The sequence below is a fragment of the Homo sapiens genome, chromosome 21 (genome assembly GCF_000001405.40).
Source record: "Homo sapiens chromosome 21, GRCh38.p14 Primary Assembly".
Taxonomy (NCBI): Eukaryota; Metazoa; Chordata; class Mammalia; order Primates; family Hominidae; genus Homo; species Homo sapiens.
The window spans coordinates 44,277,026-44,753,460 of NC_000021.9; the positions used below are offsets into that span (position 1 = coordinate 44,277,026).

The window sequence follows — 476,435 nt, forward strand, 5'->3', positions numbered from 1 at the left end:
CATAGACCAATGGAACAAAGCAGAGAACCCAGAAATAGATCCATACGAATATGCCCAACTGCTTTTTAATTAATTAATTTGTATTATAAATTCACATAACATGAAAGTTACCATTTTAACCATTTGAAAGTTGAAAATTCTGTGGCAATTAGTACATCATGATATTGTACAACAGTCATCACTGTCTTAGTTCCAGAACTTTTTCATCCACTCTTAGGTGGAAACCCCATACTCATTAAACAGTCACTCCTAATTTCCCCTTCTCTCCAGCCCCTGGAAACCACCAATCTGTTTTCTGTCCCTACAGATCTGCCTATTCTGTGTATGTCATATAAATGAAATCATACAATGTGTGGCTCTTTCATGTCTGGCTTACTTAGCATAGCATTTTTTTTTTTTTTTTTTTTGAGACGGAGTCTTGCTCCGTCACCCAGGCTGGAGTGCAGTGGCGCGATCTCGCTCATTGCAAGCTCTGCCTCCCGGGTTCATGCCATTCTCCTGCCTCAGCCTCCCGAGTAGCTGGGACTACAGGTGCCCACTACCTCGCCTGCCTAATTTTTGTATTTTTAGTTGAGACGGGGTTTCACTGTGTTAGCCGGGATGGTCTCGATCTCCTGACCTCGTGATCCACCCGCCTCGGCCTCCCAAAGTGCTGGGATTACAGGCATGAGCCACCGCGCCCGGACAGCACAGCATTTTTGAGGTTCATCCACATTGCAGCAGGCATCAGTACTTTATTCCTATTTACAGCTGAATGATATTCCATCATATGGCTATACCACATTCTATGTATCCATTCTTCTGTTGATGGACTTTTGGGTTGTTTCTACCCTTTGGCTGTTGTAAATGGTGCTGCTATGAACATTGGTGTACAAGCTTTGGCTTGAATACCTGCTTTCATTTCTTTTTGGTGTATCCCCAGAAGTGAAATTGCTAGATCATATAGTAATTCTATATTTAATTTTTTGAGGGACTGCCAAACTGTTTTCTACAGTGGCTGTACCACTTTCTGTTTCCATCAGCAACTTGTGGGGATTCCAATTTTTCTTTTCTTTTCTTTTCTTTCTTTTTTTTAAGATGGAGTCTCGCTCTGTTGCCCAGGCTGGAGTGCAGTGGCGCGATCTTGGCTCACTGCAAGCTCCGCCTCCCGGGTTCACGCCATTCTCCTGCCTCAGCCTCCCGAGTAGCTGGGACTACAGGCACCTGCCACGACGCCCAGCTAATTTTTTGTATTTTTAGTAGAGACAGGGTTTCACCGTGTTAGGATGGTCTAGATCTCCTGACCTTGTGATCTGCCCGCCTCGGCCTCCCAAAGTGCCGGGATTACAAGCCTGAGCAACCGCGCCCGGCCGGGGATTCCAATTTTTCTACATTCTCACCAACACGTGTTATTTTCTGTTCTTTGATAATAGCCATCCTAGCTGGGGTAAAGTGGTATCTCATTTGATTTTAATTGGCATTTCCCTAACGATTGATGATGTTGAACGTCTTTTCATGTGCTTGTTGGCCATTTGCCTATCTTCTTTGGAGAAATGTCTATTTTAGTCCTTTGCCCAGTTTTTAATTGGATTGTCTAAGAGTTCTCCATATGTTCTGGATATTAGACCGTTATCAGATATGTGATTTTTCAAATGTTCACTGGGGGGATTTTTCTCTCTCCTGACAGTGTCCTTTACTGTATAAACATTATTTTATTTTATTTATTTTATTTTATTTTATATTTTATTTTATTTTATTTTATTTTATTTTATTCTGAGATGGAGTTTCACTCTTGTTTCCCAGGCTGGAGTGCAACAGCGAGATGTTGGCTCACTGTAACCTCTGCCTCCCGGGTTCAAGCGATTCTCCTGCCTCAGCCTCCCGAGTAGCTGCGATTACAGGTGTCTACCACCACGTCCGGCTGATTTCTTGTATTTTTCGTAGAGACAGGGTTTCATCATGTTGGCCAGGCTGGTCTCCAACTCCTGACCTCAGGTGATCCACCTGCCTTGGCCTCCCAAAGTGCCGGGATTACAAGTATGAGCCACTGTGCCTGGCCTATAGAAACATTTTAATTTTGATGAAGTCCGGTTTATTTATCTGATGTTTTTGCCATTATATCTAAGAAAATACTAACAAATCCATGTCATGAAGATTTCTCTCAATGTGTTCTTCTAAGAGTTCTGTAGGTTTTGCTTTTCTATGTAGGTCTTGGATCCATTTGATTTACTGCCCAACTAATTTTTGACAAAGATATAAAATAAATTTAATGGAAGAAAGACAACCTTTCAACAAATTGGACACCCATGGAGTAGGGGCAAAGAGCCTCCGCCTAGGTCTCACATCTTCTGTAAATATTAACTTGGAAGGGATCACAAAGATTTAAATGTAAACGTAAAATTATAAAACATTCAGAAAAAAACGTAGGAGAAAATCTTCAGGATCTAGGGCTGGGCAAAGAATTCTTAGACTTGACTCCAAAAGCACAAGAATAGAAATGTAAAAGGAAAAATTGATAAATTGGACTTCTTCCAAATTGAAGGCCGGCCTTGTAACTGAAGCATATGGTCCTGCTACACCCAACACTGGGCTGGTGGGTTAACTGGATGGAAAAATATGTTTATCCAAGTATGGCCTGAGGTCTCCAAGGGCCATTCTGTGCCCTGCTGCAGTCAGCACCTGCTGTCATCCCCTCCTCCTAATTTTAGGCTTCCTGCTATTTGCAGTCCCTGGAGGATGGGCTGTTGACTCTGGGATCAAAACAGAAAAGCAGGTGAGCCCCATGGCGGGCTGTGCAGCTCCGGATGGGTGTCCTGCCCAACGCCAGAGCACTGCATTCTCCAGGGCATTTGACTTAGTGTCCCGGTGAGTTCATGGCCTGCTGCTGACCGCGCACCGACCCCCAAAGTCACTCTTTGCACCTGTAGGAGCTTTGGTCCGTTCAGCATGACCAGACTGGAGAGGGAGGAGACAGGCAGGGTGGGCAGAGAAACCGGAGTGACTCAGTGACTCAGAAAGTGGGACGCTCAGCGTGAGAGGTGTATCAGTCTGTGCTGCTGTAATAAAATCCTTAGAGTGGGCAATTACAAACAATAGAAATTGGCTGGGCACGGTGGCTCACGCCTGTAATCCCAACACCCTGGGAGGCCGAAGGGGCAGATCACAAGAGAGGCTGAGGCAGGAGAATCACTTGAACCTGGGATGCGGAGGTTGTAGTGAGCCGAGATTGTGCCACTGCACTCCAGCCTGGGTGACAGAGCGAGACACTGTCTCAAAAGAAAAAAAAAAATAGAAATTTGTCACTTACAGTTCTGGAAGCTGGGAAGTTCAAGATCAAGGCGCCACATCTGGTGAGGGCCTGTTGCCTGTTTCCTGGTTCCTAGATGGCACCTTCTACATGTCCTCACATGGAGGAATGGACACAGGGGCTGCCTCAGGCCCCCCTCCTTTTTTTTGAGACAGAGTCTTTCTCTATCGCCCCAGCTGGAGTACAGTGGCGTGATCTCGGCTCACTGCAACCTCCACCTCCCGGGTCAAGTGATTCTCCTGCCTCAGCCTCCCGAGTAGCTGGGATTACAGGTGCGCACCACTCCTGGCTAATTTTTGTATTTTTACTAAAGATGGGGTTTCTCCATGTTGGCCAGGCTGGTCTTGAACTCCTGACCTCAGGTGATCTGCCCACCTTGGCCTCCCAAAGTGCTGGGCTTACAGGTGTGAGCCACTGTGCCCAGCCATTAGGCCCCTTTTATACAGTCAGTAATCCGTTCCTGAGGGCAGAGTCCTTTCGACCTAATGACCTCCCAAAGGTCCCACCACCTACTACTATCACCTTGGGAGTGAAGCTATAACATAAGAATGCTGGGGGGAGAACAACATTCAGCTAATAGCTGGTGGGCTGCGGAGGGGGCAGAGGGCAGAGCTCTGTTCTCCCAGGGCTTGTCCACCGAGAGGGCCCCAGCCCACCAGCTGGGCCTTTTGGTAAGATCGCAAGGCAGATGGTCAATTCTGCAAAAAAGAAGCCTGGGTGCGTGGCTCACGCCTGTAATCCCAGCACTTTGGGAGGCCGAGGCGGGCGGATCATGAGGTCAGGAGATCGAGACCATCCTGGCTAACACAGTGAAACCCTGTCTCTACTAAAATACAAAGAAATTAGCCTGCTGTGGTAGCGGGCGCCTGTAGTCCCAGCTACTCGGGAGGCTGAGGCAGGAGAATGGCGTGAACCCGGGAGGCGGAGCTTGCAGTGAGCCGAGATCGCGCCACTGCACTTCAGCCTGGGCGACAGAGCGAGACTCTGTCTCAAAAAAAAGAAGAAAAAAATCTGGCACCACTTCCCCTAGTTCACTGAGAAAAGTGACGCCGTCTGGACACATACCCACAGTGGGACGCAGTGGAGAGGCCAGACCAGGGAAACTGAGGCCCAACCAGTGGGGCAGGTTTGAGGCAAGAGTAGTAGGAGGGGAGGGGGCAGGGGGTCCCCCCTCCAATGCCCTTGGCTGAGCACGGGTTCTTCTGAGCTCACCGGTGCTCGGAGCTGCCTCCCTGACTTGGACAACCATGTGGAATGGCCATCCCGCCCTCAACAAGTAGAGGCAACTTCCTCTCTACAGTGAGGAAATTGAGGCCCAGTGAGGAAGCCTGTGGCCAGGAGGGTGCTAGGGGTCCTCACAAAGTGTCCTGAGGGGACCCACCCCTCCCTTGATGCCAGACCACCTGGCCAGGCTGCAGGAGCAGGGCCCAGGGCCTCCAGGAGCCAAGGCCTGGCCAGGGCTCCATGTTCCCCGAGGCCTTTCTGACTCAGGCTCCTGGCCTCTGGGAGCCTGGCCCTTCCAGGGAGCCACAGGGGATGGAACCTCCATCTGGAGCAGGGGAGAAGGCATGGAGTCCAGGCTTGTTTGAGGGGCCAAGGCTGAGCCCCCTCCAGCCCCTTCCCTGCTCTGCCATTAGGACCTGGCTCCTCCCAACTTCTATACACATCACATGGGCCGCGTCCCCCCACTTTGCAGGCTGAGAACATCTGACGTGACCTGGGCACCTGAGGGGCACCCGGCACAGCAGGAGCATGGACCTGGAGAACCTCTGTTCTTCCGTGCATCAAGGTCCGAGTCGTGGTTCTGCCCCTTAGCAGCTGCGTGACTCTGGCCAAGCTCCTCCCGGCAACAGGCCTCAGTTTCCATATCTGTGGATGGCACTAATCACGATGATGACCTGAGGAGACCGTTCTGCTGATGGAGTGAGCAGAATCACAAAGCTCTCAGGGCCTAGCCCGGGGCATGGCAGGTCCGCAGGCGTCCAAGGGCACAGCACAGATGTGGGAGAAAGGGCTGCGGGGCCCTCCCGCTCCAGCCGAGGACACGGGGCTCAGGGATGGAGCCCAATACTGTCCCAGAGCTCTGCTGCCCAGGTGCCTCTTGGGGAAACTGAGGCTCAGTCCCACAAAGGCATCAGTCCCACTGAAGACAGGGCCGAGTCCCCAGCCCCTCACCCCCCTCCAGGGGTCTGTGCCACCTCCAGGGAGCCGTGGCGGCTCCATGTCACCTGCGGGCAAGGGGCTGGTGTGGAAAGCCCCACGGCATGGTGGAAAGTCCGAAATTCTACAGGGGCCTCTTTGTTAAACCTCCATGCAAGAGGCTGGGTGACGCCTGCCCACAGGGGTCAGGCCCCAGCCCAATGACACAGGTGACCCGCAAAGACTGCAGGTCTTTTTTAAAAAGTGAAGTGCAGACTTGGATCTCGCTTTGCAGTTTTTAATTCCCCTTTAACCATCTCTGGGCTAAGGCATCCATTGACTCACTTAACCATCTGGGGAGGGAAAAGCCACCGGGTTGCAGGGGGTGACTTTGGGGCAGGATGGCCTCTGAAGGGGTGGGTTGCCCCTCCACACCTGTGGGTGTTTCTCGTTAGGTAGAACGAGAGACTTGGAAAAGAGACACAGACAAAGTATAGAGAAAGAAATTGGGGGACCAGGGGACCGGCGCTCAGCATACGGAGGACCCCCGCTGGCCTCTGAGTTCCCTTAGTATTTATTGATCATTTTTGGGTGTTTCTCGGAGAGGGGGATGTGGCAGGATCATAGGATAATAGTGGAGAGAAGGTCAGCAGGTAAGCACGTGAACAAAGGTCTCTGCATCATAAACAAGGTAAAGAATTAAGTGCTGTGCTTTAGATATGTATACACATAAACATCTCAATGCCTTAAGGAGCAGTATTGCTGCCTGCTTGTCCCACCTCCAGCCCTAAGGCAGTTTCCCCCTATCTCAGTAGATGGAATATACAATCGGGTTTTATACCGAGACATTCCATTGCCCAGGGACGGGCAGGAGACAGATGCCTTCCTCTTGTCTCAACTGCAACGAGGCGTTCCTTCCACTTTTACTAATCCTCCTCAGCACAGACCCTTTACGGTGTCGGGCTGGGGGACGGTCAGGTCTTTCCCTTCCCAGGAGGCCATATCTCAGGCTATCACATGGGGAGAAACCTTGGACAATACCTGGCTTTCCTAGGCAGGGGTCCCTGCGGCCTTCCGCAGTGTTTTGTGTCCCTGGGTACTTAAGATTAGGGAGTGGTGATGACTCTTAACGAGCATGCTGCCTTCAAGCATTTGTTTAATAAAGCACACCCTGCACAGCCCTTAATCCATTTAACCCTGAGTTGACACAGCACATGTCTCAGGGAGCACAGGGTTGGGGGTAGGGTTACAGATTAAAATGGAGTCTCTTATGTCTACTTTCTATGCAGACACATTAACAATCTGATCTCTCTTTCTTTTCCCCACAGCCTCAAAGGAGAGGAAAGCCAAGTTGCTGGGAGCAACGGTTACTGGTCATCCCAAAGCTGTGTGCGCTGGTTCCCTGGCACCCCAGGGGCTTTTATGCATGAACTGTGCAGCCAGTGGGCCCAAGGGTTGCCATTGAACTTGATGTTAGTGAGCTCTCCCTTCGTGAGACCCCTGCCCATGGATGAGCAAGGAGAATGGGGGTGTTTCAGGAGCAGACAGGGATCCTGTGCAAAGCTGGGCTTCTGTGCAACTTTCGCTTGCAGTTATTTAAATATTTTTGCTGTAAATACAGAACTGCAGGGGAGAGGGCAGGAAACCCAGCGAGCAGCAGCCCGGCCTGGCTGGGGACAGGATGTGTCTGTTGGAGCGGGGACCGGCAAGGCAGGCATGCAGGCAGGGGGCTTCCCTCTCGGGGTCTTCGGAAGGCGCAGTGCAGGGAGTGAGAGACGCCCAGGCCTGGGCAGCGAGAGGGCCCTGCTCCCCGCTCAAGGCTCCCAGGACATTCCACACAGGAGCCAGCCTGTTCCAACCCTGCACTGCCTGATACTCCACAGCCACCACTGAGATGGACCCCCTCCCCCTCAGCTCCCCATGACGTCCCCAGCACCTGACCCCAGGCTGACCACCTCGGCCACCACCTCTGGCCCCACCTTCCTCCCCAGGTTTGTTCCCAAACACCCCTAGAGTCTTTTCCGGAGCAATCTCAGACGTGCAGAACGCTCAGGGGGACCCTGGGCCTGAAGGCGGTAGGAGAAACCGAGACCGACCCCTGGTCTAGAGGAGAGGTGTCTGCCGCTCTCCATCCTGGACTCTGGCTGCCCAAAAGCAAACGGCACGCCTGCCCACGTGGGAATCTTGGTGGCGTCTCTCACTGCATCAGTTAGCCCCCAGCCCAGTGCTGCCTGGATTCAGGCTTCCTGGTACCTTCGTCCACCCTTCAGCCCTAATCCATGCTGGCCAGGTCATCTCGTTCTCTGGCTCAGTGGGAACACTCGTGCCCAGAGACCTCTCGTGGTTCTCTGCAGCCTGCACACAGGGCCTGCTTCCCTGGCTTGACCGCACAGACAAGGGGACTGTTACCAAGGCCTCCCACTGAGGCCACCCCCCCTCCAGGCCATGCCTGCGGGGCCACCACAGCCTCAGCATCATTGCAGGCCCCAGGCCTCTGCACCTGGTCTTGTTTTACTGGGGGCACTGTCCCCACTCACGTCCACCTGGGACCCTCGGCTCCTGTCCACTGCAGCTCCCCTCCCGGACACCTTCCCAGATGCCCCCGGAAGCTCCTGTCCAGGCCACAGCATCCCTCAGCCTCTGTCACTGGTCCTAGGAAGACCCTTTGGGAGCTCTCACTCAGGGCCACACTCAGGACCCCCGTTGTGGGGCTGGCCGCCTTCCTTCTAAAGCACCTGGAGGAAGGAAGGAGGGGGTCAATGCGAGCCTCAATCCCCAGGCGAGTGTGCCCCTTTTAAAGATGAGGGAACCGAGGCTCAGAGAAGGAAAGGACTTGCCTGGCGTCACACAGCTAGCCTAAGATGGTGAGGTCAGGAGCTCCCTGGCAACACCCAGGCTGCCGTACCGTCTCCTGCATCAGACTGAGCCTCCATCGGGCTCCTCCCACAGCCCCAGGCGGGCCCCTGAGTAGGGGCTCTCAGCTTGTGTGGAGGTCCCCCAGGAACACCACCCCGATCCAGCCTCCATGGAGGCTCTTGCCGGCCACTGGGAGGGGCCGGTGCACCCTGGGCAGCCCCTGCCAGGGCCCTGAGACCCGAGCCTCCCCGCCGAGGGCACCTGTCTCGGCTTTGCCCCATTCGAGCAGGGCCCTCGCCGAGGCAGGACAGGGCCACATTCGGAAGTGAGAGTTCTCTGAGTCCCGCACAGAGCGAGTCTCTGTCCCCAGCCCCCAAGGCAGCTGCCCTGGTGGGTGAGTCAGGCCAGGCCCGGAGACTTCCCGAGAGCGAGGGAGGGACAGCAGCGCCTCCATCACAGGGAAGTGTCCCTGCGGGAGGCCCTGGCCCTGATTGGGCGCCGGGGCGGAGCGGCCTTTGCTCTTTGCGTGGTCGCGGGGGTATAACAGCGGCGCGCGTGGCTCGCAGACCGGGGAGACGGGCGGGCGCACAGCCGGCGCGGAGGCCCCACAGCCCCGCCGGGACCCGAGGCCAAGCGAGGGGCTGCCAGTGTCCCGGGACCCACCGCGTCCGCCCCAGCCCCGGGTCCCCGCGCCCACCCCATGGCGACGGACGCGGCGCTACGCCGGCTTCTGAGGCTGCACCGCACGGAGATCGCGGTGGCCGTGGACAGCGCCTTCCCACTGCTGCACGCGCTGGCTGACCACGACGTGGTCCCCGAGGACAAGTTTCAGGTGGGCTCCCCGCCCGCCCCCCGCTGCCCCCAGGCCCTGTGAGCCAGGGATAGTCCCCGGGGAAGTTCCAGGAGGACCCCGCCCCTCCAGATCCCCAAGCCCCTCCAGCCTTCCCCAACTCCCTCCCCACAAGGAGCCAGGGGCGTCCCTGATGACAAGTTAGAAGTTGGTCCCCTTCCCCCAGCCGTCCCCACACCTCACCCCCAAGCCAAGGGAATGGCCTCCAGGTTCCCCCAGCCCCACCCTCAACACCCCTACACCACCACCTGACTCCACCACAAGCCGAGGAGATGGGCGTGGAGCTGTCCAGGTCGCCAGCGCCTCTGCCTGGGAGCTCCACCCTCTAGTCATGATGGAGATGGGCAGGCCGCAGGGTGTGGGGGACCATGGCAGGGACCCTCATGCCACCCCACTGCAGGAGACGCTTCATCTGAAGGAAAAGGAGGGCTGCCCCCAGGCCTTCCACGCCCTCCTGTCCTGGCTGCTGACCCAGGACTCCACAGCCATCCTGGACTTCTGGAGGGTGCTGTTCAAGGACTACAACCTGGAGCGCTATGGCCGGCTGCAGCCCATCCTGGACAGCTTCCCCAAAGGTGGGTCCTGGTGGACTCAGCCATGCTGGGGGCCTGGGGCAGCTGCTGTCACCTGCTCAGCCCAGCTGGACTGGAACCGGAGTGGTGTTTGAGGAGCCCGTGGGTGATGTTCCAGGACCGTCTTGGATCCTAAGAGGCAAAGGGGCCAGGCCTCACCTGTCTGGCCAAGGTGTCCAGTTCTGGGGCCCACCCTACCCCTGGAGAAAACCCTGAGGTTGGGACCCTGCTCCTGCCCCTGAGCTGCAGATGTGGACCTCAGCCAGCCCCGGAAGGGGAGGAAGCCCCCGGCCGTCCCCAAGGCTTTGGTACCGCCACCCAGACTCCCCACCAAGAGGAAGGCCTCAGAAGAGGCTCGAGCTGCCGCGCCAGCAGCCCTGACTCCAAGGGGCACCGCCAGCCCAGGTACCCTCCCTGCAGGGGAAGCCAGCCAGGGTCTCCAGTCTTCCCGGGCTTCCCCGGGAGCCCACGCCCCCTCCCCACCCGGGCTCCCACCCACTGGGTGTGGGGCCAGCCTGCCTGGGGCTGTGGGGGTCTCCTCTGGGTACTAGACCCACACACTGGACCAGCCTCTCAGCTCCCTCCTGCCTGAAGGCTGAGCTCCCCGGAGCTGGTGAAGTAGGCGGGCGGGTCTCATTTCCCTTTTACTGATGAGAAACCAGAGCCCGGCAAAGGGACTACCCAGCACTGGACCGCCCCCTCCACGCCCTCCCACCGCGGGCCCCTGCCCACCGGCACTCACCCCCACTGAGAGGGGAGGCCAGGCTGCCCCCAGCTCCCCCATTCAGGCTCTCAACTGAAGGCCAAGCCCCCCAAGAAGCCGGAGAGCAGCGCAGAGCAGCAGCGCCTTCCACTCGGGAACGGTGAGCGGGGCCCAGTGGGAGCGCCTCCCTTCTCCCTGGCCAGGGGCAAGGGGTCAGGGGTCAGAGCAGGGCCTGCCCTCTGAGACCCTGTCCTAGGGGCTGGGGACGTGCTGGCCTGGTGTGTCATTCCAAGGGCCTAAGCTGCACCACCAGACCCAGGAAGGGGACACCTTGGGTCTAAGCATGATCTTGCCAGTCGCCCCTGCCCCCACTGCACCCTGGTTCTGGGACCCCCTTCTCAGGCACCTTCTCTGCCCGTCCACTCCCTATCCTTCAGGACCAGCCTAGACATAGCTTCCTCCAGAAAATCATCCCTGGCCCCCAGCTGCATGCAGGCTGAACCCTTCCTGTCCCCTTCTCCTTCCTTCCCAGGGCACTGGACTCCAGAGACCCCCTATCTCCCTGAGGGCAGAGCCTAGGAACTCTGTGTCCCTCCCGGCACAATACAGGGCCCATGTCATGGGGGGGTGGGTCTGGTCATTGGTCATGCCTTCCTATCCATTGTGCCAGCTCTGCTGACACTGCCACCCCCCAGCACACGCACACTTGGGTGCACACACGAACACACACATTCTCATGTCTCTGCACTTACCTGTGGGCTGTCTGCACATGGCAGGGCTGGGTCCCCTCCTTGGCCTGCCCTGGCTGGAAGGAAAGGGCTCTGCAGCCCAGTGCTGCCTGCTTCTGGCATAGAGTATGTGCTTGGGAACAGTCTTCCCCACGGGTGACCCCAATGGGTGTTCCCTTTCCCAGGGATTCAGACCATGTCAGCTTCAGTCCAGAGAGCTGTGGCCATGTCCTCCGGGGACGTCCCGGGAGCCCGAGGGGCCGTGGAGGGGATCCTCATCCAGCAGGTGTTTGAGTCAGGTAGACGCTGTGGCGGGGAGATGGGGCTGATGGGGAGACCCAGGCTCCAAGATGGAAGGAGGACCACGCCCCTTTGCATCCTGGTGGTCCCACAGCAGACCGGACTGTTGCTCAGGTAGCCAGAGTTTCTGCCTGTGGTTCTGCTGACTTTGGAGGAGGAGGGTGAGCACTGAAGTCTCCCTGTCGGGGGACCTTCTGCAAGGCCAGCGGTCCAGGCCCACATCCCCACCCGGGATGTACAGCACTCCCCAGTCACCTCCATCCATGTGCATGGGCCCTCCTGGGCCATGGGGTTGCATCCTTAGAAAGTTCTGCCTGTGCTGCTGAGACCCTCCAGGGTATCGGCATTCTTCAACCAGGACAGCCTGTAGCATAGCGTCCTTGCCCCCCATACCCTGGCCAGCCTGCAGCATCCTCGCCCGCCATTCCCTGGCCAGCCGCTGACCCCATGCAATCACCAGTGCCATCTGACCAGGGCACAGCAGGGCCGCTGGTGGCAGACCCACCGTGCCATCGGGGCATTCCATCTCAAGTCCCTGACACGGTGTCTCCTCGGTGCTGGACATGGGCTGGGAACACCAAGCACAGCCAGGGCCCTGGTCTTGCACCTCTGGATGGTCCCAAGGCCCACTGTGTTACTTCCTAAGGCTGTTGGTTAAATTGGCACAAACTGGGAGGCTTGAAATGACAGAAATGCCAACATCGAGGTGTCTCGGGGCCACACTCCCTCTGGAGGCTCCAGGGAAGAATCCTTCCTTGTGTCTCCCAGCTGCTGGTCATTATGGGGGTACCCCTGTGCTCCTTGTTCCTGGGCTCAGGACCCACCGCTCCAGCCTCTGCTTCTGTGGTCTCACAGCTGTCTCCCACGTGTCCTCTTTATAAGGACACCAGTCATTGAACTTATGGTCCAGTGTGACCTCATCTTAACTAATCACATCTACAAAGACCCTGATTTCAAGTAAGGTCACACTCTGAGGTTCTGGGTGGACGTGAACTTCGGGGGACGCTGTTGAACACCCTGGTGTAGATCCAGGACAATCCCCGGGCCCCAGACTCGACTGGGGTGGGGGCGGGCTGGAGGAATGCAGGCTGTGGGAACTCCACCTGTCTCTGCTAGACCCCACCCTGGGGCCTACACGACTGCCAAGGCAGGTCCTGCTGGGCGGGTGAGCCAGGACCAGCCGGCATCTCCTCCCAGGCGGCTCCAAGAAGTGCATCCAGGTTGGCGGGGAGTTCTACACTCCCAGCAAGTTCGAAGACTCCGGCAGTGGGAAGAACAAGGCCCGCAGCAGCAGTGGCCCGAAGCCTCTGGTTCGAGCCAAGGGAGCCCAGGGCGCTGCCCCCGTAAGCACCTGACCTTCCCTGGGGAGCCTGGCTCTTGATGCCCCCCGCCCCAGGAACAGCGTTGCCTCTGGGGGAGTGGCTCTGCTGGGGGCTGGGGGCTGCTGCCGAGAGACGCCTGGTGCCACAGCCATGTGCACCCTCGCTGCTGAGGCTGCCCCCATTGCTGACGCCCCTCTTCCTTGCAGGGTGGAGGTGAGGCTAGGCTGGGCCAGCAGGGCAGCGTTCCCGCCCCTCTGGCCCTCCCCAGTGACCCCCAGCTCCACCAGGTAATGCCCTAGACCACAGGAGAGGCCCCTGTCTGCCCTTGCTCCCCTCGGGTGGGTCCTGCTGCCTCTGCCTTTACCTGGGCACTCAGGGATGAGCACCGGGGCCTGAGCCCCTACCCACAGGGTACAGCTCTTTTTCTTTAATAGACAGTATTTTTTTCCTGATAATACGCAATGGTAATAGTTTAAATGAGTCAGAGAAAGTGAGGTCTTCTCAGGCTCTTAAGAGCATGGCGTTTGGTCCAGGCTGTACCCGCTGCTCTCAGCTGGGCCCGTGGGTGGGCCGGGCGCCCCTGCTATAGCCAGGAGGTCAAGGATCCACTGGGAATGCCATGCTCATCTTTCGTCCCCAGCATGGTTTCTTAATGGGGTAGAAGCAGTGTGGGGGGTGCCTGCCGTGGTGGGTTACAGATCTTGACCACTTGGCACCAGGGGCTCTGTGGGGCCCTGGCACTTAGCAGTGACAGGAGCCAGTCCTGCCCTGCAGGAGCACCCGGGCTGGTGGGCGTCTGGGGGATTGTTAGAATGAGTGAGGTCATTGCCGTGCAGGACCAGCCTAGCCTGGCTGTCTGGGGGGATTCTGGAGGAAGTGGTACCTGGGAGACCCCTGAAGGCACAGCAGGCACCATCCAGGCAGGGCACAAGGACGGTGGGGGCTGCAGGTGGAGGATTCAGCAGGCGCTGAGGTCGGGAGAGACCTCCCTGGGCCTGGCCCCACTGCCCTGTGAGGAAGGGTTCATGTGGTTGGTGTACAGTTCCGGGGCCCCTGGAACGCAGCAGCCTGCAAGAAACCGGGTTTTCTTCCCAATAGGGATGGCCCCGGGGGGTGTCTGTTGGAGACCAGATGGATGGGGAACAGGTGGTCAGGGCAGAATTTCAGGCCCTGGCAGCATGGGAGCAGGGCAGAGACTGGGGAGTTCAGGTACCCAGAGATGCTGCTGGGGGAGCTGTTTTGGGAAGGAGGTGGCTCTCAGGAGGGTGCTGCACCCCAGCCCAGTCTGCATGGGCGTCTCTTGCCTGTGCCAGAAGAATGAGGACGAGTGTGCCGTGTGTCGGGACGGCGGGGAGCTCATCTGCTGTGACGGCTGCCCTCGGGCCTTCCACCTGGCCTGCCTGTCCCCTCCGCTCCGGGAGATCCCCAGGTGAGCCTGCACCTCTGCCAGCGCAACCAGGCCACCCCGGTTCACGGCCGCCTCCACCCACTGACCCTGAAGGGAAGCCACCCCAAGCCTCTCCCATCCAAGATGGAAAGGGGTTCTGAGTCAGGTCACTGGGCCGTGGGGCCGGGGCCTGGGGTTTTCCCACCCTGCCACCTGCCTCCCGGTCTGGCCACACCTGCTGCCCAGCCTGGACAGCTGGGCCCCTGAGGGCAGCAAAGCAGAACAGAGGCCCAGGGCGAAGATGCCACCCTGTCCAAGCTCATCCCAGGCTGCAGCCCACGCCCCCATGGGTAGCCGGCCCCCACCCCCAAGCCCCACCCCAGAGTCCCACTCCAGACAGGGCTGGGGAGCACAGAGGCCACAGAGCTGTGCCCCCCAGGGCAGGTGGGAGTTTGTCCACCAATGCACAGGACGCCGGGCTTAGTGGGGGCGGGAGGCCTCCTCTGCGTTCACATCCCGGTGCTCCTTCCCCACGGCCCACCGAGCCCTGCCCCCATTCCAACCCCACAGGACGTGGCAGTCTGTGGGAGGAAGAGCTCTGGGTGCAGTGGGGACCCACGTTCAGGCGAGGCTCTGCCCCAGCCCCTGAGTGGCCGTCATCAGGCCCCCTCTCAGCCTTGTGCCTCATCACTAGAATAAGGGGCACAGTGGGGGTCATTGCTCGGCTCCTGAAGCCGTTCCTCCTTGCCGTCTCTTTCTGCCCTTGATCACCTCCCCATTCTGCTGGGTGCCATTCCCCTTAACAGGTGGGTCAGTTTAGGGAGGCCCCCGGCAGGGCCCAGCCCTGAGAGGCAGGCAAAGCCACCAGGGCTCGCAGGTGTTGGGGATTCCTGGGGTTCATCAGAGAGCACGCCAAGGGGACCCTGATCACGCTGGCCAGGGCCACCCCACGAAGGGTAAATGTCCCCCTGCTGGGCTCTCCCTTCCTGTGTCTCTGCCCATCTCTCTGCTGTGCCTCGGTTCCCCCTCTGTGAAAAGACATGGTCGGAGCCCTGGAGCTCCACCCGTGGGTTTGGGGATCTGTCACCCGCTGTCTTGTTCTGCATGTCTCTGACTGGTGGACACACGAGCAGTGGGACCTGGAGGTGCTCCAGCTGCCTGCAGGCAACAGTCCAGGAGGTGCAGCCCCGGGCAGAGGAGCCCCGGCCCCAGGAGCCACCCGTGGAGACCCCGGTATGGCCACGCCCCCTCCTAGCCGGGCCACCCCTCCTGTCCACATGGCCACGCCCCCTCCTAGGCTGGGCCACCCCCTCCTGTCCGTCTGTCCCCTGGAGTCCTGTGGGACAGGACTGCCCCAGCCATAGCACTATGTCCCCCATGCCCAAGCCCGGTCCTTGTGGTCTCCTGCAGTGGAGTCCCCATCATGGTTCCTGTGGGCCTAAACCCAGCTCTCCTGGCTGCGGGTCCACCCCGGGGGGCACTATGAGCATTGATAACGGCCCCGGAAGATGTGTTCCTTGTTCTGCTGCTGTGAGGGTAGTAGGTCTACTGTGCACAGACCCAGTGTTCCCTCTGACAGCCCTGAGGGCCAGGGGGCCCCCCGTGTGTAGACGGGGGAGGAGGGAGGACCACAGAGCCAGGAAGTGCCACAGCCTTTCCCACTCAGTGTGGACGCCTTCCACCATGCCAGCCCTCCGCCCCCACCATGCCAGGCCTCTGCCCCCACCCTGCTGCCCTGGGTTTCAGGGTCCCAGCAGTCACTGACTCCTGGGTGGTGCCGGGCAGGCGCCCGCTGCCCCTCTGATGCTGACCCTTGGGTTCCAGCTCCCCCCGGGGCTTAGGTCGGCGGGAGAGGAGGTAAGAGGTCCACCTGGGGAACCCCTAGCCGGCATGGACACGACTCTTGTCTACAAGCACCTGCCGGCTCCGCCTTCTGCAGCCCCGCTGCCAGGGCTGGACTCCTCGGCCCTGCACCCCCTACTGTGTGTGGGTCCTGAGGGTCAGCAGGTGAGCGGGGAGTGGGGGTCAGGGTGGGCTCTTCAAGGAGCCCAGGACCTACGGGGCGGATGAATTCACCTGAAACAGGAGGAGAGGGAGGCCAGGCGAGAAAGGCTCCGGGAGGCACAGGGCCTGGGGCTGTGGGGGGAGCGTGGGGGGCTGCGGGGGGAAGGGGACGCTCCTAGACCTCCACTCCAGCTCCTGGCCCTGGGCATTACTGCTCCCCCCACAAGGCAGGACAATGAAGGGGGGGATGTCCCAGCACACGTGGGAGCCCTCCCCTCCCTGCCTCAATTCCCTTCCCTGCACCCCTGTGGGCACCGCCTTTCAGGAGACTCCCGCACTCAGCCCCAAAGGAGGCCAGGCCCGCCAAGCAGGAGAGAGGTGCGGGCGCCAGGCTTGCAGGCAGCAGCCTGAGGGTGCTTGGGTCGCCCCTGCCTCCTGGGGATGGGACTGGTCCCGCTGTCCTGCAGCCTGCGTGGCACCGTGAGGCTCCTCACTTGCGCCTAGACCCGCCGTCCAGCCCTGGGTGGTCCCAGGGGAGAGCGCACAGGGCTCGGGTTCGGGTTCAGCTACATTTCCCCCGGCCCCCCGCGTCACCCCGCGCTGTTGCCTCCCACAGAACCTGGCTCCTGGTGCGCGTTGCGGGGTGTGCGGAGATGGTACGGACGTGCTGCGGTGTACTCACTGCGCCGCTGCCTTCCACTGGCGCTGCCACTTCCCAGCCGGCACCTCCCGGCCCGGGTGAGTGAGCGTGGTCGGCGGGGAGGCCTGAACCCACACCCACACCCTACACCCCACCCCACACTCCCCACCCACATCATACAGCCCACAACCACACCCCACCCACACCCCACACTCCCACCCACACCTTGCACCCCACCCCACACCCATGCCCTGCACCCACACCCTACACTCCACAGCCACACTCCACCACACCCCCACCCACACCCTACTCCCCACCTCATACCCTGCACCTCACCACACTCCACAGCCACACCCCACCCCACACCCCACACTCCCACCCACACCCTACACCCACCCCACACCCTACACCCAACCCAAACCCACCCAAACCCACCACTCCCACTCTCCACCCACACCCACACCCCTTCCTCACACCCCACACCCCCATCCCCCACTCACCACCCACGCCCACACCCCACACCCCATACCCCGGAGGTGGCACTCCTGCTCCCCCCCAGGGCTGGCAGCCCCTCATCCTCTGCTGCAGGACGGGCCTGCGCTGCAGATCCTGCTCAGGAGACGTGACCCCAGCCCCTGTGGAGGGGGTGCTGGCCCCCAGCCCCGCCCGCCTGGCCCCTGGGCCTGCCAAGGTCAGTGCCGCAGGGGCCCTCCATGCATGCCGGTGCTGGGGGTGGGGAACCCCTTGGGTTGGTGTTGGGGGAGCACATCTCAGGGCAGACCCTGGGTGCCAGCTTCGAGGGCTTGCACCAGACGCACTGACCATGTGCTCATTATCTGTAGAAAATATTTCCCCTTTAAACCAATTCTTTTTGGCAACTTAAATATAGTTAAAAAGGAAGCTCCCCCCGAGGGTTGGTGGCTGACGTCACGGTTGGCTGTGTGGCCGCCTCACAGCATGAGCCTGAGAGTCCTGCCAGGGCTCCCTGGTGGGGTGAAGGGAGAGCGGGAGCGCCCGGCCTGCAGGAGCAAACCCCCACCCTGTCTGACCCCTCCAGGTTGTCTCACCCCCAGCCCTCCCTGGGGCCAGGATCCACCCCACTGTGTGGCCAGAGCCCTCTCAGAGAGGCAAAGTGACCCCGGGTCCAGCCAGTAGCTCTTCCTGTCCTCCTGCTCCGGGGTCAGAGAGGACCTGGGTGGCGCGGAGACCCCTGACTGCTGGGGCGGCTGGGCTTGCCCTGGAGCTGGGTGTGGGGGAGGCCCGAGTCGCTGCTGCAGGAGCCTCCGGGGGGGTGGCCTCTTGCCCTGACCGTCCCCAGCAGAGGCCTCCTGAGCACATCCTGGCCACCGAGGAGCCTTTAGGGATCCTGGGGTGATGACACGTCCCACCTGCTCCACTGGCCCATGCTCTTTCCCAGCTGTGCCTCCGCCCCGTATACACCGTGTGGGTGACAGGCCACCCCGGCGTGGTACTCCCCAGGAGGGTGACAGCCTACCCCAGCGTGGTACTCCCCGGGCAGGTGACAGGCTTCCCCGGCATGCAGGCTCTGGCCTGGCATGGCACAAGCCTCAGACCCAGCCCTGCCCTTGGGGCTTTTGTGGAACAGTGGCGTGGCCCACAGCTGTCACTGTCCCCTTCCTTCTAGAAGCCTCCCTCCTCACACCACCCATCTGGAGTCAGGAGCCCAGCCGGGCATATACGCAGATGCCCCTCCCTAACCCCAGGCAGCTTTCCTGCAACTGCTCCCGCAGCGGGTACCTCGTCATTAACCTCCTGGGTTCTGTCTCTGAACAGCAGAGACCTCTTTCTTGTCATCGTGATGTGAAATGTAACGCCATGTCAGAGGAAAAGTTCTGGCTGGCCTTGGCCTCCCCCCTCAGCCTGCCCCCTTCCTCCAGGGTGGTTGGACGTGGCCCCAGACCCCATCCTGAGCAGCTCTCCCACCCCCTGGGAGCATCCTTAGGACCGGGGAGCATCCAGGGGCTTTCCCCTCCAGACCGGGCAGCCCCTCCCTCAGCCATGCAGGGCTGCCGGGCCTCGCAGCGCCAGTGTTCACCCGAGTGGAGGAGCTGGGATGTGGCTGTTTGGGGCCACAAATGGGGAATTCCACAGGGTTCAATGTAATATGGTCTCCTCTCTGCTGGGGGTGCCTGCCTGGGGACCTTCTCCCACTCTGGTCGCTCACCTATAGTGTGGGCTGGCCCTGGTGGTGCTTGTCGGGGGCGGGGGTGGCATGGACCAGGCACTTTCCTCTCTGGGCCTCAGACTTCCCCTCTCAGAGTGGGACTCCTTGCTGGTTCCCTGAGCTCCCTCGTTTTCCCCAGGAGGCCACACAGTGTGGAGGCTGTCTGGGGGCCGTGGGCAGCTGGCCGTGGGCAGGACCCTGGGGAGGCAGCCCCAGCCCCATCATGCCCACGCAGCCCTGTGCCCCCACCCCCAGTGGAGCTGGGTGTAAGAATTCCCATCTCAGTGTGGGGGAAACACCCCCGCGGCCCCTAGGCCCTGCGGCCTCTGTACCCCCACCAGGGCTGTGGGAGTTGGGCTGACCTCTTCTCTTTACTGGGTTCCAGGATGACACTGCCAGTCACGAGCCCGCTCTGCACAGGGATGACCTGGAGTCCCTTCTGAGCGAGGTAACGCCTCCCCTGGCCTCCTGGTGCTCCTCCACTCCCCCTCCCCTGCCTCAGCCGGCACCCAGGCTCCCCACTCTGGGGGAGGACTGCCGGCCCCCACTGCTCTTGAGCCGTGGAAACTCAGGCTGTCCCTGCTCCACCCACCAGGAGCCCCAGTGCTGCTGAGCACCTGGCACCCCCCACAGGAGCCCCCCTAGCCCCCTTGCAGGAGCCCCCCCCGGCCCCTCCCCCTGCGGGAGCCCAGTGCTGCTGAGCGCCCCCAGCCCCTCCCCAACAAGAGCCCCCACACGGCCCCTCCCCTGAGGGCCTGCACCCTGGCAGGCAGAGGCTCGAGCACCAGGCTCAAGATCCACTTTCCCAGGGAGGGTGGGGCGTGGGAGTGGGGGGGGGGTCCCAGACCCCGTCCCTCTAAGATTTGCTTGCCCCTCCCAACTCAGGCCTCTCTACGCTAAGATGGGCAGGTAGAATCTGTGGGGAAAATGTGACTTTTAAGGGCTCTGTCTGTTTTTGCCAAGAGGATAAGCTCCTTCAGCCTCCACGGGTTCTCCTCAGTGTCTGATGTGGCACCCGGGGGTCCCAGCTGACCATGGGGCAGGGGTTCTGCCCTGTGCAGTGGCCGTGCCCCACACACCCTGACCGTGCAGGTGTCTGCAGAGCCCCAGGGCCTGAGAGTGGGCCAGGGGGCCCAGCGCTGGGTAATGGAGCTGCCCCTCTGGATGGGGTCCCCGGGTATAGCTGGAGAAATGAGCGACGGGCTCACAGCCTCTCCCGGGTGGCGGTCTTATTCTGCTGGCATCGTGGGGCCCGTGGCCCCATCCTGTGGGAGCATCAGGCTCCTGAGCAGAATAAGTAGCTGGCCCCGACCCCCCCACCCTGAAGGAGCCACCCGAGGAGGCAGAACTGCCATGAACTGCCATGGGGATGTGCCCTGGGCTTATAGGATGTGGTGAAGTACACAGGACAGGGTCCTCGGTCTGGCCTGTGCCATGGGGACCTTGGGCCTCAGTTTCCCCACCTTTGATGGAATACGGTGAAGTGCACAGGACAGGGTCCTCCCCAGACTGGCCTGTGCCATGGGGCCTCGGGCCTCAGTTTCCCCACCTTTGACTTAGAGGGAAGGTTGGATGGTGACTTCTTGTAACGATGGCCATGATTCTGTGGCTGCGGCGGGGGCGCACCTGGAGGTTCTCACCGTCACTCTGTCCCGCAGCACACCTTCGATGGCATCCTGCAGTGGGCCATCCAGAGCATGGCCCGTCCGGCGGCCCCCTTCCCCTCCTGACCCCAGATGGCCGGGACATGCAGCTCTGATGAGAGAGTGCTGAGAAGGACACCTCCTTCCTCAGTCCTGGAAGCCGGCCGGCTGGGATCAAGAAGGGGACAGCGCCACCTCTTGTCAGTGCTCGGCTGTAAACAGCTCTGTGTTTCTGGGGACACCAGCCATCATGTGCCTGGAAATTAAACCCTGCCCCACTTCTCTACTCTGGAAGTCCCCGGGAGCCTCTCCTTGCCTGGTGACCTACTAAAAATATAAAAATTAGCTGGGTGTGGTGGTGGGTGCCTGTAATCCCAGCTACATGGGAGCCTGAGGCATGAGAATCACTTGAACTCGGGAGGTGGAGGTTGCAGTGAGCTGAGATTGCGCCACTGCACTCCAGTCTGGTCGGCAAGAGTGAGACTCCGTCTCAAAAACAAAACAAAACAAAAAAACCACATAACATAAATTTATCATCTCGACCACTTTTCAGTTCAGTGGCATTCACATCTCATGTAACCATTGCCACCACCATCTGCAGAGCTGTTCCAGCTTCCTGAATGGAAACTCTGGCCCCATGAAACACTCACTCCCCATTCCCCTCCCAACCCCTGGCACCCTCCACTCTACTTTCTGTCTCTATGACTTCTCCAGGGACCTCATGGAAGTGGAATCACACAGTATCTGTCCTTTTGTGTCTGTCTTATTTTACTCAGCATGGTGGCCCCAAGGTTCATCCATGTTGTAGCATGTGCCGAAATCTGCTTCCTTTTTTAAGGCTGAGTAATATTCCAGCACATGGATGGACTGCATTGTGTTCATCTATGCTTTCCTCAGCAGACACCTGGGTGCTTCCACCTTTTGGCTGTTGTGAGTAATGCTGCTATGAATATGTGTGTGCAAATATCTGTGTGAGTCTTTGAGTAAAATCGCTGGATCACATGGTAATTATATTTTTAATTTTTTGAAGAACTGCCATCCTGTTTTCCACAGCAGCTACACCATTTCACATCCCCACCAACACTGCATGAGGGTTCCAGCCTCCCCATATCCTTGAAACAATTACTATTTTCTGCATTTTTCTTTCTTTTCTTTTCTTCTTTTTTTGAGACGGAGTTTCGCTCTTGCTGCCCAGGCTGCAGTGCAATGGCGCAGTCTCCACTCACTGCAACCTCTGCCTCCTGGCTTCAAGTGATTCTCCTGCCTCAGCCTCCTGCATAGCTGGGATTACAGGCGCACACCACCATGCCCGGCTAATTTTTGTATTTTTAGTAGAGACGGGGTTTCACCATGTTGGCTGGGCTGGTCTCGAACTCCTGACCTCAGACCTCAGGTGATCCACCCCCCCCCCCCCCCCCCACCCCACGGGCCTCCCAAAGTTCTGGGATTATGGGCGTGAGCCACTGCGCCCAGCCTGTGTTTTTCTTTTATAGTAGCCATCCTAATGGGTATGAGGTGGTACCTCATTGTGGCTAAACCATGTACGTTTAAGAATTTACACACACACACACACACACACACACACACACGTGATGAAGCTGTAAGAAAAGGGAGAGAATAATGACCCAAAATGTCAGCACAAGGATGCCTCAGGGGTAGACACAGGTGTCTTCTTAGCGCCTTTTAGCCCACGCATATGTGCTTGCGCAGTCTCTCGGTGTGTTTTCTAACATTTCACAATTAAATAAGGAGTAGTTGATATTCACAGCCACCATTTCCACCGTATATGTAGAGAAAAATGCTCAAATCCTAGCGATCAGCCCGCTGAGCTTTCACAAACCGAACACACCGTGCGGTCACGAGGCGGCTCTCCCGAACACCGGCTCTGCACCCCCAGGGCCCGGGGAACCAAGACTTCCCCAAGGGCCCAGCAAAAGTGAGGGAGGAGGGGAGGAAAGGAGGGAGAGGGAGGGAGGAGTGCTGGCTGCTTTCCGCCAGCGCCTCGTTTGGGTTTCGCTCTGCTGAGGCCTGAAGGCGCCCTGAGGGCCCCTGGGGGGCAGGGAGGGGCGGTGGCTGCGGCCGACAGCAAGGAACCTCCGGAGAAGCGAAGCCGGGCCAGACGTGCCACCGGGGCCTCGGCGCTGGCGAAGGGGCGCGTGCGGCCGCACTGGGGCCAGCCCCGCCCTGGTCCCCGGCCACATCCTCGAGACCACCGGGGTGGAGGGGGGGGTCTCACTGCTCAGGGCCCGCGTGACATTGCACAGGTTTAGAAACGCACAGCGGGAAGGTGGCCCCGGCGGGCCGAGGGCGCAGGATCCCTGCTCCGTCCAGGGTCCGTCCTGCGAGGAGGCGCCGGGGGCGGGCCCGGGGCGGGGCGGGCGGAAGGCGCGCGCGGGGCGGGGCGGGGACGGCGACGCGGCGCAGGCGGCGGGAGTGCGAGCTGGGCCCGTGTTTCGGCCGCCGCCATGGCCGCGGTGGACCTGGAGAAGCTGCGGGCGTCGGGCGCGGGCAAGGCCATCGGCGTCCTGACCAGCGGCGGCGACGCGCAAGGTGGGCGGGGGTCCCGGCCGCGTCGCGGCGCAGGGGGTGGAGGGCGCCTCCGCCCTGGCCTCTCCGGAGCGCCCGCCGAGCCCCGGGACCCGGGTCTCGGGCCGGCCCGGCCTCCCGCCCCGGCCTCCCGCCCCGGCCTCCTGCCCCGGGTCTGTCCCCCGCTCTTCCCCGGCGCGGTCTCCGGCCTACGTGCGGCCGGCCACGTTCTCGGCCTCCGCCTGGGTCTTGGCGCCGCCCGCGCCCTGCCCCGGGGGTGTGTCCGACTCTGGGCCGCGGGGCAGGACCTCCCGAGGAGTCCCCGAGGCCACGCGAGCGGAGGGCGCCGGTCCCGCCACCCCCAGAGCCTGGCCCTTCCTGGTTCTGAAGCGACCCGGGGACCCGGTGCCTCCCGAGGGCCGGCGCCAGGCTGCGGGCTTCCGGGACCTCCTCCCGGCTGGGCGGGGGCGGACTCACTCCCGGACCGCGCCTCCTCCTCGGGGCCCTCGCGGCCGCCTTCCTTGTGGGTCTAGCTGGGGAAGAGGGCGGTGGGGAGATGGGCTGCCCGGGGCATTGAGCAAAGCCCAGTTGTCACCCTTTTCGCAGGGGTACTGGGGAGGCCTCAGGTGGTGGGGACTGGGACTTGGCAGAGCTGGGTGGGGGTCCGGCCTGAGGGCGTGGTGTCCTCGCACGCTCCCTCCCGGAGGCCTGGTCCTGCCCACTGCCGGCCTCCAGTGTCTCTGGCCTGACATGTCCAGTGTGGCACCTGTGGCACAGGACGCCACCTACCCTACCCCTCAGGAGGAGAGAGGAGAGGATTTAGGAGACCAGAAGTGAGGTGCTGGGTTGGGAAGGGGCCCAGCCAGCACCCCAAGGCTGTGCAGCGGGGTCTGGTCTGTCTTTTAGAGTTCAGAAAATGGTTGAGAAAATGCGGACACACACCCCCACCCAGCTTCAGGCACCTGACCCTCCTTTTCCCTATCTGGAAGCCAGGAAGAGGCGAGAAGGAAGCCGGCCTTGAGTGGGACCAAGCCAGGGAGGCAGGAGTGGCTCGTGGGTGTCACTGTCTGAACCCCGGCCTGCAGAGGGGGCTCCTTCAGACCTGGCTGAGCCAGGCCTGTGGTGGCTGCCCACCCGCCCTTTTCACAGCTGTGGCAAGAGCGGGAGCTGCTGCTTGTTGCCGGCTACTGGCAGTGTCCTGGAGCCAGTGTGGCTCCACAAGTCCTGTCCTGTGTGGCTCTGGGTCACGCCTTTCCTGTGGGCCAGGGGTCCGTGTTGTCGAGAGGGGAGGGCGTTGTTCAAGGATGTCTTTTTGCACAATAACCTGTGCAAAGGTAGCTAGAAGACTTGAAGCAGGCCGGGTGCGGTGGCTCACACCTGTAATTCCAGCACTTTGGGTGGCCTGGTGGGTTGTGGGCCCAGGTGGGAGAGGAGGCCCGTGGCCTTGGAGGGTGAACTCGGGAAGCTCCATCCCATGAGATTAGACAAGAAAGGCCCCGAGTCTGGAGGGCAGACAGGTTGCTGTGGGGCCAGCCCGCCTGCCCACCAGGGAGGCGCTTTCTTGGTGAGGCTGGTGAAGCCCCAAAGCCCACCTGTGGTTCCCTGAAACACAGAGGGTCCCCAACCAGCTTCCTTGTTTGCAAAGTGGGAGCATCAGCAGTGGAGGGTTGGGAAAGTTGAGAGCCTGGGGTGGCACGTGCCCCCCCCACCCCCTGCCACCCCATGCACAGACTAAACAGAGAAGGGGGGCTCGCTGGAGGTTGCTGAAGGGCCAGCCTGGCAGGTGGTTCTTGGGCCAGCGGGGAGGGGCACCCAGGGTGACAGGCGGTTCTGGATGCTGGTGGAGGATCTGGAGATGGGATGCCCCTCCTGGCCCTGTGGACAGGCCGGCTGGGTGGGCCTCCCATCTCTGTCTGAGCTGGGGGTTCCAACTGCTCAGCCTGGCCCCAGTGCCTGATATGGAGTGGGCAGCGCTTCCTGGCTGCAGCTGGGAGGGTGCCCACAGTGCACCTGCTGGCCGATCATGGCATCCCAGTTGGGCCTGTGCCTTCCTCTGCAAATGTCCTCCCTTCCCAAGCCCCGTGCAGCTGCAGCGTCTCTGTATGTGAGCTCCCATGCGTGGACAGGGAACAGGTGGTTTTCTGCAAGGGAGGAGGACTCCACACACTTCCCCAGTTCAGGGCTGGGGCTGATTCATGGAGGATGATCTGGGGCGAGTAGGATGGGAGGAACTGACATTCTGGGCAGAACCAGAGTCCTGTTTCATGAGTTCGGAAAAGCAGTCTGCAGGGCTCTCCCAGGCCACCACTGCTGCTGCCGTGTGGCTCCCCATGGTGGGTGCTCTGTTTTCCTTCTCGGGGCCCCACTGCCTTCCTAGAAAGGCTGACCCTGGCCGAGGGGAAGCCTGTGGCATAGTGTGCCCTTCTCTTTGCCCTCTATGTCAGCCGGGCAGCAGGAGAGTGGGGACTGGGAGGCACTTTCTGCCCCAATGCTGAAGTCTGCGTTTGTTGGATGTATGGAACAGCCAGCCTCACCATCCTGCCAGTGTTGCCCAGTCCTGGGACTTCTCGGGCCTTGATTTCCCCTTCTGTGAAAGGGGGTTGGGGACAAGACAGGCCACCTTGCAAGTTCCTTCCAGCCAGCCCACAAGTCCTGTCCTGTGTGGCTCTGGGTCACGCCTTTCCTGTTGGCCAGGGGTTGGTGCTGTTGAGCAGGGGAGGGCGTTGTTCAAGGATATCTATTTGCACAATAACCTGTGCAAAGGTAGCTAGAAGACTTGAAACAGGCCGGGCGCGGTGGCTCACGCCTGTAATTCCAGCACTTTGGGAGGCTGAGGCTGGTGGATCACCTGAGGTTAGGAGTTCAAGACCATCCTGGCTAACATGGTGAAACCTCGTCTCTACTAAAAATACAAAAAATTAGCTGGGCATGGTGGTGCGCATCTGTAATCCCAGCTACTCAGGAGGCTGAGGCAGGAGAATCGCTTGAACCAGGAGGTGCAGGTTGCAGTGAGCCGAGATCGAGCCACGGCACTCTAGCCTGGGCGACAGAGCGAGACTCTGTTGCAAAAAACAAACAAGAAAAAACCCCAAAAATCAGCCAGGCGTGGTGGTACATGCCTGTAGTCCCAGCTACTCGGGAGGCAGAGGCAGGAGAATCGCTTGAACCGGGGAGGCAGAGGTTGCAGTGAGCCAAGATCCCGCCACTGCACTCCAGCCTGGGTGACAGAACGAGACTCTGTCTCAAAAAAAAAAAACAGACTTGACCAAAAAAAAAAAAAAAAAAAAAATGGCCCGGCCTGCCTATGCCTACCTTCATCTCGCCCTGGCCTGGGCACTTTTAATTCTCTGGGCCCTTTGTCTAGTGCCCCCTCCCTGCCCCTGCAGGACACCGTGCCCTGCCTTTCCCTGGCTGGTGTGTTTGGACGTTGGTTTCCTGTTATCGCAGGTGAGGACTTAGCTTCCTGGCCCGCCACGCCTCCCTGACATGGCCTCCTGTTTGGAGCCTTCAGGCTCATGCTTACATCCTTAGCTGATCATTAAACTTTGTGACCATTTCATGCTCACTGCTTTCTTGCCTGGGAGCTAATGGTGAGGAAAGGTCACTGGGAACCAGCGCACCAACCTCAGACATTGATTTTGTTCCAGCCTTTTTTCCTGGGCAGGGGTGGCTATCACCTGCTGGTAGGCAGCGGCAGGCCCACTGTCCTGCCTGCCCTCTGACTGCGGTGTCGGCGACTGCTGCCCGAGGTTTATTTTGAGAAAGAAAAGCCGATTAAAGGGCCATTAAAAAGGTCTTTTGAAGATTACAGCTTCCAATGAGGTTAACAGAGAAAATTTCCTCCTTCAGGCCGCAGCCAGTCCCGTTCTAAAATCCAGAACGTGTCCCTTTCCAGTCCCGTTCTAAAATCCAGTCCCAACAACAAAGTGGCCATGTGACATGGCCACTTTGTTCTCCTCCCAAGGGCTCAGCACAAAGCTGGGTTTTGGCAGCTTCATTGTCTCCGGGCGTCAAAGCAGGTTTTATTTTGCAGAGCACCCTGAAGACATTTGGAAGTGAGGGGTACCCTTGCTGACCCCTGATCCTGGGGCCCCTTTGCCGTTCCCAGGTCCCCTGACAAGCCCACCAGGCCCCCTGCTGAGATGGCTGTGACCCTGGGCTGACCCGCCCAGTGGCACATTGACTCCGCCTGGAGCTGGGGAGACCAGAGAGGCCCTGTGGTTGGACGGTGGCCTGGGTGCGCTGCTCCTGCCCTCTCCTTGCCCTGCCTCAGCTGCTGCCTGCCAGAGGTGGGCTTGGACCTGTGGTGGGACCAGGTCTGCAGGGAGGGCGAGGGAGGGACGGAGGCTTAGCTTCGGCCAGCTGTGGCTGAGTGGATCTCCCTCACTGCCCCCAACTCCAGTGAGGGTGGGGGACAGGGCGCTGCACTCACAGCACCACCTTGGACGCCCAGCCTCAGGCAGCAGGACTTGGCTCTGCTGACTGTTTTTGGTTGTCGGGTGCTTGGGGTGGCTCAGCTGTCTGGGGGGGGCTCGGCTGTCTGTCTCGGGGGGCTTGGCTGTCTGCGGGGGGCTCGGCTGTCTGGGGGGCTCGGCTGTCTTTCTGGGGGAGCTTGTCTGTCTGTCTGGGGGGCTTGGCTTTCTGGGTGTGTGTGGGATGCTTGCTGGGTTCCCGCCCCAGTTTCAGCTGTAGCAGCCGTGCTCCCATCTATGTGGGGATGTGAGGGAGGCACTGTTCCTTTAGAGACGGCGTTGCTTGCTCAAGTGGAGAAGCTGCCAGTGTGGGCAGCTCCAGCTCCCTGCACGCTCTGTGCTCTGCCCATTCTAACGTCTGTGCCCCTTCTTCTGGATGGCTGCCGGGCTTGGCTCTGGCCCCCCTGTTGGATCCCCTGGCTGCTGGGTGGGGAGAGGGCCACCTACTGAACCTGAGGGTGGGTCTGGGTGAGTCCTGGCTCTGCTGCCACCTGCTGGGCTCTGGAAGGTCCCTCACCCTCCCTCTGGGATCTCATTGGATTCCTGTAGTGTGGGGATGGTGGCAGATACTCTGGCTGCTACGTGAGAACAGTGTGCCGATCCCTGGGGTTTCTCAAGGCGTGGCACCTCACCTCACACCTGCTCCCTGCTGCTGAGCCCCACGCCAAGCTGGAGAGCGGATGAGAAGCATGTGTAACCAGGGTAGAGGTCGAGAGTCCTCTCGTGGGGGTCTCCATGTTCAAGGGAGCTGCCGAGGCTTGAGCAGGAGCCCCCAGCAGGTCAGCACCTCCAGCCTCTGCAAGTACAGGGGGGTGGGAGGGCAGGGGCTTTTGAGGGGCACGAGGCTTGGGGACAGAGGACCCGCATGGCTTAGGGATGGATGGCATGGTATGGGTGCTGGGAGGGAGGCAGGAAGAGCAGGGCTGGTCCCAGGGGCAAGCACAAACTCAGGCCTGTTACACGGCCCCAGACCTCACTCAGAAGGGGACCCTGGCCGCTGGCGTGGGTTTCCTCCTCTCTGAAGATTAGGTGGTCTTGGCTGCCCCTTTTGTATGAAGTCATGGATATCTTTTGAGATGGGGGCTCTCGGGAAGAAGGTGTGGGGTACATTAGCACCAGCGTTTCCTGAGTGCCGCCTCCCCCGTTAATGTCCCTCTCCAGGAAACTGGCTTTGCCAAGGCCCCCGCTGGGACAGACTGTTTCTTTCACTGCAGTCCTGGGAGCCGAGGGCAAGGGGACAGGAAAGAGGAAGTGACCTCAGAGCCTGGTGGCACCAGCATCATGTCCAGGCTGGGGGGTGAGGGTCCCTGAGGCCCTGGGGCAGGGCAGTGCTGTTCCCTGGGTGGCTGAGGCCGGAGGGGCTCTGTTCTCAGTCCCCCATCTCATTGCGGAGGAAGGAGCCCAAGCCCCTTCCAGCAGGTGCTTTCCTCAGTGCCCAGAGGTGCTCCCCGGCTTCTCCATCCCCACGCCGCAGCCTGAATGTCTGGGGTGGGGCCGGTGTGGGAGGTGCCGGCCTCTTTTCCACCTGCCCCACTTTTTATCCTGCTCTGTGGTCAAGGCCTGGCCCCGTGGCCTGTGAGTGTGGGGGCTCCGTGGCAGAGGTTGGGGCGGCGGGGTGTGGAGTTCGGGACACCCACACATGCCTGATTGCCATGCTCTGCATGGGATGTTCCCAGTTTATCTCTGGGCACCATACTCCAGGTGCTCGGAAGCTGAAGCCTAGAGCCTGCTGGGTTCACCCGAGCCTCCACCCGGGGGCCCAGGGCTGGTCCTCAAGTTTCCTGGCCTGGTGCCTCCTGAGATGGGGAGGGTGACCAGGCCTTCCCTACCCCCTGCCCTCTGAGATGGGGAGGGCGTCCGGGCCTTCCCTGACCCTTGCCCTCTTGAGATGAGGAGGGTGACCAGGGCCTTCCCCCACCACCCGCCCTCTGAGATGGACAGGGTGTCCAGGCCTCCCCTACCCCCTGTCCTCTGAGATGGGGAGGGTGTCCAGGGCCTTGCTTCTCAGCGTGGGACTGACAGGTTTGCCCTGACCTCCACAGGCATGAACGCTGCTGTCCGGGCTGTGACGCGCATGGGCATTTATGTGGGTGCCAAAGTCTTCCTCATCTACGAGGTAAGGCCAAGGTGGGCTGTGTGTGTGCAGGGAGTGGGGACCTCCTGAGGCGCATGCCGAGGTGTGTTCTGTGTGGGTCACACTGGGAGACGGGGTGGTCCTGGCCTGGAGGAGCTGATGGGTATGTGGTCTTGGGGAGTGTGAGGGGGAGCTTGGGGCCAGGCCAAAGGCATCTGCAGAAAGAAGACCTACTGCCTTGGGACTCAGCCCGGCTGGAGGCTCAGAGGCTGCAGAGCACGGGCCTGGGGGCAGGGAAGGAGCTGGGTGGACAAGGAGTCGAGGCCCTGCCTACAGTGATCGCTGACGGGCCAGGCCCCACCCACCACACCCCTGCCTGGTGTCCCCCAGCCTGGCCCTTGTCCCGCCCCGAGGCCTCTGTGAGTGGGGGCCAGGGACCTCACCGCCTCTGCCCTTGTCCTCCCCAGCCTCCTGCCTCACCACCCAGACCCGGGGGGCAGCCGCTGGCAGCAGCTCTGCTGTGTCTATGTTCATTGTGTCCCCGCAGGAGCAGCGGATGCCCTACTGCCTCAGCCCCAGTCCCCGTGGGAGATTTGGGGCTCGCCCTCCGTCCTGGGTATTTACACACCCACACTTGCGCTCACACATGTGCACACACAGGCGCATTCACACACTTGGGCCACACCACGCACTCACAGGCTGCATTCTTGCCTTGTCAGGTGGTTTTCCACATTCCACAAGACAAGGTCTTTTGTTATTTTGTTGCCACTTTTTATGTAATATGTAGCTGTTTATATAAAATGTAGCAACCCCAGCTCTGCAGCCCCAGGCACTCAGCCCCACCCCCCTCACTGCTCACTGCTCGCTGCTGACCACTCACCGCCCTGGGTCTCAGTTCCCCCATCTTGGCCCCAGGGAACAGCAGCCTGTCCAGCCCTCCCTCTGCAGGACTGTGTGAATGAATGAGTGAGTGGGCAGTCTGTGCTGGCCCGTCCTCTCCCTGTGGCCAGGCTGGGGCCCTGCCAGTATTGGATTAGGAAGCAGGTCTCAGAGCCCTGGGGAGCTGGGTGTGGGGGCCTCTCTAGGCAGGCTGGGCTGTGTCCGTACAAACCCCTCCTGCCACCTGCTCGACCTTCAGTTTCTTCTTCTAAGTGGCAAAGGGGAGAAATTAGGGTTTTCCGGAACCCCCACACATTTGTGGTTGGGAAAGACTCCTGTGGCAAAAGACAGAAAACAGGTTCATCGGTGCAGGGCGTGTCCTGGAAAAGGGGAGAAGAGGCACTTTGCCGTGCCTAGAGTCCTGGCTTCTGCAGAGCCCAGCAGAGACCAGTGCACATGGAGAAGCCGAGGGGTACAGGGACGCAGCGTGAGGCCCTCGGAGGTGGGGGAATGCAGGAGGGTGAGTTTATGGGAAAAAGAATGAAGTGGGTGGGCGCGGGTCCTGGGGCTGTCTCTGGGTCCTGAGGGCTGTGAGGGGCATTTACATCCTGTCCAGGCGGTAACAGGAGGAGCCTTAGTCTTGGGATGCTGTGTGCTGCTTTCCTCTCAAAGGGAGGCAAGGCTGAGAGCTTCCCTGAATCTGCTGCCTAGTGGGCTTTAGCTCAGAAACATCCACATCTAAGAGGCAGATTTTGAGATGAGACATTCTGATATAGCGGCCCAGGGAAGACTTCCCCTCCGTCCCATGAAGGTTCTTGGAAGAATCCACTTGCGAAAAGCGGATTAATAGGGCAGAGGTGCTGGCATTCATTGTGAATAGGCATGGAGAGGTAGGGCGAAGATGCTGACCTGCCCTCCTCCCAGGGAAAGGGGCATGGGCAGCCTGGATGATTCTAGGGGGGTAGGAATTTTTTTTTTTTTTTTTTTTGAGACAGAGTCTCATTCTGTTGCCCAGGCTGGAGCGCAGTGGCACAATCTTGGCTCGCTGCAACCTCTGCCTCCCAGGTTCAAGCAATTTTCCTGCCTCAGCCTCCTGAGTAGCTGGGATTACAGGCACCCACCACCACGCCCAGCTGTTTTTTGTATTTTTAGTAGAGACGGGGTTTCACCATGTTGGCCAGCCTGGTCTCGAACTCCTGGCCTCTGGTGATCCACCCGCCTCTGCTTCCCAAAGTGCTGGGATTACAGGCGCGAGCCACTGTGCACGGCCATGAATGGTTTTTAGGGGATTCAATGGGCTTGGACAGCATCTGTTAGCCCTGGTGACCACCTGCCCAAGTGTGTTGGCAGACACAGGTCTTTCTTCCTACGATGACCTCAGTGCATGGAAACTCAGGGAGGGGACTGGCCGTCACTGTTCCTTTCTCCAGCAGCTATGGGCTTTAGGCAGATTCGGGGGCTTCAGGGAGCAGCTGCATCCTGAGCTTGGAGGAGGCAGAGGGTCGAGAGGCAGAAGGGGGAGGTCAGGGAGACCTGCGGCTGCGTCAGTTCACATCAGACTGCATTTTGGGTTTCTGAGCCCCCAGCGCTGGCTTCCTTCAGCAGGGAGACCGATCCCTTCTCCTTGGGGCTATTGTTAGGGCAGAAAGGGAGGGTGGCCTTGGAGGTGAAAACCCTTCTCAGTTCTGACACAAAGGAGGGCTCAGAACAGGCTACTCTTATCCCCCCAGGCAGAGCCCACAGCATAGCAGGGAGGGCCCTGAGCCTGGGTCCAGGCCTGCAGGGGTGAGAGGAGGGGGCGGGGCTAGAGGGGAAGGAGGGGAAGGTGAGCTGGGCCTAGGAGGACAGAGACGGAAACAGAGTGGGTAGAGGGGGGCAAACAGCTTCTAGAAGATTCCAAGGGTAGGAGGAGGTTGTGTCTGTGAGACTGATTCCAGCAGAACTGAGCCACTGGCCTTGTGGGGTCTCTGGGGACTGCTGGGCTGGCCATACCTGCCTGCCCCTCCGCCCAGTGGGGCAGGGGCCTGGCTGGCGCCTGGGCTCTGTATTGGATCCTGAGTTTTGCAGACAGACCTGTGTTTGGTGGCCTCCTGCTCAGGTGGGGCTGTGGGTTTGGGATCATTTTCCTGTTTTCCTTGTTCCTAGCTCAGGGCTGGTACAACCAGAGGGGGCCAGGCTGGCCTGGCCTGAGCCGGAGGAAGTAGCTCTGTGGTCCCTCAGATCAGCCCCTGAGATGGGGCAGGGGCACCTGTCCCCCAGCCCAGCTGGTGGGGAAGGGAGGCTGTCAGGCTAGAAGCCCGCCATGGCCAGAGTGGGGATGTTCATGCGCCCCGCAGCGCGCACTATCCCTTGACCCCCTGCCTGCTTGAGGCACTTGCCCTCCTGGCCCCCAGGGCCCTGACACCTGGTTGGGGAGAAGGCGGAGGGAGGAGCAGAAGCCCACAGCTGAGCTGGCATCCGCCCTGGCCGAGGAATGGCTGCTCCACTGCCTCACCTCACGGCCTGGAGAAGGCTGCTGATGCCATGGAGGGACCGGGGCTGCACGGAGGAGGCCGCCCTTCTCCTCTCCACACCCTTAGTGAAATGCAGTCATGAGTGTCCCTCCCCTCAAACAACAAGAAAGGGCTGGCCGTGCAGTAGGAAACGGGCACGTGGCACGGAGGCTGTGCAGGTGCCATCTGGGAAATCCCAGGTAGAACCGCATGAGAGGCAGATCCACGGTACTGGATGGAAGGCCCAGTGTGGCCGGCGTGGCGGGACGCGGAGCCTGGAGCCCCTGCCTGGGGTGTTGCCGGCCCTACGAGCGATGGCCACTCGGGTCCCCTGGACCCAGGAGCTCCCTCGGGTGGGGGCCCGCCTGTAGGGAGGTGTGTGTGTTCTCAGCTTCCCGCTCTGGCGGGCAGATGGTAGCCTGGGCTGTTCACACGGCCGCCACACAGCAAGAGCACGCGCCGCACACCCCGCCGGCCGCATGCCTGGGAGGACTCCAGTGGGGACAGAAGGAGCCACGCACAGCAGCCTCTGTGGTGTCATTTCTAGGATGTTCAGAACAGGCAGACCTAGGATGCACCCTCAGGAGCTGGATGGCGGGCTCCGCTGGGGCCTTCGGGACGCTGAACTTGCCTGTGTGGATCTGGGTGGGGTGAGGGAGCTCAGACAGGCCCCTGCACCAAAGCACTTGCCACAGGAGTCACGCCCCGGGACACACGGACTCACCAGCTGTGCAGAGGGTGTCTGGAGCCCCCTAGGGGGCACCCGGACCCTGTTACCCAGGCCCTGGGATGATGGTGGGGCCTCACAGTCAGCACCCTGGTCCTGCTTTCTGCTGGTGGGGTGAAAATCCTGCTCCCAGACCACTTGCTGCCGGCCGCCATGGGGTCCCCTATCTCATGCCTGCCCCACTCTTGATTTCAGGGCTATGAGGGCCTCGTGGAGGGAGGTGAGAACATCAAGCAGGCCAACTGGCTGAGCGTCTCCAACATCATCCAGCTGGTGAGGCCTGGGAACGCGGATGCATGTTGCACTTGGACTCGCAGACAGACACACAGAGACAGACCTGCACACACAGACACACACACAGAGACAGACACGTGCACAAACACACACATGCAGACACACAGACATGCACACAGACGCACACACACACAGATGTGCACACACACAGATGCGTGCACACACAGACCCGTGCACGGACACACAGGCGCGCACAGACACAGACACGTGCACAGACACACACAGACATGCACACATACAGACACACAGACGTGCACACAGACACACAGACGCGCACACAGACACACACAGATGCACACAGACATGGAGACAGATACACATGGATAGACACATGCAGACACATAAATACACAGATACACACGTAGACACACAGATGCGCACACAGGTACACAGATACAGAAACATACAGACATATGTACTCAGAGTCACACACACACGTGCCCCATCGCACAGGGACTCAGGTTCAGGCCGACCCTGTCATCTGCTGCCATGGAATTGTTGGGTCGCAGGGTCATGGGGTTGCCAGGGGCCAGGAGGACCTGGAGACGTGGCCGTGCTGGGTCCTGGGGGAGCCCTGGCTGAGGCTGGCTATGAGGGGCCACGTGAGCGCACCTGGAGCTGCTGAGGCTTGAGCCCTGGAGGCCCTGGCCGGTTCCCTGAGTTGGTACAGGGCCTGTGTGTGCACGTGTGCACGCACATGTGTGTGGCAACCTATGCGTGTGTGTACTGTGCTTTCCAGTCTCCAAAGCCTTCCACTCTATTACCTTGGGGCTTCCCAAGCCCAGGACCGGACGGACATCATCCTCCTCTTTGTCTCTCCAAGGAGAGAGGCCCAGGGAGGTAGGGCCACCTCAGGTTTCCAGAGACCCCGGGGCTTCTGCCTCTCACTCTGCAGGGTCTGCCAGCCCCTTGCTGCCCAGTCCTGGGGTCCCTCTGGTGATCCCCAGGGGCTGTCTGCCGCCTGCCATCTCTCCTGAAGTTTCTGGTCTCCTCTGTGCAGGGCGGCACTATCATTGGCAGCGCTCGCTGCAAGGCCTTTACCACCAGGGAGGGGCGCCGGGCAGCGGCCTACAACCTGGTCCAGCACGGCATCACCAACCTGTGCGTCATCGGCGGGGATGGCAGCCTCACAGGTGCCAACATCTTCCGCAGCGAGTGGGGCAGCCTGCTGGAGGAGCTGGTGGCGGAAGGTGGGTCTGTGCCCGGCGCACTGTAGGCCCTGGGGTTTTGTTTTGCCGCTGCTGCCAGGCGTGGGAATGGGCAGGACAGAGGGACGAGGGATCCCTGGGTGCCCCGAGGCAGAGGAGGGGCTGTCTGGCCGTTGGCCGGGGAGGAGTAGTGTCTGCCAGCACGAGCTCAGATGTCTCCCAGAGATGGAGGTCAGTGCTCAAGCCTGAGGGAGGGCACCCAGGCAGTGCATGGGGCTGGTGGAGGCCGGTGTTGCTCACCCTACGCTGCGTAGACAAGTCTTCTCTGTGATTGATCCGAGTGAGATTCTGGACATGCATGGTCACAGTCTGCAGAAATAGAGTTGAAGTTGGGGTGACATAAGACACAGAGTCCCGAGATTGCTGCTTGGAAAGTGGCCTCTCGGAGCCATGTCTGTTCCATGTCCCTCATGTGGGGGACCCTGATGTGAGGCCTTGGCCGCTCTGCAAGGCACCCCAGAGGTCCCCCGTCTGCACTTGGCCCCAGCGGATCCAGCCATGCTGCCACAGGGTTCCAGGCAGGAGGAGGCTGAGCCTGGAACTCCGGGGCCCCTGCCGGGCTGCACGCCTGGGATGCGGGGGAAGGGGTGGCAGGAGAGGGGTCTCTGGCCCTGTGGTGGGGCCAGTGGAGCCTCAGCCAGGTCCTCCTGCTGCTCCTGGCCCAGGTAAGATCTCAGAGACTACAGCCCGGACCTACTCGCACCTGAACATCGCGGGCCTAGTGGGCTCCATCGATAACGACTTCTGCGGCACCGACATGACCATCGGCACGGACTCGGCCCTCCACCGCATCATGGAGGTCATCGATGCCATCACCACCACTGCCCAGAGGTGAGTGAGGCTGGCGCCGGCGGCCAGCCCAGGGCCCCTCCTCCCCGCACGGTGGTGAGGTGGTCTCAGGGTGACGGCCATCTGCAAGGGCAGTGGACTCTGGTAGCCCCAGCATCCAGGCCAGCCGCCCTCAGCCCCCAGCTGGGGGAACGCACAGCGGGCTCCACTCCCACTCTGCCAGGCCGCGGGGGGCCTTTGTGCAGCCCCTTCTGAGGGGCAGCTGCTTGCCCTGGGGTGTGACGCCCCCAAAGGAAGTCCTGGGCTGGCCAGGCCTGGGCTTGGCAAATGACCCTCAGCCTGGGAGGAGATCAGTCGAAACCAGCCCAAAGGCTGGAAGGATCCCAAGGTATCTTTTAGCTCAGAGCCTGGGCATGAGAAGGGGCTGTCCCCTGCCTGCCTCTCCATCCACTGGGTCCCTTGAGCACCCCGCAGGGAATCGGGCTGGCAGGGCCGTGTGGCTGGCACTGATGCATCCTCCTGTTCCATCTCCACAGCCACCAGAGGACCTTCGTGCTGGAAGTGATGGGCCGGCACTGCGGGTGAGGAGGGGCTTCCTGGCCCGCTGGGTGGCCCGGGTGCTGCTGGGGACCGCAGTGACAGGTGTGGCATATTTATTCTAGGGCTCAGTTAATGCCATGGGTGTGAGAGAGCCGGGTGGGGGCCGGGAGAGACAGAGAAGCTGTGGCCCAGAGTCGGACCTCTGGGTACAGGGAAGCTCCCCTCAACGGCTGGGTGGGGGTCCTGAGCAGGCAGGCGCTCGCTCCTCCAGGTACCTGGCGCTGGTATCTGCACTGGCCTCAGGGGCCGACTGGCTGTTCATCCCCGAGGCTCCACCCGAGGACGGCTGGGAGAACTTCATGTGTGAGAGGCTGGGTGAGGTGGGTGCCGTCCAGCCTGCTGGGGGCCGCAGGTGTCCTGGTGCACTGGGTAGCGCCCCTGGGGTTTTGGGACCAGCCTTGACCAACTCATCTATCACTCATGGGTTCATCAGCAGCTGCAGGTGCCCCTTGGGGGCGGGACACGCAAGGAGTGGGGGGCTACGGGGCTGACCTCAGTGAGGCACCTGTGGTCCTGCCCCCAGTGGGCAGGAGGCGGAGAGGGTCACTCAGGCTGCCGCCGCCCCAGGCTCAGCCCCGTGGTCAGTGTGGGGAGCTTGGTGAGGCTGCTTACTGGGGTGGGACTGCTGAGCCTGGGGCGGTGGGAGGTGGTTGGTTGTGAGGGAGTGGCCCCAGCAAGGTCCAGACGGCAGGGCTGTGGGGGTGGCGAGGCCAGGAGCTGGGCCAGTGGGGAGCAGGGCCTTCCCCTGAGGGCGGTCGGGGCCCGGGGGTGGGTTCTAGGCTGGAAAGATGTGTCGGAACGTGGCTGTAGCCACAGGGTGGACAGGAGGTCCCGGAAGCAGGAGAGGGTGGGGAGGCTGCTGGGAGGCCGAGACCGCCTCTGGGAGGGATGGGGGGGTGCCTGGTGGGGAGGGGTGTGTCTGGAGTGGGGGTGCCTGGAATGCCGCCCTCTGGTTCCCTTGGGGTGGAGTTGGGGGCTCTGGCCTAGAACAGGCTGACACTGCCCTGTGGACCCTGAGACCCCTCAACTGGGACAGGTCGGCCCCTTGGTGGGGTGGGGCTCAATGGTGGACCAGAGGCACGGGCCATTCAGGCTGTCCTTCGCCCACACCCGACCATGCAGGGCAAGGCCAGGGGCCCCCGTGGCTCTAGCTCTGTCCTCTGTGCGCTGAGGCTGAGGCAGGACCACTGGAACCAGCCCTGGGGGCAGAGGGTGGGTTTGGGACTGACACGGTATCCCTGTCCCCGTGTGAAGGTGGCAGCGTCACTCCCATCTGTGTGGACACTGGTTCCACCTCCGCGTGGCTGTACAGTGCTGCCGAGGGCAGTGGGAGAGGCCGTGGGTAATGACCTGGCTTCTAGAACCTTCCCCAGTGGAGCCTAGGGGCCGGGCGGAGATGGAGCCCAACAGGCGAGGCTGGCCCAAGGTGCGGGTCCTATGAGGGGCTTGCTCTCCTAGGGCAGGGACTTCCCGGGGGTTCCGGCTCCAGTGGTGACCTTGGCCTTAGCTTATGTCTGTGACTCACATTGGGCCCTCCTGGAAGTGGCCTGGATGCAAGGTCGGCCCACCTGGTTCCTTCCTGCTCTGTGTGAGCAGCTCAGGCCCTCACTGAGAGTCTGTTTCCCCCTGTAACATGCGGGTTCCCGCCTTGCCCACCACCCAGGGTGCACTGGGGCAGGGAGGGTGGCACAGCTCTCCTGCTGGACCTGCAGCCCATCTTCCGGGTGTCTGACCTCACCTGCACTGGCGCCACCTCCTCCAGGTAGCCCTCCACTCCCACCACACCCGGGCCCTGTCTGAGCTGCTCCAACCCTGTCCCTGTAGGAGGCATTGTGGCCCGTGGTGGGCAAACATGGGGCTTGTGGCTCAGAGCGAGTCCCACAAATGTTGGCTGGGTCATTGAAGTGGACGGCCGAAAAGCTCTTTCAGTTCCCAGAGAGCTGGGCCGCGGCTGGTGTGTGGTGCTGAGGCAGCAGCCTGAGGCTGGCAGAGGGGATGGTGTGTCCTATGTGCACCAGTGTGGACCCACAGTGGCTTCAGGGTGCAGGGTGTCCGGGGAGCCCTGGCTGGTGCCAGCGATGCGGGGCCCCTGGTTATAAGGATGAGCAGATGGAAGCTCACAGGGGCCCCAGGTACCTGGCCCAGGCTAGCCCGGGCAGGCCCCTCTGCCCTGTGCCCCGTGGAGCTGCAGCCCTGTGCGTCTTCCCGCCTGGAAGGCTTCACCAGACACAAGGGCCCAGCCCCAGCTGTGTGTGTGCTGGGCCCAGCCCCGAGGGCCCCCTTCCTCCCCTGCTGCCCTTCCCAGGCTTTCGGGCAGAGCCCTCTTGTTCACCGCCTCCAGGAGGGCGGGGCGTCCTAGTGGGCCCAGCCTCATCTCTGCCCTCGCGCTCCAGGCCTGCTTTCCTCCTGCTGGGTGGGGATTGTGCCCTGGCCCATGTGGGTTGGGAATGGTGGCCCCAGGGAGGGCTCCTGGCACCCGGGGGCTGTGTCCGGGGCAGGTTTCCCTGCCTGGCAGCTGAGCCCTGTCGTGTCTTTGACCCAGACTCGGAGCCGTGGGTCCCGACTGAACATCATCATCATCGCTGAGGGTGCCATTGACCGCAACGGGAAGCCCATCTCGTCCAGCTACGTGAAGGACGTGCGTGTGGGCCTGGGGGTGGCCACTGGGCACCTGCTCCTCTAGGCCGTGTGGGCTGGGGCTCAGGGCTGGTCCTTCCCACTGTCCTGCAGCTGGTGGTTCAGAGGCTGGGCTTCGACACCCGTGTAACTGTGCTGGGCCACGTGCAGCGGGGAGGGACGCCCTCTGCCTTCGACCGGATCCTGGTAAGTGGCCATCACCCTGCCCTGCGTACGTGCGTGGGTAAGCGTGGTGTGTGGGTGTGGGTGTGGGCAGTGTGCACGCGAGCATGGCACGTGCACTGTGTCCATGTGGCTGTGGGTGAGTGTCCGTGTCTGTGTGTGGGGGTGTATGTGTGGGGGACGCGTGGTCCTTGTGGGTGTGTCTGTGTGTGTCTGGTCCGTGTGGGTGTGTGTGGCAGTGTGTGTGGGTGTGTGTCAGTGTGGGTGTGTGTGGGTGTTCCCTCAAGCTGTTGCTCCTCCTGGGGGAGACTGAGGCCTGGCTTCTCCGTTCCCCTGCAGGTATAGGGAACTCAGACCTGGGGACCATGGGAGGCCCCCCACCAGCCTGTGCCTCCTGGCTGTTCTGACCCCCACCCTCTGCCAGCCCAACGTGGCAGCAGTCAGGGCCAGGGGCAGGCCCTGGGAGAGGGGCTGGGTGGGCAGAGGGTGGTGCCCATGGCGCCTGTGGCGTCACAGTCTGGGAGGCTGGTGCTGGGAGGGAGCATTCGGGGTCTGGCCTGGCCTCGCCGTCCTTGGTCCTGATCACCGCTGGGTCTCACTTTGTCCTCTGCAAAATGGGAATGAAGTTGGAGCCAAATGGAGTGGGTCTGGGGCCAGGAAGGCACCATGGTAGGCAAAATGCCTGTGTATGAGGGTGGTCACCCTCTCAGGCAGGGCCAGAGACTGTCAGACAGGTGGGACTTGTGCTGAGGGAGACCAGGTGACTGCGCCCAGCCCTGTGACTGCACCTGGCCCTGTGACTCGTGTGCTGAGCCGAGCATTCCCAGGGAACCCACACAGCTGGACGAGGGCCACTCTATAGAGGGGAGGCTTCCTCAGAGAGGGGCCCCGCCGACCTAGCCAGGCAGCTGCTGTCCCCTCTGTGAGGCCTCAGGCTCACTCTGAAGAGCCTCTTGAGGGGCCGGGGACATCAGGGCAAGCCAGCCGCTGCTGAGCCTGGGGTGATGGAAATGCCGCTGCTGTGACCGGGCCAGCCATGCACTCCCAGCCTGCAGGCTGCTGGGTTTTCCAGCCAGTGTCTTGGATGCCTGATGCCGGGTGTGAAACAAAGGACAGTTGATCGCCCCTAGCCGCGGCTGTCACCCAGAGCGTCAGCATTCTTGTGCTCCCTGAGCCCGTATTCCCACTGGGTGCTGCGAAGGGGCCAGGGGACCCTAGCACGTGCAGTGGTAACCTGCACTTTTCCAAGGAGCCTCATCCTGCATGGGGGGTGTCTCCGAGGCTGCTCCCTAAACAGCGTCCTGGAGAGACTGCCCAGAATAAGGTGCCGCCTGTGCCTCACTTGCAAGATGAAAAAACCTGTGTGGAACACGGAGGGCTGTCTGTGGCCCCGGGGGTCCAGCTGCTGGGCTTCTACAGGGCTGGCCACTGGTGGTCATGGGACGGCCACGGCAACCGCAGGCCTGGCTTTCTTGTCCACTGTGGCCGGTTCCCGGGGTGGGGCTGGGGCCTGCCTTTGCAGTGTGTCCCTGGGGGGCAGCTCCTGGATGTGTCCTCTGCCCAGCCCTTTGGCCGGTGCGGACACACACCAGGGAAGTCACGACATGAGGGCCTCCACGGGAGGATCCATCGCAGCGGATGGGGCCCTGGGGACCTGGCTCCCGCCCTTGCCTTGCGCGCCTAGCGATGGCAGCGAGCGACGGTGGGTGGGTCGCATTGCATGGCACCCTGCAGCCAGCAGTGCAGGCTGGGCCTTCCAGCAGGGCAGCGAGGACTCTGTGAAATGGTGTCTGGTGTGCCGTCGTGAATGCTGGTCAGACACGTTTCCATCTCTGATGCCACCTGTTCTGGAAGCTTCCGTCAGCGTGGGGGGCTCTGGAAGCTGGGGTTTGCACATCTACAGAGGATGGGCATGTGGCTTGGGGTAGAGGGACCAAGTGGGTGTGCCAGCCTGAACCCTTCCCCACAGAGCAGCAAGATGGGCATGGAGGCGGTGATGGCGCTGCTGGAAGCCACGCCTGACACGCCGGCCTGCGTGGTCACCCTCTCGGGGAACCAGTCAGTGCGGCTGCCCCTCATGGAGTGCGTGCAGATGGTAAGCCCTGGGCCCCCCCCATCAGAACCGCCTGGCCCCTCTCCCCAGTCCCCACTCACAGGCCCCACTGCTCTCTGGGGGCCCCAGCACTGTGAGCACCGGAGGGCAGGGCCTCGTGGCTGGCCCAGGGCATCCCAGGTCTCCAGGGAGGGGAGGGATGTGAGCACATCCCTGGGTGGGACGTGGGACCTGGGACGTTCCCCAGGAGGTGTGTCGGAGCTGCAGGGAGCCTGGTGAGCATGGGAAGTCACAGGGGTCCACGGCCACTGAGCTTCTGTAGGCAGTGGTGGGAGTTGGGGTTACGATGGGACGGAGGAGGAGGGGCCAGTGATCAGAGCAGAGCCCTGGGAGGAGCTCAGGCAGGTGATGGGGAACACTGGGGTGGCTGGAGCAGGGACCCCAGGAGAGGAGGTACGGGGAAGGCAGAGGCGAGGGGGCCGGGTGTGGGGGCTGGTCCAGCCCTGGCTCGGTGGGTTTGGAGGCCTGCAACTGGGGCAGAGTGCCCTGCCTGGAGCTGGAGCTGCTGAGAGGTGAGGAGGGCAGCTGGGGGCAGGGTAGGGCCTCCTGGTCTCAGCCAGCCCCAGAAGAGCTGGCCTTGGTGGTGACCGCTGTTCCTAGGGAGAGGCTGCCAGGCCTGGGCCAGGGTCAGGAGATGCCGGCCAGATCTGCCCTCGTCAGGCCCACCAGACAGGGCAGTAGCCATGGGTGTGCGGGCCAGGCTCTCCATAGTCTGTGTTCTGTTTCTCTTCCTTAAGACCAAGGAAGTGCAGAAAGCCATGGATGACAAGAGGTTTGACGAGGCCACCCAGCTCCGTGGTGGGTAAGCCCCCTCAGCAGACCCCTGCACTCTTACATGGCTGGGTCCCGGTGCCAGGCAGCATGTGCTGCAGTGGCGCTATGCACGCCTGGCCTGGGTCATCCTTCTAGGCACCGCGTCTGAAGATCGAGGGAGGAAGGGGCCTGCGGGTGGTACAGGAGGCGGGCTGGGAGGTGTGGTACCACAGGAGACCCTGGGCGGTGGCACGGGCAGGGCCCAGTGCACAGGGATCTGGGCATGGCGAGGGGATGAGAAGCTGTGGATACAAGCCCAGGACATGGGGTGGCCCCGCGGGGGCTGGGAAGGCTGGCAGATGTTGGGTGTGGGTACCACCCCCCTGCAGGCGTCCTGGCGGCCGGGTCAGGCTGGATTGGACGTCTGGGTTCCCATGCGTGCCTCCACCCGCTACCAAGGTGGCCAACCCTCCCTTGAGCTGGATGCCGGCCACGTGCTTTGCTGCACGGGCTGGCGTGGCCTCGTGTTGTGTTGGGGGTCTCGCACCTTCTGTGGAAGGTGCCCTGCCTGGCATGCGCGGTGTCTGCTGCCTCATGGCTGAGCTTCCATCGGGCCGTGTGCCTGTGACCAGCCTCCTGGGCTCTGTCACGGCTGCGCTGTGGCTGTACGCCGTGGCGCTGCAGGGCTGTGCATGGTGTGACCCGAATCCCTTCCAGGAGCTTCGAGAACAACTGGAACATTTACAAGCTCCTCGCCCACCAGAAGCCCCCCAAGGAGAAGGTGAGGCAGGGAGCGGCGCCCACAGAGGGAGGAACGGGCTCAGTTATTCTGCAGCCTCTTCACGCTGGCCCCGTGGCTGGGCCTGCCTGCCCCCACCTTCCCTCCTGCTGGGGTCCGAGCTGTGAGCTGGGAGGGTGGGCCTGACCTCTGCCTGGGCTCAGGCACCACTGTGGCTGGCAGGTCCCGGGTGCTGGGACCCTGGCTGCAGGGCTGGCTGTTGCTTCTCAGTGGTGGATGGAAATGAAGTCAGGCCACAGGCTTAACTCAGGAGAGGAGAAGCCATTGTGTAGAAAATGTCCCCCGGGGCCAGGCTCACACCTGTAATCCCAGCACTTTGGAAGGCTGAGGTGGCCAGTTCACCTGAGGTCAGGAGTTCGAGACCAGCCTGGCCAACATGGTGAAACTCCGTCTCTACTAAAAATACAAAAATTAGCTGGGCGTGGTGGTGGCACATGCCTGTAATCACAGCTACTCAGGAGGCTGAGGCAGGAGAATAGCTTGAACTTGGGAGGTGGAGGGTGCAGTGAGCCGAGATCGTGCCATTGCACTCCAGCCCGGGCGGCAAGAGTGAAACTCTGAAAATAAAATGTTCCCAAACAGCTGAAAACCTCAGGAAATGGGATCTCTCCAAAATAAGGATGAAATGGCTTGTTTCTAAAGTCCTGGGGGACGAGGGTCCTGTAGAGAGAGTCACGGCCAGTGAGGTCCTGGCTCCCAAGCCCCTTGAGCCACAGCCGGAGCTGCAGGCCGGGGCAGACAGCGTGGCCCAGCCTGAGTCTGGTCCTCCCTTCCATGGACATCTTTGGGTGTCCCTGCTGCTCCAGCCTCCTGCTTATCCCCAGAGCTAGTCAGCGGGCTCTACCCTCCGTGGTGGGGCAACCTGGTCTCCACGAACCCAGAACCTGGCAGGGGCGTGACTGGCTTTGTGGGCAGCAGGGCTGGCTCGTACCAGGACCCAGTGGGGCCATGTGGCTATGGAGCCCTTGGGTGTGGCTGCTGCCAAGTGGGATGTGCTGCACGTGACAGGTGCACGCCAGGTTCAGAGCCTCAGCACGGTGGGTGGAGGGGAGGTGGTGGCGGCCGTCACTGGATTCACATGGATGTGGTGGGGTTTTGGGTCCATCAGGTTAAATTAACTGTAGTCCTGATGGGACTGTCTCCATGTCTTTTCCCTTCCCTTAACGTGGCTACTAGAAAACAGGATAGCCAGGGCCCCTTCCTTACTCGTGGCTGTGCACCCCCCACCCTCCCGCCCGCTGCCAGCCCCTTGTGTGGGCACTGACCTGTGTTCCCGCCCGCAAGCCTGGCTTCACAACAGTGCTCGCCCCTTCTGCCTCCTCTGTTGCCTGCGTGCCAGGGGGCCAGGCTTGCACCGTGTCTCTTTTGGTCTTCACCAGAATCTTCTGGAATTAGAACAGATACCGTATTCCCAGGGCAGTTGGGCGGTGTGCTGGGCAGCGTCCAGGCTGCTGGCAGGGCCTGGCCCCTTTTTCCAGAACCTGCCGGCCTGCTGACCTCCTGTGCAGGTTGGGGGTCCCCTCCCCGGCTGTGCCTCACGCTCATCTCCCCTTCTCTCTGAAGTCTAACTTCTCCCTGGCCATCCTGAATGTGGGGGCCCCGGCGGCTGGCATGAATGCGGCCGTGCGCTCGGCGGTGCGGACCGGCATCTCCCATGGACACACAGTATACGTGGTGCACGATGGCTTCGAAGGCCTAGCCAAGGGTCAGGTGGGTCCGGCCGGGGCAAACAAGTGAGGACTTGGGCCTTCTGTGTGCACACTTGGGGCATTTCCTGTGGAAGGCCGGCTGCTGGAGGTGGAGGCTGAGACCTGGGTCCGCGTGTCGGTGCCCACCCGGGCCTGGGTACTCAGCTCTGCCTGCAGCGTGATGCCCAACACTGGCTGGCCCCCGGGCACAGGCCCACCCCTGGGGGGAATTGGCCAGAGGCTCAGGCTGGCCCCTGAAGCTGCATCTCCTCCTGGCAGGTGCAAGAAGTAGGCTGGCACGACGTGGCCGGCTGGTTGGGGCGTGGTGGCTCCATGCTGGGGACCAAGAGGTGAGCTGCCTGCTGCGGGTACCTGGGGGCAGGAGGGCCAGGGCGCAGTATCCAGGCCCTGCAGGTGGGGGCGGCAAGGGGAACCCAGCCCGGGGCCCTGGGCTCGGCCCCTCTTCCTGCTGGTGGTCTGCCCAGAGCAGGCTTCACGCCTCCTGCCTGGGGCTTCCTGGCCTGAGCTCCGCTGTGTAGGGCAGGCTGCTCTGGCGGCCCCATGCCCATGGTGGGCTCTCCGTGGCAAGGAAGCTGGCGAGCGTCTGTCCCTGCCTGGCCAGGCCAGGCAGCCTGCACTGTCAGCACTCTGGCTGAGGCTATGGGCCTGTCTGATGGCTTTTGTCCCAGGGCCTGAGACCCTTCTGTGGGCATGGGGTGGGCACAGTCCCCCTGTGTGACTACAGGGGAAGTTGCTGAGTCCTGAGCCACTGAGTGGCTGCAAGGGCCAGAGGAAGCATCCGCTCCTGCCGCTGAGTGTTGGGCGAGAAAGCCTCGGGCAGGAAGGGGTTCCCACGGGGAGCCCAGCGGGGTGGGGGGTTCACTCGGTTGCCTGGCCGGTGCCTGGTGATGCTGAGTGGTGCCCAGGCGGCTCACGCTGGGCCTGTGTGTCCCTCTCCGTGTGGAGCCACAGCGCCACATCCCGGGCATTGCAGCGACTGCTGACTGGCTCGGGGAACGGCCAAGGCAATGCCTTTCTGTGATCAGATGCAATCTGGACACGCGTCCCCGGGTGCTGCGTGTTCATGCGGATGTGTCTTTGACTGCAGGACCCTGCCCAAGGGCCAGCTGGAGTCCATTGTGGAGAACATCCGCATCTATGGTATTCACGCCCTGCTGGTGGTCGGTGGGTTTGAGGTGAGAGCTGCCCACGGACGAAAAAGCCCCAGGGCACAGGAGACCCAAGGTGTCCTCCCGCCGAGGGGGCCCATCCTGAAAACCCGTGTGCTGGCTGGGCCGATGCAGGGGCCGAGAGGGTCGGGGTTTTAAGTGCTGTGTGTGGGCTCGGGAGGGCACCCGTGTGCCAGCTGGGCTGATGCAGGGGCCGAGAGGGTTGGGGTTTTAAGTGCTGTGTGTGGGCTCGGGAGGGTTCTTTACTTTCTCCGGAAAGCTTCACAAGGTTCCGATTAACCCCAGTGCTGGGGAGGGGCAGGGGAGGAAGGGGACTCGGAAGCTGGAGGACGAGAAAGAAGGGAGGCGGAGGAGGCAGAGGTGTAGGTGCTGGACGGCATCGCTGAACGTGGTGTCCTGGCACTGGGCAAGCTGTCACTAAATAATGAATAAATGACAGCCCTTCCCCCTTGCCCTCCATGGAGTGGATCTGGGGTCAGAGTGGGTTGGAGGAGACTCCTGACCCTCCTTAGAGTCCAGTTTCCCTGGTAGGCATCCTGAGATGACACCAGGCTGACTGCCTGGCCCAGCCCCAGGGGATTGAGCAGGTGGGTCCTGGCGTCCAGCACGGGGCACATGACAGGTCAGCAGGGAGCAGGGCTGGGCGGCCGCCGGCAGAGCCTGTCCCCGGCCCACCCTGGCCTCGGTGCTGCCCTTGACCTGCCCCGTCCCTACTGCTGCAGGCCTATGAAGGGGTGCTGCAGCTGGTGGAGGCTCGCGGGCGCTACGAGGAGCTCTGCATCGTCATGTGTGTCATCCCAGCCACCATCAGCAACAACGTCCCTGGCACCGACTTCAGCCTGGGCTCCGACACTGCTGTAAATGCCGCCATGGAGGTACGGGGCTCCTGGACACCGGCCTGCCATGCCCAGGCCCTTGTGGGGTGGGGCTGAGCCTACGGAGGCTGCTGGAGGGGATAGTGTGTGGTGAGCACCTGGGAGGGCTGCCAGGGTTGGGGTTTGTGGGGCACAGGCCCGGGTGAAGGGGCTCAGCTCCCTGCCATAGCCACTTCCAGGTCCAGGGGGGCCCTGCGTTGTTCCTCGCTACTGTGATGAGCTCAGATGGGGAGACTGAGGCGGGAATGTCCCTGCGCCCCAGTGCTGGGTAGTCTAAGAGCAGCGCCTGGCCTCTGTCCAAGGGTGCCAGGGACACCCCTGCCCACTCACAGCCAGTGTGTGTGCAGGCTGCTGTCCACTGTGCCCTGGGGGGTGGGGTCGCCTGGTTGAGAACCCCTGGTCCTGTGGGGCCCAGGTGGGAGGTGGGCCCAAGCCTGGTGCTGCTGGCTGTCTGGGTGCGTCAGCCCCAGGCTGGCTTTGGAGACACAGGGCTCCCTGCAGGGTAGCCATGCCGACGGCCTACAGGGAAGGGTGGGCACGTGGAGGACCCCCGACCCCCCCTTGTCCCCCAGAGCTGTGACCGCATCAAACAGTCTGCCTCGGGGACCAAGCGCCGTGTGTTCATCGTGGAGACCATGGGGGGTTACTGTGGCTACCTGGCCACCGTGACTGGCATTGCTGTGGGGGCCGACGCCGCCTACGTCTTCGAGGACCCTTTCAACATCCACGACTTAAAGGTGAGCCCAGCCCAGCCCCTGCTGCGGCAGACCTGCCGGCATGCCAGCCTGGGCCCCAGACACTCAGGCCGGCCAGCGCAGGGCAGGGCCCGGGCAGGTGGGACGCGTAGCCCAGTGCTCCTGCTGGCCCCGGATCGCCGGTCAGCCTGGAATTCCCTCCCCACAGTCCTCCGGCTCATCCGTGTCCGCCCCTCCCGCAGGTCAACGTGGAGCACATGACGGAGAAGATGAAGACAGACATTCAGAGGGGCCTGGTGCTGCGGTGAGGCTGCCGTGGGTCCCTGGCCACAGCTGCGCGTCCAACTCTCGGGGCTGGGGTGGGGCTGCTGAGGAGCGGCTGGGCAGGAGAAGGCAGGAGGGGTCCTTGGAGAGGGTGGGCCAGGGCGGCTTTCCTGGGAGCTGCCACTCCCTCTCCCAGGCCTGGCCCAGCGGGGACTCAGGATCGGGGGGAGACCTGAACTCGTTCCCGCCGACTCAGGCCCTGCTGCCCCTCTCAGGAACGAGAAGTGCCATGACTACTACACCACGGAGTTCCTGTACAACCTGTACTCATCAGAGGGCAAGGGCGTCTTCGACTGCAGGACCAATGTCCTGGGCCACCTGCAGCAGGTGTGGGGCAGGGGTGAGGCTCTGAGAGGCCTGCCCCTCTTTCCTGCCACCATCTGTCCCCGGCCCCAGGGGTCCCAGCCCTCACGGGCACCCACGGGCACTCCCGGCAGGCCCTCGGGCACGTGTGCCCTTCCCCAGTGAGGGGACCGAGGCCTGTATCTAGGTGAGGTCTCATTTCAAGAAGGGGTGGGGCTGGGGCTGGAGCCGGGGCCCGAGCCAGGGCATTCACATGCTGAGCCGAGCTCCCCACCCCTGCCAGGCCTCCCGCGGCCACTTCCGCCGAACCCCTCACCTAGATCCCCGCATGCTCCCTGCCTTATGGTGGCCCTGCAGGAAGCCCGCGTCCTGGGGTTTTCTGAGCCAGGGAGGGGAGTCAGGGTGGCTGGGCATGGGGCCCGAGGTGATGGGGCCCGAGGTGGGGCCGCTGGCTGCCGATGCAGGGCCCAGGAGTCACTTGACTTGGCCAGGGGCAGCCGACTGCCGGCCTCGGGAGGCAGCTTCTGGCCTGGACTTGGAGCTGGAGAGAGCAGGCAGGGTCCTCGATCGGGAACAGACGGGAACGGTGCACGGGTTGGAAGGAATGGGTGTTCACAAGCTGCCTGGGAGGCTCCCCGTGGGGATCCTGTCTGCACTGGCGTTGGCCTTGGCCCAGGCAGCCCAGGGGAGTCCAGGGAACCGGGCCTCACCTGTTTCCAGGGTGGCGCTCCAACCCCCTTTGACCGGAACTATGGGACCAAGCTGGGGGTGAAGGCCATGCTGTGGTTGTCGGAGAAGCTGCGCGAGGTTTACCGCAAGGGTAGGTGGTGGGTGCGACCCGAGGCCTCACTTTGCCCTCCCCTGGCTCCCTGGGGCAGGGCCTCACCATGGAGGGCTGCCACGTGCCTCTGTTTGCAGGACGGGTGTTCGCCAATGCCCCAGACTCGGCCTGCGTGATCGGCCTGAAGAAGAAGGCGGTGGCCTTCAGCCCCGTCACTGAGCTCAAGAAAGACACTGATTTCGAGTGAGTTCCACCAAAGCCTCGTGGAGGCGGGTGGGGCTGAGGGGTGGCCCAGACCTTCCCTGAGGCAGGTGTGCCAGGCCCAGCCCCACTGGCACCCTGACCCCGCAAGGCCTCCTGGGCCCCCATGCCCAGGTCCCCGCCAGGCCGTGGAGAGCAGGGACCATGCCCAAGTCTTCTGAGCACAACACTGGGCAATCCTTTCGGGTGGGCATGGGGGCACAGCGGGTAGCCAGGAGTGGGCACGCTTGAGGGCGGCTGAGGCTGACTCTGTGCTGTGCCTCCGAGGGATGGGGACCCCAGACCTGTCCCAGCTCCACGGATACCGAGATGTTCAGACAGAGGGGCATGCACAGGCTGCAGGGTCGGGGGGGGTGGGGGGGCTGGGGACGTGGCTGAAGAGCTGCCCTGACCCCTGACTCCCCATCATCCTCCCATCCCCGTCCTGCACAGGCACCGCATGCCACGGGAGCAGTGGTGGCTGAGCCTGCGGCTCATGCTGAAGATGCTGGCACAATACCGCATCAGTATGGCCGCCTACGTGTCAGGGGAGCTGGAGCACGTGACCCGCCGCACCCTGAGCATGGACAAGGGCTTCTGAGGCCAGCCATGCCCACGCCCCTCCCCAGCCCCCACCCATGCCAGCGCAGCGCCAGGGCTCAGATGGGGCCTGGGCTGTTGTGTCTGGAGCCTGCAGGCAGGTGGGGGCTGCGTCCCTGCTCAGCCCATCCCCTGCCTCTATCCCTGGCCACCTGCCAGGCCTCCCTCGGGCTGGTGTCTTGAGACCAGCCTGCCAGGCCCTCCAGCAGGAGGACAGAGTGCCCTGGGGCATCCACCTTCCTGCCCAGGGGACGTGGCGCTGTCGGTGTTTGGAGGCTGCTGCCCCCTGGCTTTGGCGCCCCATGGGCCCTCAGCGTCTCCCCATGCTGGGCTCACTACATGGGCCAGCCCTTGCTCTACCTGGCCGGTAGGCTGCTGGCGCCTAGGTTGTGTTGAGAGGGGGATGCCCCTGGCCCTGCCTCACTGTGACCTGCTCCTGCCCACGTGCAGCACCTGTCACCTTTTCTAGAAATAAAATCACCCTGACTGTGGGGTGCATCGGTCTCCGGAGAGCACAGCCTGCAGAACTCCTCAGAGAGAGGGGGGAGCAGCACCGAGCGGCCAGCCCAGTGGGCAGCAGCCCCAGGGGTGGAGGGCCCTCTGGCCAGTGCCTGGGCCAGGTCAAAGGGACATGTGCCCTGAGAGGCCACAGGTGCTCTCCAGGACTCCCTGGGGGCCACCAGGGTGACCTGAGCCCCTCCTGGTCCTCCCCTGGGGGCAGAAGGGTACAGCCTCACTCCTCTGTCTCCCCAACCTCAGCCTGAGTGGGGGTCTCCAACCTGCAGGCTGGTGGCTGGCTTGAGCCAGTATCCAGGAGACATTGATGGTGGACACGCAAGAGGGGAAAAGAAGGCAGCGCAGAGCTGCGCCCACCAGGGGCTAGGGCTGAGTCCTGCAGGCGGCTACGGGGTGGTGGACGCCCTGCTTGCAGGATGCCTGTTAACCTCAGCGTCGAAGCCTGCGCTCTGCATCATGAACGTGGGAGGTGCTTGCCCAAGAGGGCTGCTTCCTGCCCGCAGTGCCACCCTGGGGATGTGGTTTTGGGACACAGGAGGTGTCTCAAGGGAGACCCTGGCTTGGAGGGGCCTAAGGGCCACTTTGAGGGCCCCTGGGCAGTCTCCTGGTTGAGCTCAGGCCAGTGGGGTGGCCTAGGGACCTGGTGAAGGGGCTGGGGACCCTCTTGCCCTCGGGCACCTTGATATTCCCAAGAGCCCCTCACTGTGTTGGCCCTAGTGCCGGAGGCCTCCAGATTGCTTAACTCGAGCTGGGGTGGAGGGGCCCACACCTAGTGGCCTTCTAGTTCATTCTGAGCTGGGCCATCCTGGGGCCAGGCCCAGGAGTGGACAGTTGTCCAAGGACAGTGCTCCGGGGTCTGCAGCTCTGTCTCAAAGGAAGAGAGAAACAGGTTCATAGGCCCAGGGAACCACACAGGCATGCTCTGGGGGCCTCCGTTGTGTCACACCGTCTGGGATCAGGACTCAGTTCTGAGTAGACCCCCTCGGCCTGCCCTGCCTGATGAGGTGTTAGAACCTGTTCAGCTGCCACTCAGCTGCTGCACCCAGGTGGTCGCCTGTGGCTGATGCCCGGGACAGTGGCTGCCTCCCTCCTGGGCGACGTGGTGTGGCGAGCGCCTGCGTCAGGCCCACTTCTGGCTGCGTGGAGTTGGCGTTTCTGGCATTTCGGGCAGAGTGACGCGACCTCCTGGGCCCTTGGTCCTCTCCTGTGAACTGGGTGAATGGGACAGAGTGTGATGCCAGTGCTGCTCGGCTTGAGAACCCATTTTTGGGGTGACTTGGGGAGGAGTGGAGTGGGACTGTGGGGTGCCCCGGGCTGGACGTGCTTCTGGCTGTCCTCCATGGCTGGGTGCATTGGGTGAGGAGGTGCCGGGAGGGGAACAGGCAGGAGGCGGCAATGGTGGGGACGGGGTAGGGGGAACCGTGGGGCTGAAGGCAGGCAGCTGCCCCCACAGGTCCCACCCAAGGTGTGCATGATGTGGGGCAGGAGGGCGCTGGTGTAAGCCCCGCATGTCCACGGCAGCCCATGTCGGGGGAAGTGGAAGGGACTCAATTTAAAACGACCTCAACCATTCCAACAAAGCGCTTTACTGAGGGCACCCACTCCACAGTCCCAAGGAGGCAGACACAGGCCTGAACTGTCCACCCTCTATGTCCCGAGTGGTGACTCCACTCCCCACTGCTCAGAGATCACACCCCTTCTGGAGAGCTTGCATCCCTTCTGGAGAGCTTGCACGGATGAGTGACTGTCTTCACCCTGGGCTTCCCCAAGTCCGGCGACAGTGGCTGCCCCAGTGCTGCAGCTGGCTCTGGTGACGGTGGCACGGCATGGCCCCGAGCTTGGGAGAACAGCGGCCTGCACACACGGTCACGCATCACCGCTCGGCGGAGGATGGGAATATCTCATGGAGATCTGGATCTCAACCCCACATGGGACAAGGGCCCAGGGACCTGGCTTTCCTACACACCAGCTGGAAGGCTGACTCCCCATCTCACGTGAATGCTTCCTTGGTTTTGGGGGGCACTAGGAAGGTCCCCAGGGCCACGGGTCACTGCCCAGATTGTGGCATCCTCATAAGACTTGCGACTCTTCCCAGAGGAAAGAAAACCCCTCTCAGATGCTCCAAGGACTCCCCTAGTCTAGCTGCTTCCTGTGCCAGGCCCGGACCCCAGGGCGAACAGGCCTGTTCATCCACAACCTCACAGCTGAGGGCCCTCCTGCAGTTCTTCACAGGAGAGAGAAAGGAAGGCGCACCTGCCCAGCCCGGCCAAGAAAACAAAACTCTCTCCCATGGGTGCGGGAGGCTGCTGCCTGCCTGCTGAGCAGCTCAGGGCAGATGTCGCTATGGGTGCCAGCATTCTCGAAGTCTCCCTTGCCCAACAGAAATCTATCCAAGGACCAAGGGCTGGAATCGGCAAAGCCATCCGTGAAGACCTCCTCATTCTGTGGAGAAACGGCCCTTGCTTTCAGGAAGACTGTCACAACCATGCCTTGGGAAACGTCACCTCCAGATCAACCTTGGGAAAATCTTTTATTAGGGAGGACAGCCTGCAAAATCCTCCCTTTAAGAGCCCAGGCCAGCCTAGAACCTCCAGACCACAGAAGGGGAGTCCTGGGGACAGGACTGGTGTAGACAGGCATCTCCACCGCCCCGGTTAGCCAGTACCTAACACCCACTCCTGCCCTCGGCCGATGTGGCAAACCGGGGAGGCTTTTGTGTGGGGCCGGGGCTGCGGCCATGGCAGCCACCCTCCAGCTCCCGGGGGCTGGGGAAGACGCTGGGGTCCCCGTGGAGGCTGGAGCGGCGTTCAGGTCCTGCGGTCACTCGGCGTGCTCCTGCACCTCTTCCCCACGCAGGGCCTGCAGCCGGCTGCCCACAGTCTGCTGCACGGCCTCCAGCCCCTCTGCATCCAGCTCCCGCAGCAGCAGCAGGATGGCAGTCAGGACGTTCTGAGGGCAGAGGGGTGCGGACTAAGCCCACCCGGCACGGCGAGGCTGCTTCCCTCCACAAGGGCTGGGGCCTGGCCAGCGGTGCCCCACCACGGAGCGACTGGTCCCGGGGGTGTGGGCCGTCCAAGTGACTGACCGGCACACTCGGAGAATCTGAGCAGAGGAGCCCCGCCTGTGGACGCGTGTGTGGCACCTCTTCCACGTGACTCCTGTTGCCCTCAGCCCAGCAGGGCCCGGGCCCACATTCCACAGACCAGGACAGCAGGAGAGGCTGAGGGGCCAGGACGGCTCCGTGCGGGGCACGTGTTACACGTGTGTGCGCATTCACAGACCCGCACACGCAGCTCCCCCTGGGGCACAGCTCTTCAAGGCCCTGTGAGGCTCCATGCTCCCTCCCCACGGGGCCCTGTGAGGCTCCATGCTCCCTCCCCACGGTTTCTGTGCAGTGGGTGCAGTGGGCAGAGGCAGCCGCGGCCCCTAGCGGCCCGCCACTCACCCTGCCCCTGTGGCTGCTCGAGGCATCCCTGGCTGAGAGGGAAGGAAACTGGCCCCGGGAAGGCGGCTTCAGGCCACGTTCATCCTGGGCGCCGCTGCTGAGAGGGAGACAAAGGCGTGTGAGGGTCAGGGGGCTCGTGGCACCGGGGGGGCCTCTGCAAACCCTGTCTGCGGGTCGCATCCAAGCAAAGGAGGGGCTCATACAAATCCCACCTGGCACACGGGGGCAAGAGAAGGGAGGCAACTCCTGGGAGGTCAGGGGCTACAGATGGCAGCTCCTGGAGAGCCCGGCACTTACTTCACCTGTGGGGCGCCCTCCCGGCACCCTGGGGCTCCCCAGCTGTAACACCTTCCACCCAGGGCTTCAGGGGCAGGGTGGGGGGCACCCGAACACACAAATGCCGGGGGAGAGCTCCTGACCATGGGGTCAGGCCCTGTGCCGGATGGCAGATGCCTAACAGAGATCACATCCCGATGCCCCCACCACAGGCACCAGCAGCGGGTGTGATCTGCCAAGCAGGAGAGAAGTGCCCAGCTTCTGTCAAATGCGTTCGTGACCCGCTGCCAACTGCCCTGGGAGGCGCCGGCGTCTCACTGCAGAGTCAGCCCTGTGGCCCCTCCACGGCCCCCAGGCCCAAGGCCATACGGGCACTGATGGCCGTGCCCACAAACCATTCCAGTCACTGTGGCCCTAGGCCACCCCCCCCACCAGGGGCTCCCTGCACCTCACGAGCTCTGGTGCTGTGAGCCTTCTCTGTGCCAGGGCACGGGGCCTGGCTCACCCCCTCTCCTGCTCCCTGGCACATCCGCTGTTGGGCAAAACATGGACCTGCCACTGAAATCACTACCTGGGCACTGAGTCACTCCCAGAGAATATGGATGAGAACAGACACTCCCCCCGGATAATCCCTGTCCCTCACTTCCCAGAGACGCAGCTCACGGGAAGCCCCATTCACTCCCCGTGGGAGGACCCTGGGGGACAGGGATGGGCTGCGGAGTCCCCGCTGCCCTCCAGCCTCACGTTGCCTCCTCCTCGCTGTCCAGCGGGTCCCGGCCAGTCTCAGCAGCGGAGCTGAGGGAGCTCAGTGTGCAGCATAGCTTGGGGCCGCCGTGGCCTGTGCCCTCTCTCTCTGGGGCCGCAGTGATCTCCTCTCCCTCACTCAGTGCACGGGACAGCTCCTCCTCCGTCACAGCTTTGGGATGAAAGACAGAAGACAGCATGAGTGGCCTCACCCACGTGCAGGCCACATGCACTGCAGCTCCCGTCCTCACTGTGGCTTCAGGCACAGTCTGCTTGTGAAATGCATGCACGTGTATCCACCTCCAGGGACAACTCCCAGAGTAGCAGCCGGTTCCTCACTGTCCCATCCCCAGCCTGGCACAGGCTGACACACAACAGATGGTGGAGGGCTGCTCAGGAATCTCAACACCAGCCTTGGCCAGAAGCAAATACTCCTCAAAACCTCAACTAAGACACAATAGAAAAAGGAACAGACCATATTGAATTTATTCCATTTCTCTCATATATCAATTTCCCTGAAGTTTATATTATTAATATCAATAAAATTGTCTGGGAGAAAATAGTGGTGTCTGTATACCTGACAAGGATGAGACACTAGTGTGCTGAGAATGCCAAGGATGAACAAACAGCATGAAACCACAGCCTGGAAAACTGTGTCGGTGCTGGCGCTGGCTAGAGGAGGCACGAGTGCCTCCAATAGGTGGAGCGCAGCAGCAGGCACTGCGGTGCTGGGACGGCCCCTCCCCACGGCAGGGGCGCGATGGCACCGCCACCCTAGGTTCACAGTGGCCCGTGGAGCCTGCCCAGTCCCTGTGGACCAGTGCGATGCTGCTTGCCAGATACTGACGCCCCCGCTCGCCATGGCGCATGGCGATGGTCAGAGCAGGGCTGCTACTCACAGAAGCAAAAGAAGGAACCCTTTTGCTTTGCTACCAGGTCCTGCGGTCGTTGGGGGATACCCAAACTGTCAGTCCCAGGAGGGACCCTACGCTGCGCTGCTGCATTCGGGTGGCGGGATCAAGAGGAGACACAGAAGCCAGGGGAACAGCCTCTGGAGGAGACTTCACAGGACACATCTATGTCCCGCCAGACCAGGTATTTGCAGAAAAGGAGAAGAGAAAAGAGGGCTGGGGACATCCCCTTCCAGGGATTGTTTTGGGAGGGCCGGTGACTCCGCTGCGGCCACCTACCCTGGTTGTCCAGCTTCTGTAGGCGCGGCAGGGTGCGCAGCACGGTCATGCGGTAGCGGTGGGGGCTGGTGCCGCAGCACGGGTTCTCGGCCAGCCACAGCACCCGCAGACGCGGCAGCCCCTTCAGGTAGAAGAGCTCAGCCAGGCTGGGGATGCGGTTCCTCCGCAGGTACAGCTCACTCAGGCGCTGGCACCGGCTCACAGGCTCCAGGGTGGAGATGCTGTTGACACTGCACGGAGACCAGCACAGTCAGCGAGGGACGTGGCCAGGGCCCCCAGGGCCACCTCTCAATCCCCACCCCCAGTAAAAGGCACTCATGGGACCTGTGTCCCTGCCCTCTCCTGAGAAGCCTAAATCGGATGTCACAAGTCACGTGCAGCAGGACCTGGGCCGAGGAGAGAGCTGTAGGAAGGCCAGGCCCTGAACTCAAAGGCGGACTGGGGTGGACCCCACCAGCAACAGCCCCTTGGCCCGACGCTCCACATCAGCTCCTCAGGGCGCTAGAGTGCGGGAGGTGGGGGATGTGGCCCTCCTTCACAGGTGAGGAAAATTAAGGCCTCTCAGGGGACATATCATGTTGCCCCAAAGCAGGGAGCGGCCAGAAAAACTCATGGCAAAAACTAGGAGCCAGCTCCACGTGACATGGGAGTGAGCACGGACCTTCCAAACCCCCACTTGAGGGCGGCAACACTGGGGATGGGCCTCATTTCCATTCTACAGAACGTGGACGCGTCAGAGAAGAGAAACAGCAGGCCTGGAGCGGGGACCTGCAGGCTTTACCCTGCAGCGTGGGGTCCGTCCCCTCCACAAGCGAACACGCGGAGCCGCTCCCGCAGGCCCTCAAAGGCGCGGAGCCAGGGCCCCCTGCCTGGAGGGCTGCACTCGCGTCCGGCAGGCGCCTCAGAAGGGCGGTCACCAGGCCCCCATGGGCAGCCTGCCGTCCTGAGCCCCCCTCCCCATGCCATCCCTTCACTCGGGGTTTCCCAGGTCTCATGCAGCTCCTAGCTATGAGGCCGCCCCATTTTACCAAGAGCAAAACTCCGGCTGTGGGACTCTTTCCAGGATGGGGTCTGCCTCAGGCACAGGCAGCAGCGTGATGTACCGACCGCGTCCGCGGCCTCGAGGCTTCCTGCTCCGCTCCAGTGCAGTCAGGCGTGCAGGCACCACGCACCTGAGCTCGGTCAACACCCCTGGGGTCCTGTCCCTCCCGAGATGTGACAGAAATGGCCCCACACACGAGCGGCCTGATGCTCGGAGGCCCTGTGGCCCCTGGGTGACTCAGTGAGCGGCAGGGATAGGGCTGGATCCACAGCCCCGCCCCAAGCTTCCTGCCACCGTGGGAACCACAAGCTCCACGTTTCCCTGTCAGGTAAGCCTTTCGGAGGCAGGCCTGAAATCCCAGCCTCACTGTGTCGCCTGACTAGTGAAACGAGCCCCGCGGCAGGCACGCGCACCCCCCCTCAACCTCTGGGCGGGCACGCGCACCCCCCCCCCCCCCCCGCTCAACCTCTGGGCGGGCACGCGCACCCCTGCTCAACCTCTGGACTCGGGCTCCATCTCCTCCTCATCTCCCTGTGGGGTGGGCACTTGTAATACCTCCATGTTACAGAAAGGAAACTGAGGCACAGAGAGGGCCATGCCTCGCCCAAGGTTAGCCAGCCAATAGATGGGAGGGCTGAGATTTGACCCATGAGCATGCCTCCAAGCCCATTTCATTCATTCAGCAAGGCTCGGGCAGGACAGGCTGGTGCCCGCGCTGGGGATGCCTGAACACCAGATGGACTGGCCTCAGCCCATGGCGGGCAGCAGGCTGGGCACGGGCATCAACATGGCAATGCCAACCTCAGAGGGCATTACGGAGGATGGGCAGGGGCTGGCCTACCCCGTGGCTGCCTGTGAGATCAAGAAGGTAGGTCACAGTCAGGGACCAGGGGCCTGCAATACCCACTCTCAGAGGGCAAGCCCTAGAGACTTCTGAGCTGCCAGAGGGGTGGGCCTTCCCCACAGGGTTTAAACCCTTGTGAGCTTTTAAATGCGGAAACCCACAGAAGGCGCCCATCCAGCGTCTGGTGGGCAGTGGTGAGCCATGAGCGTCTGCTCCCTCCGTGGGTCCCACAGTAGGCAGGAGGGAATTCAGGGATAAAGGGAGCTCTTCTCTTCCCCAGAGCCCCCAAATACACCCCAACTGCCTGAAAGTCCAGTAACATTTGTTCATTCAAGCTTCCCTTAGTCTGCTGGGAGGGCAGTGACCCCAGAAGACGGGCACAGGTCATGGGGTGCAGAGAAACTGGTAGGCAGTGGTGGCACTGGGGGGCAGAAGAGGCCAGGACTCTGGGGGTCCCAGGGCAGATGTGGCCACCGTGGGGGCGGCCAGGGCGGGCCACCGTGAATCCTTAGGAGGGCTCCACCACCGACTGGCCCAGTGAACACAGCAATGGCTTATCGGAGCACACAGGCCAAGGGTGGGCAGGCGTACAGCAGGGCAGGCAGGGGACAGGAGCCATCAGGAGGCCCAGGTGAGGCTCTGAGGAAGGAGGGCTGAACATGGGGGCCACAGGGTAGGCCCAGCTCTCGCTGTCCCGGCCCCTCCCCTTCTGGAAGCCGCCCTCAGTCTGTGTTGGAGGTTTCCAGGTTATGTCACAGTGCTGGGTCCCACTGGAGGGACGTGAGGCTCTGCCCCGGCTTCCAGGCCCCAGGCTGAGCATGACAGCAGGAGCGAGGTACCTGAGCGTGATCACCTCCAGGCTGGGCATCTCCTGGCAAATGGAGATCTAGGAGGAAAAGAACATGACTAGCAAGCATGGCACAGCAGGGCATCGCGGCCGCACTGCCATCAGCCACAGAGAACTGTCGAAGCCACGGCCAACCCACTTCCGGGGCCTGAGGGGCACGGCCTTACTCAGCCAGTGTGCCCAGGGTGAATGCCCAGGGCCTGAGGGGAGCGGCCCTGCTCAGCCAGTGTGCCCAGGGTGAATGCCCAGGGCCTGAGGGGAGCGGCCCTGCTCAGCCAGTGTGCCCAGGGTGAATGCCCAGGGCCTGAGGGGAGCGGCCCTGCTCAGCCAGTGTGCCCAGGGTGAATGCCCAGGGCCTGAGGGGAGCGGCCCTGCTCAGCCAGTGTGCCCAGGATGAATGCCCACGAGTATGCCAGGTTCTCCTCTGACACCACCTTGCAGCCCAGACGCCCCGCAGACTGAAGGAGAAATGTGAGGCTCCTCCTTGCACGCACTCTGTCTTTATTAAATTTTACGACAGCATCGTTGCTGTCAGATGCTGCCAGCAGTGGAGACAGAGCATTCATTACTTTAGATGCCCTCAAAGGACATCAGGTAAGGGGACCCCAATGTCCCCTACGCAGGGATAGAAAGCAAGGAAAGGATGGAAATCCCTTCTTGATAACAGGTCTAGGCCAAAAGGAAGACAGGCTTGAGACTGGATCTCAGATCACATTGGTACTGTCAATTCAGGGGTGAGGTGCCCGGGGTGGTCCACAAAGCCTCACAACCTGCAAAGCTCCCACATATGTGAGAGCCCACCATACGCCAGGCATGGCACCAGCAGCTCACAGCCTGGTCAGATGCGTCCCATGTATAAGTGACTCGTGTCTATGGACATGGTACGTTTGTATATTCACTGCTAAACATGCAGTATTTCAGTTACAGCACAAAACAGATTACACCCAGATGCCACGTATCCAGGCTTTTTTTTGTCTTTAAGAAAAGGTACAGTTCAAATTAAAAAAACAAAGGAAAATAAAGAGATAAATAATTGCGCTGGACATGGTGGCTCATACCTGTAATTCCAATACTTTGCGAGGCTGAGGCAGGTGGATCACCTGAACTCAGGGGGTTTGAGACCAGCCTGGCCGACACAGTGAAACTCCATCTCTACTAAAAAGTACAAAAATTAGCCAGGCATGGTGGTGGGTGCCTGTAGTCCCAGCTACTCAAAGGCTGAGGCAGGAAAATTGCTTGAACCCGGGAGGCAGAGGTTGCAGTGAGCCAAGATCGTGCCACTGTACTCCAGCCTGGGCAACAGAGAGAGACTCCGTGTAAAAAAAAAAAAAAAAGAAAGAAACAATTGGTATGCGATCCCTGTGTAAGTTGGGGACATTTTGGACTGAGAAAGACAATGAGGGAGAGAAGAAAAAAATCTTTCACAGACGCACACACTCAAGTTCTCCCAGCAGGGCTTATTCTCTGCCTGCCTTTGGGGCAGCGGCAAGGGGGTACAAGGCTAGATGTGACCAAGAAGAGGGGGTGTAGACCTTCAACTTCCCCGTAACAAAGTAAAACAAGCCCTCCTGGGATTCCTTTCCAGGTGAGAGCAAGTTCCAAACTATTGCTCCCCTCCTCTGCGACCAAGTGACAAAGGGTGTTTCATTTATAGGGATGTTGACGGGAACTGCAAAATAAGCCTGGCACTAGAGAATTGTTTTTCCATTAGTGGTTCTGCAGAATGAAAACCGCTAAGTGAACAAAGTACCAAGTGTGGGACTGAATTGATAGGTGCAGTTTTGTCAACTTAAAAATTCTCTTGGGAAAGAAGCTACAACATTTGGGTTGAGGCTATTTGGAGATGATCAGTGCAATACTTACATCTGTGAGGCAATACTTACATCTGTGAGGCGGCTGCCCCTGGGGAGAGAAAAGATACATACTTTAATTTTGTTAAAGTTGAATAAAAAACACTGAAGACAAAAATTCCAAAAATCACCGATGACTCCCTACAAACCTTAAGATTCTAGGATTTTAATGGCATGGCAAAAAAGGAAGGTTGCCCAGATAACTGGCAAAGGTGTAAACAATTGTTTTAGCTGATTTTCAACTAAACTGTATGTTTGACGTTGGGGTGGTACTTTTTAGATAAGGAGCAGCAGGGTTGCTCCATTTGTAAGACACAAAAAGATGAACTCTTCCTCATGGTCCCTGAGTAGCAGAAGGTTCATTTCTCTCACTGACAGACATAAACAAGGGCGTCTTTATAAGAGGTCAAGTTCAAAGGGTGAACAGGCAACTTATGAAGCAAACTTTAAAAGCCTGAAACAGGGTTGTTGTTTCTCCCAGCTTAGTGGGAGTACTGACCACCCCATGCAAAACAAAGAAATGCATTATTGAAAGCAAATGACACGGGAATTGTAGCCAAAACACCAGATATGCCAGGGCAGAGAGAAAAGCTTTTTAATTAACAGGGAAGAGCTCACTCTGGGCAGTCTGCGGACACCCCTGGGAGGAAGCGTCTGCTCTCGCTGACCCCCACACCCGCCTGCACGGTGAGGCCAGTTGACACGGCGCGGTCACTCTGCTGAGTCCCCAGGGAACCCTGGAGATCTTGCAGGCCTCAACTCCAGGCTCCCTCTTCTGGAAGCTCCTGGTCTTCCTTGGCTCAGTGAGACTCAGCATTACCTGCCTTTCAGCCTGCCTGGGTCCCACCGCACCCACGTCCCTTCCTGTCACCTGCTAGGAGTACCCTGGGAACGGCCGCCCCCAGTACTGATTACCAACGTGTTTCCTGACTCAGTCCTGGAAAGCTCAGTTCTCTCTCCTATTCGACTTGGTCCCAGTGACTGCTGGCAACCCCAGACAACAGACCCAGCCCACAGGGCACCCGGGGCAAAGGCGGGCCGGGAAATGGGGGGGGGCCCAGGCGACCCCGACCCCCGGCCTCCTCCCCTCCCTCACCCGCGGCTCCTTCGCCGCCCTCGCCCCTGCCCCTCCCCCCTTCCACTCCGCCCCCGCCCCGCCCCGCCCCGGCTCCTCCCTCCGGCTCCGCCCTCGTCCCGCCCCGGCTCCTCCCTCCGGCTCCGCCCTCGTCCCGCCCCGGCTCCTCCCTCCGGCTCCGCCCTCGTCCCGCCCCGGCTCCTCCCTCCGGCTCCGCCCTCTCCCCGCCCCGGCTCCGCCCTCTCCCCGCCCCGGCTCCGCCCTCTCCCCGCCCCGGCTCCTCCCTCCGGCTCCGCCCTCGTCCCGCCCCGGCTCCTCCCTCCGGCTCCGCCCTCTCCCCGCCCCGGCTCCTCCCTCCGGCTCCGCCCTCGCCCCGCCCCGGCTCCTCCCCCCACCCCGGGGCGGCCGCGGCCAGGCCCCGCCTCACCAGCAGTTGAGCTTGCGCACGCTGTGCAGCTCCGAGGCCTTGGCCCGGGTCAGAACCATCTTCCGCGTCAGCTTCATGGCGGCCGCCCAGGCCCGACCGGCGGGCGCCCCCGGCCTCCTGATCCCGGGCGGGTGACGACTGCGCGGCGCGTGTCTCCAGGGGCGGGGCCCGCGTCGTCAGGGGCGGATCCTGAGCCGATTGGCGGCTCGGTGAGGAGAGCGGGGCGACGCGAGCCCGCTGGGGCCGCTTGGGCGCCGCTGACACGTTGGCTCTGCTCCTGCTCATGCGCGGCCTGGGGCGCCCTTCTCTGACGCGATTCTAACGCGACCCCGGAAGCGCGCAGCGAGCAGAGGGTGGGTGCAGGTGGCGGTCCCCGAGTCGGCCCAGTGAGGGCTGAACTGCTGCTCCCAGGAACCGAGCGGGGTGGGCTCGGTCCGACGCGCATCATGGCCGAGTGCCTAGGCCTGACTCTGAGCGCAGGCCTAGCGTGGATGGCATGGGCGCTACACAGCTCCAAGTTACGCGATTCAAACTCTTGGAATAAACCCAGGGCAGCCCTGGGGCTGTGTTGATTCCTTGTCTCCCTCCCTCCCAGCATTTACAGAAAAGACGCATTTATAGGAAAGACGCACGGGCAGGTCCAGCAGAGCCCTTACAAGCATTTCAACCTTTTAGAAATCAGATAAGACCCTCTAAACATCGTTACATGGGCCACAGTTACATTAAGACAGGCGTTCTGACGTTCTGAAACCGCCTTTGCAAAAAATTGTATCGGTGAGAGAAGGTTGGCCTTGAAGGAGATCTGGCCAACCCCCATCTTGCCTTTGGCCTTAAAACTGCCCTTAATTATTCCTGGATAAGCAAAGGTAACTTTGGGAGACATTTATAGTTTAAGTGATAGCAGCCCTTCCTCAAAACTAAACAGCCTTTGTAAAGCTAATGAGACCACTGAAACCGCCTTTGCAAAAATCATAACTGAAGAAATTATGACAGGGGAAGATCTCCTCACCCACCCCATCTTCCTGCTATCCTCTAAGCTGCTTTTGTTCATTCCTGGGTGTAGACCAGACTAGCCTTGGGAAGGAATTTAGTTTATAGATTAAACTGAAACAAAATTGATAATAGCCCTTTCCCAAAAAAACCCTTCTTGCCTGGGGACCAGTCTGCCTTTGTAGGACTAACAAATTAAGCTACGAGATTAAAAATTACAGTTTAGGGGCCATGCAACCTCTGGCGGCAAGAGTCTGAACCTCCCCAAATTGCTTCTGGGAATAACATCACTGTTGCAAAACTTAAGGTCAGTGCTTGAAATATTTTGTAGACCCTGCATTCAGATGCAGCAGATGACACCACCCAAACGGATAATCTGGCTCAACCATGTGTGTGATCCCACCCAGGGACAGAAGTCAGCCAGAACTCATTTTGACCCCCTATGATTTAATCTTCGACCTGACCAATCAGCACTCACCACTTTCTGAGCCCATACCCGCCAAATTATCCTTAAAAACACGGATCCCCGAATGCTTGGGGAGACTGATTTGAGTGATAATAAAACTCTGCTCTCCTGCACAGCCAGCTCTGTGTGTATTACTCTTTCTCCATTGCAATTCCGTTGCCTTGATAAATCGGTTCTGTCTAGGCAGTGGGCAAGGCGAACCCATTGGGCGGTTACACTACCAGCCTAGAAGGATAGAGGAGCATGAATTCCACTAAGATGCAGATGTAAACATTCGTCAGCCATTATTCTGGAGGTCACAAGATAAGCTACTTCCCCAATTACTCCTGCAGGTAACATCACTATTGTACCTTTGCAGGTTTCTTGCATGTCTCACACGGATGGATCCAGCTAAATGTCTTGCCAACAGCTCCTGTGGCCCCACCCAGAAGCCATGCAGCACAAAAGGACCAAAAGGACAGCTAGATTTCATCTCGCACCTAACCAATCAGCACTCCCCATGCCCTAGCCCCCTGTTCACCAAACTACCTTTGAACAACCCCTAACCCATGAGCCTTCAATTGTAACCGAGCAGCTTAGCAGCTGTGAATCCAAAATATCTGAGACAGGACTCAATCTGTTTAGAAAGTTTATTTTGTCAAGGTTAAGGACAAGCCCATGACACAGCCTCAGGAGGTCCTGATGACATGTGCCCTGGGTGGCTGGGGCACAGCTTGCTTTCATACATTTTTAGGGAGACATGAGACATCAATCAATATGTGTAAGATGGAAAAAGAAGAAAAAATATATGTATAAGATGTACATTAAGCCGGGCGCGGTGGCTCACGCCTATAATCCCAGTACTTTGGGAGGCTGAGGCAGGTGGATGGCCTGAGGTCAGGAGTTCGAGACCAGCCTGGCCAACATAGTGAAACCCTGTCTCTACTAAAAATACAAAAAATTAGCTGGGCGCGGTGGTGGGTTTCACTCGTGTCCATGTGAAGAGACCACCAAACAGGCTTTGTGTGAGCAATCAAGCTGTTTATTTCACCTGGGTGCAGGTGGGCTGAGTCTGAAAAGAGAGTCAGTGAAGGGAGATAAGGGTGGGGCCGTTTTATAGGATTTGGGTAGATAAAGGAAAATTATAGTCAAAGGGGGGTTGTTCTCTGGCGGGCAGAGTGGGAGTCACAAGGTGCTCAGTAGGGGAGCTTTTGAGCCAGGATGAGCCAGGAGAAGGAATTTCACAAGACAATGTTATCAGTTAAGGCAGGAACAGGCCATTTTCACTTCTTTTATGGTGGAATGTCATCAGTTAAGGCGAGAACCAGCCATCTGGATGTGTACGTGCAGGTCACAGGGGACATGGTGGCTTAGCTTGGGCTCAGAGGCCTGACAGTGGGCGCCTGTAATCCCAACTACTTTGGAGGCTGAGGCAGGAGAATCGCTTGAACCCGGGAGGCAGAGGTTGCAGTGAGCCGAGACTGTGCCATTGCACTCCAGTCTGCGCAACAAGAGCGAGACTCCGTCTTAAAAAAAAAAAAAAGATGTACATTAGTTCAGTCTGGAAAGGCAGGACACCTTGAAGGCCGGGTGGGGTTGTGGGGGTGGAGGGAGGCTTCCAGCTTCCAGGTCATCGGTGGATAAGAGACAAAAGATTGCATTCTTTTGAGTCCTTTCACTGAATACACAATTTGGTCTAGCTTAGTAAATCTGCATTTTTACATAAACAATAAGGCAGAGAAAGCAAACAGATAGGCATGTGTCTCCGGTGAGCAGGGGGATGACCTCCTGTCCCACACCTGTGAAGATCAGCTATCAGTTTACATTCCAGGGTGAAATTCAACAGAACTGTTTGAGGGTAAAGATCTTGAGGCCCACAAGGAATTTCCTTGTGGGCAAATTGTGAGGGAGCTTCATAGCTTTTTATCTTTGTAGCGATCTTATTTAGGAATAAAATTGGAGGCAGGTTTGCCTGATGCATTTTCCAGCTGACTTTTCCCTTGACTTAGTGATTTTAAGGTCTTGAGCTTTATATTCCTTTCACACAGCTAAGCCTCAAACCATGTTTTAAAACTTTTTCCCCTTTCCCCTTTCCTCCTCCTCCACCCTAGTCTGAAGATGTAACTGAGACAAGCTGCTTGTGTTACCTTCCATCTTGAAATACAGCCTGGGAATGTGAACCTCCACTCCGTTCCCATCCTGTGCTCTCAGGCCTTATGCACATTTAGTTTACCTGGATGCCTGTTAAGCACACACCATGCTCACTTATCTGGTCATCTCTTTGCTTGGAAGCTTCAGGGGTCAGCTCCTGAAAGGGACCGGACACCTCATTCTGTCTCCAACAAGATTACTTCAAGGCCAGAACTCACTCTCGGCCTTGAAGTAATTGAGGACTAAACTCTGATTTTTCTTTTTTTATCTTGCCCAAATTCCTAAAGGGCATGGACAGTCATGCCCTACAAACCATAAATTCTCATCAGATGGGTTTTATTTAACCTTCTATATCGTGGTGTTGACAAAAAGAGTCAAACTCTGTAAAATATTTTAAGAGATTTATTCTGAGCCAGATATGAATGACCATGGCCCGTGACGCAGCCCTCAGGAAATCCTGAGAACATGTGTCCAAGGTGGTCGGGGCACAGCTTGGTTTTTTACTTTTTAGGAAGGCATGAGACAGCAATCTAATACATTTAAGAAATACGTTGGTTTGATTCAGAAAGGCGGGACAACTCAAAGTGGGGGCTTCCAGGCTATCGGTGAATTTAAACATTTTCTGGTTGACGGTTGAGTTTGTCTAAAGACCTGGGATCCATAGAAAGGAAATGCTCAGGTTCAGATAAAAGACTGTGGAGACCGCTGGGCACGGGGGCTCACGCCTGTAATCCCAGCACTTTGGGAGGCCGAGGCGGGCGGATCGCGAGGTCAGGAGATCGAGACCATCCTGGCTAACACGGTGAAACCCTGTCTCTACTAAAAATACAAAAAACAAACAAAAAAATTAGCTGGGCATGGGGGCGGGCGCCTGTAGTCCTAGCTACTCGGGAGGCTGAGGCAGGAGAATGGTGTGAGCCCGGGAGGCGGAGCTTGCAGTGAGCCGAGATTGCGCCACTGCACAGAAAAAAAGAAAAAAAAAGACTGTGGGGACCAAGGTTCTTTTGAAGTCTTTAATGGCTGCCCTTAGAGACAATCGATGACGAATGTTTCCTATTCACACCTTTAAAAGGTGCTAGACTCTCAGTTAATCTCGTCAGGATTGGGAGGGCCTGGAAGAAAAAGATCAAGCTATGTGAATAGAGATTCCTTCCAGATGCACATTTTCTCCCACAAAGGACGGCTTTGCAGGAGCGTCTCAAAATATGGCAGGAAACATGTTTCGGGGTAAAATATTTTGATTTTATTCCTTGTCATGTTATGCCAGAGTCAGATTGGAAAGTAAGTTATGACATATAGGGTTAAATAAAACCCGTCTGATGAGAATTTATGGTTTGTAGGGCATGACTCTCCATATCCCTTAGATAGGAATATAGGCAAGAAAAAAAATCAGAGCTGGCCAGGCGTGGTGACTCACACCTGTAATCCCAGCACTTTGGGAGGCCAAGACGGGCAGATCACGAGGTCAGGAGATTGAGACCATCCTGGCTAACATGGTGAAACCCCGTCTCTACTAAAAATACAAAAAATTACCTGGGCGTGGTGGTGGGCACCTGTAGTCCCAGCTACTTGGGAGGCTGAGGCAGGAGAATGGCGTGAACCTGGAGGGCGGAGCTTGGCAGTGAGCCGAGATCGCGCCACTGCACTCCAGCCTGGGCCACAGAGCGAGAATCCACCTCAAAAAAAAAAAAAAAAAAAATCAGAGCTTAGTCCTCAGGTTGGTGTAAGATGTGGGATGACAGAAAAGTCTCAGAGCAGTGCCTTCTGAGCTCTTCTACACCAAGCAGGCAGAATGTTCACTGCTAATGAGTCTGGAGCTGGTCCCCAGCAGTGGTAGGAAGCTTCCAACAGGCTCAGGCTGTGGGTGCTTGCAGGGGCACAGTGTGACGGCCACGGGCCTCAGAGCTCTGGTGGGCTCACGAAGGCTCCACTGGACCTACGTCACAGCCTTGGCCCCCTGCCCAGCCCTGGGCCTCCCTTCTTACAGGGGGTGAGTTAGGCACGCTGCTCCCCAGTAAATCTCAGGGGGCTACACACAGAGCCTGCTTCCCAGAGACACGCAGAGTGGGGGACACAGGAGCTTCCTGTCGAGTCTTTGAAGCAAGGCCACCACCGCCATCACCAGGCACACAGGGCCGACACCCGCTTTGTGGTTTCAGCCAGTGGGTCGGGGTTTCTGGCTTGCAGCTAGGGATACTGCTGAGGACAAGGTACCATGGATCAACCGCTGCTCCCTCCTGCCCTGACAGCTGGGAGCTCTGCAGGGCTCAGCAGGGCAGGCTCACCCCCAACTCATGCAAACGCTATCCTGATGACACCTGCTGCTGAGTCCCATGCGCCCCAGGCCCCGTCCTTGTCTCTTCTTTCCTCCACCACCTTCGCCCCATAGGTGACACCCCCAGTCCAGACCCCCTCCAGGCCGATACCCTAGTCACCTGCATTGCATAACAAATCACCCCCAGACTTAGCAGCTCACAATAGACATCGCTGTCTCCCGGTTTCTGAGGCTCAGGCATCTGGAGCAGCTGAGCTGCATGGCTGGGCTCAGCCTCCTGGGAGGGAAAGGGGGGCCGTCTCTGAGGACCTGGCTGAGGTCTCCTAGCTGCCCCACAAGCTGTCGGTGGGAGGCTTCGCTCCCTGCAACATGGCCTCTCACAACATGGCCTCCCAAGGAGTGAGGGATGAGGGGGGCAGGGAGAGGGGGAGAGGAGGAGAGGGAGACAAATGGAGAGTCAGCAAACATGTTCCGGAGCTGAAGTTTTCATGATCTCGGAGTGACCACCTCTCCCCTGCCCATGTTGCTGGCCTCGCCACCCACCTGGTACGACTCAGGGGCAGAACCTGGTCCACCCTGGAGGCTCTGGGCTCCACACCACATCCCTGAGGCAAACTTTGGAACTCCTCGGGTGGCAGGTGCAGCACACCCCTCCCAGATGCCCTTGGGAACTCGAATCTTCTCCCTTGGTCTCAGGAGCCAGTGCGGTGGGTAGCCTGCCTGACCCCCTGCTGACCGAGGACCTCCCCACCGGCTGGTGCTGCAGATGGTTCAGATTCCTGTGGCAGGTCAGAGCCAGGCCTGGGAGAAGGGACAGGCAGCACGTGTTGATTTACATTTTTTCAGTGTCCTGAGAGGTCTTCAGGCCTCGTGGTCATTTCCAGCTCCGTTCTCGTAATTGCCATTCTGGGAGCCATTGGCGCAAGGGCACCTGGCACAGAGAGTTTACAGTGGCCACGCTGGCTGCAGTCTTTACCCTGGCGTGGCATCCATCGCTGTCCTTTCACATTTTAAGAACAGTTCTGCTGTATATTTCCAGAATGCAGATGACTCTGTGGACTCCAGAGATGAAAAGAAACATGTCTGTTCCCTCAGCCTGAAGCCCTGCTCTAGACCAGGTGTCGGCAAACTGCAGCCCACTGGCTAGATTGGGCCCGCCATCTGTTTGCAAATAAAGGTTTTTCTTTCTTTCTTTCTTTCTTTTTGAGATGGAGTCTCACTCTGTCACCCAGGCTGGAGTGCAAGGGCCTGATCTTGGGTCACTGCAACCTCCCCATCCTGGGTTTAAGTGATTCTCCTGCCTCAGGCTCCTGAGTAGGTGGGACTATAGGTGTCAGGCCTCTGAGCCCAAGCTAAACCATCATATCCCCTGTGACCTGCACGTATACATCCAGATGGTCGGAAGTAACTGAAGAATCACAAAAGAAGTGAAAATGGCCTTAACTGATGACATTACCTTGATTCCTGCCTTAACTGATGACATTACCTTGTGAAATTCCTTCTCCTGGCTCAGAAGCTCCCCCACTGAGCATCTTGTGACCCCCACCCCTGCCCGCAAGAGAACAACCCCCTTTGACTGTAATTTTCCACAACCTACCCAAATCCTATAAAACAGCCCCACCCCTATCTCCCTTTGCTGACTCTCTTTTCGGACTCAGCCCACCTGCACCCAGGTGAAATAAACAGCCCTGTTGCTCACTCAAAGCCTGTTTGATGGTCTCTTCACACGGACACACGTGACAATAGGCATGCACCACCATGTTCGGCTAATTTTTTGTATTTTATTAGAGACAGGGTTTCACCATTTTGGCCAGGCTGATTTCAAACTCCTGGCCTCAACTAATCTGCCCGCCTCAGCCTCCCAAAGTGCTGGGATTACAGACGTGAGCCACCGTGCCCAGTCCGCAAAGTTTAATTAATATTAGTGCCCAGCTATACTGTATTTGTTCATTCTTGCATTGCTATTAAAAAACCCCTCAGATTGGGTAATTTATAAGGAAAGAGGCCTAACTGGCTTACGGTCCTGCAGGCTGTACAGGAGGCATGGTGGCTTCTGCTTCTGGGGAGGCTTCAGAAGCTTCCGATCATGATAGAAGGCAAAGCGGGCAGGTGTCTCACATGGCAGGAGTAAGAGAGAGAGACAGGGGCAGGTGCCACACACTTAAACGACCAGATCTTGCAAGAACTTACTCACTATTACGGGAACAGCACCAAGAGGATGGTGTTCAATCATTCATGAGAAATGCCTCCTTGATCCAATAACCTTCCACACTGTGGATTACAATTTTTTTGAGACAGAGTCTCGCTCTGTTGCCCAGGCTGGAGTTCAGTGGCACGATCTCGGTTCACAGCAACCTCTGTCTCCTGGGTTCAAGTGATTCTCCTACCTCAGCCTCCGAGTAGCTGGGATTACAGGCGCACACCACCACGCCTGGCTAATTTTTGTATTTTTAGTAGAGATGGGGTTTCACCATTGGACAAGGCTGGTCTTGAACTCCTGACCTCAAGTGATCTGCCTGCCTCGGCCTCCCAAAGTGCTGGGATTACAGGTGTGAGCCACTGTGCCTGGCCTGGGGATTACAATTTGACATGACATTTGGGTGGGGCACAGAGCCAATCCACGTAACATACTGATTCATTTATGTAGTTGATCCTCGAACCACTCAAGAGTTGGGGGCTTCAACACCCCTTAAAGTTGAAAATCTGTGCATAACTTTTGACTCCTCCAAAACTTAACTATGAGTAGCTCACTATTGACCAGAAGGAAGGCTTACTGATAGCATCAACACATATTTTGTATGTTGTATTATAAACTGTATTCCTACAATAAAGGGAACTAGAGAGAAGAAAATGTTATTAAGAAAATCATAACGAAGATAAAATATATTTACATTAAGTAGAAGCAGGTCATCATAAAGGCCTTGCCGTCTTCCTGTGAGTAGGAGAAGGGGGAGGAGGAGGGGGTGGTCTAGCATCTCAGGGGTGGCAGAGGCGGAAGAAAATCTGCATAGAAGTGGATCCCCGCAGCTGAAACCCGTGTCGTTCAGGGTCAGCCGAATGGCCCACGGCTGCCTTCCCACTGCAAGGGCAGAGGCGAGGAGCTGGGACAGAGACCACGTGGCCGGCAAAGCCTGCCACAGCGACCATGCGGCCCTGTGCAGAGAGTTTGCTGCTCCTGCTCTAGCTGGGACCTCCCTCCTTCCTGGAGTGTCCTCTGAGGAGCCCGCCGCCTGTCACCTGCTCCCGCGCCTCACTCAGGACCAGAGTGTGCCAGTGCCTGCGGCCCTGTCACTGCCTTTTTCTCCAGTTGTGGTTTCCTCCTGCTGCCAGAGCAGGGCCCTTTTTACCTGGGCCTCGTGCCCACACCGTGAGAAACACTTTGTGCCAAGTGCTTTCTCCTCTGAACTCGAGAGGACTCTCCATGGAGATTGGTACCTGCCAATCGGGTTTTATGGTCGCGTGTCCTCTCTTTTATGGGAAGAATATCGTGTAATTGCTACTGCAGCAGCGTCCGGGCAGACAGACGTGCAGTGTGCGGTTCTTCTCTAGAAAGGCAGGAGCCGCTCCCAGGGCGATGTGGGCCCGGCTGTTTCATCAGAGATGGTCAGCTTGGTACCTACTTCACCTTAAATGATGTTCCCACAGAGGCCCCGGGATACTTGGAAACAAGCGCCCAGCCCCTCTCGCAGATGGCTCTGCAGTTACGACTGTCTTATAAAATATTAACTGCCTTGCGGTATGTTTTTAGTTAACGAGATGGCTCTCTAGCCAGAAAGCACCCAGGGCAGGGGCACTGGATGGGGCTCTGCTGACATGGAGCGGGTGAAAGGGAGGGCGTCTTCACCTCCTTTGTCTGTTAAGGGGGCTCTAAGACACCTCTCTGGGGGTGTTGCTGATTGTGATAGGACCCAACTCCTGCAGTGGGTGCTCGTCGAGCACATCTAGTTGCAGGGTGGACCGGGCGAGGACTGTACCGTCCAGCAGGGCGCAGCTGCGGGTGTGTGGGGACACTGTGTCTAGTTGCAGGGTGGACCGGGCGGAGGACTGTACCGTCCAGCAGGGCGCGGCTGCGGGTGTGTGGGGACACCGTGCTGGCCACTCTGGAGGGCAGCTTCCGGCCATGCTTGTGCAGAGCACAGTGTCCTGAAGAGGTGACAGTGTCCTGAGTGCTGTCCTACACCAGGGGCTATGACCGCCTTCCCACCACTTTGCAGGCACCAGGATGGTGGGTTAGTGAGATGGTGGACATCCTTGGGCGCGCCAGCACCGCTGGCTGGCTCATCTGCGGAGGGCCTTCCAGAGGCGTGTGCTCTGGGCAGTAGTCTGGGCAGCAGGCCTGCACACCCAGGGAGGAAATGAGGGTGGCGGGTCAGGCAGTAGTCTGGGGGCACCCTCCCTCCTCCCAGATCAGAGGCCACAGGACCTCTTCACTTCCCTGGACATGGAGGCCAGCAGGGCCCAGGAATGGCAGCCGGGTATCGCCCGCTGGTGGCAAGGAAGGGGCGGACAGTGTGGCTTTGTGGGGTGAAAGGGCGTCTGGGTCACTTGGGAAAGGCACATTCGCCTTCTCAGGCATCAGAGGGCAGTCCCCGTCCCTCCCCAAGCCAGAGAGTGGGCAGCACACAGGGTGGAGTTAGACATCCATGGGGCCCCGTGGCCAGCACCTGCCGCGATGGGGACTGCTGGGCTTGATCTTTCTGGCTGTTCCTGTCCCCTCCACTGTGACACATCCAGGGAGCAGGCCCTGAGCCTGCCCCAGCCTTGGGGTCCTGCCTCTCTCACTGGGAATGGTCCCTGGCTTGGGGCCACATCTGGGGTGCTGGGGGAGGGGGCTGCAGAGGTCTTCGAGAAGGGGGTCCTGGGTCTCGTTGTGGGGGGGGTCTCACTCAGGCCCAGGTCCCCCTGCGACTCCTGCCCTGCCTTTCCCGCTCCCGTTGGCCATTCAGGGCTTAAAGATAATCGCGGCACTCGCCGGTTTAAAAGGAGACACGTGCCCCCAACCCTCCGAAGGCACACATCCGCGCGAGGGTCCGGTTCCAGGTCTCTGGGGGAGGGCGGGCTCGCAGGCGGGGTGTCTGGGCCCAGCCTTCCCTGGCGTGTCCTTGGCTCTAGCTGCGGGCGCGGGACGCGGCGCGGGAGACGCTCTCCGGGCTGAGTGACGCAGAGCGCTGCGGGCGGCTCCACTGCACCGGGCACGCGGCGCACGCTCGGGCGAGATGTGGATGGCCCCGCGGGGCCAGGGCGGCGGTGCTGCGCGGGGACGCGGGTGACGCCGGGGCGCGGGCGGCTCCGAGCAGGTAGGTGCCCGCCGGGGCCGGGGCGAGGGCGCGAGCCCGGGTGCGGGGACTGAGGCGGCCGTCCCGGGAGCTTGTGAAGGTTGAGGCGGGGTGCAAGGGCGCGGATCGGGGTGCCGAGTGCGTGCAGGGGTGCGGGGTGCGGGGACCGAGGCGGCCGGCCCCGGTGCTGCTGCAGGGCGCGGCGGAATGCAGGGGCGCGGTGGGGTGCAGGGGCGCAGGCGGGGTTCGGGGCGCTGGTGCAGGGCGCGGTGGGGTGCAAGGGCGCAGGCGGGGTTCGGGGCGCTGGTGCAGGGCACGGCGGGGTGCAGGGGCGCGGGTGGGGCTCGAGGCGCTGGTGCAGGGCGCGGTGGGGTGCAGGGGCGCGAAGGGGCTCCGGGCACTGGTGCAGGGTGCGGTGGGGTGCAGGGGCGGGCGGGGTTCGGGGCGCTGGTGCAGGGGCACCGGTGGGGTTCGGGGCGCGGACTGGAGCACCCAGTGTGCGCAGAGGCGCGGGGCGCTGACTGGGAGCCGGGTGCGGTCTGTCTGCGGGACGCCTTGCCGCTGGAGCGACCCTGTCCGGCTGGCGCGAGGGGACCCGGGGATGAGGGACTCAGCCGTCCTCGTGCCCCTGCCCGTCCGCCGGGACAGCAGGCCCCGCTTCTGGGGCGCTTACTTCCTCCGTCCCCGCACCCGCCTCTGCCTGCCCAGTCTCCGAAGCGCTGGCTTTCACGCGGGGATTTCAGAAGATGCCCGAGCAACCTCCAGAGAGGGCAGGGAGGCCACACGGTGTACCGAGGGAGTGCAGGGCGCGCCTGTCCCAGTCCTGCTGGTGCCAGAGGCCCGCCCTGCCCAGACAGAACCTTCCATTTCCCCGGGGAATCTGCTGGGCTGGGCTGGGCTGGCTGGGGGCGGGTGGGCACACCAGGATCCTCTCGAGTCGCCTGGTCCTGGGCTCGCGTGCCAACGAGTCTTCTTGAATTCGGCCTAGGTGATGGTGGTAGTGGTCTTCCCGCTGCCACCCCTGCCATGCGGGACCCCCGGGGCTGAGGGAGGGGCTGCTCAGTGGCTAACCCTGAAGGGTAGGGAATGCTGCCCCAACCCACACTCCCTGGGGCTCCACTGCCCCCTTTCTCCGGGAATAGCTCTGTGCAGGGCTTGGGTTTGGAAATCCACCCACATGGGGCCTTGCCTTGCTCAGGCCTGCTTCATGCATCTGTCTTCTGGAAGCTCATTTCCTGAGTGCTCTCAACACTCACACCTGTGCCAGTTGCTTGTGGAGAATTTTAGCTGTGAACCAGGGTGGCCCAAGCTGTTCTCAGGTGACTTGTGAGAAAGGGATTGAGCCTGTAATTTTGGGTAGAAGAACCCCAGAAAGGGCTGGATGGGCCCTTGGAAGGTCGTTGCCAGGCCTGGGTTTTCAGGGTTCTGCACCCCTGGGCTGAGGCTGAGGCACCCGTCCTGTTGGGCACTGGGTCGAGCCATTGGCCCCCCCACAGCGGGCATCAGATGCTCACAGGGGCTCCTGGCTGCCTCCTGCAAAGTCGGGTGGTGCTGGAGCAGGTCTGACCTGCTTCCCAGGGCCTGCTTGCCTCTGGGATTAGAGGAACCTGCACAAGACCCCAGGGGCTGTGCTGAGGTGGACAGCTGCCTGAAAGATGAGCGTGTGAACAGAACATGCTGGTCTTAAGGCAGAGAGTCCCACACCGTGGACCCTCCCGTCTGATGCTGGGGTCTTCGTTTCCAGCGTGGAGCCATCCTCATCCCGTGCAGGGTGGACCGCCTGCCTGGGGAGCCACCTGCAGTCTGGGTCCCCTTGCGGTGCCACTGCGATCTCTCTAGAGCCTCCTCTTCCTCCTGCCACTGGGGACATCTCTGCCCCTCTGCTTCCCTCGGAAGCTGGTTGTGAAGCCGGGCCAGTGGCTGCGGGGACAGCTCATGGCCCTGGAAAGACCCCACTGGCATGCGGCACAACATCTGCTCTGAGAACTGCAGGAAAAGGCCGGGCAGGGCACCCCTGCCATCCTGCCAGTGAAGTTTACGGGTCTCGGAATGAGTGTGGCCAAGGGGCAAAGGGGAGGAGGGAGAGGGGGAGGTGGGGTTGCCTGAGAGTGCCCGCCCCAGGACAGCAGCCCGTAGCTCAGCCCCAAGAGCCCGGCACCGAGCTTCGAGCTGCGTGGCCCCGAAGAGGGGCTCAGTCACCTAATGTGATGAGGGGACGGCAGAGCAAAGGCTTGTCTGACAGTGACCGTCGTGTGTAGTGGAGAGGACGTGGCCAGAGATCTGGTTTCAGGGCAGGGATGAGGGGGGATTCCAGTCAGATCTTTTGCATCCCAGCAACCCTCCCCTTGACACCTTTGGGGCAGTGGCAGGGGATGACCATGGATGACCTCATGAGAACACTGTGGGTGTCAGGGACTCAGGGAGGCCCCGCAGGGCTTGAACATGCTTATGTTTCTCATTTGTAAAGGGAGGGCAGTCATCCGGTGGCTTCTTGTGGCCTCGGTGATGAAGGCCACATCAGAGCCAGGGGGAAAGGATATGAGAGAAAAAGATTCATTTGAATTATTGTCTTTTTCCTGGAGTGGAGAGATGTGGTACTCCCCAAAACTTCCTTTCTAGGCTGGGCACAGTGGCTCACGCCTGTAAAACCAGCACTTTGGGAAGCGGAGGCTGGTGGATCGCCTGAGGTCAGGAGTTTGAGACCAACCTGACCAACATGGTGAAACCCTGTTGCTACTACATACAAAAAAAATTAGCAGGGTGTGGTGATTGGCGCCCATAATCCCAGCTACTGGGGAGGCTAAGGCAGGAGAATCACTTGAACCAGGGAGACCGAGGTTGCAGTGAGCCGAGACTGCGTCACTGAACTCCAGCCTGAGCGACAAAGTGGGACTCCGTCTCAAAAAACAAGAAGAAAAAGAAACTTCCTTTGTGGACAGTGAGGGCTATTTAAAAAAATTTTGGAATATGAAAGTAGTCACTGGTGTCTGGAAGCAGGAGCTGTGCAGAATTGTACAGTTGCGAAACCATGTCGCTGGCAGCTGGTGCTGGCGGTGGAGACTTCCCTGTGCGGTGCTCAGTGCAGCTGCACCCGTGGGGGAGGGAGCTCTTTCTCTGGCCCTGCAGTCACCTGAGGTTGTTACCATTATGAACGGCCGCTGGGACCCCCGCATGTGCATGTACTCCCCCAGAGTGTCCGGGGGCCCCAGCCAAGGGACACAGCTCAGGCAGCTGGGAACATGTGCAGGCTGATGAAGAGAACCGGATGAGGGCTTCACATGAGGAAGCATGTGGCCAGGTCCTCTCAGAACATCAGCCTCATCTTCCTGTCTCTGATCTATTTCAGCAACCACCCCATGTGTCTCTAGAACCCCAGTGTAGCGAGCTGGAGAGAGGACTGTCCTGAGGGCAGCAGGCCTGGTTGCAGCTGGCGTGGGGGTCTCAGAATGGAGCCCTCAGCCCTGAGGAAAGCTGGCTCGGAGCAGGAGGAGGGCTTTGAGGGGCTGCCCAGAAGGGTCACTGACCTGGGGATGGTCTCCAATCTCCGGCGCAGCAACAGCAGCCTCTTCAAGAGCTGGAGGCTACAGTGCCCCTTCGGCAACAATGACAAGGTAGGCTTTCTGCTGGTCAGCCTGCAGTTGGCACGTGGCCACGGAGGTCACCGTTGGGCAGGTCATAGCTTGAGGCTGTGACGACGGGGGTGGGAAAGGGTCTGCTGACCTTGGGGGCTCCTGCCCAACCATACCTTTGGGAGAACAGAACTGGGGAGGGTGATGCGTGTCTCGTCTTCTGTGGGTTGCATGACCATTTCCCATGGTTGGTCTGATTGGGAAATCACCGGGTTAACTCAAAAATGTTGCGCTAGAGTCCTGGAAATCTGTTACCCGTGCTTACCTTGTTGCATAATGATTTCACATCCTTTATCCGATTGGGAGGGCCTGGGCCTGGGCTAGCTTTCCCCAAAGCCCTGGATACAAAGACACAAGTATGTTGAAAGCACATGGCATCTTGCAGTCCCCTTGCCAGGCAGGCAGGAGGGTGGCTGCCCTTTTTCCGATGGTGCAAGATCCAGGTCCCCAGATCCCCAGCCTCCACGTTTTCCACCACACCATGTTGTTCCCAAGGAAGGTGGTGGTGCTGTAGAAACTGTAAAGTGCGCGCACATTCAAAATGGTCCCAAGAGGAAATGATTTCTTAGATTCATTCCTCCCTCCTGAATCCCCACCGGAGAGTCTTGGCAAGGTGCTTCTAATCTTTGGCTCAGGGTCGCGCAGGCTTCCTTCCTTCAAGCAAATAGTGTGAAAGCTCCTCAAGGAGCTCAGATGTGTCTCCAGGGGGCTGGGTGTGCTCTTTCGAATGTTGGAAGATCTCAGTGTGCTGTCTTTACCTTCAGCAAGAAAGCCTCAGTTCGTGGATTCCTGAAAACATCAAGAAGAAAGAATGCGTGTATTTTGTGGAAAGTTCCAAACTGTCTGATGCTGGGTAAGTGACGTGATTTGTGTGTAAGACCTCTGACTTCTTCCTTCCGATCCCACATGGAGTAGCTGATCAGGCCAAGACCCCTCAGGGCCTCAGTGAAGGGTCACTGGAGATACCTCTGTCTCCATACGAGGCTTAGAGTCCACAGAGCATTTCCACCTAACCCTTGCAAGCCTCCTGTCGGGGACAGTTGACCCTCATCCTGCCTCGCAGGTGCAGGGACCAAAGTGCAGAGTTTAGGTGACTTGTTCAGGGTCATAAGGGCACTGTCGCGCGGCGAGGCCCAGTGGTGTGAACACAGATGCATCCTCTAATCCTCTCATTTCCACACCTGCCCCCACCCCAAGAGAGAGAGTCCCAGGGTCCAGGAACTGGAAGGGCCTTAGGGAGAGTCCATGGCCAGAAGACTGCCCCCCTGCACAGCTTGCCAAAGCCAGAGGCCCGACTTGCCCCCAGGCCCCACAGAGCCCCCTTTGCCCCTCCTCCCCACAGAGCCCACGACTCAGGTGTGGCCAAGACCCCCGCCCAGGCAACATGGCCACTGTCTCTGAGTGGCTGGATATGGCCCTCCGGAGCCGATGGTGCTCCCCGCAGTTGGCGCCCCTTTAGGCACGGACAGAGTGTTGATTCATGTTTGTGTGCCCTCCCCGAGCAACACCCATTTCATGCTCTTCCACAAATGGGCCACACGCTTCCTCCTTTTACTCCATTGCCTGGTGAGCTCCTACTTATCCCTCAAGGCCTATTGCAGATGCTGCCTCTGCCGTGCAGCCTTCCGTGACTATACAACCTCTACCAGGAAGTGAGCTTCCCTCCTACCGCACCGTGTGTTTCTCTTTGATCCCAGCTGTCGTGCTGTAACTGTGTGGCTTTGTGTTCATCTTTCTTGCTAGCTGCTGAGCTTCTGGGGGGCTGGGACGAAAGCAGAGTGTTGTGTTAATTCCCAGAGAGTGGCCTTCAGCTCATATTTACTGAATATGGGGAGGGAGAAGCATCCTGTGCTTGGGAAATAGAAGAAGACTGTGTTGCCCCAGGGTACCTCTAGTGTACTCGGTACATCATCAGAGTTTCACGGTCACCAATACAACAGCTGTCCCTCCGCATCCCTGGGGAATTGTTCCCGGACACCCACGGACACCAAAATCCCATATCTCGTATCAGTCCCAAAATCTCATATCAAGTCACTGATATGAGATGGTGTGGTATTTGCATATAAACTATGTACATCCTTCAGCATACTTTAAATCATCTCTAGATTACTTATAATACCTGATACAATGTAGATGTTATAAAAATAGTTATACTGCATTTAAAAAATTTGTATTTTTGGGCCGGGCGCGGTGGCTCACGCCTGTAATCCCAGCACTTTGGGAGGCCGAGGCAGGTGATCCACCCGCCTCGGCCTCCCAAAGTGCTGGGATTACAGGCGTGAGCCACTGCATCTGGCTATGTTATTTTTAATTGTTTTTTTTTTCCTGAATATTTTTAGTCTGCGTTTGGCTGAATCTGCAGATGCAAAACTCGCGGCCATGGAGGGCTGGATGTAGAGACAGTGATGAAGAGCCCCATGTGGAAGGAGCGGGGTCTGTAGAGCAGTGGTACTCCAGCCTCGGAGCTCACCCTTGTTACTGGAAAGGGGTCCCGATCCAGACCCCAAGGGCGGGTTCTTGGATCTCACACGAGAAAGTATTTGGAGCGAGTCCACAGAGTAAAGTGAAAGCAAGTTATTAACAATGTAAAGGAATAAAAGAATGGCTTCTCCATAGGCAGAGCAGCCCTGAGGGCTGCTGCTTGGCTATTTTTTTTTTTTTTTTTTGAGACGGGGTCTCGCTCTGTCGCCCAGGCTGGAGTGCAATGGCATGATCTTGGCTCGCTGCAACCTTCGTCTCCCAGGTTCATGCGATTCACCATGTTGGCCAGGCTGGTCTGGAACTCCTGACCTCAGGTGATCCACCAGCCTTGGCCTCCCAAAGTGCTGGGATTTCAGGCATAAGCCACCGTGCTTGGCTGGTTGGCTATTTTTATGGTAGTTTTGGATCATGTGCTTAACAAGGGTGGATTATTCATGAGTTTTATGGGAAAGGAGCGGGGATTTCCCAGAACTGATTTCCTCTTTCTTTCAGACCATACAGGGTATTTCTGATGTTGCCATGGCATCTGCCAACTGTCATGGTGCTGGTGGGAGTGTCTCTTACATGTTAATATGTTATAATTAGCGTGTAATGGGCAGCGAGGATAACCAGAGCCCACTTTCGTCGCCATCTTGGTTTTGGTGGGTTTTACCCAGTGTCTTGCACCCTGTTTTATCAGCAGGGTCTTTGTGACCTGTGTCTTCTGCTGACCTCTTGTCTCATCCTGTGACTTAGAATGCCTTAACCGTCTGGGAAGGCAGCCCAGCAGGTTTCAGCCTCATTTCACCCAGCGCCTATTCAAGATGGGACTCACTCTGGTTTGAACGCCGCTGACACCCTGACCTGCTGTGTCCTGAGAAGCCTAGGTGAGGCCCCGTGGGTCTGGGGCCTCTGCCAGTCGGCTCTGCGTGCTTCTCACATGGAAGTGGAAACCCTTGGGGCAGCAGGGCCCAGAGAGGAAGGGGTGCTGACCTGGATCAGATGTAAGCAGGACAGACTTGCTTCTGGAGGTCCCCAAAGCCATCCCCCATGCTCAGGGGTTTGCTAGGACTCACAGCTGTGCACACAGCTAAGGTTTATCATGGTGAAGGCCTACGTGATGGGCTTGGCAAGGGAGAAAGACACAGGCCGAGTCTGGAGAATCTGAGGGCAGGCTGCTGCGGCTCTCCTGTGCAGGCGCCATGCATGCTCCTTCCTCTAGCCGAGAAGCACGTGGCCACCTGCAAAGCCCATTCGAGGCTCAGAGCCCAGGGCGTGCATCCTGCGCTGGCCACGTGGGCCCCTCTGCATGGCAACCACCCAAATCCCAGACTCCCAGCAGGAAAGCAGCTGTTCAGCACAAACCCATTGCAGGAACAGTCCAGGCCCGGCAAAGCACTCCTAGCAGTCAGGGGACGGAGAGACGCTCCAAAAGCCCCGTTCCCAGACACCACCTTGAAAGCAGGCCCCTCTGAGAAGGCAACCTGAGATCTGCTGCACCGAGTCTGTCCCGCACAGAAGCCGCTCTCATCTCACCAACCACGGTGGTCACTGCAGCAGGATGGGAAGAGGGACCAGGTGTGTTCCTGGCTGTTCCTTCCTGAGGAGTGGATGGAATGTCCCTCCTTCTTGTGGAAAGACCAGGGCGGAACGAGTGGTGAGCATCGTCTGCCACAAACACAGCTTTTCAAGCAGATTTATTTATACCACTTACATGTTTCCATTAAGCATGGTAGGGTCTTCCTACCCCACTCGTCCAGACCTGGAGCCCCTCGACACCCGCCCGGGTAATCCCACTGCTTAGCCCCACGTCCTGGTAACCCTCCTCAGCTCTGCACAGACTCGTCTCATTTCCGTGTCTGCTGTGGCCACCCTGGTCCAGACCTTTGTGCTCACATTTTGCCACCATGGATCTCATGACCTTGGGCAGATGACTTCTCTTCCCTGGGCCACCAATCCTCATCTGTGAGCGCAGAGACTGGAGGGGATGCCTCAGAATTCACGCGCACATGCGGTGGGGGTGGGGAGGCAGGGAGCCCCCCTTGGGTGGCAGGAAGGAGCCCAGGTTGGAGAGAATACACCTCCAAGAGCTCTCATTTCCCGTGGGGTGCCGGGGGTGGTGTCCCGTTTACGCCTATCTGGGCCGAGTTCCGAGCGAGCTCTCCGGCGATGTAATTTCTGGATCAGTGTCCGCAATGCAGTTTCCAGCATCACATCAGGCTTGCAAACGCCATGCAGGTTCAAGTTCCAATCTCATCAGAGGTGATCGTTCAAGGACAAGAGGGACAGGAGGTAGCTTGTGATAGGCTGTTAGGAACATACAAGGACATTTGGGGCAGCATTGGAGCAAGACGGGAGAGCTCAGGTCCTTGTCTAGGGAACTCCTTTCCCCACCTCCGACCCAGGTCTCTCATCCATAAACAGTGGAGGTCACATTGTGTCCGGAGTTGGTTCCTTCCCGGGGGTCTTGGTCTCGCTGACTTCAAGAGTGAAGCCGGGGACCTTCGCGGTGAGTGTCACAGCTCTTGAAGATGGCAGGGACCCAAAGAGTGAGCAGCAGCAAGATATATTGTGAAGAGCGAAAGAACAAAGACTCCTCAGCGTGAAAGGGGACCCGAGCAGTTTGCCGCTGCTGGCTGGAGGGGTGGCCAGCTTTTATTCCCTTATTTGTCCCCGCCCGTGTCCTGCTGATTGGTCCATTTTACAGAGCGCTGATTGGTCCATTTTACAGAGCACTGCTTGGTCCATTTTACAGTGTGCTGATTGGTCCATTTTACAGAGCACTGCTTGGTCCATTTTACAGTGTGCTGATTGGTCCATTTTACAGAGCATGGCTTGGTCCATTTTACAGTGTGCGGATTGGTCCATTTTACAGAGCACCAATTGGTCCATTTTATGGTGTGCTGATTGGCGCATTTTACAATCCTCTTGTAAGACAGAAAAGTTCTCCAAGTCCGCACCCAACCCAGAAGTCTAGCTGGCTTCACCTCTCAACATCAGGTGCTCGCAAGATCCCTGCAAGTCTGAAGTGCCTTGAGCGTGACCTTAGGGGTTTGTACGGATTTGGATTTGTAGGGTGCACATCCGGGAGGAATTATTTTTTCCATTTTAATGATTGAGAAACTGAGTGTAGAAACATCCGAGATCACACAGTCAATACGTGGCGGGGAAACCTGTTTCCTTTCTCACTGCTCAGTGGTCTTTCCCCTGTGCCATCTGGTTCAGGTTTCATCTGGTTTTAGAGTTTTTTTGTTTGTTTTTTTTTAATTCCCTTATTTGTCCCCGCCCATGTCCTGCTGATTGGTCCATTTTACAGAGCGCTGATTGGTCCATTTTACAGAGCACTGATTGGTCCATTTTTTTCCTGTCTCATCTGTGTATATATATACACATATATATGTATATATATATATATTTTTTTTGAGACGGAGTCTTGCTCTGTCACCCAGGCTGGAGTGCAATGGCCTGATCTTGGCTCACTGCAACCTCCACCTCCCGGGCTCAAGCGATTCTCCTGCCTCAGCCTCCTGAGTAGCGGGGACTACAGCTGTGCACCATCACACCTGGCTAATTTTTGTATTTTTAGTAGAGACAGGGTTTCACCATATTAGCCAGGCTGGTCTCGAACTCTTGATGTTGTGACCCGCCCACCTCAGCCTCCCAAAGTGCTGGGATTACAGGCATGAGGCACCATGCCCAGCCTCATCTGAACTTTTCTAGGTTATTTGTTACCAGCAAAAAATTGGAATCTAAAAATATGGTGGATTTCCAATTAAACAAGTTACAAAGAACACATAAATTTATCTCTTCTTGCCCTGAAACACCAATGAATTGCAGTAAAGCAAAAAAAGACTTCAACCCACAAAGAAAAAAGAGGGAAGTTAGCAGTTGAAGAAAGAGATTGCCGCATTCTTGCCAGAGGAAGGGGAGGAGGCAGAGTAGCAGGTCCTGAAGGCTGGCGACTCGGGCAGCTCCTGCCGTCCCCAGGCGAGGGGAGGAGGTGGGAGACCTTGGGCGAGGTGCTAGCCCCATGTCGTCTGCTTGGAGCCTCCATTTGTGTGTGCTTTTAACTTTTTATTTTGAAATAATTACAGATGTACAGAAGTTCCAAAGATACTGCAGAAGGGCCCCACGGTTCCCCCTGTGGCTACATTCTGCATAACTGTAGTACAGTACCCAAGCCAGGAATTAAAGCTGGTAGAATGCATGTGTTTAGTTTTATGTCTTTTTTTTTTTTTTTTGAGATGGAGTTTTGCTCTGCTGCCCAGGCTGGAGTGCAGTGGCACCACACCAGCTCACTGCAATCTCCGCCTCCTGGGTTCAAGCAATTCTCCTGCCTCAGCCTCCTGAGTAGCTGGGACTACAGGTGAGCACTACCACGCCCAGCTAATGTTTATATTTTTAGTAGAGATGGGGTTTCACCATGTTGGTCAGGCTGGTCTCGGACTCGGGACCTCAACTGATCTGCCTGCCTCGGCCTCCCAAAGTGCTGGGATTACAGGTGTGAGCCACCGCTCTTGGCCTTATGTCATTTTTCACATGTGTATTTGTGTAACTACCACCGTGGTCAAGATACAGCACTGTCCATCTCCACCGAGCTCTTCCTGTACTTCCTCCGTATGGTCAGCTCACCTTCTCCCCCATCATCCCTGATCCCTGCAACCACCAGTCTTTCTTCATGCCTATCATTGTGTCATTTCAAGGATGTTACGTCAATGGAATCATACGCTACATGACCCGTGTCTTTTTCCCTCAGCACAGCGCACTTGATATCCATCCAAGTTGCTGCTTGTGTCAATATTATTATTATTATTATTTTTGATATGGAGTCTCATTCTCTGGAGTGCAATGGCACGATCTCAGCTTACTGCAACCTCCGCCTCCCGGCAACTGGGAGTAGCTGGGACTACAGGCATGCGCCACCACGCCTGGCTAATTTTTGTATTTTCAGTAGAGACAGGGCTTCACCATGTTGTCCAGGATGGCTTTGAACTCCTGACCTCAAATGATCCACTCGCCTTGGCCTCCCACAGTGCTGGGATTACAGGTGTGAGCTACCACACTCGGCGTTGTGTCAACATTATTTAACTGCTGAATATTCCTTTCCCTTTCGCCTTGCCTGTGTCATTACACTTCAAGTGAGATTTTGGTAGACGTCAAATAATTGGGTCCTATTTTTTTAAATACATTCTGTCAATCTGTTTTTTAATTGTCATATTTAGAAAATTTATATTTAGTGTAATTATTGGTATGTTAGGGCTTATGTCTGCCATTTTATTTTTTGTTTTCTGTTTGTTCTGTGTTTTTTTTTTGCCTTCTTGTGGGTTACTTGAACATTTTTTAGAATTCTATTTTGATTATTCATACTATTTTTGTTTTTTGGAGACAGAGTCTCACTCTGTTGCCCAGGCTGGAGTACAGTGGCACGATCTCGGCTCATTACACCCTCCACCTCGCTGGGCTCAGGTGATCCTCCCACCTCAGTCTCCTGAATAGCTGGGACTACAGACATGCACCACCATGCCCGGTTAATTTTTGTATTTTTGGTAGAGACAAGGTTTGGCCATGTTGGCCAGGCTGGTCTCAAGCTCCTGAGCTCAAGCAATCTGCCCACCTTGGCCTCCCAAAGTGTTCGGATTACAGGCGTGAGCCACTGCTTACACCATACTATTTTTGAGTGTATCTTCTTGTATCACTTTTTCTTAAAGGGGTTGCTCTAGATAGTATATTATATAATACAGCTTATCACAATCTGCTGATGTTGACATTTTACCAGTTTGAGTGAAATATAGAAACATTATCTCCTTTTACATCTCTGTCCCCTTCTTAATCTATAATATAATTGCTTGAAATATTTCTTCTACATATATTGAAATGAGGGCCGGGCATGGTGGCTTAAGCCTGTAATCCCAGCACTTTGGGAAGCTGAGGTGGGCGGATCACGAGGTCAGGAGATGGAGACCATCCTGGCTAACACGGTGAAACCCCGTCTCTACTAAAAATACAAAAAAAAAAAAAAAAAGCCAGATGTGGTGATGGCCGCCTGTGGTCGCAGCTACTTGGGAGGTTGAGGTGGGAGAGTGGCGTGAACCTGGGAGGCGGAGCTTGCAGTGAGCAAAGATCGGCGCCACTGCACTCTAGCCTGGGTGACAGAGCGAGATTCCATTTCAAGAAAAAAAAAAAAGAAAGAAAGAAAACCATGTCAGATAGTGTTATAATTTTTGCTTCAGCCATCAAACATCAGTTATGAAATTCAAGGGGTTACTCTTTTTGTTATTCTTTCTTCCTTTCAGATATTTCAAAATTCCTTTTCTTGTTTCCTTTCTGTTTAGAGAATGTCCTTTAGCCATTCTTTTAGGGTGTGTCTGCTCGTGACAAATTCCCTAGCCTTCCTTCAATTAAGAAGGTCCAAACTTCCTGTCTTTTCTGAGGTGTTTTTTTTGTTTTTTTTGAGGAGTCTCCCACTGTCTCCCAGGCTGGAGTGCAGTGGCACCATCTGGGCTCACTGCAACTTCCATCTCCTGGGTTCAAGCGAGTCTCCTGCCTCAGCGTCCCGAGTGGCTGGGGTTACAGGCTGCTGCCACCATGCCCAGCTGATTTTTTAGATTTTAGTAGAGACAGGGTTTCACCATGTTGGCCATGTTGGTCTCGAACTCCTGACCTTGTGATCCACCTGCCTCAGCTTCCCAAAGGGCTGGGATTATAGGCGTGAGCCACTGCGCCTCGCCGCTTTTAAAAGTTTTTATTTGTTTTTAGTTTTTGGAAGTTTAACTGTTGTGTGTCTTGGCATGTATCTCTTTGGATTTATCCTGTCTGGTGTTCACTCAGATTGTAGCGTGTGTAGGTTTATGTCTTTTTTGTCAAATATGGGAAATTTTGGCCATGACTTCTTTACATACATTTTCAGGATCACTGTCTTTTTCTTTTCCTTCTGGAACTCTGAGCATGAATGTATGATCTTTTGTTATAGTGCTGCAGGTCCCAGAGGTTTTGTTTACTTGTGTATTTTTTCTTTGTTGTTGTTTGTTTGTTTTCTCTCTGTTGTTCTTATTGGGCAATTTCTACTGTTATATCTTCCTGCTCCTGGGTTCTTTCCTCTGTCTCCTCCATCCTGCTGTTAGGTCCATCCTTTGAGTTTTTTATTTCAGTTACTGCATTTTTCAGCTCTAAAGTTTGCATTTGGTATATCTTCTCTTTTTTTACTGGAAATTTATATTTTTTCATTTGTTTTGAGCATGTTCATGATTGCTTGTTGAAGCATTTCTAATGTGGCTGCTTTAAAATCATTTTCAGATAATTCTAACATCTGTGTCATCTTGGCGTTGGTGGCTGTTAGCTGTCTTTTTTCATCCTGGTTGAGATTTTCCTGTCTCTTGTTAAAACTAGTGATGTTTGATTGAAACCTTGATAGTTTAGATTTTATGTTAAGAGACTCAAGATCTTGAGTTTTAGCTGGTCCTCTTGACATGTCTATGGTGAAGGAAGGAGGTCCCCCCATCACTGCCCCACAAAGGGTGAAGTCTAAGCCCCCCTGTAGCCTCCACTGATCCACTGACACTTCCTGGGGAGGCTTCTTGTTACTGCTGAGGGTGAGAAGAGCTCCAGCCCACCATTAGGCCTTTGCTGCCTCCCCCATGGCTGGAAGGGCAGGTGCTTTGTTTTTGCTGGGTGGGGGAAGGTTGCGGCTTTCCACTGGGCCTCCTCTGATGCCTTCACAGGGAGCAGGAAGGGCACCACACTCCCTGGGTGACTGGTGCTGTGTCTTTGCAGGAAGGTGGTGTGTCAGTGTGGCTACACGCATGAGCAGCACTTGGAGGAGGCTACCAAGCCCCACACCTTCCAGGGCACACAGTGGGACCCAAAGAAACATGTCCAGGAGATGCCAACCGATGCCTTTGGCGACATCGTCTTCACGGGCCTGAGCCAGAAGGTGAAAAAGGTTGGTTTCCATCACTCTCGCTCTGAACTGTAGGTGGAGCTGCATGGCCCCACAGTGACACGCGGTGGTCGGCATTTCCTGGGGCAAGAGCAGGAGGCTGGCAAAGCTCCAGGGTGCATAGAGCCCACTGCACAGCAAGGGAAGCGGCGGGGAGGGGCTCTGCAAGGCAAGCAAGACATGCACCCCACTCTCAGAGTGCTTGGCCATCTGCAAAGCAGGGTGGGGCACAGTGAGCTTTCTAGGAAGGTGCAAGCTGGGAGTGGTGAGTGAATTCTGGCTGGGTGTCCTTGGGCGGCATTTGTCAGGGCCTGGGAGGGAGTAGGGAGGAAGGAGAGGGATGCAGGACACAGATGCGCTCAGGGTGTGCTGGGAGAATGGTAGGAAGGGTGTGGGGAGGGAGGGAAAAGCTGGGGGAAGGGGCCCAGGATAGCAGGGAGGCCCATGTGGCAAGTCTGGAAGCAAACGCGAGAGTCCTTGCGAGGAGTCTGGGCCAGGCATGGCGGGATCCAGGCTGAGCCTGGCCTGCAGGAGAGCGCTGTGAGGGTGCAGACTGCTGGAGGGAGGCCCAGGTGCAGGGTTAGGTTCTCTCGTGCACAACCTCACTGAGGTCCCTGGACCAGCCATCTCTGACCAATTCTCAGGCCCCATCCCAGGCCTGTGGAGTCAGAGGCTCAGCCCCTTGCATGTTGACCAGCCTTCTGGAGGGTTCTGAGACTCGCGTGTTGACCAGCCTTTTGGAGGGTTCTGAGACTCGCGTGTTGACCAGCCTTCTGGAGGGTTCTGAGACTCGCGTGTTGACCAGCCTTCTGGAGGGTTCTGAGACTTGTGTGTTGACCAGCCTTCTGGAGGTTCTGAGACTTGCGTGTTGACCAGCCTTCTGGAGGGTTCTGAGACTTGCATGTTGACCAGCCTTCTGGAGGGTTCTGAGACTTGAGTGTTGACCAGCCTTCTGGAGGGTTCTGAGACAGTGATTGGGTGCCACTGTCCTGGAGGTGGGGAGGGTGGCACTGATCTCTGTGCTGGCGTCTGGAGCCCTGAACTTGGTACCTGTCGAGTGTGACCTGTCCACTCAATGCATGGTGTTGCCATGAGGTGGCCAAAGAGGTTGAGTGGGGCAGGTCCCGGAGACGGGGTCATGTGGCCCCAGGCTTCCTGGCTGGCACAGCCCCTGAGCCACCCTGTGTCACCATGACACGTGGGTGTTCTCCAGGCCCCTGGACCCCTCTGTCGCTGTGGTCACGGGGACAGTCCTGTTGTTGGGTTTCAGATGAGGGATTGAGGTATGGGGAGGCCCTACCTACCCTTTGTCTGATGCCACCGTGGCCGTGGCAGTGGTGGGTTTGAATCCAGCTGTGTCTGAGCCTGGGGTCTGGCTGCATCCCTCCCCCAACCCCCCGGCTTCTCCCAGCCCCCTCCCTGCAGCTGCCGACAGGGGCCGGTGGTGTGAGGGAGAAATGCCTGTGGCCTGACAGTGAGGGACGCCAGGGACACAGACCCTGTACTGCAGCAGGTCTGCCTCGAAGCCCGGGAGCGTCCACCATGCAGGCCACAGCCCTGCTCCTCCCAGGGAGACCAGCACCTCCAGATGCCTGGTGGACCCGGTGGGACCCACGTTCTGATGGTGACAGGCACTGTGCTTGTGGGTTAACTGGACCTTCTTTAGTGACAATGCCACCACATGGTTGTTTTGAGGGCACCTAATGGCATTTCTGGATTTCACCCATCACCTTTGTGTCTCTGCTAGGCCAATCCCGGCGGAGATTGCAGACCCCGCTGGGTCTCTTCAGACACAGCCCGCCTAGCGGAACAGGGAAAGTCCGCTGTGTACTTGGGAGGGTCTCCTGGAGGACGGGGGGCCAGAGTGACGACAGAACCTGGGAGAGCCGTGTTCAGACGGGAGGCAGAGGAAGCTGGGCCCACTGAGTCCCCAGGACGGGCCAGGGCACAGGGGCCACAGAGCAGAGGGGATAGGGCAGAGGGGACAGGAGAGGGGACAGGAGAGGGGACAGGAGAGGGGACAGGAGAGGGGACAGGAGAGGGGGCAGTGCTGGGTGCACAAGGACAGAAGGGCAGAGACCCCGGTGCAGGAGCTGATTAGACCCGGGGGAGGCAGGGCCCAGGCGCTACGGCGGGAATTGGAGTCTGTGCTGGCGCATGTTTGGGAGGCGCTCCCAAAATCGAGAGGAAGAGGAAAAAGTGGGTGCCGTGGGGGCACGAGGGCTGGGGGAGGTTTGCTGAGGGCGATCCTGGTCCCCAAAGGATGGCCTGATGCTCCTGGCTTGGGCCTCTCTGCCTCCCTCTTCTCTCGTGATCTGTGCCCTGCCCACATGGGGACCCCTTTTCTGGGTCTGAGCCGGAAAGGTGTGCGGTGTCTGCCGCCCGCTGGGGCCTCTCTGCATGGCCTGTGTGGGTCGGTGCTGTCCCTGACCACTGACACACAGGTTCCCTCCGCCGTTTTCCCTTTCCCGCAGTACGTCCGAGTCTCCCAGGACACGCCCTCCAGCGTGATCTACCACCTCATGACCCAGCACTGGGGGCTGGACGTCCCCAATCTCTTGATCTCGGTGACCGGGGGGGCCAAGAACTTCAACATGAAGCCGCGGCTGAAGAGCATTTTCCGCAGAGGCCTGGTCAAGGTGGCTCAGACCACAGGTAACTCGGAGGCTGGAGGGACACGAGGCCCCGGCGGGTGGGGTGGGCTGTGGAGGCAGTGCTGGGGCAATCAGGGCCATCAGGACCCAAAAAGTCCCTGGGAGCCGCCGAGGCTGTGCCCCAGCCTGAGTCGGACCCATGCACCTCTCACCTGGGCACAGCTGCTCCCTGACGCCCGATGCTCCCACTGGCTTGCCTGTGGGCTGGAGATGGCTCAGTGCATGGCCCTGCTGGTGCCCAGGGCCAAGCAGAGATGAGAACCTTGGTGGCCTGGGAACCTTGGTGGCCTGAGAACCTTGGTGGCCTGGGAACCTCGGTGGCCTGAGAACCTTGGTGGCCTGGGAATCTTGGTGGCCTGAGAACCTCGGTGGCCTGGGTGCACGGCTGGGGCCAGCACTGCAGGCCATTTGTAGGGGGTCAGCGAGAGTTCCCAGTCATCAAGCTTTCCATTATCGTGTTTTTCCATCAAAATCAGGGAAGGAGCATTATTATTTCCATCTCTTCACTTAAGGCAACTGCCTGGTTGGAGTCAAATCACCTCCCAAGGTTGCACCACTGGTGAGAGCCAGGCAGGGACCCAGTCCTGGTGGATGGTGTGAGATCCCAGGTGCCGTGACCTGGTGCCCCGCCCCACCCTAATTCCATGGGGAGGGGGCCCCAAGTCCTCAAGGCTCCCTGGGCCTCCCTGGAGGGGACTGTGGATGAATAGTGAGGCCCTGAGGTGACTACTTGGCAATGTTGCGTCCGGATGGGCCTAGAGTCACCCTGCTCTTCCTGGGGTCTGGGGTCTGGTCTTTGCCTCGCAGTGGAGTCGTAACTGAGCCTGACTTGGCCTGCATGGCTCACAGAGTCCTCAGTTTCATTGTCTGCCTGGTGAGCGTGAGGCACGGCTGCATCTTTTGACCTGTGAGTCCCACAGCCCTGCTTGTAAAATGACCAGACCTTTTCTCAGCCTGGTCACATGGGACTGGGTTTAACGCAGGTCACCATCCCACAGGCTCTTTCTGAAGCTTTGCTGCCTCAAATAATGCCATGGATTTGTTCAGGTCTCACCTGCTCCAGGTCTTGATGTTGCATTTTTTTAGCTTTCAATATCCGTGTCCTTGTTGTCCGCTTCCTGGCCCAAAGCCAGTACCACCTTTTCAATTGTTATCTTTCTATCTATCTATCTCCATCCTTCCATCCATCCATCTATTTATTTTTGAGACAGGGTCTCAGTCTGTTCCCCAGGCTGGAGTGCAGTAGCACGATCTCAGCTCATTGCAGCCTCGACCTCTTGGGCTCAGGTGATACTCCTGCCTCCGCCTCCTGAGTTGCTGGGACTAGAGGCGTATGCCACCATGCCAGGCTAATTTTTGTAGAGACAAGGTCTATGTTGTCCAGGCTGGTCTTGAACTCCTGGGCTCAAGTAATCTTCCTGCCTTGGCCTCCCAAAGTGCTGGGATAACAGGCGTGAGCCACCATGCCTGGCTGATTGGCTGTTTTTTTTATTTTTTTGTTTTTTTTTTGGAGTTGGAGTCTTGCTCTGTCACCCAGGCTGGAGTGCAGTGGTGGTGGCGCTATCTCAGCTCACTGCAACCTCTGCCTCCTGAGTTCAAGCAATTCTCCTGCCTCAGCCTCCTGAGTAGCTGGGACTGCAGGCGTGTGCTACCATGCCTGGCTAATTTTTGTATTTTTAGTAGAGACGGGGTTTCACCATGTTGGCCAGGCTGGTCTCGAACTCCTGACCTCAGGTGATCTGCCCGCCTCGGCCTCCCAAAGTGCTGGGATTACAGGCGTGAGCCACCGTGCCCGGCCGGAGGTGTGTTTCTTACAGGGGTGGCTGCAAACCACCAGCAGCAGATGGCAGGTGGGAGGTGAGGGGCATCCTTCCTAGGGACCAGGCTGAGTGTTGGGAGCGAGGAAGCACTCTGCCGCACCTGGGTCCTGAAAGCTGGGAGGAAGAGGGAAAGCAAAATACAAGAATGCAGAGAGGTGCTGAGAACCGCGATCCTGAGACTGGGGCCTGAGGAGGCGGCAGGGACCGGGAGAGGGGCGGGGCCTGCTCCTGTTCCCACCCCACCTGAGCGCGTGGGAACCTCGGTTCCTTACACCTGATGCTGGTTTGAAAGCCCCTGAGTGAGGAGCTCTGCGTTGTTGGGGGCGGGGCATCGCTGAGCCTAGAAGGGCTCAGGCGTCAGGCTCCTGGGTGTCAGGTGCCCCTCAGTGCTGTGGGGCCTGCCCACCCGTGCTCCTTCCCCAGGGGCCTGGATCATCACAGGGGGGTCCCACACCGGCGTCATGAAGCAGGTAGGCGAGGCGGTGCGGGACTTCAGCCTGAGCAGCAGCTACAAGGAAGGCGAGCTCATCACCATCGGAGTCGCCACCTGGGGCACTGTCCACCGCCGCGAGGGCCTGATCCATCCCACGGTGAGTGCGGCCCCCTAGGGAGGGGAGCCTAAGACCAGGGGTGTGGGTGAGGTCTGACTGGGCGCTGTGGGGAGCAGGTGGAGTGTACGGGGGCCGGGGTGTGGGTGACGTCTGACCGGGCGCTGTGGGGAGCAGGCGGAGTGTGCGGGGGCCGGGGTGTGGGTGACGTCTGACCGGGTGCTGCGGGGAGCAGGTGGAGTGTGCGGGGGCCGGGGTGTGGGTGAGTTCTGACCGGGTGCTGCGGGGAGCAGGTGGAGTGTGCGGGGGAGGCGGGGTGTGGGTGACGTCTGACCGGGTGCTGCGGGGAGCAGGTGGAGTGTGCGGGGGAGGCGGGGTGTGGGTGACGTCTGACCGGGTGCTGCGGCGAGCAGGTGGAGTGTGCGGGGGCCGGGGTGTGGGTGAGTTCTGACCGGGTGCTGCGGGGAGCAGGTGGAGTGTGCGGGGGAGGCGGGGTGTGGGTGACGTCTGACCGGGTGCTGCGGGGAGCAGGTGGAGTGTGCGGGGGAGGCGGGGTGTGGGTGACGTCTGACCGGGTGCTGCGGGGAGCAGGTGGAGTGTGCGGGGGCCGGGGTGTGGGTGAGTTCTGACCGGGTGCTGCGGGGAGCAGGTGGAGTGTGCGGGGGAGGCGGGGTGTGGGTGACGTCTGACCGGGTGCTGTGAGGAGCAGGTGGAGTGTGCGGGGGAGGCGGGCACACTCAGGAGATTGGGTGCAACTCCCGGCCCACCCCTGACCCAGGTGACCCCGGACAAACGGCTAACTTGGCTGGACTCTGGTATCTCCCTCAAGGTTGTAAGAGGGGTCCACGTGACAGTCACTCGCTGCGAGGGTTCCGCTAACAGAGCAGAGGGAGGGGGCGTGGCCAGCAGGCAGCTGGGTGGGGCTGAGCCAGGGCGATCCGACCCCGAACCGGAGCTTTTAGCACTTTGAGTCCCTGTACTCAGAGGTCTCCTGCAGCCGGGAATCCCACTGTGCTGTGGTCCCTGGCAGCCAGCACCCACCCCCAGCTTCTCCGTCAAGGTTGAGGACGGAGCACTCCTGCCTCTGATTAACTGGACGCAGGAGAAGCAGTTGCTTTAATCCGGAGCCTTGAGTTGGGACAGATAATGAGTCATTCAACCAGATTTTCCAAGGACACACTAACTTTGGTATGATGCGTGTGTGCCCCTGAATCCACGTGGTCAGGAAAGCCCAGGGAACACTGGCCTGTGACTCACTGAGCAGGTTCCCTTGTTACCCCGAGGGGTGATTTACTCCTCTGACAGTGACACGGACACTGTGCGTCCATTCCCCGGGCGGGCAGAGGACACTCCCAGATGCCCACGAGGGGCCCAGCAAGCACTGGCCAGCCCCAGCCCGGCCTTCGCCTTCCTTTGCGTCAGAATCATGAATGTGTCCGGCGGGGTCGGACTGGACCAGCTGTTGGGCTTTGTTTGCTCTTTTTACGAATTGAAAAACTGAAGCCAGGAGCGGCTGGGTGACGTCCCAGGTCACTCCTTACTTTCCTCCCCACGCTGAGTTCAGACGACTTCCCGTGACACCACTGTTGGTGGCGGAATGGGACTGTGGCTGCTTCCGCTCAGCCACGCTCCCTCTCTGTGGACGGCGGAGGGTGTGTGTCCCAGCCCGGCTGCCGCCCTCCCTTAGGTCTGTCTCCCGGGGCTGCTGTAACCCAGGCTCACAAACCTGGTGGCTTAAAGCAGCAGAAACTTAGTCTATCAGATCTGGAATCCGCGTCGATTGGCCATCATCCAGCCATCGGTGTTGGCGGGGCCACCTCCCTCTAGGGCCTAGGGGAAGAGCATTCCTTGCTGCCTCCAGCGTCTGGGTGCTGATGGCATTCCCTGGCCAGTGGCCACCTCCCTCCAGTCGCTGCCTCCGTGTCCCATGGCCGCCTCCCTCCAGTCTCTGCCTCCGTGTCCCGTGGCCGCCTCCCTCCAGTGTCTGCCTCCGTGTCCCGTGGCCGCCTCCCTCCAGTGTCTGCCTCCGTGTCCCGTGGCCGCCTCCCTCCAGTCTCTGCCTCCGTGTCCCGTGGCCGCCTCCCTCCAGTCTCTGCCTCCGTGTCCCGTGGCCGCCTCCCTCCAGTCTCTGCCTCCGTGTCCCGTGGCCGCCTCCCTCCAGTCTCTGCCTCCGTGTCCCGTGGCCGCCTCCCTCCAGTCTCTGCCTCCGTGTCCCGTGGCCGCCTCCCTCCAGTCTCTGCCTCCGTGTCCCGTGGCCTTCTCTGTGTGCCTGTGTCAAATCTCCCCCAAGAGTTCCGTAAGAACACTCGTGATGGCGTGTAGGTCCCACTAGGGTCATCTAGGGTGATGCCTTCATATCCAGATCTTTAACTGACATCTGCAAAGATGCTTTTCCAAACAAGGAAATGAGGAGCAGCACTTACCGGGTCCATGAGCAGGCCTTGATGTCTTTGGGTGGCCATGATTCAGCCAACTGCGGTCCTCCCTCTGACCTCAAAGATTTCTGTCCACTCCACAGGCAAAATATGTTCACACCATTGCCAGATCTTGGCTGGGTGTGGGGGCTCACACCTGTCATCCCAGCACATTGGGAGGCTGAGATGGGCGGATCACTTGAGGACAAAAGTTCAAGACCAGCTTGGCCAATATGGTGGAAACCCTGTCTTTACTAAAAATACAAAAATTAACTGGGCATAGTGGCAGGCGCCTGTAATCCCAGCTGAGGCAGAAGAATTGCTTGAACCCAGGAGCTGGAGGTTGCAGGGAACCAAGATCATGCCACTGCACTCCAGCCTGGGTGACAGAGCAAGACTCTGTCTAAACTAAACCAAACCAAACCAAACAAAATGATCCCCTCCAACTACAAACCTGTTACAGCAGAAACTCCAAGATCAAAATCTCATGTAAATATCATAAGCTTGGCCGAGTGCGGTGGCTCACACCTGTCATCCCAACACTTTGGGAGGCCAAGGCAGGCATATCACCTGAGGTCAGGAGCTTGAGACCAGCCTGGTCAACATGGAGAAACCCCGTCTCTACAAAAAATTAGCCGGGCATGGTGGTAGGCGACTGTAATCCCAGCTACTGGGAGGCCAAGGCAGGAGAATCGCTTGAACCTGGGAGGCGGAGGTTGCAGCGAGCCAAGGTTGTGCCACTGCACTCCAGCCCAGGTGACAGAGCGAGACACCGTCTCAAGCAAAACAAAACAAACAAACAAAAATATCATCAGCTCAAAAGTCCCAAATGTCATCATTTAAGTCAGGGACGCTGAAGACTCTGGGTCTGATCCATTCTGGGGCAGAATTTCTCTTCATATGTGCACCTGTGAGACCAGAAAACAAGTCACCTATCTCCAAAATACAAGGGAAGAGCAGGTGTAGCATCACAGCTGCAGACACTCTCATTCCCAATGGGGGAACACGGGAGGAACGAAGGCATCACCAGCCCCAGGCAATTCCAAAACCCGGCAGGCAGAATGCACTAGGTGATAAGACCGGGGAGACCCCTCTGTGGCTTGGGCACCCCCTACCCTGCTCTGTGTCCACGGCCCTGCCTTCAGGACGATCCTTTTCCCTGAAGGTTATAGCTTTTAGTCTGCTTGAAGATTTTAAGGAGTCTGACGACCTTTCATTTTATCCCGTCTCTGTCCCTTTCAGTCCAAATTTGCAGTGTTGTTGTTGATATAACATTTGTGAAAACCTTGCAGTCCTCCTTTGAATGCCATAGGAATTTCTGCCAGTAGACAAAAAGGGCTCTGCAGACCTTTCCTGTGATGCTGTCTCCACTCCTGGCTTCTGAGATGGTTGAGTGAATTGCAGTCTCCTTGCCTGGTCTCTTCATCACTAGCAGGAGGTTGTTTAGACACACCCTTGGCCCTCTCTCTTTTTTCTTTTTGTTTTTTTTTTGAGACAGTCTCACTCTGTTGCCCAGGCTGGAGTGCAGTGGTGCGATCTCAGCTCACTGCAACCTCCGCCTCCTGGGTTCAAGTGATTCTCCTGCCTCAGCCTCCTGAGTAGCTAGGTCTACAGGCACCCACCACCATGCCCAGCTAATTTTTGTATTTTTAGTAGAGACAGGGTTTCTCCATGTTGGCCAGGCTGGTCTCGAACTCCTGACCTCAAGTGATCCGCCCGCCTCGGCCCCCCAAAGTGCTGGGATTACAGGTGTGAGCCACTGCGCTTGGCCGTTGGCCTTCTCTTTAGAGTCTGCTTTTCGAACAGTGAATCTCTTTTCATTTTCTGCATTATATGCGACCTGCATTATATGCGACCTGCATTATATGCGACCTGCATTATATGCGACCTGCATTATATGCGACCTGCATTATATGCGACCCGGATAGGCTGAGAATTTCCCACATCATCAAGTCCTGGTTCCATTTTGTCTGTCAGTTTTTCCCTCAATTTCTCTCTTTCCTTTTGCATTTTGTGAGAAGCAGCAAGAAAAAAAAGCCAGGCCACAACTTGAACACTTTGCTTGGAGATCTCTGCGGCTAAATCTTCAAGTTCATCATTTACAGTTCTGCTCTCCACAAAACTGCACAGCACAATTCAGCCAGGCTTTCTGTCACTCTGCAGCAAAGTTGGCCTTCCCTCCAGTCTCCAGTACCACATTTCCCACTTCCTTCTGAGCCCTCACCAGAAGAAGCAACTGTGATGTTCATTTTTCTGCTAAAATTCTGTTCATGCCAGTATATGTATTCTCTCTCTCTCTCTTTTTTTTTTTTTGAGATGGAGCCTTGCTCTTTTGCCCAGGCTGGAGTGCAGTGGTGCGATCTTGGCTCACTGCAACCTCCACCTTCCGGGTTCAAGCAAATCTCCCACCTTAGCCTCCCGAGTAGCTGGGATTACAGGCATGTGCCACCATACCCAGCTAATTTTTGTATTTTTAGTACAGACGGGGTTTCACCATGTTGGCCAGGCTGGTCTCGAACTCCTGACCTCAACTGATCTGCCCACCTTGGCCTCCCAAAGTGCTGGGATTCCAGGCGTGAGCCACCGTGCCTGGCCCGTATATATATTTTCTAAGGCAGCGGTCCCCAGCCTTTTTGGCACCAGGAACTGGTTTCGTGGAAGAGAGTTTTTCCACAGATGGGGGCGGGGTGGTAAGCGGTTGGTTTGGGGATGATTCAAGCACGTTACGTTTATTGTGCACTTTATTTCTATTATTACATTGTAATATATAATGCAGTAATCATACAGCTCACCATAATGTAGGATCAGTGGGAGCCCTGAGCTTGTTTTCCTGCAGCTAGACGGTCCCATCATCTGGGGGTGATGGGGGACAGTGACAGATCATTAGGCATTAGATTTTCGTAAGGGGAGTACAACCTAGGTCCCTCGCATGCACAGTTCACAGTAAGGTTAGTATTCCCATGAGAATCTAATGCCGCGGATCTGACAGGAGGTGGAGCTCGGACAGTCACACACACGATGGGGAGCGGCTGTAAATAGGGATGAAGCTTCGCTCGTTCACCCACCACCCACCTCCTGCTGTGAGCAGCCCAGATCCTCACAGGCCACAGACCATTACCAGTCCATGGCCCAGGGGGTGGGGGACCCCTGCTCTAGGGCAACAAAGCCCTCTCTGCCCTGCTCCTCACTTCCTTCTGAGCCCTTACTGCGAGTTGTTTTTTTTCTGAGACAGGGTCTCACTGTTGCCCAGGCTGGAGTATGTTGGTGCGATCCTCAGCCTTGACCTCCCGGGCTCAAGTGATCTTCCCATCTCAGCCTCCCAAGTAGCTGGGACTACAGGTGTGCACCACCATGCCCGGCTAATTTTTTCATTTTTGTAGACATGAGATCCGCTATGTCGTCCAGGCTGGTCTCGAACTCCAGGGCTCAGGTGATCCTCCCGCCTTGGCCTCCCAAAGTGCTGGGATTCCAGGCGTGAGCCACCGCGCCCGTCTCCGCAAGGCCTTTAATACCACATTCCCACCAACATTCTCTTCAAGGACGTTGAGACGTTTTCCATTCATGGTGCTTCTAAATCCTCCCGTCGTCTCCCCATTGCCGGTTTCAATGCCACTTCCACATTTTTAGGTGTTTGTTGCAGCAGCAGCCCACTTCCTCACCCCAGACCTGTATCCGTTTCCTGTGGCTGCCGTAACAAATGGCCTCAAGCCTGAAACAGCAGCATTGTGGTCTCTCACGTGTCTGGAGGACAGAACTCTGAAGTCAGGGTCACACGTCTGTTTCCCCGCCTCCTCCACTCCTGGGGGGTCCGGCTTTCTCCACTTGTGGCTATGTCACTTGCCCCTGCCTCTGTGGTCCCTCGGCCTCCTCTCCTGTGTGTGTCCCCCACCACCTCTCTCCTGTAAGGACACCTGTGATGGTATTTTGGGCCCACTCGGATCATCCAAGTTAATCTCATGTTTCGATCACATGTGCAAAGTCGCTTTCTCCAATAAGGCCACGTCCACAGATTCCAGGGACTGGGACCTGGTCTCTGTGAGGGCCGGTGTTCAGCCTGCTCGCGTTAGAGAGGCAGAGCTTTCCAGAAGCAGTGTCTGACGCTTCCTGGCCATCCCAGGGCAGCTTCCCCGCCGAGTACATACTGGATGAGGATGGCCAAGGGAACCTGACCTGCCTAGACAGCAACCACTCTCACTTCATCCTCGTGGACGACGGGACCCACGGCCAGTACGGGGTGGAGATTCCTCTGAGGACCAGGCTGGAGAAGTTCATATCGGAGCAGACCAAGGAAAGAGGAGGTAGGGGAGCTTGCTTTCGAGGGTGATTGGGCAGAGAGCACAGTGGGCTGGTCAGAGTGTCAGGTACAGCTGGTCACGACCAGGACGTTCAACAGGCCTGGCGTTTGGCAGAGAGTGCAGTGGGCTGGTCAGAGTGTCAGGTACAGCTGGTCACAGGTCATTCGTGGCACTCGGCAGAGAGCGCGGTGAGCTGGTCAGACTGTCAGGTACAGCTGGTCACAACCAGGATGTTCATGGTACTCGGAACGTCCTCAGAACACACCTGGGTTTCTTTCCCGTGTCTCTTTATACTTTGTTCCAGGAGGGTCATCTTCTCTTGCCCATTTTAGCCAGTGGGAGGGCGGTCTGGGGGGCTGGCAGCTCACCTGTGTGCTCGCAGGTAATGGGCCAACCTACATTTTTTTTGGGACAGGGTCTGGAGCGCAGTGGTGTGATCTCAGCTCACTGTAGCCTCGAACTTCTGGGCTCAAGGGATCCTCCCATCACCCTCCCAAAGTGCTGGGATTACAAGCTTGAACCACTGTGCCTGGCCCTACAATTATTTTAAACCTTGATCATGGTCTGCTCTCAGGTTCAGAAATCAGAATGTACGATAGTCAAAACTTAGGATTTGATACCTTTTTCCTCATAGGTGGGATGGGATGGGTTTGAGGACGTCGGGAGGTCAAGTGCGGGGTTTTGCATATCACTTGAGGAGGGTTCAAAGAGGAGATGGTGAACGGGAGGTGTCTGACCTGTGGCTGGGTGGGCTGGGGTCCCTTGCAGGGTTCCTTGTGCATCGAACTCCCCTGGAGGGTTCCTCACCAGCTTGTGGGCCCCAGCCCCAGGGTCCAACTCAGCAGCTCCAGGTGGGCTGAGAACTTGCATTAGGAGCACGTTCCCTGGTGAGGGCGATGCTGCAGTTCAGGGACCAGGGACCACACTTTGAGAACCCTGCTTGACTAGTAGGAGCACGTTCCCTGGTGAGGACGATGCTGCAGTTCAGGGACCAGGGACCACACTTTGAGAACCTGCTTGACTAGTAGGAGCACGTTCCCTGGTGAGGGCGATGCTGCAGTTCAGGGACCACACTTTGAGAACCTGCTTGACTAGGACATCTGGGGTGGGATGTGTGGGTGAGTGTGTGAAGACGATGGGCCCATGGGGGGCTCACAGACAGAGTTTGCTGCCTGGGGAAAGGGGTTGCCAAGTCCTTCTCAGGCTCCACTGCTGTTGGGCTGGATGAAGTTCAGGGTGGGGCTGGGCGGATGGACACAGGATGGACGTGCCGCATGCTGCTCGCATCCACGCGTGGCAGGTTGTGCCACCTGCTTGGGGCCTCAGCTCTGATTGTCCATAGCCCCTCTCCCTCCCTCCCAAGAAAGCAGGCAGGGGTGGATGGGAAGCAAGCGAGCGGGGAAGTGTGGGTGGCGGGGGGCTCTTGAGTCTGCTCATTGATGTGGAACAGGCAGGTCCCCTGGGAATGTGGAGCTTTGACTTTAAACGGCGACTCAGCACTGGCAAGAGGCCTCCCAGCAGGTGCTTCAGTGTGTGGTTAGGCTGGAGCCAGCAGGGGGCAGGGGAGAGTGCCCTCAGTGCAGGGTCTTGCCCCCCACCTCTGTCCCCTCACTCGGCTCCATGCTTTGTTCAGGTGTGGCCCTCACTCGGCTCCGTGCTTTGTTTAGGTGTGGCCCTCACTCGGCTGTGTGCTTTTTCTAGGTGTGGCCATCAAGATCCCCATCGTGTGCGTGGTGCTGGAGGGCGGCCCGGGCACGTTGCACGTGAGTATGGCCAGGTGGGAGGGGGCATGTGTGGGCCCGTCCTGCTGCAGGCAGATGACTGTCCAAAAGTGCTTGTCTCAGAACTCAAGACTGTTGGCAAGAGGGCGATGAGCTTTCCCACCAGAAGAAGAGAAAGAGCATCTACGCTGTGTCGGGGCTGCTTCTGGGTGGGTGGAGGACGGGTCGGAGGAAGGTGCCTGGAGGAGGAGGCTGGGCTTGGCTATGACTGGGCCATTGACCGGCGTGGAAGGAAAGGGTGGGGCCCCAGGGCCTGGAGTGAGTGGGGCGCCTCTGCTCCCAGGACCTGCTGGGGAGGCTGGGGGGTTTCTACAACTCTGCCCCCAAGATTCCTCCAGGAAGCATTTTTCAAAGTACAGGGCTGTGGCCCCCATCCCAGATCCGTGGTGCCAGCAGCTGTGTGACTGCAGATTTGGCAGGCAGCTTGAATGCGCTGCTCTGCCGGCCTTCCTTCCCGACCCTAACCCTAACTGCTTTGTGGCGTGCAGGGTGCGAGGTGACCTCACCTGCTGTAGGAATGTACGAGGACATATAGCCTGAGGATCTGGAGCAAGAGTATGGGCTTTTGTGAAGGATGGGATCACAGGCAATGTCCCGTTTATGTTTCATGATTGCAGGAGGTCAAAACAGAGCCTTGGGGGCTTGAGGCTGGATGGGAATCCATAGAGCACTGGGTCCTCACTCCCTATGCGTGCCGAGTACCCTTCACGGCTCTTCTGCTGGGGCGGCTGCACCCGCCTCCTTACCCCAGGCCGATGCTCATGCACACGGCAGAGTCCTTCCTGCCAGACAGCTTTGTGTCCAGTCCCTTCCCGAAGTCCAGCACACCCTGGAGCCCAGGTGCCCTCCTCATGGCTCTGCTCTTACTGTGGGCTTTTATGAGGTCGGTAACTCCAGGTCCATGCAGCGTCCCCTTTGCTGCGAGGCCCTCACGTCTGCAGGTCCATGGGCAAAAATGCTGGGAGTCTTTGATTCTGCTGGAGCTGAGGCCTGAGAGGTGCCAGGTGTGCAGCCCCCAGTGTGTTGGGGCAGCTCCCTCTTCCCCCAGAGCAGGGGACGCCACGAAACTAATAAGTGCTTTCAGTGGATCTCGGAGTAGTGTTAGCCAGCTCTGCCCTTAGCTGGCCTTGGAGAATTCTCCATTTCAGAAAGCATCGGAGCGGTGAGGACCCAGTCCCGGGCTCACACCCCCACCTGCCTTGCAGACCATCGACAACGCCACCACCAACGGCACCCCCTGTGTGGTTGTGGAGGGCTCGGGCCGCGTGGCCGACGTCATTGCCCAGGTGGCCAACCTGCCTGTCTCGGACATCACTATCTCCCTGATCCAGCAGAAACTGAGCGTGTTCTTCCAGGAGATGTTTGAGACCTTCACGGAAAGCAGGATTGTCGAGTGGACCAAAAAGGTGAGGCTGACGGGCACGACGGTCACCAGCATGTGGCTGCTTTGCAGAGACACTGTCAGCCTGGTGGGCAGGACCAGGACTCATGGACCGATGCGGAGAACCCACTGGGTCTGAGTGGGTGCCAGAGCGATTTGCAGAGGGCAGGGCCCAGGTGGTAAACCTCCTGGCTGGGTTCCGGAGGTCAGATCCCAAGACAGCATGTGAAAGGAGGGTGTGAACCTCACCCGCAGCACACCAGGGCGGGCTGGGAACGCTGCGGGGCTCAGTGGTGCTGTGAAAAGGGTCTGCTGGATTGGAGGGGTGGGAGGCAGGCGCTGGGGAGGCCTCAGCCGAGTCGGGCAGCAGGGCAGCTGCTGAGCAATGGCTGTGGGTCGCAGGGTCCAGTCCAGATTGTAGCCTCATAGGTGAGTTAATGGAGGCATGTAGAGTGGCCTCAGGAGGGGCCATTGCCCCAGTCCAGGGGTAGATTTTGGGTGGCCCCTGCCATGACCCCAGCCTCCAGAGGGGGTCCGTTGTGAAGGGCCGTGGTTGGCCAGCCCTGGCCACCCCACCAAGCCCTTGACCAGGGGGGTGGGCTCCAGTGGAGAGCCTCTCCCCTCCCTGTGCCTGCTGCTTCCAGGGTGACCTGACTCAATTCCTGGCAGGATTCTTTGCAGGGGCTGGCACTGGGGCCTTTTCATCCTCAGTTTCCCAGCAAGCCAGGGCCGGCAGAGCCCTCTGTCTGTGTCTTTCCTGCAGACCCGGGACATCTCCAGGTTCTGAGTGGCTGACATGCGCTTTCCACTGTGTTGAATTTGGGTTCTGTGGGCAGTGGTGACCCCCAGCTGCAGGCCGCAGGGACACACCTATTTGGCCAGATTGGGCCTGTGGAGAGTGGATTAAAAATGAGCACCCTCAGGAACCACGGGTGTCGGAAGGGCTGGGTGGAGGTCTTGGCCCCGTTGGCCGATTCAGAAGCAGAGTTTCTCTGACTGGTGATTTGTGGGTGGCACAGTGACCTTGTTTCCTTCTGTGCTTTGCGATGGTCTCAGAGTGACCTCGTTCTGCACAGATGTCTTCTGAGAGCGTTTTTGTCCGGCAGGAGAATAACATGATGTAGCTGCAAGCGTCAGATCAGTTTGTGAAAACATCGTGGTCCGGCTGTGAGCGGCCGCTCAGCTCCCCATGTCAGGGCGGCTTTCCTTCCTTCCCGGTGCCATTGGGACTTGTCGGGCGGGCCCTGGAGCCCTCTCTCTGCTGGTTGATAAATTATTCAGGCAATTCTCAGAACTGAGTTTAATCTGCTGTTGTTGAAAGGTGCCTATTTTTAATGCACTCTCCATAGCCAAGCCAAGGCCCTGAAAGTGGTGCTTTCACACACAGCCGTCAGGCCTCAGCAGGGGCTCGGCATTCGCTGATGCTCCTGCTCAGTGGGGAGGGGCCCAGCCATGCAGCCAGGGTCAGTGCGCTCCTTTAACACGCCTTCTCAGAGTGTCCGTCTACACTGTGGAGGAGTTGCAGAGCTACCCTCGGGTGCTGCTGCTGGTGGGCGGCCCCGTCAGAGGGGCCCGGGGACCTCCCTGCAGGGGCTCACAGCTGTGGCCAGGAAGAAGTTGCCCACCCTCGCTCAGCCTTGCCTTTCTCATCTGTTAAGTAGGGGTACTGAGTGCTCGACTCAGACGAGGAAACGAGGCCCTGGCGTCCATATGGGCTCAGACGCTGGGAGCTGCTTCACCCTATGAGGACAGGGCGGGCTGAAGTCCAGGAGACTTTTATGGGCTCAGACGCTGGGAGCTGCTTTACGGTATGAGGATGGGGGTGCTGAAAGCCAGGAGACCTTTGGCTGCTGGATGAGGGTGGAGTTCGCCAGGGAGCTCAGGATGTGTTTTGGAGTTGTCATGAAAGCTGGACCCCGAGGGATGGGGCACCGTTGGGGTCTTAGGCATGGAGGTGGAGTGTGAGGAGCCCTCCAGGTGAGGGCAGAGTCTATGTGGAGGCAATGGGGCCAGGCTGCGGACGAGGAGAGAAGCAGGGGAGGCCAGGTGTGGCTGGCCTGGGGAGCCAGAGGGAGAAGGCTGAGGCTTACTTTGGGAGCAGTGGGAGCCATGGGAAGATGCGTTTGTGGAGTTGCTCGCCCTGGACACAGGGGGAAGGTGCTTCAAGGAGGAGTAACTGTAGTAGACATACCTGCTAGGGATGCCATGATGGATGGATGGATGGATGGATGGTGGGTGGGTGGTAGATAGATGGATGGATGATGGGTGGGTGTGTGGATGGCTGGATGGAAAGATGGATGGATGAATAGATGGATGGATGGATGGTGGGTGGGTGGGTGGGCCATGTGGATGGATGGATGGATGGAGGGATAGGTGGGTAGCTAGATGATAGGTAGATTAGATGGATGGATGGATGGATAGATAGATAGACAGACAGGTGATAAAATGGATGGACTGGGCACTGTGGCTCACAATTGTAATCCCAGCACTTTGGGAGGTTGATGCGGGTGGATCACTTGAGGTCAGGAGTTTGAGACCAGCCTGGCCAACATGGTGAAACCACATCTGTACTAAAAATACAAACATTATCCAGGCATGGTGGTGGGTGCCTGTAATCCCAGCTACTTGGGAGGCTGAGGCAGGAGAATTGCTTGAAGCCAGGAGGTGGAGGTTGCAGTGACCCAAGATCGTGCCACTGCACTCCAGCCTGGGTGGCAGAGCAAAAAGTCTGTCTCAAAAAAAAAAAAAAAAGATGAATGAATTGATATGATAGATAGATGGATAGATAGATAGATAGATAGATAGATAGATAGATAGATAGATGGATGATAGATAGATAGTGGGTGGGAGGTAGATAGAAAGATAAGTGGATGGATGAATGGTTGGTAGGTGGGTGTGTGTATGGATGGATGGAAAGATGGATGGATGGATGGATAGCTAGACAATAGATAGATACATGTGGATGGATAGATGGATACATGGATAGATGGATAGGTAGATAGATAGATACATACATATATACATAGATGAAACACACACATGGATGGATAGATAGATTTATAGATGGATAGATTATGTAGATAGATGGATAGATGCATAGATGGATAGATAGATCAGATTATGTAGATAGATAGATGGATAGATGCATAGATGGATAGATAGATAGACTGATCGATCGACAGACAGACAGATAAATAAGTAGACAGATAGATAGGCAGGTAGGCAGGTGGTGAGGAGTGGCCTGGGCTTAGCAGGAGGGCTAGGAGGAGCAGCCTCGCATGAAGCTGCACTATCGTCAGGGTGAAGATCCGTTGCCCTTGGATTGTGTTTTCCACCCAACAGACTCTCACGAACATGATGTATTTGGTCCCCATGGATCTTCATCTGCACCATCTAGGGCAAGAGGAGATGTGGTGGTGTCCTGGCCACAAGCGCAGGCAGGACCCAAGGCTCTGGCTGTGTCCGGGGCCTCAATTCTATGTGTCCTGGAGGAGGCAGGGGTTCAGGAGTCACTGTGTGTCTCACTTAGAAAATGCTTGTTGCAGATCCAAGATATCGTCCGGAGGCGGCAGCTGCTGACTGTCTTCCGGGAAGGCAAGGATGGTCAGCAGGACGTGGATGTGGCCATCTTGCAGGCCTTGCTGAAAGGTGAGGGTCAGGGAACATGGGGGCAATGGGGTGGAGGCCAGAACGTGAGCTCTGAGGACGCCAAGTTCTAGTCTTGAAGTGCCATGATTCTGGGAACCAGAATATTCCTCCTTGGTCAGAAACCCTGGCCAGAGGGCAGCTGGCGACGTGCAGGTGGGCGCCTGCCTGTCACCTGATGTTAGAGGTATGAGCTCCTTTATTTGTAACTGGAATCCGAGTGCAGCCTGTGTCATTTTTACCTTTGTAGTGGTCATAATTTCTCATAAAACTTCAGGGTGGAAAGAAAGAGTGCAGAAGTTGCCTCTCTCAACTTCCTGCTTGCTGGCTGCTTTAGCTCCTCTACCTCTGATGCAGGAAAGAGTGTAGAGGTAGAGCAGGGCCTCAGGAATGGTGTGATGGACTTGAGCTGTAGTGGCTCTCTGTGTAACTTCTGTTGCTTAGCCTGGCCCATTCTCCAGGCCACAAACATCACTGTCCTCTTCTCATGCCACAGGAGAGAAGGCTTATGCCTCTTTGTCTTACCCAGCTGGCACCTGACACTGGGAAGCCTTGGTCTTATATGTGCTCCTCCCGCCCGATGCTGGGCTTCTCACCCTCCAGGGTCGGAGGCCCCAGGCTGATTCTGAAGGGCTCAGCAGAGTGGGCCCAGGCTGGGATCAGCAGGGAACTTTTGTGATAAAGGCCAGACTTTCATCTTGTTTCTGTGTTGATTTGAGACTCCCCTTATCAAGGACTTGATGTTGTGCATAAAACCTCACACAAACAGCGAGATGATAGACTACATATTAGACCACAAATTAAGCCTTAATTTATCTCTCAATAGATTTAAGATAGATATTATACAAATTATCTTCTCTGACAACAAGATGAAGTTAGGAATTAATAATGGATGTAAAAGTGGAAAATTCACAAAGTTGTGGAAACTAAACGACACTACCTTACACAGCCAATGGATGAAAGAAGAAATCAAAAAGGAAATCAAGAAACCAATGAAAACAAAAGCACAATATATCAAAGCTTATGGGACATAGCAAAAACAATGCTAATGGAGAAGTTTATAGCTATAAATGCTTACATTAAAAAATAAGATCTTAAACCAACAACCTAACTTTACAACTTAAGTAATTAGAAAAATAAGAACAAATGAAATCCAAAAGTAGCAGAATGAAGGAAATAGTACAGATTAGAGCAGAGATCAATGACATAAAGAATAGAAAATTGCAGAGAAAATCAATAAAGTGAAAAATTGGTTATTTGAAAAGATCAACAAAATTGACACACATTTAGCTAACTGGACTAAGAAAAAAGAAAGAAGATTCATATTACTAAAATTAGAAATGAAAGTAGGGACATTACTCCTGACTCTACAGAAGTAAAAGGATTCTGTGAATAATTGTATGCCAACATGTTGGATAACCTAGATGTGTTAGTCTGTTTTATGTGACTAAAACAGAATACCACAGACTAAGTACTTTATAAACTACCTAGTACTTTATAAATCAATCACTGACCATCCTTGCCTTCCCAGAGGATGGTCAGCATCTGGCAAAATTGAGGGGCCAGCATCTGGCAAGGGCCTGCCTCATGTCATTCCAGAATGGCAGCACATACATGCCCTTCCACTGGAAGGCAGAAGGGTAAGGGAGCACACAGATGCATGAAAGAGAGTAAGAAAGCAAGAGGGAGCTAAACTTGCTTTTTATAACAAGCCCACTCTTGAAATAACTAACCCACTCCCAAAATAAGACATTAATCCATTCATGAAGGCTTTGCCCTGTAATGGATCACCTCTATTAGGCCCCACCTCCCAACATTATTATACTGGGGATTACATTTACAACACATGAACTTTGGGGAAAACATTCAAGCCATAGCACTAGATGAAATGAACACATTTCTAGAAGCACAAAACCTACCAAGACTAAATCATAAAAAAATCAAAACTCTGAATAGACCTATAAGTAGTAAGGAGACTGAATCAGTAATAAAAAATCTCCCCATAAAAGTTTTAGGGCTGATAGCTTCACTGGTGAATTCTACCAAATGTTTAAAGAACTAACACCAATCCTTCTCAAACTTTCCCCAACAATTCAAGAAGGAAGGCTTCCTAATTCATTCTGTGAGGCCAGCATTATTCTGATACCAAAGACAGACACTACAAGAAAAGAAAACTACAGACCAATATCCATTATGAACATTGATACGAAATTCTTCAACAAAATATTAGCATACAAAATTCAGTAGCATTAACAGGATTATACACTATGACTACATGAGATTTATTCCTGGAATGCAAGGATGGTTCAACATATGAAAATTAATCAATACACCACATTAACAGAATGATGGGGAAAAAACATGATTATCTCAACTGATACATTTGACAAAATTTGACACCCTTTCATGGTAAAAACATTCAACAAATTAGGAATAAAAGGAAACTACCTTGATGTAATAAAAGCCATATATGAAAAACTCCCAGCGAATATCATGTTCAATGGTGAAAGACTGGGACATAGCAAAAACAGTGCTAATGGAGAAATTTATAGCTATACATGCTTACATTAAAAAATAAGATCTTAAACCAACAACCTAACTTTACAGCTTAAGTAATTAGAAAAATAAGAACAAATGAAATCTTTTCCTCCAAGATAGAAATAAGGGAAGGATGCATACTTTCACCACTTCCATTCAACATTGCGTTGGAAGTTCAAGCCAGAGCAATTAGACAAGAAAAAGAAATAAAACTTATAAATTGGGAAGGAAGAAGTAGAATTATTTGTTCACAGATGATATGATTTTCGTATTTGTCCATTTTCACACTGCTATAAAGAAATGCCCAAGACTGGGTAATTTATAAAGGAAAGAGGTTAAATTGACTCACAGTTCAGCATGCCTTGGAAGGCCTCAGGAAACTTACAATCATGGTGGAAGATGAAGGGGAAGAAAGGCACTGTCTTCACAAGGTGACAGGAAGAAGAGGTGCCAAATGAAGAAGGAAGAGCCCCTTCTAAAACCATCAGATCTCATGAGAACTTACTACCATGAGAACAGCATAGGGGAAACTGTCCCCACAATCCAACTACCTCCACCTGGTCTCTCCCTTGACACATGGGGATCATAGGGATTATAATTCAAGATGAGATTTGGGTGGGGACACAAAGCCTAACCATATCAATTTTCTATGCAGAAAACTAAAGATTCTACAACATACCCCTGAACTAAGAAATGAATTCAGCAAAGTAGCAGGACACAAAATCAATACACAAAAATCTGCCACATTTGCCAGGTGTGATGGCTCATGCCTGTAATCTCAGCACTTTGGGAGGCGGAGGTGGGCGGATCACGAGGTCAGGAGATTGAGACCATCCTGGCTAACATGGTGAAACCCCGTCTCTACTAAAAATACAAAAAATTAGCTGGGCGTGGTGGCGAGCACCTGTAGGGCATGGTGGCGAGCGCCTGTAGTCCCAGCTACTTGGGAGGCTGAGGCAGGAGAATGGTGTGAACCCAGGAGGCAGAGCTTGCAGTGAGCTGAGATCATGCCACTGCACTCCAGCCTGGGTGACAGCAAGACTCCGTTCCCCCACCACCAAAAAAAAATCTGCTGCATTTCTATACACTAAAAATGAATAATCAGAAAAGGAAATTGTGAAAACAATTCTATTTACAGTAGCATCAAAAAGAAAAAAAATACTGAGGAATTAATTAAACCAAGGGGGTGAAAGACTTGTACAATGAAAACTGTAAAACATTGCTGAAAGAAATGAAAGAAGACATAAATAAATGGAAAGACATCCCATGTTCATGAATTGGAAGCCTTAATATTGTTAAGATGTCAGTACTACTCAAAGCAATCTACAGATCCAATGCAATTCCTATCAAAACCCCAGTGATTTTTTTTTTTTTGCAGAAATAGAAAAGCCCATCCTAAAATTCATGTGGAGTCTAAAGGGATCCCAAACAGCCAAAATAATTTTGAAAGGGAAGAACAAAGCTGGAAGACTCACACTTTCTGATTTCTAAACTCACTACAAAGCTATAGTAATCAAAACAGTGTGGTAATGGTGTAAAGAAAGACATAGAGGGCTGGGTGTGGTGGCTCATGCCTGTAATCCCAGCACTTTGGGAGGCCAAAGTGGGCTGATTGCTTGAGCTCAGGGGTTTGAGACCAGCCCAAGCAACATGGTGAAACCTTGTCTCTATAAAAAATATAAAAGCTGGGCAAGGTGGTTCATGCTTGTAGTCCCAGCTGTGTGGGAGGTTGAGGGGAGAGGATCACTTGAGCCCAGAAGGTTGGGGCTGCAGTGAGCTGTGATTGCACCACTGCACTCCAGCCTGGGCAACAGAGCAAGACCCTGTCTCAAAAAAATCCCAAAAAGATATGGAGACCAATGGAATAGAATAGTGAGCCCAAAAATAAACCCTCGCATATATGGTCAAATGATATTTGACAGGAATGCAAAAATCATTCAGTGAGGAGAGGGACAGTCTTTTCAACAAATGATGCTGGATAAACTGGATATCCACATGCCAAAGAATCAAGTTAGACCCTTACCTAACACCATATACAAAAACTAACTCAAAGTAGATCAAGGACTTCTGAATATAAGACCTAAACTCTTAGAAGAAAGCACAGGGCAAAAACTTCATGACAAAGGATTTGGCAGTGGTTTCTTGGCCATGACACCTAAGGCACAGGAAACAAAAGAAAAAATAGATAAATTGGACTTTATGAAAATTAAATAATTTTGTGCATCAAAAGATATTATCAACAGAGTAAAAAGGCAACCCATGGAATGGGAGAAAATATTTGCAAATCATACATATGGTAAGGGATTGGTATCCAGAATATATAGAGAACTCCTATAACTCAACAATAAAAAAAAAACACAATTCAAAAATGGGCAAAGGACTTAAATAGACATTTCTTTAAAGAAGTCGTACAAATGGCCAATAAGCACGTGAAAAGATGCTCAGCATCACTAATCATTAGAGAAATGCAGATCAAAACTAAGAGATATCATTTCAAACACATTAGGATAGCTACTATAGAAAAGAACAGAAAATCACAAATGTTGGCCAGTGTGTGGAGAAACTGGAGCCCTTGTGCACTGTTGGTGGATATGTAACATGGTGCAGCTGCCGTGGAAAACAGGATGACAGTTCCTTAAATATTTAAAAATACAATTCCTATATGATCCAGCTATTCCACTCCTCAGATACATATGCCACTCCCCACCCCCAAATTTAAAGCAGGGTCTGGAAGAGATATGTGTATACTCATGTTCATAGCTGCATTATCCACAATAGCTAAAAAGTGGAAGCAGCCCAAGTGTCCATTGACAGAAGAATAGATAAGCAAAATGTGGTCTATACCTACAATGGAATATTACTGAGCTTTAAAAAGGAAGGAAATTCTGACACATGCTGCAACATGGTTGAACCCTTAAGACATTATGTTAAGTGAAATAAGCCAGTCACAAAAGGACAAATACTATATGATTCCAGTTACAAGAGGTCCCTGGAGTAGTCAAATTCATGGAGACAGAAAGTAGAATGGTGGGTGCCAGGATCTGGGGGAGAGGTGAATGAGGAGTTAATGTTTAATGGGGATAGAGTTTTAGTTTCCAAGATAAAAAGATATATGGAGAAGGACAGTGATGATGGCTGCACAACATTATGAATATACTTAAGACCAGTGAACTGTACGCTTAAAAATATTTGGCTGGGTGAGCTGGCTCATGCCTATAATCGCAGCACTTTGGGAGGCTGAGGTGGGAGGATCACTTGAGCCCAGCCTAGGCAACATGGAGAACCCTGTCACTACAAAAAAAAAAAAAAAAAAAAACTAGTCAGGCATGGTAGCACACACCTGTACTCTTAGTTACTCAAGAGGCTGAGGTGGGAGGATTGCTTGAGCCCAGGACGTTGAGGCTGCAATAAGCCTTATGATTATAAATATGATCACAGCACTGTGCTCCAGCCTGGGTGACAGAGGAAGACCCTGTCTCAAAAACAAAAACAAAAACAACCCAAAAAGTTAAGATGGTAAATTTTATGCTACACGTATTTTACCACAGTTTAAAAACATAATGAATTTTAAAATATCAACTTTATGAAGGTTCAGCTTAGAGACAATAAGCTCCCTCAATTCTAAATGTACTGTATAACAAGCACAGACACCGTGACCCACCACAGTCTCCATACAGGACATCTCCCCTATCCTGAATATTCCCTCATGGCCCTTTGTAGTTAAGCCTCCCTCCAGACTGGCTCTGGAAATCATCTGTCTGCTTTCTGTCACTCTAGATTAGTTTTGCCCATTTTAGAACTTCACGTGAATGAAATCATACATGATGCATTCTTTCATGTCTTGTTTCTTTTGCTCAGTGCATTGTTTTTGAGATTCATCCATGTTGTTGCATGTGTCAGAACTTTGTTCTTTTTTGTCTGTGAAGGAGTGTCCTGTTGTGTGAATACACCACAGGTTGTTTTTCCATTCATCTGTTGGGGTGCATTTAGGTTGTTTCCAGTTTGGGGCTATTATGAATAAAGCTGCTATTTGTCTTCATTTCTCCTGGGTCAATATCTAGGAGTGGAATTACTGGCCTTTATGGTAAGTGTATGTTTTACTTTGTAAAAAACTGACAAACTTTTCTGAAAATATTGCATTCTTTTTCCTGTGTGCTGGCAGTGGATGAGCGTTACCCTACATCCTTGTCCACACTTGGTGTTGTCAGTCTTTTAAACTGTAGCCATCCTAGTGGATGTGAAGTGACATCTCATTGTGGTTTGAATTTACATTTTCCTGAGGACTACTGATGTGGAGCATCATTTTAAGGACTTTTTGGCCATTTGCCTGTCTTCCTTCTGAAATGTCTTTCAGATCTCTTGTCCATTTTTATTTGATTGTTTGTCTTCCAGTTTTCGATTTGTAAGAGTTATTTATATATTCGGATACAAATCGTTCGTCAGATATTATTTTCTCATGGTGTGTAGTTTCCTTTCATATTTTCTTCAAGATGTCTTTGAAGAGCAGGAGGCTTAAAATTTTTTTTTTTTTTTTTGAGATGGAGTCTCGCTCTGTTGCCCAGGCTGGAGTGCAGTGGCGCGATCTCGGATCATTGCAAGTTCCGCCTCCTGGGTTCACACCATTCTCCAGCTTCAGCCTCCCAAGTAGCTGGGACTACAGGTGTCCACCACCACGCCTGGCTAATTTTTTGTATTTTTAGTAAAGACAGGGTTTCGCCGTGTTAGCCAGGATGGTCTCGATCTCCTGACCTCATGATCCACCCGCCTTGGCCTCCCAAAATGCGGGATTACAGGTGTGAGCCACCTCGCCCAGCCAATTTAATCAATTTTTCTTTATGGTTCATGTTCTTTGTGTCATAGCTAAGAGATCTCTGCCCATCCCAAGGTTGCAGATATTTTCTTCTGTTTTCTGACGGCAGTTTTGTAGACATAGCCTTTATGTTTGGGCCTAAGAACCGCTCCATGTTGATTCTTGTGTATGGTGTGAGGTAAGGGTCAAAGTTCTTTTTTCTTTTTCCCCAAATAACAACCCATGTTTTAAAAAGTTAAACCAGAAAGGGAACACAGAAACTACTTGAGCAAAATAACTTGTCCTGAGAACCAGTGAGGTGGTTGTTACTGTTGAACATTTACAGGCAGTTGAGGCAGGAAAGGAAATGTGATGGCTTCTGAGTCCTGAGTTTTGGATGTTAGTGTAAGATGCCTGCCCTCCAGAGACCTATGTCTTCTTAAAACAGTGAGGCCCTTTTCTTGCTTACTGCCCACCTGTCGCTTAGGGGCCAGGGCATGGCCAGGAGGAGGGCAGGGGAAACAGGAGTGAGTGGACGTGATGACCAAAGCCCCAAGATTCACTGATTCTGACTCCGAAATGGAACATGCTTTTGCAAGGCTGTGTGTATGGGAGGAGGTCACTGGGTGCTGCGCCTGTCACTTTGAATTGTTGAGAGGCAAGGGCTCATGACACATCCCTGACTCTGACATCATTTCCCTGGAGGGAAATGGCTTTGAGCTCCAGATCGAGGCCCAATATGCACCTGTTCATCTGCAGCCTCACGGAGCCAAGACCACTTTGGCCACGAGAACTGGGACCACCAGCTGAAACTGGCAGTGGCATGGAATCGCGTGGACATTGCCCGCAGTGAGATCTTCATGGATGAGTGGCAGTGGAAGGTAAGTCTTCCAGAGCACCCCGTGGAGGGGCCTACTGGGCCCACATGCATTGCACCACTGAAGCAAGGGCAGGCAAAGTTCGCATTGTCTGGATCCCAGCCCTTCCCTTGAGGGTGGGTGACCTGGGCAGCTTTCATCCTCCCCAGGTTGGGGACAACAGCAGCCCCCATCTCCAGGGTCTTTGAGATCAGGATGACATGGGGTGATGACCAAATGCAACCGTCACTGCACAATGCTTGCTCTCAGCCTTCAGATCTGCACCCCACGATGACAGCTGCACTCATCTCCAACAAGCCTGAGTTTGTGAAGCTCTTCCTGGAGAACGGGGTGCAGCTGAAGGAGTTTGTCACCTGGGACACCTTGCTCTACCTGTACGAGAACCTGGACCCCTCCTGCCTGTTCCACAGCAAGCTGCAGAAGGTGCTGGTGGAGGATCCCGAGCGCCCGGCTTGCGCGCCCGCGGCGCCCCGCCTGCAGATGCACCACGTGGCCCAGGTGCTGCGGGAGCTGCTGGGGGACTTCACGCAGCCGCTTTATCCCCGGCCCCGGCACAACGACCGGCTGCGGCTCCTGCTGCCCGTTCCCCACGTCAAGCTCAACGTGCGTGCTGGTAACGGGGCCCATCCTGGACTCGTCTTCGCGGGCTACTGCTATGTTCTTAGAGCTCTCTGTTTTTAAAATTAGCTTTTATTTTTATTAGAAAAGACACATGCTCTATCTTAGGCTGCTTGGGCTGCTGTAACAAAATTCCACAGATGGGGCAGAAACTACCAGTTTATTTTCTCGAAGTTCTGGAAGCCCGAAGTCCCAGATTAAGGCACCAGCAGGGCTGGCTTCTGGCCAGGGCCTCTTCTTGCTTGCACGTGGCTGCCCTCTTGCTGTGTCTTCACGTGACAGAGAGAGAAGTCTCTGGTGCCACTTCCTCTTCTTTTTCTTTTATTTATTTTTTATTTTTTTGAGACAGGGTCTCACTCTGTCGTCCAGGCTGGAGTGCAGTGGCGTGATCTTAGCTCACTGCAGCCTCAACCTCCCAGGCTCAAGCAATCCTCCCACCTCAGCCTCCCAAGTAGCTGGGACTACAGGTATGCGCCACCACACCTGGCTAATTTTTTATTTTTTTGTAGAGATGGTTTTGCTATTTTGGACAGGTTGGTCTCAACCTCCTGGCCTCAAGTGATCCGCTCTCCTCACCCTCCAAAAGGCTGGAATTTACACCCTCCAGCCACCGTGCCTTGTCTATTTTTATGTTTGAGACAGGGTCTGGCTCTGTGACCCAGGCTGGAGTGCAGTGGTGCAATCATGGCTCACCGTACCTTCCACCTCCCAGGCTCAAGCAATCCTCCTGCCTCCGTCTCTTGAGTAGCTGGGACTATAGGCATGTGCCACCACACCCAGCTTTTTTTTTTTTTTTATAATATTTTGTTGAGATGGGGTCTCATTATATGGCCCAGGCTGGTCTCAAACTCCGGGGCTCAAGTGATCCTCCTGTCTTGGCCTCCCAAATTGCTGGCATTGCAAGTGTGAGCCTCCGCACCTGGCCTCACCCCTCTTTTTATAAAGAGAACACACCTATCCACTTAGGAACCCACAATGTGGCCTCGTTTAACCTTAATTACCTTCTTAAAGGCCCTATCTCCAAATGCTATAGTCACACTGGGGGTTAGGGCTTCAACATATGAATTTTAGGGGGGACAGAGTTGCGTCCATAACATACCCTTTCTAAAAGTTCCAAACAGTACAAAAGGTTCTGCAGGGAGCGTGATCCCCCTGCCCTGAGCCCCACTGCTGCCCACTGTGTATGCTGGTTTTTTCCGACAGTCAGGTCAGTAACATTCCACCGTATTTTTGTGAGATGCCCAGGGTGCACTGCAGCTGTGGGAGAGTGGATGCTGTAGTCTGCACCCTGTGATTCAATGGGAGCCCTGCTCTAGTCTCACCTTTATTTAATGGTGAGACTGCCCCAGTCTCCAACCTTATTCAAGGGAACCCTGCTCTAATCTCCACCCTTATCCAATGGGAACCCTGCTCTAATCTCCACCCTTATTCAATAGGAACCCTGCCCTAGTCTCCACCCTGATTCAGTGGGAACCCTGCCGTAATCTCCACCCTGATTCAATGAGAATCCTGCCCTAGTCTGTTTACCCTTTTTCAGTGGGAACCTTGCAGTGACTCAATGTCAGGAATGATGCTGGATTTTGTATTTGTATTTCCTCTTGGGAGTATTTATCTCTGATTCATTAAGGTTTTACAAAGCAAAGCATCGATGCCTTTGAGAAGATTGAGCTCCTTTTCTTCTTTGACCTATGAATTTGGTGAATTATTTTAATAGATTTTCTGATAGTGAAACATGTTTTTATCCCTGTTTTGAATTTCAGCTTGGCCTCAGTGCAAGTTTAATATACTGGATTCTCTTGGCAACATTTTCAGGATGTTTGCATCAGAATGCTTAAGGCTTTGATTGCAGTTTTATTTGGGGGGCTATATTTGTCAGGCTCTGATATCAATTTTATGTTAGTTTTGTAAAAACCATTTGGGAAGCTTTCTTTCCTTCTCCGCTCCAGGACAGTTTATGTAGCTGGAGTTAACTACTTCTTATAAGCTTGGTCGACTCCCCTGTGAGTCCATCTGGACCCAGTGCCTTTTTTTTTTAATTGGTAATAGTTCTAGTAACTTTCTCAGTTTCTTTTCTGATTATTTTTCTGTTTAGGTTCTCTATCTCTTCTAAGATCACATTTTTTTTTTTTTCCTGCTAGAAAATTGTCTGTTTCCTCCAGGTTTTCCAATCGATCCATTGTTCCAGGTGAGCTCTGTCTGACTCTTGAGAAAGACATGGGTATGACTTGGTTTCTTTGTTTTTTGTTTTTGAGACAAAGTTTTGCTCTTGTTGCCCAGGCTGGAGTGCAATGGTATAATCTCTGCTTACTGCAACCTCTGCCTCCTGGGTTCAATTGAGTCTCTTGCCTAAGCCTCCCAAGTAGCTGGGATTACAGGCGCCCACCACCATGCCCAGCTAATTTTTTGTATTAGTAGAGATGGAGTTTCACCATGTTGGCCAGGCTGATCTGGATCTCCTGACCTTAGGATCCACCCATCTTGGCCTCCCAAAGTGCTGGGATTACAGGCGTGAGCCACCGTGCCAGGCCGGGTATGGCTTGGTTTTATACATTCACGATCTGCACTTCTTAAGTCCAGTGCGTTTATTTAAGACGCTCAGTTGGAATATGCTTAGGAAGGTCCAAAGCAGAATCTCAAGCTTATCTGTACCTGTGGTTTAGGAAGAAAAACACATTTCTTTTTTTTTTTTTTTTTTTTGAGATGGAGTCTTGCTCTGCTGCCCAGGCTGGAGTGTAGTGGCGCAATCTTGGCTCACTGCAACCTCCACCTCCTGGGTTCAGGCCATTGTCTTGCCTCAGCCTTCCGAGTAGCTGGGACTACAGGTGTCCGCCACCACGCCTGGCTAATTTTTTGTATTTTTAGTAGAGATGGGGTTTCACTGCGTTAGCCAGGATGGTCTCGATCTCCTGACCTCGTGATACTCCCGCCTTGGCCTCCCAAATTGCTGGGATTACAGGCGTGAGCCACCGTGCCAGGCCGGGTATGGCTTGGTTTTATACATTCACAATCTGCGCTTCTTAAGTCCAGTGCGTTTATTTAAGACACTCAGTTGGAATATGCTTAGGAAGGTCCAAAGCAGAAGCTCAGGCTTATCTGTACCTGTGGTTTAGGAAGAAAAACACATTTCTTTATAATGAAAAACCTTCAGGAAATTTCTAGGATCACTTGAGGTGTGTTTTGTACAGTATGTGATGTGGGAGATGGTTTTTTTTCTACTTCTGGGGAGCGTTTCCCAGCTACCTGAGTACGTGTTTCCTGGTCCGGGGAAAAGCCTAGCCATGCAGGGAGGTGGGTCTGGGCAAGGTGCCCTGTGCTTGCTCGTGAGTGAGCCATATTGCCCACCTGACAGATCTTTCCTAGTGGCCTCTCTGCCAGAGACACTGCAGGAGAGTCCCTCAGGGAGAAGACAGTCACTGACCTATTAACATACTCCACTGTGCTAGAATTTTGCTTCGTTGAAAGCAGCTTTGATGCCATCAGATAAGACTGGGGAACTTGAAGTGCCTGGCATGAAACAAGAGTCTACACATGTTGGTAAAGGAGTTAGACGGGCGTTTCACTTTCTAGATGTCTCCAGAACAGTGTTTTAAAAAACTTCAGTGTGCATAAGAATGATCTAGGGTGTTGCTGAAAATGCAGGTTGTAGTTCTCCAGGGACAGTGAGATCCTGAGAAGGTCGGGGCTGGGGTCAGGGCCTGCACCTCTGACAGGCTCCGCCAGTGACTCTGAGCCAGGCGGCCCGGCTGGGGCTCTGACAGTTCACTGCTCACCAGGTGCAGGGAGTGAGCCTCCGGTCCCTCTACAAGCGTTCCTCAGGCCATGTGACCTTCACCATGGACCCCATCCGTGACCTTCTCATTTGGGCCATTGTCCAGAACCGTCGGGAGCTGGCAGGAATCATCTGGGCTCAGGTAATAAGACTGGCTTCTCAGTCTCAGCAGACACAGCTATAGGCCAGCGGCCAGCTGGGGAGTGTGGCTGGAGAGAGTGGCTGGAGAGCCTGAGGCCAAGTGCACGTGGAGGCTGTGGAGGGGTGTGGAGGGGTGTGGAGGGCTGTGGAGGATGTGGAGGGGTGTGGAGGGCTGTGGAGGGATGTGGAGGCTGTGGAGGGGTGTGGAGGGGTGTGGAGGGCTGTGGAGGATGTGGAGGGGTGTGGAGGGCTGTGGAGGGATGTGGAGGCTGTGGAGGGGTGTGGAGGGGTGTGGAGGGCTGTGGAGGATGTGGAGGGGTGTGGAGGGCTGTGGAGGGGTGTGGAGACTGTGGAGGGGTGTGGAGGCTGTGGAGGGGTGTGGAAGCTGTGGAGGGGTGTGGAGGGGTGTGGAGGGCTGTGGAGGATGTGGAGGGGTGTGGAGGGCTGTGGAGGGATGTGGAGGCTCTGGAGGGGTGTGGAGGGCTGTGGAGGCTGTGGAGGGGTGTGGAGGGCTGTGGAGGGATGTGGAGGCTGTGGAGGGGTGTGGAGGGCTGTGGAGGGGTGTGGAGACTGTGGAGGGGTGTGGAGGCTGTGGAGGGGTGTGGAGGCTGTGGAGGGGTGTGGAGGCTGTGGAGGGGTGTGGAGGCTGTGGAGGGGTGTGGAGGCTGTGGAGGGGTGTGGAGGGGTGTGGAGGGCTGTGGAGGGGTGTGGAGGGGTGTGGAGGGCTGTGGAGGGATGTGGAGGGCTGTGGAGGCTGTGGAGGGGTGTGGAGGATGTGGAGGGGTGTGGAGGGCTGTGGAGGGATGTGGAGGGGTGTGGAGGGGTGTGGAGGGGTGTGGAGGGCTGTGGAGGGATGTGGAGGCTTGTGGAGGGCTGTGGAGGGATGTGGAGGCTGTGGAGGGGTGTGGAGGGGTGTGGAGGGGTGTGGAGGCTGTGGAGGGATGTGGAGACTGTGGAAGGGTGTGGAGGCTGTGGAGGGGTGTGGAGGCTGTGGAGGGGTGTGGAGGCTGTGAAGGGGTGTGGAGGCTGTGGAGGGGTGTAGAGGGGTGTAGAGGGTTGTGGAGGCTGTGGAGGGGTGTGGAGGGCTGTGGAGGGGTGTGGAGGGGTGTGGAGGCTGTGGAGGGGTGTGGAGGGTTGTGGAGGGGTGTGGAGGGGTGTGGAGGCTGTGGAGGGGTGTGGAGGGATGTGGAGGGATGTGGAGGGGTGTGGAGGGGTGTGGAGGGGTGTGGAGGCTGTGGAGGGGTGTGGAGGGATGTGGAGGGGTGTGGAGGGGTGTGGAGGCTGTGGAGGGGTGTGGAGGGATGTGGAGGGGTGTGGAGGGCTGTGGAGGGGTGTGGAGGGCTGTGGAGGGGTGTGGAGGGGTGTGGAGGGGTGTGGGGGGTTGTGGAGGGCTGTGGAGGCTGTGGAGGGTTGTGGGCGTCTCCAACACTGGGAAGGACTTGGGGCACCTGGAGTTGGAGAACAAAGAACTTAGCTCTAGGCAGGAAAGGAATTTTTTTTTTTTTTGAGACGGAGTCTTGCTCTGTTGCCCAGGCTGGAGTGCAGTGGCACAATCTCGGCTCACTGCAACCTCTGCCTACCGTGTTCAAGCGATTCTCCTGCCTCAGCCTCCTGAGTAACTAGAACAACAGGCATGTGCCACCACGCCTGGCTAATTTTTTATAATTTAGTAGAGATGGGGTTTCACCATATTGGCCAGGCTGGTCTCGAACTCCTGACCTCATGATCCGCCTGCCTCGGCCTTCCAAAGTGCTGGGATTACAGGCGTAAGCCACTGCATCCGGCCCAGGAAAGGAATTTTTAAATTAAAAGTTCTGCTAAAAAAAACTGGTTCTGTGGTTATGTCCAGGGCCGAGTCTCACTGGGCACGCACAGGCCGGGTGGTGCCGCCCTCTGCAGCTCACACGGGTTCCGATGGGGGCTGGTGCATGTGCTGGGCCCGTGCTGTCCGTCAGGCTTTGCAGGGCAAGCAGACCCCTCCCACAGGCCACGCAGGAGCCTGGGCCATCATCAGAGGTTGTGTATTGACTGGGGTGGGGCTTAAGTTGTCTGTATAGATGTGGTCACACACAGTGATTGCCCAGTGGCCCGCACTGTCCCCGGGCCTCGTTTTCATCACCTGGGGCAGTGTGTTGGGTTCCTCAGGCTGGGTTGAGCCTGGCTCTTTAGTCTCACGGTGGCTCCTCTGGTCCCCAGAGCCAGGACTGCATCGCAGCGGCCTTGGCCTGCAGCAAGATCCTGAAGGAACTGTCCAAGGAGGAGGAGGACACGGACAGCTCGGAGGAGATGCTGGCGCTGGCGGAGGAGTATGAGCACAGAGCCATCGGTGAGCTCTGCCGGGCACGGGCTGCAGGCCATGGCTCAGCCGTGCATGCCCTCACCTGGAGTTCCCATCCCTGGGTCTCAGCCCCATGTGCCCTCACCCTGGGGTCCTCGTCCCTGGGCCTCAGCCCTGCACGCTTACCCTGGGGTCCTCATCCCGGAGTCTCGGCCCTGTAACCACCCAGTGGGTTCGTCTTGCCTGCTGCTCAGATAGAGCCCATTTGTTAAGACAGCGAGATTGCAATAGAGAAAGAGTTTAATTCACACAGAGCCGGCTGAATGGGAAGCTGGAGTTTCATCACCCAAATCAGTCTCCCTGAAAATTTGGAGACTGTTTTTTTTTTTTGAGATGGAGTGTCGCTCTGTTGCCCAGGCTGGAGTGCAATGGCACAATCTCGGCTCACTACACCCTCTGCCCTCTGGATTCAAGCGATTCTCCTGTCTCAGCCTCCCGAGTAGCTGGGATTACAGCTGCCTGCCACCACAACTGGCTAATTTTTGTATTTTTAATAGAGATGGGGTTTCATCATATTGGTCAGGCTGGTCTCAAACTCCTAACCTCAGATGATCCGCCCACCTCGGCCTCCCAAAGTGCTGGGATTACAGGCGTGAACCACCACGCCTGGTGAGACTGGGGTTTTTTAAGGATAATTTGGTGGGTAGGGGGCCAGGCAGCGGGGAGTACTGATTGGTTGGGCCAGAGATGAAATCACAGCGGGTCAAAGTGGGTTCTTCTCACTGTCTACTATTCATGATCACAGGGGTCGAAGTGGGTTCTTCTCGCTGTCTGCTGTTTCTGCGTGTGGTCACAGAACTGGTTGCACCAGATCTCCAGTCGGGGTGGCGTCAGTGAAGCATCAGAATGCAGGCTTTCAAAATATCCTGGGTTTTCCAATAGTGATGATATTCCTAGGAAGAGTTGGGGAGGTTTGGAATCTTGTGGCCTCTGGCTGCGTGACTCCTAAACCATAATTTCTAATTTGTGGCTACTTTGTTAGTCTTACAAACGCAGACTGCTCCCAGGCAAGAAGGGGGTTCGTTTCGGGAAAGGGCCGCTATCATCTCTGTTTGGAAGTTAAACTATAAACGAAGTTCCTCTCAAAGTTAGTGTGGCCTATGCCCAGGAATGGACAAGGGCAGCTTGGAGGTTAGAGGCAAGATGGAGTCCATTAGGTCAGTTCTCGGTCCCTGTCTGAGTTTTCTCCCTGTTGTCATTTTTGTAGAGGCAGTTCCAGCCCTACGTGCCCTCTCCCTGGGGTCCTCGTCCCTGGGCCTGGGTGTTTTGAGACACCAGCCCCACATTTGCCCTGTGCCCTTCCCTGTGTCCTGGTGGTGCTGTCCCGAGTGGTTGCCCTCTGACCCGTCCCCAGGGCTCAGTGATTGTGACCTGCTGCTCTGACGGGGCTCTCATATCTCCGCCCAGGGGTCTTCACCGAGTGCTACCGGAAGGACGAAGAGAGAGCCCAGAAACTGCTCACCCGCGTGTCCGAGGCCTGGGGGAAGACCACCTGCCTGCAGCTCGCCCTGGAGGCCAAGGACATGAAGTTTGTGTCTCACGGGGGCATCCAGGTGACCTCCCAAGAGCCCCTTCCAGAAACAGACGCCTGTGGTGCCTGCAGGGCGGACACAGCCTCCTGTTCGTGCAGTTGGCACGCACACTCACACAGGCTTCAGGGCCCTCAGCAGCTCGGGGACAGCGCCTGACCCCTCGGCCACCTGCTCCAGGCTCTGGCCTCCCATTTTGCAGATGGGGGGAAGCTAACATGAAGCAAAAGCAGGAGCTGGTGGCCATGGAGATCGCAATTCACCTCCCCATGGATGTTCCTACCTGGGAGCGGCAGGCAGAAGCCCAGGTGGCTCTGGGAACGGCGTCTGCCCTCTCTCCCTGGAGGGATAAGCGGGACACGGCGTGTCCTCCCTGGAGCAGCAGGGGCTCCCAGGCATGGCTGCCCTCAGCATCGCCCTGGAACCCCCGGCAGGGCCTGGCTCCCAGCGAGTGCCCCTTGCACGCTGGGCTTCCTTGGAGCGCCGAGCTATTGCCAAGTCCATGAGCTCCCGTCATGTCCTGGGCTGTGCCAGGCCTAGGGAGGCCTGGGGAAGGGTCCTGTCCCCCACTGCAGAGCTCAGAGGGGCCAGTGCTCTACAGCCTGCAACTGCGGGGCCTTCGAAGCCAGCAGAGATGGGGTCCCATAGCTTGAGGTCAGGTGAAAGGCGGGATTGGACACCCAAAGCCCCAGGGCAAGCTCTGTGTCTTCACCACTTTCTGCTGTGAGACTGCAGGCTAGCTCTGTCCACTAGGCACCCCGAGTCCTCAGCAGACAGCTGACGGGCACCATCTGGGGCACAGGGCTGGGCACTGCCATCCTGAGACTGCCCCCATCCGCAGGCCTTCCTGACCAAGGTGTGGTGGGGCCAGCTCTCCGTGGACAATGGGCTGTGGCGTGTGACCCTGTGCATGCTGGCCTTCCCGCTGCTCCTCACCGGCCTCATCTCCTTCAGGTGCTGCAGGGCTGCGGGGCTGCGGGACTGTGGGGCTGCGGGGCTGCGGGAGAGGCTCCTGGGGGCTCAGGATCTTCCCTAGATCCCCTCGCTGGGAGCAAGTCATGTGTCCTCAGAATTGTCCCTGGATCCTGGGGCTGTAGAGATGGGGGTGGGAAGCAGAGCAGGGCCCCACGTGCTGGAAGCACCTGCCTTGCCCCAGCCCCAGCACTGATCTCATGATGCTGATGAGCCCGTCCCTCAGCCACATCAGCCTGGGGTTGGGGAGGCCAGGAAAGATGGTCTCCTGCTCCTGCCGGCACTGTAGACCTGAGCCAGTCTGCGGCGTGGGCAGTTAGTGCAGGTCTGGGATGCGAGCAGCGAGCTGCGGCTGAGTGCCTCCCTGTCCTCGCAGCCGCAGAGCCTGTATTGATGGAATCGCTTTCCCTTATGAAGGAGGAGGACACGGCTGGCCATGGTTGAAGACCTGGCCTGGCCTGGTGTCCCCACCTGCACCTCCTCAGAGGCTTGCTGGGGCGTTGTGGGATCTGCTGTGTTTTACTGAGGGCTGGATGGAGGCTCAGGGTCTCCTGGGAGTCAGGGCAGATTCAAGACCCCAGCGAGGTGGCTGAGCCCCTTCTGCAACCCGCAGTCCACACTGCCTGCCTCCTTCCCTTTCTCCTCACGGCCAGGATGGGTACTTGAGTGTTCAGGAATCCTGGTGGGAAACTGAGGCAGGGAGGAGCGGCTCAGGTGTCCTAAAGCAGTGCTGGCTTCTCTCCTGCTCTCCCGAGGATGGCAGAGCCGTGTCACTGATGGCCGCCTCTGCTCCCGTTCCAGCGGCCCGGGGATAGGGACCTGGGATCAGGGCACACCACAGGGGGAGTGTGGTCAGCCCCACCCCCATTGAGGACGGCAAGGAAAGCCTGTCCCCATTTACAGGAGGGTGACTAAGGCCTGAGCGTCCACTGAGCACTGGGAGCTCTGAAGCTGGGGCCCACCCAAGGCTGGGCTTGGGGCAGGCTGGGCCTCCCTGTTTGCAGCCATTAAGGTCATGGCCATGGGCAGGGCGTCAGCGGGCATCCCTGTGTCCTCACTTTGCTGGGCTGTGGGGTCCAGCCCCACCCCGGTGGCTGTGTGTGAGGCTCCCAGGCTGTGCTGTGCCGGCTCCGCCTGTAGCTGCCGTTATGGCCCCGGATCCCTGAGTGCTTTTGCCTCTAAAAGCACATCTCTCTGAGGGGCACGGGGGATCACGGGGTGGCCAAAGCCTGTGGAGGTCAGGACCCTGGCCCTGGTGGTCACTGTCTCCTCTCTGCTGTGACGGCCGCAGGGAGAAGAGGCTGCAGGATGTGGGCACCCCCGCGGCCCGCGCCCGTGCCTTCTTCACCGCACCCGTGGTGGTCTTCCACCTGAACATCCTCTCCTACTTCGCCTTCCTCTGCCTGTTCGCCTACGTGCTCATGGTGGACTTCCAGCCTGTGCCCTCCTGGTGCGAGTGTGCCATCTACCTCTGGCTCTTCTCCTTGGTGTGCGAGGAGATGCGGCAGGTACAGCCCCACCCGCTTTTCCACGCCCCAGCCCGGGGCCACCCACTTGGCTGCATTCTCATAGGGGACCCATGGCTTAGAGCCCACCCCATCTAGCCTGCCCAGCTCCCTGCAAGCTGAGCAGAGCCGGTGTTTCCTCCCCAAAATGGGTGGCTGGGGCGCTGCCCTCCAAGCCCCTCCCTCCTCATGCCCCCTGCGCCTGCTTCCCTGCTTTCCCTCGGCCCAGGCATCCTTCCCTCCTGGAGACCGGCTGATCAGCTCAAGGTGGATGCCCTGACCTTGTGGACTATGAGTATGTCCCTTCCCCCAGGAAGAGCAGTGCAAGGTGTGGGGTCCCTAAGACCCCTCTCACGTTCAATAACGAGCCAGAAGGACCCACAGACGCTGGGGAGTGGCAATGCTCACTTATGGTTTATTAAGCAACAGTCTACAGACTAAACCAGCCAGGGGGAGGGACGCAGCTGCATCCAGGACAGCTCTGAGCCCAGGGCATCCGGCCAGTCCCTCCCTGTGGAGGTGTGGGTGGCACTCCATCCTCCCGGTGATGATGTGTGGCCTCATGCATGGAGGCACGTCCCCAGAGAGGCTCGCGGGCCTTGGTGTCTACTGGAGGTCAGTCACAGAGGCGAGGCTGACACCACATGGTTGACCTCAGTCTCCAGCCCTCCAAAGGTCAAACTGAAAACTGCCCGGGGCCCCACCCCAAATCACACTGTGGGACCACCTGGCATGGCCCAGGCCCCAGGAACAAAGACACCCTCATCAGGCGGACATTCCAAGGGCTCAGAGGCTATCTCCCTGGAGCTGGGCGAGGCCAAGCTGCCCCCCAGGTGGGGCGAATCCCTTACTGTGTGGGGTCTCCACTGTGCCCCCACGGTGCCTGCACCTGCTGGCAGCCGGTGAATGGGAACTAGGTCCTTGGAACCCTCAGGGCAGTGGTGAGGGGGTGGGGTCAGCCCACGGGGCAGTGGTCCTGGCTTAGACTTACCTCTGCTCTCTAACCTTGGTGGACCACCAGGCCCCCAGTTACCCCAGTTAGAAAGCAGTGTGCACTGTGTAAATACCACTGCCTACTGGGGCCCTGGGGGAGGCACCGGCGTCCCCAGGAAGGAAGATCAGGTCCAGGACTTGGCGGGGCCTGGGAGCTGTGCTGTGGCCCTGGCTCTGCTGGGCTCTCCTTGGCTCTCCTCTTGCCACAGGGCTTCTGCCACCAGACCCTCTCTACAAGGGGCCAGAGGCCTCCATGCACCCCCAGCCCCAGCCCCATGGGCAGCAGCCTGAGAGCAGAGGGGGCACTTCCTTCTCCCTGCATCTGTCTGTGATCCAGGGAGGGCCCTGGTTGGTCCTGCTGGTCACCTGCCCCACCTGTCCAGCTGCTGGGTCCTGGGGCCTGGGGCTAGGGAGGGTGTGGGGACTCCTGCCAAGTAGGCCAAATGGGGGCTCCCACAGCCCCTGCCAGGTCCTGCACTCTTGGCCTGCTAAAGAAACAGTGTGGCCCCTGACAGAACAAAGATCCTTGTGGGAAGGCAGCTGGCGCCTGACATTGAGGGCGCTGCTCCAACACACACACACATGCACACACATGCATACACATACAGGTACATGCACACACATGTACACATGCACACAAATGCACACACACATAGGCACACACACATACATACATGCATATGTACACACATACATGCACACACATGCACACAGTACACACATAGGCACACACATTCATGCATATGTATACACACATGCACACATGCACACACATGCATACACACATGCATACACATACATGCACACATATACACATGCATACACACATATGCATGGACACACATACATGCATATAGAGATGCACACACATGCATACACATATACATGCATGCACACATACAAATATACACAGATAAACACATGTATACACATGCACACACATGCATACACACATTACACGTGTGCATACACACAAATATACACATACATACACATGCACATACATATACAGCACACACATGCATACACACATACACATGTACACAATATACACATACACATATGCACACATACATACACACATGCACATACACATGCATACACACATACACATACACACATGCACATACACAAATATACACATCACCCAAGCACATATACACATATACATACATATGCACATGAACAAACATGTACACACATACACACACATATATACATATGCACACATGAATGAACATACACATATGAACACACACATACAGACACATACACATATATACACATGCACACACAAAAACATGCAAATACACATATACACAGAGACACACAGATACACATACACATGCACACACACAAACATGCATACATACACAATACATGCAAATGTATGTGCATACACATATACATGCACACATACATGCACATACACATATACACACATGCATACACATACAAATACATGCAGACACATACAGAATGCACACATACATACACACACATATGTGCACACATACATATTCACACGTATACACACATACATGCAGAATATATGTACATACACATATATGCACACACAGGTGCTGAGTGAGCAGGGGGCCGAGGTAGCTGCTGCCAGCGCTATTCTGCATTGTTCCTCCACGTCCTGTTCCCATCTCCCTCACTGACCCAGCTCTCTTCAGATCAGAACCAATGTTCGGATTTGCTGACCGTGATGATAGTGATGATAGTGATAGTGATGATAGTGACAGTGATGATAGTGACGGTGATAGTGATGATAGTGACAGTGACTGTGATTGTGATGATGATAGTGGATAGTGATATGACAGCGATGGTGACAGCAAGGATAGTGATGATAGTGACAGTGATAGTGATGATAGTGACAGTGACTGTGATGATAGTGGATAGTGATATGACAGTGATGGTGACAGCAAGGGTAGTGATGATAGTGACAGTGATAGTGATGATAGTGACAGTGACTGTGATGATAGTGGATAGTGATATGACAGTGATGGTGACAGCAAGGATAGTGATGATAGTGACAGTGATAGTGATGATAGTGACAGTGACTGTGATGATAGTGGATAGTGATATGACAGTGATGGTGACAGCAAGGGTAGTGATGATAGTGACAGTGATAGTGATGATAGTGACAGTGACTGTGATGATGATAGTGGATAGTGATGTGACAGTGACAGTGAGGATAGTAAGAGTGACAACCTGTCTGCCTTCCTACCGCCCCTCTTCCCAGTAGCTCTTCTATGACCCTGACGAGTGCGGGCTGATGAAGAAGGCAGCCTTGTACTTCAGTGACTTCTGGAATAAGCTGGACGTCGGCGCAATCTTGCTCTTCGTGGCAGGGCTGACCTGCAGGTGAGTGGCCTCACCCCGATGGCGGGCCCGTCTGAGGCAGCCAGCCCTGCAGGGGATGAGCACAGGCCGGGCCCAGAACCAGCCACACCGGGTGAGGCTCAGCTCGTCTGTGAACCCTGGATTGTCATCTGTCCAATGGGTGTCCAGGCAACAGCGCCCCACCTACCCTTGGGATTGTTGAGGGAGCACAGAAGGGGCATGAGAGCTCCTGGCAGAGCTGAGATTGTCCATGTGCAAGGGGCCATAGATGGCAACCTCTGGAATTGTCCCAGCTCCACGGACACGCGGCTGCCGCTTTCTCCCTCTGCCTCCCTACTGTGGGCTCACTGCACTGCCTGTGATGCTCTCGTGTCTCTGCGAGGCCGCGGCCCCCTTTCTCGGAGGCAATAGGGCCCTGGCTAACTGCTGGCTCTCCAGGTGCCCCCATGCCAGGCTGCCCTGTGGGGCTGGGCGTCTGAAGAAAAGTGGGAGGCTCTATTCCTCAATCTCATGCCAGCTTTGAACACCTGGGATGCAGGGCCCACCAGAGCCCTTTGCCTCCAGGGCCCACCTGGGCTAGGACAGGTGGAGGGGCGACGGGGGACAGCTCTGGGGGCTGCTGTGAGCAGGTGGCTGAGATGTGTGTGCTTCTGCCCGGCGGCCAGGCTCATCCCGGCGACGCTGTACCCCGGGCGCGTCATCCTCTCTCTGGACTTCATCCTGTTCTGCCTCCGGCTCATGCACATTTTTACCATCAGTAAGACGCTGGGGCCCAAGATCATCATTGTGAAGCGGATGGTAAGGGGGCGGGGGCACCGGCTCCATCGCGGCCTGCAGCCCAGGGTGGGCCTCGGGGAGGGCAGGCCCCTTGCCAGTGGCTCGGACTGGGGCTTAAACACACCTGTAGGTTCCCCGTCCCTGCTTTGCCCCTTGGGCTCCCAAGAATGCCCTTCTCGTATCTTTGCCTGTACGTCACCTCTTCCAGGAAGCCTTCCCTCATTCTCCCCTCTGATCCCCACTCATTCCTGGCCTCTGATTCAGCTCTAGGAGCTTTCCTCCTTGGTCACGGTTATGTCTGACCGCACTCATTCCTGGCCTCTGATTCAGCTCTAGGAGCTTTCCTCCTTGGGTCACGGTTATGTCTGACCCCTCTTGCACTTTGTGGTGCTAGCACAAAGATGTCGGCAGTCCACGAGGGTGTGGGGGCAGCCCCAGGACTGCTCCTGGGAGCCTCCTGCATGCCGTGTCTGTGCTGTGAGTGGCAGTGCTGTCTCCACCGCTGCTGGGCCTGCCTCTGGGCCCAGTGAGCATCGGGGGCCAGGAGAGTGTAGCCCACACACTCTCTGTCCTGCAGATGAAGGACGTCTTCTTCTTCCTCTTCCTGCTGGCTGTGTGGGTGGTGTCCTTCGGGGTGGCCAAGCAGGCCATCCTCATCCACAACGAGCGCCGGGTGGACTGGCTGTTCCGAGGGGCCGTCTACCACTCCTACCTCACCATCTTCGGGCAGATCCCGGGCTACATCGACGGTAGGAGCCGGGCGCCATGGGAGCTCGGGTGGTGCTGCCGGGAAGCAGGAGAGAGGCTGGAAAGGGGCCGCATGAGTGGGAGTGAGGCCGGCTCCATCAGGGGGTCCTGCGGTTCCCACCTGGCCGGTGTCCTCCCTGGGGGCATTCATTCCCCAGCTCCTGTGGCAGGAAGTAGAAGGGGCCCCACCAGGGGAGGGAGGAGGGGGGCCTGGTGGGGGTGAGTGGTGCCACGCAGAGGTCAGAGTGGGCCGAGGGCACCTGGGGCATCAGCTGACAGCCCCCTGAAATGGAATGTCACCCTGTATCCCCTTTCCCTCTCACCTCAATCAGAAATAACTTCCTTCTTCTCTTGATGGAAATAATTCATTCCTCCCTTCCTCCCTTCCTTCCTTCCATTTTTTGACAGGGTTTTGCTCTGTCACCCAGGCTGGAGTGCAGTGGCACGTCCACCTCCTGCGCTCAAGTCCTCCTCCCACCCGTCTGCTGAGTAGCTGGGACTGCATGTGCACGCCAACACACCCGGCTAATTTTTGTATTTTTTGTAGAGATGGGGGTTTCAGCATGTGGCCCAGGCTAGTATCGAACTCTTGAGCTCAAGTGATCCACCCCCTTGGCCTCCCAAAGTGCTGAGATTACAGGCGTGAGCCACCATGCCTGCCAGAGAGAACACTTTTCATATAGAAGGTTTTTTTTTTTTTTTTTTTTTTTTTTAACAGCTTCATTGAGAGAAATTTCACCTGGATAAAGTGCACCTGTCAGTGGTTTTCAGTATCTTTACAGAATCTAACTTTATAACATCTGCATCACCCTGAAAAGACCCTGCATACTCACAGTCACTCCCGTTCCCCTCCCCTCAGCCACAGCCACCCACGAAGCTACTTGTGAGCTGCCTTTTCTGGGCGTTTCATAGAAACTGGATGATGTAATAGGCAGTCTTTGGTGTCTGACTTCTTTCACTTGATGTCCCGTTTTCAAGGTTTGTCACCGTGTATCAGTATTTACTTCCCGTTTATGGCTGAAGAGGACCCCGCTGTGTGGACACACCACATTTTGTTCATCCATTCATCAGTTGGTGGACATATGGGTTGTTTCCACTTTTCCTTTTTTTTAAAAAAAATTAATATTTAATTTTTTAATTAAAAAATTTTAAATTAATTAATATTTAATTTTTTTTTTCCCCTAGAGGGAGTCTCGCTCTGTTTTCTTTTTCCCGAGAGGGAGTCAGGCCAAAGTGCAGTGGCACAATCTTGGCTCACTGCGACCTCCACCTCCTGGGTTCAAGCAATTCTCCTGCCTCAGCCTCCCGAGTAGCTGGGATTACAGGCACCTGCTACCACGCTTGGCTAATTTTTGTATTTTTTTGTAGAGATGGGGTTTCACCATGTTGGACAGGCTGGTCTTGAACTCCTGACCTCAGGTGATCCACCCGCCTCGGCCTCCCAAAGTGCTGGGATGACAGGTGTGAGCTACCGCGCAGGGCCGTTTCCACTTTTCACATGCTGTGAATAACGTAGCATGAACAGTTATTTACAGGGTTTTGTGTGGGTATGTTTTTATTTCTCTTAGACACCTAGGAATGCACGGCTGGCTCATATGGGAACTCCATGTTTAAGTTTTTGTGGACGTGCTGGGCTGTTTTCCAAAGAACCGGCCGCATTCCACATTCCTGCCTGCCCAGTCCCAGGATTCCAATTTCTCTACCTTCTTGTCAACATTTGTTATTGTCCATTAAAAAAACAAAGCTCGCATCCCGGTGGGTGAGAAGTGGCTCTCCTTGTCGCTTTGACGGGCATTTCTCTAAGGACCCGCCATGCTGAGCATCTCCTCCTCTGCTAACCTCGTCGTCTGTAAGTCTTCTTTCAAGAAATGTCTCTCCCTCTCCTTTGCCCTTTTTTTTTTTTTTTTTTTTTCCGACAGGGTCTCGCTCTGTCACCCAGGCTGGAATGCAGTGGTGCGATCTCAGCTCACTGCAACCTCTGCCTCCCGGGCTCAAGTGATTCTCCTGCCTCAGCCTCCCGAGTAGCTGGGACTACAGGCGCACGCCACCACGCCTGGCTAATTTTTGTATTTTTAGTAGATACAGAGTTTCACCATGTTGGCCAGGCTGGTCTCGATCTCCTGACCTCGTGATCCACCCGCCTTGGCCTCCCAAAGTGCTGGCATTACAGGCATAAGCCACTGCCCCCAGCCATCTTTGCCCATTTTTCAATTGAGTTGTCTTTTATATTATTGAGTTGTCTTTTATATTATTGAGTCGTAAGAGTTCTTTACGTAAGGATGCCAGTCTCTTACCAAAGGTATGATTTGAATTTTTTTTGTCAATCTGTGCACTGACTTGTTATTTTCTTTATGGTGTCATTTGATGCACGAGCTTTTGAAATTTTGATGATGTTCAACTTATCAATCTCTTTGATCATTGTGCTTTTGGTGTCCTAGCGAAAACCATTGCCGTGATTTATGCCTGTGTTCTACTAAGTGTTTTATAGCTTTCGCTTTTTGTTTGCCCTGGTGTGCGGTAAGGGTCAGTCTTCGTTGTGGCTCTCCTGTTGTCCCAGCACTATTTGTTGACAAGACTGTTGTTTCCCCAGTGAAGCATCTTGGCATCCTTGTTGAAAATCAGTGGACCATTAACATAAGGGCTTATTTCTAGAGTCTCAGTTTGACTCCACTGATGTCTGTCCTTGTGCCAGAACCACACTGTCTTGGTGAGCATAGCCTTGTAGTAAGTTTTGACCGCACTGTCTTGGTTGGCGTAGCCTTGTAGTAAGTTTTGATCGTGCTGTCTTGGTTGGCATAGCCTTGTAGTAAGTTTTGACCGCACTGTCTTGGTTGGCGTAGCCTTGTAGTGAGTTTTGACTGCACTGTCTTGGCGTAGCCTTGTAGTAAGTTTTGACTGCACTGTCTTGGTGTAGCCTTGTAGTGAGTTTTGACCACACTGTCTTGGTTGGCGTAGACTTGTAGTAAGTTTTGACCACACTGTCTTGGTGTAGCCTTGTAGTAAGTTTTGACTGCACTCTCTTGGTTGGCATAGCCTTGTAGTAAGTTTTGACCGCACTGTCTTGGTGAGCGTAGCCTTGTAGTAAGTTTTGACCACACTGTCTTGGCGTAGACTTGTAGTAAGTTTTGACCGCACTGTCTTGGCGTAGCCTTGTAGTAAGTTTTGATCGTGCTGTCTTGGTTGGCGTAGCCTTGTAGTAAGTTTTGACCTCACTCTCTTGGTTGGCGTAGCCTTGTAGTAAGTTTTGACCTCACTGTCTTGGTTGGCGTAGCCTTGTAGTAAGTTTTGATCGCGCTGTCTTGGTGAGCGTAGCCTTGTAGTAAGTTTTGACCACACTGTCTTGGTGAGCGTAGCCTTGTAGTAAGTTTTGACCGCACTGTCTTGGTGAGCGTAGCCTTGTAGTAAGTTTTGATCGCGCTGTCTTGGTTGGCATAGCCTTGTAGTAAGTTTTGACCGCACTGTCTTGGTTGGCGTAGCCTTGTAGTGAGTTTTGACTGCACTGTCTTGGCGTAGCCTTGTAGTAAGTTTTGACTGCACTGTCTTGGCGTAGCCTTGTAGTAAGTTTTGACCACACTGTCTTGGTTGGTGTAGCCTTGTAGTAAGTTTTGACCACACTGTCTTGGTGTAGCCTTGTAGTAAGTTTTGACTGCACTCTCTTGGTTGGCATAGCCTTGTAGTAAGTTTTGACCGCACTGTCTTGGTGAGCGTAGCCTTGTAGTAAGTTTTGACCGCACTGTCTTGGCGTAGACTTGTAGTAAGTTTTGACCGCACTGTCTTGGCGTAGCCTTGTAGTAAGTTTTGATTGTGCTGTCTTGGTTGGCGTAGCCTTGTAGTAAGTTTTGACCGCACTGTCTTGGTTGGCGTAGCCTTGTAGTAAGTTTTGACCTCACTGTCTTGGTGAGCGTAGCCTTATAGTAAGTTTTGACCACACTGTCTTGGTGAGCGTAGCCTTGTAGTAAGTTTTGACCACACTGTCTTGTTGAGCGTAGCCTTGTAGTAAGTTTTGACCACACTGTCTTGGTGAGCGTAGCCTTGTAGTAAGTTTTGACCGCACTGTCTTGGTGAGCGTAGCCTTGTAGTAAGTTTTGACCGCACTGTCTTGGTGAGCGTAGTCTTGTAGTAAGTTTTGACTGCACTGTCTTGGTTGGCGTAGCCTTGTAGTAAGTTTTGACCTCACTGTCTTGGTGAGCGTAGCCTTATAGTAAGTTTTGACCACACTGTCTTGGTGAGCGTAGCCTTGTAGTAAGTTTTGACCGCACTGTCTTGGTTGGCGTAGCCTTGTAGTAAGTTTTGACCGTGCTGTCTTGGTGAGCGTAGCCTTGTAGTAAGTTTTGAAATTCGGAAGTGTGAGTCCTAATTTGTTCTTTTCCAGGATTGCTTTGGCCTCTGGGTCCCTTGGCTTCACAAGAATTTTTGGATCAGCTCATCAATTTCTCCAAAAAGGGCATCTGTGATTTTGATTGTGAACATGGGATGTCTTTTTGCTTATTTAATTCTTTAATTTCTCTCAATAATGTTTTATAGTTTCCAGTAATAAGTCTTAATGCTTCTTCTGTTAAATTTATTCCTAAATATTTTATTATTGTCCAAGCTATTATAAATAGAATTGTCCTATTGATTTCATTTCAAATTGTTAATGACTGGTATGTAGACATACATTGTCTTTTGTAGATTGATCTTGAACTCTGAAACCTTGCTAAACTTCTTTATTACTTTTAATAGTTTTTTAGTGGATTTGTCATATACGAGACCATGTCATCTGCAAAAAGAGAGTTTTACTTGTTCCTTTCCAAACTGGTTGCCTTTTATTTCTTCTTCTTGCCTAAGTGCCCTGGCTAGAACCTCCAGTACAATGTTGAACAGAAGGGACAATGGGGGACATCCTTGCTTTGCTCCTGATCTTAAGACGAGTCCACTGATCTTAGGGAACAAGCCTTTCACCATTAAGTGTGATGTTAGCTGTGGGGCTTTTATAAATGTCCTTTATCAGGTTGAAGAAGTTCCCTTCTATTCCTAGTTTCTTGAGTGTTTTTATTGTGAAGGAGTGGTAGACTTTGTCAGCTGCTTCTCCTGCACTTATTCAAATGTTCAGATGGTCTTTGATCCTTTTACTATTAATATGGTGCATTCCATCAATTGACCTTCGAATGTTAAACCAACTTTATGTTCCTGGGACACGTCCCACTTGGTCTTGGTGAATAATCTCTTTTACATGGTGCTGGATTCACTTTGCTAGCTGTTTTTTGATGATTTTTGCACCTATATTCATGAAGGTTATTGGTCTGTGGTTTTCTTTTCTTGTAATATGTTTGCCTAGTTTTGGCACCAGGATAATACTGGCCTCATAAAATGGCTTAGGAAGTAGTTCCTCCTCTTATATTTTGGAAGAGTTTGTAAAAGAGTGGTTTTAATTCTTCCGTGAACATTTGGTAGAATTCACCAGTGAACTCCTCTGAGTGTGGACTTTTCTTTGTGTGATGTTTTTAACTTACTAATTCAATCTCTTTATGTGTTATAGGTCTATTTATATTTTCTATTTCTTCTCCAGTCACCTTTGGTAGTTTGTGTCTTTCTAGGAATTTGTCCATTCATCTAGATCATCTAATTTTTTTAGCATACAATTTTCTCTAGGATTTCCTTTGAGTTCTTTTTCTTTTTGTAAGATTAGTAGTAATATCCTCTCTTTCATTTCTGATTTTAGCAATTTGAGCCTTCTCTCTTTTTTTCCTTGATCAGTCTTAGCTACAAGGTGGTAATTATTTTTGTTGCTCTTTTTCAAGAACTGAGTTTGGTTTGTTGACATTCATTGTTTTTGATTTCTCGATCTCATTTATATTCTAATCTTCATTCTTTCCTTCCTTCTGCTTGCTTTTGGCTTGTCTCAGGGAAAGCATCCAGTCTTTCCCACTGGGTATGATGTTAGCTGCAGGGTTTTTGTAAATGTCCTTTCAATCAAAGAGGTTCTCTTTGATTCCTAACTTCTTGAGTGTTTTTATTGTGAAAGGGTGGTTTGCTCTTCTTTTTCTAGTTTACTACAGTGGGAAGTTACGTTAATAATTTCAGCTCTTCTTTATTAATATAGGAATTTATAGCCATCAGAGTGCGTTTCTATCTTAGAAAATTAGTAACACATTCAAAATAGGTTTGATTACCCAATAATGCATTGCTCATTGTTGAACAATTTTAAAATTCAAGATAAGTATAAGGAAAGAATGTTATTCATAATTTCACCTCCCGGAGTTAACTACTGTTAACAACTTACTATGTTTCCTTAGAGATTTGTTTAAGGTAGAAGCTGTTTCCATATTCAATAGCCCTTACTTTCTATGCACGCAGGACGCTATTTTTCTTCACAATCACCCGTTTCACTTGTCGATACATTGCCTCTGCAACATCTTCCCTTTTCCACATCTCCACGTCTCCCTTCTCTTTGGGATAGTTGTTATTTTTTTCCTTTTCAATTCTTTTTTTTTTTTTTTTTTTTTAATTTTTGAGACAGACATTTGCTCTTGTTGCCCAGGCTGGAGTGCAATGAGGCAACCTCGGCTCACTGCAACCTCCACCTCCCTCCCGGATTCAAGTGATTTTCCTGCCTCAGCCTCCCGAGTAGCTGGGATTATAGGCGCCCGCCACCATGCCTGGCTAATTTTTGTATTTTTAGTAGAGACAAGGTTTCACCATGTTGACCAGGCTGGTCTCAAACTCCTGACCTCAGGTGATCCGCCCGCCTTGGCCTCCCAAAGTGCTGGGATTACAGGCATGAGCCACTGCTCCTGGCCTTTCCTTTTAAATTATTTCCACCAAATTGAACTCCCCAGGCTTGGGACCTGGTGCTGGCCCTGGCTGGGACCCTGGCAGTGCCCTGGTGGGTGGCACACCCTGGGCGGAGGCACGGGCCAGCCTGGGTGCAGCTCTGCCCCCGGGGCCTCCTACCTGCATCTGGCTGGAGACAGATGCCTCTTTCTGGACTTCTGGCCCAGAGGTGACAGCTGAGGTCACCCAAATGAGCAGCATCAGGCCTGCGGGGGACCTGGCAGTGACTGGAGGCCTCGAGGGCCCCCTCCTGCCAAGCTCCTCTTGACTCTGTGTTGTTTTCTTGGCTCACCCACCCCCATTCCCAACGCCAGGTGTGAACTTCAACCCGGAGCACTGCAGCCCCAATGGCACCGACCCCTACAAGCCTAAGTGCCCCGAGAGCGACGCGACGCAGCAGAGGCCGGCCTTCCCTGAGTGGCTGACGGTCCTCCTACTCTGCCTCTACCTGCTCTTCACCAACATCCTGCTGCTCAACCTCCTCATCGCCATGTTCAAGTGAGCGCCTGGGTGGGGCTGGCGTGCAGGTGGGTGGGTGGGCGGCGTTCCTGGGCCGCAGTGGCCATGCTGTCTCCAGGGTCTCGTGGACAGTGTGGATGATGGGCTGGTGCACAGAGGCGCGTCACTCATATCCTGGTGGAGTGTGCACAGCCACTCTCTGTGGTCACTGCTGCGTCTCTTGAGCTGGCGTGAGTCTGTCTCTTGAGCTGGCGTGGGTCTGTCCTTGTGGCTGCTGGGGACCCGCGGTGCTGTGGATCCACAAGGGCCCTGCTCACGGTGCTGCTGCGGAGGCAGCCTCCTCCCGCAGGGCAGGGATGTTGGTGTCAGCCTCGTTCCTTCTGCGCAGGCGCAGCATTATTCATGGGCTCACTGCTCTACCCGGGGAGCGTGCTGGGGCCGCTGCTGCTCAGGGCTGTCCCCTTGTCACCCCAAGGGCTCTGCCTGTGTCTCCCTGTTACTGAGCAAAAGGGCTCGCTGCCCGATGTGCAGGAGGCCAATACTATGACACCAGGTTTTTGAGAAAAGAAAAGCTTTTATTCTAGGCCAACCCACAAGGAGACAGGGGCGCAGTTCACGTCTGTCTCCCCGCGCTGGCTTTAATGCAGTGTTTCTATTAGGGAAGGTTCGGGGGTGGGTTCTTGGATGAGTAAGTGGCTGGTGGAAGAAAAGGGGGTTCTGGAAAGTTATGTCTCCTCATAGGTCTCGTGTGCACATTTGGGCGGAGTTACTGGGACCCTGGGGTGGAAACTCGGGCTGTGCAGACTCCAGCTGGCCACAGTGGTTCCAGCTGTGACCTCAGCCAGTTCCAAAAGCTCCTGCAAGCGAGTCTCAGCATCCCAGCAGGTGGCTTCTTTTCCCGTCTGCCATCTGTAAGTGTGAGCATTTCGGTTAGTTGCTGGGTTCTTTAGCTCTTTGGGGCCGGTTCCCCAGCCCTAGACGTGTTCCTGCTGCCCCCACCGTGTGCCTCAGACGGCGCTGGCTCTGCGGTGCCTTCCCCAGAGCTCCGATCCATCTGTGGACGGCTCTGTGTCTGCCCTCCCGTGCCATTGGGGTCTTCCTCATCTGCACGTCTTCACGTGCTTTGCTGGTTTTGTGGATTTGCACACACGTGTCCACCTCCTCTGGGCCTGGTGTTTGTGGCATCTGTGGCAGTTTGAATAACAGCCCCAGGGAGGTCCACACTCGAACCCTGTGGCTATGGGGCCCTATGTGGCAAAAGGGACTGGGAGGGTGGGGTTAAGTGGAGGATCCTGAGGTGGGAAATTATCTGGGGTTATCTGCATGGGCCCGACATCATCATGAGGGGCCGTGGAAGAGGGAGGCGGAGAAGGAATGTGACGGTGGCAGTGAGCGTCGGCGGGAGGGGAGAGCCTCAGCCCAGGAATGCAGGCAGCCTCTGGAAGGCAGGAAAGGCAAGGCATGGAGGCTCCCGACCTACGGGAGGAGCACAGCCCTGCCGAACCTTGGTTTTAGCCCAGTGAGACTCCTGACCTCCAGGACTGAGAGAAGAGTCTGATTGCTTTAAGCTGCCAAGGCCGTGGCGGTTCACTACAGCAGCATCAGGAGACCCATGCAGTAGCTGTTTCTTCTCTTTGAAAATGTCTAGGATTTTCTTTAAATCCTAGTGTCTTGAAGTCTTATCATAGAACTTTTGGAATGTTATTTGCTATTGTTGCTTTTGAAACAAGGAGTACAAAATAGGTGGCTGTCCATCCGGCCCCTGGTGGACGTGGTCCTCTGGGGTCGTATCTCTGATCAGCCGCAGCAGCTGTGGGCCCCAGGCTTTGGGGGTTCTGTTTTGCTCTTGCAGCTTTTAAACTTAGAACAAATTAAATGCTGAGGACCTCACACCAGAGGCAGCATAAAAAAGAACTCCAGGGAACCAGGAGGCCACGCAGAATGAAAACACAGGTGTTTGGGGTCCTAGTGGGCCCCAGGGTTGGCTCTGGGGGTTCTGTGGCCAATTCCTAGCCCTGACAGTGGAGCTGAGGAGCCCAGCACGGCTGCGGAGCTGTCATGGTCCACAGAAAGCCCAGTCTCCCCACGTTGCCCCCATAATTCAGAAAGCCTCCCAGGCCCTCAGAGCCCTTCCCAGCATCTGCAGACAGACCCTGTGCTACCCAGGACTCTGAAAATCCTTGTGTTCCTGGTTTTGTTAGGAACCAACCGTTTCTCTTCTTGTTTCATTGGCTAAGTTGCTGAGGTTGCCACCTTTCAGAACGTGGGTTCTGAACATTGAGAGAACCCGAGCATGGGCCAGGACTGTCATCTCGAGGCCAAGGGGCTGGTGGCAGGACACTGTCCCTGCAGCAAGTATGGCACCCACACTTCCGGCTCCCACTGCGGAGGGCTCTGTGCCTGTCACCCTGAGACACACCAAGGAGGCCCCTGCAGCCCTGCCCCTTCCACATGCACCCCTGGAGGGTCTGGCTCTTGTGCTCGTCAGAATCCACAGATCAGGTCCTAGAGTTCAGTGCCAGACAGTGTCTGTCTCCTGATAAACACCCACTTCGTGTTATTAGCCAGTGAGGCTTATAATATCGAAAGTCTGTGTGCTTCTCCTTTTTTCTTGCTTTGGTTCCCAGGAAGCCTGGAATTGTGAGGTCTGTGGGCTGAGTTCTGTGCCTGGAGCTGGCCTCCCGTGTGGCGTGGCTCTGCTCTCTGTGGCATCACAGTGGGCACGTGGGCATGGCTCTGCTCTCTGTGGCATCACAGTGGGCACGTGGGCATGGCTCTGCTCTCTGGCATCACAGTGGGCACGTGGGCATGGCTCTGCTCTCTGTGGCATCACAGTGGGCACGTGGGTGTGGCTCTGCTCTCTGTGGCATCACAGTGTGCACGTGGGCGTGGCTCTGCTCTCTGGCATCACAGTGGGCACGTGGGCGTGGCTCTGCTCTCTGTGGCATCACAGTGTGCACGTGGGCATGGCTCTGCTCTCTGGCATCACAGTGGGCACGTGGGCATGGCTCTGCTCTCTGTGGCATCACAGTGGGCACGTGGGCATGGCTCTGCTCTCTGTGGCATCACAGTGGGCATGTGGGCATGGCTCTGCTCTCTGGCATCACAGTGGGCACGTGGGCGTGGCTCTGCTATCTGTGGCATCACAGTGGGCACGTGGGCGTGGCTCTGCTCTCTGGCATCACAGTGGGCACAAGGGCGTGGCTCTGCTCTCTGTGGCATCACAGTGTGCATGTGGGCGTGGCTCTGCTCTCTGGCATCACAGTGGGCACAAGGGCGTGGCTCTGCTCTCTGGCATCACAGTGGGCACGTGGGCGTGGCTCTGCTCTCTGGCATCACAGTGGGCACGTGGGCGTGGCTCTGCTCTCTGTGGCATCACAGTGGGCACGTGGGCGTGGCTCTGCTCTCTGGCATCACAGTGTGCACGTGGGCGTGGCTCTGCTCTCTGGCATCACAGTGGGCACGTGGGCGTGGCTCTGCTCTCTGTGGCATCATAGTGGGCACGTGGGCATGGCTCTGCTCTCTGGCATCACAGTGGGCACGTGGGCGTGGCTCTGCTCTCTGTGGCATCACAGTGGGCACGTGGGCGTGGCTCTGCTCTCTGGCATCACAGTGGGCACGTGGGCGTGGCTCTGCTCTCTGTGGCATCACAGTGGGCACGTGGGCGTGGCTCTGCTCTCTGTGGCATCACAGTGGGCACGTGGGCGTGGCTCTGCTCTCTGTGACATCACAGTGGGCATGTGGGTGTGGCTCTGCTCTCTGTGGCATCACAGTGGGCATGTGGGCGTGGCTCTGCTCTCTGTGGCATCACAGTGGGCACGCAGGCGGTGAGAGGGGTCTGTTCTGGGTAAACACCCTGACCTCGAGGTGTTGCTTTCTCCTCCCTGACAGCTACACCTTCCAGCAGGTGCAGGAGCACACGGACCAGATTTGGAAGTTCCAGCGCCATGACCTGATCGAGGAGTACCACGGCCGCCCCGCCGCGCCGCCCCCCTTCATCCTCCTCAGCCACCTGCAGCTCTTCATCAAGAGGGTGGTCCTGAAGACTCCGGCCAAGAGGCACAAGCAGCTCAGTATGCCAGCCCCAGTGCCTCTCCTGAATGTCCTGGCCACCCGGGTGCAGAGGGGGTGGAGATGGCATGGCAGCTCTGCCCAGAACCCTGGACGCTCAGCAGGCGTGCAGGTCACTCAGGCTGCTGGCCTTCTGCTGGCCTTGAGCAAGTGGTGGGGGCTGAGCCCAGAGGCCCCCTTGGGGGCAGGTGTGCGATGGGCTCTTCCTGCCACTCAGGACTGGCCCCCTCCCACGGGGCCCCCCCGGTGGGTCAGGGCTTCAGGGCCCACCTCCTGAGGATTCCAGGTCCCCTGGTCTGTCCGCCCACCCTGACAGAGAACAAGCTGGAGAAGAACGAGGAGGCGGCCCTGCTATCCTGGGAGATCTACCTGAAGGAGAACTACCTCCAGAACCGACAGTTCCAGCAAAAGCAGCGGCCCGAGCAGAAGATCGAGGACATCAGCAATAAGTATGGGGGCTCCGGTGGGCCTGGGGGCGGGAAGCCTCTGGGGGACCTCCTGCAGGTCCACAGGCACCATGAGTACATGTCCCACCTGGGGAGGCCCAGCAATGCCTCACCGGTGAGGGAGCGCTGTATCCCGTGGCCCCTGCAATGCTGCAGGCATCCGGGCCTGTGCCCACAGCTGACCCAGGACCCTCTGCGGTCCTTAGGAAGGCTGGGCCCCACAGGGCGCAGGGTCAGAGGCTGGGAGGGAAGCCTTGGCGGCTGGGGGAGGGGCAGGTTGGCCCGCAGGATCCGGCTTGGAGGCCTGGGGGCATGTGCACACGGGGTCCAGGCTGGTTTGGGGGTGGTTTGCTCTGTGAGCTTGTTGGTGCACAGCCTTATTATAGCTTCTGCAGGACCTCGGCAGCCCAGCCCTCGGGGTCAGCCATGCTCAGCACCGTCCTCCCTCTCAGCTCCTCCCATCTTGCTTCTTTCCAAGGTGCGAGGTCAGTGTTGGGGGAACATCTGCTCCCTTCTCTCCACTGCCAGGCCTTCCGCCCTGCTAGGTGTCAGCAGGGCCTAATGGCCCAGCAGCGGGCAGCAGGAAGGGCTGCCCCCAGTGTCCTGCTCTCAGTGTGCGTCTCACCATGGCATGAGAGGAGGAGGGGGAAATGGACACGGTGCCACCTAGTTATGGCCGTGTGGAGGCTCCTGCAGCCACAAACAGGAGCATCCTGGAGCTGGCAAGGGATGGCCAAGACCAGGCCAAGTGCCCTCCCCCTTAGAGACATGTATGTACTCCTGCCTTTCCATACCTCCCTCACCTTGTCTGTAAGATGGAGACACGATAGTCCCTGTCTCTTGGAGTTGTTTCCAGAATACAGTGGGGTCCTGACTGTAAAGAATTGAGCACATATGCTGGAACTATAACCAGGGATCTGCTAACGTGGCTGGTGCTTTTATCATCACCCTTACTTATGAGTAGTGGGGGCGGTGGTGGTGATGGTGATGATGGTGGCTGCGATGGTGATGGTGGTGGTGGTGATGGTAGTGGTGGTAGTGGTGATGTTGGTGATGATGGTGATGTGGTGGTGATTGTGATGGTGGTGGTGTTGGTGATGGTGGTAGTGATGGTGATGATGATGGTGATTCTGATGGCTGTAATGGAAGTGGTGGTGATGGTGGTGGTGATGGTAGTGGTGGTGATGTTGATGGTGATGATGGCAGTGGTGGTGGTGGTGGTGGTGATGGTAGTGGTGGTGATGTTGATGGTGATGTTGGCAGTGGTGGTGGTGGTGATGGTGGTGATGGTGCTTCTGATGGTGGTAATGGTGGTAGCGGTGATGGTGGTGGTGGTGGATGGTAATGGTGATGGTGACAGTGGTGGTAGTGATGGTAGTGGTGGTGCTGGTGCTGGTGGTGGTGACGATGGTGGATGTGGTGGTGGTGATGATAGTGATGATGGTGATTATGATGGCAATAGTAATGACGATGGTGACAATGTGAGGACCTTAATGAACTAGCTGATGTCAAAGCCCCTTCTAGCTCCCATTCTGAGTGAACTAGATACACGTGTCCTGTTTGCTTGAGTCTGGGCATGATGACTTCCAGTTGAGCCCTTGGCATGCTCTTTGCCTAGAACAGTCTTCTCCCAGAGAGAGTCAGGACTTGCTGTCTCTCTCTATTCAAGCCTCACTTCATTGGAGGGCCTTTCCTGCCCTCCACCCACCCTGTCCCCATCCCCTGTCGTTCTGGAATCTGGATGTTGGTTGGTTGGCTGGTGGGTTTGTGGGTTGTGTCATGTCTAACTGCCAGGCTCCATGTGAGAGTAGGGACAGAGTCCCACATGTTCCCCATAGTATCCTGGGATGTAGAGCAGGCCCAGTGCCTAGAAGGCACTGAGGAAATCCTATGCAATTCTGGAACTGCTGTTAGTTCCTGGCCTGGCAGGGTTGCAGGAGGCTGGGGTCGCTGGTCTCCAGGCCTGCTCAGCCCTGACGTTTGGCTCTGATGGTCCACTTACAGAGGAGGGGGGCCTGGGGCCATGCAGTGCCCTGACAACCTTCTCTTACTTGCTGTTGCCAAGTACAGCTTTGATGGATGGCCTCGTCTGGGACTTTGAGCAGTGGCCATGCCCAGGGCCCAGATGCTGGGGGAAGGTGCTTGGGAGAGTTTCTGAAAGGCGGCCTCCGCATGTCAGGATGAAGCTGGAAGGCCACAGCTCTGCTGATGACCAACATAGTCAGGGCTGGAATATGATGGCTGGCATGTGTTAAGGGCTCATTGAGGACCACACCCTTCACCTGCATCATCTCGCTCAACCCTTTTGCAGAGGGAGGTATTTTTCCTTCCACTTTTACCCATGAGGAAGTGGAGGCCCAGGAAAGTGAGAGAGGTGGCTCAGCTTCCACCACTGGCCAGCGGTGTGGCCTGGAATGCAGGCCCCAGCAACTTTGCAGCCTCCTGCCTTAAGGGAGTGGGCTGGACCCCAAATGAATCAGTCCCAGGCCGGGCGCGGTGGCTCACGCCTGTAATCTCAGCACTTTGGGAGGCCAAGGTGGGTGGATCACAAGGTTAGGAGATCAAGACTATCCTGGCTAACATGGTGAAACCTCATCTCTACTAAAAATACAAAAATTAGCCGGGTGTGGTGGCGTGCGCTTGTAATCCCAGCTACTTGGGAGGCTGAGGCAGGAGAATCGCTTGAACCCAGGAGGCGGAGGTTGCAGTGAGCTGAGATCGCGCTGCTGCACTCCAGCCTGGGCGACAGAGCAAGACTCCACCTAAAAAAAAAAAAAATTTAGTCCCAAATGCCTCTCAGCTCCTGCCCTATCCCAGACATCTTAAAGCTCAGAGCTGGTCTGCTGCCTATTTCCCAGCCTAGGTGCTCAGTGGAAGTTGGGCGCCTCCAGTTATTTTCTGAGGTTGAAAAAGCTTAACTAAAATATAACTTTGCAGGCCAGGCACAGTGGCTCATGCTTGTAATCCCAACATTTTGGGAGGCTGAGGTGGGAGGATTGCTCGAGCCCAGGAGTTCAAGACCAACCTAGGCAACATAGTGAGACCCCCATCTCTACAAAAAATAAAAATAACAATTAGCCAGGCACGGTGGCTCATGCCTGTGATCCCAGCTACTAAGGAGGCCACAGCAGGAGGATTTCTTGAGGCCAAAAGTTTGAGACCAGCCTGGGTAACATAGTGAGACCCCATCTCTACAAAAAATAAAAAAACAACAACAAAAAAGGAAAGAGTAGCCAGGTGTGGTGGTGCACATGGGGTCAGAGTCCCAGCTGCTCAGGAGGCTGAGGCCAGGGGTTCGAGGCTGCAGTGCGCCATGATGGTGCCACTGCACTGCAGCCTGGGTGACAGGGTGAGACCCTGACTCTAATGCATATTTGTATGTGAGTAGAAGTTTTCCCAAGATGAGCCTGCAGAACGTGTTTCCGCTGGGCCGCTGGCTGGTGTGCTGAGCTGTCACTCCCATTGGTCAGCAGCTCTTGCTCATCCGCAGAGGGGCCTGGGACAGAAGCTGATGTGCTTCAGTCGACCTGATCTTGCAGAACACGGGCTCCAGGGAAAGTGAGGAAAGAGCTCCTCAGCCCGTACCAAGGGCCCTAGCCTGGTCACCGTCCCCTCCTCCAGTGAAGAAGCTGGGCACCTGGGAGGCGCATGAGTGTGGGGTGCCATAACCTTGCAGCACTGAGGTGAGCTGAGTTCACCAAAGCTCCTCGCCCACAGGGCAGGGCTGGAGCTTTGGGGGTCAAGGACAAGCTCTGTCTGCAAATCTAGACAGTTCCTGCATCTCACGGTGGTGGAATCACGCGGGTCCGAGAAGGCTCCAGTAACCACCCTCGCATGTTTGCAAGGCTGTCTGGGAAAACATGGCAGGTGCGGTTAAGCGGCTTTTGTGGGATTAAGCAAAATGAAATGTGGGTGAAAGGAGATGCCCAGGCCTGGAGCGAAATCACTTTCTTCCCTCTCCCTAGATAACTGTTTAAAGTGGGTCATATCCCCAGAAAGTTTCTGTGTTACTAAAATAGTTGCTCAGTGTATTATAAGAATATCACTTGCAGTGGGCGCTGTGGATGAAAGGAAGTGAGGGAGCCCAGGGGACAGCGGATGAGAGCTGGAGACTCGGGTTTGCCCACAGAGTTATTTTAACCATAAACACAGCAGGCCGAGGCTGGGCGAAGCAAAATAAGACAGAAACCAAACATTTCCAGAATAATAGCGCCGCTCTACAACCCCACAAAATAAGACAGAAGCCAAATACTCCCAGAAAAACAGCGCTGCTCCACAACCCCCACAAAATACGACAGACACCAAACATCCTTAGAACAGCAGCACTGCTCCACGACCCCCACAAAATAAGACAGAAACCAAACATTTCCAGAATAATAGCGCCGCTCTACAACCCCACAAAATAAGACAGAAGCCAAATACTCCCAGAAAAACAGCGCTGCTCCACAACCCCCACAAAATACGACAGACACCAAACATCCTTAGAACAGCAGCACTGCTCCACGACCCCCACAAAATAAGACAGAAACCAAACATTTCCAGAATAATAGCGCCGCTCTACAACCCCACAAAATAAGACAGAAGCCAAATAACTCCCAGAAAAACAGCACTGCTCCACAACCCCCACAAAATACGACAGACACCAAACATCCTTAGAACAGCAGCACTGCTCCACGACCCCCACAAAATAAGACAAAAACCAAATATTCCCCAAGCAACAGTGCCGCGCCACATCACCCCCAAAACAAAACCAACCTCTGCTGTGCCCAGAGGAAGTTTCATTGTTTGTGACCTGTCACCTGGCCCTCCCTCAGTTCACTCACCTCCCCCTCTCTCCTGGGACCGACAGGCTGCCAGAGCTTGCCATGTGAGCCTCGGCTGTCCGTCTGCTGAGACATCTTCCCCTCTGGGGCCCTGGGCAGTTTGGTTCTATGGGAGAAATGCATGTTAGAAATAGTTTCATATTAAGAGGAAGCAAAGGCTGACACAGGGCCTTGGTGGCTGCATCTGGCAGGGCTGTCTGCAGAGCGGTGTGGCGTTCCCAGGGCCCCAAGGTGTGGTGTGCGTCCAGCTCAGCTGCTTCCTCTTTCAGGGTTGACGCCATGGTGGACCTGCTGGACCTGGACCCACTGAAGAGGTCGGGCTCCATGGAGCAGAGGTTGGCCTCCCTGGAGGAGCAGGTGGGTCCGAGGTCGGGGCCTCCGTCAGGAGGTGCCACTGCTGGGCCTGGTGGGCGGCTCTGCCATGTGGTGGCACCAAGAAGGAGGGCTCTGAGGAGTGATGGTGAGGAGGAGGCCGGAACGTTGGGGCAGCCATTCCCAGCTGGAAGAGGCACCCTGTGTGTCCTCCAGAAAACCCCGCCCAAGGGTTTCTGTGACTGAGTTCCTTCTGTGTGCACTGAGGCCTCCACGGCCGGGCTGTGCTCCTCGCTGCTCCCAGGAAACAGAGTGCTTCTCCCCTCCCGGCCTCCAGGGAGGCTGTGGGACTCTGTGCCTGAGCCCTGGAGAGGCCGCAAGACCGAGGTGGGGAGGACTTAGAGACGGCCTCTCAGGGTCTGCTCCCACCACCCCATCAACGTCCACCAGCTGGGCCGGGCTGTGCTGTCCAACAACAGCACCTGCGGCCACGGCAGCCCCTGCGGGCAGTGCTGAGCCCTGTGGATGGCTCAGCCACCCTGTGCTGCTGCTCCCAGCCTTGCTCTGTGGGGCAGGGCTGGGACCTGTGCTGCTGGGGCATCCACCATCCACCAGTCCTGCCCGTTGCACCCAGGGGTCTGCCCAGGCCGCCCTCTACCCCTGTCTTGGCCATGCTGGGACCCCTGACAGGGTGCCCAGCACTGAGCCACACGAGTGAGACATGTCCCACTGTCCCCTGTGGGAGGCGCATCAGCCTCTGGGGAGGCTCCTCCTGGGAGGTGCAGGAACCCTGGAAGCCTCTGGCTTTGGCGGCCTGTGACCTCTCCCTGTGGTGCAGAATTGCCTGACTGTGCCTTCATGCTGGCTCCATCCTCTGGCTTGTCCAGTGCAGTGACAGTCCCACTGTTGTGTCTCTTGGGGAGGCTGCACCATCAGATGTGTGACTTGGCAGCCCCCGGGGGGAGCCGGGTGGGCCTGGGGCAGCGTTCTGGCTGGCTTGGTGGCTGCCTGGGGAGGACGTGGTGTCTCACTTTCAAAGGGCGCAGGGGCTGAGTGACAGGGGTGGGGCTCCTGGCTGGGGGAGTGAAGTCTCGGTGGGCAGTGGGGTGTGTACCATGCGTGTGGGTGGCAGGTGCTCACTGTGTCTCGGGCCATGCCTTCCAGGTGGCCCAGACAGCCCAAGCCCTGCACTGGATCGTGAGGACGCTGCGGGCCAGCGGCTTCAGCTCGGAGGCGGACGTCCCCACTCTGGGTGAGTGGGTGGCCAGGCCAGCAGCTGGTCTCCAGCCGCCTGTTTCTTTTGGGTCTGGGGTCAGTTGGGAGGAGAGGCAGCTGGGGGTGGGGGGCTCTGTCCAGGAGGAAGGCACTGGCTGCAGCCTGTTCCAGGCAGGGCCAGCGCCCTCAGGAACTCAGCCCACCCACCGACGCTGGCGCCGAGGCCCCGCCCAATCCCTGACCTGACCTGGTTCCTGGACGTCCACGGGGAGGCCTGGCCTGCTGTGCCCTGAGCTCCCCACATACCGCACTGCAGAGTGGGGGTGCGAGGCGGGCGGCTGCAGACTGTGTCTGAACCTGGTCACGTAGGCTGAGTGACGAGAAGCAAAGTCTGTTTTCCTAAATTCGCAGCCGGCTATGAAATGCACATCAGTAGCCTTCCTCGGGCTGCTGAGTTTCGCCGGCCCTCAAGGAGCATATTTGCCCTCGTAACCGCACTGCGAGTTCAGCTCATTGCCGAGGGCCCTGACTGCCGCTGCACAAAGAGGCAGGTGCCGGCGGGGACGCTGCCTGAGCTCCCGTGGCTGTCCTCCCTGGGGGCCCTGCCCACTTCAGAGCTGGTGTTCGACCTGCATGGCCATTTGGGCTCGGGGAGGTGGAGGAGCCCAGATGTTTTGGCGGAAGGACCACAGAGGAAGTCCTTGTCCTGCGGGCGGGCACCTGAGCCCGGGCTCCGCCTTGCGTCACGTCTTCCTGACTGTCCCCAGCCTCCCAGAAGGCCGCGGAGGAGCCGGATGCTGAGCCGGGAGGCAGGAAGAAGACGGAGGAGCCGGGCGACAGCTACCACGTGAATGCCCGGCACCTCCTCTACCCCAACTGCCCTGTCACGCGCTTCCCCGTGCCCAACGAGAAGGTGCCCTGGGAGGTGAGCGCCTGCCCAAGCCCAACCAGGCGGAGTGGCCGGGCCCCTGGGGAGGGGAGGGCGGCCCTGTCCCCATCCATCTGGTATTAATCCTGGCTCCCAGCCACTGCAGCCACAGGGGGATCTGTGCGTCTGGCAGCCCCTGTTTGACATTTGAGGAAACCGAGGCACAGAGAAGTCAAGTCACAGGGGCCTCACAGCTGGAGGTGGTGGAGGGGCCTGAGGGGGGCACACTGATCCCCACAGAGCTCGAGGCTTAGGCTCCTCCCATGACCATCCCAGGGCCCAGCCCCCCGGCCCCATTCCCCCAGGTCATGCCCTGGTCCTAGACCCCACCCACCCCGGTGAATGGCTCTGGCCCCTTTCCAGGTGCCAGGCATGGAAGAGAGACAGAGACACAGAGACAGAGAGATGGCTAATGGCCCCTGGGAGACCCCCGCCCTCCTGGTGCAGGGCTTCTCTCTGGCCTATCCAGAACATTCCAGGCTGCTGCTTCCGCTGCCTCCCCTTGGTCTCTACCACATAGAATCCTCCTTGCCTCTAGGGTCCAGCTTAGCCCCCTGCCCCACTCTGGGAAGACCCCCAAGGCCCCCAAGTCACGGCCACCTGCCCTTCAGCTGGCCCCAGGGTGGGGGTCCCTGATCCCAGCCCCCGGCCCTGCCCAGCCCCCAGCTCTGCCTGGCACCCGGATCTGCCCAGCTTGGAGCTTCTGCCCTGCATGTTGGGATGTTGGGGTCGGGTTCAGACCCAGCTGAGCAGCCCTTTCACCCTGGTGCCTGGCCCAGCTTTGCAGTGGGGGTAAAAATCTGAGGGAAAACTCCCTGTTTTGCGACAGACGGAGTTCCTGATCTATGACCCACCCTTTTACACGGCAGAGAGGAAGGACGCGGCCGCCATGGACCCCATGGGAGAGTGAGTATGAGCCGCTGTCCGTGCTCCCAGCTGGCCCCAAACCCAGGGCCTCCTAGGGGCTCCCTTGAGAATCCCAGTCAGAGCCCAGCCCGGGGAGGTCCAGGTGAGCAGGAGGGGCCCGTGGGGGCCTGAAGGGGCCCAGCTCCTACTGTTGTGTACACCCAGCCTGCAGCTACTCGGCTGGGCCCTTGGTGGGGGGGTGATCCCTCTGCCTGTCTGCTCTGTCCCACCTGCAACACGGGCACACAGACACGCCTTCTCCTCTGCTCCCAGCACCCTGGAGCCACTGTCCACGATCCAGTACAACGTGGTGGATGGCCTGAGGGACCGCCGGAGCTTCCACGGGCCGTACACAGTGCAGGCCGGGTTGCCCCTGTGAGTGTGCCCCCTGCGGGCCCCGCCCCGTCAGCCTTTGGGGTTTGCCTGGGGGGCAGGTTTCCTCTCTGGGCAAAGGAAGCATTTTTCTCATAAAACAAAATCAAAAAAAGCACGTGAGCCACCGAAAGGAAGAAAACATCAACTCACTGCATCTCCGTAGCCCCCAGGACTGGGCTTGGGGGCGTGGGACTTGCCCCCTGGCCTCGGGCAGGCCCTGCCCCATGGTCCCTGCCGTAATCTGGGGACGTGGATTTGTCTGTGTACGTGGGGATGGCTGTGCTGGGAGAGGACGATGCCTCAGAGGATGGGCAGGGGCTGTGCGGCAGGGAGGGGACACGGAGATGGGCACTGGCAGGCTTACCTGGCCGGGAAGGTGGCCTCGCCTGGCATCCTGTTCCCCACAGGATCGGCGCTGCACCCATCACACAGGTGAGGAAACCCAAAATAAAGGTGTCAAGTGTCCTGTGAGCACCTACAAGTGCCCTGGAAGGAAGGAGCCTGGGAGTCTTGGACCCTGCCATGAGGAGGAGGTGGAGGAGGGGCCACCAGAACCTGGGACTGGGGGGTTGCCGGGATGTGGGGCATGAACCATGGAGCAGAGGAACCAAAGGGTCTGAAGGACGGGGGGACTGCGTGGCAGGCCTTTGCAGAATGCTCTGGAACAGGGTGTGGGCTCCTCTGCCTGGAGCCGGAGGTTGAGTAAGGAGGTGGTAGGAGGCGATGGGGCCTGAGAGCAGAGGTCCTGGCCAGGTGGCTGCAGCTGCAGGCGGCCCGCTCTGGTGTTGGGGGTATGTGGGACGGGCAAGGGCGGGTGTTTAGGGAGGTGCATCCGGTGGCTATGGGAAGCTGACGAGGAGAGCAGCAGGTGCCTGGCATGGGCAACAAGGCGTGAGCACCTGCTCTCACGGGTGGCTGCCACACAGGCAGGTGTGTCAGGACTTGGCAGGACGTGGTGTCCATGCGGGCTTTAGTAGTGCAGAAGAGCACTTTCTGTATGCACCATGCTTCTGTTGTGGACTTGCGAATCATATTTTCATTATATTTCCTTAGGTGTGTTCTCTTTCTATGAAATTATAAAGACACACCTTCCTATATTCATTTGATACATTTTAAAATTAGTTTTTTTCACTGAGACTTTAATACAGCTGAAGGCTGATTGTATAAGGTGTGAGGAGGGGCCTGATTTATTTTGTGAATTCACAGAGAAAGTGAGCTGCCTGACTTCATTTCCTGCTAAGATCTGGCCCCTCCCCTGAGGTGTGGCTCCTCCCTGAGGTGTGGCTCCTCCCCTTAGGTGTGGCTCCTCCCCTTAGGTGTGGCTCCTCCCCTTAGGTCTGGCCCCTCCCCTGACGTGTGGCTCCTCCCTGAGGTGTGGCTCCTCCCCTGAGGTGTGGCTCCTCCCTGAGGTGTGGCTCCTCCCTGAGGTGTGACTCCTCCCCTTAGGTGTGGCTCCTCCCTGAGGTGTGACTCCTCCCCTTAGGTGTGGCTCCTCCCCTTAGGTCTGGCCCCTCCCCTGAGGTGTGGCTCCTCCCTGAGGTGTGGCTCCTCCCCTTAGGTCTGGCTCCTCCCTGAGGTGTGGCTCCTCCCCTGAGATGTGGCTCCTCCCTGAGGTGTGGCTCCTCCCCTTAGGTGTGGCTCTTCCCTGAGGTGTGGCTCCTCCCTGAGGTGTGGCTCCTTCCCTGAGGTCTGGCTCCTCCCTGAGGTGTGGCTCCTCCCCTTACGTCTGGCTCCTCCCCTGAGGTGTGGCTCCTCTTTCAAAGCTCTGTATGCCTCTGTCCCAGTCATCTCATAGCAGATCATGCCACTATTTGCCACAGCGTTGCAGTAATCCTGACTCTGGGATAGCATGTCTTTAAACCTGCCTTTTCTAGTCTTGAGCCTTTAGCTTTTTTGTGAGTTTAAAAGCCAGTTTTTCTAGCTCCATGACAAATCCATTGATAAGAATTGTATTAAATTTATAGAAAAATTTGAGACAATGGACACTTTTATGATAATGAGTCTTCTATGACTGTATTTGTCAACATTTATTTATGTCTTCTCTTTGTCCTTCCCTAAAGTTTTATAATTTTGTTCATAAAGATCTTACATTTTTAAATAATATTTATTCCTCAGGTATTTGATAACTTTTGTTATTTGGGGTAATTATAACATTTTTTTCTTTTTCTTTTTTTTTTTTTTTTTTTTTTTTTTGAGATGGAATTTCACTTTTGTTGCCCAGGCTGGAGTGCAATGGGGTGATCTTGGCTCACTACAACCTCTGCCTCCTGGGTTCAAGCAATTCTCCTGCCTCAGCCTCCTGAGTAGTTGGAATTACAGGCATCCACCACCATGCCCAGCTAATTTTGTATTTTTAGTAGAGATGGGGTTTCACCATGTTGGCCAGGCTGGTCTTGAATTCCTGACCTCAGGTGATCCACTCGCCTCAGCCTCCCAGAGTGCTGGGATTACAGACATGAGCCACCATGCCTGGTGTATAACATTTTTTTATATTTTCAATTTTTAAAAATATATATAGGGGCATTATTAATTTTGTTTGCTGACTTTGTATCTAACAACTTTATTAAACCTTCTCGTTAATTATATAAATGTGTTTGTAGATTTTCTATGTAAATAATATATATTCTGCAAATAACAATATTGTCTTTCTCCTTACAATAATCATGCCTCATTCCTTTTTCTTGCCTTATTGTGCTGGGTAAATTCTTCAGTGTAATTTAGAATATTGGTAATATTAACAGGCTTCCTTGTTTCTGACTTAATGGAAATGCTATCAACATTTCACCATTAAGTATGGTATTTACTGAAGAAATTTATAAATACCTTTTATTGGATTAGGAATGTTTCTATCTAGTCCCAATTTGTCAGGGGCTGAATGCTACTAAATGGTTTTTCTGCCATTGATTGAGATAGTTATAAGATGTTTCCCCTTTAGCCAATTAGTGTGTGAATTATTTTTATAGCTCCTTTAGTGTTGAGCCATCCTTGCATTCCTGGAATAAACTCTTCTGTTATATTTAACGTACTGCTGGAGTTAATTTACTAACATTTTACTTAAGATTTTAAAAAATCTGTGTTCAAAAGTGGAATTTGCCTATAATTTATATTTCTTGTACTGTCTTACTTTGGTTTTGGTATGAGGTTATACCAGTCTCAATGAATGAGCTGGTCAGCTTTCCTTCTTTTCTCTTCTTTACAAAGAAGAGAATGTTTGTATGAGGTGGAGATAATTATTTGTTTCTTAAAGTCTGATAATACTTAGCTATATAACTGTTAGCTCTAACATATTTTGAGCAAGTGGATTTCTTTTTTTTTTTTTTTTTTTTTTTGAGACGGAGTCTCGCTCTGTCGCCCAGGCCAGACTGCGGACTGCAGTGGCGCAATCTCGGCTCACTGCAAGCTCCGCTTCCCGGGTTCACGCCATTCTCCTGCCTCAGCCTCCCGAGTAGCTGGGACTACAGGCGCCCGCCACCGCGCCCGGCTAATTTTTTGTATTTTTAGTAGAGACGGGGTTTCACCTTGTTAGCCAGGATGGTCTCGATCTTCTGACCTCATGATCCACCCGCCTCGGCCTCCCAAAGTGCTGGGATTACAGGCGTGAGCCACCGCGCCCGGCCGAGCAAGTGGATTTCTAACTACTTTATCTTCCATAATGATTTTTCGAATCTTATTTCCTGTTTCTTCTTGGGTCCTTTTTAGTAATTGTAAATTTTCTGGAAAATTATAATTTCATCTAACTTTTGAAATGTATTGTGTCACAGATGTCCATAATATTCTTTTATGATTTAAAAAATAATATAAATATATAGTAATTTCTCTTTTGAGCATTGATATTTATTATGTATTTCTCTTCTTTTTTTTTTTGATTATTCTTGCCAGTGGCTTAATTTTATAATCTTTTCAAAAAACTAACTTTTGGATTTGTTGATTATCTTAATTTTTCGATCTCATCCATTTTTGCTTTTATTGTTATCTTTCCTTCCTTTCTACTTCTTATGGATTTGCTCTTGATTTGTGTGTTAGAGCTCATTTTTATTCAACTTTCCTGGTTTTCTAATAAGGGTACCTAAGACTGTAAATTCTCTCTAAGACCTGGTAGGCTGTAACCCTTAAATTTTGATGTGTAGGGATTTTATTTTTTACTTTATGAATTTCATTATAATCTTCATTTTACACTTTTGTTTTGCTCTTTTTTTTTTTTCTTTTTGTGGAGAATGAGGTCTTGCTCTATTGCCCAGGCAGATCTTAAGCTCCTGGGCTCAAGCTATCCTCCTGCCTCTGCCTCCTCAAGTGCTGGGATTACAGATGTGAGCCACCACGCCCAGCATAGTCTTCATTTGATTGTTTAGTGATGTACTTTTAGCTTTTTTTATCTTGAGATGGAGTCTTGCTCTGTACCCCAGGATGGAGTGCAGTGGTGCGATCTTGGCTCACTGCAACCTCCGCCTACTGGGTCCCAGTTCAAGCAATTCTCCTACCTCAGCCTCCCAAGTCACTGGAATTACAGGCACGCACCACCATGCCAGCTAATTCCTTTTGTATTTTTAGTAGAGATGGGGTTTCACCATGATGGTCAGCCTGGTCTTGAACTCCTGACCTCGTGATCCGCCCGCCTTGGCCTCCCAATGTGCTAGGATTACGGGCGTGAGCCACTATGCCTGGTCATGTGCTTATAGTTTTTAAGCCATTCTTTGTTATCACCTTCTAGTTTTATTGCATTTTTGTTGGAGCGGGATTGGCAACACGCTGATTCTTGAAATTGAAATGTCCTCCGTGGCCCGTCTCTACCCTGGGTTGTTGCAGCTGTTTGGCTGTAACCCTAAACTAACACCTAACCCCTAACCTTAACCCTAACCCTAATCCTAACCCCTAACCTTAACCCTAACCCTCTTGGCCCATTCACAACAGCAGCCTGTGTGAGCTTGTCTGACTCAAGTCATTCACACACTCAGATGCCCTTTCTGGTATAGGAGTGACTGTCCCCACGTCTGTCTGGGGCCAGCCCCCTCACTGTATTAGTTTTCTATGGCTGTTGTAACTAAGTACCACAAACTGGGGGGCTTAACAGAAATGGATTATCTCACAGTTCTGAGGGCCAGGAGTCTGAAATCAAGGACCACACTCCCTCTGAGGGCTTGAGGGGAGACCTCTTCCTGCCTCTCCAGCTCCTGGTGTTCCTGGCAGCCCTTCGTGTTCCTTGGCTTGTGATCTCTGCCTCCCTAGCCACATGGCCTCTCCCTGCACGTGTCTGTGTCTCTTCTGTTCTTAGGATTATAAATCGTACTGGGTTTAGGGCCAACCCTATTCCAGTGTAGCTTCATCTTAACTAATTACACCTGCAGACACTATTTCTGAACAAGGCCAGATTCTGAGGTTCTGGGAAGGACATACATTTGTGGGCATTGTTCACCCCAGTGCATCTTTGTGCTAGACCCATCTCCCATTGCCTTTCAAGGACCTCATCCCGGGAATGTCCTGCTCCTCCTGCACCCGGGTCCTCCTGCCCTCTTGCATTGCTCCTGCCAACATAAACTAAACAAGCCCCTGCCCGCAAGTCCCTTCCTCTTTCGAATCCACTCCACTTGGGCTTTGCTTGCCCCCTCTTTCTGAGATGGATTGAGGTCAGGTCAGCAAAGATTCTGCCTTGTTCAACCCATAGGCCAGCTCTCCACCCCTCAACCCACCTGCATTTCTGGAGCTGAGTGGATGAGTGAATGAACGTGTGATTGCTGTAGCCAGACTGTCGCTGTTTTTGCGCTTTGGGGTTGTGTGCGTAGGTTTATGGACGGGCCTATGCCTTGATGTCGTGATGGAACTACCGGGCACGTGGCAGGGAGATGAGGGGTTGAGAACCATATGGACGAGATCATGACCGGGGGATCAGAGATCAGGGCACAGTGAGAGCAGCTGAAGACTCAGGTGTGGGGTGGGGGCTGCGGTGGGAGGAGGGCAGCATGGTGGTCCGAAGCCCCTGCTGCCCGGCCCGCTCAGGCTGACTGAGAAGCAAGGGTGCAGAGTGTTTGTTTCCCTCCTGGCAGAAGCGAGCGTGCATGTGGTAGGAGCTGGCAGGCCCCTAACCTCCCTCCTGGCTCTGCCACTGGCCGACTAGGGATGGGGACAGTGAGATGACAGCAGGGCCCTGGGGCCCAGAGCTTCCTGTGGGGGTGGACTCATGCCAGGCAGAGCGTGTGGCCTCCTCTGTGAGCTTCTTGACCAATGCACTGCACTCAGCACGAACAGCAGTTACAGGGAGACGAGGCAGCCTTGCTCCCAGCAGCACGACCTCTGCCTTCCTCTCCTTCTGGAGCTCAGTGCAGCTCTGCCCAGTGCCGAATTTGTCCGTGGCCTTGGTTCTGGGTTCTGCCCGCTCAGTGGCGTGAGTGCAGGAAGGAGAATGGTGGCTGGCAAGGGCGGGGTGGACGGGAGTGAGAGACGGGCTTGGGGTTGAGGGGAGGCAGCAGTGACCCTCGCAGGAACCCTGACTGAGCCCCGGCCTTCGAGCTGAGGTCCCCAAGCCTTGCTGCATGTGTTGCCAGCTCTGTAGCTGGGTGGGGCCGGGGCTCTGGTTTCTGAGCAGCTTCTGGGGAGGCTGCCTGGGCCCCACCGTGCAAGGCCCCCCGGCCACAGAGGAGACCGCAGAGTGAGCTGGGAGGGCTGTCTGAGAGGCCTGGCCAGGTGGGCCCTACACACTGGGCATGTTCTGGTGCGGACTCTGATCGCTGTGGGCTCGGGCAGGTCTGCGCAGAGGTGTGACGAGAGCTGGGACCCCTGACAGCTGGGCGGGAACAGGGTGGCTGCTGAGGGGTAACAGAGAGGAGGGGCTGGGTGGAGGCAGGGAGGCCAGCTGGAGGCTGCCCCGCCAGGCAGGGTCAGGGACGGTAGCGCAGGCCTGGCTGGTGGCCGCCGGTGCTAGAGGTGGTCAGCTGTCCTGGGGCAGCCACGGTCAGCTGTCCTGGAGCAGCCACGCACTGCCGCGCAGACTCAGGAGGATGGAGTCTAGGCTGTGGGGAGAGGAGGCCATGAGGGGTGGGTCAGAGGCTGCAGCTCTGATGGGGTCTGGAGGTCAGAGTGGAATGGTGGAGGAACGATACCACTGTCCCCACTGTGGCATGGATGGTGGTGGGGACTGTGGTGGGGACGGTGGCGGGGACGCTGGCGGGGACTGTGGCAGAGACGCTGGCAGGGATGGTGACGGAGACTGTGGCGAGGACTGTGGCAGGGACGCTGGCAGGGATGGTGACGGGGACTGTGGCGGGGACACTGGTGTTGGGAACGCTGGTGGCGGGGATGGTGGCGGGGACGGTGGCAGGGATGCTGTCGGGGACTATGGCGGGGATGCTGCTGGGGACCTTCTGTAGACGTGGATGCCGCCCCCACCGCACGATAGCGGCAGTGCATTTCTTCCTTCTGTTTTAGTGGTACATTCACAGGAAATCGCCCGTTTCTAGAACTTGCTGTTTCATATAGGACCTGGTGGTGTCAGGGAGACCAGCCTGGCCCCATGGGAAGCGTCTGTGGCTCCTGCTGCCCGTGGTTAGCACACTCTGCTGGGGGTCTGTGTGGCCTATCATCTGTGGCCACACGGACGCAGGGCCTCTGGGTGTCTGGCCTGGTTCCCACACTGCCCCTCGGAAGGCTGCCAGGATGGAGGCCATGCTCTCGCGTGCTGGGGCCTTTGGATGCAAAGTGCTGGCCCGAGCAGTCGGCCAGTTCCATGCTCCGTGGGGAGAAGGTGGCCACTTTAGCCCCTCGCTGGCCTGCAGTGGCCGGACTTCTGCTCCCAGGGAGACCCTTCCCCCACCAGGTGACCCCGAGTTAACCCAGAGCCTTGGTCTCACTCCTTGGGGGTCCCAAAGGGATCCTACTCCCTAGGCCAGAGCAGGTCTCTAAAGAAGCCTGCATGCTGTCCCGCTGTGCGCCGGCTCCTGACGCCCGCTGTCCCCTCTCAGTCCCCCTCCCTGCCCTGTCCTGCTCCCCCATTGGTGGACGGTGGACTGACTCAACCCCTCTGCATCCCAGGAACCCCATGGGCCGCACAGGACTGCGTGGGCGCGGGAGCCTCAGCTGCTTCGGACCCAACCACACGCTGTACCCCATGGTCACGCGGTGAGTTCATGTGTGCCGGGCACCAGCACCTCAGCAAGGCGGTCACCCCACCTTCACAAGGGGCGGCTGCCATTGCCCAGTGCTCAGGGGCCGGGAGGGCGGCTTTGATGCTTGGCACTTGGTGCCTACTGGGGGGATGCGGGAGGCGTCTGTGGATAAACGTGAATATGCCCGAAATGGGGCAGGAATGTCCATGCTGCCCATCCTGGAGGAAGATCCCAGGACCCATCCCCTCTCCCGGGGCTGCCTTCACTTTCCTGCCGGTCCCTGCCCATTAGAGGGCACCCTCCACGGGGACACAGCCCCACACTCACCCCTAAGTCTCACTCCTCCATTCCCATCCACGGGGACACAGCCCCACACTGACCCCTCAGACTCACTCTCCACACCCATCCACGGGGACACAGTCCCACACTCACCCCTCAGACCCACTCTCCACACCCATCCACGGGGACAGAGCCCCACACTCACCCCTCAGACTCACTTTCCACACCCATCCACGGGGACACAGCCCCACACTCACCCCTCAGACTCACTCTCCACACCCATCCATGGGGACACAGCCCCACACTCACCCCTCAGACTCACTCTCCACACCCATCCACGGGGACACAGCCCCACACTCACCCCTCAGACTCACTCTCCACTCCTATCCACGGGGACACAGCCCCACACTCTCTCCTCAGACTCACTCCTCCCCACCCATCCACAGGGACACAGCCCCACACTCACCCCTCAGACTCACTCTCTACTCCCATCCACAGGGACACAGCCCCACACTCACCCCCTCAGACCCTCTCCATACTCATCCAGAGGGACACAGCCCCACACTCAACCCCCACCACAGGCTCATTCCTCCACACCCATTCACACACAGGGACACAGCTCCACACTCACCCCCTCAGGCTCACTCCTCTGCACTCCAGCAGCTGGCCCACTGCTCTCACCCAAGGCACGGGCCGCCTTCTGTGCAGGTGCAGACGCCTGCGTCCCTGAGGAAGCTGCCGGGGGCTCTTGCTGCCCCCATTGGGCAGGAATGGGATTCTGGGGCCCAGGCCCAGCTGCTGTGCCCTGTGCTCTCTGGGGCCTCTGCCTCCACAGCTGGGACCTCCCCCCAGCGGAGGGGCCTTTGGCCTCAGGGTCCTCTTGCTGCCCAGCCACTCTCACCCAGTGGCTTCTCTGGCCGTGCAGACATGGCCCTGGGGTGCGAGTCACTCTCTGCTCCCCAGTCCTTTGGCCTCTCCTTGGCCTGCCCAGGTGGCACTCGGCACCCCACGTCACCCCCACGTCACCCCCGGGCTGCACTCTGCACCCCATGTGACCCCCAGGTGGCACTTGGCACCCCACGTCACCCCCATGTCACCCCCATGTCAACCCTGGGCTGCACTCAGCACCCCATGTCACCCCCACATCACCCCCAGGTGGCCCTCGGCACCCCACATCACCCCCAGGCTGCACTCAGCATCCCACGTCACCCCCGGGAGGCACTCAGCACCCCACATCACCTCACTGGATTCCCACTGGCATTTTCTAAGAGTGGTCAAACTGCAAAGCTGGGTCAAAGGGCAGGTACCTCTCTAAGGATTTTAATGTTTAAAAAATTCTCCATGAAGGCTGGGTCTCTTTCTAGTTCTACCAGCTATGATGGAAGTGAAGAAGGACGTCCCCTAAGTGGTTACTATCTCAGTCTTTTCCCTGGGGATGAAGAACTTGAAAAAGAACACGGTTTGAGCCTGCAGTGGGCCTGACACTGCCCCGCCCCAGGCAGGGCCAGCCCCGCCGCGGCGCAGGGGAGGGTGGAGGCCGCAGCGGGTCCTGGGCAGCCATGGCCGCTCTCTCCGCAGGTGGAGGCGGAACGAGGATGGAGCCATCTGCAGGAAGAGCATAAAGAAGATGCTGGAAGTGCTGGTGGTGAAGCTCCCTCTCTCCGAGCACTGGGCCCTGCCTGGGGTAAGGCTGCCGCGTGTGGGACCTCTGTCCACTGGGCTGTCTGTGGGTCACTCGTCCATTCATCCATTCTGCCCACGGACTGGACACCAGCCCCCTGCAGCCCCCTGCAGCCCCTGGGCAGGGAGGGTTCGAGACCCCGCCTGTTTTGTCTGTAGAAGACACTCCTCCTCCCTTTTCCTCATGTTGCAGTTAGGAAAACCCAGGATCAGAGGATCTTTTGGTGCATAAACACTAACGGGGCACCTACTGTGTCCCAGGCATGGGCTGGGCTGCGGCTGGAGGCCACCTGGGCTCCCCTTGTGGAGTTCAGGGTGTTGGGGGCAGAGGTAGCTCTTCTCCCGTGTCTCAGACACCAACCAGCTCCTGACCTTCAGGGCCAGGTGCTGAGCCATAAATATAGGACGGTGTCATCCAGGGGTAGGGGCAGGTACAGGAGTAGGGGCAGGGGCAGCGACAGGGGTAGGTAGGGCCCAGGGTTGTGCACAGGCCCCTCAGCTCAGGGGCTGGTTGTGGGGCTGAGGCTGGAGCGCACCCCAGCATCTTGTGGGGAGGGGTGCACACAATCAGGACAGATGGCCTGGGCCTTTCCTGTTCAAGTGCCTCCAACAGCTCCTGTTTCCTCCCAGGCCAGCCTGGCCTCCGCAGCCCTCCAGCCCGCTCACTGCAGGGGATGGAAGAGGCTGGTCCTGCCAGGAGGTCTGAGTCCTGCCAGGCCTGGCCGTGGCGCATGGCCTCTGGGGTACAGCCTGCCCCGCAGGGCCTCTCCTCTGCACCTGATCCGGGGAGTCTGTGACTTACAACAACTCAGCAAGAAGCTGTTGCATTTCTCTGACCCCGAGCTCACGGCCTGGTGGCTGCCTCTGCTGCTGTGGGAGTGTGTGTGCCACCACGGTGTGCAGGGCAGCAGTGCCACAAGGGCCTCTGGGCAGGAACGGGGACTCCGGAGCCCAGGCCCAGCTGCTGGGTCCCAGTGCTTTGGGGGCCTGTCTCCACAGCTGGAACCACCCCCGCAGCAGAGGGGGCCTTTGGCCTTGGGGTCCCCTTGCTGCCCTGCTGCGCTCACCCAGTAGCTTCTCTGCCTGTGCACACCTGGCCCTGGAACACGAGTCACCCTCCGCTCTCTGGCACTTTGGCCTCTCCATGCGGGGTGCGTGGAGTTGGGTTTGGGGGTCCCACTCACTGGCATCCCTGTCAGCTCAGGCTGGTCACTGAGAGGGGCACTCTGAGGGGCCTCCTGGGTTCCTGGCTCTGTAGGGCACGCACGCTTGAGGGTGGGAGTGTCATGGGGCTGAGGTGGGACCGTCTTGACGTGGCCTGCAAAGTCTTCATGAGAAACCCACGGGTGTTTCAGTGGGACTTTGAATGACAAATAGGGTGGGAAAGATGGGTGTGGGGAGGAGGAGGTGCAGGCCGGAGCTGGGTCCCTGAGTCAGGTGGCGCTCGGGAGCGTCTGGGAGCCCAGCCAGCCGCAGCACAGGCCGGGGTGGGACTGGGAGAGACGGGAATGCAAACAGGGAACCCGCCGTGGCAGCCTGCTGCACTGGGCGGGAGCTGGGAGGGGCGACGCGGGGGCAGGCGCCAGGGGAGCGGGAAGGGGGTGCCCTGTCACCCTTGGGGAGTCTGAGCTCAGGGTGGGTACCCTGGGGGCTGTCCCTGCTCCTCAGAGGTTGTGTCTGCAGCCCAGTGCCCCCTGCTCGGGCCACGGCAGGCCTCACAGATGCTGACGTGGACGGCGGGTTCTGGGCAATGTCACTGCAGCCTGAGATGCCGCCTGCCTGTGGCTCCCAGGGCTGGGCCGCTGCCCACGCCGGGCAGGAGGCCAGTGGAGACGGGTGCCAGGGCAGCCTGAGGTCCCGCTTCGGTGCCCTGTTGACCTGCCTCCGTCCTCTGTCTGTCCAGGGCTCCCGGGAGCCAGGGGAGATGCTACCTCGGAAGCTGAAGCGGATCCTCCGGCAGGAGCACTGGCCGTCTTTTGAAAACTTGCTGAAGTGCGGCATGGAGGTATTCCTGGCCTGTTTGCTCTGTTCCACCTGTGTGTCCCCAGGGCTGCAGGACAAACACAGTGTGATACTGGGGACCTGCCCCAGCACCACTGGGTGGCAGCGGTCCCACCCAGCTTCACCAGGTGACGGTGGTCCCAGCCCCTGCCCCCACGTTGCACAGCTCCCAGAGGACCCGGAAGCATAGCTGTGTGCAGGGCCCCTCAGACATCTCGCCCTCCCTCTCTGTTCCATTTTCTCCTCTCTAAATCAAGGGGGATGGGCTGAGGACCCTTGCTGCCTTCGAGTGTGACAGCTGCTTGGAGGCCTGGTGCCGCCCTCCTCCCCACATCCACCCTTGCCTCGAGCACAGCTGCGCCCAAGGGTGCTGGGAAGCCAGCCCCTCCCTCAGACCTCGCCCCGACTCCCAAGCTCTGGAGGGGCCCTTCCCACATGCATGCCCAGCCTGGGGACCGACTGTACCAGGACTTTTTATTTACTTCTTTAGAAACCTCGATCTTTCCTTAGAAAGCCTCCATCTCCAGCTCTCTCACACAAATGCATGCACACTTTTTTTTTAATTTTTATTTTTGGAAACAAGGTCTTATTCTGTCACCCAGGCTAGAGTGCAGTGGTGCGATCTTGGCTTGCTGCAGCCTCCACCTCCCGGGCTCAAGCAATGCTCTTGCCTTGGCCTCCCAGGCAGCAGGGGCTGCAGCGGTGAGACACCACACCCGTCTAATATTTTGTATTTTTAGTAGAGACAGGGTTTGGCCATGTTGCCCAGGCTGGTCATGAACTGGGCTCAAGCGATCTGCCCACCTCAGCCTCCCAAAGTGCTGGGATTACAGGTGTGAGCCACTGCGCCCAGCCCTTTATGGACGCTCTTTATAAAAGCAGGCTACACGGGCCGGGTGCGCTGGCTCACACCTGTAATCCCAACACTTTGGGAGGCTGAGGTGGGTAGATCACTTGAGGTCAGGAGTTCGAGACCAGCCTGGCCAACATGGTGAAACCCCGTCTCTACTAAAAATACAAAAATTAGCCAGGCCTGATGGCGCACACCTGTAATCTCAGCTACTTGGGAGGCTGAAGCAGAAGAATTGCTTGAACCAGGCGGCGGAGGTTGCAGTGAGCCGAGGTTGCACCACTGCGCTCAAAAAAAAAAAAAAAAAAAAAAAAAGTGATCAATGCCATGGTGTGGAGCACTTCACAACATTGTGCAGCCACCACCTCTATCCGGTTCCAGAACGTTCCATCACCCCAGTCACCCCCAGCTCCTCCCCAGCACTCCCGCATCTGCTTCCCATCTCCTTGGATTTGCCGGTTCTGGGTGTCTGTTATGAGTGGACTCCTACAACAGGTGGCCTTTGAAACTGTCTTCCTTCACTGAGCAGACGTTTCCAAGGCGTTTCCAAGATCTCTGCAGGGCAAGGACGTGTCTGTCCAGGATGAAGCCCGCATTGGGCTGCTCCGCCTTGCAGGCCCAGGCAGGCTGGCGGGGGCTGGGGAGAGCTGGGCCGGGGTCCTGTGTGTGCTGGAAGCTGTGCTCAGAGCTGGGTCAGGGTGGAGGGCACGAGGTGGGCCGGGGCACCGCTCAGGTGTCCCTCGCTGTCGGGCTTACCCTGCCCTGCCCATCCAGGTGTACAAAGGCTACATGGATGACCCGAGGAACACGGACAATGCCTGGATCGAGACGGTGGCCGTCAGCGTCCACTTCCAGGACCAGAATGACGTGGAGCTGAACAGGCTGAACTCTGTATGTGCCTGGCCTCCCTGGAGGCGGGAGTGGGGAGGCAGGGACGGGTATGGGCGTGGCCTCCGGGGAGGGGGTTGGCAGGGATGGGGGTCTGGATTCTGGCAGGCTGAACTCTGTATGGGCGTGGCCTCCGGGGAGAGGGAAGGCGGGGACCGGGGTCTGGATTCTGGACGTGCCTCGAGGGCTTCCAAGGGAGGGACCTGGCCGTGCTCCTGGGGCCCAGGGCCAGAAACTGGAGGCTACAGGGTCAGAGTCTTGCCCAGAAAGTGACAAAGGGGGCACCAGGGAGAGGCCGGGGAGCCACCTCAGGTGGCCAGAGCTCACAGGGCTGGCCAGGCGACCATAGGGCCCTGTGTAGTTCTGGGACCTGGGTCCTCCAGGGAGGCCTCGAAGATGGCATCCAGGGGTGAGGCTGGCAAGGCCCCCTCAGCCCCCGGCTGCCGGCTTTTAGCTCTTTATGGGGATGTGGATTCCCAGTACTTGGATTAATCCTGCATGCTCCTAATTCAGAACTGGGATGGGAAATTCCATAAATAACCCCGGGCTTTAAATGCGGGCTAAATAGCTCCCGGCAAAGCTGCACCTGCATCTTCTTCCCCTGAAGGATCCTCAGGGCCTTGTGGGTGCATCTCTGGTGCACCTGACGCAGGGGTCCTGCCTCCCATTTCACAGAGGAGTAAAGGGAGGGTGTGCAGGCCCCAAGCCCTCGAAGGCTGCAGTCCGTAGGGCTCAGCTGGGCAGAGGCAGGGCTGGCGGGGAGGGTCAGCTGTGCCCTTGTTCTTCCAGAACCTGCACGCCTGCGACTCGGGGGCCTCCATCCGATGGCAGGTGGTGGACAGGCGCATCCCACTCTATGCGAACCACAAGACCCTCCTCCAGAAGGCAGCCGCTGAGTTCGGGGCTCACTACTGACTGTGCCCTCAGGCTGGGCGGCTCCAGTCCATAGACGTTCCCCCCAGAAACCAGGGCTTCTCTCTCCTGAGCCTGGCCAGGACTCAGGCTGTTCCTGGGCCCTGCACATGATGGGGTTTGGTGGACCCAGTGCCCCTCACGGCTGCCGCAAGTCTGCTGCAGATGACCTCATGAACTGGAAGGGGTCAAGGTGACCCGGGAGGAGAGCTCAAGACAGGGCACAGGCTACTCAGAGCTGAGGGGCCCCTGGGACCCTTGGCCATCAGGCGAGGGGCTGGGCCTGTGCAGCTGGGCCCTTGGCCAGAGTCCACTCCCTTCCTGGCTGTGTCACCCCGAGCAGCTCATCCACCATGGAGGTCATTGGCCTGAGGCAAGTTCCCCGGAGAGTCGGGGTCCCCTGTGGCCCCCTCAGGCCTATGTCTGTGAGGAAGGGGCCCTGCCACTCTCCCCAAGAGGGCCTCCATGTTTCGAGGTGCCTCAACATGGAGCCTTGCCTGGCCTGGGCTAGGGGCACTGTCTGAACTCCTGACTGTCAGGATAAACTCCGTGGGGGTACAGGAGCCCAGACAAAGCCCAGGCCTGTCAAGAGACGCAGAGGGCCCCTGCCAGGGTTGGCCCCAGGGACCCTGGGACGAGGCTGCAGAAGCTCTCCCTCCCTACTCCCTGGGAGCCACGTGCTGGCCATGTGGCCAGGGACGGCATGAGCAGGAGGCGGGGACGTGGGGGCCTTCTGGTTTGGTGTCAACAGCTCACAGGAGCGTGAACCATGAGGGCCCTCAGGAGGGGAACGTGGTAAAACCCAAGACATTAAATCTGCCATCTCAGGCCTGGCTGGCTCTTCTGTGCTTTCCACAAATAAAGTTCCTGACACGTCCAGGGCCAGGGGCTGTGTGACGGCTGCCTGAAGTTCTCCTCGATCCCCCGGTGAGCTTCCTGCAGCCTGTGGATGTCCTGCAGCCCCTCAGCCCTACCCCCAAGTTTCTCCTCTGACCCATCAGCTCCCTGTCTTCATTTTCCTAAACCTGGGCTCCAGCATCGTCCCCAAGCCCACCAGGCCAGGATGCAGGCATCCACATGCCCTCCTCCTTGGCTTCCCCTGCGTGGTGGTGCCAATGTGCCCTGGCACCCCTGCAGAGGCTCCGGATGGAGCCTGGGGCTGCCTGGCCACTGAGCACTGGCCGAGGTGATGCCCACCCTTCCCTGGACAGGCCTCTGTCTTCCACCTGACCCAAAGCTCTCTAGCCACCCCCTTGTCCCCAGGTATCCCCCTCACCCCATCAGCGTCACCAAGGACACAACTGACCCCTTATGCCCTGCTTAGAATCAGTCCCGTCACCAACTTTTGTGACGGAGTCACCTTGGGGTTTGATAAAAATGTAGATCTTCAGGCCCCTCTTGAAGCTCAGAGGCAGCAGGGCTGGGAGGTCCTGGAAGCTGCATCTGTGGTCAGCATCCGCCACTCCCAAGGGGCTCGCAGGTGGCGGGTTTGAACCACAAAGCAGCCTGGATGTGGCCCACCCCACCCCTCTCCAGCTCCCTCTCCTGCTGCAATGCAGCCTCCACGTGCAATGCAGCCTCCACGTGCAATGCAGCCTCCACGTGCAATGCAGCCTCCACGTGCAATGCAGCCTCCATGTGCAATCCAGCCTCCAGGTGCAATGCAGCCTCCACGTGCAATCCAGCCTCCAGGTGCAATGCAGCCTCCACGTGCAATGCAGCCTCCACGTGCAATCCAGCCTCCATGTGCAATGCAGCCTCCACGTGCAATCCAGCCTCCAGGTGCCACAGGGAAGGCCTGTGACTCCTCGGTTACTGGCCGTGGGTCCAGACCTCTGCCAGGGACCATGTTGTGCTCAGTGCTCCTGTTTCTAGCTGCACCATCGGGCTGAGCTCCCACTGTCTGGGGCTGGTCTCGGCTCTGTGTCTGCAGGATCTAGAAACACCCATGCTGAAGGTGGCACCCAGGGAAGGGGTGGGGGCTGTGCCTGGGGGTCAGACCAGAGAGGGACGCCACCAAGGGGATGGGCGTCTGCTCTGCTCACTTGAAACACCCATGACACGAACTTCGCCATTGGAACCATTTCAGCTGCACAGTGCAGTGGCCGTAGACACTCACACGGCTGTCCCCCATCACCACCGTGCCCCCTGCTCTGCCCACTCCTAGAAGCGCTGCTCCTCCAACCCGGGGCTGCTGCCTACTCCAGCAGTGCCCCCAGGGGGCCCCGTGGCTGAGCTGTCTGTGGGTGCCTGCTTGGGCCCAGCCACACACCAACAGCGGCTCTGTGGGAGGAAGTTTTGCCTCCTTTTGTAGAGGGACCTGGGGTGCGGAGAGGGCAGAGGGCTTGCTCAGTCCTCTCAGCAGCTGCTGGCAAAGCCAGGCCTGGACCCAGCTCTCCTCGGCTGTGCCGTGCAGCAGCCACAGAGGTCAGCGGCTCTTCGAACCAAATGGGAAACCAGGACATGCCTGGTGGACCACGGACTTTTTGCGAGTCAGGCATGAGGCCTTCTGATCATTCACTCATCCCTTCCTACCTGGTTGCTGAGCCTGTCTGTGCCCTGGGGATGGGGATTTGAGGGGTGCAGTGATGAATAAAACCCATCCCTGCCCGAGGGCCTCACAATCCTGGATGAAGTCCACTCAGGACCGCAGGAGCCGGACCGGGTCGGAGGCCGGGGAAGAGCAGGCATTCCAGCGGAGGAGTCAGCTGGCTTCTCCAGTGAGGCGGCTGAGAGTGAAGACTCCAAGGGCAGAACAAACAGCAAATGGGAGACAGGCAGGGGCACGTTCCACAGCACAGACGTGGGCCAGCCCGCTGGGGGCAGTGTGGAGCAGGCAGTGCCCTCATCCAGGACCTCAGCATTGAAGGAAGCGAGGGTTCTGTGAACCGTGGTCTCTTAGAGGTCACTGCCCTCTGAGGGAAGAGCTCACAGTGAGCAAGATCTGGGTGGGGGCTGGCGGGAGGGTGAGCGGAAGCTGGCTGAATGCAGACACGATGGCCAGAGCTCCAGCAGCCTTCTGGGGCCATGAGGATGAGGCACCCGCCGGGTGTGGTGGAGTGGGAGGTGACAGGCTCTTTAGGGCCCCGCCCTCCAGAGTCCTTTCTTATGTGAGAAGGGAATACTGTGTGTTAAAGCCACTGTTATTTTGGGTGCCAACCAATTTTAACCTAAAATTGGTTAAATATGCAGCCAACCAATTTTCATGGAATCACTAGACAACCCAGAACCATCAAATGTTTGAGGAAAACCAATCACTACCAAAAAGGGGCCCCCAAAGTCAGCAGGTATCAAGGAAGCAGAGCAAACAACACCCTCGAGAAAAGGGCAGTACGTCTTCACAGGTTTATTTATCCATAGAGAAGATACAGCCTTAAAAACGGAACTGAAAATATAAATATGAAAAATGTGACATCCAAAAAAAATTAAAAAGTGATGGGGTGAATAACAGGAAGAAAAGGCTGAAGAACGAACTTGTGCCTGGAACACACAGTCAAGGAATTCTCCACTTTGTGATGTCAGCTTTCCTCAAATATCTGGGGATGCTTTATTGCTTCCTTTGCTTTGTACTTGAAAATGCCCAAGTTTTTTTGTACACAGCAGAGCGAGATAGAGGGAAAGTATGAAAAAAAAAAAAAAGGAAATGGAGGACGAAGCCAGACATTCCAACATCTGCACACTGAGAGTTTCAGAAGAAGAACAGGATTGATGGGAGGGAAATAATGCACACCTGGGCCCTGTGGGCCCCGCGACGGAAGCTCTGCCTGCTCCTCACGGTTTCTCCCGGCGCCCAGAGCAGCGGCTGTTACAGAATCGGCTCTCCGTGAATGAGACACGAGATATGTCTTCATCTTCATAAAATTTTAGAACAATGAGGGCAAAAGGAAAGATTTAAAAACCACTATGGGCTGGGTGCGATGGCTCATGCTTGTAATCTCAGCACTTTGGGAGGCCGAGGTGCGTGGATCACCTGAAGTCAGGAGTTCGGGACCAGCCTGACCAACATGGTGAAACCCCGTCTCTACTAAAAATACAAAAATTAGCCAGGCGTGGTGGTGCATGCCTGTAATCCCAGCTACTCAGGAGGCTGAGGCAGGAGAATCGCTTGAACCCAGGAGGCGGAGGTTGCAGTGAGCCGAGATCACGCCATTGCACTCTAGCCTGGGAGACAAGAGGGAAACTCCATCTCAAAAAAAAAACAAAACAAAACACCAACATGATAAAAAACCAAAACAAGAAAACCCATCCCCAGGCTTCCCCACAGCAATGGGTGAGAGAAGAGGGTGTCCCAGAGTTCCCAGGTGACTGGCTTTTTGTCTAGAGTCACAGACCCGGCCACGCAGGCCTTCAGGTGGCAGCGTCCCCAGGTGACTGGCTTTGTGTCTACAGTCACAGACCCGGCCACGCAGGCCTTCAGGTGGCAGCGTCCCCAGGTGACTGGCTTTGTGTCTAGACTCACAGACCCGGCCACACCCAGTGACAAAATGTGAGGATGCAGAAAATGTCACCCATGCATCCTTCCTGAACGAGTTTCTCAAAGGTGAATTACAGAAAACAAAACAAAATGAAAGAGAACAAAGCACAGAGCACTGCAGGCTGCCCAGGCTGTTGTAGCAAAATGCCACAGGCCGGCTGGTCAAAACCTAGAAGCGATTCTTCTCGCTGTTCTGGAGGCTGGAAGTCCACGATCAAGGTGCTGGCAAATTCAGTTTCTGGGGAGCGCTGTCCTAGGTGGCCATGGTTAACAATGCTGTACTGGATGCTGGACATGGGCTGAGAGGATAGATCTTAAGTGTTCTCAACACACACAAAGAAAATAAAAGAAGCTGGTGCGGTGGCTCATGCCTGTAATCCCAGCACTTTGGGAGGCCGACGGTGGGTGGATCACTTGAGGCCAGGAGTTCAAGACCAGTCTGGGCAACATGGCGAAACCCCATCTCTACTAAAAATACAAAAAAAAAAAAAAACAAAAAAAACTAGCTGGACATGGTGGCACGTGCCCATAGTCCCAGCTACTGGGGAGGCTGAGGTGGCAAGATTGATTGAACCTGGGAAGCAGAGGCTGCAGTGAGCCAAGATTTCACCACGGCAGTCCAGGCTGGGCGACAAAAAAAAAAAAAAAAAGAAAATATTTTAGGTTGGTGCAAAAATAATTGCTTCTAATTGCAAACACCGCAGTTACTCTTTTCACCAACTTGGTAGTCACTGTGAGGTGTGAGCATGTGAAATAGCTTGACTGCAGTGATCATTCACAGCGTGTATCAGAACATCAAGTCATACACCTTAACTATACACAATTCCTATTTGTGAATTATATCTCAGTAAAGTTGAAACAATTTTATAGAAATTTAATAATAGCCTAGAATTAAACTTCCAGACGGCCTCAGCGGGGGTGGCAGAGGAGACTTGTGAAGGCAGCTGAAGTGCAGTGGCTTCCCTGTCTTGCTCTGGAGGAAGAATCAGACGCTGGCCACACATGAGTGCTGGGGAAACGTGGGCTTAAAAATGCAGGAAGTAAACCTCAGGGCATCACTAGAAGGATAGAAATAGAGGAATGACTTTAAACCACTGGAGGAATAAAATGAAACAACAAAATCAAGGAAAGAAAAAATATCACTAAAGAATGGTTAATATGAACCAAAATGGCAGGAAACAGTCAAACCGTAACAGTAATAACCACGCATGTAAGTGGCGAGTCTCATATTGGGATAAAGACATAACACAACTAGTTCCTGCTATTTTCCATCCACAAAAGACTCACCCGAAACTAGAGGGACGCATAACCGCTGAAAACGGGGACGTCTACACCAGGCAAATGCTCTCAGAAAGCAGGACGTGGAAACGGTCATCACAGACCAACAGAACGGAAGGCTAAGTTTGTCCTTTTAAGGAACAAAGAGGAAAGTGTAATTGGATAAAAGTACAAATGCATTAGGAAGATACTATGATCATGGTCTATTATGTAACATGGATATTATAATATTATAATATATAAGGCAAAAACTATATATAAATATATAAGGCAAAATTCTTAAATTTATAAGGCAAAATGGAAATTCAAGAAGAAACTGGCAAAGTCACAGCCATTGCTGAAGTCTTTGCAGATTTCTCTCAGAAATTAAAGCAATCAAGAAGCACAAGGAAGCCAGGCGTCATGGCTCACACCTACAATCCCAGCACTTCGGGAGGCTGAGGCCGGTGGCTCACTTGGGGTCAGGAGTTTAAGACCAGCCTGGCCAACATGGCAAAAGCCCATCTCTACTAAGAACACAAAAATTACCCCTGCATGGTAGTGCGTGTCTGTAATCCCAGCTACTCAGGAGGCTGAGGCAGGAGAATCACTTGAACCTGGGAGGCGGAGGTTGCAGTGAGCTGAGCTCATGCCACTGCACACTCCAGCCTGGGAAACAGAACGTGACTCTGTCTCAAAAAAAAAAAAAAAAAAAAAAGCACAAGGAGAAGAGGGCAGAACTGGAATGTAGGCAGTGGAGATTGCGGTTGCCCTGTGGGCATGTGTACATGCGTGTGTATACCTACAGATATGGATGTCTGTGTGCCTGTCTGCATTTATATGTACACGTATCTTGATGGATTATGGATTATTACATATTGTGCATATAACTCGTGTAATATGCATGAACACACATGAACGATACGTGAGCAAACACTATGGATCCATATAGTGTGTGATTCTGCACCTGCTCTGCTGCAAACAGGTCCTGAGGAGACACTTCATCTTCAGACACATCTGCATGTGCAGACGGAACATGAACAGTCTCGTAGAGAGGGGGCCCCAGCAAGTTTCCAAAGCACCCCCACCCTGCTGGAAACACTCTCCAGCCACAACCTCAGGAGAGTCATGCTAGGACGCGGGGGGCGTGCCGTGAGAGGACAGCAGGCGTGAGTGGATCTCCAGGCACCCTCGGACCCTAAGCGCCCAGCCCTGGCCAGCTCAGCAATGGCACTGTCGGCCGGCCAGCGGGCCCCACTGGGAATGCAGCCCTCCTTGCCCTTTGCCCTCTGTGAGGGGCTTCTGTCCTCACCATCAGATTGTGACAGGAGGCCTCACCTCCTTCTGTTTCCCAGGCTGGGTGATCATGGGGAGGGCAGGGCCACTGGGAGAGTGGAGGCTGTCCTGCGACTCAGCCACAGGGATTTGGGGGAAGGAAGTGAGGACTTTGAGCTGGGCATGCTGTCCTCCCTAACAAAGCAGGGATTCTCTCCGGAGAGCCAGAGGGGCTAAAGCAGCTTCCCCCAGAACCCCCCTCACATTGCCTCCAGCTGGGACGCCCTGCAGGTCCAGTGGGGGAGAAATGAGACATGAGAGAGAACGAGAGGGTGTGTGCCACCCAGCAGGCGCGTCTCTCTGAGAGAATGAGAGGGTGCAGGCCACCCAGTGGGTGCCTCTCTCTGGCGTGGCTGGAGGGCTTTCAAAGGAACATTCATAACCTTAAATGCACTTGTTTGGAAATAAAAAGACTGAAATAGATGGTCTAAGTTTCTGACTCAAGAGGCTAAAAAAATAGCTACAAAATAAATCCAGAGGTGAAGATGAAGACAATGTCGGATTTTAATGAAATAGGAAAAAATAAAGAACTGGTGTGATAAATATATTCAAAAACCAGTTCTTGGAAGATATCAACAAAAACGACAAAGCTTAGACGACTCAGAGCAAGGGAAAGCCAGAGATCGGGGTGGGTGTGGCGTGCAGGAGAGCCCACAACAAGGGGGGGTTCCAGAATCCAAGGGAGGACCCCGGGAAATGGGACAGGCTGGGAGCCAGGGGCGAGGAGGTGGCTCAGGTGGCTAGGGGGCCTTTGGGGAAGGATGGCCTGGCTGCACAGACCGTGCTCGCTGGCCCAGGAGGGAACATAACCGGTCCAGATTTTCAAGATTGACAGAGAAATCCAGGAATTCAGGGAGCTTAGGGGAAGGCTCGGTCTGGCCAAAGCCACTGAGGACCAATTGGCTGAAAGGCAATTCATGAGGGCGGACGCCCTGGAGAGTGTGGCTGCTCCAGCCCAGCCCTCGTGGACTCCTCTTGGCAGCCCTGGCCCTCACCACGGTGCTGCCCCTGCCCTGCCTGTGAGATGGCCGGGGGCTCTGTCTGAGGGTCCCCACGCTGAGTGAGGGGCAGGGGCTGGGTCAGGAGGGACGAGTGTGGAGGCAGGGCAGCAGAGGGCCCCGGAGGGCAGCAGGGTGGTCAGCCTGCACCCAGCGGCTGGCCGTGGCAGTGGGGCAGGGCTCATCCGAGGCCGCTCTGTCTCTCTGAGTGTGGGGTGGGCAACCCCGGCTCCTTCACCCAAGATGTTTTATTCATTTGCCTGATGGCATCCCAGCCCCGTGGAGGCTGCAAGTGCAGCTCCTCCACGCCAGTCCCCAGCGAGACGCACTCAGACCTCTCCTGGCCAGATGCCCTCGCGGCTGGGAGAGTGATTAACCAGCTGGAGCAGCTGCATTTTACCCCCAGACCACAAGGCTGGATCCTGGGCAGATAAGGGAGTGAGATGCTCAGCCCTCAACTCAATCACAGCCATGAGGGAGGCCACAGCGCTCAGACCAGGGAGGCAGGAGGAGGCTTCTGGTGTTTTTGAGAGCACAGGCTGTGTGCAGGGCCCTTGGAGACGGCTGACGTCTTCACCAAATGGGGCAGGCCACACACGCAGAACCCAGGCGACCCAAAGAAGGCACTCACCACGTGGCTTCAGGCAAGTGCCCCTGACTCAACAATCGGTCAATCAGTGCATACACTGTGAACACCGGGAAGAGTCTGTGACCGGCGAGCACGCCGCACATCTGCCTTGTCTTGACGGTGGCATCACCCACACTTAGTCATGCACACACCTCTTAGGCGTGAGCAGCTGATGGGTTACTGATGTCAGCAACCAGCACCCAGTCATCTCCAGCCCCCAGAGCCCTGGAGCCCCTGCATTGTTGTCCCCATGCTTCTGACCTCCTCACCCCCCACGAGTCTCCTCTGCTCTTGAACCTCCCCAGTCGGAACCTGGCCAGGTGTCCTTTGCATGCCTGGCCTCCTTCACTCTTGGTAACGTCTGCGGATTCATTCCTGTCTACGCTGCAGTGTTCAGTGGCAACTGCATGAATTCACTGAAAATATACTGTAACGTTTGGGTTTGGCTGTGGCATCTCTTCCACTTTTAACATACCAACTTCACAGCTCACATTATTTTAATCCCTTTAAAAGATAATTGATTTAAAGCAAAAATCATAACAATGTGTTGTGGGGTTTATGACACACGAGAAGGTGTGATGGTGATGGTGTAGGGTCCAGGTGAGGGTGGGGGCACCCCGCTGTGGGGATCTTACAGTGTGCCTGACCGGCTGGCACAGGAGAAGCCGGGACAGGAGAAGCCGGAGGTAGGTCACTCTCCACCCTGGGGCAGCCACTGACAGCAGAGTCGCTGCGGAGGGGCCAGGCGGGGAACACACACGGAATCCTAAGGAAAACCTGAGGCTGGAAGAGAGGACAGAGGAACAGGGCTGTGTGGAGCGGCCAGGGAAGAATCAGCACACACCGGGCCCGGCCAGAGCGCTCGTCACCTCAAAACAAGGTCATCAAAGCCAGAATCACCCCAGCAAAACAGCGCAAGCTGGACCGCTGCCCTCACTCAGCTTCTACAGTTTCTCTGCTCGTGTTCTTTGTCCCTTCCAGGATTCCACGCTGCTTTTAGCTGTCACTTCTCCTGTCTTCTGTTGCCTTCCATGAGCTTTTTGCCTTTGAGTGCACTGACCAGTCACTTTGTATGGTGTCTCTCAGTTTGGGTGTGCCCAGGATGTTCTCACGATCGGAATGCGGAGATGCATTTTTGGCAGGAATATCGCAGAAGTGACGTCCTTCTCAGGTTGTTGTATCAAAGGTACGTGATGCCAATCTACCTTGCCACTGATGGCCCGAGCTTTGTCACATAGATAAGGTGGTTTCTGCACTGAAAAGCTGTTATTACTTTTTTAGGTTAATAAATATGTCAAAGCAGATACTTTGATCCTATGGAAATCTCCAATGAAGCTAATTTAAGTATAAGACACACTAGGTAAAAAGTAACAAGGTAAAAGAAGATATCCCATGCTAAACTAATCAAAGGAAAGCAGGAGTCAATTTCAAGTCAGAGTCTAGGGATAAAGAGGGTCATTTCATGATGACACAGGGGTCAACCAGTCAGGAGCATGCACGATGTGAGCACAGAGTCTCAAAACACATGAAGCAAAAGCTGATAGAGCTGCAAGGAAAAATTACAGACAAATCTGCAATTACAGTCAGAGGTTTCAACACCGCTATCAAGAATTTGTTTGTTTGAGACAGGGTCTTGCTCTGCCACCCAGGCTCAAATGCAATGGCACAATCACGGCTCACTGCAGCCTTGACTTCCTGGGCTCAAGAAATCCTCCTGCCTCAGCCTCCCAAGTAGCTAGGATTGCAGGCATGCGCTGCCATGGATGGGTGAGTTTTTGATTTTTTGTAGAGATGGTGTCTCACTTTGTTGCCCAGGCTGGTCTCTCAATAATTAGCAGAGCAAGTAGACAGAAAGTGGATGATAATATGGGCTACTCAAATAACACAGTCATTGCCGTTTATAGGACACCTCGTGGAGCAACAGTACACAAATTCAAGTGCGCATGCAACAACCGCCAACCATAATCGGGGCCATGAAAGAGTCTCAATAAATTTAAAAGGATCCGAAACATAGAATATGTCCTCTGACAACAATGGCTTTAAAGTAATGATCAACAGCAGAAAGAGCTCTGGAAAATGCACAGATATGTGGAAGTGAAATAGCATAGCTCTAAACTCATGGGTCAAAAAGGAAATCAAAGGGAAAATTATAAATTATTTTCAACTTAATGAAAACAAAAATACAACATATCAAAATTTCTGGGATGCAGTTAAAGGTGGACTTAGAGGGAAATTTATAGTACTGAATGCTTGTACAGATCAGTGACCCCAGCTTCCACCTTAAGAGACCTAAAAAAGAAGAGAAAGTCAAACCCAATGTAAGCAAAAGAGGCTGGGTGCAGTGGTTCATGCCTGTAATCCCAGCACTTTGGGAGGCCGAGGTGGGTGGATAACCTGAGGTCAGGAGTTCGAGACAAGCCTGGTCAACATGGTGAAACCCCATCTCTACTAAAAATATACAAAAATTAGCTGGGCATGGTGGCACATGCCTGTAATCCCAGCTACTCAGGAGGCTGAGGCAGGAGAATCACTTGAACCCGGAAGATGGAGTTTGCAGTGAGCCGAGATTGCCCCCACTGAACTCCAGCTTGGGCAACAAGGCAAGACTCTGTCTCAAAAACAAAAACAAAAACAAAAACAAACAAACAAAAAAACAAGCAAAAGAAAGAATAAAGAGTGGAAGTCAATGAAAAAAAAGTGCATCAACGAAACCAAAAAGCTATTTCTTTGAGAAGATCAATACAATTGATAAACTGCTATCTGATTGTTCAGTTAAAAAAAAAGCCACAATTGCCAGTATCAGAAATGAGAAAGATGACATCACCTCATACTTCACAGATGTTGAAAGGATAAAGGAATATTATGAACAACTTTATGCTAATAAATTCAACAACTTATATGCGATGGGCAATTTCTTGAGCGATACAAACTACATACATTCAGTCAAGAATAAAATAAACTCAGCAGTTGTATATCCATTAAATAATTCAACCACATATAAAAATGATAATACATCATGACCACGTGGGCTTTATCCCAAGAACACAAGATTGATTTAACACTTTAAAATCAATCATTATACTCTATCATATTAATAGATCATCACGCAAAAAGATTCTCAATAGATGCAGAAAAAACAAAATCCAACTTTCATTCCTGATTAAAAAGACTCTCAGCAAACAAGAGAAAGGATAGTCTTTTCAACAGTCTGGAAAAAACTGATTATCCACATACACAAAAAATAAACATTGAATCATATCTCATACTATAAACCCAAATAAACTTAAAATAGGTAATAGACCCAAATGCAAACCTTTAAAACTCTAAAACCCTTGTGACTTTGGGTGAGGCAAAGATTTCTTATATATGACACCAAAAGCAGGATCCATAAAAGAAAAACATAAATTGGATTTCCTCAAAATTAAAAAATTCTGCTCTTTGAAAAACTGTTAAGAGAATGAACACACAATCCAAAGGCTTGGAGAAAGCATTTACAGATCACATATCTGATAAAGGACTTGTATCCAGAATATGCAACAAACTCCCAAACTCAATAATAAGAAAATAAACAACCCAATTAAAAGTGAGTAAAAGATTTGAACTCAACGCTTACTACAGGAGATGGAGAATAAACAGATGAAATGATGCTCAACATCATTGGCCAACAGGGAAACGCAAATTAAAACCACAGTTCCATCTATCACCACACACCTATTAGAGTATTTGAAATTAAAAAGACAAACCATACCAAGTGCTGGGGAGGATGTGGAATGTAAAACCATACAATCGCTTTGGCAGTTTCTTAAAAAGTTTCACATATGGCTACCGTGGCATCCAGCCACTCCACTCCTAGACATCTATTCAAGAGAAAGAAAAGCATTCATCCAAAGACTTGTGCACAATGTTCGGATCAGCTTTATCTGTAAGAGCCAACACCAGAAACAACCCAAATGCCCACCAGCAGGTGAATGGACACAAACTGTGGTACATTCATACACTGGAGTACCATGCAGCTGTAAAAGAAATACGCATTGACAAACCAAATGACGCAGGCAAATCTCAAAAATAATTGTGCTGAGTGAAAGAAGCTACACAAAAAGTACATATTATATGATTCCATTTGTGCAAATCATAGGAAATGCAAAGTAATCAGTAGTGACAGAATGCAGATCAGTGCTTGCCTGGGGATGAGGGAGGGCAGGGAGAGATGACCAAGAGGGAACCCGGGGTGTTCACTATGCTGATTGTGGTGATGGTTTCACAGGAGTATCCGAGTGTTAAAACGTACCAAATTGAAATATGTGGCTTACCGTCTGTCAATTACACCACAATAAGGCTACTTTTTGAAAACCATGAGGATGGCTCAGGTCCGGCTCAAATGCCCCCACCCTGCGTTCCTTCCTTGGGATGTCAGACGCTGGAGCTGGAGCAGAAGGGGACCTAGATGGGCGGAGATCTAGCCCTACTCACCCACTGGCCACGGGGTAGGCGAGGGACGCTCAGCAGGGGCTTCCCGCAGACCCAGGGTCTTCAAGCCCCAGAAGTCCTGATGCCAGAGGGAAGAGGGGATTTGCCCAGAGTGAGGGGCAGGGGCTGGACCCACAGCCCCTCCCGGCGCGCAGACCCCGCCCCCACCCATAACCACGCCCTCAGCCCCCACCACCTCGTCCTCAGCCCCACAACCACGCCCCCAGCATGCCACAATTACTCCCACAACCCGCCCACAGCCCCTGCGACCTGGGTCTTAGTACCAGCTCCATCTAAAGCCGCACCACCGGCCCCTCCCATGCCCCTCCCATGCCCCTCCCCCATCTCTTCCAGGCCCCGCCCTGCCGCAGAACCCGCCCTCAAGCCCCGCCCCCGCCTAACCACAAATCCCGTTCCGGTCTCCTTACATGCCCCGCCCCTTCCCCGCCCCCGCGGGGAATCGACACAGCCTGTCTCCGCCTTTCGCCCCGCCCCCTCCAGGCCCCGCCCCACCCCGCCCCTCGCCCGCGCAGGCCGGAGTCGCGGCCTCCCCAGCTAGTGGTCGCGGGCGCGGTCGCAGGGGCAGCGGGGTGGCCGCCGCGCCAGGCGTGGAGCTGGGTCTGGCGGGCTCCGAGAGGCCCGGGAGCGGCGCGCAGAGCAGCCTCCGGCCGCCGCCGCGCAGGTAAAGCCCCCGCCCAGCCCTGGGAGCGTGGATTCCCACCCACCCCATGACCATCCCCCCGCCGCGAGTGCTGGGGTCTCGGGGGTCCCAGGTTCCGGGGGTCCTAGGGCCGGAGGGTCTAAAGGCTGGAGGTCCTGGGGGTCCGAGCCTCTCCCGGCCGGCTCCGCGCGCGGCCCCGCCGTCCACGCCCAGCGCGGGCCGCGCGCACAGGGCTTGGCTTCTCTGTTTTCTCGGTTTCCTTCTTCAGGCAGTTGAAAGAAAAGGCGCGGTTCTGTGCCCGGTGCGAGCCGCGGCTCCTTTAGGGCTGGCAGGGAAGGGCTTGCTGGGTTATGACAGTTTTTAGGGGTTGTCGGAGTCAGCCAGGCGTTGGCTGCTGGAGTAGCCCCTGGCGCGCGAGCGCCCGCTGGTGCCCGGCCACGTGCCCAGCTTGACCCGCGCTCCAGGTTCGGGAGAAGCTGCAGCCGTCACCGTCCTCCTGGCGTCCACCCTGAGGAGGGAGGGGCTGGGTGGTCCAAGCCGCCGCCACTCCGCCGCCCGGCCTTTGGTCCCCAGCGGTGCTGTAGGTGGCCAGGGGTGGCCGCAGTGACCACCCACTGGGCCATGCGGAGCCCCCTGGCAGTGCCAGCTCCCTGCACTTGTGGGACGCTCCTCCCGGGCGCATTGGGAGTCTCCAGAAGTAAGTTACAGGCAGAGCTGTTTAAGGAGGCGTGCTCCCCACCCCAGACCCTTCAGTGGGCCCTCAACACCCTCCCCACCAGTGGACGCGTTTCCCAGGTGACCGCAGCCGGCAGTGCTGACCACCCTCCCTCCCTCTCCGCTCCCTCCTGCGTCTTCCCTTTCAGAGCTGCCAGAGTGGACTGCACTGCTTCTCCCAGCGGGGCAGGATGGCGGTTTCATGTCTGGTTGGATAAGGCCTTGCCTGCGGAAACCAGCTCCATCCCCAGGCCCTAGCAGAGGCTCGCGTGTCCCCGTCCCCAGGTCAGGTCAGGATGGGCACCGTGCGCCCACCTCGCCCCTCGCTCCTGCTGGTCTCCACCCGGGAGTCTTGTCTCTTCCTCCTCTTCTGCCTGCACCTGGGCGCCGCCTGCCCACAGCCCTGCCGGTGCCCTGACCACGCAGGGGCTGTGGCTGTCTTCTGCAGCTTGCGGGGCCTTCAGGAGGTCCCCGAGGACATCCCGGCCAACACCGTGCTCCTGAAGCTCGATGCCAACAAGATCTCCCACCTCCCGGACGGGGCCTTCCAGCACCTGCACCGGCTCAGGGAGCTGGATCTGTCTCACAACGCCATCGAGGCCATCGGCTCCGCCACCTTCGCGGGCCTGGCCGGGGGCCTGCGGCTGCTGGACCTGTCTTACAACCGCATCCAGAGGATCCCCAAGGACGCCCTGGGCAAACTCAGCGCCAAGATACGCCTGTCCCACAACCCCCTGCACTGCGAGTGCGCCCTGCAGGAGGCCCTGTGGGAGCTGAAGCTGGACCCCGACTCTGTGGACGAGATCGCCTGCCACACCTCAGTGCAGGAGGAGTTTGTGGGGAAGCCTCTGGTTCAGGCTCTGGATGCGGGTGCCAGCCTCTGCAGCGTCCCCCACAGGACCACAGACGTGGCCATGCTGGTCACCATGTTCGGCTGGTTCGCCATGGTGATCGCCTACGTCGTGTACTATGTGCGCCACAACCAGGAGGATGCCCGGAGGCACCTGGAGTACCTGAAGTCTCTGCCCAGCGCCCCCGCCTCCAAGGACCCCATCGGCCCGGGGCCCTAGCGCCTGTTCCGGCAGACCCCCGCCGGTGGCTGCTGTCACTTTTGTAGTAGGTGGTGACTGATGCTGCTTTTGCTCTTCCCTGAGGCAGGTGTCACAGCCATGTGTGCTCCCCACTGTTGCACTCAGGCACAGCAGCACCTCCAGGCTGGGTGGTTTTGCCACACATCCGTGTGACGGATGAGGAACCTGAAGCTTAGAGGAACGGAATGACTGCCCGTGACGATACCATCAGGAAATTATCCCAGTGGAACTTCAACCCGGGCTGTCCATCGTGACATTCCGCCTCCTTCCACCATGCCAGCCTCTCCCACACGGGGCCCTGCAGGCTGTGGATATGCACTCAGAGGACTAAGGGGGTGCTCTGCAAGCGAGAGGGTTCACCAGAGGGAGCTTGGGTGCAGGTTCACCCGCTGAAGGCGCTGATAAGTCCTGTGCTGAGGAGCTGACTTGCCCTTGTTTACTTACAAAGTGCATTGTAGGTAAACATGAGCCTTGTTCCAGTGTTCGAAGTACATTGGAACGTAAGCCCTGTTTCCAGAGCAAAGTAACAGAGACCAGGTTTTTCTAGAGAGCTAAGTGGGATGTGTAGCTCAAACAAACTGTCCTACCCTTTTTTATTCTCAAATGTTTGTTTTGAGTAACCGTAGTGCCAAAATTTCAGTTCAGTAATGGGGTGAACAATATGGAGAGAGACCTGGGAAAAGTCCAGGGTAGCTTGCCCAGGGGAAGACAGCAGCCACATACCTGGGGGCCCGCCTGCTTCCTGCCCCTCTGGGTGTGCCTGATGCGGGAGGCCCTGCCCCAGGGCGATCTCAGCTCACTGCAACCTTTGCCTCCCAGGCTCAATCACTTCTGCTGCCTCAGCCTCCCTAGTAGCTGGAATTACAGGCATGAGCCACCACGCCTGGCTAATTTTTGTATTTTTAGTAGAGACCGGGTTTCACCATGTTGGCCAGGCTGGTCTCGAACTGTTGGCCTCAAGTGATCCGCCCGCCTCAGCCTCCCAAAGTGCTGGGATTACAGGCGTCAGCCACCGCGCCCGGCCCTGTGCCTTGCTTTTTCTACTCACTAAGATATAAAACAGCTCTTTTTCCAAGGCCCGGAGTACTGGGGATTGATGTTTCAAGGCCAATCAATGGGATGCTTCGTTTTCTCCAGCAACAGGAACTCTCTCTTTTCACCTTTGCTGCCAGGAATCTCAGAGATAATTTAGTGCTCAATTTACTAACCTTACTTCACATTCAGGTTAGATGTTACCTCCACCTATATGATAGTAATTCCTAATTTTATTTTTTATTGTCCTTTTTATGAGTGTTTATATTTTAAAGTACTTTGAGTATTTTTGGGGGGGGTGTAAATGAGTGATCAGTGTACATTGTGTGTGGACTGAAGTGTAGGTATGTAGAGATGCTTCGCCAAACAGATGCTTAAAAATGAATGGAAGTTGAGGGTGGTTTCTCTTTGGAAAGTATCAGGTGACTTGGAAGGTGAGAGCCTGTCCAGGGTGTGTGCACTGGTTCTGAGGTACCCCGTGTGTGCAGTGTGAGTCACGGGGGTGTCTGTGTTGTGAGGTGCTTGGTAGGCTTTGCTCTGCCCACAGTGCAGACGCGGGGTGGGTGAGGGGCCAGGCCCAGTGTATGAGTGGAGGCAGCCCCAGGCTCCGCCTGCTTCCCTCACGCCACGCTGCCTGAGTGTCGCCATGCTCGGAGGACAGAGACCTCCACGGAAACTGGCAGCGCCACTCACCCTTCCAGTGAGAGCTAGAACCAAGTGCCAGCCCCCGGGGGTGCACCCGTGCTGGTGTGGGGCCACGTGGTCCTTGTGGTCCAGGCAGGGCCAGCATGTGGCGGGGTGTCCAGCTCCACTGTTTGGAGGAAGTGGGCGCTGACACAGCAGAGTGCCCTGGGCCCGTGGGGATTTCCTTCCAGAGGACACGTGGCTGAAAGCATAGGATAAGGATGTATAGGTGAATGACTGGTGCCATCCCTGGCTGTCTGATAGATGCAGGTAGGGCAGGTGAACTGTTGCTGGCCTGGCCAGCAGGCCTAGGGTCACATGGTGATTGGCGTCCTCCTGCCACCCCTTCTCCATGCCAGGGTGCCTGTGGTGGGTTTGCCCAGCACGCATGACCCCAGGTCCCAAGGAGAGTGTGAACTGAGGCCTGGGTGGTGAAGGCAGGGCCTCTCCTCAGCCCTGTGTCCTGTGGGTGCCAGCCAGTCCCATCTCGCATTTTGGGGTGCCCTTTCCCTGCTGCCAGGGGACTCTTCATTTGTCCTTACCCTAGAATCAGCCCAGACACTGGACATCACCCAGACGTGGCCCTTCAGGAGGTGCACAGGGCAGGGGCAGGCCCGTCCCTCCCTGCCCCAATTTGCTGGGCTGCCTCAGCCCAGGGTCTGGCCTTCTCCTTGGTGAAGGTCTGCTGGGCCCCTGTCCACCTCCTGCTGGGAGGAGGAGATGGGGAGAGGACCAGGAGGACACCGGAGGCCCTGTCCCCTGCACTGTGAGCTCAGTCAGGTCCATGAGCTGCCCACCGTCCTGGCCTTACTGTGCCCCCTGCCCCACCAACATAGGTGAAAGCACCTCCCCTCTAAGGAAGACCATAGAGACCCCAACACTGTGGGACCCCAAAGCTCCTTCATGCTCACTGGAGCTCCCACCGTGGGTGCTTGCAAGTCCTCAGCGCTCCCGGGGTACAGCCCTCCCCTTCCTGCCCTCTAATGTCCTCCCCTCCCTTGCCCTTCCCTCCACTTCCTTTCTCTGCCGTCCCCTCCTCTCCCATCTTGTGACCTCTTTACTGGCGGGGCCTGGAGCCCATGATGGACACTTGCGGAAGGAGGGGTGGCGGAGCACCCCTGAGATGACATCGCTGCCTGCCCCAGAGCACCCCGCCTCTCCCTGTGACTCAGTTCTTTGCAGCCCAGATGTGAGCATGTGCACCCTGGGACCTGCTGCCCGTTGGGATGCCCAGGCCAAATCAGCCCCTCTGCCTCCATGCTGCACTGATTGCAAGAGTTTCCCACATCTGCAGAGGCCGTGGGCTCAGCCCCACACCAGCCAGGCCACCAGTGTTGATAGCGGTGAGGCGGGGACAAAGGGAATGTCTCAGTTCACAGTGTGGACATGGTGGAGGTCTCGGCCTTGCGAGACAAGGCAGGGGGAGGGGATAGGAAATTGGGGGTATTCTGTGACTCCTGGGCCACCGGGGAGCCAGAATCTTCCAGCCAGACTGGATGGGCAGGGCTTAGCTTCCTGATGCCGCCCATTCACCACTTTCACCCCGGGAACCTACCTGGGCATCATGGGAGGCAGAGCCTGAACCCCAACCCAACCCTAACTCTAATGCTAACCCCTAAACCATCCCCCACCCTAACCCAATCCTCGCCCTAACCCTAATGCTAACCCCTGACCCGACCCAATCCTAACCCTGATGCTAACCCCTGACTCAACTCTCACCCTAACCCTGATGCTAACCCCTGACCCAATCCTCACCCTAACCCTGATACTAACCCTTAACCTAACCCAACCCAGCCCTAACTCCAACTCTAAAGCTAACTCCTAACCCTAGGAGAGGAGCCCAGGCCGGGCCCTCTCCCTGCTGGTTTCCTGTTGGGCTTTGGAGCCCCAGATGCCTGCCCAGAGGCTTCCTTGTGCGGGGTGGGGTCCAGCAGTGGGGGATGGGCCCAGAGCTGGTATAGCCACCAGCAGAGCCATCCTGATCCACAGGACCATCCCTGGTGGGGTGGGGCCCCCTGGGGCAGGAAGGCCACTGAGGCCAGGGAGACTCCCAGGCCCACTCACGGCGCAGGCCCCACAGGAGCTGGCTGGAGGCTATGGGTGCGGGGCGTGGGCCTGCCGGGGGTTGCGTGACAGGCAGTGGGGAGTGGGTTGTGCTGGCAGCTGTGGGTGAGTGAGGAGGCTCCTCTCATGAAGGGCCCTGGGGAAGTGGAATCTGGCCCTGAGAGACCCCCGGCCTCCTCTGCAGGGGCTGCTGGCAGGAGGGGAACCGGGGACCACCTCCCGCCACAGAGCCTGGGGCCCCCAGCCTTGCCTACAGGGAGGGTAGATGAGAGTGTAAACTGCATATGAGGTTGGGCTAAACCTGGACATGTGTTTCATAACCAAAGCAGCCAGGAATCTCCGGCTCTGCCCAGTGATCATCTGGGCAGGACATGGGGACGAGTGTCCAGGCTGAAGTCAGGGCCCGGCCAGCAGAGGGCCATTTTGTATTGAGCTCCACAGCTGGTCACATTCTGTGGAATGTGCAGACGTGCACGGCCCATCAGACAGGGTCTGGAGTGGGGCTGCCGTCTTGGGCAGCTCCTCCCGGGTGTCTGCAAAATGCAGAGGTCACCAGAGCCAAGGCAGCAAGGCAAGGAGCCCGGCTTCTAAGGAACTCTGAGCAGGTGTGGTCCATGGCTGGGAGGCAGCTGGCCCCACAGCACATAGCACGGAGGGCGGCGCGGAGTCCTGGACGCTCTTGGCAGGTCCCCTCATGGAGGATGTGGGGGATTGGCTTAGGCCTGGTCTGGCTGGCCTTCCTGGACCGCAGTGGCCAGGAGCTGAAAACCGTGACCCCAGTCTCCCTGCAGCTGTTCTTGATGGGATTTCTGTTCGCCAGTCAGATGCATTTGCACAGGACTTGGATCCTGAACTGTGTAACCTGGAGAGGCAGGTGTGAGCGGGCCATGCTGCTGGCCCAGCCTGTGCCGGTGTCTGTTTCTGTTGTCTCTCGGCCCTTCTGTGAGCCCTCAGTAAAGCTCTTCGTGCTTCAGTCAGCAAGTGTGGATTCTGTCGTCGGCAACTCTGCGGCCCAAACCCCGAGCCTCCCCCTCCCCCAGACCTTGCAGTGCCATGGAGCTGAGGGACCTGTGGATCCACAGCTGTGGCCCCGGAAGGGCTGCAGGAGCTGAACCTGCGTGAGCCCCGCAGAGGGTGCAGAGCCGGCTTGTGCAGGCTCCCAGCAGGCTCATGACAGCGCGGATGGTTAAATGTAGCTCCTGACAGCCAACTGTTAAGGTTTCAGGCATTTTTGCACCAGGTGACATGATGGTAGCCTGAACGTGACCTTGGCAGCAGTCTCTACATCAAGGAAACTGGCAAATGTCAACATGCTGGGTACCCTCGCTCCTGCCGCCGCAGGCTGTCAGTGTCTTCCAGCCCACACTGCGGGGGGCCTTGTTGTGTGGCTGCCTCCCAGGCTGGGGCGAGGGTCTCCAGAGACCACCATCGTGCAGGCTCTTGGTCAATAGCAGGGTGTGGTGCTCCTGCCAGGGGACGCATTCTCCGTGTGACCTCTACACCCCAGGTCAGGTCAGGATGTGATTTGCTTCTCCAGGGCCGTGACTCACTAGATCCACCTCCCACTGGTGCCTGGTGGCCCCCGACAGCCCTGGCCCTGTCCAGGCCCTGGCCTGTCCTACAGTCACAGGTGCTGGCCTGTCCCTGCTGTCCTCCTGACCACCTGGTGCTCCCGGCCACCCTGCCCGCCCCCCTGTCTCCTCGGGACAGCCTGGCTGCCTCCACTTGCTGGCCCCTGCCGGCCCACCCTCTTTCCAAGCCTGCCCTGCCCCTCAGCTCCTGGGGTGGGGAGGGGAGACCTCGCCTTCTGCCTGCAGCGACTCCCACCTGTCACGGAGCCCCCCTGCAGCACCACCAGGCCCTGCCCTTTCCCAAGCAGAGGGATGGGACAGCCGTGCAGATCTCAGGTCCCGCCCCTAGGGAAGGGCCTCGCTGCAGAAGCCAGGCTGCTCACCTTGGAGTGTGGGGAACCAGCGCCCCTTTCAGCACCCGGTGGTGTCTCTCTGTGGGAAGGGAGCGGTTTTATCCAAGCAGGACACTGTTTTCTGTAGTTTTACCTTCTTTCAAGAAATGTCGTATATGAGACCTCCGTTGAGTGTGGCAGCTGTTCATTGATATTCCATTGGATGCACTAGTGTGTCCTAGTCCCCACGATCAATGTGTAAATCGTAACATCCAATCATAGCGAGTTTCACACACACAGGAATAAATAAATGGAGAGTGCTGTACCGGGCTCCATTCGCCTCCTCCTGCCGTGATGCAAGCCTGCTCTACCTGGCTTCCCATCCTCACACCCGCCTACGTTCTCCCTCCAAATGAGTAAAAGCAAATCCCAGACCTCAAAAACAAAAACAAAACAAAACAAAACCTATCTGTAAATATCAGCAGGAGCTGTTCACACATAGGGCCTCTTTTTTGTCTTAAATATATAACCGCAAAACCACCATCCACCTGAAAATGACATTCCAGCAGTTCCTGAGTCTTCCTCGCTCGGTGCTCACATCTCCCTGACGGTCTCATCGTATTTTCCGGGCTTGCTGGAATCAGAGTCTCCCCAGCGCTCCGCCGAGGCCGCTGGCCAAGGCCTCTTAGGTCTATTAGCTTATGGGCCCCGTTTGTCTGCTGTCGGCTCCCCTCGCGGTGGTTCTGCTGAAGCAGCCTGGCTGCCGGCCCGGGGACACCCTGCCTGGATTCCGCGGCGCCCCCACGCGCCTCTGTGAATGCGTGGGCTCGCTGGATTTCCCGCAGGGCTTGCTGGCCACGCTCTCCCGTCAGCTGTGTGTCTTCCGTTGCCTCCCGGGGACGTTTGTAGCTGCTGTTCATTCGCAGGGTGATTGAGCAGGATCCGCTGGGCCATGAGCCCTCTTCACTTGTTAGCTAGAATCTTCCAGGAAGCGCATCGGTGCCTCCTTCCCTGTGCCTGGTTCCTGCGGGACGGCGGGAGGGTCACTGGCCACGCTCCTTGATTCACCGAGTGCAGGGTGAAGAGCTGCCTCCTCTAACAGTGACAGTCATGTTGTAAGCATCATTTTGCGTGGCTCTAAACACATTTGGTGGCCTTACTTTCCCTAATGCAGCCACAGCATCCTGTCTGTGACCAGAGGCACCTCCGCATCTGCTCTGTCTTTATGACCAGCCCTCGTTGTCCTTGCAGCTTCGTGGCTCTTGGGTGGGACAAGGGGTCCTTGTCTTGTCCCCTCCTGCCCTGGCCCTGGGGAGCCCTGATTTCTTTGGGGAGGAGAGGCATCCACAGCCTGGACTTGACAGGTGCTCGCCGTGAGCCAGCCCTGCCTCTCAGGCCTGCCTGGTCTGTCTCCTCGAAAGGTCAAACAGCCCGTGGGCTCCCATGGATGCTTCCTGTGGCCCAGGGCTAAGGTGCCATCCTCCCACCCTCGCCTGGCCCTCGGTGGCATCTCCACCTCACCTCGGCTCCAAGCACCCCAGAGGCAGAGGGTTCCGCCTTCATTTCACCTCCCTCTTCAAGGCCATCCCCGTGGTGGGCAGAATCGCAGCCCCCAGAGATGTCCCTATCCTCATCCTGGCAGCCTGTGAAGATGTTACTTTATGTGGCAGAAGGGACTTTGCAGGTGGGATTAAATCCAGGACCCAGAGATGGGCGATGTCCTCACAGGGTCCTAGTAAGTGGGGGGCGGGAGCTGTGAGCACAGGGGGTCGGGGTGCTGTGCGGCTGCCTTGGAGGTGGAGGGGGGCACCCTGAGCCACGCATGGGAAAGGCAGGAAACAGGTTCTCTCCTGGAGCCTCCAGAGGGAACCAGCCCTGGCAGTACCTTGATTGTAGCCCCGTGAGACCCGTGTCCAACCTCTGACCTCCAGAATTCTAAAATAGATGGCGTCGGTCAAACCCCAAGTTTTTGGCAATTTGTTTCAGCAGCCACAGGACACCAGCCACCTCCCCACAGTGAGAGCTGCCCACGTGGGCAGAGCCGATGGCCCTCGTGCTCTGGGCACCCTGGGCACCGTCCCCAGGGCTCAGTTCTGGGGGTGAGTGTGTCTTTAATGCCATGGCCTAGTGACCACAGGGAGCTCACATTGCCTCTGTCAGCCTCTCCTGCTTCCCTGCAGGACAGGAGTGTCCCTCCCAGATGGGACAGGGGCTGTGGTGTGGGGTGGCTCAATGCTGCTGGCCACCTGGATCCTCACACACACTCGGGCGCACACACAGGCACACACACACACTCTCACTCTCCCTGTACACACACACACACATGCTTACTCTCCCTGTACACACACACACACACGCTCACTCTCCCTGTACACACACATTCTCCCTGTACACACACACTCTCCCTGTACACACACACACATGCTCACTCTCCCTGTACACACACACTCTCCCTGTACACACACACACATGCTCACTCTCCCTGTACACACACATTCTCCCTGTACACACACACTCTCCCTGTACACACACACACATGCTCACTCTCTCTGTACACACACGCGCATGCTCACTCTCCTTGTACACACACTCCCTGTACACACACTCCCTGTACACACACACACGCTCACTCTCCCTGTACACACACATTCTCCCTGTACACACACACTCTCCCTGTACACACACACACATGCTCACTCTCCCTGTACACACACACACTCTCCCTGTACACACACACACATGCTCACTCTCCCTGTACACACACATTCTCCCTGTACACACACACTCTCCCTGTACACACACACACATGCTCACTCTCCCTGTACACACACGTGCATGCTCACTCTCCTTGTGCACACACTCCCTGTACACACACACACACGCTCACTCTCCCTGTACACACACATTCTCCCTGTACACACACACTCTCCCTGTACACACACACACATGCTCACTCTCCCTGTAACACACACACACTCTCCCTGTACACACACACACGCTCACTCTCCCTGTACACACACACGCTCACTCTTCCTGTACACACACACACACGCTCACTCTCCCTGTACACACACACACTTGATCTCACTGCACACACACACCAGCACACACGCTCACACACATTGTCTTACACACCTGAGCTGGGGACCGATGAGACTGACCGATGAGAGTTCAGTGACAGCAAAATCCTGCAGCCTCGTGACAGGGCTCAGGGAGGGCTGCCTGCCTGGGAGGGGACAGCAGCCATGGCCTCACGTGGCCAAGGTTGCTAGAGAGGGGGCCTCAGGTCATCCTCACATGGGCCTGGTTTGCTGGTCGTATTTCTATTTTCAGATGAGAAACTTGAGACTGAGGTCCAGAGGGGAGAAAGGACGCACTCAGGACAGGGCTTGTTTGGGGCACAGCTGGGCTGGAGTCGGGGTCTCTGACACCCAGCCCTGGAGACCCTCTCTCGGCAACCTGGGCCATGGCAGTTGTCAAAACAAATCGGCAAGTCCTTGATGGAGCCCCAGAAGGGAGAGTGGCCAGTGCCACGGTGAGCAGTGCCCAGGGCCACGCTGGCTAGGAGCGGGGCTGCCTATGCTGGGAGCCCTGTGCACTGGGCTCTGCACCCGTAGCCATGGCAACGATGCTGGCTGGAGATGGAGTGGACGCTCAGGTGCCGCTGGATGATGCCGGCCACCTGCAGTTTTGGGGCCCAGCTGGAGGTCAGCAGGGTGGACTCACAACCCCCTGAGTTCAGGTACAGGGAGCTGTGGAGACAGGCCCACCCAGGCTGACCTTCCCCAGAGCCTTGCTGTCACGGAGAGGAGGGGGCGTTGGAGGAAGGGCCACAAATGCAGGAGAGGGGGCAATGGCCTGGGACAAGATGGAGAACAGCCACCCGTTCCCCAGTACAGCCAGGTCAGGACACGGATCCCAGCAAGCCCTTTGGATGGGGAGACTGAGGTACAGCTGATGACTCACCCTAGGTGATACCAGCTGTGAGAGCCGGAGTGGGGATGCAGACAGGGAGGGTGGCCAGTGGCCACCTGCGAGGACTCAGCAGCCAGGGCGATGACGCCAGAGAGTCAAGGCGTGAGAACCCCCGAGAAGAAGAGTGAGTGTCATTCACCTAACGACGCGGTGACTGCACATTTGCCCAAGTTGTAACTGTGGCAGGTGCAGCGCGCAGACCAGGCAGGAGATGGAGAGACGTCCAGGGGGAGGTCTCGCTGTGTCAAGGTGCTCAGCTCCAGGTGCCAGCCGGCCCGAGACAAAAGTGGACCAGCCTTGACGCCCTGGTCTGCCGCCTCCCTCCATTGCCTGCCTCCCCGGCTGCATACACGTTCAGATTTTAGGCGATCAGTGGTGGACCCTACAGGCCTCTGTGGGCAGTGGTCACCTCGCTCTGCGCTTACCCCAGGGGCTCGCGGCTTCAAAGGGTCTGGGTGCCAGGTGGGCCCCAGAACAGCTCCCGATGTGACCCCTACCCAGGCTGCACCAGGGAGCCCCCTCCGTGCACACAGGTGCGCTGGAGGTAGCCTCCTGGGATGGGCCAGGTGAGCTGGAGGTAGCCTCCTGGGACCGGCCAGGTGACCTGGAGGTAGCCTCCTGGGATGGGCGCCCTGTCTCCTGTCCTCACACTCAGCTTGGCAGCATGCTGGGGAAGCTGCCCTCTCGACCCTCCTGGGCACAGCTTGCACTTCTGAGCCCCAGCCAAGGCGAGTAGGCGGGCGCAGGTGACGGGCTCAGGGTGCTGCCCGAGAGCAGCTCTGCTCCCGGTCAGCGGGACCCAGGTCTCCGCAGGCTCCGGGTGCCTCTGATGTCCCTGTAGCCACTGGCAGGGGTGACGAGATCCAAGGCTCCGGGTGGAAACGCCAACCTCCGATCCTTGCCCTGGGCCTCAGCCGAGAAGTCACGTGGACCCAGAGCCTGTGGAAATCACGATGATTGGGCCGTGAAGACAGAGGGTTCCTGAGCAAGTCATTCGAATCAGCATCACCAGAAAGCGGATGCCTCATCAGTCTTCAGGTGTTTAGCAGCCCAGGGACAAGGACTGGGAAGGGACACTTCTGTCCAGAGTCTAGCCCCGGACTCAGGGCTCGGCTGCTGCTGTTGCATTCCCTTGGTACCTCGTGGGTATCACTTAGGATTTAAGCCTGTTTTTCACCAGTTGGGTCTCTTTCATGCCTGGGTGTAGCCACTGGAGTGAACCCAGCCCTTGGTGTGCCGTAGCTTCAGCATTTGTGCTGGTATTTCAGATTTATTTATTTATTTATTTATTTATTTATTTATTTATTTATTTTTGAGATGGTGTCTCACTCTGTTGCCCAGGCTGGATTGCAATGGTCAGCTCACTGCAACCTCTGCCTCCTGAGTTCAAGTGATTCTCCTGCCTCGGCCTCCCAAAGTGCTGGGATTACAGGCGTGAGCCACCACGCGCTGCCAATGCAGCCCTTTTTAATAAATGACATGAGTCACAAGAGAATCTCCAAGAATTACTAGGTAAAACTACTTAGGAAGGAATACTTGGCTTCCAGGTATTAAATTACACGAAAATGCTCAGTAAACAAATCAACCTACAATTGGCATAACTTTTGGAAAGGTTAAAGTTACAAATGTTGGAAATAAAAAGATTCTAGAATAGAACTGGCTTTTTTTTTTTTTTTTCATTTTAGGGAAAAACATTCTTAAGGTAAAACAATGGAAGTAAGTGAAAATGGAAGATGCCTGTCCAGTGTGACATGTTTGTGAAATATATAGTTTTATATATTTTAAAATATAAGTAACTAGATCTGGGCTGGGCACAGTGGCTCACGCCTATAATCCCAGCACTTTAGGAGGCTGAGGCGGGTGGATCACCTAAGGTCAGGAGTCACTTGAACCTGGGAGGCGGAGGTTGCAGCGAGCCAAGATCATTGCACTCCGGCCTGGGCGGCAGAGCGAAACTCCATCTCAAAAGAAAAGAAGAGAAGAGAAGGGAAGGGGAGGGGAGGGGAGGGGAGGGGTTGCATTGGGATTTTGATTGGAATTGCATAGAAACTCCATATTAACGTGGGACATTTTACAATGCTAGGACATCAGTTTGAAGGTTTGTCTAAGTCTTTGTGTCCTGCAGTCTGATTTTGTTTATTTCTAGGGCATGTGGACAGTTTTAACCAGGTCCTCTTCCCGTATGATGCGGGGAAGGGGACAGTGCGGTGAACTTTGCAGATGGCGAAAAGACCCAAGTTTTATGCGCCTAGACTAAGGAGGAGGATACTTCCCAAATGGTAGCTAATTTCTAGACGCTTGGTAGTTAAGTTTATTTGGAGGTGATAAGCATGTTGTTGGGAAATGATCTGGCTTACATGTGCTATGTGTGATCTATAATTACATGTCCTATGTAATGTTAAGGATTATCTGTACTGGGTGATACTCACATACTTGAGAACTGGGTTTGTGGATTTTGGCCTGGTTGACGTATGACAGGTTGTCACAACAGTTCATCTTCTTGCTTAATATTCATGCGGGGCACAACTTAATGTACAATAATACACAAACGTACAATGTGTGATGAAACACATAGCACATCATTAAAAGTGGCAAGCACAATGTTCATGGTTATCGTAATAATTTATAGGAGTTTTTCCAATACTGACATGGCAGTTAATATTAATTAATTGCACCTCAAGTATGAATGTCAGGGGGTAAAGTAGAATCACGCTTTGGGTACCAGTGGTGGAGCAGATAGCTTCTTCCTCGAATTGGCCTAGGGAGGAGTGCTCTCCATTTTTGGTTTACAAGACCAGAGTCACATAAATATACCACAAGGACTTCTTCCTTTCAGTAGCTTGTCTTCGATTCAGCTAGTGAGTGGTATTAAAAGGAGAATGAGAGGGAAATACATAGTGGATGCTTCTTGACCAACCATAATGAAAGGCTGTTCAATGGGCTGACCCCCGAGCCACGTATGTGTGAGAAGCTCTGCTCCTAGAATTCAAATGGACATTAGCTGAATGGTGGGATATTATGGATGCTCCATTGTTTAGACAGGTGAAGTATTGGGACAATGGCCAGGATGAGAACAGAGAAGACAGGGGCCAGAATTCCTCCTGAGGTATTGGGAATGGAGCATAGGGTTGATGTGTCATTCTGGTTTGATGTGAGGTGGTGCGTTAGGGGATTTGCTGGGCTATAATTATCTAGGTCTCCTAGTAGGTCAGGTTAAAACAAGACTGCAACAGGTAATCATCATGGGAGGAGAACCAAGCCTAAAATGTTTTTGTATTTTTTTTTTCTGAGACGGAGTCTCGCTCTGTCGCCCAGGCTGGAGTGCAGTGGCGCGATCTTGGCTCACTGCAAGCTCCGCCTCCCGGGTTCACGCCATTCTCCTGCCTCAGCCTCCCGAGTAGCTGGGACTACAGGCACCCGCCACCACGCCCGGCTAATTTTTTGTATTTATAGTAGAGATGGAGTTTCACCGTGTTAGCCAGGATGGTCTCGATCTCCTGACCTTGTGATCCGCCTGCCTCGGCCTCCCAAAGTGCTGGGGATTACAGGCATGAGCCACCTCGCCCAGCCCTAAAATGTTTTTAATTGTGTAGTATGGGTGAAATGGGATTGTGCCACATCTGATGAAATTCCTGATGGGTTGTTGGATCCCGTTACCTGAAGGGAGAGAAGGTGGACAGCTACCAAGGCAGCGACGTGAAGGGTAAAGTGAAGTGAAAAGTGAAGAATCGTGTCAGGGTGGCTTTGTCAACTGAAGATCTGTCTCCACCTGACTCCACTAGATAGGTGCCAGTGCATGGAATAGCTGATCACAGGGTTGTGATCACTGTGTGTGAGCGCTCCTTGTATGAGTCTGTTCTCACACTGCTGTAAGGAACTACCTGAGACTGGGTAATGGACGAAGAAAAGAGGTTTCATTGACTCACAGTTCTGTAGGCTGTATAGGAAGCATGGCTGTGAGGCCTCAGGAAACTTACAACCATGGAGGAAGGCTAAGGGGATTCAGGCACCTTATTCACGTGACGGAGCAGGAGAAAGAGAGACAAGGGAAGAAGCGCCACACGCTTTTAAACCATCAAATCTCATGGGAACTTGCTCACTACTGAGGACTAAGCTCTCATTTTTTTTTTTTTTTTTTTTTTATCTTGCCCAAATTCCTATCTAGATGATCCTAAATCCTATCTGGATGGTCATGTCCTACAAACCATAAATTCTCATGAGATGGTTTTATTTAACCCTACATGTTGTGACTTACTTTCCAGTCTGACTCTGGCATGACATTATGTGACAAAGAAGAAAGTCAAAATAATTTACCCCAAAACATGTTTCTTTGACATATCTTTGCTCTGCAAAGCTGTCCTTTGTGGGGGAAAATTTGCATCTCTAAAGAATCTGTATTAACATAGCTAGATCTTTTTCTTCCAAGTCCTCCCAATCCTGAAGAGATTAAAAGTCTAGCACCTTTTAAAGATTTAAATAGGAAACATTGTCATCTATTGTCTCTAAGGGCAGCCACTATGAGACTTCCAAAGAAACTTGGTCTCCACAATCTTTTATCTTAACTAACATTTCCTTTCTATGATCCCAGGTCTTTAGACAAACTCAACCAATTGTTAACCAGAAAATGTTTAGATTCACCAAAAGCCTGGAAGTCCCCACTTTGAGTTGTCCCACCTTTCTGGACCAAACCAGTATATTTCTTAAATGTATTTGGCTGATGTCTCATGCCTCCCTAAAATCTACAAATCCAAGCTGTACCCCGACCACCTTGGGTACATGTTCTCAGGACCTCCTGAAGGCTGTGTCACAGGCCATGGTCACTCATATTTGGCTCAGAACAAATCTCTTCAAATATTTTACAGAGTCTGACTCTTTTTGTCGACACTATCATGAGAACAGCAAGGAGGAAATTCGCCCCTATGATTCAGTCGCCTCTCACCAGGCCCCTCCTCCAATTCGACATGAGATTTGGGTGGGGACACAAATCCAAAACATGTCACTCCTCAAAAAGACATTTGTCTTCATGGTAGGGCGTAGCCTATACATGCTGTTGCTATCACTGCCAATAGCAGAAATGATGTCAATGTTTCCGGTTTCCAGAAAAGTGTAGGACCCCTGGGATAAGCCTCTTCCTACATATATAAATAGGCAGATGAGAATATTGATGTCAATGTCAGATAACTCAGCCATAATTTACATCTCAGCAGATATGTGCAACAGAGGAAAATGCAGTTACTGTATCTGGTGTATAATGTATAGCTAGAAAAAGTCCTGTAATGATTTCTAGGGCTCGGCAGACCCCTAAAAGTGAGCCGAAATTCCATCATGCAGAGATAGTTGATGGCACTGGGAAGTCAGTGAAGAAGTGGTTGATAATTTTTATTAGGTGGTGGGTTTTTCAAATGTCGACCACTAGATTTCTTGTTTTTTGTTTTTTGCTTTTGGAGATGGAGTGTATATCTGTTGCTGGAGTGTAATGACACGATGACAGTTCATTGCAGCCTCGACTTTCCAGGCTCAAGTGATCCTCCCACCTCAGCCTCCCGAGTAGCTGGGACCACAGGCATGCACCACCATGCCCAGCTAATCAAAAAAAAATTTTGTAGTGATGGGGTCTCACTGTGTTTCCCAGGCTGGTCGTCAACTCCTGGGCTCAAATGATCTACCCGCCTTGGCCTCCCAAAGTGTTGGGATTATTGTCATGAGCCACTGTGCCTGGCCCAGCCATAGACTTCTTACAGTTGAAATACAATGATGATTTTTTGCATCATTAGTCATGGTTAAATGCCATGTGAGAATTATGACATACAACATATTTTTATTAAGTACAATGTTTGTTGTAGGTTTTGTGGGTTTCTCTTCAAAACCTTTGCCAGTTTTGGGGGGTTTGGGTTAATTATTAGTGGAAGGGTGGGTTGTGGTATTGTATTAAAGGTCAGTGGTGCATTTATAGGATTAGGAGTATTTTTAATTTATTTGGGGGAATGATAGTGATGTTTGGATGTACCGCGGCAACAGCTACTGAGGGTTATCCTGAGGCTTGGGGTCTAATGTTGTTATTTGAGGGCTTTAATTGATGGGGCTGTTGCTAGAGTTAGTTATAATTGCATGAACAGCAGGGCATGATAAGGTAGAGATTGATTTTAAAAACTAGGAGAACAGGCCAAATGCGGTGGCTCATGCCTGTAATCCCAGCACTTTGGGAGGCTGAGGCGGGTGGATCACCTGAGCTTGGGAGTTCAAGAGCAGCCTGACCAACATGGAGAAACCCTGTCTCTACTAAAAATACAAAATTAGCCGGGCGTAGTGGCTCATGCCTGTAATCCCAGCTACTCAGGAGGCTGAGGCAGGAGAATCGCTTGAACCCGGGAGGTGGAGGTTATGGTGAGCCGAGATCACGCCATTGCACTCCAGCCTGGGCAATAAGAGCGAAACTCTGTCTCAAAAAACAAACAAACAAAAAAAATCAAAAACAAAAAACTAGGAAACTGATTTTTGAGGATGAAGAAGTAGGACTTCTTGGTGAAGACTGTAGGTATAGCTATACAGGTATACAGTTATGGTAGTTGGTTGATGGTGGTGGCTGGTTGATCTTTATTTGTTAGGATTTTTATTGTAACTGAAGTTACTCAAGGGTATTGATTAGGAGTGTGGCTAGGAAAGTGGGGTGAGGAAAGAGAGAAAGTAAAGTTTGATTAGGCCTTTTTGGTTGGATACAGTTGTTGAGGTTAGTGTTTGGAGCTGCGTTGCATTTGTTGGTATTGTTGTTCTATTCAGATCAGGTCTAGCTGGAGGGATGCTGTGTTTAGACCGGCAGTTAGATTCAAGTGTGGTGTCGGGCCAGGTGAATTGGAATTGGGAAATATTCTAATAGGTTGGAAATTTATGTGGGTGTAAGCGGGGTTCAAATCTGAGATGACGTATGATGAAGTTGCATTCTATTGCCACCGTAAATGCTGAGAAGCCACAGCAAGAGCTGTGAATTGTGGGTCTGAGGGTGTGGTTATGTGGGGCAGAGAGATGGGAGTCATGATGGTGGAGGTGAAGAATCCGGCAGAGGCACCACCAACTGAGTTGATTAGAAGGGGTCACTTTCCTTGATGACACAACCAGGTTGTGAAGCCAGGTTGCTCTAAGAGCGGGAAGACAGCATTCGAGTGTGAAGGCAGCTGTGAGGGAGGAGGCGAGGGGCAGAATCAGGAGGGCGCAGGTGTGGGTATATGTGTGTTTGTGGTTTTGACGATCAGGTCTTTGGAGCAGGTGCCCCCGAGGAAAGGTGCACACATGCGCGCAAGGCTGCCGGTGACGTGTGAGGACGAGGTCAAGGGTAAGGCTTTCAATAGGCCCTCATTTTTTTGAATGTCTTCCATGGCTGATGGTGGTCATGGGCCCAATTCGTGGGAGAATATCAGCGTTAGGGTTGAGAATGAATATGTGTTGAAATTCTCCCGTGTTGGAGCACAGTGGAAATCATGCTGCAATGAAACCGATTCTCCCATGAGGTCGTAGAAGCTGCTTGCAGGGCTGCTGCGTTAGCCTCTGCTCCATCAGCCAGGTGGTGGAAATGATATAATACCTACTCCTCCCCATCTGATACAAGTTGAACTGGATGGTTGGTGGTGACTAGGATTAGCAGCATGGTGAGAAATATGGGTAGATATTTAAAGAATTGATTGGTATTAGGATCTGAGTGCATATGTTACATTGAGAACTCTGTAAATCACCATGTGACAAAAAGTGCTATTGGTAATAATCGCGTTTAAAACTAAGTGAGAGCTTTCGGGTTTGGATAGTTATTCAGGGTCAGTGTGAGATAATAGTTGCTTGGCCCGAGTGAATAAACATGAGAGCTGGGGTAATTCTGGTAATGAAGTTTGCACACTGTGGACGTCTTTACTGAATTGGGTAGGCGTTATCTCGACAGGTGCTGGTTGAGTAATAACAGTTGGTGAAGTCAATAAGATTCATGAAGTTAGAATGAAAGAGGAGAATACATTTATTACTTTTATTTGGAGTTGCACCAATTTTTTGATTCCTAAGACCGATGGATTACTTCTATCCTTTAAAAGTTGAGAGAGAAAAAACAAAAAACAAACAAAAAAAACTAGTTAAGAGTTGGTCACAGCCGACACCAGGAAAAGGCAGTCTTCCAATAGACAGAAAGCACCGCACCTGAAGCTGGTGATCTGCAGCTTCCCAGTAAGACCTCAGGAGTTGGGCGAGTGGGTTCAAGCACATTAAGAAGCAAAGTGGTGAAGTTTAACTGGTATGTGACCTTCCGCTGGAATGCTCAGCTGGCAAGGGAAGAGCACCTCAAGTGAGCATGTGTACAATTTCAGGGCACACATTGTGCACGCAGCCCCTCCCACATGCTGGCAGGCCACGGCGCGCGTGACAGCCCACCCCAAGGGAAGAATCACAGGAGAAGAGACGCAGACCCCGGAACCATGCCAATGTATAAAAACCCAAGTCAAAAGTCAAACTGTGCACTTGAATCTTCCAAGTCGCCCACTTGACCCTCTTCCAAGTGTACTTTACTTCCTTTTGTTCCTACTCTAAAACTGTTTAATCAACTTTCACTTGTGCTCTAAAACTTGCCTCAGCCCCTCACTCTGCCTTATGCCCCTCAGACGAGTTATTTCCTTTGAGGAGGGAGGAATTGAGTTACTTCAGGCCCGGATGGATCCACCGCTGCTGACGTACTTTGGTGCTGACGTACTTTGGTGCCGTGACTCGGATACATTCCCTAGAGGTAAGAGATCTCTACGCTTTGCCTTCATGAATATTCCTCTTGCTTCCTCCCACTTCCTCCCATAGCCAAGGGATTGTCCCATCTGCTTAAGCATTTGTTCTTCATGTTACCCCGGGAGGACGAGGAACCCCAAATACAAATCTTCCTCCATTTCTCTAATCACTTCCATGCTCTTCTCAATATGCACCAAGACCTTCAAGGTCATATCTGAAGGGAGGGGAGTCCGACCCCCTGTGGCAATTAGCCAAAAAAAAAAAAAAAGGCTTCTGATATGGTTTAATCTCATCTTAAATTGTAATGCCCACATGTTAAGAACGAGACCTGGTGGGAGGTGATTGGATTGTGAAGCAGTCTCCCCAGGCTGTTCTTGTGATGGTGAGTGAGTTCTCATGAGATCTGATGGTTTAAAAGTGATTGGCAGTTCCTCCCTTGCTCTCTCTCTCCTGCCACCCTGCAAGCTGTGCCTTGCTTCCCCTTCACGTTCTGCCATGATTGTAAGTTTCCTGAGGCCTCCCCAGTCATGAAGAACTGTGAGTCAATTAAACCTCCTTTTTAAATAAATGACCCAGTCTCAGGCATTCTTTATAGCAGTGTGAAAATAGACTAATACAGCTCCTCATCTCCTTCAAGAACATGGGAACTGGGAATCCGAGAAGAGATACCACCTTGTTGCTAGCATGCTCCAAGTGAGAGTCACTATCAGGTCATGGAGATGAGGATATAGGATGGCCCAAGGCCGCAGGTGCAAGAGACCCATAGGACAGAGATGAAGGTTTTTCCCAGGCTATCAGATTACCATTAGAACAGAGATGAAGGCAAGGTGAGGGGTACACAGACCAGTTCATTCCACAACCCCAAGGATGAACACGGGGCCCCCTGTTCATTCTGGCATCTTCCTTGTTCTCATGCGGGTAATTGTGACAAAATGGGACCAAGGTTAAGGGTACGTCGTAAAATGGGTTCATTCTGGAACCCTAAGGATGAATGGGGGTGCCCTGTTCAGGAAAGGATAATAAGGAAATAACAGGGGACTCCTTCTTTTTCCTTTTTTTTCCTCCTCTGTTCTCTCTGGATAATCACATCTCTATACCACAGGACACACCCCTTAAATGCATCCCCAAGAACTGGGAAAAATTTGATCCTCCAAAGCTTAAAACAAAAAACTCACTTTCCTTTGTAATAAAAAGGAACTGGGAGAAAATTACAAGAGTCAACCTTAGAACCCAGTGTCCCTATGCAGAAAAATCCTCAAATTAGCCTCCTCAGTTGTTTATAACTGAGAGCAGAATAAGGAGGACAGGGCTAAGGAGAAGGAGAAACGCAGGGACAAGAGGCAGGCTCAACTATTGGCTGTTTTACAAGCCCTCCCGCCCCTCCAGGTTGCCCTCAGAACACCCTCCCAGGTAACTGCCATCGCTGCGGGAAGCCAGGCCACTGGAAGGCAGACTGCATCAGTCGGACAAATGGGAGGAAGCTCCACACAGCTGGCCCCCTCCGCCACACTCAGCCAGTGGAACAGGACTGCCCTGAGGGCTGAAGGGCCCTGGGACAGATTCTCAACCCCTGATGACTTTCAGCTGAAGGAACTGTCTGCACAGCTGGCCTCCAAGTCAGACATCGTATAAATTAACAAATTTCCTTGTCAATTGTGTCTAACTGCGGCTGCCCCAAGACTTATCATACACAGACAATTGTTGCTTCATTTTAATCCCCTTTAAAAGATGGTTTTATAATCAATATAGGACTCTAATAACAGGTGCTCTTAAGTCACCTGCCCCAGAGGGGAGGCTTGAGTGACACCTGGAGCTCCTGCACCATGGGGGAGACATGAGTGACACCTGAGCACCTGTATCTTGTAGGAGGTCTGGGTGTGACGTGAGCCCCTGCAGCAGAGGGGAGGCTTCAGGAACACCTGGAGCACCGGCATCTCACAGGAAGGAGGCTTGGGTGTGACCTGAGCACCTGCACCACGGGAGAGGCTTGGGTAGTGTGTGGACACCTAGACCACAGGGAGGCCTGGGAACTGCCTGAGCACCTGCACCACGGGAGAGGCTTGGGTGACACTTGGGCACCTGCACCCAACACAGGTAGCAGTGATCACAGTGAAAACATTTTGTTAGCAGTCGTCTGCTTCCTGTCCTGGCATGAGCAGCAACGGGTAAAGGGCACTCTTGTCAGCTGAGGGGATGAGTGGGGCTCTGCCCAGCTGGTTGGAGACTCCAGCAGGTTTGCAGGAGGAGACGGAAGAGCAAGGAGTGGAGGCAAAAACTGCTGCCAAGATCCTGTGGGAAAACAGGAACCCAAAGAAGGAACTCCAATGGGAAACTAATTTAGACAACAATGATCTTAAAGTTTTTGCTCCTTCGAGACTGTTGAAAAGAACTCCCACGAGTGAACAAAAGACGCCTGGCCGAGGACACTCCAGAGTGCTGTCACGAGGGTTCCCTGCAGTTTTCAGAAACTTGGAGCATGTGGCCACAGCGGCTTGCACGTGATTCATACGGCACATCTTGTCACCATGTAAATGTTTATCAGCAGAGACAAAGACCAGAAGAGCAACCTTGGAAAGAGCTAAATATTCCGATGTTCCAGCATTTTCCCCTCTGGTTTGTATTGTGAATTTTTAAAATCTCGATTGACAAGTTCTGGTGTTTTTAGTTTTGTTTCCACCCAGCAGTGCTGGTGCCCTTTGATTGTAAACAGAGCAGAGTGCACCGGGTGGGAGTGCATGTGGCTCCCTGCGTGTGCCTGGGTGCTGGCAGCACCTTGTCTGCCTCCTTCCTCCCTGGCGCCAGCTCCTGACGCAATCAGAGGCCCAGTGACACCCACAGCACAGGGAGGAAGTGCGTGGATGTCCAGGTCCCTCCACGGAGCACAGCTGTGTAGCTTCAGGTGCTCAGGGAGGATGCCCCATTCACTCCTCCCTCATGGGTAAACTGAGGCACAGGGATGGGGAACTGGCCAGTGGGACTAAACACAAGATGTCCTGACTCCTGTGTGGGACTGTTGCCTCTTTGGGCCTTGCATTCATCAGGGCTCAGCAAGGAAACAGAGCCACTAGGATGTGTGGAGAGGAGCAGAGACTTTGCACGAGGCATTGGCTCCTGTGCGGTGTGGGCGGGCAGGCTCAGGACCCAGAAGAGCCCATGGTGCAGGCCAAGCCCAAAGGCAGGCTGCAGGAGAAGGCCTTCTGGCCCAGGGGGGCCAGCCTTCTTACTCTATTTTGGCCTTCAACTGATTGGAGGAGTGTAGGGACCAGCCCCACAGGGTTGGTGGGTCTCTCCCTGTGTGCAGCGACGAGAGAGTGTAGAAATAAAGACACAAGACAAAGAGATAAGAGAAAAGGCAGCTGGGCCCGGGGGACCACTACCACCAATGCACAGAGACCAGTAGTGGCCCCGAATGCCAGGCTGCGCTGTTATTTATTGGATACAAGGCAGAAGGGGCAGGGTAAAGAATGTGAGTCACCTCCAATGATAGGTAAGGTCATGTGGGTCACGTGTCCACTGGATGGGGGGCCCTTCCCTGCCTGGCAGCCGAGGCAGAGAAGGAGAGGAGACAGAGAGAAAGACAGCTTACGCCATTATTTCTGCATATCAGGGACTATTAGTACTTTCACTAATTGACTACTGCTATCTAGAAGGCAGAGCCAGGTGTACAGGATGGAACATGAAGGCAGACTAGGAGCATGACCACTGAAGCACAGCATCACAGGGAGACGGTTAGGCCTCCGGATAACTGTGGGCGAGTCTGACTCATGTCAGGCCCTCCACAAGAGGTGGAGGAGCAGAGTCTTCTCTAAACTCCCCCGGGGAAAGGGAGACCACCCCGCCCCCCTGCCGCTTTCCCGGTCTGCTAAGTAGCGGGTGTTGTTCCTTGACACCTTTTGCTACCGCTGGACCACGGTCCACCTGGTAACAGGCATCTTCCCAGACGCTGGCGTCACCGCTAGACCAAGGAGCCCTCTGGTGGCCCTGTCCGGGCATAACAGAAGGCTCACACTCCTGTCTTCCGGTCACACTTCACTGTGTCCCCTCAGCTCCTATCTCTGTATGGCCTGGTTTTTCCTAGGCTATGATTATAGAGCGAGGATTATTATAATATTGGAATAAAAAGTAATTGCTACAAACTAATGATTAATGATATTCATGTATAATCATATCTAAGATCTATATCTGGTACAACTATTCTTGTTTTATATTTTATTATACTGGAACAGCTCGTGTCCTCTGTCTCTTGCCTTGGCGCCTGGGTGGCTTGCCGCCCACAGATGAGGCCCACCCACCTGCTTTACCCGAAGTTCACAGATTTAAAAATTAATCTCATCCAAAAACACACGCCAAATTGACCCATGAAGTTAACCATCACAGCTATCAGGTGGGGCTCTCAGAGGTCCCCACAGCGCGCCTGACCTGGGTGGTTTCTCCCCTTCTCCCCGTCTGGCCACCTTGCCTCTGAGGGTACTTCCGGGGGCTCTGCCAGCAGGTGTACCCCAGGATGACCAGCCTGCCCTGCCTGAAGCTGCCTCCCCACAGGCCCGGCCAGGTCCCTGATGGTCTCTGCACTTCCTCCAGTCACCCCTATCCTTCCTGGCCCCGCAGGCCCCACCTGCAACCCCAGTGAAATCTGAGCACCCCAGCCCTGAGAGGTGTGGCTGCTCCTCCATGGGTGGGGTTGGCAGATGGAGCTGATAAAAATGCAGGCTGGCCAGTTACATCTGGATTTCAGATCGATAGCTGTCTTTCAGTGTAAGTACGTCCCGTGTAACATTTGGGATATACTTACACTAAAAAATGTATTCATTGTTTATCTGAAATTCAGATTTCACCAGGCACCCTGCATGTTTATGTGGCATCCTCGGCCCCACCTCTCCTGAGGCCAGCAACTCCAGGCCAGACACACTGGAGCCCCTGGCTGCCCAGGGCCGGCCAAGGAGAGGCAAGGGCAGGGCCAGGCCTCAGGGATGGCGACAGCAGGGATGTGTGGGGGTGGGGGTCTCTGCTGCAGGCTGGGCTGGGCTTGGCACATCCCCATGCTCCACGCGCATGCAGGGGCGATGGGGGCGGCCTCTGAGGTCATGGAATTCCCTGGGCTCTCCTGGCCTCTGGGGCTCCTCATGCTCACAGGTTCTCTGGCCTGGCCCCTTGGCCCTGCTTTTCTGGCTCCCTGAGGAGGCTGTGACAGGTCAGCACCCACCAGCCCTCTCAGGGCTCCTGGTTACCTACTGGCCTGAAGGAGGCTCTGGAAAAATCAAAGCTTTTAGAAACTAGGAGGGTCTGGTTAGTCTTAAAATCCCAGATGTGGACCTGCACCGAGAAGGAACAGGCTGGGAGTGGTCACTGCATTAGTCCATTTTCACACTGCTGTGAAGAACTGCTTGAGACTGGGTAATTTAGAAAGGAAAGAGCTTTAATTGACTCACAGCTCAGCATGGTTGGAAAGGCCCCAGGGACACTCACAATCCCGGTGGAAGGGGAAGCAAGGCACCTTCTTCAGAAGGCGGCAGGAAAGAGAAGCAACGCAGGAGGAGCTACTGAGCATGTATGAAACCACCAGGTCTCCTGAGAGCTCACTGTCACAAGAACAGCATGGGGGGACCACCCCATCATCCAGTCACCTCCACCTGGTCTCTCCCGTGCATGGGAACAGCATGGGGGGACCACCCCATCATCCAGTCACCTCCACCTGGTCTCTCCCGTGCATGGGAACAGCATGGGGGGACCACCCCATCATCCAGTCTCCTCCACCTGGTCTCTCCCGTGCATGGGAACAGCATGGGGGGACCACCCCATCATCCAGTCACCTCCACCTGGTCTCTCCCGTGCATGGGAACAGCATGGGGGGACCACCCCATCATCCAGTCACCTCCACCTGGTCACTCTCGTGCATGAGAACAGCATGGGGGGACCACCCCATCATCCAGTCACCTCCACCTGGTCTCTCCCGTGCATGAGAACAGCATGGGGGGACCACCCCATCATCCAGTCACCTCCACCTGGTCTCTCCCGTGCATGAGAACAGCATGGGGGGACCACCCCATCATCCAGTCACCTCCACCTGGTCTCTCCCGTGCATGGGAACAGCATGGGGGGACCACCCCATCATCCAGTCACCTCCACCTGGTCTCTCCCGTGCATGGGAACAGCATGGGGGGACCACCCCACCATCCAGTCACCTCCACCTGGTCTCTCCCGTGCATGAAAACAGCATGGGGGGACCACCCCATCATCCATTCACCTCCACCTGGTCTCTCCTGTGACACATGAGGATTATGGGGATTATGGGGCTTACAATTCAAGATGAGACACAGCTGCTTCTTCCTTTGTTCTTCCTTTCCACACTTCTGGGGTTAATAAGCGCTGTGCTTTGTTATATAGCTGATAAAACAGTCAAAGGCCTAAGCTATTGTCAAAAACAGTATAATGCCACTAGCTTTTGAGTGTGTATGTCAAAATCTGTTTTTCTGTATCTAACTTTTCTTACTTCCTTTTGCAAAGGGAACCTGCTTAGCCTGATAGTGATAGTGATAGTGTCATACTTACGGGAAGCCAGCTCCCTCGACTTTTTCGTTTTTATCCCTCTATTTTTCTCGGGCTGGAGGGCATTGACACATTCATTTATTTATTTCTCAGAAAAGGCAACAGAGGTTCAGGGAGGCTAATGACTTGCCCAAGTTCACATTGCTAACCTACAACAGGGCTGAAGGGGATCATGTCTACGGTGGTCCATTTCCAAGACAAAGTGCCTTGAATCGGCTTAGGTCTGCAAAATACAGAAGAAACAGGATATCCCAGGCCCCTGCTCAGACAGCCGATGCCTGCTTATCGGGATCCCCCTTAGTTGCCCTCACCTGAACCAAAGAAGTTTAGTCTAAGATAAAAGTTTACCAGTCTGCAAAATAGCTGGCTTTGTCTGTTCTTATCAGCCTGCCAGCTACGTAGGTCATAAGTCAAATATTTAAAGAGCCCCAGGGCTAACTAGGATTGCAATGCACTGTGGGCTGCAACAAAATGCAGCAAGACAACCCTAAAAAGACACCTACAGCCCCTGCCCAACAACCAATAGGTGACATCTGGGAAGACTGTGACCCCATAGTGCTCAGCCTATGAGGAACTGGGGGAGGGACCTGCACACTAAGGGATAAAGTGCTTGTTAAAACCATGCTGGAGGCTGGTGCAGTGGCTCACGCCTGTAATCCCAGCACTTTAGGAGGCCGACGTGAGGCAGGCGGATCACTTGGGGTCAGGAGTTTGACACCAGCCTGGCCAACCTGGTAAAACCCCATCTCTATTGAAAACACGAAAATTAGCCAGGCGTGGTGGTGAGTGCCTGTGATCCCAGCTACTCAGGAGGCTGAGGCAGGAGGATCACTTGGACTCGGGAGGCAGAGTTACAGTGAGCCGAGATCCTGCCACCGCACTCCAGCCTGGGCGACAGAGAAAGACCCCATCTCAAAACAACAGCAACAACAACAAAACCGGGCTGGGCGTGCCTTCCCATCGGACACCCGACCTCGCAAGACTGTCATTAAAAGTCTCACTCTCGCTGTTCTCTGGGTTGTGAGTCCATTCTCTGGGTGTGGACAGGTGAGTTTGTTTCTCACAAGGTCCAGGACTTGAACTCAGGCCATGAGACCGGGCCAGGGTTGTGAGCAAAAGTGCAGCTCGTTGCGGTGCCTCCCTCGGCACCAGTGGGAGGGGAGAGGACCCTGGGGCTCGTCAGCCTGGACACGCCAGCGCTCTCAGCCGTCTCACTCAGTCCCACGAGCCCACACAGTGGCTGCCCTCAAAGGGACTTTGGAGACCACCCAGTCTTTCTTCCCAGTTTACAGACCCAGAGACTCGGGCCCAGAGAAGACAAGTGACTTTGAACAAAGCAAATTAGTGGCAATGCCCAGACTTGAACCGAGATTGGCAGAGCTTGGTGGTCTGCCACAAACCACCCTCCCCCACAGCAGGTGCGGGTGGGGGGCTCCGTTCTTCCGGTCACCACAGCATGTTACAGGTTTCTGCATCAGTGCGCCTCCTCTTAGGAAGAAACATCTCTGGGCTGGGATGGCTAGCTCCCCGCTTTCAGCCATGTAGAATTTCTCTTGGCATTTTAGTTAGAAGTGTTGTCTAGATTTCTTAAGTGTCTGAGGCTGCCCTGGCCACAGGGATGAGTTAGGGAAAATTACCGTTTCCCATGTGCGTGTGTGAAGCTCTCCATGCTCACTGAAGTCAGAGTGAGAAGCAGCAAACACGTCATCGGGAGGGTGGCCAGCAAGGCTGTGTCCTTTCACACGTCCTCAGATCATCCTTGAATCCACCCACATTCCAAATTCATTCTCAAAAATGAGATTCCAAATTTCAGGATCTATTTACAGCCAGACGATTTTGGTGCCCCCTGCTCAAAAGCTTTGATTACTCCTGTGCTTAATTAAGTCACAAATCCCTGGCCCATCATCCAAGACCACTTGTGATGTGGTTAAACCTACCTCTGTGAGTGCTAGTAAATCTACCTCTACTAGTACTAGTAAATCTACCTCTGCTAGCGCTAGTAAATTTACCTCTACCAGTACTGCCCCCCACTGTTTCCTTTTCAGGCATTCAGCTCAGTCTACGGCCCGCAGACAGATTTCCTAGAAATAACTGCTCCTACTTCTCAACTCTTAACAAAAAGGTCTCTGAAAAGGAATTTGGAGGAAACAGACTATTCCAGTGAATAGTGTACAAGCCTGGGAGATGCGGACTTTGGTGTAAAATGAAGGTGTGTTCAAAGAGCAAAGAAGGAGTTCGGGTTTTAGAGCAAAAAGCTCCTGCCCTGGGGTCCCCATTAGGTCCATGTAGGCAAATGAAGGATTGAAACGTGCTTAGTTCTGATTGGTTGGTACAGCTGGGCCCTGATGGGTTGGTTTCCAAGCCGCGAACCGGAAGTCTTTGTTAGCTGTTTCTTTCAAACAGTGGTGGGGGGCGTGAGGGGCGTGCGGGGCGTCGGGGGCGTGAGGGGCGTGCGGGGCGTGAGGGGCGTGAGGGGCGTGCGGGCGTGAGGGGCGTGAGGGGCGTGAGGGGCGTGAGGGGCGTGCGGGGCGTGAGGGGCGTGCGGGCGTGAGGGGCGTGCGGGGCGTGCGGGGCGTGCGGGGCGTGGGGGGCGTGCGGGCGGGGAGGAGGGTGGGGGCCGCTCTGGCTACAGTTTATCTTGGCACTAACAACGGGGACTGATTGGGCTTCGTTGTGAAAAGGGGGGCCCTGTGGTGCGTTTACAGAGTCTGAGAACACAGAGTTCGTGGCCACTCCCTCACCCAGCCCTGGGCACCAGGTTATGTTTTAAATTTGAGCACCTCAGCCATGGGGAACCCCTTTTGTTTGTCAGCCAGGGCATAGTTTACCAATCCCAAATCTGTAATCTCTCTCTTAACAAATCACTTTCTACCCAAATACAGATCCTTAAGGGCAGGGCCTCTGGTTCATTTTTGTCATCTCCACCTAGCGGAGAGCGCGGCACACGGCAATGATACGGGAGTGCGGGGGAAGGGAAGAGTGTGGTCCCTTTAAATGATACAGAAGGGAGGTGCTGGGTAGAGGGGGGCGTGGTCCCCGGCTAGGGCTCCACCCCCCCGGACCTGGGTGAGGACAGGCACTTCTGCCTTCTTGCCCCAATGTTGCATTTTCCAAGACCACCCTGGCCCGCCATGCCCCCATTCTGAGCCTATAAAAACCCGAGACCCTAGCAGGGCAGAGGCAGAAACTGCTGGATGCTGAGAGGAACGCATCAGTGGAAGAAAACAAGCGGCTGGACGTGGAGAGGACGTCAAGGGAGCATGCCGGCGGAAGAGCACACCACAGACGCCGGCAGGCCACCGAGCGGCAGGACCAGGCGGAGTTTGGCCGGGGCAGTCGGAGGAGAGCTAGGCCACTAAGCAGCTCAACTCCAGGAGATAAACCATCTCCCTTGTGGCTCCTCCGTCGGCTGAGAGCTGCTTCCACTCAATAACACTTTGCACTCGTTCTCCAAGCCCCCGTGTGATCCGATTCTTCTGGTACACCCAGGCAAGAACCCAGGATACAGAAAGGCCTCGGTCCTTTCCACAAGTACCTCTACTTGAGGTACTCATTGACCTGGTTAACACAAGCTGCCTACAGACGCCAAAACTAAGGGCACCCTGGAACACAGGCTTCAGCTGTAAACATTCACCCCTGGGCACTGCCGTGGGGTGGGAGCCTGCCTGAGTGTATGCTCCCCTAGAGGTTTGAGCTGCGGGGCACTGAAGAAGTGAGCCACACTCCCATCGCACACTGCGAGGGGGACAAAGGAACTTTTCCTCTTTTAACTGGGGCCTCATCTGGAATCTCGGAAGGTGAATGTCTGCCTTCGAAAACCCTACCACCTGTCTTTCTTGTGGGTAAGAGGCTGTTTTCCTTTCATCTCTTTTTTCTCTCTCACACGGTTTAAAAATGGCTCTTATCTCCTTTATAATGTTAAGAGTTTTGCTACAGGCTGCGGCAATGTTACTAAGTAGAATGAGTATTTGGCTCAGCCGCCAAAGGTGCAAATCAGACCAATTTTTCCTAGAGGTGCCATGTATGCCTCTACCTCGAGAGCCGCAGGCACACACGGCTCTGGGCACCTCTCCTTATTCTTCCCCTTCCCAGCTCGGGCACCTGGGCGTGCCCACGGCAGGCAAAGGCCAAGCCCAACAGCCACGAACCGGGCGGGAGGAAGCCGAGGGGGTAGCCGGGACCCTACAGGGAGCGCGTTGGTCAAGTGTGCCAAGGGAACCTTTCCTCCCCTGGCCAAGGAATTCAACCTGGTCTGAACTGGGGAAAGGATGGGAAAGTTATAAGAATTAGAGGGACGCAGTTGCACTAAGCAAGGGGTTCTTCCCCCAGAATCTCCCCCCTTTTTGCCCCTTAAACTGTTTTTCTCCTTTTTCCTTTTTTTTATTATTATTATACTTTAAGTTTTAGGGTACATGTGCACAATGTGCAGGTTAGTTACATATGTATACATGTGCCATGCTGGTGCACTGCACCCACTAACTCATCATCTAGCATTAGGTATATCTCCCAATGCTATCCCCCCCTCCCCCCACCCCACAACAGTCCCCAGAGTGTGATGTTCCCCTTCCTGTGTCCATGTGTTCTCATTGTTCAGTTCCCACCTGAGTGAGAATATGTGGTGTTTGGTTTTTTGTTCTTGCGATAGTTTACTGAGAATGATGATTTCCAATTTCATCCATGTCCCTACAAAGGACATGAACTCATCATTTTTTATGGCTGCATAGTATTCCATGGTGTATATGTGCCACATTTTCTTAATCCAGTCTATCATTGTTGGACATTTGGGTTGGTTCCAAGTCTTTGCTATTGTGAATAGTGCCACAATAAACATACGTGTGCATGTGTCTTTATAGCAGCATGATTTATAGTCCTTTGGGTATATACCCAGTAATGGGATGGCTGGGTCAAATGGTATTTCCAGTTCTAGATCCCTGAGGAATCGCCACACTGACTTCCACAATGGTTGAACTAGTTTACAGTCCCACCAACAGTGTAAAAGTGTTCCTATTTCTCCACATCCTCTCCAGCACCTGTTGTTTCCTGACTTTTTAATGATTGCCATTCTAACTGGTGTGAGATGGTATCTCATTGCGGTTTTGATTTGCATTTCTCTGATGGTCGGTGATGGTGAGCATTTTTTCATGTGTTTTTTTGGCTGCATAAATATCTTCTTTTGAGAAGTGTCTGTTCATGTCCTTTGCCCACTCTTTGATGGGGTTGTTTTTTTCTTGTACATTTGTTTGAGTTCATTGTAGATTCTGGATATTAGCTCTTTGTCAGATGAGTAGGTTGTGAAAATTTTCTCCCATTTTGTAGGTTGCCTGTTCCCTCTGATGGTAGTTTCTTTTGCTGTGCAGAAGCTCTTTAGCTTAATTAGATCCCATTTGTCAATTTTGGCTTTTGTTGCCATTGCTTTTGGTGTTTTAGACATGAAGTCCTTGCCCATGCCTATGTCCTGAATGGTAGGGCCTAGGTTTTCTTCTAGGGTTTTTATGGTTTTAGGTCTAACGTTTAAGTCTTTAATCCATCTTGAATTGATTTTTGTATCTTTTTTCCTTTTCTAAGTGAGAGGGCTCCCCTCCCAACTCTGTTTCTGATGGGGAAGTTAGCAGAGGACCAGCGACCCCTGCTGGCGGAGAGCTGCAAATTTGGCAGGGCACATTTGAGACACTCTCAACAGATAGAACCAGCCTCTAAAATATCTTTTCAGTCCCAAACTCGATTCCAAGCTTCAGGCTGAGGTCTTAGAAAGAAAAAACAGGTCTGAGGGATCCAAAGCCAGGGAACAGGCACAATGTAAATGGGTAGCACCAATTCCTGCTGACTAAACCCCCCACCCTATGGAAGGAGGCCATGCTTCATGGCATAAACAGGCCCAGGGAACTGAAGGTTTGCCGACAGCAGGGAGAAAGGGAGGCATAGGCAAGGGCGGTTCGTTCCTAGTCTCCAGGTTTTCCCTGCTTCATGGGTACATACCACATTAGTACCCATGGCTGGCACCTGCCAAGGTCGCCAGGGCTCAGGGATAAGGAGTGGAGACTGAAAGGATCATGCTCGCTTTCTCTCTCCATCACACCCTGAGTTTTCGCTGAAAGAAGGAAGAGAATGAGGGGCTTCTCTATTCACTGTCTCCAGTTCTCTTCAACACCCCCAGTTTATACTCCTCTGTAGTGTACCCTGAACCATCGGGACTGCTTTGACCCTCAGAATCTGCAGGAGAAACACCTCAGAGCCCTCTGCACAAAGGTTTGGCCAAATTATGAAGGACTGGGTTGGCCCTAGGAAGGAATCATTCATTTCCATACCATTCGGCTGTTGAGACTTTTCTGTAGATGTGAGGACAGATGGCCTGAGGCCCCGTATGTGCAGGGCCTTTCTATACCTTGCAAGGAAATCCAGACCTTGCCGACAGTGTAGGATTCATCCAGCCCTCCTGTTTGCCATCTCAGAGAAGGCTGCAAGGGGTAAGCCCAGGGAATTAAAGATACGAGTCCTAGAGGCACCCCGGAAAGAGAGGCCAGCTCCCTCAAGCCCTGCTCCTCTGGGTCCACCCCGACCTCCCTATCCAGCTTCAGCCTCTCACTTGGCCCCTCCTACAAATTCTCACTCTAAACAAGCCCCAGTCTCACTCTTGCTCCTCCAACAGATGCCTGGTGAATTTGGGCCAGCAAGGTCCAGGTCCCCTTCTCCTTACAGGACTTAAAGTAAATTAAGGGGGGATCTGGGCAAGTTTTCAGATGATCCTCATAGGTATATAGAGGCTTTCTAGAATTTCAACCAAATAGTTGAACTCTCCTGGAGAGAGACGTTATGTTACTTTTGAATCAGACTGTGATAGACACTGAGAAACAGGCCACTCTACAAGCTGCAGAGAGATTTGGGGATGAGCTTTGCATCACATGTAGCATCAGGAAAGGGGGTGAATATTATCCAACCGGAAGAGAAGCAGTACCAGTGAATGACCGTAAATGGGACCCCAATCATGAGATGGAAGCCGGGCGGAGGAGACACTTTCAGGTGTGCGTAATAGAAGGCTTACGTAAGACTAAGAACAAGTTGTCCATGATCAACCAGGAATTTGATGAAAATCCAATCGCCTTCTAGGAAAGGCTAAGAGAGGCCTTGGTAAAGCTCACCTCTCTCTCTCCTGGTTCAGTTGAGGGACAGTGAATCCCAAAGCATAACTTTATTACTCAGGCGGCTCCTGACATCAGGAGGAAGTTGCAAAAACTGGGCCATTGGACCAGATAGTACATTAGAGGACCTCCTAAAAGTGGCCACCTCAGTCTTTTATAATAGAGACGGAGGCCCAGGACAGTGAGAGGAGACACAGGAAAGAGACAAAAGCTTCAGTGGCCACCGTGTACGTCCACAAACCCCAGAATTCCCAGGGTGCACCTGTTAACTGCTAAAGATATGGCAAGAATAGTTACTTCATTCTAAAGTTTATTTGCTCTTGTACAAGGTTTAATTTCTTGCACCAGGGGTGAAACAGCTCAGGGTGCAACTTTGCTGTTAGTATATTTCACTTCTTATCTTTGTGATCTTTGGGAGTACATTCTTTCTTTTTATAACACACATGTTTAACCCATGCATACTTAACCTTATAAAACCTGGGTTTTTTTTTTTCTCTCATGCCTAGAACCATCAAACTCCAAGTGGACAGGCAACTGGAGCCTCAGATAATGACTCCCCTTTGCTAGGAACCCTTAGACAGACCTCTGGGAGGAATTTGACTGCCGTTTTCTCAAAAACAACGCCCCCTGTCAGCGGGAAGCAGCTAAGACAGGTCATCGTCCATATTCTAATAGCAGTTAGATGTACGTTTTCAGAGAGGGGAAATGATACAGGAGTGCGGGGAAGGGAAGAGTGTCATCTCTTTAAATGATACAGAAGGGAGGTGCTGGGTAGAAGAGGGTGTGGTCCCTGGCTAGGGCTCCACCCCCACGGACCTAGGTGAGGGCAGGCACTTTCTCCTTCTCACCCAAATGTTGCATTTTCCAAGATCACCCTGGCCTGCCATGCCCCCATCCTGGGCCTATAAAAACCCTGAGACCCTAGCAAGGCAGAGATAGAAGCTGCCGGATGCTGAGAGAAACACATCAGTGGAAGGGAAGAAGAAAAGCGGCTGGACATGGAGAGGACGTCAGTGGAGCATGCCGGCGGAAGAGCACACCCACAGACCCTGGCACGCCGGCAGGCCACGTAGCGGCAGGCCACGTAGCGGCAGGCCACGTAGCGGCAGGCCACGTAGCGGCAGGCCAAGGCGGAGTTTGGCCGGGGCAGTCGGAGGAGAGCTAGGCCACTAAGCAGCTCAACTCCAGGAGAAAACCATCTCCCTTCTGGCTCCTCCATCAGCTGAGAGCTGCTTCCACTCAATAACACTTCGCACTGATTCTCCAAGCCCAGGTGTGATCCGATTCTTCTGGTACACCCAGGCAAGAACCCAGGATACAGACAGCCCTCTGTCCTTTTGATAACTAGAGGGTCTCATTGACCTGGTTAACACAAGCTGCCTACAGACGGCAAAACTAAAAGAGCACCCTGGAACACACGCCCACTGGGGCTTCAGCTGTAAACATTCACCCCTAGACACGGCTATGGGGTTGGAGCCTGCCTGTCTGTATGCTCCCCTAGAGGTTTGGGCAGCAGGGCACTGAAGAATCAAGCCACACCCCCATCGCACACCCTGCGAGGGGGACAAGGGAACCTTTCTCTTTTCAGTTGGTCTTAATAAACACTGAGTAAATGAATGATTACGCACTCAGAAAAATCAGTTATCCTCTCCCACTCCGTGCCTGGGAAGTACCAACGGGTACTGAAACGTAATGAGTAATGTCTAGAGATTTTCTCCACAGGATAGAAACAAAGCTCAAAGAGGCAGCAAGTTGAAGAAAGTGTGACACTGTTTTATTTTTAGGATTTTTTCCTCTTTTTTAAAATAAATATACGTGTAGAGAGACAGGGTCTCCCTTTGTTGCCCAGGCTGATCTCGAACTCCTGAGCTCAAGCTGTCCTCCCACCTCAGCCTCCCAAGGGCTGGGATCACTGGCATGAGCCTCTGCACCCAGCCCTTAGGATTTTTTTTTCTTTTTTAAAATTTTAATTATTTTATATATATTTTTAAGTTCCAGGGTACATGTGCAGGATGTGCAGGTTTGTTACATAGGTAAACGTGTGCCATGGTGGTTTGCTGCACCTGTCACCCTGTCACTAGGCATGAGGACCAGCATGCATTAGCTCTTTTCCCTAATGTTCTCCATGCCCCCTGGCCCAGCCCTCTCCCAACAGGCCCCAGTGAGTGTTGTTCCCCTCCCGGGATTTTTTTTCTTAAGGAAACACACCACATCAGGCGTTGAAGTGAGTGTATTGACTGTCTGAGGTTTGTGTGCACTTTTTAACCAGAAGTCATGGCTGGGGACACAAAAGCACCTCCTTGCCTATGTAGTTTTGTTCCTTTACTGCTTTAAACAAGCAAGATGTGGTTTGCATTCCTTTCGCTGCTGGTGTTGTTGGCTTTGTGTTTCTCAACAGAAATAACTTGCCTTGCCTTTGCTCTCAAGGTTGTGAAAGCCCCCCACCCCCATATGTTCCTTCCACTCATTTGTCACCGAGACCCTCAGTGTTGCTATCTGTGCATAATGTGTGTGGGTCGGGTTGTGTCAAGCATCAGACGACGTCGGTACCTCTCCTCACTGTGAAGGATGACCCTGTACACACCACTGCTCTAGGCAAGGATGCGACCCACCGTCCCGGGGTTAACCACATCAGTGTCACCATCACAAGGGGGTGACAGCCCTTTACAGATTACATCTCCTTTTCCTGGTGATTCTCCCTCTTAATCCCTAAATGAGTCCTGCAAGATGGGTGTTGATTCTTCCTATAGCACAGCTGAAAGAGTTGAATGGCTCGTCCTAGAGCACACAGTTTGGCAGGGCTGAGTAAAATGAAACCCAGTGCTTGTCCCTCCAGGCTGCGGCGAACCTGCACTAGAGTTTTATGAAAGTCCAACTTCCTGGCGATAGGCAGAAAAAGCAACGATCACCTTCCCTGATATTTTCACCTAGCAGACAGTCTTCAGCCCAGAGAACATCTTCCCAAAGTCCAAGACAGAAGGTACATGTAGAAATGAAATAGAGGTTCCTCTTCAAAGGGACTTTCCTCCCAGTCTAATTCAGAATAGATAGTAACCTCTTCTAGAAGCAAAGTTTACTCAAAGACCTGTGTTAATATTCTTAAATTCTGCTAGCTGTAATAAAGAAATCAATATACTCTGTTCTTAGCTCCCACATTTTAGTCTAGGTATTTGCCCTGGCATGCCTGAACCAGTCCAAGCAAGAATTAGGTCATAGCCTCTTCCTCTTCCTTATTTGGAAGTGTTTTTGCCTCTCTCAGCATTCCACAAGTTACTTCCTCTCTTCCTTTGTTCTCCTCTGCCTTTGCCTCTTTTGGGAAGTTCTAAGTTGCTAGCCAATCGAGACAAACAGAATGTAAGGTCCCATTCCAGCCGATAGAAACTGGGCACAGCAGTAGGGTAGCTGCGTCAGGTTATAAATGACCCTGTCTTTTTTTGTGTGTGCTCTTGTGGCAAGACTGCTAGCGAGCGGCACCCTTTCTGCAGAAAGTAAACTAGCCTTGCTGAGAGATCCTTTGTCTCAGTGTTGATTTCTGCAACACCGAGCACCCGTTCCCAACAGTAAATGTGTCTGCCTGTGTGTGTACACATCCACCCATCAGCCACAACCCTATGCCTGAAGCCAGGCACTAGAATGAAATTCTCAGGGTCATGTCATGTTTCAGATTTCAAGTCTCACTTCCCGCACCTGTTACCATTTGGGTCTATGTCTCCCTCCCAGATCATCCTCTGATTCTACCAGAGCCAAACCCGGAACCCTCTGCTCATTTCACCCTTTCAACACACATTTTCCAGGCACTTCTGCTGCTCAGCATCTCCCAAGGGTGAGCCCTGAGCTCTTGCAGGGATGAATGCTTTCCATGGCTTTTCTGTCTGCCTGCAGTTACAACCCCTGATCTCTGGGGACAGGACCTGCCAGGTCTGTCTGGAGAATACCCATGTGAGACTGAAACTGGCTTCTCCCACTCTCAGCCCCAGTGACCTGCTCTGTAAGGCTGGTTATAGGTGTGGCTGCTGCCCCTGCCCAAATGCTTTAGGTTTCCCTCCTGGGATTCTCCTGCCCCTCTAAGCAGCTCTCCAGGGGACCCCATCCTGACAAAGAAAGCAGAAAATGGAGTTCCTGATGAGAAAAGAACTGTTCTGTGAGGAACACAAGTCCTTTTACATGATCGGGCACAGAGAGATGTGGAGAGGGGACAGGAGTCCTGTCCTTCTCCCTCTGAGCTGTGTGTTCATCTTCAGGAGCTGCGTGCGATGACCATGAGGAGCCACTAACTAACAAATCATGCCCACCGGATGCTGCAACCTGCACCACGTAGCTTAGCAGTGTTATTTCTGTGAGCCAGCGAGACTCCCGACAAGCAGCTTTGTGTCGGCCTGCTCCATGTCACCCTCTTTTGCCTTAAAAACCTGCCTATAATGAAGGCCAAAGAAAGCAAGCTCATGGCCGGGAAGCTCACAGCCAGGCGTACGTGGGTGTGAGTCTTCTGGGCTGCTGTCCTCACCCTGGCTCAAGTCAACTCTTTAAGTTAGACTTCATGCCTCAGCCTCTTCCTTTTAGGTGAACACTGATGGGAATACAGGAAGGGCCCCCATCCTTCCCTGTCTGAAGCTCAGACTCCGCATGAGAGGACTTCCCACTCCATCTCAGGATGGAGACAGCCTGCTGAGGATGCAGCTTTGTCCAATGAGGTCAGGAGGGCTGGTGGCAGCGTCTGTTAATTCCGTTGGGGCAGCCAGTGGCAACTGGCAGTTATTCCAGCTGAGGATGCTGGGATGGATTTTTTTTTTTTTTTTTTTTTTTTGAGACAGGGTCTTCCTCCGTCATCCAGGCTGGAGTGCAATGGCATGATCTCGACTCACTGCAGCCTCAACCTCCTGGGTTCAAGCAACTCTTCTGCCTCAGCCTCCCAAGAAGCTGGGATTACAGACGTGCACCACCAAGCCTGGCTAATTTTTGTATTAATAGAGGGTTTCACCGTGTTGGCCAGGCTGGTCTCGAACTCCTGACCTCGTGATCCTCTGCTTCGGCCTCCCAAATTGTGGGGATTACAGGCGTGAGCCACCGCACCTGGCCTGGGACGGAATTTTAAGTGAACTGCGGCCCTTAGCTCATGAGCCCAGCTTCGGTGTCTGATGAAACGACACCGCAGGGATGGGGGAGAGGGGAAGATTCGCAGGTCACGCCGAAACCTCTGGTTAGCCCCGGCTTCCACATCCTTCCCAAAATCTTTAGCCCAAGTGCCGCACAGCCCCTTTTGCATGTCTTCCCCACTCCTTGGTGGCAGAGGCCCCTGTTGGTAAAGCAACAATAGAGAAGTGGAGAAGATAAAGAGCTGTGAAAACTGCCCCAGAGAAGCTGCAAGAAGCTTTGCTGGAATCAGGTTTTGCATCTCCGAATCGGAGCTCCATTTGTTGGGTCGGGGACCATGCTTAGTGGTTCAAGAACTGACAGAAGAGGTGTTTGCAAAATGCTTGTTGGGAGGATAAACAGCTAAAGGAAATTTTATCTGAGCCTGAGAACCGCCTGCACCAGCACAAAAGTAAAGCCCCAGCGCCCTCGGGCCAGGCCTGCTGGAAAAATTCCCATGTGTCAGCCCCAGGAAGACGTGGGCAAGATGAGGCGTATCCTGACCAACGCAGGAAATGGCCCTGCTCTTCTGCTGGCCCCTCTTCCACCATCGAGGCCGCTCATCCAAGCGGCGGGAAGTAAGAGGGTCAACTTTTGCACGGCCATTGAGAGGTTTCCTGGAAACCTGGCTCTCTCCCCACCGTTGCCCCATGAGCATGGTGGTGACGAGCTTGGGCTCTGAGATCAGAAAGTCTCAAGTGTGAAACCTCAGTCTTCTTCCTTATTAGCTGTGAGACTTTGGGCAAATTACTTAACCTCTCTGAACCTTAGTTTCCTCAAACTGTAAAATGGGGCAAATGTTGGGTGACACTCAGCATAACGTCAGAAATAGTGCCCAATAAATGTTGATCTCATCGGCCCCACAGCCCATTCCGCCACTCTCTTCTTTCTCTTCCTCCCCACAACCCAATTTCATCATTGCCTACAAACAGCCACAGGATAGAACTCGGGACAGTTCGGGACAGCTCTGGACAGCCCAGAGGTTATTTACAAGTCTAAGAGCAATCAGTGTGTCCTGCCCAACTGCCCAGCTGTTTGAAAAGCACAGTAAGAAGCTGGTGCTGTCCATAAGCCACATAGCTTTCTAGGAATGACAGGGGTGTGGATTTACAAAGTCACTCTTGACCCTTTAAAATAACACAACTATTTTCTGCTCCCACCATATCTCAAGTGGCACCCAGATTGTGAGGCCTTCCATCCAGTGAGTAGTGTCAGCTGGAGAGGTGGTGACTGATTTAGGGCTCCGGTTTAGGGCTGAACCAGGGTCAGCTGCTTCTTTGTGTGTTGGTCCCCTTCTGCGGAAAGCAAAGGGATTGGACCAGATGATCGTGAAAGAACCTTCCGATGTTAAGATGTAGAGTTTCGATGGTTCCATGATAGAGAGGGATCACAGAAAAGCTCCACAAAGCTTAACCTCCCAGGGGGACAATTACAATAATGTGAAGTTAATGCTAACACAGGATAGTTTGATGTGGGTGTGACGGCATAGGGAGGTCGGGGGCCTGGAGGCTTCTCAGACTCATTCTCAGCACCAGATGTGGCATCAGGAACAGCCTGAAGGGAGGCTAAGGGATCCCGCCCTCTCCCCAGCTCTGAAGATGCCTCCACAGTGAAGAAGAGACAGGGAGCCCCCAACTCTGCACTTTCACTGGCTACTCCCACACTGCGGGGCAGGGGAGGAGGAAGACCCCAACACCTCCCACCACCGCTACAGACCCCGACCAAACGTCAGTTCTCACCTGCGCCACCGCCCCAACCACCCCTGAGAGCCATTAGGTGACAGTTGTGCTTCACCCGCAAAAGGTCTTCCTTTGCCAATTTTTGTCACAAGTTTTTGCATATTGTTTGCATAAATTTGCAGGTAGGATTCAAAAGGTCCTGATTCCAATTACACAAGAGAAAACACACTGACTGCAAGTGCAGTTGAAGAAGGTTCTCAGAAGGGCACGCTGGAACCGCTCCCCGGTGCCAGGAGAGGTGTTTGAACTACGTGCTGCTGGGGCGCCCAGACGGGCTTCCCCACGATCCAGGAAATCAGAGCTTTTGCAACGTTGGCTTGAAATCGTGGCTAACAAGACAGAAAAGTGCTCTTCTCAACCCCAGGGGAAGACTGGGGAGGTGGGCGGGGCCCCAGGGCCCACTGATTCCATCCAAGAGGGGGCATGGAAGGACAGCGGCGAGCCCACGTCTGGAGCTTCTCCCTCCTGTGAAAGGCAAACAGAATCCTGAGATGCCAAACTCACTGTTCCAAAGGGAAAGGGAAAGCTTGGAAATGGCGTCACGCAAAACCTGCCTCTCAGGAGAACCAGTCTGTTTCTGAACAGAGAGCTTGCAAGACGGCCGGCCATGTATCTCCCCGGGAGGCCTCCCACACTCTGACAGTGTCGATGAGCAGCTGATCCTCGCGAGTGTGGGACAAAAGACTAGGGCTTGCTTTTATTTTTGTTCAGGGACACAGAGCCAACACCACCAGCTACTAAAGGAATAAAACCACATCTTGCTTGTTTAAAGCAGTAAAGGAACAAAATTGCATAGGCCAGGAGGTGCTTTTGTGTCTCCAGCCGTGACTTCTGGTTAAACACTCGAGAAAAACACAGGCTTGGCTTTTTCTTCTTTTCTGTGTCTACTCTATCTGACGTCAGATGCAGGTTTGCTGAGTGCCAGGTGAGTGCCTAAAGGGCTGTTCCCCCACCTCCCCCTTTCACTTGCAACGTGCACTCAGTGCGTGCTAATTAAAGCCTCCCAGGAGCCTGACCACTGGCCTCATTGCCCACCCACCGTCTTCTCTCTCCCCCTTCCCCCTGCCCTCTCCTCTCCTCCTCTTTTAAATACTCAGCACCTCAAAATGCTCTCTGGAAAAGGCCTGGCCACAGGTCCTGCTGTGACTGGTGCCACTTTTTCCTGGGCAGATTCTCAACCTTGGCATCATAACCCTCTAAGCTGACTGAGACCTGGCTCAGACACTTTCAGTTTTGTGCTCCAAACACTGAGTGGTAACTTTACCCAGAAGTTCTTAGATTTTCAGCCACTCAAGCCAGGCTCTGATTTCCAAAATAAGTCCAGATCTAGAACAGTTTGGGGAATGAAGGGATCTGGCTGAGAGATGGGAGTTGGAACAGTTGCGACACCGTCAGCCTCACATGAACAGAAACAAATTACTCAAACAAGAGAAGAGCAAGGCCCAACTGGAAAAGCATGTGGGTGAGTCTGCAAACCAAAAAAGTACCCGACCCAGGCCTCGATCAATGGAGAAGTTTATTTTGCCAAGGCTAAGGATGCACCCAGGAGACAGGTCTGTGCCTCTCTCCCAAGATGATGTTGAAGGCTTCAGTCAAGGGGAAAAGCCGGCTGGAGGGGGCAGAGGGAGGAGGGTGTGGTCACATGACTGATTGCTCCATGCTGCAGGAGAAAAGGAGCAGGTGGGAACAGTCAGTTACCTGTTTATCTCGTGCTCAGTAAATTGGCACTTTCCATGAGATAAGGGGCACACAGAGCAGCCACTAGTGGAGATGCTGACCCTCTCATCTGCAGCTGTCTGCTTAGGGCAAAGGGAAAGGCAGCTTCCTGCAGGACTCAGCTTTCAGCTTTTTTCTTCTTGGTTGAGTGAATTGGGGTGTCGAGTTTTTAATCTTCCTTTCACAGGTGCTGACCCAATGAGGCCAATCATGTGTGATTGGGACCTTCTGAGTGACTTGGTGGAAAGCAGGGCCCAACCCTCCTGCCCAGGACGCTTGGGAAAGCCTTGCTGGCTGGACGGAGGGGAAGGAGGCTCTCGGCGACTGCCCCCAGAGGGGAGTGGCTCTCCACTGGCCACAGCGATGGCTGGAGTGAGACCTGAGCCCCGGAAAAACACGAAGGTCCCAAAGCCGGCAAAAGTAGACACTGAGTTTATTATTTGCCAGACAAGGGGAGGCTTCCATTTCATTACGAAAGGTCAGGAGTGCTCTCTGAGCTGAAGGTGAACAGACAGCTGCGGTGTAGGAAATAGGAAGTTTTGTCCACAGTTCTGATTGGCGGAAAAAGCACATTGTAAACTCTCTGAGGATCGCTCCTGTTCCGATTTGTGTTGCAGAAGCAGGAGCACCGTTCCTGGAAGACCGTGGCAGGTGTGGTCTGGGCTGCGTGGCCCCGGAGCCTGCTGTCTGAGCCTCTTCTCATGGAGTGGGGGTGGTTTCTCTGGCACCTACATGGGTTAAGAGGGAGGACCCCTGGGGCCTTGCGCCCATCACCCCCTCTCATCCTCACTGCCTGTGACGGACAGACAAGCAGCTCTCCCAGCTGCAGAGACAAGATGACCACAGGAGAGCCAGCAGAGGATGCTGTTACCAGGGAGCTAGGACAGCCAGCACACAGGCAGACGGAGGCACGCAGCCTGAGTCCCAGTCAGCTGGAGGACATGTGATTAAAATGCTGCTGAATAGGGAAAAAATCCCGGGCCCAGAAGTTGAGGTCCCTGTGGGTGGGGCCGTGGGGAGGGGGTGCGACCCAGGCCATGCCCAGGCTTGTGATTTCTGACCTCGCGCTAGTGCATTTACGGGTAAACTGAGGCTGGGAGGGAAGCCTCTCTCTGTATGGGGAGGTGGTCCTCTGTCCGTGTCCGTGGTGAGGGGCTGTGCCCACCCGCTGCCTAGAGAGGAGCACCGGTGCTTTTGTAAAGAGCAGTATAAATACACTTCCGTTCAGATAAAACACAATAAATAGGTGGCGGCAATGGCGGGACGGCACCACACCTGCTCAGGCGGCCGGACGCACACTGCAGGAGTGGCTGGCGAGAGGCCAGCCGCAGGGACATGAACCGAGGTCCTGTTGTTTGAGGTAAAAATGTATAGAAACGGTTCCTTGACAGCGAAATCCCCGCTTGACACTCAGATGGGCGAGCACTGGCAGGGGCTCTGGGCCTCTGCCTGCAAGACCAGACCGTCACTGGGGCTGTGGCTCAGAAGGACTCAGAGGTGGATGGATGTCCCTGCCCGAACCAGGGCCGCAGATGGCCCCACCTGCACCCTGCCTGATGCCCAGGCCCGGGATGCCCTAGGCTGGGCCCACCTGGACGTCCAGGGTCAGTTGGGGGAGGTGCTGGGGTCCCGCCCCACCTGGCCACCCCAGTTGCTGCCGGGCAGCCGCGGCCTCAGCGTGTCCTCAGCCGCAGGACCCTGGAGAGGGGCTCCTTGGCGCTGGAGTAGATGAGGTAGGCACCAGCCGTGGTGCTGAAGGCCTCCCAGTCCCTGCAGCCGACGGTGGGGAGGCTGTGCACCGCCACGAAGCCCTCGTAGCCCTGCCACCTGCGGAACAGACAGCGGCAGCCGGGTCAGCCTGGGCTCTGCGGGGCAGCTCCTCTCCCCCGGCTCCCACCCGCGCTGTCAGGGACCCAGCAGCTCTGGGTCACATCTGAGCCTCTTCCATCCCCCCGACTGGCACAGCGTGGGGAGATCGATTCTGGGCCATGAGGGCCTTCTCATCTTGCAAAGCAGGAGGCTGAGGCCCAGAAGAGGAAAGATTCCAGATCTCACCAAGATCCCAGCGCTACCTCCTATCCACCCAAGATCCTAACCCCGGGGACCCCCAAACGTGCAGTTCCGAGGGTCGGCCTCAATCGTGAGGTGCGTGACTTTCCCCAGGGCCCCCCTCAAACACACGCAGGCCACCACGCAGGCTGGAACCCCTCCGTCCTCAGATACAGGAGCCCAGCTCTCTGCCCGCTGCTCTGCGGCCCCACGTCAGGGGCTGCCCCAGGCCCTCATTCTTGCTCTGGGCGGCTGCTGGCCGCCAGGGTTTGCCTTCAAAAGGACTCATTTATCCCAGGAGCTTCCATTTCCGAGGCGTGGAGTCCCCAAGGCAGGGCGCCGACATCAAAGGGCACGAGTTGTTTACATTTAATATTAAATAATAAAGTATGAAAATAAATTCTTCCAGACTGCTTTCTGGAAAAACCGTGGTGGCTTCTGCTCTCACGGGAAAGGGCAGGGTGGGGTCCCCCTGGGATCCCCCAACCCACTCCACTGCCCATCTTTAACACACTTCCAAACAAATGGGGGAGAACCTGGCAGGGTTTTGCTTTGAGGACAAATCCCTTATAATGTTTATTCACACTGTTCATCTTTTCTTCTAAAAATTCATATTTATATCTTTTGTCCATTTTTCCAAATTTAAAGACACATTTTTTATTAGTTTGTAAGGGTTGGTTTTCTGTCGTGTGTGTGGTAAAGAGTTTGTCTTTTGCTTTTGAATAGGATGTCTGTTTCCATAGAAAGCTTTTAACACAGGTGGTCGACCCAGTGCCTTTCCTTCTGGGCTTGTCTTCTTCATAGAACCCTGAGGTTATACAACTGCCTTCAGCTTTTCTTCTTTTTCACATTTGGACTTTTAATCCATATAACATTTATTTTTGTGTACAATGTGAAGTGGGGGTAAGCTTTGTTTTCTTCCAGATTACATGAAGCTAATCTCCCGAATCATATGGAGTTATCAAGTAAAACCCATCCTTTTCTCATTGCCTTCAAATATAGCATTTATGGCCGGGCGGGGTGGCTTACGCCTATAATCTCAGCACTTTGGGAGGCTGAGGCGGGCAGATCACTTGAGGTCAGGAGTTCGAGAACAGCCTGGCCAACATAGTGAAACCCCATCTCTATTAAAAATACAAAAATTAGCCAGGCATGGGCTAGGCGCAGTGGCTCATGCCTGTAATCCCAGCACTTTGGGAGGCCGAGGCGGGCAGATCACAAGGTCAGGAGATCGAGACCATCCTGGCTAACACAGTGAAACCCCATCTCTACTAAAAAATACAAAACAATTAGCCAGGTGTGGTGGCAGGTGCCTGTAGTCCCAGCTACTCAGGAGGCTGAAGCAAGAGAATGGCGTGAACCCAGGAGGCGGAGCTTGCAGTGTGCCGAGACTGGGCCACTGCACTCCAGCTTGGGCGACAAAGCGAGACTCCATCTCCAAAAAGAAAAAATAAAATTAGCCAGGCATGGTTGGCCCATGCCTGTGGTCCCAGCGACTAGGGAGGCTGAGGTGGGAGGATTGCTTGAGCCTGGGAATTTCAGCCTGCAATGAGCTGAGGTTATGCCACTGCACTTCAGCCTGGGCTACAGAGTGAGACCCTGTCCCCCCCAAAAAATAAATAAGAAGGAGATATTATTAAAAAGGTACCCAGGCCCAGATGGCTTTATAACTGAATTTAACCCAGCTGTCAGAAATGAGAGAAAAAATCCTATTCTTCAGACTATCCCAGTCCACAGGTGCAGTTAGAAAGCCCTGCAGTGTGTATTTACTGTTAGGCTTCATTTTAAACTGGATAAAGTTAAGTCCCCAAAAGAAAACCACCGAGCAATCTAATTTCCTATTATAGATGCTAAAAGCTTAAAGACAGGCAATTGGAAGCCAGTGGCTTATTCAATAATTCTGCATCATCACCAAGTGGCATCGGGTCTAATAACGCGAGGAGATGTCTCACTATAAATCATGACATCAACAGTAAACATAGTGGACCGCACCACGCACTCACAGATGCCAAAGGAGACCTCAGCCCTGGCCCGGATGGCCCACAGCCCATCAAACGGCCATGCTCAGATGTGCTCGTTAAATTAGAGCAAGGTGGGACAGCTGCCACTTCTGCCGCCATCCAAGATTGTTCTGGAATCTTTAGCTAGGGAAGCAAGCTACATAATCAATTAGAACACTAGAAATCAAGGGGAAATGTTCTTTATTCTCAGAGGTAATTACATTCCTAAGTCCCCTGAGAATCTTTTTAAGAAAAGCTATTAGAACTGATTGGTTAGGGGGCGAGAAAATGATTGTCATGATGAGCAGCTGCAAATGAAAGTTAAAAAGCCAACCCCATTCGTTAAACGTACGATACTTGGAAAACTCCTGGAAATAAATGAGAACACCACAGTGTCTATGAGAGAAAAATTAAATATCAACAACTCCCATGTTAGGATGTCCACACGCCGCATCCCTGACAGAATCCAAAGGCAGAAGCACCAGCACTCGTGGGTTGTGGCTACACCCGGGGCAGGGCCCCAGCTCAGATCCCACACGGGTGCAGCCAGCGCCGGGCCATCCACTGGGCCCAGCCAATCTCGGAAATGACACCTGACTTGGGACTCGCTGTGAGCCGGTGGCACCTGCGAGAGAAGGTGAGCCCCCGGGGGGAAGCAAGGCTCTGGGAGGAGGCCGGCCTCGGTGAGCCCTTGGGGGGAAGCAAGGCTCTGGGAGGAGGCCGGCCTCGGTGAGCCCTCGGGGAAGTAAGGCGCTGGGAGGAAGCTGGCCTCAGTGAGCCCTCGGGGAAGCAAGGCTCTGGGAGGAAGCTGGCCTCGGTGAGCCCACAGTGGGGAAGCAAGGTGCTGGGAGGAAGCCGGCCTCGGTGAGCCCTCGGGGGGAAGCAAGGCTCTGGGAGGAAGCTGGCCTCGGTGAGCCCTCAGGGGGAAGCAAGACTCTGGGAGGAGGCCGGCCTCGGTGAGTCCTCGGGGGGAAGCAAGGCTCTGGGAGGAGGCCGGCCTCGGTGAGCCCTTGGGTGGAAGCCGGCCTTGGTGAGCCCACAGGGGGGAAGCAAGGCGCTGGGAGGAGGCCGGCCTTGGTGAGCCCACGGGGGGAAGCAGTGTGCTGGGAGGAAGCTGGCCTCGGTGAGCCCTCGGGGGGAAGCAAGGCTCTGGGAGGAGGCCGGCCTTGGTGAGCCCTCGGGGGGAAGCAAGGCTCTGGGAGGAAGCCGGCCTCGGTGAGCCCTCGGCGGGAAGCAAGGCTCTGGGAGGAGGCCGGAGTTGGTGAGCCCTCGGGGGGAAGCAAGGCTCTGGGAGGAAGCCGGCCTCGGTGAGCCCTCGGGGGGAAGAAAGGCTCTGGGAGGAGGCCGGCCTTGGTGAGCCCTTGGGGGGAAGCCGGCCTTGGTGAGCCCACAGTGGGGAAGCAATGTGCTGGGAGGAAGCTGGCCTCGGTGAGCCCTCAGGGGGAAGCAAGGCGCTGGGAGGAGGCCGGCCTTGGTGAGCCCTTGGGGGGAAGCCGGCCTTGGTGAGCCCACAGCGGGGAAGCAAGGCTCTGGGAGGAAGCCGGCCTCGGTGAGCCCTCGGCGGGAAGCAAGGCTCTGGGAGGAGGCCGGAGTTGGTGAGCCCTCGGGGGGAAGCAAGGCTCTGGGAGGAAGCTGGCCTCGGTGAGCCCTCGGGGGGAAGCAAGGCGCTGGGAGGAGGCCGGCCTTGGTGAGCCCTTGGGGGGAAGCCGGCCTTGGTGAGCCCACAGGGGGGAAGCAATGTGCTGGGAGGAAGCTGGCCTCGGTGAGCCCTCGGCGGGAAGCAAGGCTCTGGGAGGAGGCCGGAGTTGGTGAGCCCTCGGCGGGGAAGCAAGGCTCTGGGAGGAAGCCGGCCTCGGTGAGCCCTCAGCAGGAAGCAAGGCTCTGGGAGGAAGTTGGCCTCGGTGAGCCCTTGGGGGGAAGCTGGCCTTGGTGAGCCCACAGTGGGGAAGCAAGGCTCTGGGAGGAAGCCGGCCTCAGTGAGCCCACAGTGGGGAAGCAAGTCTCTTGGAGGAGGCCGGCCTTGGTGAGCCCACAGTGGGGAAGCAAGACTCTGGGAGGAAGCCGGCCTCGGTGAGCCCTCGGGGGGTAGCTGGCCTCGGTGAGCCCTCAGGGGGAAGCAGGGCTCTGGGAGGAAGCCGGCCTCGGTGAGCCCTTAGGGGGAAGCAAGGCACTGGGAGGAAGCTGGCCTCGGTGAGCCCTCGGGGGAAGCAAGTCTCTTGGAGGAAGCTGGCCTCGGTGAGCCCTCGGGGGAAGCAAGGCTCTGGGAGGAAGCTGGCCTCAGTGAGCCCACAGTGGGGAAGCAAGGCTCTTGGAGGAGGCCGGCCTCGGTGAGCCCACAGTGGGGAAGCAAGGCTCTGGGAGGAGGCCGGCCTCGGTGAGCCCACAGTGGGGAAGCAAGTCTCTTGGAGGAGGCCGGCCTCGGTGAGCCCACAGTGGGGAAGCAAGTCTCTTGGAGGAGGCCGGCCTCGGTGAGCCCACAGTGGGGAAGCAAGTCTCTTGGAGGAGGCCGGCCTCGGTGAGCCCACAGTGGGGAAGCAAGTCTCTTGGAGGAGGCCGGCCTCGGTGAGCCCACAGTGGGGAAGCAAGGCTCTGGGAGGAGGCCGGCCTCGGCAGCTCATTACCTGTAAATAATACTGTTCACCGAGAAGGTACGCCCATCGAAGGAGTTGGCCACCACCAGGAAATAATCTTCTCCCACCGAGAAAAACTCCCAGTCCAGAGCACTGCAGGAACAAGTGGGTGGATATTAGGACACAACAGACATCGCCAGGGAACTGGGGGATTGGCCAGAAGCTACCTCCAAAATTTATAGAGGAGGAGCCGGGGCCAAAGTGGGGAGTGATTTTCTCACAGTCACATATGTGTTGGTCTATTCCAGGAAAATGTAAATTAGTTGTTTGCTTAAAAAAAATTTCAAATTTTATTTTATTTTATTTTTGAGATGGAGTCTCATTCTGTCACCCAGGCTGGAGTGCAGTGGCGAGATCTCGGCTCACGGCAACCTCTGCCTCTCGGATTCAAGCGATTCTCCTGCCTCAGCCTCCCGAGTAGCTGGGATTACAAGTGTGCGGCACCACGCCCGGCTAATTTTTGTATTTGTAGTACAGACAGGGTTTCACCATGTTGTCCAGGCTGGTCTTGAACTCCTGACCTCAAGTGATCTGCCCACCTCAGCCTCCCAAAGTGCTGGGATTACAGGCATGAGCCACCATGCCTGGCCTCAAATTTTAAATTATGGTAAAATACATATAACATAACATTTCCCACCTCAACCATCTTTAGGTGCACAGATCAGGGGCATTAAGCACATTCATACTGCTGTGTGGCCGCCCCCACCATCCACCTCCAGAACGCCTTCATCCTGCAAAACCGAAGCTCTGCACCCAGTAAACATCACCCCCTCCCCCCTCCCCCCCCCCCCCCCCCCAGCCCCGGCACCCACCACGCCACTTTCTGTCTCTATGAATTTGACCACTCTAGGGACCTCATATGAATGGAATCGCACGGTATTTGTCCTTTGTGTCTGCCTTAGCTGAGACTCCAGTGACTCAAGGTTCATCCGTGTCGCACTGTGTGTCAGAATCGCCTTCCTTTCTAAGGCCGAGTAACGCTCCGCTGTGTGAATGGACACGTTGTGTTTGTCCATCCGCTGACAGACACTTGGGGAATTTCCTCCATGTGGCTACTGTGAATGCTGCTGCTATGAACACCGGGGTACAAAAGTCCACTTTTAAGAGGTTGAAACAATCAGAGAAAAAGTCTCAGGCTGCTGGTGCCTGCTGGAGGCAGGAGCTTGGTTTCCCGCTCTGGACACTGTGCAGAAATGGCGTCACAGTGCTGTGGCCTCTGTGCCTGGTTTCTTCTCTCAGCATTGTGTCTTCAGCTGTGAGGTCAGCGGCCGTGAGGTCACTCCAGGAGGTGCCTACAGGACCTGCAGGACCTGCTCGTTCACAGATGTTCTCCTAGAAGCAGAAGCTGTTTCTTGTTGCAAACAAATTTGCTGTGTCCTGTCTTAGGAGTCTCACCTGAATTTACCAAGGATGCATCTGTGCTTGGGGATGGCTCGGTTTGAGGGGTCTGAGGAGCGGCTCCCCTGGATCCTTTCCTCCCCAGGAGCCCACCTGCCGAGCTGTCAGCGTCAGCCCCACATCTCAAGATGAGGAAATGGAGGTCGAAGCCATGCACACGCAGGCGTCCTGCTGACATGCAGGCCAGGCGGGTGCCTCTGTATTCAGCAGCCTCAGGGCTGTGGCCAGTTCAGGCAGCAGAGGGGCCTCATCCCGGTGCTTCCCTGCAGGCAGTTGTGGGGCCGGCCTGCAGCAGGGGCTCAGACAGGGCCTTGGGAGAGGGAGGGATCACAGAGGTGTCCAGTGACAGGCAGGGCGGGCAGAGCCCATGGGGCCTTGGGCTCCTCACTCCTTCGGTCAGTCAGGGTGACATCTGGAGCCACCTCCATTAATGGTGGGTTATGATTTGGTTCCCATGCAGCCCGTGCCAGCTCGCTGGGAGGAGGACGAGGACGCCTGTGATCACATGCTCTGGTCTGGAGGCACGGCCGCGGGCCCCGGGTCAGTGTGAATCCGCGGGGTTACTCCTCAGTCGGATCTGAGCTCTGAAACCCAGACCCGAGGAAGACAAGCGGCCACGTCGGATGTACCAGTGGTGGAAGATCCTGTCCGGCTGCACCGAGGCTCACATCAGAAGCCGGCTTCGGTTTCACCACAAAATAAGGCATCTAGTGCCCGATTCTGCCTCCAAAGCAGCCCTGGGTCACACTCGCTGTAGGACAGATGTTATTCTTCAGAATCACGCCCTCTGGCAAATGCCCATCATCGGACAAATGGACGGATGAAGTGTGACTCAGCCATGAGAAGGGGGATGCTCTGAGCCGCGCGGCCACACCACCAACCCGGAGGACACGGTGCTGCGAGAAAAAGCCAGGTACAGAGGCCACGGCTCTACGAGTCCATTTCTGTGCAGTGTCCAGAACGGGAAATCACAGAGACAGGAAGTGGGCCCGGGGGTGCCCAGTTGGGAGGGAGGGGCTGGAAAAGGGTGTGGGGGGCTCCTTGTGAGGGGATGAGAATGTTCCAGAGTTGTCTGCAGCCATGGCTGCACATATCTGTGGATTTAATAGAACTACTGAATCTAAAAAGCAAACACAAGCGACCATTTGAAGGCAGTCAGAGCCAAGGTTACACACAGAAGCCACAAAACCCCTCAGCGCCCTTGAATAGGGTTTTGGACTTGGTGAGGCCACATCACGTCTCCGGGAAGTGTAGGGAATTCCCCATGCTGGGTAGAAGGGCTAGGAGTTTGACTTGTGTGTGCTGTTTTGATGGTAATTATTAAACATTACCTTAATTAATTGGTAAGTACTTTCTGTGTTTCATAATTTAGTTCATAAACTGTCCATACCACTGTCCAGTGGTGACAGGGCCATAAGTCGCGAGTGTGTAGCTGTGTTCTGTCAGTTCCCGCAGCTTTCAAATCCCGAGGCGTCTGCCTCATCTGTTTCTAGACTGGGCATCATGTCCATGACTAATTTTTAATCACAATTCATTCTCCAACTTGTCTTATTCTAAATGTTGTTCTAAAAAGCCTAATGTTTGTTTTGTTCTCGGCGTTGACATTGGATGGCGTGGATTCGTGCTGGGGACACACAACTGCCACCGCCGCCCCGTGCCTGTTTCTCCTGCCATGGCTGCCAGGCCACGCAGGGGCCACGGAGCCCACAGGCAGGTCACCCCGGAATCCCCAGTGCCCCCAGCAGACACCGCCGCTGGCTCTTTTTCTTTATTATGAGTGTTCTTTTTTTAATTTTTAAAAATCATATAAGTAAGATATTAGTAAGTTAACATTGTCATCCTTTGTAAAGCCAGGAGTTCAGAAGTAACAGGGCAAATAGGGAAAGTCCTTCCTGGCCTGTCTACATACCCCTGCAGCCCTCCCGGTCCTAGGGTGACTGCTGACGGAGAGGGCACTCCCTTCCCGAGTCTTCTCTGCACGTCCGTGGGCACGCACAGCTGAGCGGCACACAGCAGCCCGGCTCGCTCCTCCGCACTGGGGACACAAGATTTCACTGCACCTCACCCAGCCCTTTCCACAGAGCAGTTCATCTTGGAGACTCTTCCCCTCGAAGGGTCTAAAGGTATGTGTTGTTGTGTGTCTCAAGCTGAGATTAGAGCCCAGTGCCCAGGAGGGGCAGGTGAATTGTTACCGAATGAAATAGGAGTGCATGAAACCCGAGGAAACCTGGGAAAGCCGCCTGCTCCATCCCAGGATGGGAATGGGCCAGATTCCAGCTCCAAGCTTGACCCATGGCCCCTGGCTCTGGGATCTGGGTAATACGGATTCGATTGCAGGTTTATTCACAGACCGGAATTCCACCCCAGAGGACGCCCCACACTGGTCAGGATGGTTGTGGATTCTCAGTGCCCACTGTCCAAAATGTGGTGCCCACGCAACCTCCTGTGGCTCCACGGAGCGTGTCGGTCTGGAACCATCACTTTCTCGTACATACAGACCCACCCTCCATGTTCCCTGGATCTCACATCTGTCTCAACAGGCCAGTCTCCGTGTCCTGGTGTTTGTTGTCGGGGAGGATGCAACATCGGGGGAAGGAAGTAATCATGTCTGGTGGCAGCTGGCACTGGCAGGCAGCGGGCACTCGAAGCCTGCACCTCGCACCTGTCCCTCTGGGGCCTCGGCTATCCCTCCGCACGACGGGCATGAAGCCCCCTCCTGCCTCCACTGCTCGGATGAAAGGAGGTAATGGGTGTGAAGGGGCAGAACTCCGCACACAGCACCCGGCTCTGGGAACCAAACCTGTGTCTCAGGGCGGCACTGACTTCCCCAGGCCAGGAAAGTCCCCAGGCCATTCTTTCCACAGGAAGGTCCCCAGGCCATTCTTTCCACAGGAAGGTCCCCAGGCCAGTCTTTCCACGGGAAGGGTGGTGAGGATGAGCCTAACGGGGATTCCGACATGGTGGGCCTCCCAGAGATCAGCCCACCTCCCACTGGCCTGTGGAGGCGCATACCTGCAGGTGAGAATGTCCTGGAACTTGACAAAGGCCTGCGCGGTCACGTTCAGCTCGTAGATGACGGAGTTGATGACATAGGAATCATTCTGGACTTGCATCTCCACATCGTAGCTGTGACTGTTTGCCACAGCGAGGAAGATCCTCTCCCCGATCTGGAAGACCTCCCAGTCTGCAGCACCGAACGTCTAGGACCAAAGGAGAGCAGGTGCAGAGGTGTGGGGGAGCGGGCGCAGAGGTGTGGGGGAGCGGGCGCAGAGGTGTGGGGGAGCGGGCGCAGAGGTGTGGGGGAGGGGGCGCAGAGGTGTGGGGGAGGGGGCGCAGAGGTGTGGGTGAGCGGGCGCAGAGGTGTGGGTGAGCGGGCGCAGAGGTGTGGGAGAGCGGGCGCAGAGGTGTGAGTGAGCAGCACTCTCCCTGGCTGTCCCCAGGGCTGCCACTTGGCAGGACGTGGGATCTTGGCACAGCCCAGTGCCCGCTGTGCTCCAGGTGCCAGACGTGGCACTCCTGCTGGCAGCCTCCTTGGCCACTTCTCCCTGAATGTTAGTGCCAGCTGTGCCCAGCCCTGCCCCTAGCGACCATCTGTGTGACTTGCTTCTCAGCAATCCATGCCTTCTCCTACTCCAGGCCCCAGTGCTGTGCGTCCTACGAGCACCACCTGCTGTCTCACCTCTTCCAGGAAGCCCACCCTGATCCCTCTAGTCCCAGCCTCAGACACTGAAGCAACATCAGGTACCTCTCGAGTTTTCTCTTACACGCTTTCCCTGGCCTTGCAGTTTGGCTGAGTCTTTCCTCTGGCTCTGTAGACAGAAGCCATCTCTGGGTTCCTGTGCTTGCCATTCCTCCATAAATCACTTACCACCGTCAAGAGGCAACAGGTCTGGGGCTGCACACGGAGGCCCAACTGCGGCACCTCTGCCACCAACCTTGAGCTGCAGGACTGTCTGCATGTGGGGTCCACAAGGCGGAAGCTTCTGCCAGCACCTTGGGGATAAGGGTGGTGGGGCTGCACGGGGAAGGGGAAGGCTGCTTCCCTGGGGACAGTGTCCCCACAGGCCGGGGATCCCTGCGCACGGTCCCAGGCTGTCCTAGCTGAGGACGGAGCCGGTCATGCTGCGGGGCTGTGTCTCTTCCTGACTCACCCCCGTCCGGAGGGCCTTCTGCCTGAGGGACATTGCACCACCGGGCCAGGTAAGAAGCAGCTCTGAGAGCCTCCCGTGACAGCAACCACTGGGACGTTTTCTATTTGCCCAAATCGACCAGCAAGGGCCCGGCTCAGACGCCCCTGGGTCTGATGCGACCTGCCCTCCGCAGCAGGTCAGGCACCCTCCCTTGCTTGTATGCTCAGGACGGGGCTGCCCAGGCATCTTCTGGTCCCCCTGACTGTCCGGCGCCTGCCCGGCCGGCTCAGGTGCTGCAGGAAAGAGAAAACTCTGGGCCCAACGTCAACGTGCGTTCTCCACGCCCAGCAGGGGGCGCCGTTGCCCGCCCGAGCCCGGAGAGCCTGGGCTGCAGGGGAGGGCGCCACAGGTGAGGACACAGCTCCGTGGGCACCAGGCAAGGTCCCAAAGCAGATCCGCAGCCGGTCAGAGGAGCGCACATGGGTGAGCTTAAGCTAAGAAAGCAAGACTCACTAGGCAAGGACAGGGGCCCAGGACACCTGGCGGCGCCGAACCCTCGGCGGGGGCGGGGCCGGGGGCTGGCTGAGGCTTTCCCGGGTCAGCGCGCCCTCCCCTCCTGCAGCTCCACGAGATGTGACTATTCCTATCTGCTGGAGAACAGCCGTCCAGGGCCACCCCACGTCCTTCAAGGGGACTCTGAGACACTCTGGGCCGGTGGGACCTTCAGCAGCATCTGGACTTTGGCTGCCTCACAGGTGGGCGGGGGGGAGTGTTACACACAGGCCAGTTCACTGACTCAGCAGAAGAGAAACAGGAATCATCAGACTGTTCAACCCTGGGCTCCTCCCACGCCTGTGCTGAGGAAACCAACTGAGTGGGCAACCCTCACGTGTGTACACATGCCTGCACACACCTGCACACACAGGCCCATACCTGCACACCTGCATGTATGCATACATACACAAACATGGATGTGCACTGTGCGCACACACACATGCACGCCTGCATGCATGCATACACACACAAACATGCATATGCACTGTGTACACACACACATATATGCTTACATTTTTACATGCACAGATGCACATGCATGCCTGTACACATGTGGATACACATGCAGATACACAGGCCTGCTCATGTATACATACACATGTATACCTACACACACGTATGTATGCATGCAACCATGCATCTGTGTCCATGTGCATATGTGTATACTTGCACACATGCCTGTACACAGGCAGATCCCTGCAGGCACACCCATGCATCCGCCTGCATGACATCTACACACACACATGCACCCACACAGCACAGCTCTCCCCACATTGCTGGAAAAGACTGAGGACACACGCCTCCAGCCCTGGGCGTCCTTCCAGTGGAGCCCCTGCTTCTTAGCTACTTGCTGATGCTCACCTGTGTTGAGGCAGATCCTGATGGACTGCCGGGGCCAGAACAGCCTGAAACTCCCTCTCAGGGAAAGGCCCGGAGTGCCCGCCCTGTAGCAGCCCAGGGTGATGGGGGACCCCGAGCTGGCACTCAGCACTGTGTAGAGAGAGCTTTACTGCAAGTTGGGGCTGAGCCGGGCATCACATCTCAGTGATGAGTGAGGTGCCCTCCCTGCCCAAAGGAGCCCTGGAACGGGCTGCTGCAGATGGGGGACCATGGAGGGGCTGCCCGGGGCCTTGGGGGCACAGAGGAAGAGGGCCCAAAGGCATGGAGGACGGACAGGGGAGTTGGCAGCAGGAAGCAGGGAAGGGTATCCAGGCAGAAGGAACTGCAGGACAGACACACAGGACTGAGGGAGCCAGGAGGGCTGGGCGCACACAGAGTGCGGAGCAGGGGCTGGGGCGGGCCTACAGGGCCTGGGTGCTGTGGAAAGCAGCTGGGCCTCCAGGCAAAGGTCACTGGGGAGCCGGAGGAGGCTTTTGAGCAGAACGAGGAGGTCAGATGTATGTGGACGGCTCTGAGACCCACAGGAGCTAGGAAGGTGTCAGGAGAGAGGTGAGCCAAGTGCTGTGGGGGTGGGGTGGGGTGGGTGCCACTCCTAAGATGGGAAAGAAGGGTGGTGGTCTTGGAGACAGGCTTCTGGAGACCCCTCAGAGAACTCGGTACATCCCTAGGGATGGAGACAGGGGCTTTGGGAGACCACTCAGAGAACCTGGTATTTCCCTAGGCATGGGTGGCACACGGGCTGCTGTGTGAGCCCTGGGGAGGGGCAGGTGGCAGGAGCGTAGGGTGGAGGTGGCGGTGCTCTGGCCACAGCCCTGAGGCTGGTGGAGACCCTGGGTTGGGAATGCGCGAGACGGGCAGTCTGGTCTGGTGGGACCTGTAGCACTGCAGCCTGCCTCCAGGGCAGGGATTGTGCCCACGTTTCATGGGGTGGCAGGGAGCAAACTTTGAGTTGCATCTTGGTTGGAGCCCAAGGTGGGGCGTGTATTTGTTCCAGGAAGAGCACGTGTCAGCTGTGGGGGTGGGCATGGAGGTCTGTCCAGGGCATGGCAGTGGCCGGAGTGAATGCTGTGTGGTCACCTGCCTGGGTGCTGCTACGAAGCAGAGCTCTTGCTGGAGTGCAGGGCCAGACAGGCCTGGGGGGCCGGGGGCGGCTCAGAGGCTGCTCAAGTCACCCTTCTGTTCCCTGTACCCAGCGAGGGTCTGTGCACCAGATTTAGCAAATCCAGGGTCCCTGTTCAATCTAAATTTCAGACAACGAATGATTCTTTAGTCTGTGTGTATCCCATGTAATACTTGAAACATACTTTGGCAAAAAGAAAAATTAGTTTATCTGCAACTGGCTGGAGGCTGGCAGAACCCCCACGGGGTGTCACCGGCTCCTGGTCCCAGCATTTAGCTGGCCGAGTCCACGGTAGGGCGGTCATTGTCATTGGCTATTGACAGCCCCTCCTCCCTATGCCAGGCTGTCAGAAGCCCCTTGCAGGTTGGAGTGAACCTGTCCCTCTGCTGAAGCCGGGGCCTTCTCACATTCAGAAGTGAGGAGGTGCCCCCCAGGGGCTGTGCCAACCCAGGCAGAGGGTGTGCAGTGTGGGACCCCCCTGTCAGGCCACTCCCAGATTTTAAGCACATTAGGGACTCATAGAGGAGAGAGAAAGAATCTTCACATCAAAGGCCCTGCCAAACCCTGGCTGGCACGGGAGCCAAGCGACCAGGCACCTGCTGGGCTGGGCAGGCCCTTCCCGCCCTCCCTCCAATGGAATTCCCCAGAGCCTGGCCCTGCTGCCCTGGCACGGTGCCTGGCAGCTCAGGAGCATCTTGCTGGGATGATGGTGCTTCCGGGACTTGGCAGCCAGGAGCACCTGGAGCCCCCAACAGCTCCCTCGAGGGCGGGTGGGCACCCGGTAATCAGTGGATTAGTTGCTGGGCAAAGAGGCCCTTGGGTTCCGGCTTTGATAGGGCAAAGAAAGAGGATGCCTCTGTGGTCTGGGAATGCCAGGGGAGGGGAGGGAGGCAGGATGCACCCCTGGGGCTCCCTCCCTAGCCACCAGAAGGCAGTTCCCCAACAAGCCCTGGTTGGGGGGGCAGTGGCATCCTCTCTGAGGGTAGCCAGCTCAGGCTGGACAAGCATCCCGGGTGGCCATGGGGGCAGCGCTACTGGATGACAGGTGACTCCCTTGAGAGAACTGGGCTCAGCACACTCCCCAGCCAACTCTTGGGTGCCCCCCGTGCTCTTCCCGGCCCTGCAGAACCCGCAAGCCTGGCACCTTCCCCAAGCTGCCTAGGCCACTGCCAGCTCCTGTGTCAGAGAAGACAGAAGTCATGGGGCATAGCTGCCACCTTCCTGGAGCCCTCCCGCCCAGGCTCTGCCCAGCCCCTTCAGGCTGTCCTGGGCAGTGCTGACCCCTCATGCCACCCCCTTGACAGATGTGCAGATGGAGACTCAGACACAGCCAGGCCTCATGAGGGTGCTTAGGGGCTCCTGCCTGTTTTTCTAAGCACCACATGGCTGCCTGCCGGGCACCTGTCCCCAGAGTGGCCCCCACTGTATCCTTGCCTACAGCACCTCTTGCCCTTCCATGGCCATGGAAGCGAGTACACACACGTGTGCATGAGTGTGCATGTACATGTGTGTTGAGCCATGGGCGGGACCCTTGGGAAGTGTGTGGCACCAAGTCGGGGGCCCAGCTGTGACGAGGGGTCCTTACTAACATGGTGGCTGCTGCTGGCCTTGTGAGGACCCCACATGCCGACAGCTGCAATCACAGAAGCACCAAGCTTTGGAAGCTGCAACACCTTCTGAGGTCTGCAGCAAACTCACTTAGAAGCCAAACCTATTTTGGAGTCCACATTTGGTGACCGCGACTGCACGGCCTACTCCTCGTCAGCTCAGGGAGCAGGACCCTGTGCCTAGACTTCTAGGGACAGAGCTCACTCCTCCTTTGGTCCAAGCTGGGGAGGCCCAGTCATTGGAGGCCTGGTGTCTCCAACCTGGAAGAAAGTTGTTCTAGAATTCCTGGTGGGATGGGCAGAAAGACTTTGAGGGCAGGCGGAAGAATGGGACATCAAACCACCTTCCCCAGGGTGGGCAGCCAGCTCCTCACTCATATCTGCCCTGGGGCTGCAAAGTCCTGCCATGCCCACCGACCATTCCCTTGGAGCACTGTACTTAACCTGCAGTGCCCTGGGAATGCGCCCACCCTGTGTTTCTGGGAGAAAGTGAGGTCTGTGTGCACAGCTCCTCAAACCCCACCTGCACCCCACACCCCCGCAGACCCCTCCAGAAAGGGCGCCTCTCTATGGCACACACCCACTTTCAAAGCATCTCGGCTTCACCCGCTTCAAAGCTCACGTTCATGAAAGACATTGCAAAACTCAAACCAAACAGTAAACAAATTAAGACATCTCTAGGACCTAAAAGGATTTCAACACAATGTGAGAAATGTTGGCAAAACATGAAAGTGGGCTTTGTGAGTTTTGAGGAATTACTGAGTTTTGAAAGATGAGGCTCAGGCCAGGTGGAGAGGAAGCCCGTCCATGTGTGCGTGGTCCCAGCGCCTTCCCAGGGCCCTCCTAAGGCACCTTCAGGGCCTGGGCCATGATGGCGCCCCCAGCAGCCAGGTCCCCGTTCCCGGAGTTCTGGTTCTGCTTTGGGAGCTGCAGCCGTGCTTCCTTCTGTCTGCTGTGGTCCTGCTCTAGCCCCTGCTCTTCTCTGATGTTTCTTTCAGGCGGATGTCACCCACCCCTTGGGACTTCGCCATGGGTCGCTAGCCCAGACCCTCCCCTTGGTTCCGGTGGTTCCATTTCTGCCCCTTTGCTGCTGGCCCCCTTCTGAGGATGCCCGTGCATCTCCAGGACCACTGCTCCAGTCCTTGGTGTAGATCAAAGCTGGCCTTCACACGCGGCCTGAAAATGTAGAGTGGCCGCCTTCTGGGCTGGGCTGCCACCTCCACCACATCACCCGTGACAGAAGCCCCGTGTTTTTCGGTAACCACGTTCCACGAACACCTCCCGACTGCCTTCCAGAACACACAAAGATCAACGAAGCTCAGAATCCAGTCCCGACGTCATTTCATGAAGAGCAGGTAGTCCATCAAAGGGATGGGCCCCATGAGTGAAGGGCTGAGACCCCACCATGGTGTGAGGCGTCCCAGGCACTCCCGTCACGGCCCAAACCAGGCTGCAGGCTCCATCCCCATGGGGCAGGCACAGAGGAGGCGATTCATGTGGACACAGGGACACCTGTGGACGCCCTGGCTCGGCCGCTTACCGCCGTGTGTTTGTGGCCAGGTCCCTGCTCCTGAGCCTCAGTTTCCACACCTGTGAGATGGGTCTGAGGTGGAATCGCCAACCAGCTGAGGATGCGCAGCCACAGACCACCTTCCAGAAATCTCCAAAAGGCTTTCCAAAACAGGAAAACAAGGAAGGCTGCCATCAGCAGGAATTCCAGGGCTTTCAGAATGAGGCTGTCAGGAGTGAAGGGAGCTGTGCTCCACATGCAGGGCAGTGGCCAGGGCTGCCAGGCCTTGTTTATCTGGGAGCGCCAGGCTGCCTGCCTGCACCTGGTCTGGGCACCTGAAGGCAGAGCTGCTCCTGCTTAGGGTCTGTGGCAACTGTCCTCCTCAGTGGGTGCTGCTGGGAGCTCCTCTGATTCCTGGTGGGCGGCTTCTGGCCTCGCCTCTTCACCCACGGTGTAGGGTGTGGGATGGAGATGCAGGGCCTCTGCTCTCCTTCTCCCCTCCCCCAAGCAGCCTGGGTTGTACCTCCACTAATAAACACCAACACCCGCGCCCAGGGTGGGTTCGGCCACGGGGCGATTCTCTGAGTGACACATCAGGATCAGCTTCGTGTGGTCCTGACCTTACGGTAATGTCAGCCCCCAGAGCCAGGGGCCGGGCTATGGCACCACCCACCCAGGCGATTTCTATGTCGGGATGACCAACTGTGCCATCCCTGGGGCAGTCCCCCATGCCAGGCAAACATTCTCCTTTCATGCTTAAAATCACAGGACGGGTTCACCTGCTTCGTCCTTGGACCTGTGATCTATGTACGCTGCTTTTCAACAAGTTTCTAGTTGTCCCCTCCTGGGTATGGCCCTCCCCTCCTTCCTTCCCAGAGGAAGAAAACACACCAGCTCTGCATGCGAGAACGCTCCCAGCTCTCCCATCTTCCCATCGCAGGAGCCCCTCGCTCCTGCACCCTGGGGCTTTCGGTCCTGTCCCACCTCAGCGGCTGCTGCACAGGAAGGCCGTCCTGGCCTGGCCCCTGTGTCTCTGCCTTCCTCGACTCCTGCAGTCTGTGCTTCTGTCACTCCTTCAGCACGCCATCCCTGGACACACTTTGTGCTCCGTGGACTCCACAGCCCCCAAACCCCCTCTTATGCCCTCCCTGACCCCAGACCATCTGGGCTGGCTTCTCTCTAGGACACATACCAGTTCTCATTCCAGAACTTTCCTTATGGTCATCTTTGGGTGGAGCCACCACTTCCAGTTCTGATCTTCTCATTCTGGTTGAGTACCTGGGCTTGCCAGTGCACCCCCCAGGAACACCGCCTAGTCCAGGGCTCCCACAGGTCTCAGACTGACAGGAGACTGGGTCATATGACCAGCACTAGCCAATGAGCTGTGAGTACACGTGACACAGGGACAAGCTGGGTCATGTGACTGGCACTAGCCAATGAGCTGTGAGGACGTGAGCACAGGTCCAGCTAGGCTGGGTCATATGACAAGCATTAGCCAATGAGCTGTGAGGACACGTGAGTACAGGTCCAGCTAGGCTGGGACATGTGACTGGCACTGGCCCATGGGCTGTGAGCACAGGTCAGGTCAGCCCCTTCCTGCTGCTTCCCACCGTGTGTGCTCCTTGTCTGACTTGATATGAGAACTAACCCAATATGGCAGGAAGCCACTGACATGTGGGAGCCGTGCATGGCAGTGGCCAGCGTCCTTGTCCTGCGGGGGCTCTGTGGACATCACTCGCCTTCAGAACACTGAGCCCTCCTACCTCCTGATATCCAGGGCTGCCGATGGGAAATCCCAGGCTGCCGCGGCTCCTGTGTGCTTTGAAGGTAACTTTCCTTTGCTCTCGCGCTCCTTGGGCTCAGCGCCCTTTCAGTCTGATGAGATCTGGGCGGTTTTCTTCAAGCCTTCTCTGACAATTCCATCACTGTCCTCACCCTCTTCTTTTTTTTCTAGAACTTTGGTTAGCCAGATACAGACTCTCCTGGTTTGATTCTGTCTCTTTTCATTCTACATTCTAGAAGATACTCTTAACTTTATATTTCAGTCATGTTAATGAATGTCTTCTTTTAATGCCAGCAATTGCATTTTTAATGTCCAAGCTCTCTGTCTCATTAGTAGCATTTTTTATTTCGTAAGTGCAGTATCATCTTGAATACTTCTGAAGACAAGTATAACTTAAAAAAATTCCTTTCTGTTTCTAGAGCTAGCTCAGTTTCTTTCAGCCTTTTTCTTTAGCCTGACTCCTGCAGTTTTCAGGATTTTTGTCAAACATCCGGGGACCCTTAGCTGGAGAGGATGGCATGGGTGACACGCAGCTGGCCAGGTACGCTCTGGGGCACTGGGGCATCTTGAGCACCTTGGTGCAGTGTCGTGAAGAAGACACTGTAAATTGGACTTGGTGTTATCACAGGGGCTTTAGGATCACGGTGTTGGTAGATCTAGGATGATAATCTCCAAAACGCACTCCCCAACCCACTGCAGGGATCCTTTCTCTTGTCACCTCACTTTGTGATTTAGAATGCAGGACCTCCAGGACAGCAGCCTCTCCGTGGCACAACAGCTGTTAGGAGACCTTGCCTAGTTGACGAGAAAGTCACTTGTGGTGCCTTTCCATCCAGGGTGCGCGACTCTGCTCTCAAGACCCCCTGGAGGCCCGCCCCCTGCCCCCCACCAGCTCATTCGTTAGATGATTGGAAGTGACTGCCTACGTCTTCTTTCAGGATAAAGCCTCAAGTCCTGCAACTATTCCTTGTGTGATAACGTTTCAAATCCCTTCCTGGTTCTGGCAAAGCTCCTCAAACATGCTCCAGTGTGCTGGGGCTCTGCATGTGTGAGCCTGGGGCCAGCAGGGCGCACGTTCATGTCAGGGCACCAGTATGATCCTGATGACACATGACTGGTGTGGAGCCCCGGGTGTTTCCACGGGAACTGCTGTCGGCCGGATTGCTGTGCTCTGCAGCTGTGCCCAAGTCCCCAAGCCACCCTTTCGTTGCTGCTCGATGTCACCATTTGCTTTTGTTGTTTTTTTTTTGTTTTTGAGATGGAGTCTCACTCTGTCGCCCAGGCTGGAGTGCAGTGGCGTGATCTCGGCTCACTGCAAGCTCCGCCTCCCGGGTTCACGCCATTCTCCTGCCTCAGCCTCCCGAGTAGCTGGGATTACAGGTACCCGCCACCATGCCAGGCTAATTTTTTTTTGTATTTTTAGTAGAGACAGGGTTTCACCGTGTTCACCAGGATGGTCTTGATCTCCTGACCTTGTGATCCGCCTGCCTTGGCTTCCCAAAGGGTTGGGATTACAGGCTTGAGCCACTGCGCCCAGCCCACCATTTGCCTTTTGAGCCACTGTCCCCGCGTATCGAGCCCTCCTTGGGAGTCCCAATTTCCAGCCCATATCACGCTCTTGGCCCCAGCTTGCAGCTGCTTTCGCATCTCAACCTCACCAGCCTCAAGTCCAACTCCAGGTCAATGATTACTGGTCAGAGGGGCCATTCCTGCTGAGCCCTGTGGTCAGGCTAACCCATGACCGAAGGCTCCTGAACCCTCCTTCAGGTCCGCTGTCCGCACACCAGCACGTGGCCACCAGCCCAGGACACCCTTGTAGTTTCCCAGAGTCTTAGCAGCATGCGTGTTGTGGTGAGAGGACTGTGCAGGGACCAGTAAGACAAGGAACTTATGCTCAGCTCTGTCCCGTGCCACATCAAACCAAGTGACAGGCCGCATTGCTTGGCTTGATCCCAGTTCTGCCACGGGCAAAGCCCTCCACCGTTCTGAGCCTCTGTGTCCTTGTGGATAACAGGGACCAGTGGCAGCAAGCCCCTCTCAAGGTGCTGTGAGGGTGATGTGGGCGGATGCGGGCAGAGCTCTTGGCACAGGTGCTCTACAGAGTCGAGGCTCAGCCAGTGTGAGCCGCTACCACCACCTACCTCCTGAGGCTGTTACCAAGGCCAATGGCTGGAAGGAATCTTGCTCACCCCCAATCCCAGTGCACTGAGCCTCACTCTGCCCCCGTGGCAGGAGGCTCATCCCGCCTCTTCCTGGCTCCCAGGCACGCTCACCTGTTCCATCCACAGCACTAGCGAGCTCAAGGTGTGTTCCTTCTGGCACTGCTGCCTCCTCACCTGGGCGCCTGCGGCTCATCTGGGCGGCCACAGCAGCCTCCCAATGGCTCACTCCCTCCCAGCCACCGACCAGTCATTATCGTGCAGCCCTGTCAACCCCACAAGGGCAGGCTTCACGTTTCACTTGCAGCCTGTGGCTCTGGGTGGTGACCCTGCTGCCTACTCCCAGCCCCACTGCCCTGCAGGTACCCTCCCAACTTTCCCAGCCCTCACTTCCTCCTGGTGAGGGCTGGGAAAGTGGGGAGGGTGCTCCCTGACATCTGCTCTCCTCGTGCCCTGAACATCCACGTAAAGCTGCCCTTCCCCACTGGACCATGAGTGCCCGAAGGGTGGGGCGGTGGTCACCTGGATGACGCTGTGCCCCAGCCTGCCAGAGGGCTGAGCACGTGGGAGTCCCGGAGCAATTCTCTGCACGCATTAAGGCGTGTGATTGGTCCCTGTGAGCCGCGGCTCCTGGTCCGGCCCCTGCGGGCTTCTCAAGGTGGTCACACTCCCGGTTTCCTAAGCTGCTCTTACTCCTGCTGGGTGGAGGGGCTCCAGGAACCTGCGACTGCTGAACTCCATCTTCCTCCCTTCTGTTTTGAAGCTCATTCCCATGTGCTACCTGCAGGCTTGCTCTAATGAGATGTATGTATGGAATGTTATGTATGGAATGTTCCAGAATGCCTTCAATCATTTCAGCCATAAAGCCCCACCCACCACATGCACAGCTTCTTGTCTAATGCAGGGGTAGCCTGGCAAGGCCTGACTGTTGTCACTGTTTTTCCAGACTCCCTGATGGGGGCGGGGGGTCCGGGCATCAGCGTCTGCCATGGTTCTGCCCCTGTACCAGCCTCACTGGGACGTGGCATGGGGGCAGCTCACGTGGCAAGAGTGGCCTGGGTTAGTCTCACTGCCTCGGGTGCAGAAGGCCCTGAGAACATTTCTGCAGGGGAATGAGTCGCCAGGTCAGGGGGCACAGAAGATTCCAGAAGGACACCAGGGAGGTGATGTCTTATGAGAGGCACGCTTCCAGCAAACAGTGGGAGTGCTGTCACCGGCGCTGCAGAGCCCCTGAGCTGCCTCCTCCGGGGAACTGGGCTCACATAGAGGCTGAGCCCGAGGTGGGAGATGCGCCCCCACCTGTCTCGTACTCCGCACCTCTGCTCCGGTCACAGTCCTCAGCACACTTGCTGGGAGCAGGCAGCACGCTGTCCCTGCCCCTGGAGGTGGCCTAATAAGCACCTGTTGCTGCCTCAACTCAAAGGTCTCGTGGTGGCTGGAACCAGCCAAGGGACACTTGAGGCCTGGAGAGGAGCGCCACGTGCTGCCCCGACCCGGCCCCCACGCTGCCCTGGGTCAGAGCCAAGCTGCCCAGCTGCCCCAGGGCCAGGGCCCTGACGACCATACAGACTCAGATTAGACCGCGGGAGCTTCCAAGGGGAGGGAGGGCCTGTTCTGAGCCCGGGGGCTGCTTTATGGAGAACACCATGCCAGGGTGGGGCAGAGCCAGGGTGCGCCTCCTGCCTTATTTCCAGGCACCTGGACTGTCCCTGGGCGCACAGAGGCTCTCAGGCAAGAAGGGCTCAGACGCCAGGCAAGGATCCTGTGCCGTCCAGAGGAGCAGGCCCTGCCTGGGTTTTGGGGTCACGGGTGCAGAGCAGCACTAGGTTTGGCTCTCGGTGGACCCCCAGCCCACATCACCTGTCCAGCAGGTGCAGGTGACAGACGCAGTGGCCAGCAATGGAGAGCCGGGGCTCATGCGGGGGGCCTTACCGGGAAGGACTGGAAGAGCTGGAAGGAGCCCAGGAGTCGGATGTAGAGGTGCGAGTGCACCTTGGTGGAGGTGCCGTTGAAGGTGTTGGCCACCACCAGGAACGAGTAGGGCCCCACACTGAAGAACTCCCAGTCGTAGGCGCCGGAGGTGGCGATGGTCTGGTTGGCCTCGAAGAGCCGGGTTGCCGGGTTCCACTTGTAGATGACACTGTCGATGTTGTGGTTGTCGCCTGGAACCAAGGGACTGTGCTGGGGGCAGGGAGGCAGATTCCACAGCCCCATGGCAGCCCCGACGGAGGCAGAGCCCAGTCCAAGTCCCTCCCCGAGGACCGAAGACCCACGAGGACAAGGCCAACCGCTGGGGACATCCTTTCTTACCTTGAGCCTCCCGCCCTCAGCCCCTTGCTGACTGCACCTCTGGGCCATCACAGGTGCTATTCCCATATGGAAATGCTTGGTGGCCCCCACCGCCCTTGGGACAGGTGTACATCTCCATGGCCTCCCCGTGTCCTGGAGGTGGGGCCCACCGTGTCCTGGCCCCGCTGCCCACGGCTCTCCAGCATCCCCACAGGCCAGGCCTTCCCACGCACTGCCACCTCTGCCCGGAGGCCCCTCCCTCTCAACTGTGGAGCTCCCCCATTGGGTGGGTCGTGGGCTCAGGGGAGTGCAGAGCTGTGGAGCCTGGGCAGGGTTGGGTCTGGGAGGTCCTGCAGGCGGAGAGATGCCCCCAGACCCAGGCCGGCTCGTGGAGCTACACAATGGCAGGTACTCATGGTGGCCGCTCAGGGCAGTGTCCTGGCCTGGAAAGCAGGTGTCCCGGTACCTTCCAGGCCAGTGCTCCTCACTGTCTCTGCTGGCACAAGGCGGGACAGCTGCCTGTCCTCAGGAAACAAGGCCATGGAGGCCATCCAGATCCCATGTCCTCGGCAGCTGTCCTCCACCACACACCTGGCCATGCCAGGCACCAGGCCAGCATCCCTGCCATGGGCCTGGGCCCACCACCCAACATCTGCCCTCCCTGTGCTGGTCAGACCTTTCCTGCTGGGAGGCTGCTTAGTCTGTCAGTCAGTCATTGAGGTAGTCAGTCAGTCAGTTGTCAGTCAGTCAGATAGTCAGTCATCAGTTAGTCACTGAAACAGTTAGTCAAGTAGTCAGTCAGGTAGTTTGTCAGTCAGCCAGGTAGTTAGTCAGTTAGTCAGTCAGTCAGCCAGCCAGCCAGCCAATTAGTCAGTGAAGTAGTCAGTCAGCCAGTCAGTTAATTTGTCAGTCAGGTAGTTGGTCAGTCAGTCAGCCAGCCAGCCAGCCAATTAGTCAGTGAAGTAGTCAGTCAGCCAGTCAGTTAATTTGTCAGTCAGGTAGTTGGTCAGTCAGTCAGTTAGCCAGCCAGCCAATTAGTCAGTGAGGTATTCAGTCAGTCAGTCAGTTTGTCAGTCAGTCAGGTAGGTAGTCACTCAGTGAAGTGGTCGGTCAGTTGTGTCAGTCAGTCAGTAAGGTAGTCAGTTGGTCAGTCAGTTAGGTAGTTAATAAGTCAGGTAGTCAGGTAGTTAGTCAGGTAGTCAGTTAGGTAGTTAATAAGGTAATCAGTCAGTCAGGCAGTTAGTTTGGTAGTCGGTCAGGTAGGCAGTCAGTCGTCAGTCAGTCTGAGGTAGTTAAGTCATTGAGATGGTCAGTCAGTAAGTCAGTCAGTTAGGTCGTCAGTCAGTCAGTTCAGTAGTTAGGTAGTCAGTCATCAGTCAGGTAGTTAATCAGTCAGGTAGTCAGTCATCAGTGAGTGAGGTAGTCAGTTGTCAGGTAGTCATCAGCCAGTCAGATAGGCAGGTAGTTAGTCATCAGTCAGTCAGTCAGGTAGTCAGCCAGGTAGTTAATCAGTCAGCCAGTCAGTGAGGTAGTTAATCAGTTAGTCAGTGAGGTAGTCAGTCAGTCAGTCAGTCAGTCAGTTAGTCAGGTAATTAGGTAGTCAGCCAGTCAGTTCAGTGGCTAGTCAGGTAGTTGGTCAGTCATGAGTCAGGTTATTAATCAGTCAGGTAGTTTGTCAGTCAGTCAGTCAATTAGCCAGTGAGGTAGTCAGTCAGTCAGTTCAGTAGTTAGTCAGGTAGCCAGTCATCAGTCAGGTAGTCAGTCAGGTAGTTAGTCATCAGTCAGGTAGTTAGTCAGTTGTCAGGTAGTCACTCAGTCATCAGTCAGTCAGGTAGTTAGGCAATCAGTCAATAAGTGAGGTAGTCAGGTAGTCAGTCAGATAGTCAGTCAGTCAGTGAGGTAGTCAGTCAGCTAGTCAAGTAGTTAGGTAATCAGTCAGTCAGACAGTCAGGTAGTTAGGCAGGTAGTCACTCCATCAGTCAGTCAGTCAGTCAGTGAGGTAGTCCATCAGTCAGCCAGCCAGCCAGCCAGTCAGGTAGTTAGTCAACTAATCATTCAGTCAGTCAGACAGTCAGGTAGTTAGTCAGTCAGATAGTAAGTCAGTTAATGAGTTAGCCAGTCAGGTAGCTAGTCAGGTAATCAGTCAGTTAGTGGGAGAGTCAGGTAATTAGGTAGTCAGTCAGGCAGTCAATCAATGAGTCAGTTAGTTAGTCAGCCAGTCAGGTAGTTAGGTAGTCAGTCAGTCAGGTAGTTAGTCAGGTAGTCAGTCAGGCAGTCAGTCAGTCAGACAAGTAGTCAGTAAGGTAACCAGTCAGTGATGTAGTCAGGTAGTCAGTCAATCAGTTAGTCAGGTAGTTAGCCAGTTAGTCATGTAATCAGTCAGTCAGGTAGTCAGTCATCAGTCAGTTAGGTAGTTAGTCATCAGTTAGTCAGTTAGGTAATTAGTCAGTCAGCTAGTCAGTTAATCAGGTAGTTAGGTAATCAGTCAGTGAGACAGTCAGTCAATCAGTCAGTAAGGTAGTCAGTCAGGTAATTAGTAGTCAGTCAGAGAGTCAGGTAGTCATTCAGATAGACAGTCAGGTAGTTAGTCAATCAGTCAGTGAGGTAGTCAGTCAGCCAATAGCCAGTCAGCCAGTCAGGTAGTTAGTCAGGTAATCAGTCAGTCAGTCAGATAGTCAGGTAGTTAGTCATTCAGGTAGTCAGTCAGTCAGTCAGTCACTCTTTGAGGCAGTCAGTCAGTCAGTCAGTCAGTGAGGCAGTCAGCCAGCCAGCCAGTCAGATAGTTAGTCATTCAGGTGGTCAGTCAGTCAGGTAGTTAGTCAGATAGTCAGTCAGTTAGCCAGTCAGCTAGTCATTCAGGTTGTCAGTCAGCCAATCAGGTATCAGTCAGGTAGTCAGTCAGACAGTCAGGTAGTTAGTCAGTCAGTCAGTCAGTGAAGTAGTCAGTCAGTCTGTGATGTAGTTGGTCATTCAGGTCGTCAATCAGTCAGTCAGGTAGTTAGTCATGTAATTAGTCAAGTAGTTAGTCAAGAAGTCAGGTAATTTAGTCAATCAGTCATCAGGCAGTCAGTCATCAGGTAATTAGGTAGTCAGTCGGGTAGTCAGTGAGTTAGGTAGTTAATCAGCTAGTCAGTCAGTCAGTTTCAGACAAGGAGGGAGGCTGGCAGGTATTCTGTGCTGGGAGTCAGTCTGGCAGTCCATGTTTCTGGGGTGGCTGTGCTGTGGGCAGGTGCCCCAGGGACCACCAGTAGATGTCCCTCCCCCAGACAGTGAGGAACGGTCCAGAACGCATGTTCACCCTGTGCTGCATGTGGCTTATTGTTTTCTAATAAGATACACATTCGCCCTGCCTGCAAGTCTCGCTCTGCCCCTGGAATGGTTGCCTCCCGGTGTGAAGGCCACTCCTGCCCTACCTTCCCGGTGGTTGGCCACCGCCAGGAAGTGCTCCCCATCCACCTCGAAGGCCTCCCAGTCTCGGGCGCTGTGTGTGGCAATGCTCTGATATGGGGTAAACTTCAGCTTTCTGTGGCTCCATTTGTAAATGACAGAGAACTCCTGACCCTTCTCATCTGGTTCAAAATTAGCCACTGCCAGGAAGATCTGAAAGAGAGTAAACCGGGACCACGTGGTTCTGCTTGGGTCGGTGCCAGCGGCCTGGTTTCTGAAGGCTTCTGAACATCAGCATCTCTCTCCAGATCCACGGCTGCTACGTGGTGCAGGGACAGAGGACCGAGGCCCCCGCATTACAGGTCATCATGGTGGGGTGGGCGCAGAGCCGGTCATTACATTCATCAAGACCCTTGAAAATGTCCATATTCTTTACCCAATATTTCCACTTCTATTGCTATCTGAAGGCAAAAACACAAAAGCCAAAATTCCCAAATTCAGGAAAAGCTTTATGCACAAAAATGTTCTTCATAACCCAGATGACCAGAAAAACGCATCACAACCTGCTCTCCTGTGTTATGGGTGTGATCACCACGCAAAGCTGTGTCAGGGCAATGTGTGTAAAACATGAACATGGCGCAATGTGCCCAGGGCTCATAGTGTAGCTGTGTGAACATACAGAATGAGGGGCAAGGTGCATGGTTCATGGACGATGTGCTTGGAGGCAAGGACGCCACATGAACCTACGTACTTGCTTGGATGATGGAACAAAATATTGTCCCCTTTGCTTTTCTGAATTTTCCAATTGTTCTTTGATGCAAAGTTTTTTTTATAACAAAAAATTAAAACCTTATGATGTCATCAATCAAAAAAAAAAAAACCAACTAGTTATTCACCCGCCATGCTGGATGCAAATGCAGCCTGCATGAGGGTGGCTGTAAGCCACAGGAGAGCAGTTTCCATCTGCTGTGTTCACTGCTTTAGCCCTGTGTCCAGGCAGGGCCTGGTGGGCCTCCTTGGCACATTGTAGGCCAGTGAGTGACTATTTGGGGGCAGTCAGGAGGTGCTGTCTCTAGGACATGGCTGTGTAGAGTCCAGGGAGTGGACGGAGCTGGGAAGAGGAAACCCCATCCTTCCCATTGGGATGTCAACCATCTCCCAGACCCACCACCTCGACCCTCTGCCCAGAGCAGCCCTGACAGGAAGGTGGCTGTCAGCCTGCGAGGTCCCACCCATGGCTCCCCTGAGCCTGGCCTCAGCCTTGCATGTGGACATCACGTGTCCTCAACATTTGAGGAAAGGAAGGATCAGGAATGTCCATTTTCTAGTGTCTTTCTGAAACGATTTGTGGGTTCTTGACCAGCTCATGTAAACACTCTCAACAGGTTTTAAATGTAGTGACGAGGGGTCTATGTAGAACGAGATGGCATGTGGGAAATGGTCTGGTCGTCCGTTTTGCGGGAGCCAAGCAGACTGCCTCAAAGTCACATCCTGGATTTAGGGTGGTGGGCTCACGTGTGCGACTCTGTCAGCCTTTTACCGCCTGAACGAGGTGACACCGTGAGAAACTCCTTTACCTGCAGAATCAGTGTAGGGGGCCCCGCCTGTGGACTCGGGGCTTTCCAAGAGAAAGGGGATGGAGAAAGTCACCGAACACAGACTTGCCTTTTTCCCGATGGTGAAATGCCTCCAGGCCTGTGCTTGGTGCGTGGGGATGTTCTGATATGAGACGAACTTCTCTTCGGTCCACTTGTAGACGGCGGATGTGGCTTTGCGATTGGCTGTGGCCACAAAGAGCCCCACCTGAGGGATGCGGAACACCTCAATGCCCAGGGTCTCTGAGTTGGTGGACAAGTTCTGATGCTCCTCCACGTAGTCCAGTCTTTCTTTGGCTTGTGATAGAAACGTTGTGACTCGGTTAAGATTTCCGAGAACGGAAATCCAGAGCAATCCTCGCGGGAGCGCGATTCCCAAGCCCCAAGTCACAAGCCACGACTCCTGCGCCTCAGCCTCGGGCATCAGTTTCCACGTTTCGCTCTCACAGGAAAGGCCTGTCAAAGGGAGGCCACTCACTGCTGCCAGGGGCTTTGTGATCTGTGCAGCCCCCAGTGAAGTTTACATGTTGTGGGTTGTGGCCTTGTTAAAAGGCTCACTGCTTCTACGGCAAGTTGTGCTCTCGATAATGTGAAAGAGAGCAGCTCACACACGTGCTGGGCGGAACCCATGCCCATTTCCCACGGGTAACCTGTCTGGAGCATCTATCGCCACCTCCACTCACCTCCCCAGCAGCGGGAACGGACTGCTGAGAAGGCTCTCTGTAAAAATAACCTTTCAGGCTCGTCATCTCCTTGGATCTCATCTCTGATCTAGCAGACAGGGAGGGTGTGGGCAGAGGCGGCAGCCGGGCCACCCTACCAAGGAGGCTGCAGGGAGGCAGGCATTGTCTTCCCATGGTTTGGGAAGGGGTACCACGCGATGCCCAGCCCTGTCAGCCCGTGTGTCATGCCCTGGAGGTTCACATTTCCAATTGAGATGCACAGGCTCGAGGCTCCTGGTGGGGCAGTTTCCTGTCCTAAGTGGTGCCTGCCCTGAGGAGGGCCTGTGGCTGAGTCCTGTGGCTCTAGGGAGGGCAGTGTCCTGCCCGCTGCTTGCTTTGGGGGTCAGGACTGATGCTGCCTCTCACTCTTAGAAGTGCCCCAGCCTGACGGCCAAGCCTGAGGTCATTCAGAGGTGGCTGAGGTGCCCCCTCTCCTAGCCTCCACTCCCAGTCACACTGTGCCAGAGTGGCCCTGCATGCCAACGCCCCGGGTGCAGGGCTGCCTCACCTGCTAACACGGAGACCCACTCGTTGCCAACACACAGATACAGGCCCTTCCGGCTGGCATCAAACCAGAACTGGGCGTCTTCCACCTCGGTACACGGTGGCTGGGGTCCCAGCGTCACTCGAATGTTGGTTTCTGAGGGGAAGACCAGGAAGATGAGTTTCCAGCAAGCCAGTGCCCCCAAAGGAAGACGACACAGGAAGAGGCCCCCAAACCAGGCTGCCCTGCCTCAGCCTCTGCATGCGGGCCTGGAAGGGCCCCTGCAGGCACCTTGGCACAAGCCTGCCACATCACAGACGGGGAATTGAGAACCTGGCCTACCGGTGACGAAGGACATCATGATGCCCCCTATATGGTCAGCCCACCCTCTGTCCACTCTGAAAGGCGTGGCTTTCCATCCCATTGAGGCAGAAAAGGCCTGCTCCTCTGAGAGTCCTCAGCGATTGCACAGGGCATGGTCCCCCCTCAGGAGGGAGTCCCTGTTGACAGTGGTGTATCTTAACGACGGCTTGGCTTGAACCTGTGGCGGTTTGATCTCATCACTTCCAGTAATCACACCCCACCATGGGTCCTAATTCTGCCACCTCTTGACTCTATGTGGGACATCTGTGCACCTGCCAGCCGGTGCTGGCCAGCGGTGTGACACAGTATACCATGCGGCCCGGATGTGTTGGAGGTGGGGGCTCCCCTACTTGGTAACCGCTAACCCTGAGGCTCGGGGGCTCGGCTGTTCTCCACCTCACTGCCCCTCGGGTTGGCTGAGAGCAGTGGGGATGCGGCGGGGAGGGGCATTTCAGATTCTCCATGGCAGGAGTGTGGTTTAAATAAATACAGTCACCCTTGTAACTTCACACAAGAGAAAATCAAGCGGGGAGGCCCTCTGGGCCGGGGGATCGTGGAAGACGTGAGTGTAGGGCCAGAGTGGGCCCGACTGGGGCGGGCTGGTCTGGATGATGGTGGGACAGAGGCGGGGTGGGGAGAAATGGCCCAAACGCTGTCCTTGGGGGGCAAAAGGGGATGAGGGATGTCAGATAGCTCTGGACAGACTTTCTAAAGTAAGTTAGGCCTGTTTTCTGCCTGGGGTCCCCAGGAAGGGGCTGGATGGCTGTCGTGGGAGTGCTTGGAGGGAAGGGCAGGATGACACTGGCCTGTCTGATGGTGCCGCCTGCCTTCCTAGGGGTGGGCCCCGAGTATCCCCCTGGCCAATATGACCGCTGCCCCCCGTAGCAGTGATGAGGGGGGCAGGCACACGAGAGGGGCTGAGAGCTGAGCCCTGAGTTCCCGCCTGGTGTGAGGCCAGGGCTCTCGCATCTGCCTTTGGTGTGGGGGCGGGTGGCCCCCCTACTAACCATAGGGATATTTTAGCACCTCGTTATCTTCTGGCTTCCCCGTGAGAGCCTGCAGGACCCGTGGGATGGACAGCACCGCCAGCGGGGCGTTCCTGCTGGGACACAGCCTTGGGGTGGCGTCTGAGCCCGGCAGCAGGACCAGTTGCCTCACCAGTCCCTGCAGAGAGAGGGACAGCTCCTTCAGGCCCGCGCTGCTGGGGAAGGACCCGCTGAGGAGGCGACCACTGAGCTTGGCCCATCCAGAGCCCGGAGGAGGCTCGGGTGGATGGAATCTAAGCTTTTGCAGAGCTAACTGGGAAGAGTTTACATGATGGTTACTGAGGAGGCCATGGGAGCAATGGTGAAGAATTGCCCCCCTTCCGAGGGAACTGAACCACAGAAGGGGTTTTTTATGTGAACTTAGAGTGACTGGCTACTCTGCTCATCCAACAGCCCATCCACCCATCCTGTTCATCCATGCATTCATCCATCCATCTGTCCATCCATCAGTCCAATCCATTCATCCATCACTAATCCATCCATCCCTCCACCTACCCATCCATTCATCCATGCATTCATCCATCCATCCACCCATTCATCCATCACTCATCCATCCATCCCTCCATCCACCCATCCATTCATCCATCCATTCATCTTTCTCTCCATCTGTTCATCTCTCCACGCATCCATCCCTCCATCCATCCATTCATCTTTCTCTCCATCTGTTCATCTCTCCACGCATCCATCCATCCATCCATCCATTTGTCCATCCCTCCATCTGCCCATCCATCTGTCAAACCATGCATCAATAAATATTCAGAGCATCTGCTATGTGCCAGGCATGGCTCTAGACACTGGACTCAGCAGGGAACAAAGGCCTCTAGCCTCATGGAGTGAGGTCCCCACTCACACGTGAGTGGAGACACAGGCACCGAGCAGACACCCAGCTGGCCTGAGAGCAGCAGGCCCTACTGAGGAAAGACAGCTCCGGGGAAGGGGCTGCAGGGCAGAGTGTGGGCATCAGCTCAGCATGGTGGGGGCAGCCTGAAGAGGACCGTTGGGCAGGGACCCAAGACCATCAGGGAGGAGGGTGCCAGGAGGAAACAGCAAGCGTGAAGGCCCTGTGGTAGAGACTCCACGCACGCTGTACCTTCTTTTCCCAGTTAGCACGTCCAAGGATCTGTCAACTAGAGCAGTAGGACAACTGGCCTGGGGCAGTCCCATCCCGCAGCACGGGTGTTGGGAAGGCAGCCCCTCCATACTCGCCATGAACAGGCCTTTGGCTCTCCTCCGGCTGCCGACGAAGAATCGAGCTCCTTTCACTGACAGGGTGGCTGGGAAGGGCACATCGGCCATTCTGAAAATATCAAAGGACTGTGTTAGGGCCATAGGAGAGTGGTCACCCCAGTTTACTCACAGAAGGAACAGGAACAAGCCCCTCACTAAGCAGCGTGCATCTGTGCTGTGGCTGCCACACAAAGGATGGCACACAGGGCTGATCGCCTGCACAGCTCTGGAGCCCAGTAGCCTGGATCAGGCTGGGGCAGGGTTTCTCCGAAGGCTCCAGAGGAGGACGCTTCCTCGACTCATCAGCTTCTGGTGGCTGCACGTGCTCCCCGTGACCTGTGGCCATGTCGCTCCAGTGTCCGACTCTCCCAGTATCTGTCTCCTGGTAAGGATCCTAGTCACACTGGAGCAGGGCCCGCCTCACTCCAGGATGATCTCAGCTTGACTTGATGACTGCAAAGACTCTGTTTCCAGGTAAGGTCACATTCACGGGTGCTGGGTGGACATGAATTCGGGGGGGGCACTTCACCCCAGGGCCAGGGCCTCCTGCAGAAGTGCGTGGTGACATGCTTAGTGGTTCTTCCCTATCTCATGGTGAACGTGCAGTGGCTTCGACCTGCACAGGGTCCTCCAGCCCACTCACCCTCCCTCCACTGAGCTCCTGCACCATCACCCGGCCTGGGGTGCTGGGACAGATGGCTTCAGGACAGGAAGGAGGCTGGTGACCCATGAGGGTGTCAGGAGCAGGCGGTCTTGACGAGTGCGTGGAGGCTGAACTCCGGAGATGGAGCAAGGTGGGTGCCCGCTGAGGGACAGCGTGGCTAGAGCTCCTGGGCGGAAGAGCAGGGGTGCCTTCGGGCTCGCCTCCCGCCCACGCTGCCACTGTCTCTTGTAAAACACCTGCTCCTTCCAGTCTTTGCCATCTGGCTGCAGCTGGCCGTGGTGAGCTCAGCTCCTGCCCTGCTGTCCCAGAAAGCCCCGTCCTCTGCACACAGCTCGGCCTCTGCTAGGGTCCAGGCTGCTGGCCCCCAAGCCCTGGCCTGTACCCTCCGTAGCAGCCTGCCAAGGGGTTAAGTTCTTCCGTGGCCACAATTGGTTCCAGGCCTGTGACTCCCCATGTCCCACCATCTTCCCCAGGAAGTCCACTTTTAAAACATTCGGGGAACATTCCTAATCATTATGCTTTCGACCCTGATTTCTTCCTTTCTCCTGATGAGGCAGGTGAACGTTTGTCCAGGCCTCAGGCGCTGCCGCCACGTCATTCCTAGCTGCTGTGGCAAAGCCAGAAGTCAGGCAGCATTCACGTCCAGCCAGGACTTTCTTTACGGGGTGGGAAGCTGCTGCTAGGTCAGGTTGTCTTCAGCCTGCACAGCACGTCCCTGGGAGGCTTCCAGCTCTCAGGACCTGAGAACTCATCACCGTCCTGAGGGCCCTAAAGAGTTTGGGGTATGGTGGGAGAGAGGCTCTGATAAAAGTGTGTTTAAGCTAAGTGCATAATAAAAATATTTATGCGATAAGTTTCATAACAAAACAGAAGATCCTACCTTTGAAAGTAATATTCGAAATAATTTAATATTTAATAGATTTAATATAAACTGGATCATTTGCAATTAAAAAGACAGAAGCGCAGCCCTGCTCCACAGTGGTAGATCCTGACATGGGTAACCAACTGGCCGAGCTAGGGGACTGAGGACTCCTGTCCAGGGGACCTACCGTCAGGCCACAAACCAGGCGACGGCAAAAACGAGAAACGAACTCGGCTTCCAAAAGCCCCCATTGTGTCCAAGGCTACAAAGGATAATCTTGTACTCATTTGGAGTTTCTGTCAACATCTGCTCCCTCGTCCACGAGGAACCTGCCATGTGGAGTCACGGAGCCAGGCCTCGGCCTCCAGCCTGGAGGTTGGGGAAGGAGTTACTCTGACTTCCCGCTGCTGCCTGTTGTGATGTTAGCGCCCTCCCCACAGTGCCGGTCCCCTGCCAAGTCCCCTGAGCTACTTCTGGAAAAGGAGTGCGCTTGGTGTGATCGCCCTTACCTTGTTCTAAGCCACTGACTCTGATGTGCAGCGGGTTTTGTGTTTAAGGCGTGGAGAAACATTAAAATCGGGGTTTTGACAGGAGTGTGCTTCATAAACGCTCCGCGGGAGAGGCCCATTCCCCTTCCAGCCCGAATCCAGGGCATCACTCACCACCTGTTCTCGCCAATGTCCACTCTGCCCACAGATGGTGAGCCTGCCTCACCCCATGCAGCCCTGCAGAGGCTGGCGCGGACGCTGACCTGACCTCCCATGGTCAGCCCCTGCCTCATGAATGGCTCTTGCCCCCTGGTCGGCTCCTGCCCCGTGGATGGCTCCTGCCCCTCCACCCCATGGCTCCTGGCCCCTGGTCGGCTCCTGCCTCTCCACCCCATGGCTCCTGTCCCTCCACCCCATGGCTCCTGGCCCCTGGTCGGCTCCTGCCCCGTGGATGGCTCCTGCCCCTCCACCCCATGGCTCCTGACCCTGGTCAGCTCCTGCCCCAGGACAGCTCCTGCAGGTGTTGCTCGGCGAGCACGGCTGAAGGATGCCTGGCCTGGCAGGACTCTGAGGACTGCAGGTGCACCCTCCCCGGGTGGGTACCTACATGTCCACCGGGAGGCCGCAGTCCGTGGTGAGGGAGAAGACGCCTGCGGACACAGCCAGGACCAGTGTGTGCCAGCGGCCATCCACCAGGGCCGGGCTGCGGAAGGACACTCGGGTCTGCCAGGCGCCGGCCGTGTCCTCGCGAAGGAACAGGAAGTGCAGCTGGGCAGGTGACAACCGCAGGCCGAGCAGCAGCAGGTCGCTCTCCTCTGCCACCACCGTCAGCAGGTACTCGTTCCTCTGTGGAGAGCGGGCCAGGCTCAGGACGGGGCTGGGGGTAGGGGTCGGGTGCGGGGGCAGGGCAGATGGGAATGGCAGAGGTGATGAGCACAGGTGGTGAGAGGAGCAGGGGCTGACTGGAGGGGCGAGGTGAGGGGGCGCGGTGGATGGGAAGGGCAGGGTGGATAGGGGCCTTCTAATTAGCCCTCTAATGGGGAGGGATGGGGTTGATGGAGCGCTAGGGCTGGTGCCAGGGGTGGAGCTGGTGTGAGGGGGCGGGGCTGGTGTGTGAGGGGTGGGGCTTGTGTGAGGGGGCGGGGCTGGTGTGTGAGGGGGCGGGGCTGGTGTGGGGCGGGGCTGGTGTGTGAGGGGTGGGGCTTGTGTGAGGGGGCAGGGCTGGTGTGTGTGGGGCAGGGCTGGTGTGTGAGGGGTGGGGCTGGTGTGGGGCGGGGCTGGTGTGTGTGGGGCAGGGCTGGTGTGTGAGGGGTGGGGCTGGTGTGTGAGGGGCGGGGCTGGTGTGTGAGGGGGCAGGGTTGGTGTGAGGGGGCGGGGCTGGTGTGTGAGGGGTGGGGCTGGTATGTGACAGGGCTGATGTGTGAGAGGGAGGGCTGCTGGGCCAGGGGCAAGGCTGGCGCCAGGCCGTAGGGACCGGCTTAGTCAGGAGCACGGGTCCATGGTAAAACCCAAAGGCACCCCCACACACTAGGATGGCTAATGCCCAAAGAACAGAATGTGTTATGCTGGCGACACTGTGGAGAAACTGGAACTCTTGCGCACTGTTGGTGGGAATGTAAAATGGTGCAGCCACTGTGGAAAACAGGATGGCAGTTCCTCAAAAAGTTATAAACAGAACGACCAAATGATTCAGCAATTCCACTTCTGGGTCCATTCTCAAAAGAATCGAAAGAGATACTTGTACACACATGTTCATAGTGGCTTACTCACAATTGCCAAAAGGTAGAAGCAACACAAGTGTCCACGAACGGATGGATGGGTAAACGCAGTGTGGTCCAACCACACAGTGGAATATTAGTCAGCCATAAAGAGGGAAGGAAATGCTGACACATGCTGCAACATGGATGAACCTTGGGGATGTTCCACTTATATGAGGTCACTAGACTGGTCACATTCACAGAGACAAAAGGTAGAATGGTAGGTGCCGGGGCTGGGGGGTGATGGGGAGTAAGTGTTTAATGGGTGTGGAGTTTCAGTGTTGGGAGACGAAGAAGTTCTGGAGATGGACGGTGGTGATGGCTGCACAACAACATGGATGTCCTGAATGCCACTGACTGTACCCTTAAAAATAGTTTCGATGGTAAATTTTACATTACGTGTATTTTACCACAATTAAAAAACAAGAACGTATACAAATGCGGTGTCCACCAAGACCTCAGAGCTTTTTGGCTTCCTTTCCAATTTGGGTTATGTGAAACAAAGCACTTGATTATACTTATTTCCAACTTAGATTCCATTCATTCCTAGCCCAACACAATTAAAGAATTGAAAGTGATTAAGCCTGAAAGGTAAAGCAGGTATGAAAACAGTTAGACAGCATACAGTCACGTACGGCCAGAGCCTGTTTCAGTTGACAGTGGACAGCACAGGGGATGGTGGTCCTGTAAGATTGTAACACTGACGTTTTACTGTATCGTGTCTGTGTTTAGAAACACGAATACACTGTTTGTACACTGCGACTGCCTGCAGTATTCCCACAGTAGCGTGCTGGAAGTAGCTGCTCACTGCAACCTCTGCCTCCCAGGTTCAAGCAATTTTCCTGACTCAGCCTCCAAAGTAGCTGGGACTACAGGTGCACACCACCACACCCAGCTAATTTTGTATTTTTAGTAGAGATGGGGTTTCACCATGTTAGCCAGGCTGGTCTCAAACTCCTGACCTCAGGTGATCCGCCCGCTTCGGCCTCCCAAAGTGCTGGGATTACAGATAAAGCAAAGTTTTGAGCTTTAAGACCAGAAGGATCAATTTCTATGTTTATCAAAAAAAAAAAAAGGAAAAAAGAAAAAAAAAAACTATCTATGGGGCTATTAGGTCTTTTTCCATTGGAAGTGGACTTTCTGTTCTGCCCAACTTTGCTTCCACTCCAAGCTCCTTACCCTCAGGTTGGGAGACAGAGGGACTCTTCTGTGGAAGGAAGCCCTGGTAGCTCAGACTCAAGAGTTCACAGTGGCAGAGTCCAGCCCTGTCAGGCTTCTTCCTGCAGCCGCTTGTGTTCCATGGCTGATGGAGAGGAGGGGCCTGCCCAGCTGCAGTGGCTGTTCACACTCTGGCCCCCTTTCCGGGCGGTGCTGGGCTTCTCCCATCCTCAGGCTGCTGCTCCTGCCAGTGCTCCCTCGGCGTCCTCCGGCACAGACCTCAGCAACACTGACTTCTGGGCCTGGTTCCTACCCACTCGCATTTTGGGCCCTTGGGTGATATCTTGCCATTAAGTTCTGTCCTAAATGGAACCCATGGGTTTTTCTTTTTCTATCTGGTAATTCTCTCTGTTTCTATTTGGGATTTAGGGAGATTTAGAAACTATGCCTCAGGTAGCACCATGTCTCTAGGATCCACTCCTCCCTCTCAAAACAATCCTTGATTCTAGTAAATGAAAATTCATAGCAAAAAGGAAATAGAAAGACTTGGTTTAAAAATAAAAGGTTTCTACTTAAACCCCACAGCAAACACTGCGTGTAGTGGTGAACCTTTGACGCTTTCTCATGAAAGTCAGGAACAATCAAGGATTCTTTTAATTTTATTCAGCATCATCCTGGGTGTTCAAAGTAATGTTGCCACAGGAAAAACAATAGAAATGGGAGTTTTAAAGATTGGAAATGAGAAGTTAAATTCTCCTTATTTTCAAATGATGAGCTCATCTACATAGAAAAATCCAAGAAAATCAATGACAAACTGTAAGAACTAATAAGAGAACTTGCAAAGGAAAGGAGCTAAACATATGGTTTGATATGAAGACAATATATATGTAAAAAATTTATATAGACATATATACAGGATTTATATACTAAGACAACATAATAGAAAACTGTTCCCCATTCACACTAGTAAAACATCCCTATGAAATACCTCGAATTTAATCCAAAGAGGAATATTTTAGACCTATAGAAGAAAATGATGGAATTCTAAATGGAACTATTGTACTGTGTAACTGCAAGGCAAGACAAGATGAACAATTATAGTTTCCTCCTACATATTTAAAAGCTCAATGCAATCCCAATCAAAATTATAGTAGTTTAAAAAATACTGGAAAAGCTTTCTAAAATTAATCGAGAACAAGCTAGAACCAACGTTTTTAGAAAATAAGATAGTGGCACCTTCCTTAGGAGCTGTTAGTTTCCTCCTACATATTTAAAAGCTCAATGCAATCCCAATCAAAATTATAGCAGTTTAAAAAATACTGGAAAAGCTTTCTAAAATTAATTGAGAACAAGCTAGAACCAACGTTTTTAGAAAATAAGATAGTGGCACCTTCTTTATGAGCTGTTAGGATATATTATGAAGCTGAATAACATGGATAAAACAGCTGGAATGGATGCAAGGATAGATCAAGAGATGAATAGAACAAAATACAAAATAGGGATTTCAGAAGCAGGCTATACAAACATTTCTCAGACAAAAGAGATGTTTCAAATGGGAGATGGAGAGAATAAACTAACTTTAAAAAAGGACAGTTGGCTATTGGTGGAAGAGAAAGATTAATACGTCATACCTCACACAAGTCATATCAGCAAATGGGGCAAAAAGTTAAATCTAAGCAATAACAATGAAACCAATATCAGCAAAATTAGGCCTGTTTCCAATCTCGGGGAGTGTGCTGTATAGAAGCAATGATGGGTTGGAAATATTTGGAGGGCATATGATGGACAGAGGATCCCCAGCCCTAAATCCACAAGAAAAACACACATAGCCTGATAAGAAATGGGCTAGGAATGTGAACAGGAAACTTTCAGTGTGGACGGCCATGCATTTAGGCCATAGTGGGTTCCCAGCAGCCGTCAGTGCGGAGGGCAGGGAGCTGAGAGCAGATCAGGCTGAGCCGGGGTCACGCGGGGTCCCCCAGCCACTGAGGGCCCTGGGCAGCAACCACGCAGACCCCGCCCCCCAGGCTCCACCTCACTTTCTGTGGCATTTCTGTGCCTGTTCTGACCACAGCCGTGGCAGCACCATGTCCATCAGGCTGCGGCCGGCCTGGCTGTGGGGTGACTGCAGCATCCCAGGGGCGGGCATTCTCATCAGCGTTTTGGTCTCTGCAGCTGGCCTGGAGGAGTTTGTCTCACAGTCTGAGGACTGACTGCTCTGCACCCACCCAGGGTGGCGGAGCCCCATGCGCTGCCTGATCTTACCATTGTCCCCGCTGACGGCCTTTCCCACAGGACATCACAGGCAGCTCATGCTCCCCGCGTGGACCAAGCCTTAGAGAGATGAGAGTGTCGCTGACTGTGTGCCCGCACCGGCATCATCTGTGGGAACCCAGGCTCCTTGTCCCTACACCTGTGTGGAAACTGCTGCCCCCCCCCCCCCCAAGAGGAGAACCTGGGCAGCGCCAGGGTTTTGGGGAATCCTGTGCCTCCATCCGCCCACCCCATGATGCTTTTGTTCCCATCGAGTCCCTTGTCTCCTGCGCAGGTGCAGCAGCCCCTCCCTCTCCCCTCGCATTGCTGCTAAAACGGGCAGAACCCTCGGGCGGGCGGCACACAGGGAGGGTGACCAGGCCTGGAGGCTGCAGTGCCCGGACCCCAGGGCAGCTTCCCGGAAGGTGACCCTGCAGTGTGGGCTCTCCCAGGTGAGAGAGTGGGTGGGACAGTCCTGGGGCCTGGAGAGCCCCACAGCCCAGGGCATGACAGCGAATGACCAGGCTCAGGAAGACCCGGGCACAGGGGCTGAGCTGGGACTGAGCCTTCCTGGGAGTGACCGTGAGTCCCACCTGGTGACCCCCTGGAGGAGTTAGGCCACTGTCCCCTGTGACTTCTAGGTTAAGTCACTCATTCCTAAAAATAATCATGGCTGGAGGAGACCAATGTCAGCTCAAAACCATGTGTCCCCCAGGAACACAACAGAAAAGAGAATCAGGTGACCAAGGAGAGTTTATTGGGGAGCAGGAGGAGGTGCTGAGAGGTTCAAGTCGAGGCCAAGTGACCCAGAGCAGAGAAGCTGGGAGGGAGGACAGGGGACCTAGCAGGCAGGTGGGCACCTGCTGGAAGGCAAGAGCTGGGGAGCTGCAAGGATGGAGGCTCCTGGGAGCAAGGAGGGGGGGTCACCTCAGCACAGGGGAGACACGGGGACCCGTCCTAGGTGGGGGAAGCCACCTAACCCAGGTCAGGAACTGAGCCCAGCTGGCCCAGGGCGGGTGCCCATCAGCAGCTGGACTCCTGGCCTGAGCAGAGGCCTCAGCAGGCCGGGCGGGAGCACGCGGGGCGGCAGAGGAGGGACACGCAGGAGGCCGGGCGGCAGCAGCTGGCCTGGCAGGAGGAGGCAGGGGCACAGCAGGAGGAGACAGGCATACAGCAGGCGGGCCGGCATACAGGGCGGCAGAGGAGGGACACGGAGGAGGAGGGTCTGCAGCAGGAGGTGGTGCAGCAAGCCGGCTGGCAGCTAGACTGCTGGCAGCATGAAGTGGAAGCCCCAGAGCAGACGGGCACACAGCAGATGGGCTTGCAGCAGACAGGCTTGCAACGGACGGGCACGCAGCAGGCCTGCTGGCAGGGGGAGGAGGTGCAGCAAGCTGGATGGCAGCTAGACTGCTGGCAGCATGAAGAGGAATCCTCAGAGCAGGTGGGCACATAGCACACAGGCTTGCAGCAAACAGGCACACAGCAGGACTGCTGGCTGGAGGAAGAGGCACAGCAAGTTGGCTGGCAGCTAGACTGCTGGCAGCATGAAGAGGAATCCTTAGAGCAGGTGGGCAGGCAGCACACAGGCTTGCAGCAGACGGGCACGCAGCAGGCCTGCTGGCAGGGGGAGGAGGTGCAGCAAGCCGGCTGGCAGCTAGACTGCTGGCAGCACGAGGGCGTGCAGGAGCTGGTGCAGCCTGATTGGCAGGGGCTGGGCTCACAGGCTGCCTGGCAGCAGGGGCTGGACACACGGCTCACTGGGGTGCAGACCAGGGTCAGGCAGGGGGCCGGGGCGCAGCAGCTGAGGGCGCAGCAGTGGGGCTCACAGCAGCTCTCTGGGCAGGCATCCACCTGCCAGGAGTCGGAGCAAGCGCTGGAGCAGACGGACATGGTGGACGCGGCCATGCTGGGGTGGGGAGGAGGTGAGCTGCGGGAGGTGTGAGTGAGTGAGTGTGGGAGTCAGTGTGTGTGTGAGTGACTGAGTGTGTGAGTGAGTGTGTGAGCTTCGTGGGGCTCTGCTTTTATACCCCTTCTGGCCTTGTTGTTCCAGGGCCCACAGCGTCCCCTTCCTGGTTGCTGAGAGGTGGCGTGTGTCATGACTAGGGATGTTTGTTTGCCTGTGATGTGGCCCAGGTCATAAATCTCCTGTCCTGTCTGGGCTGTAGCCTGTCCCATGTGGATCCCTGGGGGCAAGAGTGGAGGTGGACCTGGTCCCAGCACGCCACCAGTGCAGTCCGGGTTGTAAGAAGGGGGCTGCGGAGGCAGGGGTGGCCCTTCAGCCTTATGCAAAGTGTGGCATGCCAGGGTGAGAGCTGTCCCACTCACGATCGTGGGGGCGTCTCCTCCCTAAAGCGGGTCCTCACTGAAGAGGCAGAAGCAGCTGGTAGAAGCACAGGATCACTGGAGCAGCCGGAGAGAAGGTGCAGCAGTGGCCAGCGAACCCCACAGTGGTGGCCCTGCACATTCCTTCCCCCATCCCCATCACTGAAGAAATTAGAGCCCCAAACAGGGAGAAGGGGAGCAAGGAAGGAGAGGCCATGCCCCTCCCCACGGCCTTCCCCGAGGTCCACTCAGACGTTGGTGTGGGAACGCTGGGGATAGGACTGGGTTTCGGACAGGAAAGAAAAGTTTTGAACTGGCCCATGGATTTGGTTCTGCTCTTAAAGGCCATAGCTTTATGATGTGCTTCAACCATAGATAACTCAAGTCCCGTTATCAATATTCTTAAATTTATTTTTTTTTTTTTTTGTACAGATGGCGTCTCAAGTGATCCCTCCTGCCTTGGCCAAAGTACTGGGATTGCAGGCGTGAGCCCGGTGCCTGGCCATCATCAGTATTTCTGCACCACGTGTCTTCCCTGTTCCTGTTCATTGTCCTTGCTGTCCTCAGCTTCCTTTCTTCAAACGTAAGCTGCATGTGAGCAGGGAGTGTGTTTGTCTTGTTCACCACTCAGTCTTCAAAGGCCTAAAATCATGCCTGGCCCAAGGAAAAGCCTTTATAAAAATGGGCTGAAATAATAAACTTTTTTGGAGAAATTATTGAAGAGTAATTTTGAGCTCTGAACGCGATTCCATTGTGCCACCTTTTTCTTATGCTGTATAAAATGCTCTGTCAAGTTCTCCTTTCGTGTGTGGGGAACTGGCTTACATCAGACTGGCCATCTAGCTGAGAAATATTAGGAAATCTGGTTTACAAACAAAATCTCTGTTCGAAGGGGCCGGGAGGTATCAAGACAGCTGAGACTTGAGTGAGTGAATCCGCATTAGAGAGAAACTGCACAGAAGTGAGTCCAATATTCCTTGTGGATTTTCTTACTGAGGCATTTACCAATTTACAGACCACAGCCAAGAGGCCGAGAGCCTGATCAGCTGAGCAGAGCTTTTAGTAGTCTCATGGAATTAGAAGAAAAAAACCACAGAGTTCAGGACCTGACAAGGTGGAGGGATTCTAGCAAAAACACCCTAGGCTTTCAGTTGGAAATGCTGAATGTAAGTGAAGGGCTACTCCCTAGGAGGAAGGAAAAACCAGAAAGAATGAAACCTATCTTTAAATAAACTCGCACTGAACTCATATGATCTGCCTGTAGCCTAACTGCCTCCCAGAAACAAAAGTGATCTCTTCTGGAGACAGCAGCATCAACAGAGGCTCAAATCATCTTATAAATTTTCATAAAGTCCTTCATGCAGTCAAAAAATTACTAGGGATATTAGAAGACAAGACCAACTGACCAAAAGACCAAGAGGAAAAAAACAAACAAGAGAAACAGACGTGCAGGAGATCTAGATATTAGAATTGTGAAACTGGAATTTAATGCTGATTAACTTGCTCAAGAAAATAGAGAACAAATGGAGAATTTCAGTGTCAAACTGGATTTATTAAATGGAATCAAACAAAAATTCTGGAAACGAAGAACACAATAGCTGAAATTAAGAACTAGGTAGCTTAGCTTTACAACATATAGACAAAACCAAAGAGAAGATTAGTAAAGGAAGGGAGATGAGGAAATTTCAAGCCTGAATACAGAGATGGGAAAGAAAAGAGGGAAATAAAGAAAGTGGAGCAATAAACATGCCTATATTTTGTGAAAATTTATGGGAAAAATGATTGAAATCCTACAAGGAGAGGAGTGAAATAGGGGTAGTAAAATATTTGAAGATGTAATGGACAAGAACTTTAACCTGATGAAATGCATAGATGCAAAGAGCATTTAAGAATCTTTAGGCCAGGCATGATGGCTCACACCTGTAATACCAGCACTCTGGGAGGCCAAGGTGGTCAAACTGCTTGAGCTTAGGAGTTGAAGACCAGCCAGGACAATATAGCAAAACCCAATCTCTACAAAAAATATGAAAAGTTGGCCCACTTTGGTGGTACATTTGTAGTCCCAGCTACTCAAGAGGCTAAGGAGGAGAATCACTTGAGCCTGGGAGGTAGAGGCTGCAGTGAGCCAAGATTGCACCACTGCACTCTAACCTGGGCAACAGAAAGAGACCTGTTAAAAAAAAAAAAAAAAGAAAAAGAAAAGAAAAAAGAAAAAGAAAAAAAGGAACCCTCCAAACCAAGAATCTTTAGCAAGTGAACACAAAGAAAACTACACCTGGGCACATTGGGGTTGAAATCCAAAGACAGAAAAATTTAAAAACAGCCAGAGGAAAACAAGACATATTACCTTCAAAGAAGCAACAATAACACTTACAGATGACTTCTCAGTAGAAATGATGAAAGGCAGAGGACAATGGAATGATATATTTACTGTCTGAAAGAAAAGAAGCACAAAGCTAGAATTCTATACCTGGGAAGAAGATTCCCCCAAATGAGAACAGAATAATGACATCCTCTGGACACCGAGAGGATATGTCACCAGCAGGATCTGCACTACAGAAAATACTAAAGGGAGCATTAGGTAGAATGAAAACAAGCACAGATGAAAGCAAGAAGTTGATAAGGAAATGAAGTGTAACAAAAGAAGAACACATGGGGAAAATCTAAATGAATGTTGACTGTATAAAATGTAAGTTGTAAAATATTTATGGAAATAAAATACATGGCAAGAACACAAAATTCAGGAGGGGCTACATAGAGTTAAAGTGGCTTAAGCACACTGCACCATCTGAAAAATAATATAAGGTCTAATTTACATGAGACTTTAAAAAGTCATGGATTCATGTTATAATCTCCACTATAATAACAAAGGAATATACGACTCACTAGGAAGTAGATGCTAGTACTTGGCCGAATCATTCCTCCCCAAAGGTTGTCTCCACCCAGAACCTCCCAATATGACCTTATATGGAAATAAGGTATTTGCAGATATAATTAGTTAAGTCATACGGGATCATAGTGAACCTTAAATCCAATGTCTAGTGTCTTTACCAGAGAAAGGAGAAGGAAGTTCAGACATACACACAAAGGGAAGAAGATGATATGACAACAGAGGCAAAGATTGGAGTGAAGATAGAAGCCAAGGGAACCCAAGGTTTGCTGGGTGCCACCAGAAGCTAGAAGGAGCAAGGGCATATTCTCCCTTGGAGCTCGGAGAAAGCATTGCCCTGTGGAAACCTTCATTTCAGGTGCCTGGCCCTAAGAACTATGACAGAATAATTTTCCATTGTTTCCAGTCACACTTTTGGTGTAATTAGCTATGGTAGCACTAGGAACCAATACAATGAAGGAATAAAAAAACTTAAAACAGTCAATCCAAAAGCAGTAAAGCAAGGAGATAAAAGGGAGTAGATTCCTTGCATAAGCAAAAACCACTGTGAGATGGGAGGTTTAAACTCAAACGTATCAGCAAAGCCCCACATTCTTTCCAGTCCTGCCCATCAGATGTATCATTACTTTAGTCAACACAGCTGTATAGGGAGAGTTCACTGGGGTTTAAGTTTGCGCTGTCCTGGTGATCCATGATGTGAAACATGTTTCCATGTGTTTATTTGCCATCCATATTTGTTCTTTAGTGAAGGGTCTATTTAAGTCATATATTATATGGCAAAATACTAAACACTGTGGGATTCTGTAGATGTGATATTATGGCAATAGTAATCATAATAAGACAAAAAAAAAATCAGTGCCTTTTAGGGGCTAGGGTGGGGATGTGGAATGACTACAAAGGGGCATGAGGGAAATTTGTGGGATGATGAGAGGAGTCTATGTATTGATGGTGTTGGTGGAGACACAACTATCTATATTTGTCAAGACACAGAATCCAAGAAAAGGAAAAGTCCCAAATATATCATACTGATTAAATGAATCTAGGATTAAAAGCCATTCTACAAAGCAAGCTATGGACCCAAAGACTTTCACCACTGAATGCTGTAAATAATTGGGAGAGAAATAATGCTAGGCTTAAATTTCTCAGCTTGTTTTATTAGGCCATCATAATTTTCCAGACCTTAGGAAGTGGGACCTGTCTAGTGAGAGCAACTGAGGAATGCTATGTGCTGCCCGGGGGGAGCCACATGGATGTTACCTGGGGACATGATGGCCTGGTGGGGGAGGAGCCAGCCACAGACCAGGAGAATGGCCAGGAACGGAGGCTAATGAGGAAGCCACTGTCATGCAGAAGCTGGAGCAGACTGATCAGCAGGGGCTGGGCCCACAGGACGTTATGCACTGATGAAAGTGAATCCATCAAGAAGATATACCAATTGTAAATATATACATATCTAATATCAGATCACCAAAGTATGTGAAACAAAAATGGACAGACATGAAGAAAGAAATAGACAGTTCTGGTTCTACAATAAGAGAGACATCAATGAGCCATTCTCTGTAATTAAAAAAAAAAAAAGAGGCCAGGCGCGGTGGCTCACGCCTGTAATCCCAGCATTTTGGGAGGCTGAGGTGGGAGGATCACAAGGTCAGGAGATCGAGACCATCCTGGCTAACATGGTGAAACCCCGTCTCTACTAAAAATACAAAAATTAGCCGGGCATGGTGGCAGCCGCCTGTAGTCCCAGCTACTTGGGAGGCTGAGGCAGGAGAATGGCGTGAACCCAGGAGGTGGAGCTTGCAGTGAGCCGATATCGTGCCACTGCACTCCAGCCTGGGTGACAGAGCAAGACTCTGTCTCAAAAAAAAAATTGATTAATTAATTAATTAAAAAAAAAAGAATTAAATTGACATTCAGTAAAGAAATAGAGGACTTGAAGAACCCCCTAAACAGGTCTAACGTAGATGCAGAAACATCCAACCCAACAAGAGTAGACAACAACACACTCTTCTCAAGTTCACATGGAACAGTTGCCATATTAGACTATACCTTAGGCCACAAAACTAGTCTTAATAATTTAAAATGATCAAACTCATAGAAACTATCTTCTCTGATTATAATGGAAAGAAACTAGAAAATAACAGAAGAAAAACTGGAATTCACAAATATGTGTATATTAAATTACACACTCTCAAACAACCAAGGAGTCAAAGGAGAAACTCAAAGAGAAGACAGAAAATACTTTGAGATGAATAAAAAAGAAAACACAGCAAACCAAAACTTATGAGATGCAGTGAAAGCAGTATGTAGAGGGAAATTGATAACTGAATGCTTACATTTTAAAAAAAAATAAAGATCTCAAATCATTAATCTAACTTTATATCTTAAGGAACTAGAAAAAGAGGAGCAAACTGAATCCAAATTTAGCAGAAGGTAGAAAATAAAGACTAGAGCACAGAAAAATGGAATAGAAAGTAGAAAACCAGTAGAATCAATGAACCCCAAAGTTGGTTCTTTAAGAAGAGCAACAGATTTGACAAATCTTTATCTGTCTAGATCTTTATCTAGACAAATATTTATCTAGATTAAAAGATGACAGATTCAAATAATTAAAATCGTAAATGAAAATGGGAATATCACTACTGACCTTACATTAATAAAAAGGATTATAAGGAATACTATGAAAATTTGTACACCAACAAATTAGATAACTAATATGTAATGGAAGAATTCTTATAAACACACAAACTACCGACATGGCTACCTTTCCTTCATATGGCTCCAGGTTACTGTCTAGTGCCCTTTTATTTCAGCCTGAATTAGCATTTCTTGTAAGGCAAGTCTATTGGCAATGAGCTTTTTCAGGTTTTATTTACCTTGAAATGAATCACTTTCTCTTCAGAGTCTCGCTCTGTTGCCCAGGCTGGAGTGCAGTGGTGCGATCTCTGCTCACTGCAAGCTCCGCCTCCCAGGTTCCCACCATTCTCCTGCCTCAGCCTCCTGAGTAGCTGGGACTACAGGCTCCCGCCACCAGGCCCGGCTAATTTTTTGTATTTTGATTGGAGTTTCACCATGTTAGCCAGGATGGTCTCAATCTCCTGACCTCGTGATCCACCTGCCTTGGCCTCCCAAAGTGCTGGGATTACAGGCATGAGCCACTGCGCCCGGCCCCTCTTTCATTTTTGAAGGATAATTTTGTCAGATGCTGATGCCTTTTTGGTTGTTGGTTTCCCCTGCCGCTGTACCCCAAGCCAGCATGTGAAATATGTCATCCCAATGCCTCTGGCCTCCATGGTTTCTGATGAGAAATTCGCTGTTAGTCTTCTGTCCAGCAGCTTTCTAGATTCTGTTTTGACTTTTGAGAATTTGATTACACTGTGTTTTTGTGTGATTCTCTTTGAGTTTATTCTACTTGGGGTTCACTGAGTGGCTTGAATGTGTAGATTGGTATGTCTTCTCAATTTGGGAAGTTTTGGCCATTATTTCTTCAATTATTTTTTCTGCTCCCCCTGTCTCCCCTCCATCTGGAAATCCAGTTAAGTGTGTTGGTATGCTTGATGGTGTCCCACAGGTCTTCTAAGATTTGTGCATTTTTCTCCATTCTCACATCTACTCCCCTTTGTCTCAGCTACTCCTCAGACTAGAGTATATTAATTCGTCTGTCTTTATGTTCACTAATTCTTCCACCTGATAAAATCTGCTGTTGAAACCCTATCATGAATTATTTATTTCAGTTGTTGTAATTTTCAATTCCAGATTTTCTGTTTGGTTTCTTTTTAAAGTTCCTATCTCTTTATTGATATTCTCTATTTGGTGAGGCATCATTCTCCTGGTTTATCTTAATTCTTTGTCTGTGATTTTATTTAGTTTTTTGAACATGTTTAAGAGAGCTGATCGAAAGGCTTTATCTAGTAAGTCCAATTCTGGGCTTCCTCAGGAAGATTTTCCATTAATTGCTTTCCCCCCATGAGTAGCTCATATTTCTTCCCACTTTGTCTGGTGAAAACCAGACAGTGACTATTACAATGGGATATTTCTGGGTATCAGGTTCTCCTCCCTCTGTGCAGTTTGCTGTTGCTGATTGTTGTGGATTGTGGTTGTTTTTGCTTGTTTATGTCAAGTTAAAAAATAGTTTCTTCATCATGTGTGCTCACTTTCTATTAGCTTGGTGCTAAGACAGTAATTTGACAGAGAGTTCCTTAAACGCCTGGAATCAAAAAATTGTTTTTCTTCAGGGTTTGTAGCTGGGCTCTGTGTATTGGTCCACACCCCCCAGCACTCGGCTGGGGAGTTTGCGACTCTGCCTTCCCCTTCACTTCCTGCTTGCATCTTCACTTCCTGCTTGCACCTTTACTTCCTGCTTGCACCTTCCCTTCCTGCTTGCTCAGAGCCTGAAGTTCAGCCAGAGGTGAGCACTGAGAGCTTCTCAGGTCTTTTCTGAGCTGGTGCCCCATCATGGGCATGCGTGGGGGCCTTCTGGACTCCCAAGAGTAAGTGGGATCTCCCACCTCCCTTATTCCTCAAAGCATGTCATCTTCCAGCTTTTCCTCCCAGGCTTTTTGGGCATGCCCAATGTTTTCTGGCTGATACCTTTGGCCCCAGGTGGCATTGACTGTTTAATGTTCTGACAAAGCCTCAGTGTAGCTGCTCTCTGCCTTGAGTCTGATTTGGTGAAATAAGGCAAGCCCTGTGTGTTAGTCCTTCAGGGAGCCACCAGATGGGTAGAAACAGACAACTGCACTGCCTTGCAAACAAGGTCCCCTCTGCTTCCCTGGCAACAGCATCCCACATCAGAAACTCGGGCTGCTGCCTTCCTGACTGTCACCCAGCTGGGGAGTGGGGGATGGGGCAAGGGGGAGTTAAAATCCACAAGGTTGTCCTATTGGGTTGTGCTGCTTTTTCTTGATTATGTGTTCCCTTGACTGCTGCAAACCTTCAAGTATTTTCCAGAGTTCAGATAAAATTGAACTCCACCCCCTTTGTTGGGGTGGGTGGGTGGACGGCAGGTGGGGATGGGAAGGTCTTGGGGAAGTGATGGCGGAGGAAGCCCAGGACAGTGTGGGACCACGTCCAAACCAGAGGGTGGGAGAACACGTGAACACGTGAACATGAGTGCAGATGGAGCCAGTTTCAAACAGGATTGAACAAATCCGAGAGTAGACTCCTAGAAATACAACTGCAGAGCCAGGGGACGCTGGCCGGGGACGGTGGGTTTGTTTATTTGGGTTTTGCCAGTTTCTGATGTTCCGTGGAGGGACAGGCCCTCACAGTTCCCCGCTGCACCATTTCCTCTGACGTCGGTATTCACAGGCACAATTAGGGACCATCTTTGGAGGGCATTTCTCAGTATCTCTAAGAATTTTAAATCCATGAACACTCTGCACCAGCAATGCCACTTTTAGGAATTTAGGCAAAAATGTACCTGAGTGTGGAAAGGTATATGGTAGAAACACCCACAGAGGTGTTAGAGATAGAACTCAGAGTCGTAAGGAAAACGAGCGCTTAGACAAAGGACTTTTTAGCAAAGCAAATTTATCTTTGCGCAGAGAAGTGCCTCTCACGTGGCCGGTTGCCACGAGAGCACACAGAACAAAGGAGAGTGAAAGTTTTTATTTTTGACGCAAATCCTGCCCCTGTGCCCTTTTTTAACTGGCTGGGGTCGGACCACACAATCTAAGCTAGACCCGATTGGCTAAACATTTAGGGGAAGGGGTCGTCTGCGGCGAGCTAGAGAGTCAGTCTTTTCTCAAATAAGGAAAGGAATGTGAGCTGGTGCTGTGGCATGCCTGGGCGTGTAGGAAAAGCAGAAGGAAAGAAGAAGAAAGACATGGGGAGGGGTACTGGGAATGAAACACTAAAGGACTGATCAGGCTGTTTGAAGAGAAACCTTGCCATATCTCACAAGAGGTATCGTTTGTAATAATGAACAACTGGAGAGACAGTCAGGGCCATCCACCTGGCGTTGCAGACACCAAGTGCGGCGTGTCCACACTTTGGAACGCTGTACACCTTGCTGAAGAAAACCATGAGAAAATAGTTTTTAAAATCAACCCGGACAAAAAAAAGAATAATGTGTGCCCCCCGCATTGTGATTGTATAGCTGTGGAGAAGTAAAGACTCAGGGCCTCTTGCGGGCAACGTGGTGACGGTCATACCTCGCCAGCATCCCTTGCCTGCATTTGCATTTCTAGGAGTCTATTCTCAGATTTGCTCAATCCTGTTTGAAACCACATCTGGCTACATCTGGACCTGTGCGTCCACGTGTTTCTCTCGCCCTCTGGTCTGCATGTGTCCCCATGCTGTCCTGCACTTCCTCTGCCATTGGGGCCTTGCTGTTCCCACCGGCCCTCCGCCCACCCAGCCCAGCACACGGAGCTCTGGAGGCCGCGTCTCTGTTCTCTGCTCTGCATCCCAGCTGTAAGCCTGGTGCAGGAACAGAGGGCGCCCCTGAGCGTATGTGAGTGTGCGCAGGAGGCCAGGATGCCCAAGCTGTCCCTGAGTGGAACTCCCTGAGCGCAGGGACAGCTGGAGCCCAAGTCTCCCGCCGTGTCCCACCTCCCAGCACAGCTGGGGCCTGCCACCCCCCGGGACAGCCCCAACCCTTGCCATGGGAAGGAGCTGCTTCTACCCACAGTGCGTGGGGCGTTGGCCTGAGTCATGTGGTGTCTGTGGGACTCAGCCAATGAACAAGGCTTTTGGGCCCCACAGGACCTGGGAGGGGAGCCGGACAGCAGAACGTGCCACGAGGTGGACAGGAGCTTCCAGGTGTCACACAAGAGCCCCCCGGGGCCCCCAGCTGGGGAAGTAAAGAGATCCACGGGGCCCAGCCCCCCAGAGCCAGGCCAGGCCCCACTCTGCCCCCTCCCGCCCTGGGTGCGGAGAGTCAGCACGGAGTCAGCTGGGGCCGCAGACGCTTTATTGGTGCTCAGAGGCAGAGGGTGACGCTCCTGGGGGTGAGACCCAGGTCAGGAGGGCCCATCCCCAACCAGCGACCAGCGACCAGCGGAGGGTTGTGGTCTGCAGCCAGGAAGCACCGTGAGGAGAAGCCAGGGCTCGCCCGCCCGGCGGGAGGTCAGAGAGGAGCCAGTGAGCATCTGAGACCCCGGGGCTGGGCGGCTGTGGCTGGGGCTGCTCCTTCTGTGCTGAGCTGTGCTGAGGCTGGGTGGGCTGGGAGGTCCAAGGACTGGCAGGGAGGTGGGGCCTGAGCCCGGCTGGCCCTGGGGGACATGGCCATCAGCAGCTAGACTTTTGGCCTGAGGAAAAGCTGCAGGAGGCTGGGCGGGAGCACACGGGGCGGCAGAGGAGGGACACAGAGGAGGAGGGTCTGCAGCAGGAGGAGGTGCAGCAAGCTGGCTGGCAGCTAGACTGCTGGCAGCACGGAGAGGAAGCCCCAGAGCAAACAGGTACACAGCAGATGGACTTGCAGCAGACAGGCTTGCAGCAGACGGACACACAGCAGGACTGCTGACACGGGGAGGAGGTGCAGCAAGCCGGCTGGCAGCTAGACTGCTGGCAGCATGAAGAGGATGACTCAGAGCAGGTGGGCACGCAGCACACAGCTTTGCAGCAGACAGGCACACGGCAGGACTGCTGGCAGGAGGAAGAGGCACAGCAAGCTGGCTGGCAGCTAGACTGCTGGCAGCATGAAGAAGCCCCACAGCAGACGGGCACACAGCACACAGGCTTGCAGCAGACGGGCACGCAGCAGGCCTGCTGGCAGGGGGAGGAGGTGCAGCAAGCCGGCTGGCAGCTAGACTGCTGGCAGCACGAGGGCGTGCAGGAGCTGGTGCAGCCTGATTGGCAGGCGCTGGGCTCACAGGCCGCCTGGCAGCAGGGGCTGGACACACAGCTCACTGGGGTGCAGACCAGGGTCAGGCAGGGGGCTGGGGCACAGCAGCTGGGGGTGCCGCAGGGGAGCTCACAGCAGCTCTCTGGGCAGTCGTCCACCTGCCAGGAGTTGGTGCAGGCGCTGGAGCAGATGGACATGGTGGAGGCGGCCATGCTGGAGTGGGGAGGAGGTGAGCTGGGGGAGGTGTGTGAGTGAGTGAGTGTGTGTGTGAGTGTGTGAGTGAGTGTGTGTGTGAGCCTGTTGGCTGCTGGGGCTTTTATATGCCCAGGGCCTGTGTTTTCCCAGCAGGAGACTCAGCAACGCCCTCCACTTCCGTGTTGGTGTTTGGAGCCGGGAGGACCCTCATTATTTCTGCTTCCTTTGCCATGACTTGTCCTCACTCTGCTCCTAACACTCGGCTGGTCCTGGGCAGGACCGGCGCCCCTGGCTGAGCCTGTCCCCCGGGAACACCAGGAGGGAAGGTGTGGCCTCTCTGGGGCTGACCTGGTGACTTCCACCTGGCAGGTCCCGTGACTGTGCCCAGCGTGAGCTCTGGGCCCGGGGGAGGCCCAGCCTCTGTCTGCAGGGACCTCACAGGGTGGGCTGGCGTGGCTGTGATTGGGAGAGCCAGGATGGAGGTGCCTGTGTTGGGAAAAGACGCTTGAGGACAGCGCTTCCTGGCGGGCTCTGGGATCTTCTGAGATCCTGATGTCTGCCAAGAGCAGGAGGACAGGGAGGACCTCCCCTCCTCTGAGAAGGAGATGGAATGTTCTGGCAAGGCCTCTGGACAGTCAGCTCATTAGGAGGACAAGGTTTGGGGACTGGCCTTTGGGTCTGGACTGTTGTCCCCTGGAGCCCTGGTCAGGTGTCCTGAGAGTGGTGGGTGCAGATCCAGGCCTGGGGGTGGGGAGGGGCCTCTGCCTTGAGGAGGTGGATGTGGAATGAGGGTCACTGGAGAGTGAAGGACACTTGGGGTGGGCAAAGCCAGCCTGTGCTTGGGAGGTCATCAGGCAGGACAGGCCCTGACCCCGGGGCAGGGACCGTCACAGGTGAGCTCCTCTGTCTTGGGGCCTGAGCCCAGCATGGCCTGAAGCTGGTTCTCACCAGGAACCAGCAACATCTCCCAGTGTCCTTCCAGCCTCTTTCAGCTGGGGATGAGGCTACGGCAGCCTGGGACGGGCTTTCATGGTGGCCCAGAAAGCCTATAGCGCTAGGGAGGCTCACTGGAAGCTCTCCTGTCATAGCGTAGCAGGAGGTGAGCAGGCCCCTGGTCACCAGAACCTTTCTCTGTTGTCCTACAGGGCCAGTCAAAGCAGCAAGCCGAGAAATAGAAATGAGACGTGAACCTCTGTTATTCGCAGGTGACACAATTGTCCACCTAAAGATCTGAGTCACTGCCATTGTGACTGTCACTGGCCATGTGCACCGGCTGGACGTGGGATAAACTCACAGCCCCCAACAGCCCCTCCCTGCACACCTGCCTCGCCATTGTGATGGAAATTCCATCTGAACCTGGGGCCTCCAGCACGTGCCAGTCACTCCGCCCTCCATGGCTGTTGTCAAACAAGCCCCTCCGACCTCTCAGGGGTGATGTCTGTGAAGACTCAGCTCCCGACAAGAGCCTCTCATCTGAAGACGCAGGGCAGTCAGCACTGGGAGCCAGGGTGAGAGCCGAAGGGAAGCCGAGGCAGCGGCGTTCCCTAATGGAGTATGAGGGGGAGGGTCCCACAGACCTGGAGCTGCAAATTATAGCATGTGACTGTAGTGACAGCTTCGGTGATCTTAGAAAATGACCCCCTAGTAGCACTGATGATGAAGCTGGTGAGGTCGGAGCATGTGGCTGCGCCAGGGAGCATTCCAAGCACTTGGCATCTATTAATTCACTGAATTTCGGCATTAACTTCTTGTCGAAGTTACTATGGACAGACGCGGAAGCTTCAGCAGAGAGGTTGAGCAATCTGCTCAAAGCCACACAGAAAACAGTGACAGAACCAGGACTAGAAGCCAGCCGGTCTGTACATAGGATCTACATTCTCAACCAGTGAGTCTCCGATTCTAAAAATAAAAAATGTTGAAGATGAAAGACAGCAAGTCTTCAATACCAAATTTAATACCAAACAGCTGGATTAAAAATTCACATCAGAAGCAGAAGAGCAAAACTAATACCACAGAGAATCAATTCAATTTTAAGTCCAAACATGAGTTCTTCCAAACGCCGAGGTAAAGGATAAAATTCACAAATATAATGAGAGAAAAGATAACAAACAGAGTGTATATTTAGCTGAGACAAAACCTGAAAATTCAATTGCTAGGGAGAAAAAAAAATAAGATCAAAGTAATAAAGAAATAATTGAGGATCAGGTATTCTGGGCTGAATGGACAGAGGTGTGTGTATTTGGAGTAGAAGAACTTAATGAATTTCAAGAAAATCAGGCCACCTAGACATGCATTGACGAGTTTTTCAATGTAGAAGACCTAAGAACAGGCCTCTCACAGGCAAGACGAATAATACACGATCTGGAAATGAACTGCCTCAGGCTGACCTCAGACCCCTGTCCCACTAACCAGGGTATGGCAATATCCTCAGGGCTTCCAGGGCAATCTTTGGTGGACTAAGGCTCTAATTTTCCTTTTTTCAAATTATTACATCTTTCTCAAATAAAGATAACAGCGATGTATTTTCACAAAAGCAAGAGCTTAGAAAGTACTCCACCCAGGTATCCCTCTTGGAAAAAATGCTTAAGGAAATATGACAAATGGCAAAGTGATTGTTATGGATGGAATGTTTGTATCCTCCCAAAATTCACATGTTGAGACCCTAATTCCAATATGATGGTATTAAGAGGTGGGGCCTTTGGGAGGTAATTAGGTCAGGAGGGTGGAGCCCTCAAAAATGGGATTTGTGCCCTTTAAAGAAGAAACCGTGGAGAGATTATCTGGGCCACGTGAGGACAGCAAGAAGGTGGCTGTCTGTAGACCAGGAAGAGAGCCCTCTCCAGAGCACCACCATGTGGCACCCTGACTGATCCTGGACTTCCAGCTTCCAGAACTGGGAGAAAGAAATGCCTGCTGCTCAAGACCCTCCAGTCCACGGCAATTTGTTATAGCAGCCCCAACTGACTGTGACAGAGAAGAAGCAAAGACAAGAGTTCCAGAACGTAGAAGCTGGGGTATCAAAGGGCTGGCCCAGATACAAAGACAGGAAGACACTGACCTAGGTCCAGATAACCAATGTGCTCAGTTATAACTGCAAATGCAAATTTCACATATTTTATAACAGATGCATACAACAGATGCATATTCTACATCCTAATTGAATGGCAGTGATAATATTCTAATACTTTACTGCATGCTAGTGTGAGAGGCCGCTAACCACACGTGGCTCTTGAGTGCTTGAAATGTGGCTCATGCCAGTTGTGGAAATGGTAACATTCTGGATGTACCGGGTTAAATAAGATCTATTGTTAAATTAATTGCACCTGTTCCTTCTGCCATCTTTAAATGTGGCTGTTATAATATTTAGGATTGTATGTGCGGTTCTGTTTCTACTGGAATATGCTGTATGTTGTTTTCAATCAAACAAGAAAGACTGAGAAGCGGGTGGGGGTGGAACCGTGGGCTGATGTTGAGGAGAGCAAGATTAATTCTGTTTTAAATAGAAATTCTCGAATTGCGGTTCCATTCCTCACTTTAATAGTTAAAAAATAAGCATAAAGGTAAACTTAAAAGCTATTTATTGGTACAATTAAAAACAGAATGTATATTTTTCAAAACAGCAAATAAAAGTAGAAGAGAAAAAACAAACCGTGGTGGATATCCTAAAGACGGAAAAGCAACCGAAACAGGCGGAAACCTCAAAAGCAGAGAAGACCATGAAAACGTGAGGAGGAGCAAAACAGCCAGTTGGAAAGGAAAGGAAATTGCTCCTGATGTTTCCTATTAGATGAGAACATTTCTCAAAACGGTTTATAAAATAAAAACCGAAATAAGGTAACTAATGTCACCATTAAACAGTAACGGGAGGGAAAAGAGACGTCTCCCAGGTCCGACGGCTGCCGGGGCCCACACAGAGCCTCCTCTCCCATCCTCCCCAAGGGGTGACGGCACACAGCCTAGAAATGGGGACTCCCGCACTAGCAGGGCCCCCACATCCCACAGGATGAGCCAAAGGGAGGGCAGCCTGGCTCAGGACTCCCTGAAGATGCAGAAGCCGTGTTCCCTTACAGAGTCCCACCCAGTGGGGAGACGTGGGCACTTGGCTAGGCCAGCTGGCCAAGGGCTGTGGGAGATGGGCGGTGAAGGGCACCAGGATCTGGGAGCCCTAGTGTGAGAAGTCCCCTCCCAGTCCTTATGTGGTGAGTCCCCCACCCCGGCCACACACACATCCCACCCCCCTTCACAAGCAGGGTAGAGGCTGCACACACACAGTCATGGGGCTCAGGGCAAGGCAGCCTTGCTCTGGGCTACTGATCAGACCCAGGACAGAGAGGTCTGGGGACAGCCCTTCCTGCCATGCCTGCTCCCCTTGTCCTGGTGGCTGGGCTGGGAGCTTGCAAAGGAAAATGACAGTGACAAGGGGCCTGTGTCCTTCTGTCCTGGAAGCCTGTGACACTCGGACAGGGACTTCCAACTGTGTATTGCATTTGCACAGACATGCCATCGAAACTGCAAAGGAGTAAATGACTGCTGGGACAAGTTAATAGATACAGCGGTTCAAAGGAAAAGACCTACTCAAGAATTAAGGAATCCTTGTGAACAACAGGGGAAGGTTACAGAAAATTTCCAGTTATTCTTAAGAATTAAGAAGTCGTGCCGGGCACGGTGGCTCACGCTTGTAATCCCAGCGCTTTGGGAGGCCAAGGCAGGCAGATCGCGATGTCAGGAGTTCAAGACCAGCCTGGCCAATGTGGTGAAACCCAGTCTCTACTAAAAATACAAAAATTAGCCAGGTGTGGTGGTGCACACCTGTAGTCCTAGCTATTCAGGAGGCTGAGGGAGAAGAATAGCTTGAACCCGGGAGGCAGAAGTTGTACTGAGCGGAGATTGCTCCACTGCACTCTAGCCTGGCAACAGAGTGATACCCGCTCTCAAAAAAAAATAACAACAACAAAAAAAAAAACCAAAAGACCGGGTGCAGTGGCTCATGCCTGTAATCCCAGCACTTTGGGAGGCCGAGGCGGGTGGATCATAAGGTCAGAAGTTCAAGACCAGCCTGGCCAAGATGGTGAAACCCCGTCTTTACTAAAAATACAAAAAAATTAGCTGGGCATGGTGGCCTGCGCCTGTAATCCCAGCTACTCAGGAGGAGAGGCAGGAGAATCCCTTGAATCTGGGAGGTGGAGGTTGCAGTGAGCCGAGATCGCACCACTGCACTCCAGTCTGGGCAACAGAGCCAGACTCCGCCTAAAAAATAATAGAAGTTGCTCCAGGGATTCCAGTTCTGGAAACCTGTTGATGAGATTGTTTGACCCATCATCCTGCTGAAAACAATTGAAAACACTAGGAAGAATCTTCCTAGTTGCAACAGGAAACTGGAAAAGGAATAAAGAATTACAGGATTACAGGCCCAAATCAAAGACAGGGGTCTTTGCCCTTTTTGCACAAGGGAACTTCCCGGCCACCTCGTGAAAGCTTTGGAGGTTTTCAGATAAGTAAAAGGAAACCAACTTCATGAAAACACTGCTGTTACACTATGAAAAAGTGAACTGGTGAGATAGCATGTACTTCCCTAGGGAGCATGTGCCTGGTGGGACCCAGCAGGTGCATCTCGCGCTACCATAATTATGAAACAGCAGTGGCCAGAATGAGGTTTTGAGCATTTGCGGCCGGCATAATGTGACGCCACGCATCTCATTCCTGTTGGTGACAAAGCTGCAGGTGCTGCCATAGGTTTTGTCGGCTACATGAGAGGGTTCCTCACATAAGGCAAAAGAAAACACACCTGTCTTAGAGGCCTCAAAAATGCCCACAAATACTTTCCAAGGACAAAGGTGGTTACTCAGCTGCAAACAGTGAAGCACACAAGGAAACGACACCATGAGCGAGAACTGGTGGAAATGACAGAAAGCTGAAATGGACCCACAGAGACTTCAGGCATTGGGATGACCGTGCACAGATATTTGAAATAAGAGATCAGCTCTAAAATGTCTTCCAGGAATGAGAAATATTTATTTTATTTAATAAGAGAGGGCTGGTGAGAAGATGATGAGTGGGGGTCAGACAGGCAGAGGAAGGAGAGAGGGGGAGGAGCTGAGCCCAGGGAGAGGCCGGGCCGGGTGGGTGTGGGGGATTCACAGAGAAGCACCCCCGGGGCCTGGAGACGCTGAGGCTGGCAGGAGAACCCCACAACAGCAGACCCCGCACAGCGGGAAGTCAGGACTGCCTCCGCCCCTGGTGCTGTCAGCCTGGATGCAGCTCAAGGCCAGAGTCCCGAAGCTCCCACCCCACGCGGCACGTTGAAGTTCTTCCCACAGGGTTTGCCAGATATGCAAAAAAGACCTCTGAGAGGGCACATTGGTGACTTTATTTGTTGACAGACTGATCACTCACATGGGGCAGGACACAGTGACCACCGGCTGGCCAGCATGGAGATGAGGGTGTGGGAGAGATGCATGCCTGGAGGGAATCGGCATGAAAGCTCAGCATTGCTGGCTGGAGGTGCAGTGGCTATGGGCAGAGGAGACTCAGACAGGGCTCAGGGCTGCAAGGATTTTCGGAAGTCAGAGATGGCCCTGGAACAACTCTGGAGAAACGGGACCTGCCCGTCAGCAGCTGGACTTCTGGCCTGAGGAGAGGCCGCAGCACGCGGAAGAGAGGCGGGAGCACGTGGGGCGGCAGAGGAGGGACACGCAGGAGGCCGGGCGGCAGCAGCTGGGCTGGCAGGTGGAGGCAGGGGCACAGCAGGAGGGGATGGGCACACAGCAGGTGGACCTGCACACGGGGCGGCAGAGGAGGGACACGGAGGAGGAGGGTCTGCAGCAGGAGGTGGTGCAGCAAGCCGGCTGGCGGCTAGACTGCTGGCAGCATGAAGAGGAAGCCCCAGAGCAGACGGGCACACAGCAGATGGGCTTGCAGCAGACAGGCTTGCAGCAGACGGGCACACAGCAGACTGGCTTGCAGCAGACAGGCACGCAGCAGGCCTGCTGGCAGGGGGAGGATGTGCAGCAAGCTGGCTGGCAGCTAGACTGCTGGCAGCACGAGGGCGTGCAGGAGCTGGTGCAGCCTGACTGGCAGGGGCTGGGCTCACAGGCCGCCTGGCAGCAGGGGCTGGACACACAGCTCACTGGGGTGCAGACCAGGGTCAGGCAGGGGGCCGGGGCGCAGCAGCTGGTGGCGCAGCAGGGGGGCTCACAGCAGCTCTCTGGGCAGGCGTCCACCTGCCAGGAGTCAGAGTAAGCGCTGGAGCAGACGGACATGGTAGACGTGGCCATGCTGGGGTGGGGAGGAGGTGAGCTGGGGGAGACGTGAGTGAGTGAGTGTGGGAGTGAGTGAGGGAGTGAGTGAGTGATCGTGCCAGGCCTCTGAGTGGTCGGAACCTTTATACCCCTCTGTGTTGATTGTGCTGCCCCTGCCTGGCTTCGAGAAGCCTTCCTCTTCCTTGTTGTTGTTGTAGGCACTGTTGTGTTAGTAGTGTTGGTTCATTGTTTGTGGATGTTCTGGTTTGTGAGGCTCCTGACTGGAGTTAGGGCTTCCCTAATGTGGGCTTGTCCACAGAGATAAACTAGTAGAAATATATTGATTGCATCAAAGCACACTGCAGAAGCAGGGACAGTGGCAGTTAGGAGATATTCTGGAATTGACAGCCCTCTGCTCCATCCCAGGAGGAGTTTGCACTTAAAAAAAGACTTCTACACCTAAGGAGGGATGAGGTTAGGAGAACCTCAGTTTCTGGGCCTTGAGGAAAGGGAGAGATGTGTTCTGCTGTGGACAAGTTTGAAGATGCTCAGTTGGCCTGGCCACACGGCGAGATCCACCCTGTGGGTTGACACTGCTGGTTGTCAGTGGGAACCATGGGGCATATTTCTGCTGGGGGTGAGCCCTGGGGCAGGTGTGAGGGAATAGTGTCTTCCTGGGCAGAGATTGGCTCGCAGAGGGGAGCAGGGAGGCAGCTGCAGGCCCAGCACAGTAGGGATGGAGATGAGGGGCAAGCACCTTTGTTTCATTTCACGTTGAACTGTTATGGGGCCTTCCCCCGGTGGTGTGCACAATAGTGTTCACACCTTCTCCTCTCACATCTCGGGCAACATCACCTGCAATGGTGTCCTTGGGAGCTCCAAGGTCTCTTCCCTTATGGGCCAGAAAGTCATCAGAATGTATTAGTTCTACTGTTGGCTCCTGGACATTGTCATAGTAAATGTACAAATAAAAGGGTCTGATTGCAGAGCCTTGTCTCACAAATACCTATACACCTGTGTGTATCAGCCCATGCCTGTGCCCGGGACCATACCTGTGCGCTAGTAAGCCCCCAAAGTTCTGATCATGGATCCCTCATCTCCTCACTCTATGATCGCTATTTTCTACTAAATCTTTGAAATGGCAAAGGCAGAGGCTCTGATGATGCTCTAGGCTGCAGGGCTTTCCAAAATTAGGCCAGGGGTCCACTGAGTGCTTGGTGGGGGCCCATAGGCTGCAGGGTTTGAAGCCTCTGACCTTTGATGAGTATGGCTAAGGGCTCTGTTGGAGGACTACCTGGCAAAGTCAGACTACAGTGGAAAAATATTATTTCATAGAAATAATAGCTGGACACAGACTGGCAAATTGGATGAAGAGTCATGACCCGTCAGTGTGCTGTATTCAGGAGACCCATCTCACTTGCAAAGACACACATAGGCTCAAAATAAAGGAATGGAGGAAAATGTACCAAGCAAATGGAAAGCAACGTAAGCAGGGGTTGCAATCCTAGTCTCTGATAAAACAGACTTTAAGCCAACAAAGATCAAAAAAGACAAAGAAGGGCATTACATAATGATAAAGGGATCAATTCAATGAGAAGAGCTAATTATCCTAAATATATATGCACCAAATATAAAAGCACCCAGTTTCATAAAACAAGCTCTTAGAGACCTACAAAGAGACTTAGACTCCCACACAATAATAGTGGGAAACTTTAACACCCTGCTGTCAATATTAGACAGATCAATGTGACAGAAAATTAACAAGGATATTCAGAACTTGAACTCAGCTCTGGATCAAATGGACCTAATAGACATCTGCAGAACTCTCCACCCCAAATCAACAGAAGATACATTCTTCTCAGTGTCACATGGCACTTATTCTAAAATTGACTTTATAATTGAAAGTAAAACACTCCTCAGCAAATGCAAAAGAACTGAAATCATAACAAAGTCTACCGGACCACAGTGCAATCAAATTAGATCTCAAGATTAAGAAACTCACTCAAAACCACACAACTACATGGAAATTGAACAACCTGCTCCTGAATGACTCCTGGGTAAGTAACGAAATTAAGGCAAAAATCAAGAAGTTATTTGAAACCAATGAGAACAAAGAGACAATGTCCCAGAATCTCTGGAACACAGCTAAAGCAGTGTTAACAGGGAAATTTATAGCACTAAATGTCCACATCAGAAAGCTGGAAAGATCTCAGATCTACACCCTAACATCACAATTAAAAGAACTAGAGAAGCAAGAGCAAACAAATCCAAAGGCTAGCAGAAGACAAAAAATAACTAAGATCAGAGCGGAACTGAAGGAGATAGAGACATGAAAAACCCTTCAAAAAAATCAATGAATCCAGGAGCTGGTTTTTTGAAAAAATTAACAAAATAGATAGATCACTAGCTAGACTAATAAAGAAGAAAAGAGGGAAGAATCAAATAGATGCAATAAAAAATGATAAAGGGGATATCACCACTGATCCCACAAAAATACAAACGGCCATCAGAGAATACTATAAACACCTCTACAAAATAAACTAGAAAATCTAGAAGAAATGGGTAAATTCCTGGACACATACACCCTCCCAAGACTAAACCAGGAAGAAGTTGAATCCCTGAATAGATTATAGCAAGTTCTGAAATTGAGGCAGTAATTAATAGTCTACCAACCAAAAAAAGCCCGGGACCAGATGGATTCACAGCCAAATTCTACCAGAGGTACAAAGAGGAGGTGGTACCATTCCTTCTGAAACTATTCCAAACAACTGAAAAGGAGGGACTCCTCCCTAACTGATTTTATGAGGCCACCATCATCCTGATACCAAAACCTGGCAGACACAACAAAAAAAGAAAACTTCAGGCCAATATCCCTGATGAACACTGATGTAAAAATCCTCAATAAAATACTGGCAAACTGAATCCAGCAGCATATCGAAAAGCTTATACACCACAATCAAGTCAGCTTCATCCCTAGGATGCAAAGCTGGCTCAACATAGGCAAATCGATAAATGTAATCCATCACATAAAGAGAACCAATGACGAAAACCACATGATTATCTCAATAGATGCAGAAAAGGCCTTCAAGAAAATTCAACATCCCTTCATGTTAAAAACTCTGAATAAACTAGATGTTAATAGAACATATCTCAAAATAATAAGAGGTATTTATGATAAACCCATAGTCAATATCATACTGAATGAGCAAAAGCTGAAAGCATTCCCTTTGAAAACCAGCACAAGACAAGGATACCCTCTCTCATCACTCCTATTCAACATAGTATTAGAAATTCTGAACAGGGCAATCAGGCAATAGAAAGAAATAAAGAGTATTCGAATAGAAAAAGAGGAAGCCAAATTATCTCTGTTTGCAGGTGACATGATTCTATATTTAGAAAACCCCATCATCTCAGCTCAAAAATTCCTTAAGCTGATAAGCAACTTCAGCAAAGTCTCAGCATGCAAAATCAATGTGCAAAAATCACAAGCCTTCCTACACACCAACAACAGACAAGCAGATAGCCAAATCATGAGTGAACTCCCATTCACAATTGCTACAAAGGGAATGAAATACCTAGGAACACAGCTAATAAGGGATGTGAAGGAGCTCTTCAAGGAGAACTACAAATCACTGCTCAAGGAAATAAGAGAGGACACAAACAAATGGAAAAACATTCCATCCTCATGGATAGGAAGAATCGATATCATGAAAATGGCCATACTGCCCCAAGTAATTTATAGATTCAATGCTATTCCCATCAAACTACCACTGACATTCTTCACAGAATTAGTAACTTTCCAAAATTATTGAAAAACATTAATCTACATATCCAGGACCTCAGAAAACTCTAAGGTGGAGACACACAAAAGATACGCAAACAGACATATCATAGTAAAAATACTGAAAGTCAAAAACAAGGAGAAAATCTTGAAAGCAGCAAGAGAAAAACAAGTTATTTATAAGAGAACCATAAGAAGAGCAACAGTTCACTTCTTATCAGAAACAATGGGCACCAGAAGGTAGTATGATGGTACATTCAAAGTGCTCAAAGAAAAAAAAGTCAGCCAAGAATTCTATATCCAACAAAGTTGTCTTTCAGAAATGAAGGCAAAATAAAGGCATTCCCAGATAAATCAAAACTGAGGGAATCTATTACCTGCAGATGCATCTTACGAGTCATACTAGCGTTCCGCAGACCAAAAGCAAGTAACTCCAGACAGAAATTCAAATCCACACAGAAAAACAAAACAGCAGTAAAACTAATTATGTAATTATAAAAAGTAGTACAAATGCATATTTTCTCCTTTATTCTCTTAACTGATTTTTAAAAAGCAATATAAAAAGGTATATTTGGTGTTGTTGGGCCTATAACATATAGAAATCTAATATATTTGGCAATAATAATACAAAGGAGGTACATGGAAACAAAGCTATATCGTGCAAAGGAAGTTACTGAAGATAGTAATGTGAATCCACAGGAAAAAATGAAGAGAATCAGAAATGATAAAAAGGCTAATATAACAAATGATATAAATATATACTTGTTCTTTCTTCTCTGAGCATCTTTAAAAGCCATAAAATTATAGGAAGTAATAAGTATAACAATATATTGTTGGGTTTTAACATCTGTAGATGTAATATATATAACAACAAGACTACAAAAAGGACAAAAAGGAAAAGAGTTGTATAGGAGCAATCTTTTTGTATCTCACTGGTATTAAGTTGGCACAAATCTGAAGTTGATCTTGATAAGTCAAAATAAGTATATGGTAAACCCCAGAGCAAACACTAAGGAAAAACTAAAACAGTGTCATGGGAAAACATAAAGAAATCAAAATGCTACATTAGGAAATATGCACTTAATATAAGAGAAAGTAGTGAAGAAAGAATATAAGGACAGTGGTGACAAAAAAAACCCATAAACCCACAGAACCATATAAAACATATGGGAAATAAAAAGTAAACTAGTAGACATAAATTCAAGTACAGTTGATTTTCATTGTTAGTAGTAATTACATAAAGTCATTGCAAATACTGAATTAGGAAATAATATACCATTGTTCCTAGGGGAAATACAGAGTTTGGTTCTTGTAATCCTCTGGTCGCAGTTTCAACTATCAACATATAGTCGAGTGTTATATATGTTTAATAATTATTGTTTATTCATTAACATTGAACTCAGCCAACAGTACTACAACTTATGCCTTAACAAAGCTTCTCTAACATACATATTTTCTCTGTAAGGCACATCACAGCCTTTTTGCACTTAGGAACACTGAACAGCCCCTTCACCACCATGCCTGAGGGCCATTTTAAACAGTAAAGTCACCCAAAAAATCACAAAAATGTGAAAATGTGGCATTAAGTAGATTACAAAAAAAAATGCTTATTTACAATATGAGAGCTGAAGCAAGAATGCAGAGTGTGCCTTGTTCAACCTTATCTGGGAACATGCATTTTGGGAGACTCAAATTTCTCACTAATCTGTGCATGCCAATGAATGACCACAAAAGTGCCACCAGTATTTGAGATTACAAATTAATTTTAGAGAGTAGCTGAATTTGCAAATACAAAATTCATAAAAAATGAGGTCAACTGTATATCAATAACAACATTAAATGTAAATAGATTAAATAACCCAGTCAAAAGGCAGAGGCTGTCAGACTGGATTAAATAAAAAACAAGATGTAATAGATACTCTGTAAAGTAGGCATTCTTTATATTGCAATATACAACTAGATTGAAAGTAAACAGAAAGAGATAAACTATACAAACAACAACCATGAGAAAATTGGAGTAGCCCAACTGCTGTCCGATAAAATAAATTTTAAAACAAAAATTGTTACTAGAGATTAAGAGGAACACTTTATAATGATAAAAGGTCAACCTATCATGAAGGTATAATAAATATAAACATGTATGGAAATAATAAAAGAGCACCAAAATACATGAAGCAAAAGCTGACAGAAATGAAGGGAGAAATAGACAAGTCAACAATATTAATTGAATAGTTCAACACCGTAATTTCAACAAACGGATAGAATAACTAGGTAGAAGATCAACAAGAAAAAGGAAAACTTGAATACAATAAACCAATAAAGTCTAGCAGACACCTTTAGACTGTTCCCACCTGATGACAGCAGAATATACATTTTTTTGAAATGCATATGCAGTATCGTCTAGCATAGGACATATGTTAGGCCATAAAATAAACCTCCAGTAAATTTAAAAAGACAGAAATAATGCAAAGTATGTATTCTGGCCACAATAAAATAAAATTAGAAATCAATAATAGAAAAAAAACTGGGGAAACACACAAATATGTGAAAATTAAACAGCACACTCTTATATAACCAACAAACAAGTCAAAAAAGAAACCAAAAGGAAAATCATAAAATCATCAAGATGAATAAAAATGAAACCCAAAATACCAGAACTTATGAGATGCAGCAAAAGTATTGCTTAGAGAGAAGTTTATAGTTGTAAATACCTGTATTAAGAAAGATCTCAAATCAATAACCTAACCTACTTTAAGATGCTGGAGAAAGAAGAGCCAACTCAAAGCAAGCACAATGAAGGAAATAATGAAGATTAAAGTGGAAATAAATAAAGAATTAAAACCAATTCTTCACAAACCCTTTCAAAAACTAAGAGGAAGTATTACTTCCTAACTCATTCTATGAGGCTAGTATTAGTCTCATACCATAATCACACAAAGACATCATAAGAAAAGAAAACTACAGACCAATACCACTATCTCTCATGATATGAACGCAAAATACTCAACAAGATACTAGCAATCTGAATCCAGCAACATAAAAGAAGAGTTATACACCATGGCTAAATGGGATTTATCCCTGGGATACAAGATTGGTTTAATATCTAAAAATCAATTAATGTAACACAACACATCAACAGAATAAAAAACAAAAATAGCATGATTATAACAATAGATGCAGAAAAAGCAGTTGATAAAATCCACCATCCTTTCATGTTAAAAACACTCAATAAGATAGAGCAGGAAACTTGCTCAATTTGTTAAGGGCATCTATGAAGAATCCACAGTTAATATTATACTTAGTGGGAAAAAATAAAAAGCATTCATATTGGAAAAGAAGAAACAAATCATCTCTATTCACAGATGATATAATCTTATATATAGAAAATCCTAAGAAATTCACTAAAAAGCTGCCAGCTCAGCAAGGTTGCAGGATACAACGTCAACACACAGAAATCAATGGTATTTCAGGCCAGGTGTGGTAGCTCATGTCTGTGATCTCAGCACTTTGGGAGGCCCAGACCAGCCTGGCCAACATGGCGAAACCCTGTCTCTACTAAAAATACAAAAATTAGCTGGGCATGGTAGTGTACACCTGTAATTCCAGCTACTCTGGAGGCTGAGGCGGGAGAATCGCTTGAACCCAGGAAATAGAGGTTGCATTGAGCCGAGATTGCACCACTGCATTCCAGCCTGGGTGACAGAGTGAGACTCTGTCTCAAAATTAAATAAATAAATAACGGTATTTCTATATATTTGCAATTAACAAGCCAAACATGAAATTATTTATAATAGCATCAAAAAGGAAAAAATACTAGGACTAGATTTAACAAAATAATTATAAAACTTATACTCTGAAAACTATAAAACATTATTTTTGTTTTGTTAAGGAAGATGTAAACAATGGAAAAGCATCATACGTTCATTAATCTGAAGTCCATGATCCACTCATGTTAATATTGTTAACATGACAATACTCCCCAAATTAATTACAGATTTGTCCAATCTCAAGCTAACTTCTCTGTAGACATTCACAAGTTGATTATAAAATCAATATGTAATTACAAGCGATCCAGAATAGCCAAACCAAAATTTAAAAAGAGGAACAAAGTTGGATGACTCATAGTTCCCAATTTAAAGATTTACTACAATAAATCTTGGTTACTACAGTAACCAAGACTGTGTGGTACAAATATATAAATAGACAAATGAATGAATAAAGTAAAATTGAGAGTCCAGAAATAAACCCACCTATCTATAGTCAATTTATTTCTCACAAGGTTGTCAAGACCATTCAATGAGGAAAAAATAATCTCCTTAGCAAATGGTGTGGGGGCAACTGAATATCTATATACAAAAGAACAAAATTGACCCCCTACCTCACACCACATACAAAAATTAAATGGATTGAAGACTCACATGTAAGTACCAAAAGTATAAAACTCTTAGAAGAAAACATAAGGGTAAATCTTCATGACCTTGGATTTGGCATTGGATTCTTGGATATGATATCAAAAGTACAAGCAACAAAATAAAAAAAATAGATAAATTGAACATCATCATGGTTTAAACATTTTGTGCTCCAAAGGGCTCTACCAAGAAAGTAAAAGGAAAACCCACAGAATGGGAGCAAATATTTGCAAATCATATATCTGATAAGGGGCTCATCAAATACATAAAGAATTCTTTATAACTGAGCAATAAGTCCATTAATCCACGAAAAACTGGGCAAAAAATTTAAATGAACATTTCTCCAAGGAATATGCACAAATAGCCAGTACACACATGAGAAGTGCTCAACACCACTGTTGGAAATGCAAATTCATTTTTATTTACTTCAGAAGGACCTGCTGCACAGATATGACGTGCACTGTCCCAGAAACCGTGGGGAAGGGGACAGAGACAAACATTACTGTCTTCACCTTCCAAACTAGTAGGCAGAGGATGGGATGGGGCTTGTCTGTTAGATTTGGGATTGATGGCACTTCAAGTCTTAGATAAATGGGTCTACAAAGTGTCCCTTTTTAGATGTGATTTTATTGTTAGCGCTTCCTGCCAAAGGATGTCAACATAAAAACTCTGAGCACTAGTCCCTCGATTGCAGGAATTGGCTGTGCAAACCACTAGCAAATGGTCACACAGACTCTCACATACTGCCAGTGACAGGGACCTCACTACCTAGCAAGGCCAGCCACTCTTGATCCCAGAGAAACCCAGAGAGTCCTTGACAAATGCCGCCCCTCAACCTGTGCACGCGTTGGTACTGGGAACCTCACAAGGGAAAATTACGCTATTATAACACGAAGTGCAGAAAGTGCCACTGACCTTGGGTGGAAGATTGGGAACTCTCAAAGTTACGACGATGGAAAATTCTTCAGGGAAGAGGTCACACTGGGAGAAAATCCTGGATGCTGGGAAGCTCATGGTGCGGGGGGCGGCTACTGAGAGCTGGAGTCCCCGTGCACCGTGAACCTGAACTATCCTGATCCCGCTTGTGGCGCCATCAGAAGGGACCACTTCCGCCAGGATGTCCAGGGGGCGCAGGTCTGTGGCAAAGAAATCACAGGTGGGTTAGGCCAGGACACCCCCAAAAGTGGATACCCATAACAGCCAACATGTATGGGGCATCAGCGTGGCAGGCACTTTACATAGCACTATAGCCCCTATGAGCTGTGAACCAAGGTTATCTCTGTTTCAGTGGTAAGGAAACAGAGGCACCATGAGGTGTGCCCGTGTGGCCTCCCCCCACCCCTCCTCCTGCTCCTGGGGGATCTTGCACGGCTGCCTCTGAGCTGCAGGTAACATTCCACCCATGGCTGCTGTTTTCAAGTCGGCAGCCAGGCACTGTGCAGGGTGAGCTGTGCGGGACGAAGGAAGGAACGCATGGCCCCACCGCAGCCACGGGAACCCCAAAGGAAACGCAGGAAGCGGCTGGGAATGAGACCAGGCAGGCCCAGGCTCCTGTCTGCTGGCCTCCCTTGGGTCCCTGTGCTGCCCTTGGGTGCTGTGGGAGGCTGGAGCTGCCATGGAGCTGGCAGTGCCTGCCCCTCGTCCCCCTCTGGGCGTGCCAGGGGAGTGGATAAGCTCCTGGGGAACCTGGGATTCAAAGTTGGTGGGAACATAATTGATGGGCTGGCCTGGCCTCCTCCGAGGCCAGGTGACAGGGAGGAAAATGGGAAGCATGGAGGGCATTCGGGGCTAGCAGAGGGCTGCAGATCAGATCCCTGGCCCAGGCTGAGTGGCTGGGAGCAGAGCCTGAGACTGATGCCTGGACCCTCCTCAGCTCGGCCACTGCAGCTGGCCCCAGCCTGGGTAAATGCCAGGGCGTGGCTGAATGAAGCAGGTGTTCCTGGAGCTGTCTCCCTCCGTCTGGCAGTCTTGCTGAGGGGCCTCCTGCCTCAGCCTGGCATGAGGGTGTTGGGTCAGTCCACTCTGGCACCCTCTAGGGTTCATCTTCCCCCACGTGCCCATCCTGGCCGGCATTGTGTAGGGAATGTCATGGATTCTCTGTGAAGGCCCCGGAAGGGCTTTGGTCAAACATCTCAAGCAGAGGCCTTCCTCCCCCGCCTGCCTGCACGTGGCAGGGCCCCAGTGAGCAGCTGGAGAGCAGGACTCCACTCCAGGCCAGGAGAAGGCACAGCCCTTCCTTGCACCGCCACGTGCATCGCAGTGCCACAGCTGCAGTGAGACTTCGATCCTCTGTGTCCTCCAGAGAGTGTGAGCACCTGGGATGGAGCAGTTCTGCAGAAGAGCCTACCCTGGAAAAGCATCCTGGTCCGCACACGCGCACACAGGGTGTGAAACGCAGGGTGTGATGGGCACTTCTTTCTTAGAAAAACCGGATGTGATGCAGCCGTGCACGTCCGCAAGTGTGCACACAGGGTGTAACGGGCACTTACAAAAACCGGATGTGACGCAGACGTGCAGTGCAGGAACAGCCGGCAAAGCAGCCGTGAGCACCCTGGCTGCAGGACGCTGCCTGGGCCTGGCCCAGGCACAGAGTGGGAAGATGTGGCAGGACACACCATGGGCCAAGGATGGAAAGGATGCAGAGGGTCCTGGCTGGGGCAGGGGTGTGTGTGTGTGTGACCCACAGCACCAGAGAGTTTGGGGACATGCAGATGGAGGGAGCACAGTGAAGAAAGTGTGGCCTGCTTTAGGACAGGAGAATGTATTATTATTGTTACTATTTATGCAATTAAACACAAAAGGTAGAGTGTGAGGAGGCTTTGCCGCTTCTTGGAAAGACCCTGAGTTATAAAACATGCCACGACATAGGGACAGCAACAGTGGACACTGTGTGTAGAGAGGTCTGTGTACAGGGACCACCCCCGATGGAGGCTGCTGTGTGTGTTTAGGGGGTCCCAGGCTGACTCTGGGAGGATTCTGGCATCTTGGTGTGGGGGGATTCTGTGCCTCAGGGCTCTGATGTTGGCCCAAGCCTCAGGCTGGCGGAGGTTGGGGATGAGACTCCACATACTGTGGCGTTGCGTCCTGGGTCCCCTGGAAAGAATGGGTCTCTAAGTAAACCCCATGCACCCTACTGCCCCTCCCCCCAGTCTCAGAGAGACACTGCTGCACAGCACTGCCTGGTGCTGGGCTCACCCCTGGGGGTTTAGCTTGAGCACGACCAGGGGCCACCTCCTCAATGAGGAAACGTGGGGGCCACCATCCAGAAGGTGCCCTGCCCAGCACTCAGGATGAGCCTCTGCCCTGCTGAGCCCCGGGATAGACAGTCAGCCCATCGCTCGCTGGGCTTTGGCAATCAGGAAACAGAATCCTGACCATCCCAGCAAGAGCCTCTCCCTCCACTGTTTAATTAAAATAGCCTCTTCCTGGCTCCGGACCCCACGCCTGCAGTGTTGTGTGCCTCTCAGCCTCCTGGGAGTGGACACCCAAGGGCAGATGAGTCCCTGACACAGCCTCGGCAGTGCTGGGTGGGGGCCTCTGGATGTTGACCTGCCCTCACAGCCACCTTGTGGGGCATCCTCCTTGACTCTATCATCGGTGAGACATGGGTCCAGAAGCCAGGAATTATGGAATTACAGAAGGGGCTGCAGAGATAAGCTCGTTCACAGCCTCAGGCACAGGCCAGGTATAGCCACTGAGGATGGAGAAGGAGGGAACCGGGCGCTGCTTTGAAAAGAAGAAAGGTATTGAATCCAACATAGGAGCTTTGCCTTGAGAAACTAGAGAAAGATGAGGAAATGGAACCCACAGCAAGCAAAGGGAAGGATGGGGCAGGAGTCCACGCAATTGAAAACAAAAGGAAAATAGAGGAAACTGATTAAACCCAAGCTGGTTCTTTGAGATCCATCAAATTGATAAACAATATGGAGAACAAAAGGGGATATTGCTAAACAATTGTCAGAAATTAAAAGGCTGATAAGGGAACTCCATAAACAACACCACGTGTTGTTTATCAAAACCTCAGATAATGTGGACCAATTCCTTGATAGGCGCAAATACCAGAACTTATTAAAGAAGAAAAGATAATTGGGAGGTCCAATATCTAATAAAGGACACCTTCCAACACAGAAAAACTACAGTTTCCTGGAAAATACTACCAACCCTTTAAAGAAGAAAAAATGTCAATTCTACATCATCTCTTTCAGAAGATAGAATAGGAGAAAACACCAACTCTTTTCATGAAGGCAGTGTTACCAAACCAGGCAAAGGCATTGCAATAAGAGAAAACTACAGACCAACCAAAATCCTCAATAAAATATTAGCAAATACAATCCAGCAACATGTAAAAAGGACAATACGTTGTAGAGATGGGGTCTGGCTATGTTGCCCAGGCTGATCTCAAACTCCTGGCCTTAAATAATCCTCCTGCCTTGGCCTCCCAAAGTGCTGGAATTACAGGCATGAGCCACCACATCCAGCCTAGAGGGGAACATTTCAGACCAGATAACACTAGTCTGGAAAAACCAGCACCAACACGATTCTTAGTGGGGAAACCCCTCCCTCTAAGATCAGGTGGGTGTTAATGCACATGCCAGCCTCCTTGCTCTGTCTCCTGGGAGGGCTGGGAAAGCAACACCCCAGTAGTGTGAGCACACCTTGCTCCAGATTTTGGTTTCTAAATGCCTTCGTCCACCAAGAGGAAGCAGGGCTTCCTAGAGAAGCGTCTGATTCCAGGGATGAAACAGGGCAAATCTGAGATGAACTTGGACCCAAAAGTAAGAAAGGTCAGGGAGGGACAGCGTGTTGAAAGGGCACCAGGGCCAAAACGAAAGGACTTGAGGGCCGAAGTTGGAACCACTGCAACCACAAAATACATAGTGATCATATTGGATTATAGCTCAAGTAATAGATAAACATTCTTTAGTCCACACATAGATAAATAAATAAGGAAGCAAATAGACACACAGAAGAGCGGGACAGCTCCTCCTCCCGGGAGAATTTCAATTAGTAAGTGTGGAAGGAACAAGGCAGGGAGGAGAATCCTCAACAGAGCCCCACAGGGACCGTGCGGGCGAGGCCCCCGGAGGGGCACCAGCACTGCCGGGCAAACGCCTGGGCAGACGCAGGACAGCTGCCAAGTCTCAGACATGACCAATTACAGAGGGAAACGGCGGCACCGCGAGGGATGGGCCGCGGCCGTGTCACCTCCATGCCCCACGCACACTGCTCCTGTGGGATTCCTCCCCCAACGCGATGCCCACTCTGACCACGAGGAAACCTCAAGCAAGTCCACGTGGAGGGGCATTCTACAAAACACCCAACCGGTCAAGGTCGCTGAGGCCAAGGAGAGATTGGGCAACCGTCACAAACCAGAGAAGTCGAGGAGACCTTTCAGCCAACGCCATGTGGGGTCCTGAGCAGGACCCACCGGAAGTTGGTGCAGCTGCCTAAAGACCGTCCTGGCTGAGAAGAAACAGAGCAGCGCTGCTTTCTCAGAGCTGGGAACCAACCTGCGGTGGTGTCGGGAAGCTGGCAAAGGGCGATGTGAACCCCGCTTTTCAGCCACTATTCCCTAAAACCATTCCACGAGGTCAAGCCACACCTCACAAGCAAAGGCTGCTGAGTGCCCAGTGCTGGGCACCTGCTGTCCTGTGCTACCCTCGCCACCCCCCATGCTCCACCTGCCCCAGGCCCAAGTCCACAAGAAACACTTCTGCCGTGCTTGCCTTCCCATCCCGGGTTCTGCTCCCGTGCCCACGTCCTCATCCCAGGTTCTGCCATTGTGTCTGCTTGCTGTGGATTGAATTGTGTCCCTCAAAAGGTGCCGAAGTCCTGACCGCTGGTACATGTGAATGTGACCCTATATGGAAATAGGGTCTTTGTAGGTGATCAAGTTAAGAGGAGGCTGTTAGGATAGGCCCTACTGCAATAATGCTTTGTATCCTTATAAAAAGGGGAGATTTGGACACACACACACACACACACACACACACACACACACACACACACACACACACGGAGAAGCTGTGTGAAGATAAAGGCAGAGCTCAGGTGAGGCCACTGTAAGCCAAGGACCCCAAAGATAGCAGCAGCCCACAGGAGTGAGGGGAGCGGGGTGAGACAGTGCCCCTCGCAGCCTCAGAAGGAACCCATGCTGTCCACTGTCCACACCTCGATCTCAGACTTCTGGCTTCCAAAACCATGAGACACGGAATTTCTGTTGTGTGACCAGCCAGTTTGTGGTACTGTTTGTCATGGCAGCCCAAGGAAAAGAATACATTACAGCATACAAACCATGACTCACATTATCTTTACTTAGAACCCAAACAAACCTCTCTCCCTAAGCTTTCAATCACAGAGGCACATGATCTTGTTCAGCAGCCTAGAAAACCAAGGCCCAGCGGAGCCACCCGTAGGCACCCACTCCCCATAGCCTGGCACACACACACGGCAGAGCCACCCACAGGCACCCACTCCTCATAGTCCAGCACACACACGGCAGAGCCACCCGCAGGCACCCACTCCCCATAGCCCGGCACACACGTGGACCATGCCACCCTCCACGTGCGCCTGGGGAGCAAAGCAGCACAGCCTGAACTGCCCCTCAGCTCTTCCTCCTGAGTCTAAAACACGCACATGCGCCCCAGGCCAATTCCAAGTTTTGTAAACTGAGCAACAGCTCTTGGGAAACAAAAACACAGCTACTGTTTATTCTCCTGGAGCTGGCTGTACACCCCAACAAGGAAGGGAGGGCTTGCTGAGCCTCCTGTCTGGACAACATGCACCAAGGAGGAGTATAAAAGCCCCACAAACCCGAGCACCTCACTCACTCGCTCACCCACTCCCTCCCATCTCCCCCAGCTCAACCCCCAGCACAGCAGCATCCACCATGTCCGTCTGCTCCAGCGACCTGAGCTACAGCAGCCGCGTCTGCCTTCCTGGTTCCTGTGACTCTTGCTCCGACTCCTGGCAGGTGGACGACTGCCCAGAGAGCTGCTGCGAGCCCCCCTGCTGCGCCCCCAGCTGCTGCGCCCCGGCCCCCTGCCTGAGCCTGGTCTGCACCCCAGTGAGCCGTGTGTCCAGCCCCTGCTGCCCAGTGACCTGTGAGCCCAGCCCCTGCCAATCAGGCTGCACCAGCTCCTGCACGCCCTCGTGCTGCCAGCAGTCTAGCTGCCAGCTGGCTTGCTGTGCCTCCTCCCCCTGCCAGCAGGCCTGCTGCGTGCCCGTCTGCTGCAAGACTGTCTGCTGCAAGCCTGTGTGCTGTGTGCCCGTCTGCTGTGGGGATTCTTCATGCTGCCAGCAGTCTAGCTGCCAGTCAGCTTGCTGCACCTCCTCCCCCTGCCAGCAGGCCTGCTGTGTGCCCATCTGCTGCAAGCCTGTCTGCTCTGGGATTTCCTCTTCGTGCTGCCAGCAGTCTAGCTGTGTGAGCTGTGTGTCCAGCCCCTGCTGCCAGGCGGTCTGTGAGCCCAGCCCCTGCCAATCAGGCTGCATCAGCTCCTGCACGCCCTCGTGCTGCCAGCAGTCTAGCTGCCAGCCGGCTTGCTGCACCTCCTCCTCCTGCCAGCAGGCCTGCTGCGTGCCCGTCTGCTGCAAGACTGTCTGCTGCAAGCCTGTGTGCTCTGAGGATTCCTCTTCATGCTGCCAGCAGTCTAGCTGCCAGCCGGCTTGCTGCACCTCCTCTCCCTGCCAGCAGGCTTGCTGTGTGCCTGTCTGCTGCAAGCCTGTGTGCTGCAAGCCTGTCTGCTCTGTGCCCATCTGCTCTGGGGCTTCCTCTCTGTGCTGCCAGCAGTCTAGCTGCCAGCCAGCTTGCTGCACCTCCTCCCAAAGCCAGCAGGGCTGCTGCGTGCCCGTCTGCTGCAAGCCTGTGAGCTGTGTGCCTGTTTGCTCTGGGGCTTCCTCTTCATGCTGCCAGCAATCTAGCTGCCAGCCAGCTTGCTGCACCACCTCCTGCTGCAGACCCTCCTCCTCCGTGTCCCTCCTCTGCCGCCCCGTGTGCAGGCCCGCCTGCTGCGTGCCCGTCCCTTCCTGCTGTGCTCCCACCTCCTCCTGCCAACCCAGCTGCTGCCGCCCAGCCTCCTGCGTGTCCCTCCTCTGACGCCCCGTGTGCTCCCGCCCAGCCTGCTGAGGCCTCCGCTCAGGTCAGAAGCCCAGCTGCTGATGGACACGCCCCCCAGTGCCAGCCAGGCTCAGGTCCCACCTGAAAGCTGATAGTCGCGTCCTGAATTGCTCCTGCACTTTGACCATTTCCTGGTGTCTGCTGTTGAGCTGGACAATGGAAGAACTGAAAGTCTATACTCAATGCTGCAGCCCTCTTGCGGGGGGAGGGGGGCGCTTCTAGAAAGTTCCCATGGCAGTGGCCTCCCCTCCATATCTCCCACCTCTCATGAGGGTCAGTTCAGCCTTGACCCGTGAGGTCTCTGTCCTCCTGGCTCAGAGCCGCAGAGCCTTCTTTGGACGCCCTCAAGCTGACCAATAAAGGCCCTGAGACTGCAATGGCGCTGACACCCAGGTGTGTTGATTAATGCCTTGGCTGGAGCTCACGGCCATGGTTTTCTCCTTTGTGCACAACCCTCTGCTGTCCTTCAGGCCCCTGAGTGTTTTCCTGTGCCCAGGGGCGTGTGGTTCCCAGGGGTCCAGGCTAGACGGACATGGACGCGGGGAGCCTTGCAGCCCTTTGGCCATTTCGGGCCCTTGGGTTTGTCCCTAACCCTCCTGTGTTGTTAGTCGTGTCATAGTTCTTTTTGCTGATTTGCTTTTTAAATTATCCTTCTGCTGCACAATACTTGTCAAATAAGAATGGTGTCTTCTAGCGCCATGCTTGCCCAGAGTGTGTCCAAATGCCTCCCTAGCTTCAAAATCAGTAGTCTTCATCGACATTGCCTAAAACCTCTTGTGCCCTGTGCAGACATCACTGGCATGGTGGGAGGAACACAGACAGGCGATTGGAATTGGGTCTCTGTCGCTTCGCTTCCACCCTGTGTGAGCAGAATCATCTCCTCGACCCTCCGGCCTCTCTAAGGTCAGGGAAGTAGGACTCCCTCTTTCAGGTTTCCAAATGGAGTGGCAAGAACGACAGACAGAGCACGTGTGACCACCATGAGCCCAGGGCCAGCGGACTGCCCAGAGCAGGATGGTCTGAGGAGTTTTGGGCATTTTAAGAAGTCTTTAAAAATTATATTTGGAATAATGATGTGTTGTAACCACTGGAAGAAGTGCCAACTATTCCAATGGTTATAAAACATACTCATAAAGCAATGACGATAAGATCAGAAAGAATTTCCATGCACAGGTGTCAGAGGGTGGCCCGGGAACTCAGCCGCAGTGGAGGTGGAGTTGTGAGGACAGACCCAGAGCACTGGCCACACGGAGTCACAGTCCCGGAGTGGAAGGGAGTGCATAACTCATGGGTGAACAGACACACGGATGTCCCAGGGTGGGTGAGGGGGCATAACTCATGGGTGAACAGACACACGGACGTCCCAGGGTGGGTGAGGGGGCAAACCTCATGGGTGAACAGACACACGGACGTCCCAGGGTGGGTGAGGGGGCAAACCTCATGGGTGAACAGACACACGGACGTCCCAGGGTGGGTGAGGGGGCAAACCTCATGGGTGAACAGACACATGGATGTCCCAGGGTGGGTGAGGGGGCAAACCTCATGGGTGAACATGCCCATGGTTTTCAGCAACACAACTCAATGTGTTGATTGCAACCCATGGAAGCAGAGAGTTAAAAATAACTCCAGAGAAGGGGACTCTGTGGAAGAGTCTTCATTAAACTACAGTGCTGTTTCCCTTCACGTGAGCTGAGAACACTGCTGGTTGAGGTCCTTTGTGTCTTTACCAAACCTCACTCTGTCTTCAGAAAGTCATTTTCCAGGAGGTGTATAGAAAAGTTGAGAAACCACTAAAAACCAAGCCGACTTAAGGGATATTTATACAAAATCCCATCCAACAACAATGGGATGCATGTTGTTTAAAGTGCACGTGGAACATCCACCAACATAAACCACCGGAGAGGCCTGAGAGCAAGTCTCAGTGTCCTCAGGAGGGATGAAATCACAGGAGGGCTGAGCATGCTGCTTGGCCACACAGAATTGGAAATCATTAACAGAAAGACACTTAGAAAACTGCCACATACTTGGAAATTAAATAACACACTTTAAGATCTATGAGTAAAAATATAAATCACAATGGAAATTATGAAATATCTGGAATAAAATGAAAATGAAATCACCCCATATCAATACTTGTGGGATGCAGCTAACAAAGCATGTAGAGGAAAATGCATAGTAATTTGTTTTATTAGAGAAGAAGGCCTAAAATCAGTTGTCCGAGCTTCCAGCTTAAGAAGCTAAAGAAGCATATGTTGAACCCAAAAATAACTAGAAATAATAAAATAATCAAGAATTTAAAAACTCCACTGTGTTTGTCCATTTTGCACTGCTGTAAAGGAATACCCGAGACTGGGCAATTTATGAGGAAAGGCCCACGGTTATCTGGCTCCTGGTTCTACAGGCTGTACAAGAATGGCACCTGCTGAGCTTCTGCTGAGGTCTCAGGAAGCTTTACTCATGGTGGAAGGTGGACGGGGAGCAGGCATCACATGGTATGAGGGGAGCAAGAGAGACAGAGAGGAGGGAGTGCCAGGCTCTTGTAAACAACCAGCTGTCCATGAAGTAACAGAGCAAGACTTCACTCATTATTGTGGGGGTGGCACCAAGCCACTCATGAGGGAACCGTCCCCATGACCCAATCACCTCCCACCAGGCCCTGCCTCCAACACGGGATCATGGTTCACCATGAGATTTGGAGGGGACACATATCCACCATATCACCTACCAAATAGAAAGTGGACAAACAGGGAAATAAATAAAACCAAACCTAGTTTTTTTAAAGACAAATGAAATTGGCAAATTTCTAACTTTACTGGTCATTATAAAACAAGAGAACAAATAAATTACCAATATCGGATGTTATGGTTTGGCTGTGTCCCCACCCAAATCTCATCTTGAATTCTCACATGTTGTGGGAGGCACCTGGTGGGAGGTAATTGAATCATGGGAGTGGGTCTTTCCTGTGCTGTTCTCATGATAGTAAGTAAGTCTCACAAGATCTGATGGTTTTATACAGGGGAGTTTCCCTGCACAAGCTCTCTTCTCTTGTCTGCCACCAAGTGAATTGTGCCTTTCACCTTCCACCATGATTGTGAGGCCTCCTCAGCCATGTGGAACTGTGAGTCCATTAAACCTCTTTCTTTTGTAAATTGCCCAGTCTTGGGTATGTCTTTATTAGCACCATGAAAATGAACTAATACATCAGGAATGAATAAAAGGTTGCCACTACAGAATCTGTAGATATTTAAAGGAAACCAAACAAATAATGCAAACAACTCTATGTCAATACATTCAACAGCTTAGATGAAATAGGCAAATGACTGGAAATGCATCATTTATGAAAAGGGATACAAGAAGAAATAGAAAATCGGAATAGCCCTCTATCAATTGAAGAGACTGGACTCATAATTAAAACCCTTCCCACAGAGACAATGCCAATCCCGAATGGCTTTGCCATTGAATTCTACCAAGCATTTAGGGGAGAAATAATGCCAATCTAACCCAAACTTTTCCAGAAAACCGTGGGGTAGACACAGTGTCGGCGAGGGTGCTAGGGATTAGGGGACGGAGGCTGAGGCCTCACGGGTGGCAGGGATGCCCTTGGTGGGCTCTGGCCATGGACACAGACTCCTGGGATGAGAGGGGGACTCATGGAGGAACACCCACGCCTTGACCCTGAGATGGCCTTGCAGGGAGGGTAACTGAAAATTTACCCACTGGGGACAGTTGCCTACTTACTAAAACAGTTCCAGCCACCACCGCAGCCCCTGGAAGGCCATCCCCCCAGAAAATCCCCCAGGTCTCAGCAGGGCCTTGTCCACCTGTGCCCTCCAGTGTCGCCCATGTCAACCTCACCTAAGAGGGGCCTGACGCACGGTCCTGCAGGTGCGGACTCTGGGTCCTGAAAGCCCATGCGGAACCTGGTGCCCCCAGAGGAGGGCCTGGGGCAGTGCCAGTTTTGGGGAATCATGTGCATCCATCCACCCACTCCATGATGCTTTCGTCCTGATCGAGTCCCTTGTCTCCTGCGCAGGTGCAGCAGCCCCTCCCTCTCCCCCCGCATTGCTGCTAAGCGGGCAGAACTCTCGGGCGGGCGGCACACAGGGAGGGTGACCAGGCCTGGAGGCTGCGGTGCCCGGACCCCAGGCCAGCTTCCTGGAAGGTGACCCTGCAGGGTGGGCTCTCCCAGGTGGGACAGTGGGTGGGACAGTCCTGGGGCCTGGAGAGCCCCACAGCCCAGGGCACGGCAGCCAATGACCAGGCTCAGGAAGACCCAGGCATGGAGGCTGAGCCGGGACTGAGCCTTCCTGGGCGTGGCTGTGAGTTCCACCTGGTGACCCCCTGGAGGAGTTAGGCCACTGTCCCCCGTGACTTCTAGGTTAAGTCACTCATTCATAGAAACAGTCATGGCTAGAGACCAATCTGAGCTCAAAACCATGTATCCCCAGGAGCACTACAGAAAAAGAGAATCAGGCGACCAAGGGGAGTTTATTGGGGAGCAGGAGGAGGTGCTGACAGGTTCAAGTCGAGGCCAAGTGACATGGGGCAGAGAAGCTGGGAGGGAGGACAGGGGACCCAACAGGCAGGTGGGCCCCTGCTGGGAGGCAGGAGCTGGGGAGCTTCGAGGATGGAGATTCCTGGGAGTATGGAGGGGGGGGTCACCTCAGCACATGGGGGCCCCGTCCCAAGCGGGGGCAACCTCCTAACCCGAGTCAGGACCAGTTGGCCCTGGGGGATGTGCACATCAGCAACTGGACTCCTGGCCTGAGCAGAGGCCTCAGCAGGCCAGGGGGGAGCACGCGGGGCGGCAGAGGAGGGACACGCAGGAGGCCGGGCGGCAGCAGCTGGCCTGGTAGGAGGAGGCAGGGGCACAGCAGGAGGAGATGGGCAGGCAGCAGGCGGGCCTGCATATGGGGCGGCAGAGGAGGGACACGGAGGAGGAGGGTCTGCAGCAGGAGGTGGTGCAGCAAGCCGGCTGACAGCTAGACTGCTGGCAGCATGAAGTGGAAGCCCCAGAGCAGACGGGCACACAGCAGATGGGTTTGCAGCAGACAGGCTTGCAACAGACAGGCACGTAGCAGGACTGCTGGCAGGGGGAGGAGGTGCAGCAAGTCGGCTGGCAGCTAGAATGCTGGCAGCATGAAGAGGAATCCTCAGAACAGGTGGGCACACAGCACACGGGCTTGCAGCAGACAGGCACACAGCAGGACTGCTGGCAGGAGGAAGAGGCACAGCAAGTTGGCTGGCAGCTAGACTGCTGGCAGCATGAAGAGGAATCCTTAGAGCAGGTGGGCAGGCAGCACACAGGCTTGCAGCAGACGGGCACGCAGCAGGCCTGCTGGCAGGGGGAGGAGGCGCAGCAAGCCGGCTGGCAGCACGAGGGCGTGCAGGAGCTGGTGCAGCCTGATTGGCAGGGGCTGGGCTCACAGGCCGCCTGGCAGCAGGGGCTGGACACACAGCTCACTGGGGTGCAGACCAGGGTCAGGCAGGGGGCGGTGCCGCAGGGGGGCTCACAGCAGCTCTCTGGGCAGTCGTCCACTCGCCAGGAGTCAGAGCAAGCGCTGGAGCAGACGGACATGGTGCACGCGGCCATGCTGGGGTGGGGAAGACGTGAGCTGGGAGCTGGGGGAGGTGTGAGTGAGTGAGTGTGTGAGTGAGTGAAGGAGGGAGTGAGTGAGTGAGGTGCTCAGGGCTGTGGGGCTTTTAAATCCCTCCCTGGCGTGTGTTGTCCCGACAGGAGGCTCCACAAGCTTCTCTTCCTTGTTGGTGTTTAGAGCTGGTGGCTGGAGATGCGTCATTCATGCTGGTTTATCTGTTTGTTTTTCCCTCATTAAACTTGTGTGTATGTTGCAGGGCCGTGTTTCTTCATCGGTTCTTATTTTAGCCCCAGAAATGTGGTGGAAAATATTTCAAGCAAACTTTTGTTGAGTAGAGGTTTTAGAGATGAAGACTTCTCTAAAGGGAGGAATTCTAGTTTCACCTATCCTGTGTTTGGACTGATTGGATATATTTTATTACTTTTAGCATATTAAAATATAAATAGGTAGAAAAATATGCATTTCTTATAAAATGCAGCTGGCACAGAGGGTACGATGAAGCTAAGTGGCCCTCTCTTCAACCCCTTGTGCCTCGTAAGGGGAATGCTCAGAGATTTGGTATCTGGTGGATCTGTGCTTTATCCTTGTCTCTTCAGCTCTTCCATGCCACCCTCAGAGCCCTCTCTCTGTTTTATTTGAAGCTGCGCTCTGGGTTTTCTCCATTTTTATTTCCTCATGGTGACAGATCAAGTACTTTTTCACATATGGTGATTTTAGGACATACATTTTAAGATTTCTTTCTTGCCTAAAAATGTACTCAACTTTACCCTCACACTTATATGATAGTTTAGCTGGGTATATAATTCTGGTTTTAAGTCAGAATTATTATTATAAATAATAACAAAAAATCTGTTTTCTCAAAATGATGAACCTGTGTCACCATTTTTCTGTAGTGTCCAGCGTTGCTGATGAGAGACTGAGGTTGGTCATTTGTCATTTTTTATAGTTTGTCTCTCTCTCTCCGTTTAACTCTCTGGGAACATTTGGTTTTCTTTTTATTCTTCTTTTGTTTCTATGCGTGTGCATTATTTTACTTTCTGTGGTTAGAATTCATTGAGCCTTTCAATGTGGAGACTCAGGAAGTGTTTTGCGCTCTTAAAAATAACTCATCTCTCAAGGTCTTTCCTTTTGTGACTTTAATTTTGTCTCACGATGAATGAAATACATTTTTGGCTCACTGTAATGATGTTATGTTGAGCATTTAAACGTTTTTCCCCTCGTTTCACTGGACATCAGTTAAGCTCTGCTCATTGGTGGCAGTTCATTTGATTTTCTGAGTAAAAGACTATTTTATTCCAGGGCATTGGGGTCCTGATCCAGTTTACATTCTAATTTGTTTCCATCTGTTTCTCTTTTCTACAAATATATAAAGGATTTTAAAGAGCCTCCCTTTTTGTTAGACAATTTTGATTTTATTTTTTATAACTCTTTGAATATCCTTTCAGTGATTATTAGTAGAGGTTGTGCGAGAACTGTGTGCTTAACCCACTTTCTGGGACTGAAGGACTCGATGCTCCTTTCAGGAAATGACAGGAAAGCCAGGAAGGCTAGGATGACGTCATATCAGCGGGTGTGCTACAGACATGCACGGCGCAGGTGCGGTCTCCACATCAGCCACCGCGTGAGGGGTGACTCTGCAGCCCATTTTGACAGTTGCAGAAATGATGAGAGAAGATAAGTAACCTTGAAAGAGGACAGCTGGCCGGCAGTGAACCTGACAACCGCGAGCTCTCACTCCTTTCCCTCACGGCCATACATGGCTCCGTTCTGTCACACAGCTCCCAGAAGAGTGCGTGCTTCCTGAGTGGCAGGCAGGGAGGCAGGTGGTCCTGAGCCAGCGGGATGTGGTAAGGCTGACATGGCTTCTGGGACAAGCCCTGGGGCCTGTATGATAATTTGCTTTAGTTTTCCCATCGCTATCTCTGGCAGCCTCCTTAATCGAATGGGTGTGGTGATTCCTTGTCTCTTTATTCCTATTTGTGATCCACGCCCTCTGTCGCTCCCTTCTCCTGGTGTCTGGACCACCCATCACTGTCCAAAGTGTCTTTCCACAGTCATTGCTGTGCCCACAACAGCTCCAGGGTCTCAGTGTGCCTGATCTAAGTCCACGCCCTGCGCTCAGTGGAGACGTGTCTTTTTGGATCATGGAAATTTTCACTGGGGGCCACCATGGCAGTTTCCACGGACAATTGAATGATCACACCAATTTCTTTCTTTCTCTCTTTCTTTCTCTTTCTTTCTTTTCTTCCTTCTTTCTTTCTTTTCTTTTTTGACACACAGTCTCACTCTGTCACCCAGGCTGGAGTGCAGTGGTGCTGCAGGCCCCACCTCCCGGGTTCAAGCGATTCTCCTCCCTCAGCCTCCCGAGTAGCTGGGATTACAGGTGTGCACCACCACATCCAGCTATTTTTCTTTCTTTCTTTTTTTTTTTGTATTTTTAGTAGAGATGGGGTTTGGACATTTTGGCCAGGCTGGTCTCGAACTTATGGCCTCAAGTGATCCATCCGTTTCAGTCTCCCAAAAGTGCAGGCATTACAGATGTGAGCCACTGCACCCGGCCAGATCACATCATTTCTTAAATCAAGCAGACACTCTGGGGATCTGAGTGAGCTGAGCTGCAGGGATTAAACAGCCCTGGCTGGGGGAGGGAGGTGCTGGGAGGGGATGTGAGTCTGGAGGGCAGGGTGGCCCACGGCCGTGTCTTCTGCAAGTGACACACGTTTGGATTCTTCTTTTCCAAAATGTAGTCTTTTGTTTTATTTGACTCCCTTTCATCGTGGCTGGCTGCCCAGCACAACTCTGGAGACGCGATGACAGCAGCCCTCTGGTCTTGTTTCCAAAGTTAACAGAAGCACCTCCTGCAGCTCCGCACTAAGCCGGTGTTGGCTGGTTTGTCGCAAAGCCTTGGTCTCGTGCATGCAGTGTTTTTTCACTCTAGTTTACCAAGAATTTTGCCTCAGGCTTTTAAAGAAGGAGTGAGTTTGTTCATGTATGTGTGTGTGTGAATGTGTGTGTATTAATCTACTGAGTGTTCCAGTGGCTTTTCTACTTCTATTTTATGAGTATAGTTAATGATACCCTTTGTAACTTGAGTGATCTAAGATATACATTACTTGATAATGGCTCATTATCCCTTTTTCCCCAGCTTTATTGAGATGTAATTGACAAATAAGAATTATATAAATTCAGGATGTCTTGATACATGTACACATTGTGTGATGATTACCACGGTCAAGCTAATTAATATGTCCATCACCCATGCAGTTACCTTTATTTTGTGATGAGACATTTAAGGTGGACTCTCTTAGCAAATTTCAGTGTTACTGCGTCACATTCTGTGTTACAGTCAACTGTCCCCGTGCTGCACATGAGGTTTCCAGAACTGACTCATCCTGCACAGCTGAAGCTGTATCCTGTCATCAACATCAAAGTGGATAAAGCACACAGTTCTTGCACACCTGTATTAATAATCGCTGAAAGGATATTTAAAGAGTTATAAAAAATGAAAACTCCCTGCACCCCCGCCCCTGTGAACCCCCACTCTACTCTCTGCTTTGCCGAGCTTGGCTTTTTTAGATTCCACATATAAGCGAGGTCTGCAGTATTTGTCTTTCTGTGGCCTGGGTCACTTCACCTAGCATAGTGTGTGCAGGTTCATCCATGTTGCCACTAATGACAGGATCTCCCTCCTTTCTATGGCTGAATCGTATTCCATCGTGTGTATACACCACATTTTCTTTATCCACTCATCTGCTGATGGGCACTTATGTTGCTTCCATATCTTGGCTGTTGTGACTAGTGCTGCAGTTAGCATGGCAGTGCAGGTATCTCTTTGAGATCTGGCTTTAATTTGTCTTGTATATACAAGATTGCTCATCACATGGTAGTTCTATTTTTAATTTGCTGAGGAGCTTTGACACTGTCTTCCATAATGGCTGCATGTAACAGCTTAGTTTTTCTTTAACATAGGCACATAGAATCTCTTGCTTTATCTTTTTAAATGGGATTGATTTACAGTCCTCTCTCCCTCTCTCTCTCTCTCACACACAATTATTCCTGGTTTTGGCATCAGGGTCTCACCAGTCTTATATTAGAGGAATCCAGAAGATCTCTGTCTTCTTCTGAGCTCTGGAATATTTCAAGTATCACAGGAAGGTCTTATATTGAAGGCTGATGATATACACCTTTAAAACATCTGAGTCTGCCTTCTGAAGAATATCTTTCAATACCATTTCCATATTTTCCTGGACATCATTGTATTAAAAGTTTCATTTTGTTATTCAGTGTTGGTAATTTATATTTTTTAGAACACAGTCCATTCATTTATATTTTCAAATTTTAGGATAAACATACCCATGCTACTTTCTTTTACATAAAAACAAAAATCTCTCAATCTGTGGGCATGTTTCTTTTTCAATCTTTAATGTCTGCTTATTTTTATTAGACTGTATTTTTATTTTCTTTAGATTTTCCTTGATGAGCATCTGCGGATTTTTGTGGACATTTGAAAAGAGGGGGTCGTGCTCCTTCTTGTTAGAGATTGTTGAGTAAAAGTTTCAGAAAGCGTCATGGGTGGTAAACTTTCTGGATCCCTGTTGTTTAAGAACAGCCCTCCTGCTGACACCTGCCACAGCAGAGTCTAGGTGCAGAATTTCTTCCCTCCACCTTAGTAGAGGTTGGGCCACCAGTGTGTCTCAGATTTGCATAACTTTAATCTTCTTGTGAAGCTTTTCCTCTTTCCAGAACCTGGCACTATTCTCTCCTTGTACTTCATTCATTTCACCAGACCCCTCCCTAGTCACTGTCATCAGCTGTGTTCATCCCCTCGGTCCCATCTTCTTTTAGTTCAAGGAACTTTTATTCCCATATGGGTTTGATGATTTTCTTTCATTCTTGGCTTCTCTCCCCACTGTGATCCCAGAATCACAGACCCTGAGTCTCCTGGGTTCATCTCCCTTAGACCTCAGGCTTTTCTTGGCTTCATCTCTTTGTCCTTCTGCATTGGGTTTCGGTCATTTTCTGAACTGGGGGTCATGGTGTCAGCTCTTCTGCCTCAGGGTCTGTTATGAGGACTGCCATTGAATTCCATATGTTTGGAGTGTCACGATTTCAGTCTCCAGGAATCCAAGGTGTTTTCCTTTCTTCTCCTTCTCCTTTTTGGTAGCACTCTCTTCTTGTTTCATGGAGTAACGGCCTCTTTGTTTCATGCATTATTGTTTGTTTAGACTTTGCTTCTCTGTCATGCTGTGATTTCCTCATGCGTCTGAGGACCCTTAGTTGTTGTTCACGTTTTTAAGTGAGGGTCTAAACTGTTTGGCTTTCATTGCTGAAAGGTTCTCTGCATGTAGACACATGTCTTCTTCTCACAGAGCTGACACTGGGGCTCTCAGGGTGGGGCCTTGTCTGCCGCTGGCTGAGTACAGGGGCTTTGGTTCATTTTGGCATCCAGAACTTCCTGGGGTGTGGTCTCTTCCTCTCCATCCTAGGACCCAGGCTGGGAGCCTCCTGGGCCACCCCTGGCCTGCCTGGCTCTCCTGCTGGACTCAGGGCACCAGGCGGTTCTTCTTTAGAACTCAACCCTCAGTTAAAGACGCCTGAGTGCCCATGGCTGTCCTCATGTGCTGTCCCTGTGTCAGGGTCTCTGGGAAAAGCCATTTGTCTTCAGTCCTGCTTCTGCCTTTCTTTCTGTTGAATTTTACAGTCAAGAAAACCCGATCTTTTTGTCTTGTCTGTCGCAGAAAATCCTTACTGACCTGGTCTGCAGATGGCATGCCTGTTTTCTATCACTGTTCTGGTACCACTCATTTTTATTTGGATGAAGGGGAGGTGGAGGCATTGGGGAGTAGCCAGCCCAAACAGAGGGCTTAGGCTTTTAAAAAAAATTTACCAAGAGAAAATTCACAAGCCATGAAGCTCACCTGCTGCAAGGACATAATCCATTTGTTTTTAGCGTATTCCCAGTGTTTCTCAGCCATCACCAATATATAATTTTACAGCATTCCTCCCTCCAAAAAAATCACACCAATCAGCACCACTCCCCATGTGCCCCTCCCCCAGCCTCAGGCACCTACTCATCTACTTTCTTTCTCTGTAGATTTGCCCATTCTGAGCCTTTCATACAAATAGAATCCCACCAGGTTTCGTACCAGGGATGCAGGGATGGTTTAACATTCACAATTCAACACCACATAAACAGAATTAAAAACAAAAATCACATGATCAATAGATGCAGAAAAAGCTTTCGACAAAATCCAGCATCTCTATGATTAAAACTCTCAGCAAAATCAACATACAAGGGACATACCTCAATGTAATAAAAGCCATCTATGACAAACCCACAGCCAACATAACACTGAATGGGGAGAAGTTGAAAGCACTCCCTCTGAGAACTGCAAAAATGTAGGGATGCCCATTCTCACCACTTCTCTTCAACATAGTACTGGAAGTCCTAGCCAGAGCAATCAGACAAGAGAAAGAAATAAAAGGCATCCAAATCGGTACAGAGGAAGTCAAACTGTCGCTGTTTGCTGATGATATGATCGTACACCTAGAAAACCCCAAAGATTCCTACAAAAAGCTCCTAGAACTGATAAAAGAATTCAGCAAAGTTTCCAGATGCAAAATTAATGTACACAAATCAGTAGCTCTCCTATACACCAACAGCGACTAAGCTGAGAATCAAATCAAGAACTCAATCCCTTTTACAATAGCTGCAAAAAAATAAAATACTCAGGAATATACCTACCCAAGGAGGTGAAAGACCTCTACAAGGAAAACTACAAAGCACTGCTAAAATAAATCACAGACAACACAAACAAATGGAAACACATCCCATGTTCATGGATGGGTAGAATCAATGTTGTGAAAATGACCATAGTGCCAAAAGCAATTCAATGCAATTCCCATCAAAATACCACCATCATTCATCACAGAGTTACAAAAAAAATTCTATAATTCATATGGAACCAAAAAAGGGCCCGCATAGCCAAAGCAAGACTAAGCAAAAAGAACAAATCCGGAGGCATCACATTACCTGATTTCAAACTATACTATAAGGCCACAGTCACCAAAACAGCATTGGTATAAAAATAGGCACATAGACCAATGGAACAGAATAGAGAACCCAGAAATAAACCCAAATACTTACCGCCGACTGATCTTTGACAAAGCAAACAAAAACATAAAGTGGGGAAAGGACACTCTATTCAACAAATGGTTCTGGGATAATTGGCAAGCCACATATAGGAGAATGAAACTGGATCCTCATCTCTCACCTTATATAAAAATCAACTCAAGATGGATCAAGGACTTAAATCTAAGACCTGAAACTATTAGAATTCTAGAAAATAACATGAAAAATCCCTTCTAGATATTGGCTTAGGCAAGGATTTCATGACCAAGAATCCAAAAGCAAATGCAATAAAAACAGAGATAAATAGCTGGGACTTAATTAAACTAAAGAGCTTTTGCATGGCAAAAGAAACAGTCAGCAGAGTAAACAGACAACCCACACAGTGGGAGAAAATCTTCACAATCTGTACATCTGACAAAGGACTAATATCCAGAACCTACAACAAACTCAAACAAATTATAAAGAAAAAAACCAAACAATCCCATCAAAAAGTGGGCTAAGGACATGAATGGACAATTCTCAAAAGAAGATATACAAATGGCCAACAAACATAGGAAAAAATGCTTAACATCACTAATGATGAAGGAAATGCAAATCAAAACCACAATGGGATACCACCTCACTCCTGCAAGAATGGCCATCATCAAAAAATCAAAAAATAATAGATGCTGGCACAGATGTGGTGAACAGGGAAGACTTCTACACTCCTGGTGGGAATGTAAACTAGTACAACCACTGTGGAATACAGTGTGGAGATTCCTTAAAGAACTAAAAGTAGATCCACCATTTGATCCAGCAAATCCACTACTGGGTATCTACCCGGAGGAAAAGACGTCATTATACAAAAAAGATACTTGCTCACGCATGTTTATAGCAGCACAATTCGCAATTGCAAAAATGTGGAACCAACCCAAATTCCCATCAATCAACGAGTGGATAAAGAAACTTTTATATATATAATATATATATATTTATTTATATATTTATATATATAAACTGATATATATGTGTGTGTATATATGTATATATATGTTATATATATGTATGTGTGTATATATATGTATGTGTGTGTGTATATATATATATGATGGAATACTACTCAGTAATAAAAAGAAATGAATTAATGGCATTCACAGAGACCTGGATGAGATTGGAGATTATTATTCTAAGTGAAGTAACTCAGGAATGGAAAACCAAACATCATATGTTCTCACTCATAAGTGGAAGCTAAGCTATGAGGATACAAAGGCATAAGAATGACACAATGGACTTTGGGGACTGAGAGGGAAAGGGCGGGAAGGGGGTGATGGATAAAAAACTACAAATAGGGTGCAGTGTATACTGCTCGAATGATGGGTGCACCAAAATCTCACAAATCAACACTAAATTACTAATCCATGTAACCAAACACCACCTATTCCCCAATAACCTAAATAAAATATAAAATAAAAATAAAAAATAAAAAACCAAAATAGAATGTCACCACATGTGGGCTCTCACTAAGCATCATGCTTTCAAGGCTCATGCATGTTGTAGCCTGTGTCAGTATTGGATTCCTTTTCATGGCTGAATAATATTCCCCACGGGAATGGGCCACATTTTGCTTGTGTGGATGGGCTGTGTTTTGCTTTGTCCTCTGATGGACATTTAGGCTTCTTCCACTTCTTGGCTGTTGTCAGTCATGCTGTGTACATGGGTACACCAGTCTCTGGCTGCTGTCAGTCATGCTGTGTACATGGGCGCACAAATCTGTGTGTGGACATTTGTTTCATTCCTCTGAGGTAGATGCCTAGAACTGGAGTGGCAGGATCACAGGGTCACTTTGTGAGTGACCATTTTGAGGGACGGTTTTCCAAGGTGCTTTCACTAGGAGTTGAAGCTCTGATGAAGCAGAAGACACATCGAATGAGGACCCAGAGCAGGGGTCAGAGGTGAGACCCCCCCACCAGGAGATGTCCTCCCTGGGGATGGCCAGACAGGCTGGGTCCTGTCGGTGCCTCGGACGAGGGCAGGTGGGGACAATGACAAACATGGAGGAGGTCAGAGAGCCAGCCCCGGCCCCTCCACCTGGCTCTCTGTTCTGACCTTGTAGCCATCAGTGGGCATAGTGAGGTGGGTGGGGCTCAGACACGCATGTGTGGGGAGCCCCTCCCCAGGATGGTCCTGGAGCCCTAGGATGAAGGCTCGGCCCCTGCCAGCTACCCGGAGAACCAGGGCAGGAAGAAAACATCTCTGCCCCTGGAGGCTCTCATTTGTCCCTTCATGGGGACGTGGCTTTGCTTCCAAGGAGGTGGACAAGGCTGTGTCAGTTTGGCCTCCGGCCCTGGGGACGGCTGCTGCTGGCTGTCCTGGGTCTGCCTGGAGGGGAGTGAGCGAGGCGGCTGTGCTGACCACAGGGAGCTCCATGGGGTGGGACTCCGGGAGGTCCTCCTGCTGGTGCTGGTCGCCTCTGGCGTTGACATGCAAGGGTCATTTGCTGGGGCAGGAGGCAGACCTGGGCTCTCAAATGCACACAGCGACCTGGCAGAAAGAGTGCAGCGGCTCGTACCACTCGCCCAACGCGGTATCGTGGACCACGTCTGAGTGCCAGAGCGGAGGGTGGCAGACAGAGCTGAGGGCTATTTGGAGAGACCTAGGAGGCTGGGGGTGTGGGGACAGGGTCCTCGGGGTCAGAGTCCAGGACCACAGGACCAGGAGGGAGCCAGGACCCTGAAAGTCTAGGCGAGGCCGCATGGGGCAGGGGGGCCCGCAGGCTTGGTTAGTGGGTGCCATGGTCCCTGCCCATCTGTGTTCTCGCCAGCGATGCCTGAGCAATGGGTATTCCAGAACCCCACGAATACTGGGCTGCTGGGCTCGAGTCCTGGGGGAGGGCGTGGTCCCCATGTCTTACTGTGGAGGAGATGAGGGCTGCAGGGATGGGCACTGTGGTCCATAGCTGGTCTCCCCAGGGGTAACAGGAGGGGTGAGGCTGCTGGCTGGAGCTAGGCCCCGGGTGGGCTACCCCAGTCCTGGGGGGCAGCCATGAGCTGGGGAGGGTGAATGTGGCTCAGGGGCCCAGAGTGCTGCCAGGGTCCACTTTGTCCCGAAACTCCTGGCCTTGGTTCCAGAGGCAGCTTTCCTAAGATGGGCCGGGGGGCCATGTGCTGGGGTTGGGGGCCCACGGGGCTAAGAGGGAGACTGGCCTTCAGGGTTCACAGAGGCCAGCACCAGAAGGCATTGCTTCCTGCCTCATCCCATGCCCCTCGGGGGTCCACAGACAGGATGAAAAGTCGACAGAGACAGAGGGGTGGAGCCAGGCCTGCTGGGGGTCAGGACTCTCCCTGCAGTCAGGGGTGGCATCACTTCCCACCTCACCCTGTGCCCCCCGGGGGTCCACAGACAGGACAGAGGTTGGTGTGAGACAGAGGCGGCTTTATTAGAACTAGAGGGGGTGCTGCCCAGGGTGGAACCAGGCCTGCTGGGGGTTAGTTCTGCAGAACTTGGGTCTGGGGGAGTAGCTGGGGTCTCTCATGCAGCCAGCATCTGGGAAGGACAGGGGGAGCATCCTGGTCCCTAAGACAAAGAGCCTGCCCCATCTTCTGAGGGTGTCAAAGCCAGAGAGGGCAGAGCTTGCTGGGGCAGCTGGGAGGTCAGCCCCTGGTGGGAAGGGACTCCGGATCACATCCAGGGCTGTCAGCAGCTGGACTTCTGGCCAGAGCAGAGGCTGTAGCAGGCAGGGCGGGAGCACATGGGGCGGCAGAGGAGGGAAACACAGGAGGCCGTGCGGCAGCAGCTGGGCTGGCAGGAGGAGGCAGAGGCACCACAGGAGGGGACGGGCACGCAGCAGGTGGACTTGCACACAGGGTGGCAGAGGAGGGACACGGAGGAGGAGGATCTGCAGCAGGAGGCGGTGCAGCAAGCCGGCTGGCAGCTAGACTGCTGGCAGCATGATGTGGAAGCCCCAGAGCAGACGGGCACACAGCAGGCGTGCTGGCAGGGGGAGGAGGTGCAGCAAGCTGGCTGGCAGCTAGACTGCTGGCAGCATGAAGAGGAATCCTCAGAGCAGGTGGGCACACAGCACACAGGCACGCAGCAGACGGGCACGCAGCAGGCCTGCTGGCAGGGGGAGGAGGTGCAGCAAGTTGGCTGGCAGCTAGACTGCTGGCAGCATGAGGGTGTGCAGGAGCTGGTGCAGCCTGATTGGCAGGGGCTGGGCTCACAGACCGCCTGGCAGCAGGGGCTGGACACACAGCTCACACAGCTAGACTGCTGGCAGCACGAAGAGGAAATCCCAGAGCAGACAGGCTTGCAGCAGACGGGCACACAGCAGGCCTGCTGGCAGGGGGAGGAGGTGCAGCAAGCTGACTGGCAGCTAGACTGCTGGCAGCATGAAGAATCCCCACAGCAGACGGACACACAGCACACAGGCTTGCAGCAGACAGTCTTGCAGCAGACGGGCACGCAGCAGGCCTGCTGGCAGGGGGAGGAGGCACAGCAAGCCAGCTGGCAGCTAGACTGCTGGCAGCACGAGGGCGTGCAGGAGCTGGTGCAGCCTGATTGGCAGGGGCTGGGCTCACAGGTCACTGGGCAGCAGGGGCTGGACACACGGCTCACTGGGGTGCAGACCAGGCTCAGGCAGGGGGCCGGGGCGCAGCAGGGGGGCTCACAGCAGCTCTCTGGGCAGTCGTCCACCTGCCAGGAGTCGGAGCAAGAGTCACAGGAACCAGGAAGGCAGACGCGGCTGCCGTAGCTCAGGTCGCTGGAGCAGACGGACATGGTGGACGCGGCCATGCTGGGGTTGAACTGGTGGAGGGTGAGGGAGTGAGCCTGTGAGGTGCTGAGGCTCTCGGGCTTTTATTCCACCTGGCCTTGTTGTCCCCGGGCCCACAGCTTCCCCTTCCGTGTTGCCGAGAGCTGGAGTCTGCCGGGATTAGGGGTGTTTGTTCGCCCGTGATGTGGGCCAGCTCATAAATCTCCCATCACATCTGGGCTGTGTCCCATCCCATGTGGATCCCTGGCGGCAGGAATTGGGCGGGGCCTGGTCCCAGCTGGGTTCGGGGAGCTGGGAGAGCCACAGGTCGCGGCATCGTCCACCCCTGGCCCCAGCAGCCCCGGGACACAGAGTCCCTCTGCAGGAAGCCGGCCTCAGGAAGTGTCCTTGTGGTGAAAACCCCTCATCCAGCGTGGTCCTTCCCCCATCACCGGACACAGGACTGTGGCCATCTTCTGAGGGACAACCTGGGGCCCATGAGCCTTCATTGACCTGCCCTGGGCCATGGCATGGTGGGGGTGGGGGGCAGCTGTAACTGTGCCCAGACCTCTTGGCTTTGAGCTCTGGACGACTTCTCATCCCCACAGCCTCTTCACCTCCGGCCCTGTTTCGTGTCCACCTCGTCTTTGTGTTTTGGAGGCAGCAGGACCTGTGTGTTCCAGGGCAAGGACGGTGGGCTTGGCCCCTCCCTGCTTGGACAGCATGACAGCCTTCTGGGCTGTGGTTTTGGGTTCTGAACCTGCAGAGTAACCGTGCTGAGCAGCGGGCGGTCAGCAGCCCTCGTCCCCGCCTGGGGTGGCTCCTCTGTGTGCTCTGCTTCTCCGAGGCTGCCCGTCAGCCCCCACCCAGCCTCCTGCTGGGCCCATTTCCCAGCCCTGTCTTCCAAGCCCTGTGCCAGGCCTCTTAGTGTCACCACCTTAAAATTAAGGGACATCTGTCCAAAGAACCCGCACAGAAGACACAAAATGGGTCCATGAGAAGTTGATCTCACTGCAAACCCATTGCCAGTGTAAACGAAACATAAAATCCTAAGCCCCTCAACTGACTAAATGGATCCCATCTTGCCCACGGGGACCCCCGAAAAACTGCGTTCCTGGCCATGACAGGAAGGGAGGTCAGACACGCCTCGTTACACCCCCTCCCTTTAGGGTTTCGACACAACCACTACCCAGCACTAAAGTTAAAATAGAGACCGTAAGACCCACAGAGCAGACTCTGGCAATAAGATATCAAATTACAAACAGGACCTCAGGCCGCGCCAGGCAAGGGACAAGCCGCGTGCCCTACACTGAGAGGACGGACTCTGCTCTCACGCCACAGCTGCTGTTTTTCTACAGTGGCTAAACACGCACTGGCCCCGCGATGAGGATGAGCAAGGTTCAAACGACTGCAGCTCATCCACCAGCAGATGCCAACTGACCACGTTCCACAGCCATGACCACAGCTCTGACTGGGCAGGAGACTGACTTCAGGAACCTCCTCCTGATAAGGGACCCCCAACCATGGACTGGCTCCAGCCGGTTTACAGAGGCTGTGCACTGGAGTGCCTTTGTGTCCTGAGAAGACTTCTGAGGTTTAGGGCCTCATTGCGACCCATTGACATGATAAGACTCCACCCTGTAAGAAGTACATTTCAAGTGGTCCGTATTCAGAAAACAGGCCCTGGCAAGTCCAGGCAGCTCCCTTGCAGATGTGACAAGCCACACAGTACAGACATCTGGGAAGAGTGATAAGACTCACAGAAGTCAGAGGGGAGGAAGAAAAAGTGACGGATGGCTAACACATAAAAGGAAAGAAACTTTTGCCATTGAGAAATCAAATGTAAAGTGGGGAAGGGGACAAGATGTAACCTTATAAGGGGATAATGAAACTTAGGTGACGTCCAGGAAGCCTGTGACCCCATAGTACTCAGGCTGCGAGGAACTGGGCGAGGGACCTGCACACTAGGGGATAAATTGCTTGTTGAAAGTGTGCTGGGTGTGCCCGCCCATCAGACACCAGATCTTGCAAGACCGACATTAAAGTCTCACTTTCACTGTTCTTCATGCCTCTAAGTCCATTCTTTGGATTTGGACGGGTCAGTGTGTTTCTCACAACCGCAGAGTGAAAACAGGTCGTATGTTACATGCATGTTTGTTCAGTTCCTCCTTCGTGAATATTCACTATTCCTCCATAACCTATTGCACATGTGTATTCAGCCAACCTGGTCAGCGTGGAGCTCCTGCCCCAGCCCCTCCTCCTGGCTCTCGTCTTGGCCAGAGGCTGTGCTTCCCGGCCTGCAGGATGGCTTTCTTGCAGGCTGTGCCCCTTTAGAAGAAACAAAGTCTCCTCTTTTTTTCCAAACTTACGGATCTGTGATTTTTTTTTTTTTTTTTTGAGATGCAGTCTCACTCTGTTGCCCAGGCTGGAGTGCAGTGGTACGATCTCAGCTCACCGCAGCCTCCACCTCCTGGTTCAAGCAATTCTCCTGCCTCAGCCTCCCGAGTAGCTGGGATTACAGGCATAAGCCACCATGCCTGGCTAATTTTTGTATTTTTAGTAGAGACAGGGTTTCACCATGTTGACCAGGCTGGTCTCAAACTCTTGACCTCAAGTGATCCACCTACCTTGGCCTCCCAAACATGCTAGGATTACAGGCCTGAGCCATTGCACCTGGCCAGATGGTGATTTTTTTAAATGAACACAAGCAGTCACCCAATTCTCTTCTCAGGAAGCAGCTACTTTCACCCATTTATTCTCTTTCTCTCTGTATCTCTCCATCTCTCTCTGTCTCTGTCTGTCTGCCTCTTCCGTATATGCACACACACAGCCCATTCTCATTATTCCCAGAGGCTCTGTTCTATACAGTCTCCACCAGCACCGAATAACCAAATACTGAACCACTGCTCCTACAGGAAGCACAGGGTTATGGTCTCATGAGCCTCTGATCACAACATTCCCATCACCTAATCAATGCATAGACATGTCTTACGAATGCTTCTGTCTGAAGACACCTTACTGAATCTATATAGTTGATTTATCAACACTGAGCCCCAGCCAACAGCCCTACAGAGCCTGAATGAAGTTGGTTGAACACATGTGTTTTCTCTGTAAGACGTGCTGGAGCCTTCTGAGCTCCGGACACCCAGCAGCACAGCAGCACTGCACTGGGGCACTTTAAACAACAAGATCAGAGCATCGTGGAGGAACGTGCGGCACTGAGGAGAACATAACAAGGACACCTGTTTACCATATGCGAGCTGAGACAGGAAAGCAAAACATCACCTCATTCTATTATGTGTATGTGTAAACATATATGCACATACACATACATACATATAATGCCTCTGTACACATAAATTTTTAAAATGCAAATTATGTCATACTCTACCCACTATGTTTCTGTAAACATGGAGCTCCTTTCCTGTGAATACATAATGATCTCTGTCTTGTTTACAGCTGCATAGAATTCCATGTGGTCTGTGTGTTCATTTTCTATTGCTGTGGAACAAAGTACCACAAGCTTAGTGGCTTCAAATAACACACATTTATCATCTCGGTTTCTGTGGGTCAGGAGTCCAGGCACAGTTAAATTGGGGTCTCTGTAGGGCTGTATTGGAGTGTCTCATGGGAAGGTTCAATTGGAGAAGGATCCACTTCCAAGCTCATGTGATTGTTGGCAGAACTCAGTTCCTTGTAGCTTCTTGGACTAAGTGCCTCAGTTTGTCACCAGCTGTCAACTGGAGGCTGCCATCATCTCTTTCCATGCGGCCTCAACGGGCAGCTCGCAATGTGCTGGCTTTTTCACAGCTAGCCAGGGAGACAGAGTCCTCCCGAGACGAGCATTATGACCTTATGTAATGGGATCATGCACATCCCATCACCCTCTCTGTGGCTCCTTGTGTCTATACACGTGTCACAGTCCCAACCACACTCAAGGAGTGTGGGGCACACAGCCAGTGACCACTAGGAGGTGAGGGACATGGGGCCACCCTAGAGTCTGTCTCCCGCTGTCTGGACAATGTCATGGCTGTGATACCTTTGCACATACCTTGTATCCACCCAGGAGTATCTACAGGATGCTTGCTTAGTGATTCAGGCTTAAAGGCATGAGGTTTTGAATTGTGATGTGTAGCAGCAAACTGCCTGCCAAAGCCGTGGAGCAACCTCAGCCCAGCAGCAAGTCATCTGGGTAGTCTGCCCACACCCTCGCCAACCCATGTTGGGAACATCAATGGTTTTCATTTTTTCCAATATAAAAAATGATATCATATGGCCATTAAATTTGTTTTATCTCATTTTAAATGGGGCTGAGCACGTTTTCTCATTTAAGAACCATGTATATTTCTTTCAATTGTCTCTGTATCCTTTGCTCACTTTCTGTTATGTTTCTGTTATTGATCTTAATAACTCGTGGGAGCTCTTTGGATATTAAGCAAATTAGCCCTTTCTCTGATATACAGATAGGAAATGTGTTTCCCATATTGTTGTCTTTTGACTTGGTTTATAATGTTTTCTCTCCTGCAATTTAAAAATTTTTACATAATTAGTTTTATCGGTTTTTTAAATGGCTTCGGTGTTTTACTCAAAACTTAGAATAGCCCTTTCCACTCTGAGATGATTTTTCTTTCCCTTCCTATCATTATTGACAGGTGTATTAACATCCCCCACTATGATTTTCCCTTTTCTCTATTTCTACTTTTAGCTCTGCCAGTTAAAAAAATTAAAAAACAGTTTTTTATTTTAATTTTTTAATTTTATATTTTAAGCTATGTAATTAGATACATGCAGATTTAGAATTGTTACATCTTCCTGGTAGGTTGACTCTTTTAGCTTTATACATTTCTTTCTTCATCTCTATTGCTCTAAAATCTACTTTTTCTGATATTCATAAGTCACACTAGCATTTTAGTTAGTGTTTGTGTGGTGTATTTTCTTCCATCTTGTTACTTTCAAGCTTTCTGTGCTCTTTTTCTTTTTCTTTCTTTCTTTTCTTTTTTTTTTTTTTGATGGAGTCTCACTCTTGTCGCCCAGGCTGGAGGGCAGTGGTGCGATCTCGGCTCACTGCAACTTCCACCTCCTGGGTTCAAGCGATTCTCCTGCCTCAGCCTCCCAAGTAGCTGAGATTACAGGTGCCCACCACCATGCCCGGCTAATTTTGTATTTTTAGTAGAGACAGGGCTTTACCACGTTGGCCAGGCTGGTCTCAAACTCCTGACCTCAGGTGATCTGCCTGCCCCAGCCTCCCACAGTGCTGGGATTACAGGTGCGAGCCACAGCACATGGCCTCTATGCTCTTGTATTCAGGCTCTGTATCTTGTAAGCAGCATGTAGTTAGGTTTTCTACTTTTTATTCAGACCAACAATATATTTTAATTGGAATATCTGATACTTTATTGACTGATGATTTAGTTTATATCTATCTGCCATCTGACTGTACAATTTCTATTTGTCCCAATTTTTTAACGTTTCTTTTAAAAATCACTTCCTGTCTATTTTGGATTAATCAAGTATTTTTTATTATTTATTTTCCCTCTTCTGTTCTATTCATTATTCGTGAGATAAGGCAAGGCTTCTCTTCAAACAGGCTGCTCAACCTTTTGTTCTTTAATTCCTAGTACCCCCGCCCCCTCTCTTTCTTCTCCTTTTCTTCTTTCTGACTTTACTACATGCCCAGGCATGCCGCAACATCACTAGCATTATCAGCACCAGCTCGCATTCCGTTCTGTATTTAGGAAAAGACTGGCTCTCTAGTTTCCCGTAGATGACCCCTTCCTCCTCTCCCGTCTCTCCCATTATGCATCCATTTTATCTAAGAAAGTTTAAATGTTTAGCCAATCGGGTCTAGTTTAAATTGTGCGGCGCAATCCCAGCCAATGGGGAAAGGACACAGGGGCAGGATCACGTTAGGAATAAAAACTTCTACTCTCCTTTGTTCTGTGTGCTCTCGTGGCAACCAGCCATATGGGAGACACCCTCCTGCACAGACATACATTTGCTTTGCTGAGAAATCCTTTGTCTCAGTGCTCGTTTTTCCTTACGACTCTGAGCCTTATTTCTAACATTATTGATTATACATTGATTATACATAGTTTTTACTATCTCTTCCGTGGTCACTTTAGAGATTATAGCACACATTCTTAGATTATTCAAGTGTAACATATGTCAGCACTTCCGCCGCTTCCAAAACAATGCTGAAACCTTAGAAAACTTTCACTCCATTTATCCTTCTCACCTTTTATTGTTAATGTCATCATGCATTACTTTTCTACTTCTAGTTTAGACCCCACAAGAGATTATAAATATAATAATATTACCCTTTCAGATCCTCCTGGTTCCTTCCTGCATTTTTATCCTTCCGTCATCCTGCCTAAAAAAATCCCCTTTCATAGTTACTGTAGAGTAGGTCTGCTCGTGTTCAGTTTGCTCAGTTGTTATCCAGAATTGTTTTGTTTCATATTTCACCTTTGAACAATGTTCTTCCTGGTCTAGAATTCTAGGTTTGCAGTGATTTTCTTTCAGCTCTTTAAAGATGTCATTCTATTACCTTTAGTTTCTTCAACAGCTCTTTTAGGAGAGCTTTAAAGGAATCATTTTTAAAACATTTTGTTCAGCTTTTCAAGTTGTTCTCAGCAGGAGTATATGTCTGACATAGCTACTTTGTCCCATATGGAAGCAGAGGCCCCCATTTTCTCTCTCTCTCTCTCTCTCTCTCTCTCTCTCTCTCTCCTTCCATCCCATAGGACCAGATCCTGTACCTCTGGAGGGACCAGGCCATGCTCAAATTTATATTATTTTTATAGTTCAAAATATACAGAAAGACAATTCATCCCACCGTGTAACTGAATTTCTAGCCCTCTGAGGCCTTTTGTACTTTTCCTAAATCCCCTAGGAGTTAAGAGGCCTGGACTGGGAAACACAGATAGAGACACAGGACACCCTGAGCCTCTGAGACTTGCCTGGGCATCAAACCCCACCAGAAGGGCCCCTGGAGCCCTCTCCCCTGGGTAGGGGCCACTTCTCAGGGCCGCATGCATGCTGGGCTATGGCTGGTCATCACTGACATCACCAGGCACCAAGCAGCCCACCTCCCTCCCTGGTGGGGTCCACAGTCAGGGTTACTACCCCTTCACTTTCACATTCTCAGCACCTGGTGCAATTTCCAGCATGTGGGAGGACTCACTGCATCATGAATAAATGAATGCTTGAGAAGTAAAAGTATCGGATACAATTGGAAACATTTAGCAGAAACAACCAAAAAGATGTGGTGGCCAATTGGATATTATTTGCAGAAGAAATGGAGACTTAGATCAGATGTCTAGCTGGGGTGACCAAGGACTTAGCTGGCAATCAAGAAAACACACTGCAAGCGAAAGCAGTGCTTGCTGCTTTTCACACGGCAGTGCTGTTGAGAGTGGCTGTGCTTTTTGCGGAGGAGGTGTTCTGGGTTAGACTTACAGGTTTGCAGTGCTTGGGATAAAACCAAATGGAAATGGGGGCCCCAAACAGGGATCTGGGGCCTCCCTAAGTGCCCAGATGGAAGAGGGGGTGCACGGCCCCCCAGGAACTACTGTGAACCTGACGGGAAATGGCTCACACCACTGTCCACCCTTTCCCGTTTGCCACTTGCTCTAAAGCCCTTGGGGGGACTTTATGCACCAGAGAGAGTGTGGGGAGTCACTTCTAGGAATGTTCCACCCTCATGCCATCATTGACAGGGGCTTCTCTAGCCTGGCATTCCAGAAGCCACAGCCACCCAGACAAGCAGAGTCCCCTGGCGATGGCCCACAGGCGCTGGGATTAGGATGGATGGATCTCTCCTGCAGCCAGCACAGGCCCCTGGGACACTCTATTTGCAGACATTACACCCTGTCTACTTCAATATTATGCTCTGGAGCCAAAGGTAGGTGAGGGTGCGTCAACGGAACCAAATATAGACTCAGGACTTTACAAACTGAACGGCATCTCATAGGACTAAACATGAAACTCGCACTAATAAGCGTTCTCTAGGTTTTAAACACAAACAAGGAAGGGGCAGGAGTTGTTGACACTCCAGCTGGGACAACAGACCAGGGAGACATATAAAAGCCAACATCCCTGAGCACCTAACACACGGACTCACTCACTCATTCACTCACTCACCCACTCACTCCCATCTCCTCCAGTTCAATCCCCAGCATGGCTGCGTCCACTATGTCTGTCTGCTCCAGCGACCTGAGCTACGGCAGCCGCGTCTGCCTTCCTGGTTCCTGTGACTCTTGCTCCGACTCCTGGCAGGTGGACGACTGCCCAGAGAGCTGCTGCGAGCCCCCCTGCTGCGCCCCGGCCCCCTGCCTGAGCCTGGTCTGCACCCCAGTGAGCTATGTGTCCAGCCCCTGCTGCCGAGTGACCTGTGAGCCCAGCCCCTGCCAATCAGGCTGCACCAGCTCCTGCACGCCCTCGTGCTGCCAGCAGTCTAGCTGCCAGCTGGCTTGCTGTGCCTCCTCCCCCTGCCAGCAGGCCTGCTGCGTGCCCGTCTGCTGCAAGACTGTCTGCTGCAAGCCTGTGTACTGTGTGCCTGTCTGCAGTGGGGATTCTTCATGCTGCCAGCAGTCTAGCTGCCAGTCAGCTTGCTGCACCTCCTCCCCCTGCCAGCAGGCCTGCTGTGTGCCCATCTGCTGCAAGCCTGTCTGCTCTGGGATTTCCTCTTCGTGCTGCCAGCAGTCTAGCTGTGTGAGCTGTGTGTCCAGTCCCTGCTGCCAGGCGGTCTGTGAGCCCAGCCCCTGCCAATCAGGCTGCATCAGCTCCTGCACGCCCTCGTGCTGCCAGCAGTCTAGCTGCAAGCCGGCTTGCTGCACCTCCTCCCCTTGCCAGCAGGCCTGCTGTGTGCCTGTCTGCTGCAAGCCCGTCTGCTGTGTGCCCACCTGCTCTGATGATTCCGGTTCATGCTGCCAGCCAGCTTGCTGCACCTCCTCCCAAAGCCAGCAGGGCTGCTGCGTGCCCGTCTGCTGTAAGCCTGTGTGCTGTGTGCCCGTCTGCTCTGGGGCTTCCACTTCATGCTGCCAGCAGTCTAGCTGCCAGCCGGCTTGCTGCACCACCTCCTGCTGCAGACCCTCCTCCTCCGTGTCCCTCCTCTGCCGCCCCGTGTGCAGGCCCGCCTGCTGCGTGCCCGTCCCCTCCTGCTGCGCCCCCACCTCCTCCTGCCAGGCCAGCTGCTGCCGCCCAGCCTCCTGTGTGTCTCTCCTTTGCCGCCCCGCATGCTCCCGCCCGGCCTGCTGTGGCCCCACCTCAACCCAGAAGTCCAGCTGCTGAGTGATCTCCTTAAGATCATCCAAAGCCTGAGTGCTCACTGCCACCTGCACCCCTGGATTCTTTACCCTTGACGGCTCTCCACATCCCGCTCCTAAGCCCTGCAGTGGACGTCAGTGGTCAGCTGGCCATCCAGTGTGCGCTTCTCCTCCTAGAAGCAGCTCAGCTGTTTCTCCAAGTCTTGACTTTCCCCCAATTACCCAGCCCTGCTTCCCCAGCAACAGGTGGGCAGTGACCCCAGCAAGGCCAGCGGGTGCTCCCAGGCCATAGCCCGGTGTGGGGAGAAATGAGGGTAGACAGGTACCAACTGGGTTTCTCGTCACTGTCCCAGCTCAGTGGCGAGCCCTGCTCCTCCCCTGCTGTGGGCCTGGGCCTCTTTCTCTGTCTTCCCTGACCACGGGAGCAGGTCAGACCCTTCTAATAAACTCCTTTCCTAAAAAGTACAACTGGAATTCATTCTTGTTGTTCACAACCAAAGACCCCTGCCTGATGCCCCCCACCCGCGGGTGGTCCTGGGCTGCTCCCACGCCACGAGGTCCCTGTCCTTCCCAGGCGTCCTGGCAGCCCTGCACCAGCCTCACCACACGGATGTCCGAGGGGTAGGCAGGACTGAGGGATGGGAGAGGTGAGGGATCCAACAGCAGCGCCTGCCCTGGGTGGGGCTGCTTTGGGGCCTCCCCAGAAACTGGGTTGTGTCCAGCCCCTGGCTCCAGAAAGGAAACCCCATGGCCGTGTGCAGAATGGGTCCACACGGTGGGCGGGGACGGCCATCCTGAGGCCCGCTGGCCGGGCTGGCCCTTGGCTGGCGTCTGGGAACTGGGATTTCCGAGGGGCTCCCCCCGGCCCCGCCTCACTGGGCCTGAGCTGTTTGTACCATGTGGTTTAGGCCGAACACCCACATCCCTGCTGGGAGTCTGGAATTCTGGCGTAGCCCAGGCAGAAGCTGCTCACGTGACCAGTCCCCGGGTACATCACCGGGCAGGGCATCCCCAACATCGCACACGCAGCGTCCCAGCTGCTTGCAGAGGAGTGAGGCGCGTCCTGCGTGACCCCCACCCCAGGAGAGGCCTCCAAAGCTGAGCCTGGTGCCCCTGGACTCGGCCCCAGGAACCTTTCCCTTGGTTGATTTTGCTCAGTGTCCTCCCTGTGGGAAATCACAGCTGTGAATACCACAACCTGTGTGGCCTGTGTCCTCCTGGAGAATCGCCGTCTTGGGGACCCTGACACAGACCCCAAGCTGCCCTTCCCAAGCAATGACAATGCTGTCCTAGGACAGTGCTGGGTGCATTTCTGGTAGTGCTTCCTTTGACTCCTGCTCCAGAGGGGGTGGAGACAGAGAAGGAGGCTGGGTGAGGCCAGGCCATCGTAGGTTTCATGAGGAGCAGAGCCGACCTGCGCCTGCAACGAGCTGTCCCTCCCCTGTGGTGGCCACAGAGGCTGTGGCCTGAAACTCTGGCGTGGGGCTGGAGCACCAGCTGGCAAGGAATAAGCCCCCACATGTCCCACCTGGCACTCCTCTGCCCCTACCCCGGCCCCTGTGCAGAAGAAATGAGCCAGGCTTCTCTCTGGCACCAGGGCTACACCCTAAGTCAGCATCCCAGGCTTTGCGTCACTGGCTCCCCTCTGGTTCTCCAGGAGGCACCAAGGGGACCCTGTGGTGAGTCCCCCAACTACAGGCACCTGAATCCCACAGACGGCAAGATGGAGGGGCCTTGCTCAGAGAAGCACGTCCTCCTCTGCGGATCCCAGACTCGGCTCCTCCCCTAGGCATGGCCCCAGCAAGCATCCAGGCATGTGAGCCTCTGGGGAAACACGCCCCCCACGCCCCGGGTGTGAACTTCAGGGGAGGTGTGCTGTGGGGCAGAAACATCAAGTTCCCTTCCAAGGGCAACAGGTGGAACTTCAGAACCTCCTGCAAGAGGAAGGGCGTGCCAGGGTGGCTGAGCAGAGAGAAGCAGCCTCCTCCAAGGGGCCATTCTCAGCCGCACCACAGAAGCTGACGGTGGCTGAAACTGCCCTTTGTCACCTGGACATTCACCATTTGCCCTGGTCAACAATGCCTACCGCCATCCCTGGTGAAAGAACCAATATCTCACAAAAAATGCAAAAGGCACAAATCATTAGAGAAAATACTGACAATCTTGAATGCAGCAAAATGCACACAAAAGCATAAGCACACAATCAAAGTTTCCACCAATCCCATCCCAGAGAAGCCACCTGTGGGGCATCACGGGGAGACTGCGGGCTCACTGTCTCCCTCCTGGGCACGTGGGCTGGCAGGTTCCAGCCACCTGCAGTTAGTTAGGGCCACATGATGAGTTTCTATTGGTTAAACGTGCATGGAGAGATGTCTGCCACTTCCACGCCACAGGTTGTGGGAGCCCTGCTGCCTCTCTTCCTTGCCGGGCTATCTTGGAGGCTCACGTGCCAGAGAGTGGGTCCACAAGGTAGGGGCGCAGCATGCTTGGATGGCAATGTGAGGAGTGGGGAAGGCCTTGTGGGCTTAAGCCATTGACATGTTGACTTCTGTTGGTTTCTGAACCAGCATTGATGACCTTCACCCACAGTATGTAACAAAAGATTCAAATTCAGAATTTATAAAGAAAACATAAAAAGAAACGAATAAAAGAGATGGAAATACGCAATTATAGGATAAGATGTCCAATGGCCAAAAATCACAGGATAAGATAGCCAATCTCACCTACCATCGAGACACCATGCACAAAAATTAACTAGGGGTGAACCCTAGACTTACATGTCAAAGATAAGATAATGAGATCTCTATATAAGATCACATCATCAGCAGAGACAGTCTCACTTCTTTCTTTTCTATTCAGTACCTTTTATTTCTTTTTCTTGCCTAATTGCTCTGGCTAGAACTTCCAGCACCACGTTAAATAGAAGTGACAAGAGTGGGCATCCTTGCCTTGTTTTTGATCTTAGAGAAAGAGCTTTCAGCTTTTCACCACTGAGTATGGCATCAGCTGTGGGCTTGTTGCATATGGCCTTTATCGTGATGAGGTGCGTCTCTTCTATGTCTATTTTCTTGAGAGTTTTAATCATGAATGAATGCTGAATTTGTTCAAATGGTCTTTTGCATCTATTGGGGTGATCATGTGTTTTTTGTCTCTAATGTTAGTGTGATGTATCACATTTATTGATTTATATATGTTGAACCATTCTTGCATCCCTGGGATAAATCCCACTGGATCATAGTGAAGGATCTTTTTAATGTGCTGTTGAATTCAGTTTGCTAGTCTTTTTTTGAGGATTTTTGCATCTATATTCGTCAAGGACGTTGGCCTGTAGTTTTCTTTTCTTGTAAAGACTCTACCTGTTAGTCTTCAAACTATTAGGACTGATAAACAAATTTAATAAAGTTGCAAGTTAAAAAATCAACATACAAAAATTAATAGCATTTCTATATACTAACAATGAACAATGATCCAAAAAAGAGATTAAGAAAACAATACCATTTACAATAGCATGTAGAAGAGTTTAGAAAGATATTTAACCAAGGAGGTGAAAGATCTGTACACTGAAAACTACAAAACATTGATGAAAGAAGTTGAAGACACAAATAAATGGAACAATGTCCCATATTCACGGATTACAAGAATTAATATTGTTAAAATGTCCATACTACCTAAAGCTATCTACAGATTCAATGCAATCTCTATCAATTTCAATATCATTTTTACAAATACATAGAAAAGAACAATCCCAAAATTCATATGAAACCATAAAAGACTCTGAATAGCCAACACAGTTTTGAGTAGGAAGAACAAAGCTGGAGGCATCACACTCCCTAATTTCAAAATACTTTAAAGCTATTGTAATCCAAACACCATGGGACTGACATAAAAATAAACATATCAACCAATGGAATGGGATAGAAATCCCAGAAACAAACCCAAGTGTTTGTTGTCAATTTATTTCTGACAAAGGTGCCAAGAACAAATGATGGGAAAAGGACAGACTCTTCAATAATCAGTGTTGGGAAAACTCAATATCCATGTGCAGAAAACTAAAATTGAACCCTCATCTTACATCATATGCAAAAATCAACTCAAAATGCATGGAAGACCTCGGCATAAGACCTGAAATGTGATACTGCTAGAAGAAAGCATAGTGGAAAATCTCCATTACATTGGTCCAGGCAATTATTCCTTGAATAGGACCCCAAAAGCACACCTAACAAAATAAAACATAGACAAATGAGATTGCATCAAACGAAAAAGCTGTACAGCCAAGGAGACAATCAACAGGATGAAGAAACAACCCATGGATTGGGAAAAAATATCTGCAAACCATATATTTGATGAGGGACTACTACTCACAATAAGGAACTCAAACAACTCAGTAGCAAGAAAATAAATAACCCAATCTAAAAATGGACAAACAGCCTGGCAACAGAGCAAGACCCTGGCTCAAAAAAAAAAAAAAAAAAAACTACATAAATAAATAAAAATGGGCAAAAGACCTAAACAGACATTTCTCAAAAGAAGCCATTTAAATGGACAGCAGGTATATTTTTAAATGCTCAACATCACTAGTCATCAGGAAAATGCACATTGAAGATGCAATGAGACATCACCTCACACTTGTCAGAATGGTTCTTATCAAAAAGATGAAAGCGAACAAGTGTTAGGGAGGATGTAGAAAAGAGGGAGTCTTGTACATTGTTGGTGGGAATCTAAATTAGTACAACCACTACGGGAAACAGTATAGCGGTTCCTCAAAAAACTAAAAATAGAACTTGCCTATGATCCACAAATCCCACTTCTGGTTTTATATCTAAAATAACTGAAATCATTCTTTTGGGGAGAGGTCTGCACTCCTATGTTCATTTCAGTCTTATTCACAATAGCCTAGGTATGGAATCGATCTCAGTTCATCAATTGATGAATGGATAAAGAAAGTGTGGCATATATACACAATGGAATACTATTCGGCCATGAAAAGGAGAAAAATTCTGTCATTTGTGACAACTTGAATGGACCTGGAGGACATTATGCTAAGCGAAATAAGCCAGGCACAGAAAGACAAATGGCATGATTTGTGTCTAGAATCTAAAACTGTCAAACTTAGAAACAGAGAGCAGAAAGGTGGTTACCAGAGGCCGGGGGCTGCCAGAGGAGAGGAATGGGGAAGGGAGATGTTGATCAAAGGAAACAACCTTTCCATCACACTGGAGGAAAAAGCTTTAGTGACCTACTGCATTGCATGGTGACACATAAAAATAATGTGTTGCATACTTCAAAACTGGTAAAAGAATATACTTTTAATTTACCAGAAAAATGGTAAGTTGGTGAGATGATGGTTATGTTAAGTAACTTGATTTCATCTTTTTTGTTTTGTTTTGTTTTTTAGACACAGTCTTGCTCTGTTGCCAGACTGGAGTGCAGTGGCACAATAGCTCACTGCAACCTCCGCCTCCCGGGTTCAAGCAATTCTTGTGCCTCAGCCTCCCAAGTAGCTGGGACTACAGGTGCGCGCCACTACACCCAACTAATTTTTGTATTTTTAGTAAAGACAGGGTTTCACCATGTTGGCCAGGATGGTCTTGATCTCCTGACCTCATCATCCACCTGCCTTGGCCTCCCAAAGTGCTGGGATTACAGGGCTTGATTTAATCTTTCTACAATGCATGCACAGGTCAAAACGTCACATTATAGATCAAAACATCACATTATACCTAGTAAATACACACAATTATTATTTGTCAGTTTAAAAATTAGTAAATGAACAATGAATGAAATAAAAATAATGAAGCTCTAGAAGCACATATAGGGGAATGTCTTCACGACGTTGTGGTAGGCAAAGACTTCGGGAACGGGGTAAAAATGCCACACATAAGAGAGTAAATTAGTAAATCGGATTTTACTACAATTAAGAGCGTCTCTTCATCAAATGATACTATTAATACCACACATCCATAAACATGACTCAGATTGAAATAGATGACCAATACCGAGTGTCAGCAAATGTGTGCAGGAAATGGAACTCTCCAACATTTGCTGGGGTGGGAATGTGAAATGGAAAAATCCCTCTGCAAAACAGTTTGGCAGTGTCATAAACATGACACACACACCCCCTTCACATGCCCCACACACTCCACCTCCTGTGTGTTTACCCAAGAGAAGTGAAATCATATCACAAAGACTTGCTCACAAATGTTTAAAGATGCTTTTGCCACACAAGTCATGTGTCCATCGACACATGGGTCAATTGTACTATAGAATTTGATTTACATGAAATTCCAGGAAAGACAAACCTATTTGAGACACAGAGGAGATCAGTCGTTTCCTGGGGCAGAGTCAGGAGGGGTGGGGATTGATCATGAAAAGTACACCTGGGAACTCGGAGATGATGGAAAATCCAGATCTTGCTTGTGGTAGTGGTTACATGGGTGTATATTTTCTCAAAACTCATGAAAAGGTAACTTTAAATAGGTACCTTTTACAGCATGTAATCATACTTCAATAAAGCTGACTTTTTAAAAACTTCATTTTTAAACCCCAGACTTGGATGGGTTATTTGCAATTCCCATACTCAGTGGTACACTAAAGCCAGCATGCCCTGGCTCATGAGAGCTGACATGCACCCCTCTCTTCCCATCTCTGTGTTAAGTGACATTGTCTTGGTAGCTTGGATTTAGCTGGGTTGGGAGCATTCACACGTGGACGTTGGCAAATGCAACCAATTGGGACTTTTGTTTTTGTTTTCGTTACAAAAACAAAAGCCAGTTATTGAACGTTCACTGACACACTGCATGTATACAACTCATATTCAGAATACATAATAAATTTCTGCAAATCAATAAGAAACACAAGTAGCCATATTTTAGAAAGCAAGCAAATGTCTTGAACAGGCACCTCACAAGAAAAGATATCCAAGGTTCAATGAGTGGCTTTACTCATCCGGGATATGCACATTAGTGCAACAGTGCAATATTCCTAAACACTTTCCAAAATAAACAAATTTTAAAAGACTGATCAACCTCATTTTGTAAAGATACAGAATAAATGGAATTATAAAATCAACTAGTGAGGATGTAAATTTCTTTAGAAAGTTGTTGGTATATGCTAAGCCAACATATGCCTATCTATGACCAAGCAATTCCACTTTTGGGAGCACAATGAAGAGAAATTAGTAAAAATATCAGTGAAAAAGTTTACAAGAATTTTTCTAGGAGCACTATTAACAGCAGCCCAAATCTGGAAACAATCTAAATCTCTAACACTGTGAAAGAGAATGGACAAATAACACGTTGTAGAATTTAATGCAATGGGGCAGCAAAAAAAGAGTGAAGTACTGATGCATGCAGCAACATGGTGCTTCTCACAGACATTGTGCTGAACAAATTGAACCATAAAACAAAAGAGTTCCATAGAACACGCAAAGCTAACCAATGAGGAGAGAAGGTAGAACAGCAACTAATACTTAGGGAGGAGGGACTAACAAAGAGATAGCATAAGGGATCATTTAGGACTCTGGTAATGTTCCACATCTTCCCCAAAATAGTCTAAGGGGAAATATTTCCACCCAGAAATTATATCCAGCTAAGCTATCAATCAAATGGAAGAGCAGAATAAAGGCATTTTTAGTCATGCTATGGCTCAAAAATATATCTTCCTTGTACCCATTTTCAGAAAGTTACTGGAGGATGTGCTCCACCAAAACAAGGATATAAATCCAGAAAGAAAAAGACAAGGCATCCAGGAAGTAATGGATCCAACATCAGAGAGAGATGAATGAAAATCCAAAGACAAGAGTGAAGGGAGATCCCAGGAAACCTGTGTACCAGGCTGAGGGAGCAGCCAATAGAGACTGGTCCACACATAAGACAGCTCTGAGAGAGATGTTTCCAAAAAATAAATGAAGCTAATAGATTGTTATATTTGAACCTCTTGAGTGGAGCATGGGGATGAATGAGTCAGAGTTTGGGGAGGAGCAATTGTTAACTCCAAGAGGGGAAAAACATAAACAAAAACAAAACATGTACAGATAAGGAAATTTAATCTGGTTCCACTATTCAGACTTGGCTATGAACAATATTTACTTTATTATAATATACATTCTGAACACTGATGTAACCAAATATTGATATTTTACTTCCTTTGCCTTCTGAGGATGGGAAGGGGGAACTTTTCACGGGCCTGGTGATAAACTAGAGAAAGTACTTTCCTCCACAATAGGAAATCAGATCATACCTGAAATTGAAAATGCAAGAAATAACAGAGCATGTATATTGTTTAATAATTCTGAGACAAACAGGAGAACTAAGAAGAGCATCTGGGATGGGCCTTGGGAGGGATGCATGCCAGAGAGAGGGGGGTGTTAAAGGCATTCAGTTTTATAATGAAAGCAGAGCATAAAAGTTTGAAAAATTTGTAGCCTGACTATGCAATAGAAAAGAAAAACCCATTTTCTAGGGAGAAATTCAAGCCGGATGCAGAAATTTGCATAAGTAGCAAGGAGCCTATTGTTAATCCCCAAGACCATGGGGAAAATATCTCCAGGCCATGTCAGAGACCTTCATGGCAGCCCCTCCCATCAGAGGCCTGGAGGCCTGGGAGGAAAAAGTGGTTTCGTGGGTCCAGGGTCCCCATGCTGTATGCAGCCTGGGTGAAAGGAGCCAATGTACAGCTCAGACTGTGGCTTCAGAGGGTGGAAGCCCCAAGCCTTGGCAGCTTCCATGTTGCGTTGAGCCTGCAGGTGCACAGAAGTCAAGAATTGAAGTTTGGGAACCTCCGCCTAGATTTCAGAAGATATATGGAAACGCATGGATGCCCAGGCAGAAGTTTGCTGCAGGGGTGGGGCCCTCATGGAGAACCTCTGCTACGGCAGTGCAGAAGGGAAATGTAGGGCCAGGGCCCCCACACAGAGTCCCTACTGGGGCACTGCCTAGTGGAGCTGTGATAAGAGGGCCACCATCCTCCAGACCCCAGAATGGTAGATCTATTGACACCTTGCACCATGTGCCTGGAAAAGCTGCTGACACTCAACACCAGCCCATGAAAGCAGCCAGGAGGGAGGCTGTACCCTGCAAAGCCACAGGGGTGGAGCTGTCCGAGACCATGGGAACCCACCTCTTGCATCATTATGACCTGGATGTGAGACCTGGAGTCAAACGAGATCATTTTGGAGCTTTAAAATTTGACTCCCCTGCTGGATTTTGGACTTGCATGGGCCCTGTAAAATCCCTTTGTTTTGGCCAATTTCTGCCATTTGGAATGGCTGTATTTACCCAATACCTGTACCCCTATTTTATCTAGGAAGAAACTAGCTTGTTTTTGATTTTACAGGCTCATAGGTGGAAGAGACTTGTCTTGTCTCAGATGAAACTTTGGACTGTGGACTTTTGGGTTAATGCTGAAATGAGTTAAGACTTTGGGGGACTGTTGGGAAGGCATGACTGGTTTTGAAATGTGAAGACATAAGATTTGGAAGGGCCAGGGACAGAATGATATGGTTTGGCTGTGTCCTTACCCAAATCTCGACTTGAATTTCATCTCCCAGCATTCCTACATGTTGTGGGAGGAACCCAGGGGGAGATAATTGAATCATGGGGGCCGGTCTTTTCCTGTGCTATTCTAGTGGTAGTGAATAAGTCTCACAAGATCTGATGGGTTTATCAGGGGCTTCTGCTTTTGCTTCTTCCTCATTTTCTCTTGCTGTCACCATGTAAGAAGTGCCTGTCAGCTCCCACCAAGATTCTGCGGCCTCCCCAGCCATGTGGAACTGTAAGTCCAATTAAAGCCCTTTTTCCTCTCAGTCTTGGGTATGTCTCTATCAGCAGTGTGAAAATGGACTAATACAGGGGCATCGCACCATAGTTTGCAGATGGAACAGGTAGGGGTGGCAGGGTGGGGAGCCAGGGGGCATTCCTAGCCGAGACACCCATTGTTCAATGGAGCAGAACTCTGGGACAGGTGGAGAACATCTGCTGGTAAAAAAACACCCCACCCCTGGTACCAAATACCCCAATAGCAAAGACATACAGGCAAAGACAGGAGGAAAGTGGGGCTGGGTTTTCCAGACTTGCCAACTCACGATCTGTTCAACTCCCAGCTCCACCAGCAGACACGCAGCATCACTGTGTGTGGTTGCAGGGCACAGACACCTGCAAGTGGTCAGCATCACCCAACCACATGCAGCAGTCCTGGGACCACAGTAACATCCCACAGCAAGTAAACTAATTAGGGTTGCCTGGAGGCAAAGTCTCAGCCACAACAAGGAAAGGGAAGGCTTGTGAGACTCCTGTGAGGAAAATACCCAGGGAGGGTATAAAACCTCAGCAGCCAGGGCACACAAACCCACACACCTCACACCAGCACTCACACCACCCAGTCCAGCACCCACCATGGCTGACGCCTGCTGCACCAGGACGTATGTGATTGCTGCATCCACCATGTCTGTCTGCTCCAGTGACGTGGGCCATGTCAGCCGAGTCTCCTCCCCCAGCACCTGCACTGGCTCCTCCTGGCAGGTGGACAATTGCCAGGAAAGCTGCTGCGAGCCCCGCTCCTGTGCCTCCAGCTGCTGTACCCCTAGCTGCTGTGCCCCAGCCCCCTGCCTGGCCCTGGTCTGTGCCCCAGTGAGCTGTGAGCCCAGCCCCTGCCAATCAGGCTGCACCGACTCCTGCACACCTTCATGCTGCCAGCAGTCTAGCTGCCAGCCGGCTTGCTGCACCTCCTCCCCCTGCCAACAGGCCTGCTGTGTGCCTGTGTGCTGCAAGTCCAACTGCTGCAAGCCCGTGTGCTGCGTGTCCATCTGCTCTGGAGCTTCCTCCCCATGCTGCCAGCAGTCTAGCTGCCAGTCAGCTTGCTGCACCTTCTCCCCATGCCAACAGGCCTGCTGTGTGCCCATCTGCTGCAAGCCCATCTGCTGTGTGCCTGTCTGCTCTGGGGCTTCCTCTCTGTGCTGCCAGAAGTCTAGCTGCCAGCCGGCTTGCTGCACCACCTCCTGCTGCAGACCCTCCTCCTCCGTGTCCCTCCTCTGCCGCCCTGTGTGCCGGCCTGCCTGCTGTGTGCCTGTCCCCTCCTGTTGTGTCCCTGCCTCCTCCTGCCAGCCCAGCTGCTGCCACCCGGCCTCCTGCCTGTCCTTCCTCTGCCGCCCCGCGTGCTCCCGCCTGGCCTGCTGAGGCCTCTGCTCAGGCCAGGAGTCCAGCTGCTGATGGGCACGTCCCCCAGGGCCAGCCGGCTCCGGTCCTGTCCTGGGTTAAGTGGCTGCCCCTACCTGGGATGGGGTCTCCATGTCTCCCCTGTGCTGAGGTGACCTCTCCCTCCTTACTCCCAGGAGCCTCCATCCTCACTGCTCCCCAGCTCTTGCCTTCCAGCAGGTGCCCACCTGCCTGCTGGGTCCCCTGTCCTCCCTCCCAGCTTCTCTGCTCTGGGTCACTTGGCCTCGACTTGAACCTCTCAGCACCTCCTCCTACTCCCCAATAAACTCTCCTTGGTCACCTGATTCTCTTTTCCTGTTGTTCTCCTGGGAGGACACACGGTTTTGAGCTGACATTGGTCTCCTCCAGCCATGACCGTTTCTAGGAGTGAGTTACTTAACCTAGAAGTCACAAGGGACAGTGGCCTAACTCCTCCAGGGGGTCACCAGGTGGGACTCACGGTCACTCCCAGGAAGGCTCAGTCCCGGCTCAGCCCCTGTGACCGGGTCTTCCTGAGCCTGGTCATTCGCTGTAGTGCCCTGGGCTGTGGGGCTCTCCAGGCCCCAGGACCAACCCACCCACTGTCCCACCTGGGAGAGCCCACCCTACAGAGTCACCTGCCGGGAAGCTGGCCTGGGTTCCGGGCACTGCAGCCTCCAGGCCTGGTCACCCTCCCTGTGTGCCGCCCGCCCGAGGGTTCTGCTCGCTTAGCAGCAATGCGAGGGGAGAGGGAGGGGCTGCTGCACCTGCGCAGGAGACAAGGGACTCGATGGGAACAAAAGCATCATGGACTGGGTGGAGGGACACACAGGATTCCCCCAGGATCTTGATGGAGACAAAAGCATCATGGGGTGGGTGGAGGGATGGGATGGGGGGATGCTTGCTGCCGACTGGGACATTCCCCAAGGCCCGCCGCCCCTGCCCCTGAAATGTGTGTCCTTCACGTCGTTTAGGTGCGCGACTTATGATTTTCAAGGCTTGTCCCTAATCTCTCCCAGGCCAGGCCTGGCCAGGTTCTTCAAGGCCCTGTGGCTCTGCCGCCCCGACCGGGGTCAGGGGTCCACACGGCTCCAGCTCAGGCCTCTCCTCCTCCCACCCTGCCCAGCGGCATAGGGACTGCCCCTGCTCTGCTGGGCTTGCCCATCCTGCCGTAGGTCCCTCACCTGATGACGCCATGAGCTCCTGCTCTGGTGTCTGTCGGGGTGTCTGGTGTCTGTCTCTGGGGACCTCAGCTCCCCCATCTTGCTCTGTCCACAGCATCAAGCCCCCCGCCCACTGCTTTGACCATTCACGATCTGTGACGCCAGCGTCACTCTCCCCCTCTACACCCATTCAAGCACAGCACACGGTCTGAGCTGGGGATGGCCGTCCCCACTGACGTCAGGCAGCCCTAAGTTGGCCTGTGCCGTGCACTTTGCATCACCAGCATGGGGACAGCGCCCAGAGACACGACCAGTAGTCACTGTGGCTGGAGGGAGCCCGGCTCCACAAGAGGCACCGTCCCCAGGGGGCTGTCAGGGTGGGCTCCCTTGCAGACAGGGAGTCCAAGAAACCTCTGCCATTCGTGAGTGACCAATCCCAGGGCCCAGGCGAGGGTGGAACAGAGTCCCTGGTCTGCCCTTCTCTCCTCCCAGTTCCAGGCTCGGTTCCTGGCAGGGCCGTGTGGCCGGGCTCCGGAACGTTCCTACTGGCCCCTCTCCCCTCTGACGGGGCCTGCCTGGGGGTGTTGGGCTGGGGGGACCATCACCAGCAGACAGATGAATGCATGACAGACTTCTCCAATGAGACACGCAGAGCAAGAGTTCAAGAAGACTCTGATGTGCTTGACTCCATAAGCAGACAGTAACCTCTCTATGCCACAAGACGACAGCAGAAAACCAGTGAAAAAGGAAGCCACGGTGTGTGAGAAGACACTCGACCGAGAAGATTTCAATGAGACAAAAGCATAAACTCCCAGGAGGAAATAGGCATGGACAGGCTACTCCCACCCAGCGGCCCAAATGGCCTTGGAACATGAGACATCGGCACCCCTGGAAGGCAGGCACCTGCCGACAGGAACCCCAGGCACCTCACCCCACCTGTCCTGGAAGAAAAAGCTGGACACACCCATCGCTCACCGGACGTGGCAGGCAGGAGCTCCAGCTGGCTGTGGAAATGGGGGATTGGCACCACTGCTTTGGGAAGAGGCGGGGCCGTATCCTACCATGTGAGAGGCCCTCCTGGACTCCGCCATGGGCAGTGCTGAAAAATCTCCGGCGCATGTACGTAAGCGGCACTGTTTGTTACCATGAAAAATTAGAAACAACCTAAATATCCATCCACGAGGGAATGGAGGCGAATGGAGCCAGCGCCGCACCACGGGGAGGCCCTGCACGAGGGCCGTGCGCTCACCCGACCCGCACACACGCAGGAGCGCGAGTGCCCAGGCTGCGGAAGAGAGTCCAGGCCGCACAGGTGCCAAGCGAGGCAGCGCTCTCTGGCCTGGGGACACGCTGTAGCAGTTTGTGTAAATAAGTGGATGGGATCCCACCTCTCAGCGGATTTTCCAGAGAAATAGCTGGGGGATTAAAGACATTTTTACCATGGAATTAATGACAGCGGGGATCTCACCACCCAGCTTAACCAGATGTCATTAATTCCATAACCAAAGGTTTTTTTTTTTTTTTTAAATTTATTCTGTTTTTTTGGAACCATTTGAAATTCAGTGCTGTAGCCACATGGCGGCACCTCCCCCGGGTCTCTCTGCAGGTGCCTCCTGGGAGTGAGGGCTTTCTCCCGCCTGCCCACAGCGAGTGCAGCTGAAGATGGCCAACTTCTATATATATATAGTTATCAAAAGAAGCAGAACATCATGCAACAGTCGTATCCAAATTTCCCAAAAAGCTCCCCAAATTGGAATCAGATAGGTCTGTGCACTGCCCTGGTGACCCTGAGGTTCTCGTCTCATTTAACCCAGGAGCGTCCTCCCGGGACCAGACCCTGAGCATTCTGGACACTGCTGGGAGGTCTTCATCAAGGAAAACACGCCCATGAGACAACTACTTCAGGCGGGGCCGCCAGGGACGCCAAAGCCACTGTCAGGAGGTGCTTGAGCAACAGGGTGTCCCCACAGTGCCACATCCCCCAGCGGAGGCCACACAGAGAAGACCACCCCATCGGCACAGACAGAGGTCGGCAGCACCTGGGCAGAGTGCAGCGTGTCGGCGGGCACCTCCCAGCGGGGCTTCCTATGTGTCACTGCACACATGCTTAGGCTCTCAGCCCGAGGCCACATCTGTTCGATGCAGGCAAAGGCAGCTGCCCCAGATCCCTGCCAGGGTCACCTCTGCTCTAACAACATGACAGCAGGGAACAAACCCCAGGGGAGGTGGACGCTCTCACGGTGCCCTTTTGTCTCTAAAGCGGGGAGAGATCTTACAATTCTTCTTTTTCTCTGCCAGGATGTTGCCTTGGGGGTGGGCACCTCCCTTCTCCACCCCACACCACCTTCCACACAACCACAGACACAAGGCTGGGGCACTGGCCCAAATGTCACAGGTGTGCAGCCACAGGGCTCTTACCTTTCACAGCCTGTCAGCCCCCGACCCTGGTTCCCCAGTCCCTCACCATGCTGCCTGGCCCTGCCTCCTCCTCCTCCCTGCCAGGTGCCTTCCAGAGCTTCACAGCCTCCTTCTCCACCTCCCACAACTCCAGTCCCTCTTCTCAGATCAGTGGGGCAAGCCTGGCTTTGTTTACCTGGAACCCGAGACCCTGCCCTGGTCAGCACCCAATTCGAGAGCTCTGCTCAGCAGTGAGAATGAGACACCGTGACAATGCGGCTGCGCACCGGACACCTGGCTCAGCGCAGGCAGCGCACGGACAGAGTCTGCGGTGTGACCACACCAAGCAGCCCTAAGGCAGCACGTGCCCGCACAAGCCTCAGCCTCTGCTCCGGTCACGCCTGCCCACTTGGGTGTATTTTTTGTCTGACTTTTGCTTCTGGGGCCGAACAACCCAGCGAATTCAACACAGCCCCAAGGCTGGGCTAAAAGTTCCTGGGAGGAACACGTGCCACAGCCTAGACACCCACCAGGAAAAGCAACCAGGAAAGGAGGGTGCAGTGGGGAACCCTGCTAGAAAACACACATGGGGGGTCTCTAAAACCCCAAGGGCCCCAAGCACCTCACTCACTCACCCACTCACTCACCTCACTCACCCACTCATGCCTCCCCCAGCTCACCTCCTCCACACCCCCAGCATGGCCACGTCCACCATGTTCATCTCCTCTAGCAGTTGCACTGACTCCTGGCAGGTGGCAGAGGCCCCAGCTGTGCTGGGAGGTGGGACATGGGGGGACACTTGGGCTCCAGCTGTCCCAGCGCTCAGGGAGTTCTACTCAGGGACAGCTTGGGCATCCTGGCCTCCTGTGCACGCTCACAGATGCTCAGGGGCGCCCTCTGCTCCAGCCCCAGGCTTGCCGCTGGGATGCAGAACAGAGAACAGACACACGGCCTCTGGAATTCCCTGTGCTGGGCTGGGTGGGCGGAGGGCCCCAATGGCAGAGGAAGTCCAGGACAGCGTGGGGACACATGCAGACCAGAGGGTGAGAGAAACACATGGACACACAGGTCCAGTTGTAGCCAGATGTGGTTTCAAACAGGATTGAGCAACAGATTCCTAGAAATACAACTGCAGGCAAGGGATGCTGGCAAGGTGTGGCCGTGACCAGGTTGCCTGCAAGAGGCCCTGAGTCTTTACTTCTTAAGAGCTATACAATCACAATGCTGGGGGCACACGTTATTCTTTCTTTGCCAATTTAATAAAGAAAAATATCTTATGGTTTTCTTCAGCAAGCTGCGCAGTGTTCCAAAGCGTGAACACGCTGCACTTGATGTCTGCAACACCAGGTGGATGGCACTGAATGTCTCTCTAGTTGTTCTTTATTACAAACGACACTTCTGTGTGTGTTTCCACTATATACCTTTCCACACTCAGATATGTGTTTGCCTAAATTCCTAAAAGTGGCACTTCTAAGCTGGAGTGTTAGCAGATTTCAAATTCATAAAGATATTTAGAAATACCCTCAAAAAGAGTGTCCAAACTGTGCCTGCTAAGACCGATGACAGAGGAAATGGTGGAGCGGGGAACTGTAAGGGCCTGTCCCTCCACAGAACATCAGAAACTGGCAAAACAAACAGATATGGTTGGACTTTTTGTCCCCATCCAAATCTCATCTTGAACTGTCATCCCCAGGTGTTGAGGGAGAGACCTGGTGGGAAGTGATTGGATCATGGAGTTGGTTTCCCCCATGCTGTTGTAGTGATAGTGAGTTCTCACCAGATCTGACAGTTTTATAAAGCAGTTTTCCCTGCTCTCACTTGCTTCTCTCTCCTGCCACCATGTGAAGAAGGTCCTTGCTTCCCCATTGCCTTCCACCATGACTGTAAGTTTCCTGAGGCCTCCCCAGCCATGTGAAACTGAGTCAATCAAAGTTCTTTCCTTTATTAATTACTCAGTCTTGGATAGTATCTTTATAGCAGTGTGAAAAAGGACTAATACACAAACAAACAAACACTACCTGGTAAAATCAACTTTATCCAAACTCTGGAAAATGGTCAAAGCTTTGCAGCAAGCAAGGGAACACATAATCAAGTAAAAGCAACAGAGCCCAATAGGAGAACCTTGTGGATTTTAACTTCCCCTTGCCCCATCCCCCATCCCCAGCTGGGTGACAGTCAGGAAGGCAGCAGCCGGAGTTCCTGGTGTGGGGTGCTGCTGCCAGGGAAGCAGAGTGGACCTTGTTTGTAAGGCAGTGCAGTTGCCTGTTTCGACCGTCTGGTGGCTCCCTGAAGGACTAACACACAGGGCTTGCCTTATTTCACCAACTCAGACTATCTCAAGGTAGAGGAGCAGCTATATGGAGGGTGTGTGTTACAACGTTTAAAGGTAAATGAACAAGTCACTGACACCTAAGTCAAAAATTTTCAGTTGGGAAAACACTGGACACCCCTAAAAAGCCTGGGAGGAAAAGCTAGGAGATGACATGCTTTGAGGAATAAGGGAGTTAGAAGGTTCCACATATTTTTAGAGTCCAGAAAGCCCCCGTGCATGTCTATGATGGGGCACTGGCTCAGAAAAGAGCTGAGAAGCTCTCATTGCTCACCTCTGGCTGAACCTCAGGCTCTGAGCAAGCAGGAAGTGAAGGTGCAAGCAGGAAGTGAAGGTGCAAGCAGGAAGTGAAGGGGAAGGCAGAGTCACAAACTCCCCAGCCGAGTGCTGAAGGCGTGGACCAACATACAGAGCCCAGCTACAAACCCTGAAGAAAAATAAGTTTTTGATTCCAGGGGTTTAAGGAACTCTCTGTCAAATTACTATCTCAGCACTAAGCTAATAGAACAGTGAGCACACATGGTGAAGAAACTATTTTTAAAAACTGACAGAAACAAACAAAAACAACCACAATCCACAACAATCAGCAACAGCAAACTGCGCAGAGGGAGGAGAGCCTGATACCCAGAAATATCCCTTTGTAATTGTCACTGTGCAGTTTTCACCAGAGGCATGTGCCATGCAAAGCAGCAAGAAATATAAGCTACTCATGAGGAGGAAAAGCAATTAATGGAAAATCTTCCTGAGGAAGCCCAGAATTGGACTTATTAGACAAAGCCTTTCAATCAACTCTCTTAAACATGTTTAAAAAACTAAATACAATCACAGACAATGAATTAAGATAAACCAGGAGAATGATACCTCACCAAATAGAGAATATCAATAAAGAGATAGGAGGAAATTTAAAAAGAAATTAAATAGAAGTTCTGGAATTGGAAAGTACAGTCACTGAAATAAATAACTCATGATATGGTTTCAACAGCAGATTTTAGCAGCTATAAGAATTAGTGAACAAGAAGATAGATCCATTGAAGTATTCTTGTCTGAGGAGTAGATGAGAAAATGAGGAGCAGATGAGAGAATGAAGAAAAATAAACAAATCTGAAAAGACCTGTGGGACACCATCAAGCATACCAACACACTTAGCAGGATTTCCAGTTGGAGGGGAGACAGTGGGAGCAGAAAAAATAGTTGAAGAAATAATGGCCCAAACTTCCAGAATTGAGGAAACACATCAATCTAACTCAGAGGGATTCACATAAAAACACAGTATAATCAAACTCTCAAAAGTCAAAACAAAGAGAGAATGTAAAAAGCAGTGGGACGGAAGACTAACAGCGGATTTCTCATCAGAAACCATGGAGGCCAGAACGCGTTGGGATGACATATTTAACATGCTGGGTTTGGGCACAGGGGTGGGGAGCACCCAACAACCAAAAAGACGTCTTCATCTGGCAAAGTGATCCTTCAAAAGTGAAGAAGTAACACATTTTGAGGTAAATAAAACCTGAGAGCTCGTTGCTGAAAGATGTCCCTTACAAGAAATGCTATTTCAGGCTGAAATACAAAGGCAGTCGATAGTAAGCTAAAGCAATATGAATGAAGAAAGGTCAACAGCAAAGGTAGCCATGTTGGTAGTTTGTATGTTTATAGGAGTTTTTCCATTACATCTTGGTTATCTAATTTGTTGGGTACAAATATTCATAGTATTCCTTTATAATTATTTTTATTAACGTAAGGTCAGTAGTGATGTTCCCATTTTCATTTACGATTTTAGTTATTTGAATCTGTCTTCCTTTAATCAGTCTAGACAGAGGTTTGTCAAATCTGTTGCTCTTCTCAAAGAACCAACTTTTTTGTTCCTTGATTCGATTGATTTTTAAAATTTCTATTCCATTTATCTGCACTCTAGTCTTTATTTTCTACCTTCTGCTAAATTTGGATTCACTTTGCTCTTTTTCTAGTTCCTTAAGGTGTAAAGTTAAATTAATGATTTGAGATGTTTCTATTTTTTTATGTAAGCATTCCTAGCTATCAATTTCCCTCTATGTACTGCCTTCATTGCATCTCGTTAAGTTTTGGGTTACTGTGATTTCTTTCTCATTCCTTTCCAAGAGTTTTCTATCTTCTCTTTGAATTCTCCTTTGACCAATTGGTTGTTTGAAAGTGTGCTATTAGGTTACACATATTTGTGAATTCCAGCTTTTCTTTTGTTACTGATTTCTAGTTTCCTTCCATTGTAATCAGAGAAGATACTCTGTATGATTCAAATCAATTTAGATTATTGAGGCTAGTTTTGTGGCCTAAGGTAAAATCTAATCTGAAGAATGTCCCATGTGAACTTGAGGAGAGTGAGTTTTCTGCTGTAGTTGGGTTGTGTGTTTTTGCACATATCTGTTAGACCCAGTAGATTTATGTCATTTTTCAAGTCCTCTATTTCCTTATTGAATAAAAATTTAGTTCTGTTATTTTATACTTTTTTAAATTAGAGAGAATGGCTTATTGAAGTCTCAAACTCTTACTGTAGAACTGGAACTGTCTATTTCTTTCTTCAAATCTGTCCATTTTTGTTTCATATACATTGGTGATCTGATGATAAACATGTATATATTTATAATTGATATATCTTATTGATGGATGGACATTAATCACTACATAATGTCCTGTGGGCCCAGCCCCCGCCGATCAGTCTGCTCCAGCTTCTGTATGACAGTGGCTTCCTCATCAGGCTCCTTTCCTGGCCTATGGCTGGCCCCTCCCCAGTAGGGCCATCATGTCCCCAGGTAACATCCACGTGGCCCCCTGGGCAGCACATATCATTCCTCAGTTGCTCTCACTAGAAGCCAATACTTCAGGCCCCACTTCCTAAGGTCTGGAAAATTATGGCAGCCTAATAAAACAAGCTGATAAATTTAAGACTGGTATTATTTCTCTCCCAGTTGTTTGAGAATATTCAGCAGGGAAAGTATTTGGGTCTGTAGTTGGCTCTGTAGGAAAGCTTTTGATGTTAGATTCAAGTTATTTAATCAATATGGGATATTTGTATTTTTGTTCCTTTTGTGTGGATTCGGTGTCTTGACAAATATAGACAGTTGTGTCTCCACCAACGCAATCAATACATAGACTCCTCTCATCATCCCATACATTTCCCTCATGGCCATTTGTAGTCATTCCACATCCCCATCCTAGTCCCTGGCAGCCACTGACATTTTTTTTGGTCCCTTTACAATTACCTTTTCCAAAATGTTATATGCATGGAACCCCATGGTGCTTAGTATTTTGCCATATAACATAAGACTTAAATAGACCCTTCCCTAAAGAGCAGGTACAGATGGCAAATAAATACATGAAAACATGCTCCACATCATGAGTCATCAGGGCAATACAAACTTAAACCCCAAAGGACTCTCTCTGTATAGCTGTGTTGACTAAAGTAACAACACATCTGCTGTGCAGGACTGGCAAGAATGTGGGGCTTTGCTGATACGTTTGAGCTTAAACCTCCCATCTCATTTTGGTTTTTGCTTACGCAAGGAATCTACTCCCTTTTATCTCCTTGCTTTACTGCTTTTGGATCTAGTGTTTTGAGATTTTTTATGCCCCCATCTTCCCCTCACTGTATTAGTTCCTTGGGCTGCCACATCAAATGTCACCAAAAAAGTGACTTATAAGAGTGGAAATTTATTATCTCGCAGTTCTTAGGGCCAGGCACCTGAAATGAAGATATCCACAGGGCCATGCTTTCTCTTAGCTCCAAGGGAGACTCTGTCCTTGCTGCTTCTAGTTTCTGGTGCTCCCAGCAAACCTTGGCGTCCCTTGGCTTATAGCTGCCTCATGACAATCTTTGCCTTGGCTGTCATACGCCGTCTTCCCTTTGTGTGTGTGTTTGAACTTCCTTCTCCTTTCTCTGATAAAGACATTAGTCATTGGATTTAAGGTTCACTATAACCCGGTATGACCTCATTTTAACTAATTTCATCTACAAAGACCCTATTTCTATGTAAGGTCACATTGTGAGTGACATGGTTTGGTTGTATGGCCCTGCCAAATCTCATGTTGAAATGTGATCTCCACTGTTGGAGGTGGGGCCTTGGGGGAGCTATTTGACTCATGGGAGCGGATCTCTCATGACTTAGTAGTGCTGTCCTTGTGATAGTGAGGGAGTTCTGGCAAGATCTGGTTAAGCGTGTAGCACCTCCCATCCCCCACTCTCTTTCTCTTGCTACTCTTTTGCCATGTGACATGCCCACTCCCCCTTCACCTTCCACCATGAGCAAAGCCCCCTGAGGCCTCCCCAGAAGCTGAGCAGATGCCAGCGCCATGTTTCCTGTACAACCTGCAGAACCATGAGCCAACTAAACTTTCGTCTTATAAATTACCCAGTCTCAAATATTTCTTTATAGCAATGCGAGACCAGCTTAACACAGTGAGGTTCTGGGTGGATATGACTTTTGGGGAGGCAAGATTCAACCCACTACACTCATCTACTTCCTCCTGAGTTGTATATTCTTTCATTACTCTAGTGGAGATTACAACATGAATCTATGACTTTTTAAAGTCTAATGTAAATTAGATCTTATATTATTTCCCAGATAGTATAGTGTACTAAGACTGCTTTAACTTCATGTAGCCCCCTCCTGAATTTTGTGATCTTCTTGCCATGTATTTCATTTCTATAAATATTTTACAACTTCTAAGACATCTTATACAGTAAATATTCATTTAGATTTCCCCATGTTGTCCTCCTTTTGTTACACTTCATTTCCTTTTCGACTTCTTGCTTCCATCTGTGATCATTTTCATTCTGCCTAATTATCTTTTTATTTTCTGTAGTGCAGATCCTACTGGTGACACAACCTCTCAGCATCCAGAGAACATCATTTTCCTGTCCTCATTTTTGAGGATCTTCTTCCCAGGTGTAGAATTCTAGCTTGGTGCTTCTTTTCTTTCAGACAGTAAATATATCATTCCATCATCCTCTGGCTGCCATCATTTCTACTGAGAAGTCATCTGTAAATGCTATTGTTGCTTCTTTAAAGGTAATATTTCTTTTTTTTTCCCTTGGCTGTTTTTAAATTTTTCTCTGTCTTTGGATTTCAGCCCCAATATGCACAGGCATGGTTTCCTTTGTATTCACCTTGCTAAACATTCTTAAATGCTTTTTGCATCTATGGGTTAATGTTTTTCATCACTTTAAACTTCTTGTCTATTAAACCTTCAAATATTTTACTACCCTTATTTTACTCATCTCCTCCTATGATTTCAACCATTTATATTCATAATTATTTACAACATAAGGGCATGCTTACTACTCCACTTTCTTCATTTCCCTCTTTTCTTTCCCATCTCTGTACTCAGGGCTGAATTTCCTCATCTCCCTTTCTTCACTAATCTTCTCTTTGGTTTTGTCTAATATGTTGTCTAGCTAATCTACTTAGTTCTTAATTTCAGCTATTATGTTCATTTCCAGAATTTCTGTTTGATTCCATTTCATAAATCTAGTTTGACACTGAAATTCTCCATTTGTCCTCTGGTTTTTTGAGCAAGCTAATCAGCATTATTTTAAATTCCAGTTTGACAATTCTAATATCTAAAGGTCCTGTGTATCTGTTTCTCTTGTTTGCTTTTTCCTCTTGGTCCTTTGGTCAGTTGGTTTGTCTTCTAGTAGCCCTAGTAATTTTTGACTGAATCCAGGACTTCATGAAAATTTCCAAGATGATTTGAGCCTCTGTTGATGCTGCTGTCTCCAGAAGAGATCACTTTTGTTTCTGGGAGGCACTTAGGCTACAGGCAGATCATATGAGTTCAATACGAGCTGATTTAAAGGTGGGCTTCATTCTTCTTTCCGTTTTTTCCTTCATCCTAGGGCGTAATCCTTCACTTATATTCACTGTTTCCAACTGACAGTCTGTTGTTGTTGTTGTTTTACCAGAATCCCTCCTCCTTGTCAGGTCCTGAACTCTATGTTTTTGTCTTCCAATTGTATGAGACTACTAAAAGCTGTGCTCAGCCTCAGCCTCATGGCTGTAGTCTGTGAATCAGTAAATGCCTCAATAAGAAAATCCAGAAGAAATATTAGACTCACTTCTGTGCACTTTCCCTCTAATAGGGATTCACTCACTCAAGTCTCAGCTGTCTTGGTGACTCCTGGTGCCCTCAAATAGAGATTTTGTTTGTTAAACCAGGTTTCCTAACTTTTCTCAGCTAGATGGCCAGTCTGATGTCAGCCAATTCCCCACACACAAAAGCAGAACTTGACAGAGAGTTTTATACAGCATAAGAAAAAGGTAGCATAATGGAATCGTTTTCAGAGGTCAAAATTACTCTTCGATAATTTCTCCAAAAACATTTATTATTTCAGCCCATTTTTATGAAGGATCTTCCCTATTCCAGGCATTATTTTAGGCCCTCAGAGACTGAGTGGTGAACAAGACAACCACACTTCCTGCCCACATGAAGCTTACCTTTGAAGAATGGGAGCTGAGCACAGCAAAGAAAATGAGCATGAAAAGTTAGGAGACTTGGCACAGAAATACTGATGATGGGCCACGCACGGTGGCTTACGCCTGTAGTCCCAGCAATTTGGGAGGCCAAGGCAGGAGGATCACTTGAGCCCAGGAGTTCAAGACCAGCTGGGCAACATAGCAAGACTCTGGTCTCTACAAAAAAAATTTTTTTTTACAAAAAGAAATATTGATAATGGGACTTGAATTATCTATGATTGAAGCGTATCATAAAGCTATGGCCTGAAAGAGCAGAACCAAATCCATAGCCCAAAATGGACCAGTTCAAAACTTTTCTATCCTGTCTGAAACCCAGTCCTATCCCCAGCGTTCCCACATGCAAGTCTGAGTGGACCTCGGGGAAGGCCGCGGGGAGCGGCATGGCCTCTCTTTCCTTGCTCCCCTTCTCCCTGTTTTGGGCTCTAATTTCTTCAGTGATGGGGACGGGGGAAGGAATGTGCAGGGCCACCACTGTGGGGCTCACTGGCCACTGCTGCACCTTCTCTCCGGCTGCTCCAGTGATCCTGTGCTTCTACCAGCTGCTTCTGCCTCTTCAGTGAGGACCCACTTTAGAGACACCCCCAGGGACAGTAGCTGGAGGACTCTCTCCCTGGGACACCACACTTTGCGTAAGACTGAAGGGCCACCCCTGCCTCCACAGCCTCCTTCTTACAACCTGGGCAGCACTGGTGGGGTGTGGCAGCTGGCCATAGCTGGTCAACTTCTGTCTTATTTTAGAAACCCTGTGGGGACAGGTCTGACCCAGAATGTTAGCATTATTTTTAGAATGAGAGGCCGTTTCCAGCTTTGCCAGATTCACAGCAACAAAGACGTTCTACTCAACATCGTGTAATACGTCTTACTTTATAATGAAATATGCGTATGTGTACTTGAATTTTTAAATAAAAATGTGAAATCACAATCAATATTATAATTAGCTGCTGGGTAGCAATGTTCCTGGAAAGTGATCAGGGCCATTTTATAAGGCAAGAAGCTCGGGACTTCATCATGCCCTGTGGTGATAACAATTCATCATCAAAGATCATGCAGCCGTGAGAGTTGCCTGTGGCTGACCTGGGGGTGTGTGATGGGGCCTGTGGGCAGGGCTGGTGAGAAAAAGATGCTTGCAGTGCAGGGCACACGGAGGAGATGGCTCCAGCAGTGGCGAGGGCTGGCGGCTGCCTGCTGCCTAGCACAGCTACTTCACGGGTTCAGAACCCGAAACCACAGCCCACGATGCTGCCATTGTGCCTCAGCAAGGAGTGGGCTGAGCCCACGATCCCTGCCCTGGAACAGAGTCCTGCTGCCTCCCAAGCAAAGGACAGGGTGGGCAATGAACAGAGGGCAGGAGGCACAGAGGCCATGGGGATTAGAAATTGGCGAGTCCTGTGTCCTACAGCAGGGGAAGGACCATACTAGAGGAGGAGTTTGCACCACAGGAAATAATTCCTAAGGGCCGGCTTCCTGCAGAGGAAGCCCGTGTCCTGAGGCTGCTGGGGCCAGTGGCTGGACGATGCCCCAGCAACCAAAGATGGCCCCAGGCACATCCCACCCACATCCCACCCACCAGACGCCCACAGCCGTCCTTGCCTCCAGAACCCAGCTGGGATCAGGCCCACCCCAACTCCTGCCCCTGAGGTTCCACATGCAACAGACTATAGCCCAGGTGTGACAGGAGATTTGTGAGCTGGGCAATGTCACCAGCAAACAAACATCCCTAATCATGGCAGACGCCGCCTCTCAGCAACAAGGAAGGGGAAGCTGTGGGCCCTGGAACAACAAGGCCAGGAGGGGTATAAAAGCCTGAGAGCCCCAAGAACCTCACACACTCACAAACTCACTCACTGACACACTCACACACTCACTTACACCTCCCCCAGCTCACCTCCTCCCCACCCCAGCATGGCCGCGTCCACCATGTCCATCCGCTCCAGCGCTTACTCCGACTCCTGGCAGGTGGACGACTGCCCAGAGAGCTGCTGTGAGCCCCCCTGCTGCGCCACCAGCTGCTGCGCCCCGGCCCCCTGCCTGACCCTGGTCTGCACCCCAGTGAGCCGTGTATCCAGCCCCTGCTGCCAGGTGACCTGTGAGCCCAGCCCCTGCCAATCAGGCTGCACCAGCTCCTGCACGCCCTCGTGCTGCCAGCAGTCTAGCTGCCAGCCGGCTTACTGCACCTCCTCCCCCTGCCAGCAGGCCTGCTGCGTGCCCGTCTGCTGCAAGCCTGTGTGCTGCGTGCCCGTCTGCTGTGGGGCTTCTTCGTGCTGCCAACAGTCTAGCTACCAGCCAGCTTGCTGTGCCTCTTCCTCCTGCCAGCCGGCCTGCTGTGTGCCCGTCTGCTGCAAACCTGTGTGCTGTGCGCCCACCTGCTCTGAGGATTCCTATTCATGCTGCCAACAGTCTAGCTGCCAGCCAGCTTGCTGCACTTCCTCCCCCTGCCAGCAGTCCTACTGTGTGCCTGTCTGCTGTAAGCCTGTCTGCTGCAAACCCATCTGCTGTGTGCCTGTCTGCTCTGGGGCTTCCTCTTTGTGCTGCCAGCAGTCTGGCTGCCAGCCGGCTTGCTGCACCACCTCCTGCTGCAGACCCTCCTCCTCTGTGTCCCTCCTCTGCCGCCCTGTGTGCAGGCCCGCCTGCTGCGTGCCCGTCTCCTCCTGCTGTGCCCCCACCTCCTCCCGCCAGCCCAGCTATTGCCGCCAGGCCTCCTGTGTGTCCCTTCTCTGCCGCCCTGTGTGCTCCCGCCCGGCCTGCTACAGCTTCTCCTCAGGCCAGAAGTCCAGCTGCTGACGGTCATGTCCCCCAGGGCCAGCCGGGCTCAGGCCCCACCTCCCTGCCAGTCCTTGGACCTCCCAGCCCACCCAGCCTCAGCACAGCTCAACACAGAAGGAGCAGCCCCAGCCACAGCCGCCCAGCCCCGGGGTCTCAGATGCTCACTGGCTCCTCCCTGACCTCCCCCCCGGGCAGGCGAGCCCTGGCTTCTCCTCACGGTGCTTCCTGGCTGCAGACCACAACCCTCCGCTGGTCGCTGGTTGGGGACGGGCCCTCCTGACCCGGGTCTCACCCCCAGCAGCGTCACCCTCTGCCCCTGAGCACCAATAAAGCGTCTGCGGCCCCAGCTGACTCCGTGCTGACTCTCCGCACCCAGGGCGGGAGGGGGCAGAGTGGGGCCTGGCCTGGCTCTGGGGGGCTGGGCCCCGTGGATCTCTTTACTTCCCCAGCTGGGGGGCCTCGGGGGGCTCTTGTGTGACACCTGGAAGCTCCTGTCCACCTCGTGGCACGTTCTGCTGTCCGGCTCCCCTCCCAGGTCCTGTGGGGCCCAAAAGCCTTGTTCACTGGCTGAGTCCCACAGACACCACGTGACTCAGGCTAATGCCCCACTCACTGTGGGTAGAAGCAGCTCCTTCCCATGGCAAGGGTTGGGGCTGTCCCGGGGGGTGGCAGGCCCCAGCTGTGCTGGGAGGTGGGAGACGGGCGGTGGGGGGTGGGTGTGGAGACTTGGGCTCCAGCTGTCCCAGCACTCAGGAGTTCCACTCGGAGAGAGCTTGGCCATCCTGGCCTCCTGTGGACACTCACAGACGCTCAGGGATGGCCCCTGCTCCAGCCCTGGGCTTGCCGCTGGGATGCAGAGCAGAGAACAGACACGTGGTCTCCAGAGCTCCCTGTGCTGGGCTGGGTGGGTGGAGGGCCGGTGGGAACAGGAAGGTCTCAGGGCGGCGATGACAGAGGAGTCCCAGGACAGTGTGGGAATGTGTCCAGACCAGACAGCAGGAAGGAGGCCTCCTGGGGGTAGTTTCTTAGCTCCTGCCATGGGAGACAGGCAGATGGCCAGAGCCACACTGTCCCCTCCAGTCCTCACCCACACCCCCCACACTGGTGACCCGGGGCTGCGATGCCGCCCACTCTTCTCGCCTTAGGAGAGCATAGTCGGGTTTGGGGGCCTCGGCCATACCCTGTGGGCACAAAGGACCCCCACACCTGAGAGGAGCTGCATGTGTCAGCTCAGGCTGCTGTGACAAAGTCCACGGACTGGGGGCTCGAGCCACATACATGGGGTCCCTCACAGTCCTGGGGCTGGAAATTGAGGCCCAGGTGTGGCAGGGCTGGTTCCCGAAGACTCTCTCTTGGGCTTGCAGACACAGTCTTCTCCCTGTGTCCTTACGGGGCTGTCCCTCTGTGTGTGTCTCTGCCCTCATCTCCTCTTCTCAAGAGGACACCAGTCATTGGATTAGGGCCCATCCATAGGACCTTAACTTAGGACTTCAACATGTGAATTCGGGGGCATCACAAGTCAGCCCATATCAGGGGGCTCTGGCTTTGGCCCTTGAGGCAGGAGTGAGGGTGGCAGTGAGGCCACCTGTGCCTCGAAGATCCCCAGTGGGGCCTGGCTGGGGCAGACGCTCCCTGTCCATAAACTGCAGCGATGGACATTTGGACAGAGACACGACCCTCGGGGAAATTCTGCTCACATGGACTCCTTCACCTGCTGAACAACGCTGTCCAGAGGCCTCAGACACCCACCAAATGGTTCCTGTTTAGGCATCCTGTTGTCCCCAGTGCCTGGCTCATAAGGGGAACTCTCACTGGTCCCACCGCAGGAGGCACGGCTCGCTTCCAGAAGGGGAAGGTGGGGATGGAGCGCAGGCCAGGCAGCTGTGCTGGAAGAGACAGGCCACACAGGGATGGGTGCAGGGAAAGTGGGGGCCACAGGGCTGTCGCGGGGGTCAGGAGCATCTTGCACAGGCTTCCTGAGTGGTATGGAGAGTGACCTAGGGCTTCAGGGGCCGTGGTACACACACTCACAGTGATAGAAACCAACTCAGGATTTAGGAATGGGAGTTCTTGGAGACCTTGATGAGGGGCTTTCCAGTCACATTCTGTGGGCAGGGGCATCCTGTGGTGGGCAGAGGGGGAACAAGCACTGGGGAAGTGAAATGTGAAGGTAAATAATTTCTTCTCTAAAGATCTAACAGAACAAGGCAGGAGAGGAGCACAGTAGTGACGGCTTCCTGAAGGACTAACACACAGGGCTTGCCTTATTTCGCCAACTCAGATTCCCTCCAGCCAGAGAAGCAGCTACACAGAGGCTTGGTCAGAACATTTAAAGGCAAATGAACCAGTCACTGCCACCTGGACAAAGGATATCAGTTGAGAAAACAATGGACACCCCAAAAAACCTGGGAGGAAGAGCTGAGAAATTAGATGCTTTGGGAAATAAGGGCATTGGAAGATTCCACATATTCTTGGGAGTCTATAAGGCCCCCATGCATGCCCATGATGGGGCACAGAAAAGACCTGAGAGGCTCTCAGTGCTCACCTCTGGCTGAACTGCAGGCTCTGAGCAAGCAGGAAGTGAAGGGGAGGGCAGGAAGTGAAGGGGAGGGCAGGAAGTGAAGGGGAAGTGAAGGGGAAGGCAGGAAGTGAAGGGGAAGTGAAGGGGAAGGCAGTCGCAAACCGCCCAGGTGAGCACTGAGGGTGTGGACCAACACACAGAGTCCAGCTATAAAGACTGGGAAAAAAACATCTTTTGACTCCAGGTGTTTAAGAAACTCTGTCTAATTACTATCTGAGCACTAAGCAAATGGAATAGTGACCCCCTTCATGACAAAGAGTATAGTCATTACTAAAATAGTTTAGGAAAGTCACTTAAAAACAAAACAAAACTACTAGCCACACAACCAGCAACAGCAAACCACAGGGAAGAGGGAGAATGTGCCATCCAGAATTATCAAATTATAATATTCCAAATGTCCAGTTTTCAACAAAAATTATGAGGCATGCAAAGAAGCAAGAATGTATGGTTCATTCGCAGTAAAGAAAGAAAAAAAAGCCAAGTAGTGAAAAATGTCCTTGAAGAAGCCCAGGATTGAATTTACTCGACAAAGTCTTTCCATTAACTCTTTTAAATATACTCAAAGAGCTAAAGGAAACCATGACAAAAGAACAAAGAGAAACTAAGAAAACAACATCTCAACCAAGAGAGAATATCAATAAAGAGAGAGATTATAAAGAGGAATCAAATAGAAATTCTGGAGTTGAAAAGTATAATAACTGATATGAAAATTTCACTAGAGAAGTCCCACAGCCGATTTGAACAGACAGAAGGAAAAATTAGAGAACAGGTAGATAGGTCAAGTGAAATACTCCAGTCTGAAGGGCATAAAAACAAAAAGAGGCCGAGCGTGATGGCTCACACCTGTAATCCCAGCACTTTGGGAGGCTGAGGCAGGCAGATCATTTGAGGTTGGGAGTTTGAGAACGGCCTGGGGCAACATAGTGAAACCCTGTCTCTACTAAAAATAAAATAAATAAATAAATAGCTGGGCGTGGTGGCTCATGCCTGTAATCTCAGCTACTCGGGAGCCTGAGGCAGGAGAATCACTTGAACCTGGGAAGCGGAGGTTGCAGTGAGCCAAGATCATGCCACTGCACTCCAGCCTGAATGACAGAGTGAGACTCCATCTCAAAACAAACAAAAACAAAAGAATTTTAAAACTGAACAGAGTTTAACTGGCCTGTAGGACAACATCAAACATACCAACAGCACACTTAACAGCAGTGTCAGAAGAAGAGCAGAGAGAGAATGGAGCACTCAAAACTATTTGAAGAAAAATGATAGAGACAGAAAGTAAAATGGTGGTTGCCAGGTGCCTGGGGGGAGGAGGAGGAATGTGGAGTTAGTGTTTAATGGGGACAGAGTTTCAGTTTTCCAAGATGAAAAGTTTTGAAGACGGATGGTGGCAATGACCGCACTGCATTATGAATGTATTTAATATCACTGAACGGTACACTTAAAATGGGATAAATTTCACGTGTATTTAACTACAATAATTTTTTAAATATTTGAAGTAATAATGACCAAAAACTTCCCAAATATGATGAAACACATTGAATCTACACATTCAAGAAGCTCCATGAGCTTCAAGTAGAATAAACTCAAAAAGATCCACACAGAAACACAAAATTAAATTATTGAAAGCCAAAGACAAAACAAGAATCTTGAAAGCAGGAAGAGAGAAGATTAACAGCCAATTTCTCTTCAAAAACCATGAAGAACAGAAGGCAATGGGATGATGTACTTAAAGTGCTGAAAGAGAAAAAAACTGTCCACCAAGAAGTCTGTGTCCAATGAAATGATTCTTTGAAACTAAAGGAGAAATTAGGACACTTCTGGATAAATAAATGCTGAGAGAGTTTATTGCCAGTAGGCCTGCCCTACAAGAAATGACAGCTCAGGATGAAATCAAAGGGCACTAGACAATAACTTGAAGCCATATTAAGAAATAAAGAACTGGCTGGGCACAGTGGCTCACGCCTGTAATCCCAGCACTTTGGGAGGCTGAGGCGGGCAGATCAGAAGGTCAAGGGTTTGAGACCAGCCTGGCCAACATAGTGAAACTCCATCTCTGCTAAAAATACACACACAAAAAAAAATAGCTGAGTGTGGTGGTGGGCACCTGTAATCCCAGCTAGTTGGGAGGCTGAGGCAAGGAGAATCACTTGAACCTGGGAGGCAGAGGTTGCAGTGAGCCAAGATCGTGCCACTGCTCTCCAGCCTGGGTGGCAGTGCAAGACTCCATCTCAAAAAGAAAAAGAAGAAAAGAAATAAAGAACACTAATAAAGGTATCAGTTTTGGTAGTTTGTATGTTAATAGGAATTTATCCATTACATCTAGGTTATCTACATTATGAATGTATTTAATATCACTAAACATGCTTAAATGGAATAAATTTTATTGATTTTATGTGTTAGTGTACAATTGTTCATATATTCTCTTATAGTCTTTTTTATCTATATAGGTCAGCAGTAATGTTCCCACTTTCATTTCTGATTTTAATAATTAGAGCCTTCTCTTTTTTCTCAGTCTAGTTAAAGGTTTGTAAATTTTATTGTTGCTTTCAAAAAACTAATTTTAGGCTTCGTTGGTTCCATTGTTTTTCTATTCTCAATTTCTTTATTTGCTCCCTGTATTCTACATATAATCTTTATTTTCTTCCTTCTTCTAGGTTTTGGTTTAGTTTGCTCTTCCTTTTCCTGGTTCCTTAAGGTGTGAAGTTAGATTACTGAATTGAGATCTTTCTTGTTTTTTAATATAAGCATTTATAGCTACAAATTTCCCTCCATAAACTGTTTTGCCGTATCCCATAAGTTTTGGTTTGTTATATTGTCACTGTCATTTATCCCATAGTATTTTCTAACTTCTCTTTTGATTTATTCTTCAATCAACTGGTTGTTATAAGTATGTGTTGTTTAATTGCCACATATTTGTGAATTTTCCAGTTTTCCTTCTGTTATTGATTTCTAATTCCCACTGTGGTCAGAGAAGATACATTATATGATTTCAATAATTTTAAATTTATTGAGACTTGTTTTTTGGACTAACATATGGTCTAATCTGGAGAACTGAGAAGAATTTGTATTCTGCTGTTGTTGGGTTGAATGTTTTATACACGGCCATATTAGATCTAGCTTGTTTATAGTGTTCTTCAAGTTCTCTATTTCGTTATTGATCTTTGATCTAGTTCTATTTAAAAATTTTTTTTAATCAGTGGAAGTGACTTATTGAAGTCTTCAAACATTATTGTTGAACTGGAATTGCCTATTTCTTTCTTCTCTTCTTTCCATTTATGCTTGATATATCTTGGGGGTCTGATGTTTGTTAGGTACATGAATGTTTATAACTGATGTTAGGTACACAAATGCTATAAAATGATGGCTTATGCCTGTAATCCCAACTACTCAGGAGGTTGAGATGAGAGGATTGTTTAAGGCCAAGAGTTCGAGACCAGCCTGGGTAACAGAGTAAGACCCTGGTCCCTAAAAAAATATGTTTTTTCATTAGCCAAATATAGTGGTGTGCACCTGTAGTCCCAGCTACCTGGGAAACTGAGGTGGGAGGATCACTTAAGTCCAGGAGTTTGAGGCTGCAATGAGTTATGATTGTGCCACTGCACTCCAGCCTGGGCAACAGGCTGAGCAATACCCTGTCTCTGTTTTAATGGTGCTAGGACAACTGGATATCTACACACAAAATCATAAAGTTGCACTACATCTCACACCAACAAATTAACTAAAAATGGATCAAAGCCCTACATATATGAGATAAAGCCATAAAATTCTTAGAAGGAAACATAAGAGTAAATATGTATGACCTTATTTTGGGCAATGGTTTTTTAGATATGACACCAGAAGCATAAGCAACAAAAGGAAAAAATAGATAAATTGGATGTCATCAAAATTAAAAAGTTTTGTGCATCAAAGGACACTATCAAGAGAGTAAAACAACCCACACAAGGGAAGAACATGCTTGTAAATCATAATTCTGATAAGGATCTAACACCCAGAATATATAAAGAACTCTTATAATTCAACAACAAAAAGTCAACCCAATTTAAAAATAGGCAAAGTCCTTTAATAGACATTTCTCCAAGGAGGATATGCAAATGGATGATACACGCAGGAAAAGAAGCTCAATGTTATTGGTCATTAGGGAAACAGAAATCCACACCACAATGACATGCTGTTGATACTTCATACCCACCAAGATGGCTATAATTTAACACACACATACACCAACAAATAGAAGGTAGCAGATGTTGACAAGGATGAAGAGAAACTGGAATGTTTGTACATTGCTAGTGAGAATATAAAATGGTACAGATGCTGTGAAAAACAGTCTGGCACGTCCTCAAAATGTAAACATGGAATTCCATACAACTCATCAGTTCCCACTCCTAGGTATATACCCAACAGAATTAAAAAGAGGTGTTCAAACAGAAACATGTACAAGAATGTTTATAGGGCCGGGCGCAGTGGCTCATGCCTGTAATCCCAGCACTTTGGGAGGCCGAGGCGGGAGGATCACTTGAGGTCAGGAGTTCAAGACCAGCCTGGCCAACATGGTGAAACCCCGTCTCTACCAAAAATATAAAAAATTAGCTGGGTGTGGTGGTGCGCACCTGTAATCCCAGCTACTTGGGAGGCTGAGGCAGGAGAATCACTTGTACCCGGGAGGTGGAGGTTGCAGTGAGCCGAGATGGGGCCACTGCACTCCAGCCTGGGTGACAGAGGGAGACTCTGTCTCAAAAAAAAAAAAAAAAAAAAAGAATGTTTATAGAAGCACTATTCACACTAGCCAAAAGTTGAAAAGAACCCAAAAGTGCATTAGCAGATGAATGGATAAATGAAATGTGGCGTGTCCCTTTGATGGAATATGATTCAGCCAAGAAAAGGAATGGCGTTCTGAAACATACCCAAACACAGGTGTACCTTGAAAACATGCTGAGTGAACAAAGCTAGACACAAAGACCACATATTCCATGACTGCGTCTATATGAAATGTGCAGAACAGGCAAATCCATAGAGACAAGCAGAATAGTATTGGTTGCCAGGGGCTGGGCATGGCTGCTTAATAGTACCGGGGTTCCTTCGGGAGCGATGATAGTATTCTGGAACTAGGTAGTGGGGATGGTTGCACAACATTATGACTGTACTGTCACTGAATTGCACACTTTAAAATGGGTAAAATGGTACATTTTATTTTATGGTTGATCACAATTTAAATAAAATTACACCTGCCAAGGGTTTCTAAGAATGAAGCCCCTCGCTCTGCAATGCTGGATATTATCAGCATTTTAAATCTTGTTTGCTCTTACAGGTGGGAGACGTGTGTTTAAACCTGAGAAACTTTAGTTATTAATGAGATCAACTAGCTGTTCATCTCATTCATGCTTATTGGAAATTTAAAATTTTTAGTCTTCTATTCATTTCTTTTGTATCTTATCCTGTTTTAGTGGTAAGGACTTCAAATTTTTCACATTAATCTTCCACCTGTCATGGAGATTACAAGTACTTTCTGGCAGTTCATATCTTCATTTGTGTACCCAATGATTCCTTCAGGGCTGTGATGGGAACGTCGTGGATGCTGAGCTGAGCTGAGGCATGTGGACCGGTCTCCAGCACCCAACCCTGCCGGGTTTCCAGGGGACATACGTTGTATGTGTTCTGGTCAAGGTTTATGCTTTCGTTCACATCTGACCCTCTGACATTCCACTGGGCATTTTATACTTGGGTCTGCTGGCTGACGGGCTTCCTTTCCCATTGTATTTCCACACTGTCATGGCAGGGGTACAGGTAGGGGGTGCTGGGTGCAGTGACTTTGTCTCTCATCCAGCCCTTCAGTGAGCGTGGCCTGGGACAGTCACTCTGATCCTAGGTGGACAATGATGTCACCTACAGATACTAGAAATTCACATCACATTTCAACTTCTTGGCATGTGGCTTCAGCCAAAGTGCAAACATAGAGTAAGACCAGGCGTCCGGGCAGTGGGGCTGACTGTGGCCCCATCTGACACTTTTCTCATCCAGACCCCAAGTATCCTCCACTCTCCACGCAACCCTCACTCCACACCTGCCTCTCCAAGGTAGAGGCCCCTCCCCACCCTCAGACCCTGACCTGCACCCGCCCCTCTCAGGACACCTGACCAGGGCTCCAGGGGATGGCAGTCCAGACCCAAAGGCCAGTCCCCAAACCTTGTCCTCCTAATGAGCTGACTGTCCAGAGGCCTTGCCAGAACATTCCATCTCCTCAGAGGAGGGGAGGTCCTCCCTGTCCTCCTGCCCTTGGCAGACATCAGGATCTCAGAAGATCCCAGAGCCCGCCAGGAAGCGCTGTCTTCAAGCATCTTTTCCCAACACAGGCACCTCCGTCCTGGCTCTCCCAATCTCAGCCACGCCAGCCCACCCCGTGAGGTCCCTGCAGACAGAGGCTGGGCCTCCCCCAGGCTGAGGGCCCACGCTGGGCACAGTCACGGGACCTGCCAGGTGGAAGTCACCAGGTCAGCCCCAGAGAGGTCACACCTTCCCTCCTGGTGTTCCCGGGAGACAGGCTCAGCCAGGGGCGCCGGTCCTGCCCAGGACCAGCCAAGTGTTAGGAGCAGAGTGAGGACAAGTCATGGCAAAGGAAGCAGAAATAATGAGGGTCCTCCCGGCTCCAAACACCAACACGGAAGGGGAGGGCATTGCTGAGTCTCCTGCTGGGAAAACACAGGCCCTGGGCATATAAAAGCCCCAGCAGCTGACAGGCTCACACACACACTCACTCACACACTCACTCACTCACACACCTCCCCCAGCTCACCGCCTCCCCACTCCAGCATGGCCGCCTCCACCATGTCCATCTGCTCCAGCGCCTGCACTGACTCTTGGCGGGTAGTCGACTGCCCAGAGAGCTGCTGCGAGCCCTGCTGCTGTGCCCCAGCCCCCAGCTTGACCCTGGTCTGCACCCCAGTGAGCTGTGTGTCCAGCCCCTGCTGCCAGACGGCCTGTGAGCCCAGCGCCTGCCAATCAGGCTACACCAGCTCCTGCACAACCCCATGCTACCAGCAGTCTAGCTGCCAGCCGGATTGCTGCACCTCCTCCCCCTGCCAGCAGGCCTGCTGTGTGCCTGTCTGCTGTGTGCCCGTCTGCTGCGTGCCCGTCTGTAACAAGCCTGTGTGCTTCGTGCCTACCTGCTCCGAGTCTTCCCCTTCATGCTGCCAGCAGTCTAGCTGCCAGCCAACTTGCTGCACCTCCTCCCCATGCCAGCAGGCCTGCTGTGTGCCTGTCTGCTCTAAGTCCGTCTGCTATGTGCCTGTGTGCTCTGGGGCTTCCACTTCATGCTGCCAGCAGTCTAGCTGCCAGCCTGCTTGCTGCACCGCCTCCTGCTGCAGACCCTCCTCCTCCGTGTCCCTCCTCTGCCACCCTGTGTGCAAGTCCACCTGCTGCGTGCCCGTCCCCTCCTGCGGTGCCTCTGCCTCCTCCTGCCAGCCCAGCTGCTGCCGCACGGCCTCCTGTGTTTCCCTCCTCTGCCGCCCCGTGTGCTCCCGCCCTGCCTGCTACAGCCTCTGCTCTGGCCAGAAGTCCAGCTGCTGACAGCCCTGGATGTGATCCGGAGTCCCTTCCCACCAGGGGCTGACCTCCCAGCTGCCCCAGCAAGCTCTGCCCTCTCTGGCTTTGACACCCTCAGAAGGTGGGGCAGGCTCTTTGTCTTGGGGACCAGGATGCTCCCCCAGTCCTTCCCAGATGATGGCTGCCTGTGGGACCCCAGCTACTCCCCCAGACCCAAGTTCTGCAGAACTAACCCCCAGCAGGCCTGGTTCCACCCTGGGCAGCACCCCCTCTAGTTCTAATAAAGCCGCCTCTGTCTCACACCAACCTCTGTCCTGTCTGTGGACCCCCGGGGGGGCACAGGGTGAGGTGGGAAGTGATGCCACCCCTGACTGCAGGGAGAGTCCTGACCCCCAGCAGGCCTGGCTCCACCCCTCTGTCTCTGTCGACCTTCCATCCTGTCTGTGGACCCCCGAGGGGCATGGGATGAGGCAGGAAGCAATGCCTTCTGGTGCTGGCCTCTGTGAACCCTGAAGGCCAGTCTCCCTCTTAGCCCCGTGGGCCCCCAACCCCAGCACGTGGCCCCCCGGCCCATCTTAGGAAAGCTGCCTCTGGAACCAAGGCCAGGAGTTTCGGGACAAAGTGGACCCTGGCAGCACTCTGGGCCCCTGAGCCACATTCACCCTCCCCAGCTCCATGGCTGCCCCCCAGGCCTGGGGTAGACCACCTGGGGCCTGGCTCCACCCAGCAGCCTCACCCCTCCTGTTACCCCTGGGGAGACCAGCTATGGACCACAGTGCTCATCCCTGCAGCCCTCATCTCCTCCACAGTAAGACATTGGGACCACGCCCTCCCCCAGGACTCGAGCCCAGCAGCCCAGTATTCATGGGGTTCTGGAATACCCATTGCTCAGGCATCGCTGGCGAGAGCACAGATGGGCAGGGACCATGGCACCCACTAACCAAGCCTGCGGGCCCCCCTGCCCCATGCGGCCTCACCTAGACATTCAGGGTCCTGGCTCCCTTTTGGTCCCGTGGTCCTGGACTCTGACCCCGAGGACCCTGTCCCCGCACCCCCAGCCTCCCAGGTCTCTCCCAAATAGCCCTCAGCTCTGCCTGCCACCCTCCGTCCCAGATGCCACGTCGGGGAAGTGGCACAAGCTGCTGCACTCTTTCCGCCAGGTCGCTGTGCGCATTTGAGAGCGCACGTCCGGCTCCAGCAAATGACCCTTGCGTGTCAATGACAGAGGCCGCCAGCCCCAGCACCAGGACCTCCCGGAGTCCCACCCCACAGAGCTCCCTGTGGTCAGCACAGCCGCCTCGCTCACTCCCCTCGAGGCAGATCACCCAGGACAACCAGCAGCAGCCGTCCCCAGGGCTGGTGGCCAAACTGACACAGCCTTGTCCACCTCCTTGGAAGCAAAGCCAAGTCCCCATGAAAGGACAAATGGGGGCCTCCAGGGACAGAGATGTTTGTCCAAAAACCTGCCCCGGTTTTTGGGGCAGCTGGCAGGGGCCGAGCCTTCATCCTAGGTCTCCGGGGCCATCCTCGGGAGGGGCTCCCCACACATGCATGTCTGAGCCCCACATCACTGTGCTCACTGATGGCCACAGGGTCAGAACAGAGAGCCAGGAGGAGGGCCCGGGGCTGGCTCTCTGACCTCCTCCACATTTGCCATTGTCCCCACCTTCCCTGTCCAAGGCACCGACAGGACCCAGCCTGTCTGGCCGTCCCCAGGGAGGATACCTCCTGGTGGGGGGTCTCAGCTCTGACTCCTACTCTGGGTCCTCATTCGATGTGTCTTCTGCCTCATCAGAGCTTCAACCCCCAGTGAAAGCACCTTGGAAAACAGTTCCTCAAAATGTCACTCACTGTGTGACCCTGTGACCCTGTCAGTCCAGTTCTAGGCATCTACCCCGGAGGAATGAAACAAACGTCCACACACAGATTTCTGTGCCCATGTACACAGCACCACTGACAGTAGCCAAGAAGTGGAAAGAGCCCAAATGTCCATCAGAGGATGAATGGACAAGCAAAACACAGCCTATCCACACAAGCAAAACACAGCCCATCCCCATGGGAATATTATTCAGCCATGAAAAGGGATCAAATACTGACACAGGCTACAACATGCATGAGCCTTGAAAGCATGATGCTCAGCGAGTGGCCACATGTGGTGGGATTCTATTTGTATGAAAGACTCAGAACAGGCAAATCCGCAGAGAAAGGAAGTAGATGAGTGTGTGACCAAGGCTGGTGGAGGGGCTCATGAGGAGTGACTGCTTATGGGTGTGGTTTTTGGAGTGGGAATGTTGTAAAATTACATATTGGTGATGGCTGAGAAACACTGGGAATATATTAAAAACCAGTGGATTGTGCACTTACAGTGGGTGAACTTCATGGCTTGTGAATTTTCTCTTGGTCAATGTGTTAAAAACAAATAGTCTCAGCCCTCCATTTGGGATGGCCACTGGCCAATGCCTCCACCTCCCCTTCATCCAGATAAAAATGAATGGCGCCAGAGCAGTGATAGAAAATGGAGGCATGCCATCCACAGACCAGGTCAGTAAGGATTTTCTGGGAAAGGCAAGACAAAAAGATCAGGTTCTATTGACTTTAAATCCAACAGAAAGAAAGGCAGAAGGACTCTGAAGACAAATGACTTTTCCCGGAGACCCTAGCAAAGGGACCATACATGAGGATGACTGTGGGCACTCAGTGGTCTTTAACTGATGGGTCGAGTTCTGAAGAAGAGCCATTCCATGCCTGCAACCAGCGGGAGAACCAGGAAGGGTGGGGTTGGCCCAGGAGACTCCCAGCCTAGGTCCCAATCTGGAGAGGAAGAGGCCACGCCCCAGGAAGCTCTGGATGCCAAGATGAACTGGAGCCCCCATGTCCAATCAGCGATGAACAAGGCCCCCCTCATCAGAGCCCCAGCATCAGCTCTGGATGCAGAATATGTGTATCTATGTGCAGAAAACCTTTCAGCAATGAATGCCAAACAATCTAGACCCTCACTTAAAAATGTGAATGACAACTAAGGGTCCTCAGACATGTGAGGAAATCACAGCATGACAGAGAAGCAAAGTCTGAACAAGCGATGATGCAGATGTGAGGAAACAAAGAGGCTGTCACTCCATGAAACAAGAACAGGGTGCTACCAAAAAGGAGGAGGAAGAGGAGGAAGGAAAACACCCCAAGTTCCAGGAGACTGAAAGCATGACACTCTCAACACAGATGAAACTCAATGATGGTCTGCATAATAGACCCTGAAAGCAGAATTGCTGATACAGTGACCCCAGTTCAGGCAAGGATTGACCCAAACCCAATGCAGAAGGACAGAGATAAAGCCAAGAAGAGCCTGAGATCTGAGTGGGAAGAGCCCAGGAGACCCAGGGTCTGTGATCCTAACCGGGATCGCAGTGGGGAGAAAATCCAAGAATGGAAGAAAATCATCAGACCCATATGAGAATAAAAGTTTTTTGAACTAAAGGAAGATGGGATCGAGGGGATGAACACAGCTGATGACAGTGACGAGGGAGGGGTCTGGTGAAATGAATGAAGTAAAAGAAAGAGACAATAGTGCCAGGTTCTAGACAGAGGAAAGACTTCACAAGAAGATCAAAGTTATGCAAATATGAGATGCATTGGTGGCCCAGCCTCTACCAAGGTGGAGGGAAGAAATTCCGCACCTAGACTCTGCTGTGGCAGGCTTCAGCGGGAAGGCTGTTCTTAAACAACAGGGATCCGGAAAATTTACCACCCACAATGCTTTCTGAAATTTTTACTCAGCAATTTCCAACAAGAAGAAACACGACCCCCTCTTTTCAAACGTCCACAAAAATCCACAGACACCCATCAAGGAAAATCTAAAGAAAATAAAAATAAAGTCTAATAAAAATAAGCAGACATGAAAGATGGAAAAAGAAGTATGCTCACAGATTCAGAGATTTTCCTGTTTCAGTATAAGAAAATAGTATGGGTATATTTATCCTAAAATTTGGAAATATAAATTAAATGTACTGTGTCCTAAAAAATATAAATTACCTACCCTGAGTAACAAGACAAAAATTTTAATACAATGATATCCAGGAAAATATGGAAATGGTATTGAAAAAGCTCATTCTTCAGAAGGCAGACTCAGATGTTTCAAAGATGTATACCATCAGCCTTCAATACAAAGACTTTTCTGTGATACTTGAAATATTCCAGAGATCAGAAGAAGCCAGAGGTCCTCTGGATTCCTCTAGTAAGACTGGTGACATCCTGATGCCAAAACCAGGAATAACAGCGAGAGAGATAGGACTGTAGACCAACATCATTTAAAAAAATAATGTAAGAGATTGTATGAACCTACAATAACAGAAAACTAAGCCACTATGTATAGCCATTATGGGAAATAGTACGGAAGTTCCTCAAAAAATTAAAAATGGGGCCGGGCGCAGTGGCTCATGCCTGTAATCCCAGCACTTTGAGAGGCCGAGGCAGGCAGATCACGAGGTCAGGAGATCGAGACCATCCTGGCTAACACGGTGAAACCCCGTCTCTACTAAAAATACAAAAATTGGCCAGGTGTGGTGGCAGGCGCCTGTAGTCCCAGCTACCTGGGAGGCTGAGGCAGGAGAATGGCGTGAACCTGGGAGGCAGAGCTTGCAGTGAGCCGAGATTGTGCCACTGCACTCCAGCCTGGGCAACAGAGCGAGACTCTATCTCAAAAAAAAAAAATTAAAAACTTAAAAATTAAAAATGGAACTACCATGTGATGAGCAATCCCACTTCTGTGTATTTAAACAAGACAAATTAAAGCCAGAGCTCAGAGATACCTGCACTGCCATGCTAACTGCAGCACTATTCACAACAGCAAAGATACGGAAGCAACATAAGTGATCATCAACAGATGAGTGGATAAAGAAAATGCGGTGCATATGCATGATGGAATACGATTCAGCCATAGAAAGGAAGGAGATCCTGTCATCTGTGACAACATGGATGAACCTGCACACACTATGCTAGGTGAAGTGACCCAGGCACAGAAAGACAAATACTGCAGACCTCACTTATTTGTGGAATCTAAAAAAGCCAAGTTCACCAAAGCAGAGAGTAGAATGGGGATTCGAGGGCCAGGGGGTGCAGGGAGTGGGGACATGTTGATGACAGGATACAGCTTCAGCTGTGCAGGATGAGTCAGTTCTGGAAACCTCATGTGCAGCATGAGGACAGTTGACTGTAACACAGAACGCAACATAGTAACACCGAAATCTGCTAAGAGTCCATCTTAAATGTCTCATCACAAAATAAAGGTAACTACATGGGGTGATGGACATATTAATTAGCTTGACCGTGGTAATCATCACACAATGTGTACATGTATCAAGACGTCATGTTGTATACCTTGAATTTATATAATTCTTGTTTGTCAATTATATCTCAATAAAGCTGGGGAAAAAGGGATAATGAGCTATTATCAAGTAATGTATATCTTAGATCACTCAAGTTACAAAGGGTATCATTAACTATACTCATAAAATAGAAGCAGAAAAGCCACTGGAACTCTCAGTAGATTAATACACACACATTCACACACATACACACACACATACACAAACAAACTCACTCCTTCCTTAAAAGCCTGAGGCAAAATTCATGATAAACTAAAGTAGGAAAACACTGCATGCACGAGACCAAGGCTGTGCGACAAAGCAGCAAACATCGGCTTAGTGCGGAGTTGCGGGAAGCATTTCTGTTAACTTTGGAAACAAGACCAGAGGGCTGCTGTCATCGCGTCTCCAGCATTGTGCTGGGCAGCCAGCCACGACGAAAGGGAGTCAAATAAAACAAAAGACTACGTTTTGGAAAAGAAGAATCCAAATGTGTGTCACTTGCAGAAGACCTGGCCGTGGGCCACCCTGCCCTCCAGACTCACATCCCCTCCCGGCACCTCCCTCTCCCAGCCAGGGCCATTTAATCCCTGCCATTCAACTCACTCAGATCCCCAGAGTGTCTGCTTGATTTAAGAAATGGTTTGATCATTTGATTGTCCACAGAAGCTGCCCTGCTGGCCCCCAGTGGAAAGTTCCATGATCCAAAAAGTCATGTCTCCAGTGAGTCCAGGGCTCTACAGTTGCACCTCATGTTGTGGCTGACGTAAAAAGACTGTACGTGCACTGTGTGTGTCTGTAGTACATCCACTAATACGATGTCACCCTAGACTTCCTGGCTTTCCTATCATCTCCTGAAAGCATCACCAAGTCCTTCAGTCCCAGAAAGCGGATTAAGCACACAGATCTCACACACCTGTACTAATAATCACTGAAAGGATATTTAAAGAGTTATAAAAAATGAAATCAAAATTATCTAACAAAAACGGGAGGCTCAGCAGGGTCCTTCATATGTTTGTAGAAAAGAGAAGCAGACAGAAACAGGTTAGGGAGTAAATTGGAGCAGGACCCTAATGCACTGGAATAAAATAGTCTTTTATTCAGAAAACTGAATGAACTGCCACCAATGAGCAGACTATCTGATGTCCAAGGAAACAAGAAAAAAACATTTAAAAACTCAAAGTAACATCATCAGAGTGAATGGATAACATATTTCATTCATCACAAGATGAAATAAAAAGTCATAAAAAGAGAGACCAGGAAAGATGAAATTATTATTAAAAATGGAAAAACACTTCGGAGATAAGTCTTTATATTGAAAGGCTCAATAAGTTCTAACCACTGAAAGTAAAATAATGCATTAGCCTAGAAACAAAAGCGTGACACTTTAGAACAATAAAAAGAAACCCAAATGCTCCCAGAGAGTTAAGGAAAGAGAGAAACTAAAAAATGACAAATGACCAGTATCAGACTGTCATCGGCAACACTGGACATCACAAAAAAATGGTGACATGTGTTCATCATTTTGAGGAAAAGTAATTTAAAACCAGAATTTTATACCCAGCTAAACTATCATTATAAATGTGAGGATAAAGTTGACATATTTTCAGACAAGCAAGGAATCTTAAAATGTATGTCCTAAAATCACCATATATGAAAAAGTACTTGATCTTTCACCAAGGCAAAATGAAAATTGAAATAATCCAGAGTGCAGCTTCAAATAAAACAAAGAGCCTCTGAGGGTGGCATGGAAGAGCTGAAGAGACAAAAATAAAGCTTGGATCCACCAGCTACTGAATCTCTGAGCATTCTCCTTACAAGGTGTGAGGGATCGAAGGGAGGGCCACTTAGCTTTTTTTTTTTTTTTTGAGACAGAGTCTTGCTCTGTCACCTAGGCTGGGGTGCAATGGTGCAATCTCAGCTCACTGCAACCTCCACCTCCTGGGTTCAAGAATTCTCCTGCCTCAGCCTAAGTAGCTGGGACTACAGGCACATGCCACCATGCCTGGCTAATTTTTTGTATTTTTAGTAGAGACCGGGTTTCACCATGCTGGCCAGGCTGGTCTCAAACTCCTGACCTCGTGATCCACCCACCTCAGCCCCCCAAAGTACTGGGATTAGAGGCATGAGTCACCACGCTCAGCCAGCTTCCTCTTATCTTATCGTCTGTGCCGTTTTTATTTCATATGAAGTGTACATTTTTCTCCATGTTTATGTTTTAAGATGCTAAAAGTAATAAAATATATCTAATCAGTCCAGAAACAGGATAGGTGGAAACAGAATTGCTTCCTTTGGAGAAACGTTCATCTCTAAAACCTCAACTCAACAAAAGCTTGCTTGAAATATTTTCCGGCCGGACGCGGTGGCTCACGCCTGTAATCCCAGCACTTTGGGAGGCTGAGGCGGGTAGATCATGAGGTCAGGAGTTCAAGACCAGCCTGGCCAAGATGGTGAAACCCCGTCTCTACTAAAAATACAAAAATTACAGCGTGCCTGTAATCCCAGCTACTCGGGAGGCTGAGGTGGGAGAATCGCTTGAACCCAGGGGGCGGAGGTTGCAGTGAGCTGAGATCGCGCCACTGCACTCCAGCCTGGGTGACAGAGCAAGACTCCCTCTCAAAAAAAAAAAAAAAAAAAAAAAAAAAAAAGGAAATATTTTCCACCACATTTCTGTGGCCAAAATAAAAACTGATGAAGAAACAGAGCCCTGCGACATACATACCAGTTTAATAAGGGAAAAACAAAGAGATAAACCAGCATGAATGATGCATCTCCAGCCACCAGCTGTAAACACCAACAAGGAAGAAAAGCTTGTGGAGCCTCCTGTTGGGACAACACATGCCAGGGAGGGATTTAAAAGCCCCACAGCCCTGAGCACCTCACTCACTCACTCACACACACACTCACACACTCACTTACACCTCCCCCAGCTCACCTCCTCCCCACCCCAGCATGGCCGCGTCCACCATGTCTGTCTGCTCCAGCGCTTACTCCGACTCCTGGCAGGTGGACGACTGCCCAGAGAGCTGCTGTGAGCCCCCCTGCAGCGCCCCCAGCTGCTGCGCCCCGGCCCCCTCCCTGAGCCTGGTCTGCACCCCAGTGAGCTGTGTGTCCAGCCCCTGCTGCCAGGCGGCCTGTGAGCCCAGCGCCTGCCAATCAGGCTGCACCAGCTCCTGCACGCCGTCATGCTGCCAGCAGTCTAGCTGCCAGCCGGCTTGCTGCACCTCCTCCCCCTGCCAGCAGGCCTGCTGTGTGCCTGTCTGCTGCAAGACTGTCTGCTGCAAGCCTGTGTGCTGTGTGCCTGTCTGCTGTGGGGCTGCTTCTTCGTGCTGCCGGCAGTCTAGCTGCCAGCCAGCTTGCTGTGCCTCTTCCTCCTGCCAGCCGGCCTGCTGTGTGCCCGTCTGCTGCAAGCCTGTGTGCTGTGTGTCCACCTGCTCTGAGGATTCCTCTTCATGCTGCCAGCAGTCTAGCTGCCAGCCAGCTTGCTGCACCTCCTCCTCCTACCAGCAGGCCTGCTGCGTGCCTGTCTGCTGCAAGACTGTCTACTGCAAGCCCATCTGCTGTGTGCCTGTCTGCTCTAGGGCTTCCTCTTCACGCTGCCAGCAGCCTAGCTGCCAGCCAGCTTGCTGCACCACCTCCTGCTGCAGACCCTCCTCCTCTGTGTCCCTCCTCTGCCACCCCGTGTGCAGGTCCACCTGCTGTGTGCCCGTCTCCTCCTGCTGTGCCCCCACCTCCTCCTGCCAGTCCAGCTGCTGCCGCCCGGCCTCCTGCGTGTCCCTCCTCTGCCGCCCCGCAAGCTCCCGCCTGGCCTGCTACAGCCTCTGCTCAGGCAAGAAGTCCAGCTGCTGAGTGCTCAATCCTTGTCTCCTGCTGACTGTGTCTTTGCTGCCAAGCAGGATTCTCCAGTCTCAGGAGCCCCTGGAGTCCTCAGAATCCACCAGCTCCATCAGTAGCCACAGAGCTGCTGCCTGAAGGGGATTTTGAGCGCGTCACACTTTCCTCCCCACTGTCTGGGAAGAGACAACCCACAAATCCCTCAGCAGGTGGACTGTGGCTTTCTGGAGCCCCCTTCTCCAAATGTGTTGCTTATACCCAATGTGACAAAGAAGAACTGCTCTAATCAATAAATTCTTGAGTCAGGAAATACGGGCTGGTGTGCACTTTCTGCTCTTCCCCTGAGCCCCTCTGCCTACTCCAAATTTGGGGTGTGGGACCCACTGTCTTGTTAAAGGCAGACAGGACAGTGTCTCTCATTCCGAGATCAAACACTTGGAAGACAGCAGGCTTTGAAAGCAAATGTGATCAGCTCCACACTCTTCCTGCAGCCAAAGCCCTGCCCACAGGGGATGAGCCTCCAAGCTGAGCCAGGGAGGGGAGCAGAGCTGAGTGGGCTCGGCCTCTGGTGAGCTTTGGGCCACCCGCCCATGCCTGTCCCCTGCCAGTCCAAGCTAAAGCTGAGTCGGGAAGAAGCAGAAATCCCGTTCAGTTGGGACCTGAGAGCCCCAGGCACCGTGCTGGCCTCGTGGTGTGTGGGCCGTGGAAAAGGTGCCCACACAGAGGGCTGCCCCGAGAGTTTGAGGGCCACTCTGTGTGCTCTGAAGCACTAGCAATTTCATGGGCCCCAAGAGGGGTCCTGGAGTTACTCAGACGTCACTCATCCTACTCAGGGTTTAAGGCCTGGGTGAGGAGACACAGAGCAAAAAGACACCTTATCGATGAACCCTTAGGACAGTGGGAGAGGATGAGGCTGTAGTCTCAGTGGACCACTAGCACTGGAGAGTGAAGAGGGCACTAGTGAGACCAGTCAGGTCAGCACCTCCTCAGGAGGCTGGGAGGGCCCAGGGAAGAAGCAACAGAACAAAAACCCCAAGAGGACCTTGAACCAGAAAGTAGCTGAATTTAAACCCACGTGGACTCATAAATCTCTCAGTCTTCCAGAGTTTATTCAACCCGTGTCCGTTACTTGCTTATTCAAATATTAAGAAAAATACGGCCATCCCCATAAATAAGTGGACAAAGGCCTTCATGGACCTTTCATAGCACAAACAGTTAAAAAAAGAGGGGGAGATGTTTCCACCTCACCACTAACCAAAGGAACAGGGGAGCCTAAGGCACAGGGGAGTCGGCACAGGGCGCACCAACATTGCTGAGGCCAAGCCGCTGTGCAGCCAGCGGGCAGACGCACCCAGGGCCGCAGCCTCCAGGGCACCAGAGACTTTCAGCCTCCCGATGGCTCCCGAGGGGAAAGGCAGGGACAGCCATGGCCGAGCACAGCTTGTGACACCCGGGCCCCTGTGCTCTCTGTGGCAGCTGACATGCAGGTCTGCTGGTGGCCGTGTGTCCATGCAACTGTCCAAGCCCACGCGGTCAAGCTGCCGTGCCAGACGCAGAGGAGAAACTAGGGCTGCAGTGGCGGGGTCCCCTCCCTTGTGAACGTGCGTGAAGGTGCTCACAGCACAGCGACAGCTCCGAGTGCTCTGCCCCTCCCAGGTCCCGGGGTGCCCCTCCTGTCTGTGAGGGAGATGCGGGACCCACTGAGTCAGGGGCAGCTGCTGCCTGCAAAGGCATCCCGTGAAACCACAGGAAACCGCAAAGCTCCCTCCACCGCCTGCTGGACAGAGCCGGACGGCTCCTGGGGACCGGGGGAGGGTGTCTGTAAGGCGAGGACATGGTTGGTGCATGCTCGTCAGGGTGTGATCAGAGACCCTCCAGCCTGCAGACACCCTCGCCCAGTTGTAAGGGTGAGAGCACAGCCCCAGGCGAGGCTGCTGGCCTGGGAGGAGGGATGAGCAGCGGTCTGTGGAGGAGGCCTTCTAAGGAGTCCCCCTGCACCTCACATGCTCATCAATACAGGGCATCCTGGTAACGGAAGTTTCTAGATATGGGCCTCTCAGCAGGAGGGGTACACTGGCTGGTGCTCCTCTTAGCTGATTTCTTGGTTCCCAAACGGCTCCCCCGCTACCCACGTGTGCCAACAGCCCCCTTCTACTGAGGACAGCACCCCCTCCAGGCAAATCCCACTCATACCCAGGACGTGCCCACACCCCTTCTCCCGTGTGGCCCACACGCATGCCACAGGGACCAAGCTGGCTCTGTCGGGGCAGCCCTCGGTTTTGGGGGCCAAGCTTCCCATTCTTGGAATTAGTGCAGGCATCCCCCATACAGGCCTCCCTCCTTCTGCAATAGCTTCAATGCCTGGATGGGAGCCAGGCCACCCTCAGGCCCAGCTTCGGGCCTTCCTGTGTGTGCAGTGGGCTTGGGCTGTGTCCTGAAGAGGCCCAGCCACGCGGATTCTCAGTGGACTCTTCCTTCCCAAGGAACCACGATGAAAGACGCCACAGCCCACTGACGCACAGAGGAACCCAGGCTGCTCTCATGGCTTTGCACCGACCTCTTTCCTGGGCTGAACAGTGTCCCCTTAAAAAAAGACATGTTGGTCCAGACGTGGCGCATGCCTGTAATCTCAGCACCGTGGGAGGCCGAGGAGGGAGGACCACTCGAGCCCAGGAGTTCGAGAGCAGCCCAGGCAACACAGTGAGACCCCATCTCCACAGAAAATACAATACAATTTAGCTGAACATGGTGGTGTGCACCTCTAGTCCCAGCTACTTTGGTGGGAAGACGGCTTGAGCCTGGGAGGTCAAGGCTGCAGTGAGCCGTGATCGCGCCACTGCACTCCAGCCTGGGTGACCAGGCAAGACCCTCTCCAAAAAAAAAAAAGAAAGAAAAGGTATATGTTGGATGCTGATCCCTCATACTGTAAACATGACCTTACGTGGAAACAGGACCTTTGCAGATGTAGTCAAGTTGAAGTGAAGTCATTAGTGGGGGACCCTGAGCCAACACCACTTCTGTTTTTATAAAAAGGCAAAATTTGCACACGAACGGGCACCTGGAGAACGCCATGTGACGACGGCGGCAGAGACTGGGGCCACGTGACGACGGGGGCAGAGATTGGGGCCACGTGATGACGGAGGCAGAGATTGGGCAATGCCCCTGCAGGCCAAGGACACCAAAGAAGGCAACAGGCCCAGAAAACAGGACAGAGTCATCCCCCAGATGGGGACAGACTCTCCTTCACCACCATGGAAGGAACCAGCCCCACTGACGCCTTCACCTCGGACTGCAGTCCTCCAGAACCGTGAGATGTGAGCTTCTGCCATGTCACATAGCTGGCGTGGGACTCTGTCACAGCAGCCCCCGGATGTCAACACGCCCTCCAGCTCCAGCCCCCAGTGAGGGTGGAGAGTCCAGGGAAATGGGGCTGGGGGCTGGGAAAGGAGTTCTGAGGGAAGTGCCTGGGGCCTGTGACCTCCTACAGGCCAAGGGACAGGCCACAGAGATCCCCAGAGGTGGACGGAGTCCTCTGAAGAGGGGACAACCATGGCTTGGCTCTGACACACCCAAGAAGTCTGAGGCCGGAATCTGCAGATGCTCTGGGGGAGGACAGGGTGACACTCCCTGATGGTCCCCCAGGTCCAGGTGGCGCCCCACCAGGGAGGGGGCACCAGGGGTGGACTCAGGCTCTGCAGTAGAACCTGGGGAGAGGACAGGTCTTGGCAGAAGGAAGCTGTTGGCACCAGCTAGAGTAGAGCCTCTTCCAGGCTGGGGGAGCCACAGGGAAAAAGCTCCCACAATGGACAGGCCACGAGCGGGAGAGTGAGGCCGAAGCCCTGGCAAGCAGAGAGAGTGACAGCCCAGTCACCACAGGTCTCCAGAGAGGAGACTTGTCTCTCCTCCCCTTTTCTTCTCCTTGCCTCCCCCACACAGCCCCAGACAGCTCACGGCTGTGGCTGGCAAGACCACGCAGTGTGTAGAAACACCAGGCTGTGAGACAGAGAAGTTGGATGTGTGTCCTGTGGCCACAAACTTAGTAGCTTCGAACAACACGAATGGATCATCTCATAGCAGTGGAGGTCCGAAGTCTGCTGTGGGTCTCACAGGGCTAAAATCAAGGCATGGGCAGGGCGGGTTCCTTCGGGAGGCTGCAGGAGAGAATCTTTCCTCATCTCTTTCAGCTTCTGGAAATGGCTCGAGCCCTTGGTTCAGGGCTAGCAGCAGGCATCTCACTCACACCTGCCATGACCTTCTCCTCTGGCCAAATGTCCTCCTCCCTCCTTCTGATAAGGACCCTGTGGAGACACTGGGCCCACCTGGATAATCCAGGGTACTCTCCCATTAGCCACACCTTATGGTCCACACATATTAAGTTCCCTTAATTAGCCACACGTGTGAAGTCCCTGCTGCCACAAAAGGTGACACTCATAGGTTCTGAGAACCAGGATGTGGACATCATTGGCGACCATACTCAGCTGGCCACAGAAGTTCACCTCTATGGACTAAGGGGAAAAAAATCAAGCTTTTAAAAAATGAAAGTTAGTTTGCTTCAGAAGTCTTACTGAGGACTATAGACCGAGGCCTATATAGCCCAGGAGCAGTTTAGGCCTCAGTAAGACTTCTGAATAAAACTTTCTTTTTTTTTTTTTTTTTTTTTTGAAACGGAGTCTCACTGTGTCGCCCAGGCTGGAGTGCAGTGGCGCGATCTCGGCTCACTGCAAGGTCCGCCTCCCGCGTTCACACAATTCTCCTGCCTCAGCCTCCCGAATAGCTGGGAGTACAGGTGCCTGCCACCTCTCCCGGCTAATTTTTTGTATTTTTAGTAGAGACGGGGTTTCACTGTGTTAGCCAGGATGGTCTCGATCTCCTGACCTCGTGATCCGCCCGCCTCGGCCTCCCAGAGTGCTGGGATGACAGGCGTGAGCCACCGCACCGGGCCCCATTCTCTAAAAGTTTAATTTTTTTCCTTAGATGAAAATCACAGTGACCCAGATAGGACTCAGAGTGGACTGCTCAGGGACGTCTGGAACACTGCGGGGACCCAGCACCCCGGTACCAGCACAGGCCACTTGAGCCCCCACGGCTCCTCCATGGTTACAGGTGACTGAGTGACTCTCTCCTGAGTCTCTGACCTCCCACTTGGTTGAGAGTCCTGAGTTGTATTCAGTTAGTTCATTTTACTTCTTGCTGAAGGGGTACATTCTTCTGTGAGACTTTTTATGTCTTACGAAGGGGGAATTCTCCTCGTTGAAAGATACTAGGTAGGAATGGCTTCATGTGTAACCCATACAGAGTCTATACTTGCAAGTATCTTTCTAGAAGTAAGGGGTTAGCTAAAGGAGATTGAACACTGAAATGGCCAAAACTGGGATTCTCAAACATTAAGGCGTGCCAGGTTTTCTGGGACTCCAGTTGACTACATATCATGGCCCATTCTTGTACACATTTTTAAATAGTTAAATTATATCAAGGAAAAGTCAGAACTCAGAATCATCAACCTGCAAATATAGGGTTAAAATGTAGAGTCTTCTGGCGGGGTGTGGTGGCTCACACCTGTAATCCCAGCACTTTGGGAGGCCGAGGCGGGTGGATCACAAGGTCAGGAGATCAAAACCATCCTGGCTAACACGGTGAAACCCCGTCTCTACTAAAAATACAAAAAAAATTAACCAAGCGTGGCGGCGGGCACCTGTAGTCCCAGATACTCGGGAGGCTGAGGCAGAAGAATGGCGTGAACTTGGGAGGTGGAGCTTGCAGTGAGCTGAGATCACGCCGCTGCACTCCAGCCTGGTGACAGAGCGAGACTCCATCTCAAAAAAAAAGAAAGATAAATGATGCTAGTCCTTGCCTTTTCCTGAACAAGATAACGTCTTATAGGGCGAGTGATGATGCCTCTGCGGTCCATAACCAGATGTGCTCCTGCCCCCAAACCCGGATGTGATTCTGCTTTGATGCAGCTTCTGAGCCAGTTTCATGTGATCTGCACGTGCTGACCTCCCGCCACCTGCATATGAACTGTGAGCTGAAACCCGGGGCGGAGCCTCTGACAGGGCTGCCCCCGGGCTGGTGTGAGCTGAAACACGGAGCCGGAATCTCTGACAGAGCTGCCCCCGGCTAGAAACCTCACTCTTCTATAGTCCTCGGTAAAACTTCTGAGTAAAGCTCACTTTAATTCCTTAAAAGCTTTTTTTATCAACACCACAAACCTCTTTCCCATCCAGTTGGATGAAGGAGTAGCTATAGATTTAAATTTAGTTTAAGGTTTTAATTTCTTGACAAGAGTGGGTTGCACATACCAGCTAATAAGCAGATGGCCCGTTTTACCTAAAATGGATCAAACTACAAAATTAGTGATTTGTCCTCAATCTCACCCAGAAGAGAGTAAGAACTGACCTCATACATTTAAGGAACAAAGTGGGACGAAGGAAGCCTGATGTGACTGGGGTTGGGGGTTCCCATCAGGCCAAGCTCAGGAGCACGGCCCACTAGCCCGAGAGGGTGCTGTTGAGAGGCCGCTCACCAGGCCTAACATTCATCTGGTACCTGCCCCTTCTCTGCAGGGAAGGAGCTTTCCAGAATCCTGGGGAAGGTACCTCCTGAGGAAGGAGTGTGGGAAAGACACTGAGGAGAAGGCATCACACAGACTCAGGTGAGCACTCAGCATCTGGTATTTATGATATTTGCAAGAGACCTAACATCAGACAGTGCGGAGGGCCCTGTGGATGGCCCAGGCTGTGAACCCAGGAGAAACTGTGTAGAAAGGCGCATGGCCTCACCGGCTGGGATCTAGTGACGGTGCCGCAAAGGAGGCAGGCGGTCTAGTCAGGTGACGACAGTTTGCTGTGGGAGGATGTGGGGACTGCCTGGCAGGAGTTCAGAGAGCCTGCTGGCTTCTGACCTCGCACCTACGAGGGTCATAGGAGGCCACCTGCTCAGCAGCCAGTGGGGGTGCTCCAGGTGACAGGTCTATAGACCAGGGTGGGGCAGAAGGGCTGGCAGCACCCAGAGGTTGGGCAGAAGGAAGCCACACACAAAACAGGCTTGCAGCTCACAGGCACACAGCAGGCCACCTGGCAGGGGCTGGGCACACAGCAGGCTGGCTGGCAGCAGGTGGATACCCCACACAGGGGCCGGCACAGCAGAGCCACACAGGGGGCTGAGCAGCAGCAGGAGGTCCCATAGCCCTCGGGTGGGTAGCAGGTGCTGGGGACACAGCACGGGGAGCCAGGGCAGGCCATTGGGCAGCCCGAAGAGTGGCTGGTGTGGCACATGATGGAGTGTGGACAGGTGGGGGGCGCAGAGGACAGGGCTGGTCTGGAGCCTGCTTCCTTAGGTGGCCTTTATACCCAGGCTACCGGCATCCTGGCAACAAGCCCCCTGGCATCTTCCTCGTGGGTGGTTTTTCCTCCTCTGCCCTGTCTGGTTGATCTTTCTGTGTTTTTCTGTTGAGGTTACTCAGTTCAGGAAACTCTTTCAGCTAGGGGTGCCCTATCATTCAGCAGACCGTGTGTTTCCTGGAAACAGAGCAGGGGTAGCTGGTGAAGGGCTGTCAGTGAGGCCAGGGGCCCACCTCATGGATGTTCAAGGTCCCCCCGTTGTAAATGCCATCTGGAGCTCACACAAGCACAGTCACACTCACTACACCAGGGGCCCCGTTTTGACTGAGAAGCTCAGTCATCATCAGGGTCTTCCCAAGTAACGAGAGCCAAACTACTGGGCTCTATATTGTGGAATAATAATGATGATTATTGAGGTAACAGTAATGCACAGAGGTCTAGCACTGTGCCAGGCTGTGATTATCTCATTCATCTTTGCCAGCATTCGGGGTGGCCGATACCCCATTTTACAGATGTGCAATTTGTAAGTCATAGAGGGTTTGCACAATGGGTGCGTGTCTGCACCACTGCAGAGGTGCAGGGATCTGGACTGCTTAGTTTCACTCTGGGATCCATGGTCGTTACCACTGTGCCAAATTATACTAGGGCTTGAAGGTTCAATAAGTGACTCATCCTGAAGTCCTGAACCAGCTCGGACAGAGAAGATGGACGAAAACATCAGCCACGTTGGCGTCTGCAGAGCATGGCTCAGGCGTGTGACCACAGTGGGCTTCCTGACACCACACCTCAGAAGTGCCCACTTCCCACGAGTAGCACTAATGGCCACAGGACACCTCCTCTGCAGACGGAGCCCAGGAGGACCCATCACGGAGTCGGGCATGAGCTATTCATATCTGGTTCCTCTCCCTCGCTGTGGGTCTGATCAGTCTCACCCCTGCAGAGGCAGCTTGGGGGAAAGTGAGGAGCTGGTGTGAAATTCCAGGATGCCCCTGAACTTGGGAAGCAGCGGGCAGGAGTGTGGATGACACGCTCCTCCTCACACTCCAGCTCTGTTCTCTTGATGGATTGGCCACAGCGCTTTATTCTACGGTGGTGTCACACGGTGGGGGATGAGCCATCTCTCAGGGCAGAGCTACTCTGTCCATCCCAGGCAGCTCCCAGGGGCACCCTCTGCTCCTGTGTGGGTCCTTCTGTGCCTGCTGGTGGTGGATATGGGTGATTCCTGCCAAGAAGCCTTCAGACAAGTCAGACACCACATTAATGAAATCCCCTCCAAGGCTGAAGACCAAGTGGGGTCTCAGAGCTGTGGACAGAACTTAGAAGTCTATGGACCCAGAGCCGATCTGTGGCCATGTGGGAGTCACCTTAAGGCCTAGGGACAAGCCGGGCGAGGCCACAAGTTCACAGGCAACTCCTTTCACTGCTATAGTTCAGAATCACACTTAAAAACCAAGAGAATTGGGGCAGCCACAGTGATTGTGAGCTAGTCACCAAGTAATCCATTTTAAAAGTTGGTTGTCTTACGAGTCGATTACAGAAGAACAAGGATGCGTCTTTGATATTTATCTGCTCCTTTACCTTCCCCTGTTCCTCCTACTCCTTCCTGCAGGTCAGGGCCCACCTGGCCTCGTCCTAGTCAACCTAAAGGACATCCGTGCACGTCACCTGCAGTGCACATCTGCAGGGGAGGATTTCTCCCAGCTTTTGCTCTTCTGAACAGGTTTTTACCTCAACATGTTTTGAAGGATTTTTTTCATAGGTATAGAATTCTGGGTTGGCAAATTTTTTTTGAGCATTTTAAAGAAGTTGTTCCATTGTCTTCTGGCCTCCACTGTTTTTGCTGAGAAGTGAGGGATTTTCTCATCCTTGCAAGAACCTTATACCTTGTATGAGAAGTGTCTTTTTTTTCCACTGTCTTCAATAATTTTTTGATTTTCATTACTCTTACTATTTGATGCTTGGATATGGTTTTCTTTGTGTTGATCCTCCTAAAGGTTCTGAGATTCTTGGGTCTGTAAGTTGTTATTTTTTAAATCATATTTGGTGCCTTGGGCCATTATTTTTTTGAAACTTATTTATGGTTCAGTATCGCTCTCTTCTCTTTCCAAGGTTCAAACTACTAGTATGTTAGACAGTTCAGTACTGTCTCATATGTCTTTTCATTTTTCTAGATTCTTTCTCCTCTTCTTGAGACAAGATAATTTCTACTGGTGTGTCTTCAGGTTCACTGATTCTTTTTCCATCTGACTCCTAACCCCAAATCCCAGACCCCCCCAGCATGGGATTCTGATGCTTGGTTCTTGGGTCCTCATGATCTGACCAGTTCACCTGCACCCATGGCCCAACACCCAGAGTACAGGATTCCTGCCTCCCCTGGACATACCAGTTTCTGAAGCAGCATCCTCACTCTCTCCATGGCCACATTGTCTCCTCACAGACGCCCCCCAGACCACCCACCAGCACCCCCATTACTATCTCCTGAACCCATTTTCCCCAGCACTCAGCCCTGTATGGAATTATTTCATGCATTCATTTCTTCCTTTACTCATTTATTCATTGCCCACTGCTAGAATGCTCTTGAGGCCAAGACCTCGTTGCTGCTGGTACACAATATATATTTGTTGCATTAACAAATAACTTCTTGTATAGATTACTCTATGGCAGGGTTGGCTAACTTTCTGTAAAGGGCAGACAGCAAATATTTTAGCCTTTGCATGTTACAGTCTCTTCCATAACTATTCAGTTGTGCCACTATAGTGCAAAAGAAGCCACAGACAACACATAAACTAATGACATGCTGTGATCCAATAAGAGTTCATTTGAAAAACAGGCAGTGGGCCAAATGTGGCTCACAGACGATAGTTTGCCAACCTATGCTTTAAAGTTTTACTCTACAAAATTAAAGCTCAAAATACATTATTGCCTCAACATCTTCCTTGATAGCATGAAACAAAAGTGAAACAACGGGATTCGGTACTTTGAGTCGAGCCAGTGGTGCTATGTGCACGGTAGTAGCCTGAAAAAAATTGACAAAAAACCTGCATAACGTCAAACCAGAACATCCTGTTTACAGAAGAAACTAACCTCAAGGCCGAAGCTATTTATGGTGGAGCATGACGCGGGAAAGTACACGCGGGAAAATAAGATGTTGGGAAACACAGTGGAAACAACCACAAGGAAGACAACAGTTGTGTTTTTGTGTTACCCAGATGACAGGACCCAGGTATAAAGACCACCAGAGAAGCAGCTTCCAGACATCACCATCCTCCTCCCCAGTACCAGCCCAGCCACACGCCACCATGTGCCACACCAGCTGCTCCCCAGCCTGCCAGCCAACCTGCTGCATACACAGCCCCTGCCAGGCATCCTGCTATGTGCCCGTGAGCTGCCAGTCCTCCGTGTGCATGCCCGTGAGCTGCACGCGCATTGTGTGCGTGGCTCCCTCCTGCCAGCCCTCCGTGTGCGTGCCCGTGAGCTGCAGGCCCATCATATATGTGACTCCCTCTTGCCAATCTTCGGGGTGCTGCCAGCCCCCCTGCACCACTGCCCTCTGCAGACCCATCTCCTGCAGCACCCCTTCCTGCTGCTGACCAGCTGCTCCTGGTACACGGGGGTACACACCTGTATCCCTCCGTGAATAAGCATCTGGTGGACCCCCAGATTGCACACATAGGGCAGATGAAAAGCATGCCCAAGGAAACCTCTGAACTCTGGGGTGAGAACGTGGAAAAATGATTCAGACCTTCCATGACCCTGGGAACCCCCTCAAGGAAGTCTTGGCTGCCAGAGTCCTTCTCTCACTCCAGCAGGAAACTAAAACCCATGTGAGCCAAATAAATCGGCTGTCCCTATACACCTCGTCTCTCTCTTTTATCTTCATGTATTTCGTAAGTTCTTTCCTTGAAGGTACATACCAACTTCAATGGCAGCAGCACCTCTTCAGAGAGCCACCTTCCTGATGGCTGAGCTGAAGTGGAGGGTCCTTGGTTGGGGGAGTGGCCTGAAGGTTCTGTCCCCCGACTCCCTCCCCAAGCCTTGCACTGTGGGGTAATAAGATGTTGGGAAACACAGTGGAAACCACCATGAGGAAGACAACTCTTGCGTTTTTATGTTACCCAGATGCCTGGGACCCGGGTATAAAGACCACCAGAGAAGAAGCTTCCAGATGGAGCGTGTTGGGGGAGGGTAGAAGAAAACAATCCTCTACCCAGAAGGATGGACAAGAAATAGTCCTGGGCCCCAGATCCCATGCAATACCTCAAAGGATTACTGTGGCAAAGAGGGCAGGAAACTCTTTCAAACAACACCCACCACAAATACAGAGCAGAGTTCGTCTACCCCGGGAGGGGTAGCAGGAAGTCGAAGAAAGTCTCATTCTCCAAGTCCCACATGCAAAGGGCCTGCCTAAGACTGACACTGGACCAGGACAACAGAGAGCCCTCCTTTCTCCAGCTCCAGCCTAGCAGGCACAGCTCAATAAGCAACGTCAGCCTGCCTCTGGGGAAAGGCAGAAGTGTGTAGAGATCTCCTCTGAACGTCAGGCATGCAGGGGCGTGTGAAACTTAGGGTGGAGCAAAAGCGCTGACCTCCCCACCCCTCATCCTAAGCACAAGCACTGATGATACACCCTAAGCACAAGCACTGATACACCCTAAGCACAAGCACTGATACACCCTAAGCACAAGCACTGATACACCCTAAGCACAAGCGGTTGGTGCACTGAAGGTAACCACAGTAACAACAAAACCCAAACCACGGTCAGTGTCTGACCAGATTGACTCATCCACCTCCCCCCACACACTAATGGCCTGACAGGAAAAGAGACGCACGCATTTCCAGAAGGAACTGATGATGTCTGATATTCAATAAAAAATTATAAGATATGCAAAAAAGCAAGGAAAAACCAAGCCATTGTTGGGAGACAAAGAAATCAATAAAACTGGATTCAAAAGTGACCCAGGGGCTGGGCACAGTTCACCCCTGTAACCCCAGCACATTGGGAGGCTGAGGCTGGAGAGTCGTTTGAGCCTGGTGGTTCGAGGCTGCAGTGAGCTGAGATTGCACCACTGCACTCCAGCCTGGGTAAAAGAGCAAGACACTATCTCTAAAAACAGAAAGTAGAAAGTAAAATCACACAGGTGTTAGAGCTATCAGGTATAAACTTTACAATAACTATAATGAATAGATTAAAAGATCAAGAGTAAAGCATTAAAAACATAAATGAACAGATGGGTAATTTCAGCAGAGAAATGGAAACTATAAGAAAGGTCAAGTGGATATGGTAAAAATCAAAATACGGTATCACAGATGGCTTCCTTCAGTGGGTTCATCAGTATACTTGATACAACCAGGTGTGGAAGCTTTGAATTTGAAAACGTGTAAATGTAAATTGACCAAATTAAAACACAAAGAGAAAGAGAAAGAGAAGGGTGGAGGGAGACAAGAGCAAAACATCAAATCCTCATTTATGGATGTAATTGGAGTCCCTCAAAGAGAAGAAAGAGAGGGCAGGGCAGAAGAAATATTTAAAGAGGTAATAGTTGAGAAATATTCTAAAAATAATGAAATACATAAAGTCCCATATCCAAAAAGTTCGGAGAACCCCAAATTGGGTAACTATATCCCCACCACAAATGACTAGACATGTCACATTAAATCTGTGACTGACAAAAACCAAAGGTAAAAAGGGAAATCTTGAAAGCATCAATATTTTAAAAGCAGACTACGAGCATAAGGACAAAGGTAGAGTTTACATCAGACTTCTAATCAGAAATCACAGGACCGAAAGTACATCTTTAAAATACTGAAAGAAAATCCGTCGACCCTATGACACTAAAAGTGTCTTTCAAAAATGAAAGAAAACACTTTTTCAGATGAACAAAAACTGAAAAGACTTCATTAACAGCACACGTGCACTATAAGAAATTCTTAAAAAATTTCTTTGAGCCAAGGAATATGATAGCAGAGAGACACTTGAATCCACACAAAGAAAAGACCACCTCTTGGCTGGGTGCCGTGATTCATGTCTGTAATCCCAGCACTTTGGGAGGCCGAGGTGGGTGGATCACCTGAGGTCAGGAGTTTGAGGCCAGCCTGGCCAACATGGTGAAACCCCATCCCTACTAAAAATACAAAAATCAGCCAGGCATGGTGGTGGGCCCCTGTAATCCCAGCTACTCAGGAGGCTGAGGCAGGAGAATTGCTTGAACCCGGGAGGCAGAGGTTGCAGTGAGCCAAGATCGCACCACTGCACTCTGTCCTGGGAACAAAAAGAAAAGAAAGAAAAGAAGAGCTCTAGAAATTATTTTAAAAGAAGATAAATATAAATAGGCCGGGCGCGGTGGCTCACGCCTGTAATCCCAGCACTTTGGGAGGCCGAGGCAAGCAGATCGAGACCATCCTGGCTAACACGGTGAAACCCGTCTCTACTAAAAATACAAAAAATTAGCCGGGTGTGGTGGCGGGCGCCTGTAGTCCCAGCTACTCGGGAGGCTGCGGCAGGAGAATGGCGTGAACCCCAGAGGCGGAGGCGGAGCCTGCAGTGAGCCGAGATCGCGCCACTGCACTCCAGGCTGGGTGACACAGAGTGAGACTCCGTCTCAAAAAAAAAAAAAAAAAAAAAAGCATTATAACTAATTGACTGTCCAGAGCAAAAATAGTGACAGTGCATTGTGGGGTTTTTAACATAAGTAAAAGTAAAACATGGCAACAATAACACGAGGAATATAAAAGAGGACATGGAGGTACACTGCCGTAAAGTCCTGCCACTTACAGATGAAGTGGCGTCATATTACCCGGAGGTATCCTTTGTTACAGTAAAGGTATGTATTGTAACTCTTAGGCCAAATAAGTTTGAAAGGACGTATTAGGCTATTATCGCCTTGCTATAAGGAAATACCTGAGACTGGGTAATTTATAAAGAAAGGAGGTTTAATTGGCTCACAGTTCTGCAAGCTGTACAGGAAGCATAATACTGGCATCTGCTCAGCTTCTGGGGAGGCAGAATTGTGAGGAAACTTACAAGCACTGTGGAAGGTGAAGGGGGAGCAGGCACATCACGTGGCCAGAGCAGGAGCAGGAGAGAAAGACGGGGCTGGGGGAGGGGCCACACGCCTTTAAACAACCAGGTCTCCCAAGAACTCACTCACTGTCGCAAGGACAGCACCAAGGGGATGACGCTTAACCATTCATGAGAAATCCACCCCCGTGATCCAATCACCTCCCACCAGGCCCCACCTCCAACACTGGAGATTACAATTCAACATGAGATTTGGGCGGGGACACAAATCCAAACTATATCAAGATGTATACAAAAAGTAGATATAAAAGGGAATAACTAAGAATACTAAACCAAAAAGTGGCATAGAAAGAGGGCAAAGATAAAAAGGAACAGATGGAACAAATAGAATACAATTAGCAAAGTGATATTTTGCTAATATTAAATTAAATGCAAATTAATTTATTAAATTAAATTAAATGCAAATCATCTAAACACCAAAACCAAAAAACAGAGATTTTTAATTGGATTAAATAATTCAGGACCCAACTATATTCTATCTACCAGAAGACTCACATTAAATATAAAAAACATAGATAGGTTAAAAGTAAACAGATGGAAAAATACACCACACAAACATTAATCAAGTAAAATTGGAATGGCTATATTAATATCAAAGTCAACTTCACAAAAGAAATATTACCAAGGATAAAAAGGAATATTACATAATGATAAAGCATCAATTCACCATGGACACGTAACAATTCTAAATGTGTAAGCACCAAACAGCCAACTTTCCAAACACATGCAACAAAAAAACTGAGAAGGGAAAGGAAAAACAGATAAATCAGATTTGTCATTGGACTTCAGCTTCAAGAGAACAAGTAGACAGAAAATCAGGAAGGATACAGAAGGCCTGGACAACACTGTCAATCAACTTGACCTAATGGATATTGACAGAACACTCCACCCAACAATAACAGATACACATTCTTTTCAAGCACATGAAACATTCACCAAAAAGACTATATTGTGCCATAAAATAAACTTCAACCCATGTAAAAAAGTTGAACTAATACAATGTATGTTCTCTGACCACAAAGAAATTCAATTAGACATTAACACCAAAAGGATAGCGAGAAACACCCTGCAGAACTGTAAAGTAACCGACACACTTCTAAATAACCCATGGTTCAAAGAAGAATCACAAGAGAATTTAGAAAATATTTTGAATTAAATACAAATTAAAAGACAACATGTCAAAATATATGGAACATGGCTAAAATAGTGTTTAGAGGGATAAAATTATATCATTAAGTGCTTATATTCACAAAGAAGAAAGTCCTGAAATCAATTATCTAAGTTTGCACTTTAAAGAAAAAAAGAAAATTAAACTCAAAATTAGCAAAAGAAATGAAATAATTAAAAATCTGAAAAAAAAAATGAAGTAGAAAATGGAAAAGAATTCAATGAAAGCAAAAGCTGCTTCTTTGAAAAGAACAATGAAATGAATAAGCATCTAGCCAGACTGAGCGGTAAAATTATAATAAAAAGAAAAAAAAAGACACAAAATAGCAATATTAGGAGTGAAGAAGAGACATCATTACAAATCTTACAATTATTAAAAACATGATACAGGAATGATGTAAACAACTTCATACCATTAAATTTGATAACATACATAAAACTGGCACATTTTTAAAAGACAAAAGTATGAAAGCTTATTCCAGAGAAGTAGGTAGCCTGAATAGTATCATATCTATTAAAGAAGTTGAATTTTCAGTTAAAATCTTTCAACAAATAAAACTAGGGGCAAATGGCCTCCCTGGAAAATTCTACCAAACATTTAAAGAGGAAATATAACCAATTCTACATGAACTCTTCCAGAAAATAGAAGGAAAGGAATCATTCCCGATTAAATTCATAGAGCCAGCATAATCTTGATATCAAATTTGAACAAAAGTATTATAGTACATAGTATATAGAAAACTATATACTATTAATAATATCTCTTATGAATATAGATGCAAAATTCTCAACCAAATACTAGCAAATTAAATCCAGAAATATGTAAAAGAGATAAAAGGTCGTGATCATGTGAGATTTATCCCAAGAATGCAAGGTTGGTTCAGTGTTAAAAAATCAACTTATAATTCACCATATCAACAGACTAAAGAGGAAGCACCATATTATTATCTCAATAGATTCAGAAAAGGCTTTTGACAAAATTCAACATCCATTCAGAATAAAAACTGCTAGCAAACTAGAAATTAAAAGGAACTTCTTTTAAAGAGCATCTATGAAAAACCTATAGCTAATATCATACTTAATGATGAAAGACTATATGCTTTCCCCTTAAAATCAACAACAAAGCAAGAACATTCACTTTTGCCTCTGCTATTTATTACCATACTGGACTTCCTAAACAGTGAAGTAAAAAGCATGCAGCCTGGAAAGAAAGAAATAACACAGTCTCTATTAACATATTACATTATTGTCTACCTAGAAAATCCCCAAAATTCTACAATAAAGCTACAAGAACTAGTAAGTGAATTTAACAAGGTCAAAGAAAAAATGCCAATATACAAAAATCGATTTTATTTTAATATACTAGCAATGAACAATCAGAAATTGAAACTTAAAAATAGTACCATAATAGCATTAAACTTATAAAATACTTAGGGATAAATTCTGGGGGAAATATATAAAATGTATACATTGAAAACTACAAAATATTGATGAGAAGAATCAGAGAAAACCTAAATAAATAGACCATGTTATGGATTGCTGGATATGTCGACTCTCCCCAAATTGATCTATATAGTTTCAATACACTCCCAATCAAAATCTCAGCACAAATTCTGTAGATATTGATAAGCTTATTCAAATATCTATATGGAAAGACAAAGAAACTAGAGTAGCCTAAACAACTTCTTAAAAGAAGAACAAAATTGGAGAACTCACACTAGCTGATTTCAAGACCTACTATAAAGCTGCATTTATCAGGGCAGGATGGTGTTGGCAAAAAGATACTTAGCATATGACCCAGCTATTCCACTCCTAGACATTTACCCAAGAGAAAGAAACAAATACGTCCATGCAAAAACCTGGACTTGCTAACAAATGCCCCATGTGGAGCACTAGCATCACAGAACTTGGGCTCCAAGTGGCCCTGAGGGCCACAGCTCCAGAGGGCGGGGGCTGAGCCAGGCCTCATCCATGCTTCTCTGTGCACAGGGCAGGTAGGTTCTCCAGAAGCATTTTTTGGTTACCAACCCTCCCTCCTCTCATGCTCTGATTTCCAGTTTGACCTCTAACTCCCAGCCTGGGGGACCAGAGTGCTTACGTGTGTGCATAAGTGTGTGCACGTTGTATAGTGCACACATTGGGTGTGTTCATGGATTCGAATGTGTTCGGCTGCAAGCATTTATATGTCTGGGTTGATTGGTTCCATTTCTCACTCAGTTTTATCCAAAGCCTCCCAGTTTAAACTACACAATAGGTCCCTGACCACCTTGCCTAAAAGATGATGAAACCAGTTTTTTAACCCTAAACTCAACACTTGCCTCCAAGGCAAATAAAAATCTTGGAATCGAAGGCAGCCAGTAGTGAGAACGTTCTTCAGGGGACAGTTCTGGGCTATGCTATCTGGAATAGCAGACTCCTGGGGCAAGAGGGCTGGCCCATCTACTGGGGAACGTTTAACCTGAGACAGTCACAGCAGAGCCCCCCAGGAGGGGAATACAGCCCAGACAGGGGAAATGCAGAAGAATGCTACCAGCACAACGCAGACTGGGAAAAGCAAGTTCCAGATTACATTCTGAATAATTTCCTTTTCATATCACCAGAAATTACTAAATTAGAAAACACCCATTTCAGGAATACATAGAGATATGACTCAACTCTATTTTTTCTAGAAAGTAACAGAATAAGGAGCACACAATCCCAACAGTGGCTGCCCCAAGAAGTTCTTGGTAAATTATTGATGATGTTCTCATTTCTATGTCAGGCAGTGGGTTCATGCGGGTTTATTATATTAGGATCCTCAGTAATTGATCATCAGTCAATCAATAAAAACCAAGCCTTTGTGGACCAGTGATGGGAGTGTGTGCCGCAGAACTAATCCAGTTCTGTAAACTTGAGATCCTCCGCGACCTGGGAAACAGGACGTCCACCAACCACATCAGAAAACCCAATTGTCAATGCTCTGAGGCTTTGGCCATCAGTGCAGGGCTTGTTGGCCTGGAGCAGGAGTGGACAGCCAGTGGGGAAGCGAGACCACTCTACCACAGGCGGGTAAGTCACTTCTGTGGCCACTGCACCTGGGCCCCAGGAGCCCTGGGAGAGACCACATGGGCATCTGCAGCTGCGCCCTCCACCCGGGACACCACCTTCTGATGAGCACTGGGTGAAGGGATCACTGAAGAGGGTTTAGCAGCAAATTCTATGTAATCAGCAGAATAGATAGCAGGGAGTATGGAAATAAAAAAGAAAGACCAGAAATGCAGAGCTGCATGGGGAAAGCTGGTTTATTTGGCTCTCATGGGGTCAGAGAATGACTCTGGGACCCCAGACTTCCCTGGGGGGATGGGCAAGGTCAGCAAGGGCTCCAGATCATTCTGTCACATTCTCAATCCAGAATTCAGAGGGTTCAACTGAGCATGCTTTTCACCTGCACCATGTGCAGAAGACCAACTGAGGACTCATCCAGGGAGTGTACAGGTGTGGCCTCATCTGCACTGGGAGCAGCGGGTCTGGAGATTCATGCTCAGCAGCAGGAAGAGATACTGTAGGAGATGGGTCTGCAGAGGACGCTGGTGCAGGAGGGCTGGCAGCACCCAGAGGACTGGCAGGACGGAGCCGCATACACGACAGGCCTGCAGCTCACAGGCACGCACAGGGAGGACTGGCAGGAGGGGGCTGCACACACAATGGGCCTGCAGCTCACAGGCACACACACAGAAGACTGGCAGCTCACGGGCACGCACACAGCTGACTTGAAGCTCATGGGCACACACACAGAAGACTGGCAGCTCACGGGCAGGCACACGGCTGGCTTGAAGCTCACGGGCACACACACGGAGGACTGGCAGCCCACAGGCACACAGCAGGATGCCTGGCAGGAGCTGGGCACACAACAGGCTGGCTGGCAGGGGCTGGGCGCGCAGCAGGCTGGCTGGCAGCCCGAGGAGCAGCTGGTATGACACATGGTGGCGTGTGGCTGGATAAGGTCGAGGCAGAGGGCAGTGATGTCTGGGGACGGCCTCCCTGGGCAGCCTTTATACCTGGGCCCAGGCATCCCCACAGCACAGAAGCACACCTGTCTTCCTTGTTTTTCTTCCTCAGTGCTGTCTCCTGGAGCTTAATTTTCTGTTGTAGGTGTCTCTGGGTTTTGTTTGGCCCTTAGCTTCATGACTAATTGCACCTTCTTCGAACTCTTGGTATGCTTGGAAACCTGCCAGAGTGTTTTACTGGCTTCATCAAGATTCTTCCTTGTTCTTTAAAATTTTACCTGAGTTACTTTTGTGAGATTCCAAAAACTCAGATCTCCAGATTTTTTTCCTCTCTGTGTGATGATGGTCCTTAAACCACAGAAGTTTACACTCCTCTCATGGCTCAGGAAGGCTCCACAGTCAATGTGAGGTAGAACAGGACGTGTCTAGCTGATCTGTGGGTGTCCTGAGAGCTTAGAGCTGGATGAGAGCTAGCAGATGGAGGAAGAACATGGAAATCACTTGTCCATAGGATGAGTGGGGACAAAGGGTGTGGGTCACAGAGAACTTCTTGTGAGTGGTGACCATGGATCTTTGTCTTGAGAAATCCTCCTAGTTAAGAACCAAGATGAGACAACACCACTGGCCCTCATGCATGGAGACACAGCTCTAAGGAAATCAAGCTGGTCCAAGCATGTTCCCAGGGAAGCATGTGAGGCCAGTGAAGGGTCCCATGGACAGCCACAGCAGGATATGTGTGAGCTGAATATAGAAGGTTCCAAGGGCCAGAATGACTTCTGGGTATGTTCAGCAGAAAGCCATGTGCACCCTGTACTGCAGGGACAGTAGAATCTCTGAGCCTACAGATGTCAACACCAGATCACTTGGAACTTGGCATCATGATAACAGAATGAAGGAAAAAACCACGTGATCATCTCAATTGATATAGAAAAGGCATTTCACAAAATTCAAGATTCTTTCATGATGACAACAATCAACAAACTAAGAATAGAAGAAAACTACCTCAACACAATACAAGCCATACATGAAAGACCCACAGCAAGCCTCATACCCACTGGTGAAAAACTGAAGGCTTTTTCTCTAATATTGGGAACAAAGCCAGCATAGTACTAGAAGTTTTACTAAGAGCAACTAGGCAATTGTTTTTAAAAGGAAGAAAGAAAGAAACAAAAAGCATCCAAATTGAAAAGCAAGAAGTAAAGTTAGCTGTGTTCACAGATGACATGATTTTTATATGTAGAAAACTCTAAATATTCCACACACAAAAATTTTAGAATAAATGAATTCAGCAAAGTAGCAGGATACAAAAGCAAAACACAAAAATCAGTTCTATTTCCATAAACTAACAAGCATAATCTCAAAAGGAAAGTACAATAACAATTCCATTTACAATACATTAAAAAGAACAAAATACTCAGGAGTTAACCAAAGAATTAAAATAATTGTGTAACAAAAACTACAAAACGTTGAAAGAAATTAAAGGCAACAGAAATAAATGGAAACACATCCCATGTTCATGAATTGGAAATTAATATTGTTAATATGTCCATACTAACCAAAGCAATCTACAGATTCAATGCAATCCCTGTCAAAATCCCAAGGACATTTCTTGCAGAAATAGAAAAACCCATCCTAAAGTTTATGTGGAGTCTCAAGGGACCCTAAATAGCCAAATCAATCTTAAGAAAAGAATAGAGCTGGAGGAGTCACACTTTCTGATTTCAAAACTTACTACAAAGCTACACTAATCAAAACTGTGGTACTGGCATAAAGACCAATATATAGACTAATGGAATAGCATAGAGAGCCCAGAAATAAACTCTCACAACTACAGTCAAATAATTTTCGGCAAGGCTGTCAAGACCTTTCAGTGAGGGAAGAACAGACTTTTTAACAAATGGCAGTGGGAAAACAGGATATCCACACACAAAAGATTATTTTTAACCCTTACCTCACACCATATACAAAATTAACTCAAGATCAAAGATAGAGAATCTCAGTAGGGAAATTGAAACTATTTTTTAAATGGGAATGCTAGAACTAAAATGTACAATAGCTGATATTTTAAAATCCACATGATAGACGTAAATATAGAATGAGATTGAAGAAGAGTTCATGAACTTGAAGCACATCAATAGAAATTATCCAAAATGAAGGAGAGGAAGAAAAAGAATTAAGAAAAATGAAAAGAGCCTGTGAGACATCATTAAACAGCATCACATATATGTAATATCAAACTCAGGTGGCTCACGCCTGTAATCCCAGCACTTTGGGAGGGCAAGGCGGCTGGATCATGAGGTCAAGAGATCGAGACCATCCTGGCTAACATGGTGCAACCCCGCCTCTACTAAAAATACAAAAATTAGCTGGGTGTGGTGGCACGTGCCTGTAGTCCCAGCTACTTGGGAGGCTGAGGCAGGAGAATCACTTGAACCCGGGAGGTGGAGTTTGCAGTGAGGTGAGATTGCACCACTGCACTCCAGCCTGTGACAGAGCAGGACTCCATCTCAAAAAAAATTAAATAAAAAAATAAAGCACTGGGCATTCTCCCCTAAAACACAAAGCTACAAACACAGAGCCTCCTCCACCCCTCAGCATCAAGGGGGCAAGGGTGAGGGGTTGGAGGGCTGTACTTTCAGTTAAAGAGAGGCTAGCTGTGTGCCTGCAGTATGGACTAAGGAGCCTGGAGCCTGGACTGAGGCTGCCAGGCTGAAAACCGAGACCATGACATCAGGTTCCAGCACACTCCATTGCTACTGGCAACAGCCATCCCAGTATTCCCACCATTCTCCTCCTCGGCTTACGGATCACCCGCAGGAGGTGGCGTGCCTTGTTGGGATGAACATCCGGATGCCCTTTGCCCCAGCAGTCCCACCCCCAGAGGTCCTACCCCCAGAACACTAACAAACAAATTGTGGAATAGGTTTGCAAATGTTTATATCAGCACCATCTGTAATAGCAGACTCTTGGGAACAACAGGCCTGCCCATCTACTGGGGGGCATTTAACCTGAAGTAGAAACAGCAGAACCCCAGGAAGGAGGCACGCTGAATACAGAATACACCCACAAGAAATGCAGAGGACCCTTAGCAACTCTGTACAGAGTGGGAGACATAAGTCTCAGAAGATTACTCAGAATAATTCCCTTTTAATATCATTCAAAACCACTAAATTAGAAAACACACATTTCAGGAATACAAAGAGATATGACTCAACTCTATTTTTTCTAGAAAGTAACAGAATAAAGGGCACATAATCCCAACAGTGGCTGCCCCAAGAAGTTCATGGTAAATTATTGATGATGTTCTAGTTTCTGTGTCAGGTAGTGGGTTCATGGTTCATAGGTGGGGGGGTTGTTATAATCATTAATAATTGATCAATCAGTAAAAAGTGGGCAGGCTCAAGAGGGCTGACTAGAGGCACCTGACACTTGCCTCTTCCACAAAGAACCCAAAAGAGTGAGAGGTAACAACATTTTGAATGGGACATCTGAGAGAGACACTGGAATTCAGCAAAGAAGCAACTGGAATTCAGCAAAGAAGCGACAGGAAATATCTGAGGCACAGAAGGCAAGGGAAGGGAGGCAGCTGGCCCAGCTAGAATCAGTCGGGAGCCCACAGAGACTCCCCAGTCCAGGGAAATGGTAAATGAGAGATTCCCAGCTGTCTACATTTCCACCATGGATTCAGCATGGACCTGAAACCCTAGCCATGGGAGAGCCTCTTATTCTTCACATGCCCTGAGACTTACATAGGGATTTGCCAGGATGCCACATAATGGCATTGCTCCAGAGAAAGAGCCCACACTGGGTCTCACACACCCACCAGGTCCTGAGCAGCTGTAGCATGGTGCCATTTTGAGAGCCCAGCCCCTAAAAGTCTGCATCCTGCCCTGGGGCCCAACAGATCTTGTATCTCCACATCCCTTCAGCTCTGCCGAATCCCACAACCCCCACCAACCCAAGAGGGCTGCAGGAGTGCAATACCAGCTGGATGCATCAATAAGGCAGGGGTTCATGAACTTGCATGTACCCTGAGTACAGGCTTTCCCCACCCACCATCATAAATTACCCCACACTATTCACCATAGCCTGTGTCCATGCACACTGTGTGGCCTGGCACTGCACCCTCAGTGCCCAAGCATACCATCTGGGGGCCTGGTGGTCCCCCCCAACCCATTCTACCAATGCCAGCCATCTATGCACTCCTCCCAGGGACCTGAGGATGTGCCCACCCAGCATGCCACTACCACCAGCGCTCACTTGCATGTGCCACCTGGGAGCTTGGGGACTGGCTTGCCCAGCCTGTCACAACCACCACTTATATTAGGAAGTGCTGTCTGAGAGCCCAAAGGCTGTCCCACCATTGCTACTACCATCATCCATGTCAGGCACACTGCCCAGCGGCCCAAGGACCCATCCATGCATCCAACCCACTGCTGCCACTGCTAGCACATAAGCAAGCTGTCTGGAGGCCCAAGAATCAGCCTGCCTGGACATGGTAACACCAGTGCCAGCATATGCTACTCAGGGGCCTAAGGACAGGCACATTTGGCCCACTGCTGCCACCACTGGGGCCTGAGATTTGGCCAACCTGGTGTTTCTGACCCCAGAAAAGCCTCACCACAGCCTCCACTGACAACCACAGCCAAGCTGCTGAGGAAATCACAAACACTAGTGATGCTGTTCACAGCCAAAGAAATCATACAGAGACTAAACTACTGCATGCACCCAGAATCATAGCTAAAGTATTCCAACCAGCCACCGCCATAGACACATCTGCAGGAAAAAGTCTTCTCATAAAAAAGCCAGTCCCCAAAATTGGAAGAAGTGATTGTTATGTCAGATGTGCAGATATCAATATAAGGACTCAAGAAACATGAAAAAACAAGGAAATGTCACACCTCCAAAGGGACACAAGAATTGTGCAACAGATTCAAATGAAAAAGAAATGTATGAATTACCAGAAAAATAATTCAAAATAATGATATTAAGGATATTCTGTGAGATATAAGATAACATGGATAAACTATACAAATAAACCAGAAAAACAGTTCAGGATATGAATGAGAAAATCACCAAAGAGACAGATATCATAACCAAAGAATCCAACAGAAATCCTGGAAATGAATAATTCAATACATGAAATAAAAAATCCATTTGAGAGCTTCAACAATATACCAGATCAAGCAGAAGAAAAAATTTCAGAAGTTGAAGACTGGTCTTTTGAAACAACTCAGTCAGACAAAAAGAAAAAAAGAAGAATAAACAAAGCCTATGTAACATATGGAACACTATAAAGTGAGCAAATATTCTAATATTGGATGTTCCAGAAAACAAAGAGAAGCCCAAAGGCATAGAAAGCCTATTTAGCAAAATAGGCCAGGCACAGTGGCTCACGCCTGTAATCCCAGCACTTTGGGAGGCTAAGGCGGGCGGATCACAAGGTCAGGAGATTGAGACCATCCTGGCTAACACGGTGAAACCCCGTCTCTACTAAAAATACAAAAAATTAGCCGGGCGTGGTGGCAGGTGCCTGTAGTCCCAGCTACTCGGGAGGCTGAGACAGGAAAATGGCGTGAACCTGGGAGGCGGAGCTTGCAGTGAGCAGAGATGGCGCCACTGCACTGCAGGCTGGGCGATAGAGCAAAACTCCGTCTCAAAACAAAAAAAAAAGAAAACCTATTTAGCAAAATGATAGGTGAAAATTTCCCTAGTCTAGCAAGAGATTTAAACATTCAGATGCAGGAAGCTCAGAGATCCTGATATGGTTTGGATTTCTATCTCTGCCCAAATCTCGTGTTGAATTGTTATCCTCAATGCTGGAGAAGGGGCTGAGGGGGAGGGGATTGGATCATGGGGGCAGATTTCCCCCTTGCAGTTCTCCTGATAGTGAGTTCTCACGAGATCTGGTTGTTTAAATATGTGTAGCACCTCCCCCTTTTCTCTCTTCCTCCTGCTCCAGCCATGTAGGACATTCCAGCTTCCCATTTGCCTTTTGCATTAATTATAAGTTTCCTGAGGCTTCCCAACCCACGCTCCTTGTACAGCCTGCAGAACCATGAGCCAATTAATCCTCTTTTCTTTATAAATTACCCAGTCTCAGGTAGTTCTTTATAGCAATGCAAGAACGTACTAATACAGATCCCCAAATAGATACAATTCAAAAAGATCTTTTCCATGGCACATTATAGTCAAACTGTCAAAAGTCAAAGACAAGGAGAGAATTCTAAAAATAGCAAGAAGAAAGCAACTAGTCATATATAAGGAAACCCCCATCAGACTAACAGTGGATTTCTCAGCAGAAACCTTACAGGTCAGGACAGAATGGGATGATATATTCAAAGTGCTGAAAGAAAGAAACTGACAGACAAGGATACTATACTCAGCAAAATTATCCTCCATAAATAAACAGAAATAAAATCTTTCATGGACAATCAAAAGCTGAGGGTATTCATCACCACTGGACCAGCCATACAGGAAATTCTTAAGAGAATATTACAATTCTAAATCTATATGCACCCAATACCAAAAGAGTCTGATATACAAGCAAATATTATTAGATCTAAAGGAAGAGACAGACTCCAATACAATAATAGTTGAGGACTTCAACACCCCACTCTCACCATTAGACATATCATCCAGACAGAAAATCAACAACAACAAAAAAATTGGATTTATACTGAACTTTAAAGCAAATGGACCTAATAGGCATTTAAAGAACATTTCATCTAACAGCTGCAGAATACACATTCTTCTCATAAGCACATGGAACATTATTCAGGACAGACCCTATGTTTGGCCACAAAACAAGTCTCAACTAACTTTAAAAAATCAAAATAATATCAAGTATCTTCTCAGACCACAATAACTAAAACTAGATATTAATAACAAGAAGAGCTTTGGAAACTGTACAAATATGTGGAAATTGAACAACATGTTCCTAAATGGCTACTGGGTTAATGAAGACATTAATAAGGAAATCAAAAAATTTCTCAAAAAAAAATAAAAAGGGAAACACGACATATCAAAACCTATAGGCTACAAAAATAACAGTGCTAAGAGGGACGTTAGTAGTAATAAATGCCTACATCAAAAAGGTAGATGTGGTGGTGCCTATAGTCCCAGCTGCTAGGGAGGTTGAGGTGAGATGATCACTTGAGCCCAGGAGTTTAAGGCCAGTCTGAGCAACACAGTAAGACTCCATCTCAAAAAAAAAAAAAGTAGAAAGATTTCAAATAAACAATCCAATGATGCACCTCAAGGAACTAGAAAGGCAAGAACAAACCAAATCCAAAATTAGTAGAAGGAAAGAGACAATAAAGTATATAGCTAAACAAAATAGACTTTAAAAAAATACAAAGAAGTAACAAAACAAAAAGTTGGTCTTTTAAAAAGATAAAAAAAAATCAATAAACAGCTAGCTAGGCTAACCAAGCAAAAAAGAAAGAAGACCCCAATACACAAAATCAGAAATGAAAAAGGAGACATTACAACTGATACCATGGAAATACAAAAGATCATCTGGCTGGGCACGGTGACTCATGTCTGTAATCCTAGCACTTTGGGAGGCCAAGGCAGGTGGATCACTTGAGCCCAAGAGTTTGAGACCAGCCCGGGCAACATGGCAAACACCCAACTCTATAAAAAATACAAAAATTAGCTAGTTATGGTGGCACATGCCTGTAGTCTCAGATGCTGAGAAGGCTGAGGTGGGAAGATCACCTGAGCCCAGGAGGTGGAGGCTGTGGTGAGCCATGACCACACCACGACTGGGTCATTGCACTCCAGCCTGGGTGACAAAGGGAGACTCTGTCTTTAAAGTGTGTGTGTGTGTGTGTGTGTGTGTGTGTGTGTGTGTGTGTGTGTGTGTGTGTATAACATTACCAGAGACTATGCTCTAAAAACTGGTAAACCTAGAGGAAATGATAATTTCCTGGACATACACAACCTACCAAGATTGAATTAAAAAAAAAAAGAAAACCTGAATAGACCAATAATGAATAACCAGATTGAATCAGTAATAAAAAGTCTCCCAGCAAAGAAGAGCCCAGGCCTGAATGGCTTCACTGCCAAATTATACCAAACACATGAAGAACCAACACTAATTCTCCTCAAATTGTTCCAAAAAATTGAAGAGGAGGGAACTCTTCTTAACTCACTCTATGAGGCCAGAATTACCTTGATACCGAAAGCAGACAAAAATACAGTAAAAAAAGAAAAGTACAGACCAATATCCCCAATGAACATAGATGCAAAACTCCTCAACAAAATACTAGCAAACTGAATCCAGCAGCCCATCGAAAAGATAATATACCATGATCAAGTGGAAATTATCATACAGATGCAAGGGTGATTCAACATACACAAATCAATAAACATGATATATCACATTAACAGAATGAAGGACAGAAAGTATATGAGCATCTCAATAGATGCAGAAAAAGCATTTGACAAAATTCAATATCCTTCATGATAAAAACTCTCAACAAACCATGTACAGAAGAAACATACCTCAAAATAATAAAGGCCATGTATGACAGACCCACAGCTAACATCATATTAAATGGAAAAAAGCTGAAAGCCTTTCTTGTAAGAACTGAATGAGACAAGGATGCATTTTTTTTTTTCAGTTTTCATCTTGTTTATTCAGTTTGCTCCGAGGGCAAAATCAACAGTAGTAGAGATCACAAACATTATTTTGATTGGCCTCACAAGTCTGATCAGTAAAATCCGAAAAACAGAAAATGTTACACGAGTTGCAAAGAAAGCACTCCTGGAGTTCACTGACATGATAGCAAGTGGAAAGAATATAAATGCAACAGGTGTTAACATTTAGAACAGTACTTGTAAGCCTGCTCATGTCTAGACAATTCTGGGACCCTTGCGGCAAACCCTTCATGTATCACTGCTGATTTCCTTGACATGAAATACGACTTTACGAAAATCTTCCTAGACCTTACTCTGGCTGTACTTGAGTGGTTCTTGTGCCTACGGCGCTGGCATATGCTGTCAGGATTTCCATTATCTGTTTCGTTTCTAGGGTTATTCGGGCTTCCTTCAGCCAGTCTTGTGCCACTTATCTGGATTCTCCCTTCAGCTGATTGACAAATTTTGCTACTAGCTCCAGATCACCATGCTCAATGCAATAGGAGGCATATGACAGTAATTTAAACGTGTTTATATCTTCAGATCAGAGCTCTGCAGCTTCAGTTGCTGAGGCGGGAATAGAAGCAGGGACTGCAGGTAGGAGAAGAAGTACTGGTACAAGCTATTTCTGGTTTAATCAATCATTGCTACCCTTCGGGCCAGTTTTTGAACAGCATAAAAGCGGACTCTAAGGGTCTCTTCACTGTACACCCCATGGGTCAGGGACTCTGGAGGGATAGCTGTGGCTAAAGCTTTAGTAAATTCATTATCAGAACAGTTGGCTTTGATGGCCTCAACTGCACTACCCAGTGGGACAGCAGGCATTTCTGCAGATGAGGTCTTCATGCTGTACTTTAATGCCTCCACTGAAAGCCAGAGTTGGTAGGCTTTTCTGGCTTCCTCTTCAGCAACTGCATGACTCTGAACAGCGTGTTCGATTCCTCTGAGTCTGGCATAGGCGGTATTTATATCCAGAGTAAAGTTGTGAACTTGCTCTTGACTTAGATGATGAAACTGTAATTCTTGTTCCGAGAGTTTCTCAGACAGGTTCTGCTCAAATTCATACTTCAATTCCTGTTCTTGAACCCTAAGGACATCTCACAAGTGATCAGTGTGGGCAGCTGCCTGTCAGTGAAGCTAGGTTCTCATTTCATTCTCCATGGCATCTCTGACTTCCTCTACGTTTCTGTCCTATTCAGCCTGCATTTTACTTCCATGATGTTCTAATGCTTTTGCTACTACAGAGTCAAATGCCCACTTTTCTTCCAGCGTTTGTTTCTCCAAGGCTAATGTGATGTGCTGCTTTTCTGTGGCCTTCTGTTCTGCTAGCTCTCTGTTCAGCTGATCGATGTGACGATGTGCACGGGCAATCAGGGAGTTCAGATCATCAGTAGAGAGCTTGTCAGCTGGGTCCGAAACGCTCATTCCTTTCCACCCAGGAAGGACTTCTGGAGTAATACTGTCCAGCTGTCGTTTAAAGTCATCCTGAGCTTGGCCCACCAGCTCATGATACTGAGATACAAGCTTAGACTCAAATTGAGCTGCTTGGACCTTTTTGACCACATTATCCAGATCAACTATCATGTTGTGAAGTTTATATGAGGCTTGGCCCCAGCAACCTCTTCTTTCTTTGCATTTTCAGTCACACTTTTCATCTTCTCTACCTCTTCTTTGGCTTTGAGAAGGGCATTGGCAGCTTCATCTACTGCCTTTCTGTGTTCCTTCAACGCACCTTGCACTGTGTGCCACTTAGCAGACTTCTTCTTGCCCTCAATCTCAGAATTGTCCATGGCGGCTTTCAATATGTTGGAGTGTGCATTGACAGCCTGGACCACAGTGTTCTGAGCTGCAATCGCCTGCAGAGTGACATTTGCAGTTTGCCTCAGAGCATCTTCAAAGCTCTTGGCTAGAGACTCAGTTTTAACTTGTTCTTGTTTTTCCTCTTGTGCAAGGCAAGCTGCAATTTCTTCACATGGTCGTTCCCTTATAGAAGATGAGGATGCTTCTTCTGAAAGTGCAGGTGTGGGTTTTCCTTCATCAATTGCAGGGTGATCAGTTTTTAAAGATTCCTCATGCTGAACCCCAGGGACCAACACTGTATCACCTGCGGTTGCTGAAGCTGGAGTATCTCCCTTTTGTTTTTGGAGTTGTGAGGCAGGCTGTTTAAATTCTTTTGTTACTTCTGATACACTAGAGATTTTTAGTGGACCAGACTGAGTTGATTTCTTTGGCAATGGAACATTATAAGGTGCAGAACCAAGAACCACCTCGAAGAGTTTGTCTGAGTAAGGTATGGTTTTCTCTACTCTTTCTCGGAAATGGGAAGCCCATTTGGCATATAGGATAGTGCCACCAATACCTCCACCAAAAAACAAAAGGCCAGCTCCAGCAATGTTGCCAGTAGTCAACCACAGAGCTGCCTGAAGTAGAGTATCGGCGGCATGGTCACAGTGGACGGAGGACTAACTTCCCATAGAGACAACTCTGGGCCACAGCGGTCACACTCGATAACTGACAGGCCCGCAGTATCTGTCGAGCGGACGGTGCTGCTGGTGGATGCGGGAGCTGCCATGGCGGCACGAGTAAGTGGAGGCATGTGTACATATGTCAAGGATGCCTATTTTTATCACTCCTATTGATATGGTTTGGATCTGTGTCCCCACCCAAACTTGAAATGTAATCCCCAGCGCTGGAGGTGGAGCCTGGTAGGAGGTGATTTGATCATGAGGGCCATTTCTCATGAATGGTTTAACACCATCCCTCTTGGTGGTATTGTCATGATAATCAGTTCTTGTGAGATCTGGTTGTTTAAAAGTGTGTGGCATCCTCACCCCACCCACACTGCTCCAGAATGTGAAGCACTGGTGCCCCTTTTGCCTTCTGCCATGACTGTAAGCTTCCTGAGGCCTCCCTAGAAGCAGAAGCCTCTATGGTTCCTGTATAGCCTGCAGAACCATAAGCCAATTAAACCTCTTTTCTTTATAAATTACCCAGTCTCAGGTATCTTTATAGCAATGTAAGAATGGACTAATACACCTATTCAACATAGTACTGGAAGTCCAATCCAGTGTAATCAGGTAAGAGATAGAAATAAAAGCTGTCCCAATTGGAAGAGAGGAAGTCAAATTGTCCCTCTTTGCACATGACATGATTTTATATTTAGAAAAATCTAAAGACTCCACCAAAAAACTATTAGAACTGATAAACAAATTTAGTAAAGTTGCAGGATACAAAATCAACATATAAAAATCAGTAGTGTTTCGATACACCAATAACAAACTAGCTGAAAAAGTAAGCAAAAAGGCAATCCATGAAGGCTAAAACAACTCCATCTTGGATGCTAATCTGCCATATGGACTTCTAGTTAACCTGTTCTGGGAAGGCCTCTAAAATTTCCAGTTTATCTACTGTTCCTTGTATAAGAGCACATACTATAAATCCTGCTTCAAAACAACCTTGACGTTATCCTACTTCAATTGGTCTACAGAGCCCTTCTAAATCACATATACCCTTTCCTTATGGTATATAAGCCTTGGGTCTGGAGGGGTAATGGCACAGGGATCCACCAGCTTATCTTACCACCACCCAAGACACAGACATGGCTTCTGTTTTAAGTCCTTATTAAATGTTTCTTTCTGAGAAACTGGATTTGTCAGCCTCTTTCTGTGGCCTCTCAGCTTCCTTGAACTTTGGGGGTAGGTTTGCATAGACCTGCCCATGGAACACAATCTCATTCACAATAGCTATTTTAAAAATAAAATACCTGGCAATAAATATAACCAAGGATGTGAAAGACCTCTGCAAAGAAAACTACAAAACACTGATAAAATAAATTGAAGAAGACACAAACAAATGGAAAGACATTCCATGTTCATGGATCAGAAGAAATGATATTGTTAGAAAGATCATACTATCCAAAGCAATCAACAGACTCAATGCAATCTCTATCAAAATGCCAATGACATGTTTCACAGAAGTAGAAAAAACAGTCCTAAAATTCATATGGAACCAAAAAGGACCCTGAATAGCCAAAGTTATCCTGAACAAAAAGAACAAACCTGTAGGTATCACACCGCTTGACTTCAAAATATATTACAAGGCTAAACAGCATAGTATTGGTATAAAACCAGACACATAGATCAATGGAACAGAATAGAGAACCCAGAAATAAATCCATATATTTACAGCCAATTGATTTTCAACAAAGGTGCCAAGAACATACAATAGAGAAAGGACACCCCTTCAATAAATGGTGCTGGGAAAACTGGATAGCCACATGCAGAAGAATGAAACTGGATCCCTACCTCTCATCATATACAGAAATCAACTCAAGATGTATCAAAGCCTTAAACATAAGACCGAAAACCATAAAGCTACTAGAAGAAAACATAAATGAAATGCTCCAGGACATTGGTCTAGGCAAACAGTTTATGGCTAAGACTACAAAAACACAGGCAACAAAAACCAAAATAGACAAATGAGATTATATTAAACTGAAAAGCTCTGCACAGCAAACGGAACAATCAACAGAGTGAAGAGACAACCTGTGTAATGGGAGAAAATATTTGTAAACTATGCATCTGACAAGTGACTAATATCCAGAATATGTAAGGAACTCAAACAACTCAACAACAACAACAAAACAAATAATTCCATTAATAAATGGGCAAAGCACCTGAATAGGCATCTCTCAAAAGAAGACATACAAATGGCCAACAGGTATATTAAAAAAAACTCAACATCACTAATCATCAGGGAACTTCAGATCAAAACTACAATGAGATAGCATCATCTTACCCCAATTAGAATGGCTATTATCAAAAAGACAAAAAATAACAGATGCTGGTAAAGATGTGGAGAAAAGGGAACTCTTATACATCATTTGTGGAAGTGTAAATTAGTACAGCCATTATCAAAAACGGTATACAGATTTCTCAGAAAACTAAAATAAAACTACCATACTATCCAGCAATCCTGCTACTATTTATTCAAAGGATAGGGAATTGGTGTATCAAAAAGATACCTGCACCCCCATGTTTATTGCAGCACTATTCACAATAGCCAAGATACAGATTCAACCTAAATGTCTATCAATAAATAAATGAATCAAGAAACTGTGGTATATATTTACAATGGAATCTTATTCGGCCATAAAAAAGAATGAAGTCCTGCCATTTGCAGCAACATGGATGGAACCGAAGGTCATTAAAGACAAATATTACATGTTCTCACTCACATGTGGGAGTTCACAAAGTTGATCTCATGGAAGTAGAGAGTAGAATGATATTACCAGAGGTGAAGAACGGTGTGTGTTAGAGGAGAAGTGAGTTTGGTTAATGGGTACAAACATACAGTTACACAGAAAGAATAAGTTCTAATATTTGATAGCAGCATAGGGTGACTACAGTTAACAATGTATTGTATGTCTCAAATCAGCTAGAAGAGAGAGTGTAAAATGTCCTCAACACAGAGAAATGATAGACAAGGTGATGAATATCCTGATTTCATCATTACGTATCCTCTGTGTGTAAAGTATTTCATATGCCCCATAAATATGTAAACATATTATGTATCAATTTTTAAAAAGTGCCATATGTAGATCAGTGATGGGAGTGTGTGCTGCAGAACTAATCCAGTTCTGTAAACCTGAGATCCTCCGCGACCCGGGAAGCAGGACATCCACCAACCACATGGGAAAGCCCGATCCTCAGTGCTCTGAGGCTTTGGCCATCAATGCAGGGCTTGCTGGCCTGGAGCAGGAGTGGACAGCCAGTGGGGAAGCGAGGCCACTCCACCACAGGCGGGTAAGTCACCGCTGTGGCCACTGCAGCTGGGCCCCAGGAGCCCTGGGAGAGACCACATGGGCATCTGCAGCCGCGCCCTCCACCCGGGACACCACCTTCTGATGAGCACTGGGTGAAGGGATCACTGAAGAGGGTTTAGCAGCAAATTCTATGTAATCAGCAGAATAGATAGCGGGGAGTATAGAAATAAAAAAGAGAGACAAGAAACGCAGAGTTGCATGGGGAAAGCTGGTTTATTTGACTCTCATGGGGTCAGAGAATGACTCTGGGACCCCAGACTTCCCTGGGGGGATAGGCAAGTTCAGCCAGGGCTCCAGATCATTCTATTATATTCTCGATCCAGAATTCAGAGGGTTCACTGAGCATGCTTTTCACCTGCACCATGTGCAGAAGACCAACTGAGGACTCATCCAGGGAGTGTACAGGTGTGGCCTCATCTGCACTGGGAGCAGCGGGTCTGGAGATTCATGCTCAGCAGCAGGAAGGGGTGCTGCAGGAGATGGGTCTGCAGAGGACGCTGGTGCAGGAAGGCTGGCAGCACCCAGAGGACTGGCAGGAGGGAGCCGCATACACGACGGGCCTGCAGCTCACGGGCACGCACACAGAGGACTGGCATCTCACGGGCACACACACGGCTGGCTTGAAGCTCACGGGCACGCACACGGAGGACTGGCAGCCCACGGGGATGTAACAGGATGCCTGGCAGGGGCTGGGCGCGCAGCAGGCTGGCTGGCAGCCCGAGGAGCAGCTGGTGTGGCACATGGTGGCGTGTGGCTGGATAAGGTCGAGGCAGAGGGCAGTGATGTCTGGGGATGGCCTCCCTGGGTAGCCTTTATACCTGGACCCAGGCATCCCCACAGCACAGAAGCACACACCTGTTGTCTTCCTTGTTTTTCTTCCTCAAGGCTGTTTCCTGGAACTCAGTTTTCTGTCGTAGATGATGTTTTTTATCTGGCCCTTTGTTTCGTGACTAATTGCACCCTCTTCAAGCTCTTGTTACATTTGGAAACCTGCCCAAATTTATCAGTGATGCACAGGCAGTTTTAGCTCCACCTGCCTGATATCTGCCTCCCTTCGTTAGTTCTACGCTGAAGCAGACATGAGTGGTACCCAAAAGAGCTCCTCGAACCGCAACTTCTGTTGCATCAACCAGAAACTTTGGGGAAGAGACCAGAACTGAATATAGACAATGAAATCATACTGGGGAACCTGCTGGAGTGAGTGATGCAAAGCTGGCTACTCTATCAACTATACAGTTGAGATTTAGGAGATGCTCGTTTTCAGGCAGCCGTCAACCAGCAGTGCAGACTGTGCTTCCTGAGAGAGAAGAAACTTAGGAGATAAACTCCCATTTCCCAGCTCTCTGCTGGGGCAGGCTTCCAAAATGCAGTGTCACCTTCCAAAATGCAGTGTCACCAGCCGGAGTCAGAGCAGAATACAGTGACCCAACTCTGCCGAGGAGGAAGGGGCCAGCGCTCAAGCAGCTGAAGCCCTGGAGTCCGAGGAGCAGAGAAGCGGAAAGAAGGATCCGTGTGGAGAGCAGGCCCCACACTGTGGAAGCTGACTGTGAATCTGTGGAACGGGGCAGGGCTGTGCATTCCCAGGGCAAGGCAACCACAGGCTCACCAGAGAGAAGCTGCTAGAGGATTGAGAGTGAAGCCCCCCTCCAGTCCCCACGTCGACATCCAGCCGAGACCCCCTACAGCCCGGCACCAAATGAGTAAGGACCACAGACTACAGTGAGACCCGCCTAGGCCAGCCCGAACAAAGCCTAAACCAATTCAGAATAGGATTTTTAGGGAAGACAGTTTGGAATGTGAGTCCCACCAAGATACAGAGTGTTCCAAGTTGTAGATGCTTCCCAGAGATCCACCCTAGCAAAGTGTTGAACAAAAACTGCACAAGATTAAGGTCATTCTCCAGTAACTGACGGCTAGAACAAAAATCAGAAACATGATACAGCTCAGAGTCTGTAAATGCATTATTATGATACCTCATACACAATCAAAATCATCAGATATTGACCAGGCACGGTTGTTTATGCCTGTAATCCCAGCACTTTGGGAGACCAAGATGGGAAGATTGCTTGAGGCTAGGAGTTTCAGACCAGCCTGGGCAACATAGTGAGACTCTGTCTCTACAAAAAAATGGTTAAAAATTAGCCAGACATGGTGGTGCATGCTTGTGGTCCCAGCTACACGGTAGGTTGAGGCAGGAGGGTCTATTGAGCCTGGGAGGTTGAGGATGCCATGAGTTATGATCACACCACTGCATTCCAGCCAGGGCAACAGAGCAAGACCCCGTCTCAAAAAACAAATCATCAGATATTAAAAGATATAGGTAAATTTAATTCACTGTTAAAAAAAATAAACCTGATATGGTCTAGATATTGGACATGGCAAATGATGACTGTAAGCAGCTATTATAGACATCTTCCAAAAAATCCAAGAAAACTGTTCAAATAATTAAAGGAAAACATTGTCTTCATGAATGGATAAATAGGGAATCTCAGTAGAGTAATTGAAGCTATTTTTTAAAATGGGAATCCTAGAACTGAAAAGTACAGTAGTTAGAAATTTTAAATACACCAAATTTGACTTCAAAAATCAACAACGTCCAAATCCAGGAATCTCAGAAAGCCCCCAGTAGGATAAATAGGAAGAAAACCACATCCAGGCACATCATGAAGTGATGAAAACCAAAAATGAAGACAAAATCTCAAAAGCAGTGACAGGAAGACACTTTACATACAAAGGAACAAGGATAAGAAAAACGCCCTGGCTTCTCATGAGAAACAGTGGAGACACATCTTTAAAATGCTGAGCAACAATAACTGGCAATCCGGAAGTCTACATCTATGAAGAACGTGCTTAAAGACTGAGACTGAGGCCGGGCCGGGCACTGTGGTTCACACCTCTAATCCCAGCACTTTGAAGGCTGAGGCAAGAGGATCACTTGAGCCCAAGAGTTGTAGACCAGCCTAGGCAACAAGCAAGAGCACATCTCTACAGAAAATTTAAAAATTAGCTAGGGGTGGCGGTGTGCACCTGTAGTCCCAACTATTCAGGAGGATGAGGCAGGAGGATAGCTTGAGCCCAGGAGTTCGAAGCTGCAGTGAGCTATGACTGCACCATCACACTTCAGCCTGGGTGACCAAGCAAGAAGGGTCTCAAAAAACCCCAGAAACTGAGATTGAAGTGAAAATCTGTTCAGAGGAACAAAAGCTGGGAGAAATCCTCCCCTGCAGATGTGCGCTGCAGGCAACGTGGACAGATGTGCTTTAGGTTGACTAGGACGAGGCCAGGTGGGCCCTGACCTGCAGGAAGGAGTAAGGGCCAGGCAACGTGCACGGATGTGCTTTAGGTTGACTAGGACGAGGCCAGGTGGGCCCTGACCTACAGGAAGGAGATGGGGGAAGGTAAAGGAGCAGGTAAATATCAAAGATGCATCCTCATTCTTCTGTAGTCAACTTGTAAGACAGCTAACCTTTAAAATGGATTACTTGGTGACTAGGTCACATAGGAACATGTGATCACTGTGGCTGCCCCAATTCTCTTGGTTTTTAAGTGTGATTCTGAACTATAGCAGTGAAAGGAGTTGCCTGTGACAGGGCTGAACTTGTGGCCTCGCCCGGCTTGTCCCTAGGCCTTAAGGTCACTCTCACATGGCCACAGATCGGCTCTGGGTCCATAGACTTCTAAGTTCTGTCCACAGCTCTGAGACCCCACTTGGTCTTCAGCCTTGGAGGGGATTTCATTAACATGGTGTCTGACTTGTCTGAAGGCTTCTTGGCAGGAATCACCCATATCCACCACCAGCAGGCACAGGAGGACCCACACAGGAGCAGAGGGTGCCCCTGGGAGCTGCCTGGGATGGAGGGAGTAGCTCTGCCGTGAGAGATGGCTCATACCCCTACTGTGTGACACCACCGTAGAATAAAGCGCTGTGGCCAATCCATCGAGAGAACAGAGCTGGAGTGTGAGGAGGAGCGTGCCATCCACACTCCTGCCCGCTGCTTCCCAAGTTCAGGGGCATCCTGGAATTTCACACCAGCTCCTCACTTTCCCCCAAGCTGCCTCTGCAGGGGTGAGACTGACCAGACCCACAGCGAGGGAGAGGAACCAGACATGAGTAGCTCAGGCCCTCCTCTGTGATGGGTCCTCCTGGGCTCCGTCTGCAGAGGAGGTGTCCTGTGGCCATTAGTGCTACTCGTGGGAAGTGGGCACTTCTGAGGTGTGGTGTCAGGAAGCCCACTGTGGTCACACGCCTGAGCCATGCTCTGCAGACGCCAACGTGGCTGATGTTTTCATCCATCTTCTCTGTCCCAGCTGGTTCAGGACTTCAGGATGAGTCACTTATTGAACCCTCTACCCCCGGTATAATTTGGCACAGTGGTAATGACCATGGATCCCAGAGTGAAACTAAGCAGTCCAGATCCCTGCACCTCTGCAGTGGTGCAGACACGCACCCATTGTGCAAACCCTCTATGACTTACAAATTGCACATCTGTAAAATGGGGTATCAGCCACCCCGAATGCTGGCAAAGATCAATGAGATAATCACAACCTGGCACAGTGTTAGACCTCTGTGCATTACTGTTACCTCAATAATCATCATTATTATTCCACAATATGGAGCCCAGTAGCTTGGCTCTCATTACTTGGGAAGACCCTGATGATGACTGAGCTTCTCAGTCAAAACGGGGCCCCTGGTGCAGTGAGTGTGACTGTGTTTGTGTGAGCTCCAGATGGCATTTGCAACAGGGGGACCTTGAACATCCATGAGGTGGACCCCTGGCCTCACTGACAGCCCTTCACCAGCTCCCCTCGGCTCTGTTTCCAGGAAACACATGGTCTGCTGAGTCATGGGAACCCCCAGCTCAGAGGTTCCTGAACTGAGTAACCTCAACAAGAAAACCCAGAAAGATCAACAGGAGAGGGCAGAGGAGGAAAACCCACCCAAGGAGGAAGATGCCAGGGGCCTTGCTGCCCGAATGCCCATGACCTGCCCTGGTTCTATGCTGCATCTCCACCACCTGCTGCCCACCCAGGGCTGTGGGACCTCCTGCTGCCACCTGGCCACCCCCGCCCTGCCCCCCGCACCGTGCAGCTCTGCTGTGCCGGCCCCTGTGTGAGGCATCCACCTCCTGCCAGCTGGCCTGCCGCATGCTCAGGTCGGGCCTGTGTGTGGCCGCCTCCTGCGGGTCCTCCAGGTGCTGCCCGCCCTTCTGCCCCTTCCCTGGCCTGCAGACCTGTGACCTGCCACACCGGCCTGCTGCTGATGGATTATCCTGATAATCAACTCTCTGCTATTGTTTAGCAAAAGCCTTTCCCTTTGTCCTATTATCAGAATCCCCCTGCACTTCTCAGTCCCTGGTGACAGATCCACCTCCCACTGTGGCTGGAATTTCCCCTGAACGTTCTTGTGCAGGAAGGCTTAGTTCTCTATCAAAAATAAGTCTCTCTGCTCCTTAATAGTGGGTCTTTTTAAAAATTTCCCTGAAGCTGTTTCTCGTTGTCCTTTGCCTTCCTGACCAAGACAATGTCAGCATGGGGTTCTGTCCTTGGTCACTGCTCAGAGGTGGAGCTTGACCCTGGGATGTCGGGAAGACGCTCTGGGAAAAGCTGTGGCTGAAGCTGCTGAGTCCAAAGGGGGTGTCTCCTTCCCAGTAGTTTCAGACGAGGATCTCTCAGCCAGGACTCTTCTGGAGCCTGGAAACCAAGCCACAGGACGAAGGGCTGCGGGAAGAAGGAGGCTGAGCCTGGGGAACCTGGTGGCTGCCTTCGGGTGTCAGAAGGGCTTTCCCCCAGCACGCGTTTCCCCAGAGGCTGGATTGGGGCCACTGAGGCGGTGTGACAGGGAGGTAGATTTCAGCTCAGCAGGAGGAAGGGTCCCCTGAAAGCCAGGGCTCCCAGTGACACACTGGGCGCCTGGTGATTACTCAGCTTCTGGGTGCTGAGGGCTCTGAAAGGCAGGCACACTTGTCCCACTGTATCATAACAGAAAAAACCGGAACGGCCCATGTGCCCATTAGCTGGTGGATGGATAAACACAGCGTGACAGAGCGGTACAGCGGAATCCACACCAGCACTGAGGGCGGCATTGCTTACGCACACGGCAACAGGAACGCATCGCAGAAACACCGCGCGGGGTGGGAGAGGCCGGCACCAGAGGACTTGCTGTATGACTCCATCTGAATGAGTTCTAAAACAAGGAGAACCAATTCATGCTTTAAAAAATTCTCAGCAGTGGCCATCTCTGGGGGATTGGGTGAAATTGACTGGGGAAGGCAGAAGAGTTCTGGAGAGGATGGTAAAGTCCAGGGTCCTGATGGGGGTCCTCTCCCAGCCAGGAGGGAAGCCAGGACCACCCTCTCCCCTGGGCCTTGAGGGGGCCTGGGTGAGCTGTGTTGACAGATTGGCAAACTTCGTCAAATGATACCCTTGAGATTTGAATCATTTCACATGCAAAACAAATGCTGAACTCGAGTTAATGGCAGGTTGCTGCAGTGTGTGAGTGAAGTGTGCGGTTGCTGCACCTTCCCCTGCAGTGCCTGTGAAATATGATGCACTGACAGAGGCCGGCTCGGGGGTGAGTATCCGATCAAGCACAGTGAGTGACGTGCCAGGTGCAGATCCAGGGCCGGGCGCGTGGATGCCCACTGTTTAATTTTTACAACTTTTCTGTATGTTTCCGTTTTTCATAACAAAATGAAAATAAAGATAGTTTTTAAAAAGTAGTTCAGAAGATGAAAACAGTAAATGTTTTCATAAAAAATAGAAGCCACACATGAGATCCTTGCTTTGGAGAATTGGGCTATGATCAGAGGGAAGTGGGGTGCAGAGAATTGGGGTACCCAGCATTCAGGGAGAATAACGGTGGATCGCAGGTCAGCCAAATGTCCCAGAAGCAGCAGGACAGTCATGAGGAAGCCAACACTCAAACAGTGTGGCTGCCCCAGGGCAGGATGGCAGACCCAGCCCACCATTCCCATCTCCACCTTCCCAAGACCACCACAGGGGAGGGCAAGTGAGTTTACCAAGGATGAGGGACTCCAGCAATGAAAAGGAAAGAGACGGCCGGGCGCGGTGGCTCACGCCTGTAATCCCAGCACTTTGGGAGGCCGAGGAGGGCAGATCATGAGGTCAGGAGATGGAGACCATCCTGGCTAACACGGTGAAACCCTGTCTCTACTAAAATTACAAAAAATCAGCCGGGTATGGTGGCGGGCGCCTGTAGTCCCAGCTAGTCAGGAGGCTGAGGCATGAACCCGGGAGGTGGAGCTTGCAGTGAGCCGAGATCGCCCCACTGGACTCCAGCCTGGGCAACAGAGCCAGACTCTATCTCAAAGAAAAAAAAATGAAAAGGAAAGAGAAGGGTGTGTGTGGACTGCCGACCAGGGCAGAGGTGGGACCCACCTGCCTGGGAGCCCCACACAGCTCTGCTTCCCAGCAAGCCCAGCGGAAGGGGAGTGGGGAGGGCTGCAGTGGAGAGGGGGACTGAAGGTGTGAGCATGTCACCCCCTGGCCAGGACCCCTAAAGGCCCCGAGGGGCACCAGGCACAGTTCTCTCATGCTGGCCTCGGGCTCCCATCGCTTTTACTCCAAAGTGAGGCTGGCGATGGATGGACCTGCGCCCCGAGCATAGAGCACCAGGCCAACCTCCCCACTCAGGTGGGGGCTCCTCCAGCAGAAAACAGACCACACACACAGCAAGAGAGGAGCCCGGGCAGCCCGGGACCACCCTCACCCCAGCCAGGAGGGAAGCCAGCGGCACGAAAAGCAAGACCAAGATAAACTAACATATCACTGCACCCAGGGGAAACCAATGGTTTAAGGAACTTAAAAAATCCTAAATACGGCCGGGCACGGTGGCTCACGCCTGTAATCCCAGCACTTTGGGAGGCCGAGGCGGGCGGATCACGAGGTCAGGAGATCGAGACCATCCTGGCTAACACGGTGAAACCCCGTCTCTACTAAAAATACAAAAAATTAGCCAGGCGTGTTGGCGGGTGCCTGTAGTCCCAGCTACTCAGGAGGCTGAGGCAGGAGAATGGCGTGAACCTGGGAGGCGGAGCTTGCAGTGAGCTGAGATCATGCCACTGCACTCCAGCCTGGGCGACAGAGCGAGACTCCATCTCGAATAAAAAAAAAAAAAGTCCTAAATACACTCAGATATTCAGGAAGATGTTACATCTACCAAACAAGGACAAGATGCTTTGAAAATGAACAATTAGAACAATGATCCCTAAAATGTCACAGATATTAAACATCTCATTGATATTTAAAATTAAACAGAGAGGCTTGAAGGTGAGTGTATTAGGGTTCCCTTAGAGGGACAGAATAGAATGAATATATATATATATATATATATATATATTTTGGGGGGGGTTACTAAGTATTAACTAACATGATCACAAGGTCCCACAATAGGCCGTCTGCAAGCTGAGGAGCAAAGAGATCCAGTCTGAGTCCCAAAACTGAAGAACTTGGAGTCCAGTGTTCAAGGGCAGAAAGCATCCAGCACAGCAGAAAGATGTAGGCTGGGAGGCTAGGCCAGTCTCGCCTCTTCACATTTTTTCTGTCTGCTTTATATTCGCTGGCAGCTGATTAGATGGTGCCCACTCAGATTAAGGGTGGGCCTGCCTTTCCCAGCCACTGACTCAAATGTGAATCTCCTTTGGCAACACCCTTACAGACACTCCCAGGATCAGTACTTTGCATCCTTCAATCCAATCAAGTTGACACTCAGTATTAACCATCACCATGAGGTTGAGAAATCGCTCTGATTTGGAACAAAACGTCAAAGAGATAAAAAAGAAATGAGGAAAAAATACCATAAATGACTGATCTAGTGAATGTAATCCCTGATGTGTGGGAGTCCCACAAAGCGGGACAGTGAGAATGATGAGCGGATGCACAAATAAACTCCTAAAGAGGAGCATTTCCCAAGGCTAAAGACACAGTCTTCAGGCTGAAAAGAACCAAGTGATGCCAAGAAAAATGAACGGAAAAATCCTAGATATGTCCTCTGTTGAAATGATATAACATCAAAGATAACAAGTGGTTCCCATGGGCTTCCAGAAAATCAAACAAACAAACAAATGAACAAGTCACCCACAAGCAATAAAAATCAGATTAGCATCAGACATCTCATCAGCAGCACTGAAGGCTACAGACTCACAGAACAACACTCATGATGTCCGGGAGGTCAGCATTCAGCCCACGCTTTCAAAGATGAGCATGCTGTAAATAAACAGGTTAAACAGAAGATAAGCAGTTCTTAAGATAAGCAGTAAACATGACAGCAAATTATTAACCATAAAACTATTAAGTAAGCATATGTGTTTTTCTAAGGCTAAGTAGCATGTATTTTATCCTCTGGGGGTGTGGTCATTTGCTTTTCTACATTTTTGTTTGTCTGTTTGTTTATAGAGAAGGGGTGGTCTTGCCATGTTGTCAGTCTAGCATCAAGCTTCTGGGCTCAAGTGATCCTTCCACCTCAGCCTCTCAAGTAGCTGGGACTACAGGTATGCACCACCATGCCAGGCTCTTTTCAAAATATTTTAAAGTAGTGGAAATATTTTTTCAAACTGAATCTGACCTAGAAGTCAAGTCTGTAAAACAGATTAAAACACAGCTTCTCTAATTTAAAGTGGGATGGAGAATCCAGACACCTATTAGTTTGTCCTCCTCCCCTCCCTTCCCTTCATCTCCCCTCGCCTCCTCTCCCCTTCTCTCCTCTCTCCACACTTCTCTCTCTCTCCCCAGCTCACCCCCTTACCTAGGTAACATCTGAAATGTCTCCTAAGAACATGATTTTACAACCTTGTTGCTTTGAGTCCCTCTCTCTCCCCAAGCTCTAAGAGATTACGGAATTAGCATGTGCATCATTAGGCCAGGGAACAGAGCTGATAGCAAAGAATGGCACTCACCCCTATGTCTCTAACGTATAACTGTTAACAACATATGTTGTATCAGCCATTACTCACAGCTGACTTTCTCTATAATAAGCTTATTTTTTCAAGAATCCTTATGTCCCCATCCGTACACTAAGACCCTAAGAACTGAGAGACAGAACATCAAGGACCTATTCATCCATATTGTTCCAATTGCAAAAATGCATGAGGACATTATGTATTGATAAAAGATTCAACTCATCAAAGATATGAGAATTAGAAACATATATGCACCATACAAAGAGTCCCCACATATATGAAGCAAACATTGACAGAATTCAAGTGAGAAATAGTTCTACAATAGTTGGAGACTTTAATATTTCATTTTCAATAATGAACAGAACATCTAGTCAGAAGGTCAATAGGAAATAGAGAACTGAACCCACTATAAACCAGTTACTCACAAAAGATATGTATAGACACTCCACCCAACAACAGCTTTACTGGTGAATATCACCAAACATTTTTTTAAAATTTAACAAAAACCTCCTCAAGTTGTGAAAGAAAAAAATAGAAGGATCACTTTCTAACTCACTCTGTGAAGCAAACATTATGCTGATACCAAACCCACATAAGACATCAAAAGAAAAGAAAATCACAGACGAACATGACTTGTAAGTACAGATGCAAAAATTCTCAACAAAATACTAGCAAAGTGATTCCAACAGCATATTAAAAGGATTATATACCATGACCAAGTTGGATTTATCCCAGGAATGCAAAGATAGCTCCAGATTAAAAATAATCAATGTAGTATACCACACGAAGAGAATGAAGTGAAAAAACCCACATGATCTCAATTAACAAAGAAAAGGCTTTGACAAAGTCCAACACCATTTTATGATTTTAAAACACTCAGAAAACTAGAAATAGAAGGGAATTTCCTCAACATGCTAAACAGCATGTATGAAAAACCCACAGCTTGCATTATACTTGACAGTGAAAGACTGAAAGCTTTCCCCCTAAGATTAGGAACAAGACAGGATGTCCCTTTTCACCACCAATATTCAACATTGTACTGGAAGTTCTAGCCAGAGCTATTAAACAAGAAAAATAAATAAATAAAAGTCATTAAAATTGGAAAGGAAGAAGTAAAATTATTTCTATTCACGGGTGACATGATCATGTCTATAGAAAATCCCAAAGAATCCACAAGAAAGCTACTAGAGCTTTATTAAAGAATTCACCAAAGTTTCAGGGTACAAGATCAACATACAAAAATCATGCATGTTTCTATACACCAGCAATGAAAAATCTGATAAGGAAATTAAGAAAAACAATTCCATTTCAATGGCATCCAAAAGAATAAAATACCTAGTAACAAATATAACCAAGGAGGTAAGAGACTTGTACAATGATAACTGTAAAACATTGCTGAAAGAATTAAAGAAGACCTAAATAAATGGAAAGACATCCATGTTCATGGATTAGAAGACTTAATGTTGTTAAAATGGCAGTACTACCCAAAGAAATCTACAGATTCAATGCAGTCCTTATCAAAATTCCAAGTCTTTTTTTTTTCCAGAAATGAAAAAGCTGATCTTCAAGCACATATGGATTATAGGAACTCAGAATAGCCAAAACAATCTTGAAAAAGAGGGACAAAGCTGGAGGATTCACACTTCCTGATTTCAAAACGTACTACAAAGCTACAGTAATCAAAACAGTGTGGTACTGGCCTAAGAACAGACATATGGACCAATAGAATAGAACTCAAAGGTCAGAAATAAACTCATACATTTATGGCCAACTGATTTTCAACAAGAGTGTCAAGATAATTCAATAAGGAAAGAATAATCTCTTCAACAAATGGTGTTAGGAAAACTAGATTTACAGATGGGAAAGAATGAAGTTGGGCCCTTACCTAATATCATATATAAAAATTAACTCTAAATGGATCAATGCCCTAAATATGGTAGCTGGAACCATCAAAATCTTAGGAGAAAAGATGGGAAAAATGCTTTATTCCCTTGGATTTGACACTAGGTTCTTAGATATTACGCAAGAAGCACCAGCAACAAAAGAAAAAATAAATTGGACTTCATCAAAATTTAAAACTTTTTTGAATCAGAGAACACTGTCAAGAAAGTGAAAAGACAATCCACAGAATGAAAGAAAATATTTGCAAATCATACATCTGACTGTGACTCAACAACAAAAAGACAACCCAACTAAAAAATAGGCAAAAGATTGAGTAGACATTTCTCCAGTGAAGGTATGCAAATGGCCAATAAGTACATGAAAAGATGCTCAACAGTATTACTCATTAGGAAAATGGAAATCAAAACCACAATGAATGCTACTTCACACCTACCAGGATGGCTGTAATTTTTTTTTTTTAAAGGAAAATAACAAGTGTTGGCAAAGATGTGGAGAAATTGGAACCCTCATACTTTACCAGTGGGAATGTAGAATAGTGCAACCACTGCGGAAACATTTTGGTGGTTCCTTAAAAGTTAAACATAGAATTACCACATGACTCAGGAAATAAGGAGCACCCAAAAGAACTAAAAATAAGTAAATAAATAAAAAGAGAGAGGCTCAAATAGATCCTTGTATGTCAACATTCTTTGCAGCATTATTCATAATAGCCAAAAGGTATGAATAACCCAAGTATCTACCAACAGATGAATGGATGAATGGATTCACACTTCCCAATTTTAAAACCTACTGCAAAGCTACAGTAATCAAAACAGTGTGGTACTAACATAAGGATAGACACAAAAAGCAATCAAATCTAAGAGTCCGGAAATAAAGCTATTCATTCATGGTCAACCGATTTTCAACAAGAATGCCAAGACCATTCAATGGAGAAGGAATCATCTCTTCCCCAAATGGTGCTGGGAAAACTAGATTTCCACATGAAAAGAAACATGTGGTATATCTGTATGAAGGAATATTATTTATCCATAAAAATGAAAGAAGTCCTGACACATATTGCAACACAGATAAACATTGGAAACATTGTGCCAAGTGAAATAAGTCAGTCACAAAAAAAACAAATATTGTTTGATTCCTCTTACATGAAGTATCTAGAACAGGCAACTTCACAGAAACAGAAAGTAGAATAGAAGTGACCAGTGACAGTGGGGAGAAGGAAATGGGGAGTGAATGTTTAATGGGGACAGAGTTTCAGTTCGGGAAGAAGAAACAGTCCTAGAGGTGAACAGTGGTGGTGGTTGCACAGCACTGTGAATGTACTTAACCCACAGAATTGTTCACTTAAAAATGGTTAAAATGGTAAATTTTATGCTATGTATATTTTACCACGATGTTTAAAAGATAAAAATAGTTGGCTATTTTATGTTATATATATTTTATCACAAAAAAAACATTTTTAAAGGCAGTCAAATGGAAGAATAGGCAGTTTTAGCACACATGTATTGATAAAGTCATAATAAACAACAATTATTGAGTGCCTATCATGAAAATAATGCACACAAGGCTGCAGGTTGTTGACCTTGCTGAGTCTCAGAAAAGTGGCTCGAGTAGCTCGTGGAGGAAGTGGGGAGAAGGCGGCGCTCACAGAGCTTCCCGTGAGCCGGTGCAGCATGAAGATCGAATAAACCTGCTGAGGACACTCCGGGTGGAATGGCGTATCTTCTAGCTCTTCAATGTCCCTTCTGCTCACACAGAGCATGGAGGGTCTCCCCTGGACTTGCCCCAAGGGGGGTCGTGCTTTGCCCCAACCCTCCAGGCCTCTGCCACAGGCTGGAGGAGCTGCTTGATGCAGACACTTGACCTCGGAGGTGTTTAACCCAGATGTCCCCAGATCCTCTGGCCTTCTGAGGTCACTCTTTATAATCCAAATAAAATAACAAGAGACAGTGCCCTCCAAACTGTGGGGAACCTATCCAGCCTCCCCCGACCCCACCCCAACTCCTGTGGCTTTGGGGCATTCACACTCTCCTGGTCCTGTCCTGGCACCTTTGCTCCCACTGGACTGGACGCTGTGCTGTCTCTCAGGTACGCAAGTGCACCACAGACTCTGATATGTACAGAACAGGCCCCTGGGTCTCGGTCCCCAAAGCACCTCTTCTCAGACCTTCTACTGAGAGGTCGGGGGTCGGGTCATGACACACAGCAGGAAATGAATGCACGACTCAGGCCAGAGGCATCAGCTGGTCCTCCCTCCCTTGGGCCTCTCCCTGGCCATGCCCCAACCTGGCTCACACTCCCTCAGGGTTGCAATGACCTCCGATCCCAAGACCCTTTTCCCAAGTCCAATTTTTCCTCCAAGTTCCTGGTCCCTTGTGGTGGGCCAGTTTATTCAGCTTAGGAGAAATGATTGTTAAATATTCAGAATCTTCTCAAGCAGGTTGTTAAACTGCTCATAGCTTGAAATCAGCCAGGATATGAATATTTACACCACGGATGACAGCTAACACTCCACGCCAGGGTTCTCATCTCACCGCAGCGGGACAGGGGTACACGCCACACACCAGGGTTTCATCTCATCACAGGGTAATGTTTACAACGCAGAGACCAGCAGACACCACACACCAGGGCTTTTCACTTCAAGGGGCCCATCCACCACACACCTCGAGCCCTCACCTGCTGGTCACTGCCTGTGGGCCTGAAGCCCTCCAACTTTCCAGGCAGAGCCAAGCAGCTCTCCCTTAATCTCAGGATCCTCCAGGCTAGATGAGCCCTGGGGCTCTAGAGTCCTCAACCACAAAGGCTGCCGAATGTCTTCTTCTCAAAATTAAAAACAATTCACTTCCCATAAAGAAATCTTTCAACCTCCTAGAACAACCCCTCTGAACTCTGAACTGGACCTTCCCTTCACAATAATGTTTTTTCACATTCCCACTCATAAATAAACCCAAATCCTCTCTCTTTAGATGGAAGGAGCTCCTTTTTTATAGCTAGACCCAACCGTCTGGGCACCCATCAGATATTTTCACATCAATCCCACACCGCCATGTCTAAACCATGCTCCGCCCCGCTCTTCTCACACAATCTGGGTTTCTCATTCTGATTTCCCATGTCCCTTGCTCTCTGAGGCAGCAGAGGTTAATGGCTAAGAACATAGAATACGGGCCTGCCAGGCCTCCAGTGTATGCTCCTCTGCCTGCTGGTGCAGCCTTTTGCACAAGTTCTTCATTGTGACTCAGTTTCTCCATCTGTAGAGTGGGGATAATAACAGCCCCTACTTTACAAGGTTGATGTATGGGTTAGTGAGGTCATATTTACAAACTTGCTCAGAATACTTCCTGACACACAGCAAGACCTATCACATGACTGTTTGCCGAAAAAAATAAAAATAAATCCAGCTCCCAAGCCATTCATTGGTCTACGGATTCAAGATAAAGAGAATATAAAACAAGAAGAAAAACATCCTTGACTCAACTGAGTGTGAAGAAATTAGGGGGAAATAATAGTAAGCAATACCAAATGACAATCACAGAGGGGCGGCCAAGGGCTGCTGACCTTCTGTGGTCCACGCAGAGGCTGGGCTCCAGCCCATTGGCCGGCTCCCTCCACGGCCCCACGGTCCCGCTCAGTTCTGACACCTGGGGAGCTTCAGGAGCTAAGCTACGCTACACGGTTCATGGTGAGCATCCTCAAGAAACCACCCCAAACACCAACAAGGAAAGAAGCCTGGGGCCTTGTGCTGGGACAACACACACACCCTTGAGAGATATATAAGCTCCTAGCACCCAGACACTCACTCACTCCCTCCTTCCCATCCAGCACCCAGACGCTCACTCACTCCCTCCCTCCTGCCCATCCAGCACCCAGACGCTCACTCACTCCCTCCCTCCTGCCCATCCAGCACCCAGACACTCACTCACTCCCTCCTTCCCATCCAGCACCCAGACACTCACTGTCTCCCTCTCAGCTCCCCCAGCTCAACCCCCAGCACGGCTGCATCCACCATGTCCGTCTGCTCCAGCGACCTGAGCTATGGCAGCCGCGTCTGCCTTCCTGGTTCCTGTGACTCTTGCTCCGACTCCTGGCAGGTGGACGACTGCCCAGAGAGCTGCTGTGAGCCCCCCTGCTGCGCCCCGGCCCCCTGCCTGAGCCTGGTCTGCACCCCAGTGAGCCGTGTATCCAGCCCCTGCTGCCGAGTGACCTGTGAGCCCAGCCCCTGCCAATCAGGCTGCACCAGCTCCTGCACGCCCTCGTGCTGCCAGCAGTCTAGCTGCCAGCCGGCTTGCTGCACCTCCTCCCCCTGCCAGCAGGCCTGCTGCGTGCCCGTCTGCTGCAAGACTGTCTGCTGCAAGCCTGTGTGCTGTATGCCCGTCTGCTGTGGGCCTTCTTCTTCATGCTGCCAGCAGTCTAGCTGCCAGCCAGCTTGCTGCATCTCCTCCCCGTGTCAACAGTCCTGCTGTGTGCCCGTCTGCTGCAAGCCCATCTGCTGTGTGCCTGTCTGCTCTGGGGCCTCCTCTCTGTGCTGCCAGCAGTCTAGCTGCCAGCCAGCTTGCTGCACCACCTCCTGCTGCAGACCCTCCTCCTCCGTGTCCCTCCTCTGCCGCCCTGTGTGCAGACCCGCCCGCCGCGTGCCCGTCCCCTCCTGCTGTGTCCCCACCTCCTCCTGCCAGCCAAGCTGCGGCCGCCTGGCCTCCTGCGGGTCCCTCCTCTGCCGCCCCACATGTTCCCGCCTGGCCTGCTGAGGCCTCTGCTCAGGCCAGAAGTCCAGCTGCTGCCAGGCATGTCCCCCAGGGCCACTGGGCACTATGAGTCCCCCACCTCTCCCACTACTGGCCCCTCGGCTGCTCTGGTGTCTGTCTCTTCCTTGGAGATGCGTGCACAGCCTCTCTTCCCCTAAGCCCTGGGGGCTCCTGCTAAGCTCCAGATGACCCTGCCTCCACCCACTCCCCCGGCTCTTCCAGACCACTTCCCACATTCCAGGCCCCTGTGGTCTCGCCTCCTTGGAAGCTGCTGTGCCTCCTCTGGCCATTGTAGGACCATGCTTGGAAGTCCTAATAAACACCCTCCACGTAGCCCGGCTGCACTTTGCTCTCTTCTTTGAGTCATTTCTGGTTGAATTGCTGACCAGCCCGACAGGAGGCCAGGACACAGATGCAGCCTCCTGGGGCCCTCGCGCCCAGTCTCAGCCCTTCTCCAGGCCCCAACACACATTAGTCTGGCACTGGTGCCGTCCCCGCAGGAATGTACCAGTCCCAGGGAGGGTCAACGGAGCGGCCGTCCCCACCCCAGCCCAGCAGGCAAGTCCGTCTCCCAGGGCCCTGATGGGCGAGTGTCAGAGGTGGCAGCGGGGTCACTCGCAGGCACAGCCGTCCCCACCGCCCCACATTTCCCCGCCAAGTTGCCAGTCCCTGCCAAGTGGGGGCTGGCTGGACACGGAGTCCTGGCTGCAGACAGAGAGGATGGCTCGCTCCACCTGCAGCCCAGCCCCTCAGTCCTCACAGGGAGATTCAGAGTCCCGGGACAAGCGTCCAGGCTCAGCTGCCAAACCTCTCCCACCTCTCCAGATCCAGAAGCGGTCCACTTCCTTCTACTGCCCCTACAACTCCCGTGTCTGAAGCCTACTGCCCAGATCATGAATATCTTGAAGTCTCTTCTAACAGAAAATAGATAAAGCTCCAGCCGGGGCAACAGAGTGAAACCTTGTCTCCATTAAAAATAAAAAGGCCAGGCGTGTGGCTCAGGCCTGCAGTCCCAGCATTTTGGGAGACTGAGGCAGGAAGATCACTTGAGCCCAGGAATTCGAGACCAGCCTGGCCAACATAGTGAGACCTTGTCTCTAAAAATACAAAAATTAGCAGGGCATCATGGCACGCGCCTGTGGTACCACCTACCCGGGAAGCGGAAGCAGAAGAATCACTCGAGCCGGGAGGCGGAGGGTGCAGTGAGCTGAGATTGTACCACTGCACTCCAGCCTGGACGACAGAGTGAGACCCTGTCTCAAAAAATTAATTAATTAATTAAAGTAAAAAATACATAGCTGGGCATGGTGGCACGAACCTGTAGTCCCAGCTACTCAGGAGGCTGAGGTGGGAGGATCACTTGAGCCTGGGAGATCAAGGCTGCAGTGAGATATGATTGAGCCACTGCACTCCAGCCTGGGTGAGAGTGAGACACTGTCTCAAAAAAAAAAAAAAAAAAAAAGGGTTGGGGAAAGAAAAGGGGTGCAGCCGAAGGCCCCTCCCTCCTGACTGCAGCCTCTGACTCAGTGCTGCCTTGCACCTCCCAGAGGAAGTGGGTCCTGGTGACCCCATCTCACCCCCAGCTCCTCCAACACACCGTTCTTCTCTTCCCTCTTCCCACAGCTGGCCAAGAACTGCGGTGCTCAGGTCGCTCTCCCTCTGTCCCTCACTCTGCCGGCCAGCCCCTGCTGCGCCTGGCCCTGTAACGCCGTCTCCCTGGGCTTCTGGGATGCGTCTGTCTCAGCTCCTGCACCCACTCCTCTGACTTTTCTCTATGTGCGTTCTCTCCCTGCCCCCAAACTCCAGGTCTCCAACCAGGTGCCTCCCCTGGGCTCCCAGCCACGCTTACGGCGGCCTCCAGGTGTGCCCCCAGACCGAAGGGAAGCTGCATCTGGGCACATCTGAAGCTGAGCTAGCGTCTTCCTCCAAACTGCCCTCTCCCCTGACCGGCTGGGGCAGCTGGACTCCACCCCGTCCCCCGCCCTGCCCTGGCCCTGCCATCTTCACTGAGCTGCCAGATATCTTTGGGGTCTGCCCTGCCTCTCCCCTCCACCATTTCTTTAGCTTAGGGTGATTTGCTAAACAGCTCTGGGCCAGCAGGGCTGCCAACAGTCCTGTCCACAGGTAAGAGCATCCTAGGAGACGCCCCGTGCTTTGAGAGTGCCCCATGACAACAGAGATTCTTCTACAGAATTTTTTTTGGAAGAAAGCATGTTCTTTGTCCAAGAGAAGATGCTGATTTTGGAGAAAGATAGGAAGAACTTGGTGACTTCAGGCGACACTCTGCCTTCCAGTCCAGGGTTCCACCACCAGGAAGGCTGGAGAGCAGGAAGAAAAGGGCTGGCAGCACAAAGGCTGGGGTCGTGCTGGGTGTCACGTGTGCTTGGCAGGGAGAGCCGTTCCTCTGTCCTTGCTGGGGCCCCTCCTCTGCCGACCCCCAGTGCAGTCCCTCAGCCCATCCCTGCAATCCCTCAGCGATGAAGGACGGGAGAGAGGAGGCCAGTCCACACGAGAAGAGCCGAGGGAGCAGAGACTTCCCAGAACCCCCCTTGCCAACCAAACAGCACACAGTGAGAGGGGCCTGGAGGCCCCGGGGGTGCCGCATGAGGCCTTCTATTTTGTCAGAAATTCACGATATCCATGAAGTCCGTGGTTTGAATCTGCCTTGGGGCCGGGCAGTGGGAACTTCACGGTTAAAGAACTCCTGGGGGCCCTGAAGCCTCAGCCCCTCAGCAGTGTCTGGTTAAACCCACCTGCAGCAGGGAAACCTTCCACCTAAAGGCATCCCAGGCTTGCCAGGCTTGAGAGGAAATTCAGGTGTCACTGTTAAGCCTGATACTGCCTCGTGGCCAATAAAAACAGTGGCTGACCTTCAGGAAGCCTTCGTGACCTGTTTTGAACCACGTAATCCTCACGTGGCCTTGTGGGGTGAGTGGACCATGACCCCATCTTGCAGAAAAGGAAACCGCAGCCCATAGGGTGATATTCCAAGGTCGTGCAAGCCAAGTCAGAGGTGAGAGGTGGACAGAGGCAGAAACCAACAGAACCCTGGGAAAGGGTGTGGTGGTGAAATGACACCCCCCAGACAATGTCCCTACCCTCATCCCTGGAACCTGTGAATCTGCCCTTATAGTGAGGAAAAGCACTTTGCAGATTGATTAGATTGCTGATTAAGATCCTTAAACATTTTTTAAACCGACACATCATTATTGTACATATCCATGGAGTTCCCAGTGACGCTTCCATAGGGACAGCGCGGAGTGGTCGGGCCGGGGTGCCCAGAGCTCCCACCATCTCAAACACGGACTGTTTCTCTCTGCGGGGAACATTCGATACCTTCCTTCCAGCGACGTGAAACGATATATTCTTGCTGATTTACAGTCATCCTACAGTGCTATCTAGAACAGCGGTCCCCAACCTTCATGGCACCAGGGACCAGTTTTGTGGTAGACAACTTTTCCACGGACTGGGGAGGGGGATGGTTTGGGGATGATTCAAGCGCATTACATTTATTGTGCACTGTCTTTCCATTATTACATTGTAATTTATAACGAAATAATCATACAACTCACCATCATGTCAAATCAGTGGGAGCCCTGAGCTTGTTTTCCTGCAACCAGATGGTCCCGTCTGGGGGTGATGGGAGACAGGGGCAGACCATCAGGCATTAGATTCTCACAAGGAGCAACAGAGACCCCTGGCATGTGCAGTTCACAGCGGGGTTCGTGGTCCTCTGAGGATCCAGTGCTTCCACTGATCTGGCAGGAGGCGGAGCTCGGGTGGTAAAGCTCACTCACCTGCCACTCCCCTCCGGCTGTAAAGCTCACTCACCTGCCACTCCCCTCCGGCTGTAAAGCTCAGTTCCTAACAGGCCACGGCTGTAGTGGTCCCCGTCCCGGGGTTGGGACCCCCTGCTATAGAACACTAGAACGTGTCCCCCCTGAGCAGCTGCAATTCTGTGTCTTTCGGCAAGTCTCTCCCTATCCTCCCTGCCCTGTCCTTCCACACTCCAGCATCTCCTGCCCTGTTTTCCTTCCGTGAGATCCACGTTCTCTGTCTTCTATCTCTGAGCCAAGTTCAGAGCCCTGAGATATGAGATGATCCTGGCTTAGCCAGAGAGACCCTAAGTGCCGTCACACACGTTCCTATGAGAGGGAGGCAGGGAAACTTCACCCAGGAGAGGCAGCGTCCACATGAGCACAGGGGTGGAGACTGAAGCGATGGAGCAGAGACCACCATCCACCCCACAGAGCAAAAGCTCCAGAGGAACAAAGGGGCCTCCCTGAGCCAGTGCTTCCACCAACTCCTGGCAGGTGGACGACTGCCCGGAGAGCTGCTGCGAGCCCCCCTGCTGCGCCGCCAGCTGCTGTGCCCCGGCCCCCTGCCTGACCCTGGTCTGCACCCCAGTGAGCTGTGTGTCCAGCCCCTGCTGCCAGGCAGCCTGTGAGCCCAGCTCCTGCACGCCCTTGTGCTGCCAGCAGTCTAGCTGCCAGCCAGCTTGCTGCACCTCCTCCCCAAGCCAGCAGTCCTGCTGTGTGCCCGTCTGCTGCAAGCCTGTCTGTTGCAAGCCCGTCTGCTGTGTGCCTGTCTGCTCTGGGGCTTCCTCCCTGTGCTGCCAGCAGTCTAGCTGCCAGCCGGCTTGCTGCACTTCCTCCTGCTGCAGACCCTCCTCCTCTGTGTCCCTCCTCTGCCACCCTGTGTGCAGGCCCACCTGCTGCATGCCCGTCCCCTCCTGTTGTGCACCCGCCTTCTCCTGCCAGCCCAGCTGCTGCCACCCAGCCTCCTGCGTGTCCCTCCTCTGCCGCCGTGTGTGCTCCCACCTGGCCTGCTGAGGCCTCTGCTCAGGCCAGAAGCCCAGCTACTGACGGGCACGTCCCCCAGGGCCAGCCAGGCTCAGGTTCCCCCCAACCTCTCCCACTGCTGACCTCTCAGCACACGCACTAGTACACACCGCACTGGTACACACCACAGTGTGCAAGCTGGCTGACCTCATACCCTACAACCACGGCTTACCTATCCACTACCTCCAAGCCAGGCCCAGGAAACCATGAGACAGCCCTCTCCTATTATTGAAGGGCCCCGGGTGTTCCCTGGTGGAATATTCCCCCATAGCCACAGGAGGTCCCTGGCCCCCCCTGCCCTTCTCCTCCAAGCCATTGGCCGCCCTTGCCCACCACGTGCCTTGCACAATGAATAAACTGGCCTTCCCTGCCTCTGCGTGCTCCTCTCCCAGCCTAGTGTTTATTTCATTCTTTCTCGGGCCCTCTATGCAAACACACCCCTGGCTTCGGCAACCCTAGAGACGAGCCACGTCATGGGAGCATTTCCAGTGGCGCTGAGTTCCCGGCTCCCATCCCCACAGCCCAGGCCTCCTGGATCTGCACCTCCAGGCAGCTCTCAGGGTGACCCTGCTGCAAATCCAGGATTCAGGTGGTGATGTCTCTGATGGCACATCTGGCCAGAGGGCTCCTTGGCAGGAGGGGCCTGGTGCCCCCATGCCTCCCTGTCCCTGGTGAGTTTGAGGAACCCCGGGGACAGGGCCCAGGTTGGCTTCTGTGCAGGGCCCTCTGCAGGCACAGCTGAAGCTGAGTGTCGCTGTGGTCAACCAGCTCCTAGGTGGGCTGGGGTGGGGCCTCCCTCTCCCCGGGAGCCCTGGCATTTTACTGAAATGGCCAACGCCTTCTGTTTGTGCTTGTGAAGGCTAATGGCAACACCTCTTCTGTGGCCCCAGGTCTAGCCGGGCGTGGCAGAGGTCAGAGGGAAAGAAGCCAAAGGGTACATGACCTAGGGATCCCACACAATGGGATCTGGGGCCCAAGCTGGCCACTCTTTGGGGGTTTCCTTTGGGGCCAGTGTTTCCAGGATCCCCAAGGGTCCCACACCCAGCCTCACTCCCCGCCAGAGCCGCCTCCTCACCTGCTGTCCCCTCCACACCACACCAGTGCCACCGCCCAGCTCCTGAGTCCCCCCAGCTGCAGTGGAGCTGGAACCGGCTGGGACTGAGAGGGGTGCACAGGGCTGCAATCCCAGGAGGCCCTGAAATCCAGCAAGATGTTCCCAGGACCCTTAGTGCAGGTCTAAGATCACCTGGCCTCTGTCTGCCCTGGAGAGTGTGGGGCAGATGCCCTCAATTGGGCCAGCTTTTCCAGTGCACTCTCCCTGCAAGGACCCTCAGTGAGAGGAGGGCCCTCCCGCAATTAGAACAGGGTTGGTGTAAATGGGTTCAGACAGACTGGATCCTACCATCCTCTTCCTAGCCCCTGGGGGTGGGGAGGTAGCTGGGACCCTGCCCCCTGCTTCCCTGGGTACCCCACCCCCCCACCACTCTCCAGGGGTCCCTACCATGGAACACGGGGTGAGAGAAGCCAGTTTCCCACTTCCCTGGCTGTTGGGGCCTGAAATTTTCTGTAGCCTGTCAGTCCAGACTTTACCCCCTCTGTGACATTATCAGCCTCCTTCTAGCCAAGTCCACCCCCAACCCCCAGGGAACCCAAACCGTGCGGGGTGGCCCTGACCTGCCAGAGCTGTTGGCCTCCAGCTGGCGGGTAAAACCCACGGCCTTCTCAGAACAGGTTTCTCAACACATGAGACAGAACACACCAGACTTCCAAGGGGAACACCTGGATGGAGCTGGTTACCCAGATTGTTCAACACCGAGGGGCAGCGGCTTGAGGGTCTTTCCACGAAGGCTTGGATTAACAAGAGGAGCAGAGGTCTCTCCAGGATGGGCCCACAGGAAATTTCCAGAAGTCTACCACGGGGACCAGAAGAGGAGCCTCGGTGGGTGACAGTGGCAGGTGCTGCCCACTCAGCCATGCGCTGCCTCCACACCCATCACTGGGGAGATGTTTTCAGGAGAAAGATGCAGCAGCTCCCACCCAGTGTCACGTCACGGCCCCGGCACGCCATCCACGGACCCTGGATGGAGCCCAGCTGCCTCCGGGAGCGCAGTTTAACTACAAAGGAGCCCTGGCTGCCCGCCCCGCCCAGACGCACTGACCTGTTGTTCTCTGTGGCTGCTGATGGCCCATCCCCAACCACTGGTGACTCTTCCCTGGGGCCCCAAGCTCAGCCCCTAACCCCCTGTTGCTGGAAGTCAGGGACCCCAAACAGAGAGACCGGCTGAAACCATGGCAGAAGAACGTGGATTGTGAAGATTTTATGGACATTTATTAGTTCCCCAAATTAATACTTTTGTAATTTCTTATGCCTGTCTTTACTGCAATCTCTAAACATAAATTGTAAAGATTTCATAGACACTTATCACTTCCCCAGTCAATACCCTTGTGATTTCCTATGCCTGTCTTTACTTTAATCTCTTAATCCTGTCAGTTGAGGAGGGTGTATATCATTCCAGGACCCTGTAATAATTGTGTTAACTACAAAAATTGTACAGCATGTGTGTTTGAGCAGTATGAAATGTGGGCACCTTGAAAAAAGAACAGGATAACAGCAATTGTTCAGGGAATAAGAGAGATAACCTTAAACTCTAACCGCCGGTGAGCCAGGAAGAACAGAGCCATATTTCTCTTCTTTCAAAAGCAAATGGGAGAAATATCGCTGAATTCTTTTTCTCAGCATGGGATATCCCTGAGAAAGAGAATGGGCACCTAGGGGTAGGTCTCTGAACTGGCCCCCCCGGGGCGTACCTGTCTCTTATGGTTGAGACTGCAGGGGTGAAATAAACTCCAGTCTCCCATAGCACTCCCAGGCTTATTAGGAAGAGGAAATTCCCACCTAATAAATTTTGGTCAGACCGGTTGATCTCAAAACCCTGTCTCCTGATAAGATGTTATCAATGACAATGGTGCCCGAAACTTCATTAGCAATTTTAATTTCGCCTTGGAGCTGTGGTCCTGTGATCTCGCCCTGCCTCCACTGGCCTTGTGATATTCTATTACCCTGTTAAGTACTTGCTGTCTGTCACCCACACCTATTCGCACACTCCTTCCCCTTTTGAAACTCCCTAATAAAAACTTGCTGGTTTTTGCGGCTTGTGGGGCATCACAGATCCTACCAACGTGTGATGTCTCCCCCGGACGCCCAGCTTTAAAATTTCTCTCTTTTGTACTCTGTCCCTTTATTTCTCAAGCCAGTCGATGCTTAGGAAAATAGAAAAGAACCTACGTGATTATCGGGGCAGGTCCCCCGATAACCCCCAGCTGCAGATCGAGGCCTAGTGCGAGCACAGGTCCCCCCAGACCCTTCCCAGTGCCCACCAACCGGCGGCCTAGGCCAGGTAGAACTGGCAGCGCCTCCCCTGCTGCAACACCAGGCTCTGGTAGAAACTTCAGAAAACATGCACCGGCAAAACCAAGGAAGGGTGGCTGCGTCCCGGGTTCTTCCGCGCAGCTGTGTGTACACGCATGCACACACCCACACGCACACACCCACGTGCACACCCCCATGCACACGCACCCACTTGCACGCCCATGCACGCACACACGCGCGTGCACCCATGCGCACGCACCCATGCACACACACGCGCGCACACACCCACGTGCGCACCCACATGTACACACCCACGTGCACACACCCACGCGTACACACCCACGCGCACACACCGCTGTCCCCAGCCGTGCAGAACGATCCTCCCTGAGTCCCCGGCTCCGACCCACACGCAGCACTCGCTAAACGCTTCCCACGCAGTCGTTTTGCTGGGTTGCGCTTCACCCACTTCTCAGAGGGGGCGGCCGAGGCAGAGGTGTCGGGGATCGAGCAGCTCCGGGCCTCAGGGGTCGCCCCGCCACCGTTTTCCTTTCCCAGATGCTGGGACGGGGGCAGGGAGGGGCTCCCCAGGCTGAACCCGACTAGGTCACCCTAGAAGCGAGGCGAGCTTCTCTTCTGTTTTTCTTCGGCGCCCCTGAGCCCCTGACAGTGCCCAAGCTGCCCATGGGATTGGATTCGCCAGAGCCTCCTACGCAGACCCCACCCAGGGCCAAAGCCAACCCCAAGCCCCACCACCTTGGTGGTGTGGGATGAAAAGTGAGCCATCGAGAGATGGGGTCCCCCCACCCCCAACCCCTCCAAGGACAAAGGCGGGCTGGGAAGCACCCGCTTTCACGTCCGCCCCTGCCCGGCTTTCCTAGCGGAATTGGCGCCGGCATCAGTTGGGGGTTGTGGGATCAGTGAGGAATCCCGTGGGGTCGCCTCCATTTATCAGTTGTGTGGGGTTGGGCGAGCACCCCTAGCCCCAGCCCAGGCGATCAGGGCGCGAAGCCCACTGGACGCGGATTTGGGATTAGGACGGGGGTGACAGCCAGGAGGACCGCACCTGCCCTCCCCACTCCTGCCGCTCCACCCCTGCCCCCACCGCAACACCAAGGTCTCCACCAGGAAGATGGGGGTGGGGAAAGGACGCGGGGTGGGGGGGGGTGCGGGGAGAGAGGACACAGGGTCGGAAGGGTGAGGGGTAGTGGCAGAGGCGGAGGCCGAGGCCACGCAGCTGCGGGGCGCAGGGAGGGGCAGAGGAGGGGCGTTCAGATGGGAACCTAGTCCAGACCCGTCGGGGCCCTCGTGTGCGGCTCGTTATCCTGGAACCAGAGAGGCTGGAGACCCTTGGCTTGTCTGGAGCGGAACCGTAGTGTCCAATAGAGTGTGTGGGGCTCAGCCCTAAAGCTAAACATTCTTTATTTCCTGATGACCATGGGGGCGGAGCGGGGGAAAAGCCCTGGCCTTATAGTTTAGAATTTTATAAAAGGAAAGGCGTGGCCACTGACAATTTGCGCTTCAGGAGTCCCAGAGTGACCGCCTGGCTCGGAGCAGGGAATGAGGGGGTCCTTAACTCTGAGATTTGTTTTCTGAGAGACAAAGGTGATGGGTGAGGCGGCTAAGCCTCTGATTCTCTATAGGTGGCGGTCATTCATTTCAGAACATGAATGGATTCAGTAAATAAACATGATAGAAAAATGCCACAAGCCCTAGGCCCATTGGAGTGGACTGGACAGTCTGTTCCCAGTGTGTCCCTCAGCCTCGGTCCCCCACCCTTCCCGGAGCCCTGGGGGTCACACACATCCCTCCTGGCTGCCTAGCCTGTGCCCCCCGATTCCCCCCCTCCCCGCCCCGCGCGTGCACACACACACACACACACACACACACACACACACACACCACACAGCACGAGGCGACAGAGATATGAGAGAGAGCGAGCGAGAGAGGACGGGAGAGAGAGGGAGTGCAAGTGTGCGCTGGGGGTAACCCGTGCATGCATGCATTGGGGGTAACAGGCTGGAGCTCAGATCCCTCCCCCAGCCCCCAGCAGGGGGGACTGCAGGCTCCTGGTCTGAGTGGGGAGCTGGGCCCCCTGGACAGAGGACTGGGCTGCGGGGTCAGGAATGGGCACACTTCCTAACTGCAGGACACTCTAAGGGCTTTGGTCATGCACACGCAGCCAAGAGAAGGTGTCGCTGGCACACAGCCTTCCAGGAGCGGACTTGGAGACCTCGCCAAGGACCAGGACTCCCCAGCACTCACACTCCCTTAGGCGCTGAAGTCCAGAGGACAGAGGTTGAGGGCAGAGCTCCTGGGAGCACCAGTGGAAGTAGGAGGGCTGGGCTGGAAAACCTCCCCCAACCTCCTATTGCAAAGAGGCTCCAGCCAGCAGCCTCCACACCCCAGTGATCTTTTAAGATGCAAATCTGCGCCATCATTTATTTCCTCAGTGCCTTCTCCAGCTCCTGGGATGCACACTGCCCGTCCCCAGGCCCAGAGACCTGACCACCCTCATTCCTCCCTCAGCCCACCCTGGGGTCTCTCCACCAGCTGACAGCCTTCCTGCAGTCCCCTCCCCGAATGCTGCTCCCTGAGGCCCTCCTGGACACCTGCAGGGCAGGCACAGCCCGCGGGACCTCACAGCACTTGCTCCGGGCAGAGCTGCAGTTTGGCCAAGTTGCCAGCTCCGTGTGGGCAGGGGCCCTGGCCTGTGGCTGCCACATCCCGGGTGGGGGCACGGCCTTTCCTGGCGTGGATGCTGAGCAAACGTAGGGGGAAGGGGAGTGAATGAGGAGAGCCAGGTAGCTCAGGGGCTGAGGCCTCACTGAGCAGGGTCCCGCGTGACCGGTCCCCACCGCTGACGGTTCCTGGGGTAACACTCAGGACAGGGAGAGGCAATGGAAAGAGACGTGGCCGCCCTCGCATCCTGCAGCTCCCGCACTCCCAGCCTCCCAGCCTCCCACCCAGCCCCCCAGAGCCCACCAGTGACCCCGCCCACTGGGTCCTCAGATGGCTCCCACGGGATCTCCTGCCTTGATCTCCTGTCCACATGGAGGTGAAGTGGGTTGCTCTGAATGAGGGGTGCCGAGCCTAGGGCGCAGCCCACTCTCCTGGGTCCGCAGCATCACGCAGCCCGGACCACAGGCTCCTTACAAGAATCGGAAGGGTCCCTGCAATCGCCCTTCGCACTGAGGCTTCCTACTGTGTGGTGTAAAAACACAGGCTTGTCCTCCCTTGCTGCCCACGGGGCTGGAGCCGCCTGAAAATCCCAGCCCACAACTTCCCCAAAGCCTGGCAGTCACTTGAATAGCCAAATGAGTCCTAGAAAGCGAGAGACGAGAGGGGAATGAGCGCCGAAAATCAAAGCAGGTTCCCCTCCTGACAACTCCAGAGAAGGCGCATGGGCCCCGTGGCAGACCCGAACCCCCAGCCTCGCGACCGCCTGTGACCTGCGGGTCAACCACCCGCCGCGGCTCCACGCCGTGGGCACAGACTCAGGGAGCAGGATGAGAAAGCTGAGACGGCGCAGCCACGGCCCGGTGCCTTCACGCGCACAGCGACACAGCCCCAGCCAGCGGGGCCCACGCTAAGGCGGAATCCCACAGAAGCCTACAGAGCGAGCGCGCGCCTGTGCTTCCCAAAACGGAATGGAACCAAGGTGACTTCTACAGAACGATCTGAAGCCCTGGCTGGCCCTTATGCTAGTCTCTTGGGAGCGTTCCAAATGCAGCTCAATATTACTTACTTGACTTTTATCTTTCCTCCCTGGTTCGTGGTATTTATAACTGGGTCATCTTTTAACTATTTGCAACGTAGCTTCAGGGGAGAGGGGGAGGGCTTTATAAATAACCTGTATTATTATTATGCAGGTTGATTCTGTTCCCTGAGCTAAAGGGAACATGAAAATACATGTCTGTGACTCATGCCCCCCCACCCCCACTCCAGGGTGTGCTGAGGAGTCTCTCAGCTGCCCCGGGGTCCTCGAGCAGGGGAGGGAGAAAGGCTGGCGCTGCGCCCTCCATCGCGTGAAGCCAGGGGATTTTGCTCTGCGACAAGCTGACTTGGCTCTCGTATTGTTTGCAGAATCACCCAGTTCCAAGGCAGTCCCTGCGGGCAGGTGCAGCTGTGCGGGAGCTTCAGTCCTGTCCCCAACACCCAGGCAGTAATGGTTCCAGCACGGAAGGTCTACCTACCTCCCACTGCACAGCCCGAGGGCTGTCCTGGAGGCACAGCCATCCGTCCCTGGGTGGGCAGGCACGTTTATGACCCCCACCCCCACCCCCACCCCCCACGCGAGTCAGCACGTTCCATACTCGGGTGATCGTGCTCATCCCCTGGTCATGTCATCGGGATCTGAGTGCCATCCGAGCAGAGAGCTGTGGCCCGGTGCCGGGGGTGGACTTCATCTATTCCAGGGAACCAAGGATGCATGATTTGCAAACAAAACCAGAAGCGCAAGCCATCTCCTCGCCTCCCCTGATAGCCGTGCTGCGGAGCCTGAGTGCTGGAGTCACTAATTTACTGTCCAGTAACTGAGTTTCTAGCGACCAGGTCTAGTTGTCGTGTTACTTTATTAAATTTTGGTTTGATAAGTAAAATCCCTCAGTAGAAACTCTAGAAAAGTATTAGCGTGTCATGGTCATGAGCAAGCCAAACAGCCTTTCTAAAAGGTGGGAAGGAGACCCCCAGGCTTCGCCAGGACCCCCCAGTGAGCCAGCCCAGGGCTCTCCACTCAGACCAGATTACGCCCCAAAGAACCGAGCCCTTCACTCCAGAGGTGGTTGTGTTTGGGGCTGTGTCTGTGTCTCCAGCTTTTTGCTCATGTGGGGAAGGAGCAGGGCCGGTGTGGCCCTTCGCTTTGCTGAGTGCAGGCTGGGGGCACCTCCACCAGCTAAGGAAATGGCTCGTGCACAGTAGCCTCCCGGGCTGCTGCGACTTCATTCTTCATTCCCAAAGCAGGTGTCAGCCTTTCCCGGGAGGCCCAGCAGGTAAGCACTTGTGGAGGCCCCGGTGGCTGCTGGTTAGCTCTTGAAGCTCGTCCCCACCCTGCGTGCGTTCTAAAGAGCCGCGTTTCTATTGCAACTGCCTGCCCTGCGCTTTCATCTTCCCCACCTGTGCTCCTCCCGCCTCTGCCCATCTCCACAGGGTGCTACCTGCCAGTCCTGCCAAAGCGTCCTCGGGCACCGCGGCTTGAATCAGTGTTAGAAAGTGGCATTTGTGACTCGACACCCCTCCCAGCTCCCCGGCAAGATACCCCCGCCCGAGTTCCCATGCCCCTGCCTTACCTGTGCAGGGCTCCCAACCCTGCGTGCCGTGGCCGGGGGCCGCCAGGGGCAGCACAAAACACAGACTCAGCAGGGCAGACATGAGGGGCTTGGGTGCCAAGCTCCATCCAGGGCTCCGCTCAGCCTGCAGGGAAGTGGCTGCTCCTCAGACGTCTGCGTCAGCCTTTCCAGGGGCGGCCGCGGGGCCCCCGGGGGTCACTGCGACGGCCACATGCCAGCGGCCTAAGGCGGGGACAGAGGTGGCCCTGGCGGTCGCAGTGGGGAAGCTTCTGGTTGCTGCCTGCGGGAGGCAGGTGGCCCCTGGCAGGTTGGGCTGCAGCCGCTGGTTTATCTCTTCATTTCCCTGATGGGCTTGGGCCCTGCGTGCAGGTGACAGGTGATAACAATCTCGGCCCGGCCTGGGATTAGTCGCTGGCAAAGCACACTTTCCAAAAGGAAAGACAGAAATAGATCGTGCTGCGGAGAGCTGAGAACAAGCCAGAGAAACTTAGGAGACCCGTTTCCCTCAGGCGCAGGCTCCCTGGGCTCACCGCCTTTTAGGACCAGGGGCACAGGCGACCATGGCAGGCCGGGAGCGGGTGGGGCGGGTGCACTCTGGCTGGGGGTTTGGGCAGCAGGTCCCCACAGTCTGCTGGAGGGTCCCAGAGGCAGGTCGGGGCTCTGCTAGGGGGTCCTAGAGGCAGGTCGGGGCTCTGCTGTGGTGGGGAGGGGGGGTCCCAGAGGTAGGTCCTGTGCTCTGCGGGGGGTGGGGGGTGGTCCTGGAGGCAGATCCCAGGCTCTGCTGGGGGTCTAGGCGGCAGGTCCCGGGCTCTGCTGGGTCCCCCGGCGGCAGCGGCCGTCCATCCCCAGGAGGGGCTGGGCTCCCTCGGAGGGCTTTTTATCTGGTGCCCAGCCCTCCCGAGGGTGTGTGGGTTTGTCAACTGTTGGGTTTCAGGAATTTCCCTCTGGAGGGAAGTCGGTCCTTAAAGGGAACAGCTAATGAGAAGGAGTGGGTGAGTGTCCCTCAGGGAAGGGGCACGGCCATGGTCACTCATCCAGAGCCGAGGACCCTCGCATCTGACCTCTCGACACTGCAATGGGCATGCCACTCGAGGGGAGCAGCTATTAACTAGAAGTATTCTTTTTACAAAAGTGCCCTGCCCCCCTACCCTCTCCAAACAGCACTGAACGCAGCATTCTTGCAGAAATCTCCAACGCAACTGGGTGCTGCGTTTCTGTGCCTGGTGTGGAGGCCCTGGCAAACTGGTCTGAGGCCGATGGCTTTCCCTGGTTCACAGGCCCACAAAGTGCACACACTCCTGCTAGTTTCAGAAGGAAGCCCCCACTCTGGGACCTCTGACACAATGAGTTTTCCAAGAGCATAGACCCTGTCATTAGGGCTTGTGGAGAGAGACAGAGATGGAGGGAGGGAAGGAGAAAGGGGCCGAAGAGAGGGACAGAGACTGGGGAAAGACCTAGAGGGAGAGGGAGAAAGTGGGGAGGCACAGAGAGCTCCTGGGGCTCTGGAGGCTCTTCCCATAAACAGCCCCTGCGATGGGACAGGCTCATTCTGTCTCCCTCTCGCTTCCTCTTTTACCCGGCCCTGCCCCCAGGGATATTAATTCATAGTTAATATTAATTCACAGATATTAATTCGTAGTCCTATTTATGAGGCTTGAGTTAACTGGCATCATATGAAGGGAGGTTGAAGGTCTCCCATTATATGTGACTCCTCTTCCAGCACCCAAGTGAGCCCTGGGGTGGGGTGTGTCTCCCTCACCCCCCAGGACCCCCTGCCAGCTCCGGTGGGCATGCAGTGCCAGGACAGAGGCTTCCTGAGTGGGCTCCCCACCCCACTGGGGCTCAGCAGCTGGAAACGCTCCACATAGCACCATTCCTGACAACCCTAACCTAATGAGGGACGACGTGGTTCCTCAGAGGAGCGAAAGGCCTGATCGTTGTGTAAATGGAATAAATGGAGTCTTCCTCTTTTGTGTCCCAATCCATGAGAACTTTGTCCTGGGCCAGGCCGCTCCCAGGCCAGCTGCGGGTCACAGTGGCCTCTGAGACCACGCCCCTGAGGGGATGGGGACTCCCCCCAAATGATGGGCAGGTGGCACTCCAGAGCTAATTTAAACAATCACAATTAAGCTGCCTTGAACCCTTCCGGCAAAATTTTTCTTATGTTACATTTGATGCAGTAGCACTAGTAATAGCCTCAAAGATAACTAAGGGTGAGCCAGTGGAAATCCTCCTCACATACGAAACTTCACAAAGATGTGCTGAGCGCAGGAGGAAAGCTCAGAGTTCCCTCCTCTACAGCTCCCTGTGTGACCCTGGACAAGTCACTTACATTCTCCAAGGTTTAACTTCCACGTCTGTAAAATGTGCCTAGGAGGACACATGTGGTAGGGCTGTCCTATAAATTAAGTGATAGCTATAACGTACCTAAATCAGCATTTCTGGAACCACGACCCAGGGAACACCAGCTCCAAAATGCTCGATGAGAAAAAGCAGGTGCATTTGCAGGTGGACTCCACAGCCCCTTCCTCAGGGACACAAGCTTGGCTCACCCACGCGGAGCTCTGAGACATCAGTGATCAGAAGCCTGCTTAGGCTGGGCGAGGTGGCACCCGCCTGAAATCCTAGCAGTTTGTGAGGCCGAACTGGGAAGATTGCTTGAACCGAGGAGTTCAAGACCAACAGTGACAACATAGTGAGCCTCCATGTCTACAAAAAATTCTAAAAATTGGCTGGACGTGATGGTGTGCACCTATAGTGCCAGCTACTCAGGAGGCTGAGATTGAAGGATCACTTGAGCCCAGGAGGTGGAGGTTGCCGTGAGCCATGATCATACCACTGCACTCCAGCCTGGGAGACAGAGGAAGACTGTCGAGAGAGAAAGAAAGAGGAAGGAAGGAAGGAAGGAAAGAAGCAAGGGAGGGGAGGAGGGAGGGAGGCAGGGGAGGGGAGGGGAGGGGAAGGAGTCCCCACCCAAATCTCATGTCAAATTGCAATTCCCACATGTTGAAGAAGGGGCCTGGTGGGAGGTGATTGGATCATGGGGGTGGTTTCCAATGCTTTAGCACCATCCGTCTTGTGCTGTCTCATGATGGAATTCTCATGAGATCTGTTTCTTCAAAGGTATAGGGCATTCCCCTTTGCTCTCTCTCTCTCTCTCCTGCTCCACCTTGGTAAGATGTGCTGGCTTCCCCTTCACCTTCCGCCATGATTGTAAGATTCCTGAGGTCTCCTAGCCATGTTTCCCGTTAAGCCTGTGGAACTGTGAGTCAATTAAACCTCTTTTCTTCGTAAATTACCCAGTCTCAGGTAGTTCTTTATAGCGGTGTGAAAATAGACTAAGCAAGAAAGAAAGAGGAAAAGAAAAGAGAGAAATCCTCCACATCATGTGTATCAAAGTCTCATGGAGACGAATCCCCAGAACCCACTAAGAGAAATGCATGTGCAAAGAAGAAAGCATGTCCCTGCCATAACATCAGACATCAGAACTGAGCTTCACTCCCGAGAAGCAGGTTGGGTAAGTGCTGCATTGTTAACAAGGGAATTCACGGGGCACCAGGCCCTCACAGCATAGGAAGGAACGGCAGCCCATCCCAGGTCTGCTAACTCTGCCTCCAAACGACAAAAGAGAAAATGTTCCAAGAACTTCCCCCAAACACATCCTGGTGCAGGCTGTCACTCAATTTGTCTGCTTCAAGGGAAACAGAGACGATCAATAGAAGAGGAGGAGGGCTCCATCTATCCTCTAAGGACACAGGTTGTTAATCAAGTCAGATCAGTAACAAACCCCAGGAGGTCATCACGGGCTTCATCAAGCTGCAGAAGTAACCCTTAGCGTGTCATTGTTTGGCCAAAGGCGGCTGTGAAGTGTGTCCATGTCTTTAAATATTCAACATGCCCCAACCAGGGAACAATGCATTCTCCAAGAAAACAAGGAACAGAGCTCAAAGAGAAACTGAAAATGATAACTTTATGTTACAAAAATAACACTCTTACATTCACTCCTCCAGTTTTGTGTTTTATTAAACTAAACCATCACTTCTGTGATCTATGAACCCCAGAAGGACTTTGTATTTTGGTTTTTGTTGTCTTTTTTAGAGATAGTGTCTTGCTCTGTCACCAGGCTGGAGTGTAGTGGCAAGATCATGGCTCACTGCAGCCTGGAACTCCTGGCCTCAAGTGATCCTCCTGCCTTAGCCTCCCAAGTAGCTGGGACCAGAGAGGCACATACCACCATACCCAGCTAATTTTTAATTTTTTTGTAGAAATAGCATCACTATGCTGCCCAGGCTGGTTTTTAATAATTTAAAGACACAAAAATTCTTCCAGGATACACCATCACTTGGTATATAATGACCACTGTTGTATGACATTTGAAAAGGTATCTAAAAAAAAGAGAAGGCACACACGTGGTGTTTGACAATGAGTTTAGATAGACTGGGGAGTACTTGGCAAGCCTGGACAATGAGCATTAGCCAACTCTCTGGGTGATATGGCCTGGCTCTGAGTCTCCACCCAAATCTCATGTTGAATTATAATTCCCAGTGTTAGAGGAGGGACCTGGTGGGAGGTGACTGAATCATGATGGTGGATTTCCCCCGTGCTTTTCCCGTGGTAGTGAGTGAGTTCTCAGGAGAGCTGATGGTTTAAAAGTGTGTGGTGCTTCCCTCCCTTGCTCTCTCTCTCCTGCTCCACCGTGGTAAGACGTGCTTGCTTCCCCTTCACCTTCCACCATGATTGTAAGTTTCCTGAGGCCTTCCATTCATGCTTCCTGTTAAGCCTGTGGAACTGTGAGTCAAATAAACCTCTTCATAGATTACCCAGTCTCAGGTAGTTCTTTATAGCAGTGTGAGAATGAACTAATACACTGGGGTTATATGCTGTTGGGCCAGGCCATCCAAGGCTGGGCTCCCCATCATTGAGCAGTTGGCTCCATCAGTCACTGAGTCAACTGACCAGGCACAAGTGAGGTCCATTGTCTCCAGAAAATGCAGGCTAGAATTCCAATTTGAAAGTCATTTAGATCTCATTAGTTATTTAATAAGAGAATAAGAGATTATTTTCTCACATAAAGAGTTCTCTTTTTTTTCAAACAAGAAATACTGTAGGTCTTTTATATGACTAAGAACAACATAATTATTAATCTTGACCTCCAAGGAGAGGAAATTTTGGCTCTTAAAATCTAACACTAGAATCTGACCCTTGACCCATTACATTAGGGTTCCCATTTATTTTTTTTTTCTTTTGAAGAGATCCTTAAATAGTAGGGTATTACCCTTTGTCTGCTTTATCCTGATTGCTTCTGTGTGTGTGTGTGTGTGTGTGTGTGTGTGTGTGTGTGTGTGTGTGTGTGTGTGTGTTTAGAGATGGGGTTTCGCCATGTTGCCCAGGCTGGTCTTGAATGCCTGAGCTCAAGTAATCCACCTGCCTTGGCCTCCCAAAGTGCTGGGATTACAGGTGTGAGCCACCACGCCCTCCCAAAGTGCTGGGATTACAGGCATGAGCCGCCACGCCTGGCCTGCTTCCCTTTTTTGGATGCTTTGTTTTACCTTGTCATTTTGCCAGGTGTTTAAAATGTTCATTTAGTCAGCAATATTTTCTTTGAGACTTTATGGGTCTTAAAATACAATTTTTATTCTAATGCTCACTAAACTTGGAGACAATTTTTGAATTACAATTTTTAGACTTTTTTGCTATTGAATTGTATGTGTCTATTTAGATCTCTCTTCCATCTGGAATGTGATTTTGCATATGGAGTGCAGTGAATCTAACTCTGTTTCCAGAAAGTCATTATGCACATTCCATTTATTACATACTTCTTTCCCACCACCTTGAAATGTCACATTTATGATTAATTAGGCTTCTATATATACTTGGATCTATTCCATTAATCTTGGCTCTATTCCATTAATCTTGGCTCTATTTATCTCTGTCAATTTCCTTTGCCAGCATTATATTATTTTAATAACAGTATTTATAGTAAGGGTTCATACTGATAATATATGCATTAGTTTCCCTTTTCAAAAATGTGTTAGAAATTATAACATACTTACTCTTCCACATGGACTTTAAAAATTATTGGTTTCCATCTGCACCTCCCAAATCAAAATCAAACAAGGAAAAAACACTATAGAAATACCTATTAGAATGGCAATACCTCCATAGATTAATTTGAGAATGGTGGACATTTTTATGATATGAAGTCTTCCCGCTGAAGATATGTTTATTCCAATCTTCAATTATTTTTTTAAATTATAGTTATGACTGTAGAGGTCCTGTATTTTCTCTGTAAAGTTCTTCCTATAAATTTCTTTGTGATTTCATCATTATTGTAAACATATTCCCCCATTTCTATTTGTAATTGGTTATTGCTTGTATAAAGAAAATTGTTTCATTTTTTATAGTTATATCTAGCAACCTTGAAGTTACTATGTGATTTTAGAATCTCTTGTTTTTCTAGGATAAATAATTTTCCTCTTCAGTTTTACTATGTGTACCAATAGATTTGTTTTCTTATTTTATAGCATGAACTAGAGCCTTCAAAACAAATGTTGAAAATAGTGGCAATAGTAGACTTCTTATTTCATTCCAAATTTCAATGGTAATGGCTGTGGGGTTTGGTAGTCATTAACATATTAAAGAATTTTCCCTCTTTTCCTCTCAGAGTAGGAATGGCTGCTGAATTTTCTTAAATGCTGTTGCACATCAGTTGATATGGTTTCACATTTCCAATTTTAGTTGTTAATGGAATTAATTACAAGTATTGCTTTCCTAATGCTGAACCTCCTTACATTCCTGGAATAGATTACACAGAGTGAGGATGCATTTTTCTTTTAATATACTGCTGAGTTCAGTCTGATGTCGCCTTTATACACATTCTTCTCTTCTTAGTGCTGTTTCCAGGCAGTCCCCTCAGGCTTTGGTCTTCCCTAAATGCAGAGATTAAGAAATGGGTGCCACAGCCCACCCCTCTCCACTGAGGTGGGAAATGTTTCCCATCTCAAAAATGACCCCCCATCCACGGGTTCAGGCTAGAAATCCTCAAGTCATCCTTGGCATCTCTCTCAGAAAGACCCACTGAGTTTAACCTCAAGCACTCCTGCTCTCCTTCCTGGCCACCTTCCTGGTCCAGCCACTTTCGTTGCCCATAGCCTTCACTGCCCAATAGTCTCCCACATCTCCTTCAGGTCCCCTGGATCTATTCAGAGCAGTCTCTGCAAAACCCAGAACTGGTTAGGCCAGAACTCCCTTCAAGGACTTCTGGTTGCCCCCAGAATAAAGACGACATTCCAGGATGTGACCTATAGGGCCCTGGAGTGGTCTCGCCTGCCACCCAGCTGCAATTTCAGCCCTGCACCTGCCCTCCCTTTTATGCTGCAGCCACTAGGGTCTCCCAGGCACGCATCCATGATGAGCTTCCGCCTACCAAGGCTGCCCCCAGGCTGGGCCCTCTCCCTGAACACCCTTCCTCTGTCCCCATCCCAATTAACTCCTCTGCGGAAAGCCACCCCATTAGGAGCTCTCACTGCACTATGTGCTGCCCCTACTTCAGGGTGGTGGTTTTCATCCCTTGTTTAGGTGATCATTGTGTGTGTTTTTGCCCAGACTGGAAGCTCCAGGTGGCCCAGACCATGCTTCTTTAGGTTCAGCCTTGTATCTTCAGTGCCTGCCATTCAATAAATGTGTAACCAATCAGTGAATGAACTCATTATCTTGACTGTGGGCTGATACTAAGATTATGCTAGCTTTATAAAATTAATTGGAGTGCTTTTCATGCTTTTATATGGTCTAGAATATTTTGGCTAATAAAATTTGTTTCTTAAAGATAAACTGGAACTCGTTTGTGAAAACTTTTGAGCCTTCTTCACCTTGCAACATTTAAAACACTTTTCCAGCCTACAGAAAATTTGACAAACACTCTTCACCCCAATGCACTGCTAGTTACTACTTTGTCACATTTGCTTTCTCTCTCATGTCTACATGTGCCCATGTAAACTCTTTTTTGTTGTTGAATCATTTAGATGTAAATTATTAACATGATTTTCACTCTTAGATATCTCTGCACTGTCACCTCAAAATAAGGACACTCCAAATTTCTACAATAAGATTATCACATCTAAGAAAAATATCGTTGATCCCATAAAAATAGCTAATATACACTCTACATTTCAATTCCAGCTGGGGACTCTTCAGGTGGTAAATGCTTTAAACTTTCATATTTCTGTTATGATTATTGGTTTATTCTGGTTTTTTACTCTTTCATGAGATAATAGTGATGACATAGTTTTCTGGAAAATCACCTACTTCCTCCAAATTTTCAAATTTATTAACAAATAATTAACATAAAATGTCCTTAAAATAAATCTCTTCTGCATCTGCAATTCTGTTTTCTCATATTTAATGTTGCATATTTTTGTGTTCTGTCCTTCTTCCTTTTCTCATGAGTTTATCTATGAGTCTTTTGAATACCCAAGTTTTCTAGATGTATGTTAAAATTATGTTTTACCAAGCCCTTAGATATTCTGTTTTTCCCCTGGACCTGATATTTTATTAGCTTTATAATTCTTCCTTTCAGTTTTTGATCTTTAATACATTTAGACATATTTTAAGTACTTGGGTCCAGGTCTTACCCTGCTTTTTCTCCATATAGTAGACAGTTTTACCAACATTGCCTACAATTTGTGTGTGTTTGTGTGAGTGCGTATGTTTCTGAGCTCTCTATTCTGTTCCATTTCTCTCTGTAATTCTGTCTATTGTTGTATTATAAATTCCGATGCTATATTGTTAGGTGTATATATGTTCATGATCATTAAATACTCTCCATTTCTTTTTCCCTGGTTGGCACATAACATTCCTCTTTATCCCTGAAGCTCTCCTGAGCAACTCTAGCTCTGCCTCGGCCCTCACTCCACCAACATTCACAGGGTTTGATGTCCCTGTCACTTGTCTCTGCTTTCACTCACCAGACACCACCATACAGATTTCCACCTGACAAAAAAAAGTACCACAAGAGCCTACAGGAGGGGTATGGCTTTGAGGAGTTGGTGAAAGAGTCACAAAATGGGAGACATTTGAACCAGTCCTGAAATAGAGATACTTTGTAAATCTCCATGGTAAGGAGCCCAGGATTAACTAATTAATTTCATGTCAAATAGAACCTAATGCCCAGCTTATCTCCACCCTCTGCTTTTCCTCTTAATCACCTCTTTTCACTAGACTGAAAGGAGTGGTACTATAAAATAGCATTCATCATATTGAACCAAGTGAGTAAAGAAAAATATGCTGGACATAAACTGAGTCCCACACTCTCAGGAAAGCTACCCCCTTTTCCACGGGTCCAGGACTGCCTGCTCAGAGCCCATGAGAAGTATCCTCAGAGAAAGTGCCTTCATTTGGAAAATTAATGATGCTCTCACATTTGCTAGTGTGAGGGTTAATTTTATGTGTCAGCTTGGCTAGGCCATGGGACCCAGATATTTGGTCAAACATGCCTGGATATTGTTGTGAAGGTATTTTTTAGATGAGATTAATATTTAAATCAGGAGACTTTGAGAAAAGCAGATTATCTCCATCATGTGGGTGGGCCTCTTCCAATCAACTGAAAGCCTTGTGAAAAAGATTGACCTCCCCATGAAGAAGAGGGAATTCTGCCAGAAGTTGGCCTTCAGATTCGAACTGCTGTACCAACTCTTGCCTGGATCTCCAGCTTGCTGAACTCACCTGCAGATTTTGGACTTGCCAGCCCCCACAATCACATAAGGCAATTCCTTAAAATAAATCACTCATATATGTATACACACACACACACACACACACACACACACACACACACAAAGGAAGTGGGTGATTTTCCAGAAAAATATGTCATAGATAGATGATAGATAGATAGATAGATAGATAGATAGATAGATAGGGCCGGGCGCAGTGGCTCATGCCTGTATTCTGAGCACTTTGGGAGGCCGAGGTGGGTGGATCACCTGAGGTCAGGAATTCGAGACCAGCCTGGCCAACATGGCGAAACCCCGTCTCTACTAAAATTACAAAAATTAGCCTGGCCTGGTGGCATGCACCTGTAGTCCCAGCTACTCAGGAGGCTGAGGCAGGAGAATAGCTTGAACCCAGGAGGCAGAGGTTACAGTGAGCTGAGATTGCACCACTGCACTCCAGCCTGGATGACAGAGTGAGACTCTGTCTCAAAAATAAATAAATACATAAAAAGATAGATAGGGCAGTGCTTCTGAAATTATTTTCCAACATACACGCTAAGGTAGGGCGGGGAGAGTGGAGGAGGTGGAGGAAGAGGAGGGGGTTGAACTGAGGGTGTGAGGCTCCTGGATCTTGACCTCTTCACAAACAGAGGAGTTCTGCTTTTATTATTATCATATATTGGAGTTCTACGTAATGTCACTTTGGGGGAAAAAGATTCTCCTAAATTAAAGCGTAAAAGCCTGGAAACCACTGTTCTAGGGAATTTCTTTTTTTTTTTTTTTTTTTGAGATGGAGTCTCACTCTGCTGCCCAGGCTGGAGTGCAATGGCACAATCTCGGCTCACTGCAACCTCCACCTCCTGGGTTCAAGCGATTCTCCTGCCTCAGCCTCCCGAGTATCTGGGATTACAGGCGCACGCCTCCATGCCCAGCTAATTTTTGTATTTTTAGTAGAGACGGAGTTTCACCATGTTGGCCAGACTGATCTCGAACTCCTGACCTTGTGATCCAACTGCCTTGGCCTCCCAAAGTGCTGGGATTACAGGCGTGAGCCACTGTGCCCAGCCCTCTAGGGAATTTCAATGTGACCTATTTGATGGTAGGATCTGTTTTCTTTTTGCTTTTTTTTTTTTTTGAGACAGTCTCTCACTCTGTCACCCAGGCTGGAGTGCAGTGGCGCAATCTCGGCTCACTGCAACCTCTGCCTCCCGGGTTCAAGTGATTCTCCTGCCTCAGCCTCCCAAATAGCTGGGACTACAGATGCATGCCACCACGCCCGGATCCTTTTTTTTTTTTTTTTTTTTTTTTTGTATTTTTAGTACAGATGGGGTTTCACCATGTTAGCCAGGATAGTCTCGATCTCCTGACCTCGTGATCTGCCTGCCTCTGCCTCCCAAAGTGCTGGGATTACAGGTGTGAGTCACAGTGCCTGGCCGGGATCTGTTTTCAATGGACCCCCTTCCTTCAGTAGGTTGAGACATGAATTAGGCATTTATTTACTGTTTTCCACAATATTCTGCTCTATAATAATATCCCATAAATTTCTATGAGACTCTTTAGTATGAACTCAGCCCAGACAAACCCTTTCCAAGGACTCAGTAAATTATGTCACACTTGCAACTTAAGGAGGGCCCTGGAGTTTCTCTTTGAAGATTCTGGGCTCTGCCACATTTGTCCACAGTCGGTCTGATGTCCATGTGTGGAAGGCAGGTGTGGAGTGGCTGAGGGGGCCACGCGCTCCAGGAAGACAGAAGGCAGCTACTGTTGGCGGGGGAGGGGTGGGTAAAGCCTTCCTGCATCTCTAGCTATGACATCTCCACAGGCAAAACTCCCCTGCCCCCAGCGCAGGTCATCATTTCTACAATCATTTACTGCTGGAGACAAAATCTCCAAAGGACTGACTCAACAGTATGTTCTCTTGCAGAGAATCAAGGGAATAGGGGTAAGAAAGAACTATTTTTTCCTCCTTTTCCCTCAATCACTGACTTTTGGCTTATTTCAAATACCAACATCTGCATCGGTGCAAGCATTCGACCGAGTTTTCTTAGCTCGTTAGGGAAAGGAAGCCGACGTTCAGTTGGCGAGGCTTTCTGGTCTAAAGGCACAGGCAAGGGAGTGTTGGCCATTTGTCTCCTAGACGACCAGGCGGCCTCAGCCACGGTGGAGGCCACCGGCGCGCCTTCCCCTCGGGTTCACCAAGCCTGTCATTTTCAGCCTGCCCGAGGCAAAGCCCACCCTACCCAGCCAAGCATGTTCTTAAAATTCTTTACAGATTAACCCACGTGAATCTAAACCCGGTAGAGGCAAACGCTTTCCCTTCCACTGTGAGCTGCGTTGTAATTTACCCCAACGACCTGTTGAAAAGACCAAGGGAGCTTAGCAACCAGCCGTCCCCAGGGCCCCGGGGGGAAGCTGCAATTACCGGGTGCGAGGCCGGCGGGGCCGCAGCCCCCACTTCAAAGGCGCGGGAGGAGCCGAGGGAGGCGGAGCTGTAATTAGTGCGGGCCCCGCCGGGCGACCACGGGCCTGCTCACGCCTCGCGGCCTCCGAGGAGCAAGGAAAGGCCCGCGTGGGAGCGAAGAGCCAGGGAGGAACAAAGACGCCTCCTGTTTGATGTGAATCACCCAGAACTAGGGAAGGGAGGCGGGCGCACCTCTCCCGCCCAGTCCCTGCAGAGTCAGGGCGCAGAAGGAAGCCTGGCTCAGGGGCGATGGCGTGGGACGGCGACCCCGCCCTGCCCGTGCTCCCCCAGCGCCTGAAGCAGGATGGAGATGCCCTGGTCTGCCCCCGGCCAGGCTCCCTGGACCCTTTGGGATCTGCGGACACAGGGCCTGGACTGGCCACATCCCTGCTCCCAGACAGAGCACAGACCCCGCTGGGGCCCGCCCTGGGTGTCCGCATAGGGAGGGGGCTGGAGAGCAGGAGCCCCCCCGCGCCGCGCCTAAGGGGACCAGGAGCCATGGGGAGGATGCTGTGGGGAAGCTTCCAGAAGGACCCACCCAGGGAGACGGAAGGGTGGGATTCAAGGTGGCCGACCACCAGCCACCTGCCTGATGGCTTGTTGATCCCAGACTGCCTCCAAGTATTCTGGCCTCCATATTGGTGTGCTACGCTTGTTATCTTAAGGTGTTTTTAAAACCCGGTTTTCTAAGGACACAGATGCAGGATGTGCCCTCCGGCAGCCAGGTGCTGACTGGGGCTCAGGGTCTGTGTGGGTGGGTGCGGCTGTGAGTGTGGACGGGCGTGTGTGTAGGAGTGACTTCCTAGAATGAATCCAAGAGGAGCCTCTTTGGGGAAGGTGGTGGGGCCAGGTGGGAAGGCTCTGGCTCTGTGGGGAAGGTGGTGGGGCCAGGTGAGAAGGCTCTGGCTCTGTGCACATTTCTGTAATATCTAAATATTCCAGGTTTCAATCATGAATTACTTCTTTTCTAGAAGGACCAAAAGGGATCATTTGCGATTATGAGCTATTTTTCTTCTTATGATTTTCTAGTACATTTTTAAAAATCTGATAAAGTGGACAGGCGCAGTGGCTCACACCTGTAATCCCAGCACTTTGGGAGGCTGAGGTGGGCAGATCACCTGAGGTCAGGAGTTCGAGACCAGCCTGACCAACATGGAGAAACCCCATCTCTACTAAAAATACAAAATTAGCCGGGTGTGGTAGCGGGCGCCTGTAATCCCAGCTACTCAGGAGGCTGAGGCAGGAGAATTGCTTGAACCCGGGAGGCAGAAGTTGCGGTGAGCCAAGATCACACCATTGCACTCTAGCCTGGGCGACAAGAGCAAAACTCCGTCTCAAAAAAAAGAAAAAAAAAAGTCTTAAACTAGGACTATGCTTTTGGAGCATGTCGCAGGGATCTGAGGCTTGGGGTAAGCGTCGGAGACTGGCTCATTTGGAGCTTTTGGAGCATGTCGCAGGGATCTGAGGCCTGGGGTAAGCCTCGGAGACTGGCTCATTTGGAGCTTTTAAAGCGTGTCGCGGGGACCTGAGTCCTCACAGACTGGCTCATTTGGAGCTTTTGAAGCGTGTTGCGGGGACCTGAGTCCTCGGAGACTGGCTCATTTGGAGCTTTTGGAGTGTGTCGCGGGGACCTGGGGCCTGGGGTAAGCCTTGGAGACTGGCTCATTTGGAAAGGGCTCACCAGGCTGCAGTCACTGTGTGGACTTCCCCAAGGGCCACCCTGTGCCCTGCTTAACATTTTGCCAAAGACAGAAATGGCAAGTTCAAAAAAGTGAGGTTGACAAAGTGAAGTGATAACCCACAGAATCAAAGAAAATATTTGCAAACTATCCATATGGCAAGGGATTCATAACCCAAATATATGAGGAGCTCAGACAACTCAATGGCCAAAAAAAAAAAAAAGCAGCCAGGTGCAGTGGCTCACACCTGTAATCCCAGCACTTTGGGGGGCCAACACAGGTGGACTGCTTGAGCCCAGGAGTTTGAGACCAGCCTGGGCAACATGGCAAAACCCTGTCTCTACAAAAAATACAAAAATTAGCCAGGCGTGCTGTTGCACACCTGTGGTCCCAGCTACTCCGGAGGCTGAGGCGGGAGGATTGGTGATTGATTGCTTGAGCCCGGGAAGCAGAGGCTGCAGGGAGCCATGACTGTGCCACTGCACTCCAGCCTGGGCAACAGAGTGAGACCCTATCTCCAAACAACAATAACAAACAATAATCATCCGATTAAAAATGGGTAAAAGATGTGAACAGACTTTTCTCAAAAGAAGACATACAAAGGCCAACAGGTGTTTTAAAATATGCTCAACATCACTAATCAGCAGAGAAATGCAAATCAAACCACAGTGCATTACCATCTCAGCCCAGTGAAAATGGCTTGTATCAGAAAGACAGGCAATAACAGACGCTGGTGAGGGTGTAGAACACTGTGGGTGGGAAGGTAGCACAGTACAGCCCCTATGAGAAACAGTACGAAAAGCACAACTACCATGTAATCCAGCAATTCCACTACTGGTATTTATCCAAAAGAAAGGAAATTAGTATGTCAGAGATCTCTGCACTCCTGTGTTTATTGCAGCACCGTTCACAATAGCCAAGATACGGAATCAACCTAAGGGCTTATCAGTGGATGAATGGATAAAGAAAATGTGGTAAATATACACAATGGAATATTATTCAGCTATCGAAAAGAATGAAATCCTGTCATTTTCAGCAACATAGATGGAACTGGGGGTCATTATGTTAAGCGCAATAAGCCAGGCACAGAAAGACCAACATCTCACGCTGTCACTCGTGTGGAAGCTAAACCAGAGGCTCCCGTGGAGGCAGAGAGTGGAATGGCGGTTCCCAGAGGAAGGAGGCGGAGGGGCGATAAAGGAGGGAAATCTAAACGTGTTTCTCGTCACTGAGCTGTACGCTTTAAAATGGTGCAGATGGTACATTTTATATGTATGTTATTCCTCAATTTAAAAATTAATTTTAAAAGCGAGGTTAATGTTGCAAATGTTGTCACTGAGGCACCCACGTGTTTACCTTAAATTGCGTTTTGTGGCACTCAGGGACAGGCAGGCTATTTAAAAAGTGTGCATTTTTTCAGCTTCACTAGAAATAGAATTTGTGGCAGTTTGTGGACTTTGTCACGAATCAAGCTTTCCTTTGGGAAGATCTTTCCTGTGTGGGCTTGGGTGAGTGCCTTTGCCTGCTGGAGGGAGGGGGAGCCTGCCTCAGTGGTGGTGGGGGCTGTGGGGATGGAGTCTTTATCCCATAAGGAGCTCTCAGTGTGCCCAGGCATCTCATAGGGATTGTACCCACCATCCCCATGGTGGGCTGATTCCGGGTCTCACCAACAGCCCTCATGACCCACCTGCTGGGCACCATGAGCCCGCCCCAGCTGCCCTGCAGATCACAGATGCCGGAAAGGCTCCCGGTGCCTGCTCCTGCTCCTGCAGCTGAGCAGCCAGCCACACCCGCTCCTCCTCCCCAGGTCCACAGCCGCCAAGTTCTGAGTCTTCCCCACCCCAAGCCTGTCCCTTTCTCCACCAAGGGCCAGCACAGCCATCTGGGTTGTCCACACCAACTCCCCTCCACAGTCCTCATTCCTGAAGGCACCCCTCCCTACTCAGCCCTGCCGCCTCTTCCTCTAAGGGACCCCTCCTGGACAGGGTTCTCAAAGTCCAGTGCACACAAAACCCTGGGGGTTCCAGCTTGTGAGGTCAGCATGGGCTGGGAGTGCCCTGACCCCACTTTGAGAAACACCACAGCTCCATCCCCAGCAGAGGTGCTGGTCCCCCCAGGGTCCTTCTCCATCTTGGAGGGACATGTGCCCCTCACTTGCTCCTACTCAGGATCTAGGCCTCCTTGCTGCACCCAGCACAGCTGCCCTGAACTCCCCCTCCCCTCCGCCGCAGCCTCCCCTCCGCCGCAGCCTCCCCTCTGCCACAGCCTCCCCTCCGCCACAGCCTCCCCTCCGCTGCAGCCTCTCTGGCCTCCTGTGAACTGCTTGGCTGTTCCTAAGCCTTGGTCCCTGGAAAATCCCAGTTCCAGCTCAGCGCCCACATCCAGGTGATGCTCAAATGGGCCCAGCCTCAACTCTCAGCCCACAGAGCTCAGAGGACGGCTGAGGCCTCTGGTCAGAAGACCCCAGGCTTCCCCGAAGGAAGGGACACCTCACGAGGACAGCCTGTCACCACAGTCCTAATGGACTTCCAGGGACCACAGTGCCAGCGCTTTCCATCAGAATGGCTGACAGTATTAGAGATCATACATCATTCATTTGCCTCACGAACCCCGAGGGAGTGCTTGCTCCAGAGAGACCCCTGGGCTCCCAGGGCCTGGCACTGGTGACAGTGGCATGGGAGGGGCACATGAGCCGGGTGGCACAGCAAGGCAGCACCGTGACCCTAGGGGTGCTGTGGGCGGAGAAGATGGGGGCAGTCCTGGGCTGCTGAGCTTCTCTGAGGGGTCATCGTCCTTCAGGCAAGTGGCAGGAAGTGGCCCACAGGCTTCCAAGCTGCGGGAGCAGAGTGAACAAGCAGCAGGAAGAGCTGAGAGTCCTGGGAACAGTGGAGCCTGCATGGAGGGGACAGGAAAGGGGATGGAGTCCGGGGCAGCAGTGAGAGACCCAGAGGACGAGAGACCTGGAGACACCTGCAGCCCTGGGAGACGCCCTGGCAGCCAGGGCTCAGGAAAAACCATCCTCAGAGAAGACACACGAGGTCATTATTCAGAACAAGAGTAGGTAGATAAAAGCATATCCTTTGGGAGGCTAAGGCGGGCAGATCACCTGAGGTCAGGAGTTCGAGACCAGCCTGACCAACATGGAGAAACCCCATCTCTACTAAAAATACAAAATTAGCTGGGCGTGATGGCGCATGCCTGTAATCCCAGCTACTCGGGAGGCTGAGGCAGGAGAATCATTTGAACCCCGGAGGCAGAGGTTGTGTTGAGCCGAGATCGCGCCATTGCACTCCAGCCTGGGCAACAAGAGCAAAACTCCATCTCAAAAAAAAAAAAAAAAAAAAAAAAAAAGTATATCTTGGCATTAGTGCTATTCTCAGCATCAGAAGTCAAAATGGCAACTCATTAAGCATCACCACCAGCGATGTTTGTGGTGGGAGAGTGGAGACCATAGACCCCCAGCATTGATAATGTTGGTCCAAGTAAAATGCAAGAACTTCAAATGCAAGGGTCAAAGTGTCCCTTGAATAACCGCATTTTTCTCGGGTAGAATTCCAAATTACAGCGAGTTCATAGCACTGGTCCTGCCCCGCCACGATGACCCACTTGGTGTTGATGGACGAGAACGCGCTTGTGTCTTACTCGTGCAGTTTGCTAAACTAACAACCAAAAGGCCATCGCGCCCTTACAGTTTTATTCCCCGCTGACAGATTTGAGGGGAGCTGTCAGGTGGGAGGCTTCTGAGAGCATTCTAGCCTATTACACCCAGCAAATAGATTACATCACTTAGACATACGTTTGCTTTTAAAAATAACTTTATTTTTCCTACGACACAAGTAATAATAGGTTCCTTGTTGAAACCTCATCACATATGGATGACAAAAAGTAGGAATGAAAACTGATCACAATTTCACTGTCAGAGATAGACACTGAGCATCTCGGCACCGTGCAGCAAGAATGTATGTAGATACCCATGGTAGATAAAAAATATATGATATATGGGCATAAAACATGGACTGTCCCGTCGTCTTCTGTGAGCCGCCAGCACAGCTGATGATGTGGGTGGCACAGGCATTGAGTCACCACTGGGAGTGGCCGTCATCCCTCTCCTGAAGAGACGGGGGATAGGGGGCCTGTGGGGCACCTGGGGATCGTCCCCTCCTCCACATGGCCTGTGCAGCTGGTCAGAGTGAGCTCACCAGGAGCACCGGCTGCTCCCAGCCCTGGGCCCCCTTGAGTTCTCCACCAGCACCCCGCCCCTGCGAATATGCACAGATCAAGGGGACAGGGCCCCGCTGGGCCACAGGCTCAGGACAGGTGACCATCCAAGAGGGCCGGGAAGTGGAGGGTGCTGCACACTGGCCTGCTGGCCCAGTATCACCCGATCTCGTGTCTGCCTCTTGAGCGCTGATGGTGTGCGTCTGTGCCCCTCACAAAACAGCACTGCGGTAAGTCCAAGACACAAGCGGGCCAAAGACTCAAGGCAGTGCAGAAGGCGGCACGTGTTCCAGGGGAACACGGCACCCCTGACCATAGCAAGAGGCACAGGAAAGCGGCCTGCAGCAGGGAGGGGGCGGAGAGCCTGGTGTCTTCTGCATCCTAGGGAGCCAGGCTGCCTGTGCCCCAGTGGCTTCTCCATAACTTCTGGGTTCTGTGGATGTCCCCTGCAGCCGGGACTCCTGACCGAGGCAGCTCCGTCAGGGTCCAACTGATTCCCCGCACATTGGGCAAGAGGTGGTTCCTAATCACACATCAGCTTCTTGATGACCGTTAGTGGATTTTGGCTGCTGTAAGAAAATACCACTGACTGGGTGTTTCAACAACAAGCTGTGTTCCTCACAGTCTAGGGGCTGGAAGTTGGAGGCCAAGGTGGCAGCAGGGTCGGGTTCTGGCAAGGACACTCTTCCTGGTTTGCTCGCGGCTGTCTTCTTCTTGCACCCTCATGTGGCAGACAGAGCAAAAGTGACAGCATGCTCTCTGGGGTCTCCTTCATAAGAGGACCCCATCATGAGGGCCACAACCTAATCACCTCCCAAACGCCCTGCCTCCTAGCGCCACCACACCAGGGTTAGAATTTCTATATAGGAACTCTGGGGAGATGCAATCGGCCCATAACATTCTATTCCTGACTCCGAAATTGTACGTCCTTCTCATGTGCAAAACACATTCATTTCACCCCTCCAACCCCAAAGTGGTGGCTCGTTCTGCCATCAGCTCTAAAGTCTAAAGTCCAAAGTCTCATCTAAACATCATCTAAATCAGATACGGGTGACACTCAAAGTTTACTTCCTCCCTAGCTGTGAACCTGTAAAATGGAACAAGTTACATGCGTTTAAAATACAATGGTGGGAGAGCCATATGACAGACTTTCCCATTCCGAAGGGGGAAATGGGAAGGAAGAAAAGGGTAACAGGTCCCATGGAGCCTGGACCCCAATAGGGCAAACAATGTTAAATCTTCAGGCTCAAGAATCATCTTCTTTGGCTTGAGCCCCTGCCCTCCAGACCCACTACGGCCATGGTCCTGCCCCTGCAGCTCTGGGGGGCAGGGGTCATGCCTGCAAGGCTCTGGGCAGCCCTGCCCCCAAGGCTTTGGGCAGGGAGCATCTGGCCTGTTGCTCCCAGGGAGCAGCTGCCCATGTGGCAGCCCTGATGGACTCTAAATCACCTTCTGGGTCCTTCTTCCCTTGTCTTGAAGAATAGTGCATGTTCACAGCCAAATAGCTCCCTGGTCCTGCTCGGTACAACCCAAGAGGTCAGACGGCCAAACTCACTTCCTTCCCCTCTCTCCCACCTTTGGTTCAAGCTGAGTGTTCCTGCCGGGACAGCTGGTTGTGACTGTGGTTCACACCCACACAAATCCCCTTATCAGATGGTCATCTGGCTATGCCCTTAATGTTCTCTTCCAAACACACATTCTCATTTTTTTACATTATGCATAGGCTGAGGATTTTCCAAATCTTTAAGTTCTGGTTTCTTTTTGTTTAACAGCTTGGTCTTGAAATCATTTCTAGCTTCTCACATTTTACCATAAGCAGCCAGGAGGAACTAAGCCGTCCCTTCAACACTTTGCTTATAAACCCCCTCAGCCAAGTATCGTGTTTCATTACTCACAAGTTCTGCTTTCCACACAACACCAGGACACAAACATAGTTCGGCCGAGTTCTTTGCTGCTTTTTAACAAGGTGGCCTTTCCTCCAGTTGACACTAGCATGTTCCTGGTTTCCATCTGAGCCTTCCCATCCAGGGTTCTGCTCACGATCCCCTAGGCGTCCTCTGAGAAGACAGAGGCTCTCTCTGCAGTGCTTCTCTTCTTGCTGAGCCCGCACCAGAATCACCTTTAAAAAGCTGTTCGTAGCCATCTAGGCTTTTTCTAGCATGTGGCTCCGAATGATTCCAGCTGCCCCCATTCATCAGTTCCAAGGCCACATCCACATTCACAGGCGTTGGTTGCAGCAGCTCTCACTCCTCGCACTGATCTTCTGTCCTGGCTTGGGTGCCGCAACGGTGCCTGTAGACTGGATGGTGTTCAGAAAACAGGCATTTATTTCCTCACAGTGCTGGGGGCTGGGAATTGGAGACCAGGGTGCCAGCACAGTTGGAGTCTGTTAAAAGCTCTCCCAGGTTGCAGACAGCTGTCTTTTCACTGTGTCCTCACACAGTGGAAGGGGCAAGGCAGCTCTCTGGGGCCTCTTTTATATGGACACGAATCCCATTCACAAGGGCTCCACTCTTATGACCTCATCAGCCCCCAAAGGACCCATCTCCTAATACCCTCACCTTGGGGGTTATGGTTTCAACAGATATATTTAGGGGAGACACAAACATTCAGTCCACGACAATGACCACAAAACCCAGATTTTAATTCAGTGAAATCCAAACAACATGGCAAGACTCCTCACATCAAGATGCTCAGGTTTTATGTCACATGGAAAGCTAGTCACAGCCCCATCCAACACAAGTCCTATCTGCAAAATGCTGACAACCTGGTGGCAAGAGGACGGTGAGGGAAGGAGAGGGACAGGCAGGGAGGAAAGGCAGGCTCCACAGAGGAGATGCAGGTGAGGGGAAAGGAGCACTGGGAATGGCTGGGCGTGAGACTCGGAGCCAAATACACAGCAGTAGAGGGACTTCTGCCCCTGCAACAGTGAGGAGGCACCTGCGGCCTGGCACCTGCGGCCTGGGCATGGGAGCTCAGGAAGCAGCAGCAGGCTTGGGAGATGCCTGGAGCTGAAGGAGCACAGCCGCGGCCGGGGCCCAGACCGGGCACGTCCTGCAGGGCTCAGCTTCCCCCAGCACAGCTCAGTTTTAGGAATAGGATAAAGTGGCATTAAAAGACAGAAGCAAGATGGGGGTAAATGAAAACAAACTGTGTTTACCACACTTCTGACACCAAATGTGTGGGTTTCCATACCAATTCTCCAATTCTGCGTCAGTGCCAATGGGGTATCCCGCAATCTAATTCAGTTCTGACACCAACTGACCAGGGTCAGCACAGACCCCTCAGGCTGAGGGATGGGCCCAGGAAACTGTCCCCACTCCAAGTGCCAATCACAGGTCCCGGGGTGTCATCTGTCCCCAGTACCTCGGCTATAAATTGGGAGTTCCCATGACCCCCTCCTTAGGTTCAATAATTTGCTATAATAATTCACAAAACTCAGGGAAACGTCACTTCTGTTTGCTGGGTTACTCTCCTAATAAAGGGTGTGCTGAAGGACACAGATGAGCAGCAGGTGAGGGGTGCGCAGGGCAAGGCCCAGAGGGACCCTGAGTGCAGGAGCTGGCATCCGTGGAGCCCCGGCTGCCCCGCCCTCCCAGCTCAGGATGTGTTCCCAGCCCGGTAGCTCTCTGCATCCTCTGTGTGGGGGTTTGAAGGAGCCTCCGTGACGCATGACTGGTGAAGTTAGTGACTCCTGGTGACTGACTCAGTCCCCAACCTCTGCACGGAGGTCACAGGTTCCAGCAAGTCCCAGCCTCGAATCCTGCCTTGGTCTTTCTGCCACCAGCACCCCATTCTGATGCTGCCTAGGTCCCCGCCTCCAGTCATCTGCCTTAATCTTTCTGCCACCAGCGCCCCATTCTGAAGCTGCCTAGGGCCCCGCCTCCTGCCTTGGTCTTTCTAGCCACCAGCACCCCATCCTGAAGCTGGCTAGGGCCCCACCTCCAGTCATCTGTCTTGGTCTTTCTAGCCACCAGCACCCCATCCTGAACCTGGTTAGGGCCTCACCTCCAGGCATCTGCCTTAATCTTTCTGCCACCAGCACCCCATTCTGAAGCTGGCTAGGGCCTCACCTCCAGGCATCTCATCAACAAACAGAAAACATTCATGTCTCCCAAGAGTCCAAGGGTCTTAGGAGCTAGGACAAAATATTGTAACACGTGATGTTTCTCTCACCCCATCGCTCAGGAAGTTACAAGGGCTTTAAAAGCTCCATGCCAGGAATCTGTTTCTGATTATGCCACGGGGCCTTCTAGTACCGGGGCAGAGGCTACATCCAGGCTACTGCACGGCTGTGTTTCTGGAAGAGCAGATCCATACGGAGTGTGACCTGACTCTTGGGCAGGTTTTCGGCTGTCTCTGATGGCTGTGCCTGCCCTCCCTGCCCCTGGAGCTGGGCCTGGCAGTGGGTCTTCTGGGTGGGGGCGATTGCTGGCTCTTGGCTCTGACTGCTTGCTTCCTGGGCCTTGGGCCATGGGCAGCAGAGACTCAGGGCATGGGGTACTCCCTCCCCTTGAGCCTTGAGTAACTTCAACCCTCCTTGGACTTGCAACATGCAAAAATAGATCTTGGCTGTTTTGACCCACAGGGATGTGGGCTGCACGTTATGTGAGCTGAATGGCGCATCTGGGCCTGTGTCTCGTGACTGACTCAGCTGCTTTGGCTCTTGGCCTCGGAGTGTAGGGTGCCCGGCCTCGGAGCATTACCCCCGGGAGGTAAAACCCTTGTGGGGTCAGGACATGTCATCCATGAGAAAGTGCCACGTGGCCTGAAGTCAGCATCCCCACACATGCTGTGGCTCTCTGTCCTCTCTGAATGTCACTGCTCGAGATAGGGCCCGGCTTGGGTGGGGCTGCAGGCGGGGTTAAACTGCCCCTGGGTGAGAGGGAAGAGCAAATCCCTTCACTTCGCTGGGCTTCCATTTCCTGACCCATAAAATGGGAACCCTGCTGGTGGCCATTGCCCTGCCTCCCCGAGTTCCTACAAAGCAGGTGGCCTGGGTCTGGGCTCAGCCCCCTCCACTGGGCCAGGAGATAATGCCATTAGTGTAACCACAGCAGTGGCCACTCCCAAATGCCACTCGGCCCCTGGAAACTCAGCCTTCCATCCAAAAGGTCCCCGAAGTGGGGAGCGGCCCCTCAGTCATTCCACACAGCAGGCCCCACCCACCCCCCCGTGCCGGGGATACACGTGCTCAGGGCACACTCCATATGGATCTGTCGTCTGCCTCGATGACTTTTCACCCACACATGGGATTCAAGGCATGATACGGGTCTTTAGGACATAACTGTTTAATTCCTGAGCTTCCCAAAACTCGGAGGTTTGGGAGAAATGGGGCTGGAGCTAGAGCAATAGCCATGTGCCCTGTGGACTCTGGCCAGCTCTTGCTGCCATCCCGCCTGCCCCGGCCCCGTCCTCTTCCAATTCCCGTTTACAGCCCTGCCCTCCGTGCCTGTCCCAGGCACCTCTGGCCTCCTCGCTGTGGCCCATGCCAGGTCATTCCCTACTGTCAGAGCCTCCCTCTCCCAACCCCAGGCCCCGGCTGCAGGGAGGGTGCCAACAGGAGGGGGCAGGACAGGAGAGGCCCCATCCCCGGAAATGAGACCAGAGCCGCTCTGGGAATGGCCAGGGCTGCCCGGCGGCAAGTCACGAGCAGGGCGTCACTGTCCCAGCGCGGCTTCCCAGCCTCCTGCAGGGGCCAGGGTTGGGGTGCATTCTCTGTCTTCTCAGTGAGGACGCGCAAATGTTCCAGGATGGAAGATAAATGTTCAGGAAAACGAGGACCCAGAAATTCTTCATGGGCTGCATGAGCCCTGAGGCCCGACTGGCAGGCCACTGAGGTCACCTGAAAAACTGGTGACAACGGGCGGGCTCAGCGGCTACCCGGGGACAATCACGGCAGGCGGAAGAGCGGCACTGGCGTGGAGCTCCCAGGCTCTGTGAGGCTCCAGGCAGCGCCCTCTCCAGCCCTGGCAGCCAGGCTGGGGTCCCCAGCTCCCAGTGTTTACCCAGCAGGCCCTGCCTTCTGACAAATTAACTCTGAAAGGCTTAAAAAGTGTGCCGTGTGCTTTGGCTCTGACCTAAGATAGACGACACAGCAGAACACACAGAGGGTGTCCCACTTGAGGAGCCTCCACACAGGCAGCGAGGTAATCCAAAGCTCTGAATTCCAGGTCAGGCCCACGCACCACGAGGAGAGAGGAAGCAGATGGTCCTCCTTGCAGGGATGTGTCACGTCCTCCCACAATACACAGGGTCTCCATCCCCCAACGGGGTCACGGGTGCTCCCTGCAGGGTGCAAGACAGTGTCCTTCCTTGTGGTCTAGGCTGGAGAAAGGTAGACTTCAGGGGAGAAGAGCTGGTTCCTCTCAAGGTGGCGGCCAGCTGAGATGTCAGGAGTGCCAGTGTCCTGGGGCTGCTGTGACAACAGCCACAAACCAGGCAGCTTAAAGCAACAGAAAAGTCTTGTCTCAGGCCTGGAGCCAGAGGTCTCAGATCAAAGTGTCACTGGGCCGCACTGTCTCTGGAGGCTCCAGGGGAGGATCCTTCCTGCCTCCTCCAGCTCCTGGCAGCTGTGGTGTTTCCCGGCCTGTGGCCGCATCACTGCAACCTCTGTCTCCCTTGTCATGCGGCCACCTGCTGAGTCTCTGTCTCCACACGACCTTCACATAAGGACATATGCCTCTTGGGTTAGGGCCACCCCAATGACCTCACCTGCACTTGATTATACCTGCAAAGACCCTTTTTCCAAATAAGGGCATATTCACAGGAAAAAGACTTCAGCATCTTTTTTGGGGTGGCCATGCAGAATCATGGGTGTTTCTGTGGGCCACTGCAGAGGGCCTGAAGTCCAGCCTGTCAGTGGTGAGCTAGGGAAACTGAGGCAGAGAGATCCAGAGGATTCTTTGAGGCACAGCAAGCTGGAGAGGAGCTGGGCCTGCTCCTGGCCGGATCCTCTGGGGCTCTCCAGAAGCCTCGCCTTGAGGCCGTCACAAAATCCCTGTCCTGTTGCCACATCCCTGGGTACCCCAGGCCCACCTGACTTCCCACTCTGTCCTAGCCAGCAGCAGCAGGGCCGTTGCAGGCTCCACATGCTTCCAGGGCACCAGCCCTCCCCGAGTGACACCCCCTTCTCATCATCTGCCAGTTCACCCACACAAGAGTACACAGGAGGAGTGGGCATCTTTTTTAGGGTCCCTCTGGCAAAGCTGCACAAGGTTCACTGAGATGATCATTTACAGTAGGCTGCATGTCCAGAGGCCAAGGAAATAGCCTGGTGGGAACAAGTTAGCAAACACGGTGAGGACACCACAGTCCAGCTGAACTCACAGAGCACGGGCACCAGGCCAACATAGTGAGTGACGCAGCTGCCCTGACTGGGCTGGGCATCCATGGGAGGGGCAGACACTGGTGCTTAGCAAGGACCTGCAGGGCCCTGTACCCTGAGATAAATCACAGCTCCCTCCTGAGAGCCCTTCTGGGTGTCCCCCATCTGCTGTGGGGCCACAGAGGCCATGTCATGGTGGATCATGGAAACAAACGTCCCACAGAGGGGAAAGCAGAGAGAGATGGGGCAGCTGGGATGCAGCAAGCAACAGGCCAAGCCTCTCTGAGAAGGGACTTGATGCAGAGGCCCTCTGCAGGGGACAAAGTTGAAGTTTCCAGAGAACAGCCAGGGGAGGGGTGGGGTGGAGGGCAGGGGGAGGGGGAAGGACAGGTGGGGGCTGGGCAGGTGAGCAGGGGAGGGACAGGCGAGTGGGGGCAGGCTTCATGTGTTTTGTGGGCAGGGAAGGGTGTCTGTGTCTTACTCTGGTGTAACAAGGAGCCAGGGAGGGTTTGAACAGGGTGGGGTGCATGATCTGAGCACCAGGGAGAGGAGACTTGGGGGCAAAGGTGGGAGCAAGAGACTGTTGGGAGGATCTAGGATATCCTGGAGAAATGATGCTTGGATAAAAATAACACATTTTAAAGGCTGGACAGACAGAGCTGAAGGAGGATGAGATGTGGATGTGAGGGAGGAGAGCAGGCATGGGGAGCCCTCTTCCCTTACACACCACTGCTTGGCCAAACAGCAGGCAGAACAAAGGATAGGGATAGCCTGCCACTGCGTGGACTCTGGTTTTTCTCCCACTGGTCAAAAATGCAGCGTGAAGAGTGATTTGGGGGAAAATGAATTTAAAAGGTGTCATATTCCAAAGCATTTTGAGTAATAGAGGAAGTTTCTTCCAAATGGATGAGGGAAATAAATGATTTCCCCCAAATTGTCTCCCCTCTCAGCCCAGCCCTCATCCATTAAACAGGCAGCCTGCTTCTTCTAACAGCCCACTTGAACAGTGGAGTTTGAATCCAAAGATGGAGGAAGAACCTCAGAGCATGGAAGACAAGAGACTCAGCCTGGGCGTGGCAGGGAGGGCTTCCTGAAAGACAGGGTGCATAAGACAGGTTTTGAAGAAGGGGTTTTGGGGTGGAAAAACAAGGGGGACAGGAGTTTCAGGCAGAGAACATGCTGGTGGATGCCAGAGCATCCAAAAAGGAGAGTGCAGGAGATTCTCAATCAAGATATGCTCGCAAAGGAGCCGACATTCACCAGAAAGCTCATTAGAGGCCTTAAGAGCTCACCACAAACTGTCATGAAGGCAGAACCAGAACCAAATGTTTTCTTTGTTTATGAAAGGCAACATGGCTCTTATGCACCTGGTGGAATGTACAAGTCATGTTTATTTGGGGGCAATCTCTCAGTATTTAAAATGGCAATACCTCTGACCCAGTGATTCCTGTTTGGGACTTTTTTTTTATATATACAGATTTACCTCCACATACATATAACAACATGAGAACCAAAATATTATGGCAGTGCTGTTTAAGAACAGAAGATGGAAACAAATTGGCTGTCAATACAGAGGGGACTGAGTAAAGGTTGGGATGCCAATTCAAGGGACACTATGCAGCCACTCAAATGAAGACGATACATCTGGACATTTTCCATGACACAAGATCCCAGATAGATCATTAAGAGAAGCAAAGATGGCAAACAACCATCTTTCGAAGGATGTATGAATCCAGCAGCTGGCAGAAATGGATTGGAGGAAGTCATCATCACTCTATGCAACTCTAAATCATGTTCCCGCATCGCTACTCAAAATACTCAATCTGAGTCAAGGCCTTGGTCTGGCAAGCACCAGCTAATTGGGCTCTCTGTCCTTCCTGCAGAGACCTCTGAGCAGCAGCTGCCTGGTGTCCTCCACAGGGGTCAGCCTCTGACCTGGGAAACCCTGACGAGCCTTACCTTTCCACTCAGCACACATGAAATCAAGAGGAATACACCATGTTTCCAAGCTTTCTCCTGTCCTGGAGCCAGGAGCCCCAAGTCCCCTGAATGGCATAGGCCCCAAGGCCAGCCAGGCAGCTGTTAGCAGGGGAAAGATGAGTGGGTGCTGGACAGGCCAAAACCATATACATCCCCACAGAGGCAGTGGCAATAATCCCAGTGAGAGAGGAGCAAGAAAGGAGGGACAACTATACCAGACTTAAGAGATGCAAGGGGAGTGAATCGATAGCAACCTTAGAAAAAAGGTCTTCAACCAGGGGCTAGCCCCACTCTCTCAAGGGCATGCAGTCCTCAGAGGATCCAGGCCCAAGAGCTTTAAGAGACATATTATTTTCTTGAAATGTAAAGTGAAAAGTTGGCATTAAAAAAGGGATGTTGAGGCCGCAATAGGGTGCTCTGAAGGTAGAGTGGGTACAGTGGCTGTTATCCTTAACTGCTCCTTTTCTAGCCCCTGCACTTGCCAAAAAACACATTTCTCCTGGGGCAGTCCTGTTCAAGCAATGACAATGTAGGAAGAAAGCAAAGATGGCAGTGTAGATCCCAAGTCCATGTAGGAGACACCTGGGACAAGCTTCAGTGTCCCTCCCTCTGTCCATCCACCTGCCCAGCCATCCATTTATGCATCTATTGCTCCTAGACCTAGGGTATCATGTTACCCAAACAGCATGCTGTGAAATGCCGCTCTGCATCCTCTCTGTTCTGGGCCATGAGAGCTCCACTTCTGCCCCTGCACCTCAGCCCCAAGGTCAGTTGTATATTTGTAGCATCTCAAGGAGGAGGAAGTGGGAAGTTTCACATTTCCTTCTGATGGACCAGTAATAAATCTTTAAGGAAAAGGACACACATCAGAACTCCCTCTCCCTCTCTTTCTTCCTCTCCCCCATCTCTCAGAGCCCAGCTGCCATGTAAAAAAGTCCAGGCTATCCTGCTGGACAGGCCATATGGTACAGAACTAAAGCACAAACTGACTGCCAGCCCTGTGAGGAAGCTTTCTTAAAAGTGACACTCCTTTTAAACACTGCAGATGATGCATCCCCAGCCAACATCTAACTGCAACCTCATAAGATGTTCTGAACAAGAACCACCAACTAAGCTTCTAGTCCCTGACTCCTAGAAACTGTGTGGCATAATACATTTGGCTGTTTTAAGCTACTGTTTGGGGACAGTTTGTTACACAGCAGTAGACTGTAGTGCATACTATAAATCCAGAGTCACTTTGCATTTGGACACAAGTCTTTCTTCTTGCTGCCCAGCTGCTATGTTTCCACTTGTCCATTCGGTCCTATCAGTCCTGACTTGACTTAGATCACATGAACAACAACACAATGCCAATTCTAGCTTAAATAAGACATTTAGCACAGTTTTCAAAATACTCATCCTAAGCTCCAGACTTATTAATGGCCAAGACATTATTATCTCTTTGCTTTTTAATTTCTGCAGGGCTCAGTTTCATTCTATCACAAAATGATGACAGATGCAGGAGGCAGGTAAGTGAGGGTCCCCACAGAATCTCCAGCCCACCCCACAAGTGTTTATATCAGATACTTTTGTGTAGATGAGGGAACCTGCCCAGAGTCTTGTCTGCACATGCTTGCAACGGACTGGGGGCCCCCCTGTGCACTGGGAGAATGGGGTGGAGGCATGGGAAGTGCATGCCTTGTGCAGCGGGGAGGAGCCTGGCCTCTTCGGCTTGTATGTGGTGGCCTGGAATTCAATCTGTGAGGTGCGACCCTGTTGGCAGGACCTCATTTTATTTTTGCCAAGAGCTTTCTTTTAATAAATCTCACCTTTCAACATGTCCACGTGCCTAATTTTTTCCTGGTAATGGGACAAGAACCCAGGTTTTAGCTGAGCTAAGGAGTAAAAATCCTGCATCATTTTGGTGGCCCATACAGGGACACGAGCAAAGGTGAGTAAATGCGGACCAAAACATCTTTTTCCCTTTTGTTTTTGAGCCTATTTGTCCTCAGACTTCTTCTGAAGGTAAAGGAAACAGGCCCCCACCCTTGCCACTCCCAGGGGTCAAGAATGTCGGCCTCGGTCCGACCCAGACTTTCTATGGCATTTTCCTTCATTGTTTGGGACAGATGGGCAAGCGGCAACTCCCCGCCCGCCTGGCCTCCCCTCCCAGCTGGGGCTGGGGTGCATAGCTCAAAGGCTGCATGTGGCAGGCTGGCCAGCATTCCCCACCATATGTCCATGGTGTCTCCTCATTCCATGACTGAGGAGTCCAGCTCCATTCAAGCCCTAGGGAAGAAACAGCAGTAAGTTTCTCTCCCTGTTGGAGGAAACTATTTGTATAAGAATAAGAGGTTCTTTCCCAAGGCATCTTTCCAACCCTGCACTTTAAGCTTTTTTTCTTTTCTCCACCAGGTCAGGAGTTAACTTTTAAGTGAGAGGGTTTTTTTCCCCCTTTTAGAAAGCACTTTAGTAGGCCAGAACCCTAGCTATCACTGTTTTTCTCTGTAAAGTTTTAATTATGAAAAAGGATTTGTAGGCCAGCTGCAGTGGCTCACATCTGTAATCCCTGCACTTTGGGAGGTCGAGGTGGGTGGATCACCTAAGGTCAGGAGTTCAAGACCAGCCTGGCCAACATGATGAAATCCTGTCTCTACTAAAAATACAAAAAATTAGCTGGGCATGGTGGTGCGCACCTGTAATCCCAGCTACTCAGGAGGCTGAGGTAGGAAAATCACTTGAACCCAGAAGGCAGAGGTTGCAGTGAGCTAAGATTGCGCCACTGCACTCCAGCCTGGGCAACAAGAGTAAAAAACTAGGAAGGAAGGAAGGAAGGAAGGAAGGAAGGAGGGAAGGAAGGAAGGAAGGAAGGAAGGAAGGAAGGAAGGGGGAGGGAGGGAGGGAAGGAAAGAAGGAAGGAAAGAAAGAAGGAAAGAGAGAAGAGAGAGAAAGATGAGAGAGAGGAGAGACAGAAAGAAAGGAAGGAAGGAAGGAAGGAAGGAAGGAGGAGGGAGGGAGGGAGGGAAGGAAAGAAGGAAGGAAAGAAAGAAGGAAAGAGAGAAGAGAGAGAAAGATGAGAGAGAGGAGAGACAGAAAGAAAGAAAGGAAGGAAGGAAGGAAGGAAGGAAGGAAGGAAGGAAGGAAGGAAGGAAGGAAAGATTTGTGAGTTGGTCTTAAGCTACAGCCAATCTGGTGTGCTCTGCATGTCTTTCTGTATGGTCAGTAGCAAACTTTGCTGCAGGCCTCCATCTTGTTTTATGTCCTTGGGAGCATGACCTGTAGCGACATGGCAGTGCTTTGGTTTAGCCTTCACCATTTTACAATGGCGGCCCAGGTCCAATCCTGGCTTAGGGAATGAGTTCTTTCTGGTTTGATATCTACATGACCTTTGCCATTTGTTGATTCCCTTCCCCTCCACAAACTGCCTTGGATTTTCCTTTCTCTGAACCTTCAGAAAAGTTTGAAAGCCAGAAATATTGGCCGCTTGGCATGGCTAAAGCTGGGTAATGAGATTTAAAAGGATTTTATTAAAGAGCACTCAGCTTAATTAAAAGTGGATATCCAAGTTACAGGTATATTTAAAAGGCCTTTGTTTTTCTCTTCTTGGATCTTGTTTTGCTGGAAAGAGGTTTTTTCTCAGTCAACTGAATTATTTTTCTCCATTTTGCCTTGCCACTCTTAATGCACACATGAAAGATGAGAGACCTCTGATTTCCTCATGGAGCCCCAGGAATTAGAGGCAGATGGATCCCTCTCAAAATCTGTTTTTGTCTCCCAGCTATATTTGCTTATGAGAGCCTGGAAACTGCATGTTTTCCTAGTCTTGCTCTTAAAGGGCTCCACCCAGAGGCCAACAATCCAATTATGAAAAATATTATAGCTACTGAATCTTCTTCTGCCTGTGTAGTTATATATGTGTTGTGTGTGTGATGTCTATTAAAAAAGAGCTCTAATTAATTGACTTAAGGAAGGATAAGCACTTGGATCAAATATTTTTTAAAGGTAAGATAAAAGCTGTGGTACCTTTTAGCTCACGTGACTTTAGTTTATGGCTTTTCCATAAATTGAGCATTGAAATAAAAGCCCAAAAGGGTTCTCTTAAGACACTAATCTGCTATCTAGCAAAATTTGTAAAGGGTTATAAAAAGTTTTTGCTTCTTAAAAAAATGTCTGAGTCATCATTTTGGTGAAATAAATAACTTATGGAAATCTGGAATTCTATTTCATAACATCAACTCTTTAAACTTCTAACATATTTGACAGGCTTCCCAAAATCAAATTCCTGTTTCAAAAATTGTCTTTCCTGATCCCTGGCTTTTGGATGCCACAGAGGGCCCCTGGAGCACCCAGAAGAGAGGTAAACAGGATTACCTGACACAGTTAGGTACATGGGATTACCAAAATGATCTTTAATATTCCTCAGGTTATATTTTAGGGAATAATATTAATATATGTTCCAAAGTTGTATGGGATTTCTAAAATTCTAATGTCTGAGTATATGCTATCGATCACAATTAAGGTTGTTAAGTTATTGTAAACTATGGAGATAACCAAATGTATTTGTCAGTTGTGTTTCTGACTGTAACTACCCTGGACATTTTGTTATTCATAGACAATTGTTGTCTTGTTTTGATCCTCTTCAAAGGATGGTTTATAATCAGCTACAGAACTTCACCAGGTGCTCTCAAATGCAGGTTTCTAATAATTTTGGAGATTGTGACATTAGAATAAAGGAAAAATGTACCAGACTCATGAAGAGCTGAAATGTTCACAAATAGCAAGTAAAACAAGAGTTAACTGAAAGGACTGAACTAATAGAAAACTGAAGTAATATTTTTTACTTTTGCTTGGAAAATTGCTGATCCTTTTGTTTTTAGAGTCAAGGAAACATTTTGAGCTATTTATGGCCTTTAATAACTAAGTAAGGTATACTACTGTGAACACAATTTGGAACATATTTGTCTCTCTCTCTGCCTGGCTTCTCCGGGATTTGGAAACTAGTTGTAAGTATTCTTAACTTATGACAATATAGTTGTTTGCATCAGTGCAATAAGAATCCATTTTCTTTTGCAACAAGACACAATTGGAGAAACTGGTTGTTTTACCAAGGCTTTGACTAGAAGGGTATGCTCACCTTTAAGGAGTCAAGCTCGATTTGCAGAGCCAACAAAAGACCCTTGGGAAAACTGGCCTCATAACTGGTCTACACAGTCCCCATACAGGGTTCCTAACCTGTGGTGAGTAAAGCATGTCACTTTCTAACAGGTCCAGGAACTCCATGCTATTGGGACCTCAAGAAGAGAGTTGTTTACCCAGCTTACAAGTATTTGAGGGTACAATCTCAGCTTTAGAAAGGCCTATCTGACATTCCTTGTGAAACAGAGTTCCATCAAAGCCCATGTAAATCTAAAAGGCCCACGTTAAAATAATTATGCTTGCTGCTCTTTATGCAAATAATCAGGCCAAGTATAAGACTAAAGTCTGTTTTGCAAACAACTCAGTCCTATCATGATTTGTTTTTAAAAATGAGGACTGGAGAGAGACATTATGTTTCAAAACTTATCATACGTTTGTCATTAAACTCTAGACTCATTCGTTGTTTTTGCGTTTTGCCTACATTTTAGACTAACCCTGCTTATTCCTGTGAACCAACCAGCCATCTCCAACTGCAGCTCAGAAGGAACAAAAGGGGATGGGTAATGTAAAAATCTGGATCCATATTTAATTCTGAGCAATGATCCTGCAAATCCTGCCAGGTGATGGGAATAAATATAGTGCCCATCACCTGGAGGTTTCCTTTTTGTGAAAGTAAGACCAAGGGAGCTAACCAAAGCCAAGCCCCATGCACCCAGACCTTAGCAAGCATAACTATATCCACCAGTTATCAGGGCATGTCACAGGACATCCTTTTCTCTCCCTTGTTGGAGGAGGACTCAATTCCGCAGCTTCACCTTACCATTCAGCCTATGATAAGGAGTCCATGCAACCTCCTCGAGACACATTTTTGTCCCAAACTCAATTTCAACCTTTGGGTCAAAGCCCTAGAAAAGAAAATTGGATCTGAAGGACCCAGAGGCAGATGATAATGAAGTTAAAAGGCACAGCACAGGTGAGTGATTCCTGCAGGTTAAGCCAAGCCTCCCGTTTCATGGATAAAGGTCATGCTAGTATCCAAGGCATAAGCGAGGTCTAGGCAATTCAGAGGCTACTGATAGCAAGGGAAATAGGACGAACATGGGTGAGAGCAGATACTCCCACCCCCTAGGCCCCCCTGGTAACATGGGTGAAAGCCGATTTGACACCCATAGGTGGCACCCTGTTGTGGTCACTGGGACCCAGGGATATGAGGATGGAAGAAGAAAGAAGGTTGCCTCACTTTATCTCCCTCACATACCCCAGGTATTTGCTAGGAAGAGAAGGGAACCTGGGATGCCTCAATTCCCTCCTTCTAGTGGGTAGCCATCCATCTTCATCTGTACCCCTTTTAAATGCATCCTGACCCCCTGGGACTCCTTTGAAAAAAAAAAACCCTTCTTTTTTTCCTATCTCTTCCTCTGTCCTGTCTTCATAGATAGGTAATTGTGTCTCTGTACAATGGGACACTCCCCTCAGATGCATCCTCCAAACTGGGAAAAGTTAATTTCCCAAACCTTAAACTGGTTGGCTTAGGACCGGACTCAGGGGAAGGGATCCCAGAAGAGCAACATGCCGGCAAAAGGGTCAAGGTTTTATTTTTTATTATTACTTTTTATTTTTTTAACCAGTTGGGTTTTTGGCCTCCCTCTCCTTCTACAGTTTGGGAAAAGGCCTCAGGATTTTTGAGTTGTCCTTAACCCCCAATTATTTCATTTCAATACATGTTTTCTAATAACCTAGTTTGTCTCCTCTCGCCTTCAGGCCATCAAACTCCAATCGGTCTTGCAAGGGGAGCCTTGGACGGTAGCCTTCTGCTGGGAACCCTTAAATAGGCCTCTGAGGGAGCTCTGACTGCTGTTTCCCCAAAACAGTGCCCCTGTCAGCAGGAAGCAATTAAGACTTCGTCCTTATTCTTATCCTTATTCTAACACCAATTAGATGTACTTCTTTAGAGGGGGAATGACAGCTGCAGGAGACAGATGAGGGAAGCTGCCCAGGGCTTTGTCTGCACATGCCCACAACGGACTGGGGACCCACCTGCATACTGGGAAGATGCGGTGGAGCCATGGGAAGTTTGGGCCTTATGCACGGGGAGCCTTGTCTCTGGCTCATGTGTGGTGGCCTGGAATTCAATCTGTGTGGTGAGAGCCTGTTGGCAGGACCTCTTCTTTTGCTGAGAGCTTTTTGTTAGTAAATTCTGCTTTCCTCACCTTTCAGCGTGTTCACGTGCCTAACTTCTTCCTGGTTGTGGGATAAGAACCCAGGTTTTCGCTGAGCTAAGGAGAAGTTGTGTATCGATGACACATGGACTGCGTGAATACTACATGGAGTGTGGACATGTGAACTATGGAAAAATCCCACCTAAGCAGGAGACGCAATTTCCAAACAATTACCTACTTCACTTTTCAGTATTTTATTAAATATTATGTTTGTGCTGTTAGCAGAAAAATCAAACTCTGTAAAATTAAATTTTAAAGAGATATTCTGAGCCAACATGGCTGATGATGACCCATGGAAACACAGTCTCATGAGGCCTGAGAAAGTGTGCCTGACGTGTTGGGTTATGGTGTTGTTGTTGTTGTTTTGAGATGGAGTTTCTCTCTGTTGCCCAGGCTGGAGTGCAGTCGCACGATCTCAGCTCACTGCAACCTCCACCTCCCGGGTTCAAGCGATTCTCCTACCTCAGCCTCCTGAGTAGCTGGGATTGCAGGCATGCACCACCATGCCCAGCTAATTTTCGTATTTTTAGTAGAGATGGGCTTTCACCATGTTGGTCAGGCTGGTCTCAAACTCCCGACCTCAGGTGATCTGCTCATCTCAGCCTCCCAAACTGCTGGGATTACAGGCCTGAGCCACCATCCCCGGCCCATGGTTTGGTTTTATACGTTTCAGGGAGACAAGAGTTATAGGCAAAGACATATATCAATACATGGAAGGTATACATTGGTTCAGCCCGAAAATGAATGTGAAAGGAAAATCAATCTTGGGGCCCCAAAATCACTAAGCTAAAGGGAAAATTCAAGCTGGGAACTGCTTAGGTTAAACCTGCCTCCCATTCTATTCTGCCGAGACCAGCTCGGTCGGAGAGACCCTAACCCAGCAGCACTAGAGGAATTAAAGACACACACACAGAAATATAGAGGTGTGGAGTGGGAAATCAGGGGTCTCACAGCCTTCAGAGCTAAGAGCCTTGAACAGAGATGAGATTTACCCACGTATTTATTGACAGCAAGCCAGCGATAGGCAGTTTCTATAGATTACAGATTAACTAAAATTATTCCTTACAGGAAACAAAGGGATGGGCCGAAATAAAGGGATGGGCTCTGGCTAGTTATCTGCAGCAGGAGCATGTCCTTAAGGCACAGATCGCTCATGCTATTTTTTGTGGTTTAATAACGCCTTTAAGCGGTTTTCCGCCCTGGGTGGGCCAGGTGTTCCTCACCCTCATTCCGGTAAACCCACAACCTTCCAGCGTGGGCGTCATGGCCATCACGAACATGTCACAGTGCTGCAGAGATTTTGTTTATGGCCAGTTTTAGGGCAAGTTTATGGCCAGATTTTGGGGGCCTATTCCCAATACTATTCAAAGTCATCCCTCTGCTCACTGAGGTAAGTGCGTATCTGATTGCTTCCTTTGGAAAGGCTAATCAGAAACTCAAAAGAACGCAACCATTTGTCTCTTATCTACCTATAACCTGTAAGCCACCCCCTCCCCACTTTGAGGTGTCCCACCTTTGCTTCAAGTTGTCCTGCCTTTCTGGACCAAATCAATGTTCATCTTAGACATATTGTTGGATGTCTCATGTCTCCCTAAAATGTTTAAAATCAAGCTTGCTCCAACCATCTTGGGCACACGTCAGGACCCCTTGAGGTTGTGTTACGGGCAGGTGTCCTTAACCCTGGCAAAATAAAATTTCTAAAATGGCTGAGACCTGCCTCAGATATTTGGGGTCACAGGCAGAATACTGTGAATGGGGGGCTTAGAGGTTGTAGGTAGATTCAGAGATTATTTCATTTGCAATTGGTTAAAGGAATAAAGCTTTGTATAAAAATTTGGAGCAGGCAGAAAAGAATGTTTAACATCAGGAAGTCTTCGAACCAATACACTGGGTCAGTGTGACCTACGGGGTGTGTGACTTAACCCTTGTCTGGCATGAGCTTAGGTCCTGTTTATACTTCGTCAGTTTTGGGGCATTGTTTTGAGACAGGGTCTTGCTCTGTCACCCAGGCTGCAGTGCAGTGGCGCGACCATGGCTCACTGCATCCTGGAACTCCTGGGCTCAAGGGCTTTTTGCGCCAGGAAAGAAGTATGTTTTTCAGGTTTTTCTTGGGTCCCCTTGGCCAAGAGGAGGTCCATTCAATTGTTGGGGGGCTTCCAATTTTATTTTTAGTTAACAGTGCAGTTTGATACATTTTTGTGTTAATATTTAAGGGAAAATCCAGAGAAAAAAATAAAAACATATATTTAGCACTTAGATCCTTATGTTCATAGAATTTTTTGAACTTTCATTTCAATTAATATATCTATTGTTTGTTGCAAATGAGTGTGATGAGCAACAAAAGACTTTCTGGAATAGAAACACCTCTTTTACAACCGTGAGGAAGCAGATCCTCTGTGTCTTTGGAAAACGAGATCACGTTCCATGGTATTCTCCGGGCCTTCGGTCCTTTTACTCTCCCTGGCCCTTGCAGAAGGCTGGCTTAGCGGGGTCTGAGTCCACTGAGCCCTGTGCCGCCACCTATGTTAGACCCCGCAGGGCATCAGCAGCTCTCAGGGGGCCCCAGCCCAGGCCTGAGTCAGCCTCTCGGAGGCCACCAGCTGCGTTCACCAGGCGCCAAGGTCGGGAAGCACGGCTCTAGGGCAGAGCCTCTCAAATGCTCTCCCGGACCAGCCCCAGGGCTATCACCTGGGAACGCATTAGAAATGCAAATTCTCAGGCCCCACCCAGCCCTTCGGAGTCAGCAGGCCGGGCTGGGGCCAGCCCTGTCTTAACAAGCCTCGGAGTAGCTCCGATTCTCTCTATGGACTGGGAACCAGTGCTGCGGCTTCAGGGAGAAATTCAGCCACACTGAGACCAGCACCGTAAGCCATTTGGAAAGTGGGGGCAGTGGATGAGGAGGGGCAGTGGCAGGCAGGGGAATGAAGCCCAGGTTGACGAGAAAGAGTGAAATTTGAGTAACTGCAAGGAAAGGCCAAGAATCCCACAGTCAGCTCACGGCCTTGGACGTGGCTCACAGACAGGCAGGGGGAGACTTCGCAGGCTTCAGAGGGTGTCAGGGACCAGGACCCTGGAAGCAAAGGTTGGGAGCAAGGAAGCAGCGCGACCCCTCACACCCCACCTGGAGGCCTGGGTCGGGCCTGGGCGCCGGCACAGAGCTGGTGAACAGACATCCTTGGGGGAGCTCCCGCTGCAAGCACTGCGGCTGCCCAGGCAGGTCGGGGGAGACCCGGGTTCGGCTTCTTTCCAGACCTCGCAGTATTTCTGTGCCCTCACCTGGCTGTGAGCCACAGGTTCAGAGAGAGGCCAGGATTGGGGCAAGGGAGCCCAAGGAGAAGGCCGGATCCCCTCACGGGGGTGGCCCTGGATTCCTTGGCTGGGCAGAGCGTCACTGGGGATCTCCAGACAAGGGACACAGGCTTTGATTAAGGGGCCCCAGCGAGGATGTCTGTTCACCAGCTCCATGTCGGCGCCTTGGGCCCACCGAGGCCTCCAGGTGGGGTGTGAGGGGTGGCGCTGCTTCCTTGCTCCTAACCTTTGCTTCCAGGGTCCAGGTCCCTGACACCCTCTGAAGCCGGCGAGGTCTCCCCGTCCCTGCCTGTGGGCCACGTCCAAGGCTGTGAGCTGACTGCGGAATTCTTGGCCTTTCCTTGCAGTTACTCAAATTTCACTCCTTCTGGGCTGGTCCAGGAGACCCCAGCTTGGGACAGGGCCTGTGGCCCCTCCAGCAGCACGCACTGTGCCCACCCGCCACTGGTGAGGAGATTCCAGGAGAAACACTGCCACCCAAGCAGCACCCCACATGGCTGGCCTCCCCGCACCGGGCCGGCACCCCACAGTGCCAGTCACCCACCCCACTTGGCTGGCCTCTCTACACCGGGCCGGCACCCCACAGCGCCAGTCACCCACCCCACGCGGCTGGTCTCCCCGCACCGGGCTGGCACCCTGCAACGCCAGTCACCCACCCCACGCAGCTGGCATCCCCGCACCGGGCCGGCATCCCACAACGCCAGTCACCCACCCCACGCGGCTGGCCTCCCTGCACCGGGCTGGCACCCCGCAACGCCAGTCACCCACCCCACGAAGCTGGCCTCCCCGCACCGGTGCCAGCACCCCGCCGCGCCAGTCACCCAGAGTCCTCCTGCCCCAGGAATGAAACCATCCTCAGGCCGGGCGCTGTGTCCTCAGTGGTGGTGTCTAGGGATGGGGTACACAGCCCAGCCTCTGCCCAGGGCTCGGAAGCCCTTGGCCAAATCCCGGCTACTCCCTGCTCCGGCAGGCTGAGCGATGCCCGTGCATGCTGAGCCAACCAACCAACAAATGTCCCTGCCTTGTGTGCCGTGTGCATGCCGGGGCGGACGGCCTGCTTGCTATGGATGTGGGGCTCCCTGCAACCCCATGAGGCCCTGCAGCAGCCTGGCTGTGTCCCCGCACCCCTGTGTGTTGGCAGAGGTCAACACCACCGGACCCCTCCACGCTGGCCCCCTGCCTCTCCATTCCCGCTTCCTCCCTGTGAACGTGCTGTCATACCGACCCCTCCACACTGGCCCCCTGCCTCTCCATCCCCGCTTCCTCCCTGTGAACGTGCTGTCATTCCGACCCCTCCACACTGGCCCCCTGCCTCTCCATCCCCGCTTCCTCCCTGTGAATGTGCTGTCATTCCCGCTTCCTCCCTGTGAACGTGCTGTGCCCTAAAGCCACGCTTCCTCCAAAGGCTGCACTCCATCCGCCCAGGTGATAAGAGTCGCTCAGACACTGTTGCTTATACGGCCGCACACACATCTCTAGCTGGTTTCTTGTTCCAATAATACTGGTATTTTTTAAAAGCAAATTTGATTCCTTGATCCACCGTGGCTGGGTGTTTTGTAAAAGGTAGAATTAAATACCAGGTGTGTGTTAGATAATTGAACCAAGCTCACAAGGCACAGGTCAGTGAGTGTGACAATTGTCAGAGGCAGGCAGAGACCGTGATGGCCTCGGCTCTTACAGAGAACATTCCCCAAGGGAGCAAAGCCTGGCAGGAGGCCTCCCTTGGAATTCACCAGAAACTTCAGATGCCAGTTACAGGGGAGCATCGAAACCGAGAATGCCGCATTTATGCCCAGGCCCTCGCCCGCAGCGACCTAACCCCTTCCAGAGGCTCTGCTGGCTGGGGCTTGCACCTCTTCCCTGCAGCCGCTGGAGATCCCATGTCTGTTCCTGCACCCCGCAGGGTGAACCTTCAGAGGCCCAGCGCCAGGGTCCCTGTGCTGCTGAGAATGAAACCCGCCCTTGGGGGATGAAGTGCCTCTCCACCAGCTCCGGGGTCACAGTGTCGCTAAAACATCCGGCTGGGCTCTGCAAAATGGCGTCTTGGGGGCACAGCCTCTTCACAGCCACAGGGCCTCCCGGGAGGAGCACAGGCTTCTGGGTGTGCTCTGTCCCTGGGACCCTCAGCTCACAGGCCAGGAGGTGGGACCCCGGTGGCTGAGGAAATGGCCACACGCTCCCCATGTCCCGTGCGACTGCTATGGAAAGAGGTGATTCCCTAAAGGAAATGGGGGAGGGGGCGCCACCCAAATCAGGGAGAATGGGTGCTGTGGCCGAATACACAAACGTGTCGCCGTAGCATCTCACAGGCCCCACATCCAAAACAGGCCCCACATCCATTGCTCCAAACCTGCTCCCGGCCCCTCGGTCCTCCCCATGGCTCCAGCCGCCCCCTGCCCGGTGTCCCACTGGCAAGCCCTCGTCCTCCCTTTCTCCCTCCGCCCCCTCCAAGCCATTGGCCCATCCTGTGGATTCCACTCCGAATCCAACTCAGATTAATCAGCACAACCTGTGGACTCCACTTTGCATCCATCTCGGATCAATCGGCCCATCCTGTGGACTCCACTCCGAATCCATCTTGAGTGCACCTGCTGTCTCCCTCTCCATAGTGCCCCCTGGCGCCCCCGCCCCCACTTAAGCCTCCAGCCTCCCAGCCTCCCAGCCTCCTCCTCCCTCAACCCGACTCACCAGCAAGAGGGACCCCTTGAAGACCCGAGTCCCAGCGTGCGGCTCCTCAACCTCCTCCAGTCTCTCCTCGCAGGAGGGTAAGCTCCAAACCCCCAGGCTGCCCGACGGAGCCCACGGCACCAGACTTCTCCCCACCAGCTCTGCCCAGGAGGCCTCTGCAGGAGGCCCCGGCCCACTGGCTCCTGGACCCCTCACCCTCTGCTCAGCCCGGCCTTTGCCTGTGATGCTCCCAGAACGACCCTTTACAGCTACTGCAGATGGGAAGCCCCCTCCCCCCCGCCCGGGGCTGTGTGGGTTCATGGGGTGCGCCCTGGGCCGCTCCTCACCGCCTGGAGCGCTGGATGCTCCCTTCATCCATTTTCACTTGTGTATCGTCCATCTCCCCAAATCCACGAGGCCCACAGCTGCCGAGCGTTTTCTCCACTGTTATCCTAGCACCAAGCACAATGCCGGCCACCTGATGGGTAGTAAATAAGTGTAGAGAGAAAGAGAGGGAGAGAGGGAGAAACAGGAAGGAAGGAGAGTGGGAGGGAGAGAGGAAGGAAGGGAGGGAGGGACAAAGGGAAAGAGGGGGGAAGGAAAAGGGAACTTGTAAACTTCTAACATTTAACAATTTGTTGGCAGATTACTGCATAAAGATGTGATTTTTGGCAACAGGAGCCAGGAAATGCTCAGTGCTGCTTCATGTGCTGAGCCTCTGCCACTGCACATGGCCTCACTGCCCGGGGCCGACAAGCTATGTGTGCATGCGAGAGTACATGTGTGTCCATGAATGCGTGTGAGCATGAGTGCACGTGCATGTGTGAGTGCGTGTGCACGCATGCTTGTGTGCATGTGTGCTGTGTGTGCACGTGTATGTGCATGTGAGGGTATGTGCATGTGTGTGAGTGTACCTGTCTAACCAGCAACAGCCTCATTAGATTCCAAGGCTGCGTGAGTCACCTCCTGCCACAGGTAATTAAAACTGGGGAAAGGCCCGTGGCTTTGAATGGGGCAGATAGAATCTAGCCAGATAAAGGAAATGATTGCATCTCCAGGTGGCTGAAGGGGAGGAAGCTGGACTCATTCCGAGTGTGACTCCAGGTTTTCAAGTGTAAAACACGAGGAGATGTCAGTCGGGTGCCACTGCTAATGAGGCAGCCCACAACTGGTCTCGACGTGCGTCTGTGCCTGTAAAAGATGAAAGTGCAGCAGCACCCTGAGAAATCACACATCTTCGCCGTCAGTACCGCTCAGGGCCCCAGCTACCTGTTCTGCGTGTCTGTGGCTGGGCTGTGTAGTAGAATCCCGTGTCAAAGCACCCACCCTCAGAGGCTCCTGGGGGA

General features: G+C 52.7%; 22 protein-coding genes, 8 long non-coding RNA genes, 2 other non-coding genes and 6 pseudogenes across 68 annotated transcripts, besides 94 other annotated features; 23 read left to right on the top strand and 15 right to left on the bottom strand.

Moving 5' to 3' along the window:
- Positions 5,423 to 5,502: an enhancer, noted in NCBI's record as "active region_18564". NCBI's record gives its function as "activates an Ori minimal core promoter by ATAC-STARR-seq in GM12878 lymphoblastoid cells {active_cell/tissue: GM12878}" and the evidence as "EXISTENCE:reporter gene assay evidence [ECO:0000049][PMID:35858748]".
- Positions 5,919 to 6,522: an enhancer, noted in NCBI's record as "NANOG-H3K27ac hESC enhancer chr21:45702827-45703430 (GRCh37/hg19 assembly coordinates)". NCBI's record gives its function as "activates a minimal SCP1, AML or CMV promoter by ChIP-STARR-seq in naive H9 embryonic stem cells {active_cell/tissue: H9 hESC(naive)}" and the evidence as "EXISTENCE:reporter gene assay evidence [ECO:0000049][PMID:30033119]".
- Positions 6,523 to 7,124: an enhancer, noted in NCBI's record as "NANOG-H3K27ac-H3K4me1 hESC enhancer chr21:45703431-45704032 (GRCh37/hg19 assembly coordinates)". NCBI's record gives its function as "activates a minimal SCP1, AML or CMV promoter by ChIP-STARR-seq in naive H9 embryonic stem cells {active_cell/tissue: H9 hESC(naive)}" and the evidence as "EXISTENCE:reporter gene assay evidence [ECO:0000049][PMID:30033119]".
- Positions 7,125 to 7,728: an enhancer, noted in NCBI's record as "H3K27ac-H3K4me1 hESC enhancer chr21:45704033-45704636 (GRCh37/hg19 assembly coordinates)". NCBI's record gives its function as "activates a minimal SCP1, AML or CMV promoter by ChIP-STARR-seq in naive H9 embryonic stem cells {active_cell/tissue: H9 hESC(naive)}" and the evidence as "EXISTENCE:reporter gene assay evidence [ECO:0000049][PMID:30033119]".
- Positions 7,729 to 8,330: an enhancer, noted in NCBI's record as "H3K27ac-H3K4me1 hESC enhancer chr21:45704637-45705238 (GRCh37/hg19 assembly coordinates)". NCBI's record gives its function as "activates a minimal SCP1, AML or CMV promoter by ChIP-STARR-seq in naive H9 embryonic stem cells {active_cell/tissue: H9 hESC(naive)}" and the evidence as "EXISTENCE:reporter gene assay evidence [ECO:0000049][PMID:30033119]".
- On the top strand, positions 8,851 to 21,623 carry AIRE (autoimmune regulator). Its single transcript, NM_000383.4, has 14 exons — positions 8,851 to 9,113; positions 9,532 to 9,706; positions 9,953 to 10,108; positions 10,492 to 10,566; positions 11,320 to 11,433; positions 12,632 to 12,777; positions 12,963 to 13,043; positions 14,070 to 14,185; positions 15,277 to 15,376; positions 15,968 to 16,150; positions 16,764 to 16,885; positions 17,376 to 17,478; positions 19,358 to 19,420; positions 20,631 to 21,623. The coding sequence occupies exons 1-14, from the start codon at positions 8,982 to 8,984 to the stop codon at positions 20,700 to 20,702; spliced, it is 1,638 nt and encodes a 545-aa protein (NP_000374.1). The 5' UTR covers positions 8,851 to 8,981; the 3' UTR covers positions 20,703 to 21,623.
- Positions 19,255 to 19,424: a silencer, noted in NCBI's record as "silent region_13378". NCBI's record gives its function as "represses an Ori minimal core promoter by ATAC-STARR-seq in GM12878 lymphoblastoid cells {active_cell/tissue: GM12878}" and the evidence as "EXISTENCE:reporter gene assay evidence [ECO:0000049][PMID:35858748]".
- Positions 20,554 to 20,613: an enhancer, noted in NCBI's record as "active region_18565". NCBI's record gives its function as "activates an Ori minimal core promoter by ATAC-STARR-seq in GM12878 lymphoblastoid cells {active_cell/tissue: GM12878}" and the evidence as "EXISTENCE:reporter gene assay evidence [ECO:0000049][PMID:35858748]".
- Positions 20,984 to 21,043: an enhancer, noted in NCBI's record as "active region_18566". NCBI's record gives its function as "activates an Ori minimal core promoter by ATAC-STARR-seq in GM12878 lymphoblastoid cells {active_cell/tissue: GM12878}" and the evidence as "EXISTENCE:reporter gene assay evidence [ECO:0000049][PMID:35858748]".
- Positions 21,374 to 21,483: an enhancer, noted in NCBI's record as "active region_18567". NCBI's record gives its function as "activates an Ori minimal core promoter by ATAC-STARR-seq in GM12878 lymphoblastoid cells {active_cell/tissue: GM12878}" and the evidence as "EXISTENCE:reporter gene assay evidence [ECO:0000049][PMID:35858748]".
- Positions 22,581 to 23,250: a silencer, noted in NCBI's record as "silent region_13379". NCBI's record gives its function as "represses an Ori minimal core promoter by ATAC-STARR-seq in GM12878 lymphoblastoid cells {active_cell/tissue: GM12878}" and the evidence as "EXISTENCE:reporter gene assay evidence [ECO:0000049][PMID:35858748]".
- On the top strand, positions 23,028 to 50,348 carry PFKL (phosphofructokinase, liver type). 12 transcript variants are annotated; one of them, XM_047440822.1, is made up of 26 exons: positions 23,028 to 23,165; positions 27,250 to 27,430; positions 28,163 to 28,392; positions 28,775 to 28,910; positions 29,656 to 29,729; positions 30,235 to 30,303; positions 33,981 to 34,058; positions 35,080 to 35,269; positions 35,953 to 36,118; positions 36,613 to 36,657; positions 36,888 to 36,996; positions 39,219 to 39,314; positions 39,407 to 39,499; positions 41,445 to 41,570; positions 42,326 to 42,390; positions 43,059 to 43,122; positions 44,704 to 44,850; positions 45,108 to 45,178; positions 45,937 to 46,024; positions 46,741 to 46,893; positions 47,466 to 47,630; positions 47,831 to 47,892; positions 48,128 to 48,239; positions 48,936 to 49,035; positions 49,134 to 49,239; positions 49,690 to 50,348. In XM_047440822.1, exons 3-26 carry the CDS (start codon positions 28,294 to 28,296, stop codon positions 49,835 to 49,837), a joined length of 2,562 nt encoding a protein of 853 aa, XP_047296778.1. In that variant the 5' UTR covers positions 23,028 to 23,165; positions 27,250 to 27,430; positions 28,163 to 28,293; the 3' UTR covers positions 49,838 to 50,348. The 12 variants fall into 12 exon arrangements, with proteins under 12 accessions (XP_047296778.1, XP_006724074.1, XP_024307853.1 ...); XM_006724011.2 differs by having other exon boundaries at positions 28,232 to 28,392; XM_024452085.2 differs by lacking the exon at positions 30,235 to 30,303.
- Positions 23,271 to 23,720: a silencer, noted in NCBI's record as "silent region_13380". NCBI's record gives its function as "represses an Ori minimal core promoter by ATAC-STARR-seq in GM12878 lymphoblastoid cells {active_cell/tissue: GM12878}" and the evidence as "EXISTENCE:reporter gene assay evidence [ECO:0000049][PMID:35858748]".
- Positions 25,054 to 25,193: an enhancer, noted in NCBI's record as "active region_18568". NCBI's record gives its function as "activates an Ori minimal core promoter by ATAC-STARR-seq in GM12878 lymphoblastoid cells {active_cell/tissue: GM12878}" and the evidence as "EXISTENCE:reporter gene assay evidence [ECO:0000049][PMID:35858748]".
- Positions 27,759 to 28,558: an enhancer, noted in NCBI's record as "H3K4me1 hESC enhancer chr21:45724667-45725466 (GRCh37/hg19 assembly coordinates)". NCBI's record gives its function as "activates a minimal SCP1, AML or CMV promoter by ChIP-STARR-seq in naive H9 embryonic stem cells {active_cell/tissue: H9 hESC(naive)}" and the evidence as "EXISTENCE:reporter gene assay evidence [ECO:0000049][PMID:30033119]".
- Positions 28,598 to 29,252: an enhancer, noted in NCBI's record as "H3K4me1 hESC enhancer chr21:45725506-45726160 (GRCh37/hg19 assembly coordinates)". NCBI's record gives its function as "activates a minimal SCP1, AML or CMV promoter by ChIP-STARR-seq in naive H9 embryonic stem cells {active_cell/tissue: H9 hESC(naive)}" and the evidence as "EXISTENCE:reporter gene assay evidence [ECO:0000049][PMID:30033119]".
- Positions 29,253 to 29,906: an enhancer, noted in NCBI's record as "H3K4me1 hESC enhancer chr21:45726161-45726814 (GRCh37/hg19 assembly coordinates)". NCBI's record gives its function as "activates a minimal SCP1, AML or CMV promoter by ChIP-STARR-seq in naive H9 embryonic stem cells {active_cell/tissue: H9 hESC(naive)}" and the evidence as "EXISTENCE:reporter gene assay evidence [ECO:0000049][PMID:30033119]".
- Positions 30,562 to 31,215: an enhancer, noted in NCBI's record as "H3K4me1 hESC enhancer chr21:45727470-45728123 (GRCh37/hg19 assembly coordinates)". NCBI's record gives its function as "activates a minimal SCP1, AML or CMV promoter by ChIP-STARR-seq in primed H9 embryonic stem cells {active_cell/tissue: H9 hESC(primed)}" and the evidence as "EXISTENCE:reporter gene assay evidence [ECO:0000049][PMID:30033119]".
- Positions 33,738 to 33,787: a silencer, noted in NCBI's record as "silent region_13381". NCBI's record gives its function as "represses an Ori minimal core promoter by ATAC-STARR-seq in GM12878 lymphoblastoid cells {active_cell/tissue: GM12878}" and the evidence as "EXISTENCE:reporter gene assay evidence [ECO:0000049][PMID:35858748]".
- Positions 51,241 to 51,535: a silencer, noted in NCBI's record as "tiled region #3786; K562 Repressive non-DNase unmatched - State 18:Pol2". NCBI's record gives its function as "represses a minimal TATA promoter and a strong SV40 promoter by Sharpr-MPRA in K562 cells {active_cell/tissue: K562}" and the evidence as "EXISTENCE:reporter gene assay evidence [ECO:0000049][PMID:27701403]".
- CFAP410 (cilia and flagella associated protein 410) lies at positions 51,919 to 62,365 on the bottom strand. Of its 13 annotated transcripts, NM_001271442.1 has the most exons (8): positions 61,209 to 61,313; positions 60,624 to 60,642; positions 59,799 to 59,895; positions 58,733 to 58,779; positions 56,008 to 56,228; positions 54,818 to 54,989; positions 53,798 to 53,891; positions 51,919 to 53,301 (listed from the first exon to the last, which is right to left on the bottom strand). In NM_001271442.1, the coding sequence occupies exons 4-8, from the start codon at positions 58,759 to 58,761 to the stop codon at positions 53,173 to 53,175; spliced, it is 645 nt and encodes a 214-aa protein (NP_001258371.1). In that variant the 5' UTR covers positions 58,762 to 58,779; positions 59,799 to 59,895; positions 60,624 to 60,642; positions 61,209 to 61,313; the 3' UTR covers positions 51,919 to 53,172. The 13 variants fall into 13 exon arrangements, with proteins under 13 accessions (NP_001258371.1, NP_001258369.1, NP_001258370.1 ...); NM_001271440.2 differs by lacking the exons at positions 59,799 to 59,895; positions 61,209 to 61,313 and adding an exon at positions 62,093 to 62,365 and having other exon boundaries at positions 56,008 to 56,237; NM_001271441.2 differs by lacking the exons at positions 59,799 to 59,895; positions 61,209 to 61,313 and adding an exon at positions 62,093 to 62,365 and having other exon boundaries at positions 53,438 to 53,891; positions 56,008 to 56,237.
- Positions 52,494 to 52,623: an enhancer, noted in NCBI's record as "active region_18569". NCBI's record gives its function as "activates an Ori minimal core promoter by ATAC-STARR-seq in GM12878 lymphoblastoid cells {active_cell/tissue: GM12878}" and the evidence as "EXISTENCE:reporter gene assay evidence [ECO:0000049][PMID:35858748]".
- Positions 54,343 to 54,844: an enhancer, noted in NCBI's record as "H3K4me1 hESC enhancer chr21:45751251-45751752 (GRCh37/hg19 assembly coordinates)". NCBI's record gives its function as "activates a minimal SCP1, AML or CMV promoter by ChIP-STARR-seq in naive H9 embryonic stem cells {active_cell/tissue: H9 hESC(naive)}" and the evidence as "EXISTENCE:reporter gene assay evidence [ECO:0000049][PMID:30033119]".
- Positions 54,845 to 55,344: an enhancer, noted in NCBI's record as "H3K4me1 hESC enhancer chr21:45751753-45752252 (GRCh37/hg19 assembly coordinates)". NCBI's record gives its function as "activates a minimal SCP1, AML or CMV promoter by ChIP-STARR-seq in naive H9 embryonic stem cells {active_cell/tissue: H9 hESC(naive)}" and the evidence as "EXISTENCE:reporter gene assay evidence [ECO:0000049][PMID:30033119]".
- Positions 61,534 to 61,653: a silencer, noted in NCBI's record as "silent region_13382". NCBI's record gives its function as "represses an Ori minimal core promoter by ATAC-STARR-seq in GM12878 lymphoblastoid cells {active_cell/tissue: GM12878}" and the evidence as "EXISTENCE:reporter gene assay evidence [ECO:0000049][PMID:35858748]".
- Positions 61,954 to 62,323: a silencer, noted in NCBI's record as "silent region_13383". NCBI's record gives its function as "represses an Ori minimal core promoter by ATAC-STARR-seq in GM12878 lymphoblastoid cells {active_cell/tissue: GM12878}" and the evidence as "EXISTENCE:reporter gene assay evidence [ECO:0000049][PMID:35858748]".
- Positions 62,324 to 62,543: an enhancer, noted in NCBI's record as "active region_18570". NCBI's record gives its function as "activates an Ori minimal core promoter by ATAC-STARR-seq in GM12878 lymphoblastoid cells {active_cell/tissue: GM12878}" and the evidence as "EXISTENCE:reporter gene assay evidence [ECO:0000049][PMID:35858748]".
- Positions 64,406 to 65,048: an enhancer, noted in NCBI's record as "NANOG-H3K27ac hESC enhancer chr21:45761314-45761956 (GRCh37/hg19 assembly coordinates)". NCBI's record gives its function as "activates a minimal SCP1, AML or CMV promoter by ChIP-STARR-seq in naive H9 embryonic stem cells {active_cell/tissue: H9 hESC(naive)}" and the evidence as "EXISTENCE:reporter gene assay evidence [ECO:0000049][PMID:30033119]".
- Positions 65,049 to 65,692: an enhancer, noted in NCBI's record as "NANOG-H3K27ac hESC enhancer chr21:45761957-45762600 (GRCh37/hg19 assembly coordinates)". NCBI's record gives its function as "activates a minimal SCP1, AML or CMV promoter by ChIP-STARR-seq in naive H9 embryonic stem cells {active_cell/tissue: H9 hESC(naive)}" and the evidence as "EXISTENCE:reporter gene assay evidence [ECO:0000049][PMID:30033119]".
- Positions 66,435 to 66,990: an enhancer, noted in NCBI's record as "NANOG hESC enhancer chr21:45763343-45763898 (GRCh37/hg19 assembly coordinates)". NCBI's record gives its function as "activates a minimal SCP1, AML or CMV promoter by ChIP-STARR-seq in naive H9 embryonic stem cells {active_cell/tissue: H9 hESC(naive)}" and the evidence as "EXISTENCE:reporter gene assay evidence [ECO:0000049][PMID:30033119]".
- Positions 68,113 to 68,615: an enhancer, noted in NCBI's record as "H3K4me1 hESC enhancer chr21:45765021-45765523 (GRCh37/hg19 assembly coordinates)". NCBI's record gives its function as "activates a minimal SCP1, AML or CMV promoter by ChIP-STARR-seq in naive H9 embryonic stem cells {active_cell/tissue: H9 hESC(naive)}" and the evidence as "EXISTENCE:reporter gene assay evidence [ECO:0000049][PMID:30033119]".
- Positions 73,116 to 165,619, top strand: TRPM2 (transient receptor potential cation channel subfamily M member 2). 11 transcript variants are annotated; one of them, NM_001433516.1, is made up of 33 exons: positions 73,116 to 73,250; positions 76,576 to 76,840; positions 77,623 to 77,711; positions 87,089 to 87,257; positions 89,729 to 89,909; positions 92,152 to 92,318; positions 98,808 to 98,988; positions 100,687 to 100,748; positions 101,972 to 102,172; positions 105,693 to 105,795; positions 113,879 to 114,000; positions 114,247 to 114,600; positions 118,389 to 118,526; positions 120,722 to 120,851; positions 122,271 to 122,416; positions 123,234 to 123,346; positions 124,656 to 124,872; positions 128,117 to 128,235; positions 128,880 to 129,012; positions 129,569 to 129,740; positions 136,866 to 137,049; positions 140,902 to 141,083; positions 141,398 to 141,530; positions 146,620 to 146,707; positions 147,827 to 147,914; positions 148,645 to 148,802; positions 149,635 to 149,711; positions 149,985 to 150,086; positions 158,106 to 158,192; positions 160,037 to 160,142; positions 162,042 to 162,143; positions 163,764 to 163,880; positions 164,667 to 165,619. In NM_001433516.1, exons 2-33 carry the CDS (start codon positions 76,676 to 76,678, stop codon positions 164,790 to 164,792), a joined length of 4,512 nt encoding a protein of 1,503 aa, NP_001420445.1. In that variant the 5' UTR covers positions 73,116 to 73,250; positions 76,576 to 76,675; the 3' UTR covers positions 164,793 to 165,619. The 11 variants fall into 11 exon arrangements, 10 of the variants coding, with proteins under 10 accessions (NP_001420445.1, XP_011528038.1, NP_001307279.2 ...); XM_011529736.3 differs by lacking the exon at positions 73,116 to 73,250 and adding an exon at positions 141,923 to 142,012 and having other exon boundaries at positions 76,596 to 76,840; NM_001320350.2 differs by lacking the exon at positions 73,116 to 73,250 and adding an exon at positions 145,245 to 145,394 and having other exon boundaries at positions 76,596 to 76,840.
- Positions 76,812 to 76,861: an enhancer, noted in NCBI's record as "active region_18571". NCBI's record gives its function as "activates an Ori minimal core promoter by ATAC-STARR-seq in GM12878 lymphoblastoid cells {active_cell/tissue: GM12878}" and the evidence as "EXISTENCE:reporter gene assay evidence [ECO:0000049][PMID:35858748]".
- Positions 77,022 to 77,071: an enhancer, noted in NCBI's record as "active region_18572". NCBI's record gives its function as "activates an Ori minimal core promoter by ATAC-STARR-seq in GM12878 lymphoblastoid cells {active_cell/tissue: GM12878}" and the evidence as "EXISTENCE:reporter gene assay evidence [ECO:0000049][PMID:35858748]".
- Positions 93,159 to 93,992: an enhancer, noted in NCBI's record as "H3K27ac-H3K4me1 hESC enhancer chr21:45790067-45790900 (GRCh37/hg19 assembly coordinates)". NCBI's record gives its function as "activates a minimal SCP1, AML or CMV promoter by ChIP-STARR-seq in naive H9 embryonic stem cells {active_cell/tissue: H9 hESC(naive)}" and the evidence as "EXISTENCE:reporter gene assay evidence [ECO:0000049][PMID:30033119]".
- Positions 100,305 to 100,804: an enhancer, noted in NCBI's record as "H3K4me1 hESC enhancer chr21:45797213-45797712 (GRCh37/hg19 assembly coordinates)". NCBI's record gives its function as "activates a minimal SCP1, AML or CMV promoter by ChIP-STARR-seq in naive H9 embryonic stem cells {active_cell/tissue: H9 hESC(naive)}" and the evidence as "EXISTENCE:reporter gene assay evidence [ECO:0000049][PMID:30033119]".
- Positions 100,805 to 101,306: an enhancer, noted in NCBI's record as "H3K4me1 hESC enhancer chr21:45797713-45798214 (GRCh37/hg19 assembly coordinates)". NCBI's record gives its function as "activates a minimal SCP1, AML or CMV promoter by ChIP-STARR-seq in naive H9 embryonic stem cells {active_cell/tissue: H9 hESC(naive)}" and the evidence as "EXISTENCE:reporter gene assay evidence [ECO:0000049][PMID:30033119]".
- Positions 101,800 to 102,005: a silencer, noted in NCBI's record as "fragment chr21:45798708-45798913 (GRCh37/hg19 assembly coordinates)". NCBI's record gives its function as "represses an EF-1alpha promoter that drives an FKBP-Casp9 reporter gene in an ReSE screen in HepG2 liver carcinoma cells {active_cell/tissue: HepG2}" and the evidence as "EXISTENCE:reporter gene assay evidence [ECO:0000049][PMID:32094911]".
- Positions 125,079 to 126,002: an enhancer, noted in NCBI's record as "H3K4me1 hESC enhancer chr21:45821987-45822910 (GRCh37/hg19 assembly coordinates)". NCBI's record gives its function as "activates a minimal SCP1, AML or CMV promoter by ChIP-STARR-seq in naive H9 embryonic stem cells {active_cell/tissue: H9 hESC(naive)}" and the evidence as "EXISTENCE:reporter gene assay evidence [ECO:0000049][PMID:30033119]".
- Positions 128,519 to 129,718: an enhancer, noted in NCBI's record as "CDK7 strongly-dependent group 2 enhancer chr21:45825427-45826626 (GRCh37/hg19 assembly coordinates)". NCBI's record gives its function as "activates an origin of replication core promoter dependent on BRD2, BRD4, P300/CBP, MED14 and CDK7 cofactors, with strong dependence on CDK7, by STARR-seq in HCT116 cells {active_cell/tissue: HCT116}" and the evidence as "EXISTENCE:reporter gene assay evidence [ECO:0000049][PMID:35650434]".
- TRPM2-AS (TRPM2 antisense RNA) lies at positions 137,565 to 148,538 on the bottom strand. Its single transcript, NR_109964.1, has 3 exons — positions 148,125 to 148,538; positions 146,351 to 146,456; positions 137,565 to 137,919 (listed from the first exon to the last, which is right to left on the bottom strand). It is a non-coding gene; the product is annotated as a TRPM2 antisense RNA (long non-coding RNA).
- Positions 146,386 to 146,445: an enhancer, noted in NCBI's record as "active region_18573". NCBI's record gives its function as "activates an Ori minimal core promoter by ATAC-STARR-seq in GM12878 lymphoblastoid cells {active_cell/tissue: GM12878}" and the evidence as "EXISTENCE:reporter gene assay evidence [ECO:0000049][PMID:35858748]".
- Positions 149,461 to 150,372: an enhancer, noted in NCBI's record as "H3K4me1 hESC enhancer chr21:45846369-45847280 (GRCh37/hg19 assembly coordinates)". NCBI's record gives its function as "activates a minimal SCP1, AML or CMV promoter by ChIP-STARR-seq in naive H9 embryonic stem cells {active_cell/tissue: H9 hESC(naive)}" and the evidence as "EXISTENCE:reporter gene assay evidence [ECO:0000049][PMID:30033119]".
- Positions 150,373 to 151,284: an enhancer, noted in NCBI's record as "H3K4me1 hESC enhancer chr21:45847281-45848192 (GRCh37/hg19 assembly coordinates)". NCBI's record gives its function as "activates a minimal SCP1, AML or CMV promoter by ChIP-STARR-seq in naive H9 embryonic stem cells {active_cell/tissue: H9 hESC(naive)}" and the evidence as "EXISTENCE:reporter gene assay evidence [ECO:0000049][PMID:30033119]".
- On the top strand, positions 160,096 to 160,156 carry LOC124905069 (Z6 small nucleolar RNA). The gene has a single exon (XR_007067944.1). It is a non-coding gene; the product is annotated as a Z6 small nucleolar RNA (small nucleolar RNA).
- Positions 160,149 to 160,648: an enhancer, noted in NCBI's record as "H3K4me1 hESC enhancer chr21:45857057-45857556 (GRCh37/hg19 assembly coordinates)". NCBI's record gives its function as "activates a minimal SCP1, AML or CMV promoter by ChIP-STARR-seq in primed H9 embryonic stem cells {active_cell/tissue: H9 hESC(primed)}" and the evidence as "EXISTENCE:reporter gene assay evidence [ECO:0000049][PMID:30033119]".
- Positions 162,010 to 162,085, top strand: LOC124905068 (Z6 small nucleolar RNA). Its single transcript, XR_007067943.1, has one exon. It is a non-coding gene; the product is annotated as a Z6 small nucleolar RNA (small nucleolar RNA).
- Positions 164,787 to 165,326: an enhancer, noted in NCBI's record as "H3K4me1 hESC enhancer chr21:45861695-45862234 (GRCh37/hg19 assembly coordinates)". NCBI's record gives its function as "activates a minimal SCP1, AML or CMV promoter by ChIP-STARR-seq in primed H9 embryonic stem cells {active_cell/tissue: H9 hESC(primed)}" and the evidence as "EXISTENCE:reporter gene assay evidence [ECO:0000049][PMID:30033119]".
- On the bottom strand, positions 173,961 to 178,259 carry LRRC3-DT (LRRC3 divergent transcript). The gene is made up of 4 exons (NR_047476.1): positions 178,219 to 178,259; positions 177,952 to 178,027; positions 174,382 to 174,744; positions 173,961 to 174,264 (listed from the first exon to the last, which is right to left on the bottom strand). It is a non-coding gene; the product is annotated as an LRRC3 divergent transcript (long non-coding RNA).
- Positions 177,482 to 177,982: an enhancer, noted in NCBI's record as "H3K4me1 hESC enhancer chr21:45874390-45874890 (GRCh37/hg19 assembly coordinates)". NCBI's record gives its function as "activates a minimal SCP1, AML or CMV promoter by ChIP-STARR-seq in primed H9 embryonic stem cells {active_cell/tissue: H9 hESC(primed)}" and the evidence as "EXISTENCE:reporter gene assay evidence [ECO:0000049][PMID:30033119]".
- Positions 178,146 to 178,325: a silencer, noted in NCBI's record as "fragment chr21:45875054-45875233 (GRCh37/hg19 assembly coordinates)". NCBI's record gives its function as "represses an EF-1alpha promoter that drives an FKBP-Casp9 reporter gene in an ReSE screen in K562 erythroleukemia cells {active_cell/tissue: K562}" and the evidence as "EXISTENCE:reporter gene assay evidence [ECO:0000049][PMID:32094911]".
- Positions 178,414 to 178,843: a silencer, noted in NCBI's record as "silent region_13384". NCBI's record gives its function as "represses an Ori minimal core promoter by ATAC-STARR-seq in GM12878 lymphoblastoid cells {active_cell/tissue: GM12878}" and the evidence as "EXISTENCE:reporter gene assay evidence [ECO:0000049][PMID:35858748]".
- On the top strand, positions 178,485 to 185,171 carry LRRC3 (leucine rich repeat containing 3). Its single transcript, NM_030891.6, has 2 exons — positions 178,485 to 178,630; positions 179,473 to 185,171. Exon 2 carries the CDS (start codon positions 179,620 to 179,622, stop codon positions 180,391 to 180,393), a length of 774 nt encoding a protein of 257 aa, NP_112153.1. The 5' UTR covers positions 178,485 to 178,630; positions 179,473 to 179,619; the 3' UTR covers positions 180,394 to 185,171.
- Positions 182,886 to 183,768: an enhancer, noted in NCBI's record as "H3K4me1 hESC enhancer chr21:45879794-45880676 (GRCh37/hg19 assembly coordinates)". NCBI's record gives its function as "activates a minimal SCP1, AML or CMV promoter by ChIP-STARR-seq in naive and primed H9 embryonic stem cells {active_cell/tissue: H9 hESC(naive and primed)}" and the evidence as "EXISTENCE:reporter gene assay evidence [ECO:0000049][PMID:30033119]".
- Positions 192,904 to 195,491, bottom strand: MTCYBP21 (MT-CYB pseudogene 21; annotated as a pseudogene).
- MTND6P21 (MT-ND6 pseudogene 21) lies at positions 195,870 to 196,714 on the top strand (annotated as a pseudogene).
- Positions 196,487 to 201,469, top strand: HEPFAL (hepatocellular carcinoma ferroptosis associative lncRNA). Its single transcript, XR_007067903.1, has 2 exons — positions 196,487 to 198,824; positions 200,204 to 201,469. It is a non-coding gene; the product is annotated as a hepatocellular carcinoma ferroptosis associative lncRNA (long non-coding RNA).
- On the bottom strand, positions 196,713 to 198,048 carry MTND5P1 (MT-ND5 pseudogene 1; annotated as a pseudogene).
- Positions 198,184 to 199,383: an enhancer, noted in NCBI's record as "BRD4-independent group 4 enhancer chr21:45895092-45896291 (GRCh37/hg19 assembly coordinates)". NCBI's record gives its function as "activates an origin of replication core promoter dependent on BRD2, P300/CBP, MED14 and CDK7 cofactors, and independent of BRD4, by STARR-seq in HCT116 cells {active_cell/tissue: HCT116}" and the evidence as "EXISTENCE:reporter gene assay evidence [ECO:0000049][PMID:35650434]".
- Positions 202,675 to 202,754: an enhancer, noted in NCBI's record as "active region_18574". NCBI's record gives its function as "activates an Ori minimal core promoter by ATAC-STARR-seq in GM12878 lymphoblastoid cells {active_cell/tissue: GM12878}" and the evidence as "EXISTENCE:reporter gene assay evidence [ECO:0000049][PMID:35858748]".
- LOC124905037 (uncharacterized) lies at positions 205,976 to 207,674 on the top strand. Its single transcript, XR_007067904.1, has 2 exons — positions 205,976 to 206,410; positions 207,409 to 207,674. It is a non-coding gene; the product is annotated as an uncharacterized LOC124905037 (long non-coding RNA).
- Positions 207,675 to 208,545: 871 nt separating this feature from the next.
- LINC02575 (long intergenic non-protein coding RNA 2575) lies at positions 208,546 to 214,117 on the top strand. Its single transcript, NR_155204.1, has 2 exons — positions 208,546 to 209,205; positions 213,369 to 214,117. It is a non-coding gene; the product is annotated as a long intergenic non-protein coding RNA 2575 (long non-coding RNA).
- Positions 214,598 to 215,098: an enhancer, noted in NCBI's record as "H3K27ac hESC enhancer chr21:45911506-45912006 (GRCh37/hg19 assembly coordinates)". NCBI's record gives its function as "activates a minimal SCP1, AML or CMV promoter by ChIP-STARR-seq in naive H9 embryonic stem cells {active_cell/tissue: H9 hESC(naive)}" and the evidence as "EXISTENCE:reporter gene assay evidence [ECO:0000049][PMID:30033119]".
- Positions 215,099 to 215,599: an enhancer, noted in NCBI's record as "H3K27ac hESC enhancer chr21:45912007-45912507 (GRCh37/hg19 assembly coordinates)". NCBI's record gives its function as "activates a minimal SCP1, AML or CMV promoter by ChIP-STARR-seq in naive H9 embryonic stem cells {active_cell/tissue: H9 hESC(naive)}" and the evidence as "EXISTENCE:reporter gene assay evidence [ECO:0000049][PMID:30033119]".
- Positions 215,099 to 216,325: a biological region, named in NCBI's record as "MED14-independent group 3 enhancer GRCh37_chr21:45912034-45913233".
- Positions 215,126 to 216,325: an enhancer, noted in NCBI's record as "MED14-independent group 3 enhancer chr21:45912034-45913233 (GRCh37/hg19 assembly coordinates)". NCBI's record gives its function as "activates an origin of replication core promoter dependent on BRD2, BRD4, P300/CBP and CDK7 cofactors, and independent of MED14, by STARR-seq in HCT116 cells {active_cell/tissue: HCT116}" and the evidence as "EXISTENCE:reporter gene assay evidence [ECO:0000049][PMID:35650434]".
- On the bottom strand, positions 220,868 to 434,547 carry TSPEAR (thrombospondin type laminin G domain and EAR repeats). 2 transcript variants are annotated; one of them, NM_001272037.2, is made up of 13 exons: positions 434,408 to 434,547; positions 413,520 to 413,581; positions 290,760 to 290,980; positions 256,660 to 256,898; positions 254,018 to 254,108; positions 252,773 to 252,929; positions 251,427 to 251,558; positions 250,267 to 250,493; positions 248,628 to 248,814; positions 244,858 to 245,087; positions 232,174 to 232,361; positions 227,755 to 227,856; positions 220,868 to 222,911 (listed from the first exon to the last, which is right to left on the bottom strand). In NM_001272037.2, the coding sequence occupies exons 3-13, from the start codon at positions 290,856 to 290,858 to the stop codon at positions 222,758 to 222,760; spliced, it is 1,806 nt and encodes a 601-aa protein (NP_001258966.1). In that variant the 5' UTR covers positions 290,859 to 290,980; positions 413,520 to 413,581; positions 434,408 to 434,547; the 3' UTR covers positions 220,868 to 222,757. The 2 variants fall into 2 exon arrangements, with proteins under 2 accessions (NP_001258966.1, NP_659428.2); NM_144991.3 differs by lacking the exon at positions 413,520 to 413,581.
- Positions 226,137 to 226,656: an enhancer, noted in NCBI's record as "H3K27ac-H3K4me1 hESC enhancer chr21:45923045-45923564 (GRCh37/hg19 assembly coordinates)". NCBI's record gives its function as "activates a minimal SCP1, AML or CMV promoter by ChIP-STARR-seq in primed H9 embryonic stem cells {active_cell/tissue: H9 hESC(primed)}" and the evidence as "EXISTENCE:reporter gene assay evidence [ECO:0000049][PMID:30033119]".
- Positions 229,019 to 239,550, top strand: TSPEAR-AS1 (TSPEAR antisense RNA 1). Its single transcript, NR_103707.1, has 7 exons — positions 229,019 to 229,303; positions 229,622 to 230,074; positions 231,012 to 231,284; positions 231,702 to 231,904; positions 232,227 to 232,381; positions 232,798 to 232,902; positions 238,472 to 239,550. It is a non-coding gene; the product is annotated as a TSPEAR antisense RNA 1 (long non-coding RNA).
- Positions 231,362 to 232,561: an enhancer, noted in NCBI's record as "CDK7 strongly-dependent group 2 enhancer chr21:45928270-45929469 (GRCh37/hg19 assembly coordinates)". NCBI's record gives its function as "activates an origin of replication core promoter dependent on BRD2, BRD4, P300/CBP, MED14 and CDK7 cofactors, with strong dependence on CDK7, by STARR-seq in HCT116 cells {active_cell/tissue: HCT116}" and the evidence as "EXISTENCE:reporter gene assay evidence [ECO:0000049][PMID:35650434]".
- Positions 233,699 to 233,748: a silencer, noted in NCBI's record as "silent region_13385". NCBI's record gives its function as "represses an Ori minimal core promoter by ATAC-STARR-seq in GM12878 lymphoblastoid cells {active_cell/tissue: GM12878}" and the evidence as "EXISTENCE:reporter gene assay evidence [ECO:0000049][PMID:35858748]".
- On the top strand, positions 240,190 to 241,952 carry TSPEAR-AS2 (TSPEAR antisense RNA 2). 2 transcript variants are annotated; one of them, NR_026547.1, is made up of 3 exons: positions 240,190 to 240,810; positions 241,234 to 241,307; positions 241,603 to 241,952. It is a non-coding gene; the product is annotated as a TSPEAR antisense RNA 2 (long non-coding RNA). The 2 variants fall into 2 exon arrangements; NR_026548.1 differs by lacking the exon at positions 241,234 to 241,307.
- Positions 242,723 to 243,272: an enhancer, noted in NCBI's record as "H3K4me1 hESC enhancer chr21:45939631-45940180 (GRCh37/hg19 assembly coordinates)". NCBI's record gives its function as "activates a minimal SCP1, AML or CMV promoter by ChIP-STARR-seq in naive H9 embryonic stem cells {active_cell/tissue: H9 hESC(naive)}" and the evidence as "EXISTENCE:reporter gene assay evidence [ECO:0000049][PMID:30033119]".
- On the top strand, positions 250,484 to 256,157 carry LOC124905038 (uncharacterized). Its single transcript, XR_007067905.1, has 2 exons — positions 250,484 to 254,512; positions 255,260 to 256,157. It is a non-coding gene; the product is annotated as an uncharacterized LOC124905038 (long non-coding RNA).
- Positions 261,055 to 261,554: an enhancer, noted in NCBI's record as "H3K4me1 hESC enhancer chr21:45957963-45958462 (GRCh37/hg19 assembly coordinates)". NCBI's record gives its function as "activates a minimal SCP1, AML or CMV promoter by ChIP-STARR-seq in primed H9 embryonic stem cells {active_cell/tissue: H9 hESC(primed)}" and the evidence as "EXISTENCE:reporter gene assay evidence [ECO:0000049][PMID:30033119]".
- Positions 261,908 to 262,572: an enhancer, noted in NCBI's record as "H3K27ac-H3K4me1 hESC enhancer chr21:45958816-45959480 (GRCh37/hg19 assembly coordinates)". NCBI's record gives its function as "activates a minimal SCP1, AML or CMV promoter by ChIP-STARR-seq in naive H9 embryonic stem cells {active_cell/tissue: H9 hESC(naive)}" and the evidence as "EXISTENCE:reporter gene assay evidence [ECO:0000049][PMID:30033119]".
- On the bottom strand, positions 261,956 to 263,170 carry KRTAP10-1 (keratin associated protein 10-1). The gene has a single exon (NM_198691.3). It carries the CDS (start codon positions 263,123 to 263,125, stop codon positions 262,277 to 262,279), a length of 849 nt encoding a protein of 282 aa, NP_941964.2. The 5' UTR covers positions 263,126 to 263,170; the 3' UTR covers positions 261,956 to 262,276.
- Positions 272,001 to 272,295: an enhancer, noted in NCBI's record as "tiled region #850; HepG2 Activating non-DNase unmatched - State 23:Low". NCBI's record gives its function as "activates a minimal TATA promoter and a strong SV40 promoter by Sharpr-MPRA in HepG2 cells {active_cell/tissue: HepG2}" and the evidence as "EXISTENCE:reporter gene assay evidence [ECO:0000049][PMID:27701403]".
- Positions 273,061 to 273,610: an enhancer, noted in NCBI's record as "H3K27ac-H3K4me1 hESC enhancer chr21:45969969-45970518 (GRCh37/hg19 assembly coordinates)". NCBI's record gives its function as "activates a minimal SCP1, AML or CMV promoter by ChIP-STARR-seq in naive H9 embryonic stem cells {active_cell/tissue: H9 hESC(naive)}" and the evidence as "EXISTENCE:reporter gene assay evidence [ECO:0000049][PMID:30033119]".
- KRTAP10-2 (keratin associated protein 10-2) lies at positions 273,332 to 274,480 on the bottom strand. 2 transcript variants are annotated; one of them, NR_130165.2, is made up of 2 exons: positions 274,355 to 274,480; positions 273,332 to 273,649 (listed from the first exon to the last, which is right to left on the bottom strand). NR_130165.2 is itself a non-coding variant. In NM_198693.4 (1 exon), exon 1 carries the CDS (start codon positions 274,431 to 274,433, stop codon positions 273,666 to 273,668), a length of 768 nt encoding a protein of 255 aa, NP_941966.1. In that variant the 5' UTR covers positions 274,434 to 274,480; the 3' UTR covers positions 273,332 to 273,665. The 2 variants fall into 2 exon arrangements, 1 of the variants encoding a protein (NP_941966.1); NM_198693.4 differs by having other exon boundaries at positions 273,332 to 274,480.
- Positions 273,611 to 274,158: an enhancer, noted in NCBI's record as "H3K27ac-H3K4me1 hESC enhancer chr21:45970519-45971066 (GRCh37/hg19 assembly coordinates)". NCBI's record gives its function as "activates a minimal SCP1, AML or CMV promoter by ChIP-STARR-seq in naive H9 embryonic stem cells {active_cell/tissue: H9 hESC(naive)}" and the evidence as "EXISTENCE:reporter gene assay evidence [ECO:0000049][PMID:30033119]".
- KRTAP10-3 (keratin associated protein 10-3) lies at positions 280,765 to 281,770 on the bottom strand. The gene has a single exon (NM_198696.3). It carries the CDS (start codon positions 281,688 to 281,690, stop codon positions 281,025 to 281,027), a length of 666 nt encoding a protein of 221 aa, NP_941969.2. The 5' UTR covers positions 281,691 to 281,770; the 3' UTR covers positions 280,765 to 281,024.
- KRTAP10-4 (keratin associated protein 10-4) lies at positions 296,704 to 298,346 on the top strand. Its single transcript, NM_198687.2, has one exon. The coding sequence runs from the start codon at positions 296,734 to 296,736 to the stop codon at positions 297,937 to 297,939; it is 1,206 nt and encodes a 401-aa protein (NP_941960.2). The 5' UTR covers positions 296,704 to 296,733; the 3' UTR covers positions 297,940 to 298,346.
- Positions 296,919 to 297,436: an enhancer, noted in NCBI's record as "H3K27ac-H3K4me1 hESC enhancer chr21:45993821-45994338 (GRCh37/hg19 assembly coordinates)". NCBI's record gives its function as "activates a minimal SCP1, AML or CMV promoter by ChIP-STARR-seq in naive H9 embryonic stem cells {active_cell/tissue: H9 hESC(naive)}" and the evidence as "EXISTENCE:reporter gene assay evidence [ECO:0000049][PMID:30033119]".
- Positions 297,437 to 297,955: an enhancer, noted in NCBI's record as "H3K27ac-H3K4me1 hESC enhancer chr21:45994339-45994857 (GRCh37/hg19 assembly coordinates)". NCBI's record gives its function as "activates a minimal SCP1, AML or CMV promoter by ChIP-STARR-seq in primed H9 embryonic stem cells {active_cell/tissue: H9 hESC(primed)}" and the evidence as "EXISTENCE:reporter gene assay evidence [ECO:0000049][PMID:30033119]".
- On the bottom strand, positions 302,430 to 303,579 carry KRTAP10-5 (keratin associated protein 10-5). Its single transcript, NM_198694.3, has one exon. The coding sequence runs from the start codon at positions 303,551 to 303,553 to the stop codon at positions 302,738 to 302,740; it is 816 nt and encodes a 271-aa protein (NP_941967.3). The 5' UTR covers positions 303,554 to 303,579; the 3' UTR covers positions 302,430 to 302,737.
- Positions 302,723 to 303,313: an enhancer, noted in NCBI's record as "H3K27ac-H3K4me1 hESC enhancer chr21:45999625-46000215 (GRCh37/hg19 assembly coordinates)". NCBI's record gives its function as "activates a minimal SCP1, AML or CMV promoter by ChIP-STARR-seq in naive H9 embryonic stem cells {active_cell/tissue: H9 hESC(naive)}" and the evidence as "EXISTENCE:reporter gene assay evidence [ECO:0000049][PMID:30033119]".
- Positions 303,314 to 303,903: an enhancer, noted in NCBI's record as "H3K27ac-H3K4me1 hESC enhancer chr21:46000216-46000805 (GRCh37/hg19 assembly coordinates)". NCBI's record gives its function as "activates a minimal SCP1, AML or CMV promoter by ChIP-STARR-seq in naive H9 embryonic stem cells {active_cell/tissue: H9 hESC(naive)}" and the evidence as "EXISTENCE:reporter gene assay evidence [ECO:0000049][PMID:30033119]".
- Positions 312,534 to 313,354: an enhancer, noted in NCBI's record as "H3K4me1 hESC enhancer chr21:46009439-46010260 (GRCh37/hg19 assembly coordinates)". NCBI's record gives its function as "activates a minimal SCP1, AML or CMV promoter by ChIP-STARR-seq in primed H9 embryonic stem cells {active_cell/tissue: H9 hESC(primed)}" and the evidence as "EXISTENCE:reporter gene assay evidence [ECO:0000049][PMID:30033119]".
- KRTAP10-6 (keratin associated protein 10-6) lies at positions 314,243 to 315,480 on the bottom strand. The gene has a single exon (NM_198688.3). The coding sequence runs from the start codon at positions 315,457 to 315,459 to the stop codon at positions 314,362 to 314,364; it is 1,098 nt and encodes a 365-aa protein (NP_941961.3). The 5' UTR covers positions 315,460 to 315,480; the 3' UTR covers positions 314,243 to 314,361.
- Positions 314,327 to 315,074: an enhancer, noted in NCBI's record as "H3K27ac-H3K4me1 hESC enhancer chr21:46011233-46011980 (GRCh37/hg19 assembly coordinates)". NCBI's record gives its function as "activates a minimal SCP1, AML or CMV promoter by ChIP-STARR-seq in primed H9 embryonic stem cells {active_cell/tissue: H9 hESC(primed)}" and the evidence as "EXISTENCE:reporter gene assay evidence [ECO:0000049][PMID:30033119]".
- Positions 315,075 to 315,820: an enhancer, noted in NCBI's record as "H3K27ac-H3K4me1 hESC enhancer chr21:46011981-46012726 (GRCh37/hg19 assembly coordinates)". NCBI's record gives its function as "activates a minimal SCP1, AML or CMV promoter by ChIP-STARR-seq in primed H9 embryonic stem cells {active_cell/tissue: H9 hESC(primed)}" and the evidence as "EXISTENCE:reporter gene assay evidence [ECO:0000049][PMID:30033119]".
- Positions 315,821 to 316,567: an enhancer, noted in NCBI's record as "H3K27ac-H3K4me1 hESC enhancer chr21:46012727-46013473 (GRCh37/hg19 assembly coordinates)". NCBI's record gives its function as "activates a minimal SCP1, AML or CMV promoter by ChIP-STARR-seq in primed H9 embryonic stem cells {active_cell/tissue: H9 hESC(primed)}" and the evidence as "EXISTENCE:reporter gene assay evidence [ECO:0000049][PMID:30033119]".
- Positions 321,939 to 322,695: an enhancer, noted in NCBI's record as "H3K27ac hESC enhancer chr21:46018864-46019624 (GRCh37/hg19 assembly coordinates)". NCBI's record gives its function as "activates a minimal SCP1, AML or CMV promoter by ChIP-STARR-seq in naive H9 embryonic stem cells {active_cell/tissue: H9 hESC(naive)}" and the evidence as "EXISTENCE:reporter gene assay evidence [ECO:0000049][PMID:30033119]".
- Positions 323,456 to 324,205: an enhancer, noted in NCBI's record as "H3K27ac-H3K4me1 hESC enhancer chr21:46020385-46021145 (GRCh37/hg19 assembly coordinates)". NCBI's record gives its function as "activates a minimal SCP1, AML or CMV promoter by ChIP-STARR-seq in primed H9 embryonic stem cells {active_cell/tissue: H9 hESC(primed)}" and the evidence as "EXISTENCE:reporter gene assay evidence [ECO:0000049][PMID:30033119]".
- Positions 323,572 to 325,149, top strand: KRTAP10-7 (keratin associated protein 10-7). Its single transcript, NM_198689.3, has one exon. It carries the CDS (start codon positions 323,597 to 323,599, stop codon positions 324,707 to 324,709), a length of 1,113 nt encoding a protein of 370 aa, NP_941962.1. The 5' UTR covers positions 323,572 to 323,596; the 3' UTR covers positions 324,710 to 325,149.
- Positions 324,206 to 324,965: an enhancer, noted in NCBI's record as "H3K27ac-H3K4me1 hESC enhancer chr21:46021146-46021905 (GRCh37/hg19 assembly coordinates)". NCBI's record gives its function as "activates a minimal SCP1, AML or CMV promoter by ChIP-STARR-seq in primed H9 embryonic stem cells {active_cell/tissue: H9 hESC(primed)}" and the evidence as "EXISTENCE:reporter gene assay evidence [ECO:0000049][PMID:30033119]".
- Positions 325,064 to 325,920: an enhancer, noted in NCBI's record as "H3K4me1 hESC enhancer chr21:46022006-46022862 (GRCh37/hg19 assembly coordinates)". NCBI's record gives its function as "activates a minimal SCP1, AML or CMV promoter by ChIP-STARR-seq in naive H9 embryonic stem cells {active_cell/tissue: H9 hESC(naive)}" and the evidence as "EXISTENCE:reporter gene assay evidence [ECO:0000049][PMID:30033119]".
- Positions 325,921 to 326,775: an enhancer, noted in NCBI's record as "H3K4me1 hESC enhancer chr21:46022863-46023717 (GRCh37/hg19 assembly coordinates)". NCBI's record gives its function as "activates a minimal SCP1, AML or CMV promoter by ChIP-STARR-seq in naive H9 embryonic stem cells {active_cell/tissue: H9 hESC(naive)}" and the evidence as "EXISTENCE:reporter gene assay evidence [ECO:0000049][PMID:30033119]".
- Positions 335,043 to 335,692: an enhancer, noted in NCBI's record as "H3K4me1 hESC enhancer chr21:46031985-46032634 (GRCh37/hg19 assembly coordinates)". NCBI's record gives its function as "activates a minimal SCP1, AML or CMV promoter by ChIP-STARR-seq in naive H9 embryonic stem cells {active_cell/tissue: H9 hESC(naive)}" and the evidence as "EXISTENCE:reporter gene assay evidence [ECO:0000049][PMID:30033119]".
- Positions 335,054 to 335,929, top strand: KRTAP10-8 (keratin associated protein 10-8). Its single transcript, NM_198695.2, has one exon. It carries the CDS (start codon positions 335,076 to 335,078, stop codon positions 335,853 to 335,855), a length of 780 nt encoding a protein of 259 aa, NP_941968.2. The 5' UTR covers positions 335,054 to 335,075; the 3' UTR covers positions 335,856 to 335,929.
- Positions 335,693 to 336,341: an enhancer, noted in NCBI's record as "H3K4me1 hESC enhancer chr21:46032635-46033283 (GRCh37/hg19 assembly coordinates)". NCBI's record gives its function as "activates a minimal SCP1, AML or CMV promoter by ChIP-STARR-seq in naive H9 embryonic stem cells {active_cell/tissue: H9 hESC(naive)}" and the evidence as "EXISTENCE:reporter gene assay evidence [ECO:0000049][PMID:30033119]".
- Positions 339,973 to 340,719: an enhancer, noted in NCBI's record as "H3K4me1 hESC enhancer chr21:46036915-46037661 (GRCh37/hg19 assembly coordinates)". NCBI's record gives its function as "activates a minimal SCP1, AML or CMV promoter by ChIP-STARR-seq in naive H9 embryonic stem cells {active_cell/tissue: H9 hESC(naive)}" and the evidence as "EXISTENCE:reporter gene assay evidence [ECO:0000049][PMID:30033119]".
- Positions 348,993 to 349,688: an enhancer, noted in NCBI's record as "H3K4me1 hESC enhancer chr21:46045935-46046630 (GRCh37/hg19 assembly coordinates)". NCBI's record gives its function as "activates a minimal SCP1, AML or CMV promoter by ChIP-STARR-seq in primed H9 embryonic stem cells {active_cell/tissue: H9 hESC(primed)}" and the evidence as "EXISTENCE:reporter gene assay evidence [ECO:0000049][PMID:30033119]".
- KRTAP10-9 (keratin associated protein 10-9) lies at positions 350,068 to 351,353 on the top strand. Its single transcript, NM_198690.3, has one exon. It carries the CDS (start codon positions 350,147 to 350,149, stop codon positions 351,023 to 351,025), a length of 879 nt encoding a protein of 292 aa, NP_941963.2. The 5' UTR covers positions 350,068 to 350,146; the 3' UTR covers positions 351,026 to 351,353.
- Positions 360,331 to 361,430, top strand: KRTAP10-10 (keratin associated protein 10-10). Its single transcript, NM_181688.3, has one exon. It carries the CDS (start codon positions 360,393 to 360,395, stop codon positions 361,146 to 361,148), a length of 756 nt encoding a protein of 251 aa, NP_859016.1. The 5' UTR covers positions 360,331 to 360,392; the 3' UTR covers positions 361,149 to 361,430.
- KRTAP10-11 (keratin associated protein 10-11) lies at positions 369,389 to 370,625 on the top strand. Its single transcript, NM_198692.3, has one exon. The coding sequence runs from the start codon at positions 369,434 to 369,436 to the stop codon at positions 370,328 to 370,330; it is 897 nt and encodes a 298-aa protein (NP_941965.2). The 5' UTR covers positions 369,389 to 369,433; the 3' UTR covers positions 370,331 to 370,625.
- Positions 370,064 to 370,928: an enhancer, noted in NCBI's record as "H3K27ac-H3K4me1 hESC enhancer chr21:46067006-46067870 (GRCh37/hg19 assembly coordinates)". NCBI's record gives its function as "activates a minimal SCP1, AML or CMV promoter by ChIP-STARR-seq in primed H9 embryonic stem cells {active_cell/tissue: H9 hESC(primed)}" and the evidence as "EXISTENCE:reporter gene assay evidence [ECO:0000049][PMID:30033119]".
- On the bottom strand, positions 377,188 to 377,634 carry KRTAP12-4 (keratin associated protein 12-4). Its single transcript, NM_198698.1, has one exon. It carries the CDS (start codon positions 377,587 to 377,589, stop codon positions 377,251 to 377,253), a length of 339 nt encoding a protein of 112 aa, NP_941971.1. The 5' UTR covers positions 377,590 to 377,634; the 3' UTR covers positions 377,188 to 377,250.
- Positions 378,098 to 378,598: an enhancer, noted in NCBI's record as "H3K4me1 hESC enhancer chr21:46075040-46075540 (GRCh37/hg19 assembly coordinates)". NCBI's record gives its function as "activates a minimal SCP1, AML or CMV promoter by ChIP-STARR-seq in primed H9 embryonic stem cells {active_cell/tissue: H9 hESC(primed)}" and the evidence as "EXISTENCE:reporter gene assay evidence [ECO:0000049][PMID:30033119]".
- Positions 378,599 to 379,099: an enhancer, noted in NCBI's record as "H3K4me1 hESC enhancer chr21:46075541-46076041 (GRCh37/hg19 assembly coordinates)". NCBI's record gives its function as "activates a minimal SCP1, AML or CMV promoter by ChIP-STARR-seq in primed H9 embryonic stem cells {active_cell/tissue: H9 hESC(primed)}" and the evidence as "EXISTENCE:reporter gene assay evidence [ECO:0000049][PMID:30033119]".
- Positions 380,569 to 381,540: an enhancer, noted in NCBI's record as "H3K27ac-H3K4me1 hESC enhancer chr21:46077511-46078482 (GRCh37/hg19 assembly coordinates)". NCBI's record gives its function as "activates a minimal SCP1, AML or CMV promoter by ChIP-STARR-seq in naive H9 embryonic stem cells {active_cell/tissue: H9 hESC(naive)}" and the evidence as "EXISTENCE:reporter gene assay evidence [ECO:0000049][PMID:30033119]".
- KRTAP12-3 (keratin associated protein 12-3) lies at positions 380,907 to 381,316 on the top strand. The gene has a single exon (NM_198697.2). The coding sequence runs from the start codon at positions 380,955 to 380,957 to the stop codon at positions 381,243 to 381,245; it is 291 nt and encodes a 96-aa protein (NP_941970.2). The 5' UTR covers positions 380,907 to 380,954; the 3' UTR covers positions 381,246 to 381,316.
- On the bottom strand, positions 389,164 to 389,902 carry KRTAP12-2 (keratin associated protein 12-2). Its single transcript, NM_181684.3, has one exon. It carries the CDS (start codon positions 389,859 to 389,861, stop codon positions 389,421 to 389,423), a length of 441 nt encoding a protein of 146 aa, NP_859012.1. The 5' UTR covers positions 389,862 to 389,902; the 3' UTR covers positions 389,164 to 389,420.
- On the bottom strand, positions 398,503 to 401,140 carry IMMTP1 (inner membrane mitochondrial protein pseudogene 1; annotated as a pseudogene).
- KRTAP12-1 (keratin associated protein 12-1) lies at positions 404,551 to 405,138 on the bottom strand. The gene has a single exon (NM_181686.2). It carries the CDS (start codon positions 405,096 to 405,098, stop codon positions 404,808 to 404,810), a length of 291 nt encoding a protein of 96 aa, NP_859014.1. The 5' UTR covers positions 405,099 to 405,138; the 3' UTR covers positions 404,551 to 404,807.
- Positions 409,333 to 409,614, top strand: KRTAP12-5P (keratin associated protein 12-5, pseudogene; annotated as a pseudogene).
- Positions 420,007 to 420,686: an enhancer, noted in NCBI's record as "H3K27ac-H3K4me1 hESC enhancer chr21:46116947-46117626 (GRCh37/hg19 assembly coordinates)". NCBI's record gives its function as "activates a minimal SCP1, AML or CMV promoter by ChIP-STARR-seq in primed H9 embryonic stem cells {active_cell/tissue: H9 hESC(primed)}" and the evidence as "EXISTENCE:reporter gene assay evidence [ECO:0000049][PMID:30033119]".
- KRTAP10-12 (keratin associated protein 10-12) lies at positions 420,147 to 421,019 on the top strand. The gene has a single exon (NM_198699.1). It carries the CDS (start codon positions 420,177 to 420,179, stop codon positions 420,912 to 420,914), a length of 738 nt encoding a protein of 245 aa, NP_941972.1. The 5' UTR covers positions 420,147 to 420,176; the 3' UTR covers positions 420,915 to 421,019.
- Positions 420,687 to 421,366: an enhancer, noted in NCBI's record as "H3K27ac-H3K4me1 hESC enhancer chr21:46117627-46118306 (GRCh37/hg19 assembly coordinates)". NCBI's record gives its function as "activates a minimal SCP1, AML or CMV promoter by ChIP-STARR-seq in primed H9 embryonic stem cells {active_cell/tissue: H9 hESC(primed)}" and the evidence as "EXISTENCE:reporter gene assay evidence [ECO:0000049][PMID:30033119]".
- KRTAP10-13P (keratin associated protein 10-13, pseudogene) lies at positions 425,009 to 425,776 on the top strand (annotated as a pseudogene).
- Positions 425,349 to 426,084: an enhancer, noted in NCBI's record as "H3K27ac-H3K4me1 hESC enhancer chr21:46122289-46123024 (GRCh37/hg19 assembly coordinates)". NCBI's record gives its function as "activates a minimal SCP1, AML or CMV promoter by ChIP-STARR-seq in naive H9 embryonic stem cells {active_cell/tissue: H9 hESC(naive)}" and the evidence as "EXISTENCE:reporter gene assay evidence [ECO:0000049][PMID:30033119]".
- Positions 426,085 to 426,820: an enhancer, noted in NCBI's record as "H3K4me1 hESC enhancer chr21:46123025-46123760 (GRCh37/hg19 assembly coordinates)". NCBI's record gives its function as "activates a minimal SCP1, AML or CMV promoter by ChIP-STARR-seq in naive H9 embryonic stem cells {active_cell/tissue: H9 hESC(naive)}" and the evidence as "EXISTENCE:reporter gene assay evidence [ECO:0000049][PMID:30033119]".
- Positions 432,242 to 432,982: an enhancer, noted in NCBI's record as "H3K27ac-H3K4me1 hESC enhancer chr21:46129182-46129922 (GRCh37/hg19 assembly coordinates)". NCBI's record gives its function as "activates a minimal SCP1, AML or CMV promoter by ChIP-STARR-seq in primed H9 embryonic stem cells {active_cell/tissue: H9 hESC(primed)}" and the evidence as "EXISTENCE:reporter gene assay evidence [ECO:0000049][PMID:30033119]".
- Positions 432,983 to 433,723: an enhancer, noted in NCBI's record as "H3K27ac-H3K4me1 hESC enhancer chr21:46129923-46130663 (GRCh37/hg19 assembly coordinates)". NCBI's record gives its function as "activates a minimal SCP1, AML or CMV promoter by ChIP-STARR-seq in primed H9 embryonic stem cells {active_cell/tissue: H9 hESC(primed)}" and the evidence as "EXISTENCE:reporter gene assay evidence [ECO:0000049][PMID:30033119]".
- Positions 433,737 to 434,507: an enhancer, noted in NCBI's record as "H3K4me1 hESC enhancer chr21:46130677-46131447 (GRCh37/hg19 assembly coordinates)". NCBI's record gives its function as "activates a minimal SCP1, AML or CMV promoter by ChIP-STARR-seq in naive H9 embryonic stem cells {active_cell/tissue: H9 hESC(naive)}" and the evidence as "EXISTENCE:reporter gene assay evidence [ECO:0000049][PMID:30033119]".
- Positions 453,328 to 453,828: an enhancer, noted in NCBI's record as "H3K4me1 hESC enhancer chr21:46150268-46150768 (GRCh37/hg19 assembly coordinates)". NCBI's record gives its function as "activates a minimal SCP1, AML or CMV promoter by ChIP-STARR-seq in primed H9 embryonic stem cells {active_cell/tissue: H9 hESC(primed)}" and the evidence as "EXISTENCE:reporter gene assay evidence [ECO:0000049][PMID:30033119]".
- Positions 453,829 to 454,329: an enhancer, noted in NCBI's record as "H3K4me1 hESC enhancer chr21:46150769-46151269 (GRCh37/hg19 assembly coordinates)". NCBI's record gives its function as "activates a minimal SCP1, AML or CMV promoter by ChIP-STARR-seq in primed H9 embryonic stem cells {active_cell/tissue: H9 hESC(primed)}" and the evidence as "EXISTENCE:reporter gene assay evidence [ECO:0000049][PMID:30033119]".
- Positions 454,967 to 455,642: an enhancer, noted in NCBI's record as "H3K4me1 hESC enhancer chr21:46151907-46152582 (GRCh37/hg19 assembly coordinates)". NCBI's record gives its function as "activates a minimal SCP1, AML or CMV promoter by ChIP-STARR-seq in naive H9 embryonic stem cells {active_cell/tissue: H9 hESC(naive)}" and the evidence as "EXISTENCE:reporter gene assay evidence [ECO:0000049][PMID:30033119]".
- Positions 455,643 to 456,318: an enhancer, noted in NCBI's record as "H3K4me1 hESC enhancer chr21:46152583-46153258 (GRCh37/hg19 assembly coordinates)". NCBI's record gives its function as "activates a minimal SCP1, AML or CMV promoter by ChIP-STARR-seq in naive H9 embryonic stem cells {active_cell/tissue: H9 hESC(naive)}" and the evidence as "EXISTENCE:reporter gene assay evidence [ECO:0000049][PMID:30033119]".
- Positions 458,345 to 459,018: an enhancer, noted in NCBI's record as "H3K4me1 hESC enhancer chr21:46155285-46155958 (GRCh37/hg19 assembly coordinates)". NCBI's record gives its function as "activates a minimal SCP1, AML or CMV promoter by ChIP-STARR-seq in naive and primed H9 embryonic stem cells {active_cell/tissue: H9 hESC(naive and primed)}" and the evidence as "EXISTENCE:reporter gene assay evidence [ECO:0000049][PMID:30033119]".
- Positions 459,019 to 459,694: an enhancer, noted in NCBI's record as "H3K27ac-H3K4me1 hESC enhancer chr21:46155959-46156634 (GRCh37/hg19 assembly coordinates)". NCBI's record gives its function as "activates a minimal SCP1, AML or CMV promoter by ChIP-STARR-seq in naive H9 embryonic stem cells {active_cell/tissue: H9 hESC(naive)}" and the evidence as "EXISTENCE:reporter gene assay evidence [ECO:0000049][PMID:30033119]".

Excerpts from the sequence above, each read along its gene's own strand:
- KRTAP10-2 (NM_198693.4), bottom strand. The coding sequence starts at position 274,433 with ATGGCCGCCTCCACCATGTCCATCTGCTCCAGCGCCTGCACCAACTCC.
- KRTAP10-4 (NM_198687.2), top strand. The coding sequence starts at position 296,734 with ATGTCCGTCTGCTCCAGCGACCTGAGCTACAGCAGCCGCGTCTGCCTT.
- TSPEAR (NM_144991.3), bottom strand. The coding sequence starts at position 434,489 with ATGTCTGCCCTGCTGAGTCTGTGTTTTGTGCTGCCCCTGGCGGCCCCC. Across the intron at positions 256,899-290,759 it reads TTCCCAATCTTCCACCCAAG|AGGAACGAGTACCTGCTGAC; the intron begins GTCAGTGGCACT and ends CGCTCTCCACAG. Across the intron at positions 227,857-232,173 it reads CAGGACATTCTCACCTGCAG|TGCTCTGGACTGGGAGTTTT; the intron begins GTATGCGCCTCC and ends TTGTTCCTGCAG.
- AIRE (NM_000383.4), top strand. The coding sequence starts at position 8,982 with ATGGCGACGGACGCGGCGCTACGCCGGCTTCTGAGGCTGCACCGCACG. Across the intron at positions 11,434-12,631 it reads CCAGCAGGTGTTTGAGTCAG|GCGGCTCCAAGAAGTGCATC; the intron begins GTAGACGCTGTG and ends ATCTCCTCCCAG. Across the intron at positions 13,044-14,069 it reads GTGACCCCCAGCTCCACCAG|AAGAATGAGGACGAGTGTGC; the intron begins GTAATGCCCTAG and ends TGCCTGTGCCAG.
- KRTAP10-12 (NM_198699.1), top strand. The coding sequence starts at position 420,177 with ATGTCCGTCTGCTCCAGCGACCTGAGCTATGGCAGCCGCGTCTGCCTT.
- KRTAP12-4 (NM_198698.1), bottom strand. The coding sequence starts at position 377,589 with ATGTGCCACACCAGCCACTCTTCGGGCTGCCCAATGGCCTGCCCTGGC.
- KRTAP10-10 (NM_181688.3), top strand. The coding sequence starts at position 360,393 with ATGGCCGCCTCCACCATGTCCATCTGCTCCAGCGCCTGCACTGACTCT.
- KRTAP10-8 (NM_198695.2), top strand. The coding sequence starts at position 335,076 with ATGGCTGACGCCTGCTGCACCAGGACGTATGTGATTGCTGCATCCACC.
- PFKL (XM_047440822.1), top strand. The coding sequence starts at position 28,294 with ATGAGAAGCATGTGTAACCAGGGTAGAGGTCGAGAGTCCTCTCGTGGG. Across the intron at positions 30,304-33,980 it reads GGGCTCGCCCTCCGTCCTGG|GGCTATGAGGGCCTCGTGGA; the intron begins GTATTTACACAC and ends TCTTGATTTCAG. Across the intron at positions 35,270-35,952 it reads GGAGGAGCTGGTGGCGGAAG|GTAAGATCTCAGAGACTACA; the intron begins GTGGGTCTGTGC and ends CTCCTGGCCCAG.
- KRTAP10-1 (NM_198691.3), bottom strand. The coding sequence starts at position 263,125 with ATGGCCGCGTCCACCATGTCCGTCTGCTCCAGCGCTTGCTCCGACTCC.
- TRPM2 (NM_001320350.2), top strand. The coding sequence starts at position 76,676 with ATGGAGCCCTCAGCCCTGAGGAAAGCTGGCTCGGAGCAGGAGGAGGGC. Across the intron at positions 87,258-89,728 it reads TGAGCCAGAAGGTGAAAAAG|TACGTCCGAGTCTCCCAGGA; the intron begins GTTGGTTTCCAT and ends CCTTTCCCGCAG. Across the intron at positions 118,527-120,721 it reads CAGGAATCATCTGGGCTCAG|AGCCAGGACTGCATCGCAGC; the intron begins GTAATAAGACTG and ends TCTGGTCCCCAG.
- KRTAP10-5 (NM_198694.3), bottom strand. The coding sequence starts at position 303,553 with ATGGCCGCGTGCACCATGTCCGTCTGCTCCAGCGCTTGCTCTGACTCC.
- KRTAP12-3 (NM_198697.2), top strand. The coding sequence starts at position 380,955 with ATGTGCCACACCAGCTGCTCCCCAGCCTGCCAGCCAACCTGCTGCATA.
- KRTAP12-1 (NM_181686.2), bottom strand. The coding sequence starts at position 405,098 with ATGTGCCACACCAGCTGCTCCTCGGGCTGCCAGCCAGCCTGCTGCGCG.
- CFAP410 (XM_047440980.1), bottom strand. The coding sequence starts at position 61,407 with ATGCTGAGTCTCACTGAGCCAAGGAAGACCAGGAGCTTCCAGAAGAGG. Across the intron at positions 54,990-56,007 it reads ACAGAAGCTGGACAACCAGG|CTGTGACGGAGGAGGAGCTG; the intron begins GTAGGTGGCCGC and ends TTCATCCCAAAG. Across the intron at positions 53,302-53,437 it reads CAGATTCTCCGAGTGTGCCG|AACGTCCTGACTGCCATCCT; the intron begins GTCAGTCACTTG and ends CTCTGCCCTCAG.
- LRRC3 (NM_030891.6), top strand. The coding sequence starts at position 179,620 with ATGGGCACCGTGCGCCCACCTCGCCCCTCGCTCCTGCTGGTCTCCACC.
- KRTAP10-6 (NM_198688.3), bottom strand. The coding sequence starts at position 315,459 with ATGGCCGCGTCCACCATGTCCGTCTGCTCCAGCGACCTGAGCTACGGC.
- KRTAP10-11 (NM_198692.3), top strand. The coding sequence starts at position 369,434 with ATGGCCGCGTCCACCATGTCTGTCTGCTCCAGCGCTTACTCCGACTCC.
- KRTAP10-7 (NM_198689.3), top strand. The coding sequence starts at position 323,597 with ATGGCTGCGTCCACTATGTCTGTCTGCTCCAGCGACCTGAGCTACGGC.
- KRTAP10-3 (NM_198696.3), bottom strand. The coding sequence starts at position 281,690 with ATGGCCACGTCTACCATGTCCGTCTGCTCCAGCGCTTACTCTGACTCC.
- KRTAP12-2 (NM_181684.3), bottom strand. The coding sequence starts at position 389,861 with ATGTGTCATACCAGCTGCTCCTCGGGCTGCCAGCCAGCCTGCTGCGCG.
- KRTAP10-9 (NM_198690.3), top strand. The coding sequence starts at position 350,147 with ATGGCCGCGTCCACCATGTCCATCCGCTCCAGCGCTTACTCCGACTCC.